Raw genomic sequence first — 561522 nt, forward strand, 5'->3', positions numbered from 1 at the left:
GGATTTAGGGACGGGATGTATCTGTAAATCTGTCAAAATATTTCTACAAGACAGAAAAATGCTGGAATCAGACTGTGGCTGGGGTATTAAGCTGTTGAAACAACATGAAAAATTTTCACTGGAATGTTAAGGAGGCTTACTGTGCAAATTTAAGCCAAGGGGCTTGGTATTCTTTAGGCTGAAATCTTTGTCAGCCTTCAAAGACAGTGGCTCAAAAATTTAAGGTTCATAGTTAAGATTAAGCAAGGGTTATCTTGAGGGAGAAAAAGGTCTATTTATGGAGCGCAAATGATCAAAGAAACATTAATTCCTGCCTCTTCCTTGAAAGAAAAAAAAAATCTATCACATCTTCAGGATTCATGGGTAAATATTTTCTTTTTTCAACAATGCTGCCTGTTCTTTATCTTTGGATGGCCAAAGTGTAAACATTTAAAAGAATATCAATTAAGTATACTAGGATTTCTCAGTGGCCGAGGTTTTACTGCTATGGTACAGTACAGGATCTACATCAGACACAACGCTCCACTCTGCATTTGCAACAAGGGCCCACTTGCTTCCCACTTAGCTCTAGAGGACATACGTTAAAAAATAATGACAGACTTCAAAGCCAAGATGTGGCCTCTGAATATATTCTTAAAGAAATTTATTTTACACCTCAAAACAAAAAAGAAAAAAAAAAGAAAGAATAGGGATTAGGGATGTGGTACATTGGGAATGTATTGACAACTGTAGTTTACATTTTTTTGGTGTAAGCTCAGAGAAAAAATGTTAATACAGTCATAATAATTGCACTTCATAAATCTAGACTGATGCCAGTATTTCCCCACAACAAAGCTGTGAATCTCTCTCTCCAGTTAATAAATTCAATTTAGCATTGAAATTTGACTGACAAAAGAAATGCTAATTTAAGACCAGAGGACTGCTGCACTGATCCAATTTTTCTCTTTCACTTGAGTCCCACAAGGCAATGAAACATCGCAGTAATTTAAGTGCAGTACATTCAAGGGAATCTCACAGTCATTATAAATATTTCACTGCTCTGAATCATCAAGTTAAGACTGGCCCAGGCTAAATGCATCCCAACCAGGGGCTGAAAAGGACAAGGGAAAGCAGTGAGCGTCGTCGCGTTTCATCTGACGCCAGAGGACTGGCATGATTGTTTTAATTTTGTTTTTGTTTGCAGGATCAGGGGTGAGGAGTTCCCCCAAAATAGGATTTCCATTTGTGCCTGCCTCTCTCTGTCATGACAAGAACACCTGACAGTGGAAGGGGCTACAGTACCGTCACTACAGTTATAAAGGAGTCATGATGTGAGATCTTGATCTCTACCAGCTCCTGCGAATATCTAAAGCGTCCAATAAAAGGGAGCAAGATTTGCAAAAGATCTCCTGTACATTACTCAGATATGATGTTTATGGGACTGGTGTATCAGTTTTTCAGTCTTGGTGATAGAAATCTTTTAATGACAACAAAAAAAAGTCTGAGGATTTTGAGGAACAAAAAAAAAAGAGAGAGAAAAAAATGCACACGCGCATGCACTCAGCCACATACACACATTAACATACACGTAAGGTTATGTAGATAACCCCCCCAATCACATTCTTCATTGTAACATTTCTTTTCTTGAATTTTTTTGCAACATTTTCTTTTTAAATAAGTATTTCAAGATTTATTGTAGATTCCAGTGTTGGTTAGGAAACAAACAAAAAAAGAAATTCTCAGACTAGGTTCTTACAGAACCAAAAGCAGCAACTATGCCTCACACCAGGACATAAGAAACTGCACATCAGCTTGAGGAGGAATTATTAAATCATAAAAACCAAACTGGAAAAAAATAAAATAAAATAAAATAAAAAGCATTTGAGACACTTTTCCCCATAGCAGCCAATGCATATAATATACCTACAAATATATAAAACAACAAAAAATAGGTTCAAGTTTTCAAGTTTCTTAAATATATCATATCCAAACTACCCAATTCCAAACTTCAAAGTTAACAAGATTCAAGCAGTGCAATTTATGTATCAATTATAACAGCAATAATAACTAATATTGTACTACCCTTTTAATTCAACCTTATGATACTTGTACATTACACCCGAGAACTGCCTATAGTCTTATTCTTCTCCTGTAAAAGTATCTGTATATGTGTGTTTATGTGTGCACTGTTACAGAGTTTTGGATTTGAGAGCAGCCCTAAACTTTGGCCCTTTTAAGACCATTTCAGTGACAACCTACACAGTAGCTTCATCCTTAGTATTTGCGAAGGGGAAACAAGTGCCGTATGCACTTCATGTCACGCTATGATACTCGTCAAAAAAAGTTCAGGCAAGTAAAACAATTACAACAAAAAACAAACAAAAAAATCACAAAAAGAAACAAACAAACAAAAAAATAAAAACAGAAGAAAATCAATCCAAAATTCCTATTGGCAAACCACACAATGGAACATCTGGAGAATCTTGAAATCCCTTTTCTCTCCCACTGGCAAGCACTACCACCTTTCATATTTGTGATTCCCACAGCCTGCCTTGAAAACCACCAAACCTAGGGTCACACAGCACAACAACTGCCCCTGTCTAAGCTCCCACACTAGTTAAAGCAGTGCCACTCGTAGCCCAAAAAAAAAACATCTTGGTTCTTTCACTTTGATTTTCTTCACAAATTCACAAACTCTTGATTCTTTTCCTCCTCTTCTTCCCCCTCTCTATCTGTAAACAGGGAGGCGGATGTGTGCATGCTGGTGGTCTAACAGACGTGGCACAGACACAGTCTCGTAGCCTTTGCCAAGCATCTGCTCCTTGATGCAGGGTGGGTGGATGTCGTTGATCAGGTACTCCAGAGATTGCAAGCTGCTGCTCAGCACAGATGTGTTGCACATGCTCTTGCTGGGCAGGCTGCAGCACAAACCCCCACCGCTGTCTATAGCAGGGTGGTGATGGTGGTGGTAGTGGTGGTGGTGGTGGGGGTAGCCCATCTCTCTGTGCCCCGTGGCCGGCCCTCCTGTGGAGGTGCCCAAAAGCTCCTGGGTGTTGTAGCAGTCACTGTCAGGTGTCACTAGCACACTGTTCCATGGCGGCGCAAAGTATTGACCCACTGAGAAATTTCCATGCATGCCCACGCAGTTCAAAGGGGAAGAGCTGACTTTGTCCAGCCCGCCTCCTCCGCTGGCGCTGGCTGTCAGGTGGTACGGTCTGGAGGAGGAGGAGGACATTTGGGACGCCATGATCCCTCCCCCTGGAACGCAGGTTTCGGGGGACTTACTGATGGCGCCCCCTCCTCCGCTGCCTCCACTGTACATGCGGAGCACAGCCTGTTGTTGCTGCTGCTGCTGCTGTTGTTGATGTTGTTGCTGCTGCTTCTGCCAAAGAATGTAGTCCATACCGTCTGCGTACACGCCAGTCTTCATCGCCTCTGCGTTCTGAGACGGCAGCCCCGGCCCTGTGTACACCATGTTAGCCTGGGGTCCCATTCCCACCACGTAGCCTCCACCTGAGGAGCTAGAAGAGACCCCCATGACAGTCGTTCCCTGCTTGGAGGGGCTAGAATTTAACGAAGCAGTGGCAGCCCCTTGACACACCTGCTGCAAAGCCTGGGCCTGGCAATGCTGGTTGATCTGGTAGATGATGCTCTGGATGGAGGGGAGGTTGGACTGTGCGGGCAGGGCCAGGCCTCGGCCCCCTGTTACAGGAATCACTGAGCCAGCTACAGTGACATTCGGGGGAACTGACAGTCCGGGGCCTTCTGGAGGCTTTGAGGGCCCAGTGTGGTATACCATTTGGCCGTGGCCACTGGCTAAAGTGCTACTATTGGGGGGTGGGTATGGGGCAACAGCTATGTGGGCGGGAGAGAGCTTAGTCCGTCTGCCTTCAGAGTTCTTGAGGACACCCTTTGAAGGGACGAAGGTAGATGTTGACGACGACGACGATGAGGCAGAGGCCTTGACGATGGCGAGCAGACCCTGGTAGCCTCCCGTGTGGAGATGTGGGTAGGGACTATAGCGCTGCCCCGTGGTGTCATATCCATTCACAGTCCGGTTAAGGTGCTTGTGCTGGGGAACCCTGATGTTGGTGGGGAAGATCTTGATGGACAGAGGGTTGTTGGCCGTCTTCTGAGCGAAGGCGTCAAGTTCTGCCGCAGTGGGGTAGCGTGGAGAATGCGTGGGCACCAAAAGCTCACCTACAAGACAAACAGAGAAAAAGTATGAGGGAAAGGATTGAGATAAAAAAAACAAAAAAACATGCACACAGTCACACTTGAATTGCTGTTTATGTAGAGGCAGAGAATAGCAGACTGGTGGGGGGGGGGGGGTTAATTACCAGAAATATCCAAGGAGCCGACAGCAATGGCAACCACAAAATCAGATCAATCAATCAATTGCAATAAGCACTACTTTGCTGCAACAGCAAAAACCTGGCAGCATTACAGAGACTACATCTAAAGTGCACACTACAAAATGTCAGTGTTTCTACAAGAGCAGGTGAATAAAACCAGATGTAAACAGCAGACATACTGCAGAACAATCCAAACAGAGTTTGCAAATTGTAAATCAGGGTTGACATTCATTTATGTCCCATCACTCCGCTCCTCCATTTGAGCTTTCTTTCCATCTCATTTTCACACCCTCCTGTGGAAGTTCATCCCTAGACAAATGGATCTTTTTAAAAACTCATTCTGTCAAAGCCTGGTACCTTAGGCGCTGTTAAATCAGTGCATTGTGAAATTAATTCGGACTCTCTTTAGCATTGAATTGGGTTAGCCTTGGATACCAGGCAAGGAGGGACAGAGGGGAGGGGATAAAAGCTTGTTTAATTGCAGTGGCACATTTGAGATTCATAAGTGGTATCACTTACTGGGTCTTACCCTTGGCCACAGAATTTCCACATTTATTCAATTCAGGAGTACGTGGAGAGACCCTCAGAAAAAAACCAATTAAACATCTACCGGGAATTACTAGCCTGGTTAAAGTGAACTATATCAGAGCAAGCCAAGTCAAGAATGCTTGACGGTTTGTGCGTCCATGAAATATTTCAATGATCAAGAGAAGCAGAATCATGCATTCTGTGCCCATGTGCTATTGATGGCCACAACATTTACTATGTATTTTAAATGAACAGAATAACACACTGTGGAAGAGACAAAAGGCAGGTGTACGCTCCTATCACAAAGGCTTTGCTATTAATGTCCACGTACAGTACATGCTCAGTTCCACTGTTTGCCATATGAAACCACTCCAGTTCCAAAATTCAATTCAACAGTGAACGTGGCAAGTGAGACTAGCAATAGCCCTTGCTCAATGAGCCAATGCTTGGGCATTGTGAATTGAGGTGGCAAACAGGAAAATGGCAATTTCTAAAAACCCCACCATGTGTCATTGTTTGGGGGCTGCACATAGAGGTGAGGGGCCGCGGTGAGATTGGATTTAAACGACATTATTCAGGCAATTTCATGGCTACTTAGCTCAGTGCAACAAAAAGGGTGGGGGGTTGGGAAAAGAACTCAATTTACAAGCAATATATCAGCTGCCACAAATGACTTGCAACCCCTTCAAAAATGACATTTTTATGCAAAAGCTAACAAAACGCAGAAAAATTAACTGCCATAACTGTGCCGTCAGCAAATGTCCTGGCGACCCAAGGAGTCTGCAGGGTGCAGCCTGCGACTAGGACTCACTCCATTTCCTTTCCTATTGCAAAATCATTTTAAAGAGACTCCACAGCCAAGTAGTCACAATTCTCATTCCTTTGCTTCCATTACAGATAGCATGGGGAGTTCATTTTAACAACCCCATGGGTCTCCCACTGTGAAAATGATTAAATCTACAAGATCCATATCATACAAGAAATAAATTGGGAATTTAACAGCAGAGACAAGAGAATGTAAATTTCTCAAGCCAAATTTCGTGCAAGACCTTTTTCAGTCAGTTTGGCTCATCCTGCAGACAACATGCTTTCTAAATCAGAAACACTTGACTTCAAATTATGATTTAATTTGTAAAAAAAAAACAAAAAGCCTGACATTAATGACTTAGTTCTAGTCGGAGCGAGGGAACCTGGTGCCATCCTAATGGGCTAGGCTGAGTGTGCCAGACCAGCCTATCTGAGATCTAACCAACCTTACTGAGGCAAAGCTCTGCTTCCCTGGTGACAGCAGTGCCATTTGCTTTGATGTTCTGACTTGCAGTGGAAAACTGACAGAAGACTTATTTCATTTGCTCAGAAGAGAAAAACATGCTCATTTCAAAGCACATTGCTGGTCCACATGCAAATGGAATGGCAGCATTTTTTCTGATCTTCTTTACATGAGGGCAAAAAAACATCTTTGATCATCACATGGTCTAAATGAGGAAAGATATGTGGCTTTCAGGCATATCAAGGGCCTGTGCCCTGCCGCCCCTACAAGCCCCCAGCTGCAATATGCCCATCATTCCACCTAATTACTGCCACATGAGAAAAAAAAACTATAAAAACAGCCAGGAAATTCATTAAAGGGTGGCTAATTCTATTCCTTCTCACTGACTGAGTCCATATTTTCCATGCCTGAGCCTGCATTTCTTCTGAGAGAGACGAGGGAGCCCTCTCCCTCCGTCTTTTCCCAGCTTGGCCCTTGTTTGTCAATAGGCAGAGCCTTTGGCACACCAACCTGGCATCAAAGGGTTTCACACTTCACAGGCCACAGGGATTAGAGGCCTTTCAGGCCTACAAAACCCATCTCAGCTCCACAAAGGCTTCCGGTTATTAGAACCCACAGGCATAAAGGAAGAAGAGGAGGAGGAGGAGGCAAATGAGCATCTGGATGCTTCTGATTCCAGCTTCTTCTTTAAAAAGTTCCATGGTATAAATTTTATAGCAAAGTTGATTACAGTAAGTATGGCCACAAACCGGGGCGTAATTTCACTCTCATACACACACTGTGTGTTTGATGTGCAGGGTCTCCACATCTCTCTCCTCCAGAGCAGTAAGTCTATAAGGGAGGACATGGAGGTTAAAGGAGAGAGTCTCTTTTTAGGCTGACGCTCTGTGACTTATTGGTTTAGGCTGCAGTAGATCATAGCTATGAGCAGCAGCATACAGATGGTGCTGGCTGATAAACACCCTCTGAGGCAGCCAGCACTGCCCCTTTTGTGTGAGCCCTCACCTCCTCATAAGGCAGGGGGTTTCCTGCACCTGTGCACATTCTCCAGCGTGGATCATGCATGCAAACGCAACACATGAAAACAGAGGCATAAACACACACACATACACAAGCGCACACACACAAACCTGCATCTGCAGTTGTGTGTCTCATTTGCCATCAGTGGAGCATGTTGTTATCCTCTGCTCAGCGCTCTCTCATGAAATGTAGGGCAGGGACAACAACAGGTGCCTGTGCGGGCGACAGCCTGCAATGCCTCCTGGGCTAAATGCTTCACACTCGCTTCATTTCGACATGCGACAGCCTTGTAAGGATTAATTATTTCCCCTGGGGATGGAAGAATATGCTTTTTCCCTTCCTGAGAGCAGGAGGCTATGTGCACTCCCAAGCACATGAAACAGCTTATAGTAAATGAACAGGGGAACCTGGGCTAGCACTGCTTTTGCAATAAGCAAGAAAAAAAACTTTCACATGAAAGGAATGTAAACAAACAAAGAATATGATTGAACTTCATTGGAGATGAGATAAAAGCTCAGGCAAACACATGCATTAGTTCTGAGAGATCACGCGCCAGGGAGCGGAGATGGCAGGGAGGCAATTAATGGGCTGACCTTCGTCCTTAATCACCCAGTGCCTGGCACACAATGCCCATGTGTCAGAGCAGCACATCTCTAAATGCCATCCCTCATTAGCACGATGCACGCAGTGAGAGAGGCTATCTGTGCAGCGTTACACTCTCCAGCGGTCAGACAGAGATAGCAAGGCTGGGATAGGATAACATGGCAGCACCGAGCCGGACTGAGCTGCAGTAGGCCATGATATGATCTAGAAATCCCATTTCACTTGGAGGATGGGCACTCTCCTTTCTCTCCATTTTTGATTGGCATGAAACTCCCCAAGCGCAACGTCCTTGGTGTACTCAGTTCTGTCACTGTGATTGCGTGTGTGCTTTTGTGTATGCATGTGTGTGTGTGCGTGTGTGTGCACATCTGTGTGCATTTGGTGAAGGGGGTACCCAATTCTGAACACTCAATTAACACTCCTTTAATTAGCCAGCAGTACATTTTGAATTCTGATGAACTAATTTTCTTGGTGTGAGGGTGGAGGAGGCGGTGGAAGCGGCTGGGGGGTGGGGGCGGGGGGGTCTCTGGTAAAGATGAGGTCCACTGGGTACAAAACAGCAATAAAGAGGGAACTGGTTAGATTAGACTGTAAAAAATCCATTAAATTCTGTGCACTTCTTCCAAGTGAGAGGTCAAATTGTGTTGATCACAAGAAGCAAAGGCAGACACGGAGAGTATGAGAGCAGGGAGTTAGGTGAGGAGGGGGCAAGGAGGGGGAGGTGGGTGGGGTGGGCAAGCAACGGAGGAAAAAAAAAAAAGAGAGAGGAGATAGGGAGTCAGAGACTGTGTGAGAGTGCAGCACCAAATCCAGAAGACCATGAGAATGCTTTGCATTTTAATTAAGGTTTAAATGAATAAGCAGAGGAAAAAGTCTGAGAGAACTGCCAGAAATGCCCATTTATTAGTGTTCCAAGTGTTCTGAAATTATGAGCAGGTTGGAGAAGTTACTTCTTATTAGTGGAGAAAATGCTCCAGCACATCAAAAAGCCCTCAGCGTTTCCTCACTCACTCCTGCAAGTCTGTATCCCTCCTTACCGCACGCTTTGATCCCCTCTGACCATGTTCAATGGTGAGCGGGAGGTGGGGTGGGGGAGTGGGGGGCTTGTTTAGATGAAGGGAAAGGAGCGTTCGGTTGAACTGCAATTAAGTTTTCACAGAACAACGAGTGCATAATACATACAAACTCCAGCCAAACACAGAGCGCAGTCTGTGATGAGGTTAGGGCAAACACCAGGCATTGAGATTACCAGAAAGATGAAAGACAACAAGGGGTCAGGTTCAGTCCAGGCTCTCTCTGAGCCCCTTCCCCTGAGAGCGACCGTCCCTGTTAAATGTGTGTGAGCCACGAGACTTTAGCTGCTGAGCTCATCATGCAGCTAGTATATATGCTGGGTCTTTTTTTTTTGTCTCTCTCTTTTTGAGAATTGCATGCAACAAAGGTTCCTAACAGGATTCAGAAACTGGCCATTCTTCAATTATGTGACCTCTGGGCCAGCGGGACGCCCCTTTTTGTCCACAGTCTAGTACCACATTCCACCACTAATGGCCATTTTGCCCTTAACCTCACTGTAATGAAGTTAATCAAATTAATAATTCATGGCCAAAGCAGTTTTCAAATCCTTTACGTCAAAACCCCTTAGCTTGGAAAAAGTCTGACCCGTCAAATGTGCTGCAGCTGATATCCAGCAGCATTGTCCCATGGAAGAACCCTCGACCTGTGACTATTGTTTAGCTCTTACCAGATAGGATCAGGGTCTATGACATAGTCTCTCCATCTCCGTTAGCTGCTGTAAAAGGACAGGCAGGCGAGGAGGGGCTACCCAGAGGCTGCTTCACGTCCTGAACAATACCTGCCTTGTGCTAATGGAGGTGTCATCTGGCACAGGGCTGATTAGTCAGCGATTACAGCCAGGCCTCAATTGCCGTGACAACTGCTGCAAACACAATGGGCCCTGATAGAGCCAGCTGTTTGGTCCTCTGCAATTAACCCTGCATCCCACTCGTCTCCGGCAGTGTGCTGCCTCTAATTGACTATTGGGCTCACAAAGCAGGGGCTGTCGGCCAGACCCCCTGGACATAGCCCCCCGCCCCTCTGCCGAGGTAGAGATGATAATAATAGAGGCGTCCTGTTGGCCTCGGCCGCCAGTCAATCAAAGCCTCAGTGCCCCACAGGAGCTTCCTGAGGAGAGAGAGAGCGGAGGAAGCACATGTATGAGCCAGTGATCAACAGGGAAGAGCAGCCTTGCAGGGGGCAGACATGTTGAATATGCCCTCAGCCAGAGTGCTAATCAATTCAAGTGCACGTGAAGGCAAAGGAACCCTGCTGCTTGCTTGATATCAGAAAAGCCATTTTTAGGAACACTCATCTCCCTCTGTTCATCTCAAGGCTGATTTTCTGTGCAACAACACAGGGAGGCAAAAAAAAATCAAGGAAATTATTTGTCAGGCCTTTGCTATCTATAATTACAAAGATAAAAATCAAACTGTAGTGATTTCTCAGAGGATAGAGCTGTCTGAATTCACAGCTGCTTGTGTCATCACAATCATCAAACAACGCCATGTTGTAAGACAGCCGGGAAAAAAAGTGCTCTTCACCTCAATCCTCTCTCTCTAGATTTGTCTTTAAACAGGTCATAGTCACATACAGTTACTTTTCAATCAAACACCAGACACTAAATAACAAGAAAATCTGGCATTTAAACTGATGAATCACCATGTAAATAGAAGCAGTAGTTGGACAACATTTTTCAATGCTGGGTGCCATACTGCAACCACATATTGGACTTTTAACCTGCCAACATGTTTCACAAATAGCAAAGAGGATAATGAGAATGTTAAAGCAATCTGCACACTGATCCTTCACAGGCACGCAGACATGGCACAATGTCAAAAATGGATTTAATCATTAAAAGAGAGTTAAAAAAAACTTGGATGAAACTCCTAAATCTAATCTTTCATTTCATTAAAGCCAATCTCATCTAAGATTTAATCTCTCTATTTCCTACACAAGCAGATAGAAGAAATACCAAACTGAGAGCCTAATTTTGGCTTCCTCCTCACACAGGCTGCGGCATGAGGTCATTTAGTGAGCCTGCAGTGAGGCAGTACACGTGTGTGGTTAATACGGTACACTGAGACAGATAAGGTCCACAGGTGCAGATGACACCACGGAGGAGCAGAAGAAAAACAAGATCTGTCCTCACTTTCCATGCAAAATGTTTGTCTGTTAATATAATAATTCTTTTACAGTCTCACGTGTGTGTATAATGTGATGGTGGACAATGTGTCCAATCAAAACTGCTAATTGGGTTCAAATTATAAAAGCTTTCCTCCCAAGAAAAGTGAAATATTATACCACCAGAGCACTGTCATGTTTACATTTTCTCGTTAGAATTTATCTCTAAAGCCAGATGTTACTGAATCAGCCATGAAAATTAATTAGCTGGTTTGATGTGGCAACCCCATGCTCCTTCCAGACAGACCTGGCTTTTATGGGCTGTAGGGGAAATTACTGAGAATTGATTGATCCTGAAGGACTCCTCTGTACACATGGCCTGGCGCACACACACACACACACACACACACACACACACACACACACACACACACACACACACACACACACACACACACACACACACACACACAGTTAACGATGGCTGATTCAAATATTTTAAACCTCCAGATGAACCTGACATCCTTTCTCTTTAGCAGCTACAACACTGATAACCATTAATTGTCAAAAACCATAAAGCCAATTAAGCTGCAAACCTGCTCCTTTATTTATCATTTTAAAAAGCAGGTGAATAATCATGAAACACTTCAAATTAGGTGGAGACACAAGGACAAATCTCAACCTTCTGTGCTCTGTGACCTCCAAAATCCACCACTCGCTGAAACAACAGTTGCATCCTCTGATGTATAACGCATTGACATTACAAACACTTGAATTTCCCTCTGCACATCTCTTGTTCGTTTACTGCTCCTTCTCTTTTTCACCCTCTTTTCCCTCCTCTCTTTATCTCTTTGTGCTCCTCCTTTGCTCTTTGCTCCCCCTCTCTGTCTCTTCATCCCCCTCTCTGTCTCTTCCGTCTCCCTCTCTGAGTAAGTGAGTTTCATCTGGGGTGCTTGCCGGGCGAAATTACCTCAGGGCGAACACTTTATTATCTGTAGTCAAAGCGTCACCACAAATACCATTCTACACACACAAGTGTCACTTTCCATTTGTCTGCACTCTGGCTGCATTAGCAGAGCCTAGCCGGCCCAGAGCCTCGTCTCAAACACGCCCGGCAGAAGAAAACTAACAGCGTGGGAAAGCACTCGTCCTGCATTCCTGCCCCATTAACACCACTGGCACCACCGGAGCAGACCTACTGCCACTCCGGGGAATCAAAAACATTATCATCAGCACTACCCTTTGTGAAGATGGCTTATGAAAAAACAAAAAGAGAAAGATATTTAGGCACACATTTTAAAGCCTTTAGTTCTCTGTCATGCATGCTATGATAGAGAAGGATCCAACCTCTCTGTTCAAATCCCCGCACGTGTTCATTACTGACAATCTAGCTGAGCGTCCAGCAGAAACAACACCAGCGGGCAGTTTACGCCCTCTTTGAGCCATGTAGGAATGCGGGCCAGCCCTGGCCATGTCAGGCCCTCTGTAGGACACCCATGCACCAAACAAACACAGAAACTGGGGCAACATGTTTACCTCACACTACACGCCGCACTACGTAAACAAAAACGGCCAAACAAAAAGAACCAGCTCAATGTTTGTTCCTATGGCAGCCACCCCCCACCCCTCTCCATTAAAAAAGGGCATTTCAATGGAATAATATCAACACTGAGAGTTTCACACTGTGAACAGAGCCCCCCTCACAGCCGCGACCTCATTTTAGAGTTTCACCAGGCCCTTTCCGTTTGCAATAATTTATGGGCCTGGATGGGCAACATAATGGATTATAAATGGAAAAAATAACTATATTCATCACAAAACTGCTCACTGTTTAATAATCAAGTCTGGCTAAAGGGCTTAGTGGAGTGTATGGTTCTATATAGATGAGGGGGCTGAGGCCCTGGTTTGTGGGCAGCCTGTGATGAGCCAGCCCTCGGGCCTGCCTGGGCCACCCTCATTGTGCATACAGCATGGTCTAGAAAGCAGAGCTTTATCAGCAAATACCCCGAGTCAGCACAAGCAGTGGGGTGGTTATGCATTGCGACTGGCACACCAGCCGATATTGTCATGTGCGATTAGGCCTGTGCTCATGGGCCTGTGAACTCATTCCTATGGCATCAGAGTCAGTCCCTCCCCCTACTCACCTCCATTTATATCCTGCTTCTATGCTGCCCTTTCCTCTTTATCTATGTTTTTCTATTTTACATTCAACCCTGCCACTTCACAATACACCTTCAATAGATGTCGTGACTAGCTGTGCTCCAGTGTAAATAAATAGATACAAAGTGAAAATAATGACAGCAGGTTAGGCTGGTTTGATTTTCCAAATAAATCTCTGCAGCTTAGTTAGGTCCATCAGGCACAGTCATCTACAAGTTAGATCTAGCCGGTGCACAAAGAAGCGGCCGGTGCCAGAGTTGTTTTGTCTCGGGGCACCTCTGCAGATGACAAGGATGATAGGAAAAAGACAGATAAACTGTGAGGATAGTTATGGGGAAACATCACAAAAAGGAAACAGAGATTAAACCGTTCAGTGATGAGGCAAAGAGCAAAGCAGGACGCAGAGACAAGAATGAAACACAACAAGCTAAAATCTTGACCTGAAAGATTTATGTCAAACCCCCCATTCCCGTCTGTAAGAGAATATGCCGCGCTGTGACAATATTTTCTTACATGTACAGCTAAGAGCCAGCAGCATTCACAGTCATGCACAAACTCAAATGGACACAGTAACAACACAAACACACACACAGGTTTAGAGTAAAAGACCCCAGAGGTAGAGATTGTGAGTGCATACAGAGATAAGAAAAGGAACCAGAGCAGAGAGCAGTGAGGATGGAAAAAAAAGGGGAGCGAGTGGGAGAGATGAGGGGAGGCTGGAGGCGCCTGGGCAGGCCTGTCAGACTGGAGGAAGTGCTGGTGCACAGGCCTGCAGGTAAATGGAAGAAGAAAGGCGCCTGCAGGCTGCCTGAGGCAAGCCCGGGCCCTTCTGTTCTATCATTTAGGAGACAAGTCCTCCACTGATTCCCAATTAATATTTAACACTGCACAGACAACAAGGCACTCCGCTGCAGTACACATGCCAACGAGAGCAGAGGAGAGGAGAGGAGAGGAGAGGAGAGGAGAGGAGAGGAGAGGAGAGGAGAGGAGAGGAGGAGAAGAGAGACAGAGAGGAGAGAAGGAGAGGGGAAGAGAGATGGAGAGGAGAGGAGAGGAGAGGAGAGGAGAGGAGAGGAGAGGAGAGGAGAGGAGAGGAGGAGAAGAGAGACGGAGAGGGGAAGAGAGACGGAGAGGGGAAGAGAGACGGAGAGGAGAGGAGAGGAGAGGAAACTTAAATTTTCAAGATGGAAAGCTATTTTGAAAGATTTAATGTCAGTGGTTCAGTGTTGAGCAGAGGCAACATGTTTTAATTTAAGTATTCCTTAAAGGTGAAGCCTGCATTGTTTCTTATTTAATATACCATCATTTATCCAGCTATTGGCCCGTGGTGAAACATCAGAACAGTACATTTATTGCATAGATCTGCTCTCCAGATTCTATCACTGAGAGGTATTTTGAGGTTTGCTGGGTCACACCTCACTGGCTGACAGCGCCAACACACTCCTCTATCACTTCATTAACAAAAAACAAGTTACCTGATGGGTCAAAAACATTTTCACTGCCTAGCAACAACAGAAAGGCATAAACAACTTGGTGCTCCATGGTAGACATTGGGTTTGTTATGTCTCCTCTATGGGTGAGGGGTGTTGAGAACTGGCTGTTAGAAATCTGTGCAAAGGCGAATACTGTAGAAGTCAAGGTTCAGAGTTGGAGCTGGCATCAAGAGGTCAGCGAAAAAAAAGCACGCCCTAACCCTAAACCTACAACCCAGCAAATTAAACTCACCATTTCTGTAACCTAAAATGACGGAACACCCAATGCATGTGAAGATGAGAATGAGCCTGAGGAGCAAACCGCAGGAACTGTAGTTAAATGTCCCACTGGAGCAATGATTTCAACATTGCACTGTGGTCTGCTTCCTCTGCCAAACCCTCTGCACTATTAGAGTAGACTGAAAAACCACAGCCAAGGATGGTTTTAAAATTTGGTGCAAGTTCATGGCTGATTCGGACCAAAACATCAAACTCTACAGCTTTAATTTGTTCACACATAAACTTCTTAAGCATTTTCCCAGCATAACAGCTCTCCTTACAGAGGATCCATATAGAAACCAACACACTGATCAATATTCACCTTCTGTGAATTTCAATCATGGCCGAGAGGTTGAAATGTATGAGCCAGCTCACTGAAGTTGAAAATAACTGGCACAAATATGGAAGAAGTCATTTCTGGGGGTAAGGTTGTAGCTCTCTAGGAAATGAGGGTGAATTTCCTCTTTTTAATTCAAAACAATAATATTTGTTTAACAGAGGCTGTGGCTCATTAGGTCGTCGACTATTTAGAGGGTTGATAGTTCGATCCCTGGCTTAATGCTGTATGGTTTGTACGTATAAATGTGTACATAAATGTGGTAGGTATTATAAAGCATGCTGACTGGTTAGAAAAGAGCTTTTTAAGTTCAGGTCCATTATCCATATACATACCGGTAGATAAAATAAATATTTGGACCTCTTTACATGTGCTGTTTTGTCCTAGTGATTTGGATGGACTGACAAAACAGGAAAACAGTCATAAAAGACTGGAAATCTACTGTCCGGCAACCTGGCCTCCTACTTATGCACTTTGTGAGTTTGAATTTTGGACCATAGCTACATTTATATTTAGAGTTTTATAATGAAGAGCCCACTCAAAAACTCCTGCTACGAGTGTGCAACACCTCCTCACTGCCTCTCCTGGTCAGTCTGTGGTGGGCTCGGCTCTGAGATGGCACAGGCCGTGTGTCATTTCCTGTGGGACAGCAAGGGACTGTGGACACTTACATCCCCCATCCCACCCCCAGTCCCTGGCAGGCGAAGACAGAGGGTTTCGATGCCTTGCACCTGGGATGCCCAAATGCCAGCTCAGAAGCTTTGGAACCAGGAACCTGTTTTTCAACCCAAATCCTGCTGTGACCAAAACTAAAGCAGAGCCCCTCTTCCTCAAGCTCACCTCCCAAGGCAATAAGATTGCTTCACCCCCCGTGCTCACAGCAGAAGGCAGAGGGCAGAGGGAAGGCATGGCACTGTGGGATGCCACCAGCCGGAAATGATCCTCTGTTTGCCAGCGCTGAGACACCAACACGACAGAGGAGGCTGTAGTATGCATGAGGTAAGACTAGTACAACCAATATCACATGGCTGTCTCCCTGAAATACACTGCAACTCTTTTAATACTCTGGATTTTGCAATATAGCAATGTGATGAAAGTATGAATGATATATTTCATGTGGCTATGCAAACCCAGCAAGCTCCAAAATGAGATTGCATAAGTAGACATCCAGGGCGAGGTATGGAGGCCATAGATAGCTGTCAATCACCTTTTCACCGTGAAAAATACCTTGTGACCTCTGCTTCCCTGCTGCAGACTGTGGAATAATGACAGTCTCTGTGGGCACTCCGTGGAATTCGAAATGGGAGTTAGAAACAAGGTAGTTCAATCAGCGGGAAAAGGTCAAGTGCATGCAGATCCTCTCTCTCTCCCCCGCTCCGTCTCCGTTCCTTTTCCCCCAGTTCCACTTTATGCCCCCCACCTCCAGGGTACTGAGGCAATCAGGGTAAAGGTTGTTATTTCTGCTGCTGCTGCTCGCGACCACTTTTAAATATTCAACTGGAAACGCTCGCGCCTCTTTTCTTTTTCTTTTTTTCCCCCCTCCTTATACACAATGACATCCATTGGAGTTTCATGCTGCAATTTGGGTTAATTCAGCTGTTATGTCTCTCACCACCTCAGACAACAGTGGCGGAGAGGTGGCTGGAGGTCATTACCTGAGCATATTCCCCTCTCGCTGCTGCTGGGGCTTAGGAAGAGAGGCTGCTAAAAGGAAAGCAAACTAATGGCTCTGGCAGCTCCGCCTGCAGAGGCACGGGGCTATTAGGAAAACTACAATCCCCAGGTGAACCTCCATGTCATGTCCTGAGGCTATGTGTGACAAGGCCAGGTTGTCTCTGTCGATCAAGCTCTAAGAGGGCTGAACCAGGCCTGACATAGCATGAACCTGGGATATCAAGCCTTCTGGGAACTTCTCATCTACACCTGGCTGATTGGCACCTCGGGCCTCCTGGGTGGTGTCACAGAGGGTTATGGCTGCAGGTGTTCTCATATGTGTGTGTGCGCGGGTGTGTGCATGTTTCTGCTATGAGGCAGATTTGGGGACAAATTCTAGACGACACGCCGGCTGACTGGGGACATTCAAGTAGGAACAAAACTTGTTTCTCAAGTTTGATTTCACCACAATTGCATTAATCATGCTGTGAAATACTTTGTGGCTCAATTTGGGTCATTGAAATGCCTCCAAAAGTATGTGAAATCACTGTGTGTGTATAAGAGTTACAGTCAAGGCACTGCTGGGGTAACAGACATAAGGGAACGCCAAGGTTTAGCCCAAAGTGTGATTCAATCACAGGACAAATATGGGAGTGGCAGTGTGCTGTGTGGTTTACCAAGGCAGAACCTGCAGTTGGTCTGGATAAAGAACTCACACATGAACACCCAGTGTGAGGAAAGCGATGGTAGAAAATGTCATGCTGGCAAAAATGTATCTGCCGCATAATAAACAGACATATCAAAACCTGCTGAAACCTGAAATCTGATATTATTTTGGAAAATAACCAGGTAGAAATATCCCCATCAACCAGTCAATTGAGGGAATCGGGACCAGTTATTCTTTAGCTGACATGTGGCAAAGTAATTGCTGTCTGGGCCGGGGAGGAGGAGGCAGGGCAGTGGTGGGGGCTGCTGGGCCTCCTGTCCAGCCGTCTCAGTGTTACTCATCACTGGACTGGTGCACCTCCCTCTCCCCTCCAGGAGCTGAGGGCTGTTGTGCTCACCCCTGCTCCCCGGACCTTCAGACACACAGTCGAGAAGAACGACCAAGGAAAGAGATGGGTAGCGAGGGAGGTCGCCGCTGGCTGAGGGTGGCCAGGGTCAGCGGCATCCATTCACCCCGATCCCCCTGCAGGGCTTTTCTCTCTCATCTGTCTGGATGGGTGCCCTCTCTCTGGGGCACGACACGATGAGAGGCCCTGGCTCCGCTGCCGTTCCTGCCTTTCATGTCTCCATCTAGGGCAGTGGTAGAGAGACATGGAGGGGAGGACGAAGGAGGGGGCAAGCTACAAATGTCACCCATAAGGGGGGATTTAATTAAAAATGACAGGGGCTGGCGCTGGAGAGTGCAGCCACATATGCGCGGAATTTGGGCGCACTGAAAGCAAGTGCCTATGATTTATAATTCAAGTAATGCTCTGCACTCCTTTTAATTCTACGGCCAAAGAAAAAAATATCAAAAGGCCGCCCCTGTGAGGCTAATCCAATATGATATTTTTAAGGGCAGGCGGTCAATGGCTTTTTGAAAAGCCAGCTTCTCTGTCTCCCTTTCTGCTTCTCTCTCTCTTCTCCACTTGTCTGTCTTTCCCCATCTCCCTCCGCCCGCTCCCTCCTTTCCCTCCCCTGCACTCTCTGCTCTACAGTACCTCACCCCACCCCCCCGAGCCCAGACACAGAGTGGGCTGTGATAATGGAAACATCCCGCTCTCCGCCTCCCGTTTCTCCCGCTAAGCTCTGTGCGCTTGGGGGAAATTGATTGTCTGGCGAGCCGATCTGAACGCTTCCAGCTGATGGTAGAGCCAGTTAAGTCCTTTTTTATTGAGGGTATGAGGGATTTTTAATGGGAGTCGCATCAATGAACTGTGCAGCCACTCGGAATCTGCATGCAGGGGGCTTTTTCTAAAACCCTCCTCACCCTCTCATCCCAACTGCTCTGCCACCCCCAGTCCCCCATATACACACACAAACACAGACACACACAACTTTTGTGTAAAGGACAACACATGCAAATTGCACAGCTCACCTCTACCTCACTCACAGGTAATCCCCCCCGCCGCCTGTGCTTTCACTCACTCTCTATTTGAGGGGTAAAATCTGGTATTCAGCCTCCTGTTGAGAACCCAGGTCACCTTACCCACAGCCCCCTTCCACGTTGGCACAAACTGGGCCATGAACAATCAATCATGGGGACCTGCTCAGCATGGTGACCTGAGTGCGCCCACTTCTGGAGCCAGACCCACTGTCTGCCTTTCTGCACCCCTTCTGGGCCTGAACGAACAATTGCCTTATTGAGGCCAAGAGCTGCACACTGGTGGAAATCCAACACTTGCCCCCCCTCCCCCTCCCCCTCCAAGGACAGAAAGGAGGCTATTATGTTCAAACATCCTCATTATGAACCTTAAGTCAGTCGCTGTGGTAGTCTTTCAATCAAAGGGTTTAACAGGTGGAGAGGGAGAGAGAGGGAGAGGGAGAGTCAGACGGAGAGAGGGTCAGTAAGAGGGAGGGCAAAGGGAAGACTGGAGACTGTTCTTTTTATCTATTGATTTGAGTCCTGACTCCCACTGGCTGCTCCTCAATAAAGGACCCTGAGAGGAAGTGGGCTAATCCTGCGAAATTGGAAGGAGAGAATCGATTAAGACAACTGTTGAGGACTCCCTCCATTTTTCTCTCTTCATCTCCATCTTTACCTTTTCTAATTCTATTTTGCACCGTTTCTCTTTGTCTTCCCATTCACCTCACCTCCCTCTGAATCCTCATTAGTGAGCCCAGTTGAACCCCACTCAGTTGAAGAGCTGCCCCTTTCCAGATGCCTCCGGGGGTCTGTTTATCCCTGTAGTTCCCTTACTGCTTTGCACACACACACACACACACACACACACACACACACACACAATATGTAACATCCAACCAGAGCAGCAGAAACAACTGCAGATCTAAGGACGGAGGTAGCACCCACTCACCTTGCTGTTTCTGACTCTCCTCTCCTCTGTGGGAGGCGATTGGAGTGTGATGTTGAGCTGAGAAGTAGCTAATTGGCCAGTGAGGAGCTGAGAAAAAACACAGGCACTGTTTCATTTCTTCACCCAGAGCCAATCAGTCTCTTTAAAGCCTTTCTCTGGGCTGGTTATAGGTCTGATACAATGCCCCACTGATGAAGAAGCACAGTGCTATTCCCAGTAAGCCCCTTTAAGCTGAGGTAAAAACTGCTAGGTTAGTGCTCTCCTGCTCTCCATCCGCCAGTCCTTTTAATCGGCTTGAGGTAGAGCTCATAGGCCTGCCATGTAAACAAAAGCCACTAAAGACCTGAGGAGCATTCAATACGGAGGAAAGACCTTTCTTGCTCTCGTCAGAAAACAGACTCTCACTGTAAAAGGCTTATCCGAAAGCTTCAGCAAAATTAAAGAGAAATTCACCTTCCAGACTCCTGACTGCAGCAGCGCTCTAATCCCAAACTGGTTTGAACTAGTTTCGCCAGCTCTGTAACACTTTTCAACCCTGGCCCATCTCTGTCCCTTTACACCATTTTGTGAGTGGACAGAGGGTGGTGCTCGGGGAGCAAACAGAGCAGCTGTCATGCTTTACAGGCGGCCGGCACAGCCAGGGCCAGACACTGTAAATGTTTACAGACCCTCAGGGTCACCCAGGGCCAGCGAGGCACGTTAAACACTGTCTGCTCAGCCCTGTTGCCACGACTGCACAATCAGCACAGCTAAACAGCCCCCCTCTCAATGAGTAGCCAAACAACATGGCTATCCAAGGTCTAAGTGCAGAGCGAATAAAACTGTTTAGAATTCCTCAGAGTAGCGAGGGAACAGTGACAAACACAACCGTAAAGTCTATTCTCCTCCACTTATTCACAGTCTGGGTTAAATACCCGTTTCCATCACTCACCACAACCAATAGTTTAAAAACAAATGACAAACACAAGCCTCTCTCATTCCTTAGCTTTGAGTGCGCTGAACTCCTGACCTCCATTGCTCCCTGTCACGTTGTTAACTTACATTTCCGTCCAAGGGCTTGCGGTGGCTCCAGGGTCTTGCTGGCACACACCGGGTGCTGGGGTGGAGGGTTTTGCCTCCTCTGCAGACAGGCCAGCATGGCGAGGTGGGCACAGTACTACAGCCGGGGGAGTTCTGCGGCCAACCTGCAGCAGAAAAAGAGCAAGAAACAGAGAAAGAGAGGAGCGTTGAGTGAGCTAAGCGGGATGATTCGAGGTCAAAGCTCCATGGCCGTGTCCGGTAAGCCGGCAGGAGCTGGCTCTGGGCTAGATGGGCTAGGTTTCTCACCCAGGATTTAATTGGGAAAGCATGCCTACAGCTGCCTGCCTCTCAGCTCTGTGTGCTGAATGATAAACACACACCTGCACTGGGGCAGCACGGTTGACACGGGTTCAGAGCACAGTCCAGGCCAGTCACTCTGCAGCTTCAAACAGCACATCCACACAGCCATTCAACCACATCTCCTGTCTATGAAACCGTCCTCAAAACAAACACACAGGCACACACAGAAAGTAGCAACACTCAGGCACATTCAGGCACATTCCTTCCAGGGCAGTGTGTATGTGGTGATTGATGGCATTATCTATGGACAGCAAAAAAAATGGTAATGCTGAGAAAACAGCAGTCTGTCTGCTACAACTTAACATGCAACAGCTCTGGGGGACTGTCAGGAGGAGCCTGGGGGACCGAGCGGCGTCTGCATGTATGTGTAGCTGAGTGTTCAACTGTACGAATGCATGCGAGTGTGTGTGTGTGTGTGTGTGTGTGTGTGAGAGAGCAAATGCGATGGATTGGGAGGGGGAGACTGCCAACCGTACATCAGGGCTAGTGACGGCACTAATCAATCTCCCTCTAGGCCATAAATCTCCAGCTCTACACTCCCCCTTTTCCCCACAGCCACCTTCACTCAGGAACAGGGAGGCAGTTGCTGCCAGTTTCCTCTCAAAAAGCCCATCACAGCCCCAGTGGAAACACAGGACACAGTTATAAATATATATATAAGAAAACCCACAGCTCCCTCACTAAGAACCCTCAACAATCGAGTAGCATGGAGGGTATCATTCATCAGCAACATACCAATGTCACATAGCACAATGATGACTGATTACAAAGTCTTCTACTCGGATTATGTGCCAGATGAAAGCAGCTGAAGCAAACCGTTTAGGTCCAGAAAGTGTTTTTATGTGATAAGGATCGAGATTCACTCTACTATGGTTCACTTAGCGGATATTGTTTGGTTTCCAGGAAACATGTGGTGTTACTGTACTATGTATAACACTGCAGTAGCTCACTCTCACCTCAAATGCACGCCTGTCTCTGCATAAAGCATTGTGTTCGAGTCTCTCGTCCAAAATGCATCGATATGAAACATTATCGTATCCATCTGGGCCTCCGCCCATATTAAAACAAAGAACAGAGGCAAATATTTCATCTATGCTGTCAACGCCACCGTCTCCTGCCATGATGCGTGGCAGATTATTGAAAAATGATTTCTCATGCGCCCGTCACAGGCTTGTCCCCTGTTATTTATTTTCTCTGTGAATCACTAAATGAACATTTAGCCACCTGCCATCAGTCCATTACTTAGTTTTATAGATTATCATTTTAATATGAAAGAAAGCAATTACAATGATTACGAGATGAATTAATGGCAGTTCATAAAGTGCCGGCTCCTGTTGTGTTGCTCATTTAAGGAATAAAGAAAAAATATAGATCACCTTTGAAAAACATCAAAATGCTAAAGCACTAATGTAAACATTCAATCACAGCAGCCCTTGGCAGAGACAAAATGCTCCTGCAATATTGAGCGAGGGGCATGATTTAAAAGTATGATGTTGAAAACTACAATAAAAATGATATTTATGTGCAGTTTAATTGCTGAAAATGAATTGGAGTTTTTCAAATAATCAAAACGATACTTATTTTAATCTCATACATTTAATCTACAGCCTTCTTTGAAGACCTCTTACATCATCTGATTTTGAGCAACACATCTTATGAAAATTAAAAACAACACAGTTCAGTTTGGGAAGAGTAGATTGCTTCCCAAGCAATTAAAATCCTACCTCAACTAAATATGTCGACTTATGCCACCACTTAGAATAAATATAATTTAAATTTTCATTAATAATTTTTAGCTGTATGACAGTCACAGATTTCACAAAACCAATTTTTGAAAACAGAGCGGAGAGCAGTCGATGCATGTTGTTTACTGCCACTGTTTAAGCTGCCCTGTTTTCTTCTTCTCACACATGAGGAAAAACACATCCTGTTGCCTATAATTAAGGTTGAATGATTTTTCCGGTGTGAATAGTTAAAGATCAGACGCAGGTGTTACACACAAAAATGCACTATTCCTGCAAAGAATTCCATCTTTTACCCATAAAAAAACAACTTTAATAAAATATTTTTCACAAGACATTAAATGTGACCTCAGACCCCCGGGCTTGAATAAAACACTTAAACACTCAAAGTCGAAATATATTTTTAAACCCTGTCAGAAGAAGCAGAAAAGGAAACACTTTTAACACAATGTTCAAAATGCTCCGCCCTAATAAATGTTAGTAAATTAATTTAATTCTTAGACTTTGAATTTCCTGTTAATTCCACAGTTCACCCTCTCCCTCTCTCTCTCACACACACACACACACGCAAGCACACAAACAGACACACATGGTTACACACAAACGCACACATTGCAGATGGAAGAGAGGGGCCACTCTATTTCTCGCCAGGTGCTTGAGCAAAAAAGGTCGCTTGCAGTGCCATTTCCTCTCACACACAGGCAGGCCTGGCCCAAACACACTGGCACTTTGAGCTCATTACTGGCTATTCACATAATCCTTTCTCTGTGTCCTCTCTGTGAGGATACTAATTTCACAACGAGTCCATCCTCACAGCCCATTTGTTAAAAGATAGTGGTTGAGAGAGAGGAAAGGGACAGATGTTGTAGATTGAGACTAAAAGCTAGTCTTAACGGGGGATACCTCTGCAGTTTTCCCCTCTATGAAATGAAAGACAATCGCGTAACTACCCTCCATTTTTCTCCATTTGCTGCTCGCCAAATGTATTCTGAGGCATTATACTTTGCAGAGAGAGACCTGCTTTTTTTCAATTCAATTTCAAGAACCAATTTTCTCCTATTATTGCCTTTAAGAGCGAGGCAGAAGGAGCAAGTCTTTGGCTTGTTTGTCATGTCCCCCTTTCCCCTCATCTCCTCCTATTAGGTTATTGTACTACTTAGCAGATGTCTATCAATGGCAGGAAATTATCTCCAAACCAAAACCCTGTGACCCATCATCCAGCTGCCCTGAAACAGCCTGTCATGCCTGGGTCAATCTCTGTGAAGGTGCTGCAGAATGTGAGCGAGCACACACTCGCACAGGCTGCTTTACACGCCGCTTGAAAAACCACCTGCACTTCAGTCACTCATCAAATCCACTCACAGGTCTCCTATTACACCAGTGCAGGGATATCTCAAAAGTCAGGATGTCTATCGGCTCTTTCCCGTTCTGCTAACGCTGCTGCAGGGTTTGCAATGGGGGCGGAAGATCAGTCCCATGAGATGAGGGAATAAGCTGGAATCAAGAGACGGTGGGCTTTGGCAGAAGGCTATTTCTTAGTTAAAAGGTTCTTAAACTCTAGAGGAGATCAGAGGAGATGGCTCCCTGCTCCCAAAGCTGTCTGCCCAGATAAGCATCCTGTGTAACAGGGTGGTCATGGGTGAATAAACGGAGTATATATGTGTGTGTTTTGAGCTATATGTGTATCAGGTGAAAGAAAGAGTGAGCAAAATGATACTGAGGCTCAATACTGAACCACTGTACTTTTTGATATACACAGTATCAAAGCATGTTTGTTTATTCTTAGATTGCACAGACCCTGCTTTCAAACTAGATTATGCCAATTTTCTAGTAATGTTGTGAAGTAGAAGAAATTATTTCTACGTCTTTACTACATTTATGTTGGTTGTAAGGTTGTAAATGATCATGTTACAAATCTGACTTATATTTCTAAGTACTTGAAGGCACCAGACTTAATCCGCTGTTACAACCCAGAGTCAATATTCACTATTTTAATTAACTTACATTTCTTTAATGTGTTTTAGTTGTCTATAACCATAACCGTAATCCATAATGTGTCAGATCTACTTTGTATGATCTTAACCATACAACCACTGCCATGCACAGCTGCATGAATTTTAAAACATTAGTCTGGGGGGAAAAAATTCATAAATGTTGTAGTCTGAGGTTTTGTCTGATGTCAATGTTCTTGTCTTGCGACAGGGATGTTAATCACGCTGGTATTTCTCAGAGTAAGGAATGAAAAATAGATCCTTTTGGAATCAATTTTGAAACGTATTGTATAAGCATTAGTGCAGCAGAACATTTCAAACAAATCCCAGCCCTGGGTAATATTATCTCTTGGTAGATTTTACAGAAAATCAACCATCAAGCTTTTGTAGAGGTTTTAACTGTTAAAGTGTCTCTGGTGAAACTCCACCTCTTAGTGCAGGACCAGCCGTGGTCCGAGAGTCTGGCAGACAGCCTCCACAGTGAGCAGGGGTGGAGCTTCAGCCTAATTGAATGGTGACCCTGCCGTCTCACTGTGGGACGCCCCATGCCGTGCTTTTAACAAGCTGCTGTGTCTCCCCTCTTAATAAGCCCAAACAAGTTAATCCAATCGACACACTCAAACCCTTTCTTTTTCTTTAACAAGGCACTGCCTCTACCCTCTTAATCCCCAGCTCCCCCTTCTCCGTCACCATACCATCACATGAATGGAGGGAGAGTGAAAGGCTCCATTAGGAAGGACTGGCAGTAAACCCCCTCGGCTCAGCACTTTCTACACATCCTCACTAAATAATTTGCTCTCATACTGTATATTCAAAACACACACACACACACACACACACACACACACACACTAATGCTCACATGCGCCTGATATAAAACTGGTCTATTTGGACATGGCACACAATGAGAGGGTTATGTTCGCCGACCCTGATCCACATGTACACACACATACATACAAACACACCCACAACAAAACAACACACAAACAAAAATTCTGAGGGGACGTTTGCCGACAGGCACGCACTCTGGGACATAAAAAAGGCATTGTTAACAAACCCTCCCAGCTCCACAAACAAGAGCCACTGATTCCCTAACAATACAAGCCCCTGGATGCACTCACCCACCCGCTCTGCACAACCTCACACCAGCACAATAAATAACCTGAACAACAAAAGGCCATTGTGTGTAAAAGCCTACAGTTTAGGCATTATTGCCATGATATACAGTGTTGGAATAACATATTGGCAGCTGAGTCTTATATATACGATGCAGCATGACGCTGTTATTGAGGCTTATACAGCCTCGTATGCCATGCAGTCGTATTTATAAGAGGTTTCTGTGCAGATGAAGGGCATCTTGGCAAAAACACTCAGCTGTTAGCTTTCCATATTCCAGTCAGCTTCAATAGCTTCACCCATGGGATGAGGGGTGAGGAATGTCTGGCAGTCCAATAGCAGCGAGTCGTCTGTCATCTCTAATCAAAACACGCCTGCCTAGACTAATGTCAACCCTGTAATAGCGATGAGGACTAATTGACTTCACAGCCAACTGCTGCATCTTTGTGCAGGGCTAGGTTTTATTAATGGTAAATAATGGGGCTCACAAAGCAGTGAACCATTATGGCTGCATGGCAACCACACTTATAATGTAAAAAATGCAAAGCGTTGAGGTGCAGCAAATATGAAATTTAGATTTCAACTCATACAGAGGCAGTTCTGAGTTTGAACCTGCAAACCAAACTCAGGTTGGGTGGATGTTTTACAAATACCGGGATCAGGGATGTTGAAGGTCCAATGAATATTTGAGAATATTATACTGAATTAAAGCGTGTATTTTCAGCCACTACATCAGCTGCATTTTGAGGGTGAAATCTAGAGGGGTTGGAGTTGGCCTGTCAGGTAGTATTTACTTAATAAAGGAAAATGATTGAGTGTAGAACCTCCACTAATCAGAGTTTTATTCAATACTAACATACAGGTGGTAAGGTTGATTGGACCCTTAGGTGGCGGATCTGTCAATTCATCTGTGCTGTCTCACTTCCCCTGGGTCTGCTCTTCGACACAGCACCATAACACACTCAGCTTTGCTTGCATCATTTTGGAAAGAAAAACGAAATGCCTTCAACTATTTGAGAACAGGCTAGCATCCTTCTTCCTCTTCTACTACTATGGCAACCAAAACTAGTGAAGAACACAATGCATCATCCACTGCAAACCTCGGAAACAACACAGTCACCAGTTCTCTGAAGAATTACATGTGCAGCTCTTACCGGAGTTTACCAAAGCATCAGTTATACAACTCTCCAAATGCTGCTGTTTTTACACCCACACTATAGGAGAGCAGTGTGCAGCAGTGTGTATCAGCTTGACCTTGATACCTGTTGATAATGTGATCATGCAAGTTCGTCATGTAAGCCACACAAAAGGAATATTTGATTTATGTTTGTTGTAACAGTAATATTATATTTGCGTCACATGTAGTGGAGGTTATGAGTTCTGAAACCGAAACATCTTTAACAACAGTGTACAATAACAAATTTGTGTGGCAACCGAGAATATAAATGACGAGCACATGGGAAAACTTTTTTTTCTTTTGAAGTGGCAAACGCTTTCATTGCTTTATCAACAAGAACAAAGGAAGGAGACAGCAAAAAGCAATAGGATGTAAAAAAGTAGTGTTGGGGTTAACACCACCCCTAACCTAACGAACTAAACAGTCATGACAGAAAAGCCGAACACGTCTGTGCTCCTTCTTTAAAATCTGTTCATCTCCAGTACCAAGCTGCTCAAGATGACTGCGTCTCTGTGCTCCTGCTGCCATGTACCAGGGTGAGAACATTTTAATACTCCCTAGTTATTATGCAAGAAGATCACAATGCGACTGGTTCCACACACAGTAGATTTATAATCACGTGTCATTAGTCTACATAGTTCACGACTTATGTGTGATCATTCTGCCAAGACAATGACTGACACCAATCACATGCACTGGGTTTAAACTTAGATCTTAACGTCTGTTAAGACAAGTCTGATGTCCAGTAAGCTGGGACTCTGTAACAATGTTCACCATCTCTAAAGATCCCATACAGAACATAAGCACTGCGATACACGGGTGCAAATGCTGCACCAATGAACAAGCTCTGTTCTTTCCATCTTCTAAGGTATCCTGTTCTCAGCAAGTGACAAATCTCCACAAACCACAGAGGGAACTATTGCTGCAGCTTTATTGTTTTGTCTAGTTTTGCACAACAGCGGCATCAGTTGCAATCTAATACCACTTTCGCCCTGAAACCCTGTGAATGCTTTGACATGTGGAACAGATGTGAGGGGTAGCTGTGGAGTTCATCCCAGATGTTGATCACAGACACAGAGCCGCATTAAAAATAAATTTCACTCAAAAACAAAAAAAAACAGAGAGATTCTTTTAAAGATTTTAGTAGCAGATGCCGCCTCACCAGGCAGGACTTCTAAACATAAATCACAAACCCTCCTCACTAACTTCAGCCAAATGTGAAAAATGAGCTGTGCTTTCTTGGTTTTCATGCTAGGATTTATATTTTCTCAGTAAACCTTATTACACACCATTTGTAAAGCATTGTTGATATTGCAAAATTTCTTATCCGAATGTGACACAATCCTTTATTGTCCCAGACAGGTCCATTCACGGCTTAACACAACAACAATAAAACAAGGGCTCTTTTTTTTCCTCTACCCATCCTATGGTGGCTCACTTGAATATTCAAACAGTGTTCATTGTCTTTTTTGTGTTTTGTTCATTGTTTGTTGTGCTGTCATTCCTCAGCTTTGGCTCCTGAACTTCAAAGAAAGGCTTATGTCAATTTATGATGAAATGGAGTGAGCAGGCGAGAGAAAAGAGGGAGAGAGAGCGGGAGAAAACCTTCACGCTAAATGGCCCTGCCTCGAAATGTATGCTTATTAATGGGTGTTCAATAAATCAATGGAATTTAATTAAATTCAAACAATGTGATTTCTTCTCTCACTTGCCGAAGCCTACGCTCCAAACATCGCTCTCTGCAGGGCCTAAGGTGACCCCAATCCCCATGGTCCGAAGGACAACCCAGCCGTCTTTCACTGGAGGGTGTCACAGATCCAATAGTCAGTCATGCATAACATTAGTGTGTTGTGAAGCCCACAAGGCAATCAAATAGTGCACCATCGAAATGTTGACACTGATCTCATTTGATATATTTGAAGTGTGACAAAGCCATTTTTGCTCTGCTGGATATTAAGGACTATAAAAGAGAAGATGACACAAGTGCTCACAGCTAAGCTAGCTAGGTAAGGAAGCAGGCATGTTTCTCGACATATTTTCTCCTCGCTGCAGTTTCCGTCGCTGAGACTCAGCAGCCTTTCCCTTCACTCCATAATGTGTGCCATCCAGCTGTTGTCATCCTGCTACCTCTTGAAGCTGGCCCTGACCATGCCTGCACAGGGAATCCAATTGGACAGAGTGGGAGGTGAGGCTGCAGTTGGTAATCACCTGCTGGCTAAAGGCACAGATGGCACAAACACCAGCAAGATGTTCGTCACTGCAGCAATCCAAGAAGTCTGTCTTGACAGGCCAACTACACAAACACGGAAACCTGAGAAACTCACGGCGAGCTCGGCGAGTTATGCAGATTTGATGCAGAAACCTGGCAAAGGCAGCGGTGACCCTGGCTACCTGATGCACGAGGGTTAAAGCATTGATCTCTTGTGTTCACAGGCAAGGTCTTGGTGTCACTCGATGATTGGGGAAAGTGAAAAAGCGGGCAGGTTGTAATGATTTAAAATGGCCGACACTTTCCATGACAAAAGCGACCTGATAAGGGCTCCCGTTATCAGCCAGTTTGTCCATCCACAGAGAGAATTGAGAGGCGAGGTCATCTCAGAGATAACGCCATATAGGTGCAGACTGATTATCTCCTCCCTCTCAAGGATTTTTGATACTTTCCGTTGCTCCTGTGATTTATTTGGTAGAACACAGTCTTGTTTTCTGTTTCAGGTTTCAGAGCTGCATGTCAAGGCTAAACACGGCTGGGGTACACCTGCTTGGATTTATTCTTCAGTTGCCATGACTGACACACCAGAGACAGTCGATTTAAGTTTCCACCGAGATTAACAGGAGATATATGCTGATATATTTAACAGTAACAGTTTGAGTGAACGTGCAACTGTCAGTGAAATCAGGTGCAAAGCCTGTTAGCTTTTCTCTCTGAGCTCCAGATGAAGGAAGTTGGACGAAGTCATTTAGTTTATTGATGTTGCTATAGCAGAGAGGGGTTTTTTTTTTTCATGGTAGTCAAGGCTCCCGACACTTCAAACATATCAGAGTAAAAATGCCCCGGAGACATCCCTCTTGCTGAAGACTCCCCAGCAGATGAGCTCCTTCTGCTCTGCATGTTACTGCTCGGTGCCTTGGTTTGTCCTTCACAAGAGACAGGTAACACTGCCAAGACCCAGTAATTAGTGCAGATGGAGACTGTAATACTCTCTTCCCCTCCCTGCAGAAATGCCAAGGGAGGCAATCTATAAATTCCTGCATATTAATGCAATTTAAAACCACTCCAGACACCTTGCTGGAGGCAGGTGATAAAAAGGTGAAAGGCACACAGCTGCTGATATGTCAGTGACATCAGTCCTGTCTCAGCAACTTTCTGACCTGACACCCACAACACGCACACGCACACACACACACACACACACACACACACACACCAAAATAACTTGATAATCTATCTCCTTTCGCAGAAAACGCTCTCCAAATCCTGACCTTAGGCCTTACAACTGGATCTCCATCAATAATTGAATGGTAATCTAAAAACCCATTTTAGTTGGGTCATCTTTCTGCGCCATTGTCCCTGCTTCTCTTCTTCCTCCGCCTATTTTTTTTCTCTTTCTGTAAGATCTAGTTAGAGATTCCATTAGCATGAGAAAGCAGGCTGGTAATTGTCTTCACCCTACTGAGTGATCCCTGGATAGAGGATTAGGCAGAGAGAAAGCCCTATTTCAACTCGGAGCACAGATGCTGCCCACAGCCACCCACTCCAGATTAGATTAGACTGCAGGGGGATGAAACCGACTGGTAACTTCCAGCCACATTAAACATAAAGTGTGGACATGGGGTTAAAATCATAAACTTTTGTCCACCTTTTGCTGCCAACTGTGACCCCCTTGATTTTAAAAAAAAATTTCCTTCTTTTTTTCCCCTCTCTTATTGGAAATTTTCTTTTTAAAAGGCACTAATATGCTTTTCTGTTGAAATAAGGGGCTGGGGGAAGGCAGCTTACAAATTTTCCTCCCTCTCTCTGATATACGCAGAGTATTTAAAGCTGAATCTCCCTAAATCATACCCCTGGGCCACCCTGTCCGTCACTAATCTGCCCGCCGCCGCCCACTCATAAGGGTGAATGTGTCACATTTCTGGCACTCCTCCATGGGATAAGCACTTCAAACACCAGAGCTTCTCCTCTTGACCTTTCCACGGAGATGATCGATTAAGCTCATTGGATTTATTCCATAAACAGGCAACCATTACATCAAAAAGGCAAAGAATATACCTCTGAGGCAGAACTTAAAATCCCTATAAGCTTCACGAAGGCTTCAATTTTTTATTTATCTTTTTTTTTTTCAATCCACTTCTCGCAGCACATTAATAACCACAGACGCTTTTCAAAAGCTGTTTTTGTATCTGAATCACTGCAGTGCTCTACCTGTAATTATTGAAGCAAATCACAATGACAACAGAGTGAAATTCAACTGTTATCTGGACTCTATAAAACCTGTGATGCAGAAAAACTGTTTAGCTCGCTCCCCTGCCTGAGTGGGATAAAGCAGAGTACAAAATGACTGAAAAACTTTTTTAAGTTACACAGTGCAAATGTGGTTGTTGTATTTAAAAAAAACACACATAATATGCTGAGAACGTAAGACAGGGACTTCTTGACTTGTGCTTTCCACCTGTTCAGGAAGCTGTGTGGGGTAAACCAAGGAGTGGCGAGGCCAGTGAAAGGTCTGCCTCTCGCTTGCTGCGTGAGCCATTAAGTTACAACACTGCAGGCTTCCTGTTTTCATGCTTGAACACCTTCTACATGCTTTCAGCAAGGACAAGACTAAACAATCTCAAGAGAAACACCAGGGAGTAGAAACCCAAGAAGACAAAGAGGATTTCAACAAAAGAATTCTTTAGACCACAACAAATCACATGTCACTTTGAATCCATTTGTGGAAGTTAGAACAGGAAATCTTAAACCAGTTTCATTTCACCAAAAAGGAGAGGTCTCTCTCTGAGGAGCCCAGCTAGACTCCTCCTCTTTGTGATCACAGTGGCCAGAGAGCTCTGCTCCAGCTCTGAGGGACTTCTGCTCTATGGTAATCATATCCTATTTGAATAATGAGGCAATACTACCACTCCTGCTGCCCATTCCCCCTGCATCCTTGACTGGAGTCTTTGATAGACACTAATTCTAGCTCCATCTATAAAGCTCCTCTCATGCATTTTTAATAGAATCTATTACTTTAGGATTAAATTATAAAAGACTGTCCTCCTTAAATTTTTAATAGTTTGCATAATTGGTATCAGGGCCTGAATGCGAACCATAAAAACCCAGTTTGTACAGGACTGAGCTGCGGAACGACTCAGACACAACTACACAAGACTGCTGCACAAAAATGACACACGTGCAATAAGAACGCTATCGCGGACAGGCACACACAGGCACATGCAATCGAGGCCATTATAGCTTTGGGTCCATTGCTGTGGAGAATAATGTAGTGTGTGAGCTCAGCGCTGTGAATGAAGGGGACAATAAGGTCAGGGACCATGAGAGCTGCTTTGGGCTGCTGAGCTCATGAAGGAGCCCGAGGCAGGAGGAGTCACCTGATGGAAACAGGAGACATAAACCAGGTGTCCACAGACACCTGCTGCCACTGATGTCAACTGTGACCACAACACTCACCGGGCCAAACAGCAAAAACTACTTTGTAGGTTTACAGCCTCCCTTTGTCCCCACAGTCACTGATAACTGTGTTCAGTCAGCTTAAATGGAAATGTATTTCCCCTCTGTGTTCCCAGTTCCAGGCAGATCAGCCATGAGTTAAATGTCATCTGCACTCTCTCACTCTCACTCTTTGCATCTCCAGCTCGGCTCTCTCCAATAACAGGCGGAGCATGCAGGAGAGCAAATGTGTCTGAGGCATCTCCTATAAACTATAGCCCCCTTAGAAATCTATGCACGTCACCATCCCCCAAATTAGCACCGCAGGGACACCCCCCTCGCTGCCCCCGCCTGCTGGCGGCAGCTCTTTGGCATATCTGTACCGGGGAAAATATTTCACACTGTATGAATTATTAAGTGCGGGGCCAGTGCTAAGCAGTGTGGAGATAGACCAGTTATTCACAGCTCTATTGGGACGGATGCGTCGGGAACCCGGGCCGCTCGTCTATCAGATCGTTTGTCATGAGCGATAGACAATTTACAATGAGAGAATTTTTCAATTTATTCATTCTGCTGTCACTGCAGTTTTCTACCTCCACTCATTCCACTCAACAAAACCCCCTCCTCCTCAACTCCGTCTTGTCTGGTGAGGGGCCTCCACGACTGCACCACCCGCCTGCATCTCCTCTCTGATTCTGTCGCTCTCTCCGTCTTTTATTTATTTGCCAGAGGAGAGAGGTGGAGGTGAAACATGTGCAGAACACATGAGGAGAGCGATCCTGCTACTTTAATCATCTTAACTGAGGTAAAGGTGTGTTGGGGACATCCTCTGACAGCTGAGGGGTTTGGGCCCCGCTGGTGAAGCTGTGACTGACTGTGGCTCTGTGATAAAAGAGAGGAACAGGAAACAGGGGGGATGAGGGTGCTTGGTTGTGCCTCTTCAGGACTAAGCTCCTGGCAAGTGAAAGACCCCTCCATTAGAGACAAACAAAGGAAAGAGAACTGAATTAAACTGCAGCTGACTTATTTATACTGTCAAAAGCAAGATAAAGCATGGGAGAGAGAAAAGGAGCTTATAACAGCATCGTCATGATAAATATTGTATGTGCAACTATTTGGACCCGTATTGCAATAATATAAAGTATTTCCCAAAACAAAATTGTGCATGTTTTTCTTTTGGTTGATGGGATTTTTATTCAAGGGAAAGAAAAGGGATCCCAGAGGGCAGGATCCTGCTTATTTTCACCTAAGAGGAAATGCAAAATCACAACACCCGTGCAGATAGACAGAGGACCTCAGCACAAATGTCTGGCAGACGGCAATTTCAACATTAATTACTGAAGGTGAAGCAGCTGTCAAAACAGCCACAGATTTCTTTTTGTTCACAAACACCCTCTGTTTAAGAGGACGAAGCACAGAACAGACCAGGCTCCAAAGCCCAAAGCAGCGCTCCACCACCATTTCAAGAGACGGGAGCTCAAATTCATGAGAGACAAAACGAGGATAATGTTTTCAAAGGGGTTTTTATTTTTCTTTCCGAGCTGAATGTACAAGAGAGATAGAAAATGACATCAGCAGCTTTGTCGGTGTAAATGCTCAGTGAGAGCAGTTTGACCTGTAAAGCAGGCCAGAGTGTTTCTCTATCTGTGATGTGCTCTGAAAGCCTGATGCAGAAGGCTTGCACTGAATAGGCCTTGATGTGAAAGGGAGAGATGTTAGATAAATGTCCTCACAACCAAGGCCTCTGCCCTCTTTCCTGATGATGCATTCTTATACTCATACCCACTCCCCCTTTACGCACGCACACACACACACACATACACAGAAACACAGACACACAGAGCCAACAATCCCACTGAGGGCAGCATTTGTTAGGGGACAAGGTGACCCTGTTGCCTAGGGGCCTGTGAACAGGCACAATGAAGGCCTCTCATCCTGCACACACCCAGCCGGCTGTGCTGGGCTGATGACGGGCGGAGGGGAGAGAGGAGAAGGGTGGGTTGTGAGGGGCATCACAACACCACGCTACTGCAGTTTTAAAACCCTATTCAGGAAGCCCCCTGAGATAGCTCCTTTCACACCCTGCACAGGCGGAGCAAAATCCCCGCTTGTAACCCAGAGTCACGCAGTCAACAGATGGAGCCGCTATTGACTGAAGGATTGCGCCGGCAGAGGCGGCTCCCCATCCATCCCCGCTGGAAACAATGGGGCAGCAGGTCAAGAGTGCTGTCTGTGCGAGGAGGAGGGGGTCAGGGAGGAGGGGCGTGCTTCGACACAGTCAAGCTATGCGAGCGCTTTGAAACTCGAGGAACTGAGAGAATTTCTTTTTCTTTTTTTTCTTTTTTTTTGGATGATGGGTGGTGGGGAGGAGGCTTTCAGCTGCATGCGAGGCGCTCAGGCTGGTTGTCGGAGATCAGGTTCGGGTGGGAAGGAGCTTGTGTGTGAATCTGGCTGAGAGGTTGATATGTGTTTAAACTGCAAAGAAGAACTAATAGACGACACTGCCCATACACATGCATGTTCAGAGGAAACACACACACACAGTTTAACCACACATTTCAAGGACCAACTGCTACAGACAAAAAAACTAGAAAAAAGTAGAGAGAGCTTGTTGTTAAAAAGCAGTGCAGTGTGGCTTTATACAGGAGAGAAAACTTTTACTACTGTGTGTGCCCTGAGGACATTTTTCTTTATAAAAACATTGAAGTGGATACGCTTAAAACTGGTGTCAAATATTACAAAAGTAGGCCGTTATTCTCTCTAGTTATTAGAGCACGTAATTAAAAAACAAATGTTTTGCCTGAACATTTGTTCACGTCAATGTTTGCTTGATATTATTGTTCAAACTCTCAATATTCACCCGGCAGCATCGTGCGAGATTACAGAGAAGTGCCAGACTAAAGCCTATATAAATAGTGGTGTTATATTGTTGTTGAAGTTGTTATTAATGGACTGACTCCCTGTGTCTTTCAAAGTGGAGGAGCGACTGTGAGCCACAGAGGATGATCAGCTACATATAGTTGCATGCACACAAGCTCATGCATGTCTGCGTGCATGGGTGTGTGCTCCGATGATCACAAAGCAGTCATAGCTGCCTTTAGAGGAAAGTATATCCATTTCCATTGACCAGCAGTCTTGCTATCATGTGGCTCTGACCTGGGAGTCAATTAGTCATCTATGTTTCCCTGCCTCGCTGAGTTTCCATGGCCAGACGGGACACAAAGGCTTGAGGAAAGTACGCAATGATCCCATAACTTCTAACTTTATATGGCATAAACATCCTTCCTACTGAGAAGCCAAATAATGCCGCCACATGTTCACCAACCTTGAGAGGTTTGGTTTATGGGGCTATTCTGCACATGAAGGCACTCATTACAAAGCAGAAGGTGTCAAGAGCATTGCAGCCATTCTCCATTAACAACCACTTGACAAGAAGGTAGACAGAGACTCAAAAAAGACTTCCTGCCACTTGGGAAATGTTCACAAATCACACCTAATTAAACGCAAAAGCGTAGTCCATCAAATCAGAGTGCAGAAAGCCTTTTCAAGACCAGGGTTTTCTGGGTTGTAAAAAAAACCCCATTTGTGCAAGGATACTGTGAATTCATTCATGTTTGTGCCTCATTCAAACAAATTGTCAGCTAAGTACAGAGGGACAAAGGGTTGAGCTGTTATTCTTTCCTTTCCTAGGTCACATCACAAGACATCAATGGTTTGCCATTTCAGAATATGCCGCTGTTACGTTGTTTGAGCCCAGAAATTGAAAAAAATAAAGCCAATTCCAACCATGCTGAAAGAGATCAATAAGTGCACAGAAAAAGAAAATGGCCATAAACACAGAGGCTTTTATTCAGAGTGCCGCGATGCAGATGAAAGCACAGAATGCACCTGGAGAGCAAAACTGAGAGTGACGGAAGACAAGAAAGCCCCCAGAGTTATCAGGTGGGGCCAGAAAGCGCTGGTTATATTCAGACCTCAGCTCCATCTACTGCCACAGCAGCTAGAGCACAGGAGATTTCTAATATTGTTGGTTTCTACGGAGGCTTGCCCTTCTCGCCATAATGAGACAGATTCGGACCTGGCTGCCTCCTTTTCCTTTTCAGTGTGGTCTCACAAGGTCCTCTCGGTTTTCTGCAAACAATACTGCTGGGCTGCGGCCCTTATTTAAAAGATTAATAGGATGCTGTCTTGGCAGAGAAGCAATCAGTGAGGTTTCTGTGACAGCAGAAAAAGTGTGAAAACAAGGCAAAGAGGAGAGACCATTGTCACGGTTACCAACTGGCTGCCGCAGCTCAATTGAGATAGCTGTGGCTTTCAAGCCCAACTGTCAATCACAGCAGCAAGCATCAATGGGGCAAATTTGAATGATAAAACGATAAGTCATGAGCAGGCGATTTCCCTGTCATCAGGACAGGGGCTGTTTGAGTGTAACTCACTATGGGTGGAGAGATTTCACTGCAGCCATATGGAATTTGGTTTTGCCTCGAGTTGCTGGCTTCACCCCTCAATCATGACAGAATGTGTAATCACCAAATGTCTTCCTCTCAAACCCTGTTACAATTGGCAGCACAGTGCTGTCACTAGAGATGGGAGAACAAAATGGAAAGCTGACTAAAAGACAAGCTTTAAGTGACACTTAATTTGAGACACCCAGGCATTCTCTCAGCTCCAGTAAACAGGATCCATCAAACTTCGCCCAGAGCCTGTATGAGTCTGCAGCTGTCTGTGGGGAGACGCACAGTATGCCTGAGAGGCCCCTCAGTTATCAAGAGGACTGATGAAGGAATCAAGTCCTTTAATGGTTCCTGAAAACATTCAAGGAGAGGCACAGGAATGATTAGAACACTTTCAAAGTGCAAATTTTCATCTCATCCATGTCTACAGCAACGTTGAACAAAGCGTTTCTTCCTTTAAAGGCAAACCTAGTAAAAAAATAAAAGCATGACAGAAGCTAATGACAGCCTGAGAGAAGATGACAGAGGGGGTAAAAAAAAAAACACAAGTGAGCCACTGAAAAAGTACGAGAAAAACTCTGAACAGCTGCTTTCTCCCCTCGTTCCTTTGCTCATCCCAGGAGAGAGTCCCATGCGAGCTCCCTGATCCTAGTTTGTGGCTGACAGAGGGGACCGCAGCTCCGCTCATCTCCCCACTCACATGGCTCTCTGCACCCACCCACCCACCCCCACCCCCACCACCACCACCACCCCACACACACACACACCTCCCGCATCCCACCCACCTTGCTGTCGCTCCGCTGCCAGGAGGAAAAGATGGTGGGGAGGGGGAGTAGGGATGGGGGGGCGCTACATCAAGGAGAGACTCTCCCAGTGGGTTCTCGTCAGTTCCAGGCCATTGCACCTTGCTCGCTGGGATTTTGTTTACACACACACAGACACACACACACACACACACATATCCATGCAGAGGCAGATGGCTATTAATGGATACGATAATGTGGTGTGTGCGTGTTTTTTTTTTTCTTCTTCTTCTTTTGGGCTGTACAGTCGCACGTTTTGTTTTGAGAACTGTGATAATACAAATCGCTTCAGTAACAGATCTCTGTAAGTTAGTGACAAAAAAATAACAGTCTGATGCCTGGCAGAGCTTATTTAAGCGGCACAAGAGCAGATAACGTTCAATCAAAACCCAGCGATACGGTTGATGTGGTCAGTGATAATGTGCAGCCAAAAGGCCTGACACACTTCCACGGTCTTTGGGGACGAGCAGAGAATGGCAGGCTGCCCTTGTGCATTCAGTCTCTACAGATGTTGCCTTGGAGAGCGGCTGACTGGCTGGCTGCGGTGACAGCTGGACAGCTGTTCCTATAGACGCAGCCACAGAAGCATGCCATGGAGATGGGGGTGGGAGATAGTGCTGTATATTTAGTTTATCTGTATGAAGTTCCCAGGATGTGCAAAGCTGTCACTTTTAGCAATGGTGCATGAGCCTGGATAAGGAAAGATGGCACTGAGCAGGATATGGAGAGACAGCACAGATGGGTAAATATCAGACACGGCTGACATTATTTAAAGAAACTCCAATAACTAAACTGATTTTTTTTTTGTAAATTGTAATTTGTCTATCTGAAGATGAACAATCTAATGCAACACCAACTGGCTACGCTGGCATAAGTCAAAACATTTTATTTGATCCATGAAGTCTGTTTGAGCAGCCGTGACTTTTTTATCATCAAAACAAGTAAAAGTTTAATACAAACTTCACAGGGAATTTCAACTTAATTTTTTACTTCATCATAAGAGAGTGGAGAGGAGAAAAAAAATCTATTTTCAAACGCAGAGAGTATAATTGGCTGAGCATTAAAACCACTCTGGACTTTGTGCCAACATCAGTGACTGCTGGTGATGAAAGGCAGTTTAAATTGGGGTCATGTTCTGATATCATACCTTTATCCTGCCACTTAAAAACACAGCGCCTAAAATTATGGAGACCTGCAGGAGAGCAGCTCCAATTAAAGACAGCATATAGATTAACGTCCTGACTGCGGGAACTGAAATTTTAAAAGAAAAGGACTGAAATGCTGAAAACACTCAACAATATTAAATGTTTTCACCTACTGAATAAACACACTACAAATCATGAGTTAAACAGCTTGGATTGATGCCAGTCACTTCTGCCAAAAGTCTCATTTTTGCTAAGCAGGCCGGGCTATTCATTACGCCACAAAAAGGTCAGCAATTTGTTCAACTCAATAAAAATGTTAATAAAACTAAGAGCTCACAAAAACAAGCACTCATATCCTCTAGTCGCTCGACATAACATGAATATGAGGATGTGCGTGCTCCTGTGGCGGCATCTATTCCAGTACAGTGTCGCCACTGCGGCATTACGCAGGTCAAAGGTTGTACAGCAGCAGCTATCTAGAAGGAAATATAGCTTTGGCCTGGTCGTAATCCTGGTCAAACTCCACCAACTGCTCAACACAAAGCTGACATTAACACATGCTGACACACACAGACACACACACACACACACACACACACACACACACACAGTCCTGTAGCCAGAAGCCAGAAGCCTGGAAGCACCCACACAACAAAATCTCAAATTCCAGCTCGCACCCTCAACCCACTCCGCTAAATAAATGAAAAGACCCATTAGGCAGATTTCAAAGGCCGGCAGTGGGCTTATAATTACATATGAAATCTTTTAGAGGAAAAAAGTGATTACTCTGGATGCAAGTCTGGAAGTGGGTGGGGGCGGGTTATTGCTAAGCAACCAGTCATTATCCTCCAGAGTGGAGCGAGGTGACCGGCCATCCGTCTAACTCCGGTGGCTTGCCTGGCTCCTGTGCAAACCACCCTCCCCTCCTCCCCTCCTCCCCTTCCTCCGCCACTCTCTCTCCCCTCTTCCTCTCTCTCTCTCTCTCTCTCTCTCTCTCTCTGCCATCTCCCCGTCCGAATACAAACAGAGATAAAGAACGCTGCAATCGCTCTTGACACACAAATAGGTTAACACAATAAAGCCGGCTTTGCCTGGCTCACTCGAGGGAGGAAAGCAATTCCAGCAGCAGGCAGGAGGTAATAAAACAGGGCTAGGAGTGTGTGTGTGTGTGTGTGTGTGTGTGTGTGTGTGTGTGTGTGTGTGTGTGTGTGTGTGTGTGTGTCCATACATGTCCTCATGTCAGTATTCCTATGTTTTGTATGTGAGTGGAGCACAGAGGCTATTTGGCCTCAGGGTCTAATATCCCACAGATTTTCAACCTTTTTTTTTTGACACAAATAATAACATGGGAGAAAATGACGGAAATTCCAGGCTACCCCTCCATTTAGATTAAGGAAATGGTGGCTTTATATTAACAATATAGCTGACCTGCACCAGCCCTATACACAAACACATAAACGTTTCCCTATGGGTCATATGCCGGCTCTCTTGTAAATGGTCTCCAGCGTGGTTAAAATTCAACAAGTAAATTGAATGAGTTTTATCTGTGCAAGCCTCAGCTTACTCCCCCAGATGCGGCTGCCATTCCTGGCAATAAATGATAAAAATCTCCAGAGTTTTATTAAATCGCGTTGCATTCACGCTGAACTCAGGAAAATGGTGAGGTGGCTCCTGCAATTACAATCCAGACCAGACAACATTGTTTTCTCCAGTCAGTGGAAATTTCATTACCTTAGAGCAACTGCCTTAGAATTGGGTAATAGCCTCTTTTTGTCAGAGACACAAACCGTCTGTGGGAGGTGTGACACCCCATAAGTGTTATCCATTTGCAACAATATGCATTGAGACAGTCACAGTCCGGATGCTGGTCAGCATAATGTGCACCGTTATTCAGCGATACGGAGGAACTGAATGGAGAAAATAGCGGTCAATAGCTAATTCCTGGATCGACTGTAGTGTAATCAAACGCATTGAACCTTGATACATCCATGCAGCTAACGTATCTCTCCTCGGGCTATTATAGACGGATGACGTAGGTCACCCATGGCTCCATCTCTCGCTCGTCAATAAAAAGAGAGAGGTCTAAAGAACGTTTTCCTGTGGAAGGACTGAACTGTGAAGAAATCCCAATTAAAGCCGCTAGAAAACTTTCACACGTTTAGGTCATACAGGATAGCCATTTGTAGAGTGTCAATCAATTCCCTTGCTTTTACCTGCTGTTCCTTTAACCAGGTAATCAAACAGCAGACATGTAAAGTGGTGGCCATTGTCAACAGGGAATAAATTACCAAAGCATGAAGAGAAAACATCTTATCTGTCTGATGTATTTCCTGCTTCTGCAGAAAGCTACAAAGCCCAAGGGAGAGCAGTCAACCAAAATGCAGGGAGATGGAGATTAGGATGATGTGCAGTTCCTTGTTCCATTAAAGTTTGATCTTCCTCAATAGCCGAGGAGAATCAGATATCTCCCATTCAAGATTAAAGTACACCAGCATAGAGGGAGAGATTAATCAGAGGCCTGCATGAGATAAAAACAGCCTTGCTTCTGGCATGGAAAACAGTGGCAATAAAGAGTTCAGCTGATAATGTGAAACATGGTGAGGCACAATAGCAAATCAAACAGCATGTACGGGCCTCCAAAACAAATCAAAGCGCCGACTAGACTGCGATCCGGTGGCTGAAGAAGTACAGCAGGGGCTGATCTGATAGTAACCAAGGCCTTCATTTTATTACTGGTTAAGGTTGAAGAGGGCACGCTGAGGATTTTCCCATGTTGCTCACTGTCGCCAGGCTCTCATTCCCTCTCCTCCTCCTCTCCTTGAGATCAATGGCGCTGGGGTGATTTCACAGCAGCCTGCACTGTCACCCAGAACAAATCAATGTGACCATGAGGAAGGCAAGAGCGGCATTGTTTTTAAGGAGAGCAAATTCGCTGTTGGAGAGCTTGTCAGATTTGCTTTATTCTCTTTCTTCCCCCAAGAACACTTTGGAGAGAGCATGCCTCCCCTCACTTTTCTGGCTGGGCTATGGAGCTAACTATAAACTGCACAGCACTCCACAGCACACTATACTCATTAACCACATATAAACTCCACGATTCCTGTTGACTATATTTCACATGCACAAGAGCATGTAGAGACAAACCCTAACCTTTCCAAATTAAAGGCTATACATTAACCTCAAGGCCGAGTGAGACGTGACTTCCATTCAACCTCACAGGGGGGTGAGAGAGGAAGTGAGGGAGGAGGTCAGAGGATCATGGCTGTCCGTCAAGCACTTAAGCAGCGGCAGATAACACTGATGAAGAGCTGCTGTTGTCTGCCACTGCAGTGGGTCAGATCACATGAGCAGAGCAGTGGTCAGGTAAACCTTTTAAAGCAGCCAAAATGACAGGAACTCATCTGTAGACCAGAGAACCACGCACTCTTAAAATCATACCCCACTTATCAGAAACACTGCAGCAGTGCATGTATGTAATCACACGCCTGTGGTCCATTTTTGTGGAGCCACTTCACATCAAAAAAGAAAATGATTTATCTCCTGTTTATAGAACAGAAAAAGCCTGTTCTGTATTTCAATTTGCAATTACCACCAATTATAGATGATGTTTGAATAACACAAAGTAAATGTACTGCACAAGTGGTATCTCACACAGTTGAACCAGTATTCATGAAAATGCTATAATTTAGTTCATTTGCACAAGGTCAATATCATGGGAAACACATTTTTTTCTAATAAAAATAAGATAGTGAAACCTGAGAACCAGTGTTTTACCAGGGGTGACCCTCAACCATTTAAAAGAGCGCGTGTTTGAGTTTTTGACCCTAACACACTGGAAAGATCAACAGACCGGGGAGAAAATGAGAGCTATGACTCTGACTTTGTCAAACTGAGGGTCAATGATTTGCTGCTAAAATAGAAATAGTATGCAGTCTGTCGTAGCCCAGTGCAGAAGCCAAGTATACAACAAGGCAAAAATATGAAGCATGAAGTAGGCTATTAGTTGTGCTATACCTGCAAGCACTGATGCCAAATACACTAACAGAAGCATCCTTGCACATTTAATGTCAAATCTCATCAGCACCATCATCTACGCTGGAAACTGAACATCGCTCTCACCTCTCTTCATTCACACCGACTGGCTGAAGGGTGTGTTTGTTTCTCCACAATCATTTGTTTGTAATGCTTTTTGTTTTATGTTTCTTTCTGTCTTCACTTCCTGGGCACTGATGTGAAAGACAAATCTCGCTGCAGGGACAAAGGAGTTTATATTAAATCATGTAATATTGCAAAGTACAAGAAAGGGCACGTCATTTCTGTTTGCCTGCACATGAAAAGTGGTAAAACAAGGGCTGTATGAGACTTTTCCTGATATGAAACACTTTGATCAGGTACCTAATGAGCTACCGCTGACATGGCTTTGAGAGAAAACATTCATGTTCCTTTAAGTGTCCAATGATATTTCCAAGTAAGAAGCTTCGTGCTGTTTTAGGATATCGGCTAATCTAGAAAGGGTTGTCCTTTCTATTCTCTGACAGGAGAAGAAAATGTTTTCAGGATTATTCACGCTATAAATGAAGCTTGTGAACAGTAGATCTGTTTAGAAAAAAAAAAAATCTTATTTCATTTGTGTGAATAAAAAGCAATAAAGACCACACAAGAATGGACATGCACAGCTTAGACACATCAGGGGTGGGTAGATCTTCAGTCAGTGTGTGTGTGCGTCTACTATTTTAGTCATCTTAAGTGCCAAAATGAGTTTTGCTGCCTCTGGGTAGGTGTTGAGACAATCAAGCCATGCAGGGATTAAAAAAGATTAATACACAGCACAGGAAATTAAACTTCAGTGACTTTAACGATATTCATGAGTGGAGCTCACTTATTCATTTCAGGCAGGCACTTTAATAAGCAAAGAATACAGTAAGGAACCCAAACTCTATCAATCAATCAAAATGATATGCAATTTGAGTTGCAAATTGATAAAATGCCAGGTTTCTCTTAGCATATTACTTTTTTTAATACAATGCCACATTCCTTACATGATCAAATCAGGTTTTTCTCCAGTAATTTAGGTTTTCTTAATTTCATCAGTCAGTGAGGAGGAGCAGAGTAAACTGTTGTGTGGTTAACATTTATGCAACACTTGTTTTCAACCTACAAAGTACTAATAATGTATAATATAATATTTATATGACTTCTTGCCTTTGTTAGACAGCTAGGAAACATGGTGTAAGTGAGAGGAATGAAAGTGAGTGTGTTTTTGAGCCTGCAGCAGGACACTTAAACTTCCAATGTCACAGGAAAACAAAAGATCCAACACCAAGCCAGGAAATAAAGAGGCAAAACAAGAGCTACAAACTCCAAAAGGTAATTCAGTGACCTAGATATTAAAGCTTTTCTGCCATTTCGTTCTCCCATGCCTTGTCCAACCATCATGTTGAGTTAAGGCAAGCATTATGCTGGGGAGACTATTTGTTTAGGTGAGGAGCAGCCGCAGAGCTAATATGAGCACAATTTGCTCAGCAGGTCATAGGCGCAGAGTGGAGGAAGTAAATGAGGCAGTTCTGCCCCCTTGGGTGCAGCCCCTGCCTCATACATCACTGGATGTTTTATTCAATACAGCCAGGAAGGCAGGTGCCCTGACTGTGGGGGCGCCTGCCCTGCTGTAGGGGCCCATATTACATTCAGGGAGCTGCCTGTCTGTGGGGCTGCTGGGGAGAGAGAGAAGGGGAGAGAGAGAGGGACTGGAGCTGGTGAGGAAGATCAATTTTGAGAATGCTTGTAGTCTAATGATAAAACATACAGTGTGCAGCTTTTTCACTGCAGTCAGCATAGGATGCGGGCTCGTTTAGGTGCAGCGTGAGCTAAGATGTTAAATGCTGCAAAGCAACCTCAGCATCCCAGAGGGTTCAGAGTTCACAGGTTACTTATTTGAACTTTATCGGCCATCATTCAAATTCAAACTGAGTATAACTTCAGTCACTCTCAGGATAATGTATTCGCATCTGAGGCTCGGGCTGCAGAGGACACATTTGCTGAAGAATTCACAGGACAATGACAAATTGCCTCCAGACCTCAATGCAGCACAGACCATCATCCATGTCGCCGAGCACAAAGTGAAAAGTTTTACAGCGTTACGCACACATCTCCATGAATTTTATGAGTTCCTTGATAAAAGCCGCTAACAATATGCAGGCACGACATAAAAAGAAATTGTATATCATTAACATACTGGGGTGAAAAATCACTAATTGCAGCAGACACTATAGTCACCCTCCCCACACGCAGTGACGCACGGGGGCGTGCAGATGAGAAATTCGCACCTTTTGCTCAGAGTCGCAACTCCTCTAGTGCCACATACTCCTGCCTGTGGTGCCTGCGGTGCAATACCCTCGACAATACACTTAATTGCTACCCATACTTGAAAAGACCAATATTACACATCAAAGCGGCTCCTAAAGCCATTCGGGAGCGGCTCTCTAACAAGTCGATTTTTACAACACTTCCTTTACTATTGTGGGTCACGCATGGAAACAAAGGGTTTAAATCTGAGGCATCGTTATGTGAGCTGCATCCTGGGAAAATGGAGCATTTAGAAACATTCATTATTTTCTGCTGTTCCTCGATCTGTTTACCATCCCGACAGGCTCCAGCGAGGCTCTGGCACAAACTACGTTAATGGTTGGAAATGATGACCCGAGACATTCAAAAATCTGCAAGACTTAGAAAGGCAGAAATGTGAAATATATTTACCATAAATTGCTCCGTAGTGCAGACTAGAACTCCATGCAGATTGTAGCATTCACTGAGCAATCTGTCAATACTTCTGTGGTCCAAATTAAAAAGGATTCATTCTGTTCTCCAAAATCCAGCAGCCGCTTTGTCGATGTCAAATGCTGATTAAGTTTATCCTCTTCCGATGGTATGCAAATATACCGGCAACCCTGCGAATTAGATTCCACACTCTGGCTTCTAGCATGCAAAGTTAATAAGCTTTGCCTTTTTTCTCGACTCGGCTGCCAATTTTTGTCGAGGGTAAAAGCGCAGGTCGGCAATTTCAGGAGCGTCCTCGGCAGGATTGCGCACAAAGTGCGCTTCGGGTTTTCACCGTTTAGCCTCCGGAATAAAGTAAAAGGTCCAGGTTGCTCCTCTTTTCGCTTGTAGATATTTCCAAATGACTGAGCTGTCGGTCGAGAGACTGGATGATTGAACTGCTACGCAGTATTCCCAAATCCTCCGCTGTTACGCATGGGTTTAAAGTGGTCCGCCTGCTCACTATCAACGACCTTATGTGAAATGTAACATGCAAACGTTAGTAATATTACCTAGACAATATTGTGTGAAGGTACCCTGAAAGAAATCAAGGCAGGGCCAGAGCAGCTGCCAGAAATATCCTAAACTGATGCGATGCGATGTAAAAGAAAAAAAAATCCCGGTGATCAGGCTTTGCTCCGTCCGTCACTTTCTCCGTGGTGTCGGCAGCCTCTCTGAGATGTCTTGCCTCCCGATTCAGACTCAGATTTCCAGCTGAGGCTGTGGAGTAACCTCGGAAGCAAAGCACCGAGATGCTCTCTTTGGTGTATTAACCAAATAAGAAACGCTTAAGTCTGAATAAAGAGCTAGCAGCTTCAGGCAGCTCCGGGATGCGGTCCTGCCCTTGTGCCGAGCTGCCGAGACTGACAATAACCCGGAACGCTGCAGACTGTCAGGCTGCACAGACCGCCCACCGACCAATCACTGTACTGAGGGAACAGAAACATTCCCACGGGTTGGCCAATCATCGGTAATTGAAGACTGTTACCATAGAGATGCTCGGCGTCCAAGCGTCTGAAACCACGTTGTTTATTCGCAGAAAAAGGAAGGAAAAAAAACTCTGATATAAATTGCCGTGGCAGGATGCGGATTGAGATCTTTAATCACTATTTTATCCTTAACAGCGTCTCTCTTTTTTTCTTTCCCAGCAGCCCTGTTAAAGGTTAAAGACACCATCCTCTAATGGGACGACCTGGGCTCAAACCTGCAGGCAGGGGAGTGCCCTTGAGCAACACAGTGAATCATTTCAAGCTGCAGCTCTGCAGGGAGAAATAAAGTATTATTATGCAACCTGAATAAAATGAAATGTGATTAGTATGCTAAATGAAGCTACAGTTTATGAATTGATAACTTGAAAATGTTATTTAACTTAATTGTTTTTGAAACCCCTATAGGACCAATCCTCCATACAGATAATAATCATCTAACAATATGAAGAGTCTGTGTGATCATCAAGGAGCATCCTCAGAGACTCTGGGTTTATTGTTTATTTTTTATGGAGGCAATGTTCAGCAGCACTTGGAACATGCTTAGGACATTCACTGTCTAGGTCTACTGACTACCTCCTATGTAATATCGCCTAAATGTATTTAAGCAAGACAGTCTTTCCAGAAGTAGGCCTAATGACATATCTGTGGCTACTTAACTTTGCAGAATTCCTTCACTGACACCTCCAGCTTATATGAGTCATAGGAAACATTGCAAAACACCTGTTTTTGCAAAATGTCATTACAGCGGTGAGGCAGCGGAGGGTTTACTTTGACAGAGGCCCTTTAGTACTGTCTTTTCCGTCTTGCCATCTGTGTCCGGTGCACAGAGACCCTGGGACACACAAAGGCAGTACAAGCAATCACACATCATGGACTCTCATAATAAGCTGACGCTGGGAAGTGGGTGATGCAGCACTCAGCTTATGCCAGTGCTGATAAGAGCCTGAAAGTATTACCTCGGTCTGGCAGCCTGCTCCAAGAAATCCATCCTGAGCCAGGTCATCAATTCTGCCCTATCTGATTGCTCACCAATCCCTGGCAGCTCCATGTCGCTGTCCTGGCTTCTGCCTTTGAAATACTCTCTATGACTTGCACTTTCATGCTAGTTCTTTCACCGAAAAATAGTTACATACTGTATGTGCATGTAGGTGCTTTTATGTGGTCTTACACCTACATGACAGACAGTAAAACAGTGAACAGTGGCTCTCAGAGAGATAAAAATTACCAGAGCATTGGAGCACTCGGTTCAGTCAATCCTTTAAATGTATTAGCTCCAATCACATCTCTGCCTCACTGCTGCAGTGGACCTATGTATATAGAGCATACATTAAAGCCTGTGGTGTTCAATCATATCACCTACACCGTGTGGCTGCATAGTCAATCAAACAGATGAACAATTAATTGAAAAATACTCAACCAGAGCTGTGTTGTGCTCCTGTGAGGCAGGCAGGCAGGCAAATAAGCCATTTGATTAGCTGATAAGCAGATGACTCAACAAACATTCAAGGCATGTTTACTGTGGTTTGATTAGAGTACGCCCAATACGCAGAAGATTGGACACAAATACGTTGTGAAAACACTCAGCTGTTCCAATCCCCAAGGCAGCATGAGGGCACATAAAAACAATGAATTATTTATAGGGGAGACTAACGAATATCACAGTGGATAATTTTCTGTGGGCTATATTAAATGTAGTTTTCAAAATAATATGTCTGAGTCTGTGCATTTCCCAGGATTCATTTCCAATGACAGCATATATAGCCTGGAGATTGGATATGAAATCATATTAGATATTTCCCTGCCAAGAAACCTATGAGCGTTTAACTGAAACACCAAAGCAAGGGTTATTCACATGCTAATTGGGCCTCCTTCTTTCTTAGTAAATATGATCAAAGGATATTTGCTTTGTCTCTGTTTAAGGTATTAGCTCTGGTTCAAAATGAAAGACCTCACTATCAAGGCAAGCTTTTGGCATGCATCATCTGAGACAGGGTTCACAATACCAACAATTTAAGGTTTGGCTTCTGTAAAAAACCACTGCAGCTTCTGTTTGAATGGGGTATCACATAAATAAAGCGCTTGTATGCCCCATCCGGATCTAACATTAGTGACTGTCTCCGAGCTGAAAGCCTTACGCTATTACAATTTGTTTCTGAAAGTGGACTCAGTTTAATTGAGCAAAGTTTAAGTCTCCACAAACAGCAAAGTAACAGAAAAAAAAATCGATGGCAGCAGAGGCATGGAAAAAAGAGATAGCATTGATTTATCTGCCATTGATTCGTGAGGATCGCTGCATTGTGCCCTCCGGGTGAAATGTGCGCTGTCTGCCAACTGATGGGGATGAATCTGAAAAGGTGTCAAGTGGTTAGAGGACACAGAGGTGGAGGATGAGATCAGGGGCAGCCAGAGGTGGCAGGGGAGGAAGAGTAGACTGAGAGTGGGAGCGAGGGCATGAAGTATCAAACAGAGTGAAGGCGGTAGACGAAAGGCTTGATAAGAGAGGATAATGTTGCAAGGATGACACCAGCACTACGCGGGGTTGAGTCTCCATAGTGTTGCGTTAAATGTCTTTGACAGAAGCGAGAAGAGATCAGCATGAAAGCAAAGAGCTTAGTGAAAGAGCAAAAGGCCTGAAGCAAAAACCATCATAGAAACCAAGACACCAGTTAAAACCAAGACTTCTCCGTCCTGTTGACAATATCAACATTTTAAATGAAAAGACCTCGGCTGATCCCTATTTTGACTGTTGTCAGCACAACAGTAGACCATCATGGGTTTACTCAGTGTGAAGTCAAAGACTGCTGGCCACAATAACACTGTAGGAGTACGCCACATATATCAAATCCCACTATTGCAAGTGCTCGACAAAGCCAGGCATCTTTTGCAATATTTTAAGTCTCAGCCATTGCCAAATCAATGTCTCCCCAGAGGCTTTACACTGACAGCCAAATGTTGTTGAGAAGAGGGGAAGCCAGGACAGAGATCAGAGGCCAGTGCGGCCACACAGACCCCAGACGAAGAGGTGTTACTCCTGAACTTTGGTATCTTTACAACATCCCCCCCGTCTCCTCTGTGGCTACTGGCAATCACAAGTGCACTATGAAACTGAAGGAGAACAACATGTTTGCCACCGTGGCCTCAGCTGCTGAAGAGACCAAGTGCTCAGTTGATAAAACAGTAAAAAAAAAGAAAAAAAAAGAAGCATTTTCCCTATGGCCTTGCTATTGTGATGAAAGTGAGTTCACCCATTTAGTCTAGCTTACAGGACCGATCTTTTGTTTGTGTGTGTTTTTCTTCTTTAATTTAACTTTGTCAACTTCTGTGTATCAGTGTTTTGCTCTCAAGGTGTAATAAAAAATGTAGTGGCTGTCACTTGTTTATGTTTAAAAAAGGACAAGGTGTTCCTGAACAGTTGGTTGAGAGCGACTGTGCTATGTAACCTTGTTTTGTATTCAAGGTGGAGTTTAAGTGAAGTCGACTTGACTTGACACAAAGATTGTCACTTGTTTATGTCTTGGAAGGCTGTTTTCTTGAGCAGTGTTTTGGTTCAACCCTCGAAAGCATCTGGTTTCCTGTGTGCGACCAGTCAGAGACGTCTTCATGAGACACACATGAGTACACACAGGAAGCTGTTTGCAGGCGGGCTGAGTTGAGGTTATGTGTGGCGCCCTGACTGTGTGGGATGACTGTGCTTTTGGGTAGCGACTGTTATTTGCTTTTCACAGGCCCAAAGTTCATTGAAAAACAACAACAACAACAACAACAACAACAACAACAACAAAAGCTAAATCAAATTACAGCAGTAGCGCGGAGGTGCGAAAAGTAGAAATTGAACGAGAAATGAGAAATGACCATGTTCATTTGCACATTTCAATTTTAATGTCTTTTGACAAACATGCAGATGATAAAACATTGTTTACTTCACATTGTCAGGTCTTAACACGTCTCTATTAAGTAGTTTGAGTGAGCGAGGGTCAGGCACAGCACGGCCACCGTCACACCTGTTAAACCTGATGGCAACCCTTCCTCCTCATAAAAAACTGAAAACACATGAGAGGAGGCACCCAAACTATTTGAATTTGTTATATCTACGGTAAGATGTTATGTTTCAGTAATTGTAAAGCTTTGAAGCAGAAGTTCTTACATCTAGCTGTCACTACCCTGCAAGAAAATAAAACCCTTTTTCACACCTTTCATGGCGTTTGTCAGCACCTTTGTGAGAGTTGCAGCACCCTGTAGCATATTTTAAAAAGCCACACTTACGCACATTCTTTTATTTATTAATACGAATGTGCTAAAGATGAATCAGTGTTAAATATTTTGCACCTTAATATCAAAATATATATAAAAAGAAATCCTGCAAAAGCTACAGTGCTGAAAAAGAACAAGCAGCTGATGCTGCTGTCTATCAAAACGCCTTCATGTGACCACACACATACACACAGTGTATTTATGCTGTTGTTTTTCTCCTAACAGCAGCTGGCTAAGGCAGGTCTGCCAAGAACACAGCTATCCTTCCTGTTGTTTGAGAGCTTCACATGTTCTATCTGCCCTCTCTCCATACAATGCAGGGTCAGCTTCGCACTGGTGTCGGTGACAGGTGAGGGGCCGCTTTGTTTTGAAGAGATGCCACAGAGAGAACCGCTAAAACACAGTCTATATAATCAATGTGTGTTAAACAACACAAAGGAAGTCCATTTTAAATCTGATTTCTACCCCTGCTCTGTACTTATTCTTCTCTGCTCAGTGATGAAGGATTGTGACGATCTCTGCTCTAATTAGATACCTTAATCTTCTGAATATGTGACTGTAATTTCAATAGAAGTTGATTAAAGTCCTTCACTATGTCCCACTTCCATACTATACGAGCCACATTTCAAGTATGTAGTGTGTTCACAATAAGTGTACTGATTAAATGCAAACTGATTTACTTGATTTTTGAGTGTGGTGTTGAAGGACACTTTGTCCCACAGTGTGGTGATGAGAGAGCCACAGGAGCATTAAAAAAAAAACAAATACTTTGAAACTGCCAGAAAATAATTTGACAAAACCACCTCAACTCAAGGTCCACTTCTGAGCCTTTATTGAGAGTTTTCAACCATATCAAGCGGTCTTCAGTTTCAGAAAGCAATCCTATCTCAAGATGCAGTTACAAACCTTTCCTGGAGCTCTCAACTATATGGTCTGGTTTTCATCATCATTGTGGGAAATTGTTGAAATAGTTTCTTTTCTGTTGAATTCCACACATGTAATTGCAATTTTGCACAGTTTGATTTTCATCTTAAACCTTTTCCATATAGTGCTTTATGTTATTTTATACTATCTGCAAACATAACACTACAAAAGGATATTTTTTGAAATGTTGCTAAAACATAGTTTGGCCTATTTTAAAGTAGCTTTTTTTATCTGTTTAAAGTCACAGCCTTAAATCCGCAGAGTCAGTCATTTGCATTTGCATTAATAGACGACCAAAAAAAAAAAAAATCAGAGGATTTCGTCGTCCCCACAGATACTGTATTCTGAATTTCTCGTCTTTCATTCTGAATTGCTTAGCCTTGTTCATTTCAAGTTGTCAGGGCAGCTGGTTGAACACTTTCCATGTCTCTCCATCTCAGTCAGTCTGGCTCCAGTGGACAGAGGGACCATCATCCTCTGCTCTGCACAGTGCTCAGCTCTGCCCAATTTTGCACCTCCGCTCACAAGTGATAGAGCACTATCAGTTCTGACAGCTCCCCAGAGCCACTGGGATTTGAGTGCTCCCTCCTTTCACCCACCCTTGCACCCCCAAAACACACACACACAGAGCACACAATCACACACATTCACCTCATCTCTACTGGCTGTCTCTTAAAAGGACGAGGGCTGGAAATGAAAGGCGGAACAAAAGCTGTCAAATTGAAGAAAGAAAAAGAGAAGTGAAGATATCTGTAGGGATGCTCAGGACAATGGGATACTTTGTCCCTAGTTACATTATTGGCTTGTGTTTAATTTGAAACAGACAGCTAATCACATTAGAGACAGCCTCTCCACAACACTTGGGTACCGCTGTCTCCTGGAAGCAATCACCACGTTGAAACTCTCATTGGATTCTCGGTCCAATTACTTAACTCGGCACAAATCGTCCTCCATGCAACTGAATTGAGAAGCTGAAATGATTACAACATTTGTAGTTTAGAAAGAGGAGTTTTAACCACAGGAAGCGCAGACATAATGATAATGACAATGATGACAATAATTATGATAATGATGGCCAAGATGATGTTGAGCTTTCCTAGCTTGATATTTTTAGCCTTTATAAATGCATTTGGTGTTTTAACAGGATTTTTTTGTCCTCTCACTTGAAAAACTATCAACGACCTAGGAGACAGTTCATGTTTAGAGCAAGGAGAAATAAGAACAGTCTTCCACTGGCAAATTAAAAAAAGTACATAAATGTCACACCCTCTGCTGGGGTTTAAGCTTGGTTTGCTATGGCCAACAGGTTTTGTTAACAAACTTAATAAAAGTTACTGGGTGACTTACTAATTCAGTTGAGTGGCTTATAACTCTTCACCCTACCATCAGTTGGTCTAACTTTAAACTGATTCTTCTTACGGTCATTTCAGGGCAGTGGAAACAAGCTGTACACACATATGATGAATAACGTTTGGGTTTACTGGCCTTCCTATTCACCAGGAGTTGCATGTTCACACACAGTTACACCAGCCTTAATGTGAAGTTGTTCTGTGCTGCCTAAAATATAACCCTAAATGAGAATGATCTGTAACCATACAGACACATCGCATGACCATTCATGTACACTGAAAACAACAAGCATGACATTCTGCAACTGCCAGCAGAGACACATCTGCAATGCTTGCACTCTGTTATCCACATTGCATTCACCACTGACCTAACTGATAAGACCCAGGGGGGACATCAGGGAGAAAACATGGTGTCTATGTCATTGTTTAAAAAGAAAAAAAGAAGTACCAAAACAGAGCCAACACTAGTGCTGTTGATTCTAAAGTCATATATCAAAATGACTTTAAATCAAAATGAAAATGATGGTTGCTTTGATCATTTTTTAAATCTGGGGCCTATAAACTAAAAGTGAAATTGGCGAATCCCAAAATCATTTAAGCCAACAAGTTTTAATCACTTAGTCACAGTTAGTCACAGTTAGTCACAATCACAGTTATTTGACTGCAAAATTTCAAACAAAAACTATTTCCATCCAGGCCATGTGTTAGAAACAATATGTTCAAATGCAGAATTTAACCAAATAACAGCTGTAAGCAAAAACATTAGGATCAGTAATTCAATACTTTCACCAATAATATGTCAGTGTTTTCCTCAAAAACACTGTGTGGACGGGAGGGGAAAACGTCACAAAATAGATGCATTTTAAAACAACAGCCTAACAGTGACACTTTTCATATACAAGTTGTGTTGAGGTGCTGCTTCAGAGACGCAAAGGATTACACTGTTGTCTCTCAAAAATAAGGTGAAAGAAAGGACATTGTTGAAAATAAAGGGTTTGTATGTACGTAACACGGAATGATAGAGCAGGTTAGAAGTCTGTGTTGGAAGCTATTTAACAATCCCAACAGGACATCTTAGCTCAAAGCACGAAGTATGAATGAGATCAGAGGAAAATCTGGGAGCACAAAGCTGGTGCAGGGAAGAAACATGCAGTCAACTCTCAAGGGAGGAGAAACCAGCCGAAATAAGAAGTATGCAATTAGCCGGAGTTAGAGGTTGCTTTGTAAAAATTAAATAGTCCATTTCCCATTTCACCGTGACATAATTGACTTTCAGAGTGATTTGTATTTGTTAAGCTAAAATTACAGCGTAAGAAACTGGATTCAAGGAAGCTCTCAGGAATCCAGGTGTTCATTTACATGTCCGTTTGCAGATTCATGTCTGCACGTCAGCCGTGGCTTAGATGGCACTTAGACAGAGGTGAATCCTTGAGGTAGATGGTCGGTGCTGGATGTGGATTATAATAACACCTTGACCTCTGTCCAGCACTCCTCTTTCTCCAGCTGTTCTGTCTCCACTATGCTTTAGTTCCTTCACAGAGTTTTCTTCTACACCCACCTGACTCATTTCTATCTTTCTCCACAACTACTTCTGACCTTTGACTCTCTCTACCACTCTTAATCCCTTTTTTGTTTCATGGCAGGAGCTTGACTGCATTATTCAGTATTCATATTTCCATCTTCATCATTCCTTCTCACTCAACTCTGACCTCAAAAAAGCTGCCTTTCTTTTGCTTGGTGAATTATTATCCCATCTTCTGTGAGACCTTGCCAATCTATTAATCTAACTTGCCATTTACTGTTTTTCCTCTCCAGCTCTGCTAAAGGTTGGCTGCCTCTCCTCTCACTATATCTGTCAGTCAGTCTTTGTGTGCAAATCCCACATCATTCTCCCCCAGACTGAATTATTCAATTTAGATGCCATTTGTTTCACAGTTGGCAATAGGGACTGTGTGCACTCTCCTCTACATAAACTGTGGCTCTAATCGCCGACTGCACGCACCCACCTCACCCCTTTGACTGTTAATATTCTCTCGCAATGCATCCCCATTTCTATTTCACATTCATTTTCTGTCCTTTCCTCTGAATTAGCAGCATATATGTGTGAAGAGGGTTTTAGGAGCTGTTGTCTCCGGGGACAACTCTCTGTTTCACACATTGAAATCAATTTGTCGAGACGAGCGTTTCACTGAAAGGTGCCATTAGGATTTGCTAATATCAGCAGGGAAGGGGTTGAGGTGTCTACACCCATGACCTTACTCCTTTTAAATGCGTTCCTCTAAAGAGACCACACCTAATTACATGACTATTGTATGGAAAAAAAGAGAAGAGTTTACTAGTATGGTCTTTTTTTTTTTATTAAGACACAATACCAATGTGGGCTTGGTGTAGGTAAAGGCGCACTTTCCAATTTTTCACAGAGAAAATGGACATACATGTCACTATTAGACATAAAGGCAAACTCAGAAACTGAGACTTTGCCCTTATTTTCTTTACAAGCACACAGTACGAGCTCAATAAATACAGTTCCACTTCTTTCTGCATGCTGTAGTTGCTCTGGAAATGGACTCAAACTACATAGAAAAAATATGTATAATTTTAGAGGGGCACAATAATGGCAGCTCGAGTCCATTACAGCTCTTTTATGGCTCACAACAGGAATTCAAAAGAAAGATCTGACCTTGTAGTGACACCAGGTCTTAAGCTGTCCATTATACATACAATTCCTACAACAATCAGTACTGTATTTATATTTATTTTGCAAGACAAATAGTTATCCATCATACTTGGAACTTAATGATATAACTTTAAACTTCCCTAGCACAGATTTGTCATGGATAATCCACTAAATTCACCGGTTTGAACCATTTAAATTAAAAGGTGTCACCATACTGTATCTATTCACATGTAAATCTCTGTGCTGATCCCTGCAGGGTAAAATGGTCAACAGTTGACCTAATGCACCAGCGACACTTCAAAGACTCTCCCCTCCAAAGCTATATTTCAAATCTGAATCGATGATAGTGGCTCTTTCTGGTGCCAGTAATGCACTCTACTACCTTAGCTCTGACAAACACGTATCCTTTGGGCCCATCTAATCTCTGATGCCATGGTTTCCAACTCCTCTAGTAACACCTCTGCTCCAACTGCAAATGGAGGCAATCCGTTGCCCGGGCAACAAACTTCTCTCCTGGCTTCTGTCATGCAAATCCCTCTGAAGAAAGGGCAAAAAGTTAAGGAAGTCGATCCATCCACTTTGCAGAGTGGTATGACAGTCGACAGGATTCAGTGAAGGTGGAGAGACTCCTCTCTCAATAGAGCTGCAGGGTTGTCTCACTCTTATTTTCATTCTCTCCTCTCCAATGTTCCCATTTTGTCTGGAAAGATGGTCAATATGGCGTGGAAATATTACAGTTGAAATTGCTTATTGGTTCACATAGTAATATGAATCCAAGAACTAGTTTGTCGGGTACATTTTAATTTTTTCAAAGCTAAAATACATTGTTCTTTCATTTATATATAAAAAAAAAAGAAAAAGGAAGAAAAGATTACAAAGAGAACTGAAGTAATAACATTCAAAGCTCTAATAATACACAGAGGAAAAGTGAATGACGAGTCTAGCAAATTAAATCTAGGAGAGCCTCTGTGTACCCAGAGACCCTCACAGGGGCATTTTCTCCTCGGTGGCCTTAGAGCACCCTTCCTCCTAATGGAAGGGAAGCAGAACAGATGGGACACAAATTGCACTTTCATACACCTCAAGGTTCAAGGCAATTTCCCCTCTGTGCCTGTGAAGTTCTCGGATTGCCTCTCCATCCTTTGAGCCTTTCACTCTTCAAAGGGGTTTGGGTTTGTTCAGTGCCCTGACTCATACACACACACACACACACACACACACACACTAAAACATACTCTAACACCGACTTGTGAACACACACAGACTCAGACTCAGACACAGACACGCACACACACACAAGCGCATCTGTGTGTGTGTGCGAGCACTTTTCCCATTGGTCTTCCCGTATGTTTCATCATCACAGTCATTTGTGTGCCTCAGTTTAATGACTACATTTCCTAACCTAACCTAGACGTCACCTAAATAAATACTAATATTACCGGCCAGAGTGCACCCTGATAATGTAAAGTCATTACATGTGGCAGGGATTTTTGCAGTCTGTAATGGCTTTAATATAGTCAGATATATCACAACATCTATCGCCATGTTGGGTCGCTGTCAGTCTGTGTTTGCCATTTTCACTAACAGAGCCAAAAGAAATGCTATTTGTCGGAGCGAGTAGATATCCTCTGTTTCATTTGATGTTGGGTGTACGGTGTGTAGTTGAATGGCCCAGGTGCTAGCAGAGCTGCTGAGGAGGTAATAAAAGACTTCAAGCAGTATTGTTTACTGCTCCATTAACAAACAAACGTTAGGGCCCATTTGACTAAATACTGCTGACAGAGAATATGGTGATCAATCACCATGGCAACCATCCCCATTAATTAATATTGCACTGGGAGATTTAGCAGTGGTTGGATGATGAGGACAGTGTGCACAGATTTTTTTTTGTCTTTAGGTGTTTGCGTGTGTGTGTGTGAGTGTGAGAGGGAGAGAGAGAGAGAGGGAGAGGGAGAAAGAGAGAGGGATGGGGCAGAGGGGGTGAATCTGGTGGACAAGGTTTCCACTGCACCATCTTTCATTTCTGGCCTTTGTCCGACGCCGGCAGAAGTAGCCTTGCTCTGCATACCAACCAAGGGGTTAACTGTTTCCCCAAAGCAATTACAGCCAATTGTGGAGCCAGTTACCAATTAGTGGATTAAATGTAATGAGTCTGTGGTTGCCATGGTGACTGAATTTTTCAATGATACTTGTCAAAATGAAGAGCCCTTTAAAAAAAAAGACAGTGGTTTTAACAGATGGAGGCAGATAGTAGGTCCAGTCCATTTAGTGCGATCATCACTTTAGTTTGTTTTTCAGTGTAATTAGTTGTTTTCATGTGAACCACAAAATGAAAAAATAAAAAAGCAAAAAAAAAACATTGCAATTAACCTGCAGAATCAATGCAACCAGTATAGAAGGCTAAGCATGAGATGAACCCTCTCTGTGGATAAGAGCACCTGCTGTGGGCGGTTTTGAAAGCAACAGCAAACTCATTTTCAAGGTCCCTAACCATTTTATTGTGTTTTTGAGCTTATTTGTATGATATAGCTGCAATAAGGCAAATCTTGATGTATATACAGTATAAGACGAATGCCGAGGCAGACTTGTATTTTGAGAAAGTTGTGTGCGCTCGGCTCGTATGTTGTTCACTCAGCTGTCAACCATAGTTATTAGATTGTTCAGTCATATGCATATTGCACATATACAGTACCATCTGTGCTTTTGTCCCTTCAGGGCCAGAGCTGACATATTACAGTGGGAAGACTCTTATTGAGTAGTATAATGGATTCCAAACTACAGCATTTCATATCCCGTGTAATTTGATCGCTATTTAGTCTGGATATCTGATGCCCATTCCTCTCCCTTTATGAAACCGTCTGTGCAAACGGGGCCAGAATCCAAAAATGATTTATGACAGATTCATGAAGAGAGGCCAAGGGGAGAGAAACAGATTAGGTAGAAATCTGGAGAGATAAAGATGAGACGTCTGTCTGCTGCTGAGGGCAGCGAGACAAGCCCTGTCTGTATCAAGCTCAGGGAAATGTGCTCAGGGCCCTGACAGACAGCATCGAACCATCTCAGAGCTGACAAAGACATCATCTTCCTTTTCTTTTCGTATGTTGCAAGAGGAGAACTGTGACATTGCCAATTACAGAGTCCTTAGGTAGCCATCTTGTTCTTTATTTTGCCATTTCTGACTGTATATAACCGTGGCAAAGGTAGTTGTGGACTGTTCTCTATGAACATGTCATCATGTCTCGAGCCAGGTAGTGACACAGGAAAATGGAATATCATGCCCACAAGTGTGTGCAGTTGAGGCATCTGATAGCAGCTGGAAAGGAGAGGTCTGATCCTGTCAGCAGAGCACATAAGGAGCGGACAGCATGATTTATCCAGTGAGCTCCAGTGCTCTACTCAGCTGCTAAAGCTGTGGCAGCAAGTGGAATCAACAGCAGCAGCTCAGAGGGTTCAGATAGCATCCATACACCCCTGTTAAAACTGTAAATAGCCACTGCCTTATCATTCAGTGTGACTGTCTGTTCAAGTCATATCACCATTACATCACCCAGAGCAAAGGGGTCGGGGGGGGACTTTGACATCTGATCACACTGGAACTGTTGATGTTTTCTCACTGTGTAAACTGGCATTTGTGCTGACAAATCAGCAGTAAAACTGAGCTGATTCAGCCCATTTCTCATAGTTTTCAGCTTCCATCTCCTTTTCATTTCTCCCCTCCTCTCAGGTATGATGACTGTCAGCCATAATGCCGGTCAGCGTGAGCCCGGCTGCAGTTGAGCAGAGTGCTAGAAGGCCTGTGTGATTACCCCTGCCCCCCTGCTGCGAGCACTGCAGCGGTGGAGGGACTGAGAGGGAGAGTGGTGAGCTTTTAATACCAAGCACAATAGGGCACCTCAACCCCAGACAGGCACCATATTTACACTGTGCTAAGGCTCTCCCTGAGCCTTATGACAGAGCAGGCGGAATGATCACCCCTCGCCTTGCAGCCAGGGATCCATAATTCATGAGAAGAGGTGGATGGGGTGCAAACAGGGCATGCTTACAGAGGGGGGGCTGCGCTGCCTGAGGAGTGTGTCCTGAGCCCTGTGTGTCTAAGTAATTAAATGGGATTAGGTATGCGCTGAACCCATTTTCAGAGAGATTGGCTGGCAATGCCATTATTATTGGAAAGGATCAGAGGGGCTTATAGGCATTGGGGAGAAAGGTAACTGAAGAGAGGTTTGAGGAGATTTATTAAAAGAAAAAACTACTCTCTCAAATGTGGGTGGCAGGTTGAAGACAATCATCTTTTACGTTGCTTTTCCCTCCTTAAGTGAGAAAAGGGTGTGGGAGACTTCCTGCGGAGGTGTGGAGAAAGACTTGTACATGTCAAAGAAACCAGGGCTAACTATGTCCACAGACACCTGCACCTCTGCTCTGCCCAAAACATCCGTTTCTAATTTGTGTGACAATGCCAGTGCGGATGGCACCTGATTTGCAAGAGGGTGCCCGGAGCAGAACTCATTTGAATAAGCACACATCCGAGTTATCAGGGATCAGGAGGAAGAGCTCACAGACAGACAGGGTGCTACCTCTTTCCTCAGTAGCTCAACACCTCGACGCACTCAGCTAACAATGTGCCTCTGTGTGCACCTGGACTGTAATCCTACCAATACAGCTAACAAAAAGGTCCGTACACAATTGTGTATTGTAACCCAAACATCTTATTCCTATCTGAATGGATGGTAAATCCCAGCTAGTGTATCCTACTGAGGGATGATTTCCTCTTGCCAGAAGAGCTGAAGCAACTTCTTGTTTGTGCCTCCTTTTTCCCTTACAGAGAACCTTTTGGCGACAGCAACCCTGGGAGAGATGCAGAAAGCACGTCCCCTGGGGAGAAAAGCTGCCTCAGGCTTCAGAGAGCCTATTTACAACAAGCTGTGCTTGTTACTTTCATCAAAATAGAGCACTGAGCTTTTCTCCTGCCTTGTTTTTTTGTGCTTTTGGCAGGAGGTTGTTATTGTAAAGCACTGACTCCATTGTGCTCAGTGGTGCGGTGAAAGTCTAGCTATCCATGGCCACGGAGAAGACAAGAGAGGAGAGACGGTTAGATGGAAGGAAGACACCTTTTTCCTCCAGACATCGGTCTCCTTTATAGACTTTGAGGTAGTGTCTTTGGGAGGAGTAGAGAAACCTGCTATGTCACTGAATTTTCCCAACCTTTGATCCTCAGCTGTACTCCATCAAGTTCAATTAGAGGATCGGTGGTCTCTAGCGGGCACGTTTGTCATAATCTATTGGGTATGGCGCATTCCAGATATTGAAGGAGAGGACAGAAAATCAATAAACCGGATTGGGCTGCCAGGCCCAGAGGGAGGTCTCCTTACCCTGGTTTGTGTGGCTCGGGCTCAACTCTCCTCCATCAAATCTCTCTTTTTACTGCTGTTTGGACCATCAAATTGAATTTCATCAAAAGGTCTCAACAAAAAAGGGAAGATATATAGCATAAGGCTTTTGTATTCCACAGACTCTCCATTTGTCCTCCAGACAAATATGCAATCACATATAGTCAATGTTCAGGAAGGGCTGCTGTTTGCTTTTGATTTTATAAAAAGCAAACACCGTCTGAGTTATCACTCCAGTAGACTTTACTCACTACTGGAGTATATATCCTCACTTTTGTTTTTCATCAAACGCAGATACATATTGCACGATATGGGGAAAAATGTAGAAATATTGCAAATTTGGGGTATGCGTCAAATGCATGTAATGAGTCGCATGTGTTTATGTTTTGATCTTGTGCATTTCTTGTTTGCTCTTATCAACGATGTGCCAAGGGAACAGAAAGGAACTCTGGGAGGAATCAAGGTCAATGACTCCTTGACAACCGTTCCATCTGTGAGGTATTATCATTTCATTACCTGCCCACGTCAATAGCCACTGCTGTTTTCTTTTTGACTCCATTTCCATAGTAACTACTGATTCATTGTTTGTAAGGGGCCAATCATTCTTGGACAATTGCCTCTTAATGGTGCAATATCAGTGGCAGTGTTCAGCTGTCTGAAAACTGCCTGTGTGTGTGTGTGTGTGTGTGTGTGTGTGTGTGTGTGTGTGTGTGTGTGTGTGTGTGTGTGTGTGTTAGGTAGGGCAAGGCTAAAGGTGATGCATACTGTCTATTGTTCCTGAGAGGTAATAATTGAATCATTGAAACTCTATGGCATTTTCCCACAAGGTGGAGATTTTCATATACATGACTGACTGTGTAGCTGATCTGGTTATTGTCACTGTCACCATCAACCCCTGCGCTCGCACTGACTATTATATCTCTCCACTCTCTCCCTCTTACCTCAAAGTATGTAGAACAAAAGAGAAAAGAAATATCACCCAAAGGAGGTGGTCCACCTACAAAATCTATAAAGTCCTCCATCAAAATCAGCTCCCTCGCTTTATGAGGACATTAATCTGCTGCTGCAGTGCTCTGCTCTTCAAAGCACCTTGACAGTGTGATTGTCCTTTTTTTTCCTGCTCGTGGCTGCTGTTTCTTGTGTGCTTTGTTATACAAAATCTGAAAAGTTTATCAAATGAAGGGGAGGCTGTAACAAAGAGACAGCGCCTCGGAGAGAAATAAAGGATGGAGATGAAGAGAGGACAGAGATAGATAGAGAGGAAGAGAGCAGGGAGGAAAGAGCAGCACTTCTGAGTAACAGCCCTGCCAAAATAAATCCTCCACGGGAAAAACAAAACATCCTGTGAAATAAAACTCTAGCATCCCCTTCCAAAAAATGCTGCAACCTTCATCTATTACTCTCAAGTGTCAGATAAATGTCTGGAAGAGATGGAGAAGTTGTCCTTGCATTTGTGCTTTCTCTGCCTAAACTCTGCATGTGCCCTCTTCCCCACCAATATGCTACACACACATACACATACACACACATACACACCTGCATAATACTGTAGCAGGGTCAGTGGAGTGAGAGCAAGCAGGCTAGACTGTATACCAATTTAATTGGCTGCCTGTAGGTGGGGAATGAATGATATCTGTCAAACCAGTGAGCACAAAGAGGAGACAAAGTTAAAGATCCATCATTCCTGTCGGATTCTATTGTCTTCACATTGGTCATGATAAATGCAGCTCACGAAAGCTCCCTATCCGCTATTACAATCTGATTCATCTCTGGCTGAGCTCAGTGGCCCCAGAAAAGTCTGCCATGGAGATTATTTACGACACACAAGGAAAGCACTGCTCTGTTCTTTAACAGGCCTGACAGCGTGGAGAGTGTTACCGAGAGCATGAGCGGCACTGCTCTGTTTAGTAAATAAATTAAGTGAGTAAATGAGGGCAGCGAGCGGCAAGAGTGGGACCCCAGTCATGTTAATTACGGCCTTGGCTGCAGCTCTGGGACTCCGGAGGTACCAGGTAGGGTGTAGAATAGAAAAGTTTCCAGGTGGGAATGTCAAACTAGGCCCCTCTGTTTTCAAAAAGCATCTCAGGCACAAGTTATGTGCTGTCGATGGAGAGCAGGCAAATAAAACGGGTACAGAATAATCTTCACTAAGGAGGCTCCACTCCAGTCGTTTCATTTAACAGCCTGTCCTTTTTTTTAAGATTCACTTCGTAATCACAGATGAGAGATGTGCACATCAAACAAGACGAGCGACTTTGGTCTACACAGCTGCCTTATAAAAAGCAAACAAGCTATAAATAAAAGAGAATTTTATAGAGGGGCGTCTGTCGGGCATGTGGGGTTCATATAGGGAGAGGAAAGAAGGGAGGAGAGGAGAGGAGAGGAAAGGAAATGAAAGGAAAGGAAAGAGAAAGAGAAAGGTGGATCTGCGAGACATCTGAGACCACAGTGCATGACATTACCTATTATGAACACAATGTGATGCTATTTAAATGTGATGATAGGAACAGGTTGGCTCAGGGTGGGGCTGGTGTCAGAGCTCGTAACGAGATCCTTTGATGTGGCAGATAAGGGGGAAGCGAATAAGGAAGAGGACCCTCCGGGGAGGAGAGGTGAGAGGACACCCAACCACTGCCACCACAGCCACAGCAGAGGAGAGGAAAAAGGGGGAAAAAGAGGAGAAGAGTGTGGGTAGAAGCAGGAAGCATCCAGACAGGACATGAAAGGTTCCTCTTACAGACAACTGATCACTAAGCCCACCAACCCCCCTTGATTACTATAGTTACAACTGTCAATCTTTCAGTCAGAAATGCTGGCTACGACAGCAACAAACTGGCTATCCACAATTTATAATTTACGACTTAGTCATTTTTTTTAAATAGAAGAACATATTTACACAAAGGTTTGGATGTTAAGTACAACTAATACAATGATGCAATTTTGTTGACTGGCTGAAATATAAACTCGATGGTTGGTGGCTTGTGTCATCCGTGGTTGGCTAGCCTATTAAGCTAAAGCCAAAGCTTTGTGAGTTGTCCACTGTTGTTGGATAAATGGGAAGAGTTTCCGGCTGAGTGTCCTTGATGGCTAAACAGAGGATTTAATGCCAAAAAGGCAAAAGGAGTTCACCAGTTTATGCAGAACAGATGGAAATGAAGAGGCAGGCTGACCCTGTGTTGTGGAGTCTGCTAATATAATCAGTATGATAATGAAAAGATCAACATTTTACATTTCATCTAACATTTTATTCAGTTTAGCTGCTTAGCTTACTTAGGCTACAAGGTTAGATTTATATGCTTTATTGACTGTATTTTTGAAATTATGTTTTTACTCTTATGCTGCAAGACCAAAGGCTTTTAGGGTGTGAATTAACCACCAGCCTATGTTTTTTTTTTTAAAGAGAGACTTTTTATTATTATCATCATCATCATCATCATCATCATCATCATCATTATTATTATTATTATTATTATTATTATTTTATTAAATAGGCTGTAAACCTGGACATGCATACATTAGTTGCTTTGGTTATATAGCACACAAACACACTCCATTCTTCACTTACTGTCAACACTCTTGTAATTTTATTCTGGAAAGGTTGGGAAAAGACCCTCCAGACTATTTGTGTGATCTCTTTCAACAGCCCCTTCCTAAGCCAAGACTGCTCAGGGGAGGGTTTTAGCAAATAGTGAATTAGCTATCTTCTGTTTGATGGGTGTGGATAAAGAAGCACATCTGTGTCAAACAACTCAGTGAGCTTTAGAAACTCTGTGTGTGCTTAACATGCACACACTTAGATGCTGACCTTAAGAGCGCCTCCCTCACTCTGGGTGTCTCAGAGGAGTCTCGCGCTGAGCCGCTCTGCCATTAACAGAAATCTCCACCTGCTGTCTCAGTGCAGCCTTGGCTTGCTTTATTTGTGACAGAAATCAATCAGGCCGTCACAAGCCATCAGCGGCTTTACTTTGTGTTTAAGTGCACTGCCACTGTGCACATGAAATGCACGCACTCGCCGCTCACACAGCAACATACAAACACAAACAGAAGGCTGAAAACAACACACAGGCCCCTGCTTGATGTTTTTTGATGGCAAACAAAGTGCAAAGACAGAAAGAAATAATTTGACAGAAAGAGGGAATGTGACAGTGTGTATTCGGGGGCCTTGTACTTTTGACACCTGAGAGTGTGGCAGGGTTATTGAAGCTTACTTTGAAGGCAAGGGCAGAACAATAATCAAGGCCTGTTTCTGAAAACACAGAGGAATCTCAGCACAAGATGTTCTCTCTGATTGAAAACAAATTGGTTTTATTACCAATGTCACCTCACACTATCTTACATACCAAGAGACATATGTGGTCTTTGATTTTTGGGAATGCATACACACCGGCATGCTTTCATCTCCAAGAAGTTTGTTTTTGCCAACTGTTTGACTGTTGTGCTCTAGATGACTTTATGCTGGGGTATCTTGAGCTGATCAGCGCTCCGTTTGTTTCTATCTCACCATCAGGCCAGGTGTAGGGTTATCATGAAGCTGGTTGCCCAACAGAGCTTGTAATCTACTGGGCTGTTGCAGACGAAGCTCAAACACCATAATCAATTATCAGCGCCTCCAAAATAATCAGAGACGATCTCCACCCATTGTTCCACACAGACAGTCCAGAACGCACAAAACAAAAGGATAATAATCTACTGGGCTGTTGCTTTGTAATGCAACAAATAATAAGGAAAGTTCTCGGGGAAGACTGTGAATAACACTTGAGGTGAAATAACATGAAAGGGCGTGAAGGGAAAGTCAAACCCCTACCTGTGTGGTGTAGACAACAGTGCCATATTTACAGTCAACGTCTGGGACAAGGAGTTGCGTTTCACCTGGAGATCCATAAGCTCGCTGGATCATCAAAGCAACAACTGCCACAACATGGCGTGTGTGGGCCTGTGTGTCACACCTCATTTCCCCCGAGTCTTCGTATCTGTTGGCAGGCAAATGACTTGGGGCAAACATTCACATTTACACACCAGAGGTTACGTGCCTTTGCTTTATTTCACATCAGGAGCACTCCGCATGGAAATCAGACTCTCACATATGGTAGTTAGCAGGTGCTGCAGCTCGGTTTTATACACTGTGTTGATGATGTTATTATTACATTTTTTATCATTATTTTGTGGTTATCATATTAAACCAGCTCAGTTTTCAAGTCAGTGTTTATATTTGTGAAGTATATTATTCTCAAATATCCTTTATCAATACTTATGCAGTAAATGTAACATTGATATTTACAAATAAGGCTTATCTAAGTAGCTGGCAATGATGATACAGATGGTTCAATAATTAATATTTCATTATTTTATTTAAGAAATTGATAGTAGCAGCAGATGGTTGATTTTAAACATGATAGTAAAGCTTCTCTGCTTTTTTTTTTAAATGTTACACAATTAAAATGGGAACTAATTCCCATGCCTGTGCTTTAAGTGCACACCTGATTATTTATTATATAACAATATATTATTAAAGTTAAAGCAGATATCAGTGGAATGTTTTTGTTAATATAAGTCCTAAATAGTCCTATTTTCCGTCAGCAATCACTTACATGAAGTATTTCAGCCTAAACACGAGTCTCTCCGTCACTCTGCTCTGCTGTAACCCGAGGAGAAAATTTTCCTTGTGGGATACAAGTGTTATCCAATGAGGGGAGAGAACGGCATGAAGGGCTGTGTGTGCAGCCAAGGGATGCGCGTGAATGTGGTGACGTAGCACGAGGACCAATTGATGCCTGACAAGGGCGGGGGCTGCTAACTCATGGTGCGTTCAAGGAAACTCGTACTTTGTGTTTTTCCTTCCTGTGAAGTCATACCAGTTCGATCTGGTACGAGTTCACGGGTCGGAAGTTACGAGTGGCCGTTATAGGGAACTTTCACAGACAACAGGACGGTAAAAACACGAGCTACGGGTTACCTGGAACGCTACCAAGTCGTAGTTGTGACTTGAAGCTGTAACTTACGGTTTCAAAAGCCTGCCTTGAACACAGCATTAGCCGAAACGGCCGTGCCGCTGTTATCTGCTTTAAAGTATTAAAGTTCCTAAAATACCAAATATATAAATATATATATGATATGCCACAAAATGTCTTTAAATTTCTCTTACAATATGCAAACACAAGACCTCAAGAAGCGAATAAAGATATTTTCCAGTGTTGTAAAGTATGTTTTTACCACAAAATGTTCCTGCATCGTCAGACTCTATGGGTTACAATAATTTGGCCTCAGAGTTTTCATGTCAATTCTTTGTTGCTCGTGCAAGTTGTTTTCATGTTTTATCACTGGGTTGTAAACACCACAGAAACCTGCAGCAGGAGTCACTGGGTCACAGTGGGGGAGAGTGGGGTTCTCCAGCTGTGATGCTCAATTTACCCACAGGCCTCTGCCTATGAGGCTCCTATATGGTACAAGTTTCACTTCCTGCCCTCCATCCTGACAGCAGGAGAGATTCTCTCTAAATCTTCCCTTCAACAAAACCTCTCCTCTCAGGCCCAGGTTTGCACCCGGCCTGCCCTGACATCCCCCGCACACTGCAGCTGTGACCTCAGAGCTCTCTGCACTGCATGGTGGGAGGAGGTTACAACGAGTGGAGAGCATGGCATGCAGGGCTGGTATCTAACTAATGTAGGCTATTTTTGTATTTTCACTCTTGATAGTCACAGCTCCTGCATTTTTCAGAAATGACATTGCAGACATTATGTGCACATACTTTTGTGAATGCTTTTTAAAATGAATAGAGAAATACTTCTGACATACGTAAAGGAAAAATGGTTAGTTTAGTTTCAACTGAGAGAAATATAGACTACATACAATACACCAGATTTTTTTTCTTTGCAAAAAGTGGTTACCTACATACACACATAAATGCAATACATAAGATGATGGGTATGCAGGTGTGTTTCCAGTACAATCAGTATAGAGGTTCCTAAGCCTGAAAATGCTTGAAATGTGCACACCTAAAGTTTAATGAGACCATTTCTCTACATCTAGACCTTTGTTTAATCTAATAAAATACCTATAAGGTCTTTTTGCTTGACATCACCTTTCACTTCAATGCAGCACAACTGCAGAGTCAATCATTCACAACCTATTAATATTAATATTTTTTGCAAAATGTGTCAAGGAATGTTTTATATTCAATAATTGCAGAAAAATATAATCTGTTTCCACAAATTCATGTGCAATTTGTCAATAGTTTAGAGAGAAAACAGCAGAAACCTGTCTGCTCCTCTTTGTGAAAGTGTCTCTTGAGCTGATGACCTCTGCCACTAGATTTATCGTGGCGAGGTGAAAACAAGCTCCTCCAATTCTCACTGATGACCAGAGGGCAGGACATGCTCCTCTCAGGTCCATGGGGTCATAACCTATATATTTTTAAGGTTCATATATGGGGGCAAAAACAGGCAAAAAAAACAGATATGTCATCAGAATTATTGTTTCAAGGTTTAGAATGGAGAACAAAGGGCTCTGTAAATCATTACTAATCAGGCACCAGAAAGAAAATTAAATCGAGGGGAGGAATCAATGGCCTTGGATCGATTGGTGTAAAGGACAGCTGATTTGGCCCCAGAGAGCTGTGGAATTCCAGAGGCCATACACAGGGCCACGGATCGGTTTCCACTTTATAGCCACAGCTGTCAGAGCTCATTCCCGTCAAGACAGACCACCGTTTCTGAAGGTAGCTCAGCTGGGCTTAACTAAAACAAAACCTTAGAGGGCAGAGTACTCTGGGGCAGAAACCAGTCTGATGGAATCTGACTGGATAGACAGAAGATTAAGGTGAGATTCCCCTCAGTCTGTCTCATCCTCACTGTCTCCCTCTCTATCCTGCTCCTCCTCTGGAAGTCAATGGATCTTCAGTTTGCAGATGTGCAACAGATGGCTTCAAGTTCACTGATGGCTCATCTCCACATCTTTAAGGTCACAGACAACTGCATTAATCACCATGAATGACCCCTTAATGGTAATAAAACACAATTTAGAGGGATTTCTATGCTATTTTGGCCACACTAAGCGTAGCATCAAATCAATGATTCATTCTGGCACCCAGCTATTCCTGCTTCTATCCATCCATCAATTCATCCCGCCATCTTTCCTCTCATCTGGTTTGGATTTTAGATCTTTAGCCATGCTATTGCAGTGTGTCCATGTTGTTTTTACTGTTGATTGGTCCATAACACTTTGGTCCAAGTTATGTCTACATTCATGGTTCCCGAAGGATTAAAACCTACTGACTTTGGCGATCATCATTTAGTGCCACAAAGAGGCAAAGCAGCATATTGCCTATTGCATTTGTACAATAATCCAGTAAAAGCACTTTGTCACTGTCCACACCTGCATAAAACATACTAACAATACTCACCCTCCTTTATCCTTTACTAACCATACATGCCTGTTTACCTCACATCTCACACACATCTCACACAGAGTTTCATGAAAAATATAGTTGTGAATTCCACAAATGTTTCACCTTGTTAGAAGCTTACAATTATTGCACAGACCCCTGAGGCAAACCTAATCTCAAAGTGAAGGGAAATCTTCTATCATATCAAGTGAAATTACTGTGAGCTTTTCTCAGCCTATTCCGATAAGATACCGATCAGCCAAATAGATTGGCTTTTCCATTATCTGCAGAGAGATCTTGGAAGGCACTGGGTAGATAATTTGCTAATGTTTCCTGTGACCTCCCCAGATTTAAATTATGTCTTTGGCTACATGTCAACTCAATCCTTCTGTTTACCAGGGAGCAAGCACTCAAAGAGCCATTAATATTCGCTGCAACATAACTGTCTTTTCACATATTTCTCTGCAGTATTTACAGACTCAAAGGAGAGTGGTCTCCATGCTACTTGAAGGGTATGGATTGAGCTGGCTGAGTGCTTTACAGACCCTGTGGGTGTTCAGAAAAGAAATGACAGAGCCAGAGAAAAGAGGAAAAATAGGAAGAGTATATAAGATGGAGACGGGGGAATAATAATATAATTTAGAAAGAGGAAAATCACCTTTAGCTGCCTCAGATGTTGCAGAAAACTAGGCTACTGAAGTTCAATCCACATTTCAATGAGCCACAGAAATCTACTCTCATTTTCCTGCATTTTGAAGTGAGGTTCAATTATTCTAGGTCTAATTAACAAAATGTAATGAGCTGCTTTGATGTGGGAATTTACAGAAATGAACATGGTAAAATTATCTTAATAATAGAGTTACAATGTCTTTTCTCATTAAAACAGTTGCTTAATTCCATTCCTGTTTTTATCATAAATAGACGGCAGCGCTCCATAAACAAGAAGAGAGGTTAGTAGCTTAAATGTTGCTCATAAACAATTCAGTTTCATTAAAATATGCAAACATGTACACATAAAAAGCCAGGGTTGATTTGTTTTGTCATGTTCAATTGCTGCACTCCACCTCAATATCAGAATGATGTAAAAAGACAGCAAAGGATTAAATTAAAGTACCATTCAGCATGCAGTCGGAAGAATTTACACCACATGGAAATTTTATATCAGATCAGTCTGTGTTATAAGAGCAGTATGATCTGCTATTGTTACGATTTACAAGTAACAGCAGCAGCAGCTGGCACTATTGGGAGTGAACGTCCTAGCGCTGCAGAGCATGTTCTCTGCTCCTGTAATGGCACATTCTCTACCTCTGAACAAATCAACCTTGATTATAATAATGCCCTCCCTGTGGAAACTTGTCAAAAACATCAACAAGTAAGTCTGATCATTAAAAAAAGGACTTGGACTCCCATTGGCCCCGGCAGTGAAAAAATAAAGCAAATATCATACACTTAGCACACGCAGTGCTGCGCTGTTTCAGACCATATTGAAACTGGCCTGACAATGACTGAATGACAGCTCAGACTCAGCTGGTCTGTAACACACAGAAAAGAAAAGGAGTGTTAACCTAAGAGAAATGAGGGCAACTGCCATTTCATTCTGCAATCATATATTTTAAAACCTTGCTCAAATTTTCATTTAGCCCAGCACCACCCCCTCCTTCTGGAGTTATTAAATCAGCTGGAAGCAGTGCGGCTCTGTCACACACAGTATTAGAACGCCATCCCCCCCTCCTATTACCAGGTGCAGCCCTGTGATTTAAAGCTTTGATTCTGTTCAAATGACAACAAAGGTGAGCCCAGAGCTGACGCTCCTAATTCATCATTCCCTGCTTGATAAGAGCGGGATTAATGCTTTTAATGCGACGGTTGCAGGCAATCATCCATTTTAAAGCTGGCTCCCTAGAGGATGCAGCTAAAAAGGGAAAACACCTGAAACACAGGGTTGGGAGAGGGCACATCGCAGGGATATGCTGAACTCTGTAAGGCCTCTTTATAAAGCCTAAGATGGTGCTGGCCTTCTCCTTGCTACCAGAACCCATGCCCCATGGCCTTGGCCTGCATCCCAGGAGCAGATGGTTGCAAGACCCGTGGTAAAGTTTGACCTAAATGCTCAAATCCAAAATTCAAAGAGCACCAGAATTGCCCTCCTCAAAAATCTATCCTCCTCATGTCCTCTTCCCTGCCAGGAGCGCTGCAGGGGGTGAGGCTTTGAGATACAGTTCTCTGACCATTTGGGATCTGTGTGCAAAATACCACTGTATTTAGGACATGTTTTCCTGCCTTAATAGCTCATTATGTATTCTTTCCATGCTTAATTTAACATCTGCTGACTTTCCCCACCCTTGCTCTATACCCCCTAACTTGTGCAAACACATGGGAGTTAGAATGAAAATGATCCATTATCCACATGTGTTTGGACAGAGTGAGCTCTATCCCAGCTGTTTCTTTCTAACTGTGATCTCTGCCTTAATACGCTCTGAACTGTTTCCAAACCAAACCACTCATGATGAGAAGGCGACTGTTGCTCTTGACAGAAATAGACTAGGTGAAACATGCCATTGTCTCTCACCTGCAATCCCACTTTCCAATATTTAACCACATGCAAACCACACTAAACTGCAATGTTTGAGAACAGTCTGGCTTTTAAAAACAGCACAAAATGAACATCTGGGTAGCACATGATGACACCCAGATGGACATAATGCCTTAACATTGATAAAAAAAAGAAAGAAAAAAAAAGAAAAGACAAATTACTGTGCCAGCAATATATTCTGACAGGGTCACCTCATAAGTCAGGTGTCTGATGGCTCCAATATTTCTATGGCCTTCAGTTAAAATTCAAAGCAGCACCCATAGCTGATGCGATCCACTGATGAAAGGAGTCAGGAGAATGCAGGTGTTTGGTCGACACCGCAGCTCAAAGCCTGGACATAACATGTCAGTCACTCATCCATTTTATTCCATGATGTATCGAATAGACTTTGTTGAGCCCACTGACATGCTTCAAGATGCAAGCGGTGGCATTTAGGGATTGCTAGATTATCTTAAAGGGAGATAAGAGGAGTCAGACGATGAGGATGACTCACAGACATTACACGGGTTTGTGTGCAACTGGTCTTTGAGGAAATTGTGACCTAAGATAACTGTGATAGTTCATTTTTACTGATGTCCTCTCAGCTCAGCTGTAATTGAAGGGGCCAGCCAGTCTGCATATTTCTCTGATGTATTACCTGATCCAAAAATTGAAAAATCTAAAGAAAATAACACAGAACAAGACCCACTTTATCTACTTTTACACATGAGCAAAGATTTTACATCTAGCTCACCTAACAAAACCGAACATTTGATAGGAGTTCCTCCTTTGGTGTGCATGTGTTTGAGTATTGAGTCAAGGAACAACCTACATAGTGACTGCACTCTTAAGCCAAAGGTGCTGCAGGCCCAAACTCTGTGAGTTGTGATGTTTCATTATTATCCCCCTTTAGCTACATCGACAACACAGTAGGCTGCTTTAATTACTCTCCATCAGTAGGGGAGTCAAAGCCACTTCAGAGACACACTCTAATCCCCCCTCCCTTCTTTTTCTCTGCAGGGCACTCATTGTCTCCTAAATATCATTTCCCTGAGCTCTATGCACACTATTGGATTAAAATGTGGAAGTTGTGCTGAAGGGGTGAGGGGGTGGGGATGGGGGGGTTGGCATTTGGGTACTTGAGCTTAGCCCGAGGACCAGGCTTGTCTCTGGTAACAGCGTTTTAGTTGCATCTGCTCCGCAGCCCACAGAGGAGATGCTGACTCGCGTCACTGTTCCTCAGTTGGCCCCACAGACACAGATTATGGCCTTTTGTGCACAAACAATCATTATTATTAAGCTCTTCACATTTTAACCTCAGTGTATTTCAGTCTTTTGCAACAACATTTAATGTATCTAACCCTGTATGACCAGTACAACTACAGCATCCACACTCATGCATGCCTGTGTTTTATATGGGTGAACAGACTTTTAAAGAAAATATGTAACATGTGGCAGCTCTGTGGCATAAAGAGTTATAGCATAGAGAAACATTTTGGGGGACATAGGTCAGTAGAGTAAACGGTAAATGTAAATGCATGACGGGAAGTTAAAGGTCAATATACTCAACCTCCATCATCTGAGATTTACAGCCAATTTAGCGCTGGTGTCACTAGTACTCATTATCAACATGTAAAGAGCTAAAACACAACATTATCTAACACTTGAGCTTTACAAGTGAACCTGTGTTAGAACTCACAAAGCGATACTTTGTGCGAGCACTGATCCTCCTCTAGGTTTGAAACGTGGCTTTAAAAAATTTGTTTGCTCCTCCACAGATTACTGCCACTTCTCAAGCCTACAGGGGCTGAGTGTTTGACACTAAAAACATACATTGTGGGCAGATTATCACTTAAGTTTTCCATCAAATTCTTCACTGTTAATGCTTGAATTTTACAGGATTGTACCTAAGTAACTTGTCGCCTTATTAAAAGGCAAACCATGTGCTCTACATTTCCCCCTCTAGATACCATCTCATTGTCTGCTGAGGCACCACCAACCCTACGATTAGTGGACAACCCACTCTACCTCCTGAGCCATGGCCGCCCACTGAGTACATACATATATACACAGAGCCACGGGCAATGCACGGGGTGGCACATATCAGTTAAAGAGCTCCTTTCATTTCATGATATACAGTTTTCAGGCACCGTGAAGAGAAATGGAAAAACATGACCAAAAAGGGCTGGAAAAGTGGAGGATATGTTAAAAAAGAAAAGAAAATGCTGAAGTTAACATGCGAGGAAGGGGACACTGAATGAACATGAATTGCTCTTCTCCTTGTAGTCACCAGATCTCAACCCAAATGACCACCTATGGAAGATTTTAGAGTAACATGCACTCTCCACCATCATATTGCCAAAAGAGGGAATATTTCTTGTGAGAATGGTATAAGTGGCTATGACTGGTAGGTATCAGCTGATGTGGAGCACACATACAACTGGATAGTCACTTGATTGTCAATGGACGTTGGCATCTCCAAAGATTTCTGAAGGATTAAAACTGTAGACAGCGCAACTAACACATAATAGGTTTCTTTCTCACTGACGACACTTTGACGTTACACAGTGGGAAAGAAATTAAATGAATAAAAGCTGAATTCTACCCAGCTGCTACAGTTCCAAGGTCCTTATATTGTTCATGCAGGTTCACTGTCACGGTTTAATAAGTGTAAAGGATAATCTTCTTGTTAAGAGTCGTGTGGCTGTTGTGGTTAGTAACTCCAGAGATAATATGGGACATGACGCTGCCCAAATATGGTGACTTATTCCTACTGGGGCTATCAGTGCTGAAACGCATACAGTGTACACTCGTGCCATTGTAAGCCACTTTTTTTTGGGGGGGGGGCATCGTTTTTGTGAAATGGTTTGCAGGGAGTGTCTCTCTACAGAAGATAGGGATGTGAGCGTTGACTAAACTAGTTCAGAGGGGACAGCTTGCATTGTCTTCTTTTACTGCCCATGATAAAGCAGTATTAGAATTCCCACTTCCTGCTCCTGTGTGCATGCCAAGGCTCTTTGTTAGACTGAATGCAGAGCCTATTCATCTCAGAGCGCACAACAGAACACAGTAATAACACAGTCATGAGTTTTGACTGATGTCAGTGAGGCGCAGGGCTGCTTCTGTAAGCAGGAAGCAGAGCTGCTATTCAGGCCCCCTTACCTTCTTCTCATTGCTCAGTTGACCACTGAGGCCCGCTGACCTCCGTGTGGCCTCACTCAAACTCCAACGCCACGAAAGCTGCGTCTCCTACAGACACCGAAGACCCAACAATAACAGCCGCGCTGTTTAATGCCAAACTCAGGTTAACCTCCTGGCCCCACTTGGCGCCTGCCTTCTGTGGTCAAAAGGAGACTTGGGTTGATGTTTCTTGGAGTTGTTTTTCACAGCCAATCATGTGGAATAACATTGGTATTAGCAGTCGCGGTAAGCTTCAGCAAATTCATTTTTACATAGCAGGGTTGGTTGCTACACGCAAATAAAGAAATTACAGATGCCCCAGTTCCTCCTCATGTCCTCGGTGCTGCTGTGCATTGTCTTCTACTGTGTTTTGTTGCATAAATATGGTTGTATGGTAGCAGATGTTGCAAGCATCAAACAATACAGAATGGGTTAGGAGCTGTCATTACATGGGAACTAGGTCACCATTCAAACCCACTCGCTTGCATTGACTGTTTCGAGTGACTATTGATTTTCTGACTAAAGCAATGACTTCATTAATATCACCATTAGTCTGCCATCTGACACAAATGGGCAGCTTGGCTGCTGGGCCAGACAATAATTCAAGTGGATATGAATCAGGATGAATTAAACATACAGTGGATCTCACAGCAGATCTGAATTACACATTGTGAAATTGGAAAATGCTGTGGAGCACCTTCCACTCAACCGTGTTCAAACAAAATAACCAGAAAAAACAAAGTCAACGTTACCTCTGCCTTAGCACGCACAAGCATAAACAGACATTACCAGCAAATTCTCCTTTCATCGTTCAATTTAAACTTAATCTGTGAAAGATGAGAGAAAAATCAACAGATCGCTTTTCAGCAGGTTTTCAAAACAAAAACAACAATGAAAGAAGGATTATTTTCCCTTTAATCCGGGGGCACCAGCTTAGCTAAAACAAAAGCAAGACCATGGGAACGCATGGAGGCATGAGAAGGCTCGCTCTACCCACCAAACCCAGCTCTCCAGCAAACCACAAAAGAAGAACAATGAGTGTGTGTGTGTGTGTATGAGAGGAAGAGAGAAAGGGAAACGGGATTTGAGATCTATATTAAAACTGCAAATAGCTTTTAAAGATTAGTGACGGGCAGAAGGAGGTGACAGCAATGGGATATGTGAAAAGTGGATTGCCCCTCCCTACTGTGACTATTTTGATAGCAGTAGCGTTGACAAGCATCGACTTGATTGTGAGAAGGCAATGTGCACTGAAAAGCCTTGACAAGTTTCTTTGAGGCATGTACAGATCTTTTGGTGACTGAAAGGAACACAAATCAGGATTATGTATTACATAGCCATATTCAAACAGCTGGCATTAGGAGCTCTGAAGTGCCTGGCAAGACACTGTTGTTCAAGGATGTGCCTCCCTCTGTGTGTGTGTGCACTGTAATTACCCAGATCTGGGCTTTTAGAAAAACATTTCTTATGGATTCATGCAACCATGGCCTGAATAATCACATTCTGCACAACCTAAATGTTTCCCTGACCATTTCCTCAGCCAATTATACTCTAGATTCTCTCAAAAATTTAAGTCTGTGATTCAGGTTTTTTTTTTTTTTTTTAATAATAAGATAGTCAAATTGTCATCACAGCACATGCAGCTTTTATGTCATGAATACATGAAAGTACGCCCTGTACTCTGCACTTATTTAAACCGATCACCATGGTCATCGCAGGCTGTGTAGTTGCTCTGTTGTCAGAGATGTGTCTCACTCTGCAGCATTTGTCAGGATTAGACAGGAGTAATCCCTAACCAAACTCCAGAGGATGTAATTTGGAGATATGTGCTGGAACTGAAACTGTGTCGGCTTACTCCCGCAAACCCCATCTTCCACCCCATCTGAGCCATCTAACTCCTTCTTGCCAGCCCTCAGACACATCCAATATTTTGAAATGGTAGAAAATGTGAAATATGGATATATAAAAAAAAAAAGCTGGAGGAAGTGGAGCTGCCAAGTGCCCTTCAACTCACTTACTCATCCCACTCCTGAACAAACCCTCCTCCAGGCAGGTGGGGTGCTCGTGATGTCAGGCCCCATCGCTGATATCTGTTCTAATATCCCTCAACACTTGGCTGTCGCATCACCACCCACCATTAAGTCAATGCTTGTGTCCGACACAGGGGCTGATCTGTGTGCTCTGGCCCACTCCCAGCCCCTGTGCCTTTATCACACCCCAACCTCTCTGTGACAGACAGGACTGATCTCCCCTGCAGCAACCCTCCACCCTGCCAGTAAAAGGACAGCAGTGGAAAAAGCCCCCTAGGGCCCACTAAGGATGGACTCATGAATCAAACATGCGCCCGAAGCCTCCTTCTTATCACTGAGGTCAGCCCAGGCATTAATACGCCATGGCTCGGGGGAGCTACCTACTGTGACCTCCCCCAGTTCCCCTGAACAGAAGGGCACAGTCCTCAGGAGCTGGTCCAGTGAGAGAGGGCCTCCCTCCAACACAGTCACTTCACATTACGTCCACACACTGAGAGAGGGGGCGACAGAGAAAGATAGAGATGAGAGAGAACAAAAAGAGGTGCAGAAATGAAGCATGAAAGATCAAACAGACAAAGAAGGAGAGGAAAAGAAAAACAATATTCCTTGGTGCAATGTTGGGCAGGGAGTAACACGTGGGTAAAATCGACTGTGTATACAGACCCTTTCAAACACCACCAATCTTCATTGGCCAGACGGGGTGTGATATATGTGACTGTCTGCCAGCGTAAATTAGGCAGTCCAGCCCGCTGTGTGGTAAAGCATGACGGGGCCGGACAGTGCACTAACTCAGGCGGCCTGGTGCCATGCACACCAGCTTCTCCCTGCTTTGCCGTGCCATAAATCACCAGCTGGGGGAAATGAATCGCTGTCCGTCCGAGCTGGATGCACCAGCTGGCACCGCCATCACCTGACCAGCAGGAGCCCATGCCGACACTGAAGCGGCTGAAATCAAGAAAAATGAGGCATGGAGGCAGACGGAGCCATACCCCTGCGCTCTCTCATTAGTCTCCTCTGGGCTTCCTCCACACTGAGCTCGTCTGAAGTGAAAGGGCACACAAAATATATTTCAGAGTGTCACCTGAGGGGAGAAAAAAAGGGGGAAGAAATGATCACCCCTGGTCCCCTCACAAATCTATGTAGAACTGAACTGGCAGACAGTATTAGCGTTGCTGAACCCGGAGCTCCGAGAGACAGCAGGAGGGACTGCGGCTCGGGGGGGAAAAGCAGGGGCTGCGTGTGGGGGGACAGCTTTGTGTTCGCTTTTATTTAATGGAGTTATTTTACTGAAAGTAATGACTCAACCCAATTGGGGATTCCACTCTGCATTCAGATGTAGTTAACGGAAAAACATGTTGATGAATAGATTTTCACTTTTCAATATTGCTGAGTTGCTGGTGGAGAGCCCACTTATATGCTGACCGGTGCGATTATGAGAAGCTGTGTGGGCGTCAGAACTGAGGCACTCATCAGGAAAATGGGTTGAAACTACATCAATACAGCCGCACAGAGAGTTGGATATCTAAAATAATATGTAGGCCTACTTGATCCTCTGCTGTGGACATAGGGCTGCTGTTTACCTCGGCTGTCCCCCGAATTATGGATTCAAAACATTTGCTGCAGTAATCTCTACATCACATTAGAGAAAGCAACAATTTTGCAGTGAGAAGGCAATCAAAACCAGAGACAGATACATTTGTATTATGAAAATAGGGCAGAGTAAATGAACAGATGCGGGCTGGATTGACATTAATTTTGAGGCTGGTGGTACAACACTGGGTTGCTGTGTATGATTGGCAAGGCCAATTTCCTGTGAACCCCCACAGCAGTTTTAGCCTAATTTCATCAGTCCTGCAGCAGTCCTGTGGAGCAGCAAGTCTATCACTGTCTCAGATATAGAGGATCAGCTCCTCTTTCCTGCACAGATGAATTTGCCTGTCATGGCGTGGTGATGAATGGCAGGAAGGCTGAGGAAATGTACTGTGGGCTCATTGGAGGTGGCGAGGTGAAGTCTGGCCTGGCAGCCTGCCCCAGGCTTCCACTCCACCGCGGCTGTGACCCCCCGAAGATGTCCAGGTGTACGTTCACATATCTGCAGCCAGCTCATCAGTCGGCTGGCCGCTCAGTAATAGACCACAGCATCAGTTTGACATCTGTTTTGACAAGGAATCCGATTCCATCAGCGTGTATCAAGGTCCCTGGATAGAGCAGCCAGTGTCCACTGCTTCTCCTCCATCCATATGAAAAGGGTATGTTTAAAGGTCAGGCATAGTTTAAGCACCTGCACCTACCTCCGGCTCAGAGGAGGCACATTGGATCTTACGGTAGATAACAATCTACTGAAATTAAGCTCAGTTGAATCTGTTCTTTCATAAAAAGTAATGAGGAGAAAAAAGGCTGCAAGTTATTGAAATGAAGTTACATCAAGGTCAGTTTTATTATACTTCTGCCTGGCATCAAGGTATCAGTTCTTTCTCATCAAAAAGATTCTCATCATGCCTCTGTGGATGTGGCTCGATGGCAAGAAAAACAACCGCTCTCCATTTCCTGTCTTCTTCTCTGCAGCTGTTACTGTCACCACCTTCCACCCCCGGCCCGACCCTCACCACACCTCCTCCATTTCAGCTGTAATCATGTGACCATGCAAATGCTCTGCACTGAGAGGTTCATGTTGCTCTCTCTGGGACATCATTCCCAGCTGCCTGAGCCCTTGAGTTGACCACTCAGGGGAGGGAGAAGAGGAAGTCATTACTGCTATCACAGTCAGGCACAGTCCCTACACTGCCAGACAGCCCCTCCAACTCATAAAGTCCTTGACGACTTCACTAAAACATCCAATTTCAGTCGGACTCTATTTATAATGACGAATAGAAATCAATCACTCCAACTGCTTCACACTCCTCCTGAATCTGTCTGCTTATTTGGCTGCCCAAAATGGCACAGAAAAAAAAGGAATCTTTTTTCCCCCTAACGCTGGTATCCCATCCACATCTCCGGGATATTCATAATTCATCATCTTCGATTCCTGACATCTGCCACTGATTGTGCCGACGGGCTGGCTGGAATTAGCCACTCCTGGGAGCGGCGTTAATGCGCTGGTGGGCCAGCACATGCACCCTCGGCTCGGGAGGGGTTGAGAGTTGGGTGGAGGATTGAGGCCGGAGCGGCAGGAGCCTTTCACACTCCTAATCTGTAATTAGGAGCCATTTTGGAGCGCTGCCTTCCTCCACCGAAATTAGCTGCCTTTTATTAATCAGGCAGGCCAGTTCAATGGCATGATGGGTCTCCCTGTAATCTAACACAAAATGTTGTTTTTTAATTACAGAAGGGGAAGAGACAGCAGAGAAAAGAGCTGCAGCTCCCGCATGCACGGTCCCCTCGGGTTCAATTTCTGGACTGCAGAGTGAAAAGCAAATTGAACATGTACTGCAGAATGCCGGTCCACATGCTATGGCCAAATCAGTCAATATTTTGTCAATCATTCTTCAAACCTATAAGCATTTCAGGCTGCATGCCTTCTATAACGGATATATAGGCTACTGTACATCCCGCCAAGCACGCAGAGGGCAAAACTCTCACAGCTACAGTCATGAAATCCATTTGCATTTGCCAAACACCAGCTCCACTTGAATGAGAGATCATACATATTATGTGATTACAAGCACTGGTCCTCCTTTAGAGAGTTAAGTGCTATGACCCTGACCACGCTCATCAGTGCTGATGCCCTCATGACTACAGATGAGGACTAAATAGTTTGGTGTTCATCCTCTGTGTCGTTTCACTTCATAACTAATGGAAAAGATCACAAGTACATGAAAAGCAATCCAGGCAGGGTGAGGTAATCATTGGATTTCTGTTATGTATGTAATATGTGATTGGTTAAGACATGAGACTTTAAAATGAATTCAGCAAGTGTTGAATCATTTTCTGCTTAAAGAAATCACTAATCTCTCGAATGATTAAAGTGATTTGAATTGATTATCACTTCCTCAAAATAGAACATGAATGTTTAACTGCAAAAACGCAAAGCAGTGAAACAAAACATGACATCTCAGTGCAGTCCATTAAAACATTTCTCTAGTATTGGAGGTGCAAATAAAAAAGCTTTATCAGCAGCTTATGAATGTCATGATGTACATGGATGAATACGAGCAGCATGCATGTACATCATGTTAAAATAATCCATGTCTGATATCGTATATACAGGAGCTGACTTTCCTATTTTGCTCTTTTATTTCTGATCCAGCCGCCAGTACTAGAGAAATAATAATATATTATTTTTTTAATTACAAAAAGATGGTAATTCATTTAATATTTCATGTTTACATTGTACTGTGTGTTACAGGATATTTGATTTAATCATAAATGATTCCATGCTTTCCGGACAACATCAGTATGAAATCATCTGAAATCAGATTTTGTGTTAACTGCATCCATTTAATTAACATTTTTTAATCACATTTAATCCATACACTATAATCCAAGTACACAATCTTATAGGCATCCTCCACACTGATAAACAGTTGCATTCCTGTTTTTTTCTGCACCAAAAGGTGTTTTTCTTCCACAACAGTCAAATTGCTTCCACCAGAATATTATCGTCCTGTATGTCTCTGTAATCATGCAGAATGGTCACTTCTCTGTTTCTAGTGTTAAACAAAACCCAATGCATATTTATGAATATTGTTGGAGTACCAGCTATCCCTATAATCTTCATGGGAAATGCATGGAATAAAAATGACAAAATCCTTAAAATGGCTACTTGACAAAAGTTTTGTTGCCAACAAAAGGACCCTAACAGCTGATTAACAAACAATCAGCACACTAGGAGAAGGCCCACCACTAATTTGGCGTGGATGATAAAGACCTCTCCTCGCCTCCTCATGGCACTGCAGCTGGACGATCACAAAACAGAGGTCATCTCTCACTGCAAGGCCGAGGCCGCTTTAGCATTCGACAGAGCGTTTGAATGAGAGGGTAGCCTGCCACTCAAGCTTTATTGATGGAATCCAGAGGAAAAAAAATCTTATGCGGGGTCAGTGAGTGAAGGTCCTGGCCTATCTGTGCTCAGCTTGAGACGGTGTCCAGTGGAACAGCAGCTGTCACAAAATGCTCACACAAGCATGGACAGTTCAGAGAAATGGGAAAATGTCAACACAATTTATGGATATGCAAGACCTGAAGGCCAGGCTGTCACTGAATCATCATGCTCTAAACTTATGTAAACACAAACAGGAAGCCAGACTTAAAGGAAAATGCCAACTGAATTTAATAAGATCAAACAAAAATAACAAATCATTAAAATATCAAAACGTCATAAACCCAAATTAAGCTGTTATAATCCTCTATTCTTTCCTATTGGGCATCATTAAGGCTGGGTTATATGGTCAGAAATTATTATAGAAATATGAATAATAAACTGTAAGATGTTAAATAATCAAACTGATTTAGAGCAAAGAAGCATCATTAGTCTCATGATTCTTTTTCAAAGTTAAAAAATAAAAGAAAGGATCCCGAAAACAATACTTTAAATGTTGCCTGATTCACAGTAGTGTATCATTGACTGTGTTGGAGGCAGTGTACAATCACAACATAATTATGTTACTACTGTAAGAAGCATTTTAATTGAGGGGGAAACAATTTTACTAATTTATGGGCAGCTGGTTTTTAACAGAAATTATGTTGTTGTGATTTATCCAGAATGTTTATTTGCAAAGAAAATAGTGACTTTACCTGTAAAAGGAGACTGTAACAATAAAAAAAAAAAAGTAAAAAAGAAATGCATTTCTCTTTGAAATGTGGAGTTGAAGAATAAAGTAGAGGAAAATGCTGAAACGTAGGTAAACCAGCACTTAAACTCTGTATTTAACAGGGATTTTTTTTTTTTTTACTTTATCACTTTAAACTTGTTTCCACTGTGGTGCATTACCTATATGAGACTAGAAGAAAATGTCTATGACTTATTTTGTTATTTTTTAGTGCAAACCTACATTCAACTAATCATTTGGACAAATAGATTTTGGGGGTTTTAAAACTTGCTTTTCTTTTAAAATTACACTCCAACTGGTGTTTTGGAATCAGCTTTAACATGCAGTCAAAGGCTGAACATGCACTAACTGAGGTTTTTGACAGCTTTGTCTCATCTAAGCTCTGCCTTTGGTCTTCTCAACCTCCTCTAGGAAGAATCTGTCTCTTTAGCTGCTAAATACTTCACCAACTAAATGTGTCTGTCTGTCTGCTGCTGGTCAGGTAGTCGTAAGTCCTTTTTTTCTCTTTTCAGGAAAAACTGCTACGTCATGAGGATGAGAGAAAAGCTAAAAGAGTGATAACAAACAAAACGGTAAGATCGCAGGCTGTAAAGCCACAACATTGAGCTTAGAGACATAACTTAAGCCACTGTTACCAGAAAAGCGTTGATCAGCTTTAACCTGTTAATCATCGGCTTTACCTACGGGGGTCTAAACAGCAGTGTCAGTGCTCATCCAACCTAATGAACTTTCATTCTCTTATGCTGAAACCTTTTGACCTCCCTCAGCAGGATCAGCCATCACTCAATTTAGGAACATGTCCTCCTTCTTTATTTCTCAGACAGAAGCCACAGAAACAGTCACAATAGTGGGAGACGTGTCACTGTAGCAGTTGGGGTGTTATTATAAGCATTCAGAGAGAAAGTGGCATCATGTGACTGTTGGCAGAGTTTCTAAGTTCTGGCCCAATGGACAGAGAGTAAACTCTACAGGGGATTCCCCGGGGAGCGAGATATGCTGGGTTATTGGACTGTGCCGTCTCTCTGACTGTAAGCCACTAGGGACCAGAGCAGAGGTGCCTGATGGTGCACTGAAGCCTGAGTGTGACACCTGGGCTGTCTGTCACGGCCACAAACACAGACAATGTGACACTTGACAGGATAGGAGCTGAGGCTGCAACACTAGAAGTCAAGACCCAGCTGACAGTGAGGATGAGGGGCGTGCAGTTCAACTCAATAATTTCCCTGACGCACTTAAATCGGAGCCTGTTTGTCTCCTTCTTCCTTTCTCCTTTCTTATCATTTCTTCCGCGCTCATGGCCCTTTAAATAAATCAGCGTCCTGAGGAGGCTGAACCCATCAATTAGTCGTCTGATGAGACTGTGTGTGTATTAATCAACAGTGTGAGGCGTGTGACAGGCAGAGAAGAGACAGGATGAAGGGCTGCGGTGCCAGAGAGCTTTAAGAGGGGCTCTGACAAACAGGCTTTTAAGATGAATTTCCCAGTATGTATCGCTAAACTAAACTGATATCCAATTATGTTCTCCACATCGACAAGCTCGCGGAGCAGCTGTGAGCAGCATAGGCTCGCAGTGTCAGAATTGGCCAGGCGCGAGGCAAAGAAACCCAGGACCTTGAAGGAGATGTCACAAGGAGGCCGGAGTCAGCCGCTTGAGTGAGCGATGGTCCACACGCTTGCCTGAAAGCATGACATTGCCGAAGGGGGAAAAACACCATTTTATCATTCAGTGCGGTTCGCACCCTCTCTCCCTGTCAAACATGCCATATGTCCTCGTCACAGGTCGTCTTGCTGGCTTATCGAGTGTGACAGGGCTATTCACACACTGCTCCCAATCAGACACCATCTCCTGCAGAAAAAAAATCACCACCATAGCACAGTGACAGGCTGTCAGGCAGAGGGCAGCAACCTCCACAGGGCCCTGGTTGAGAGTCTGTCCATCTGGGGGAGGGGGCAAAGGCCAAGGGTTACAATGGGAGACAGAGCGCAGGCATCCAGACATGCACACACCTCACCCACACTCACACTTCTCTTTCGTTGTTCAATAACTACGACGGTTGAGCCAACATCCGAGTCCACGCACATCAAAGCATCCGACAAAAGCTTTAATTAAAACTTCTAACACAGCTTTTATGTATGAGAACTTTTAAGTTTTCAAACCAGTCCCCTTTCATGTTGAGTCTACATGCTGCTCTCAGCAACATTAAAACAATGACAGTTGCACTACTCACACTGTTTATAAAACTCTCTGTGAAATGCATTTGACTTGACATTTCACTGGATGATGTGGATCATTGTGAAACAGGTTATTTGCCTGACAGGAAACTAAAGTGGTATGTAAACCTCACCTGGGACTTTGCACTGCGACCGGCCACCAGCCTATTTTCCTAACCACTAGACCATATGAGCCCCTCATGTGTTATGCCAATCTGAGGCTACAAGTCAGGACAAGCAGAGGTCACTGAAATCCATATGTAGGACGCACAATCTCAGAGGTTTGAAGATTTGCTTTTCTCGGTGCACTTCTGGAGTCTGCAAATGTTTACTTTGCTGCCAAAGCATCTCAGTGGTACTTAGCCACTTGGCTCCAAACACAATAACACTGCAAATGCTGAATATATTCACTAAGTGAGCAATCAGTTGCAAAAATTACACTTATCCCCCTCCCATGATGATATACATAGGGAAATAAAATCAGGGAGCAGCAGAGGGGGCAGAGGGGCAAGGGAGAGAAGTGATATCACCTGATCTGTCTTATCTTAAATAGCGGCAGGATGTGTCACCTCAACTCTTCAGAAAAAGAGATAGAACCCTCCTGGCACATTTTTATATGAAAGATTTCTGTGAAATGATTGCTAATCTATGCAAAAAAGCAATCAGTGACTCATTCATAATGCATGAGCAACGAGATACCAATTTTGCAACGCTTTCAGATTATTAGATGTTATCGTGAATGCAGCAGATGAAATATGAACACTCCTACCTGTCCCGCTGTAATTACATGACTGCAGTGGTCGAGAGACATACTGGAAGAGGGTGTGTGTGTGTGTGTGCGTGTGAAGGAATAAACATACAGAGAGACAGACAGACAAGCAGATAGAACATCCTGACTGCAAATAGCTCTAGATGGGAATATTTGTTTCTAACAGCTTTATGTATCCATTTGTGCCATGATTTATCAACCTAAAAGCTGTGGTTTTAAGTACATCTGGCTGACATTTTAATGGTCCATCAATCACACAGTGTCATTTGATAACATTTGGAGATCATCCTCCTCCCCGAGCCTCTGATGAAAAAAAACAAAAAAAAAACGGAATCCAATAAATTGGCTGCAATCCCAGGGAAATGATGAGAACCTATTTCTAATTCAAAGCAAGTTCAAAGTATGAATGTTAGATAAGCTGCTTCTCATATTAATGCAAATCAAATTTCATTTAGGATATTTTTGTTCTATATAGACCTAATGTACTGAATATATTTTTATGCCAGTTTCTAAACTGCAGTTTAAAGCCTGACAAAAAGAATTACCATTCCTGTTTGGATTATTGGATTCAGATTATTTCATGCAATATATTACCGAGGGATAATGTGATTCTTTTACCGTGAATGTCATGAATGCATACACATCATAAACAAAAAGACTGATTTAACACATCTTCTCGCAGCTATAGAAACATAGAACAATATACTGACAAACCTCTGAATTGTCCTAAAATACTGGACACACCTTTTATCTCTCAAGGTCAGTGCATTTTAACAAAAACAATCAAGACAGGCAGAGCAAGATAATAAACTGGCCTCCCAGGGTGTAATAACACCACCTCACATTTAACTGGTACCATATGAGACAGAGACTTGCAGAACATAGCGCAGGGCCTCTTCCCCCCTTTTCTGAATGAAGCCTGACTTTTTAAACGTCACTGTTAACATGCCTTGGTTGCACCTGGAAGCCTTGTGAAAAGCGCTGACAGATTTCATACTTTTACATTCTGGGCAACTTCGACACAAGGGATTTGTTCTTAAAACGGAGCACAGCAAGGATGAAGGGTGGTATAAAAATCAATGAGGCTCTTCAAAGGCAACAAGAAAAACCAGCACCTTAGCCTGCAATTAAACAAGATCGCTCGTGGCACTGAGGGATGACAGAAATCTTGCAGGTGCCCTCAACTTCACAAGATCAATTACAGGATCAATACAATGACATGATACAATTCCATGGAAAATGGGACGGGGATGGGAGTCGCTCTGTGTCATGTGTTTCAGATGTTTACACTAACACAGCTCAAGCAGGGCTACATGCTGTGGGCCCATTTTATAAACATGAAAGAATCCCAGTTCTAGACCAAACAGATCCTCCAGGTGGAAACCTCATTTGAAATATTTTGTCTAAGGGTAGGAGTTAAGAGGGGGTCGTAAGCACCACAAGAGGATACAAAATAAATCTGGAGGGTCAGAGATGATAAGCAGGATGGGAAAGGAGGAGAAAAAATCTCCCACACAAAATAATTTGTTTTTTGAGCCGTCCCTCTAGTATTTGTCTGGCTTTTTCTTTTCTTTTTTTGGCTGTAATATGAGCCAGTCCGATAGTCACCCTTTAATCCAAACTGAGACAATTCTCAGCATAGACATTCATGGTTTCCAGAGGCTGTAACCTGCAAGTTCTCCTGTAAAAATAAATCTGTAGTTTTGAGTCAACGAACGGATTGACATGAAATCTGGTCCAAACATTCATGGCTCCCTCAAGATGAAAACTTAAGAGTGCTTTGACTTTTAGGGTATTAAATTTGGAAAAGAAAAAAAAAAGTAGGCTGTGGTGCATAATTAACAGGCTACTTGTGTTAGCATTGTCACTATGAGCAAGTTAGCATATGCTAAAAAGCAGATATTTCCCTGGATAAAGTTATTATTCCAGCAAAACAAAGAACATATTTCTTTAAAACTGGTAGACATAGTAGACACTACAAGCTCATTTCACTATAGCTTTGGCTGTAAAGCAGATACTGTGGCCACAAACCACAACTGCCAGATCTGTAGCAGCATAGCACAAGTTGTGAAAAGTCAGCACACTGACTCAATGATGTCAGGAATATTTCTTGAAGGTTTGCAAACATAAGCTAATAATAATCACTATCAGCCACTAAGTGAGTCCGGTTGTGGCAGGTTACACTTACTGGATGACGCAATGGTGCATTTTATCGCTCATGAATTTAATGTTTGCTTGACGAGTAAATGGGCCATTAGGTGCAGGGACTGACAGAACAATACAATCTCTCCCTAAAACTAAATCCACTGAGTTCTTTGACAGCACCCTTGTACCCTGCCGGCTCAGTCGGACCCCTGCTACTAACACCAGCCACCACCCCCCACTTATCGAAAGGGCAAACACCCCCAGGAGGATCATACAGCCCATCATGACGGAGAGAAGCTCATGATGTTGATGGTGCCTCTGTCAGTGTGTCTGTATGAATGCTGGGGAGAGGACGGTAGCACTGATCTTCCCTGCTGTGGCCAATTCCACGTCCTCCTTTGACACAGATATCATGACATAAAATACAATCAACACACAAGTCATTTTCCATAATAACAACCAACGACATACTGTGATCCAGAGATCCTATTTATGTAAATCAAAATGCTCACTGTAGGAAGTCGCACACGCACTGAATCCCTGTTAGCAAAACCAGTGGCCACGAGCAACATGATATCTTGTCAGTCAAGTCTAATTCTGTATTCAAACATAATGGCTCCTGACAAGCATTTCAAGAGTCGACTGACGGAGCAGAGGGACTGTGCCACAGTGAGCGTGACCACTCAGCAAATTCACATTTAACATTTCCTTCCTCCTGCTTGGACAAAATGAATTATACATCCTGATTCGCCCACATTGATCCACGCAGACAAAACTCCCTAAATGTTACATGTTAAATGATTCGTTCATCTCCCTCCTCACTCCTGGGACAGCACACAGTTTTCACTGTATCTCTCCCAGTCTGACATTCTCCTTCTATCCTTGACCCCCTTTCCTCACTCCCTCTGTTATCTGAAATAATCTCAGGGCCTCCTTACATTCTATTCATCAGAGCAGAAAGAAGCAGGCGCTGACACTGATAAAAAAAATACCATCTGTGCCTTGCAGGGGTAAAAGGAGTGAGAGAGAATAAGACAGAAAAAGAAAGAGAGGGGCTTCAAATGAAACAGGCTCTGTTGTCTCCCTCTTGTCCCCCCTCGTCAATGCCATTTCAATTGAAAAGCGCAGTGGTAATTAAATTCCAGCAGGGGTTAGGGGCAACTGTGCAGCGCGCTGACGGGGGGCTGCCCTGACATAAAGATGACACAATTCAAGAGGACAGAGGGGGCGCCAGGCGGAAAAGGAGGGAGGGTGACGAATGTCATTTATTCACGTACACTGCCAGATTTGTACTACTCAATCTTCATGACATTTAAAAAATAGAAAATGAAATGGATATTCAAACTCCACTGAATCCCACAATGACCTTTTCCCCAAATCAGGGATATTCTAAACGGATCCGTCTTCTGTATCTGCGGCATTTGCAGAATATTTTGTAATGCTTAGGAGGATGAGCGATTAGGTGGAGAAGAATTTGGGAAAGCTAGTGTGTGTGTGTGTGTATGTGTGTGTGTGCATATGTGTCAGCACAAATGTGTGACTCACTGAAGGACGCTGGTTGTTGTTGATTCACATTATAGTGGCGCTAATCCAGAGGCTCCAGAGAGGCCACACACTCCTGCTGTCCCCCTCTCCCCATCCTCTACTAGCACAACAAATCAGCCAGTTAATCTTAAACAACACACACACAGCTGAAATAAGAAGAAAGTTTTACCAAATGATTACAGGTATTAAAAATAGTCAAATAGGTTTTCGCATTCATTTACATTTCAACATATCTACATGTAAAGTGTAGAGCAAAATTGAGGAGCAATGCAGAATTATACAATTGTGTGCTTAAGTTAGGTTTGAAGTGGTCTTGATAATTCTGGATAATTCATTACAGTGAAGTCTGATATTACATGTGAATGATTCTCTGAATATATTCATGACATTATCATTTCCTGGTCTTGAGAGACATTCTCACCAACACTGTTCTTGAGAATAGAAATATCAAAGCACGCTTACTTTCTTAAATCTCTTTGAAGTACTGTGGAGACTAAATAACTGAATAATTGTCATTGTGTTTTGTTGATGCCCTTGACCCCTTCAAAAATTGTGTCAAACTTTTCCTCAATTATAGTTATTAATACCATTTTTATTGCCAAAATAAATCCTACATTATTGCTCTCACTCCTACCCCACAACACTGCATGTCAGCAGTGATAATTAATGGCTGACAATAATCTTATACATTAAAATATCTTGACCCTATTACTTCAAATATTCCCATGAAAATAGAAATTAATCCTACCTGTGCTAAACTCCCATATTAATAAATTTTAGCAGACAGTCTTAATACAACTTCGGTTTAGTAAAAAAGCACTTGTGTAACTTTGCTGCCATCTAGTGAACAAACACATGTTTGAAGCCCACAGTACATGTTAAAGTAAGCACCTGACATAATTGACTTGTAATGTTCGTAGATTTTGTTTGGTGTTTTGTTTGTTTGTCGTTTTGATATAGTTTTTCAGTCAGGAAAATCTATAATAAATCAGTCTGGGCAGCTCTGTCCATCCCTGCTCAGTGTCAACCGTCCCGTGGACCCCTCCATGAGTTCAGCACAACTCTGGTACGAAAAACCAGAAGAACACTCCCGTCTGTCCTCTTGTTTGGCCACAGCCACAGCAGAAGAGTCAGTATCGGTTTAAAATCTCCAGAACTTCGGTCTTGACAGACAAAGCAGAGTGCTGCTGGACACCTGGTCCGCCAATACTCGTTTCCCAGCAGTCATAGCCACGGTCTTTCAAGTCCTGTATTGTACTCTGGACTACGGCGGAGTCCGTTTCTACAAAATAAACAAGTCATGTCAAGTTGGTATTTAGTTACACAAAAAGAAAAACTGTATTACTGTAGGAAAGATGTTGTGAAACATTTAAGAGGAAAAACAAGTCATTTTGACTAAATGTGTTAGAGTGCTGCTTTCAAGGACATAGAATAAGATCGTCAGGACTTGTAATGTCTGTTTTCTGACTGCATTAGGGAAACGCTGGAGCCACAAAACAAACTCAGAAACTCAATCAAAGCCATCAAGTCCATTAGAACAGAATATTAACTCTTCTGCAGAACCTCTGCTCAGCAGGGAGGACACAGTTGCACAGCAAAACTCGTGCTAACCACATGTCCAGTTGAAATTTGAATGCAGCTTTTGATGCAATGATAAAATAACTTAACTTAGCACTTGCCTAAAAAAGAGCCTTATTATAAAGACTCTGAGAAGATTACAGAAGACAGATAGTAGAAGATCTATTTGAAAGCAGATGCAATTCACACAGAGGGGAAACACTTGCTGAGAAAACAAATAAAAAACATTTGGAAATCTATTTGAAGGATTTTAGACTTATTAAAATTCAGTATGCTACAGGCTGCAGGCATAAACAAAGACTCAGCTCACAGGTTCTTTGCTTGTTTGCTTTGTCAAAGGGAGGATGATACAAAGTTTCCTTGTAACCAATTGCACTGTGGTACCCACACACCAAAAGACCCTTCTCCTTCAGCCTTCTCATCATTTCCTGTCACTCAAACCGTTGCTTAAGAAAGGAGGAGTGAGGGAGCGTTTGTGGTAAAATTGAACATTTGTTGTCAGCAGGATTCTGACAGTTTGGCTCGTCAAACTTCTCTCGTCACACTGAGTTCGTCATAAGACAAATTCCTCAGAGGATTAAGTATAGCTTTGACTAAATGAGGGATTCACTTTAGTTATATGCATCATTTAAACTGGAGAAGTAATTACAACAGCAGACACAGTATGTTCCTCTGGGAAAAACTAGACAAACCTTTAATTTTAACCCTTCATAAGAACATTTAAAATGAACACTGTTATGACATTTAACAGCAGGATGATTGGCCCACAGTACCTGGTCTCAGAAGTGTTATGCCACAGCCTCCTCCACCTGCACCTGTTAGCTTGCTGTGGAGCCCTCTGCTCAGTGTGATCTGGCACAGTGTGTCCAGGGCCGGGTGTCCAACCCCCATCACATTCAGATGGTGCTGGTTAATGTCAATGAGCTCCTGTAAGTGATATGATATATTTATACCTGTTGTTAATACATGGGACTTGCAGCGTGGATATAATAAGTATGTGCCCTCTGGACTACAAGCAAGTAGTTACATTTTTATCCTCTCAACAATCTACAGCACAATGCGCTTTACACAGTCTATTAATATTGGTACCTCTAGAATATTGTAGTGCTCTCCTGTAATAGGCTCAGAGGTCATCTCTGAAAGGACTTTCTCACAAGTGCAGGAAATGGCATCAACTGAGTCGAGCACAGGGGTCATGATAGAGGGAAACTGCGGGGGAGTTGGGGAAAGAAAGGAAATCATCATCATCTCCAGCACCACAGCAGGTGTCCACATGCAGGTTATATGCAAAGAAAAAGTGCTTGTGTGTGTGTGTGTGTGTGTGTGTGTGTGTGTGTGTGTGTGTGTGTGTGTGTGTGTGTGTGTGTGTGTGTGTGTGTGTGTGTGTGTGTGTGTGTGTGTGTGTTCCAAACATTGGAAAGGGTTTATGATGGATAAGCTCTATACAAATACAGACTGTAAAATGTCAGCTTTGACTTTCAGTCTGCTCCAGCCTGATCACAACACTGCCACAACACCATGGCAGGCCTATCTACGTCGGAGGCAGGAATCTGCACACCTGCTGGTGTCACCAAGGCAACAGCACACAGGGGTGCTGGCTAAGAGTTTAATTTCAATATTTTATGAAGGCACTCAACGCCAGACTCTGGAGTATCTGCCATGCAAAAGCACCGACTATTATATTAATTACAGTGTCGACAAGTAACACACGGGGGAGGAAGAAACCATTTAGTACCTTGTTAATTTTGTCCTTCACCCTGGCAACAAGTACCTTGGTGCTACGTGGTACTTTGGTGTTAGTGAGGAGGATTCTTAATAATGGCACCCTGCAAGTAAAGCAGAGATCAACAGGGTTCATCAACCGTTTTATTCAGAGGCACTCATTTTACTAAGACTATATTTGTTTTCTGTGAGCAAAAAAAAAACCTATTAATGTATGAACTCACTTGTTTTAAACTCAATAAAATTAAAAACTGTTAATCAGTGTCAGTACCTGCTCAGTGGTATTATCTTCCCAGCCAAGAATCTCAGCATGCCCCCTACATAGAGGGAAATCAAAATCATTAAACAGATAATCATCAGATGATGGTGGTACAATACTCTGATGAATTCTCTAAAAAGTGCAGAGTATCCACAGAGACAAGGGGAAGTATAACACCATATGTACAGCCAGATAATTTCAGGCCTCACCCCATGTTCCTACAGCGTTGTCTACTCCTGAAGGATTCCCGTGGATAATCATTTCCCCTTGAAAAGCCCAGCTGTTGATCAGCTCCAGGTCCTCCTGACACCACCTGCAATCATTTTAAAATGAGAGGAAGAGCATTAAAGCCAAACAGACTCTCTGACCTGACCTCTAGTTTAAACCTCATCCTCTAACCAAACACTATTATATGGGCAGTACTAGGTTTGTTGTGATATGCTGGTATTTGCAATAATCATGAAACTGATTTAAGCGATATAGCCTACACAAAATATGCAGTTTTGATATTGTGATGGCGTTTTAGTCCCTGTGGATCTTTTGTTTATCAGTTCATCTCACTGTATTTTAACCCTCCATTAAATGCCACTGTACCTTCGGTTTTCTTTTGTACAGTTATGGCTGCAGACTGACTGATAGCATGATCTATTTATTCTGTGAATTATTTTCAAATTCTCTATAGGTATTAATAGAAAGATATATGATTGTACTGTTATCATGAATTCTTTAGGCCACAATACTTGTGTAGTGGAAATATGATATCGTGACAGCCCTCAGCGACACACACAGCTGAATGTTCAATAAAGGATTACACAGATGTTCGAGATGAAGCAGTCTGATTCTACATAAGATCACAGGATTTGCAGCGCAACGCACTGGGACAATATCTCACTGGCAAAACATCTGAACATTAATGTGCATTTTTGATTTTTCTTTCTAAAAAGATTTTTGCCTTTATGTTATTAGATATAAGATTGCCATCTGCAGTTATTTCCCCTGTTTCTACCAAGAACCAAAAACAGGGACAATGAAAGGATTTTATCTAAAATGTGACATTTTGGATATACAAATTGCCATCCACACCTTACATGATAATGGACACTGACATCACTCAGTAAGCAACAGTTTACAATGTTGAGCTGTGAAGTGTAACATCTTCATCCAAATCCATTGTTTGATGCAAAGCTCTGGTTCAAATAAAGGATTAATCAAATAAAATACATGACACATTCATTTGAAGATGCAGCATTGTACACCTCTGATAGTATTTATAACCATGTATTAATATCTGCACATCAGAATTGTACAATTAAGATTAGGATCCAAAGCCTGTAGTTCTCCATTGTTTCTATTCAAGGGAAACTGTTTATATACGAGAAGTAAAATCACCTCTGTGACTAAATATATACGTTAGTTTGTTGTTCAGTGTATTTTTTATAGTATATTTATCTAATATACAGCAGTCTGTGTACACACAGCTGGAGACCTATGTGTTTTTGTTTGTTTATTTGTGTCTTTTTACCTGCTGGTTTGATCCCACTCCTTGAGAGGACTGGCAATGGCTCCATTTACAGTGAGCAGAGCTGCAGCTAAACACACCGAGTAGGCAGCACTTGAACCCAGTCCCGCTCCGGTTGGCAGCTCTGACCACACGGACACAGTCAGGCTGGGCAGCTCACTGAGAATAACACAAAAAAATATCATTCCCTTGTGCAAAAACACTTAGATACTGACTTAGGAACTTGTTGCTACAGCCACAACCTCTGGGCATTTGTTATTTGATATACAAAATAAATAATAGTGAGTAAAATAATAGTCATTACTCACTCACAAACACCAATTGTGAATAAATAAATAATGCATCACATGCTCTCCTTTATGATCACATTAACTGGAGCAGTTACTACGGTAGTTTCATAACTAGGTTAAGTATAACAATCTTTACACTACTACATGCAACAGAAACTTGCTTGTCACTCCCGTGCATGTCTGTCAGGCTTTTGGGCAGACAGGAGAATACTCTAAACTAATTGTCCAGCTCTTCTCTCAAGGGAAAAACACATCCAGACTTGTTAAAGGCTGCAGTGTGGCCCGGTGCCAGACTCTCATTAGTGGCCATACTGTCAGAACCCATCACCTCTCTCAGACACGCCAGCACCGTGTCAGCGCCGATTAAACCTCTTGACAACCTGCAGCTCTAATGTTCCTGAGCATCTTCCCTGTTCACAGCTGCTTGTGCTAAAAAACCAACATCCTGCCTTCCTGTCTGTTTCTCTTTAATATCTTTATTTCCAAGTGTATGGACTTTTTTCTCTCTTTTTAAAACACATCTTTATCCAAAATGAGCACATTATTGCAAATAAAGCACTGCAGAGAGTAAGAAGATAGAAAGAACACCAAAAGGTGACGGTATAATTAAATGTACTAAACCTGCTGATGATGACAAATACTTGTGACCTTCTTTGTGTCATGTTATTGTTTACATTTACAACACAAGAGCTGAAGACTACAGTCTCATTTCATTTCAAACACACAGCACAAGTATAAAATGTAATAAGATTATAACTCCACTGTGTTACACTACAGTTCACATCACTGCACAATGCACACGATGCTACACATGAGCAACAGAGTGGCATAATTTAATTTGAACAAAGTGTAGTTCATATGCAAATGTACAGTCTTGCAAATTCAGGTCTAACAGGCAGCTGACTTTCATGGTGAACATGTTTTTTTTTTATGTTTAGGGATATCTGATTTTATATCTAACACTTGTTTTAGTTAAATTAATAATAGAAATGCACACATACTTGTTATATTATCCTCCAAAATTAATTTTATTCCAAGATCGTAGAGAAGCATTAAACTTCTTCAGGACTTAACTATCAGACAAGTGAGTTTCAAATGTCACAACATTAGACTGAGACGCATGAAATAAATGAATGTCAATCTGACATTGAAGACTTTTCCTCCACTTCCCAAAGTAGGGCAGTCCTGAGGAGCAGAGGCCTGATGACAACACTTCAACACCTGACGATATTCAGGAAAAATATTTTATACTTTTTTACATGCCAAATTCATTCACACATACACACAATCATTGACTGTGAAAAAGACATTCAGCTGCAACACCTTTTTTTCCTGAAAGTGGAGGATGAAATGTCAATTTTATATGTTATTGCTTCCCACTGTCTGTAGATGGAGCATAGTGAAACTGCTTGCACTACATCACTTCAACTGGATTTGGTGGGCTTCATCTCTGGTTCTCCTTTTGTACCGAATCATTTGTAATGTGTTATTCGAGCTGACACGCTGTAATACAATGACCCAAAATGAACAAATACTTAGAAGAGTAGTCCGGTCTCACCTTGATCCAAACAGTGAGAGGTAGAGGTAGAGGAAGGATAAGGTGGCCATGTTGCAAGTGTCCAGGTTTCCATTTGTCACACCGGTAAACTCACGCAGTCTCCTCACTATCTCAGGGTCCAGACGTTTCACCTCCTCGCCCTTAGCTGCTATTAGGCAATTAAAAGGCATAGCAATCAACAACACACACTTACACATTCAGATGTATGAACGGCATGGGCATTTTTCAGTGTGTGCTGGAGGACTATGGGATGTATTATATAACCTTAAAAAAAATACAGCCGCCAGTGCTGCATCACCCCTTACCAGACGAATATGGAATAAGCTTCTTCAGCTCAGACAGGTCCCAGTGGAGAAATGTGTCAATATTTGGGAGGTTGATGCACACTTTGCCAGTAGTAGTGGCCTCCAACCGCAAATATGTCCTCAGGTTCAAACTGACAGCAAGGGCCACCTGTGAAGGAGCAACAACAGAGGTCAAAGAATAAGCACACACAGTTTGACCCTTGCCTGGTATACGTTCAAACTATATTTGTCTCTACTACCAAGACCCCCACCTATTAAAATCATGTTTTTCTGATGCTAGAGGACATATCAGCAGAAAAAGAAGCGCAAAAATGCATTTCTGAGTATTTCTGCCCTCAAATTTCTGTGAACCAGTGGCAGGAAAGCCCTGGAAAATGGCACAGGTTTTGTGATTTCGGCTAAAAACTTCATAATCACAATTTAAAGACCACCGAGAACGCTTTAAAATAGCTTAAATAGCTAAAAAGGAGGATTGGAGTGGGTCTCTAAAACCAGGCATGCAATAGCTGACTCAACACTGCACCACTGGAACGAGTAGTAAAAAGCCCTGGGAACAAGACAAACTGTGGTACAACTAACACATACACAAACTTTTATGTATAGTGTCTGGAAAACTGTCTCGCAAAACTTCTACAAATGATAAAATATGTTCTGTTGACATGCTGAATGACGTAGTAACGAGTCGCCATAAAACCTCATGAACTCGGTCGTTAGCTTTACAACTTTCTCCTTGCAGCGGGTTACCTTTCCATGCACGACTGCATGCTCCCCGTGTAGGATGGCCTTCCCGGGAGCAGACACGAACAAGTCATTGGCCTGCATTTTCTGTAGCCAAGTGCAGAAGGTGTGTGGAGCTGGTTTAACTTCTCACTGACAGTGTTGTTGTTTCAGGCCAGCTCAGCCACCTCCAGCCAATGCTAATCCTCTAAAGCAGCAACGGGCAGTCGGCAGCTCGACCCCACAGCTCAGCGCTTTTCATGAACGCCCGGCGAGTGTGAGGGGCTTAGCGGAGCACTTCTACGGTCTGAAACAGGGGGCTGCTCTGACAACAAGCTCCTTTCAGCCGGCGTGATGAAACCACGTTAAAAACACACCGCTGACAGCGACAGAGGTTCCGTTCCCAACATCCAATCAGCGCCGCAGCTACGTGATCATAAGTTCTCTCGTCCAATCAGCGCCCGGCGCTCTGCCACCAGCCGGTGAGTTGACCAATCGCGCGATTAAAAAGGAAACGCCCACGAACTACGGACACCACGGAGGGACAACAACACATGAGGCGTTATGTCATTAGCTGTTAGCCATTAGCTCGAAGATGGCATCGTTTATAATCAAACCTGGCCACCTCCGCTGTGTCGTGAGGACAGGCCGGCTGCTGAGCGAGCACCGGACCAGGACGACGTTGTGTTCAGACAGAAGGTAGCCGTGCATCCCTGCTCTTTGTCACAGTACATGTGCAAAGTGTTGAACCCTGTTCATGTCAGTCATGTAACTGTTGTGATGAGAGTGGCAGCGTCTGTACAGGGACACAAATGTAGACTAATGCATTAACCAAAGGAAATGTTAGTTATTATTTAAATGTTGTGTAACTGAAGAACTGTCTATTTCCTTTACAGCTATGCCACCGAGGGAGACAGCAGGGTTCCTAAAATATACACCAAAACTGGAGACAAAGGTTTTTTTGTTAAATCTACTGGGGAAACAACATATTTTACCAGACTGTTGCAGTAGACAGATGAGTTGATTCTCATTGTACCCCTCGCAGGTTTCTCAAGCACATTTACAGGAGAAAGGAGGCCAAAGGAAGATCATATATTTGAAGCCCTGGGAAGCACAGATGAGCTGTCGTCAGCTATAGGGTAAAAATTCAATTGGTGAAATATCTTAGCTATTTAAAATATATATACCGGTGTGTATAAATGATCTGCTTCACCTAAGTTGGTCGTGTTAAATTGTACATTACAGCTTGGCCAGAGAATTTTGCCTTGACAAAGGCCACACGTTCACAGATCAACTGGACAAGGTTAGATTTTCATGTTGCATTTATTAACTTCCTCAGTACTGTTATGTTTACATTCACCAGAAATAAGATTTCTGACTACATTTTTGTAGATACAGTGCATTTTACAAGACGTCGGCTCCAATATCGCCACCCCTCGATCATCTGCAAGAGAGAGTCACATAAGTATGCACATGTTTGCAAATCTAAAGGAGTAAAATTGTCATTTTATTGAATCTTGTGTTTTAAGACGTTGCATTTTTTCTGTTTGTTGTTTCTTTAATGCTAGAAAAAACATCATTTTCTGCCCAGCCAATTACAAATCTGGAAACCTGGATTGATAACCTCACAAAGGAACTCCCCCCACTGACCAACTTCATTTTACCTGTAAGCCCATTTTTGCATCTGTAAACATAAAATTCTTGTATCTCAAAACTTTCCTGTTGCACTAACATTTGGACCTTCTATTTTCCAGTCTGGAGGGAAGAGCAGTGCGTCTTTGCACTTAGCTCGGACAGTCTGTCGGCGAGCTGAGCGCAGGTCAGTTATTGCATGCTCTTAGGCTCTAATATTATCTTGAACACATTTTATGCATCATATTTGTCTTGTTTTACTGGTATAGTTGGGTCTGACAGCTCTTTGCTTGTGTTATAGTGTTGCTCCAATTGTGCGGTCAGGGGAGGCTGATCCAGATGTTGCCAAATTTCTGAACAGGTTAGTCTAGTGCTTTACAATTAAATATGACATCATGGTTTGCCCACCACACATATGATTAATGTCCCTACATTTTCACTCAGATTGAGCGACTACCTATTCACTCTGGCCAGATATGCAGCCATGAAGGAAGGAAATGAAGAGAAAATCTACAAAAGACCTGAATGACCAGCTTGTCACATTGGGATCACTGATTCAAATACTTCAGTTATATTGTAAATATATGAATAAATATGATGTCAGAAATTATATTCATGCTTTGATGCAACTTTTGTCTTATCAAAACTTGAGAACAGACCATAACAAATGCAATAGCTGCTCAGTCTTTGACCATTCAGCCAGAATATGTGTATACAAAATACTGGTATCCTGTCATTTAATTGTGCACAGGTTATAGTTATAGTTATATACACAAGGTAGCTCACCAGAGAAACACTGAATAACTTAGATTGAACCCCTTTCTTGCTGGTCCCACAATTGTTATCCCACACTGATATTAAGCTACTATGGAAATCCTCTGTCAGATATGCCCACAGATTTATTCTAATGCACTAACAACATATTTGCATGTCAAGATTTGTTCGTGACCCAGGGTGCACTTGCTTGTTTTCCAACATGGCTCTGCTACCACCCTCCCACACAGTCACAGGATCTGGCACCAGCCCTGGCTCTTCTGGGACAGGGTACTGGCCCATGTCATCAGAGACAGATTGCGGTCCTCATAGGGCGGATATCGCAGATAGGTGACACATTCAAATCGTGTGCCTCTTAGCAGGCAGGATTTCTTGTGAGAGAATGTATCAAAGCTGTAGCGCCCGTGGTAGGAACCCATTCCACTGCCACCTGTCAAAAAAAATAACATGTTGTGAGAGTGGACAGATTGCTAGAAATATTATACCACCACTACATTTGACACATTTAATACTGGGGCATAACAGACTTGCCTACTCCACCGAAAGGCAGAGCCACCATCAGACTCTGCAGGACGCTGTCATTGGAGCAAAAGCTTCCACTTGAGGTCTCACTCATTAGTCGTGAAATTACCTGCAATGCCAAGAAGGCCAACACATGGTCAGATTGCAAGTTGGCTACACAAGCAGAACAATTAATACGGCATGTTTTGACTGTAATTGTTGTGGTGTACCTTACTGTTGCTGGAATATGCATACACACAGAGGGGTTTGTCTTGCTTATTAATGAAGGCTATTGCCTCGTCAACGTTATTGACAGTCAGAACAGGGAGAATTGGGCCAGAGATGTCCTGTTGCATGATGGGGTCTGATTCTGCAACGTCTGTCAATATTGTTGGAGCTTCAGATGAACAAAAAAAAGTGAGTATACGACAGTATAAGATAGATTGTTGCTGGCTTTATTTCAAGGAATCCAACATAGAGGATTCTTACCAATGTATTTCTCTGCTTCTATCACTTGCCCACCTACAGCCACTTTGCCTGACCTCCACAGAATGTCTCTTGTGCGGTTAAAGATCTCCAGGTTGACCATGCGGCCGAGGCTGCGGGATTCTCGGGGATCAGAACCATAGAACTGATTCAGGCAACACTTCAGGGCCTGCACCAGCTTTTCTTTGACATCCTCGTGGCACAGGATGTAGTCTGGAGCCACCAAGCTCTGTCCGGCATTATGGAAACGAGCCCAGGCAATGCGCTGTGCGGTGGTGGTGAGGTCGCATTGCTGGTCAACATAACAAGGGTTCTTGCCTCCCAGAATCAGAGTGACAGGTGTGAGAGTGCGAGCTGCAGCCTGAGCAATTCTGCTTCCATCCCCTCTGTTTCCTGCAGGGATTGACAGCCATCCTTTAACACATTCAAAATAATTCACTAAAATGTGCATTACATTTATTTTTGGGGGAGATTTCATCCTTACCTGTAAAAAGGACATGATCAAATTTGAGCTCCACAACTTCAGGCAAATCATTTGTGCCTGCAATAATTACATGGAAGCACTCCTTGAGGAAAATAAGAATTTTGTATCAGATCATTACATGTTAACAATAGAGGATTGCAGTACAACTTCAAAATCATCGTAAATGAGTTAGCTTTTCAGTCATTCTGCTTGGATAACAAAAGGTGGACGTTTCCAGATTTCACCACATCTAAAAATCCTCATTTCAAATCAGTAAGCTTCCTACCTGGAATCCACAATGAGACAGAGGTTTTGTTCTGATACCAAAACTGACAGGTCTCCATTTATCTGACCTCATTATGTGTGATGAGTGTAATCAAACTCCAGAACCAACTAATCTAATAGTATTTCCACTTAAGATTTATTAGATTAAAGAAACACAAACGTTATTCTGTGATGCCTCAAGGGTCAAGCATAATTTGTAAAATAACACTTATTGGATCAATCCATCCTCCCTACCCATTTGAAGCTACCAATACTCACATTGTCCAAGTAAAAAGGAAAGAGACGATGGAGCAGCTCTGATGTGTGAACGGTGCACTCAGAGGGGCCGATGATGGCACAGTTTCCTGCATAAATGAAACAAACATCTTCACTATCAGATCCCATCTTCTGCTTTTGCGTAGAAAAACTGAATGATCATGATTTAACTACATACAAACAAAATATGCATGTAAAAATTGCACCTGCTGCAATGGCCCCAACCAGTGGTACCAGACACATTTGGACAGGGCTATACCAGGCCCCGATGATGAACACCACCCCGAGCGGCTCACTGACAACCAGACACTCATCCAATGTGGTGGACTAAACCAAACAGACAAAATTAGGTTAAGATTAAGAATCAACAAAAGCACTGAACAGGAGTTCAGTTTACAGTTTTTCCAAGTAAGAAGGAGTAAAAGGCATCAGCCAACTTATATAACTGATTGTTCATATAAAAAGGGCAAGGCGACTTAAGTTTTAATCTGCTTTGGCAAGCTCAGCACAATACATTTCTTTGTAGCACCAAGAGGGAATGTTCTCTCAAAAAGGTTAGTCATGAATAATCCCAATGACATTGGAGATGTTTTTAGAGAAATGGGCTTTAACAAACAGAACAAGCTCACCAGGTTTCTCTCTACATGCTGCGGCTGCATCCACTTCTTCAGGTTGTTGATGGCATACTGTGCTTCATTCTTCACAAGCATCAGTTCAGACACAACTGTTTCAAATCGAGGCTTGTTAAAGAACAAGAAAAGTAACAAAAATTACTATTTGGACCATTATGTTAGCACTCTCGGCTTTAAAAAATTAGATTATTACACAGCACACAGGCATTTCCTCTCCTCCTCACCTTATGGAGGTCCCTTCCAAGGGCGTCCACAAAGTCACACTCATGTTCCTCCAGCATCCGCACCACAGCCTCCAGCTGAGCCTGTCTGAAGTTCTCCTTGAGGGTACGTCCAGCTTGAAAGGCAACTCTGGCCCTTTCCAGCAGATGCACGCACTCCACAGGGTACGTCTTCATGCACGGCTCCCCCAGCCTGGTCCTGAAACAGCAGCCAAATCACTGCTTTTAACGCTCTACAAGTCAACAACACGTTCTCAGTCTGTCTCATTACTGTACCTTCTGCATGTTAACCGGCCATTCCTCTGACAAGCAATGCACGCTCTCACTTTTAGACTCATGTTTACTCCAGTCAAGATTTCTCCACTGCTGATCTCTCTGAATGGAGTTACTGTGCAGTTAAGCCCATGTACCAGTGGCAGAGAGGATAGTGAGAACCCTAATAACTCCAGCCAATCAGCTGATGCACACAGACAAACAAGTCTAATCTTAAACGCTGCTACTGCAATGCATCATGCAGAGGAAAACCAAGGACAACAAAACTGAAAAATTGCTAAACATTAAAAAAAAAAAAAAAAAAACTTGACTGCTTGTTTTTCAACTTTTGGTTGACTCATCACTTCAATTAAAATGTTTTTTTTAAATTACCTTCGCAGGGCTTTGAACCATCGGCCTGGAGACGGGCTTGGTGGACTGCTGTTCATGGATGTTCTGCAGGTTCAGGTTGTTAATATAATGTTGTGACAAACCTCACAACAGTGACTGTTGTCACCTCACAGTGAAGGAACCGAGCACAATGAAGAGTATGACTCAGACGCACTACTTTCACACCATAATCCAGGAAAAGCAGAAAATGTGGGGTTGGGAAAGATTCTCAATCCTTTAACCTCTTGTTTATGTTTTAAACTGATTTCCAGAGCAATAAAACACTGAAGTCCTGTACAGCTCCACAGTGGAGGTGTGAGCCTCCTTCCTCCCTCAGCAGGTGTTTGCAATAAACTGATTTGATTCCCAAATGAAGAGGTGAGGCAATTGTGACTTGTTCTGAGAAAAGACAAAAACAGTCCATATGTGTGAATGATTTAAAGAAAATGATTTATATAATACTGGTAGACATGATTTAACATTACAGGAAAAAAGTATCTTACACATGGACAAATCTTACATGAGGAATCTCCTTTTTTTTTTCTTTACAACAACACACTCCATTTTGTAGTGCATCCCGTTTTGAAGATTCAAAGGTAAAAAGAGATGAAAACGTTCACAGGAAGGGTGGGAACATTTCCAGGATCATCTTTTTATTATTTTTATTTTGTACTAAAAGAGAGAATATCCAAAGTCAGCATCAGCAGTCCACACTGGTACATTTAAAGTTTAGCCTACTCTTGACATCATTTTAAAACAGATGAGTGACCTCATCAGACGACACGGACAAGCTTGTGAGGTATCTTTCATCTCTCTCACTCATGAACACACGCTTAGTGTTGTATGTGTCCTGTAAAAACCCATTTGCAGTGTTTCCATTTCTTGCTTTAATAGATGGAGGAGGAGGAGAGCTGAAGCAGAATCCTCCTGGCTGATTTGTCAGATTTGAAAATAGCTTAATCTCATTAGTAGACTGCAGGTAAATTCTATACAACCAGTGATAATTAATTTATATTTATATATATATATATAAGGGTTGCATTTTAATTATAATAATTTTTCTGTTAGTGGCCATGATAATATTAGTTAGAAACATGGCAACAATGACCAGTATGTTCTATAGTTTATGTTACTTAACAAAAGTATTCATACTCATTCATGACAGAAAACATTGTTTTGTTTTGCATAATAAAGTACTTGGTAAAGATATTTTCTTTCAACCCTTTCTTCTAAAGTTGCAGTCAACTTTCTGGTAGATGACTAAGAAGTCTCTTTCTTAACTTCATGATGTATTTGAACCCTGTGTAAAGTGATATTTAGGCTTATAAGGTTAACATTCACCCTCGTGTCCCCTTTCCAAAAAGCCACAAACAGCAGAAACGTGTGCAACATTTCCATCTAAAGGGAACATCAGCTCGCGCAGTCACATTTTGGTTGATGAACCAGTCCATGACATCATATTGAAAGGTTTTTTACGCCTCAGATTCTTTTTTAGCATGGCTTAAGAAGTCCACAGAGATCGGAGAGCGACACAGTAAGAGCCTCCTCGGTTGACGTCGTTGTTGTAGTGGTAGTACAGTGTTTGGGTTTCTGTGTCTTGTTAATAGTAGCAGAGAAAAAATCCAGGTACATAGCCCCCATTTGTATGGCTTGTTTCCAATATACGTGGTTACTGGTTACAGCTGAAATACAGTCAGACGTGACAGCGAGGGAGATGGAAAAATACATGAGGCACTCAGCATTATTGAAAGGTGTAGTGACAAATCCTTATTTTTACATTAAGTACAAAAACTAACATCGTTGATTGTTGATTTTACACTGTAGGTCAAGAATATGTGTGACATGGACACTTCGCCTGTGGCTGCTCCACAAGGTAGACACAAATAGGGACAAAACATTTCCAATTCGAGAGCATATTCTCTAACTCAAACAACAGAATGGTCAGGTTTTTTGTTTTGTTTTTTAAATCACAAAATCCTCTTCTCCTTCGACACAACTGAGGCAGATGTTTGGTTTTCAAACACACAAACCAGCGGGTGAACATTTCTCAGGTGCCTGCGGTGTCTTTTAGAGGGCAGAGATGAAACAGAAATGGGACATAATGTAATCAGCGCAGGATTACTGTTGTGAGCCACTCCTTCTTCGGGGAGGTTGAACACAAGACATTGATTTGTCTACCATTTATAAAAGATGCATTATGTTCAACAAAACATTTTAAGACTCATCCAATATCAGATAAAAGTTGCTTGGATAATGGAGTCCAAGCACGTAAGTATATTAACAATGCATCGCTTGGTTTCACTCGAGTGAGTCAACCACGTGTCTAATGGCTTGCATTGCATCTGTATTGCTTTCCAGTTCGCTTAAAATGTGTCAGGTCCAAGAATAATTTTGTTAAGCCTGAGAAACAGAGATCTAGCCACCGTACATCCACATCTCATCAAGTTGAATATGCAACATATTGAATTTTTGGAGTGGCAGAGGGAGATGCTTAAAATTGGATTGTGCTGCAGAAACGGCATCTCCTTTAATGTGAGGGAGTGAGCTGTAGTAGAGCTGAGCTCTTCCAGTTTTAAAAAGAGGTCCGGCACAATGCCCCTTTTGTTTAGATGATGCCCCTTCGACGTTGCAGGCTGTTGTCCAGGTAAACCAAGCCTCATGCTTGGTTCAAGCTGTTCAACACAAGCCTCCTGTGCAGATTGTCCTGATGCACCGGAGTTAGGAGAGCTCAAAGCCTGTGTTCATACTGATAGCATAGCGCAGCTTGTCACGCAGGATGCTCTTCTTGCTGTAGTTTGGCAGCTTGAGCAGGTTGAAGCAGGTTGATGAAGTGGGAAGTCGACCGCCGGGTTCTTTTTTGCGGATAGTGAAAAAGCCCCTAAGAACACTGCCGAGGGTGTCTCCAGTGTCCTACGCACAGGAAAGATTGTGTTAGTGAAAATGTAACACATGCCAGCTACAACACAACATTACAACAGCTTGTAAGCACCATCAGTTCGCTCCGTTTTCATCCATACCTGGTCATCCGAAACTTCCACACAACGGATGGAGAAAGGTGGTTTGAGGTAGGCAAAACCTAGAAGAGGTGGCCTTGAACAGCTGGTAACAAACTGAGAACACACATGTACGCGTATAAGAGACAATGGTTAAATCATCTTGTGTTGAAAATTAAATAGCTTTTCGCTGTGACAAACAAAGGACAGCTTACTTTAAGGAACATAGCCCTCTCTTCAGCATTGAAGTCACTGGACAGGATGTCCCACAGCCAGATGATGACACGATGGCTGCTGTGAAATCCTCCATAGTAGACTGTGTGTTTCCTGAGAAACAGAGGAAAACATCAGTGACGACGAGCATATTAAACTCTTGACAGCTGAACGAATGGGGGAAAGATGCCTATCTGTCCTAAGTAGATAACTGTAGTGATGGAAACATTTGCTGTACTTGAGGCGCATTTCCATAAGACATAATTTGTATCATTGTTGTGATAAGTGGGTGCAATATGGAACTCTATCAATCTAAATATATTAACCATATTAGAGGCATGATGATAGAAGATAAAGATGAGATGTTACATACTTGAGGTCATCTAGATCAATCTCAGCGTTGTCTCCTGAGACAAGACGCTGAACCTCGGGTGTGGAAAACATGTGCAGCCACTCTGGGTTGATGATGCTGCGGAAGCCTCGGATAAAAGCAGCAGTTTGCTCTTTAATCTGCGTGTGCATCCGGAAGTGAGCCATGAGGTGGATGTAGCTGATCCTGCGAAGACGGGGGAGATGAGGTCAGTTAGATGGAGATTTCCACTGGTCAGACAACAATCAGCAGAAGGTCCAACAAATGGGTCAGTACCCTACTATTAACTTTCACTTTTATCAGTATTTGCATACTTGTTTTCATTGGTGACTGGCATGGTTTTCCCCCCAGGTATCAGTTCATGACAGACAAGCTGTTAGGGAGCACAAGAAGTAAGTTTTTATATAACATAATATATTATGTATAGAGGCACTGCTTCACATCCTCCACATTTTCCATCCGTACCTGCCCCATGACATCCTCGTCATAGGATAACGTCAATCCTAGATCGCCTACATCTCCATCATAGCGCTGAAAATCAAATGTGAAATGTCCATTTGTTATAAGACACCAAATACGACAATGTGAAAACGATTAGTGGCAGTCCAGGTGTAATTTCCTCTGACCTTGATGGACGTGAGGTTCTTGTAAAATTCAGAGTCCAGTGAAGGGAGTTCGTCGATGGAGCTGTAGAAAGTGCTGTGGTGGTGACCCAAGACTTGACTGAGGAAGAAGGAGGCGAACGGGACGTCCACAACGATGCCCTTAATACAAAGACATAATGAAGATACAGTCACGTATCATCTAAAACAACGCCTTCAGAGTGAGAACAGGAAATTAGGCATTAGATGAAACGCACCTCATAAACAGCTTTCCCGAGCATCTTCCCCACAAACTCAAACAGCTGCAAATGGTTCTCGTGGATGTAAGAGGTGGGTGAAGGATACAGCCTCTCATTTCCACTTGTAGTCTATGAATAAATAAACATAATATCATACAGACATATACTGTATAAACAAAGTCAGCAGCAGAGGTGTGGTGATTTAAAAAAAACAAACAAACTAGCACACTATTTGCCCTAAATACCTTAAACAGGTTGAGAGCAGGATTGAAGACTTTCTTAATGATCTCCTCTAGAAACTCTTTGAAGACACCGTCCTGGTCGATACCGGCCTCGTCCACTCCCAGGTCATTAACAAACTTCACACGAATGACGCCCTTTATAGAGTTCACTGGCAGTCGACGGAGCTGGTCATATCCATCCTAAGATGAGCCAAGTTATTATTATTTTGGGATGACTGATACAGAAGAATACATTCATACGCTGCTCTTAAACTTTATCCGATTTGTTTGTTACCTCCAACATCCGTGAGCGACGAATGGTAATATGGGTGACGTGTGGTGAGGCAGAGCTCGTTTCTACCAATCCAAGACTTTCCTTTTCCTTTGTGACGATGTTCCTGAACAGCAACACCCTCTAAGGTTGAGAGAGAAACCGGTTATACGACTGAAAATGCGAATGACATAGTCATCAAATAAAGAATCCTGATAACTCACGTTTTTATGTGGAATGACATGTGGGATGTACTGCAGTAGAAGTTGGGCTCTTTTCTTTCCTTTCTCCAGCTCTTGGAACAACAGACTTGGCTTCAGGTCCCTGAAGGCAACACCACAAATACATAAAGGTGAAATGCAATAAAAAAGCAGTCTTTCCTGAAACAGAGGGCTGGTGTCTGGGATGTCAACAGATATTCTGCGTTCCAGTGTTTATTTACTTGCGTAGCCAGTGGTCATCAGGGGTGAACCTTCGCCTGCAGTCTCGTTCATAAAGCACCATGAGCCAGCCATGAACGCTGTGGAACAACTCTAGTTTCTCTCCCTTGGCATTTTCTATATAACACACAGCTTTTCAGTATTAAAACATACACGTTTCAATTAGTCACAAATCATCACAACTTTGGAAATTCAGCGAGGTCACATGCTCACCTAAGATGCCATCCCATACCATCTTGAACACAAATGTGTTCAGAAATGAAGAGATGGTGAGGAGTTCTTCTATCTTGAAAGATGTTTGTTCTTCATAAACTTCAATGTCATCCAGAATTCTGTAAAATGTTTACAATATATCACAAAATGTTGCAACAAAAAAAGGGGCCTCTTATCTAACAAATACATTTTTTTTTTTAAATCTGTGAAATTACGTGATGAGGTGGCGTGAGCAGTCACAGAAAAGCATGAGCATAGACAGGAGCTGCTTGGACTCCTCAGTGTCATTGTTCAGACACTCCATGAAGAGCTTGAGGCCTCCCTGAGGACCCAGCTCGCAGATGAAGGCCCAGAGTTTGGGCAGAAGATCATCGAGATGTGTCAGGCCTGTAGGAAAACAGAGAAAGCACAGTGAAAATGAGATTTCCAGGTTGTTTCAAAACTACTGAATAACAATAAAAAAAAAAACACATCTAAGATTCTTTGTGCTGACCTGTGAGGATCTGGAGGCGTATTTGTGTGAGCGTAGACAGAGCCGTCTGGTAGAGCACACAGATGCTGCAAACCTTCTGAACTTCAGCAGAGTCGACTCGTTTCCCTCCTACTGGTTTCAGGATGTTTCTCACAGAAGCCGACTTCTGAAATGCTCGCTTGAAGAGGTCTGTCAACACACAGGGGATGGAAAAACTTTCAACAAACTTCCAATGTTTTTTTTTTTTTTTATCTTAACCCCAAACATTGTATTCATTTAAAACATTGGAATCGGTTTGGATTTATACTGTAACTCACTTTTAACTGGTAGATTGTTTTGTGATGTGCTCGGTTGTGGAGGCGGGGGAGTGGGCTCCTGACTCTCCAGCTTTTTAGAGAGGACATCACTGAAGAGCGTACGGATGACAGAAACGCCCCACAGGTACTGAAGCTGCTTCGTGACCAGCGGCATCGACTCATTTAAGCTACGGAGAAGAGCAAAGGCAGTGTTGATTATATCTACCTATCTGTCATCTGGAACCATCATGAAGTCTGATCAAGCCGTCTTCGTCTTGTAACGTTCTGTGCAATATCTTACTATAAGTTAAATGGGAATCTGGCTTATGATTCAAGTAAACAGTGTCTCTTTTACTGACCCGTAGTCCACTGTTTGTGAGAACCAGCCCAGGACAGGATGCCAGTGGGTCAGGTTGGACTTCTTTTGGGATACATATCTCTGGCAGTAGGACAGCATGTCGGTCAGGTCCTTCACAAAATGCCCGGCCTCCTCCTCCAGGACTTTCTCAGTAAGGTAACCCAGGTGAATCAGGTTGCCTATCAAACAGACCAAGTCACAAGGGTTAAAGGACGTGCAACGATTCTCTCATTCATACACAACAAGATCAGGTCAGTGAAAGTGCCAAATCCTAAATGTTATACCAAGTAAGCAGAGTGTGTGGCTCCCCTCGAGACAGACACAGATGTCTGAACACTGTTCTTCCCGACTCAGAAACAAGATAAACTTCCGCAGGAGGTCGTGCGTCTGGATGGAGCCCATACACTGTTAGGACGAACAAAATGTTAAAACCTCCCCTCTAACAGTTCAGATCATTAATGTTGATATGACTAGGGTTTTACCTCTGGAGTGAGCACATTGAGGTGACATATAACGGCTGGGACTGACATGATGTGGATGAGGAATGATCTTAGCAGGTTGTCGGAGAAGTGAGCAGCGATGACAGGCCTAGAAAATATTATGAACAAAAGATTGAAAACACAGATATTACATGTCTCCTGCTCTCTATCCATTAAAATCTGAATATACCGTTTGGTTTTATTTTGAAAAGCGGTTCCATCTGTAAAATCACTAACTCCCGACTCACCTTAGTGACAATGTGAAGACAGCCGTTAGAGTGCCTTTGGACAGAGATGGTTTTGAACGAGCCAAGCCATTGGTCAGCAAGATCTAAATAAGGAAAGTTAAAGGGACATACATTACGGAAATTTCAGTTGGCTTCAGAGAGGAAAAGAGGTAAAGACACAGTTTCACTGATTCTCTTGGTAAAACTGAAAAAGTATGAGCTCTAATACTGAACCTGCAGTACTGAGTAGAATCCCTTTTGATTGAGGTGGCCCATGATATTTTCACAGATCTTCATCAAAGGAGGTCTGAGAGCTTCTCCTAAAATAACAAGGGGAAAAATATTGTTTTTCTTTGCCATGCCCCCCAATAACAAAAGATACATTTACAACAACAACTTGAGACATACCCTTCCCTCTGACTATTCGCCAGGTTGAAGTGTCTGTGAAGGTCACCAACATGGTGAGGTACAGAGTTACCAATTTATTGTCCTGAAGTATGTCAGGCTGCAAATCACAGAAGACAGAGTTATCTTGTGTACAGTGGACATTATGAGAGGAATATCGAAACACATTTTCCACCTCAAAACCCAAACCTTTAAATTTTTCAGTAGCTGACAGCAGGTCCACAGCACATCCTTTATCTGCTTGAGCCAGGGGATAGTGAGGTCTTTGGAGAGAGCCAAGGACACATACCAGACCTGAGAGCCCAGTGTGAAAACAGTCATGAGACAAAAATCACACATAAGTATGACTGAAATGTGAAGGGTAAAATGTGAGCGCACTCACCTTAGGCTCATTTTCAACTTCCATGCTGGCAAGAATAGCACGACAAAGCTTCTCGAACCTCTGTATGATGTATAAAATTAGAGTCATTACAGGACAAGAATATAATCTGTGTTTGTTATGTTTATTAAACAGTCTGTCAAAGACAAGTAATGGGGTCAGTGACAAATACGGGTTGGCAAGATGAGCAGTTAGGAAATATATTAAAAAATTGTTTTAAAAGCATGCATCAGATTTGTTTAAATGTACATTTTGTATTCATGTTGGGTTTTTTTGCACCATTTTTTAACAAACGTAAGACTGAATGCCCCTGAAAATGTCAAATGGCGTAACCACAAAAGAATGATAAATATTAAATATTTTATCCACCTACAGTGGATTTATAAAAAGAAAATATATACTTTACATTGAATGGAAATATACTTTTTTGCTGTGTTTCTATATTTAAATCTTTATGCATTTTGGCAATACTGAGCAGGACATATCCTAAAAACACAGCTTTTTTCTAAGTAATGTGACAAATTATGTCAAATTTGTCAAGAAACATAGTGCTGCATTGCAAAAATGAATTAAAAACACCACAAACACCATTGTTTTTGTAGACTCATACCATTTGACATGTGAACTTACCAAATTTAAATTTATGAGTAATATTTTAACCTTGTCTTGCAGCAGTTATGATCATCGGGTCTTTCTCTGTAATACCATGTCCTGTTACATGGTCTTCTTTACAATATTAACAAAATGGCCTATAAATAGTGGTTACATTGCCTGACACTTCATGTAGTTTAGCCTGATTCCCCAATTAAAAATTTCATATTTAGAACAATTGTATTCCATTACCTTTATCTAATCCAAAAAGTACTAACAAAAGATCATGCCAAACTAGTTGATAGGTGTTTGATTGAGAACTGTAGTGATTTTAAGCGAGTTTAATTATTTAGACACTTAGACTTTGTCATAATTTTCCAATATATTCTCTTAAAATAGATTAAAAGCAGAAATTGTATATTGGGTCCAATACCTATATAAAAGTGAACTAACTTGTACACAAACCATCATTATTCACGTTTAAACTTAATCAGCACAGCTAGTAACTCACCATCTTATCCTCTTGGCGGAATACGAACAGTAATTTCCGAGCAATTTTGAAAATTGAAAGTGCATTTCTTTTTGACGTCCCAGTTTCAGAGGGCTGAAAATAGTCATCAACCTCTTTCCTAGTAAGACACACAAAAAAATCATAGAGCCTACAGTTATGAAAATATAAAAACCAATATCTCTTAATTCACCCATGAGGTCCACAGCAAACATGATCAAAATCAAAACTTTTCTAATCACAGATGACTGACAGATGAAATCTGAAAATGAAAAAACTGACTCCACCTTATCTGCTTCTGGAGTCGGCAGCGACAGAGAAATCTCCTGACCAGAGACTGGATGTTGATCGCCGCCCTCTCCTTCTCCTTCTGCCCCTTCCTCTCCTCCCTGGCCTGCCTGGCTTTGTCCAGGAACTCGGACTTGGAGCTCTGAGTTACACTAAACATCGTGCACCCTAGAAAACAGGGATATATAAAACGCTTGACTGCTGTACAACAAACTTAGAAACTGATAAGACAGCCTATCTGTGTTGATGACATTTTGACAGCGGCTTCAGAGCAAATGTCTGTACTTTACTGTTATTGTGACACCCTAATAACAACTGCACATCTTTACATTGTCTGGGTTGGAGCTAATAGTAAATAACCTACCTGCGATGATCCTCAAATGAAGTTGTCTGGCCTTCAGGCTCACCTGCCGCTATACCCCCGCAGTCATTTGGTTATCCTTGAGATCCGAGCTGGAGGAAAGCCAACTGAAACGCCAGGACTAACTTGTCATCTCTAGAGAAACGGGGACGACACAGTAAAGATGGAGCTGGGTTAGTTAGCACACAGGGCTAGTTCGCCGCTTGTCGGCTTGATACTGCCTCGGGGATAATCTTGTCACGTTAATTTAGCGATATTTATTATCGTTGCGCTGTTAGGTTTGGTCCTGTATCAATGACATTCTCAAAAACACGGGGAACATACCGTTTCGAAATGTAAACAATGAGAGCAGATCCGTACATTGACTGCAGCCATTAATCCCATGTGTCGCATTAAATGACTCCGGGTAGCGTTTGTCCTCACGTATAAATCGTTAAATGAAACAATTTCTTGTTAAAAGGTCTTGGGTATGCCAAGCTATATTTGTTCGAGCTGTAATTATAGAAACTTTGTATTTTTGGTGATGAATAAACCTTTAAATTAGAGTGTTTGGCGAGAGGGACTGTTATTACTGTTACTCCTTTTACACCGGAAATGAGTAGGCTAACATTAAAACAAATGAAGCTATTTTCTTTTAAAAAGTCAATTAAAAGTGGCAGAATGGAAAGTGGACTGGAGTGAAGCAATGTGTTCTTTTGTCTCATTTACTTTGTGCTGGACACTCTGTTTAACCTGAACAAAAGTATGTGAACTGTCCCTTTAAACACAGCAGCAGCGCAGGATGGTTGACGTCATTTTCAGAAGTGCGCAGCCTTGACCGGAAGGAAGTGGGTGTTAGCTGACTGACGTTAGCGAGCTACATTTACAAAGTCTGCTGCGGCTTCTATGGTAAATATACTTTGGTTTTAACAAGAGATAGGTTCAAACACGATGATGAGATCACATAGAGAGTACTTTATAATTATAGACCTGACATGTGTATTATTTTGTTGCCAGATTTGTATTAATTCAGGTTCGATTAGTTGATGCTAACTAGCCTGCTCGCTCTGTAACTTAGCCGTCCTGTCTACAATGAATTTACCACTGACTGGGTTGAGAGAAATGGTTCAGTGTTTTACTTTATACTGAGAAAGGAGGAAACTCGCGAACGTAAATTACGCTGAAGAAAGAAAAGTAACCTGGTAACAAAAGTGTGTAGTGCTGTTTTTGGATTGCCTCTAGTCCGTCCAAAGCTTTATCACGACAACATGAGCATAAAATAAATGCTATTTTTCGTAGAATTGTTCTGAGAGAATTAAAGTTTACATTTGATACGTTTTTAACGTAGTTGTTTTTGATATTATATGAACAACAACTGCATCCACCTTTTTACAAGTGTCCGAGTTGTAAATAATTACTGACTATTTGTGTTATTTTGTTCCTTTATCATAATGAAGTCATACTGATACTGAGTCGGTATACTTGTCCCTGTTTTGATTTAATTGATTTTAATGGTAAGTAATAACAACTGGGTATGGGGCGTGTAGCCACAGACTGTTAAGGGAAGTCACAGATGATGGGGGATGGGCTAGACTTAATTGATTGGGAAATTTTTCTTTAAAAGAGGAATGTGTATCTATATTAACCGTAATACAAACTAATCAACTGAGATTGTTGTCATAATACAGGTGCCATTCATGCATTATCTTGTTCTACCACAGGAAGAGATGTCAGGAGAGAGCGTGGTGAGCTCGGCAGTGCCGGCAGCTACAACCCGGACTACATCCTTCAAGGGCTCCAGCCCCAGCTCCAAGTATGTGAAGTTAAATGTGGGTGGGGCGCTGTACTACACTACAATGCAGACTCTAACCAAACAGGACACAATGCTCAAAGCCATGTTCAGTGGAAGGATGGAGGTCCTCACAGACAGTGAAGGTGAGCTATTAGTAGAAAAATATTTTAATTACATGTAGGTTAATCTCTTCACAGGTTGTAGTCGGTTACTAAGCAGTAATTTACTATTTCATATTCATAGGTTGGATTTTGATTGACCGCTGTGGGAAACACTTTGGAACAATCCTCAACTACCTTCGAGACGGGGCGGTGCCGCTCCCAGACAGCCGACGGGAGACCGAGGAACTGCTTGCTGAGGCCAAGTATTACCTTGTCCAAGGCCTAGCTGATGAATGTACAGCTGCCTTGCAGGTACAGTCATCACAATGGGCTGTCAAATATATAAATGTTTTATATACCACCATGTTATCATGATTGACAGGTGAAACCTTTTTAATACAAAAAAAATTAATGTTTTCCTCCAGAACAAAGAAACTTATGAGCCCCTTTGTAAAGTGCCCCTGATGACATCGTCTAAGGAGGAACAGAAGCTTATTGCAACATCTAATAAGGTATGTTATGATATTGTCTGGATAATGTGTGGGATTATTCATAGTCAGTATCGGAACAAATGTCATTCAGATATTTAAAAATAATAATAATAATAATTCAGATATTTCTTTGTCTTTACAGCCTACCGTCAAACTGCTGTATAACAGAAGCAACAACAAATATTCATATACCAGGTGAGTTCCCGTCAACTAACATCTGGGAATAGCATAATCTGCTTCAAGAAGAAGAAATATAACACGGTGAAATCCTGCAAGATGTGTTAATGAATGAGTGTCCTGTAACTTCTCACCTTTCAGCAATTCTGACGACAATATGCTGAAAAATATTGAGCTGTTTGACAAGCTTTCTTTGCGATTCAACGGCCGGGTCCTCTTCATCAAAGATGTTATCGGGGATGAGATCTGTTGTTGGTCATTCTATGGCCAGGGGCGAAAGATTGCTGAAGTGTGCTGCACCTCCATCGTCTATGCCACAGAAAAGAAGCAGACAAAGGTGAAGACTTTTTTTTTTTCTGAAGAGTTGGTCACTTTCTTGTAAGTGTACTTTATGTATAGTTGTCTCCAGTTTCTCATACAAGTCCCCACTTTTTCTCCTAGGTTGAGTTCCCTGAGGCACGCATCTATGAGGAGACCCTCAACATCCTGCTGTATGAATCCCACGATGGGAGGGGTCCCGACAATGCCCTGCTGGAGGCCACAGGGGGCGCTGCAGGACGATCTAATCATCTGGATGAAGACGAGGAGCGTGAACGAATTGAACGAGTTCGTAGGATTCATATCAAACGACCGGATGACCGCACACACCACCACCAGTGACCTTCCTCCCCCGACCCGTCAGCCTGTGTCTCTGACCCAGGACAGTCTTTGCATCACGCTTGTGCCTTACAACACCCAGCGCCTCTCTGTCTCACTTCCACTCTTACTTTAACAGCTTTCTCTAGGAGACTACTCTGAGACGAGTGTTACACAACAGTGTGTAGTGGTGAAATGATTTTGTGTGTGTTTGTGTCCACTTGTCATCTTTCATGTGTGGTCTGACAGGTTGTGATGTTTGTTAGTCCTGACAACTCCTATCACTGTTTTTCTGCAGAGGCCCATAGGCATGGATGTTTGCATTCAGCACTGCTGGTGACCCCACAGTTTCACCTGTGTGTGTGAAGAGAACAAAAATTTTATCAGTATACATTTCCTAATTGAGGTCGTACCTAGATTACATCCAAGAGCGCAAGAATTATCGAATATAAGCAGCTACAAATTGATGCAGATCATTTTTGCCTCTCGTTATGAGATTCTGACGGGTCCACTGTAAGTTCATCAGTGGATGAACTAGATGTTCTTCACAATGGGGCCACATGGTGGCACTGTTTTATTCTTAGAAGATGTTACCATGGCTATTATATGTAGCCTGCAGATAAGAGCAATTACACCTTTTAAAATTTTTTATAATTTTTGATACAGTTATCACTGGTGGATGCAGCATTTCACTGTAGTGCTTCTGCTATATTTAGTTTTAACATTATGCATTTTCCCTTCACTTCACTAAATTATTATTATTTTCAGTGGAGGCAACTTGAGCTGTGACCTGAGGTGTTAAATGTACTGGGGTGATTGAATGGTGGATGCTGAGGTTGAAGTGAATGACTGTAACCAGAGCTCTCCCAGGCGGGAAGGGAATCCTTTCTACAAGCTTTTAACAGCGAGAGAAATTAGACCCGTCCTTCACCACAGCATTCATCAGAGAATGTACTGTTTGCACACAATAGGTTTGAGTTGAATTATGTCTAACAATCGCAGTATTTGTAGGTCTGTTGTACAGAAGTGAACATATGTATGTTTTATATTTATACCTACTTTATCACAAATAAATTTCTACAAACACGTTTGACCTGTTTAATTCTCACATTCACATTATTAGTGAACATATAAAATTGACATATGGATTTATACATAAGAAATCACAATTACACATTCTTTGAAGTAATTAATGAGTATTGTTCAGTCTTGTACCTTAAAATAGTTTTCTAGACCTCAATGTGACAGATTTGATTTGCAGTTTCAGTTCTTGCTTTGACTTACAGTGATTAAAACCACAAAGATAAACTTACTTATACATGAACTGATGTGGAACTATATCTTAAATTGCTATTTAATATTATTTGGTGGAAAAGTACATTTCATTGGTAACTGCAAGGTGTATAAAAGGTGTTGCTGTCCTCAATCAGGATTAACCAGGCTTCCTAACATACAGCTGTTGCTGCTCAGTTGTAGACATGTTGATCGTCTCAATAGGGGTCTCCTGATGAAATATGCAGGGGCCTCTTGTGTTTCTCCTCCTCAGCCACACACATTACCGTGTCCGTACCCGAGTGGCAACCTGTGTGGACAAACAATATGATTTAAAGTGGTGTCTCTTTCTCTTCCTTAATTCAACCCCCTTTTAAAGTCTACACACAAAATAGTTCAAATATCTGTGACTCTGGATTACGCAAAGCCTAACTATAAAGACCTCACTAACCAACTTCCTTCCCCTGATAGCCAGTCTGTAAATAAGGGACTTGATGTGTTTTTCTCTTCATGGAATGATCAGTATCATCATGATGAATCACCTAAATTTGTTAATCCGTTTTAAAATCCTCCATATTCTTCTTTAGCAGGATAGATATGTTATAGTAACGTTTATCTTGAATTACAAAAATATGTAGCCTACATAGAATGCACATTGCAAAAGCCTCGTTTCCAATATAAGAGTGTTGATATCCTTGATTAGTAGGCTAGCACACATAACAGTTGCCTACTTTATTGATAAGTCTTGTAATACATTCTGGATTAATTTTCTTTTTTAACCACTGACACCGTTATGGAGCAGTAGGAATTTGGCTCAAGTTTAAGAGGTCATTAGGTTAATTGCTGAGCTTTATGGCCTTACACCCTGATTGCTTCCTCTGTCCTCTGATTGTTGGAGTCTGTATTCAAGTTAACAAAAGGTATTAAGAAGATTATAAGCAGCACATACAACCTTCTAACTCTGTATAATTTGACAACTTTAAATCATCTGAAAACAAAGGGGAGTAGGACTTAAATGAATAAACCCCAGATGCAGTTTGGCGAAAGAAAATTATCCAAAGGATTTGCTCATCATCCTTTTTTCAACAGCATGCAGTATGACAATACACAACAGTACACTGTCTCCGCTGGTCAGAGGTTAGGTCATCTAGAATTAGAAAGTAGTTAGACCTTTCATGTGACAGGTGGAAGCTCTTGTAAGCCTATTACATACTGTATGTTCAGGATAAGTCTGAGACTACATAATTTCTTGCTTAGGTTTTAATACTCTCAAAAACACAATAATCCAACCAATCCATGCTTCTATGGCTTTATTTGGCAATCATTAGTGCAGCATATTGGTCTTTTGCACTTTGCTGGGCAGGCAGCTCATGTTCAAATGGAAAGACCCTTCCCCCACCTCCATATTCTCCTTGGATTAAAGACATTATGCAACATCTCAGCCAAAGTAGATAAGATATTCTCTCTGCTTTATGTAATTTAGCAGTTTTTCTTGATAATTGTAAAAAAAGAAAAAAGAAAAATGGAAGCAGAATAAATGGAGATCGGACTTGTTTTTATTGTTATTATCTGTTTGATTGTTTTTTAATTTGTGTTTCTCCTAATCAGAAAGTGTGTAAAATGTGGTGCAGCTCTGGTGGATGAGTGGCTGGGGATGTGGGTGGTTAAATGGGTGGGTGGGTGGATACTTGGGATTAGAGTGGTTAGCTACAGTTTACTGCTTTCATTTTGTTCGAAATAAACAGACCTTGGTCAAAGTGCTATCTCTTCACCTGCAGATCAATTTCATATCAGAGCCTCAAACAGAACGTCAGTACATACATTCTTCATTGTTACAGGGTTTGTTCAACTCACCACCATGAGGTGTCCATTCTTGGCTTTGTATACCATGGGCTCCTGTCCGATGCTGAAGTCCACTGCGCTCTCTTTTCCTGCCTGGATTTCAATCTTGATACTGAGAGTCAATGCAATCACATACAAGTGTTTTAGATTAAAGCACGCTTCAAATTTGACCTCCACATTTGTGACATAGATACACACTCACCTGCCCTGGACCACTTTGACTGCACTTTGCTTGTTAGCAATGATACTGAGTTTGGTCAAAAACTCAAACAGGTGGTCACACTGCATTACCAGATCCCCCTGAGACACCCACAGAGTGAAACACAATCAGACAAATCGCCTTTATTAAAAAAAAAAAAAACATTGTGTGCTTGGCTTCCACTTATATAGCTTAAAAGATTACTCTGTAATTCAACTGGTCTCTGTACCTCCATTAAATAGTAACAAAATATCAAATATGTTTACAAAATAGACCATTCTGACAAACCCAAACATTTACTGTACATTGGATATCTACATACCTTTTCTTTAGGGTCCTCACATGTTATATGGAATACAATTACGCCATCGCTCAGATTACTGACCGAAATACCTGCATTAAGTCAGACAAAATTAATCAAATATAAGAAGAAAAAAAAACATCCCCACTGGCAAGTAAAGTGTGTAATATCATCCTGATATGACCTTTCAGAAAGGTGTACAGCACTCTTTGTTTGATCTTGGCTTCCTCCACCACATAGGCGGCTGTCTGGGTTAGGATGACCTGTCGTGGCCTCGGCTTGAAACCATTCCTGTCGTACTTGATCACTGGGACGCTGTACTACAGAGACACAGAGCACAACACGGTCAGCTGTGTGTGATGCGGTGCTGTAGTTCCTCTGGGTGTGTGATGACATTTCATTACCTTGATGTGCTCGTTGCGGATCATCTGGAGAACCCTCACATTTATGTCTTGTTCACCTATAGATATTCAACAGTGTCAAAAATGATGTTCAAAAAATGGTAAATGGTAAACGGTGTGTGAATGTGTGTGCGAATGGGTGAATGTGATGTACTGTAAAGCGCTTTGGGTATCGTTCAGGTATAGTAAAAGCGCTATATAAATACAGACCATTTACCATTTACCAAAAAAGAAGCAGCACTGTGGGAATGTATCGTACACTTAACTGATTCTGGTGTCGACAAAAGGCTGAGCGACACTCTGTGGATAACTCTCCTTTTTGCCCTTGAAGATGGAGCTGGTGACAAATTTCTGTTGAAACTGAGGGAACAAGAAATCAAAAGCTCATCTCCAAAGAAAACAAAAAAAAAACATGATGCTCCAGTTTGATAGAAAGTGTTTGACACAGGAGTTACCTGGGCTTTTTTCTGGGGTGTTATTCCTCTCACATACTTCCTCACCAAAAGACGGTAGTGAAGCTTACGCAGGATCTCTGATGTCTGACAAGAATGAAAACGTGCACAGGGTCTAAATAACACATGAGTTGTTGTTGGTAATCTCTTTTACAGTGAATCTGATAAATCTTTGAACCTCTTGGAGCACAGCTGGAGGAGATTGCCAGGTGGTTTTATCCAAAACGGTCTTTGGCAGATTTCCTTTGAGCCGGTTCAGGTAATTTTGCCTCACAAAGGCCAGGTACTCTGAGTTATCAGTGGTTTTTGCTTGCCCTCTGGTCATGTAACCTTTGATGAATCTGAAACAGGTTGTTAGATATTGAAGTAGTAAAAATGTGACACTATGAGATGTGTAATGAAGTTGTACAACTTTGCTCCTCGTTCTCACTTCTTGATGACTTTTACAGCCCATGCTCTCTTCTCTCTCTCCTTCCTCGCCTGCACTCCTCTCCAACAAGTTTCAATCTTAGTGGCTGGGGGGAAAAATATATATAATGTGTGTGTAGTGGATGTTTGACTTTATCTTACTTACATAGCACAGGAACACATCCTAATCTAGATTGTGCATCGTGACACTCACCAGCTTCTTTCTGTTTTCTGAATTCTCCCTTTGCTCTGTATCCTTTATATTTGGCCTGGAGTCTCGTAGCTGCAGATTCAGAGTATGAAATTACAGTTTTTCTCGATTGCTAAGACACATTTCTCGAAAGCTTCTCTCATTTTCTCTAAACTGTGAACACAAACCCCAATTTTCAAGCTACATTCACAAAACCTCAGACTCTTCTTGCAAAACCAAACTTTCACCTCAAAACAGTTCAATCTGTGCCCAAAACTGAACTTTGTTGCCAAATCGTGCCCCGAGTCAATCAAAATTAAAAACACTACTGAGCAGTCACTAAACACTACATAGAAAAATAGAAAACACAATGCTCAGCACATGAAGCTGTAGAAATAAATGTTTATCGTTCACTGTAGGCTAAATGCATGTTGCAAAACAAAAAACCTGTGCATTTACACTGTAGCACTTCTCTCCTTCCCTTTCTTTCACCCTCCTCCTTACCTCTCCACATCCATTTCATCCCCTTTTCCTTCCTTCTTTTTTTCTGCCCAGTTCATCCCTCCCTCCCTCATCCTTTCTTTCTTCACCCTGTCGCCTCTCATCTTCTCCTCTTGCAAAACAAAAAACCTGTGCATTTACAGTAGCACTTGTACATAGTAAAAAAAAAAAGGAGTACAAAAAACAGAAATCTTGTGCATTTACAAGTAGCACTTGTACAGTACAAAGACAAACAGAAATCTTGTGCATTTAGCACTTGTATACAGTAAGCCTACGTAAAAATAAAGTACAAAAATACAGAAATGAGAAGTGCACAACTCAGCCACAGCGTAATTTCTCTGTACTGGGTCAGGCCACAGGACTTCATCCTGAACTGGCTTACAGTATACAGTATGTGCCCTCACATCATTGGACACAAGTGTTATCAATTTTGAGTTGTTGTGTTCAACCGGTGAAACTTGTGCTTTACTTGTGTTTGACTTTTGCCACCTGTGCTCAGCATTTTGCAACACAGGTGCATCACAATGAAAATGTGTTGGTAAGATGTGTCTAAACAGGTGAAAAGTGCTGATGGTTTTGCCAAAAGAGTGACTGATTCAATCAGTGGGTTCAGGCAACTGAGAATTTGGTTCAGACAACAGGGTTTAGTGTTTTAGCAATTGAGAAAAACTGTAAATCACCGCAGGTAGAGATGGCTAAAAGATTCTCATTGCTGATTTGCACTCACCCAGTTCATGTTTACATTTTTCATAGGCATCTTCTGTGGCATAAAGAGTCCTCGGATGACGGATGAATATTTTGGTACTAAAACAAAATAAATGCTTTTTGGTTACTCTTGGCTCAAAGTAAATTTACATTGTTATATTCAGGAAGTGTTGTGCTCACCGCCCCATTTTGTATTCATATGGCAGGTAGCCCAGATGTTGAACCAGCACTTCTACTCCATCTGCAGGCGCTCCTCTCCAGTGGGGCCAGGTGGCCGGGCACAGCGGTTTATATCTGTGTGAGACGCAGCAAACAAACCCACTCAGTAAATGTAGCAGAATGGAGTCACTCCATTCTGCAAGATTTTTCGTTTGAAAATCAAGCATAAACTCCGAGCATCTCGCTCCTTTGTACCTCTTTAAGAAAACATCAAATTTGCGTCTGTAAGCAAAACCAGCACGTCGGACTCTGAGGTGCTCCATCAGACCCAGGTACTTCACCTGGTGCCTGATCAGTGCTTCGTCAAACTGACCTGTGAATAGTGTGAGCCAGAAAAAGGGTAAAGGTCAAACGACACCACCCTCTTACCACAACAACTGCACGTGCACTACACTTATTAATTAAAGTACCTGGCTGCTTGGACTCATTAGATTTCAGACAGCGTATGTACCAGGCCTCTTTAGCCATGAGGATCTCTGTCAGCTTCAGCAGACTGCTCTTAAACTGGGTCGCCACCTACAGACACAACATGAGGGTCATAATCCTCAACAGTTCATCTGTCAAATCCATATGGCTTAATTGATGACAGAGTCAAACCGCCACTGACGTGATAAAAATGACTTGTTTTTGTCTCAGTGGTCACCAGTTACTCATTTGTAATCTCTACTGTGCACATTTTCTCTCTCTAAGTGCATTGCAACAGATATTAAATTGTGTATCATGCTGTATGTCCTTGTACAGTCTTTATAATATTTAGATCATTTCCTTTTTCCCCCACTTCAGATAACGTCTATGAAAAAAGATATTTCAGGTTTTTATATGACATTTAATTCTTAACTATAGCATGTAATGCTGATGCTGATGTGGTGTGATACAGTTGACCATACTCACTGTTTCTGGTCTTCGCCTGCTGTCTGGATCCATGTTGATGAAACACTCTCTGACTATGTCATTTTTAGACTTACACATCAGCTATGAGAAGGTGGGACAACACACATACATACAAATTTAACATTTAACGTAATGTCAAACTTTCATCAAATACCTTCTAGTCCAATATTCTCCATCTCATATGACATTAAGTGCAAAACTGCAAACTTACATCTTTTATGTTTCTGTATAATAGGTCATTATTTTTGTCCAGGAAACCTAGAGAGTCACAGCAACAACGACAACAACAAAAAGATGTCATAGGACTGTTTCTCAGCTGAAAATGAAAACATTTAGATGTCTGAAGGTCTTAGAGAGTGATTCCTTTTACCGACAACACAGTAGGTGACCTCCCCAGCATAATGTAAAAGACGGAAATCTCCCCTCTCCAGAGTCTTACGTGTCATTTTGTCAGCCAATTTGTGCCTGCGCTCAAAGAGGTGGAGATAGAGACAGACGGATGAAGAGTGAGAGCCTTTGTAGACGAATCCTAATCCTCCATCTCTATCGGCTCACTGTCGACACCAGTGAGCACAATGTTGACAGTGGCACAGTATCACTTAAATGGAGTTTGTATTTAATTAAAAATGATTCACTACCAAATGTGAATGTGGAGTGATACAAAAGTATTCCATGAACAAGTTTTGTGCTGACAGATTCATATGTTAACTTGACTCACGTGACAAAGTGAGGGTGGTTTCCCATCTTTTCTTCCAGTCTCTCCAGGAAGGTGAGATCTGTGGCATCTCCCGGCCTAAGGCACTCCTCATCCTGCAAATCAAAACACCGTAGTATCACATGACAAGATTATTTCACAGTAGCTGCATGTTTTGTAAGCCGCTGGGCAGACTTTCAAGTCTATTTCAGCAAGTACACACCAGTATCGATATGATTCCTCTGTGTTTCTCCTCAACCAGATCACAGATGATCTTGTTATTGAAGAACTGCACTGGCTCCCACTGGAGAAAGGTTATTATTATTTTATGCGAACTGATGTAATCACATTATCACTCCTCTTTTGTCTCAGGTTAACAGGGGTACCTCGATATCCTCCGCCTCGTATTCTTCCTGCTCGGCCTTGAGTGTCAGCTGGATAAAAAGCTGCTGCAACTTTTCATTGCAATAGTTTATGCAGAACTGCTCAAAACTGAAAAGAAAGGTAAATACAAAGAGTTCAGGTATAGAATATTCCCAACATTTTCCCCAGTGGAATCAGTTATAATTGGTTAAAACATCGACTGCTCATACCTGTTTACATAGAACACCTCAAACCCATATATGTCCAGAAGCCCCACTACAGTTTTTCTTGATGAGTCCTGCCAGGGAAAAGAGCAAACAGATGAGAGTTCAGATGAGAGTTCAGATGAGAGTTCTGCCAGTATAAAGTTATCTTCACCACCTTCCCTTTGTGACTTGTTGCACACTCTTCACACCTTGTTCTCCATGGATGCATTTATCCTGTTGACCAGCCAAGTGAACGTGTGTCCATAGATGGCTTTAGCCAGGGCATCTCTGGCGTAGATGGCGTGATCGATTGTGAACGGGCTGAGGACCTTTAAGGGGGACAAAGTCACGGCTGTTTCTCAAACGCAACATTGGAGAGTTTAAATCTTTAATATATTGAAGGACATTTTCACATGCATGCACCTGATCTTTTTTGGCTTCGATCTTCCTGTAGACCAGTCCCTCCTGGAGACCGTGAGCATCAACCCCTAGTAGCTGCAGGGACAAATAACATTAGGCGAGTTTCTGCTTTGACTTTTTTGTAATAATGCTACATATCTGAAGAACAGCCCACCATTGTCTTACATTTGAGACCCATCGCAGCTCTGCGTTGTTGTTCAGGAGGGCATGGCCTTTACTGTCAGAGTCAAACTGAATGTTCCCCAAGTGAAGAACGCTCGCAACAATCTCAAACAAGTGCTGCAGAGAATAAATATTCATAAGATGCTAAACTAAAAGCAGAGAGAGTGAGTCCGTCAGAGCATTATTGACACCATCCAACTTACATCAGTGTTAATTTCATCAACATCGATGACTTGCAGTGCATTTTTGACAGTTTTCCAGTCATAATTGTCATTAATGGAAGACACAATGGCACACTCTCCCTGTCAGAAGAAACACAGTCAACACGGTACCATGGCACATTTTAACAAGTGTACAATTACCTCATCATCAGAATGTGGTCACATACTTGCGTTAGATAGTTGTAATGCTGGCAGTCTCTCTCCAAGCCCAGCCGGCGAAGCAGCTCATCCTCTCCTCCCTGCACAAGCTGGTAGAAGATGTGGAAGTTTCTCTCCCCGTGATTCTGATGCACGACCCTCGACTTCTCCAGCAGGTAGTTCAAGATATGGCCTCCGACAGCATCCCCCTATGGGCATCATGATCCTAAAGACAGCAGCTCTACAACTTGCAGAAAAAACATAGCCTATGGTCCAGTGGCCAGATTTAAAATGATTTTTCTAGGATAAAGTGTGTTTTTCCTTGAAAGTTTTTTTTTCAGTTAAAAGAAAAGTTAACACTTTGCTGAACTTTCTTCAGTACGAACAAATTCATCCTTCAAGTTATAGAATTCGTGATATGAGTCATTTTATGCATCTAATTCATTTTTGCCCATTAGTACAATTAAATGAGCTTTTATATTAAATATATTGTTTAGTTTTTGGATGATAGTAAAGTGAGTTGCAGCTCTGGAAGCTAGATAAAGTGATATTGCCGAGAAGATTTAATCATAAACATAAATTTCCTGTTTTTTTCTTTCTCTTTTATAACTTATTGATATATTTGTCATAAGCATTTCTGTGAATGTGCCACATTGTTCTTACCTGGCTGTCAAACTGAATGTCCATATACTTCCCAAAACGACTTGAGTTGTCATTTTTCAATGTTTTGGCATTCCCAAAAGCCTGCAGGAAAACACAACCATATCACACAGTAATTAACGACCTTTGACCTTTTCAGCGTATCATTACATTGATGGGACATTAAGTAATGACCGGACCTCAAGGACGGGGTTGGACTTGAGCATTTTGTCCCTGACAGTGTTAAGCAGAGTGGTGCTTGGACAGCTGACAGCGTAATACTGCAGAATCTTCTTGGAGGCCTCCGTCTTCCCTGCTCCACTCTCACCAGAGATAAGGATGAAGTGATTGTTGAACTCTGTCAGCATGGTGTGGTAGGCATTGTCAGCCAAGGCGTAGCTGCAGGGGTTGTAGAGCATCCATCATATTTCACAAATGAACTTTGATGAGGTGAACTGCATTAGGAGTTAGTTTATTGTTTAGGTCATATTCACATAATAGATCCAGATCATACACTCACACGTGTGGAGGAAGCTCAAAAAAGTTGACACCCATGTAAACGTCCATTTGTTTCTTATTGTAGATGTCCAGCTCTTTATAAGGATTGACAGACACTAACAAAGTGCCAATGTAGGTCTAAAAGACAGAATTCAAAAGTAAAAGTAAAAGTTGACATACTTATTTTGAAAATGCACATTTGTTCAATATAGTGCTTCCTCAGACTCACATAAATGAGATCCTTGCTGAAGCGTTTCTTGAGGTTGCTGAGGAAGGCTGTCTCTGTGGTTTCATCCAGGAGGACAAAATCCTGGATTCCCACTCGGTCCCTGGCAGTCAGGGCACCCTCCATGTCCAGCTGGACCTGTGCAACAAGTTGCATCAGCATTAAGGAAAATCATTTTTCATTTTTTAATTTTCAAGTCCAAATTCCTGTTTACATCCTGATACTGCAGAGTTTTCTACTTCTAAAACACCTATACACATTTAGTGCTTCACAGTCATACATTTGAGTTTTGTTGGAGTTGATAACTTTATAAGTGTTTATAAGTGTGTGTATTAATCGGTTAGATTAATCCTGAACATTAGAGGAAGCAAACTTTGCCAAGGTAACAATAACAAGTCGAACACATTTTTTGCACACATAACAATGATATCCAAATTCACAGCCACATATTTTGACAAATGTGGCTGGATGAATGGATGTTTGAATAAATAGCTCCATGGGGGAGGACGGCACTGAAAAAAGGCACCAAAAAAAGCACAAACATGGTCCCTGTTAGTTCAATTGAAATAAGAGGTCTAGAGGTCCTATGTGTCTTTGAAGCAAAGCTCTGTGATTGTGCAGACGAACAGACAGAAGCTAATGATCACTACACAGCACACAGGGACCTTGGCTGGCAGCCCATAGTTCACTAGAGCTGATGCACAGAGCAAACATAACACACTGTGCAAATGGACTCGGGGTGCCCAAAACAGCGGCACATTTAAGAAGCATAGTGGGAAAAATTCCACCAATCTGTTTTGCATTCGCAGCACCAACACTTAGACCAAAGGTTTTCACAGCTTTTGTTGGTTTTGTATTTTCTCTCTCTCTCTCTCGCTCTCCTTTGGAAGCAGAAGTCCTTTGATTCTCAACTCTCTCTGTAAAAACATTAAAAAAGATAATCCATTGGATCTAATTGACACAAAGCCCTCCGTCCCCCCTCCTCCCCTGCTTCTATCCTCCGCCTATGGCCCTCATTTCTTCTGAGAAAGGCCAAGTGTTTTTGTCCTGTAAATACCACGGAGCAGAGACAAAAAAGACGTCTTTAAAATGCAGTCTACAATCCATTACACATATTCCCCCTGCATATCCATTCAGTAATTATTCATTAGAAAACATTTAACGTCACAGTGAATTTCACACTAGGCAGTCGAAACACAATAGAGGAGATTTGGCCTATTTTGGGGTGAGGAGTTGGGGAGGGGTTGGCTGTACAGAGGAAGGGTGAAGGCGAAGGAGGGAGGAGGAGGGGAGCAGTATTTGTCTGATCTGAGAACCTCTGAAACGGGGCCATCTTGAGACAACGGGACAGACTAAATAGTGCAGTAACGGTCTGTGCCCCGCTGCTTGCTGTGACACTCATTTAGTGTGCCCCGAGGGGGAACAATAGAGGCTTGTTCTTAGCAATCCTGTGCTGTAATTTGGACTTCATTACTTTGCTCACACAGGGGCCCATGGAAGGATAGAGGAGGCTAGTCAGATGAGAGTGTTTTTTTCCACCTGTCAGCCCCACACCCCCAATGCTCTCACCCCTCTCCCCAACAATACCCCTCACCCCGTGTCCCCACCAATAACCCTCACCCGACCCCCTTCCCATACCCACCCCCTCCCACCCACCCACTTTAAGCCAATGAGACAGGTGAACAATATCATTGAAGGAACCCTTTTTTGGACGTCAGAATCAATCTGGCGATGTAATGGTAGTGGTGCTGGTGTGGGGTATCTGTGACACCCCCTTTCTTCATGGGAACAAACTTCTCTCGGGGCAGCACAAGCAGACAATATGCTGGGACAGCGTGACTTAGGGATCTGCCATACAGTATTACAAGTAATAACATGAACTGATAAGCTCCTGTCAGGAGGAGGATTCATGGATTCAGTTGTGATAATAATACCAATGTCTTAGGTTTTCATTCAGTGTACTGACAAAATCTAAAGGTCTGTTGCTGTTCATTCAGGCTTCCTCTGGTGTCCTGCAGGTATTTCTTTTGAAGAAATGTGTCTGCAGCATGCAGAAGTGTTTCTAATGACTCTGTGCTAAAAAAGCTGAACACTGAATGGGCGTTCAGACTTTCTTGTCCATGACAACAAGAATAGTCTGAGTCTGAGTGGAAGAAGGCGCCTGACTATAGAAAGAAGTTTTCCTCATGCATGCGTTATTTGTGGCTTTGTATAATACAAAGTGGCCTGGATTGTAATTCCGGGTATAATTAAACAATCGACGGCCCAATCTGATGCACAGCGGAAAGAATGATTATGTAATGAATCCACTAAGCCATTGTCAGATCAGGTGAATTGCCTTGCTACCTCAGAGCACAACCAATTGTATTTTAATTAAGAGATGGTCCCTCATCTTGGTCTAGAGTGTCAGTGTTGCCTGAGACAGAGTGACCTCATCTGTGAGAAGTAGAAGTATAGCTGTAGACCAAGGAAGGAGGGGGGTACAGCATTATACTGACTAAGTGACAGGAAAGTTCTCCGTCCCTCTTAAAGAGGATTCTGCCTGATTATCTGGTGCATTAGTAAAATCTCCACTTGACCCCCAAAGGATTCATTTGTCCATAAAACTAGAAGTTACTCCCTTTACTTTTGGCTCTGTATAGTTTCCCTGTTTCGCAAACGCATCTTGAAGCAGTAGTTCCAACATTTGTGGAAATGTGCTGATTCACTTTCTGGTAGAGAGTTAAAAGAGAAGAGTGGCATCACTCTTATATCTGAGCAAACATAATGAACAGATATGAGAATGTTATTGATCTTCTCACCTAATTCTCTATCAGAGAGTTAGTAAAAATCAGAGTAAGACTAATGATCAGTTTTAGTCCAGATTAAGATTATTTTAGCCTGAAATGCCCTTAGGAAATGAGGCTCAGGTCACAAACCCAAACTTTCAAGTTTTATCAACTGTGAAATTCTTTGACAGCACCTATATGAAGTGAAGTGAAGTGCAGTAAGTAGATTTAAATGCAACAAGAACATATGACACATTTTTACAGCTTAAAAGAAAACTCTAACCTGCATTTCCAAAGATGTGTTTTGCTGCTTCCAGATGAGGATCCACACTGCAACAAATGTCCTTCTCCCCAGAGAAGTTAGACAACAATCGTGTGTCCTCCTGTGTCTGCTTGCATGAAGATGATCAGTGAACCTGTGAACGCTGGATTATCAACTGTAGTCCATTAAATTAAAGTGATTAAAAATTTAAGAAAAGACACATTTACTGTCCTCTCTGTTCTGTCTGGTGGTTCATTCATTCATCCTGCTGTACAATGATGGTGATGTTGCATTGAGGCCTGTGCGCACATAGCTTCTCCACACCGTCCTGACCCAAGCTCAGGCCACCTAGGTCCTCAATCATTCATGTCGTGGGAGGTGAAGGGACAGAGATCTTATTCAGTGCTAACCTGGGTATCTACTGCTCTCCTGAGTGTAACATAAGTTAACGATAGAGAAACAAGATCCAAACCAAACCATCCCCCTTTCCTTCTCTTCTTTTTCTCTGTCTCTCCCTCTCTACCTTTTAGCTCCATTACATCAGTACCAGCAGCAAAGAAAAAGCCAACACAGTTTCTTTCACCTTGCCATCACAGCTCTAGATCTGGTTACTGATCTTTGATTAGGTGGATCAATTACCAACTAATCACCAACTGCTTTATTACTGAGTATAACAAAGCTTGTCAATGGAGTGCTATTGTTTGGAGCTGCAGTGTGAGCTGCCAAAGCGTAGTGTCTCTGTAAAATGCTGTCGGCTTGAAGGCCAAATGCAATTAAGTCATTTTTTGCTTGGGTGAAAACAATTACCAGATAGCAGCTTCTCTAACTGAAGCGCATATGATAGCATTCAAATGTCAGGTGAGGTGAGTCAGTGTTACTGGGGAAAATGTTATGTACTGTGTGGATGTGATAGGAAATAAAGGAAAAGAAAATAAGCTACAAGCAACAAAGATCATTGGCAAGGAGAATTAGTCTTGAAGCCAAGTGAAATTCAGAAGCTAGCCGTAAGTTCACCTAACACGCTAGGTCACTGATAGTGAGAGTCATGCTAGTGGCTCAACTGCTTTGAGCTGGATGTTTAATATATCAGCATGCTAATGTGCTGATGTTTAGCAGGAGCAATATCTTTCATGTTCTTGTCTTATATCTCATCTTATTATTTGGTTGCACCAAAACCAAAATGTAGTTTTCATGGTGCACTGGTACATAACAGAATGACCAACACTCCTTTTTCACCACAGAGGTGACCACATCTTGCTTGGTGAATAATGATTGATCCGAGAGTATTCATCTGACCTAACAGCAAGCATGTAAGTGGCAGACTCAATACCACAGGCCTGGAATATCACATTAGAGTTTTGACCTGGTGCAAAAATTCAATTTTTTTGTGAATGTTTTCTGTGTATTAAAATGTCAATGCCTTAAAGTAGCTGCTCCTTGTGGTGAGATACTGGGTGGGAGCAATAATGCTGTGTAACTTGGTAACCATCATTAGCAGATACACACTCCCCCGAGGTAACACAGGTGTCCATTTTCTCAGATCTAGTGACCTAAATTTGTAAAACGCTCAAGTTTCACCCATTTTATGAGTTGATTAATGTTTGGAAAGCTTTCAGTCATTTGTCTATTAAGGGTGACCAGTTGAGTGTTCAGCATATTTGAATTATTCACTCTCCACTTGAGAAAAGTTGTCAAGGTTACCTCTGCCGTCGGCCCACCTCTCCCCCGGCCCAGCAGCCCAGCAATGCTTGTCCAATCTTAACAAGCTTTGTGCTACCCACTGGGCTCTGATTCAGCACGAGACCCGGCAAATCCAATTACACAGGAGTCAGAGAGGTTGATTTTCCCATTATAGATTCCATGCTGAGAATGAGAGCTGATGATAACACTCACATCACACCACTACTGCCCCCTCTCCCTCTCTCCTCTGCTTCTTATTTTGTCTCCATTTCACTGTGTCCCTCCTTTTATTTCTCCCTCTCTTCCTATCTAATTCCTCTTTTCCCAAAGACTGTCTTTCTTCCCCTTGTCCATTTCTTTGGATCTCTCCTTCTTTCATTGTCCATGATTCTAATTTTTCAGAGCAGCGTAACGAAAGCTGGGCCCTGTCATCATTTCAGTCCTGAAGTGCTGGGTCAGTGAGGTTGCTGCATACTCCACATTGGATTTATTTTTTTTTTATTACTGAGAAATGAGAATAATGTAGACATAACATTATTATGCCTCATCCCTTATGGTTCTCATATTTACTTTGTCCCATTTTGTTCACTGTTGCTTTAAAAATCTTATTGCAATTGATTTATTTCTTAACACAGTCCCCATCCAGAGCACATATTTGTCAGTATGGATAACGTTTAAAAGGTCACTGCAAAAACTAAATACAAATCAAGTTAGACAACTTGACTTAGGGGTGTCCGAGTGCCATCCTTAGGGGACACCATGTGCCTGCTGTGCCACATAAAAACTAAATGAGAGCTCTTTTGGAAATGAGGCTCTTTTACACTCAATGGTCTGTGAAGAAGAAGAGGACTTTTGCTCCATCTTAACCCTTTCGGACACTAAAAAGGACTGACCTCGCCTCAGACCAGAGGCTTTGGTGTTGACACAGGCCACTCAGAGGTCAATACCATTGACCCCTCTAAACCCTGAAGATAGGGTGTTCTGTGATCCATCAGGACAATGGGATTGGGAAGTCCAGTGGTCTGTCCGTAGAGGTCGTCTGCTGCTGAGGAAAAGATGGTGCAGCTCAACCTCTCTACTCTCAGTTTGACAGAGTCTGAAAGGCTGATAGAAGTTGAAGAGCTTACTTATCTATAACCTCTGCACTAAAAGTTAAAATGATATTTAGAATATGTATTATCAATAAAGCCTAATCAAAGATCATTAGACCAACAGAAAAATGCACCCCTTCACTGTAATGCTATTAACCTTAACATGTGTATATGTAAGCATTTTATCGATTAATATATTGGATAATAGGATCTACAACAATATATCATATTTAATTTGTATCTGTTATTTAAATTAAGCAAAAAGAATGAAAGGGAAATACTTACAGCAAAAACAAATGTACTTAGTTACATTTCAGAACTAACAATCGATGAATAAGCAGCATGTTGATGGTCAACTCACCAAACAACAAATATGTTTCTTCATTCTACAGTAATTACTATTTTTCTGTTGAAATCTACAGTTTTTGAAAAATGTTGCTCTTTTTGCACATTAAGTGTAAATAATAGGATTTATGATGACTGAATACCATTTAGCTGCTACAGATTCAGGCTCCTGATACTGTGCATGTTGGCCATGGCTTAGTGGGACATGTAAATAAAGCAGACCCACAGTTAATGTAATTTTTGACATGTAGATTTCTTCCTCTATGACAAGACATGTCTATTTACATTTTGAATTCTTATTTTTGAGTATTTCTGTAGTTCACTGTGGAGGTTGTTACAGTGATGTTACACAAAATTAGCAGTGGAAATAAATGTGGCTGCTGAATTTGTCAAAAACAATCGAGCACAACACCTTCACCACTGCTGAGTAGCAATGTAACAGTATGAATTTGATCTAAGTCTGGGATTTGAGAGACTTAGATTTGAGTAAACTGACTCCAGACCCTGCCTGGAGATATATACCAAACACAAAGTTTAATATTCACAGCTGTGTTGAGCTGCAATTAAGGTTTAAATGTCCAGTCTCAATTTTCAGCTTGAAAAAAAAAGATGTAAAGTGACCACACACAGGTAATATCAGATGCACAACCTGATAATGTTGTTGCCATTATAAATTTAATCAGTATACTAATCGTTGTGCCAAGATGTCCCTCTGTGAAGGTGTTACTACACGAAAACCTTTGTAACAGGTCTCTGCCTGTCTGACCTTTGACAGGGCAACCTGAAGCCTGACGGTCTGGACACTCTGCTCCCTCTGGGTTGCAGCCTCGGTGAGAAAATAAAGTCTCTGGCAGGACACTGGTGCTGCTCCTTGGCTGAGCATGGCAGCTTCCTCTGTGTGGCCAGAGGGTCACTCTGGGTGACATGCTGTTCTGGGGGGACACTGTGTCTCTGCCTGCAGAGGAGATTAGAGGGGTGAGCTGACCTCGTTCTCAGAGGAACCCATGTGTTTTGAGTAAACACTCGGTGCAAGACAAAAACACAGTCTACAAACACAGGCCAGTCCTCAGGCGGTGATCCCATTGTTTCCCCATTACTCCTGAACAGGCATGAGGAGGAGAGCTGTCTCTCTGTGTTCCTGAGTTGCAACACCCACAGCCAGGTCAAGCTCTCAGATCGGCCCACAGGTCAGTGCCTTTCCCTCAATGGTCCCACACATGCCAATACCTGATCATATAAAGCCAGTTGGCAAATAATAAAGGTGTTTCTTTTACATGCTGGTGATGTCAATATGATGCATGAAGGTGACCCCTAACTTAAAACTTTAGGAGCACAAACAGAGAATTTAGGGGCACAAAAAGCAAATATTCACATTTCCTTTTCAATCAGGATCCTCATACACCTTGGCTTGTCATCTGTAATGACAGATACCAGATTATTTGAGTGTTACCCCAAAAATAAACAGCAAATTTACTGGTTGCACAAGTGCAATAGGCGAAAAACTTACTTGGACCATCTCAAATTTTAGGGACAAAATGCCCCCATTAGGGACAGTCTGGAGCCCTGAAGCTACACAGATGCTTTAACTTACATTGAAAGCAAAAGAGTTAGTTTTAAAAGAAGCATGTGATGACTGTTCTCATAAGGGGGTAATGTCCAGCAGCATTCAGTGACATACAGAGGTCAGACAGAGTCCATAAGGTCACAGTTTGAACGGAACTGGTCCATCAGTTGCAAAACACTGCAGAGCTGTGGTGCAGAAAAAAGACTAATGCAACAAAACATAATTTACTGAAATTAATATTGGTCATATACTTATATGCTGATGTTATATAATATTTTTATCACAACACAACAAACATACTATATAAGTGACTATTAAACTGACTTGAAATTCTTGCTGAAACATGACTTAATTGAATTCTGTGAGATGATGAGCACGCTTGGCACGCTGCCGCGTAAATCACTGAAATGGTGAAATATATTCTACAAAATTATTATATAAAGTTATTTTTGTTTCAATATATGCTGTTTAATTGTTGGATTCTGGGATGTTTTTTCCATTAATGTATTGTACTTCTAAGAGGTGAAAGAAAGCCAGAGAGAAAAGCATTTTTACTGGTGTGACTGAACATTGCACTTAAAATGTAAATGACGAATTAATTCATAGACTAAATATTCTGATTATGTTTGCAGTCTGTTGTTAATAAGTCCGGTTTCTGAGTTGAGCTTTAGAAAAATGTTTCTGTTATTTTGTCCAGCCCATGAGAACAACCTATATGCACAGTGGGTCAGTGTCCTGCTTAGTCCTGCCTATTTGGATATAAACCTGTGGCACTTTTCATCTTCATCATCAGCCACTCTGTCCCTCCAGTGTGTCACAGTAGCCTTAAGTGAGCTCCATCCTCGCTGCCCCACAGTGGTCCCTCTCCCTCCTGTTTCCAGATCACAACCCTGCGGGCTTTAGGACCTCCAGGATCTGCTCTGAGGATGGTCTTGTTTTTGTCCGTTACGTTCATGCATGTAATCATTGATTGAGCCCATTGTGACAGGCCGATTTACCATCTGTAGGGTCCCATGGGCCTGATACTGCTGTCACTGGTCTCCCCACAGACTTTAAGGAATTCCCCTTTAATTTCCGGCCGCAGATTTAATCTCGAACAGGTTTCACATTTAAGCCTGGTGTTTCAGAGACCGTAGCCTACCTGCTGCAGCCTGTTCACTCACATCGTCTCGGGAGCTCCGTATTGGAGGGTTTTAGTCATTCTTGGTGTCCTATCAAACGGTAAAACAGGTTAAAGGGAGAGATCTAATTGAGAGGACCATCTTTTTTTTCTTCTTCTTTTTTTAAAATTACATAATATAATATCGAGATATAACTTTTACCATGGTGGGAGCCCCGGGGGCCTTTAAATATGAGAGTTAGACCTGTTCATTTTCTTTTTCTCAGAAGCTTTTACAATGCTAAAGTTGTTTATTTAATTATAGGTAGCTAAATTATAGGTAAACTGAAAGGACACAGACTTTCTTCCTTCCCTAAAAATAACCACTGTATGTACCTACAACTCAGTGGAATGGTTTATTATAATGAAAAGCAGCAGTTGGAAGTGGGATTTCACTTTATTAGAGTTTGAGTGAGGAAATGATGACAGTAACTTTCTCACCGCTTTAACAACCAAACAAGACACAGCTCCTTCGTGCCTCTCTCTCTCTCTCTCTCTCTCTCTCTCAAGTGGACTTGCTCTTCAGGCTGGTGTGAGTCTTTGCCGCCTCCTGCTGTAGCCCACCCGGCGCCCTGCCCTCCCTACGCGCCTCCCCGACTCTTTTTCCCACTGCAAAGAGGAGCAAGACGCGGCCACAGCGGCGGGAAGCAAATTATCTACAAGCACTTCCCTAAAAAAAAAAAAAAAAAGAAGTTCACACTCACATACACAGATGCCACCACAAGCAGCGACTCACATCGTCTTAGACCTGAACGAGGGAGCTCACTAGGAATAACCTGACAGGAGGATATAGAGGAGCAAAATGGATATCTTATGATTAATCTACTTTTTTTTATTTTTTTGTTTTAATTCATTTTTCAGTTTCTTTTATTGCGCAGACTCTGATTCAACTATTTTAAAATACTGAACTTTTTAAAATCACTCTAGATCAAATATTAAGAAGAGGAATTAGGCCTGAACTCGTGAATTTTGTGTTTTATGACAACGTATAGTGCGCAACCTGTGGAACAAGCGCACAAGACGGTGTGAGGCAGACAGAGAACTTCTGGTCAATACCTCAACTTATCCCTTCAATAATCATCCGCCAAGAAGACTACAGTGTGTGGAGGGAGTATGGCCTGACTTTTAACGTAACAAACGTGTGACTGCTGTTGGACGCAGCGGAGGAGCGCTCCGCGGACGCACTTCGGCACCTCAAAGTCCCCCAGAAACCAAGAAAGAAAAGCAAAATAATAGCCTAATAATAACAGAATAATAATCTCAGCATCACTGCTTCTGCCGTGGTGGGGAAGAAGTGTGGAAGCTGTCGGGACTGTTAACAGGAACTGCGTTAACAGCAGCTGTCAAACTCATGAGATCCTCCTGCCCCCCGGGCCACTGGGCGCTGCGCTGAGCTCTGCACTGCGCATGTCACAGGCTGGACAGCTCCAGAGAGGGAAATTTAAAAACGGTTTTTTGGAGAATCAAGTGCAACACAGTGAAATACAGTACTACAGGGGCTCGCGACCGGCTCTCACACTCTTCAGTATCACCCAAAACAGGTGAGTTTTTATCACTTTTTTCGTTCAGTATCACACGTTTGTCGGACTCATTTCATATTATGTCAATGGACATTTGAATGATTTTAAGCTTTTAAGCGCAGTTTCAGTGGAAGGCTGAATGATAGGCTAAGCCATTTAACTATAGGCTGAGTGAATGGGACCAAACTGTTGTGTAAACATTTGAAGTGAATGATTATTGATTGCATGCTTTATTTGCCGAGTAATTCTGTGTATTTTAAAAAAAAATGTAATCTCACTCATTGAGAATCAAAGGCAACAAAAACCTCTCAAAGAGTGAATGATCTCTAACTACAACAAAGGCACTTATGCCAAACTGAATTGTTTTGTGCAGCTATTAATTAATTTTGTTTGGAAATTGCTTGTTCTTATGTTAAATTCTTACAGAATTTTACATTTCAGTTTAAAATGTTTCCCTACTATTTCATATTTTTGTGAATATGCTGCTCCACCATTTACTAGTTTGGGTATTACTGTAACAAACAGGCTGCTTCTTCATAGCTTCACTCTGTTTCTCAAATAGGATATGACCTAAGATGTGTTCATTTTATTTATCTCAGTGCAGAGGCACCACATATCCCAGGAAATGATAGAAGGTGGAATAACATCCAGGATGTCAGGAATAATTGAGAATGCTGGGCATCATCCGTCCCCACAGGACTACAGGTAAGACATCTGACTGAAAACCTGTTCCACTATATACGGACATTAGGTACTGAATCTGTTAGGGACAATTAACACACATAGTAATTGTTGCATAGGCTATAATTAAAAAGAGAAAAGTCTGGTAAGAAACTCTGAGACGCCTCAAGAGATAAAAGGCATATTTATATTAATCAAATCTCTTGAGGTGTTTTCACATAGTCATGGAACAAATTGTCTAACCCTACTATGTTTAATCTAAAGGTAGATGGACAGCTCTTTTTGTACGTGGGGGGGTGGGGGGGGGTGTATGAAAAAGGCGAGAGGAAAAAAAATCCTGAAGAATAAATGATTTTCAGTCTGAATGGATCTGTCAGAAACCATCAGCTCTGTTTACACTCCCGCTGTCGGCACACGGAGAGCCTGAGCCTCTTGGCCTGCCAGCTCAGGGGGAGACAGGGCGCTCTGGGTCACCAGTGTGCACAAGTGGCTCCCAATTAGAAAAAGGAGGGAGGCTGGGGAGGAAGGGAGGGAAGGAGGAGGTGCAATATTTAGAGTTGTTGAACCTCTGGGAAGGCTCGGATGATACATGGAGACACCAGTTCAACATGTTTTGCATCAGTGAGCAATTTCTATGCTGCTGGTCCAGAGGAGGGGAGGTTGGGAATACCCCCAGCATGTCATCTATTCTATAGTTGTACTATCAGCATGTATTAGGCATTTATCATGAATAAATGCAACCTTTGTGAAACAAAAGTGCAAAAGACCAGCTACAGCAAATATTGAAGACGATTTGACTCCCCTTGAGTGACACGCAGCTGGTTTTTACACACAAGAAGCTGAAAGCTGCTTTGTGGTGGTTTCATTCAGCAATCAGTCAGTATGTAACTGATTGTTATGCTTGTATGGCAGTATTTTGTTCATTTTGTCAGAATTAAAAGAAAACTCAGAGCAGCATGTCGGAGGAGAAGAAGAAAGATGGCCAGTCTTCACAAAGACACGCTAACTTCAAAGCTCCAGCTGTGATATTGTGATACTTCACCGGGTGTTAAATTCACGTCGCCTCATGCTTCTAAAGGATGATCGCTCAAAACCACTTACTGGCGCATGCAAGGTGTTTGAGGATGTGCTGCTGCTGATTCCTGGCTGCAATGATGTCACCCATTCAGATGGCAGACACACAGCCCTGACCTCAAACTACGTCTGCACCCCCCACCCCACCCCCTCTGGCCTGAGGCAACGTTGGTTTTCCCGTTTAGGGAGGATGGGGGGTGGGCAGAGGGCGATGGAGGGGGAGTTTTTTTGGGGGGGGCAGTGAGGATAGAGGCTGGAAAGGGATAGGGAAGCAGATGGCATCCTATTTGTCCCTCTTATGTGAGGGCTGTCATTCCAACAGATTAATGCAGGGGCTGGGTAAAGAAAAGAAACGACAGAGACAATCAAGGAAGGGTCTGGGGAAGACAATAGAGCCACGTGCCACTGGGCAGATTTGTCGTTTGGGACACAATAGGTGATCATTTTTCAATGGATAGGGCCAACTGTTGCAGGCAACATGTGCTGCTGTCCCATGTTTCAAACGATCTCATGCGTTGTTTACTTATGATTCAGCCAATGGTTACGGCCAGACCGTGGTCACCTGACACAGGGTTGATTTTTTATTAGGAGATTTGTAGTGTGTGTGTGTGTGTATGAAGGAGGGGTGGGGTGTGTGCGTGTGTGTGTGTGTGGGGTGGGGGGGTGTTCTCCTACAATGTCAACAGACCCACAAAGTAACTGAATAGTATGTGTTGTCATAGCGACCCCAATTACTAAACCCTTGCCCAGTAAGTGTGTGTGTGCCGAGGAGACTGGAGAGGATTCAAGAGGATTCCTCGCTTTTCTTTCTTTCTCTTCGTGGCTCTCCACATAAAGACCAAATGACTGAAGGCTGATTGGCACTGGCAGTGCACTGGTTAAACCAAAAGCCTGCATCTAATCCAGTTTATAGTACAACATTGATAAACTTATGGGTTGGAAAAAAATATTTGATGAAAAATAAATTATGTAAAACTATTTTTTATATTTTTTGTTTACTTTATTTTTCATATTTCTAGTCACAATCTGCAAAGAAGCAAAAACAAAGATCAGTGTGACATGACTAGAAGAGGGGAAAAACAATAATCTCAACAGATGATTTACTCTGAATGGAGAGCTTGTTTAACTCCCTCATTGTTGATTAAAACTGTCACTGCTAAATAGCACTTGTAGTTAATCTTCTTATGGGAAATGCTGGATGGCTCAGCCAATACACAGCTCCACGGAGCAGCTTTCATCTCAGCTTCCCCAAATACACCCACGTCACATCACACTGGTTTTGACTTTGAGGGACACAATTTTCTATCAAGTGTTTACATTTAAATTCCACTTGTGGTCTGTGTGTGTGTCTGTGCTGACAGCCGTGTTAACCCTCTACCCCCCTCTCTCTCCTCCTCCCTCCAAAAAAAAAAAAATCTCCCCCTACCCCTCCCTTCCCCTCCTCTCTTGAAGGCTTCTGACCACGGACCCCTCCCAGCTGAGGGAGGAGGACCTCCCTGGGGACCTGCAGTCTCTGTCATGGCTCACCTCTGTGGATGTGCCCCGACTGCAGCAGATGGTTGATAGCCGGGGCCACAGTAACGGGCCCTCCCAGGGCAGCTTGTTGGAGCAACAGGCAGGTGAGGTGACAGGGAGGGGGACAGTGCAACATTCAAAAACCGTATCATCCCTCTGATTGGATAAAGCACGCCTGCTGGATTCTGCTGGATTTCCCTTGCCCTTTCAGACATGAAGACAGTTTTATAAGATTATCATCAGAGACAACAGTGCAATGGAGGATGTGCTTTGTGAATTTTTCCGTAACAGCTCAGGTTTTCAAACATAATGAAAAACTTATTTACCGCATTCAACTCGGTCAATGTGCTGAAGAAAGACAGGTTCTGCTACTGTGCATCACTCTGAGAAGCCATAGCAAACATGAAAAATAACATCACAGATATCAAGATACGTTTGTTCGTCTGTTTGTTTTTATACTTTTAACTAAAATTAATTTGATATTTATCTTTACAGCTCAGCTGAGCAGCATGACAATGACAGCAGGACAAGGCTCCATGCTCCAACTCCAGACCAACATGCAGCACAGCCCTCTGGGAATCAGCATCATCAACACCCACGGCGGAAGTGTAAGTTTTAGTAGCAATGCAATAACAAGTAATTTATGTCATATGGTGCCGACAGATTAATTCTAAATTCCCCATGTATTTGTTTCACAGATGTCTCCATTCTCCATGAATGGGCTGCCCTCTCCAGGATACCAGTGCCCTACCTCAGTCTACCAGCCCACACCCCAGCAGGTGTACTCTCTAACCCAAACAGGACAACAGGTAACAGACTTAGCAAGCGACGAGCCTGAATTGATCAACAGAAAATGTGACAAGACATAATATTCAATATTCTCTTCTCTCTCTCTTAGTGTTCCACTGGTGGGCTTTACAGCAACGTCTCCTTCAATGACCAAAGTCTATTCACACAACCTCGGCTGGCTCCACAAGACCAGGAGCTGCAGCCCAAGTCCTTTCCCAAGCCAATCTACTCCTACAGGTCAGGATGCAAGTATTTGGATAAATTATATTGGATGAAAATGTATTTCAATGATGTATTTAAAACCATCTGCTCTGAATTGCATTTAAATAATGATTTAATCTTTTTTTTCTCAGCTGTTTGATTGCCATGGCTCTGAAAAACAGCAAAACTGGCAGCCTCCCAGTCAGTGAGATCTATAGCTTTATGAAGGAACACTTTCCTTATTTTAAGGTATGATACTCTATATTAATATTTAAATATTACCACAAGGACTAAAAGAGAAGGAGCTTGTAGATAAATAACTGGACTGATAATACACTGATTCTGTCTCTGCAGACTGCACCTGATGGGTGGAAAAACTCAGTCCGACACAACCTGTCCTTAAACAAGTGCTTTGAGAAAGTGGAGAACAAGACGAGCAGCTCGTCCCGTAAGGGCTGTCTGTGGGCACTGAACCCTGCCAAAATTGACAAGATGGAGGAAGAGATGCAGAAGTGGAAACGCAAAGACCTGCCAGCCATCCGCCGCAGCATGGCTAACCCCGGTCAGAAAACAATTTTCCTATACACAAAAGTTAAAGGTCTAATGCTCATAGTAGGCAAGAGTCAAGAATGAATGACGATGTTCAGTGAGTCTGATTTTCTGTCTTGCTCCCCCCACAGATGAGTTGGACAAACTGATCACGGACCGTCCAGAGAACTGCAGGCGTAAGGCTCTAGAGCCCGGTATGACCCGGCTGCCCAGCTGTCAGACCGGCCTCCCCCTGCCCGTCCCTGCCCAGTTGCAGCCGCAGCCGATAGTCACACTGTCCCTGCCATGTTTACCCATGCACCAGCACCACCAGTTCCAGGCTCAGCTACAGGCTCAAGCTCGACTGGCCCCCATGTCCCCCGCCCCGGCCCAGACACCCCCCCTCCACACGGTCCCCGACCTCTGCCACAGTCCACTCACCCAGCAGCCCAGCAAACCCCCTGAAGATTTCTACAGCGTGCATGGTGATACACACACAGAGGTGGATACGCTGGACCCAAGCATCATGGACTTTGCCCTTCAAGGTAATTTTTTTTTATATAAAGTGCTTGTTTTTTTGTTTGCTAAATCGATAAAGTGTTGTTGATCAGCACATGAACCTCTCTTTTTGTCTGCTCAGGTAACCTGTGGGAGGAAATGAAAGACGACAGCTTTAACTTGGATGCTTTGGGCACCTTCAGTAACTCACCCCTCCGACTATCAGACTGTGACTTGGGAACTCTCCCTCCTGCCTCCACTGGAGCAAACCTGCCGCTGTCAGATGTGCAGGTGACGGGCCTCTACACCTCCTACACCTCCCAGGATCCCCTGACCTCCCAGTACATGGGCGCACCGGCCAACAGCAAGCCCATTGCCCTGCTTTAAACCGTCCCTAACAGAGACATGGTGATTTATTCAACTGTCTGTGTGGATAACTGTGGACGCCAGCTGGAGAGGGCTCAAGTCTGGTTTCTTTTGTGCAAATCACACAGTTTTTCCTACAGTCACCTGGGAACTACCTGGAGGAGGATGTTTGAAAATCATTTCACATACAGCCCACAAGAAAACTGCTTGTTAAGAACTAAAACTGCTGGTGAATTACGATGTGGCTGTAAGAAAGAAAAAAAAATTAATATGTAAGACTGAAAATATCTAGCTTTGCCAAGCAAAGACTCAAAGCCTGTATGAGTACAAGGACTCTGTGGAGAAGTATGTGTAAGTTAGCATCCACCAGTTTTTCTACTGTTCACTCTGCGTTTTAAGGCCCTTCCATACTGTAGCTCCCCGTCTCTTGTCTGTTGTATTGTGCTAGACTTTATTGCTGTGATGTTTTATTTATATTTATAAAAGAAAAGCAGCTGGAGGAGGTGATGACTCTCAGTCTTTTGCTGTATATATTTGAATGTTTTCAAATTGCTATTGCCACAGAAAAGCTTTCTTTTGACTGTATTTACCCACTTCATTCCAAAATGCAAACGTGTGCCATCATTTCCAGATTTTACAAATTATTCTTCTACACACTGCGATAAACATGTCCGAAAGTCAGATGTATATTATGTTCGTTAACTTGGCCATAATAAAAATCAATGGGTAAAAAAATAAAGGAGGCTTCTTTTGCCAAAAATATAATAATGACATTTATTAACAACAGTCCTTAGTAGAAAGCCACACACTGGAAAGAGATTATATACATTCAAATGTAAATGTCATGGTTGATATTTCTGGTAAGACAAATCCACACATCAGCTGGGGACCACTTTGGCAAATAATGTCCACTTCTGGCAAAACCTGAGTGTTAAGAATAGCTTCTTTATGTCTGAGATATTCTGACAAAAATGAAAGAAAACTCAGAAGAATCACATACAGTGTCTAAACAATCTCATGTCGTTCACACCATTGTCATCAGCAGACAAAAACAAGACAGCGCAGATAAACAAACAGACAATGACAAAGAAAATGACTGACGCCTTATTCCAGCGTCAACAGTGAAATGACACAACTGCACTCATGATATTGCTGTATTAGAAAAAAAATGTGCTTCTGCATTATAACACTTGTAAATGTGATATATTTTTCAGTCCATGCAGAAATTAAACTGAAACTTTAATTCACCATTTTACTGGTCAGACCTTTGAAATAATATTATTTTCTTTGTGTTTTACGGATCAAAGAATTGATCACTTGTCTGGACTCATTGCATTTTATCCACTACATTCAAACTTTTCAAACATTTAATACACTCAAATAAAAGTTACAAACCATCGCCTACGTATGGAGTCTCCCATTCCACATAGCTTGTATAACCCTGACCTCAGTAGACTACACAGAGCCTATCAAGGCCAATTTAACACCGACACACCACTATGTACAAATGCAGTGGAGTGAAATGTGCGTTACAGCGATACAGTTTTTATGAACCAGAAAGTTCCTGGACTCGTCTGCTGAAATGACTGACAGCTTATCTCAAAGACGTAAAAAAAACACGCAGTAGAACGGATTAATACCCCGCCAAAAAAACAGACAGAGCACTGTTGTGGTTTTGGGATCACTGAGGAATAAGTCACTTTGTGGTTGTGTGCGTTATCGCAAAGAACTGCCCCAGCTTTAATCCTATAAAACCATTTTCAGCCTATTCAATATAATCTACCAGAACAGATCTTTTATTATTTGTTCTCTGTAGTGTTAAAACCTGATAAGGCCCCTCAGCTTAACTGGCGCTGGTGTTGTCCACAGTTGTGAGCAGGTGCAGAAGCTTGGCCCTCTGGGACGGGGAGATGCTCTGGCTCATGTGGATGATGCAGTCCATGGCTACGTCAGGGTTGGCCTGCACCAGGCTACAACACAGGAGGAAAACAGTGACACAGACAAAGCTGTTAAACATAATAGGTGAGAGTGAGGAGACAGTACGAATGTCTATCCAGTGAAATTGCATTGAAAGTAACCGATTCTACAATCATCCCTCTGCACTTTGTTCTGCAATTTTATTTTGTTGTTGAAGAAAATTTGACTTTCTGTGTCCCCTGATATACAGAGGACACTCAATTTCGGTTTCCGACCACCATGATGACTCTATCTATATTAAATGAGTGTGCCAAACCCAAAAAGCATCCTAGAGAGGTTTCAGTGAAAAGCAGTGAGGACTATATGGGAAACTCCTTGATTTATTTGAACAGTCAGTGAAATTAAAATTCTACAGGCAATTTTAGCTCAACGTGGCTGAAGAGATAAAGTGACTCACTGAGCGATTGACTGTGTCACTACTGGGTGACTTAGGATAGCATTTCCCCTTCACTGATTCCCGAGTTCATTAAGACGTAACACATCAATCATGCTGTTAATGGTCCTCAAAATGTTTGTGTGTGTGTGTGTGTGTGTCTGCATACCTGCGGATGTGCTTCAAAGTGTTTTCACGTTTCAAGTACTTGATGTTCTCTCGGATAGCTGATCGAGCGCCGTCCTCTGTGGACAAATGTTTCTCAAGCCACTCGACTACTGCTTGGTTATTATCCCAAAGGTAAGCCTGGGAATCCAAACAGACACACCTTCAAATCTCTTACCGGTTCAGTTTTTAAAAATGAATTGTTAAAAGTTATAAAGTGTCACTGGGCACTGAGAAGACGAGCATGAAACAAGCTTTAGGATTTTGGGTCTCTCTAAGAATGACAGGTAGATAAACACGGAGCAGCAGAGAGAAAAACTATTGTGAAAGCTACACTCCGTGCTTCTATTGCATGCTGGGTATTGGCAAAGAAAATAAAAATACACTCTTGGTGTCATTTCATTACCTTGACAGTTCCCTCTGTTTCAACAAACCAGCGTCGCAGCATGGACTGCATGTGCCCGTCACTGAGGTCCTTGTTGGCCTGCAGAATCTCACATTTCACCACCTGCTCCAACAGGAGGCGACGCAGACGCCAGTAGAAGAAAGTCCGCACGTTCTTCCAATCCAAAATATCCTGTCAAGAAGCCCATTGTAAAACAAGTTACAGCAGCTTGATTCTCCTCCGAGTGCAGTTTAGTTTTCTGCAGCATACTTTACACACGTATTCCCTCACTTAACATCAGTGTGTTCATGAAGTGTTCACTCACAGTGATAACTCCCTTCTCCTGCATCCTCCCTGGAGTGTCATGCAGGTCTACAAACTGCACCGCCACCTGGTGGTAGATGGGCGACAGGAATTCCTCCCTTGCTTTGAGCTTCAACTCCAACTCTTTGCATCGTTTGTCAGGCAGCTCCGGTGAAGCTGATGAAAAAGAAGAAGAGCTCTGAGTCAGCAATAATACAACTACCGTATCAAGAAAACAAGAAGAAGTGACCATATGAGTTAGGATGAATAGCATTTACCAAGCTGCTCAACCAGACCGGCATAGACTGAATCTAGTCTTCTCATGGTCTTCAGAAGGTCTTTCCTCCTGAATTTGATCTCCACTGTCCCCTCAGCCTCCAGCACGCCCCCTCTGGACAAAAAAACACACATCAGGGAGATAAAAAGCACAAACTTATCATCATAAATCTGTTTTTACGTTTAGAAACCTATTTTTGTAACTATTAAAACTCACGTACCTGCTCTCCCTGTCAGCATAGAGCTCCATACACAGCGGGTTGATGGTGGGGTCAATCACCACCCAAGACCCTCCCCTCAACTCAGCATGAGGTGGGATGTACACCAGCACTGGCTGGTGGAAACCACGCAGGGCATCAACTATATAGGCCCCAAACTTCAATATCTGGTCATACATATCTGAGAGAGAAATTGGCAAAAGAAGAAGTTGTTTTGTGACTGTGTCATGATCTGTATGTTGTACAGTCTCTCTGTAGTGTTTAGCTTTAATCCTATACCCTTCATTCCCCCAGAGAAGCCCCTCCAGTTGGCAAACACCATGAGAGGCAGACGTTCACGGTTGAAGTCGCAAATGGCCTGAGCCGTTTTAAAGGCTGAATCTGGAAACCACACCTGGCCCGCCTGCTGCAGAACCTAACACCAACATCAGAAGAAGTGAGAATCTCTTCTACTCAGAAAAGTCTTTTGTATGATGTAAACATGTGGAGAGATTCACTCACTTTAGATTCTGAGTCCAGGTTGGCTGGATCAGCAGGGACGGTGAACTCGACTGTGCGTGTTTCAACAGCAATGACACCAAGAGGGATTCCCCCTAACCTGTATTGGTTCAGCAGTGTTAAAACTCAGCTATAGACTTGAGGGTTAATATACTCATCTAAATAGTTTTGTGAATATAAACACATTTACCGAGCTCTTCCCGCTACGACTGTCTGAGCCCAAGACTCCATGATCTCCATGAAAGAGCCGTGGTCGAAGAATCCGCTCTGCCAGGCGCCTTTCACCGCTAATGACACCAATGATGAATATTTATAATACAACAAACAACAGGAAAATTACCTGAAAATGTGGGAGTTTAGATCATGCAACTCACTGGGGTGAGGTCTCCCCGCCAGCATCCAGCGAGGGTCGTACGGTGCTTTTGTAGGAGTGAATTCTATTTCTCTGTCTATTGGATCTGTCGTCGCTATGACAGGCACAGGGGAGTGTTTGTTCTGTGAGGAGAGAAGAGGAAGTGAGTGATGTGGTTCAGTGACTGTACAGTATATAGATCTGGATGCAACAATATATGAACCTTTGGCATGTAGGAGAGCCACTGGAGGATCGTAAAGACGCCGTCAAAGTCATCTGGCACGGTGGTGTGAGTGACTCCATTATTGTGCATAATCTGGACTCCTCCCAGCTGGTTGTTTGAAGTGTAGACCTCTCTGCCCAGAACCTGTGCAGATACAGGGAAATACATTTCTTTAGTTGAGTTCAAGTTAAATTTTGAAGCCATCATTTGTGTGACCACTTCTTTCTGTGGTGCACCAAAGTCATTTTTTTCACCAGCTGTCATCTGTCTGGAGCTATAATTTTCAAACACACTGCAAGAACTTGGCTCTCAAAAATGAAGGGAAAACAATAAATAGGGAGAAATATTACTTTACTTTATCCATTAAATTGTGTGTTAACTGAACAAGTTTGACCTGCTGAGATTTCTAAAATGTGTAAAAGCTTGAAACAAGTGAAATGCTTCAACATAAATATTATTGCTAATGTTTATCTGTATCTTTTGACAGCATATTTTGCCTCACAATACCAATAAGTCTCCCCTGTTTTAGCCTCAATAGTTTGCTTTCACTGCTGCATTAAACGGCTACAAATTCCCCCAGTATAAGCTAAACACAGTGGCTGTGATGTCCACATTCTTATTTATTGTATATTCATGAAAAACAACAAGGTGGGATAAACCAGCAAACCTTGTTCAGCGCTCCTGCTCCTGTCAGGATAATGTGAGAGTTTTCCACCTGGATCACCCGCTGTCCCAAACGGACCAGATAAGCTCCGATTCCAATAGCGCGACACGTCACCTGCAAGAGTATAAAGCTGCTTAAAAAAAGAAGTCAGAGAAGTTGACTGACTCTGTTTGTCGAGGGAAGTCAGATCCAGACTCTCACCATACTGATTGTAATAATCTCTTCATAGGCCTGAGAAGATTCTCCAGCGATCATACCAGACCCTCGCAGGTTCTCAACCCCAAGACCTTCATCTTTCCCGATGATGTCAGTGATGATGTACCTGTAACAGATGGGCATGTTGGTAATATTAACAAACTTCTGTTGCCCCACCGGGAAAAGCATCAGGTGGGCATTAACGTCATAAGAATAAAAACTCTACCTGGACTCTCCACCTTCCTCTACATGTTGACAGTGAACTGAGTTGGTGGAGCTGATGCGTGTGTAGTCCTGTGGCGTCAGGTAGAGGTACTTGAAGCCCTGCAGAAAGATGTGGAAATGACTTATAATAAGAAATGTCAAACCGCACATACACATTGCCATTTCCTCTTCAACTGCAAAGTTGAGAAACATATCTCAGCAGTTACCTTGTAGGGGTCAGCGGGGTCAATCCATGCCACCTGGAACATGTGTTTGACTTCTTCAGCCAGGCCGATGCGTGCGCCACTGTTTGCCGAAATGTAAATGCGGGGGATGCCCTCAGCCCGAGCCAGCTCCGATGCCCTGAGGAACAGCTCATCCTCCTGAGGACCAAATGAGCCGATCATGTGAGTGATGTCATTACAGATGACAATGATGTCCCTGCTGTCTGGGCACTCTGGAGTCTTCATCTTCATCTTGAAGGCCACCATTCCCATCTGTGGATGAGGTTATAGTGGTTATCAGTATCATCACACTGAGCAGGAATGAAGTACAAGTGTAGTAGTTCATGTAAATGTCCTAAAAAAGCTCACATCATTGTCTCCAGGCTGACGGTTCATCTGCACCAATCGACCCTGTGGGTCCAGGACAAGCTCGGTGCACATCAGTACGTCTTTAGGGCATTTGTCCCCTGGACCCCACAGCTTGAACAGAGCCTAAAAGCAGATTTTCAGTTGAGTAAGACCCCTTTGAAAATCAAAGACAAAAATATTTCAAATTGAATGAGTTATCAGTACTTGTCTGAACATCTCAGGGAAGTCATAGACATATGTCGTGCCAAGAGTTTGAGCCTGGAAGCGTTTGGCCTGCAGCAGGTCTTTTGTCACATAGGGAGTGTTGATCAGCATGCCGTGCAGAGGACCCTGCTTGTCTCCATACGACTGGAACGTGATCTGCAAAGCCAAAGACAATGAGGTGAGTAAAGTAAATTTTTATATGGCACTAAATAAGCATCCATAAAAACACACACACACACACACACACACACACACACACACACACACACACAACACGACACACACAGTCCTCACCTGTCCAGAACTCGGATCAGTGACTTCCTTGTACAAACTTATGTCCAGATAATAGCCAGACTCATTAGTGAGAAACAAGCGGATAGGAACGGCATTTCCTGTTGGCGTCAGGCGGATGTTTATCTTCAGCTCCGCCTGCAGGACCCGCAGCTTCCAAAGACGGCTGCCGTAGCGCATCACCATAGAGCGGACAGACTCCTCTATCTGATGGAGCCCAAGAAGAGAACGAAGATGTTAACAAGACAACTGAGTGGGGAATCTGATCAATTTCAAGGATTCAATTAGTTTGATGTATGTGGATTTTTGAAGGTAAAATCCCAACAAAACATTAGCACCACATAAAAAATATCAACTGTTAACAACAGTAAAATATTTACAGGAATCACAAGCAAAGAAGTATCAAGCAAAAATAAGTGAAATAAAGAAGTGAAATACAGATAAACACTTCGTAGATGGTAGCGTATAAAGTATGTACTGGACACTGACTTTAGATGGGTCCATGATGACAGTTGGGACAAAGTTGAGGAAGATGTGGTTACAGTCTGTGCGGACACTGGTGTTACTGAAGGCCACTTCCAACTCATCCATGGCCTCCAGTAGGAGACGTTCTCCCTCGTTCTGCAGGTACTCAAAGGAGGCTTCCTGGTTGTTTATGGAGGGAGATTTGATCGCATGTTAATACTGACGGACAGAAATTAGCATCTTGATATAATCTGGCACATTTACATGTTATGTCCATTAATGTGCACTGCCCCACTCAAATAAACAAATAAAACACCAGCTAGAAACAGCACCATCTAATATTCTTTAATCAAGCTATCAAAAGGCTATTTTTGAGACAGTTATTAAGCTGTGCCCTCTGACCTTTGTAATGAGATCTGAGTGGCGGATAATGGCTCGGATGAAGAAGCGGTAGTCAGTGACTTCAGCACCCTCCTGAACCCGAGCAGCACCTAGGTAGAGGTGCATCTTGTGGTTGGCACAGGGAACAGCTGTCAGGTCAAAGTTCCTCATGCGGTTGAGCTCCAGCTGAAAGGCTAAAGCGGGCTCCAGGTTGCGGTAAATACGATCCTCCTGGAACTGAGGAGAAGCACAGACGGGGCGGGGGTCAACAATCTCCTCAGAGAGCAGCATGGCTCATCAAGTGAATCCAGGTTTCTTAACACTCACCCCGTCTCTAGCTCTAAAAGTGAAGAACTTGGGAAATTCTCTCTGGCAAAAGAAATCATAAAAGCTTAACATAAGTACAAGTAGTAGAGTATAAACAAAAAACTTAAAATGAGGCACTGGTTCATTCTCTTCAGTTTTCATCACAGTAACAAATATTTTCTACGTGTTTTCACATGATGACCATCTATGGTCTACTGTGAATGAAAAGGTTAGATGAAAATTTGGTCATAAACGCTGTAGAGAAAAGATTATATACACATGTATGAATGATAATAGCAGGTCAACGAAAATGATTCACTTGGTGAATTACCTTCTGCGCAATCAAAAATGTGATCCTCCTGATTCCATACTCAAACAGGATTGTTCTCTGTAAAAAAACAAAAACAAAAAAACACCATTTTCATTTCAGTTATTAACTTTCATAAGAATCAGCTGTGTCTTATACTATATCTGAAGACTGACCTTTGACTGGGCGAAAGCAGTAAAGGCTGTGACCAAGGCATCGTCATCCTCTGTGTCTGCTGTTTTTATGGACACATTAATGATGTGGATTGGGTTTTCCTTCGTATTCTGTACGGGGCAGAGGAGAAACAAATAATCTGCAGAGACACAGATGAAAACAGCCTTTTTATTCACAGGTTAGTGACGCTTGCACAGCGCTTACCTTGACGTTTTCCTCCTCATAGAGACTGGAGCAGGACTCTGAGAATGGAGCACTCTCCAACAGTGGTTCAGCAAAGCTGGAGAGAACTTCATCAAAATTCCTGCAAAAAATGAAATAACACATCAGCATGAAAAAAACAAGTTTTTACTTTGATCTACTTATCTTTGACATTTATAAATAGCCAAATTCACCTTTTAAAGTCGTCAAAACACTGGAAAGCCACCATAGCACCCATGCGTTGGCAGGGTGGAGACAAAGCTCCCTCCAGGAAAAGCTCACTGCCCTGCCGCCTCATTTTAAACTGGCCTGATGCATTCACTGGCAGGGGAAGCCTGAAAAAGAGACACACACAGGCAGTGATAAGAAGATAGGACCACTGAATTATCATATAGAAAGCTTTGCTTTAGGGAAAAACACTGAACAGCCAAGAATACAAATATTGGAACAGAGAGCAATTAAAGCAAGTTTGGATAAAGTCTTATGTGTTTATATCACAGTCACATTGAGGTGATTCATTCATATATTGAATTGGGAGGGAATAGTGAATTATTGTTACCATGAATAATTGTTACTGTTTCCAATTGAGGTGCAAATCAAGAATCAAAATCTGGTGCTGGTGAATACAGGCTCCCCATTTGGTGGCAATCGATAAAATCTCAGGCTTGAAGTTTTTAAGAGGAACATGAATAACATTAAAGATGTTCCTGTCAAAAAGCTCAGCGTAGCTTTGAAAGTAGAAAGAAGCACAAAAAAAATGGAGAAGCTCAGATAAACAGTGAATTAGGGAGGACTTGTTAGAGGAGTCCTTAGGCGAATATTTCTGGTTTCACAGGACGGAAGGAAAAATCAACACAGTGCATCCAGCATGCATTGCTGTGAGACATACTGTACACGCAATCAGGAGGTTTGGCTGGCTGGGAGGAGCTTTACTCTACCTGTTCAGAGTAGGGCTGCTCCCTCTGAAATAAGATGATTGACAGGTGAATATTAGCAGTGGATCAAACTGCACCCCTTGCTCGAGGCATTATGATTAGATATAAGCAGTTTCTGATGCTTTGCACATTCATATTAATGTCCAGTGGGGAAAAAAACACTGCATTCACAGTTAGCCATAAGCTGTTATATTATAGCAGTAATTTATAGAGGGCTCTGTGCCACTGTACTGAGGATGACTTTGATTTATACTGATATACTGTTGAATTATAAATCAGGACAATTTAAGATGAAATGATGACCAAGAGCCGAGGGACACTTTAAAAATAGGAATACTTTGGTTTAATAAAAAGCTTCTCAATCAGTTGAAGCCTGCTTGGTCATCAGCACAACTTAAAGGTCTCAATCAACAGAAGAACTGAGTCAATATTATGTGCCCAATCATTTGTCTGTGGCTACAGAGTCTTTGCAGTTCAGCGCAGCGAAGGCAACATGTTACCTGTTTGGATGTGATGATGGCAACATGAACTGGAAGTCTACGGCGCATGTTCCATCCGGCAGCTGGTGATGCTGGATGCTGTTTAGCTCATAGGCGATATAAGCTCTGCGCACATACACCTGAAAGTTACGACAGCAGAGTGAGTCATTATCACTGACTGAGCAATAAAAATGCACAAGGGAGAAATCCATCCGTGTGAATCTGCCGACCATACCTCCAAGGCAGCCATGCACACAACTTGATTGGAGTGATAGAAGAAATTGGGCAATACATCAAAAATGGAGGTTTCAGAGAGAATGAGTTTCTGTGGGAAATGAGAAGAAGTTAAATTCATTTGACCACCGCTGCTTGGCTGCCATCAATAGATGATCACAGTTGAACCAGTCCTCACACACAGCTGACCTTCAAGTTCTCTGGGCAAAACTGGTGGCCATACATGTCAATGGCTGACAGGAAGATGGACTCCACCTGGTTGTGTCTCAGTTCATACGACGGCAAATGGGAGGCAATCAAGACCTATGAAACAATATCAATCGATATAAGTGGGATAATCTCACAGGAAAAAACAATCAGTTTTTCATAAAATATCCCTTCAATGCAACTTAAGGTTGGATTGACCTGGCAGATCATTGTGCTTCACCTATATACTCAAAGGTGATTGAGTGAGATGAGGTTTGTCTTTACCTGTCTGGCTCTCAAAGCCACCTTTGAGTTCTCCATCTTGCTGAGCTGTGTGAGTTCATTCAGAATAGCCATCAGCTCATCTGCCAGGGTGGGATCTCTTCCACACAGTTGGTCCTACACAAAGTTAAAGACACACATCACATCAAAAAAAATTCATGCAGGAAGAATGATCGATGTGCCCACATGAGTGAAGTCTTACTATGAGCATTGTGACCAGGATGTTTTTCTTGGAGACTTGGGCATGAGAAAAGATGTACTCCAGAACAGGACTCATGTCAGGTTTGTGCTGCTCTCTCAGGTTGATGACACACTTGTCATAGTGAGCTGTTTGAGAAAGAAAACAGTAAAAGTAATTCGACTAAAGCTCAACTGCACTTAGGAGGAAGAAAATGCCTCATTTGGAGTTGTCAGTTAAGGCTGAGTATTTATGTCACCTTGCTGAAACTGCATCTCTACTTGCAGGTAGCGCTTCAGCACATCGAGAACCACAGACTTCATATAACCACGGACTCCACTGCGGTACCTGAGGAAACCATGTGTCAATCGATGCAACACCGATATCATTCATGTGTTGAAACCACAGCACAAGCTGCATGTGATGAAAATGAAAACACAAACCTCTGCACCAGCTGTACAATACTCTGGGTGTTCATGAAGAACACCTCTCGGTCAGCCTTCCTCTGTAGTGTCGCTGCATGGCTGTCCAGAATATTTGCAATCTGGAATGAAACAAGGGAAAAATCATTGTGATACATTGACAAAAGTGACCGTTTGCATTTAAACAACTTGCTACGTGGCACAATTTCAAGCAGCACTGTGTTGTTGCATGGTTTTTACCCTCTGACTGGGGAACTGGCAGAGGACAGAGGTGATGTTGCTGGCATACTGAGCCATGACTTTACGGATATCTTTCTCAACACTGGGTGGAATCCGACTCGCCACACTCGTCATGATCTCCTGGAGCTCCAACAGCGGCAGGGAGGGGTCTCTTAGAGTCTTCATCAAAGTAGCCACCCACTGTTTTAGCTGCAAAGATGAACATAGAAACCCCCAAATGCTCATTACATCAATAAAACCTAATGATGCCTGTAGTCCAGCATCCTATGGTGGCGGATGGACTTCACCTTGCTGGTGAAGTACGGTTCTTCCAGGCAGTAGCCATCCATGACTTTAACCAGGTTTTCAAGCACGCTGTGGAACACCTGGTGAAGCTTTTCCCCAATCATGGGCAGTGGCTGCTGGGGCGGCAGCGTAGCAGTGTTGAGCTCCACCTGTGACAGAGGAAGAAATTGGAATGAACACTGTCCATTATTATTTGGAATTAACAACAATATATATAGTATTTACAACATGGGAAAGAAGAATATCCATCTTCAGGATGTGTAAGAGATTGGAACAATTAGGAGACTAATTTCTATACTGTTAACAGTAGGGATGTCACGATTATAGATTTTCTTGGTACGATTATTGTCAGAGAAATAATCACGGTATTATGATTATCACGATTATGCATTAATTAATTTAACAACACTAATAATGTGTCAAATCAAATATAGTCAAAATATAATTACATTACTAATTATTTACACAAAATATTTTAAGTATCTATTAAAATATGACCAATTATTAATCCGCCAGGGGAAGTGTTTGAAATATTCAAGTCATTCATTGTCATCTATACCAAATGTTTAAGTTAATTTTAATCTTTTGTTTGTTTGTTTTTTCCAAAATTACAAATGACACTCTAACATTTAAATTCCTACCAATTTAATGTTACGTTAGTTAAATGGACCAGCATCTGCGCATTTACCTTTACTTTGGCGCACATCTGCCGATACGGTTCTGACATCATCTTTTTTTGGAAAGTGACGGTATTTGGGAATCTTTAGAATCTATTAATTGTGACGTTTAATACTGCAATTAATTGTGAAAACAAGTAATTGTGACATCCCTAGTTAACAGTGATTTTGGGATCATATACCCGATGTATACTGCTGGGGTCGTCCAGCTCCATGCGTGCCACCACGCAGCCAGGCTCCAGCACTGCGCCAGGTCTCTTGACAAAGTGGATACAACCAGACTGCTGCACAGTCAGAGTCATCACCATCTTCATCACCTGAATCCACAGTACAAATATCCAGTCAATGAAAATACCAAAATACAAGACACATGTGAAATCACAGGCACGGTAAATCTTTACCTCAATCTCAGCGTAGGTCTCTCCTTCAACAATGTGACCCCCATCCTCAATTATGTACTGCAGCAGTTTGCCAGCAGAGGGCGACCTTAGCACCGTGGGATCTTTCTCCTTCTCAAACACGCAGGTCTTGTTGCCCACAGTGATGCGGTAGCTGCAGGGTTCAAATGGTTTTAGAAATGAGTAAATAACCAGAAGGAAAATAAGAAAAAAGTGTGATTGTACAGAGTAAAAGTCTTGCCTGTCCACTTCCTCTTTCATGTAGGTGGTGTGGCTGCTGCCATCGTAGGACAACAGAAGACCTCCATCACTAAGCCTGTGAACATCTATCTCGATGTAGGAGCCGTTCATCATGATGACATAAGTTGTTGGGGACTGGCGAGCCACCTGGGGGTAGCATTTATTCATGACCATTTATTGATTAAGAAGGGTAAGAGGTTGAGTCGAACGAGGAACATGTTGAGGAAATAAAGCAGATACCTTGAGGCAGAACTTCACTCCCTCATATATTAGGTCCAGACTGACAGAGTTGAGGAGACTGGCTGCAGGCAGTACCTGGCCTCTAGGGATGCAGCAGAGAATGATTTTAGAAGTCACTTAAATGAGTAAGAACTGCAGGGCATTGGTAAGAAGAGGTTGTGTCGACTGACCTTTCCAGGGAATGTAGGTAGTCAGACATGCTCTTTCTGAAGCTAGCATCAGCAACATGTAAAGCCCCACAGACAATGCCCAGCATGGTATCTGGTCTCTCAGCCTGCAGAAAGAGCATGTGACTCAAATGATCCAATAAAACAGAGAAGCCACACAAACTCTGGCATCAGATCTTCAGTCTTTTACCTGCACTTTCTCTGCAATCAGATGATCAAGCCATCCAGTGTCAATGTCATTGTTTCTGAAGCTTTCTGTCTCCAGTAACTTAATGAGGTATTCAACCGTCGTCCTGAAGTCGCCTCTGATGGACAGCTCTTTCATAGCCACCACCATGTTCCTGAAGCATAAGGAAAATATAACATAAACAAACATGTTCTCTGAGATTACGAATTAATCAACAATAAAATTATTAGATTTCTTGTATTTCCTTCAGGAAACTTTAGTAGCGTATTTAAAACAACACTGAAAATGTAGGACAACTGAATTATTTGAAAAGGTGTATGGCATTTTGTCTTCTAAGATTTTATTGTCCTGTTGGCAGGTCATTGCTTTTTCAACATACCGGTAGTTTTATTACATCAAGAGGAATTGCAACATAAAAGCAGATTGGCATTACTGCCTGTTGCCTCAGAGCTGACGAGCGTAGACACACGACAGCTATAATTGCTAAATATCAGATATCAGATATCAGATCAATCAGCCACAAAAAGAAAAAGAAAAGGCTTACGAAATGGCTTCTTCACGGTTCTCGCCCCAGGAGAAACAGTGTCCGAACTGTGAGTCTGCAAATTCATGCAGACCACCAGTGGCGCCCACACTGAAATAACCCCACACGTTTTTACTGCTGCGGAAGTTCAACTCCTGCACGGTGCCAGAACTGGGCTTGAACCCCTGTGATTGATGACAAATGGACGAAGCAACTTTATAGCATGTCAATGAAACTGTGTGTTTTAAAGTGTTGATGAAACTGAGCTTTACCTCATCAGGGTTCTCACTGGTGATGCGAGCAGCTATGACGTGCCCTCTTGGACTTGGTGTGCAGTCTGGAGTCTCAAAGTTAATGATGGTGTCGCCCCACGGAGTTTCTCCATAAAGCAAACGGAGGTCCTTAATTCTATGAAGGGGAACTCCCATCGCAATCTATTATGGATGAAACAATGAGTTATAACCGGAGGGATTTAATATTTATTGTGTGAGTGTCCAGTGACAGAGGTTTACCTGAAGCTGAGCAGCAGGCAGGTTCACATCCCCGATCATCTCCGTACAGGGATGTTCAACCTGCAGTCGAGGGTTCAGCTCCAGGAAATGGAAACTTCCATCTTCAGAGAAGAGATACTCCACAGTACCCGCACTCACATAGCCCACCATCTTGGCAAGACGCACTGCATACTGACCCAAAAAGAACGAGGTGACTAAATGTAAAGCTCAGATAACCAGATTGGTAATAGGCGTATATTCATTAACACAAACTAACCCGTTCCATTTGCTCAAACGTTGAGGGAGCAGCTATGGTGGCCGGAGCCTCCTCTATGATCTTCTGGTGCCTTCTCTGGATGGAGCAGTCTCGTCCAAACAGGGAGATGGCGTTTCCATACTCATCAGCCAGTATCTGAACCTCGAGGTGTCTGGCATGCTGAGCCAGCTGCATTATGAAGATGGGTGACCCAGGTACCTCTGTCTGAACCTGCATTCACGAGAATCAAAGAATTAAGAAGACGTATGCTAAATTACAAAAAAAAAAACTGGTATTAAGATGGAAAATGTAAAGAAGGAACCTGTCTGAAGGAACTTGCAAAATCCTCAGAACTTTCTACTTTTCGGATACCCTTTCCACCACCGCCCTCCGAGGCCTTGATAACAACTGGATAACCAATTTTCTCAGCTCCCTGCAAAGACACAAAACATAAAATAATATAAGACACTTGCAGGAAAACTAGAATTTTAGGGAAAAAAAGAAACTAATGTAACGATATTGATGTAACTACTTAATGATTAATATGCTTACCGCCAGCCCATCATCCACATCATGAACACAGCCCTTTGCATAGATGTCTGGAGGAACACTGATCACATTGTCCAATCCTTGGTCCTCCTCTGCCCAGTCCACTCTCAGACCTGGAGCACAAAGACACGCCAGGTAAGACCATTAAAACGCTGTTACATATACAACACACGCCACATCTGGGAATCCAAACCCTGTGTGGACAGCACAATATGTCCAAACCCACATTATGTGAAGTGAGACGGTGTGTGTGGAGGTAACACATCACCTGATCCGCTCCATGGTAGCGTGGGAATGTCAGCACTCTGGGCAACAATGGATGAAGCCACCTTATCCCCTAGAGCCCACATGGCCTTGCTGGATGGCCCTGACAGATACGTTAAGTATTAGCATAATTAAGTAAAGAGTTTTGACACAGGTATAAAGCAGCCAAATTAAAATAATACAAATATTCTGAGTTTTGATATAACATATTATGTCTATATACCTAAGAATGATATCTCTGCTTTGTTCAGGAGCTCGGGCAGTTTGGGATTTTCTGACGCATGGCCCCAGCCGGCCCAAACCGCCTGTAAAGAGTAACAAACCAACAGAATAATCATTTACACAGCTTTTTATTAACAAGTAGTAAAGTCAAAAAGGAGAAGTTCAACTCAGAGGACACAGGGAACAGCTGTGTAGATGATTGTTGAACCGTACCTGCACTGGGATTCTTTTTGCGATGTCCACTATCAACTCTACATTGGCATAGTTGTTATTGTTGGGCCCACCAGGTACAGGCACATAGTGATCCGCCATTTTAATATATTCTACAAGAGAAAAAAACAGACACTTTGAATTCATTCGGTTAATGTTCACAAAGAATCACTTTGATCAAACAGCTGACTGTTTCCAGTCATCATCCAGATAACCGATTACTGGCCAATAAAAAATTGCATCAAGCTCACAATGACCTGCATTGGCTTTCAAGTCTTCGGGGGTAACCATGACCACAAAGCGAATTGTCCTCTCATTGCGAAACATTTCGTAGGCCCAGCGACGGATTGAACGCATACATTTGACCGCAGCGATGCCATTGTTCGCTATCAGCACCTGTGACGGAGTCAGAAACCTCTTTAGCGGCTTAAAACAGATAGAAATGGGACAATAGTGCAATGTGATCAATCAATGAGATTCAAAAATACAGGAAGGACTTTTTCTCTTACCTTTTCAATGACACGGTTGCCACCAAATCTGGTGACAAACTCAGCAGGAGAGGCCACAGTAAAGTCCCTCTGCAGATCCATTTTTCTGTGTTCACGTCCTTTTCTCACCAAGTGAAGGCCAGACATGCTAGGCCTGCAGAGGAGAGCTTGTGGTTAGTTGTCCCGCTCAATAACACAGCAAAACACAGCCACCTGGATCTATTCAGTTTTACACATTAGCTGCAACATACAGTATATTAAACAATCCAGAAAACTGAAGCATGTATATCAATCTCCATAAAGTTAGAACCAGACAAGGAAGAGAGACACAGACTACAGAGCTCTTCAGCAACCACAAACTGAATGAGAGCAACAAGTAGCCTAAACAACAGCACTGAAAATCAAAATATCAGTCAAAGTTCAGCCTGTCCCTGCAACAGGCTACAGACAAGCCCATTTATTTCTGCCTTTATCTTCAAAATGGCACTTTACCGCCGCTCTTCTCAGAAATGCGTCATTCCAACCAACTGTTATTATTTATTATCAGAAATTAGACCAAGACAATCAGTCTCACTGTCCCTTTTTATCAGTTGTTCACGACAGCCAAGCCAATAAAAGTAAATGTGTCATACACACTGTACCTTCGCCCAACTTTGTGTGCTAACAGGTGTACACTGTAGTTTGAAACAGTGCCTGGAGAAACCATTGATTGAACACTTATATCCATTAAGTATATAATTAGTTTTAGATCAACAAAGAAGTCAAGTGATAATATAAGTGATGAATGTACCTCTTTACTGTGCTGGGTGTTTCAGTGAATGTAATAATGTAATCACATAAGATAACAGGTCAAGCTGTTGTAACTGAAAACATAAACTCAGTTTTTATGCTACTGAAATGAATTATCTAATTTAGCTCTCTGTTGGACGATAGATTCTTTCAAGAACATAAAAACAGCTACATGATTAAATACAAAAGTAGTAAAACTGAAAACACTGAGTTGGCTATTTTATTGTTTATCATTACAAATACCATAACACAAAGGCAACAAAGGCACTGCATTTTCCATGTTGTGCAAAACTTGAATAAACAGAATAAGACCATCAGGTAATTTACATACCATCATTATCTGTCCTGTTCATTCCAGTATCTCACTGCAGTTGCACCACAAGCCACTTGTACCTTCATAGAAATTCTGTGCTCTGTAAAGCTATCGTTGAGAAATAACCGTGTTTCATCAGTGAGCTACAGTACATTGTGGAGCCGGAGAGCAATTCCACCCCGGGAGCTGATATGAACTTTAAACTTAACTCTGTATTGTACAGTCCACTGTGGAAATCCAGATTGCACTTGGTTATTGAGGTAGTTTTTGATAACCTTTTCCAGCTCCGTGTCATGCACCTTCGATCCGCTTTTTCCAGCACGTGTTGCACAATATGACAGGGTGAAATTAAACAATAAGATACCGAGTAATCAGTAAGTATCTATTTAAAAACATGACTTCAGGACAAAAAGGGTATAACTTGCTTTCACACAGCACATCACTGTCCTGGTCCTCTGGTGTGTTTCACTGTTCTCCACATTAGAGACTGCACGTTGCTGGAGTGTTTGTTTTATTTCCTCAAACTTACATGTGCCAAGACGAGCGCCGGACTGTTACATAACAACCAGCAGAGCGATTCTTCCTGTTCAAGAATTTGTCTGCATAAGCTGCTTCAACATCTGCCGAAGTTTAGAACGAGATAACTGTGCATACTTTAGTGTTATTCCTGCCGCTCTGAAATGAAGCATGTGATAACTGTCTAAAGAACAAACATTGAAGCGAAAGTATCAAATTACAAACAACAACAGCTTCAAACCTCTTCCTGTGACTTGCCTTTGGAGATATGGGAACAAGCTGAGACTTTGGCAGCCACTCTCCTCCATGATACAGCCAACTTTATTGTTCCTCACTACTTAGTGGTAGAGATAAATTTCAACTTTTAAGACCAAAACAAAGAGACCGTTACAAAGTGCTTCCTCCCAGGCACTCCCTCCCCTCTCTCCTCCCACATGTGCAGCAAAATATCAACAGATTCCCTGTGACAGATCACAGGCTGCTCTTTACAAATACACAACGAGCTGAGGTTAATACCGGCACAAAAGGATTTATTCTACTTCATTAACAAAAGAAGGCAACAAGTATCCAAACAAAATATGCAGTCAAAGATAAGGGCATGGAGAAACTGAAACCTTTATGAACCCACAACACTTTTTTAAAGGTTTTTTAACATGCATTTTCCTTTTAACTATTAAGATGTTTCTAATGCTGCAGAGAAAATTCTCTTACCGTCCTGCCTTTCATGATGATCCCCACAAGTCCCGCTAAGACACATACCCCCATGCACGAGTCAATCCAACTAAGCCTATGAAGTGTAGCACGTCGCTGTGTGCAGTTGATCCTCCATGATATCACATACTATCACTGGGTAGAAAAAAAGGAACTGAACTATGCCGAGAGGGATAGAAAAAAATAAAACAATTCGTGAAGGATTTCTAAGTGTTTTTGTTTGCCGTAGTGTGACCTGGCGTCACACTACAGGTTTCAAAGTCACCTCTTGTTCCAATAATAGAGCCGAGGTGTTTGGCATGCGACAATAACAGCTCGATGCAGTCAGGTGATAATGCACAGCTTGTGGAGACAGGGCAAGTAGAAGCATTTCACCTATGTGTGGCCACATGAGGGAAGTCCTGAAAACCTGCCAGGCCCTACCAAGCTGACATTAAATTGGCACAAATAAAAACCAGTCTTACTTGATGCCTGTGGAGCTGGACTGTGGGACGGCAGAGGACGCCTGCTGAGGGGCAGATTTCAGGGTGGCGCTCGGGGGCTGAGATGTACCACTTGGAGGTTTGGTGACCAGAGGCTCCTCATCTGACGAGTTATCCTCCGATGCTCCGAGAATGAACTTCAGGCGTTCCCTCGCCTCGGGCCCCGAGCTGAACATTGGCCCTTTGGATTTGTAGGGTTTCTGGGTGGTCAGCGGCGCAGATGACGCGTTTGAATTTACTTCAGTCTGCAGAGGCTCAGGATCCACTGTTTTGACATCGGGCCCTGCAGACGCACCGTCGGCCAGAGGACTGTTACTCTCATTGTGTGTTGAGGTAGTGGGCGCTGTCGACAGGGAATGTTCGTCTGGAGGAGGGGAGCACGCAGCAGACGTGTCCTCCTCGGCTGCAGGGGGACCACCTCCAGACAGAGATCCCACTCCTTTTACGAGCATCTCCACTGTCTTGGTATTAATCCTCCACAGCAGCAAAAATATCCATAGGATTAATCCTAAAACTGCAAACAGGAGCATTCAGACATCTTCCTGTGACTGCAACAAGAACAAGAACAACAATTATAATCTATACCACACAAAAAAAGAAATCTACACATCTTAAAGGGGAGCAAAGTCTGACCTCAGGAGAGCACTGCTGCATATGTGATAAAAGTTGGGTAAAGATTTTTGTGGCTCCAGACAGAGCTGTCCAAAATCTGAGGAACTGCCTCAAGCGACGTCACATGAGTCAGTGTTGTTTGGGGCTGAGGTCTACAAGTCTGCTTCTCATCTCTGCTAGAGAAGTAGTGGCTCAAAATAACACATCCAAATCTGTAGTGACTTGGGTAGAGCTGCATTGTGGGTAATATACGCGTACAGTTCTGATGAGCAAGAAGAATATGTTGAATAAAACTAGATGATACCTCTGGGGGGGAAACTGCACATCATGAGTCTGATAATGTCATGGCAGAGCAATACTAAATCAGGGGAGCAGTCTTTTAAAAGATGTACAAAAGCACTTTATCAATCAAGTATTAAATCAGATTAATTTGTGACAGACAACCCAGTTATTGTGTATAATTAAGTAATATTTTGATAAAGTGAACTTAAACGGTGTCACCTTTACATAGGCTACTTTATACACTAATCACCCAATGTGTGTGTGTGTGTCATTTCTTTTTTTTTTTTTTAGAGAGAGGTACGCTTTTAATATTGCAGGAGAACTGGTTTAAACCACATCAGTCTGACAGTAATTTTATTTATTTTTTTATTTTTTTACCCCCTAAACAATAAAACATTTAGTTAAGATATGGCACAATACCAGCAATGGAAAAATACAGATATAATTTTTTTTTAATTAACTTCAATAGAGAAGAAGAAACATAAGAACTGGGATGTATATTAGAAAAACACAAGTTGATTAGAGAATATCAACACATATGGGAGGTTGAACTAGCAGTAGTAGGCCTATATTCTTTTTGTGTGTTCAGATAAGGGAAAACCCCAATGTTTTGTTGCTTAATAAGGATCATTCTGTTGTGTCCCTTCAGTTAGGTCGTCTTTTTTCAACAAAGGAGATCCACTTTGACCATATTTTATTAAATCTGTCCATCTGTAGATTAAGTGAGTGTGTGATTTTTTCCATTCGATATATGTCGTCAATCGTGTCCATCCATTCACTCACTGTAGGAGGTTCGGGGTGAAGCCAGTGTAGTGATATTTTTCTTAGCTATAGTTACCATAATTATAAAAAGATATCTATTAGTGTTTCCAGTAATAAAATCTGATTTGCCTAAGATAAAGGTTTCAAATTGGTTGGGTATCTTTACATGAAATATCTCCTCCATTGTTTTATGAACCTCTGACCAAAAATTCTGCAACCCTGGGCATTTCCAAAATATATGCCAATAATTTGCATCTCGACCTCCACATCCTCTCCAGCATATGGGGTCTTCCCCTGTGTGTGTGTCATTTCTAATTATTTGTTCTATATATCTCTATAGCATGTCTCTCCATTTAGCTACTATTTTAGTCCAAGGACATTTGTCCTGAGGTGAGGGTCAGTTGCCCTCTCAGGACTCAGGGGCATTCTGGGTAATATGAGATAAGGTCTGTGGGTTAGGCTCAACTCAACCACAGACTGAGGAAGGAAGTTCAAAATTCTTACTTTTGTATCAGTTCAGTTTAAAAACACCTATGCTACTGAAGTGCAAAGAGTCATTTAAATAAAGTTAACCAATTAATTACACTTACATTGTAGGCAATGATTAAAATTTGTCATATTCACACTTTTCTTGACTGTGATTCTTAGAAATCAATGAAGGACTACAGCTACACAGTTCAGTGTGCCAGTAGGACCTGGCAGGCTACATGCTCCAGCCAGTGTCTCATAAACAGCCTGTCTGTAACAGCTGACATGAGAGCCAAGTGTGGCTGCTGCTTCATATGGGGTAAAGGTCAACACCCAGGGAATGAAGGCTGAAGAGGAGGAGGCAAAAACATCCACACAAACAGCATTAATGAGCACCTGGAGGTACCAGAAATCTAGAAGTAAAAATAAAAAGGACATATCAATGTGCAATCCATGTGAAAAATGTACAGATTCTTCACGTTACTCAAAGTTCCCATGTCAAATAAAACCCAAATATATTAACATGCAGCCCATGTGAAAGCAGCAGACAGGGAGGCATTTGTCCTCAAACGCCCCTTTGATCTTTTAAAGAAACAAATGAAAGACTGAGTCCATCACTTTTACATGAATCACATTGCTTTTACTATGTAGCTATTTTTTCTATTCATTTCATCAAAAAAAATGTCATGTCATTAAAAATCAATGCTTCCAGTTAACACTGAAATTAGAGGTTAGTTACTCCAAACCCCCAGTTCATAATAAGGATAAATTAGGTTAAAGTGCACCACATGATGACCTCAACGAACTGTCAAATGGACACATATGTTATCAGACTGCATGTGCCTCTTAAACCTGCGAGATTGAACCAAATAACTAAATACATGCGCTGACCTCTTCTCTCAACACTTGTCACCCTGAATGACATTAAAGGGCTGCAGGGTCTCAGTCAGATCTGAGAGAACAACTACAGTTCAATACATTTTTAGTCAGCAGCAATAAGCTGCTTGTAGAGACTTAACGTTGGGCCAGTTTGTTTCAGCCAGACGCATTTGAGGATTAAACTGTTGAAGTGAATTGTGCAATTTGTAATAAACTATATATATTTTAAAAACACGCTACTTAAACTTACCACTACAGGTAAAGGACAACATTGCTCTGGCGTTGTTATTGTTGCTCGGCTAACGCGCTAGCTGACAGGAAGACCACTGTGTTTTCCTCATAACTTCACAGGTCCGTTGTTTTTGAATTAAAATACTTTCCTCGCGGCCGGTTGGCCTCGACCGTTGGTTCAAACTCCGCTGTAAGTTAACGGACCACTGGGTGAGGATTTAATGTCTCATGCCAGCTGCAGCAAATGTCAAAACTACCTACCACCGGTCCAGTCTCTTTCGGTACCACCACCAGCGACAGCAGCCCCTCCACCTCCACACCACCGCTGGTCACCTCCTCCGACCCAGAGACCCCTCCTCCCTCACATAGTAAACATAGTGGGGGGAGGGCCTTGGGAAGACGGAAAGATCGTATATGCGTACGATGCATCAGTGCAGGCAACAGTGTCTTAGAAGACATTCATCAAAAAAGAAAACAAAATCTTATCAACAGGAATAAAATAGTCAAATCGATTAAAAATGAAATAAATGAATGCTTTGTTTTCCACTTCTCTCCATATGAATGCAGCGTAGCATCTTCACGGATCGTGAGGAGCTCCCGAGTGATTCATCTGATCAATAAACGATCTTTGTTCTTCCGCCTCTCGACGCAAGACTCGCGGGAACTGCAGCAACGCGCCAAAATAAGAAAACACAGCCCGTGTCAGTGACAGTGACAGAGAAACGTAGGAGACAAATAACTTTAAAACGCGTTTGTAATGCAGCTGTGTTCACAGTTTTATAAAAACAGAGCGGGTGTTTGATTTATCTCGCCGTGTTGTGACTTCGTGTCGGGCGATAAAAGATGGTTTTGCAAAACAGTGGACGGTACTACAGAGCGGACCGAGGACAAGGTGGAGGAGATCAGGAAAACCAGTGAGTTACCGTATTTCATTCACTTTCTATAGACATGAGTCTCTGGAGTCTTGACATGGATATTATATTGCACATAATACTTGCTAAGCAGGCCAAAGATAAACGATGTGTGTTTGAACCAGGGACGATGGATCCTCGATGTCCGCTCTCAAGCGGCTGGAGCGCAGCCAGTTCACCGACGAGATGGACGCTCGCTTCGGCTTCGACAGGATGAAAGAGCCGGGGGAGAAGACGGGCTGGCTGATCAACATGCACCCTGTAGGTCCACACGGTGTGACAATAGGTCTGCTGGGAGTTCTTGTAAAGGAGCAGTGACACTAACTATGAACCATTTTTTGCTTTCTTATTATCATTTCTAGACGGAGATCCTGGATGAAGACAAGAGGATGATCAGTGCTGTGGACTTTTATTTCATTCAGGAGGATGGAAATAGGTTTAAGGTGTGTTAGAAGGGGGGAAAAAAACAAATCTGTGCCGGGGGCAATGGGAAACCAGCACACCTCTTATGCACTTTCCACTATGCGAACATACTCTCCCTAATATTTATTTTATCTGCAGGTGGCCCTTCCCTTCAAGCCATATCTTTACATAGCCACTAAAAAGGTGAGGCAGCACCTATCATTTGCTTCTCATGCCATGTAAACATGTTCAAATCATGACCAAAGTACTGAAGGCAGCTGTGTTTGCAGAACTGTGAGAGAGAAGTCATCTCGTACCTGTCGAAGAAGTTCCAAGGAAAGGTGGCGAAGCTTGAAAATCTCCCAAAAGAGGACTTGGACCTGGTGAGAGTTTAGTTTTTGTTGTCCTTTTGACAGTGTTTAGATTTCAGTATTGGATGGTAATGACTGTCGGTGATGCTGATACTTCTGCTCTCTTCAGCCAAACCATTTAGTTGGACTGAAAAGAAGCTACATCAAGCTGTCATTCAACACCGTGGACGACCTCATCAAAGTAAAGCGTGAGATCGCCCCAGCGGTACACAAGAACAGAGAGAGAGAGCAGTCCAATGACGCCTACACTTCAATGTTATCAAGGTAACAGCAAACCACCAGTCACATTACCTTTTTTAAAAAATATATATAAGTTATTTCTGCTCCCGTTTTGCTCACCTATGCTGGCTTTTTAGTGCCTTATCTGGTGGCAACGTGACCTCTACGGATGAAGAAGTGATGTCAAAGAGTATTTCAGACCAGTTGGACAACATAGTGGACATGAGAGAGTATGACGTGCCCTATCATGTGCGAGTGTCCATCGACCTGAAAATCCATGTGGTAAAGACTTGTTTCAATCGCTTCTGTGTTTCAGTTTCAATCGCTTCGGTGTTTCAGTAATCCTCTCTGTTACATGTGTTCACCTTTCTAATGTTTACTGTCTTTATATCTCAGGCTCACTGGTACAATGTTCGATACCGAGGCAGCGCTTACCCTCCAGAGATCATACGGAGAGATGATCTTGTGGAGCGACCGGTATGAGGATTTTGTTCTTTAGCCATCATGTTGTCAGTGTTTTATGGGAATGGGCCGAGGTGAAACTTTCAAGATGACTCTGGTTCGTGTTGTTTCAGGACCCTGTTGTTTTGGCTTTTGACATCGAGACCACCAAACTTCCACTGAAGTTCCCAGACGCAGAGACAGACCAGATAATGATGATCTCCTACATGATAGACGGACAGGTAAGTTTTATTTACTTTACAACCTTGTGTTCTTTACTTTCTATTACACAGTACATGTGAGTTTTATTCATGTCTCCAACCTTACTTTTTAAAGGGGTTTCTAATCACAAACAGAGAGATTGTCTCTGAGAACATCGAGGACTTTGAGTTCACTCCCAAACCTGAGTATGAAGGGCCTTTTACAGTGTTCAATGAGGATGATGAGGTGTGTAGCTGCATGGTTTTACCTGTACTACATTGTAGATAGTTCATTCTTATGATGCTGTGTTTTTGCATCAGTGCAATAACATGTGTTAATGTGACTGTGGCTGCAGGCGGCACTCATTCAGAGATTCTTTGACCACGTTCAAGAAACCAAACCCAACATCTTCGTAACGTACAACGGAGACTTCTTTGATTGGTGAGCTGTTGTTTTGCTGTCTCTATAAAACAATTTCATGTATTACACATGCAGTATACTGTAGTGTTTACCTTCCACCCCTTCTCCTTCGTTCTCTCAAGGCCTTTTGTTGAGACTCGAGCCGCACTCCATGGACTGAACATGCACAGGGAGATTGGTTTCCAGAAGGATAACCAGGGCGAGTACAAGGCCAGTCAGGCCATCCACATGGACTGTTTAAGGTCTGCACATCTCTGATACTGTTACGATTACATCATTGTGGTTAACATAAGCTTGCATTTATGGTGATAATTTAAGGTTATTTCATTTCAATCAACCTGTTTCTCTTGTGGCAGGTGGGTAAAGAGAGACAGCTACCTGCCGGTGGGAAGTCATAACCTGAAGGCAGCAGCGAAGGCTAAATTGAGCTACGACCCAGTGGAGCTGGACCCGGAGGAGATGTGTCGCATGGCAACAGAGGAGCCACAGGTACAGAAATAGACTTCAGTTTTTACAGCTTGGTAAATAATGATGTTTTAAATGGCAGCAACTACGATTTAATTGATGTTTTGTTTTCTCTCCCTTTCTGTCAGACTTTAGCAACCTACTCTGTGTCAGACGCTGTGGCCACATATTACCTGTATATGAAGTATGTCCATCCCTTCATCTTCGCCCTGTGTACCATCATCCCAATGGAGCCCGATGAGGTTTGTTTATTGATGGTGTTGTAATAAACAACTCAAAAATAACATGGATTTTTAGTTATTCATTCATTTTTTTCTCTCCATTTGTTTTCCATCTGTTACCAGGTGTTGCGTAAAGGTTCGGGGACTCTGTGTGAGGCCTTGCTCATGGTGCAGGCCTTCCACGCCAACATCATCTTCCCCAACAAGCAGGAGCAGGTCTTCAACAAACTGACGGGCGACGGCCACGTCATGGACTCCGAGACCTACGTGGGAGGTCACGTGGAAGCGCTGGAGTCTGGAGTGTTTCGCAGTGACATCCCCTGCCGTTTCAAAATGGTACAGGCAGTCACAGTTGGACTTTACGCTCACTCCATGCTTTCTGACTTTTGTTGATGCTTTTAACGCGACCGTTCTGTCTGATCTGTTGACAGAACCCGGCTGCATTCGACTTTCTGCTGCAAAGAGTGGAGAGGACGATGCGTCACGCCATTGAGGAGGAAGAGAATATCCCCTTGGAGCAAGTCACAAACTTTAATGAGGTTTGATTTTTGTCGTTCAGTTTTGTGTATTTGAAAACTGTTCTCAGACGGTATTCTTGAATACTGAAATGTGCCTGGTTTTACCTCAGGTCTGCGATGAGATAAAGGATAAGTTGACTTCTCTAAAGGAGGTTCCAAACAGGATCGAATGCCCCCTCATCTACCATCTGGACGTTGGGGCCATGTACCCCAACATCATTCTCACCAACCGCCTGCAGGTAAAAAGGGCAAAAAACAAAACAACAACACATGAATATGAACAAAAGCATAAAACTCAAAACTTTTTTGTTTTGTTTTTACAGCCGTCTGCCATGGTCGATGAAGCAACTTGTGCTGCCTGTGACTTTAACAAGCCCGGAGCCACCTGCCAGAGGAGGATGGCCTGGCAGTGGAGAGGGGAAATCAGTAAGTCACTGTGTTTATAATGTGTTGTTGCTGTGGATATGATAATACAGGAAGCTGAGGAACGTAGATGGACGCATCCAAAAAGACTCAAAGCTGTAACTGTGAAAAAAGTAGCTGTAATGCCATGTATTAACAATTATCGAGCTTTATAATATGTTGTCAAGTAAGCTGTTGCCTCTGTCTGCAGTGCCGGCCAGTCGTAGTGAGTTTCATCGCATCCAGCAGCAACTTGAGTCCGAGAAGTTCCCACCATTTTTCCCCAACGGTCCACCCCGGGCCTTCCACACCCTGAACAGAGAGGAGCAGGCCAAACATGAGAAGAAACGTTTGGCAGGTATATTATCATTTCCAGCCTCCTTTTTTTGTTTTCTGTTGTTTCGTTAAGCCAGCCTGGCTTCTTCTGGGTTTCGGCTTTGATTACAAGCGTTTAAATGTGTTCCACATCCCAGACTACTGTAAGAAAGCCTACAAGAAGACACACGTCACCAGGCTGGAGGAGCGGGTCACCACCATCTGTCAGAGAGAAAACTCCTTCTACGTCGACACTGTGAGGGCTTTCAGAGATCGCCGTTACGAATTCAAAGGACTTCACAAGGTACATATTGGCATCAATAGCAATTAAACAAAATCAAAATCATCCCTACACAAGTTGCATAATTTTGAACCTATAACCTTAAAATGTGATTTGAATATTCAGCCATTAAATACACAAATTCATCCATTTTTAAATGCACAATTCACTTATTATATATTCACTCTTGTTTTGCCTGTTAAATGAAATAATTTTACTGCTTCTTTGATTCAGGTGTGGAAGAAGAAACTGTCCTCAGCTCAGGACAATGGAGACGCAGCTGAAGTGAAACGCTGCAAGAACATGGAGATTCTGTACGAGTCTCTTCAGCTGGCTCACAAGTGTATTCTCAACTCTTTCTACGGCTACGTCATGAGAAAAGGGTAAGAGTCGACTGCTAGATAAAGATAATTGTATAAAATGGTTCAGTCCTGTTTTGATGCTGTGGTCCTGATGTTGCCTGTCCTGTCGTTGTGTTTCCATCAGGGCGCGCTGGTACTCCATGGAGATGGCTGGCATTGTGTGCTACACTGGAGCCAACATCATCACTCAGGCCAGAGAGCTGATCGAACAAATAGGGTGAGTGTTATGCTGATTGTTATTTTCTCGGTCAGGGAGAAGGCAGCTAAGAGTGTATGGTCAGAACAAGAGGAATCGGAGCGGATCCATTGATTTGTTCAGCAGATGCCAACATTTAGGCATGAATGCAACATGGTTTTTATTTCTCATTTTCATATTTTGCCCATTGAAATGCACTTGTACTTGTACACCCCTTACTCATTCACTTTATCCAAGTTGCTGCAGAGAAGAAAGGCATCTGTAAAATTCCTAATATAAACTTAAAAATGCTTCAGTATTTTCATCGCTGCTTCTCTGTGATGCAGGAGGCCCCTTGAGTTGGACACTGATGGTATCTGGTGCGTCCTCCCCAACACCTTTCCTGAGAACTTTGTGGTGAAGACGAGCAACGAGAAGAAGCCTAAGGTGACCATCTCCTACCCGGGGGCCATGCTGAACATCATGGTGAAGGAGGGATTCACCAACGATCAGTACCACGAGCTGGTAGATCCCGCGTCCCTCACTTACACCACCAGGGCCGAGAACAGCATCTTCTTCGAGGTGGACGGCCCGTACCTGGCGATGATCCTCCCTGCGTCTAAAGAGGAAGGAAAGAAACTGAAGAAAAGGTGTGTCACATGTGGAACTCTTAGTGTATACGAACCATATAGTGGATGATGTGTACCAGAGATTTTGGGGGATCAGCTCCTGGTTATAATCATGTTAAGCTGTAGAGTGATCTGTCTTGTTTTAGGTACGCTGTGTTTAATGAAGATGGCTCTCTTGCTGAGCTGAAGGGTTTTGAAGTGAAGAGAAGAGGAGAGCTCCAGCTGATTAAGATTTTTCAGTCTTCAGTGTTTGAGGCTTTCCTCAAAGGTACCACACTGGAGGAGGTCTACGCTTCTGTGGCCAAAGTGGCCGACTACTGGCTGGATGTTCTCTACAGCAAGGTAAAAAATTAAATAAAATACTAACATGATCCTTTCAAATGTGTTTTGAGTAAAGTGGATTAACCAGCCATTTATCAAATACAATGATTTTTAAAAAAAGGTCAGGTGCTCTCAAAGCTCCTCTCACTTGTTTTCCAGGCTGCCAACATGCCGGACGCTGAGCTGTTCGAGCTGATCTCAGAAAACCGCTCCATGTCCAGGAAGCTGGAGGACTACGGAGAGCAGAAGTCCACCTCTATCAGCACTGCCAAAAGACTTGCTGAGTTCCTTGGCGACCAGATGGTAAAAGATGCTGGTCTGAGCTGTCGCTACGTCATCTCCAGAAAACCAGAGGGATCACCTGTCACAGAGAGGTGAAAGAAACAAAAACTTCCATATGCTCTAATGTTTAAGGCACCTGCTGTGTCATAGACAGCAGAGTGGGGATCTCTCTTCCTCAGCAGAAGTATTATAGCTAGAATTATATAGTTAATTCAATATTCAATTAGTTAAGAACAAAAACAGATGCATGGATAAGTAGCTGTAAAAAAGTAGACAAACATCTACTATGTTTAAATGAAACATAGAACAAACTAAATCAAAGGTTCTAAATATAAACCAATATAAATCGTATCTAATAGAGTGATTTAATTATAAAAGGTGACAAAAATTGACAAAAAGAGTTTTCTTTTACAGAGTTGCTCCATGAACAGAACAACAAACATGTTGAACATAGATTTTCTGGTGTTGGCAGCACTGAATGAAATTATGTTAACATTGCTGCTTTCCCAGTGTTTATGGTTTTCTTGAGAACAAGCACTTTGTTATATGTCCAGAAGTAAAAGCCTTTAGTTTGACACTGACCATTTGAAGTTTCTCTCTCTCAGAGCCATTCCTCTGGCCATTTTCCAGGCCGAGCCCAGTGTCAAGAAACATTTCCTTCGTAAGTGGTTGAAGATGCCCAGCCTGCATGACTTGGACATCCGCTCTGTGAGTTTTTAAATAAGAATTATGCACTCGGATACAAGGCTTTGGTTTCCTAAGTGCATTCGCTCATGTGATCCATCTGACTACAATTTCCACTGTGGGCGTTTCTAGATACTTGACTGGAGTTATTACATAGAGCGGCTGGGTAGTGCCATCCAGAAAATCATCACCATCCCTGCAGCTCTGCAACAGGTAACAAAAACCACAAAATTTTTTTAAAAAGTGCGTTTCGTGTGTATCAGTATATCTAGAACACGTGAAAGTACGTAAATGTTTTTTTGGTCTGTTTCATTATTAGGTGAAGAACCCAGTACCCAGAGTGAGGCATCCTGACTGGCTTCACAAGAAACTCCTGGAGAAAAATGACATTTACAAGCAGAAGAAGATCAGTGAGCTGTTCACCAGTGAGGGCAAGAGACAGGTGTGTTCACTTGTTTCCTCTGCTCCCATCTGTTGGTTTATTGTGTGGTTAAGAGATTTCTTGAACATATTCTGTGGTACATGCTGACCAGCTCTTTATCTCACTCTGATGTCCAGTTGCACACTTTGCTAAAATGTCTCCTTCTTCTCTCTCAGGTGGCCCATCAGCCTCTGGAAGCGGGCCAAGCTGCGGACATGGAGGACTTTGGGGTGGCACCCAGACCTCTGCAGCCGGCCATCCTCATCAGCACCAAGCGGAAGCGGGCTTCTCAGGGTGAGGACAGCCAGGTGGAGTCTCAGGATGTGGAGCTCACTCAGTCCTGGAGGGAGATCCTGGGACCCCCTCCCCCCAAGGGAACGACACGGGTAGGGAAGCAGGAGAACCAACAGAGTCCTGCCTGTTGTGGCAGTGAAGTGTCTCCAAGTAAATCCTTGTTTTAACCACCGTGTGTGTGTGTACAGGAGGAGCGTCTGGTGTGGTTGCGCTACCATAAGAAAAAGTGGGAGCTGCAGCTGAGGCAGAGGAAGGAGAGGAAGAAGAGGAGGCGGATGCTGGACGGCGAAGCTCAGCCCGTAGGAGGAGGAGTGATCAGAGGCGGCCCCACCACCGGCCTGGGAAGCTTCCTCCGCAGAACGGCACGCAGCATCCTGGACATGCCGTGGCAGATCGTGCAGATTGCGGAGACCAGTCACCCTGGTCTGTACAAGCTGTGGGCTGTGATCGGAAACGACCTGCACTGCATGAAGCTCAACATCCCCCGTGTCTTCTACGTCAATCAGAAAGTCCCAAAACAAGAGGAGGGAGCCACATACAAAAAGGCACGCAATATTAAAAAAGTCACTGTAAATAGTTTGAAAGCATGTGACGTCATAATAACTTAACAATGTAAATTTAAATATTAAATCACTGGTTTCAGGTGAACCGTATGCTGCCTCGCTCCAACATCGTGTACTATCTCTACGAGTACTGTGTACCAGAGGACATGTACCAGGAGCACATCAACGAGATCAACGCAGACCTCTCTGCACCAGACATCGAAGGAGTCTATGAAACACAGGTATCGTGTATACACACACCTCCAAATGCATTTATAGGTTTATCTAATAGTGCATAGATGTTTGATGACATACTAAACCAGCTCCACGTTATCAGCTTTTCGGTATCGGTCCACCGCAGCGTGCCATTTGTAAACGGATAACGCAGCGTTAATGTGATCTCCTCCTTACTCTCACTCCTTCAGGTCCCCCTGCTGTTTCGTGCCCTGGTGCAGCTCGGGTGTATGTGTATGGTCAATAAACATGTTGTGAGGGATCTGGCCGGCAGGGAGGCCGACACGTTCGACCTGGAGCATCTAGAGATGAGGTCTCTGGCCCAGTTCAGCTACCTGGAGCCTGGTAAGACCTGTCTCACGCAACGGTTATTTGAAATGAATGTCAAAATAGATTGTGTAGAGTTTTTTTGTTTTGTTATTTTCAATTTTCTTTCCTTCTTATCTAATGTTAAGGATGGTCACATTTTATATCTCCAGTGTTATTCTGTGTACTTCAATGTTTTTGGGATGCTACAGTTTAAAGCTAGCCCATCTAGAAATGATCATGTGAAAACCTTCATGTTTATGGAAACTTAAATCAAAGTGGAACAGTGGATTCTTACATAATTGGTTTTTGGGATTCACTGGGCAGGAGGACCCATGGATTTTGTTTTATAAAGTTTAGTCTGACTGTGTCACATTTGCCTTCCTCTCAGGGAGTGTTCGCCACATGTATTTGTATCACCACAGCCAAGGTCACAAGGCTCTGTTTGGCCTCTTCATCCCCTCTCAGCGTAAAGCCAGCATCTTTGTCCTGGACACAGTAAGAATAATACAACTCTTTATTTCCTCCACTGCAGTTTTGTTGTTTGCTGAGAATAACTTTCATGGTCTCTCATTAAATTATCTTTTTTCTTCTAGGTTCGAAGCAACCAGATGCCCAACCTGGGTAACCTTTACACGGCTGAACGCACTGCGCTCCTGGAGAAGACGACAGAGGAGCTTCTTCCTCCAGAGAAACACAACTTTGAAGTCCGAGCTGAAAACGACGCAAAGGCCATCTACCGCGCTCTGCAGCGCATACTGCTGAACTACAAGGTTAGATATACTGTTCCACTTTAATCCTTAGTTGTCCTGTAGTGCATTACATTACACACAGACTGCTTATGTTCATGTGAGTAAACGGCGTCTGTTGCTGTTACCAGGAGGAGCGTCGTGGACCCACCCTCATCGCCGTGCAGTCGAACTGGGAGCTGCGGCGCTTGGCAGCAGGGATGCCCGTGCTTGAGGAGTTCCCGGTTGTGCCAGTGCACGTGGTTGATGAGATCAGCTACAATGTGTTGGACTGGCAACGTCACGGTGCCCGACGTATGATCCGCCACTACCTCAATCTGGACAGCTGCCTGTCACAGGCCTTTGACATGGCCAGGTACAAACTACACAAGAAGCCTGTGATTCATCTTTTTATTTACTATTATAATGAGCTGCCAAGTCTCAGGTCGGTCTAACATGCTGTCTTTGTAGCTGTCGTTTTTACCAAGGTTGATTAATTAACAGCTTTTTAAACCTCACATGATGTCTCCCACCTCCAGGTATTACCACTTACCTGTGGGGAACCTGCCTCAGGATGTGTCCATCTTTGGGTCAGACTTGTTCCTGGCGAGACATCTACGCAAACACAACCACCTGCTGTGGCTTTCACCCACGGCCAGACCTGACCTCGGAGGCAAAGAGGCTGACGACAGTCGTCTGGTCATGGAAAGCGACGACAGGAGCTCTGTGGAGATCAACGCTCAGGGATGCTACTCCACAGGTACATAAACACCAGGAATGCACATGTTGAAAAAGCCAAAGATTACACAGGGTATCCGCGGGGTCTTGAAAAGTATTAAAATTTTATAAAGTCTTAAATATTGAAGGTATTTTTTCTGAATTAGCCGTCCAAGAGTTTGAGTTGTAAAAAACATTGCGGAAGTGTGTGAATTTATTTGTTTTATTAAAAAACAAAGATGAACCGGTTCATGAAAAAGAAAAGAAGATTGCGCCACTCTCAATAAAACAAAAACAACAATGTTTTTTTTTTTTGATAAACTTTGCCTTTTGATTTATTATCCTAGCCTTTTTTGAATTCTGTTGTATCATAGTGGTCTAAAGTCTTTATTACAAAAACTAAAACTGTTAAGTTAAAAGTGTCACTGATATAAATGGTTACAGCTTGAAGCGGCGGTGAGGTGTCAAAAAATGTTGAGAAGGTCTTGAAAAAAGTCTTAAAAAGGTTTTAGAATTAACTTCAAGATTCTTGTATATACCCTGTTACAGGACGAGACATTTTGAGGTGTCTTTCTCTATGTTAATGGGCTATCCTCTTTCCTCCAGTGTGTTTGGAGCTGGACCTGCAGAGCCTGGCGGTGAACACCATCCTCCAATCACAGCATGTTAATGACATGGAGGGCGGAGCCAGTCTGGGCGTCAGTTTTGATGTGATCCAGCAGGCCTCGCTGGAGGACATGATGTCAGGAAATCAGGGAGCAAGCGCTCTGGCTAGCTACGATGAGACTGCTCTCTGCTCCAACACCTTCAGGTGTGTGAACATCTGTTGTGCATGGTTATTTAAACCCACGTTTACACAGTGGAGAAAAAAAAAGACAGAGCCAATTTCTTGCATGCTATGTTCCTCATCACATGGTTTCCTCTGTGGTGTACGAGCAGGATCTTGAAGAGCATGGTGGTCGGATGGGTGAGGGAGATTACGCAGTACCACAACGTGTACGCAGACAACCAGGTGATGCACTTCTACCGCTGGCTGCGCTCCCCGAGCTCTCTGCTCTACGACCCTGCACTGCACCGCACCCTGCACAACATGATGAAGAAGGTGTTTCTACAGTGAGTGCCACACTACTGCAACTATCCATCAGTTATTTGGTCACATAGTTAGTCTTTGAATGGTGAAATCTCGCTCTTGTCTTATGAGATGGCATCAGTTCCTGTGCCGATATATCAGTGGGTTATCAGACTCTCAAAGGACATTTTTCACCAGTAGAGGCAACACTGGTATTTGCTAGTTTGTTTTTTAATAATAATTTTAAGTTAGTTCCGGTCCCATCATTTGGTAACATAGTACAGATCAGTTGGAAGCCAAAGCACTCATCACAGTGCTTTAATAAAATTAGTTGTTGTTGTCTTACTGTCTAGTTTGCTTTCATCTTTTTTTCTTGTTCTCCCCTGCTCTATGTTAAATGCAGAACTCATGTGGTGTCCTCTACCTCCATTCACCACCCTCACACTTTGCTTTCAGGTTGGTTGCAGAGTTCAAACGCCTTGGCTCAACCGTTGTGTATGGAAACTTCAACAGGATCATCCTGTGCACTAAAAAACGGAGGACAGATGATGCAATTGGCTACGTGGAATACATCACCAACAGGTCCGACATTTAACCTCCCCAGTCCGTATTGTATACGTAGAGATTTTATCCTTTACATTTAATCTCTGTATTTATTAATTAAATACCCTCTAGTACTTGACATAATTGCATATTTATGTAGATACATTATGTTATATTACAACTACTAGGCTATACATTAGCAGACCGCTCGCTCAATAAAAATCATCCACTACACCACTTCAATGTTTTCTGGAGATTGTGTTGTGGTTTCTATTAAGCAAGCATAAAAAGCTGAGCTGCCTATTGAAATAACAAGAGAAAAACTAATTAGTGAATTAGGCCAATGCACTATATGCAGTACAATCAATACTAAGTGAAATCAGATGTGTCTCTGTATTGCTTTATTGTTATTGCCAGCTCCCAGTGTTTTTCGACTTTACAGCAGCATTTCTTAACCAGGTCGAACAAACAACAAATACAGTCAGTCAATATTACAGATAATCACATCTGAGCATTTCCTCTTGAAAGCCTTCTCCTAAATAGCATATTATTAAGATCAAGGCACTTTATCTGTATGAGATTTTTTGTTGTTTTGTTGCAGTCTGTCTATCATATTCTGAGTCAATCCAACATCTGACAAATCCCCTCCCTAACTCTTCCTCTTCAAGCATCCACTCCAGAGAAATCTTCCACTCTTTGTCCTTGTCCTTCTCCCGATGCTGGGAGTTCCTGCTGTGGATGGATCCCGCCAACTACGGTGGTGTGAAGGGCAAACTGCCCTCCAGCCTCTTGTATGGAGAGGTACATCACACACACTGAAACTTAGTTTACTTGTTTTAATTTAAGTATATCAGAATATCTCTGAATACAGAGCTCACCCCCCTTTATCCGCTGCCATTTTTAGGACGGAGCCAAACAGGAGAAAAACCAACAAGGTGATGGTGATGAGGGTGGCAGCGACGATGAAGATGAGGAGGAAGCTGGTGTGGAGGAAGAGGATGCTGATGTGCCGGCGGATGAGGTGGAGGAGCTGATTGAGAGCAGCTGGAACATCATGCAGTATCTGCCCCAAACAGCCTCCTGTCAGAAATACTTCCTCATGATCGTCTCAGGTAAAAAAAATAATACTAATCTACACAAAACAGCCTCTCTTTTTTTTCTTCACCTGTCTCTGTGTCGACACTTAACACACGCACGTCTCTTCCACCCCAGCGTACATCGCAGCAGTGTACCACAGCATGAAAGAGGAGCTGAGGCGTAACGCTCCCGGAGCCACACCGGTCAAGAGACGTGGAGGCAGCCAGGCTTCCCAGCAGGCAGTGGGAGACTTGAGTGCTCTTCCTGGTACGGTGCCGTTTGGGGAGCTGCTTCAGTTACTAAAGACTTAACCTCTGTCTCTAAGGAACGTCACATTACACACATTAGAGTCACGACAGACTACGGACTAGTGTCTGTTACACTTAAGTCACTGAGGGGAAGTTTTTAATCATATTTAGATAGATCTCCTCTCACATGTGTTTTTTTCTTTTCAACTCTCTGCCGCAGGAATGATCTCCTTCTCCCAGGAGTACGTGTCAAGTGAGCTGACGCAGAACTTTTTCACCATCACTCAAAAGATCCAGAAGAAGGTGACGGGTACGAGGAGTGTGACCCAGCCCTCGGAGATGTTTCCTGTCCTGCCTGGATCCCACCTGCCACTCAACAACCCAGCACTGGAGTTTATTAAATATGTTTGCCAGGTATATACACTCAAATACCACATCACTGATGGGACAAGCCGAGGTCCGGAGAGATGGACAAACAGATTTTGGATGTAGACATGATTTCTCCTGTTGTAAATTTAGCAGGATTTCAAACTGATGAGAGTTTCTTACTGTCTCTTCCCCCCCCTCAGGTCCTCTCACTGGATGCCAACATCGTGAACCAGGTGAACAAGCTGAAGAGAGACCTCCTGCGTCTCGTGGACGTTGGTGAGTTTGCAGAGGACGCCCAGTTCCGTGACCCCTGTAACTCCTACATCCTGCCAGAAGTCATCTGCCACCAGTGTAATTTCTGTCGTGACCTCGACCTCTGCAAGGACCCGTCTGTCGCACAGGTACGAGCAGAAAAGAGAAGGAGCAACTGATAATGACACTGATCTCCCTCCTGTTTGAAGCTGCTTTATTTAACTGTCAGATTGTTAAACTGAGGTTTCCTCTTCTCAGGACGGGTCTGTCCTGCCTCAGTGGTTCTGCTCCAACTGTCAGGCCCAGTACGAGACTGAGTCTATCGAGATGGCCCTGGTAGAAGCTCTGAAGAAGAAACTGATGAGCTTCACGCTGCAGGACCTGGTGAGTCAAAAAAAACCATTGTCATACTTATCCTGGCGGTTCATACATACAGCGTTAACTGTAATGTTCCTGGTTCTCTTCCCATTATCTTAAAAAAAAAAAAGAAAAATAACTCAAACAGTGTTATATACGAAGCAGTATTAGGGCCAGCCAAAAAAAAAAAGTCAAGCAAAAAGAAAAAAATATGTAGGAGTATTAGGGCCAGGCAAAAAAAGAAATCAGGCACAAGAAAGAAAAAAAACAGGCAAAAATAATAATAAATCCGCTACAAGAAAGATTTTTATTTTCCCCGATGGATTTTATTTTTTTTTTTTGCCAGATTTTTTTGGGGGGTTTTAAAGTATATATTTTTTTGGTGTTTTGCCTTTTATTTTATTTATTTTTTTTAGTATATTTTTTGGCTTTTCATGCCTTTATTAGATAGGACAGTTCAGAGTGTGACAGGATAGGGAGGCAGAGGGGGGGGCGGGGATGACACACAGGATAGGGCCGTCCGACGCTGGACTCGAACCGGGGCCACCTGCAGTGAGGACTATAACCTCTACACATGGGGCGGGTGCTCTACCAGCTGAGCTAAACACCGCCCCGTTTTGCCTTTTATTTGATAGTATACAGTAGAGATAGACAGGAAAGGAGGAGACAGAGAGAGGGGGAATGACATGCAGGAAAGGTCTGCCCGACGCGGGACTCGAACCGGGGCCGCCTGCGGTGAGGACTGCAGCCTCTACATGGGGCGGCCGCTCTACTCACTGCGCCACGCGCCGCCCCTTTTTGGGGTGTTTTTGCAAGATTTTTTTTTTTATGTTTTCTTTTTTTATATATTTATCTCCTCTGCTGAAAAGGGTAAGACAGAAAAGTAAACTAAAAGTTCCAGGAGAAAAAGCACCTCAAGATTTCACTGGTACCATCAGTGTCAAAGAAACATACTCTAACTATATAATGCAAAGCCATTTGTCTAAGCGATACCGGTAAATGTAGCAGAACATTGTGAGGAAACTGCATAATTTTCACACATTTTCCCCCTTAAACTCGTGTGTTTTTTAGGTGTGTACCAAATGTAAAGGAGTCAAGGAAGCAAACATGCCCGTCTACTGTGTATGTGCTGGAGATTTTGACCTCACCTTCTCAGCCAAGGTTTCTACTTTTAAATTATTTACATCATTCAGAGTAGTGATGAAATCATGATGGTTCCTGTTTGACTGTGTTCTCACAGCTGTTGTTTTGCTTTTCCTTGTATTTACAGAGCTTCTCCGAGCAGGTCACGGTGTTTCGAAACATAGCGTCCCACTACAGCATGAGCTTCCTGGAGGAGACTATTGACTGGCTGCTTGCAATGAGCCCACAGATCAGCCAGAGCCCTCACTAATGTGACTTCCACAAAGGTCTGACGCTCCCTCGGCTGCATCTGTTTTCAACTATTAATTCTGTTCGGCCTGAAAAACACTCAGCACTCAAACGTCCCCGACAGATGCACTCAATGATGTATGATCCAGTGCTGTTTGATGTGCTGGAGCAGGTTGGATAAGAAATGTGTGAACTGTAAATATATTTCAATCTCTCATATTAATATTTTGTATTGATTACAACTTTTGACTGTCAATAAAAGCTTTTCAAGTGTTTTAACTGTGCGCCTGTTTGTTATGACTGTCAGTCATTTGAGTCGGACTCTACCACAAAGGAAACAGCAGAAACATCCTGATTTCCACTCACTCTTGGGACCCTCATTAATCAGAAGTCACTAATTGTCTGAGCTTCCTCTTCATGGATGCTAATGTGTCTGTGGCTTGTGCACAGCTTGTGACCTGAAATGTCTTCATTTCCTAATCTGATCTGAAATGTGCAATAAACGGGTGAGACGTATCGGAAGCTGCGTATTTCCATGATGTTACTGTCTAGTTTTTCTCTGGTGTGGCAAAGAAGAAGATTTTATTTCTTTTAGTGATTTCAATTTTTCTTTGAGGATTTATTTCATTTTCTTATTTTTTTTATTTATTTGTTTAAGGAGGACAGTGCACATTAATGAACATTTAATAAATGTAAAGGTGCCAGTGTTACCCAAAGGTTAATTTCAGACTGTGTTAAAAGCCATTAAAATGAACAAATAAAGACATAGGGAACATGATTCATAAAAGCAGGAAAAAACACAAGAAACACAAAGATCAGCACAAAAATTGGAACGTATCCAAACAGAAACCAACAGACAATAAAACTACAAAATGGGACAGACAATTAACATGACACTACTATAAAAAACAAAAAACGAAGTATAGTGCAATTAAATAAATTTAGGTGAGATGGACTGTTTACGATGGATAAAATGGATGGAGATGCAGCAATGCAAAGACTAGAACAGGGTTTCTTGATGGAGTTGTGCTAGGATGGGTTGAGAACACAACAAAGCCAAACAACGAAACCAAATATAATACAGTGTAAAGCGGGTCTAGGTCTTCATCAGTTGAGAGTTTCTTTCATGGAGATAATATGAACAAATCTGGCATGTCGGATACATTTTTTGCCTGGATCACAATGATCTTAACTCATCCACCTCCATCTCTTTAACCTTATTGCCCCATAAATGACTCACTTTGTCTGCTGATGGGCTTCTCCCAGACAAGTAATCACATTTCAGACTCTGAACTGAGGCACAATTAGATTGGCTCCTCCGACCTTTCCCATTGACACATACTGTACATGTCAGTTGACAAATGAATGCCTATTTGTGGGACAATGACGAAATCCTTTACATTTTCTCTTGTTAGCCTCTCAATGTATCATACAAGAAAGATTTTATGAGCTAAATGGTGGAGTAAATGAAATAATACATAAAAACAACCCTTTTAAGATATAACAACCTATAACATTTTAGCTATACATGTCATAAGCACAATTCCCAAAATGACATGTGGCTGTCCTTTGTGCTCCTTCATCCATCATAACAAATATTGATCCTTTAGAACTTAGTCTTAAGTTGTTGTTTTTCACCGCTGACATTTCTGTTGCTCTCAGGCGTTTGGATGGATTCACACTTCCCCACAATCTTGTTAGAGAAAACCATCTTATGGGAAATGCCAGTGTTATTTGATTACTGCTCATTGCTCCTCTCCTCGCGGTTTCCTCCTGTGTCTTCTCATTATTCTGAACGCGTCAGGTTGAAAAGAGGAGGAACTGAATCAGTCGGTGTGAGTCAGTGTTGCACAATCTGCTGTATTTTTTAGTGTCATGCTGCTGTAATAACACTTACTTCTGAGTTTGCAGATGACTTTTATTATTGAACTGAATGTCTTTAATACATTGTCAAAATGTGTACTGTTTGTGAATCTCATGGCTGTGTACTCAAATATTTATCTGGTATGAAATACTATACTGTTTCCATATTGTTGCGATAAACACATCGTCTAAGTGTCGTCTGAGAAACAGGCAGAGTTTCATCAAGGTTTGAGATGATAAATGTCCACTGCACAGGCAGAAAACAGGCCGATCATGTCACTGTGGTGCTCTATCAGTATGTTCCCATTGACACCCACAAAGTCAGTGGTGGTCCATCCCTGAGGTTTTTGCAGACAACCGAGAAACCAATCAGAGTTGTTGTCAATGCCATAGTCAGCTGACTCTGGGTGAATCCACACACACACACACACACACACACACTTGGCCAGCGAGGACTGAGGCAGCTGTGATGACATCACAGTGGTACACCGTCTGACAGGTCTGAGTGGTTTGAGCCGTAGCTGCTGATGTAGCTGAGCTCTGTGGGGATGGGCACTGTGGGCTCCTTTGCAATCTGTGTAGGACACAAAATCCTGCATTTAGAAATGATGTTGTTCACCAAAGAAGTCATTCAAGTAGATATAAATAACTCTTCTCATTTGCTTTTTCCTTTAATACATTTAAACCACAGTTTAAGAAAAGTTTCTATGGTGGGGATTAAGACATATAAAGAGATACAGAGCAATGCTTTGATAAATGGGTTATGGGCAAATAAAGAGCTAATAGTAATAAGACAAATCTTAAAATAATAGAGTAAAACAAAAATCTAATAGTTGAGAAGACTTTTGTTATTAGTGCATAATAATTCAATAACCACTTGTGCTGATAATGGTATTATTTATCTTTTCAGAGAGAAAATAAATACTGATATGGCAATAATGAAATAATGAATACAGTAATAACAAGAGTAACTTATACTGGAAAATGTCATGTAATTGTTAGTTTTGTTTGATTTTCTGCTGGCAGTCTGTGATTGGGTTATTCAGGTACTACATATTAATAAATAATTCATAATAAGTTAGATTTAATTTTAACTTTCATGGTTATTGTTAAACATTTTTGTCATAATGCAGCCAGATTGTGGAGATCTGTACGAATACTTAAAGGCAGATTGTTGAGAAGGTTTTAAAGTTGTCTCATTATCTATTCTTTGATAGATATAAAACCTTTAATGATCAGTATCTCAATATCTCTTGCATGAATACTGACGAAACCATGTTTTAAGATCTAATATATGATGTGTTTTGCTCACTTCATCAAACTTTCGGTCACTGTAGACTTCATTCTTGTCAATAAACGTCAGCATGATCCAGTCACAGATGATGGTACACTAGAGTGGGTGGCATGAGAAGAAGACATGAGATGTGGTTGTGGTGCAAAGAGCATTTAGCTGTCACTTGAAAATGTCAATTGCTCACAATCCCAACTGAAGTCATGGCAGTCACTGTGCTGATGATGGTTGGGATGGGGCTGAATCTGCCAGCCTGCAAAGAAATGACAGGCAAATTATATAATGTCACCATGATTAGCAGAAAGTAACCTGGAGTGATGCTCTGATGCACTTACATGTCCATGAACAATGACATCCAGACGGATGCCATAGGCCTTGATAAGTGTGCGGGACTCTACCCCGTCCTTACTGTAATATTTGGCGAATCTGGACAGATACACAGAAATCACAGGAGTTTAAGACTGACCACAAGCAAACCAAAGACCGCAGTTTGAAATACTGAGTGGAAAAGGTCAGTGTTTGGAGATGGAGCTCACCTGTAATAATATCCAGAGTCGGCCAGATCCTTTCGAAGGTCAAGACGACGGAAGGAATATGTGGGTTTACAATGTGAAGCATCTAGGTCCAAGTTACAGTTCCAGTTAATGAAAACCCCTATCACTCCTCCCTGAGAAAAAACAGCACACATCATTCAATGCTGGCTTGCAGGCCACTTTTAACACATCTGTGTCCCAACTTTAAAATGTCATGGACAGATTTAAAAAATGACATTGTTTAAAGACATCTTCATGCATTAAACCATTTTGTGAATCGTACTCACAGTCCTGCAGAGCTCAGTGAAATTCTCCTTGGCTTTGTCTGCGATGTAGCCCAGGCGAAAGTTTGGACAGTAGGGCTGTTTCTCCTCGTCATAATGACACCGACTGAGGTATTTCTGCATGTCACGCTTATTCGAGACATCTTTGATATTTCCCCTGCCAAAGATACAAAGAAAAATGTAATAATATTTACCTCCGAATCTCTCCTAAAAATGAAATAAGGGTTGACCGTGTGTGTGTGTGTGTGTGTGTGTGTGTGTGTGTGTGTGTGTGTGTGTGTGTGTGTGTGTGTGTGTGTGTGGAGGAACTTTACCTCAGCACTCTAAATTTGGGGAAGTGAATGGAGTTCCTAATGAACACCGTGAAGTTGATGGCCTCCACTAATGCTGGTTCACTGTTGAAAACGCCAGATAATACATACAGTGGTCAATTTAACCAACATTTCCTTCTCAAATTATAGATTTTCAGATATTTTGTAGTAGTACAAACGTGAAAAAAAAAAATCAGGAATTTACAAGCATGAAGCTAAGACTACAGAAAAACAAGAAAATAACTGAACATAATTTTGTGAAGCGAGAAAGTGTTTTTTTTTTCTGATTTCTGCTAGTCATCTGTGATCACTCCCTGTTCACTGTTATTGACACTTGAATTATTCTTCATATTGTTTGTGCATTAAGGTATTTATGGACTTCTCTTTATCCTTTAGGTCAATTAAGACCATAGACTGTTGGATGATCAGTTTATACCTGACTTAACCTTGACTTATCAAATTTGTAGTGGTGCCAGCCAAGTCTGCCTTACCGCACCACAGCGTACTCCTCAATTGGACACCAAGTTTGGATCTCACAGGTTTTGAAGGTGTAGTTATAGTATTGGACACATCTGCCCGTCCTTCTGCCTGTAAGGAGGTGTTCAAACAGACAAAAACTGAGGTATTTTCAAACCAGCCAGGCTTGAAGAAAGATTTGGTGAGAAATATAAACATTACCATGGCCATTAAAGTCGACCTCCCCCTGGACACAGTCAGAATCTGTTGTGCAGTTGGCGTTGGCAACTTTGAAATACTAATGTGAAATAAGACAGATGCTCAGTCATAGGAAAAGAAAGGTGTCACACTTATTCTTTTGTATTTTCCCATATTCTAGTTAATAGTTGACCTCTCACCTCAGCGCAGGTCCCGTGCCTCTGATCATACGTGACTTCTCGTCTCAATATCGTACTAATCACATCACCACCCTATGAGGAAAATGTCAACAAATATCCTCAGTGGTGTTTACTCCATCATTAAGATATAGGCCTACTGTAATGATGCTCACAGAGTTTATCTGGTGGGACTCACCTCTGAGGGTCGAGCGTACTCCGCAGTGTCCAGGATGTCATCTCCATGAACTGCTGTTCCTTTCATGAGAGTGTAAACAGAGCTCTCAGGACGGGTTTCACTCTGTTGGTATGCTTTCTGACTTATGAAGACATACCTTCAGGATGATAGAACAGACAGAAGCAATATCACATTTTGTGTTTGACGTCAATTTTTATTGGAGGTATCACATTACCCCTGGATCTGTTCAGCCCTCTTTGTTGAAACCAAGGAAAGAAAGGAAAGATGGCGCACTTCAAAATCATTTAGAAGACATCTAATCTAAGAAAAAATAAAAGCACTATGACAAAAAGATTATATATAAGGTCTTTACAATTATTTTATTGTTAAAACTGTTTGCCCAGATAAAAAAAAGCATGTTTTCTTCCTTGTTTTCTCCTTCTTGTCATCAGCTAATAATGCCTCCATCAATTATGCTGTTTATTTGTTTTGAGCTAATTGCAAATGGGAGGTATTTCCTCTCTACAAAGCCACAATTAATGGGTTTCAGAATTTAAAGTGACACTGCATTTCTCAGTCATAATACAGTCTTTTTCCACACAAAAACATTTTGTTTATATTTTCCTGTTATTCCACAACACAACAAACACACAACTGATGTGGAAATATAAGCAGATTGACATTAAGACTTTGAACTAGAGAACATATTGATAAGACATAGATCATACACTTTAGTGGATAAATACACAAACATGAAGCTTACCAGATGAAATAGGTGATCACAAGAAACTGAACACCTCTGTAAATGACTCCAAGAGTTCTGTTTTTAACCACCATCACCTTCGGTGTCTCATAGTCCCAGAAACCGATAAAATAATCCTTTATAAACTCACGCAGTCCCATGCTGAACTTGTAAAGTATTTCACACATTTTTCTAAGATGCTTCTGTGAAGTCCAATGTCTATCGGCTATACTTCTTCCTCTCTGTATCTATCTTTTTTCTCTCACTGTTTCTTTTTCTCACTCTCTGGTCCTGCTCAGCTCCAGTCCGCATCTCTCTCAAGCATCCCAGGCACTGGTGAGGGTGGGGGGAGATTTAGGGGGTGGGGTTTATATGTGGTTGGTTCATGCTCTTAATTTTCATGTCGGTTTACTCTGACGACTGAAAAGGTTTTCAGTTTTTTGTTTGTTGTTGATCAATTAAATTATGGATATTTTGCTTGCAGTTCTGCAAGCAAATCTAGACTAAGGCTTAGACTGCTGGGGGACTCATCAGGTTACATGGAGCCCTCTCCTTCTCCATCCCTCTGCATCAACAGCCACCTGCATCACCTCCTTTCCCCTGCTGTTAAATCGGCCTGCCCCTACATCCATGGCCTGCCCTCCCTGCTCATGAACCAGTCTGTCAACCAGTAGCTAAGCTGGTCTGCTCTCCCTGCTGTTCCTGTACGGCCTACCAACCTTCATCAGCTCTTTTTCCATTTCCATGTTTTCCCATATTCTGTGTTATAAACTGTTTTCTTGTCTGTACAGCATGCACGTCTGCCTGAGTGAGGGATCCCTCCTCTGCTGCTCACCCTGGGGTTTCTCCAAATAGGGTTTTCCCTGTTAAAAGGGTTTTCTTGGGAGTTTTTCCTCAGTCGATGTGAAGGTCTAAAAAGGGCAGAGGATGTTGTAGGCTAGCTAATGATGAGACAAACTGTAAACAAAACAAAAAAATGTTTAAATAAATAAATAAATAAAAGGGGGGCTGATATATAAATAATTGGATAGAAATTATTTTTATATCAGCCTTTCTTTATTAAATTACAATTAAATCAAAGACTTTTTAGAGGCCATGTAGTGCACAATGTCCAGACTTATGCCATGTCAAATTTCAGGAGAATTAATTAATCGGGTTCGGTGTGTATTAGTAGTACATCTATGGTTGAAACTGAAACAACAGTGAAACTATGTATGGCTTTACTTTCTGTGTACTGGCTCTGGTGTTGCTCTGTTTCTGATCAGGCGGCCAGGCGGGCGGCCTCTGGGTCCTACGCCGCGTGGCTCCGCCTCCACAGCGCATGTCAGACGACACGTGTGTCGGTGCTGGTCGAGGTAGCGAGCCTTGTATACGTCCGTGAACTGCCTAATTTGTTGACAGTTTAATCCACCTAAAGTTGTGCGGACGGTCGCGTACAGTTCGTAAATGGGGGGTCTTCAGAAGAAAAAGGTGAGAGCCGCCGTGGAGCCGATGTCAGGCTCAGCTACACTAACACGACACCAACCGGGCTAGCTGTGAGCTAACGGAGCTAGCCCCAGTTTGTTTTTCTGACCACGTTGATGCGGTTGAGCATTTTAGGATAAAGTATTTCATTGTCCCGTCTCTGAAATAAGGTTTTTTATTACACTACGAGCGTATATAACGTGAACATCTGTTTCTGTCTTTCAGTATGAGAGGGGCTCTGCCACCAACTACATCACCAGAAATAAAGCTCGTAAGAAGTTACAGCTCAGCCTCCCGGACTTCAGGTAATGTTGTACTGACACAATCTGTTTACTGTAATAAACACTGTTTATTTGGTACTAACTTAACAACACTACAGGCTATTGTAATAAATCCCACTGTCACGAAGAATATACTACTCACTCTCTCAACTGAGGTGTTGATTAAATATTTAATTTTTAACTTATCCAATTAGTTAATTAGCTTGAAAAGCCAAGTAAAGGTCATTCCCTCTGTTGCTGCAAAGTTGGAGACCATCACAATTTGTTAAAACCTCAGACCTGAGCTGACAGTAGCTAATAGATTATTAATATTTGTCATGGTTAGTGCATGTTCGTCATCACAATATCTGAAATTACTCTTCATCACCTGGTTGGTAACATGCACTCAGCAAGCAGCTGTGAGAAAGATAAGTTATTCCTTTTTTTTCCTCTGATTGTCAGACGACTATGCATCCTCAAAGGCATTTACCCTCATGAGCCCAAGCACAAGAAGAAGGTGAACAAGGGCTCCACAGCAGCCAGGACTTTCTACCTGCTCAAAGACATCCGCTTTCTGCTGCATGAGCCGATCGTTCGCAAGTTCAGGGACTACAAGGTACAGGCATACTTTTATGTATTACTTCACAGGGCCCCCCCCCCCCCTTTACAGACAATGTATGTGAATCATTTGCTTTTTAGCTTGAGGGAAGTTATTTATTGAAGATGGATTTTTTTTTGTAATTGGTTTTGTTCCCTGTTATTGTTGAAGATGCTCTTGAATTTTACTCAGTAATACAGTGCAGTATGAATTATTACTCGAAACGTTTCATCTCAACAGGTATTCGTTCGCAAACTCAAGAGGGCTTATGGAAAAACAGAATGGTCTGCAGTGGAGAGACTGAAGGAGAACAAGCCTACCTATAAACTGGACCACATCATCAAAGAAAGGTGAGACAGTCGACAGTAGGAGAGTTGAGCCCCCAAGATCATATTAGTAGAAATGACTAGGTAACATGTTCTGTTTAAGGTAAGAAATAAAACAGTTTGTAGCGTTGTATAAATTCACTGATGTTCTTTTCTGTGACAGGTACCCCTCCTTCATTGATGCCCTGCGTGATATTGATGACGCTCTTTGCATGTGCTTCCTCTTCTCTACCTTCGCACGTACGGGAAAATGCCACGTCCAGACAATCCAGCTGTGCAGACGCCTCTCTGTGGAGTGGATGAACTATGTCGTCGCAGCTCGTGCTCTCAGAAAGGTATCAATCCCAACCATCAGACCACAAAGCTCTGACCTCACACTTAACTGTCCTGCAGTGAATTAAACGTCTGTCTCTCTGTTCCTGATAGGTTTTCATCTCCATCAAGGGAATATATTATCAAGCCGAGGTGATGGGACAGCTCATTACATGGCTGGTGCCATATCAGTTCGCCCATGATGTAAGTGCAGAATGATGAAATGCAGTCCGTGGTGATTATGGTGTTGTGTTATTATCAAGGGATTACACTGAAGGTTAGCACAGCCCTGTCAGCATTCAAACCCATCATGACGTCAACAAGACAGTGTTACTGATCTGTAGTGGTATTACTCTACCTTTTATATAAAATATTCTTCAGATTAGTTAACTGACTGCTCCAGCTGTGTGTGAACCCTGAAGATTAGAAAATTACAGATTTTTTACATTTTGACTGCTCTTGTATAGATTATACCATTGACACTTAGTTCAACTCTGATTGATTTTTGTCTTTGCAGCACCCAACAGATGTCGACTACAGAGTAATGGCAACTTTCACAGAGATGTACACCACTCTTTTGGGGTTCGTCAACTTCAGAATCTACCATTCCCTCAACCTGCTCTACCCACCAAAGGTATCTTGGACTGCTTTTTTCTCTCTATATGTGCTTTCTCTTAAGGCCTTATTAAGGCATTTAGTTGTGGGTGATCGGTAGACAAAATGAATTTTCAAAGTCGTATTATTAAGAAATACTGTACATTCATAGCTCACATTCAGTTAATTGATTCAAATGGATATTTTGAATTATAAATGATAATATTTCCAAAACGTGTATATTTATAAGCATTTCTAATCTCTTATTGTAACAGATTTTAGTAGTATTGGCCTTGTTGTTGATGTCATTCTTCCTGTTGCAGCTGGACAGTAAAGCAGAGTCAGAGCTGAAGGAAGAGAATGAGGATGACTACGCCATGAATTCAGAGTGCTACTTGGAGGTGAGTCTCATTACAGATGATTATACATATTTATGTATGCCCTGTCACTATTTATCACTGTCTCTGATTGCATATTTTGGTTTGATGCACCATCACACCTGATAGAAAACAGTATTTTTAAACATAAAGTTAGCAACAAGTGTAAAAACACATTTCATTTCATTTCATTTATTGTTTATTTGTGACGGGACTTTGCATATTAATGAACATTATAAAAAAATGTAAATACACCAGATTTAGCTCTGGGCTAATTTCCATCTGTAGTCCCGCGGCACACATAACGACAATTGTACAAAACATTAATAACAACATTAATAACATTTAGTATGGTACAAGTACCATATCACAATACCACAATACAATATTACAAATCACATTACAGATTTATACCGTAGCTGTAGTGGAAAGAGCAGTGTGTAATAATAGGTTCGGGATCAAGGATGTAGCTGTTAAGATCCATTAAAGTGCATCTGTTATAAAGTGCTATTATTGCTTACAAAAAGTGCATCTATAATAAAGTGCTGGATTTTAAAGTGCCAGAGGTAAAGTGCCTACAGTTTTGGTAAAAAAAAGAAAAGAAATATACATATAAAAACAGAAGAAACAAATACACAAGGCACACACGCACGCACACACGCCCACACATACTCACACAAAAAAAGAGCATGCCCTTAATGTTGGCAGGCTTGGTTGTTGGTAAGCCATGTTTTCAGCTGTTTTTTGAATGTTACATATGTTGATATTTCCCTTATGGCCAGAGGTAGCGTATTCCACATTGAGCAACCATGGACTGATAAAACCTTCTGTGCGAATGCTGTTCTCCTAAACTGAACCTCACAGTCACCTCTGGTGGTAGCTCTCGTTGTTGTCGCGCTATTTTTCTTTTTAATAAAATGACCTAGTGGCGGACGTGCCAGCCCATTTAATGACCTGTAAATGAGACAGGAACTTTTGAGTAGTTGGAAGTTCTCGAATGTCAAGAGCTGATATTTTTTCAAAATTGGGCAGAGATGGAAAGACTGGGGCTTTTGATCAAAAACCTTAATTGCTTTTTTATATAGCTGTTTAATAGGTTTGAGAGTGGTGACTCCAGCAAACATCCAGGTTGTGAAGCAATATTCAATATGTGACAGGATCAAGCAGTGTAGGTAGGCTTTTGCCGCCTCCGTTGTAATAAAAGGTCTGATTTGACATCCTTCAAAATGAAAAAAAAAACAGTAAACAGTGTGTTCTCTTATTTAGGAAATATAAGATATTAGTGTAGAGGGTTAATGATGTGAATAATACAATAAAGGATCACTGCTTGAACCCTGTTTCTGACTTTGTAGAAACTGTCAGCTCTGAGTGCCAGTCTGTCGCGGGTGGTTTCTTCTGCAGAGGAGGAGGAGGCTGAACTCGACCAGTTCCCTGACGAAGGGGTAAGAAATCCTTTTTTCTTTTCTTTTTTTAAATAGACTAAGGACAAAACATTGATGCCACAGTCATACTGCTGAGATTTGTCAAACAAGCAGAAAAACAACATTAGATCAAGTAATTGGTCTCTGAGGTAAGAGGCCACATTGTCGGAGGATTCACAGATTTTGAAGGTGTGAAACTGGGGATTAATACCTGTGTCTGGTTGCTAAAGATGAGACGTCTCCACCCTGGGAAGCTTGTTTTACCCAACAGGCTTCAGACGCTCAACTATTGGCCTCGTTTGATCACAGAGACTCTCCAGATGCCAAGAAACCTTTTGATAGAGGATCATTGTTATGAAAGAACTGCCCTCATTGAAAGAGTTTGACTGATATACAGTATATTCATGGAAGCAAAACAGCCTTCTCACTATCTCACAATTTTTCTGCATTGTGTTTTTTTTTCTTTCAGGAAGACATGGAGAAGATGGAGGCCAGAGAAAGGGAACAGAAAGAGCAGGAAACCCAGAAAAAACTATTCGAGGGCATCAAGGTCTACCTCAACAGGGAAGTGCCCAGAGAGTCACTGGCTTTCATCATCAGGTGAGTGATGTTTGCTGCAGTGAAACTCTTGTCAGGACAGCAAAATAAACTTAGCATATAATGATTGTTATAAACTCAACATTGATGTAAGTCATTTTATAAAATACTGTGTTTATTCCTGCTTTGTTCCAGATGTTTCGGTGGTGAGGTGTCCTGGGACAAGTCTGTTTGCATTGGTAGCACATATGAGGAGACGGATGAAACCATCACACATCAAATAGTTGACAGACCCAACGTCGACAAACAGTATATGAACAGGTAACTTTGTACTTTCACTCCCGTTAACTGCATGTACATGGAAAGCTACTACATGAAGCATAAAGCATGCATGTGAACTAAAGGAATAGGGACTATTTAACTGGCTTCTGATGGTAAATATAGATGGATGCAATTCAACTGTCCTTTTTTTTTACACTGTAAATGATAATCAGACTGTAGTTCTGAATCCTGAATACAGGAAGTGTCTGCAGACTGTGACCCTCTCCCTTTGTACATTTCCATATCTTGTACAATGCATCCTTTCAGTCATCTATCTGCTCTCTTGCCTCCAAGCAACCCCATTCATCGTGTTTGACAGACCCTGTCCTCTTTCTTTGACAGCTCCCTCATATTACTCAAATTACTTTAGCAAGATGAAATGAAATGAATCTCCCAGACAGTGACACATTTGCTCCTTATTTAATATTGGACCTCAAAAAGATGCATTATAACCTTTATTTGATGTTTCAGATACTACATTCAGCCCCAGTGGGTGTACGACTGTGTGAACGCCAAACTCCGCCTGCCTGTAGAGGACTACTTCATCGGAGTGACCCTGCCCCCTCATCTTTCTCCATTTGTGGAGGAGAAGGATGGCGACTACGTGCCCCCCGAAAAAGTGAAGATCATGGCCTTACAACGGGGAGAAAAGCCTGGTACGAACAGAGACATTCCTCTGACATCCCAGCTTTCAAACTCTATTAAAACCTTTCACTCACTTTTTAATGTTGTAATTATAATTTGTTTTTACGCATAGGTGAGGGCTCTTTAGTTATGCAACCTCTAATAGAAATCGGTTGTACAAGTAATAAATTAATGGATATTTGCTACTCAGGAATAATTTTTATATGGGCAGAGGATTCAGAGATGATAAGCACAAAATTTATACATTTCTCTTCCATCATAGCCCAGGAACAGGAGGATGATGAAGAAGAAGAAGAAGAAGAAGAGGAGGACGATGACGAGGATGAAGACGAGGAAGATGATGAAGAAGACAATGATGAGGAGGAAGAGGCAGAGGAGGAAAACCTAAAGAAAATGGAACAACAGCGATCCCAGGGCAAGGTAACGGCTTTCTGATCCCTTTCCCTCGCCATCCTATGTTTTTGTAAACTAGTGGAGCTTTAACAACTCCTCTCTTCCTTTCAGTCTCTGCAAGTCAAGGTGACGCCAGGAAAAGTGAAGGTAGAAAACTCAGCACGCCTGGAGCAGGAGGAGAAAGCAGAGGAGAAACGTCTTGCCATCATGATGATGAAGAAAAAGGAAAAATACCTCTACGACAAGATCATGTTCGGAAAGAAAAGAAAAATCAGAGAGGTTTGTTTTTCATTTTCCTATTGATGGAGTATGGATTCACATGCAGATAAAAATGTCAGACTGTTATCTTTTCACAAAGCTGCACAAACAATCTTAACACTGAATGCTTTATTTTCAATATCTGCCGCCTTATCTCCACCCAAGAATGTCTAACAGTATTGTGTGGTTAATGTGTAGGAAACACGAATACCCAGAGATGACCTGAGTTCACTAACCTCTAAGATGCCTGTGTGACTGGTGCCGAGCATCTGTTCATTAACTGCATTCATTGGCTTCTTCTTACAGGCTAACAAGCTCGCTGCCAAGAGGAAGGCCCATGATGATGCTGAAAAAGCAAAGAAGAAAAAGACCCGCAAGTAACTCACACGAAGACGTCTTCTTAAGACTGACTTTTTGTGTATGTAACTTCATGAGGTGGAGTGCATTTACAGGTCGACACGTCATGAAACCTGTATGTGCATTAGACCGCCCTGTGTGTGAGCCACATGCTCCATGATGTGGGTGTGATAACCTCAAGATGAAATGCAGGATGTGGCACATGCCAGCTGTGTAATTATCGATGTAAAAGTTGTCTTCATTTTGTTTGTATGAATTCTGATTTACTGTTCTACATTACACAACTTATTCCCCCTTTTCAAATCCCTACTTCAAAGCCTCTGTATTTTAAAGTAAAGACGGTGTGTATTAAGCCTGTTGATTGTGGTCTTGCGTCAGATGAAAGTTGTATGGCTGTTGCTAAGTTGTTGTATGGTTTCTTCACATTACGCCATTGGGTGGTGCATTCAAGGATTATCATTGAAGCAAGCGGGTAGTCGTTCCATGGGTAGGCGAACAACCCTCATGTGTCACATCCCACAGCTGTGCATGGATCAGAAGAAATGCAAAAGATAAAATATGTCACACAAAGACCCAAGAGTCCATATTTGTGCGGTGGATAGCGGCTCGGGTCACTGCGCCACTCTCAGTGGGTTGTCTTGACTGATTGGTCCACACACAAGCAGTGGGAGTCGATGACGATGGAGCATAAGTCCGTCTGCCCCCTGAGATGCTGCTGTGATCCTGGTGGGGCAAAGGCCAGGCCAGTCATGCTCGGCACTCCTCAATCTCCCCATTCAGCCCGAGACACTCCCTGCCCCCTCTCACACCTCCCCTCGGACCCTGATCTGCATTCCACGCATGCCCACCCAGTCCAGGTCTCAGCCTGGCACTCCGGGTGCCTGCAGGCCAAGGCACGCTCTGCTTAACAAAAGCAACCAGTGTCGTGCTTGAGCATGACGACTGTGGGATGAGCTGCACAAATCCACTGTGCCTTTCAGGAATTGGGGCCACAGTGTGTATAGAGGAGAGAGAGAGAGACAAGCTCACGGGTACTGTAATTGTTGAAGCATTATGACCACATATTGCTACATCCTGGCACACGGCGCCAAATAGACTTGTGAGTTGTGGGTGATTGTTCATTTCATTCTCTATTAAAATCTGCTGTCTTGCAGAAGAGAGTCTACTGAGAATGGCAGTGTCCCAAGTATAAGATACCGTCTGCTGCATCAGACATTACATGTCTGACATGTTGACACACTGAACATGGTACCTTAAACACACAAACTGCAGAAAAAGATTTGTGAGGAAAGATGGAAAAAAATTTAAATAAAAAACTTTCCATTGTGTATGTATACTATGATCACGTGACAGTTTAGGGTGTGTAGTGTTTGCCAGTTTGTCGAGCAAGTCTCTCAAAGCCGAAATGCCAGATTTAATAGCTGTGCTGTGTACATTTAGGCTCAGCACATATAGACACCGCTTGCTAAATAATCATTTCAAAACAATACACAAAACAGTCTTGATCAAGTGGTACAATTAGAGCCTTTGTGCTTTGGCTCTCTGCATTTGTTTTTTTTTATGCTGTGTACCCCTCCTATCAGTTTGCAGCTCAGACTCCAGTGTCTACTCAATAGCCCTCTGTATGTAGACACAGAAAAGCGACTATACAGCCTCTCTCCCACCCCCCTAACCCCCCTCCTTTGCACTCTGACAAGTGCACATCCCCTGACAGAGAGCTTGACGTCACTGGTGGCTAGATGAGCCTCCCTGCAGTGCTTTATTCAGCGAGAGCAGTTTTGGAATTGAAAGTTGAGGGGGAGGCGGCAGGAAGCCCGAGGCATCAGGTGTGCAGGCAGAGAGGTAGAGCGAAAGAGGAGAAGAGGAGCAGCAACCAGATGAATGAGCTCCGTAGAACTGGACATGTGATAAGGGGAGCAAGGCCGATGCTGGGTCTATAACAGTATGTGTATGTCGAGATCAGACATAAGAACAGCCGTAGGAGGGAGAACGACTTGCATTGGTCATCTGAAGGTTGACTGGAAAGGAGGAAGACGATGCAGTTTTACAGGAAACTCTACCATTAATTTTTCTTTGGATTTATATATGAAGGTAAGAAATACTTTAAGTCTATTGAAAGTTTTCCTTACAAAATAATATTGTGCGCTTTGTAATGTCAATCATTGCCTTGATAATAATAATGATTAATACATAATAGTCAATGCCTTGAGTTTGTCATAAAACAAGGAAATCAGTTTGAAATAATTCTTATCCCAGTTGTTTACTTTTGCTTAAAACTAAACTTACTCTTTGTTCCTGTTATAATATCAAAGTGAAGAACAATTTCCCTTGGTTTGGTGTGCAGCCAAGCAAAGCTTAGGACAAACACACTCCAGGCTAAATGTGGCCTGTAATATTGCATGTAGCTATGCTGTGTCAGTGGAAGAACAATTTGTGATAACAGGTGTGGTATATCTAATAGTTTATATCCAGCAAGGACATTCATTAATGTTCAAAGGCAATCAGAGGGGAAAACTTGAGCAAACGGTGTGAGATAGTCTTAAAAAAAAAATGGCAATGACTTTTATTTGACCTAAGAACTCAGGCTTTTAGGTTAATACTGGAAAATAATATTGCATAACTCACTTTACATTTGTAGACCAAACTGTTCCACCTGAGCGAGCATGTTCCTCCAGTGTCTCTCATTAGACTTGGTTCTCATTGCAGAGGAAGTGCTCTCACATCCATAATAGCCTCTTTATGGAGTCCAGACGGAGAGCAGGAAAAGTCTTTGTAGCCGCGTTTGAAGAGTAATGTTTGTATAATGCTCCGATAAGGCTGGACCTAACCTGAATGTAACCCCACAGTTTACAGAAGTAACTCAAGCCAGCATGAGGGTTTCAGACATCTATCTCAAGTCATGAGGCCAAAGCTGGACTAAATCCAAAAATAAATAATGAATGACACTTGATTGGTCTAAAAGGCTATCACATTTACAATTCTCTGTGTGATTTACAAACATGACACAGTCAAGAGTATTGTAACTTCACTTTCATTTCATCTGTATGTCACTGTCAACCAAATCTCTACACTTTGTGTTGCCCCCAGCACAAACAAATCAAACAAAAGTTTCCAAAAAAAGTTTGAAACTAAACTGGTTGTTGTTCTGAACCTCTTTTGTTGTCACTTCTACACGGAAAAAAAAATCTGTGGGACACTTGTCACATTTTATGTCTTTGAATTGTTGGCAAAACTACAGAGGAAACATTTTCCCCTCTAAACTTCTCAGATTGTTTCACTGTTTCAACTGTTTCTATGCCCAGAAGAGCAAATAGATCTGTTATTTTTTGAGAAGAAGAACAATTAGAGTAAAGTCTGAAAAATGAATAGGATTTGTTTGTCTGAACTTCAACCTACTTCCATTAGCCAAAACCCACTGGTTAATCAGTCGCAGGGCCATTTTATTGCAGAATTAGTACCCTTACTTTTTATACTACATGAGTATGTTTTACCAAAAATAGCTATCACTACACTACTAAACACTACTACAGAGAACTTTGAACCTGTAGTACTGGTCCTATTATTGAAACCCAGAGACAAATACTTCCACCATCAGAGATTGTCCTTCAACAAGGACTTTAACTCATTTCAATCCATAATTTTGTTCTGTTCCCTGCAGCAGCAGGACGTTGTTCATGACAGTTTCAGAGTGAACGGGGGCCTCTGGTGGTGAAGTTAGCTCAAAATAACATTCTTCAAATACAAAATTATAATTCAAATACTTTTTGTTGTTGTTGTACTTTTTGGTTCTGCTCTGTACTGCGGTCACCTCGGGTCACATGATGTCACAAATTCCAGGTGGTGTCACTTTGTAACGCGTATAGCTTAGTCAGCAGGTGGCTCGTCTTACTGCAGGATGCAAGGGGGAATGCAATATCACTTTCCACTGTGGTGCATAATTTATCTTATGGGACAGTGGAGAAACACAGGGTTTGTCAGTTCAAGTCCCAAGTATGTAAATTTGTAGTTCATATAATAACAGAATTTTTCTTACACCTAGTGTGTGTTTCCTACACCCAATGTTTCTGATGACGAAAACCATATGAAGTGAGATTAAGTCTTTATTAAGTAACCCTGAGGGTAAATATTCTTGATGACATTAGTTACTCTAAACAAAAAAATAGAGCAAATAACTTGCTCACATCAACTCTCTGCCCAGAAACGTCCCGACTACATCAAAATATGGGCGGGGTGGGGGTAGAGTGGTGGGGGTTGGGGGGAGGCACAGTCACCACCACACATGAGTTGAAGCCCAGGTGATGATTAAGAGGGATTCATTCAAGTCTATATTTTGTTTTTTAGGGAAATTGACTCAACCTTTAAATATTTCCTTCTGTGAATAACATAATAACATAACAGAGAGATATAATATTGAACAAACACACATCTTTCACAGACTGTTGTACTGAATTGGTTTAAATTTTAGAGATGTTCTTGTTTTTTCTACTCAGACACCGGAGAAGATTGTGAAGTCACTTTACACTTTAATTCAATTAATCGAGTAACTGTCTCTAAATTAATGATTTGCAGTGTTGTCAGTGTGTCCACAAAGCAGAGAACAATCTCTAAAGTGTGTTGCTTTTTGTCTTCTGATGTAGCCAGATGATGATGACTTTCTGTGTTTTTAAGGTATTCCTTGACTCTGCTGCACCATGACTGGAAAGCAAGGGAGGCAGTGGAGGTCCATGTGCAAAGGCCTGGTCCTGGGAACCTTCCTGACCAGCTGCATGATCCTGCTCTACTGCCTCTCAACACCACAGATCCACTTCAGCCTGCCTGAGTAAGATCCACCATACTTGCATACATGCACGTAGTATACGTAAAACATTCACTCTATCAGATTTCTTCAGTAATAACTGAAGAAAGTTAAGAGGTGAATCAATTAATTGACTGATGGGGAAAAAAAGAAAACACATCTTTAAAAGTTCCAGACTTAAATGTAATTAAATGTTATCTTCTTGTGTGGAAGTTAACCTTATTAGCATTATCAGAGCATTAATTATGTGATTGTTTTCACTATTTTCCCCTCTGTAGGGTTCCAGTGCCTTACTCCTGTGCCCATCGTCCATCCCAGCTCCACTCCAAACCAACCACAAACAGCTCACACCAAACCTATGGCCAGACTTGTGCACCGAAAGTCGACATAATGTTCATGAAAACCCACAAAACAGCCAGCAGCACCTTCATCAACATCCTTTTCCGCTTTGGAGAGAAGCACCGCCTCAAGTTTGCCTTTCCTGACAGCAGAAATGACTTTTTCTATCCGTCTCTTTTCGAACGCTCCCAGGTAAAAGACTACAGACCTGGAATGTGTTTCAATATTATCTGTAATCATATGCGCTTCAATGCACCTGAGGTGGCCAAGTTGCTCCCTTTGGATACTTCCTACATCACTATTCTCCGAGACCCTGCAGAGCTTTTCGAGTCGTCCTTCCACTACTTTGGCCGGCTGGTGCCTTTTACCTGGAAGATACCGGGTGATGACAAGCTGACCGAGTTCCTACGTGACCCCAGTTGCTACTTTGATCCACAGGGCTTCAACTCATTCTACCTCAAGAATTTGCTGTTCTTTGACTTTGGACAGGACAACACCCTAGAGCTGGACGATCCACGGGTAGAGGAAGGAATCAAATCCATCACTGACCGTTTTCAGCTGGTCATGTTGGTGGAATACTTTGAGGAATCACTCATCCTGCTCAAGGATGCCCTCTGCTGGGAGACGGATGACTTGCTCTTCTTCAAGCTCAACGCCCGCAAGGGATCCACTGTGTCCAAACTTACCCCTGAGTTGAGAGCCAGGGCTCTTGAGTGGAACGCTATTGACTGGAAGCTATACCAGCATTTCAACAACACCTTTTGGAAGAAAGTAAATGCGTATGGGCGGCAGAGGATGGCTGAGGATGTGGCAGAGCTCCGGAGGAGGAACGCAGAGATGGCGTCCATCTGCATCGAGGGGGGTCGTGCTGTAGAGGCAGGCAGCATCCAGGAGACAGCCATGCAGCCCTGGCAACCCATCGGAGAGAAGTCCATCATGGGCTACAACCTGAAGAAGAACGTGGACAAAGCACATCGGAAGTTGTGCCGCAAGATGTTGATGCCAGAGCTTCAGTACTTAACTGAGCTTGGGGTGAATCTGTGGATCACCAAGTTGTGGGGCCATGTCCGAGATATCATTAACTGGTGACTAGATGTGAGCACGAGTGGCCAATTCAACTCTGAAAGATTGTTTTCAAAGAAGAGCAGTCTGAGTGTGTGGCTGACAGAGAGAGCATAATGGCTTCTCTCACTATTCCTGTCTCATTTTGTGTTTCATATGATTGTGCACTGAAATGTATCTGATGGGTGCTTCAGAAAAAACAAACTGTTGACCACACAATCCACAAATACCAAACCAATTAGTATATGCAAATGAGGCCTAGTATGTTCTCTGTCTTTATGAGTCAATTTTCAGACATTAAAATGTTCTTCCTTGTGTATGTGTGACCTTGGCCTAATGGAGTGGTTGAGTGAACGACGACGTTCAGGACTAATTCTATAAACCCTTTGATGGAATCAAGACTCATTGTTGCCATCCCTGCCAAATTGTGAAGGTCTTTTGAAGACATTGAACAAATCATACTTCACTGTGACCTAAATGTTGTCCAATTCTTTGGTGTCCATCCCCCAAAGTTGAAACATTTCAGTTACAAGAGACTGAATCCCCACTAACAGCTTAAATACTGATGTGAAAACAGTGAATGTATGTTTAAATATTCCATCGCTCATAATTGTCTATGGAGGACAAAATCAGCCATCACTTAGAAAAATGTAGTTCAGCAAACAGACATTTTCAATAGGACATGTTTCTTATTTTAACAGCTAAAGCAGAGGCGCAATTAATAGCATTAATGATCACTCTGTTCCAGGGCATTGGAACTCCATCTTCTAAATCAAATGTGAGCATAATAATTATTGGTATTAATTACGCCTGTGCTTTCCCTGCAGTGACATAAAAAATGGAAAGGGTCTGCTGAATAATATTCAACAAAGTGAATAAATTGGTAACCCTTTAATGTTGAGAAATTTTGCCAAGAAATAACGATTGATTACATAGAAATAGCCCAGAAATAACGGTCAATTGCGAGGACTTAAAAATTCAAAGCGTGAAAAGCGTTTGTAATCTTTTGCCTTTATGAAAAACATGACATTACTATGAATTGACCGTTATTTCTAGGCTATTTCTTGACATTATCATGTTACCAATAAATTAAATACAAAATGCAGCAATATGCAATCGAGAACAAACATAATTTCATTATTCATTTAATTTCCTTATCAGTTTTTATATAATATGAAATATTCGTTAAGTCATTACGTTTTCCTCTATTCTCTATGACTTTTAGTTGTAGCCAATTCTGTTCTTTCTCCTGATATCACAATGTTAATCCTAACAGCATTTGCTCTTGCCAGGTGTCTTGGTAGGAACAATGATGATGTAGTGGGACTTTGTTGTGTGTAAATTCATTGTCAGCCAAGTAGGGTAAATCATAGCTAGAGAGGCAATATGGCAATGAGTGTGTTTGCACTGCATCGTAATCAAAGCCTGAAGAAATAAAGGAAATAAATGGATGGTTTCCTGATAATGCACTGTATCACTGGTTTATTTCTTAATTTGTGTACATTTACCTATATATTTTTTGAGTTTTCTATGCATTTAATATTTTATTTGTTGTCTTTTGTATTTATGCAGAGATTCAGCTCATGAACGATTTATCTCCCATTTACTGATTTTGTTCTCCATACATTTCCCATCACCCTCAGCAATATGTGATAATCTTTTTATCCTCAAAATAAAGTGAAAATGACATGTAATACTGTATGTATTAAATGTATGATTCATAAAGATTGACAGCTCCCTTTATATCTGTCTGTGATTTAATCATTTACACATGACAAGATTGTGCTTGATTTATCACGTATTAAGGTATAGGACATCCCAACATTTTAGAATAAGAAAAAATCTAATTTTGAAAGTATGCTCGATGATAAACAACCAGTTCTTGAAGTGTTGGCAGTGCCCTCTGGGAATGAACAACATAAAATAATAACTTTTATTTCTATAGCACTTATCAAAATTAAAATTACAAAGTGCTTGGATTGAAAAGGACTGTCTTGTTAAAATTTGTTTGGTATTCAAGTACCAAAGTGTAAAGGAAACACATAAGTATTTTTTTTCTTTCCACATTTGAGAATCATAAACACACTTGCTGCAATGTAGTGCTGTAAAAATAAAACATGAATAATCCAAGGAAAGGTTTCACTCGGATTAAGCCTCTGAATGAGCTGGATGCACCATGAGTCATGCATTAACAGCTCATTAAAATTTACAGTACATCTGCTGACTGAACGATTATTATTTCAAATAAGTCAGATTTGTCTAATGGACTAGCCTATTAGAAAATTAGAAAAAGGGCACATTTCAAAACATAGCTTTACCTTATATTTGCCGTGATTTTAGCAGAAAATCAGTATTTTGGGGACATCTTGATGATTAGCGTGTTGCATTGAGGAGTCACGTTTCTGTCTCCATTTCAGAAACTAAAAAATATCTAAATAAAATGTAGCTTAAGTAGGAATTCAGCACACAATTCGGCACACAACTGATGATGTGTCGAGCTGGTGGCACCGCACGATCAGTGCCTAAGTCCACCCCACCCAAGAGGACCTCAACTGCTGTGCTGATTAATTTACTTTGGGATCTATAACAACTAGTCCTATTAAGAAGTCTGATGTCTGGTGTCAAAACCAGTGACCGCTGCGAAAGGGCAGATGACAACCTGGGAAAGACCTGGTGACAGCCTGGAGAGACTGCTGACAGGAGGGAAATAGACCCCAACGGGGCTGGCATGGGCTAGCTACCCATGCTGGCAGGAGCCTTTCACCTTACAGTGATTTGGATCCACCCAACTATTTGCTACGAAAAGTTCTAAAGGAAAAATACCCCTTGAGTCTGCGAGAGCAGGGGTGGAAGAAGACTCATCGGCGGACCACACGGCTACGGACCTTGCAATGGAAACGACAACGAATGAAATGATCAGCATGGAAGTTGAAGGAGCAACAGCACTGGCAGGACATAAGTTACAAAGCTGCATCTGTGGCTGGAAAAAGATAACATCAGAAAAGGGGCTAAAGATCCATCAGGGTAGGAAAAAGTGCTTGAGAGAGCGAAGCGAGGGGCCTCGCATTGACCACTACTTCCTTAGAGGTAGGGCAAATAAGTCGAGTGAAGCCCAGTGGCAGGATACTCACCACAGTTCACAGGGTATCAGAACCCCAGACGAAGCCCAACCAAGCACCGATCCACCAACGGACCTCGGTCCAGAGCCCACTCAGCCACAGACTGCAGTAGAGAGGAAGATGGATGGACGTAAGCCTCAGATATTGTGGCCTAAATCCTGCCAGAAACAGGAGTGGGAATCCACAGACACAGACCTTGTCCATCTCTTAAGCCTGCCACACACATAAAGATTTTATAAATCTCAACCGATTTATTATCTGTGAGAGACCCCACACATGAAGATAAAAAATCTGTGATTGAACAGTTTTGATCGTATTGTGTGTGGTGTCCTGCGATATTCCAAACACAACACACCACACACATTAAGATTTTTCAGAATCTTGACCCTCTGGTCAGAAAACAATCCGGCATCAGCAGCGATACCAGGGGTGTCGTTGTAGCTACTCTTTCGGGTCTATTTCCGGAATGGACAATGAGAGCGACGTAATTTTTTTTTTAATGAAAGCGGGACACTTCAGCCTTTACAACGATCCCATCTGTGTGTGTCTGTGTGTCTGTGGCTCCGGACACCGAGCAGTCAAGCGGCTGTCCAATAGGGAGCCGTGCTGTCACATGACGGGCTGTGAGCGGCGGTCACATGATCGTTTAAACATGGCTGCTGTATTGCTGGCTGTTGCCGGCTACGAGCGCTACTGTCTTTGCTATCGACTATCAGGAAACCTCCCGTGTGCGTGAATGTCTGTGTGAACCTCATGTAATGCCAGGGCTGCACCGTGGCTCTCTGTGGGGTTGCCGGTGTTGTGCGGAGAAGTGGCTTGTTGCCGCGAGCAGCAGCATGCAGAGCTCGGTGAGCAGGCACTTCTCCGCACAACACCGGCTCTCCACACACAAGATGACTTTTGATTGAAACGGCCACCGAAGTCGGCCCCGATAATCATAAATATTGAACATGTTTAATACTTACGATTATCGGCGCCGAACGTTTTCCGAGCCGATTGTCGGGGGAATTTTGACTCTTAACACACCACACACTACAAGAGAATCTTATAAGATAATCTTAAGACCTTAAGATAATCGGGCGGTGTCTGTCCGTGGTCAGAAGGGGGAAAATCGGGGCAAAATCAGCCCGATTATCTTTATGTGTGTGGCAGGCATTAGAAGGTCTGAAGGGGTGCGTGGGAAGAAAGCTGGACAGGATCGGAGATGTGATCTACAGCTATGGAGCAGAGAGGTTTGGGGTGAAAAGGCAGAACCAGAGGACACAGAAGGAGTCATCAGCCCATCTGAAGTCCAGGAGGCAGCAGGAGATCGAGAGACTGGTGAAGGAAAGAAGGTGCCTGAGGAAACAGTGGAAGAAGGCAACAGAAGGGGAAAGAAAAGGACTTGAAGCACTGCAGGGTGACATCAAGCAGCGCCTGGCAACACTGCGCCGTGCAGAATGCTTGAGAAAGCAATATAAGAAGAAGGAACGAACGAGGACTGCCTTCTACAGAGATCCCTACAAGTTCGCTAAAGACCTCTTTGTCAAGGAGAAAACTGGGACCCTCAAAGCACCCATAAGGGAACTAGAGGAGCACCTGAGGAAGACCTACTCGGACAAAGAGAGGCATGTGCCAGTCAGCATTCCGGATGACATGCCACCAATCCAGCCACCTGAGCACCAGATGGAAACAAGGCCCCCTACATGGAGTGAAGTTGAGAGCACAGTGAAGCGGGCAAGAACAGCCTCAGCCCCTGGGCCCAACGGCATTCCATATAGGCTCTATAAGAACACGCCGGGTGTCTTGAAGTACCTCTGGAAGCTGATGAAAGTGGCATGGGAGAAAGGAAGCATACCAAAGGCATGGCGAAGGGCAGGAGGGATCCTGATTCCTAAAGAGAAGAGCTCCTCAACCATCGACCAATTCCGCCAGATCAGTCTTCTGAATGTGGAAGGAAAGATTTTCTTCAGTGTTGTGGCCCAGAGGCTCTCAGCATTCCTGCAGAAGAACAACTTTGTTGACACCTCAGTGCAGAAGGCAGGGATAAGTGGTTTCTCAGGATGTCTGGAACACGCAAATGTCATCTGGCACCAAGTACAGACGGCCAAGAAGGAGAAGAAAGACCTGCATGTGGTTTTTTTAGATCTTGCCAATGCCTTCGGGTCGGTGCCTCATGAGTTTTTGTGGACCGCGTTCAACTTCTTCCAAGTCCCAGAGGACATCACCAGGCTGGTCAAAGCCTACTTCCAGGACCTCCAGTTCTGTGTCACAGCACAGGCTAGTACAACAGCCTGGCAGCACCTGGAGACAGGCATAATGGCGGGCTGCACCATCTCCCCACTGGCGTTTACCATGGCAATGGAGCTCATCATTCGCGCATCGCGATGGGTGGTTGGAGGGGAGCGTTTGAAGAGCGGGCTGCGCCTTCCTCCAATCAGGGCGTACATGGACGACATGACGACAATTACAACAACAAGCGCATGCACCAAGCGACTGCTGGATAAACTCCAAGGAAACATCAAATGGGCACGAATGGAGATAAAACCCAGCAAATCGCGCAGTATCTCCATGGTCAAAGGCCAGCTTGCAAATGAGAGGTTCCACGTCAACGGCGAGCCAATACCAACAGTTCTGGAGAAGCCAATCAAAAGCCTTGGCCGCTGGTATAGTGCAGAACTTAAAGACTCGAAGCAGGTGGAACAACTCAGGCAGGATACCATCACGGGCCTCAAGCAGATTAACAACACTGCTCTCCCGGGGAAATTAAAGCTGTGGTGCTTTCAGTTTGGACTGCTGCCCCGTCTTATGTGGCCAATCTCTGTCTATGAGGTCACCTTATCCCACGCCAATCGACTAGAGAGACTGGTGAATGCACAGGTGAGGAAGTGGCTTGGACTGCCAAAATGCCTTAGTAGCATTGGCCTGTATGGCAACGGAGCCCTCTCCCTACCAATCTCAAGCATGGTGGAGGAGTACAAATGTGCCAAAACAAGGCTGGAGATGACCCTCACAGAATCCCGAGATCCATTCGTCAGAGGTGCTGCTCCAACCCTAGCAACGGGGAGGAAATGGAAGCCATCTGCAGCAGTCGCAGTTGCAAAGACCGCCCTCAGACACCGGGATATAGTGGGGCACGTCCAACATGGCAGAGGGGGCCTTGGTTTGGAAGCAACAACACCCACATGGCAAAAGGCTACTCCAACCGAACGGCGGCACATGGTAGTGGAGGAGGTGCGCCACCAGGAGGAAGCAGCTAGGTGTGCCAAAGCAGTCTCCCAAGCTCAGCAAGGCCGCTGGATGAAGTGGGAGGGTGTGGAGAGGAGGAAAATCACCTGGAACGAGTTGTGGAGCATGGAGTCTAACAGGTTGAGTTTCATCATAAGAGCCACATATGATGTCCTGCCTTCTCCAACCAACCTTCATCTTTGGTATGGAGAGGACCCAGCCTGTCACCAATGTGCAGCCTCAGCAACCCTCAAACACATCTTGGTTGGTTGCAAAGCCAGCCTGACCCAAGGAAGATACACCTGGCGCCACAACCAGGTCTTAAAGTGTTTGGCTGCCGAACTTGAGAACAAGAGGGTATCCACCAATGCCATGCCTCTAAACGCCCAGTCTACCGTCCCACAGAAAATGTTTGTCCGGGAAGGGGAGAAACGGCGGACCAAGTCATCTCCCCCGGAATCTGGCCCATTGAGCGCAGCCCGGGATTGGGAAATGCGGGTGGACCTCAACCAGAGGCTCACCTTTCCACCCGAAATTGCAGCAACCAATCTGCGACCAGACCTGGTCCTCTGGTCCAAATCCTGCCGGCATGTTTTCATCGTTGAGCTGACTGTCCCGTGGGAGGATGCCAATCGATGAGGCATTTGAACGGAAGAGGCTGCGGTATGCCAATTTAGCAGCTGAAGCAGAGGGGCGGGGCTGGAACGTGAAGGTGTGGCCAGTGGAGGTCGGCTGCAGAGGCTTTGTAGCAAGGTCCACCACAAGGCTCCTGAAGGAGGTGGGGATCAGAGGGCAGGCCCAACGGAAGGCAATCAAAGAACTTGCCACTGCAGCAGAGCGGAGCAGTCACTGGCTGTGGCTGAAATGCAGGGACGCAACATGGGCTGCCAAGTGACCGTGCGGTGCCACCGCTTGACACTCACCCAGGTCTGATCAGCCTGTGGTGGGCCAACCCCAGCAGAGGGTGTATTGTGTTAAGTGGCCGAAACACCTGATGAAGCTGGGGCACACAACTGATGATGTGTCGAGCTGGTGGCACCGCACGATCAGTGCCTAAGTCCACCCCACCCAAGAGGACCTCAACTGCTGTGCTGATTAATTTACTTTGGGATCTATAACAACTAGTCCTATTAAGAAGTCTAGCTTAAGTAGGAATTCAGCTGTATTAAAATACAATATGTTTAGAAAATATGAGCGAGGCAAATAGATAAAGAAGTTAAACCAGCTGCCGGATAGGGTGTGACACATTTAACTGCGGTCCAGCCCTGATGCTGAGTTTTCAGCAAGGGGGCAGTTGTTGGTCTGAGAAGTGAAGCTCACTTCCGTGTTCAAAAAACTGCAATCCCCTCGGCTGTCGCTGGGGGCTGGCTCCAGAAGGGAGCAACTCCAATCGAGCCCCATGTTAAAATAGCCGATTTTACAGCTTAAAAAAACATATTTACAGCCTGGTACATTTTAATTTTTTGGTCTCAACCGATAGTTTCTACCCCCGCACACACTCTGAGGGGGGTGAATTTTTTTTAAACTCTACCGTTTTACTATTATTAGGTTTAAAGTTCTGGCCAATTAGGGCGCAGAACCGTTGAGTGACAGGTCCGGAGACCGCTGCTACGAGGCCAGTGGGCGGGCCCTCGGCCGGCCAACGGCTGCACCGCTCCAAATATGGCAAGTAGAATCCAACATGGCGCAGCTCAAACCCCCGTAGTAGCGGCACAAAACAGACTCCCCCAAACCAATGGGTGACGTCACGGGTGCTACGTCCATTCTTTTTACAGTCTATGGTTTTCCAACCGTCATATTAGTTCCAACATAAGGCTTGTTCTTGATTTATTAGATTACTCTGACAACATTGATAATGACTCCCTTATAGTTTTTCTTGATTTTTATAAAGCTTTTGATACGGTGGAACATCATTTTTTATTTAAAGCGCTCCAAACTTTTGGTTTTGGTCCAAATTTTATTTCAACTATCGAAATGTTTTATAAAAATATTGACAGTTGTGTCATACTATACCCAAACACTACCAAAAGATTTCCAGTCCTGAGATCCGTCCGTCAAGGCTGTCCGATATCGCCTTTTTTATTTTTGATTGTGGTCGAATTGCTCTCATTACATATTTTAAATAACCCAATAATTGAAGGTTTGACTATTTTTGGTAAGGAAATTAAACTGACCCAACTAGCTGATGATACAGCATTATTCTTAAAGGACAAACACCAGATTGAAAATGCTGTATCATTAATAGACGAATTCTCAGCTGCTTCTGGACTAAAATTAAATAAATCAAAATGCGAAATTTTATGTCTGTTTGAAACAAATGTTAAAACCATATATAATATACCTGTTAAAAATTGTATTAGATATCTCGGTGTTTTTGTTTGTAAGAATGTTACAGAACGCCAACAACTTAACTTCTCCCCCAAAATGAAAAAATCTAAAACTATATTGAACTTATGGCTTCAAAGAGATTTATCAATCTTAGGTAGAGTCCTTTTGACAAAAGCTGAAGGTGTTTCTAGATTAGTGTATCCAGCACTCTCCCTTAATGTCTGTGATTCTACATGTAAAGAAATGAATGATATGTTTGTTAAATTTGTATGGAAGAATAAGCACCATCATTTGAAAAAAACTTTGCTTTCTGGTCCTAAAGCCAAAGGTGGTTTTGACCTACTAGATTTTATGGATTTAAATTATACATTTAAAGTTAAATGGTTAAAGGAATGTTTAAAAGCTCCAGATTCATTATGGAATTTTATTCCACACAATATATTCAAGAAGGTTGGAGGTCTCAAGTTCTTACTGTCTTGTAACTACAGTATTTCTAAATTACCAATTAAGATGTCGAAATTTTATCAACAAGCTCTGTTAGCCTGGAAGCTATGTTATTCACATAACTTTTCACCACATAAATCTATCATTTGGAACAACGAGTGTATTATTAAAAGGAACAAATCATTATATTTACAAAATTGGATAGATAAAAATATTATTTATTTAAAAGACTTATTTAGCCCTAATGGCCAACTTCTTAGCTATGAAGACTTTCTTGCACAGAAAACTTTCCCTGTAAAATTTAAAGAATTTAGCTCAGTAATTAACTCTATTCCCAGCGGAATGATAGAATTAATGAAAAGCTATGAAGAACAAAATGTACAACACACAACTTCTAACATTCTTTACATAAACGGTATTGACATCCTGAGTAAAAAATGTACTAATAAACATATCAGAGAATGTTTCTATAATGCTAAGAAAATAACACCTAGAGGGAAATTCTTTTGGAATGCTATTTTTATGGATATTAATTGGCACAAGGCATGGCTTGTTCCTTTTAAATTTTGTGTCACAAATAAAATTAGAGAATTACATTTAAAAATACTGCATAACATATACCCATCTAAAATGTATATTTCAAGATTCCTTGACATCGATAACAAATGTACCTTTTGTAAGATTGAACTTGAAAATGTAACCCATTTGTTTTATGGTTGTTCATATAGTAGTACATTTTGGAAAGAACTTGAGAATTATATATTGTGTAAAACAAAACATAAAATTAACATTGAGGGGAAGAACGTTATCACTTATTTTGATTTCAAAGAAAAAAAACTATGTACTATAGTAAACCTTTATATTTTATTGGGGAAGTTCCATATTCATAAATGTAAATTTCAAAATTCTTCACCTTCATTTAAGTTGTTTTTAATTGAAGTTGATTATTATTTTAAGTCTCTTAATTTAGTTACAAACCGGAAATGTATAGCAATAACGACCATACATTCAGAGATGTTTGGTGAATGATCTTGTCACAGTGGCCATAATTGTGGTTTGCATGGGATACGAGGTCTGTCATTGTTTTCCTTTATTGTTAATTTAACTGTCTTTTATTTTTTGATTTTATTTTAATCTATTTCACTTAACCTAAATTGTTATGCTGTCATAATTGTAAATTTATTGTTGATGTTGTAGCGAATGTGAGCTGGAAAAGCTGAAATGTTGTTGTTGTTACAACTTGAAATAAAGATTTAAAAAAAAAAAAAAAAAAAAAAGAGTTTATGGAGTTTGAGAACAACAAAAAAAAAAAAAAAAAAAAAAATACAGTCTATGGTTTTCAGAGAGGAAGTGAAGTACTCACCAGGCTCACGGGGGCGTGGTTGGACAACCGTGTCTAATGTCAATCAGCACTGTTGTTTTGCTGGTGTAGTTTCGGAGGTTCATGCCTCACTGTGCTCTTATTCTATTAGTGTACGTGGTGGTGCCTGGGTATTGAGTTGTTTTCGGAGATATTTCAGTTCACCGTTGGAGACTTTAGCTGTAGTAGTAGTTGTCTTTGCAGCTCAGCGGTAGCACGAAGCTAGTTAGCCCGCTAGCTAGCCATGTTCATGTTTAGCATCACAGGAAGCTAGTCGTTAGCTTAAGAGACCTCGGTCCTTTTAACGTGAAACTCGGACTGTAAGTCGAGCACAAACAGACAACACAGATGCCCCACCTCGATTGATTAAAGGGGGCAGAAACACAAGCGCTCACGCCGGAGGACTGACACTGACGATGGCGTTAGCAGTGGACGTCGCCCCCCGCAGATGAGTGGCCCTGCCTGAGCAGTGATTCAGCTCCATGAGTTAGCAACAATGTCCTGTAAGTCAACCAAAGTGGCACCGAGTGTTGATTTCGACCACAGTTGCTCCGACAGCGTGGAATATCTGACGCTCAACTTCGGCCCATTTGAGACCGTCCATCGCTGGAGGAGACTCCCCCCGTGTGACGAGTTTGTGGGCGCAAGGTACCGCAATGTTGACAGATGAGTAGTGACACAGCTTCACTCAACTTGGCTGTTTGTTTACTGTCTTATCTATACACCATGTATCATCATCATCATATTCTTATTGCACTCAATGTGGTCCTCTACAGGCGCAGCAAGCACACTGTTGTGGCCTACAGGGACGCCATCTACGTGTTTGGGGGAGACAATGGGTGAGTACTAGTAGCGCACAATATTTATTTCAGACACATACTGGTAGTCCATAATAACAATTAAGAAATCAAAAGACAGACAAATAATGGGAGGAAGTACATTGTACAGTACTTAACCATAAGTTACCATTGTCATTAATAATACATTTCATATAGATATACACACAAATCATACATGTACATAAAGCATGTATGAGACAGCATTTACGTATTAAGAAAGGGTCAAGCTAACATGCCAGTGCATTTTGAAGCCTGGATGTGAACCGGTAGCCCATTATGGGGCCTATTTACAATGGTATTTTCAGACACTTCCAGTCCACACATAAAATTAAACATTAGCTTTCATAAAAGTGCCTGACATGTTGGTACATTAGGACACACAAACAGCTAGCTGGCACCATGCCACCTAGGAAGGCTAGGACAGCAGCTTCATGGCTCCATCATTATATGCCACTCAAAGCCTCTGCATGCTTTTCACGCTATAGGAGGACCAGAGGTGAGCTGTATACAGAGGGGTGACACAGGCTTTGAACAGAGCACATTTACATCTGCAGAGCACACAGAGAATTTTCTCAGCAGCACTTTGGCCTGAGTGTATATTGAGATGCCCAAGATATTTGAATTCCCTCAACATGTATAAGGGGCCAGGAAAAATTGATTTTCTGTCCTCCCTAGATCTTACAACCATTATCTTCTATCTGTTATTATAGTTAATGTCATATTATTTGCCATATTGTGTGCAGATCCTCAACAATTGTTGTAACCCAGCAGTATACACACAGAGAGAGTACAACCAAGTCGTCTGCATACATAAGATGGTTGACCACTTGAGTTCCTACAGTACAACCTGTTTTACATTCATTTAACTGTCTTGAGAGGTCATACATACATACATTAAAAAGCAGAGGAGATACAATTCCTCCTTGTCAATAACATGCATTTTCCACTTGTCTGCTATAAACGGTTAAATTCTGTCACCCAATAGGAAGAACATGTTGAACGACTTGCTCCGCTTTGATGTGAAGGACTGCTCATGGTGTCGGTAGGACCTCAGCCACTGTAATCCAGTATTCATAATATACATATAAATTGTAGGACATGACCTAATTCCTTTTTGTGATGCGTTTTGCAGAGCTTTCACCACAGGGACTCCACCTGCCCCCAGATATCACCACTCGGCTGTAGTTTATGGCAGCAGCATGTTTGTTTTTGGTAAAACATTTTTATACATATCATCTTCCAAATCAATTTCACACTTTTCGAACTCACGTGATATTAATGCTGTATTGTGGTGCACGGTTATATTCCAGGGGGCTACACTGGAGACATTTACTCAAACTCAAATCTGAAAAACAAGAATGACCTGTTTGAGTACAAGTTTGCCACAGGGCAGTGGACCGAGTGGAAAGTGGAGGGGAGGTAATATATATGTTTCAAGATTTTTATCTTGTATTCCAATCATCAGTGTTTCACATCCAGAGAGGAACTGAAATAAATTTTGGTAGAAATAAATGGTTCTCTGTCTCTGTTTTAGCTTACCAGTGGCTCGGTCTGCACATGGAGCCACCGTGTACAGTGACAAACTGTGGATATTTGCTGGTTATGATGGAAACGCCAGGTATTTATATTTAGTTTGTTGATGCCACAAAATATTAAAACAATCACTTTGTTTTATTGCGCATAATATTAAAAAAGATTTTCTCCACGTGCAGGCTGAACGACATGTGGACCATCAGCCTGCAGGATCGAGAACACGCATGTTGGGAAGAGGCTAGTGTGACCATAGTTAATGAGAATCTTATTAAGAGAAAGACACTCAGACGTGCCGTGTGTGTTAACATCTATGTCTCTGCCTTTTTTGTCCACCAGATCGATCAGAGTGGTGAGATTCCTCCGTCTTGCTGTAACTTCCCCGTAGCCGTGTGCAGAGATAAGATGTTTGTGTTTTCTGGTCAGAGTGGAGCCAAGATCACCAACAACCTCTTCCAGTTCGAGTTCAAGGGCCACATGTGAGCAGAGCCTTTTCCTTGCAAACAAGCGACACTCGCCCCTGTAGTTGCTCTAGTGTTTCATGGCACTAATCATTCCTGTTACTCTCAGGTGGACACGTATCCCGACTGAACATTTACTGCGGGGCTCCCCTCCGCCCCCGCAGAGACGCTACGGCCACACTATGGTCGCTTTTGACCGCCACCTGTATGTATTTGGCGGTGCTGCTGACAACACTCTGCCAAACGAGCTGCACTGCTACGATGTTGACTCTCAGAGCTGGGAAGTGATCCATCCCAGCCTGGACAGTGAGGTCAGAACTTACTAAATAAAATATGCATGTAAAACTTTTTATTAATTTGTATTAAATATCTATCTCCTCATTTTAAGCTCCGCTGCCATTAATTCAACATAATTCACTATTTTATTGTTAAAGGTGTCTCTAGAAAGCCTGGTGGTTGTGTGCATCTGGCTGAGATATAGTTCACAACACTGTTGGGTTATTCTTTAGTGCCAGCCTCAATATGCATTAATTAATATCAAATTATAGATTTTAAAAGAAGTGCTGATAAAGACTCTCATAACACTGTATAGTAAATGCTGAATTAGCTCACTTTGCCTCTGTTGGTCTCTTCAGATGCCCACTGGGAGACTTTTCCATGCTGCTGCTGTGATTCAGGATGCTATGTACATCTTTGGAGGGACGGTTGACAACAATGTCCGTAGCGGGGAGATGTACAGATTCCAGGTTAATGTCTAAACTTTTGGTTTTACACATTTGGCATAATTTCATCATCATGATCAACGATTTCCCTGCTCAAAGAAAACATTGTTGGCTTAATCTACTCTAGCTTGCTTGGAGAATACATATAGTAGTTACTTGATTACTTAAAACAATTACTTTCTCCTGCTTTCAGTTTTCATGCTATCCAAAGTGTACTCTCCATGAAGACTATGGAAAACTGTGGGAGAACCGCCAGTTCTGTGATGTGGAGTTTATTCTGGGAGAGGTGAGGTGGTCTATGCAGCTGAGGAAACTAGAAACATTTATTTTATGTTATCCTAACATGATTGGAGCCACTTGTTGTCCATTCATATGTATATTGGTGTCATTCTTGTGAATACAGTATCTCCTTAAGTGAATCCCTTTGAATTCAGTACAAATGTTTCCTTGGACTTGAACTGATTTCAGAGGTCAAAGGTCAAAGTCACTGTGACCTCACAAAACATTTCTTGGCATCTTGAAGGTGACGTCTTAAGGCTGCCTTGAGAGAATTTCTTCAGATTTGGCACAGATATTCACTCGGGAGTTATAAAACACTATTTTGTCCTAACTCACAAAGTCCTACACTCATTTTGATACATTTTGACACATATGTTAAATAGAAAAACAACTATGAAGTGATGACAGTTTGTATCCAGATGGTCCAAGGTCATTTTCATAATGTCCTGCAAAAGTACTTCTGGTCATTATTCAACACTGGAAAAGGAGGTTTTGACGACATTTCCTGAAACTTGGCTGGTTGGCATAGACATACAACCGCAACACAGTGTGTCTGATTCCTTCTTTGTTTTATTTACAGAGGGAGGAGAGAGTGTTGGGACACATCGCCATAGTGACTGCAAGATGTCAGTGGCTGCGGAAGAAAATCCTGCAGGCTCGGGATAGGCAGCGACAGGTGAGAGCCACACAGCAGCTACACCCCGTTTCCTCTGAGACAAAGGGAGACTGGATGTTGTCAGAATGTATTATGTGTTATGTATATGTGAGACAGGAGGCATCTGTAGTTTATTCAAATTCCAGGATGATTTTGTTCAAAATGGCTTGAATAAAACAGTGTATGAGAGTCACCATGCTTAGGGCAGGTGGGATACGGAGTTAACATGCCTACTACTTCAACAGCATACACAGATAAACTTTAATATGAACAGTGGTAACAGTAAGAGGACACTGGAGCAGAGAGCTGGGATGTCAAACAGAGAGAGTTTCATAGTTTGCTGTCTCTGTGTGCAGAAGACTAAACAGGAATGCAGCGAGGAGAGTGATGAAGGGGCAGCTGGAGGCCCGAGGGATATCCCAGCAGGCAACAGGCCATCGGGCTCACAGCCGATGCTAGAGGTGGCCATCAGGGAAGCGGAGGCCCAGCCTTTTGAAGTCTTAATGCAGTTCCTCTACACAGACAAGATCCAGTATCCACGCAGAGGTACACAGCTCTCCTCATATTTGGATGGAGCAGTTAAAAAGAGGAAACCAATGTCTTGACTGTTTGCTCTTGTCTCTACCTGTCCACATAGGTCATGTCCAGGATGTTCTCCTGATCATGGATGTTTACAAACTTGCTCTTAGTTTTAAGCTTTCCCGCCTGGAGCAGCTGTGCGTGCAGTACATCGAGGCGTCGGTCGACCTGCAGAACGTTCTCAGTGTTTGTGAAAACGCCAACAAGCTGCAGCTGGACCAGCTCAAGGTACAAACGGATCACTGAGTTTACACGAGCTGCACATCTTAAATCTTACTGCCCACCAGTGTTTGAAGGTCAGGGTGTCTTTTTGTGTGTGTGTCTCCAGGAACATTGCCTTAATTTCGTGGTGAAGGAATCACACTTCAACCAGGTGATCATGACGAAGGAGTTTGAGCATCTGTCCACTCCTCTGATAGTGGAGATTGTGCGGCGGAAGCAGCAGCCTCCACTCAGGTTGTACTCAGACCAGCCTGTGGACATTGGGACTTCCCTGGTGCAGGACATGAAGGCGTACCTTGAGGGAGGCGGCCTGGAGTTCTGCGACATTATCCTACTGTTAGACGGACATCCCCGACCTGCACATAAAGCCATACTGGCAGCCCGATCCAGGTAGCAACAGCTCAGGTTTTACGATCTGCTTTGTGCACATAGAGCAGTCAGAAATGGCAACATCTAAACTGTACAACTAACTGTGTTTAGAGGCTGGACATAATGTAATTTTTGCACTTTTGTTCCCCAGTTACTTTGAGGCGATGTTCCGCTCCTTCATGCCCGAGGATGGTCAGGTTAATATCTCCATCGGCGAGATGGTTCCAAGTAAGCAGGCCTTTGAGTCCATGCTGCGTTATATCTACTACGGCGATGTCAACATGCCTCCAGAGGATTCACTGTATCCTTCTCAAATTCAAATGGTTTCATTCTTGAGATTAAAAGTCTTAACTCAAAATTCATAAATATCTCAGAAAGAGTTTTGCAAATGCAATGAAATGAAACTAAGAATGAGTCAGACACTGCTTCTATTATTTGAGTCAGAAAACACACATTTCGGTAATGGGTTGGCTCTGTCAAGTTTAGGGTTACTATAGGTTGTCAACACACACCATCTAGTGGCCATTACAGAACTGCATCTTAATACACTGCTGCTTTAACTGTTAGTCACTGTGGTTTCTGCTCCCGCAAGATACAAGTCAGAGAGCAATGTATCACTCTCGTTTATTTCATACCATCATTATCACCTCAGGAAATTTGTATTGACTTGTTCATAATGAGCATATTCATATAGAAGATCTGTGCAAAGGTAAAAGTTACTGCTCAGTGGTCAAAACACAATATCATGCATTCCAAGCAAAAGGAAATGAAAAATATTTGAATGCAGTTTTGTGTAGAGAGAAAACTCTTAATTTCCTTGACTCTGGTAAAAACAGCTATCTCTTTGCGGCACCATATTACTACGGGTTCTCCAACAACAGGCTGCAGGCTTATTGCAAGCAGAATCTGGAGATGAACGTTACTGTGGAGAATGTCTTGCAGGTATTTATGTTTTCACTGTGGGGGGAGGCAGTGACCCACTGTGACAATGATGTCCCTGACTGTTTTTTGTACAGTGTGAATCATTTCTTCACTCACTTCTCCCCTAATTATTTTTCTCCCCTTTTCAGATTCTGGAGGCAGCGGATAAGACTCAGGCTCTGGACATGAAAAAGCACTGCCTGCACATTATTGTCCACCAATTCATTAAGGTGGGTGGGCTTGTATCCGGAGCCCTTGGGGTTTGCTGCCCACTCACTGCAGCTGAGCTAACCCTGTAGCCTCGTCATCTTAGCGGGAGGCTGGCACCTTTGGCCTCTTAGTGGATCGCCCTCCATCCTCTACGTAGAGAGGAGACTGTTTACAGCCCAGCCGGCTGAACAAGCACCTCATCACATACCGATGAGGGTCAGAGTGTCACTCTGATTATTGTTTGTTATTCAAAGAGACAGCCAGGCACTCAATTCTCACCCCACTTTGCTGGAGTGTTAATGTTTCTGTTAAGCTTTTTTTTTTTTTTCTTTCTTTTTTCAGTTTATCCTCATTTTTGGTGCACGAGCGATCAAATGCTGCTTATTCCTCTGTTTGACTCATCGTTGTCTTTTCTTAATTTATTGCTCATTTTTTTCCCTTTTGTTTGCTCTCCTCCCCTCCCAAAGGTATCCAAGCTCCCCAACCTGCGGTCTCTCAGCCAGCTGCTGCTGTTGGACATCATTGAGTCTCTAGCGACACACATATCAGACAAACAGTGTGCTGAGATGGGCTCCGACATTTAGGATGACGCCGAGAGCCGGGCTCTTTTGTCCTCTCACAGAGGCCATACACCTCTGCTCCACCTACTTCTAGTCATTCCCTCCTCCCCCAGCACACAGTACTTGTCTTTATGTTGGACCTTGCATGTCTCGACCCACACACACGCAGTGGAAGGTTTTTACATGCAGTATCAAAATGTCCTCAGTTCTGCATCTCAGCGAGGAGTGAAATCAGTGAAGAAACCAAATTCTATACAACTTTAGCAGTTTTTTTTCTGCTCAGTATTTCTGCTGCATTTAGGTAAAGATATGCAGTGCACTGAAATAGTTTGCCCTCAGCTGTCTTCTTCTACGATATCTGCTCAGATACATTCTCAGTCATTCAAATACAACTTAATCAAAGTATACACCACCATTACATGCATTATTTATATAAATACATATTCATCCCCTGTATTATTCTCAGCTCTGTCACAGTTAACACACCTGCTGTAAGGAATCAAGACTATTATATGAACATAATGATAATGTATGTCTGTCTTACAGCTGTTTGTTTTGTTTAATGTCCTTGGCACACATCTTTGTAATACTTATCACCTCATACCATTACTAACAGGCAAGCTCTCTTTAATAATACAATATAGCAGTAAGTATTTAGTGACATCAGTATGACGGTGTAAAATATTTACCCACATGAGTTTCATATATTTAAAGCCTTAATAAATCCTCTCGTACAAAATATGTCATATGTCTTTGTCTTTGTGCTTCTGTAGGTGTCTGCTTTGAGTCAGCTACCTCGATGTGTAATTCCAGTTCAGTTCCATCATGTGGCAGTTCTCAGTACAGAGCAAAACAAACCTTTCAGATGCCTTTAAATCCTGCAGGTAACTCAACCCAGTGTTCATATTGTATCTGCTTTTACTAAACTGCAGTATGTTAGTTAGCCAGCCAGCCACCTGCTTGATAGGCATTTAGATCTGCTCATCTTAGTGTTGGTCATCCCTGCTATGTGGCATTTATGATGTTTTAGATGCAAATTAGAGGTATAATGTAAACAATGTAAGATATTAGGTTTTAAAATCAAAATTTAAGCAGGTTATTCTGGAAATTCTTTATAGTTTCAATTTAGTTTTTATAAATATTATATATCAGATTTATGAATTAAAGCTATTGTAACCTATACACTGTGAGAAATGTTAAGGTTAATCCTTGACCTTTCATCAAATTAGCCATGTCCTCCAGGGGTTTCAGTTTCCACAGATCTTTGGTTGATAAGGTCAAACAATGTTTCTTGGTTTAAGAGGGTGAATTCCTTCAGCCTCAGCAAGATTATTGCATTTACTCACTCAGTTAAGAGTCAAATCGAGCAACACACACACAACATTCATTTTGTTATGTCAATTCTCTTGTATTGTATTTGATTTTATTTATTGCAACAACTTCTAAAAAATACTTGTTCTATTAAGGACTGTAGAATAGAATGTGTTCATGGGATTAAGAAAGAAAAGTGGACCTAAAGGCTGACGCACTAGATGTTAGTTGCTAGTGCAAGATCTGTGCAGACCCACAGTGGAGTTCACAAAGTGTTGGACTACTTTGACTCTGTTGTAAGAACCGTTGTAGAGAGCACAAAGTGCTTTTCATGGACCAGATACCTGAGACACTTGGCAAATCAAAAGCTGTGCCTTTGATTTCTCTGAAGTCCAAACGTCTTGATTAAAGTGAAGTTCTCATCAATGACACTGAAATAATTGCTACTTTAAAAGATGGACTGAATTTCGCAGCCACAAAGAAACATGTCATTATAGTCATACCTGGGCTAGTGTTTAATTCTTCTTCATGTGCCCCCCCCCACACACACACACACACACACACATGCTCAGCTTGTTGTTTGCTCATGTTTCATTCATTTAAGTCCAGCTATGTGTCCACACGCAGCCCAGAATCCCACTGGACCTATCCAGTTTCACTCAAAAACTGAGTTCATTGTTCACTGTGCAGATACTGAACACTGAAACTAAACAGTATGTCTGTTGTCTGGATTATCTCACACTTATCTGGTGCATTTTATTAAGGAGGCTGAATAAGTGGGCTGTCCAGGTTTGTCCTGCTACCTCAGCAGGTGGGACGGGCTTTGCTGAGACACTCTGGTCCCCGAACCTCTAACATAGACCTGATCAGCACAGAGTGTGCGTATGCACAGAGACAAAAAATGGTTTTTCTAACAACTAAAATAATGCAAAGGACTGCGCTGTTTGTGACGTTCGGGGGTTTGGTCACTTCTCTGATCACCACCTTCCTTCCCCTGTGGAAGACGATGAACTCTGACCTGAACGAGGTGGAGAACTGGTTCTCCGGGTTGTGGCACACCTGCCTCTACACAGAGGAGGTGGGAATCCAGTGTAAGGCCTTCGATTCGATCCTTGGACTCCCAATGGACCTGCAGATCTCCAGGGTGCTCATGTCAGTGTCTATAGGTACTGGAGGTTTAGCTGTGTTGGCAGCTTTCCCAGGTCTGGAGGGTGTTGAAGTGTGTGTGGAGCAGCCTGGAGTGAAGAGAGGACTGCTGATCTTCAGCGGGGTGCTGTCCTGGCTGTCGGGGCTCACCACCCTGGTGCCCGTCTCCGTTGTGGCCTACACGACCACGGTGCAATTCTGGGACGAGGGTTTTCCTGATGTGATGCCGCGCTGGGAGTATGGAGAGGCGATGTTCTCCGGATGGTTCGGAGGTCTGGCTCTGGTCATCGGAGGGACCCTGTTCTTTGTAGCTGTCTGCATGGGGGACTATGACCAGCGAGTATCAACGGTCCCAGACAGTCTGCAGCTGAAGCACAGGACACAGCAGTACCTGAAGACAGAGGTTTTATAGATTTCCTTTGTCAAACACCTGTCACCTGTACTTCACATGTCAGCTTGTGAACTTGCATAATGAGATAATGATTTTTGTGAAGCACAAGAACAGCATATTTCTGACAGAAGTCACATGGAGAGCAAAAAGATTGTCCCATGAAGTGATGCTGTGATGAGAATGGAAAACTATTAAAGTAACATGAGTCAATAAGCAGCTGTAGTCATTCTTAATTCTCTAAAGGGTTTTGATAAATAGTATAAGAAGATGGAAGAAGTAGGAATAACAAGTTTAGTTTTCACATCTGTTGCAGTGCAAAATCAAACATTAACATTATGTATCTACATCCAGGGAAGCATTCCCTTATCTGTAGGTTGACTTAAGAGAAATAAACCATCAACCAAATTAAGAGGGGTGTGTATTCCAGTGCTGCAGCTGCTCTTTGTTGAGTTTCTTTTCAGGGAAGGGACTTGGCACCATCAGCTCCTCTTAGACCTTAATGCACAATTTGGCTTTGGTATAACTGGTGTAGTGGTGATTAGAACTAGTTGGAAACATTTGTGTCAGCTTTGTATTTTTTAAATTACTGAGATCACTGTCATATGGAGCTGGTTGTGTTTAACATGCCCTTTGCTTAAATGGCATGTTTTTAGATCTATTTAAGAGTCAGCCTGAATCTCCCCTGACATTAATATTTTGGCAGAGTGCTGGTTGTGTTATTTTAGTCTGTGATGACATTCACTTCTCTCGCCTCGCCTCTTAATCTGTGTTTTTGGATGTTGCGACCCTCTCTGGCTGAGTCTGATCAGTCATCTTTGTTGTACATGTGCTTGCCTCCCACCCTGGCATGCACTCAAACATGCTTTTACATGTGCTTGAACACACGCAGAGAGCAACACAAACACGCTGACACTGGAGCACATGTGCACGTGTCAGCTGTCAGTACACTGTAGAAACACAATTACTCAGTGTTGTTATTATCAGAAATGTCTTTTAGTTGAAGTTTGAACATCTGCTTTGACATTACCATCCTGAAAACAGTAGGAAGGTTTTTAACGTCGCATCCCAATCATCACCCTGTGTGGATGCTGTCATCATTTCAATAGAAACAAATTTGAGATTATAAAGTGAATGGCCTTATCCTCGCAGTTATTTAAAGTGGAAGCACAGTTGCTCCCACAGTGGGAGCATAAGGAATGGAAATATCTTGGGAGCTCATTTCTATAATACTCCGTATACCTTTTTAATCCCACTCCACCCTACCCCCTGACTGAAACTTGGATTTACTGCACCAACTGCACTTTCACTCTTTCTCCCTCTGCTGCACACACTGAAAGAAGTGTAGCACACACATACACACAGTGTCACACTCACACACATACACACACATTTACAGCTTTCTTTTTTTTTCTTCAGTGGCTCCTGGGGGTCCCTGTGAACACAATACATGTCACACTGCTGAGTTTTAACTATAGCTGATGGTCCTGCAGCAGCAGCAGCAGCAGCAGCAGCAGCAGCAGCACTGGCATGCAGCACAAATGTGAGCAAGGCAGTAGGATGATGATAAGAGGGGCAGTCGGACCAGCCGGTGCAGTGGGGAGACAAGCAAAGCTTTGATCAGGCTTAACTGGCAAGTCAGGTCTTTGACATCTGAAGGGGGGGGCTGGAAGGACCTGAACAGGGAGCAAGCTGCGTCTAGCAGAGAGGGGGAGGGAGGGAGGAGGACAAGAGCAGAGAACGGTGAGAATTCATGCTGTGTTAGCATCCCCTCAGCAACTCCATCAATACTGCATACAGCTGAGAAACTGGCAAAGGGCCCCCTCCCTCCCCCTCCTCCTCCTCCTCCTCCCCCTCCTCCTCCTCCTCCCCGTGCTGCATTTGCGGGCTCGACCGGCGACCAGAGAGCAACTCCCACGACCGCTCGGCTCAAGTCTGCTGCTGGCCGGAGGGTAGAGGAGGTGGAGGTGGCGGTGGTGGTGGTGGGGGGGCTCTGCAAGGGGCAACGCGCGTGCACACACAGGCGCGCGCGCAACACACACACACACACACGCTCTCTCACACACAGCAGAGCCTCTGTTGCATCAAGAGGCAGAAGAGGAGAGAGCGAGGAGAGGAGGGTACAGGCTGAGGGACACGCTGAACTGGGAATACTCCAGAAGACAGAGCCAATCCCGGAGAGGGACTGGACTTATGCTAATATGCTACCGTGGCCCGCAGGGGGAAGCTGAGCACCGGGGAGTTTGACAGGATCTCAATGCACCTGCTCCATGCTCACTGCTGGTAAGATGATGTTTTCTTCCTCTTTTACAGACAAGGAAACCAAGCAACTTGTGTTTGATGACTTTGTTAACACGGTGTATTTAGGTGATGCTGACTTTGTTTCTGCATTGGTGCACTGTGAGAGCACACACAGTAGCTACTTGAATGGAAGTTGTGTCAGGTACCAGCTCTCCTCCTTGTGGTGCAATAGCCTACTCTGACTTGAATCAAAAAAATAAGACAGAGCCTGTAATTTGTGTGTCAGTTCTGATTAGTTCTGCTACACACTTATGGAGCAGGATCAGAACAAATACTCTTCTACTGAGCTATCCAAGTTGATAATAGTCAGTCTACAGCAGTAAAATGCTGAAAAAAATGTAAATGTCTTGGGAAAACACCTCAAATTTGAGTTTTTGCCATTGATTGTGGCAGCAGCTGTGTGTATTTGTTGTTGTTGTTGTTGTTGTTGTTGTTGTTGTTGTTGTTGTTGTTGTTGTTGTTGTTGATGATGATGTGTGTGCATGCTGGGAAACTGGTCGACTGTTGGAAGGAAGCACAGCTCCTCTGTAGGGGGGTACACCCCTCTGTAAACCACAATCCCAGTTTTCCATGACATCACGGAGAGGTTATCGCTCAAAGCAGCAGCAAAATGACCTGACACACGTCAGCAGTGCCTTTGTTATCCAGCTTTAAGCTTCGCAGACAAACACAACGTACAGAGGTTTGGGTCAACTCGATGTAGGAGTATCTAAGCGACTCAGATTTAACCTGCTCGATGACTTGCATTGTGTTAAACCAGCAAACAGTGTGTGTGTGGTGGTGTAATCTTTGTTGTCTACAGCCACGTGGCATTTTAAAGCTGAACTACAACCTGTGATAATCAGATCTACACATAGTTTACATGTGATATGTTACATCCTTTTCAATGATGTTTGGAGCCAGATGGAGCCAAGTTGTCAAGTCTCACAGTTTAACCTCTTTACAAAGAAGTCACCACAGACAAATATGTAGCCTATGGCTTCTCACAGTCCCGGTCAAGAATGATGTAAATGAACTTGCTCATGATGTGTGCTCTGTCACACGCACCAGAGCTTCGTCATGGGGGCTATGCAAACTGTAATCTGCTCTTTTTTTGCTCTTGTAGCGAAAGACGTATAGGCGGTGGAGTAAATAGAAGTCAGTCAAGAGCTTATTGGCATTTCAGGCTGGCAGCCAGATTGGTAAATATCTTAACTACAAAAAGTCTTGAGATCTTTCTGTGCCTGTCCATGGTAAAAAAAAAACAACAACTATAAAACATGTAAAAACAGATTAAACCAGTGTTAAAAACTTGGCCCATTCTATTATAATAAGACAATCGTAAACAAGCTTGGTAAGGGTTTGCTCAGCAACTGGTTTACACAATCTGGGGATGACTCCATGGGCTTATCTTGTATTTCACAAACCAGAAGAACTGAGTGAAGGGAAGAGGTGTGGTCAAATATTAAAGACTTGTGAGTGAGCACTTGTCCTTTATCAGCCGAGGATCAGAGAGTCCTAATCATTAACTACAGGTTAACATACCCACCAAGCAGGTGTCTGAATTAAAACAGAGATCACCAATTTTGATTGTAATGGAGCGAATGAGCCGCTAAACCAGCAGCGCTTCTTTAGCTCAGGTGCTGCAGCCTCGGTGGTGTTGAGAAGTGACATGTAGTCAGCAAGAAGTCATTTAAATGTCCAGTCCATTTACTTCATGAGGATGTTGCAGCATTTGCTCCTCTGCCGCTTCTTTCTAGGTGTAAGGAATAAGGGGTATTTACTGTACATGTCTATTTTAGAGTAGAGTGCAGCTACATTGCTGTTTTTTGTTTTGTTTTGTTTTTTAACTCTTAAGCCTGTTTTTAGATCGGCCACCTCAGTCCTCACCACAAACCAGGAGCTGCATTTTTGCTAATTCTCCCGGTGCATTCCTGTAACAGGTATTACATTTGTAGGGGAGTGAGTGAAACTGACAGCTTGTTTGCAGGCAGGATTATTAGCAGCACTGCTTGGGGACAGGCCCAACAGTGAGAGAGTGGGATCTGCGTCATATGTTGTGAGGACCAAATCTGCTTAACCTACTTTAGTTTTGCATAAAATATCTTGGACTTGCTGGAGCACTGTGCGATCCAATTTGTCATTCATCAAATTTTCAGTGCTGAGTCTGCTGACTAATAATTAAAGGGACAACATGTGAGAGTGAGGCAAAACTTCTCATGATCCTTCACCACCCCTCTGAGGGATTTCATGTGTTGCTCTGTGTATTTGGTCAAACACACAACACACACATTAAAACGCTCTGCTGTGTGATGATCATGTTTGTTTGTTTTTTTAATAAAACCTTTAATTAGATTTTTAGTTCACACACACTTGACTAGTGCAATGTATCCAGGTGGTTTTGTTGGCAGGTACTAAGATGTTTGCACTACACAGGGTTAACATAAGCCAGAACGGCTTCGTAGAACATCTGTAGAACCATAACTACCCATCAGCCCTTCCCACCCACTTAAAGAAAGAAAAAAAGAAAAACTATGACCAATTATTGAAGTTAGAAGAAAATAAGCCGAGGAGCATTTGTGATCATGGCTGTTTACTCAGTGTTTGGCACAGACAGTTGAATGAATAATCCAGGAATATTGTCCAAAAAGTGGCTTTTCCACTTGCATGTGACGCTCAATGTGATAATTCTGATACAGCAGTCATGAAATTATGACTTCAATTTATTTTTGATTTCATTACATTATCAACAACTACCCTTTTCTGTCTTTTATGTGTAAAAGATCCTAGCGACACATTGCTCTTTGTAAGAAGTCACAAAAAGTGTTGGGAATTACTGATTTCACTTTTGACAGTGTGTTGATATTTTGTGAACTCTTGTATCATCATCATTTAAAAAATAAATAGTCAACAGCAAAAATAGCTTTCAAATAAATGTGGTTAAAAAAGTGTAAAGAAGTGTGCAAGGAGTATGTTTGAGTGCCTGTAAAGGTAAATACAACAGCTTCATTTCATCTGCAGCGCTGTGGCCAGTCGGAGGAGATCTTTCCATTTCTCATTTGTTCTCAGGAACTTTTTCTAAGCAGCGCTTCATTCAGCACTGCGCACTTTTTTTTCTGAAGTTCAAGGACACTAAGATGTGCTCGGAATATCAAGCAGTTTCTTTTGGTTGTACCTCAAAAGGATAATTTGGTGATGGATTGCACCACGTCGAGTGCTACACTTTCCATCCTGCGTCCTGCTCGGCCTCATAGCAGCCAGTGTCCTGTGAGTAACTGACTACTGTATGAGAGGGCGAAATACCAGAGCTGGCAGTAATGTGAGGGCAACATGGCAACAAACACAAGGGGGATTTTGAAACTCAAGGGGCCCCTGCTTCCTTTTAAAGTGCAGTGTGACGAGAAAGTTAATAGGTGTCGGAGTGCTGTTAATATTTAACGCTTTCCCATGCAATATGCATGAACAAAGGTAACAATGTGTGTGGAAATGTTCCTAATTAACACAACTGCTTCCTTTTTACAAGCACTAACATGTTACATATGCATGCACGCACGCACACACACAGTTCTCTTTAGTACCTGATGACTGTGTCCTTTTTCGCAGTTTTTTGTGATGAATAACACAAAAACAATCAGTGTTCATTAATCAGGACCTTAAACAGACATCTGGGGGCAATTTGAATACATCAAACATAAAGTACATTTCTCTAAAATCAATATAAATGTCACTTTTTTACTTCTTATATCCGGATCACACCTGACTCGCAGTAACAGCAGCGTTTTTCTCTGTTTGTGTGTGTGTATGTGTTGTTGTTGTTGTTGTTTAAGATGACGACGACAATGACAATGTCGTTCCCTCCGTCCATGCAGATTATGTGGAGGAGCTGATGCGTGCGATGGCCAGCTTGGACCTGCAGGTTCTCATACACACAGTCCTGTGTTGTCGTTACCTCCCAACCAAGCAGCCCTGCCCCGGGATCTGACCGCACCTCCCCTCCCTCTCCCCCCTCCCTCCCTCTCCCTGGGTGTCCCTCACTCCTGGGCCCACCATGGGAGGATGCTTCTCCAAACCCAAACCAGGTAACAGCACAGCAGATGTTTTTTATTCCCTGTGCTTGCTCCGTCTCTCGTTCCGTCACCCTGGTTAGTTTAGTCTTAATGAAAACAGCAAATCATCTTCAAACAGAAACGCTCTCACTCTGCACTGCAACACAACAGGCTGTGATGGTAAATACTTGTCTTGTTTCTTATGTTAACTATGTTTGCTCATCTTGCCCTGAAACATTAATGTGGAAAACAGACACTGGCGGAACGATAATGTGAAAAAATGACATTATGACATTATGATTCCCCTGACAGTCAATAAATGACAACATTTTATTATTACCAAGCCCATCATTTGCAGCATTGTGAGCAGGTAGCATTTTTAACAAGAACTTTAAAAGTGTGTTTACTGTTTGTGGATGACAGCTGGAGTCTGATGAGTCTATCATGTTAGATATGGAGAGTGCTGATTGTTCAGTGTAGTTTGAAAGAAAGCGTTTTCCCACACATGCTCTCTGCTGTTGGCGTATTTGAAAGAAAGGTTTCACATGACATGGAAGCATGAGGTAAAGGAAAATATAAGTCTAATGCAGAGATGATAGTCTATTGATTTTTAATCTGTGATGCCGCTTGACATACTTCATTGTCCTTCCATTGTCCTTCCATCTAGCTGAAGACACTTGTTGTCTGTGTGGAGGCCAGTTGTGCTTATTTGTGGTGTTTTTAAAAATATATTTCAGGACAGTTTGTTCAGTTTGACTCATTTTCAAAGCAGCCTACTGCCTCCAAATCCTGTTATACATGTCCTCCTCCCAGCCTCCTCTGTTTGCAGTTATGTGTAGTGTTACGTGTGGGAGGAATTTTAATGCTCTCTGTGGTATCTTTGGTCAAGAGGATTACATATGTATCCACTTCTGTGTCAGCATGGCTGGGGGATTAGCATTATCATGCAGTATTGCAGGTGTTAATCACACTCTGTGCTGCTCTGTGTTCATCTTTAGCTTTGAGACCAAATCGGCCGTTGAGTTGCATCACGTTGAGGTGAAGTGAGAAAGACGAGGGCTGAGATGTGTGATGCAAATGACAGAACGGAGGCTGCTGCCTGTCAGGCCCATGAGGACTAAAGTGTCTGTCACAGTGGGACCTCAAGCTACTAACAATCTGTGACAAATCAAACTTGACAGGAGTATCTATTAAAAAGGTCTTCCACACAATGGTAAAAGCCTGTTCTTTATATTTCATAGATTCACAGAAGAAATCTGTGCATAGGCATGAATTCTGAAATGAGCCACTAGCACTGAGTAAGTTCATTTTCTCTGTCTCCATCTATTGCTGCTGGAGGAGATGCTTTGAGGAGACAGTGGGAGTTTGTTTAATGAACCAAGCATGTGTTTTACCACAATGTCTGGAGGAGCTGCAGTTTATGCAGAAAATAAAGCAACCCATATTTAAAATGTTATTAAAGGAAGCATCTCAAAATGTATGGTTCATTATGGTGTGAGGAGAGACATTATGAATAGTCAAAATCAATTTCTGACCAAATTGCTGCACACATAATTATTTAAAAAAAACAAAAAACAAATCTGTAACACTTTATTTGACGCCTATCTCTATAACGCAATATAACCATACTTATAATGAGTTATAATGCAGTTATAGCACTGTATAACTATAGTTATAAACACTCGTAAATGATCATAATGCTTTATAACAATAATCATAACACACTATAAAACATTTTATCATGACTTACTGTATAAGGTCAGGTATTATTATAATACGTTATAATTGTTATAAAGCATTATGATAATTTATGAGTGTTTATAACTTTAGTTATACAGTGCTATAACTGCATTATAACTAATTAAGTATGGTTATAATGCGTTATAGAGATAGGCATCAAATAAAGTGTTAGCAAAAAATCATATTCTATAGCTAAACAACGATGTTAACGTATGTGAATAGAGCAGACCAAGCTCCTCTGTAGGAGACAATAGACTCAGTGAGTCATTTTAATCTTTCTAGGTTTTTTACATGGGACGTCGGGGTCACTGCTCCAGGGCTGAAGTCGCTTATAGGTTTGAACTGTAGTCTTCAAGGATTAGATTTAAAAACATTACATTCATATCTTTCCATTAAAATATAAATACAGCCTCTTCTGACAGTATTGTGTACTGTGGTCTTACTGTATACATTTAAGTGTAAGTGGGAGTAAAGTGGCACCGTGACCAGCTCTGCGAGGGAGGTAGAGCTTGTAGACACGGCACTTTGCCTGCTTCATTTGCATAAAGATGGGAACGTGTGTGGAAAATTTAGGAAAACTGCAAAATTATACAAAAGGGTCAAATGATCAAGTAAACAAAAAGTATGTGTTGTAGATAGTCAACCTGGAAAAATCTAAATAAAAGCATAACAGAAAATGTTTTGGTTTAGTTTGGACTGTTCAGCAGGGACAAAACGCAGCGTCTGCAACGTGATGATGTCCCGTTTGCTGCAGCAGCGTCTAGAGATTCTCTTCAGCTGTTGAAAGCTTTCTCTTTCTTTTCTCCTGCAATTGCACTCACTATTATGATTTTCCATTGATTTTAATTAAGACTTGCTCAGCAGGAGAAAATTCCAGCCAGATTACTGTGTAAGAACCGGATGATCAGCACATTTTTCCAGCCCAACAGATAAAGCCTGCTGCAGTGAAAAAGGAGTTACACAACCATTTTCTTAAAGTTTAGAAATATAAACCCTACGGCAGAGCATCACATCTCATCAAGGAAAACTAAACGTCTCACAAAAGACAGATTCATATGTTTTGTCTAGATTTGTCTAGTCCTAACTGTCTCTGTAAGAAAGCAGTACTTCAGATAGATTTTTTGTGTTAATGTCAGTTTCTTAAATAGAAATCTCATTATTTCTGGATATTATGACTAGATTTAAAAACATTATTGTCCTGTCAAAACCACATTCTCTTCTCAGTCAAGTTCATATGAGTAAAGACAGACAGATTAATGTGTGACCTGTGTAAAATTTAGATGAGCTGTCTTTCCCCACATCAAACTAATATGAACAGGCTCCAACAGTATTTATGTATATCTGTCTGGCTTTTCTCTGCACAGTAATGTGTTTGATTTCCTACTGTTTAGAGGACAGCTGTGGTGTGTTTTTAATAGCATTTAGAAAATCTATATTTACATTGAATGTTGAAGAATCCAATAGTAGCTGTGATCATTACAGGGTAGAAAAACATAAAACAAAACAAGGAAAGAGAAGAAAAGGAGATGTTGCACTGTCAGTTTTCCTTTCACATGCTGCTGCTTTTATTTGCTTCAGTTGTGGAGTTGTCAGACTCAATCAGTCCAACAGTTGTAGGCGTTTCTCTCTGGGCTGAAGGGCAAATGACTTTGCATTAGTATACAGTGATACAATGCTCTGGTGATTGGTAGCAAATGTTACTTCAACAGATTTCTATATGAAAACTTCATGACAGCATCATTGTGACTTTTTTGTGATCACGTGTGCATCTTGAGACATTTTCTGAGTGAGACGTGTCTGTGTTGTGCAGTTGAAGTTAAAGTGGAACTGTCTCTCCTGGAAAAAGAAAAAGAGGTGGACGGCCTGTCACCCAACGGTAAAGCGAGTCCCTTTGCTGACTGCAGACCTAACGGGGCCCTGGGACATGGCTCCGATGACGACTCCACCCCGCTCCCCCCCTACCACAAACCACGGGACTACGTGGAGGCCTCGGTCTGTCATGTTAAAGATCTGGAAAATGGACAGTAAGGACATGAAACATACAACTTTGATATTTCTCCACCCACACCGAGCACACAGGCTCATGCTTGCTGAGCTAAACAAACAGTTGTGTATTGTTACGATGGACATCACCACAACTTTGTTCCCTGGACGATCGACTGAAAAACATATTCACATGAAATCAATCTCAAGAATTCAGATTGATTTACAGTTCACTCATACAGTATGTTAAAGGACCAGTTCACAGAAAAACACAGGGAAGCACTGTATGTGAAGGGTGCGTATTGCAGCAGAGATGAAAAAAAAATGTTTTCATCAATTTATTATATACAGTGTCAGGATTACATTGTGTGTCCAGCAGAAAACACAGAGAAGTTCAGTACAGGCTATAACAGCAGGGCCAGTCATTTTCTTCAACAGCAACTTCATGGGACAAAACTATATAGAGGCACAATACTGCAATCACGCGGCCATTTTCTTCTTTTTTCTTAAAGTATATTTTTGGGGCGTTTTTAGCCTTTAATTGAAAGGAGAGTTGAGAGACAGGAAATGGGAGGGGGGGGGGGGATGACACGCAGGATAGGACCGCTCGGCGCGGGATTCAAACCGGGGCCGCCTGCAGTGAGGACTATAGCTTCAACACATGGGGCGAGCTCTACTAACTGAGCTAAACACCGCCCCCAACACTGTATAATTTTCTAACGTTATCTAACAGATGGTGTTAACTAGCATTAGTTGCACTAAACTACCGCTTTGACAGCTTTTGGGTGTAATGTCCCTTTTAGTCATGCAGCTCGTTGTCGCTACCAGAGTGTAGCTTAGATATATGGATCTAGCTGGTGAGTTGCAGAATGTAAGTTTTTCCCTGATGCATCAAAATGACCTGTGTGTGCGAAGGTTAAAATCAAAACACAGCTCGGAGCAGGCACACACACACACACACACACACACACACATATACACATACACACACACCTCTTTGCTGTTCTGTGTTTGACAGGATGCGAGAGGTTGACTTGGGAAGTGGCCGAGCTTTGTTGATCAAAGAGCACGGGGAGTTCTCAGCCATGGGCCACAAGTGTCCACACTACGGAGCCCCCCTGGTCAAAGGTCAGTGTTATGTCGTTATCACTGTCATTATCCATGTTAATACACCAGCAGCATTAGACTGGCTCGTGCATTTCATTGCAGGTGTGCTGTCAAAAGGACACGTGCGCTGTCCATGGCACGGTGCATGTTTCAACATTGCAACAGGAGACATAGAGGACTTCCCCGGTCTGGACAGCCTGCCTACCTTCCAGGTGACCTTCCCCGCCGGTGCTGTCTCTTAAAGAGGAACTATGCAAGTCTGGTCGCTTTTCCGTTGTTTTGCTAACCCTCATTCTGGCCATGTGCATTTGTTTACAATGAAGCCGGTGACAAATCAATCAATAGAGCAGTATAACAATATATATTATATAAGATGTTACAACGTGTATATCTGTGTAGTTTAATCTGTCATAAACAAGAGATTCGCATTGACATGCACATGGAAGGCAGAGAGCCTCCATTCTGCCTCGTAACAAGTTAAGCCATTTATTAAACCATCACAATTACTCCAAAGCTGTTTAATTAAGGTAAAAATGTAGCATAGTTAAGCTACAAATACTGCATAGTTCCTCTTTAACACATCCCCTGCCTAATCATTGTCTCTAAGAACCATCAAAACGTGTACACATGGCTCATGTCTGTTTGCTCCAGGTCAGAGTTGAAAAGGACAAGGTGATCATTCGTGCAAACAAGCAGGTAACAAGAAAAAAAGAATGTGGAGAATTTGTGAAAGGGATATAAAGGGACCACCAGGGCTGATCTGAGATCTTCTTCAAACATTTCCAGGCTCTTCAGTCACAGAAAAGGTCAAAGCCCATGGCTCGATGTTCAGCAGTCATTAACTCCAGCACTGGCTTCAGCCATGTTCTCATCATTGGCTCAGGTCAGTGTGTTTTTGTCCGTTTGTTTTCCGTGTCCTAATCTCAGCCGTGTACCTCTTTGTGGTGGTAAACTGGTGAATGTTGTTTGCAGGTCCGGCAGGTCTGGTGTGTGCAGAGACTCTGAGGCAGGAGGGCTTCACCGATCGCATCGTCATGTGCACCATGGACAGACATCCGCCGTATGACAGGCCTAAACTGAGTAAGGTTTGTACACAGACCCCGATCACTTAAAAACTGAGACAGAGTTGTTGCCAAGAGAGTTACGTAACAGACTGCAGAGGTGCTGAAGCAGGAGCTCTTAGGGAAACAGCTGCAGCAGCAAAGCTTTGAAGAAGACTGTGCTCAAGTAAATTGACAGTAGATGAGACAGAATATTATTGCTGCCTAAAAAAGCTTTAAAAAATACAGCAGTGGATTTATTTGACATCATAATCAAAGATTAGATAGATTACTGTTAGCTGACTGCCTCCCTTATCTACATGTCAGGACAGTTCAGTATCACTTGGTTTGATCGTGGACTCATTTTGGATCTAAAGCCTTTAATCATAAAATCTGATTCCTACAGATAAAGCAGGAAACAACAGACAAAAACAATCTCACCCTCAAGGTCCACTCAGTGACTCCCCTGGAGCTTTTGATCCTATCAAATGATCTTCCTCAGCAAATGGAGTTCATGGAAATATTGATGTTTAAATCATTTTCTTTGTTTGTTCGTTTTTTGAGCACTTCAAGGACTCCCCGCCCACATTAGCTTAAAAATTGAGTGGGAAAATTCATGCTCGGCCTTGGCAACAGCAGTAGATTAAAAAGGAAAGCACAGATTGTTTTTGGATTCAGGGTTTTTGTATTATTTTTTAACTGATATACTCAGCACTAACATGCCAACCCTTAGTCACTAGAGAGCACAGCAGAGCAGCTGAGACTGCGCTCCATCGACTTCCTGCAAGACCACGACATTGAACTGCTCACAGAGAAAGAGGTGAGAGGTGGTAATGACTGATTCATCATGGTTAATGATGTAACGATTGGTAATGGTAAATGGTCAGCTCTTTCATCAGATCAATAAATGATTAATTTATACGGCTTCTTATACTGAATACTGAAATTTGAGCAAAACTCCGACTTGCATGACCGACCGTCTCTCTGTCGTGTTTATTCTCAGGCTGTGGCAATAGATGTGAAAACACGATCAGTGACCTTTGAAGACGGCCTGAGGATGGAGTACAGGAAGCTCTTCATTGCTACAGGAAGCAAGTAAGGACAAACTTTGCACTTTGCACAATAATCAAGCAGCAGAGATTATAACTACACCTGTTATAACCTGACTGTTTCCTTTTCCCGCCTGAAAGACCCAAACCAATGACCTACAAAGGCAAAGACGTCAGGAACGTATTTCACCTCAGGACGCCCGAGGATGCTAACAGCATAGCGAGGCTGGCCAACAACAAGAATGCTGTGATTGTGGGAACATCGTTTGTTGGTGAGACAGAGAAACATTTATAAACACATTTGTCCAGATTAAGACGGTGTCAAAGGAAAAAAAACAGAGAGAGTGAGTGAAGTTTCATCATGGCTCGGCAGTGATTCTACATGTTTCTCAAACTCTCCTGGAGTTTCAAAAACTTGAAAGACGATATTCTGTTTTCCCATCACGTTGGTGTAAAATCTTTAATAATAATAACTCTTCATTAGGTTTGAAATCTGGGTCTTTCAAACCCTAAAGAATTACACTTAATAATGATCTGAGGAGCCTATTTTGGAGTTAAAAGTAATTTCTCTGAATGTGAAGATCTGTAATACACTTTTTAATCTCTGCTGAATCCTTACTATAGCCAGTGGCAATGATCTAATATCTAGTATTCATAACAGAAAGAAACTGAGTGAAATTAAAATTGAGACAAGGTACATTTACAGTGTTTTTAAGAAACAGGACATGTTTCTTGTGTAATTATATATGTGTATAATGTTTGGTTTTTGCTTATCATTTTACTGTGGGATAATTTGCATTTGCGTTACTTCTCCATATGTTTTTATTTTTTTATTTTTTCCATTTAGCCTTTTATGTGTTCCTGTGTTTGCAGGTATGGAGGTGGCTGCAGCTCTAACGGATAAGGCCCACTCGGTCTCCATCATCGGGATTGAGACAGTCCCCTTCAAAAAAGCTCTCGGGGAGAAAGTAGGGAAAGCCATAATGAAGGTAGGTTCACACCCCAGGGAAATCTTCACTATACTGTCATCAGCACCCTCACTGAGAGGAGGAAATAACAAACTAGTTAAAATGCAAATAGTGTACTTCTGGTCAATACTGCAGCTGCCACAGAGGAGGGTGACAATCTTCTCATTAGCAGTGATTGATCATCTATTCTACATGTATGGAAATTCAGCCTCGAATCCCTGCTCTTTACCTTCTCATGTGTTTGCTGTGACCGTGTTGTGTTTTGTCTTTGCAGCTGTTTGAGGTGAACAGGGTGAAGTTCTACATGTTGAACGAGGTGTCGGAGATGATTGGCCATCATGGACAGGTATTCAGAAAGTGAGAGAAACAGCATGACATGATGCTCAGAGGCTCTATTCTCTCCTGTTTGATACAGTATACGATGAAGACGATTGAAACAGGAAATGACAGTGTTCCTTATCTTAATGACTTAACGTGCAACTGAGGTTGGATATTGAGAAGAAACATCCCAAATTTTAGTATTAATAAGAGTCACAAAGTCTGCTTCATCAGGACTGTGTGATCTAGTTTGATCAGGTTTTGATTCAAATGCCTCAAAGATGACACCATTTTATTGGGCCTTTGAATAAAGACAACACCGAATAGTAACATGATTGAAATTTTGGGCACTGTGATTCATTTTCCATACTAAAAAAGCAAGGACTCAAATACAAAGACTGATCTCTCTTATGTAAATATATAAGCTTTATTTCAGACACAGGTCCATATCACACATTATACAATATAAATAGTAAAAAAGAAAGGAAAATACAAAAATACAAGAAAAGTGTGCATTTTATAAAATATACAGGCTATTGCACCAATGCCACCTTAGCCTAGAAGTGAATCGGTAGCAGCTTTTCAATGGGCTGACTAGGGCCTCAATTATGTGGTTCTCTGATCTGTCTAGGCGACACATAAAACTAAACATCAGCTGTCTTAAGAATGCCTCACAAGTTGGCACTCTATTAGACACAAACAAATGACTGGCACTATGCCACCTAGGGACACAAAGCAGTAGCCTCATTGCATCGTTGTATGCTACCTTGAGCCTCTGCATGCTCTTTTGCTTATAATTGGACCACAATTGGGCAGTGTATAAAGGTGTTATGTAGGTTCTGAACAGAGAACACTTCACAGAATCGAAAATGACGAACAGTCCCACCTCTGTCAAAAACTTTAAACAGTAAACGTCTGCATTTTGTGTTCATGAGCTCACAGAGTTTTGTTTTTCCTGTCGCGCAGCTGAAAGAGGTGGTACTGAAGAGCGGAAAAGTCCTGAGGGCAGACGTGTGCGTCATCGGAGCAGGTGACGTCAGACATGTGCAGCGACAATCATATGATCACAGCAGATGATGAAACACCTATTTCTATGTGTGGCTCCATGTTTCACCTCCTTCACGTGTCTCCTGTTGTGCAGGAAGCGTTCCTGCAACCGGCTTCCTGAAACAGAGCGGCCTGCACATGGACTCCAAGGGCTTCATCACTGTCAACAAGGTACTTTAAGTGTTCTGTTTAACAAAAAGCTGCTAAATGATCCCAAATCCACAAACTTGTTCCAAATCAAATCAAATCAAATTAACTTTATTTGTCCCACAAGGGAAATTTGTCTTGGGCAAGTGGCGTTGTACTGTAACAGCTGCTTTGTGCATGCAATACATACATACACAATACATACACTATACAGTAACAGTAACGGAGGCAGACATATCCAAGAAAAGATAAAGAAAGATAGTGTGGAGAGTGCAATAAATAGTTTAAAATACTTATAATACTTATACAAGTTCAAATAAAAACTAAAAGAAAAAGCAAGGGATGTTGATTTAAGCCAGCAGGTGGACAGGCAAACCGGATGTAATTGATATGATTGACTGATTGATGGGTTGATGGGTTGATCCTTCCTTGATCTAAACTCCGCTAAACTTCGTCCCAGATGATGCAGACAAATGTTGACGGGGTCTTTGCTGGAGGAGACGTGGTGGTGTTTCCTTTCCCACCTCGCAACAACAAGAAGGTGAACATCCCTCACTGGCAAATGGCTCATGTACACGGTGAGTGTGTTACAACACCTGCACACTGAAGGCTGTTATATACGTCACTGCAGTGATGATGACGTGCTGCACATGCTTAAAGACAAACATGTCCACAACCTCACTGACAGGAAGAGTGGCAGCTCTCAGCATGATGGGCCGGGCCGCCGACATCAAAACTGTGCCTTACTTCTGGTCGGCCATGTTTGGGAAGACCATACGCTATGCAGGTGAGTGTTTGCTTTCACCTGAGCTTTTCACCAGTGTCTTGAAGCGGACACGCTGCAAGAGTGTGGGAGACAGATGTGTTGCTACTACACTGCCATCTAGTTGCACAACTGGAAATATAAACCCAATTTTATTATTCTTTCTTTCCATTTGTGAAGGTTATGGTGATGGATTTGATGATGTCATTATACAAGGGGATCTGGATGAGCTGAGATTTGTAGCGTTTTATACCAGGTAAAGTTTATTTACTGTTGACTCTTGGTTCATTTTTCCACAATATGTTAGTATACTTAATATAAAGCTGCATTTTTTTTCTTAAAATGTTGTTCTAACTGTTTATGTGAACTACTTGTAATCTTTTACTGTTGGTGTTCATGTAGTTCAGTGATAAGTTTTCATTGTTTCTTCCTCCGCTGGGACTATAGGAGTGAGGAGGTGGTAGCTGTCGCCAGCATGAACTATGATCCCATTGTATCCCGAGTGGCAGAGGTCTTAGGATCCGGAAAGACGATTAAGAAACGAGATGTGGAGTAAGTCTGCTTCCAAGACCTAAATCTGGTCACAGTTACAATAGCCGTTATGTTCTTTAGGTTTCTCAGGTTTTTACTGTGAAGAAAAACATGACAAATGTTATCACTCTGACAGAAAATACGACCAGCTGCGGAGCTTGTGACTTTAATCACATGGAAAGTATTACACAGTCCAGACACTTAAGATTCCTGTAAAGCAATAACAGCAGTTGTTATTTACAGGCTTAACTAATATGGTTACAGTCTAACTCAGAGGTGATGACAATTTCACTAAACATTTCCTAGAAAAAAGGAAGTTATAATTACAGTAAAACCCCCAATAATAATTTGTGTAAAACTAAACAACATTCATAAATAACACTGTATAGTTCAAATTCCATGCCCTTATAGAATATTAACATATTTGTGTTACATATTAAATTGTCATTCAATATCTGTTTATACAAAAGCCAGTTATGAATTGCAGCTGTTGACAGATGCATTAAAAATGTCCTTATATCTGTTCACACCCTCATTACAGTCAGTGATGGTGTGTTAGAAACTATTTATAATATAATAATAATAAGTGTTAAAGCTTTTAAAAATTAAAAATAAGAACTAATTATATAAAAAGTCCTAAGAAACCTTTAAAGAGTTTACGTATCAGTTTCTTGACTTTTATTATATTATTATATAAGTATAGAATCACTGGACCTGTAATGTTAAGTGTTAAGTGTTGGACATTGTAATGTTGTTGTTGGATACATGTCTGTCTGTTGTTCATGTCTTCCGTGTCTTTCATTTCTAACAATGCAAACCAAAAAAAATTGAAGGATGTTAGCACGACTTGGCAAGTACGGACAAACCTGAGCTTCTCCTCTTTTTTCTTTTCACTCATACTTGACCACCTACTACGTGTGTGGAGTTGTCACTAATCCACTTGATAACGTGTTTGTGTACGTGTCTCAGGTTTGTTCTTTTGTGTTGCAGGACTGGAGACATTTCTTGGTTGATTGACAAAGGCTCTCAATAAGTCCACTGGACACCTAAACATGGACACTTATGGTGCTGAGACACTGAGCAGCTATCCTGGTCTGGACACACACTCTTTCTCACTCACACACACAGACAGACACGCTGGGAACAGGACTGTGTCTGTCTGAGACACACTTCCCTGAGGACGACACTGATACTTGCTTTTGTTCCTGAGAGACACTTTAACGTGACAAACTGAGCCATACACGGTCTGAAAACCCTGAATCACTGTGTTGGCAGGTCTTTTATGATCATGTTGTGTCATATTTCACAACAAAGCAATACTGGTTTCAGCCTCTGTGCTGCAGCAAGATGTATCTACCTGTACACTTTGTTTATATGAAGCCAGGGACGGGCATTGACATTTTTTGTACAAATAACATTGTATATAACTATAATCCTGAATGCACTGTAACAAAATAAGAACATACAATTTGAACTGAATTTTTTTCTAAGTTTTAAATAACAGATTTGGTGTATGCTTGCATCCAGACCTTAGATCTGCATGGTATAACTTAAATATAACAGGTGTTTAAAAAACAAAAAAAACAGACATATTTCAATGCATCAGCAAACAAATCTTAAATCTGCAACAAGACAAACTGCATAATCACCTCAGCAAAACGATGAATGCAGCTTTAACAGACTCACTAACACACAAACGTACACAGACACACACACATTTGCAGCTTTAATTTATGACGAATTACGTTTAGGATTACATACCTCCTCTTATAGGCGGCCTTGCTAATAGATTGCACAAATTAAATTCTAACTTTACTTTGATTATACTCTAGTGCTTGCACAATAGATTCATGTATTTTCTAAGAAACAGATGATGTAACACCAGATATAAATCCAATAGTAGCTTTTTGATTCGATTTCGCTGTCACATTCACAGCAGCATAACTTGTTACTAACTCAGGGAACTGAGGTTTGAGGCCTGGGCTTACTGGGATTACTGGTCCTTTTGCAAGCAGAAGTGATTTTGTGAATTTGTTGCTTTAATATATATTTTCCCATTTATTGTAGTTTCACTGGTTCTTTCATTTTCATTCAGAAGTGCTTGTAATGTGTTTTGGGATATGAAGCAGCTGCTTGATTACATCCTGGTGTGCTGATGATCACCAAGTACTTGAGCCCTGACACAGTGTTTTAAAAAAGCATCGTTCTTCCTACAGACGCCCGGAATGGCATTTTTATAACTAAAGCTTTGAAATAAAAGTCTTCCAACAACAACCACTCGCTGCTTTTTAACATCATTTGATGTCCATGCTACTCCATCTGGTGTTTGTGTGTGCATATTTGACTTAATTGAGCAGGAAAATGGAAAGCAGTCACACGTGTAGAATGAAGTAGAAAATATTTAATAATTTTCACAGAAGTGACAGAGCATAGTTTGCATTTCCTTGGAGTAAACTTTAAGTCTGGTTAAGTAAAACCGAATTCTGAGTTCTGGTTTTCAAACATTCAAAATCATTTTTGGAAAACATATACACAATAGATAATTCACACACACATTTCACCCATTTATAAATGAAATATATCATTAAACAGATTTTCTCTAACGAGGAAGAAACATAGGAGGCATCTAACCCAAACAATCGGACAGTGTTTACGAGAATATTGTAAGCACCCTGTGGAGGTTTTCCTAAATTTTGAGGGGTAAAAAGTAAAAAGTAGGGACGCACCTTTTCCTCTACTGATACTAAAACCTACATTCATGGTCTCTGTTGACACAGTTTACTGATCCAAGTGCTCTTTGTTTTCCCAAAAGCTGAGAGCCAGTGATCCACCATGACTGAGTGAGAATGAAAACACTGAGTATTGAAATGACACCGACGTAGTTGGTGCAGATGAGGCACGGCAGTGCTGGTACCCGACCCACTGACAGAGGTAAGAATCAGTCTGCCCTGACACAGAGATCTGGTGTTTTGGAAAAAAAGCACCTTAAAAACACCCAATAAATATATCTACAAACACTGGAGTGAAGGCATTAAATGGTGTTTGTTGTCATTAGACAAGTTCAGAGACAACACGAGGGTCCAGGGTTCATTAACACAACTAGGAGACACACATCAGTGTAGTGACAGACTCCATGGCTCACCAGCTTCACTGTAGCGCTGTAGTACTTATATCATCTGTCTGACACTCACATTACACACACGCACACACACACAACACTGACTCTTTGTAGGCAGTAGAAAGCTTGTAGTCATTAGTCTGATTGTGGAAAAATATTTCTTCAAATGACTGACTGTAGTAATGCCCCAGTATTACTGTAGTTATCGAGACAGAGGACAGGGGACAGACTTGTGGACGGTGCTGTGAGATTTGAGGACAACATGAAAACAATAAGGACAGACTTGGAGGTGGACATCACAGAGACATGCCTGGTGGTGAAAGCAGCTGTAAGTTACTCATGAAGACATTGAGAAAAAGTCCATTTGTAAACACTTCACTTCCTTCTAGCATCACTGAAGCTCCACAAAAAAAATTAAAAATCTGATCACATTATGAAATCTGTTTTGATCAAACAACTACAATCACAGTTTATCCTAAAAAGGGCAGAAAAGGCACTTTGTAATTATTATCAGCTCTTGAGATGATGATGTCAGCGGCATCAGAGGTTACATGTGTCAAACCGATTATTTGGAGGACGATCATCTGCTCTCTGGAAAGTCCCACTGATTCCACTGAAAACACCAAACGACGCTTCGATGAACCGCGTACAAACACGTCGACGAACGTGTGCAACCTGTCTCCGGCTCACCCTGGGGTCAGAGGTCATATTCTGCTGCACACTGCTGGAGGTACCATTCATACAGTTTACCCTGTGGAGCAAAATGAACTGTGTGAGATTCACACTGCAAAACATAACACTGATGTATTAAAAAGCTGTGGTGTTAACTACTAAGAAGAGTTGAATAGAAAATAAATTGAAAGATACTAAATAGCTCAGTAGAGCCGAGTGTTTCACCACAATGGGCACTTTCTGGATTATGTTTAGATATGTTTGTAATATCCACATGAAATCAAAATAATAACATCTAACCTTCTTGGTTTTGACAACATCCTGGATATAATCGCTGCACTCGGCCATCATCCTCTTCTCCTTCTTCGTCAGAGTCTTTTTCCCTTGGCTGAGAATGAAGAGCAGAATTTCAATAATCACTTTCTCTGTGTGTGCACATGTGTGTATGTGTGTGTATATGCATGTGACTGCACATTTTAGCTGCATTTGCATAGGCATGAAAAATGTGTCCATTGGGATGACTTTAACCCCCAATATGGCACAATTAAATGTGTTCTTCAACAGTCAAAAACCTAAAGACATTCTGTTTAATTCTATAATATACTTCTATATTAATAATTGTGGCACTTTTTCCTCCTTTTGGGAAAAGATTGATAGGAATGGAATTGATTAGTTGATGAATTTTTGAGCTCTACATGTGCGTGTCATATACTTGAACACTTACCCCGCAAAATACTTTGCTAGGAAAAGCAGGAGGTAGCAAAAAGCCCCAAAAACCATCACAAACACTACTTGTCCGTCCTCTGGTATCCACTCCCATAAATACATTACTACTCCCTGTGAGACGCACATTGAAGAAGACAAGCAAGAACACAAGTCAGTGAAAAATACTGGACACATTAATATCATCATGTTCTAATGTTATTTGTCCTGTCAGCTGACGATCTCTTCAAAACCTTCAGTGAGACTTACTGAGAAGGTCGTGAGGGTCAGAGTGGCGCCTTCACCCAACAGCTCAACCAGCTGCTCTTTGGAGAAAGTGTTCACAACGAAGCTCAAGATGAAGAGGGTGGGAAGCAAAACGCCCAGAGCTCCACACAAGAAGGAGTGAAGACGTGCCGTTTTTTTGTAAGACACATCAGCCCTGCAATTGTGCACACAGAGGAAATCTGGTTTTAATATGAACTGCACCATATATAATATCTATGGCATGGTTTATTCACTCATGATATGTGAGGGTAAATTAGCTGCAGTCAAACCTGTCCTGCTCTAGTTTGCTGCTGATGGTTGAACAAATGAGGTCACAGTCTTTCTCCAGCTGATTCAAAGTCTTCTGAACGGCCTGGTTGATGGTCTTCTCTATGGTCTGGCAAACCCCATCGATCTGGTTCACGCACCGGCTCGGCTAAACAGGACAAAGTCTCATGAGTGCATCAGTTTTGGATTGAATCAACGTCCAAACACATCATGCATCTCAAAACAGTTCCTTTAAACTTCCACAACAATTCCTGAGGGTGTTTTGACCAACAGCCGGTTAGTGCTTAGAAGATCCATTTGCTCAGCAAAAATAAATTGGAGGTCGGGGGGGGGGGGGTTTGCACAAATCTACTGCGCCGAGTAGAGCTTCGCAGCTGTAGATCACAAGATGCTGCAGCAATAACTCAGGACTGAGGGTGCCTTTGTCAAAAGGTGTCTGAGCTGAGGCCATGGTTTACAACCCCTGCCCCCTCTGAGAGTGGATAACTCTCTCAGTCATCATATTGCCAAATGAATCATCCTGTTCCCAGCCATCGAGTGCCACCGGGAAACATGGGGAGGAAAATTAACATTCAAGGATAATCAATGGCTGCTCAGCCCCAAGGATGGCAGAGAGCTTTAAATTCAGCCCTGAGATCTGAGGAGAACAGATCTACGACGGTTCTGCAAGGTGGGAAAATATTGCAAAATTGACCATGTTTGAGTATTAAGCTGGTCCTTGTTTGATTATGCTGTGACACCGGCCATAAAAACTAAAAACATGGTATTTTTGAGTGGAATTACTTCAATATACTACGTAGATGCTGTGAAATAACCAGCACAGGGACATACAGGTACTTTACCTTCTGTGGGTTGGGGATGTAAATTGTTGGCATCTCAAAACCACATTTGTTGAGACCTGGACGGCGACACAGTTCCTGAACTATCTGCATCATCACCCTCTGCCAGAAAAAAAGTTAGATCCACAGGTTTGAATCGACTCTCTTGTGATCAGATTCATCTGAAAATGTAAAAAAAAAAAAATTATGAATCAAGTGAACTTACTTGTCTGTCTGTTTCCTTCCCAGCTTCATCTGCTTTGCTGAGGTAGAACATCAGCTTGTCTCCGCATTTCTCACTCAGCTTCTCCACGATGTTGAGCGTGCGTTTGCACAACGCTTGGCCCATCGGGTCGAAGAACACAAATATCAAGTCGGCCTGTTCTCCTGCACAGGGGGGAAAAGAAAATATAACAACAACATCCATCAGTCAAACACACAAAGAGCTGCTGTCCAATCAGATCTAGAGGGAGAGAAAGACATACCCAACCAGGTGATGGCGCTGTTGACGTTGAAGGGGTAGATCATGTCCCCGTCCACCAAACCCGGAGTGTCCACAAACGTCACCAGGCTGAACTTCTTCTGCTTGGAGGTGGAGATCTCGGCAGACAGGTAGTCCATGACACCTGAAACGTACAGAAGCCGTGTGTGCACAGGAACCTCCCGGAGAAATTCACCTCAACAAAGACGCTCCGGAGAGAGAGTTTAGTCGCTGTTAGGAGCCGTCACCTCTGATGACTTTATTACGTGCTACTGGAAGCTGCAGTACAGTCAATACTTGGAGACCTGAGGGAGCCGGTGCAGGGTTCCCACTCTTTTCTTGAAATCGTTTTCCAGGACATTTTCAGCTGCTACAGTCTGACGGACATTAGTTTTTACACTGATTCATCCCCTGTCCCATTCATGCTTTGTTCAAGTGTTCTTTTCGACAATGGTACCTTATTTTGTAAATTTAATCAGTTTGTTTCTATGTTTATTCCTCTCTCTCATTCTCTCTCCCAGAAATCTGGTTTAAGAATGTGCAGTCTATGGCTATAACTTATTAAATAATCTCTTCAATGCTTAGAAATGATGACAAATTTATCATAAAACATTTTTTTTGGAAACAAAATCCTTAGAAGTGTCAAATAGAGCTCTGGTAGCTGTGATAAATCATTTTCCAGGACATTTGACTTTTTTTCTCATTTTTCATGCGTTTTCCATGACTGGAAAATTGGTGAATCATTTTCCAGGTTTTCCAGATGTTCCAGGACGCGTGGGAACCCTGCGGTGGCTTTAAATATCAAGGACATTTTAGTTTTTTCAGCTTTGTAGGAATCATCTACCGTGTATCACACTGCAAACTTGTTCCTAATTTTAAAAAAAAAACATGTATGTTATATGTGACCGAAGCCTCACAGGTTCAACTTCCAATTATAAATCACGTGAAAAATATTTGTTACATCTCAGTTTTGTCTCCGTCCCCTCTGTGAAGAAGAGATCTGTTGTCATGGTTACACACAACAGCTCTTCAACTGGCAGCTTTAGCACGGGGCGTGGGACATAAAGCTAGCCAGTGAAGAACGACTGTGAGGCAACGCACTGAGAGGTTATGATACTCCAGCATATAGATCACTTTTGAGACGCAACCCCCCACTCTAGACCAAATAAGCCCCACCCACAACCCCATCCTCCCTTTACACACACACACACACACACACACACACAGGCCTAGGATGACACTGAGGCTGTTTCATAGGAAGAGGCAGGTGTTAACAGCCAGCACAAATCACATCCTTGTGCTGCTCGCTGCAGCACAAGGATTCCCTTATTAGCATTCCCATTTGTTTCTCTTACATCAGCACGGACACAGTATCAATACATCTGCCACCGATCACGCATCTTAAAAGTCTATCGCCTATTGTCAATTCCGAGACATCGATGTTACGCAAAAGGAAGCCAAGACTTTCACAGAAAAAAAACATCATACATATATGCAGATACGATCAAGCAGATTCACGTTACACCTCTAGAAAGCTGCTGCTCTATATTTTACTAAGTCACAATTCTTCAAAACATACACATGCATGCATTTTTACATAATAAACCACTTAAAGTAGGTGCTCTGCAAGTTATTTTGAGAATAAATGAATGAAACAGCTTTGATATGGATCTATCTAAGTCCTCCAAGTCTACTGAAAGGTGAAAAGGAAACAGGAGTGATACTCGCTGATGGGTGCTAAGTTCCTCAAGTGACTGTAAGTGAGAAGGCTACACTGGAGATCCTGTGCACAAGGGAAAGGGCAAAGGCTGTAATAATGCCGCATCGACCAAGACTTAAAAAGAACTTGTTGGACTTAACAGGTCAAACCAGACGAAAATGGCTAAAGAACACAATTGACAATCTCTGCACGCAGTAACAACGGAGACTCTTCACAACAGGTTGACAAGATAAAGACAGAAAGACAGTTAAATATCCTGTGTGCTAGTTTAAAACAATATTACAAAGTATCTCCATGCATATTTCCAAAGGAGACCAAACTGTGTGATGAGCAGCTGCTCCCACATAAGGATATATGTTGCTTTTCTGATGAGTCATCCTCAGTCGCTGTGACAGGTAAACAAATGCCTGATACAGTGTATTTCCAGAGGCGGCGATGGAGTTCAAATTGAAAAAAAAAAAGCCTGCTTGTAATTTCAGCAGCAGATCGTTGGCGTGGCGAGGCTCAGGCCTGCGGAGCGGAGCTGTTGCTGCTGGAGTCTGGGCTGTGCCGTCTCTAATGGCTGTGACATTTCTCAGCAGCTCCTCCTGACTCCACTGCACTGCTGTCGATGGGGCGTGTGACTCACACGCCATACCGTGAGCGCTCCGGTCCGCACCCAGTGAACCCTCGCTCTCTTACACACTGACTGTCAAACCACACCACACACATACATTAACACCACACACATACACATACACACACACACGCCCTCCCTCCTTCCCTCCCTCCCTCCACACTGATGCTGCCACTCAGACAGCAGGCACACCCTGACTTTCTGCACGACCACCTCAACATCCACAGGCTCCGGACCAATGCCGACGCACAGAGAGCCGATTTCTCCAATTCTCTCTAAACAATGTGCCACTAAATACACCTCTTTCTTCCCCCTCCTGAGACAAAATGGCACAAACATGAGAGGCAAGACAGGAGCCTGGTCCGATTTAAGACAAAAAAAAAAAACAGCTTAATACGTCGAGGCTGTGACTCAGTGTTGAGTCATCAAGGTGAAGCATCTAAACTCGACCTCAAATCACAAAAGACAAGCCTGACCTGTGATGACGACAAACACATAAATAACTCATGGTTACAGCTCATGAGCAACTTACAGCTCATGAGCAACACACAGTATTCAACAGCCAAAGATTTTTCTTCATATTATAGAAGAAATAGAGATTTAGATTGAGTTTATATCTATAAACTAGGAAAACTTAACGTTGTATGTAGCTTATGTGTGCGTCCTCCGGAGGGGAATTTTCATGGGCCACACAGGAGAGCACTATCTCAAACCTCAAAGGAACCGATCTCCGTCTGCAGCCCGTGATCGCATTCATCTCCTGCTCACTATTCCTGTAGTGCTGCTGGACGGATGCTGCACCTCCCCGCTGCTCCGTAACACTTCTACCTCTCTTTGCGCCCTTTGATGTTTCTCATCATGATGCCAACAGAAGGAAAATATCTGTGAAATATATCTTGTGCGTTTCGTTGGCGCAAAAAACACCACGGAGGTGCTCGCATTCGCCCGAGCCTGTAGACGCGTTAATGAGACCGTGTTGTGCACTCAGACTCCAGAGCTGATTTTTATCATTGTAATAAAAGGAGTTTCAATATCAAAGGGAGGAAGATGCGGTGCCACTAGATTTGGTGATTATCCTCACGAGGAATACATAAAACATGCACTACACAGTCCTATTGTGCGAGAGCTTTGGAGAATGTCTCTTGTTGTGTGATGTGTGTGTGTGTGATCACATTAGGAGCTGTGCAAAATCTGCATGCACACGCCAGATCAGATACAGGATAAGCGGAGAGTAGGGAGGCCAGGCTTTTGTCTTAGCAGCAGAAACACTGCATACTAAGTACACCCACAGCAAATAGTGTTAAGCGGTGCACTTTTTAGTGAGCCATTATGAGTTTAAACAGCACCATAAAGTCTTACCTTTGAACTCCAGGAGCGGTCGAAAGTGCGGGTAGAGATGTAGCGTTGCATTCCCCTGAGAGGAAGGAAAAGAGTCAACGTGAGAACGAACCTGATGAGACAAATATTAATCAGCAGCTTTTCCCCTGAGCTGAGCTCCCAGTCCTCTAACACAGAGTCCTCTCTCTTCTCAGTACTTCACACTCACAGTTTGGTGCTGCAGCTCAGTCTGCCCGCTTTAAGCTCTTCCTGTACATGTGAGATAATCCTGCCACTCTGCAGTCCTGCACTGCAAATATATTATTCTCCTTCATCATCACCTGTACCACACACACCGCAGGCAAAAGGGAACGGAGGAGAGACAACAGAGAGGCAGGTGTCTCCCGAGCCTGTTTAGATGCTGCAAAGATGCCTCTGTGTGTGTGTCTATACAACAAAGCCCTTCACTGGAGCAGCATACAGAATAAGAAGTCGCCTCTGACCGAGGGAGTGCCTTCCATACACACCGACTTTGAACGCATCGCTTCATCGACCTTTATGACTGGCTGCAGCTTCACTTCCCATTACTGAAGTGAAAAATTCAAAACATCGCTCATGCACAAACCTGAGAGGTGCAATCTGAATATGAAATACTATCAGTTTACACACACCGATAGGATTTGTTTGAAAGCAGAGGAGTGGAGCATGTGACTCAGGGCTGGCTGGAGGAGGCAGCCATCCAGGCTTCTGCTGCTTCTTTACATCAGATCTCAAACACAGCAGATTCTCATGTGGCAGAGCTGGGGATGTTTTCATGCTGTTCTTACCGTCAGTGATTCTCTCTTGCGACCACTCGTGATGAAGGTGAACCCCTGCGTTTCAATGGCGACGCCTGTTGTCTGTATGTGCTCTTCAACGTACCTACAATGACAGCAGCAGGCATCAAATGCATCAGTGCTTCAGTAGCTACTATCTAAGCTGATCTGTAGCTATAATCTCCATTTCAGGTTTAACTGTTACATTTTACAGCAAATTAATAGTTTAGTTTTAAAATGTAAGAAAATATTGAAAAATACACTTCATTACAGGTGGGGTGGGGACTTGAGTCACAAATTTAAGGATTTGAGATTTGCTTGATTAAGACTGAATTTTTATTAAATATTTTTCAAGAAATTTCTTTAGATAAGTTACATTTTATTTTTAGGAAGGAGAGATCCTTGTGCAATGCCCACATTAAAGCCAGCTGTCATGTGGAGGGATTGAGTCCAAAATTATTCAAATTTGGATGACAACAGGAAACAGAGCAGCACAAAAATGTTCCTGATAGAGACGTATTGTCATTGTGATGAAAAAGAAGAACAGTCCTCAGTAGAGATCATACCTCCACCAAGGCCCAACAGTCCTACATCCCTGTTTTGCCCCATTAACTGCACCAGAATAAAGGTTGTTCTCTATGCTCCATCCCTGCAACAAGGTTGCTGCAAATCAGTTTAGTGCTGTTTGCCAACAAATAAACAGCCACCACAGTAATTTGAGATGTGTGACCCACCTCTGCTAATCAGTTCATTCATTTTCTGTCAATCAAATAATCAATTAATTATTTAGCCATTTAATCACACTCCAGTTTGTGAGTCTGTGATCACTGGTGTCTTCCTGAATTAAAACCTCAGGAGGCAAAGCAACAAATGACCTCACTGTCAAAAACCATTTAAAATTCACAGACAGCTGTACAAAACAAAACCATATACAGTCATCTTCTCAAATCCAACAATTCTCTGTATTGATGATACATATGAGAACTGTTAGGGTTAACATCTGTAACATTTGCATAAGATGAGAGTTTTCTCATTCAGTATAGCCAACACATTTTACAGATGTTAGTCCTGACAATGAAAACGTCTCCAACCCACTGCAAGCACTGTAATATAAAAAATGTATAATGAAAATGGTCACAACAGCTCTGCTCACATTAACTGATTTGCATTTCTGTTTACACTCACAGTATCTGCACAACTTCATGATAAAAACATCTACAGACCCCAGGGCAGCTCTCCCACAAATCTAAAACATGTGAAGACAGTGTCTTCGATTGACCTCTGTGCTCCTTATGAATAAAGTTCAAAAACACATTAATGAACTAGCCGAGGGCAACATTCAACTGTAACAGATGCAGTTTCAACCTTTAAAGCAAAACAGGTTGTGCAATAAAATTAAATTCCAGTATTTCAATGTTGAACTGTATGAGGCCCCTGTGATGTGACACGCTACCAATTAGTGTGCAATGAATAAACAAGGAAAAAAGATTTAAATTAGGGAGGGTGTTCATAGCTTGATGTTGAAAGAAGTTTTTGTTAAAACATACGACATGAGTAATTTAAAGTCATATGTGATGATCATACTATGTTCAGATATCACCCAACAATTGTACCATTTTTAAATTATTTGTTTCATTAAAATGAAATTATTCAGTAAAAGTGATCCAGATCAGATGACCACTCCTCCTGTCACTAAACTCTCCTTCACACACGGAGCAGAGCATGTGACGGCCAGGCAGCTGAGTGATGCTGCACAGCCCATTAAAAACAAGGCGTATTACCAGTTGATGAAGGAGCTCTTCCCAGCAGAGTGGTTACCCATTATCATCACAATGATTTTCTTCCTGGGAGGCAGGAGCCGGACTCCGAGGCTGCTGGCAATCTTCACCAGGCCTGAAAACACACATGCACAGTCAGTAAACAGGGGTATGTAGCAGGTAAATGGCACCATCACAATGTAACACAAAATGGTTCCTAAAAGGTTCGTTCATGTTCAAAAATAATTTATAATTTCTCTGGAGAGAACTTGTAATTTGGTAAAATGTTCAAGGAAATGAAGGCAGTTAAATGTACAGTGAATTAACACCCTGGGTTCATGTTATAGGAATTCAGTTCAATCTACTGTTTGGTAAAATTATACACTGCAATTATATATTTACTCAATATATTGTAATAACCAAGGCAAGACTCAGCATCAATATCATGGGTGTACACTGCTGAGGCAGAGATCCAGGGGCCAAAGGGGTCATGATGGAGCCTCAGTCTGATCTCGATCAAACAACAACAGAAAGCTGCAGACTGACTACAAATAGGCTAAAAGTGAACACAAAAGCATGCTAATTGCAACACAGAGATGAAAACAACCACAAACGCAACACAAACTTCTAAGGAGATACAAAATGGGGGTCTGGGGTCTTTCTCCTGTACTTTTGGAGGGAGGGGTGTGGATGCCTGTGTGCTCAGGGGCTCATTTGTCTGTGAACCGTCCATGCACACAGTACAACAGGATGACTGTTGTAGATAGTGAGTAGATAAACAGTCAGCACCATGAAAACCAACAAGACACAACATGTGTCTGCTTCACTGCTTCAACATTAGGTACGGGTGTAAACGGGTCCGCCCGGTTAGACCCAGTCTGTGTGTGTGCTCGGGGGGCTGCAGAGTCACAGTGTCCGGTGTCATGAGTGTCACACTGACTGACACTGACCGACAGCTACAGCTGCTGCTGCTACAGCTACAGCTGCTGCTGCTACAGCTACAGCTGCTGCTGCTGCTGCTGCTGCTGCTGCTCCACCTCCTGTTTTCACATCAAACCAGCAGCATTTCACTGCCTGGGCCGCTACAAACTCCTGCAGCAGCCGCACCGAGCACCACCAAGTTACATAACGACAACATGTGTTTGTTCCTGCTCCGTGGTCCCAGCTCGACTGCAGCAGCATTGACTCTGTGTGTAAATTATGGTTAGCCGCCTATTGATTATTGATTTACCGTTCTCGTTGTCCACATACAGACTGTGGCATTCTTTCAGTATCTTCTCGCTGGGTGTGGTGATCGCTGACTCCAGGGGGTTTGCCACAGACCGGGGCTTTCTGGACGACATTGTGCACCCAGCCACCAATCGCCTCTCGGCTCCTTCGCAAACTACCGGGGGGAAGAGTTTCAAGGTTGCACCGATAATCGGATGAAGTCTGCGGATGAAGCGCCCCCCTGCGGTGACAGGTTGAAATGGCCACCATAGACTGTGTAGGGGCTATCATAGACTGTATAAAAAGGTACAACATTTTGTGAAATCGCCATTCGCCGGTTAAAGTGTATAATGTTGAAACGATGTATTACAAAGGTAACAGCTCCCCCAGACAAAAATAAATATAAATAAAATAATAAATTTGTTTATAACATAATTGGAGAATTGTTTCGATGTTGGATGCAGAGTCCTAATTAGTCACAAAACATAATAGGCTACAGCCTATTACGCAAAAACACATTACATTACACATTCAGCTTTGACCACCTTGTAAACTTGTTTATTTTGGGACAACATCTTAAGGTGCTGACAGCTTTTATTAACATCCAAAGTTTGTAGTAGTCACTTTCTCTTAATGGGGATATGTTGGGTTTCCATATAGTACTGTAATATATAAATACTTCCTTTGTTCCTTTGTGTTTTTCTGTGTTTGTCTGAATTCACGAGCCATATAAACTTTCGTCATCATCTTCCTCTACCTCTTCATCTGTATCCTCAACAACTCTATTGCACAATAATCTTGAGGATATTATTGTGTTACTGTGTGTCTAGTCCTGACTGAGAAGAAACTGTTCCTGAGTCTATTTGTCCTGGTCTCTGACATATGGATCCCATTTGATTCTAGTATTGAGTTCATAGTTCATGCACCTCAGTGAACACCACCATATCAACATATTCTGTAACAGCTACTGTAATTAATCATACTAGTGAATTAATGCATCAACTCAATACTCAATGCAAGAATGATGTAGATTGAAAAGGAGGAGCCTCTTTTTTTTCCTGATGGGTAGTTTAATGCCCTGTGATACAAGTGTATCTGATAACACTTTTATCACACAATGCAAATAATCAATAGTTGCATATCTGTCAAGTGTAATAAACAAATAATTTAAAAATCAACACCCACTACAAACATTTTTATTTGATATTACATCCAACGGGCTTTATTTGAATTCAGAGCGTACAGCAGTGAATCAGATAGTGTTCCCAAAGAAACCAGAACAACTGTTGTCATGTGAGTGCTTGGTTTATCTGCTGTAGAAGCAGCTCCAGGACATGTGTAGCCTAATGAAAGATCACTTATTCACCACACACCCATGTCTGCTGCTCACAGAACAAAATCTGTTGCTACAATACCAAGATAATAACACAATACTGGGGTGGATTGTCAAAGTAATGCTCAAATGATCAAATCCTGGTGAACAAACTCACAGAGGCTCCAATAGCATTAAAATGTTTTGTCCACTGGCCAGTTCAACGCCTTGGGCCATGTGTGCATGACAGTGTACTGATGTTGGCAACAGTGCAATGTAATGTTATATGGCAAATAGAAAAATACATTCATTTTTATAACATTTTCTAGAGATTTTTGACTTATATTTTCTACTTGGATTTTTTTTTTTTTTTGCAGCTATATGTTGCTTTAAATTCATCTTTGAAGTACAAACATTTATGGATAAATCCAAAGGCATATCTGATCATTAAGGTGTCACATAGCCTAATTGGGTTTTAGGCAACAAATTGTCAATAATAATTCATCATTTGGGTCGACAGTCTTTCTTCTACTGCCCACGGACAAACCCTCAGCACCATGCAGGAATGTGCTATAATGACCCCCCACCCTCCACCCTCCACCCCGCTCCCCATTGGAGCAGAGATCATATGCTGCACCTTACAACAGGCTGCCATTATCAAAGTTGTTCAACTGGAGTGGAACATCCATTATAAATGGTCCATCCGAGCATTATTTCACAGCACCTGACAAGATGAATGTCGACGAGGGATCTGCGAAATCCAGGGAAAAGGTTTGTTTACAACCCAGCATCTAATTTGATTTACATGCTGAATCATGATTAGTAAATGAACGTCTATCGTGTTTTATTGGGCGGTCATGCTGCAGCAAAATATCCGTACATGATTGTTTTCGTTTCGTGGAGTGAATGGGAGCATCATGACTACGAGGGGATTTTTTTTTTTTTTTAATCTAACCATATCAAATCCTACTCAAAACACAAATCATCAAACAGTGCGTGGTTTTTCAACTTCACATCGCAGCTTTTAGAGTTGAGTCGTGTTTTTTTTTTTTTTTCCACAAAACCATCTGAGAAGTTTTAAACTTTAACCAGTTTGCTCATATTCTGTTTGTTCTCTGTAGCCTATAGTGTAATTTTTTCATGTAGATCTATCTATCTATCTATCTATCTATCTATCTATCTATCTATCTATCTATCTATCTATCTATCTATCTATCTATCTATCTAGGCTAATTTAAGTGATGAAGTGTGTTTTCATAGAAACCATTGATAAGAAAGTTTGGGGTTGCGAAAAATAGGCTCTGATTGGTGCTTATTTTTAGCCCACTAATTGATAAAATGCAGTTACAAAAGTTGCCATGCCCTAAATACCTGTTTGACTCTCACTTTACTTTACTCTTGTTACTTATTGATTGTTACATATTAACAAACAAGTCCAAAGAAACAGGCTTCATTGTGAAATAGATAAAGTAAACTTGGATGGTTCCCTGAAGAAATAAACAAACAGACTTAGGCTAGGTCATGAAGCAGTATGTGAACTTTGACAGTTTGACCAGTCATACTTAATCCATCACCTTTTATCTCTCTCTGTTGATGTTCACTTTACTCCACTGGTATAAACTCACAGGAAAGATAGGAGGAGCCAAGACCACAATGAGTCTGTGTGGTTGCTACTGTGTGTACTTTAATGCAACATTTTATTATTGGTCCAAACAAGAAAACAGTGTCTCATTCAGTTTCCTCTCACAACTGTTGTGAAGTGAACATGTGACATGTTTTTTTATCTTTCAAGGAAACCAAGCCAAACAGCTTGACGATGCTGTAAATGGTGTAAAATCTTAATTATGATGGATTAATGTGGCCAATTTACCACACCTCCTACTGTCATTTTATGACAATAGATCAATTGTATTATTGCCAGGATAAACTCACCCTCCTGTCAGACATAGGTTCAGTCCTGTTGGGGAGGAAACTCTATTTATTACATGTAGGATACTCAGCACGCAGCAACGACATCAGTGACAAAATGACAAAAGATAATATGGATGTATATCAACCTCTTCTTGTTAAAGATAGAAAGCAGCCAAAGGTATGTAGACTTTGAAGCTAAATGAATGACTGAGTCTTCTCTTCTGTCAGTGACTGTGTGGAAAATATTTGTTATGTGTTTTATTCGTAGCGTCCAAACAGGAATCTTCTGCTGGCTGTCTTTGCTGCCTGCATAGGGGGAACCTTTCAGTATGGATATAACATATCAGTCATCAATGCACCCACAGAGGTAATAACCCTGCTGTAGCCTCCCATCGGACTTATGTTTGAACAATATCGTCGTTGTGACCAGTTATGATAATTTTATGACTGGGAAGGGGCCACAGCAAAGTCGTAACTTCACAGAAGCTCTACAACCTGGAATATAGAGCTGTACAGGATGAATGCATGAGTGTGGACACTTCATCCTGCTAACCAAACAAATTATAGTCAGTGGTTATTAGAGATGAATGACATGTTTCCTATGAACCCATGCATGCACATGTATAGCTTTCTGATATTTTATTTGGCCTGATGAACATCCATTTTTCTTGGTTTATTTCCAGTATGTGCAAAATTTCATCAACCAAACCTGGATGGAGCGTTACCAAACTAACATCTCAGTTGATACTCTCACCCTGCTCTGGTCCACTATTGTGTCCATATTCACGTTAGGAGGATTCATGGGAGCAATGATTGGTGGGACTTTGTCGGTGAAACTGGGAAGGTATAAATAAAATGATGTATTGGCAAAATTATTGCTTCATCATTTGTTTTCTGTATCAAAGATACAGTTTTTCTGTGTTTGTTTGTTGTTTTGTCTAGGAAAGGGACACTGTTGACCAATAATATATTTGTATTAGTGGCTACTCTCCTGATGGGTCTGAGTTATCCTACAGGAATATATGAATTACTCATAGTTGGACGTTTTTTCAGTGGAATAAATGCAGGTAATTAATCGAAGGATGCATTTAAACACATCACTTTACATATTTGGTTTCAACATGGTATGTCAAACATCTGAAATGTAATCACATTTGATTTTCATAGGCATTGGCCTTTGTGTCCAACCTCTATATTTGGGGGAAATCGCTCCAACTGCAATCCGTGGAGCCATGGGGGTGGGAACCTCAATTTTCATCACTGGTGGGATCTTAACAGGACAAGTGATCAGCCTCAAGTAAATACTGGTCGTAAGATATTGCCCTTTCACCAACATGAATTAAGACTATGATGAATTGGTAAGACATTTCTTGTGTGATTTAACAGAGAGCTCCTGGGAGGAGAAGAGTACTGGCCCATCTTGCTCTCCACCACATGTATCCCAGCCGTCATGCAGCTGCTGATCCTGCCCTGGTTCCCAGAGAGTCCTCGCTACCTGCTCATAGACAAAGGAGATGAGGAGGGGTGCAAGAAAGGTAAACTGCTACTACAACCTCTGTATTGTTTCTTCACTTCCCAAATCGGTGTGATGACTGATTAAGCGCACATGCAAATCGGTGAGGACTTCCTTTGTCTGGAATCACCAGAGGCAGAAACATTTTGTCTTCATGGCATGTGATCACATTCTTCTAACGTCAGAGTGAACCTGGGTTGAAACCCTCTGGTATGACTCGTGGAAAGAGCTGGATCAGATGAGAAGAACGTAAGACTACAATCACCACGCGTGTCATGTGTTTTCCTGTCTGCAGCCCTCAAGCAGCTGCATGGTGTAGCTCACTGTGATGGTGAACTGGAGGGTATTCAAAGCGAGAAGAATAATTTAGCAGGTTTCCAAGCCAAGAAACCCTGGGAGCTCTTTACTGACCGCGGTGTGCGTTGGCAGCTTCTCACTGTCATCCTGCTCAACGCTGCACAACAGCTCAACGGCATCAATGCTGTACGTACATTTGTTGTCTCTCTAAATACATTCCTCAATGCCCATTGTGACAGAAAGATGAAATGGCTTTGTTTCAAAAGTAAAAGCTATGTGTTTTTCTTGTACTGTAGATTTATTTCTATGCAGATTACGTCTTCAAGCAATCTGGTATTTCTAGAGATAAAATACCATACGTGACTGTCGGTACTGGTGCCTGTGAATGCATCACTGCTCTTACATGTGTAAGTATAAGCTTCACATCCTATTTTTAAGTATATAATATTTTAATGTAATCTATATTAAAATTATATAATATTTTATATATATATAAGTATAAGTATATAAGTGTATATTTTAAACCATACCCACAGAGTATCCCTCATGCTACAGAAAACTGATAAATGAGGAGACAGGCGCAGAAAGTTAGAGGAGCATGGCTTTAGTGTTTTCTTATATAGAAATGTAAAGGTTTCTTAAGAACAGTAGAAACAACAACAGAATCAATGTAGTAAAAGGGAAAATATTAAAACGTAAATCATAGGAACATGTATAAAATAATAAAATAACCTGGATATGCATGTGAAAGCAGAACAAAACAGACAACATCTCATGAATGGCAGAGTAAAAGGATGTGGTCTTATGACATGCTGTGTGTCTCACAGGGTTTGCTGATTGAAAGCCTGGGAAGGAAAGTGCTCATCGCAGGAGGATACGCACTGATGAGCATATGCTGCATTTTATTCACACTGACGCTCAGTTTTCAGGTAGTTAAATCTGAAGACCAGAGGTGAAAAAAAAACACTCACACTGTTTTATGCATTTTGTATCATTCCTAGTTTGTGTTGACACTTTTTCCTTTCTCTCAGAATGTCAGCCCAGTTTTTCCATACTTGAGCATGGCATGTATTTTTGCTTTTATTCTGAGTTTTGGCCTCGGACCAGGTAACTGACTCAATTAGTAACATCCTCTCACTTTGAAAGCTTTTTCCTCAGTAGCTGCTGTTACATGACACTCATTTCTTTTGTTGTCTGACCCGTCTGTGAAGGTGGCGTGACCAACACCTTGACCACTGAACTATTCACACAAACTGCGCGCCCTGCTGCATACACGATCACAGGCTTCATGAGTTGGTTAAGCTTCTTCTTCATCGGCCTGATCTTTCCTTTCATTGTGGTAGGTGCCCAAAATTGCTGAGAGTGAATACATCTTTATCTACCTGATGCATTTAAAATAAAGATGCAAGCCTTGTTTGTCTCTAAGAGTTGGACTCACTTGTGTTGTGTTTGCACAGATCGGACTTCAGCAATACTGTTTCCTGGTGTTCTTGGCCGTCTGCTCCACAGTGGTGATATACATCCTCCTTGTTGTTCCTGAAACCAAGAACAAAACTTTTGATCAAATCCAGAGTGAGTTTCAGTCCATCCGCAACAAAAGAGGAGCCATTCTATCATCAACTTCTCTATGAAATGTAAATGTAACCTATGAACCACTCTTGAGCTTCAGAGAAGCACTGCTTTGTCATCTGTGTCTGCAGTTCACCTACAAATAGAGTGAATCGGGATGATTTATATTTTGGTATAATAAATTTCGGTTTGTACAACTTTTATAAATGGTGTTTTATTGAGATTTTTAAATAAAGATCAATTTATTAATAATCACTGAAGTTGTATGTTATTTCAGTTTTAAACACAGCCTGACCTTTCAGCATGCAGAACAAAGACATCATTAAAGTATGTGAGCACAGGTGCAAAATGCAAAAAAGGACTATCTTTTCCTAAATTGGTTTAAAGAACTGCAATTATATAGCATCTGTGTAGTCTTACTTACTATGCAAAGTGTTTTCAATTCACACGTTCATTCACATTAATGTGTCACATTTATGAAAAATCTAGTCAAAATAAAATTGTGTTTTCATTGTGCATGCGGCTGAGTAATGTAGATACTCAGAACCATGACTGTTATTCTGGTAGTAAAGTATTTGGCTCAAATCCCCAAAGTTTATAATAGGCTTACGTTTAAGCCATGAGGGTGGTGTAATCAGATTAGATTTTCATGTTTCATTGGTATTTCTCCCTTGATGGAACATGATCATCATCTGAAGGACATGTGGTCTTTGGTGACAGTCACAGTTAACTGAAAAGAGATGGAGAAATCACATTAAAACACTGAATCACCTGGGTGAGACATGTCTTTCGCAGCTTTACTCATACATTAGTGCAAATAATTCCTGATTTGAATGCAATATCATACATAGTGGGAAGAAGGAGGGCCTTTACCAACAGAGCTGCTGCTGTCCTTGTCAGGAGCATTGACCATGATACAGAGCTGGATTAACAGATGAGGTGGAAACAAACCCCCTATATCTGTGCACCATGTTGTGTAACCCCTTGTCTTCGAGTGCACTACATGTAACTGACCCGCTTAATAATATTTTTCCTAGCTCCAGAAACAGTGCTGTTATACTACATTATGGCCCCAGGTTTAACACTATGCAACATGAGCAACAATAGCTACTAGGAATACATAAGATGAATAAGGATTTGATGCAAGAAACAACACAGGGCCTCATGATTAAGGAATAATTCAGGACCTGACAATTCATTCAATAATAGTTCTTTATGGTGCACACACACCAACATTTGCATTAGACGACTTTCTGATTCTGTTTTTTAGCTGACCTCAGCAATTCAGCCCTGGTAGCACTGTTCCAATATGATTGAATTTCAGAATAATATTCCATATTTCACTGTATTCCATGTAGCCTACAATAGGATTCATATTTCTTGAAAACTACCCGTTATTACTCAACCATTCCACTTCACACTGATAGTCAGGATGACACTCAGAAAAAACCAGGCACCACTGCCATAAGGGACTCTAGGTCCTGCTGCATCATGGCCTCTCTGGTTTATTATCATTATTCATGCCGAGGGGATGAAGGTAGGCTGTGTCCCTCGATCCAGTTGCAGATGAGGCTCAGGTTGTAGGCCACAGCAGTGGAATCAGGCTCATAACTTCACAGTCACACTTACACTGTTTTTGTGTTGCAAAAACACTACAACTAGCCTACTGGTGAAACTTTGGTAGAGTAGGCTAGATAATGAGGATTGCGCAGATTTCTGTCAGGTTCAGTAGCACACTGTTGTGGAGAAAAAGTACATGAATGAATATAGCCTATTATTCATTCAACTGAAGTTTGTAGCATTTGCAGTAAAGAATTGACTCTAACCCTAACTAACCTGCATAAACCACTGGACAGTAACTGCTCCAGTGCAGCAGGTGGCGATAACGAGCCCATTAAGTAGACCTGTCAAGTAGAGGAAGAAGAGAAAGCTCCTCCTACTCAACATGGCGACCTAGTGGAGAGTCCACGCTCGTTTGTTGACATCTGATTAAAAACCAAGTGAACGCTTCATTAGTGGGTTTATAACAACACTCATCATGTCGAGACTCATCGTCAAGAACCTCCCTAACGGGGTAAGTACCCAGCGGCGGTGTCAGCCTGCACATGACGGCCTCATTTTGTCCCAGTGCACCTGAACATGTCATGTTGACTGCGTGTCTTATGTCTAGATGAAGGAGGAGAGGTTCAGGTCCATGTTCGCCGCCTTTGGCACCGTGACAGACTGCTCCCTCAAGTTTACCAAGGACGGCAAGTTCCGCAAGTTTGGCTTCGTGGGTTTTAAGTCGGAGGAGGACGCGAACAAAGCCCTGAAACATCTCAACAAGAGCTTCGTGGACACGTCCAGGGTCACGGTGAGGTCTCGCTCTTATACTGCTGCTGCTGCTGCTATTCACGTTGTTGTTATTGTTGTTATTCTCCCACATACTTTTCCCTTTCTCCTGCACGTTTTAAATATCTTGGAATAACTCTGGACAGTAAACTAGATCACCACATCACAAAGAAAGAAAACTGCCCCACCTACTGGTACTCCTCTAGAAGCAGCATCACTCAACCAGCCCTCCTCTACTGCTCCATATGCACAACCGGGCCAAATTAACATCTTGCCTCCAAAATCCCACAGTCTTCCCACATCCAACCCCACAGAACTGAACCACAGGTCCATAAGACGCTTTGCAATCTCAATAGAAACAGGACAATACACACCCACTCAACCAGTACCTCATCCCACTACCTTCAGGTCGTAGGTGTCGGGTCCAGAAAGGCTTGCATGGGAAAGAGTTTAATCCCTGCAGCCATCGCCACCCTAACAATAGACCCTGTTGACATTGACTGTGGCGGACATGGTGACAGACAAGAAAGAGGAAAACGATGTTTGTGCCATACATTGTTCGTGATTTATTTGTATGATGTCCTTTGTGAATTGTACAGTCTCTAGTGGAAACAAATGTCCTTTCTGGGACAAATAAAGTCTTAGTCTCTGTTAACCAGTGGGTGCCGTCTACTCCAGGTGGAGCTGTGTAAAGCGTTTGGAGACCCCACCAAAGCAAAAGCCTGGAGTAAACACACTCAGAGTTCGGGCCAGGACAAACCCTCTACTGCTGCTGCTACTGCTGCTGCTGACACTGACAGCAAAAAGGTACCTGAACATTCATCAAGAAGTCTACAAAATCATATCTATAGTTTCTGTATATTATTAATGTAGTCATAATCTTCTGTCACTAATATAACGTGTTTCGGCCTCAGAAAAATAAGAAACAGAAAAAGGAGCTCACCAGTGGACTTGGAGATGTGAGTGAATAATGTCGCATTGCAACCATGTCTGTTGTCTGCTGTTAAATGTTAATTGTATAAACTTTTAATGTGGACAGGATGCAATTAAACTAGGCCTGGATACTGCGCCTTAGTGGTAGGTAAAAAGATGACAGCACATATAATATCGGAGATCCTTGTTATTCTTTAATCAGATAGATCCAATGTATACGTCTACCGTAAGTTTTCAGAGCTAAAACAAAAAGATTATCTTCACAATCAAAGAGATACTTGTCTGTGATATAAGATCATTTGTCGAGTTTTTTGTAGCACACAGTGCCATTTTCTACATGTGGTGTTTGATCCTTGTATGTTTGCATCGTTTTAGCTGGAAGAAGACCAGGGATTCAAGGAGTTTCTGTCAGTGCATCAGAATCGAAGCCAAGTACCGACCTGGGCAAATGACACTGTGCAGCAATCATCTGATCCTGATGGTGGACAGACAAAGACTCAGAGCAAGAAGAAAGCTGCTTCAGATGATTACCTCAACTTTGATTCAGACCAGTCAGAGGATGAAGAAGAGGAAAAAGAAGAAGATATTGATGATGAAGATGAGGATGAAGGTTAGTAATGGCAATTTTATTTGTAAAGCCCATTTTTACGAACAGTTTGTCTCAAAGGGCTTTACATGGCATCGTTACAACATCCTCTGCCCTTAGACCCTCACATCGACTGATAAAGCTCCCAAGAAAACAGGGAAAAAATTGAGAAACCTCAGGGTGAGCAACAGAGGAGGGATCCCTCACCCAAGACGGGCAGACGTGCAGTAGATGTTGTGTACAGACAAGAAAACAGTTCATAAAATGGAATATGGAAATGCATGGAAATGGAATCAGTAATGGTGGTCCCAGTCTAGGTACCTCTACTGTAGAAAAAAACACTCATATAGAATAGAATTAAATGGAATTAAATTAGGAGAGAACATCAGTGGATCAGTAGATTTGCATCTGTGTTGCCATATTACAAATGCTCCATGTTACGGTCACATAAATGTACAGTGAAGGCAAACTGAGATTTCACAGAACTTAATCCTAGTGGCCTGTTGTCGCTTTCAGGTGCCACTAAGGAAGCACTGAAGTCTGGCTTGTCAGATATGGACTACCTGCGCTCAAAAGTGGCACGGACAGATGACACCATGGCAGAGAGTGAAGAGGATGAGGGTGATGATGATGATGATGATGATGAAGGGGGTGATGATGATGACGACGACGATGATAATGAAGAAGATGCAGATAATGTTCCTATGCAGCACACAGACAGCGCCTATGAGAGCGGTGACAGAGAAAACAGTTCAAAGATGAAAAAAACAGTTTCCTCTGAAGACACCAAGCAGAGCAAAGCCAAGAAAACTGCCACACAGGAGGTGATTCACTGTCGTACATCACAGCTCAGCACAGAACATTATTTGTTTTCAGTTTGCACTTGCCAACAACCCCATCTGTTTGTTGCAGATGGAGCCGACAACAGAGTTCACAGTGAAGCTGAGAGGAGCCCCGTTCAATGTTAAAGAGGTGAGTGGTCACAAGCTGCCAGATTTTTAGAGGCGCAGTGAAGATGCTCTGCTTGAAAAACATCCTGTAGAGTTCAGTGTCTGTATCTTTGACAGCAACATATGTTTTTGTGTTTGACCTAAATAGCAACAAATTAAAGAGTTCATGACCCCACTTAAGCCTGCGGCTATCAGGATCGGAAAGAATGAAAGCGGAAATAGAACAGGTATGTTAATTTATTTGGTTTGGCATGCTATAGATTTACAATATTTTATATTTATTGTATTTAGTATTTATATATTGTATATGTGATTGTACACCAAATGTCATCCACATGCCTGTGTCCACTGTCTACAGGCCAATGAACAAGTGCTGTCTTATGTGTGTGTCTCAGGTTATGTGTATGTGGACTTGCGCTCCGAAGAGGAGATAGTAAAGGCCTTGAAGAAGAATAAGGACTATATAGGTAATCAATATTATACCCATTCTTGCTTCTTGTTGTAGTGGTAAGAACATCTCTCGTTTGTACTTTTTGGTTGCGTTGTTCCCTTTTATGTGTTTTTAACATTTGTTGAAGGTGACTTCTAGCCTGGCTAACACCAGACCTCATCTCAATGTAGATTGAGATGACTTACAGAGCGAATAAAATCACGTGCAAGGCAGCATGGGTATACCCAGGCTAGGTGACTTCCACTGATTGTGGTGTATATTTCCCATGTCATCTTGCTTTGAAGCCAAATTACATCATAATTATTTGACAAATTCAAAGTATAAGTTTTTTTTTATTTTTTTTTTTAAAGAAAAGTTAATCCAAAACCTGTTGTGCTTTGTGCACTTTTTTCTTTTGTGTAATTGAGCAGCCCAAAGTCATGCATTTAACCAGTAAATACTGAAATGGTCTGGTATTTTTAACCAACGTTGAATAAATACAAATTTAAATACATATTTTGTGTAAACATGAACATTAGAACAACAACTATCAAGAAACAAAATGCCAATCAGTCACCAGCCTTGGTTCAAAAAGCCTCACCCTGTGCCTGTGTTTTCAGGGGGACGTTACATTGAGGTCTTCCGTGTGGATCCCTCTGGGGGGAAGGGCAGGAGGGACAGAAAGGACAAAGAAATTGACAGAAATTTCACCAGGAAGCTCAAGGAGGATGAGGAGGAGGAAGACGTCGCAGAATCTGGTCGACTCTTCGTCAGAAACCTTCCTTACACCTGTACAGAGGAAGAGATCAGTGAGCTGTTTGCTAAACATGGTCAGTTCAGGAAAACATGTGCATACACACACACACACACACTTTTATCTGCAAAAATGTAATCACTGTTAATATAATTGTGCAAACTTTACAGGTCCTTTGTCCGAGGTGCTCTTCCCTATTGACAATATAACAAAGAGACCTAAAGGATTCGCCTTTGTAACCTACATGATACCAGAGAATGCTGTGGCAGCTCTCGCTCAGTTAGACGGACATATATTTCAGGTATTTGATCTCTGGCTCCTGTTAAAGATGAATCTTCACCCCATAGGACCTATAATTGTGTAATATTTGATAAATAACTGCTGCAAAGTTAAATTGAATCTGATTGGAAATGCTATGTTTTTTTCCCTCATGCTTTTAGGGCAGAATGCTTCACCTGCTTCCCTCCACCTTGAAGAAAGAAAAGACTGACTCCTCAGATGGTGGTGGTCCTGGCTCTTCAACCTACAAACGACAAAAAGATGCTAAGAATAAAGCCTCGAGTTCCAGGTATCCATGATCTCACTGATTTTCTGCATCTCTGGATTTGATTTTCTTAAGTTTACATGTGGATTTTTTTTCTTCCTATCAGTTCACACAACTGGAACACACTGTTTCTTGGCACAAGTGCAGTGGCAGATGCCATTGCTGAAAAATACAATACGACTAAAAGCCAAGTTTTGGATCATGTAAGTGACGCTACATCTTGTTCTTATATATTTCTGCTCCCTTCAGCATCCTTCTACAGCAGCATGTGGTTAATAAAGCATGAAACAAATTGAGCATGCTTTGGTCTTTGTCGTCCTCTGCAGGAGTCCAAAGGAAGTGTTGCAGTGAGGATGGCTCTGGGAGAAACACAAATTGTGCAAGAGACTCGACAGTTCCTATTGGACAACGGTGTCTGTCTGGATTCCTTCAGTCAGGTGAGTTTCATATAAACTCCTCCTTATCGTCTGCTTTACAGTGCGTTGGTTAATATTGTTTCCTCCTTGTGCCTTCTGGTGTACAGGCAGCAGCAGAGAGGAGTAAAACTGTGATGCTGGTGAAAAACCTTCCAGCTGGAGTCACAGTGTCGGAGCTGGAGGAGCTCTTCTCGCCTCATGGCTCTTTGGGTCGAGTGCTGCTGCCACCCTCAGGACTGACCGCCGTCATTGAGTTTCTGGAGCCAACCGAGGCAAAACGAGCCTTCATGAGGCTGGCCTACAGCAAGGTGCGTGACGCTCTGCTCCTTCATAACCTGTCTACGGTATGTAGTATGTGTTGAGTGGGGACTAAAGACATGTATGTATCTGTTCAAACCCCAGTTCCATCATGTCCCGCTGTATTTGGAGTGGGCACCTGTCGGCGTGTTCGTGGCAGCCAGACCAGAACCAGGTAGAATCGCACAAATTTTATCAACTTGGAAAATTACAAATGTCAGGTTTAGTATTTTTATACATGAAAGTCATAAAATGAATAACTAGAATACACATTGGATGTGTCTTACCAAGCACTAGACAAAAAGGAGGCAGTGAAAGAAGAGAGCAAGAAGGTGGAGGAAGAAGAGGAGGAGGAGGAGGAGGAAGAGGAGGAAGCTGCTCCAGGATCCACGCTTTTTGTTAAGAACCTTAACTTCAGCACAACAGAGGAGAAACTACAAGAGGTATACATAAACTCAACTCTCATTTATACTCAGTAAGTAGTTTCACCATACACTCATGTGCTATGTTGTTTTTTCATTTGTTGCAGACATTCTCCAAATGTGGCAAGATCAAATCCTGCACCATCTCCAAGAAGAAAGATAAAACAGGTACTTAACCGATGATAAGCAATATTGAACTGATAGTATGTGAAGTCTCAAACCAATTCATATGTTAGAAGAAAGTATTTCCGGAGATGTACTTTTGACAGGGGGCTGTTAGGTTTACTCTTTATTGAATTGTAAGAGAGATTAAAAAGGAAAATACAGTAGAAAAGACTTGAAACCCAACATGCTGTTGGATTTTCTGCATTATCATCCAAGACACAGGACAGTTGGTTTAGTGCCACATGTCATTTCTCTAAACAAACGTGATGCTGTTAAAAGAGACTATCCACCTCTGTGTCGTCAGTGAGCAGTAGGTCAGTTCACTGCTCTACTTTTCTGTTTTGACTCTCAGGAAAGCTGCTGTCGATGGGCTACGGTTTTGTCCAATATCAGACAGCAGAGGCAGCACAGAAGGCCCTGAGACAGCTGCAGGTACCAACTTCTTTTCACCACATAAACTCTCACACTCTTTCTCCGGGAGCCTGGTTCTTGTATAATGAGTTGTCTCTCTCTCTCCACCAGCACTGTAGCGTGGATGATCATGCGTTGGAGCTGAAGATTTCTGAGAGAGCCACAAAGTAAGATTTGGTTCAGAGGGATTTTAGTGAAGATTTTTGAATAGAAACTGGAATTTCTGCATTAGCATCAACCAACATGGTTACATTATAAAATGTTATCTCCACCAGAAAAAACAGGCACCAAAACTGAAAATACAGATTTAAGTGTGAAATATGCAGAGTAAATAACAAAATTAAAAAAACAAAAGAAAAGTATCTCTTTTGGTAGGTTTTCAGTATTTTGAGATATTTTCTTATTTACTTGAGTTTTGTGGTGCATGTTAATCTCCTCTGTTGTCACTATTCACACAGTCTCTTTCCTCTGTGTACAGGACTACTGAGGTGACGCGCAAGAAGAAGCAAGCTGAGAAGAAGCAGACAGGATCTAAGATCCTTGTGCGCAATGTTCCCTTCCAAGCCACTGTCAGGGAAATTCGTGAACTCTTCTGGTAGTGATCATATGCACACAACTGCACTTTTATTCACAGTACGAATGGAGAATATTTATAAAGTGATAATTTACTAATGCATCGATTTTTTCCTATTTTTTTTAGTACGTTCGGAGAACTCAAAACAGTTCGTCTTCCGAAAAAAGCAGCTGGTTCAGGAAACCATAGAGGCTTTGGTTTTGTTGATTTCCTCACCAAACAGGATGCTAAGGTTTGTGTGGTTGATTTATCAGTTTTACATTACAGTGTAGGATGCTGGGTGTTGCGCTATAATCATAAATTCTCTGCCCTTGTTTTCTCTACAGAAAGCATTTGCTGCATTGTGCCACAGCACCCATTTGTACGGGAGACGTCTTGTGTTGGAGTGGGCTGATGCTGAGGACACAGTGGAGACCCTGAGGCGGAAAACAGCCGAACATTTTCACGGTAAATCCTCAAATTTTATAGCTTACAAAATATGATCCCTGGTAGGAAAATACATTTTCTATGTATACAATAATTTATTACCTTTCTTTTTTCCCCCTGACTTTAGTTGCCTCCAAAAAGCAGCGAAAGGCAGAGGTTTTGGAGGGAATTATGGAAACAATGGAAGCTGATGGGGGCGTGGAAGACTGAGGTCCCTGAACGCCACTGATGCTGTGAAGGCCTTGACACAATCCTGACCGGTGCTGCCCATCATTTTCTGTGCAGACTGGACTAAGAATGAAAATGGACTTGACCAAGATGTTCAGACTGAGCAGATGATGATGACACATGGATGAACTGAATGAAATAGTGTGGAAAATCTTTTGTATTTCCTTTCATTACAGTTTTGTATAGAATGATCAAGTTCAACATGCTGGGACCGATATCAGATTTTATACAAAATTTTTATGTCATTATATAAAAACTGTTGGTGTCACTTAATGTCAAAAAATGTGTCTGTTTGAGTGGCTGGAATAATGAACAACCATGTGCGGATTGGATGCGGAGTCTTTTATTTTGAAAGTACGCCCTTTAATACGGTCAGGTGACCAGGCGCAGGCGGGGGCGTGATCATGTGACTCGCTGTTGTGAACATGGCGCCGAGGTGCAGGACGTTTACTGTGGGGAGTTTTACACCAGTTTTAAAGGTTTCAGTGATTTTATACGTTTTGTGTTTTATCTGTGCGGCTGCTCAGGCTGAAATACGAAGCGCAGTGATTAACAAACAGAGCGGACAGCTGTCTGTCCTGGAGGGATACCGAGAAGATTTTGTTGCCTGGTCAAACTTCACTGATGACATTAACACATCAGGGTGAGTGGTTCCCTAATGTCGTTCAACTTCACAGACTGACTGTTTGCTAATGTGTCTGTGTTGGTTAAAGTCGGGGCTGCAACTTGAGTTCCTTTTCACCTCTTTTAGTCTATTAGTTATTGTTGTTCCAGTATTCGTTTAGCCTGTAACACATAACATAATAATAACACATTCCTGTCAGACTGACGTTATCAGCGGGTTTATTGGATTTACAGTGATGTGATGAAAAATACTCGGTCCAGCTACAAAAGAGCAAATCAAATCAAAACAGCAGAAGTGAAACTGGTGACAGGAGAGGTTAGGAAAGCCTTGGACTTACAGAGGCCTGTTGTGCAAATAAAAACCTCACATTTAAATCCACGAATGGGTTAAATGAAAGCAGGTAAAATGAAGTCAGATAAGCAACACTACAAATGACAACAGAATAAATAAGAAAAAGAATTTGATCGTTAAGCAACACTGAATAAAACAACCAAACAGTAGATAAGAGTGATTAAAGTATTCCAGATCTGGGTACCATGTCTGTTTTTATAAAGAGGGGGATGATAAAAACATTCATACAGCAGTGATTCCCAAGCTTGGTCCAAAGACTAAGACATAGTCTTCATATTTTCTCTCTTTTTAGCTGGTCTTTCTTGGAGGTCACTACCAGTGGTCAGTACAATGACAGTCTCCAGGCCTACGCTGCAGGAGCGGTGGAGGCAGCAGTCACATCCCAGGTCGGCTTCAACCTTCATTCTGCAGGCTTCAGTTTGCTCCTGGTTGAAATGTTGTTGTTGTTTTTTATTTCAGATGATATGAACCTTATATGTATGTGTTTTAGCTCATCTATAAGCACTGGATGAACACTCTAATGGGTTACTGTGGGCCATTCACGACTCAGACCGGTTACTGCGGGCGCCTTAAGGCTTACATCGCAACCAATCTTCAGTGGGTTCAGGAACAGATACAGAAGAACCCAAGTTCACCCTACTGGTATCAGGTACTAATGGGCATTTGTAAGATGGATAATATTCCTTAAATGGAGACAAAACAGATATATAACAGATTTCACTATCTGTTTCCTCTTGTCAGGTGCGTCTGGCCCTGCTTCAGCTGAAAGGTCTGGAGGACAGCTACAACGAGGAGCTGTCCTTTCCAACAGGGCCGCTCTCATTCAACCCCTTTGGCTTTGTGTAAGTGTTTATTTGCATTTTGTATTTATGGATCATGTCTCCTCACTGTTATTTTTATTTTATTTTTTACCATTGTGTCACATTCACCACTGCTACCCTCTCCAACCAGACTCTTCCAGCTGGGCGGGGATCTTGAGGACTTGGAATCGGCTCTGAACAAATCCAGCCAAACTCGACCTCTTGGGTCTGGTTCCTGCTCTGCTCTCATTAAGCTGCTGCCAAACAACAAGGAACTGCTGGTGTCACATGACACATGGAACACTTACCAGGCCATGCTGCGAATTATGAAGAAATACACCTTTTCCTTTAAAGTCTCTCCCTCAGGTAGTTTACTCATACGCATGAATACATTAAAGTTGAACATTTTGTGCAAAATGCTTTATGCTGTCTTGATTTAGATGCAAAGATCAATACCACTCAATGTTTGTACAGTTAATGAAGCTACAGTCAGCATTCAATTAGCTTAGCTCAGCATTCAGACAGAAGACTGCAAGAAACTGCTACTCTGGCTCTGTCCAAAGATAACAAAATCTTGACACCCTCGCGTTGTAAATTCATGAGAACAACAAGATTCCAGGAAATAGTCTAAAAACATAAAACCACAACTTCTTCTTTCCAGACTTAAAAAACAACAACAAGATATATTGTGTTTATTTGCTGAGTCATTTAAATTTTTCAATGTAACCCTCGGCATAGACGCTAATATTCATATCTCCCCAAATGTCAGTAGGCTGACACCAGCGATGTTTTCTATGACATGTGAATACAGGTACAATTAACTGTAATAATGTGCTAAATATTTTTCAGGCAATGAGCTTCTCCCTGGGGGAACTCAGGCGTTCTCCTCTTACCCTGGATCTATATTCTCCGGAGATGACTTTTATATCCTAAGCAGTGGCTTGGTGAGAACTCTTTATACTTGGCCAGACACAATATGGTATTGTGTGTTGTGATGGAGTTTATTGTTCTTAATACATTTTGTGTCTGCAGGTTACATTGGAAACCACCATCGGCAACAGCAACCCTGCTCTCTGGAAGTTTGTTAAGCCCATAGGAAGTGTCATGGAGTGGCTGAGGAACATTGTCGCTAATCGACTGGCGACGACCGGCAAGGAATGGGCCCAGATCTTCAGCGAGTACAATAGTGGAACGTAAGTGTCACACGTCGGTGAGAAACAAAGTGTCATTATATAAAACCAGCATTATCGCTTCATACAGAAGTAATCTTCTGAGCAGCCTCCTGGCTCTGTTGTCTTCTGCTGTTGGTATTGTGTTTTCCAAATTCCTGCTCATCATGAGATTAGATGTGATGTTGTGAGATCTCAATCATTGACTGAGACGAGTAAAGGTTGCAGAAGAAGACAATTTACACTTGTATCAGGAGTCACATGAGAAGTCAGCTGGGCCGTGCAGCTATAATGGGGTTATTGTGCTGAGTGTTTGTTGTGAATTGCTGAGTCAGTCATTTCAATTACACAGATCAGGAAATAAATAAAAAGTTCAGGCGCTGTGTGTCTGTGTCTCTGTGTGTTCCAGGTATAACAACCAGTGGATGATCGTAGACTATAATCACTTCACTCCAGGAAAGACTGATATAACAGAGGGCCTCTTTGTTGTCCTGGAGCAGATTCCGTAAGTATTTGTAGTTGACCTTTTAGATGATCAATGAATGTCGTAGTAAGTAGCAGGTATACACAATGATAGACAGCTCATTGACTTAGAATACATTTTCTTATCATGTGATGCTGCAGGGGTCATGTTGTTTACACCGATAAAACTCAGGAACTGCTGGAGAAAGGGTACTGGGCCAGTTTCAACATACCGTGAGTATTCAGTTTAAAAACAGTGAATTCTATGTTAACATTATAGTGTGTTTTCTGATTGCGTTGTGTGTACGTTTTTTCTTTTATTTATTCATGCTCATGTGTAGGTATTACGAGGACATATTCAATGCCAGTGGCTGCAATGAACTTGTTGAGAAGTTTGGCCCGTGGTTCTCTCTGGACCAGAATCCTCGGGCTCAGATATTCAGAAGAAACCAGACAGATGTCACTGATGTGGATTCGATGATCCGCCTCATGAGGTACAAGCTGTTTGTTGCACAGGCTTAAGGTGCCCTTGTGATTTTGCTTTGATTAGCATAATACAAACACATTTTATTTTTTAGTTTTATATTTTTGTAGGCAAACAACTGAGATGTGGTTTTATTTATGAGATGCACTGTCTCTCCTCAGGTATAACAACTTTAAAGAAGATCCGCTGTCGAGGTGTGAAGGCTGTAATCCTCCTGAAAATGGGGAGAATGCGATCTCAGCTCGGTCAGACCTGAACCCAGCTAATGGAACATATCCATTTGGTGCCTTGAGGCAGAGACCACATGGGGGAACAGACATGAAGGTTTCACTTCTTTTTTTGTCATCTCACCTTTAATCATCCTACCCTCACCACCCACCTCTCAGCTCAGGCTTTGACATATCTGGCTTACCAAATCTTTTGTGTATTTGTCTCAACTTGAAGTGATTATGTTATTCTAATGAGCTGCCAAATCTGAAGGATGTTGTGTGTTCCTCTGCAGATGACCTCCTACGAGATGTTTCGAGAGTATGGCATGGTGGCAGTGAGCGGGCCAACCTGGGATCAGGTGCCTCCCTTCCAGTGGAGCACCTCCCCTTACAAAGACTTGATCCACATGGGCCACCCTGATGTTTGGGCATTCAAGCCTATAAAAGTCACGTGGACTCCCTAATTGTTATCACACTGTATATACAAGTGGCATGATTAATACTGCCTTCTATGCTGTTTGATGTTTTGACAAAGGGAAAGTGTGTGACATGACTTTTATTAACAAGAATGGTCATGTTATTGATTCTCAGGCAAGTGGCATTATTATTTTTGCAATATCAGAGTATTACACTATTTGCATAATTAAAGCCTTACGGCTACAGAGAGCTTTTAATGTGAAGGAGAACTTCACAACCTTGTTGTAAAGCAGGAGCTTCCACATTAGATTATATCTGATTTTCATGTTTTGTTTTTAAAATGTTGAGTTCTGATGTAAATGTTTGAAAATATGAATGAAAATAATCTCCATGCTGATGGCTTATGTAACATTTACCATGTCGTTTCCACTTTCTTTGGGGGAATCACCAAAACTAATAATAATTCAGATTTTCTGTAACACTAATGGAAAATGTCTCCATCATGAGTTTAAAATTATTTTTATGTAATTCTGTCAAGAAGCATTTTAAAATGTTTTCTGAATAAAACATTGCACTGATCCTTGCCTTTTTTTTGTATTACTGCCCAGTCCATGTAATGCTCATCAGTTTTATTTTCCATGTAAAATAAATAAATAAAATAAAATCAACATGTAGTTAATATTTAATGCACTTTTTATGAAAAGTTGCCTGTAAACAGTGTTGGATAGAAAATTATTAGATAATCAGTTGTGTCAACATAGGCTATGACTTCTCTGAATATGCTGGGAATTTCACATTTAACAGGAGCACTACTGTGAAGATTGGGACGTTGCAATTAAAAATAATAGCAAAATAGACGTATTTTCTAGTCATTCTTACAGAGATGCGTATGATTTTTTTTCATTCTTAATAGAATAAAACTCATGGAATAAGATAGAAAAAGTGTTTATTTTCTGCTTTGGCTCTGGGCTCTCGCATACAGTCATATGCGCATACGTCACGGCTGTTGTCGTAGCAACGTACTCTCGTAAATTGACAGCGCTGTCGTACCGTTATTTTTTGCGGCGCCGTAAGTGAACTTTAAACTGTTTATGTAGAAATCCGGTTTTCATGCCTTCAGGAAACTTTTGTGCCACGACGTTTTAACAAAACCAGCAATGTGATCAGACAAGACTCAAGGTATGATGCTATTTTACAGCTATTGATTGGCAACACTACATTGACTGTAAGTAAACGTAAACTCAACTCTGAACCGCTGAGCTGGTTAATGTGTCACACGTCTCCTGTGGCTCCGTAGTTTTGCCCACACTGTTATCTATCGTCTGTAGTGCGATGTTACACTATAAAAGCGGTGTATTCACGCGTATTCAAGTCAGTTAGGTTAGGGGATGTTTAGTTCCGCTGATTTAGAAATCATCACTCGTTGAAATTGTCTTGACCATGTAGGTTTTAATCTTGAACATGTCAAGACAATGTTTGCTGACAGAACTTGCTAAAATTCAACAGACGTCTTTATCCAAGTAATAGATAAACCACAAACTGGCTCCAACAATATGAAAAACGCACAAGAAACACAAAAGCAAAGTAACTAAAGCAACTTTTTCCTATTTACAGGTTGACTCATGATGGCTGTCTGGCAGCCAGTCACTAACCTTAGAGATTATATATCCCATAATCCTCCTGTGGTGACATTTTTCCTGTGTCTGTTGACACTGGCCATCTCCTTCATCTGCCTCAGCTCTTACAGCTACACTCACACTCTGCCTAACCCTGACACAGTAAAGGTAAGGGCTCATGGAGCATAAGGCGTTGAAAAAATTGGAAGTTGCCTGAGAAAACTTTTTGTAGTTTTAATCCAGTTGATCTCCTGCTATGAAAGTTTACACATTTGGTAGCTATGTCTCAGGGTGTGCATATATTCCACTGTGTTCTTCTGAAGAGATGATGCATACCGGTGAATAAAAATATTGCACATGCTGTGACTGCATGAATACATGTGTTTATGTGTGTACTGAGCTGATATACAAACGCAAATTGTGTGCTTTATTCTTCTCTTAGGACTGGAACCATCTACTAGCTTCGTTATCACAGTTCCAGCTGTGCGTAAAAGCCAACGCAAATTCATCTGAGCTTGTCTCACCAGTTCCTTCTCCTCCGATGAAGCACAGAGACACTTCAGTTAATTCTACAAAGACTTCTTCGGTCACCCATTTGCGACTCAGCGTCCCTCTTACTGTGACTTCTAGCTCAGCCAGTGACTCCGCAAAAGACTTTAGTCTACGTACTACCTTGGAAGCCAGTCAACTACATCTTGGAGGTTGGTGTTGCAACTAGTGGCTGTGTTATATAACCATGCATTCTCACCCATTGACATTTGTTTTACTCTCCAGGGAAGGAGATTGTTAATGTGGCTCTAGACTTTCTACCTGGAAATAGTACCCACACCTGCCTCACCATTAGTGCCCCAACACACTGTTTGCCTACGAGCTTGTAAGTTTGTTAATTCTCTGAAGGGTGTGTTGCTATGCTTCCTTCATTTAAATCACAGGATGCGAAGGTGCCTAAATTAATGCCTGTAATGCCTTGTACTATTTGTGTGTGTGAAGACTTCCCCCAGAGTGTCCTGCATTTGAGAGAAAAATCCCCCCCATCAATGTGGAGGCGAGCAACCGGCTGCCTACAGCATCTCAAACTTGCTACAGTTTACAGGCCACAGATGACCCTACACTCACAGTCATGTTAACACAGGTATAGTGTAACAAGTGAACAACATAACAGCCATAATGCAAATGTCCTCTTGTCCCCATGTCAGTCATTTTCTACTTTTATTCTTTAGGAGGAGCAGGGTGTGGCAGTGCATCATGTGTTGGAAGTCAGTGTGTGTCTGCTTGGAGTTTGTGTGGTCCTCTGTTTGGCTGCTAGTCTGACACGTTCCCTCACACGCCGCCACCACTGGAATGGACTGGATCTCCAAAATGTAATAACATTTTCTTACAATGCTGTCCTACCAATATTTGATATCTGTTTACATTTACCAGGATTGTTGTACCACATATAGATATCTTAGATTTTTGAGAAATGTTGTGAGAAATGGCTGTTAAATAACCTCACTCTTTTACTTCATCTGCAGGACCCATTGATTGACTCCTGAACATTTCTCATCCTCTGCATCTTGAAAAGATCAGTTGATGGCTGCAAGAATAGCCATGTATTACTGCCTTGAAAGGGGCCAACTTAATGAATGTGCAATACTAATCAGTAGCATCCCTCTGATATATGAGAAATATGGTTGGGATAAAGGGGGAGTACATTTTGTAATTGGACCAGTGTGTAATGGGAACAACTCTTCACTTGGCTTACACTGTTTACTGGTCATACACTCAATCTATACACAGTACATTCCTGGAGTGACTTTCTCTTTGAACTTGCGTGTCTATTCAAGTTCCAACATTTCCCACAATACATTTCCCAGTTCCCATTATTTTCAGTAACTTGTCAGAAATGCACACTACCTGGTTGAATTCCACAGAGTGAGGGCTTATTACATGGATAAGTGTTTGCCTAGTATAAAATACAAATCTAATATTGTTTTAAACTGAAAGTTTTGGTGTAATACTGTGTAACACTATGCTACAGTATAGTCCAATAACCAGGTCTTGTTTACAACTTTGCATATCTTATCAATTGAATTTACATTGTGTGACGTTGAAACCTGATTGAACCTAGATGCCACATATACACATCCACAGGTTAAGTAGTGTTGCAGCGCACTACAAGGCAGTATGATACATCTTAACTTGCATAACAGTGCCAATGTTATGAATTGAGTGTTGGAGAAACACTGAAATGTTTCTAGCTCTTGCTTGTTTGTTGATTCAGTAAATAAGCAGTTTGTCGTTTAAGGGACAGAAACCATTGTTAAAAATCTCATGAAAGGCCACATTAAGCACAGCAAATGATGTGCATTGTTATGAACTGTTATGATTTGTCTGGCAGACACAGTTACCTTGTACGAATTACTTTTTTGGAGTGTGCAATTAACCTAACATTTAGTTTGTGTTTCTGCCAAGTGAAGAAAAGCTCATTATGTAATACTTAAGCCCAGACTTGATACACACAGACATACGCAACTGATATTAATTAACATTTTTCATTTTCTGGTTTAAATGTTAATTAACTTTTAATTACTGATTTGGCCTCATCTGTTTTAGTTGAGAAATCAAAGGGGTTGGTATTTTCATGTGTGGTTATAATTTTCTGTTATATGAGACCAGAAAGAAATACCATAACCTAAATGCTTGTTCTACTTTTTCAAATGACTGCTAATTTAAGTATTTGAGTGTAGTTTTTCTGTCTTCCTCACAAGACTTGTTCTGTTCTTTTCTGTGTGCTGTATGTATGGAAATGAACTGAACGAAACCTGGGTATTTGCTTTGGATGTTTTCATGAATGTAATTTCTTTTCTTTCTTTCTTTTTTTTTGGGGGGGGGGTGATGCTTATCATGAGGAAGTAAGACATGAAGACATGTGTAAATAATCATTGACGTTAAATAATAAATAATTTTGATCTTTTGTAAGGTGTTTTTTTCATTAAGCCTACACAAATAAATGTACCTGACATTTATTTTATTTTTTTAAGGTCGTTAAGTCGTTACATTAAACTCAGTTCATGTTACCCCAAAGACCACCACTGTCCATTGACTGCACCACCACCGGTATGTTATCCGGTGACGTAGCAAGACTTATCCTCCAATCACCATCCAGAAGCTCGACATGGTGCTCTCCCATTGGCCGAGTTAGAAAACTAGAGGCGGGATTTCTGCAGATGAGAGGACTGGGTAGCTGGATTCTTCGCGGCCTGGCGGACTGCTTCATGTCAAGGAAAAGGAAACGTAACGTCACAAAATTATATCTCTGTTTGGACGAATTAACAGACAACCGCGGAGCCGCCCGCTGAGTCGCCGTCTTTGCTGGAGAGCGTTTGCGAAGTTGGTGAAAATTACGGCCCACTTCATGTTTGAAACAGTGTGAAGCTAGCTCGTTGCTGTTATCTTACAAACATCCCGTAGAGAAGACGCTAATGTCCGCTAGCAACAGTTAGCCTCATATTAAACGTTAGTTAACAGTCGCTGCATAACGTCTTTAACGGTGGTGTCGTGTTTCCACTCTGAGGTGTCCGGACATGTCCACGGTCCGACCTCGCTAGTTAGATTAACCACTGTTAAGTTACTGTGCCTAACATGCAGCAGCGTCTTCCTAGCTAACACCATGTCTACAGGCGCTCTTTGCTCTTAGCTTCAATTTTTTGTTGTTTCCAAGCAGGCCTCCCACGTGGTACCCCCTTGTCCGGGGGCGGGGGGTTTAATAAGTTGTGGGTGTTTATCTTGCCAACCATGTTTAGTTGCATAGGCTCCATACCCGCCGATGTCGCGTGTAAACTAATGGGGGCTCTCTGTGGATACATGCACATGATGTGTGATAGTTGACTTGTCTTTTTAGGATGACACCTCTGGACTAGGGCTCGGCTCACCAGGAAAAAGATAAGCAGGATACCAGGAAGTAAACAGGACAGATTTCCAGGTGGCCATGGCCTACTCCAGCTACAGCAACCTGAGCAGGGCTCAGCTCACCTTTGAATACCTGCACACGAATTCGTAAGTACCAGTTTGTTGGGAGTTACTATTTGCACAGATGTGTAATACGCTAACGTTACAGACCGCCAACTTGATGCAACATACCAGCTTATTTACCATGTTAGTATTGTGTGACTTTAATGTTTGTACAGATAGACCTGAACATGATCGATTTCCCTTAAACCAGACTGAAAAGTTCATTTAACTTGACTCTGCTGTGATTTCTGTCCATGTCAGTTTACATGTAATAATTTTCACTCAATAATCCTTTATAAAGTCTGTAATGGTCTCATTTCCAAATTTATTTCTTGGGTATGACCGAAGAAGTATGGCTGTGGACCGAAACGTTGTTTGTTTTATAAAAGTCTTTTGCAAGTGACTTGACAGTGTGCGGGAGACCCTTTTTGCTTTTGTTCACTTTCTTGGGTATGAAACAGAGGTCCTAGGGCCCCAACAGCAGGACTGAAACTATTTAGAGCTTAGTTCATTAAATCGAGGAGCTCATGATGTTGGTTTCTTGTGGTGGACATTTGAGTAAACTATTAGTAGTGGGGGGAAATATACATGTAGGCTAATTGTTAAATGCACACAGAGAAGCAAATTGAATACTTCTTCAATACAGAATAAGTGTGATTTTAGACTCGCGAGGGTTCCTACTGTCATTTCCTCCTTCACATCAAGATGTCCTTGGGTGTTAAAGAAGTGGCTTAGGTGTCATATTAATAGGAGATTCAGACAGTTGGTAAGATCCTTTTTTAAAGGGTGTGAAAATAAGTAGTTGTAAGCAAAGCAGTGAATGTAGACGCATGTCTGTCAAAAGACTCAAGGAAATACGTTAATAATATCACACAGAATATCAGTGTACTGTTCAGATCAGTAGTACATTAAGTATCTCTCATACAGCTATGTTCTCTGTCCACCTTATAGCTGTTTACTCACATGGAATAAACTTTAAATAATAATGAATAAGTTAAATGAATTATCTTTTTTCAGGACAACCCACGAGTTCTTATTCGGGGCCTTGGCAGAGCTTGTTGACAATTCAAGGTACCTACCCATGATGATTTGCAACACAGCCTATTACTATTTGTATGTCAGATATCTGTTTTGTAGTATATAAAAAGTCTCACAGTTGGTTTATTTCTTTTCCAGAGATGCTAATGCAACACGAATAGACATCTCCACAGGTACACCTCAGAATAACTCGCCTGGTTCACATCAATTGAAACATGCACATCCTTTCCTCGCTTCTAATGGCGCTCTCTGGCCTTCTTACTTTTCTAACAGAAAAAAGACCTGAGTTGCGGGGCGGCTACATGCTCTGTTTTCTGGATGATGGTATCGGAATGGACCCCAGTGAGTGTGACTTATTAGCAGAGAAATAACTTCAAGCTAGAGTTTGGTTCATGTTTAAATGTGCTCCTTGTGGGATTTTCTGATGGTTTATTTGTTTTGTGTGTGTACTATGTACTAAATTTTTTTTATTTTTTATAGATGAAGCAACCCATGTGATTCAATTTGGAAAGTCTAACAAACGTTCACCTGAGTCCACTCAGATTGGCCAGTATGGAAATGGACTGAAATCGTAAGACCATAACACAATTCCCATGTAATTATGACATTTTGCGGTTTTTACACAAGTGTTGATACAATTAAACTTTCATTTTTGTTTGTTTGTTTGTTTCACAGTGGCTCTATGCGTATTGGCAAGGACTTCATCCTGTTCACAAAAAAGGGCAATTCCCTGACTTGCCTTTTCCTGTCAAGAACTTTCCATGAAGAAGAAGGGCTGGATGAGGTTAGAGTCAGCTGTTAGACAAAGCTATTTAATACTGGATGTCTTGTGTAGAGGATGAGTTCAAATAACAAAATTATTGGTTGCTGGTTATATCACATTAGTACATTGCTATTTATTGTGAGTGCACATGAGTGTAATAGGAGCTTGTTGTAATTGGAGTTTCTGAAACATTTCTGGATTTTGCACTTATGACTTTTAAAAATCTCATTTCAGGTGATAGTGCCCCTTCCCTCCTGGGATCTGAAGACCAAGGAGCCACTGACCTCTGATCCGGAGAGGTATGCCATAGAAACCGAGCTGATCTTCAAGTACTCGCCTTTTAAAAATGAACAGCAGCTCATGGAGCAGTTCAACAAAATAGAGAGCAGCAGTGGTAAGCATATTAATGTGTGCCTTCATGTAATGAAATGTTGTTATGTCAATTAGACATATTTATTGTGACTGCTTAGAAAAAATAAGTAAAAAAGTCCTTGTCAATGATGTTATTTCTAATGTGACAATGATTGCGATGCTGACTATTGTGTTGCATTTTTTTTAAAAAGGTACTCTTGTAATCGTCTATAACCTGAAGCTGATGGACAACAGAGAACCAGAGCTTGATGTAGAGACAGATCACCAAGACATACTAATGGCAGGGACGCCTTTCGAAGGAGTGTAAGTATGCCCATTACCATATGTGGGTTTGCCAAAAGTCCTCTGTAAAGCAAAACTAAGCCCCGTGGTCAAAGGAATTACATTTTGTACATTTATTTGATGTTGATTGCTCCTCCTGCTCTCACAGGAAACCAGAGCGGAGGTCATTCAGGGCGTATGCGGCTGTTTTGTACATTGACCCACGCATGAGGATTTTTATCCAGGGACATAAAGTCAGGACTAAAAGACTCTCCTGCTGTCTTTATAAACCAAGGTAATGTAAATAACACAGTAAAACCTAATAACTTAAACCTTTGTATTTCAACAACTAACCTTTCACCGGCATTTTGTTCACAGGGTTTATAAATACTCATCAACTCGTTTTAAAACTCGTGCTGAGCAAGAGGTCAAGAAAGCAGATCATCAAGCTAAGCTTGGTAAGTCTGCGGTGTATCCAATTATGTTTTACCTTAGTTGACTTGATTGTGTGTGATGGTTTGTGTTGTGCATCACAGCGGAAGAGAAAGCCAGAGAGGCGGAGAGTAAGCGCCTGGCGTTGGAGGCCAGATTAGGAGAGGATGTCTCAAAAGATTCCCGGGTAAGCCAAAGAGGGTAAAATGGTAAATTTCTGAAATGCAAATATGGATGAGTTGAAATAAACAAGGCTCCAACTGGCACATACATTTAAAAAGTTTTCTAAAGGTTTAATTGCAATTCTAAACCCATACCTTAAACAAAACCTGATTGACAGGTATTGCTCTGGGATGTGAAATCTGTGATGTCTCTCCCCCTCTTATCTTTCTCTAGGCAATTCTGAGAAAGGTTCAGGATTCAGCCATGATGCTTCAGCGCGATGCTGACTTGAAGAAAAGGATTCTTGAGGCCAAACAAAGGTCTGATTAACACAATTGTAAAATATGAGTCATTTGTGACTGGCTTTATAATCAACTGACATCAGGATCTTATTCTCCCTCCCATATGTTGGTAAAATAAGAAATTAGAATAGTGATTGATGAACACGAATGTAATATAATGCTTATGTGAATGTTTTCAGATATGAAGCGTATGTTCTTGCATGCTCTTGCATGTAAAGAAGGCAGTAGTCTTTTTCTGTCTCGCTCTGACAGACTCATGTACTTTCTTCTCCCTCAGAGCACTAAAAGAGCCCAAGGAGTTGAATTTTATATTTGGAGTGAACATTGAACAAAGGGATCTGGATGGGATGTTTGTTTACAACTGCTCTCGTCTGATCAAGATGTATGAGAAAACAGGGCCACAGCTGGAGGGAGGAATGTGAGTAAAATGTACACAAATTGAAAAATGTTAACTCTTTCGCGACCATTGACGAGTAAACTCGTCACAGCCTGCCGAACGTTCACGACCATTGACGAGTAAACTCGTCAAAACCGTTTTTTTTACAGATTACGATAATAGACACTCTGAGGTACCCTGTGTGTGAATATGGTAGTCCTCTGATATGTAAAACTGTTTTAAACTAAAATCAAAACATAATGTTTTTTATAAACTGTGTGATCTTGGTTTTGTTTGAGTAATCGTTCTCCTTGAATGCTGCTGTGGGGACAGCGTGCAGCGCTGTGCGGCTGTCGGCTACAGTGTTGCGACTTTCTCGCTGAATCTGGCGACTTTCCAAACCCTCTTTTGACAAAAGCGACCGACGACAAATGTGGCGACTTTTACCGGTGCTGTTACAAACGTTTCTGGTGTGGAGACTCGGATCTGAAATCCCGTTATCACGGCTGTTTTCACGGCGCTGTGCAGCAGAGCGGGCGCTCTGCAGTGGGGTCTGTGCCCGGCCGCCCCCGCCCCAGAGCACTCATCGCCGGCCAGTCACACAGCAGTGTCCTGGAGCTGCTGCGCTGCGGCCAGAGACCCACACCGCTGCACCGCTGCTCTCCAGGCTGCCACACCCCCCAGATATGCCTACAAATATATTTATTTAGCCGTAGAAATGATTTGGGAGACATGCCACACTGCAGAGTACCGGTAAAATGAGCAGATTGCCACTTGACACAAAAGTGCGTTTTTCTCTGAAACTAGAGCGGGAGCTCCGTTTTTGGAGAAACCCAGCTCTCTTCTTCTACTTCGTACTCACGAACGAAACAGTGGAAAAACTCGCCGTTTTTTCGAGGAGCACGTTGGAAAGTCTCTCTTCAATCACGTGAAGACCGTTTGTTTCTAGGTGATGTACAGTGTTCGGTTCAACGTGAGAAAAAGGTAAACAAATAGCCAAAAACATGTGGTCCTGAGCGGATGTGCTGAGGAATTAGTGTGGTCGCGAAAGAGTTAAAATGACAGAAAAAATGTTGTTGTTTTTTGAAGTTTATTGAAGTTAACATGGTGTGTGTGTGTGTTTTAGGGCCTGTGGAGGTGTGGTTGGAGTAGTGGATGTCCCATATGTAGTTCTAGAGCCTACTCACAACAAACAGGACTTTGCAGATGCTAAGGAGTATCGACATTTACTGAAATCCATGGGGGAACATCTGGCTCAGTACTGGAAGGACAGTAACATTGGTGAGTGTCACCGTTGTTGTTTTTCCTTTTTCAGCAACAACTGATCTATACAGTTACAATAGAAAAATCAAGTCATCACACCGATTGTCGAGTTGTGGGGAGTCAGTATTGAAGCATTCAAATCGCTGTGCTTTTGATGCACCAAAATATTATTATTAAAAAAACTATTATATAAATCAAAATGCAGCTGTCTTAATATATCAGGCAGAAGAGGTTATAGTGTCTCATTAGTAATGCAGCATTAGCTTTAGCTAAGATTTGTAGTTATGTGGTTGATTCTTTTCCAATCAGTGTCCAGCGTCTTGCAACAAAGAGGAGTTGCATATGATAGACTTTTCTGTCATATGGCGATAGAAAAAACAGGGTCCTTACTCTGGGCAATTGAATCGGGTCCTTACTTGTTCTGTATAGCCATATTTGGAAGACGGGGCAAAAAGCCTGAAGCATCGTGAGACGTTTAGGGGATTTGGTCCCACCCCGAACTGTAACCAATGACTGTCCCGCCTGATTCAGGTGGCATGAGCGAGTCAGACATCAAGAGAGGGAAAGACAGAGGTAGTGTAATGTTTGAGCAAGAGCAGAAGTGTAAGTAAAAGTATTGTCGCAGGTGCAGTAAGGATCAAGTAGGAAAGTGTTTACTTTGTAGATGCTTACGTCATAAACATTTACTAAGTGTATTTACACTACACTACATTATATTATCTTTGTCCGCCCTGCAGCCCAGAAAGGTATAGTGAAATTCTGGGATGAGTTTGGATATCTGTCTGCCAGCTGGTCTGCACCTCCATCATCGGAGCAAAGATACAAGAGACGTCGAGCCATGGAGATACCACTTACTATTCAGTGTGGTTAGTACTAGATCCATACACACAATTGTACTGTAATCCAACAAACCAGCTTATTACCACATACTCATTGGTTGTGCTCTTTTTTTTCAGACAAATGTTTAAAGTGGAGAACACTACCATTCCAGATGGATGCTGTGGACAAACGCTACCCAGACAGTTGGGTGTGTCTCATGAACCCTGACAGCACTCAGGACAGGTACATACAGTGTTGTCTTATTGGATATAGCTTGAATTTTGCAACCCCAGTTTTAATTTTAGTTAAAGTATTCACGTAGTTATGTCAGGTTTGTCCCTTCATTGTTGTTATGAGTGCAATGGTTTGTATATTTTGTTTTTTCAGGTGTGATGCTCTTGAACAGAAACAGAATTTGCCATGTGGTGTCCTGAAAAAAGACAAGCAGTCAGCTGAGGATAAGCAGAAAGAGCTGGCGGATAAAATCAAACTGCAACAGGAGAAACTAGAGGCCTTGCAGGTACCCTATCTGTCTTTCACTATCTCTCCCTGTTGCTCTCTGTTTTGTGTTTATCAAGACATCATTGTTACATTTTCCCCTTTCAGAAAACCAGCACTGTCAAATCTGCAGCAGATATAAAGAAGCTACCGATGGAGGTCAGCATGAAACCAACACAGAGCTCCTCTCAGGTACTAACTCTACTTACCATGTGGCAGACTAAAACTGCCAAAATAAAAGCGTATAAATAAAAATTATACAACATAATAGATTTATACGCATTCAAACGCTGCAGATAAAATTACATGCATTGGTTGATTAATAAAACGTGATAAACTCATATTTCTGTGCATTTGCTTCTGTGTTTATTTACCGTTCTATTAATTCTTCTATTTTCTATTAAAATTTTTCTTCATATATTTACTTATATCCACTTTGGTTGATTTGGCAAGAACAAGCAGTAAAGGCCACTTAGTCCATTATTAATAAATAAACCAACTTTTCATATTCCTTTCCTTTCATATTCGCCGGTATCTGTGCTGACAACGATGAGCTTCTAAATTTCTCTCAAAGACGATATTGTTCACCATAGTTACACTGACATTAAATTAAATGAATAAATTAGAAAATAAATAGTTTTCTTGGTATAAAAAAAAGTAGGAACAAACTCGGACTGAGATTTGTCTGGCGCGTTCATAATGGATTCTCATCCTCAGCATTTCCCAACAGTGCTGCTGGAGCCGAATTTGTTTCTAATTCATTCTCTCCCTGAAATGTTCTTGTTGTCTCTTGTGTCTGTGTTGTTGGTGCAGGCAACTAGATCTTCTGAGAGGACCATTACAAGGCCCCGCTCTCCACCGCTACCAGCTCACCTCAAAAATGCCCCAAGTGTCCCCCCCTCTCGTGCCGCTTCTCAAAGGGCCACCCGCTCACCTGCCACTCCCACTCCACCACCCAGAGTTGAACCATCCAGGTCCAGAGCTTCAGTGAAGCCTCCACCTCCAGCAAAGCCCTCACCCAAAACTACTGCCAAAACACCCCCACCCAGCCGCACCTCACGGGTAAGTTACGGGCTTTTTGGAAGCCAGTCGCTTGTTCCACAAAACCAAAACCAAAGGTAACCTTCTTCAAAACAACTATGTGATAAGTTATTTTTTTAACCTTTCATAGGCATCTGCCAAAGCATCACCCGCCAAAGCAACAACTGCTGGTCAACGCAAGAGAATTATAGAGCAAGAGGAAAGTGAGGAGGAAGAGGAGGAGGAGGAGGAGGAGGATGAGGAGGAAGAGGAGAGTGAAGAGGAAGAACCACAGACAAAGAAATCTAAGATGGCTGCAGCAGCTGGTATCTCTGGGAAAGCGGTAGAGAAGGTCCAACCCCCTAAGCGTGGCAAGTTGGACGAGGTAAATGCACAGTAGAGTTCATGTGAGAGTGGATTGTTCTTGACATCAGGCTAAAAATGCTCTTCAACAAATTTGTAATGTAACTGAAAATACATCAGAAGCAGAAGTAACGTTTTCACACAACACTCGAAAGAAACATGGCAGAGTTCTCAACAGGCCTGAACATTACAACCCAACCCGGCCCGCAGGTTTTTCAGCCCGGACCCGACCGAGCCCGTCACTCGGGTCGGGCTCGGGTGGGTTGTGGGAACTCTAAAACACGGCTACTGTCTGTCGGCTTCAGACTGTGAATCGGCCTGAATGTTACGGTGTTGATATGTGCAACTTATCTGTGCTTAACTGTGCTGCAGTCTTTCTGCTTCCTCTACTGTGTCGCCTTGCCACGCACAGCGCTGCTTGTGTAAGTCAGAGAACAAAACTGAGGCTGCTGGCAGCATCGTTATGTGTTTGTGTGTATAAAAAACTAAAACTGCCTGATAAACATTAGTCAGATTCCAACCTTTTGATGATGGAAACTTCAGTACAGTTATATGTGTTTAAATGGGTTTTATCAACCATTACGATTTTATTAATTTAGAAAACATTTGGAAAAACCTGGATAATGCAAAGTTTTATTTATCTGCCATGTTGTTTGTCAGAGCAGAGATTGACCTGTATTCATTTGTTACAGGTCATTTGTACAGCTTCAAAATATCAGGTTATCTGGGCATTTGTGTTTGGATGCTCCCACGTTTCTGTCAGCAAATATTAACAGGAGACTTTGAACTAAACCACAGTGAGCACTGCTTCACAAGTCTCCGACACTATTTGGACGGCTAGTGAGATAATGGCGTCGAAATAAATTTCAGGTTCATAATGTCAAAGAAAGTGCAGGCATTCCTGGGTGCCGACATCAATTACCAAACCTCCAATCAGAGCTCGTCTGCTGTCGACCTTACAGGTTAAAAAACCCTCCCACGTTGAGAAGAAAGCGGTGTCTACTCCCACACGGCAGACACCAACCACACCAGCCTCTGTCCCTAAATCCATTTCCACACAACAGCATGGGGCTAAAGCCAAGGTAGCATCGCTGAGTCGCTCTTCTACTTAACCCAAATAACTCTGGGCTGCATCCGCTCTCGCAACATCTAACAGTCACGGGAACTTAATCTCTCTGCTGATCTGGGTGTTCTGTCAAATAATTTTTCTCCCTTCTAACAATCTCTTTAAACAGATGTTCCTCTTTAGCGGCTCTCTGCACCCAAGCATGCCATTCTCAACCAATGACTGAGGTCACACTCGGGTTTTCACTTCCTCAACTAACAGACCTCTTAACCTCATTCTCTTTTCATCAAGTGGCATTTCTGTACCTGCTGTGGTAATAACGGTTGTTGTGCTTGCAGGTGACTGAGAAGGCTCCACAGCAGGACCCAGAGAGTGACAATAAAAATTCTGTCAAAGGTGAGATGCTGGGCTGCTCTCAGTAAGATGGATCGCACATAACATGAAAGAAAGGCTGACATTTTATCCATGATTTTTTTCCATATACAGATAAGGGTCTTCTGGTGGAAGTTCGTGTCAATAAGGAGTGGTACACAGGCAAGGTCATCGCTGTGGAGACAAATAAACAGAGTGTTCGCTGGAAAGTGAAGTTTGACTATGTGCCTCGATCCACCCCTAAAGACAGATGGTGAGATACTGTGCACTGCTGAGTTCACAGCGCGTGTGGTTGACATGCAAGATGATAAACATCTTATACATGTTTGTGTTTCTGAGCAGGGTGTTCAAGGGCAGCGACGAAGTCCGGTTAATGCGGCCGCCGTCCCCGAACTCTCAGACCCCTGACACCCAACAGGAGACGGAGAGGGGGCCGGCACCCATGGAGCCAGACACCACGCAGCCTGGAACCAGTCGAGAAGTGACGGACAGCTTGGTCACCATGTTGAGGTTAGCAGGCCACAACGGCCTGGTGGCCACCTTGTAAATCAAGATAGGCAGGACCCATTACTGATTCTTCCTGTGTGGTGTGTTCACTGTGCTGTTTGTTTTCAGGACAATGCTTCGTTACTTCTTCCCTCCCGCTTTCCGGATTCCGAAGGACGATGTTACCAGCATGACGGCCGAGGAGTTAGTGGCATTTCCCTTGGTGAGATAGATTGTGGATGAGTTGATACATTGATTTTTTTTTTTGTTTGAAATAGTTCTCAGAATTAAAGCAGAAGTAAGTGGTCCGGTCGTTTTCGCTAATGCTGCGTTCCAGGCAGGCTTTTGAAATCGTAAATTACAGCTTCAAGTCACAACTTACGACTTTGTAGCGTTCCAGTCAACCCACTCGTGTTTTTCCGACCTGTTTTACCGGTGAAAGTCACTATAACGGCCACTCGTAACTTCCGACCGGTGAACTCGTACCAGATCGAACTGGTACCACTTCACAGTCGGAAAAATACGAGTTTCCTTGAACGCACCATAACAGTCCTCGTCCCTACGTCGCCACATTCACGGCGTTCCTTGGCTGCACACACAGCCCTGCATGCCGTTCTCTCTCCTCATTGGATAAAAACTGTAGGATACGATAAATGTTTTCTCTTCGGCTCAGAGCAGAGCAGAGGGACTGACAGACCCGTGTTTCAGACCAAACACTCTATGTAAGTGATTGCTGTTGGAAGATATAACTATTTAAGACTTATATTAACACAAATATATCACTTACTTCTGCTTTAAGCCTGTAAATATTCTCATTTGTCCAGGTCATAGTTATCTCAAGGAAATTTAAATCGAATGCAACTGGACTTGGTTATTTGTCTAGGAAGACATTTCACCTCTCATCCAAGAGGCTTCATCAGTTCATGTACGCATCTGACCAGGCTGAGACTGGTCCAACTATCTGGTGTGGATAGTTTAACCTCTGTGAGGGCTTTCACAAGACCGATGATGTCAATGGGGAACCCTTTGTGCTCCATATGGCAACGACAGTCAGATGCATACATGAACTGATGAGAGGTGAAATGTCTTCTTAGACAAATAACCAAGTCCAGTTGCATTCGATTTTAAATTTTAAATTTTTAAAAATGTCCTGATGTGCTCTGTTATTTTTTTTCATTTATGAAGACTCTATTGTTCAAATAAGTTCAAAATAAAATCTAAGACTGTTCATTTAGAACTTCTTTTTTTTTCGGCTGATTAATCAGCTATCAGCCTTTTCCTGCTCCAATCTATCATTATGATATTGCAGTTTAGAAATCCATGGTCAGTTGACCTCTTAATTCTTACTCTTGTGTCATTTAGTGTTGCTGGTGTATTCATGGTGTATTTTTTATTTACCTCCATGTAGAAAGAGTATTTCCAGCAATATGAGTCTGGTCTCCAGTCACTGTGTAACTCGTACCAGAGCAGAGCTGATGCCAGGGCCAAAGCTGTGGAAGAGAAGAACAGCAGCACCGAGTTAAAACTGAAGGAGGCAGACGAGAAACTACAGAAACTACGAACAAACATTGTAGCACTTCTTCAGAAAGTACAAGAGGTAAGATTGCTGACTGCACATTATAAGTGGCTCAAGAAGGAGCACAACATTTTGATAGGTAAATAATGTTTTGTTTTTTTCCTTTGTTTTCTTTTAACACACTCCTAGGACATTGACATTAACACAGATGACGAGCTTGACGCCTACATAGAGGACCTCCTCACCAAGGGCGATTAAAGAAGAGGAAAGACAAATATAAAAGAAGAGGACATACACATGCACATAAACAAACTGGCAGTTGTAATTCCAGCCACGTACTTGCTGACGGTTCCAGAAAGACTCAACGCCATTTGCAGTGTCGGCTGTGAATATTTAGGGAAATTTTCATTGTTGATTCTACCACATGTTAAATCAGATCGTCAGGAGTTTGGTCTTTGTTTTACCAGATTGTCATGAGTTTCGTCTTTGTTTTGATTGTTTTAGCGTTGAGGCAGCACCAGCATGCCTTTGGGTTGGGCAGGTTCTTTAGTGTTTCTACATTGTTGGCCTGTGGTTTTCTTTTTAGTCCTTTTTATATTCTCACTTATATACTGTATGTTAAGCTATGTTTAAGCCATCCTGTCCTGATTGACCTTTGAAATGATTTGTGTAGATTTAATAGAATTTATGCTCCGTTTATTTAGTCAACTAATGCTGTGGCAAACTGCAGACTACATTTGTTTCAGACTGTATTTGTTTTAGTCGATTATCAGGTGAGACTTGGAGGTAAGCAGAGCTTGGGCTTGACTGGGCCGTGCTCTGAGCTGCAACCTTTACTTTAACTGTTAATTTTGTACACTAAAACACATCAGTGTTGCCCACCACCTCCCTCCATCCTGGTCTGACTATTAGGTAAACAAAGTAAATCTTTTATGGTTGGGTGATGTACCACACCCACAAACAAGAACTACTTACTGGGTTTTATCAGTATTCCCCCAAATCACTCCTGCATTTAATCTATGACTGTTCTGTGTTTATTTTTTGAAGGGGGAAAAAAAATCTCACTTTAATACAAAAGTTGTGTGTTCATAATTATTCAGTGCCTGTGTTCTTCCTTTTGAGCAGATTTTTAACATGTCATGGAAATGTTTTATGAAACGGTGCATGCTTTCAGTCTTCTTGTTCTGGTTGGAACAAAGGATTCTGTATTTTTGACAAATCTTTACTTAAGACAATAAAACAGGATCAGTAACATATTTGACGCATGTATGTCTATATTTGCTAAATTGGTCTAGGTTTTAGGAAATTAACATTTTAGTTTTGGATTGTCTATAATAAATATTAATAATCAGGAAGTCTCAAAAGCTTTCTTTGAGATTTCTGACACCATCCCACTAAAATAAAAGTGAATGGAAATCTAGATGAAGTTGTAAATCCAACAGTGCCTCTTGTATATAACATCAATCTATCATGGTGAGTTTTCGGTGTCGTAAGTAACTCGACTGCTTTTATATTCACCTAAACTGATGGGAGTAAATCACAGTAACATGTGGCAAATAAAAGCCAAAGTATCTGATGCAGAGATACAGATATTGTTTTGTATTTACTGGGAATATTTCAAGTATTTCAGTTACATAAGTCACATAGTAACTGAGCCTTTAACCAACTCTGGACAATATAAATAAACTGAGACGTAGAATATGATAAGAAAACCTCCACCAGTGTCATGTTTCTGATGGCAGAGGAGAAATGACTGAGGCATGTCCAGAGAGGGGAGACACCAGTACCGTGGTACCGACCGACCCTATGGTACCGACCATAGACTGTAAAAAAAGGTACCGACTCTCTGCTGTCTGCAGCGCCAGCGCCCCCTGGTGGTCTCAGGCAGCGACCACGTCCATCCACTGACAACTGATCCACCGACAACCTCTGCTCATGTAAACACTGCCAAGCAAACCACAGGTACGACTGTTAGTTTCTCCTTTACAGCTACAAACACCCAGGTTTAATGTGTGGATTAATCAATGTTGTAAAGTGAATTATCAGTGCGAATGAGCAAAAAGTAAAATGTGCAGCCACGAAACACGGTGTGGTCTGATAGCTTGTTAGCTTGTGTGTAGCTGTTGTGGTTGTCTGCAGACTGATCGATACAGGCTGTCTGACTGAGAAGTGCAAGAATAACAGTGAGATTGGCATCTTTCCCCACAGTAACCTGAATAGACTATGATAAAATGCCTTAACATTTAATAGCTGATTCAAATGTAAGACTAATATCCGCTTTAAAAAGCACAGCGGAATCAAATGAACTTTAACCCAGTTTTGTAAACACCAGTCTGGATGATCCCTAACGGAGGTAAGTTATTACTGAGTATTAGTTAGATTTGCGACATACATTTTTAGATTACTTGATCCTATTCTTATTCTCGCTCTGGGTCAATAGGGAAACAATCTTCAACTTAAATTAGCTAAATATTTTCATGTTTGAATCTGATATTGTGTAGGTAAGTTACTTAGCCTAATTGTGTTATGAAAGTAAATGTAGGCTACCGGTACTATAACTTTAAACACAGTACATGCCTCACATGAATAAATTCTCTAAAAATACTTAAAAACTAAGGCTTCATACCAGTTGAATGTGAAACGCTAGCACTGAGAAGTGTCTTCATAACTCCAACCAGGTTGTTATGATGTCAGGTTACAAAAAGAGGAAAAGTCATTTAGCGCAGCGCCCATGAGTTTCACCCAGTGACAATGTGTTGCTCTCCAGTGTTGTTCATGAACACTGGTTGGATTCTGTAATTGTTATTACCTTAAAAATGTAAGCACATGTAACAGTCAGCACAATTGTGATCTACCCTAAAGTCAATAAATAATAAATAAATATGCCCATTCTTTCAGTCTTCACATTGATGGAGTGAAGATAATTTGTGTTGAGGGAAGAGTCAGATAAGTAATGTTTACAAATAAGGGAAAACACTGCTACAAACGTAAGCTCAAGCTGAATAATTTATCTTGGGAAAAAAACATCATGAAATGTCGCATTAGAAAAAAGGTATTTCTAAGGTCTAAGGTCCCAGACACAAAGCACTATATTTTAGATTCCTGTAACTGACTGATTGAGTGAAATCAATCATTTTCCTCAAGCAATATCAGCTAAATTCTGTATCTGTGCTGATCTTCTCATCTCAAACTGCAGGTCTTGAGCCATGTCCGTGCCCACAGCCCTCCTGAACTCCCGCATAGCTGGAGGCTGCCGCAGGGCATGGCGTCACGTTCCCCAACCGCTCGTCCTCATCAGATCAGCCAGTGTAGGTGAGCCAGGCACCAGAAGATCTGAGGAAGAGCATCTGTGGGAAGCAGTGAGCCATGATGTGCCGTTTTCCAGAGCCAGGATAGGGTCTTTCTTTCAGGACAGGGCTGTGCTGAGGAACCCTTTTCTGGAGGATGCCTTGCTCAGAGGGTACCTGAGGAGACACCTGCCCCAGGAGATGAAAACAGCCGTGATTATCTTTCTGTTGTTTCCAGTAGTAAACAGCCAGGAAGAATCTCTCTTGTTTGTCTAAATGTCTTTGTGTACACTTTTACAGGCAGCTCTTTCAGACTTGTGTGCATTCGGAGAGCGTGTGGCCAATGAGGTGGACGAGTGGGGCAGAGAGTGTGAGGTTACCCCACCACGGCTGGTGCACTTTGACCCGTGGGGTCGCAGAGTGGACCACATAGTGACCTCGCCAGCCTGGAAACGCATGAAAGACCTGTCAGCGCAGGAGGGACTGGTTGCTATTGGATACGAGAGGCCCATGGGGGAGTGGAGGTGAGAGGATTGCTGCACTTTTCCTCCAAGCTCATATTTCAGTTCGGAAAACAGTTTTTGTTTTCAGTTCATATGAGAATACATTGTTGCAGATGGGAAACTCAAAGAGTGCACGTGTGTGTGTTCTTGTTCCAGTCGTGTGTACCAAATGAGCAAACTGTACATCTTCTCTCCCTCCTCTGGTCTCTACACCTGTCCTCTGGCCATGACCGATGGAGCTGCTAAAGTCATCCAGGTGTGACAGAAAAATGAAGTTTCTGAGTACATTTTGTCTTATATACCAGTATGTACTGTACATTCATTATTTTGGCCATTGTGTTTTAAATAAAATGAGATCCTTCTTAGTTTGTGTATCCAAAATTCAAATCCAGGATTTGAAGAAATGAGACTTAAAGGGATTGTTCAACATTTTGGCAAACTGGCCCATTGCCATAATCCCTATAGTCATAGCAGTAGGTTTGTTACCTTTAATTGTCGGTGCAAGCTGTTTTTAGAACGGCGGAGCAGAGCCGCGATCTGCTCAGAGCTAATCTATGGAGGCTAATGGGATTTCTTGGTTTCCCTCATCAAACTCATGAAATACACAATCCAACAACTCCAAAACGCTCTCATGGACAAGTTGTGACCTGCAGATTCACCACGCTATGAGATAATAACGGAACATTACGAGACAGAGTTGTTTTCAAGACAAATGCAGAGACCGCTTGCCGAAAAACTGCCGCCGGGAATGCACATCAGCGGTTTTGCATGAATTTGTCTCGAAAACAACTCTGTCTTGTAACGTTTGTTATTATGATTATGGCAATAGGCCAATTTGCCAATATGTTGAACTATCCCTTTAATTCTCCCAATAACCTGCTGTTTTTGAGCTCTAACTGAAGTGAGTGATTGTCTGGCTCTGTCCACAGTCCATCGGTGCATCGTGGCCAGTGGATGAAGCCTACTGTCGTTTGACCACTCGTCAGCCTGAACGTTTCTGGACATCTGGACAGTGGATGACTGAAAGACAGGGAGGATCGGATGTGGGTCAGTAGTCACACTCATAACCTCGTGCTGTAGGTTAGAAGCTACTTCTGAAGTGGCTACTTCCCATATATGGAAGAGCTCATAGCTCATGGGTTGGATTGGACCATCTTTTGTTCCAGTCCACAAAATGATCTGTTGAAGAATTAAGTTCACTCTTTGGCTTTGTCATGCAGAATAAGTATTTAATGCATCATGAGTATGTTCTACTTGTTGTCTCGCATGTCACCAGGCAGCGGCACAGAAACAGTGGCTGTTCCCCAGTCAGATGGTTCATACAAACTCCACGGCTTCAAGTGGTTCACCTCTGCTACAGATGCGGACATGACCCTCACACTGGCCAGAGTGCAGGACAGAGCGGGTGCGACCACACCGGTACGACTCACTTCTTCTCACACCTGGACTCCTTATACATCAGTGTGTTTCCATTGCAAAGTGTATGTGTGTGTCTGTCTCTGTGCCACAGGGCAGCAGGGGTCTATCTCTGTTCTACGCAGAGGTGGGTCGAGATGGGGATGGCCGTCTGAGGGGCATAGAGGTTCAAAGACTCAAGGACAAGCTGGGCACACGACAGATGCCGACGGCTGAGCTACTGCTGGATGGTCTACCAGCACACAGGGTCAGTTAACATTATCATTCATCACCGGATTCAGATTCCCTCTGCTTTTTAATGCAGAGTTTAATTAGCAGATTCATCTTACAGCAAAGCTACAGGGTCACATACAACTCACTTTATTAAAACACTAAAGGCAAATGCAGTGGAAATAAACTGAAAATTTCTGGTGTTATCCTACTAAGTGCAACATTCACAGTAATCCTGTTTACTAATCTTCTCTGACAAACGCTACAAATAGACCAAACTAACACAAGAGTTCACATAAAGGGAGTCAAATAGACCAGAACAAACAAACCAGAACAATGAGCTGACAGCAGTGTAGAGATGCATCGAGTTGTATTAGTCATTGATTAGTGTTGATATCAAAAATATTGAGCTTATAATAGAGCTTATTTTGAAATTGATAATAACTCATTAATACATTATTGAAATATGAATGACTCGATATTTAGCATTAAAGGGCATTTCCAGTCGTAATCAATGGACGTTAATATTCATTTTTGTTCAAGAATCTATTGTTTTTTTAATGTTCATTAATGGGCTCCGGACTAATTTTAAAATTGTTCTGTGGTCGCAAGTAACGTCCTTTTGACCATCACTTAAATTTTAAAATTCGCTTTACAATTAAATTAAATCAAAATTCGGACTTACCGCGACTTCTGCGTTGTTCCTTTCCGGGTCAGAGAACACAACAGTAGAAAGACTCCATGAGGGACTGAGGCCTTTGTTCTCTGACCCGGAAAGGAACAATGCAGAAGCTGCATTGAAAAAACAATAGATTCTTGAACAAAAACGAATATAAACGTCCACAGGCTGCAGTTGGGAGTATGGATGGTATGAAATGAACTGATCATAGGTGACCTGATATCTGAGGTAAACATTGATTACGACTGGAAATGCCCTTTAATGCATAGTATAACAAGAAATCCATAAAAACTCCCTTCTAACTTTATAGAGTATATATATTGCATACTTGTCACATTATACTGTGGTAGCAGTTAGTTTAAAAAAAAATCAGCATACTTGACCTTTTTTTTTTACAATCAGGAAATTATGCAATATGTGTGTCATCAGATGTCAATCAAGCTGCTAACTGAAATTATATCATAGATTTGCAAACATGAATTTGTTGAATTTGTTGAATTATCTTTCCACAATCGACAACACAATCAGAAATCAGCCATCTCTAGTGGACTCGTGTCTGGAGTCTAATTCATGTGACATGTCACATTTTCATCTGGAAACACAATAGAAAGATTCATGAAATTGAAATCCTTGACAACTTTATTCCCTCCCTACATCGACAGCTCTCAGAGGAAGGAAGAGGTGTGGCGTCCATCGCTAACATGCTGACCGTAACCAGGATCCACAACAGCGTCTCTGCGGCAGCCGCGATGAGAAGGCAGGATACGACTCGTACCTCTGCGCAGCATCCTGCATTTCTAAAAAATCATGACACAAATAAGCTGATTTGTTAATAACATGCTGCGTTCACAGGGTGGTCCAGTTAGCTCGTGACTATGCCACCCGCCGCACTGCCTTCGGAAAGCTGCTTAAAGACCACCCACTGCACATGCAGACTCTGGCTAGGATGGAGGTAAGCCAACAAACTACCCAAACTCTCTATTCTCTGTTTCCCCCTCGTGCCCCACCCACGCTCACTTCTGTCATGCACAGGTGGAGACTCGTGCGGCGTTTCTTCTCGTGATGGATGTGTGTCGTCTGTTGGGCCGAGAGGAAAGCGGCATGGCGACTCAGCTGGACAGCCACCTCCTGCGTCTGCTCACTCCTGTGGTCAAACTGTACACTGGGAAGCAGGTGCACGGCTCGTTCAAGTACATTTTCACATAATAAACTGTCACTTGGTCTTCCTCATAACGATTCTGACTGTATGTGGTTTGTTTGGTCTCAGGCGGTGGCTGTAGTGTCGGAGGGTTTGGAAAGCTTCGGTGGACAGGGCTACATCGAGGACACCGGGCTGCCCGGGCTGCTTCGTGATGCACAGGTGAGGTCAATACCAAAAACAATCAAATGTATTGTTAATTTTCATTCAAGTTTCAAACATCTCTTCTATCTCTTAGGTGTTGAGTATTTGGGAGGGTACAACAAATGTTCTGTCTCTGGACGTGCTGCGCTGCGTGTCTCGCAGCTCAGGAATGGTTCTTCATGCGTATTTCAACCATGTCAAGGTCAGGAAACGACCCTGTCTGACCGGTTTAGTAGCCAATCTATGGCAGAGCTGAACAGAAATATGAGGTGCACTTGTTTTCCTCTCCTTATAGGCCCTGCTCGCAGGCGCATCTAGTGTTTCCTCTTTGGGCCCAGCAGTAAAGACAGTTGACTGTGCCCTCTCTGAACTGCAGAAGTTTGTTCAAGTAGCAGCTACCAGAGAACCCAGCTACCTGGAGCTGGCAGCCAGAGACCTGGCCTACAGCCTGGCTCGCATCTACACAGGTATAGACACATATGTATGTATTTCACAGCTGCAATGATTATTTAGGTTAAGGATGCTATTTAAAAACATAGATTATCAAATTTTTACTATCTTTTTCGACTTTTCATAAACCAAAAAGGCGATACATTGAGAAATAAAACCTGTTATTAGTAATAGTCCTAAACAAAATCATGTTTTACTTAATACACCAACATGTCAACAGGTGCCCTTCTCATTGACCATGCTCGTTGGGAAGGAGCTTCCCCATCTGACAACTATGCAGCAATCAGGTAAAAAATAAATAAATAAATACATTAATAAACGTTCACTTAAAAAACAATGCATTCATTCATATTATGTTTTTATTTTTCCAGATGGTGTGAACAGGATCTGTGTCCTGTGGTGACTAAACAGGCGAGAGGCTGCTATGAACCTCACACTCCACCTCTTGATGCTGCGCTGGTGTATGACCGTCCGACCTGAGACTGAACGCTCACTGAGAACAGATACATGTGACACTTCTGCCATTTCTGTGCCTGATTTTACTTCTATGGCCGAACTCACAACCGTGCCCCACTGTTTTTGTAGTTGAGCAGTGAATCTAAAAATGAAGCTTCTACTACAATGAATGTATTTTTGTAAAACATTTAGTTTGTTTCATGTTTTTGATAATTACACATGTATATAATGTATTTATATTTTTGGCTGCAATAAATATGGAACTATTGACTCACAATTTTCAATATGATAATAATTTGTGGAGGCCTGTGATGTGGATTAGTAAAACATGAACTGTGATACTCACTCTGATAGTTTACAGACTTCAGAGGTGACAAACACCAGACCACGAATAAACTAGAGCACAGGTCAGAGGCAAGAGGAGCCCAAACTGACGCAGGTACATGATGCCTTCAAGAACTGTAGGAAAAAAATATTTCTTTATTGTATAATTGATACATTTTCTTACAGTTGATATCAAATCTCATGTTTCAAAATTGTATAATTTGCCTACTATGTAATATTATGGCAAGGAGCTGTACATTTGAAATTAAATGACGGCTAACTGACAGTGCTATAGAATTACACAAATTAATAAATAAAACCCCGTTAAATTACACACTTTTTCTATTTCTGCACTTAACTGTAGTTTTTTGTTTTTGTTTTTAGAGACATTTGAGGATCTGTCCACTCCCGACTTTACGACGAGTCCCTGAACGCAGCACACGCCCGGTTGGATAAACAGTGGGAGGGGCTTCAGCCGAAGGTGTACAGAATGTACACGGACACTGAATCTGAGCGCACAGACATGTAGAGAGCCCCAAACAAACACAGCGCTCATGTTAGAGTGAAGCTGCCACAACAACAACAACAGAGAGAAGACGTCCTCTAGTCTCCAGAGAGTAGGGGGGGTGCAGCTCGTCGTGGCTGTAAATTCAACCCGAGAGTCCGGATCGACACAGCCCAGTCTCCAGAATGGACGCGGCTCCAGGATAAAGTGAATCATGTCTCCTGACGCTTTCCTGTCACTTCTGCTGCTGGTGTTGTCGTGTCACCACCGGGCCACCTCTGGCTCCGATGTCCTCAGGAACCGGTCGGGACAGATATCTGCTCCCAACACACTGGCCATGATGTCTGCGAACAGCATCGGCGACCAGGTGGGTGAGATCTGGGTCGCTGCATGAACATGAAATACTGTCAGAGTCAGTGGTCAGGTGTGTGTGTGTTTAAGAGAGAGAGAGTGTGTGTGTTTGCAGTTTATGTGAATGTTGTCAGCAGATTTCCCAGCTGTCACATGATAAGTGGCCACAGGAATTAAGTTTGACAGATGTGTTTAATTTGATGTGTGCATTTGCACATCAGAACAGTGTCAACACCCTGCAGAGGTGTTTTATTGATCATCTATAGTCAATAGTGAGGGCGGGGGATGCACAGTATGATGACAGTGTGTCATTTCTTGTGCTGACTGAAGATATGTAAATGTAGGTAATGTTACATGTGATAATACACAAATTCAGATGAAGCCCAAGATAATGTTTGTTTTTTGTTAATGAGTCTAGTATTCATTAAAAGTTGGCAATTCCCATATGCTTCATCAACCCCATCAACAGGGAAAAGCCCTAGGCTACTGTAGGTTCACCTGTAGGTCATTTGATTAACAATGTTGCTAGACAATATTTAACCACTGAAGTTTACTATTCATGGCAAATAGTGAAGTCAGAACCTTCCCTGATGTCAAGCTGGTGCTGTCACATTCAGTGTCTTGTGTCTAATTTAAAGATCTATTCATCTAGATCTATATCTGGCACGGTGTAGGCCTACACTTCCTGGTTTCTCACTGAGTACATCATATATAATCAGAACAGATTATCTCAAATCTTTACGAGAAGTGTTAATTCAACTTGTTCAGTGCGTGAGGTCATAGTCAGCAGGGACGTAATGATACACTTCTCAATTTACTACAGATCAGTTCAACACCACTGCAATTACTACAATTTTAATAATAAACATACATATTAATACCTGTCACTAATTGCTTATTGTATATACAATGAGACAGTATTAATCATCATCATCATGTCAATGTCAATCGTGTCATTGTGGCAGCAATTCCTTTACTACATCTGAGCAGACTGAGCTATGCTGCAAATCAGTGAGCAGGACTGCTTTATGGCCATTTTGGGTTGTTTTTTTTTTGTGCAACAATGCGATGAAGTTCCTCTTTCCTGACAGGTATTTATTTTTCTGGGAACAACAAAACAGACAATCTAACATGATCATTTCATCCATAGACATTTTTCACTAGAATAAAATAGGCTTAAATTATAATTGAATCCTTGTTGGCAACTCCTAATATTGTTGATGTTATGTTTATATGCTGTATGTCCCAAACACTTTCACATATTTTGAAGAAAACATGTCAAAGTTGCTGCATGTTGTCTGCAGTGTGTTGTGCATGCACTTTGAAAATATAAGGTCGGCTGATTGGTTTTGCCCAGCGGCGCAGTAGGAAGTTACTCTGGTGCTGATGACTTTCACTCTACTTGAATTTATGAAGCTTTAACAACTAAGTCATTGTTCTTTTGGCCTTAATAAATCAGTATGATGATGCGAGAAAGAGATGTGAGAAAGACACTTTTAATATGAATCTGCTTGTGTGTTAAAAGGAAGAAGAAGGCAAACTAAAATGATCTGTGTTTGTGTGTATGTGTGTCTGTGGTCAGTGTGATGATGTGATGAACCTCAGTGCCGTGGACCGCTGTGCCTTTGTGGAGAAAACCCCAGACTGTGAGATGGAAGACGGCTTCATCAACTACCTTCATGTGGCCTTCTGTCTGCTTTCTCCAAACCTCATGCCCCTGACCATCACTTTCTGTGTAAGACCTCTGTGTGTGTGCGTGTGTGTGTGTGTGTGTGTGTGTGTGCGTGTGCGTGTGTGTGTAACTGCAGCAGAGCAGCACCACTGATCTTTTGAGGAAGCAGTGACGATCACATATCTGACTTACCAGGCTCTGTTCTTTCACTCTTTGCTAAATAATGGATTTTTATAAGGATGTATGAACTTTTTGATTTCCCCATGAAACATGTTGTTGTGCAAAAAAAAAAAAATTAATCATCTGCAGTTAGAGATTAGAAACAATAGGATCACTGTGTTCAAACTAAGCCAGGTTTATCAGGCTGAACTTGTTCAACCCTAATATTTTGTGTAGGGGACGTGTGTGTGTCTGAATGCAGCTGACTCTGACCTTCTTCCTCCTCTCCACAGATTATATGGCTGCTCTTTCTGTTTGTCATTCTTGGACTCACAGCATCTAAGTTGTAAGTATTTCTTTTTTTATGTTGTCAATACACGCTCCACAAGTTCCCCTTTTATGTGTCAGAGGAGCCCCCAGCAGCTTGCATAAATAATTCATTTTCACAGTTAACTCTCAAGTGAAAAAACCTCATTTATAGGCCTCACACGTGCTGACCACACACACACACACACACACACATACACATTCATACCCTAACTCAGTGCAGTCACATGAAGAAGTCACATGACTGTGGAGAGTTTTTTTTTCTCATGATTTTTCACTTGAGTTGTGAGATTGTGAGATTTCCTCAAAGGAAGCATGGTTGTTCTGCATTTCCACCACACACTCACACACTCACACACTCACACATACACCAAACACGGACTAAAACAGTAAACTGTTGTATATTCTACATGGAATAACCTTAATAACTAAATAAAAATATGTTATGAAAATACTCTACCCTTTGTATTTCTCAGGAACGTACTCACTGGTTGTTTTTAATAATTTCCCCACAGTTTCTGTCCCAACCTGTCAGCCATCTCCACCAGTCTGCACCTCACACATAACGTGGCTGTATCCTTTATCTCTATTGTCTAATGTCTAGACATTGCAGGATATATTTTATCATAGATTTTCCTCTTTGTATCCTATTTATTTTCTTTAACTAAGTTATTTCCCTCTGGAGCGGCCTGGCCGAATAATTTCCTTCGGGATGAATAAAGTTCTATCTATCTATCTATCTATCTATCTATCTATCTATCTATCTATCTATCTATCTATCTATCTATCTATCTATCTATCTATCTATCTATCTATCTATCTATCTATCTATCTATCTATCTATCTATCTATCTATCTATCTATCTATCTATCTATCTATCTATTCTTCCTGTCTGGATTTTCTGACATTTTACATCAATCAAAGTTCTTGCTTTGAGAGGAATGTTTTCTTTGACTCGTGCCGAGGGCGTTACATTTCTAGCTCTTGGTAACGGAGCTCCAGACATCTTCAGTGCCATGGCAGCTTTCTCCCACCCACACACTGCTGGACTCGCTGTTGGAGCATTGTTTGGTAGACACACTCTTTCTCTCTCTATTTCACTCACACACACACACACATACACACCAAGATAAATAAATATATCAAGCTTTTTAGTGTGAAAACCTGGTTGGACTTGCTCTGATCTCTCCGTCTCCCTCCACAGGAGCTGGTATATTTGTCACCACAGTCGTTGCAGGCAGCGTGGCGCTGGTCAAACCTTTTGCGGTGGCCTCCCGCCCGTTCCTGCGTGATGTCGTCTTCTACATGGTTGCAGTCTTCTGGACTTTCCTCATGCTGTTCAGAGGAACCACCACACTGGGAGAAATACTGGGTATATCCTCGAACACACACACACACACACACACACACCATACCACCATACCTTAGTCCATTTCTGTGACCACAGCTGAAACACACACAAGGAATCTGTTAAAACGTTATACCTACACTGACCGAGACTCAGGGATGAACTGATTACAGGTTAAAGGTTACTGTCACCTGACCTCACATTAATCCTATTCTTTTGAGCACTTGTGAGGAGGGAACTTCATTTAAATTAACTTTATTTAAAGTGAGTCATTTAAGTTATTTTAGTAAAGAAATTGTAAACAAAATGTGACTTAATTTGAAATATTTAGTTAAAGATGCAACTCAGTTTGACTGAATTTCAATTACTATATTTACTTTAATTTAAAAATAAAAATAAAATTTAAAAAAACTTGGTGTGGTTCACTGCAATTTGTTGATTTTATATGCTGATTAAATCACATTTTTAAATGACTGAATTTAATTTAAAAATGTAAAGATTTATCAAAACAGTAATACTCAATATTCAAAATAGTGATATTATTCTAACTAAGCTTTAATTATTGTAAATATAATATTATACATTTAAGTCACTATCATTTAAATCCAAACATATAATTCACAAAAAAATATCTGGCGCAGGAGGGTCTGTCCTGTGGTTTTCTATCACTGTGTGTGTTTTGGTACAAACCAGTCAAGATAGAAAAATACAAACAATGTCTCTCTTTTTTGGTGCCAATGTCAACAGTTCAGCTGCAATCTTGTAGTCAGCTGTTTTTCTGACTGAAAATAATCCTGGGATGTGGTTCTCAGGTTGCAAAGTCACTCTTGTGTGTGTCTATCTAAGAATGAAACATTTTTTTGTTTGCAGTAACTTCACTGTTCTCATAAATTATGTAGAGAACTGGAATAAACAGACTATATACATTTTACAGCAACTGTACCAAGTTTCAGTGCCGTTTCATTTCAAACTTACAGTATTTATTTCCCTTTTCTAGGCTACCTGAGCCTCTACGTGGTGTATGTACTGACTGTTATCATCAGTGCGTACATCTACAACCGGCAAAAACATTCGATGAACGCAAGTGTCCAAAATGTTCCTCAAATACCAGGTTAGATACACACGAACAAAAATGCATGTTTCCATACTTGCCAGGGATTTTATTTATTTATTTCTTTGCCTCAGAGTTTCATTCATCTGACTCATCTGATGATGACGTTCCCTGCCTGGCGGACGGGACAATTCAGCAGGAATATGGTAGGCATTCAGCAGCGTTGTTTGAACTAGAATAAAAGTTAATGAACACCAGGATTCTTCGTCTGCGTGATCGCGGCTGTAACATGCACGTGGGTTCATGTATTTGTTGGTGTTTCAGAGTCAGAGTACAGGCCACTTCTACCGTATGCTGAGTCTACAAATCAGATCCTGCTGAGCTCTCTGAACCCAGTGGACCACAGGAAGTGGAGGAGGAAATCATGGAGGTGGAGAGCGCTCAAAGTACTAAGGGTGTGTGCGTGTGTGTAAAAAAAAAAACAATAATGTCTGGAATTGGGAGTCAAAGCTGCTTACTAACTATTCGCCCCATGTTAATTATCCTGTAATTGTGCACCCTGCTCATCAGACACCTCTGGAGGTCCTGCTGCTGCTCTGCATCCCTGTAGTCGACCCCGATAAAGAAGATAAAAACTGGAGACGCCCACTCAACTGTCTCCAGCTGATCACTGCTCCACTGGCATGTGTGCTCACCTTCCAGTCTGGGAAATGTAAGTGCGTTACCTTTTAAGATAAAGGCAGCCTGACACTCTGTGGCATTGTGAATCAGATCAAATAGATGGTTAAATCATCACCTGACAATATCCTTCTTGCTTTTCTTCATGTCCAGATGGAGGTCACATGATCCAAGGGGAGTTTCCCGTCTGGGTGCTGACTCTCCTGCTGGGATTTTTTGTGGCCGGCATTGTCTTCTTCACCACCACCAATGACTGCCCGCCCAAATATCATCCAGTATGTGTTTGTGGAAGTTCAAAAAAAAGAAAAAATGCTTTCCAAAATATGCTGGACATGCCTCTGTTTTGAAGGGTGGAGTGGTTGAGATTAATGTGGTGTCACCCTTTCCACATAATATTCACCTCCTAGGACAATGTAATGATAACTAAGGTAACAACATTACATCATATTAAGCTCCTACGGCCATGCCAGCAGCTGTGAGGCTCCACTGAACCACAACAGTGTTAACATGCTGTGAATGCCATTAATTTTACAGACATTGGGTCATGAATTATAAATTAATTTACAATACAATATAACAATGATGCTATGAATCCTACTTACTTTAGTGAGTAGGATTTCTCCTCAGAGGACCATGAATGTCTGAGATACTGAAGTCCAGATTATACCTGCCATCCTCAGCTAGCATGGGCCAAAATATAAATTATATTAGAGATATATAGTACTCATTTAAAACCGCTGTTCCTAAAACATTGTTTCCACCAGATTGGATTAATGTAGTGTTGTTTCATGCTGTGATGGTGAAAGATGTTCTGTTCTGTTTCTGCATGTGGTTTTAATTTTTGTCTTGTTTTTTGTCTCTGCAGCTGTTTGCTCTTTTGGGTTTTGTGGCGAGCGCAGTGTTGATCAGTGCAGCCGCCTCTGAAGTGGTCAGTCTCCTGCACATGCTCGGTGTGGTGCTAAGTCTCAGCAACACCGTGCTGGGGCTCACTCTGTTGGCCTGGGGCAACAGCATAGGAGGTGATATTTGCAAACACATTTTTTTTTCTTATCCAAAAACATCTGCAGATATATGATGTAGTTATAACCTGTGACAATTAATCTGTATACATCTGGTTTTCAGATTGTTTCTCTGACATCACCATCGCCCGGCAGGGTTACCCACGTATGGCCATATCTGCCTGCTTTGGAGGCATCATTTTCAGTATCCTTGTTGTCTATGGATATTCTCATTCATCCAGGTCATCGTTCTTTTCTGGGCAAATTGAATCGTAGGCAACTGGACTTGTATTTGTCTGGGAAGACGTTTCGCCTCTTATCCAAGGGGCTTCATCAGTTCGTACGCAACAAGTCTCACTAGTCCGCACTAGCTAGACTAACTATGTTGCTGAGAACTTTGGGTCGTCTCGCTAGTGCGGACTAGTGAGACTTGTTGCATACAAACTGATGAAGCCCTTTGGATAAGAGGCGAAACGTCTTCCCAGATGAATACAAGTCCAGTTGCCTACTTTTCAATTTGCCCAGAAAAGAACAGTATCCTTGTTTTCTTCCAGTATAAAATCATGTTGAGGCTGTTGACTGAATCCTTGACTATATTTCTTTGAGACATGCTCTTTGGAGTGGGTTTGGGATGTCTGATGCAGATGGTTCAAACACACTCTGATGTGAAGGTAATCATCTCCTTAAACACACAAAAGAAGACGTTACAGTTCTGGTCAAATTTAAATAGACACAAAATACATGTTGCTGTTCAGACTTTTTTGTAACCAGTAAACATGCGTCTCTGTCTCCTCAGTTTGAATCGGAGGGTTTACTGACGTGGATTCTGGCAGGATCTCTGGGTTTGTCTCTGGTCCTGTCATTTATCATTGTTCCACTGTGCCGGTTCCACTTGGGTCGAACCTACGGGGTCTTTCTTCTCGTCTTCTACGGCATCTTCCTTCTCATCGCACTACTCACAGAGTTTGGCGAGATCAGCATTGAATAGACCCAACACTGAGGCCAGTCTGAAAATGAGGGACGTCCTCCTGAAATGCAAAACTACACACTGGAACAGAAGCTGCACTGAACGCAGAGGACTGACCAAGTCATCTACACACAATACTGACACACTATTTATAAAAGAATCAACAGTACACCTGCCTGCAACCCAGAGCCGAGCTGTAAGTGGTTTGTGGAGCCAAGCAGGGAAATTAATGAAAAACTACCGTTTTCTGCTCAGGGAGAGCTGAAACTAATCACACTGTGCCTTAAGTCAACTTCTTGTTTGTGCTCATTGGAGTTGAGAAGCTACTTTTTTGACTCTAGAGGGAAAACATAGATTGTTGAAATTTATACTTTAAAATATTGGGAAGAAACCAAATGTACTGTAAATCAAAATGTAAAAAATAACTTTGTAAAAAGCTGCTTTTGGAGAATTAAATCATTTTGGTTTGGTATTTGTAATACAGGTCAAATACTTTGTTTTCTGTTAAACAGTGTTCATCAATGTTACCAGCAGTATTATAGCACAGCAGAAATACATTAATGCACTTGACAATTTGAACAGTTTATTAAAATCCCTTATTAACTAACTCAAATACATTACAGAATAAGAAGTTATATAAAAGTAAAACACTTTGAGTCAGCTGAGACATTGGTTAGAGGAGATATACTGTAATTGTTTTGAGCTTAAAGGAGTGTGAGTCTTTAGTCTTTTGGTCTTAAGACAACTTTGTAGTGTCTGTGTTAATACTGATCAGATGAGCCATTATCTAAGGCATCAGGTTTAAGTACTACATGATTTACTAGAATTCACAAAAGGCCTACAGCAGTACACATACACAACATACTGTAGTAGTACAGGCTCCCTCATGACATTTACTGCAGTCTTTGAAAAGGCCAGGAAAAAGGGCAACGCTCAACGCTCCCATCAGAGCAACAGACCTGCACTGCTGCCTTCGTGTCTGTGCTGTGACATTAACTCGTGTCCCTCTCATATCAGTCCAAAAGGCCCCAGGAAAGTTCTCCACTGTTACAAACAGTGAGTGGGGGGAAACTGGACGAGACCAGGAGTGATGGGGTTTCTGAGAATGAATAAAATGCTGACATGGTGGTGTGCATGTCCAGCTTGAGAACTGTGTGTTAGTTGATGCTGTGAGGTCCAGTCTGTGAGTTGAGCTGCGGCTCGGGGACGGGAGACGGGTCAGAGACGGGACTGTCCAGATTCCGCTCCAAGCTTTGGTCTGGTTGAGGCAGGTTTTCCCTTGAATACTCGGCATACCACTCCTGGGGAAACACAACGGAGAGAAGGGTTGAAATGGAAAAAGGTCAAGAAGAACCGACAAACTACTGACACGTTATTCAGGATTATTTCTACAGCTTCTTACCTGCATCTCCTCCTCGTACATCTTCATGCTGAGGTCACTCTTTGTCCTCGACCTGCGACCTAGGTACACCAGAGACGAGTGCTGCACACATCCAAGCAGGAGGGAAAGTTAATTAGTGGGACGTCAAGTGAAGATCACACAGGAAAAGGGGTTTATAATGTGTTATTTATTATGTGTGTGTGTGTGTGTGTGTGTTCTTACCCCACTCCTGTCCATAGCTTGTAGGACCCCCTGCAGAGAGCTGAGGGAGGACTGTCCCGGGCATGTCTGTTTGTACAGCTCTAAAGTGGCGAGAGCTTCGTCTCGGCTCACCTCAACTTCAAACACGATCCCGTTCTCATCTACACACACAGAATTAAAAATGACTTACTGATTCCTAATTTGTAGGCAAATCTACCTTCCTACACAAGACTGGCAGCTAAACACAGTACGGATTAAAGATCAAATCCAAGCTGTGTATCCAATTACCTGTGCGAGAAGTAACACAAATGTTCAAACATAATTGACGATGTTTTTCAGCGCTATAAGATTTGTAAACACCAACCCTCTGGGTTCTCCAGTGGTGGTTCCCTGTTCTTGCGGCTGTAGTTCATGCGGAACACAAAAGCATCCAGAATGAACGCCACAATGATGGTCATCACCACCTGGACAAAATATCACACATGTCAACGGACCCGTTCCCGCATAGAGAACAAAAAAAAGGCAGAAAATGCAGTGTAATGTGACCAATGTGGCCACACGGGTCTCACCATGGTAACTATGTAAAAGGTCATGAAGTACAGGCGGCTCCAGTGGGTCGTCATGGAGGTGACTCCTTCCTGTGGCAGAGTGAACACAGCAGCAGTCAAACACTGACACCTAACGACCAATGACAAGACTGCAGAGTGGAGACTGACAACACACAGCACAGACAAATGACTCAATCCTACCATGGTGATGTACCAGTTGTTGACCACAGTCAGCTCAAACAGAGTCACTGAAGGAAAAACAAAACAAGACATTTGTTAATCCTGGACTGGAGAGCTTAAATAGTGCCCCTCAAATGCAATATTAAAGCAGAAGTAAGCGGAATGTTTGTGTTAATATAAGTCTTAAATAGATATATCTTCCGACGGCAATCACTTATATAGAGTGTTTTGTCCGAAACACGGGTCTGTCAGTCACTCTGCTCTGCTGTAAGCTGAGGAGAAAACTTTCCTTGTATCCTACAACCTTTATCCAATGAGGAGAGAGAACGGCATAAAGGGGCGGTCCTCTCTGTGTGTGCAGCCAAGGGATGCGCGTGAATGTGGTGACGTAGGGACGAGGGCGGGGACTGCTAACTCCATCGGCTGACAAGAAGTTAGCCAAAACAACCGGATTGCTTACTTCTGCTTTAACTCATGTTTAACCTGAGATTTGCCAAAAAAGGATTATTATTATTTAGATTTTTAAATAAATATTTGATATATTAATGGACCTAAAGTAGCAGTGGGAACAAATGGGCTTGTGATCTACAAGGAGACGGACTTATAGATTGTATTTTGGTCTTTTTGTGGTAGACAATACCATCGATAAGAGATGATTTACCAAAGCTGCTGAGGATGTTGTTGAAGTTATTGAGATAATAGTAGCCTTCCTCCAGCACTGTTTTATTGCCATGTGTGATGTTGATCAGTCTGTAGGAGTCTGCCACCGTGCTGGTGCTGTGGAAGAAACAAATGGATGGTGTGATAAGAATAGAAGTCAATCTAAATCATCCTCCTATGTCAAGCTACAGGAAAAGTAAGACTCACTTGCAGCAGTTGGGGTAAACCACATCTGCAAAAAACTCCATTCCCACAATTGCAAAGGAGTAGTAGAAGATGATTAAAGTCAGCCCCAGACTTGCCATCCTGGGGAAGAGCTCAAACATGGTGTCCAAGACGTTGCGATACCTCTGCTTTATCTTAAACAACCTGTCAAAGATATAGTGGGAATATATGCAACATACTGTACCTCATGTAAATTGTTTGCTACAAATTTGAACAGTAGAAATGAAAACTCACCGGAGTAGCTGAAGTGGTCTGAGCACTACAATAAAGTAAAATGGCTCCATATCGAAGGCAAGAGCAATCAGTCCCAGGAAGGCAAATACTGTCACTGAGAAGTCAAATCTGGAAAGATCGGCAAAGTAAGAACCAGTGTGTGGTCCCTGTTCAAATCACCTTCAACAATAATTTGGTTTTAAAAGAAAAAGAAAAAGAAAACAAAAAAACCCTGTTATTACTCACAGATTCCACCCAGAGCTGAAATAAGCCATCGGCCCCAAACCTGTTATTTTCAATAACACCTCTACACCATAAACTAAAAGTGGAAAGACAGAGGCAGAGTTCATGTTAGTGTAAGTGCATGTAAACATCTTGAATTAATAACTGAGGGTCTTTATGAACCGTTTCACAGCATATGTACTGTTACGAGTTTCTACTCACTGGTCAGGAAAACAATGTAACTCCATGGAACAAATCTGGACCAGGAAAATCCACCTGGAGGAGGAGAGGAGGGTGAGACATCTGGATTTCAACACCTTTTTTCCCCCACAGTGTGTTCATGTGGACAAAAGAGGTCTTACTATTCAGTGTGTACGTCTCCACGAGGATCCACACTCCATTGATGGCCACCACCACATCTGCAGTCACAGGAAAAGGTTGAAAAGTTAATGATGAGAGACTTTGCTTTCAATATCTTCGCAGACAGCTGGAGAATGTAAATGATTGCACTTACACATGGCATACTGGAACGCCTTAGACTTCACCAGCAGGTTGATCCCTGTTAGAACAGAGAGGAACACACTTACAATGAGGAACTGAGAGACAGATCTGTTTAGTCAAATAACCAAAAGAGGAAAAAGCGGTTGCCTTTGAAAATGAGGAAGGTTGTGTGTGGGAGGTCATCGAACCAATGTTCTCCACTGCGTCGTGCCTAAACAACACACACACACATAGACAGTGCACGTTTTGAAAAAACAGCAAAAGGGATACAAGGGAGAGTAAAGTTTGACCAGACAGTCAAAGTGTAAGGCTGCTTACCTTCCATTTAAGGCCAGTGACCTGATAGAACTTATAGAAGTCTTGTAGACTGTAGCAGAGCAGAAATAAAAATGTAACAGGGTTATTAGATGTAGGAGAACTCAGAGAGAAAAAGAACATTTTAAAAAATCTGGTCGCATCTGGTGTGGTCGTTACCTGAGCATGGGAGCCCCTGAAGTGTTAAGAGCTTTATACGTGAGGAAGCGGTCTCTTGCAGACATGCGCGGTCGGTAAAAACGCATCAGACCGTCAAACTGTTTGAGCGACACACCCATCGGTCTCTGGAGAGAAAAAAGCAGTGATGCAATGCAAAAAAGAAAAGAAAAAAAGAGGCCATGAGTGCTTTGTAAAGTAAAGCAAATCAATCTTTTGCGCTAAACATACAGGGTGTTGCACTTAATGGAGCAGTGAAGTCATACCTGTCGGCTGACTAACAGCTGGAAGGCATGGTCAACGGCAGAGCGTTTGTGAAGCATCAGGGATTTGAACTTCATCTTCTCGACATCATTAAATGTATCAAACACGACCGCCAGGAGCTGGAGGAGGAACAGAGATGACGACAGTGTAGTGAGGCTGATGAGCAGTTGTCAGCTTATTAAATGCCATGCAGTAGTCGAATACAACATTTCTCCTATGCAAGTTGGCACTGACAGTTGCCATTATTGCATGAATGCATCAGGTGGGACATTTTAGAAGATGTCAATACCAGGTTCATGATGAAGTAGAGCTCTATGGAGAGATAAACTATGAAGAAGACACAGGACCAGCGGTTCTTGGAGTAGGCTGGCATCATCACATCAGGGAAACTGTGAGAAAGGGAAACCAGAGGATACCAAATAAAACTGTGTGATCAGCTTTAACACACACGTAATGGGTGAAAAAAACCTACTGAGATGTAAAAGAAGAAGTGCTGCTCGCATGCAACGTGTGTTATAAAAAACACTGAAGTGTCGTATGTGCACTGCTTTACTTACTTTGCTGTGGTCAACAGCACAAAAAGACTGACAAGGCTGTTCTCCAGAGTGCTGAAGTACTGCAGAGAGGAGAGAGGGTTTAAGTCAGGAAAGCTCAGAGAGAGAAGAACCACACAGAGTCCCCAGACTTACATAATTCAAACAAACGAATGTCAGACAGACTAAAAACTCAACGTACCGGGTCAGTGGTGTTTGGAGAGAAGAGGCAGAAACCTGGAGGATGAAAAAGGCAAATCAAACACTGAGCAAAACGAAAAACTGATTCCTAACTTCTCTTTGAAAGAGGTCAGAACAGAACCAACAGCATTTATGTAATATACATTTAATAACTATATATTCTTACCCAAGATAGCAAATATAACCATGAAGAAAAGCAACAGCAGGAGGATGTCAATAAAAGGTGGGAGGGACTGGAAGATCTGACGCAAGTTTCTGATTGAATGAGAGAAACTGTGTCAGTGAAGAGTGAGTTCAACAGTTACATCAGTAGCGTCTGTGTGTTCAAGGAGCAAAAAGACATGTAAACAAAAAAAAGCATATAAACTATGACGTAACTGACGCAAAGTAGTGACAAACTAAACTAAATGTGGATGATCAGTACAGAGACCTGCCGACTGTGTCCGTGTGTGTGAGGGTTTGTGTAGGTCGTGATGTACCTGCGCACGGCACCGCAGTATCTACAGTCAACCAGGAATATGGGCCGGAGAGCTCTGGTCACTCGCACGTGAGACGTCTGTCTGATCAGAACCACTATGGCCTCCACAAACTGCAGCAGCAACACACACGTCTGCGCGAGGACAAGAGGCAACATGAGCAACAAACAACATCAGCAGCTGAACTACCACCAGGGCCGTTGTATAGGGGAGAAAGGTGATGATACCTCTAGGGGCCCAGCGCCCAGTAGTAGGGCCCCAAAAAACCCCAGTAGTCTAATCTTTGTAAAGTATGACTGAATTATTCTGCTTTCAGCATTCAGCAGCTTTCAGCATTCACCCGTATTTCCTTCAGGAAATGCATTCTCTAGTTCTGCATAAAACCCTGACTAATACTCATAGTAATGCTGCATAGCATCAAAACAAAGCAGGCTAATTCTTTTTCTTTTTTTTGCGTTGCGTACGAACTGATGAAGCCCCTTGGATAAGAGGCAAAACGTCTTCCCATACAAATACAAGTCCAGTTGCCTACGATTCAATTTGCCCAGAAAAGAACGATGACCTGGATGAATGAGAATATCCATAGACAAAGTATAGGCTAAATAAAAAATGATACTACATACGTAGGCTAAGAAGAAAAAAAGTGGAAAAGTCAGGGGGTTAGGGGGCCCACTTAAGTATTCTTTCAGGGGGCCCAGAATTCCTAGCAACGGCCCTGACTACTGCCATCAGAAAAGCTACCCATCATGCATTAGTTACCTTCACCATGGTCCTCTTGTGTCTTAAGAAGGTGTGGAAGCCTAACCAGCGGAGCTTCATGCACAGCTCAAATGCCACCATGACCAAAGCCAACAGCTCCAGAGTGGCATGGACCTGCAAGAGTTGTCACACACACAGGACACTGAATATACAATCTTGCGGGTGTGCGCCAAGTGTGTGTTTTTGTGTATGCGCTCACTCACGTAAACATCCAGGCGCAGCGAGGGCACGGCGGGAGCTTCGCACAGCGACAGCATCATCAGCAGCAGGCCTGTTAGCAGCTCCATCATGTAGAACAGGTGGTTGTGGGCGAACAGGTAGGCTGCCAGGGCCTTTGGGTTTCGAGGATGAGTGAAGAACTTGTCGTTGTTCTCTCCTTCCTGTATTTGAAATCCATAAAACACACATGATGAACCATATGTCGAGCATGAGCGTATGAAAAACCAAGCAGTACATGCGGCTGGAGAAACACGCTGCAGAACTGCTGAACTTAAATCTGACACACTGGTAGGATGAAGCAGTGAAACTTGAGTTGAACTCACGTAAGTAACTGCTTCTTCGCATTAACTGCTGGAACAGAGCCATTATTAATGTTTCCTGTGCTGACTCCTCAGACTTTGCCAAATTACTTACACATGATATGAAGAATGTTTTGCTTGGTGGAGACGTTGCTATAGCGCAGACTTAAGACCTGCTACCAACTACACACCATCCCCCACACTGTCCACATGTTGTTATCACTGTGTCAGGTGAATGTATCTGTCTACAAAGTTGTAGTTCATCTCATCATAACTGAGCTAATTATAACTTCAGCCTTTTTGAATACAAATAAACACCTACAAGATCATGTCTGGTCTTGGTTATTATTAGCAAAGAAATTCCATATTTGTGCCTCCCCCCTTTTCATAAAGTACAATTCTCTCTTAACATTTTATTACATTCTGCAGCTGTCCATGATCTAAATGTGAAAGCAAAATGTTTAATCATCTACAAGTGACAGAGTGTAGAGGGTGTAATAAAAACCATCATATACACATGATTACTCTGTTCAAGCTGCTCTGTACCTGCAGGTAGATGGCCGCCTCCTGGTAGTTCATCTCCCAGCTTTGTCGTAATGACACATTTTGGGCTCTGTGGTTTTGTGGCCCAGGTGTTGAGATCACAGCACTGTTCACTATGTCATAGTTGCCCCCACCTCCGTCTGGAAGAAGAAAACAGTCATGTGTCAGTGTATTGATATTGTGTGAAAAAAGCACAACACACTGGAGCTAAAATCTGTACTTTTTTTCACTTCCATGCTTATTCTTTGCATAGCTCCACATATAAGTCACTCATACAAACACAGTACATAGAGGAGTATGTGTGCGTACCAATGCAGTCTAGTTCTGTCTTTAAGGCATAGGAGGAGATCACGACTGGACTCTCGTTAAAGGTCTGATCTTCATGGAAACCAGCTGCTGCTCGTCGTCCACATAAGCACTCCATTGATCAGACCGGATTTGTGGATGTATTATTGTCCCTGAAGTCCACCGCACAAGTATGTGTGTGCCTGTGTATGTGTGTGTGTGTGTGTGTGTGTGTGTGTGAGTGTCAATCACACTACGCTGGTCTTGTTCCAGCATCCACACACATCTGGAGATACAGATGGCCAAACATTCCACTCAGGCCTGATGCAAACTCCAGAAACACAGTCGCAAGTTGAGTCCTGATGCGAGTCCTCACAGATCCACAAATATCCAGGCTTAAGTAAGTTAGGACCTAAAAGTGACACTGGAGACAGAACGCCATTCAAAACAACTGACAGTGCTTCGCTAAAGGCAGGACATCTTTGACAGCTGGTTGCTTCTTTTGAAAAAAAAAAAAAAAAAAAGCCTCTCTTACAGTCACCTTGATGACAGAAACTGTGGTTTAAAAACCAGTAACAGTGAAATGTGACTTTAATATCTTCTTGCCTTTGCAGCAGAGTTTGAACTTTGAACTGAGCTCACAATAAGTCAGTGAGAAAGTGCCATGTTTGCACTGATGTCACATTGCCTATTACGTCTGCTTCCTGCCACAGACAGGATACAGACAGAAGACAGACAACCCAAAGGAGGAATTAATCCTGTGTTACAAGACAGACTGTGCCTGACTTCACACCACAGGGAAGACATCTAGATCTGTAATAACAGTGCAACAACAGTTTTCCATATGACACAATAAAGTACTGACTACCTTCAAAATGACACTTTCTTTTAAACCTCCACTGTCAACAAAATGAACCCAAAAGTAAAATAGATGAAATCTGGATTAACTCAACATTCTCTGATAATTTATATTTACAGATTTACGCAGGATCTCACATAAATATAAATACAGTTTCTTTCTCTAAGTAATAAGTCCCTCCACGTGTCCTGCTGCAGCTGCATATTTCACTCCTGTGCAAGTCTATCTGGGTGATCTTCCCACACACTGCACATCACATGTTTCTGCTTCAGGCACAACCCCTTGGAATAAAAAAATAAAAAAACTCAGAGGAGACCCTATGAGTCTCAAAAATTGCAGTCACAGACGTTTCCTGTCCACCGTGACCGCAGCAAATTCAGCTCAAGTGTGAAGATCAAATTCCAGTCCAGCGGCGGCGGCCTGCCTGTTATCCTGACAGGAGTACACCCCGTGTCTGCCGTGTGCCATTCCAGCCCGTCATTTGTGTGAGAACAATAAAACGTTTGGAGCTCCTACTCAATAACACGGTGGGGTCAGGCTCACAGAAACACAAACAAACTCAGCAGTCATGACCGTTCCTCCCAGGATAAACAAAATCTAGTTTTGCGGTGATCTGACGGGTCCTTATCACCACCAGCAGTAAAAGCTCAACTCCAAACTCCTGTCCAAGCATGTGATCTGTCACTAAGGTGACACAATGTAGCCCTCTTCCTCAGTGTCCAGGTTCAAACTCCCTCTCTTTCCAGAAAGCTCCAACAATAACCAGCAAGCACAGTGTGATACTTCCTCCTCATCCAACACTCCTAGAGATCCTGAGTCCCGAAGAAAGAAAGAAAAACACTCCTCTGCTCTTCCTGTTCACCTCCAGAGCCAGAGAAAATGATCCAGTAAGCTCACACACACAGAGACACACTTACACACAGGCTACAGACATTTACACACACAACACACACATGCTGCCCATGAGCAACAGGGAGGGGCTGAGGGGGTCCACTGTCTGCTGAGGCAGCAGTTTCTCAGATGGGTCATTTTGTAGCTTATATGTGAGGAATACAAAGGGAGCAGGATTACTATGTTGAGTGGATGCATGGATACCCATACATACTGCACACACACACACGTGATCGCAGCAGAGCCTGGTGGACAATCTCTTTTCTCAGTTAAAGCAGTGTGGCCTGGACCTGCAGCATGCAGCAGCTGACTGTCAACAGCCTTTGACTGCTTAGGACCGCACCAGTGCAAACCTGGTAAGTAGCTGAGCATCTGCTTCATATGACAAAATATACTGCTGAAACAACTAACTAATTTTCCAGCTTGGGATCAATAAAGTATATCTATCTATCTATCTATCTATCTATCTATCTATCTATCTATCTATCTATCTATCTATCTATCTATCAACACTTTATGGTACTTGAGTTGAAATACAAAGACAATTCATGAACACAATAGCATGTGAAGCATACCATAGTGAAAGTTTACATTTCTGTCTTTAACTTCATTCATTGTTAACTATTGCAGGAAGGTGTTGGTTTGGTTTCATATCATTTTGCAGAATGCAGTTTACTTTGTACTTATGTTAAGTCTAATGTTTGGCCCTAACCCTAATATAATAGCATACAAATGACCATAAACTTGAACTCGAATCGCCTTCTATGATACATAATAATTTTATCCTCTATTTTCTTTTCGTCTTTTTCTTTTGCCATCATTAACATGATTGTACTTGGATTGTTTTTGCTTTGTTCTGTTTTTACCTGCTTGCTACAATCTTTGTTGTTTTTTATCTTACCTTGTTATTTATTTTATTGCAGTTCACCTGTCACCCTAGTGCAGGATGAGCAGTATAGAAAATGAATGAATGAATGTCTTGTAAAGCACTTTGTAACATTGTTTTGGTAAGTGCTTTATAAATAAAATTACTATCATTATATATTTCTGTCACTGGCAACAGTGTATTGTATTGTGTTGTAATTATATATGTGTGCTATACAACCGTCAAGCACACATAGATTCACAGTATACACACATATAGGGTATCACAGCTGACTTACTCTCGTCTCCCCTCTCTGTCTCCTCGTTGAGCAGACCGCTGTTTGCTTCGTCCCAGGTCAGGATGAGAGGCACGTCGTCGTCGGACTCCATACCAGCAGATAAACAGGCTGCAGCCCGCCTGGATTTGCCCTCGTTCAGTTATAGATAATCTAAGTAAAGCACACTTGTTAAATAACCATACGCTCTGTCTTACAAACCGCAAGACAACTGCACATCTTGAGTGGCCACAGCTACGACGTTAACCTTTAGTTGTTGGCTAACCAGCAGAGTACTTTTTCTATGCTTTGCTAGCCCAGATGATAGCTGAGGACAAGTTTAAATGTCTCTGGGACCGACATGCGAGGCGGAAACTAGCGGCTTTCAAGTAGTGCGAGGCGGGCAGGGCCTGCTGGCTGCAGAGTCGGTCTTTGTCCTGACACGGATGACATCTGTCACCGATTCAACTGCTCCTCTGTCAGCCTGGATAACAAGCCCCGACAGTCCGTCCGTGTCCATTACGGCACCTTCAAGGCACACCGGGCTTCCTGCTGCATATCAGACGCTGCTGGCGCTCTGGTAACATTTAATCGATACTTAACTCCAACCGTTTTATATATAGCTTAATACGTCCGTAAACAACAACACCCTGCCCTCACTAACTACACTACCAAAGCTCTACAGATGCTCTAGCTGCCGCTACATCAACAAACTTTCGCGACACTGGAGCAACTCACGGCAGCTGCTGAGCAGGCTCTGTCGCCAGATTTTCAAAATAAAACTCAGTGCCTGTAGGAACTTCCGTGTAACTTCCTTTAATCGAAATATATTATACAAAGATTTATGAATTCCTTTATCAACTATATAAAATAAACTATATACTCATGCATTTCATCTCTGTGCCAAGTGCTATCCGCAGTATGCGTCAGTGGTTTGACACAACACGCACATTAGTGGTTTCCTAGCAACGGCAAAATATCGGTCAACAATATTTTCTACTGGTCGCCAACGCACGAGTCCACAGGTATGTAGCTTATTGCATTTTGAACACGGCTTCACCTAAGTGAAGATGAGCTAAAGTGACAGCCACTTATTGTGAAGCCTACAGATAACATGTAGAATGTCCAGGGTAATTCTCCCTTGATTAATTTATTCCTGAGTCCTGGTCACTTCTCTCAAGGATAGCTATTTAACGTTAGCTCACTAATGTCACATGTCATCTACCAATGTGGTGTCTTGAAGCCATAGTGCATTAAATACTCACATAACTTATTAAAAATAAAACACACACACACACACACACACACACACACACACACACATAAGTTACACGTACACATACTGCTTGAATATGCTTTCCCTGAGTGCATTTCTCATGTCAGTAGTTGAACTAATTGATTCAGGATATCTCCCATATCTCTAAACAGGCTTTGAGTTTGTGGCTTACAAAATATCTGTGACTAAAGAATTAAACAGAACACAGAGCAACTTTCCACTTTTAACCAAGGACCATCATAGAAAATAACTATACAAACAAAGTAACTAGCCTTTAGGTGTACAGCATTAATTTGGGTTTTGTTTTGTTGTGCTTTATTCTCTTCCTTTCATCCAGTATGTCTGCCATGGATGCAACATTGCTGGCAGAGACCCAGCCAGAAGATGCTGAAAAAAACCACAACCTCTCACTGAAAAAGCAGCTCTCCTTTGAGGCTCTGCACATCTCAAACATATTAGAAAACTGCATCAGGCAAATTGAGATTGCTGCAGCTCTGCCTGCTATCCTTCACCTAAATAGTGCCTCTAGTGCATGTTGTGTTGCGGAGTTGGAGGATTTGAGAGTAGCACTTGAAAAGCACCAAGTATTAGGTGAAAGACTGGAGATGCTAGAGGGTCAAAAGGCACAGGGAGAAGATGGAGAAATAAGGAAGAGGTCGATGGCTCAGCTTGAGAAGGATATTAAGGACTCTGTCAGAGACCTACTCAGGCTTTTCCGAGCGCATCCAGATGCCATTGATAGTTTTAGAGAGAGAGGCATGGAAGTAGGGGAGAGTGAATACAAACTCATAAGTGGGCTTAAGATGTTTCACAGCCATATGGTAGAAGAGTTGCTGACGGGTTTTGAAGAAGAGCTACAGCAGGTCCTGCGCAGACAAGCAACTCCATCCCTTGCACGCTATACAGAGCACATGGTTCGACAGGAGGAGGGCATAGCCGCAACCGCTAAGGAAGTGGATGCAAGGGTGAGGCACCACAATGGGTGTTGAAAAAGAAGACTTTACCAAATCCAGTCTGTTACATGTATAATTTGCTTAGATGCAGCAACAGTCACAGAAACATGTCATTTTAACAATATGCTCTACTGTTAACCCTTTCACTGTCTCACCTGTTGTTTCCTTCTCTTTTAATCACAGATTTCTCAGAAGAAAATTAAAATAGAAAAATTGCAGCACTCTCTGCACTCTCAAATGCAAAAGGCAGATATGTCACTAGCAGCCACCCAAAGCAAAGTAGATACCGACATATCAGAAAAACAGGCCAGTATGGCAAAGGAAACTGAACGACTGAACACTGAACTCAACGATTTGGTCCTTAAGAACAAAGCAGCAGAGAAAGAGATCCAAGAGGTAAATTTAGTTTCTGCAGTATTTTACAGTAAATATGTAATATCCAGTTGTTAGTAACATGTTTACTTTTGTTTTGTTTGTTTATTTTAATCAGTGTCATTTAATACTGTTTTTCTTCCTTGGCAGAAATGTGAAAAAGTGAAGACTGACACTGATTTCTTGCTCCAAAAGTTTGACATCGAAATACAAGAACTCCAGGTACACACTCAAACCCCACAAGGTGTCCAAAGACACTAGAAAAATAGGAAGTGTATTATACAATTAAGAAAAAAAGAAGTAAAATCTCAGATGCAGTAGTTCAAATTTTCTTAACACAAAGTCCATTTATCAGCACTTTGCAGAGCATTCAAGCGTAACTCTTAAATAAGCTGGTCTGATTTGCAATCCAGGTGTGATGCATACACACTTTTTGTAACATGTAAAATATTATTTACATAATTGAATGGATAAAGATTCTGATGGAATAAAAATGGGGTCTATCAGTGTTTCGTATCTAACTTCCTCTGTCCTCATCTCTCTTTTCTGTCCTTAACACTCTTTGTCACCATAACTAACACTATCACCACTCTCAGGACAACCTGGACCTAAATGAAAGTGAATATGAAAAAGAGGAAGAGGAATTTAAGAGGCTGGAGAAACCCTTTACCACCCTGGAGGAGGAGTGCCGCCAGATCCAGGAGAAGCGTCGACTGGCAGAGGAAAAGAGACAGAAGGAGATGAAGGAGCTGGAGTTGAAGACCAAAGCTGCTATTCTCGCTCAAGCCTGGTGGAGGGGCTATACTACTCGTAAGGCCTTGAAGAACAAAAGCAAAAACACAAAACCCAAAAAGGGCAAAGGCAAGAAGAAATAAACCACAGACATCACATTCATTTGTCACATTGTTGCTACACCAATACACACCTGTTCAAAATGACTATTTCTAATGTCAAAAATAAAGTCGTTCATGTTTTAAACTCATATATTCTGTTTGTGTGAACTACTACTATACAGTATATTTGGATATTGTGGTGCTGTTGAAGGCTGACTAACTGAGCAGCAGCAGCTACTGAAGCAACTTGATACTTGAAACCTGTTATGGGGGAACAATTAATAGCCTACATTTTTTATTCTCTTTTTTAGTAGGCTACACCTCAAAACTGTGTGACACACAATCTATGATATCAGATAAATAAGTTTTACTAACTACGAACCTGTGAAATACAGTCAAACAGCAGGGGTTTTCCATTCCACCTGACTCAGATTTACCCTCTCTCTCTACACAAGTCACTGTCACCTTTATTATTACAGGTAATATCAGGCCCCGGAAATCTGTTGATGATAATTTGACCAAATAAGTAAAATAAACACTGGGCTAAACTGATCGCACAGTTTTGGGGTGTACCACATCAAATTTCCTATTGAACTTTAAACTGAAACAAACAGGGGTGAAGTCATTTGGTAGTTGCTGTTTTCTTTAATGCCCACAGGGTGACAGTGTTGGCTTTAGATTACAGTACATTACATTCATTAGGGCAACATAACGTTACTTAATAATGACGACAGAAAAACAGTGTTCTTCCAGTTTCAAACCAGTCATCTCAAAATGTATAGATACCACTACTTCACTATTACCATGAGTGTGATGTCAGTCACTCAGACTGAACCATCCCAATATATAAATACTTCCCAAGTTACTAGTTTAAACTAAATTTTATGGATCTGTGAAATAAACCTGAAAGTCTGTGCATGTGAAAACAATTTTAGTGGTCAAGAGATTTGTATTTATTGAAAAGGAACTTTTCTCACACAGTGAGAGAGAAGAAATGCTCAGATGTCTGTGTAGCCTATACTGTAGATACAGAGAAAACTGTAGAATTTTCCTGTGGGTGACATTGACAAGTACAAGACACAACTTTTACTGTTTTCTGTTTTCCAGTACACAGATGTTGAAAAAAACATTTCTTCTTTTACATGAACATTGGACTACTGCTGTGTGAAAACTATAGGGGATTTCAAACTTGAATACAACCAAGCAAAGTTTCTAAATTCTGAATTTTAAAAAAAGGATGTCTCAGACACATAGATCTTTATTACAACAAATCTTAATTTGAGGCATATATCCACTTTTAGAACAAAAAAACACCTTGCCATCTTTCTTTGACACTGACAGAATAAATATACAGTAATTGTACATAAAGAAGATCCACAGAGGAATCCTTGTCAACAGATTCTTTGTCTTCAAATTTAAAGTTCAGTTATCTCACAGAGCGACAACGTTTTATCAACTATTCAATCCTAGTTGAGTAAATCCTGTTTTACTAAAGCAGCATATGAAATTGAAATGTCATCGTTTTTTGGAGCGAGTTCCGACACGCTTGGTGTTCCTGTCAAAATTAAATTCAATGCCTAGTGTCTCTGTGGAAACCTGATGTTTTTTCACTGCATCTGAATAGTCGTCGATGAAAGTTATGATCTGAGAGGGAGAAAATGGGAAACAGAGTGTTGTGATGACCATTTTCTGTTTCAATGGATGTTTGTCACCAAATCACCATTGCTGCTCTGTCGGGGAACATACCTTGTCCAGGTGTTGTTCTGTGTCATTCATCCAAACATCCTCTTCTTCGTCTAATCCGTGACATATCATTTGATAGAGGTTGAAGGTTGCGATCTTAATCTGTCCCAGCTCAAGAGTTTTCTGCGCAGCTGTTTCCTGAATGTGGTTCCATTGCCTTTCCTGTATGAAGACAGGGACATAGTAGTTCAACATTTGATTCTTTATGTTCTAACATTGAACTATGAGTTGGGATTTGTGTGGTACCAAGAGTAGAGCTTCAGCACGGGTGTCGTCCAGCTCGGTCTTGAGCCGGGCCAGTTCATTGTTTCTTTGCATCTGCAGCAATTGATGCTGGTTTTTCACTGCCCCGATTTCTTTTCTCATCAGGTCAACCTGCTCTTGTGCCCGTCGCTCTCTCTCAACCAGCTGTTCTTTACAGTGGATAAGACTCTTCATATACTCCATGGTTGCATCCACATCTTTGAACTGCAACAACAACACCAAGAGTTTCCATAATGTGAGTTAGGCAGCGTCATCTGAAACTGGACCGCTCCTAATGAAATCACACAAATGATACTATTCTAAAATAAAACGCTAATTTGTAGGTTACTGTGTCAGTCATCACCAAAAGACAAGGTTAATCAAAATCACAACCATGACTAAATCACCAGAGGTCGAAATGAGCTTTAGGCCCTTCGTGGAATTTTTCACTTCGGCCTTCATTATATTGAAGCGACTGTGTGAGGAAAGCCATTGTGCATTTCATTCCTTCAGAGCAACAAGAGAGTTATTTGTGATAGTTTAGGAACTAGGCTTACAGCTTTCCTTCCTTTGGTAGGAGATGACATGTTAGGTGGTCCTAGGGGTTTTTTTTGGTTTTTTTTAAAAGGCTTATGATTTAGTTACATGTTCCCCTGCCAAAATATCCCCACAGCAGCCTATATACGGTACCTGAGTAAATTTCTGCATTTGCCCTATCATGTCCTTGTACAGGATGTGACTCTGAACTTCAAGCTTTAGCTGCCAGTTCCTTTCTGTCAGCTCAATCTTCTCCTTCTTCAGCCTCTCCAGCTCCGCTTTTTTTTCAGCTGCCTCTTTACGCTCCCTCTCTGCTCTCAGAACCACTTGCTCAGCGTCTTCATCCTATACACAGAAGTAGACAGAGAGAGGGGTTATAGTTAGTTAGCAGGCTGCTGTCCTCCAGCTCTAGTCATGAAACTGCAGCCCAATATCTACAGACTAATACATCAGGAGTCTTGTGTGAAATAAGGTATCCTACCGTACCTTCAGAAACATATCGAAGCTCATATGTAGCTCCTTCATTTTCACATGGTCCTTGTGCAACTCATCTAGCTTCTGGTGCAAACTCTGCAACTTCTGCACAAAAAACACACACACTCATAGGTCAAATACAAGCTAATTCTCAACTGGATTTTTTTGTTTTCTATTAAAGATGTTTTCTTTCCACATCTGATCACCAAAGGGAAGATGATGGCATTTTAACTTGATCTAATTTTATTAATTGCCTTTTTATTTTATTTTTTAATAATAGCCTAATAAAAAAAAAACCTCTCTGTTAAAATCGGTAGGACAGAGTAGGTAGGGCCTCAGACAGAGTAGGGCCAGCCTTTCAACCAATCAGGAACCCCCAGACCAGAATATATTTGACAGACACACAGAGAAACACTGTCGCTCCCAACACCCAGACCGTTCCTTACTAGCTAAATGGGAAAACACAATTTTATTTTATTTTATGTTTTTAATAAATAAATTGTTGTAAATTTGTAATAAATTGTTATTGATAGCCTATTGCTATTCCATACAATGTTTTGAAAGAATTTGACATATTTTAGCTTAAGCTAAAATCATGCCGGTCGGTTTGCTTGCCTGGTGTGAGTTTAAAAACCAGGTCCTGTCGCACCTGTTTGCGCTCCTCTATGGCGGCTGTGAGTTCCTCCTCCTCCCGGCGTTTCTTCTGTATATCAAAGAAGACGGAGAGCTTGTTGTGTTTTCCAGCCACCGAGCCACCGGCTCCCTCCAGCTGCTGCTGCCTGCTCACACAACAACAACCACGGGACAAAGTTGCTGACAGTGGTCGCTCCGAGAGCCACTGTGGCTCCACACACACACACATAACGTTACATTCACACAGTCCAACAACTCACCCGGAGAAGTCACGCAGAGGTTTGGACAGACTCATGGCTCCTTGGCTCAAAGACTCTCGATACATAGGACACACTGGTTGAGGTTTGAGCTCTCCCTCCGGTCAATCTGCTCTTTGGTTGAAGTTTGTTGTGAAAGTTTTTTCTGTGAGCGTGCGCCCCCAGCAGCGTTCCACCACCATTTGTTTCCATGGCAACACAAATCGGGGAACATTTAAAGGCACAATGTAACGTTTTAGTAATAACAAAAAAATGTGAGTCAGTCCCCACACAACAAGTGCAAAGAGTTCAGAAAATGAATGTAACTTGAAATTTCAAAACACATTCTTTATATCACTTTGATTTGTAGGTCACAACACATTTCATTTATTTATTAGCCCATGTTCAAATGTGTTTTTCAGATATTTTTATGATAGGCCTATGCAAAAGGCCTAGGCCTACTCAGCTCTTGGTTTATATTTTCCCCACAAAAACGTTAAGATAACTAAATTCCCCCTTTGGTCAATTCAGAGTCTATGAATATGCAAATATGCGAATGTTGTTTCAATAACAGCTTGTTCCTGGTTGCTGAGACTGTTGCTCCGCACTCCCACACCTCTGAACTTACACCTGACCTAACACTTGATGAGAAATCAAATATATTTTTACTCAATTTTACTTATATAGACTTTTTCTCTTTAATTTATTTTATTACAAGCTATAGCGCTGAGACTTGAGTAGCCTACTGCATTTGTTCCTCATGTTTCATGGTGTGAATAACAATTAAAAATCTATCAATTTATCTAGCCTATAAAAGATACAAGGTGTGTCTCCAACTTAATGTGAGCACAAATAATTTCTCTTTTCAGCAGAAAGCATTTCATCATTGAAAAAAACCTGTCTAATATTGTTTAATATTATTGTAAAGTGATCATCCTTGGGGTTTTGGATTCTCCATTTTCTTGTGATGTAGCCTATTCTTGTTTTTATCAAGAAAAATAATCAGCAAATCAATTGCTGAGCATCATTGAATAGTATCAATAGGCTATACCACCAGTAATTAACTACAGTGAATGAAGACCAAACAGGCACTAGCATAGGCCTGTGGGTTTTTTCTTTTTTTTTGGGGGGGGGTGCTTAATCTAATTTTCATTACTACTTGTGATTTGATCTGAGTCCTTTTATACTGAGTATCTTACCATCTACATCAATACATCTACACTGTCTATAGGCTAATGATGCTACCACTACTTCAGGCGATGTCAAAATCAGTAGCAATTTATGAGCTTGACTGCTGGGTATCTCTGCTCCTTTATTACAAGCTTCATTTGAGTGTTTTCTACATTGTCCCACAGTATTTTATTTGTCTGTGGGGATGAGTGTCATTGTAGATTATCTGTGGCCTCTCCTTAGCCTCTCCTCATCTCATGTGTGAAGAAAATACACATGCAGTTTTCAACTATGATCAACCCCCAAAATCTCAAAACACAAAAACTACTCAGAGAAACATGGCTCTGCCTGCAGGGGGCTTTTATCTTTCAGACATTTGATTGACAAGTGTTACCACAGGGAGATGTGTGATTTTTCCACTTTAAGCACAAAATTCACACTTTGAATCACACCTCTGGCCTGCTGGCTCTTTGACAACACTGGACAGTGCATGGTTACACACCGTGCTCCTCACCATACATAAGACTGACAGACACAGGCACACATGATGACACTTTGCAGTAAACATGTCATAAACCGGATCAGTTGTGTGAGATTGTTCAGGCCAGGTTGGATCAAAATATGTAGGCCTAATTTATGAGAAGATTCACTTGAGTCTGACAAGTTGTTTACATTCTGAAACATGTTTGGAAATAAAACCCCACTGAGCGGTCACTGGGTCATACTGTCTAACAAAAACATCAGCATATTTTACTGTTATTATGAGATGGGCCACTGGAAATGTGGGAGGAGGGATGATTTCATAGGCTAGGCCAAAAAAAAGTCCCTGAAGACAACGGATCTTCTAAACTGAGGATTAAAGCTCATTCTTGACACTGGAAACAGAAGCTGACCTCAGTGAGATAGCCTACAAAGCATAGAGCAGCTACTGATTCCTCATTTTGGGTCAACAGCTAAAGTTGAACCTCAGCTCTTGAGCCAGTTTGGATGAGAGGTTTTGTTTGGTGCAGTATGAAGACCCTGAGATCTGAGTGACAGTTACTGAACAGCTACTAGAACAAACTTTGTGGTGGTGGGACTGTTTACTCCATCGATCTTAAAAGGGTTCATGAAAACAGTCTCAGTCTCATCCACCTACAAATATCATCATGTAAGCACTCCAGCAGGACATTCATGACTTTGTTCACACCTCGAATATCCCCATTGACTTCTTTGACACTTCATGTTGACACCAGGAGCACAGGGCCACATGGAGACAAAGGCAGGGGGCATTAGTGCACTTAATGGAAATACTGTGTCCTGTTATTTTTGAATAACAATTACCAGGTGTGGCAAAGATGGTGATGCTGACAGAGACAGTAGCAGAACCGGATAAATGCATCTGATGTAAATGTGTGTCATGCACGAATGCCTGCGTGCATGCGCGTGCACACACAAACACACACACGTACACACGCAGAAACGCACGCACACAAAATGAGCAGGGAGAGATGACCAAAAGGCAATGAAGGGGAAAAACAACAACACAGATAGCTGCAGGCAGAGATGCTGCTGTATCTATTTTTGATGAATGAGTGAATGAATGGCTTGCTGCACACACACACGCACACACTCACAGTACTTTATTAATACTAATGGAATGATGCTATTATAATAAAAGCGTGTTGTGTCAGGTGATGGGTACAGTGTGAGGTTGTGGATATGGATGCATCACACCCATGTAAACACCAGCAGAGCTTTTAACAGCTAAAGAGGGCAGGGAGAAGAAGATAGGTCAGGCTCTGTATCGGCAGATTCAAAGCCCATTAAGACAATAAGACTTACCGGTTGCACTGTTTATCTTTATTAACCTTAATGTTACTAATTTTCCCCTGAAATGTCCCATAAGTTCCACATACTATATTAGCGCATAACAAAAATCTAATGAATGGCATCAAATGTAAAGATAATATTGTCTCTCTGCATCATTTACTGCACACAATATTTTGAGTGTTTATAATTGGATCTTGGATTGTACTTAAATCAAAGGTTTGCTGGTTTGAACAGAGCTTGTCTGTACAGCACACAAGGATGCAGTTATAGACTAACCCTCAAACATGGTGGTGCTGAAGCTAAATATTGACATTCATCAACTGAAAGGATAAAAGGATAATATACAGCAGGAAGTAGGAACACAGGGAGGACCTGGGCTCATAAAGCACATCTGAAAACACTGGGCAATCCCTCTGTTATTTTTAAAAGTTATACACTGCAGGCATAACATTATGACCATTGACAGGTACGTGAATAACACATCATCATGGCACCTGTTAGTGGGTGGGTTATATTAGGCAGCAAGTGACAGTTTTGTCCTCAAAGTTGATTTGGTAGAAGCAGGAAAAATGGACAAGATAAGGATTTGAGCCAGTTTGACAAGGGCCAAACTGTGATTGGCTAGACAACTGGGTCAGAGCATCTGAAAAACTGCAACTCTTGTGCGCTGAACCGGCGACGGTGTCATGGGTCAGGGCCAAGGCTCATTGATACATGTGGGGAGTGAAGGCTGTGTGGTCTAATCCAACAGAACCAGCTCAAAACAGTGCAAAGTTCATGCTGGTTCTGATAGAAATGTGACAGAATGAGACAGTGCATGGCAGTTTCTTGGGTATTTGGCAGCAAAAACACAATATTAGTCAGGTGGTCATAGTGTTATGCCTGATTGGTGTATAACATTACATGGTCGCATAACAAGACATAAAATATGTTTATTGTGTAAATAAACGCAAGCAAGTTGTTGTAAGTGCAACACCCATGTCCTCCTTGACATTTTTACTGCACAAAAACCCCCAACAACAGGGTGGCGTTTCGCTCAGTTGGTAGAGCACCCGCCCCGACCTAATAACTTTATGATATCTTTTGATCTCATGCATGGAAAATGTGAAAAACTTTTTACTGAACACGTAAAGTTGATGTGTTGTTTAGCCATGGTTTTAAGATGTCTTGATCAAGTCCTGTGGTCTTATGTGTCTTTTTTGGACGGACAGGATGATGTGATGTTTAATTTCTATATCTCTGTGCAGGTTTTTGACTGATGCGTCTCCATCTGCTGATGAATTGATCAGTGAGCTGCCTCATGATGCTTTGCTTGACTCTCAAGTCCCTTTTTGTACCGACGTTGGCCCCCTCTCTGCATATTCTGCTTATATGTGCTGCCGCTCCTAACTTATCCTGTTTCTTTTTTGGCACTTTTCTCAGATGACTGTCTTTATACAGCTTTAATTTGCTTGGAAAAATCGTACACAATGTTGCACACTATTATTGCTCTAATTGTCATGTTTCTTTTAACATAAAATAGGAATAAAAATGCATAACTGAATACTTATAACCAGTAAAAGACCTTCACTGTAGCTTTCACACACACACACACACACACACACACACACACACACACACGCACGGTGACACAGTTGAGTGGACAGGTAACAAACATTTAGACCATCCATAATTAAAGGTCAACAGTGTGGTGCAAACAGATATTGAGAGGAAGTCTGTGTTTATGCTAATGCCTTGTCAGACAGAGAGGCCAGTGACTCTCTGACACCATCTATTAATAATGAGACAAGATTACAGAAGTGCACTGGGTATGAACCAAACAATGCTGCTTCTGGCAAACAGTGGGACCTGACAGCGGGCTGACTGAGTGCTATGAAATCGGTTTGCGTGTGTGTGCAGTGTTTGGAGGGAGTGGAGAGTATGAATGGATTTGTTTGTTTATTGATGTTTGTGTTTGTCTCACAGCAGTGGTCTTGTCTGGCCTGTTTGCAAACACGCTTGTACACAAGTGGTGACAAGCCACAAACAGGAGGACACGAGCGACCGAGATGCAGGGAGAGAGGAAAGCCTGTGTGGCGGTGCCGAGGCACATGAGACTTCCGCTGGCTCTCAAAACATAGTCTACTGTTTAGGGTCCCTGAAAAAACATGTGTTCCATTTGATTGTATTTATAAGATTTACCTGGGTCATGACTAAAAAGATCACAAAAACAATTTAGACATGATGTGGTATTACTTCTGAATCAGCACTTGCCATTTTCCTTGTACTAGTAGGCTACTACTTTTTCTGTACTACTTTTTTCCCTTTCTTTTTACCTCTTTAGGCCACTAAAAACCTTCAAATGAAAGAGTCAGGGATGTTCTGTTTGCTTCCTAGCGTCACTACCCTTGTCAGTTTCAAAGGTTGGTGGTTTTTTATGACTCATGTAGTTTTTTTTTAGTTTTTTTAAAAACATTTTTTATTTCTTTTTTTGATTGTGAATGAATTTTTCATTTGTGTGTGTGTGTGTTTTGTATGCTGTATTTGGCTGGTTGTCTCAGATCTGAAGAAGACAACCATGTGTAACTGCATAAAATGTACATCTCTGAAAAGCTGTAACAGCTCTATGATTTTAGATGATCACCAACCAAAGGGCCGGAGACCACAGAAATAAGTCAAATCTATATTCCAGAGTCATGACGATGTTGGCCTGCTGGTCAGTCCGCCATGGTCCAGATCAACTGAAACATTCATGTTCTCCTAAGGATAAATTATAGCAGCTTAGTTTAAAATATCAAGCTGTCAATACAGTAGTGATTTACATTTCCATCAGTCCCAGCAATTGATTGTTTTTATTGCTAAACAGCCAAACTTAGCATGCAACATGTTAGCTTTCTGTCATTGGCATGTGGCTAAGCACAGCACAGGGTAAACAGGGCAGTAGCCGGGACTCTTAGCCTTGTTCCTGAGTAATTGAATCTGATGATCCTAACTGCTTCCAGTATTGAATCTATAGGCTATTCCACAACTTAAAGTAGCTGATATCTGTGGCCACTTGGGGGCAGCAGAAACAAGTGAAAACAATATTGATATTTCATCACTTTGGTTTGGTGAACTTTTAGACAACATGTGCATGTTTACACATCCAGTAGTTGCAAAGCACCAGCAGTCAGTCTGTTGTTTGTGATCATTGATTTCTTTTTTTCTCTCTTTTTTTTATTGAACTGAAAACATGCTGCATGGTGGAGCATGGTGGATGATCAAAAGTGTAATGGTGTGAACCAAACAGCTGAGCTATGGGTAGAGTAACTAAATAGTCTATAACCCTGAAGGAAGCAGTTGATAATTATCTGTATGTTCATTTCTACCTCATTGTCATTTGATGCATTATTAATGAAAAATATACTAAAGCAAACTAGTATTAAGTGTTTTCCCACCAGAGTCTAATTCCTGACACTGAGGTAGTTTTTATTTTATTTTATTTATGATCTATTAAAATCTTAATAACTGGATAATGTTGATAATGTTTTTTTTCTTTTCTTTTTTTTCTCTTATCTTGGCTGTGGTCCCAGCCCGGGCACATGCACAACACTGACCTAACAGCGTGTCCTTTATTCAAAACTAGAAACCAGTGAGGGGCTGCAGTCGGTCTGTACAGTGAGCAAACTAGCAGAGCTGCAAAGTGAAGTCCTGCTGGTAGTGATATCATTATGCTGTGTGCCCTGTCTGGACAGGGGGACCAGAGTGAGGTCAGGGGGGTACGGGGTGTAATCTCTTCATTGAATAGGTTTGTGCGTGTGTGTGTGTGTGTGTGTCCTTCTGCCCTGCTGGTTGTGTGTCTTTGTTTCCAAGAGAGCATATGTGTGCATCCATATTTGTGTGTGTGTGTGTGTGTGTGTGTGTGTGTGTGTGTGTGTGTGTGTGTGTGTGTGTGTGTGTGTGTGTGTGTGTGTGTGTGTGTGTGTGGAGGATTAGCGTGCCTCTCCAGTCCTCTGGCCGTAATCAGACGGGACACTGGCTCCATGACGGTCCACAACCCCCACCACCACCCACTGTGGGAGGGCCTCTATCCCCTCCACCCTGTCATGTGTATTTGGCTGCCGGTCTTGGGACCTTTGCAGTATGTTAGGAGTTAAAACAATTATTCTTGCTCACATCACTGTGTGCTTTCTTTAAATAAAAAGTGGCTTCCAAAGGAGAGAGTGATGGGAAATCAGGGAGACAACAATCTTCATGTGATATTCTTCTAACATGATCTTTGCATGTTTCTTTCGTTCACTGGGATGGTTGTTCATCAAAGCTAATATTGTTATTCAATTGTTCTAAAAGTGAGAGTCCAAGCAAGAGAGGGAACGATGAGGCCGTTCTTTCAGGGTGACGGTTTGAGGGTCGTCAGATAAACAACCATCACTGATCAAGTTAGTCTGAGCCCTCTGACCCTGGACTGGCCTGTCTGCTGTTAGTTTGACCCTTAACCTCTCCTTTTGTCTTTCAGACGCAACATGCAGGACAACCAACCACCCACCCACCCACACACACACGCACACTTGGCCTCTTATCCTTGACAGCTCTTATGCTCATATTAAGATCTACTTCAGTGATTTCAGGGCTGTTTCAGCAATAAACTCTCATTTAGGAGGAAATTAGCTCGGGCCTGAGTCCTGTTACTAAACTGTGCTTAACAGCATCAGACCATTCTTCTGGCTTTTAAATAACAACAAGGATGGATAGTACCATTCAAATAAACCTCCACCATCCTACTTTGTTGCTCCATATGTAATGGCCAAGCATCCATTGTTTTCCATAATTGCGCTGCCATTGTGCTGTCCTTTTAGTGCCATACTGTGCTTACTGATTCTAATTACAGATACTTATGGTTTAGTGTGTAAAGATATGCTGAAAAATGGTTTTTAAACATGCATCAACTTATTTTTCAGTGGTGTCCTCTCAGCTTTTCTACTGCATTTGGTCTGATGAGGCTCTAAAAACAGCAAACACTTGTAATCCGCTGAAGACAGAACAAAATATCCCATAGACTCAAACAGATGCAATTTTAATATTCATTTCCATAAAAGAAAATTATATAGATTCGAGCTTGCTCTATTCAAAGCGGCATGTCAGTGTAATTGCTGTTCTACTAGTAGCAAACTAGTCAGTAAGGAGCTGTCTCTCTTTACTGCCATAGAGACGAAGCACCATCAGACCTATAGAGAGGAACCATAATCAACTTTACCAATTACACTCCATCTCAGACCACTTATTCCACACAAAATGGTCTCACTAATGCCAGACATCACACAAGTGCCTCTCAGAGTTCTGCAAGGGACTCCAAATACACATTTATATGTTCAAACCAATACTTCAGTCTGTAATGAAATAAGCTTTAAATAAGTCTTTTTTTCTTCTTCTTTAAAAAAAAAAAAAAAGCTTGTTTGGCAAGAGAAATTGCTCTGCATAGCAGCGCAGTAGCTTCAGCAGACAAAACAGCAGAAGCATAAGCCGTCTTCAGCAGCACTCCTGGTTTAGCTAAACAAAAATGTAGGTCTGCAGGCCAAATTGAGTGACATTTAAAAATGTCAGTCTTTCTTTTTTTAACATGTGGTGCCTCGGCTGCACACGCACACACACACACACGTCATGTCGTCTGTGCTCTGTGCCTGCTAGAAACGATCACGGATTAGTAATTTTGGATGAGAAAAGGAGAAAATGCAGAGGGCAGCCAGAGGGGTTAGGACTGTGTGTGTATGTTGGGGTGACGGGCGAGAGGAGAGGGGGGGTGTCAGGGAGATAACGATAAGCACCACTTAGGCTCTTTGATCACAGAGGTTCATCAATCTACTGTCCCACCAGTATGTCTGAGAAAGTCCTCTATAGATGGATTAGACACACACCCACACACGCACAAATGCAGGCTGTGTTTAATATTACTTACCACTTTACCCAAAGCTTTATTCTCCCAGCTAACTCCCAGCCATACAGAGGTCATCAAAGAGCCCTGTTACTGTACAAGCAAGCATGAAGCAATGCGATCCATCTTTTGAGCTGAAGGCCCCTGAGATCTCGTTCTTTCTCCCACCTCCTCTCCCCCCTTCTCCTCGTCCTGCCCGGGGTTTGACTGGAGACGAAGGGTTAAGGAGGAACAGACCCTCTGAAGAGCTGCCTGCTTAACCTCCGACCTCATGGTGTATGAGAGAGAGAGAAAGGAAGAAAGAGAAAAAGAAGAGAGAGGAGACCTGACAACTTCTGACACACACAGAGCTGTGTAATTAAATGTAAATACACCGGGTTTGAAGTTTAATGATTTAACAACCTTTGCAAATAAATCTTCCAGCGCTAGCGTCCATCTGTTCTTTAGAAATATGTGTGCTGTAAACTCTGAGCAGGTGTACGGCATGACAAGTTAGCTTTGCTGTGAGACACACAACATGAAATGCCAGGAGAGAGAGAGGAGCGGCCTATAGGGGAATATAAGAGAAAGGGGGGGACCACCAACACACCCCAAACCTTTCTTTGTCCTCCATCCCAGCAGACCCCTCCTCTCTCTGGGCAGCAGGTCGTCAGTGAGGGGGTCCAGCTGCTGAAGACTGGAGATACCAAACAACCTGTCAGAGATAAGAGGAGGCGGACGGGGTATACACAGCACCCCAGCACCCACACCGACCACTCTGGAGGGGTTTCGCTGCTAAATGGAAGAGCTGGAGACGGTGAGGACCCTTATACTTGATAAGACAGCACGGTGCACTCTGTTATAGGACTTTAAAGGATACTTTTCATTGTAGAATGAGATGGCTGGACACTTTAGGAACATATATTTGGGGAAAGGTGCAGGCTAGTGTCGTTATCAGGTCCTTCATATTTAGTCCAGTCATTTTATGAGAAAAGGTTAAACAAATTGCAACAGAAGCAAACTCAACTGATTTTGTATCCTCAACATGTCCTGAGTGAGGGAAAAAAAGCCCCGAAGGATCCCATTAGGGGAAAGTTTCGAAAAACGCCCAAACACATCCCATTTATACGCATATAAATTTTTTTTTTCACGTGTATAGGGTAAAATTTTTAACCTTTAGATATCTCCATGAAAATTACTGAGTTGATTACTGACATTAAGACAAACAAAAAATGTATTACAAGTTTTTTGAAATTCTTTGTTAACATGAGCAAATTTGCATAAATGTGTATACATTTGCATAAATTCCACCGTTTTGACGGCACATGTATATATGAAGTTGCTGTGGTGGTACCGGCATGAAAATTGGAATGAGTTGACTCCATCGGTCAACCGACAAGTTGACCACTTTAAATTTCAAGATGACTGCAATTTCTCAAGACAGCCACTGCAAATTAGCCATACGTAATTGGATTATGCACTGTTGGCTCATGTCATACCTGCTCTACTAAGGATGTGGCTGTCTTGAAAAATTGCAGTCATCTTGAAATTTAAAGTGGTCAACTTGTCGGTTGACCGATGGAGTCAACTCATTCCAATTTTCATGCCGGTACCACCACAGCAACTTCATATATACATGTGCCGTCAAAACGGTGGAATTTATGCAAATTTATACACATTTATGCAAATTTTCTCATGTTAACAAAGAATTTCAAAAAACTTGTAATACATTTTTTGTTTGTCTTAATGTCAGTAATCAACTCAGTAATGTTCATGGAGATATCTAAAGGTTAAAAATTTTACCCTATACACGTAAAAACAATTTTTTATATGCGTATAAATGGGATATGTTTGGGTGCTTTTCGAAACTTTCCCCTAATGGGATTCTTCGGGGCTTTTTTTCCCTCACTCAGGACATGTTGAGGATACAAAATCAGTTGAGTTTGCTTCTGTTGCAATTTGTTTAACGTTGACCCCTTTTTTGGCCTAAAATTACTGGACTAATTCACACATGCATTGAAAATGATAAGCGGCACTGCACTTAAAAGAGTTTCCACTCCCAAGGTGCTGAACGTACTTTAAATAACCCACTGGGAATGTTAATAGTTTGTCTCTGCTGTGTTTGTCGTCTAAACACAAAGAAGAGCACTACAACCAATTGACTTACGCAAAATTCTCTAAAATTTATTCAAGTTCTGTATATAAATCTGTCTTTATTTCCATAGAACAGAAAATTTTTGCTTATCACGACTACTTATCACCATTTGGAGATGGAGGGTGAAACCAAAAACAAACCTTCAAAGAGAAACAAATATCTCTATTACCGTCTTGTTTCACAAGTTAACAACAAGGTCATCTTTACAAATCTAGAGTAATAAATACTATTGGCAGGAGAAAAAAAGTCTATAAAACACAAACATTTTCATCTTTACAGCTCACTGTCACACACACACACACACACACATACTCACACACACGCACATCAAATACATAAGAAGGAATGATGAGGATTTGCTCTCTACACAGTGATAGAGCACCTTCTCACATGTTACTGCATGTATAACACCTGGGCAGAAATATCAAAACTGCTTCATGACACAAAAATAAAAAATAAAATCTCAGCTCGGGTGCATGAGAGGAGCTTTACAGTTCGCTACAAGGATGAAAGTAAAACCCAAATGTGCAGAGGAAATGTACTCAACCCAGTCTGGTCAAAGCAATGAATAGAGTAATGGTGTGTGGATATGACAGAGACCAATTATGATTTAAATTAGGAGACGAATAAAGAGCACATTTACTGCACTGTATTTCTTCACATTTGCTGAGACATCCTTGCATGTCAAAGATCAACACTGGACTCATGAATAATTCAGAGACAAACAAAAAATGGGCCATCATGCACGCACACACACAGCACGCCACACTCCGGCTCTGACTGGTCAGCTAAGGATAAAAGAGTGGTGCATGCTCATTGGTTGGCTGTCATTGAGCGGAGAAAGCTGATTGGTCAAGCTGGGGGTGACTGAGAGGACAGTGGTGACAGCTGCGTGACGCTGAGTTGTGCATTTACCCAGAATGCAGTGGAAACAGTGTTTACAGGTCCTTCAGCCTGTAGCATGGTCTAAACAAACTGTTTATCTCCACGGTGCAGCGCCTGCAGCTACTACTGCCTGTCTCATCGGAAATTAACTCATAGCATCCTTGAGCTGAGCTGACATAGGCTTTACATACAAACAAACACACACACACGCACGCACACAGACACACACATGTACGCACGCACGCACGGACAACTCATGCCTTTTCTCCTTCACTGAGACTGAGCGTGGAGCTGTATTTTGCTCCACTAAAGAGAAAAATGTCTCCCCCGGGCTCTGCTGTGAGAGCTGAGATTATTTTGGTCAGTAAATGTTACTGCCTGTCTGACATTGGGTCACAATTTACATCCTTGACAATGCAAAGAGTGGGAGTCATTGAGAGGATAACAACCTAATGTTGTTCACAGTCAGGCCTTAACGGGGCTCACAGTGCAAACATTTGGATGACACCAGTCTTTGAGTTATGAAAAAGATGACAAACTACAACTTTTTGTATTTGTGCTGCCCTTTTTTTTTTTTTTTTCAAACTTCCGAAGCAATATGGCTGTCCAAGTCCAGTCTTTATAACAATCCACTGCTCCATCCAGCACAGGGGAGAAACATGGCTAATAGATGAGACCTCTTCACATGGCACAAAATCACACTTTTCACAATTATGTTACAAAGGTAATATCATATTCAGTCTGTGTTCGCTGCAGCATCTTCCAGAGGAGCAGAAAGAAGGCCCACTGAGTTTGAGACTCTCTGTCCACTGATCAGTCTCTCGGCCATGTCCTCCGGGTCAGTTAAGAGGCTGCGCTCCACTCTGGTACCCCACACCTGATGTGTGTGTGTGTCTCTAGTGTGTGGTATAGAGGAGGAGACAGGTTGGGCGTGTAGCGAGGATACTCTCTGAGAGGAGGGCTGAGCTGCCTGCTGTGGATGTGTTGGGAGCTCTGAGATGGAGGTCCAGAGCTCTGGCTCTGATAGGGGTCGTGGGCGATGTGTTCTCCCAACGGCGGAGAGCTCTGGTGGGCTATGGCGCTGAGTCGAGAGCCCTGTGGGCTGGAGCTGTAGGGAGGGTGAGGGGTGTACGGTGGGTAGGGCTCCATCGGGGTCATGGAAGGAGGGAGCGGACAGGTGTAGGACCAGGATGTACAGTTGAGCTCATCCAGTCTGGGCTCTGAGCTGGCAAACATGCACGCCTGACGCTGTCCCATGTCTGAGCTGTAGGGGGAGTCGGTGAGACCCAGGGCAGTGTTGTTGGACAGACCAGGTGGAGGAGGAGGGTAGGAGGAGGGGTGGTAGTAAGACTCGCCCTCACTTGGCGAGCTACCAGTGAAGGGTTTCTTGTAGGAGTGGTGGCGGTTTCCTGAGGGGCAGTGCTCCTCCACTACAGACAGACAGAGAGAAAATACTGTGTTGGTTTCACATGTGACGTTCAGGGAGACGTGGAAAACTTCCCGCTCTGATGTTCTGACATTTAAAGTAGCTGAGACAAGAACAAAATGTGCACACGAAGAAAGCTGAATGAGCTTGGCTAAATTGAGACTATTTATGTAATTGATTTAGAAAAGTAGAAAAGTCTCTTGTTGCTTGTCAATAACCTTCAACTTGATGACTTACTGATTCCATGGTCATAGTTTCATCTGTAAATCATTATTTTACTGTATTTTATGAGGGCTCTGTCTGTACAGCTCATTGTTATCAAAAATATTTAGATATTTAATATCTAAAATATTTGCTTTGTTTTCTTAAATGGAAAAAGGGTGTGTGTGTGTGTGTGTGTCTTATGTAATTTGTGTAAAATTTTCCATCTGAAAATGAGGTAATAAAAATAGATTTCTTTGATCTTGATCATAAAATGTAGCTATTCCCAACTGAATAAATTGTTTTGCAATAATACATTTCCAACAACACCCAGCTCTATTAAATACAAAGTTGTGTGGGCTGTACTTATGCTGAGTGTAGCCAAGTCTGGCGAGGAGCAGAGCTCATGTTCTTTTAATTAAACGATCTCACAGGCCTGAGATCAGTGGTTACCGGACATCTGGGTGTCAGACCCAAAGTTGACTTTAGTTGCATACTTAGAAAACGTGTTTGTTAGTTTATTGATTAGCTTGAACTTTGACCTTTAATGTCTCTGATGTCAGTCATTATTCTGTATTATTCGTGTGGCGACTCATTGTTGACTGTCTTTTTGTTGTTGAATAATGTAAAACCATGTGAGTGTGTGTGTGTAAATACATGGACAAACACGAAAATGAATTCATTCCATCACCAGCCACAACACTAATCGATATAAATCTGTTTTTTGACTTGATCGCCTGATCTGTGTTTCAATCAAACCACCTTCATAAACGCCAAATGAGGGCTTCCTGTGTATGATTATCATTCATTTTGGAGGCCTATTAAAGAGCATGAACCCCAACCCTAAAAAAAAGTTACTTCTGATATGAAGACCATCATTACTTTTGTGGTTGACTGAGGAAAATCCAAACTTTTAATCCTAACTCATGGAGATGATGCTTTAAAAGCTGACACACAGTAATAGTCAGCAGTCACCGTATGTGTTAGCAAAGGGGCAAAAACAAGTAAAACCACTGTAATGGTCCTTATAGAAACCTGAACACAGTAACTTAATTACCCACAGCAGCTTTTTTTCACTGTATATTTTGGCACTTAACCACAGGTGAGAAATAGCAGTAATGTTGTAATCAGTTTGTAAAGACCAGTAAGTTTTATGGCTCGAACACGGAAACATTAGGGGGTGTAATAACATCCACAAATCATTTCCAAAGTGAGATAACACCGTTTGTTTCCACAAGAACAGAAAAAGTATTAAAAGGTAATATGAAAATAAATGGGCCGTATCTTGTTTTTATATCTTGAGACTTGGGCGGTAAATTCTCTCCCTCCTACCTTTCCTCTTGGCGCAGTGGTAGACCGGCGGCTGCTGGCCGTGCTGCGGGGGAGGCTGAGGCAGGGTGTAGTGCGTGGGGGGAGCGCTCAACAGCTCCTGGGGGCTGCTGCTGCTGTTCATGCCGTTCTCACAGCTGTAGGGGGATCCGACGGCCTCGGGGGAGCCTCTCAGACCCCGCCCCTCCCCGCTGAACGGGCTGCCGGCGGAGCAGGCTCTCTGGCGGACGGTGCTGCGGGGGACCACTGGGTAGTCCTTGCTGAAGCAGAATGGGGAGAGGTGGGTTGAGAATGTGGCGGGAGTAAAACTGTGGAATAGCTTGACAGAGGATCTCAAACGATGCAAAAACATAACACAATTTAAAAATAGATTCAAACATAGTATAGATGTAGATGTAGTAGATAGACAGCTATAAACAGGATTGATAATTGGGTGTTGATTGCAACTGTAATGCTGTTAAATTATTTATTTCTTTTATTTTTTGGCTACACTTGTTAATTATTGGATACTTATTTCCTTCTATGACTCTGAAACCATGAAGAGCTCTAATGGATTAAATGGAATATTGAATTAAAGGGTAGGCATTTATAAGCTATATAACTTCAGCCTACATCTTTTCGATCTATTTATGAACTAGTTGAACAAATGATGGTATTATGGAAGGTTGACTGACTGCGATTGATGCTCAACTGTAAACAATTTTGTGTAAAAGATCGAATAAACTACTACTACTTCAAATAAAAGAATAACAGCGGGAGCAACAATTTGCATCTGTTGTTACAGCCTCAGGTACGCTGCTCAAAACTCTTCCTCAGAACTCTTCCTCGACTCTGTGCAGGTTTTTTTTTTGGGTGGATTCAGTTTTGCAGAATTGTACTGTTTGTTTTTTTCTTTGAAGTCTCCATCCTTTCAGCTCTGATTTCTCTCTATCTCTGTGCACACTGCCCTCTTGGTGAACTCTGTGGTATGTAGGGGACAGCAGGCCACATCTCCCTGACTCTCGCTGAGACAGTGACACACACACACACACACACACACACACACACACACACACGCAGTCAGTGCTGTTTGTGAGATAATTCGCTGCTCTAAAAATAAACATCCATCCGTGTGTCACTTCAGATAGACTTCCTCTCCTCTCCGCCACAGCAGCACAACAACACAAGGCTGCAGCGTTTAATACCAACCCTCTCTCCCTCCGCTCAGTAAAAGCCTCTCCCATTGGCTCGCTAAAAATCTCTAAACTGCCTGCCACAATGGCGCTCGAATGGAGATTAGCTCGGCTCGCGAGCAGACACCATGTAAGGCCATCAGCTGATCAGCAGTGACAGTCTGATAGACCAACAGCAACGTGAGCGTTCAGAGCAGCGCAGGAGTCCACGCTCACGACTTTGGATGAGTTTTGGGGCTGAGATCAACCTTCAGGTGACAGTGGTTCACATCTCTTTGTATCACTTAGCTCTGTTCAAACACACACACACACACACACACACACACACACACACACACACACACACACACATACGCATCTCAGACCATATGTACCCCATCATAACGACCCTCCCCCCGGATGAAGGAGGGAGGGAACAGCCGAACAGATTTTGTTTCCTTTAAATGTTCACACGCACACGGACGCTGCAGACACCAACACACACGCTAACAAAGCTGCACTCACCTCTGCAGCTTGGCCATGCGGTGCAGCTCATTGTCGTCGCTGCCTCTGAAGCCCTTGGCGAAAGGATTATTCTCGATCTTCAGCTGCGTAATCTGAGGACGAAGCACATAAAACCTTTCACTACAACACTGGTATTACACCACAGGACGCTCACAGGCTTAGACAATGCTCCATTTCACACACAAACAAACACATAAGCGCAAAAGCATATTCAGCCTTCCACTGTTCTCTCCATTGACTGAAAGTCAATAGTTTACTATTAGTCCGAGGCCCTGCAGATGTTAAAAGCAGCTCCGCTGAAGCCGTGCTCGGCCAACATTCCTCAGCCGCTGACGTTTCTAACGGAGTGGACAGTGTTCTCGCCAGCTGACACTGAATAAACTGTTTACCCAAACACTCGCCAGGTTTAAGGATTTCAGGCCAAAGCTTTTAGAGGTCCAAAGCTGAGAGCTTTGATGTTAAGTCCTCAAACTTTTCTCATTGATGTCATGGAGGGAGACCTTCGCGTTTTGAAGGATTTCATTTGGCCAAAGACCGCGTCCACCACAGAGCAGGCGAGTGGACTGGAGACCTGACACCAGCTCAGGTCCAAACAAATTCTGAGGTGTCAATAATACTGATGTCACACCACTGGCTCAACGGCTACCATTTCTATACTGTGCAAGATTACAGTATTATTATTAGTGAATAAAAGTGGTATCACATCCATGTGTTTCTGTATGTAAGATACAACCGTAGAGTTTTTTGTTTTTTACACACAATAACTGAATACAATAACTGTTTGAAATTATTAATCATTTTAAAACCTAAAACTAATTCACTTAGTGCCACAGATACTGACGGAAATATAAATATAAAGAAGTAGTAGGATTAAAATACAATATTTAGTAGGTTTAACGTAGCTATAAAAATCATGGAAAAAGTTGTAGAAAAATTGTAGTTGAAATGTACATATGTATATCAAAAGAAACTGGGTCAAGGGAAGCCAAGATCAAGGGAAAGAAACAGGTCATTACAGACCGACACTTAAACCTGCTCTCTCTCTCTCTCTCTCTCTCTCTCTCTCTCTCTCTCTCTCTCTCTCTCTCTCTCTCTCTCTCTCTCTCTCTCTCTCTCTCTCTCTCTCTCTCTCTCTCTCTCACACACACACACACACACACACACATCCTTTATTTTTAGACATATTTACAAATACTGAATAGGACACATAAACAAAGAAGTTGCAAATTGACTTTCTGGACACAAAATACAGACAGTGATACACACAGAGAAAGAGTCTGTGTCTGTGTGTGTCCGTGTGTGTCTGTGTATGTCTGTCTCTGTGTCTGTGTGTCTGAAGTTTGAATGTGTCCAGTGAACGAACCAAAAACGTCATGCTCTCAAAGAAACGGTCACAAATCTGACATCAGAAAAGATCTAATCTGCACACAGGCCTGGAAGATAACTACGCTTCATATTCAAACATAGACTGATGTACAAACATCAATTATTATGGGGCCTGTAGTGTGTGTGTGTTATTTAAAACTCAAAGCGATCTTTTTAGTATTTATGCGTTATGAAACCTCCAATATTTTCCCGTGGTTTCCTCCATAAAGGAGTTTTAAGTGGCTCCTCTCAAAGATATGACCTTTGACACCGTCTCAGCAGTGAGCAGCGCCTGTACCTTGTGGTTCTGGTAGGACGTGACAGCGATGAAGGCGGTCTCGGAGAAGACGTGGGTGCAGAAAGCCGTGTTTTTGGAGCCGAAGCCGTTGTTCTCGTCGGCCTTGACGATGTGGAGACGAGGCTGGTATTTGTGCATGGAGTTGAGTATTATCTACGGAGAGGGAGAGAAGGAGATTGAGAGGGTGAGGCTGACAGAGCTGTCTCTGAGTCTCATTAAACAGCAGAAGCAGATGCTGGGACCTGGACTGGGCTGAACTGGAGACCGTGTGGAGGGTATACGGGCCCACCTAGGTCAAGATACCCAGACTCATGCTTCACAAGTGAGCAGGATAGAAACTGATGGAAGTCGACATGAAAAACAAACAAGTGATCTCTGTTTACATGGCCTCCCTCCAGGACTGGAGCTGCCGTGATCAAATCCTCTGCTGCATGAATAATGGATCACACAGATTTCTTTTTTACCTGCTCTAGTTAGAGGAATGACCCAAAAAAAAAGACTTAATCTTATGAAACTGATTAGTGAATCATATCACAAGTTGTTTGTTGTGACTCTACTGATCAAATATGACATCTGTGACCATTTTGAGACACGTAACCAAACAACAAGTGGTTATGTAAGACCAGAATCCACAGGAGGGTTTTTTCTCAGGCCTTTACACTACACTACATCACATTACCTATATTACACTTTGTTTACTTGGCAGTCACGTTGTGAGTAACTTCTTGAAGGGTCGGTGTAAGTGGTGACCTCTTCTTACTTTAACCCAACAGGCCATAACATTGTTAAACTCAGTCTGGATGTACCAGTGATGTAAAACTACAACAACTCACGGTCTGAACTATTTCCCACGACACCGACAACTCCACAAGTGCTTTTTAATTGGAGCGCGTTTGTTTATCCAGTGTGCCGGAGGAGGAGGTAGGCTATAGGGCTGGGCTGGGGGGTGGGGGCTCAGTTTAATCTCAGTGACGCTGTACGCCTGTGACACGCATTAGCTAATGGACTTTAAAGCCACTGAAATCATTACCTCTAATTTCCTCCACTCTTTGAGGATGCTGTTTCTGTTGCTTTCTGCGCATACATACGCACGGTTGCGTAAAAAAGCGCCGGCGCGTCGTGCTGATCTTTGCAGCTCGGTGCACAGCAGCAGCAGCAGCAGCAGCAGCAGGCCTGTCACTGTAGCTGCCTGCTGCTGGAGTGTAGCTACACGCTGGACATTGGAGGGAAGGACTCAGTCTGAAGTGTGTCCGCTCTGCCCTGCTGGTGATTTATATTGTGTTGTGATGTCTGTTGAGTTACACGCTCTGTGCTGCCAGCTGAGGAGTGACTGGATCCCACGGGTTATAGCTACATGTCTGGACCTGTGACGTGATCTTTCTTCTTAAATTAAAACAAAAGCTTTCTCAGGTATTAGCCTAGCGATTAATACAAAAAAAATGCACAAGTTGAATCTTGTGGATATTTGAGCTTGATGCAGATTTTAAATGTTTTTTATTTGAGAGGATGTTACATTTTCAACCCACACACATTTTTTCTTGTTTTGTCTGCGCAAAGTTAGAAACTGAGCACAGTTCAGAAAGTGTAATAAAGAGGACTCACGTGTCCAAATGGGTCCAGGTGGTTATTTGTGAGCTTGAGCTTCTGGAAAGACACGAGCTGGCGGCTCCAGTGCGCCCCGGTGGCCGGAGAGTCCGGGTGGACGTAGAGCCTCCCCGGCATCGCGGGCTCTGCCTTCCCTGTTATCGACCTAAACAGCCCAAAATAAATAAAAACAACGGGAGCGGATCAGGAAACGACCAGACAATGACGCTCAGTGGGTCGCAGTGGTTTGTCTGCAGCGGCCGCCGCGCAGGAGGAGGCCTGCATGCGTGCGCTGCCGCCGGCTGCAGAAGGTCTGGGTTGTGTGCTGCTTTAATTAGACAGACTCAAAATGCACCATGTTTTTGTCGAAGTTTACACAGATAGCCACATCTGGACGTTAGGGCTCGCTGTCCTCCAGACCTGCTGTTACAGCTTCTTGTTATATTCTCTGCAGGAGCGACGTTGTTTGCAGAGAAACATCCGCGCAGAACTAAAACAAGGAGCACAAACATCTGATCCGGGGTCAGTTTTCTCACTGATCACAGTAGCTGAGCGACAGACGGTGAAGTCAGTGCCAAGTTGAAGAAATACCGACCGTGAGTGTCTTTTATAAGGCCTGCAGCGCTTTGACTGCACTGATGAGGCCTTAAGGTCAAACAAAAAAATGACATGATATTTTGTAAACAGTAATTTACAGTCTGATATATTTGAGTGGAATAATCTCCCACACTCACACAAACACAACTTTATCCCTCTTGTAAAAAATTAAAAAAAAAAGAAAAAAAAAAAAGAAGAAGAAGAAGAAAAGAAAAAGACGCCTCCAGGCTCCTGCACCAACGTCTCCTCTATAAACAGTCCGTGTCTCCATTAGTCCGAGCCGAGGCTCTGGACCGGGACTTTATGTCACACTCAGTTCATCCAGCAAACCGGTGTCCGGCCGCTGCAGCGCAGCGAGGAGGCAGAGCAGCGACGGCTCTCACTGTGACTGACTCAGTCGGCGCTGCTCTGCACGGATTTCCCCCTCAGCACCAACACACAGCCGACCGGGAGACTCTAATCCGGTCTGTGTCGTCTGTCCGCCCGGTGAACCTTCACACTCTGATTCAACCGGCGGCCAAACACCGAGGGGGAAACACGGGCAACTAGGCCACCCCCGGTCTGCACGAGGGAGCCGACCTTTAGGGCGCGTGCAGGGGAAGGGTAGCTATAGACCCACAATAACATCATCATCAACAACAACAAGCTATATAGATTTCCTTTGACTTGTTTAACGCAGCTATAATTCTGACATAACCTACATCCACGGCCACATGTCACAGTAAAGTAGTAGAGGCTCAATGCGGCGGATTCACACGTGGAAATGTGGAGAAAATAAATAACTGATCAATACCAATAACTATTAGGCTATTGATTTTTTTCGTTTTCTGTGCGCCCACCAACAAGGTTAAATATTATAATAAACATAATGATGACTGAGTGATGGAGAACTGACCTGTGCAACACACAGGCTGCATCTCCAAGGCGTCTCAAGCACTGGACGCAGCAGGCCAATACAAGCCGTAGCATATGATCAGGTTATAACCTTTGTCTTTTGTAGTAAGTGTTGTATGACACGGTGTAAAAAGTGTTGTAAGACACGCACCATTTGTTGTCTGCAAATTTGTAGCGGTGGTCATCCGCGGGAACTATATCCATGAGGAGGATGTACTTGGTTTTCGGGTTAAGGCCTGTGACCTTCACCTTGTAGCTGGGAAACATCCTCCTGGGGCACACGGGAGAAAGAGTTAAAAAGATTTGTATTTAAAAAAAAAATTACAAAAAAATATCACCTAATATTAAAAAAATATATAGCCTACAAAAATACAAAGAAGCCTCGCGCTTGTCTGAGAAAAAAGGTCCCTCGAGGACTTGATTGTGACGTGCATGTATCACACTTTGTCCCAGAAGAACTGCTGGGCCAGATTTGCGATTCATAAAAAAAAAAAATTGTCCATTAAACCCTACCACGGAGTTTTAGTGAAGTACAAGGCTTCGTTTAAAGACAATAATAATATAGGCCCAGTGGAAATCAAATACAGTACAAATATACCCAAAGTCCAAATCTATTTTAGTCAACAGTTTTCCTCTTCCTACCTTCCAGCCTTAGTGATGATCATTTCAGTTCCCACTTCATCAAACTTGGTCCAGAGTTCCCTGTCATGAAGGAAAACTTTGATTCCCTCCATCCCCTGCAGGGAAACATAAACAAGTCCTCTTAAAATAAAACTAAAGCAGGACGCATATGAAATAAACACTCTATTTTTTCCCAAATTAAATGTTGTTTATAGAAATTATATTGGTATATTTGAAATGATGATTTAGTGGTTTGGGGGAATTTTAACAAAAAATAATGCATGTAAATAAAGCATCCATAAACTCGTGCTTCAATAAGTTTGGACAAAGAGCGCAGACACGAGGCTGTCGGAACTCAATAATCAATAAATCAATATTAACATTAGGACATTACCTGCTGGCTGGACGCTGTCTGCGGTGAGGCCGGTGAGTTTAAGGTGAAGCTGGGATTTTCCTGTTTGGATTCTTCTGGGGAATCCATGCAGTCCGAGTCTGGACGCTCTGCAAGGCCGAACTGGTCCCCTCCGTTTGCCATGTCCCACTGACACACACACACACACACACACACACACACACACACACACACACACACACACACACACACACACACACATTTAGTTCAGTCTGAAGCTACATTTTTGCAATGCATGGGACAAAACAGTGATTTTCAAGATATAGCCTAATCTATGAAATACAATAATAATCAGGCCAAACTGCCAGACAGTTTACATCTGGTGGAGACACTGTCTTTGTTAGGTTTTGATGTTTGCTTTTTATTACTATGGCTGCCGGTGCTCATTGATATTGGTGAAAACTACTAATAACATAGGGTCTTCTCTTTAACATAAGGATAATGGCTCACATTAGCCCACATTACAATGGATTACACAGACTGATCCAATAACCTAATTACAGGCTTCCACTTAAAAGAAGATTAAACATGCATGGACTTGAACTTTAAGACTGTTTTCGAAGAGATAGAAAATAGAGTTTGATATTATCAATCCCAGACAACAGGCTGGATTACCTTTTTTATTTATTTTATTTTATCTTGAGTGGGTTTATATTAAATACAATATTATAATTATGGACCATCTCTAACGCCAGATTTGTTTACCTGTAGCTTTAAATTGCAGTGTGTTTACAGTTAATTTAATGTCGTCAGTCTGCACGGTGCATCTCATAAAATGCATTTCATTATCAAATGAGCAAACTACAGCCTCTACAGTCCATCCTGGATCTGTGTGTGTGTGTGTGTGTGTATTTTGGATGGTCGCTCTGAGGCCCTTTACCTCAAACGCACTGCTCTGCTGTCCCTGCAGAAACCACGCTCATCCTGCTCCTGCGCGCTCTGCAGGCTGGGTTTGATTTCCTGATGTATAATATTAGGTTTAAATCCAGCTGTCCAAATGTTGCCGTGCGCTTGGACTCTCAAAGAAAATCCACCCGGTTCCCCCGTGCAGCTCTGAAATATCACCGGGTTGTTGTTCGTGTCTCGCTGCGGTGTCCTGAGCGCAGACGGCGGCTCGTCCGCTCCGCTGCCACCGGCACCGCCGGCCACAGGCTGAGAGCCGGTCAAAGCGGCCGCAGCTTCTTCCTCATTGATCTCGCACCTCTCCTTGTTGCCCTCGCGGACGCAGGCAGCCCTGATCTGAACCCCCCCTCAGATCAGACCCTTCCTTACAAATGGAGTCAAGTCCGCCTCAGATATTCTGCCCTCCCCCTTCTGCCTCCTCTGCTCTCCAATAGGTCTGCACAGTGCATCGGTATCTGCAGGCCACATCGTGGCTCTTACACTGGCGCGCGCACGCGCACACACAAACAAACACACACGCAGACTATGCAAGCACGCGCACTCGGACGATCATTGTTAATTTCTCAAAAATATTAGGTTCAATTCTCACATTGTGTCTTTTCATATCTCTGTGTCTCGCACACCCCAAAGTGACCGTCGACCCCCTTAAAAAATCCACTCTCACTGGTTGGTCAGAGTCTGGAAGTGGGAATATATTTCTCATGCATTAATTCAACCTTTTGACCACTGATGTGAGAGGAAGACAACCACAAGACAAATCACAATTTAGAAAAAACAACACAAAAATCTTATGATAATAAATCACTAGACCTAAAGAAAATGGCAATAAACGACAAAAGCAAAAAAGAGGAGTGGACGCTAATCGTCATCATTAGGTTATATACTATGGCTTCATATAAACAAATGTTTGGCTACCTGTTATCAATACCCCCAGATGTAGGGTGGACTTTGTTGGTGCATCTAAAATAGTGAAAACCCACAGGCCTAATCTCATGAGGGAAACACACAAACACACACATTATCTCATAGTAGATTACAGCCTCGCCGCAGCTCAGAGGCCTATACAGCAGCCGCGGACTGACTCGAGTGCGCATCACTTTGACTGGATTATTACTGTAGATCCCGGAGGCAAACAGAGTTCAGGGTTGAAGGGGTCACCGCCGGGTCAACATGCCGGATCCCTCCGTTACTTCTCCAGCCTCGTGTCCTCTCTTGTCCGCCTTACTCCACTCCCCCCCATCTCACCCATGATGAGGGCGAGATGCCCATTCAGTGCTCGCAGATTAATTATTAGACTCGCGATGTGGGTGACGTTCACTACGCCTCTGTAATGTCGAGATACACAGCAGGTGCACATGGTGTGAGATAGCCCGCTGTGAAAACTGCTGCTATTTTGTGTCCTTGTTTAATTCAAACACAGACATAACGAAATAGAGTGGTAGATATTTTAATTAAGGCTTAATCAATCTGAAATCAAATACAGCCTGTGGGACATTTTGTGCGTAAAATGTGCCGTTTTGCGCGTGAGAATTTCCCGGTTTTGGCGCACCTGCATGTACGTGTCTATCTCTTGCTTGAGAAGCCGTTGGTACCTGCAGCTCTTTCTTACCGTGTTGAGACCTCAGAGTCCCCGGTGAGAGACCTCCGGTTCACAGCCGCGCGGCGCACAACCTCTCCTGCAAAGCGCGGCACGCGGGTGCTGCAGTGAGAGCGCGCGGCCACTGGCACAGATTGGACCTGTGTGCGTGCTCGTGTGTCCGTGCATGTTTTTTTTTTTTGCTCGCGCGCAAGCTTATCGTTTTCTTCGTCAATTTCTGTTTTTGCTGTTTTTAAGATTATGATTTTGAGAGTTGGCACGCCGCGCGGGATCATTTAAGTTAAATGCAACTCAGTAAATTGTTTATTGTTCTTCTGCTTATTATCATCAGGTCAATGTAAAGTTCAAAGTTTAAGATAATTAAGTGCCTACAGGTTACAGAAATGCTGACTTGATAAAAAACAACAAAAAACAACTTCATTTTATAAAAAACACATATGAGGTATCCAATTTAGAAAAAAAAGAGTGACGCCTGTCTTAATTACACTAGTTTTTAAATGTTTTTGTAAACATACAGTAGCTCGTTTTAACAATGTCAACCAACCATAGCCTGGATATATTATGGCGTTTAGCTGCCAGTTTATAAGAAAATCCTAAAAATATCGTGTGTTTAGCCCATCACATTCATTACATGTGTTTACAGTGGACTTTTGTTAGAGGTCTACTTGAGAATAGGCGATTTGAATTATTTCCAACTGAGCAGAAATAAACAGACAACAGGGAAAACAAAACACAGACCTAAATATTTGGTGTATGTTATGTGACTGCATCAAAAATAAAATAATTCAAAAAAGATTATTTGCCTATCTGAAAAAGCTGTAAAGAAAACTTTCGAAGTTCAGAGTAAACTTTTCTCTGGACTCTGGAGTCACATCCAAAATGTTGAATATATATGAATTAGTAGGCTAACCTGTACATTTGTAAATAGGTGTTTTTCTTCTTTACAGAAATAAATACAATATGGATGAATTATTCTGAGCATTTCTTTTGCAAAAACAAAATAATCAGTAAAGGTTAATGTGGACACACTGCTCTTGAACAAATAATTCAAAATTAATAGTGTGGCAAAACTCACGTCACTGTTTATGAGCTCATCACGAAAGATCGATACCATCCATTATTTCATTTAAAATGTGTATGTTTTTAATATTCCAGGCCATTTAATATTTGTGTAAAACCCGCTCTGCTGCTCGTTACAATTAAACAACCGAACCGACAAAACAGACTACAGCCTATAACTCGTCTAATTACGTCATGAGTTGACGCTGCACGTTTTAACTTCTGTGGTTGTTTTTTAATTTTTTAATCCGCGAGTCAAAAACACAGGTTTTTGTGGCCACACTAAAACTTTTCGATTTTACTTTTTTCTTTGAACAAATGTAAAATTGACAATCGTCTCCTGCTCAATAATAACATAGCTGAACATTAATCATTCTTCTTTTTATTTTTTGGGAGGGGGGGTGGTGTTAATATTTAAAACAAGCCAATGGAAAATATTCAATATTCAACTTTTGTATGATTTATCATACCAACATAACAGAAAATCATGTTTAAAAAATTCTCCATAAAACCGACAAACAAAAAAATCTAAAGTATAAAACCCTGATCTGGATAATTAATTGTTTATGGGCCATTGATTTCACCTTGTCCATTAATTATGTAAAAATCACTTTTCCAAAATGAAATATTTACTCTGACAGATCAGAGGCTGACACTCAATATTAAGATTTTCACATCAGAGTTGGTATTCATAAAGGTTAAAGTTCATCTGACTTCATTTACTTGCAAAGTTGCTAAAATCGTATCAGTTTGATTGAATAAAAATTCTTAAACTGAGTTTTGTTTTTTGGAATCAAACTCTTCAGTCTCTTATCCGCGAGTTGTTTGGTGTATGCAGGAGCAAGAGAGCGAGAGAAGGCAAAGGTTTCAATAATACCTGAAATGAGGTGGTGGTGGCGGCTGGGCGGCTCATTATTGTCCCATCCTGGCTTCAGCTGACTGGACCCTCTGTTCTCTGTCTGGAGGAAGTGGCGAAGCGGTCCCAGACCTCCTGCACTCAGCAGGTCTGTCACACACACCTCCAGCTCGACCAGAGCGAGTGTGTGTGGCATCAGGGGGCAAGGTCAACCCATTTCTCTGCAAACAATCACATCACACAGGGCAAAATACATTCCAACCCCCCCACAGCCCCCCACCTACCTCCAGGTTGTAAGGCGGTCTGATGTGGGAACAGAGGAGGGTGGGGGGTTGGCAGCGGTCCAGACGGGGCCTCCGAGTCCAGATGAAGGAAAACCTGCTCCACGTTAATATGACTTCATATTACACATGTTAGTGAGAGTCTGCTTTCTGCACAGGCTTAGTTAAATGTTGGGCTGCTCTTTAACGTCAGTGTGTGTGTGTGTGTGTGTGTGTGTGTGTGTGTGTGTGTATAATCTGACCTGAGCTGTTGTAAATTTGACTCCAGATCAGATCACTTGGTTTAGTGGCAAATAATATCACACATCAATCTTTGTGTCACTTTGAACCTAAAATCAGAGGATACTTTTCTATCTCAACAATACAAGTTATGAACTTTACATTAATATGCCCCCAAAAACACTGATCAATCATGTAATAGTATCAGTTTATTGGCAGGTGTGTCTAATGCAACCCCTTATATGTCAGTGAGAATTTATCCGTTTAATCACTGTGGCCTGTGTAACTTCCACTAGGGGTCTCTTAATTAAAACAATAACAAAAGTCATGCATGAGGGTGAGTGGGATCATGGGAGTTGTTGTCTTCACCAGCCAGTTTGGATTTCTTCAGTGTCAGTGGTTCAAAGTGATTTTAACCATTAAACACATAGAATAAAGCAGGTTTGGATGCCAACCGCCGTGAAACGAGAAGAAGAAGATAAAGCAGGTTTACAATCAGTGAACCACCGACTCTGTAGGCCACAGAAGTGAGGGAGGGGCTGGGCTGGGGGCTGATAGCTTGGGTAGCTACACACCCATTCGCTCTGCAAGTCAAATCTCAGTCGAAAGTCGAGTCTCAATCTAAATTGAGATGAGGTGGTGTTAGCCAGGCTAGGGAGCTGAGGTTGTAGCCAAACTTCATCAAGATTATTTCTTTAATAAATTATCAACCAGATTCAGCAGATTTTCAGCGACAGCTAAATTATCTGCAGGGATGTCCTCCTCTAATCAGATTGTGGGGAATTGGCCTACTACCGACAGAAACATCCATAAAACAGTGTGGCAAAGAAAAAAAAATCAACATTTCAGCCACTTACCTTAGTTTCCTTAATAACTTGTAAACCAGACATTCGGCAGGTTTTTTCCGGGTAGCTATAGGTGTCCTCCATAGACTGTAGGTGTCCTCCTCTCCATTACAAATAAGCTAACGCGGCTAACACAGGTAACAGTTTCAGCAGTTAGAGTATCTCTGACAGCAGTCAGCTCTTGAACAGAGAAACATTCACCTGCCTGGGCTGTTTTCTCTGATAACATAAAGTCCAGACGTCCGACTTAAAAAACTAATTCTAGGCTAGTCGAGACCGACACAGGTACAAACCATAGACTATAAAGAAACTTGTAAACATCAACAACCCCAGCGCGTATGAGCCGTGACGTCATGAATTGGCGCCAAAATGAAGCGGGGCAGCTATGTAACAAATGGGGAAAAAAAACAAACAAACAAGTAAAAGTAAATAATAATTACACAACGTAATTACATAAAGTTCAGTCATTTAAGACATTTTATCGTTGACATTTTATCGTGGTTAGCATTAGGCTACATATACAAGACTTAAAGTAAGTAGGTAGCCTAATGTTTTGGCTTTTGATCGATTTTTTAAAAATTAATCTAATAGAGGAAAAACTGTTTATTCTTATGTATTGTTTGTCACGTCTGTGCTGATTTTACTTTTATTTTGAAGGTGACAAAGCGGATTGAAAGGCAACATTTAGTGTTGCCACAACAATCCATGGAAATATGGTGTGTGTTTTTTTTCATTGTTGAGCATCTGGCACATCATCCTCAAGCTTTCACTGTAGCCTTGTTGGGATTGACTTTGAGTGGCTAGGCTTTGATGGTTTAGTTTAGAAGTGAGTCTTTGTGATGGAGGAAGACTGCTTTATGAATTCTTTTTTTTCAATGGGAATCTTTATTTAACATTTGGAAAATACAGACATTAGGCCTATGTAGGCTACACTGCTCCAGCTCATTGCACCTGGATCAGCCTGCATGTAGTGGACTCAGTAGACAGTGTGGTGTCATGCAGCTCCCTCTAGTGGTTTTCATCTGCCAACAGGGAAATTACAGTCGGAAACAAAAGATGTTGGTGTGATAAGGCCCAAAAGAAACAAATCCTACACAGCATTGCTGCTGTAATTCCCAATGTCAGTCTACCAGCAATGAAACACACAGCTCCTTAGTGGTCGGAGCATGGTTGTTTAAAATAACCAGAGAGAGGTGACATCAGAAACAGGCAGAGAGGGAGCAGTCTGATGCAGAGTCATCCATGTGGGAACATTAACATTTCAGGGAGCAGTGTGTTTGTCTGCCCTCAGAGCGGCTGTCACTCACAGGCGTCAAACTGAAGTGCTACGTGACCTTTACATTATTAACAGCAAGTTCAACCTTGAGGGCTTCTCAGTGTGTCGCCATATTTCCAGACATTTATCTCTTTGTTTCTCAAAGAGACAGACGTTGAACTTAAGCACCTTTAGGAGCTCAGCAGACGACTAGATTATGTTTGTAGGTTTTAGACCAGTGGGCCAATATGTAAAGGTAAAAGGACTGTCTACGTAAAAAAAAGAAAAAAATAGGACAGACCTGAGTTATGCATGTTGGTCCCCACAAGCTCATCCTCCATCAGCAGCGTCATAGCAGTTTTTCTTTCCTTTACCTCACCAAACTTTCATCACCATCCTCATCCCCACATGTTTCTGCTTGGCTTTCTCTCGGGACCTTGGGGAACTTTGTCTTTAACAGACTGAAAACTAATTTCAACACAGCTGACATTTCACGGGCACTCAGGGCCTTTTTTTTTAACCTAACGACACAATTTAAACTGTTCAGTGGAGACATTTTACTCTCGCCGGTCCTGCAGCCACACAGCTGCACTGGAGAGGCGGAGAGGGAAGTGGATGGAGGTCAGGACAGCGTTGTAGGCATTTTACCTAATGGACCTTTGCACTGGACGTGTGAAACACTTCACTTAACACAGCCTCCGGGCACAAGATTGGCATGTGTGCGCTTTCTTGTTTTTGCATCTACATGGTCTGCATGTCTTTAAGGTGACAGTGTTAAAGGACAAAGTGCTGACCCTGACCCACTGCAGGCCTGAGGGTGGGACATTTTTGCCCTTTAGAGAGAAAGATAAAAGTTAAAAGTAAAATCTCCTCGTGAGGTAAATCAAAAAACTCTCCCAAGTTTCTTTGTGTTGTTTAAAATTTGGATTCACATACTTGCCACTAGATGGCAGAGTGTGAAATCAACCCATAAACTTCTAAAGGCGATCTAAAGGAGGCTGGACAAGATAAACAAAAAGCATCATTTAATGTACAAGAAGGAAAATTAACAATATACGCAGGCAGACGAGTGCACACAGCTTCAGAAAATGGAAACAGGAATGAACATGGTACCACTTCAATTAAGTCTTGAGATTAACCTGATAAATGGCTGCAACTGCCGTGGGAACTACACAAATTATCTGAAGCATTGTTTCAGAGGAAGCTGAATTATCTGCTGTGAAAGCTGTGACGAAAAAATCTTAAGAACAAAGTAAAATTAGAAAAGTGCAGAATTTCAATTAAATTACCAAAAGTAGTGGCACATCTTACCACATGATGATGCAATTAGAAAAGTCACATTTACAAAGCTGTCAACCAGTTGAGCAGCTGTACTTTGATAGTAAGTACATTCTACAACAAGTACCACGCAAACACTGCCGTGCTCTGACATTACAAGTACATTATTACAAGCTAAAGGAGGAGTCACAGTTTCCTGATAATTGATCTTTAAGCCAAGTATTAAAAGATTTGAAAGTTCAAAACATAGTGCGAACACATACAAGCTGCTTACAAGTCCATCTTCTCTGTCCACACACATACACAGTCAGTTGGCATGAGAGTGCAGGTACCTTTTTTATGAGACCTACAGGATACTTTCCCCAAGACACCCGATTACAATGTAGTAATAAATGCTTGTTAATTATTAATGAAGGTAAGTAGATGTGAGGCGTTTCATATAATGTGTCTCAAGAAAAGAGAAGGAAAAACACTGTTCGGCTCAACAAGAGCATATTGTCCGAATGAATTTTAAGTGTTTTGTGAACATAAGCTTGAGTATAAAACATACAGATAGTGATGTGTTAAAAAATAAAAGCCTTTCAACACTTCTTCGTGAATACTTACAGCAGGGGTGAGAACACGATCCCGGTGACAGTGATACATGTCCAATGGGAGCCAAGTGCAACGGATTGAAAGCATGTGCCATAATTTGTAAGTTTGCAAGAACAAGTAACAACAAGATTATTCAAGTTTTCAGAGGAAGTTGCACTAAAAAACCCCCCATCACACCTTTTCACAGTCCTGTGAACGGCAAACACTGCACCTCTTGGTCTCCTTCCAGCTGGGTGATCCTTCATCTGCAATATAGCTACAAAACCAGCAGGGGGCCCCAACCTCAACCTTATCTCTTCTTCTCATCTCATGGCGTTGAGGCAGATGGTCACAGTGTCACTTCGTTAGCAGGGAATACTATTATTACAAGTCACATTCATTTTAAAGCAGGTACCAACACTTAAGTCCACACAGGGGTCAGACTACACTGAACTAGACGTCTGTGGTACGGATGCCGTCGTCATCCAGGCTGAAAGGGAAACTGCAGTTGGTGTGAGGCTGAGGCTGAGAGCGGTGCCTCCGGCGCCCGCTGGCCACATCCCCCGACGCTGTGAGGAGCCCCAATCCGCTGGCCGAAGGTGGGGGATTGGTGGTGGGGCAAGGGACCGGGGTAGAGAGGGAGTTGGAGGAGGAGGAGGTGGATGAAGAGGTGGAAGAGGAGGAAAGAGAAGGCAAGTTGGGCACGGAGCTGAAGGCGCTGTCTTCATCTTCTGCGTCCATGATGGTGGGCTCACTCATTGGGACGGGCGTCCAGGGCTGCCAGCCCGGCGCCACAGAGCAGGACTTGATCAGCTGAGGCCTGCGCTCATCGCTCTGTTGACCACGAGATGCAGACGAGGCATTGTGACTTCGGTAGAGTGAAGACGCACGTTTAAATGAAAATCCCTGCAATTAGAGAGACAAAAAAAATCATCAGTATCCATCAGAATCAAAAGTTTCACTGTTTTTTGAAGTCTGGCCGCAGAGAAGAGGGAGGGAGACAAAGCAGTTACCTTAGGGGGACATCTGAACTCCTGAATCTTCGTCTCAATGTCCCTGATCCAACTGTGCATCTCTTCTGGGGAGTCAGTCTGCAGAGGAAAGTTAGAAGATTAAGCACGACTATGTCATTTTCATACCAGCCACTGGACTAGTTTGTCCTGTTATCGCATTTTCAAATCGAAGCCAATCTGGTTTGAAAGTCTGAGCCTGGAGATACAAGCCTATATTCATCTGTCAACAACCAACATACAGATCATTCCTCTGTGCCTCCATTGTTGTATCTACAAACAAGTAAAAACACATGAATGAGCAAAACTAAATCTGAAACATGAATCCTTCATGATGAGGATGAACATGGGCGGTGTAGTTTATTTTGATTCCCACATACACTGTTCTGCAGCCACAAATATGAGACTGTTGATGGTCTGTATTAATCCACAAAGAATCTGCCACATATGCACTATTTTTGTAGTAAGTAAGTAAGATTTGCCCAAACCTACAGTGCCCATTGTCTCAGGAAATTAGGCTACATTGAAATTACATTAAAAAATGTAATTGAGACCCTTTTGAAATGAACATCTTGTGCTTGCATAGGATTTGTGTTGGTCAAGCTGGTCGCTGGCTGACATAAGCAGACGGCCGCTAGTGCTAAGCTAATGTAAGCTTGTGTTGCACAGTTGGATGGCTTTAGTTGTAACTCATGAGCATTTCATTTCAATCTTTAGTGTGTTTAGCAGAGACATGAAGGAAAACATACTGGACAGATTATGATAGTATTAAAACAATTAGCAGTTTGCAAGCCTAGTTTTGATCATCTACAAGCAGATATACTGTATCGCTATCAGGCTTTTAAAACTCACAAATGTTAATAACAGGCTCAAATTTCAATGTGTAATATTTATAGTTAGGCTACTTTTAGTTTAAGATGATTTGATAGTAATTTTTCATTTTGATGTCTGCACTTCCACTGCGATAATAATCTGTAAAACCTATTTTTGTTTACGCATGACTTTTTTTTTGTTTAAATGTTTGTCATGGTTCCTTTTTTTTCTTACACAGACAAAAATAAAAGTGCTCGTGTTTGCAGCCTCTCTGTCTCTCTCTCTCTCTCTCTCTCTTGCACTTCCCATCTGATCAGACCCTTGCCGTCTCCATCAGCTGTTCTCCCAGGGGGAGGAACAGGATGTTATTGTTGTTATGGTAACAGATGGCTGTGCCCATTTCACAAAAACAAACTTTCCGTGCCACACATCAGCAGTAGAGCATTTAGGGAAAACAACTCAACAACATCAGATCACATACACCTGGGACTGCAGACTTTCCCTGCTCATTAGGTCTGTGTTACATTGATACAGACTTGAAAAATAAGTGAGTGAGATTTTACCTGAATGTAGAAAGTTCGGGAGCTGGTGATGATCTCAAACAAGTTGTCTCTTAGCAGGAGATCCCTGAAAGTGAAAAATGATCCTGCTAAAACATACAGTGGCTAGAAGGGTGGGTGACACAGTAGTCTGAGTGTACTGCAGAGCTACTAGCTCTTTCTGTTTATTTCACAATTATATTGTATTAAGATTTATACAAGTGGCTGTTGCACATCAAATTAAGCATACTTTCTATTTAGATTGCACATTGCAAAGGAAAAACTCCAAATTGTGTCTGAGACTATGATGCTTCTAGTGGTTCAGGAGGAAATGAAAAGCAGAAACAGGCCGAGAGATTTATTATAGTGGTAAATACCAGTCAGAATTGCACTGCACTTATATTGCATGGTTTTCACAAAATTTGGGGTTTGTGTCGGCTATATAATAGGAGGAGGCTCAGATTAAGTTGGTCTGATGTGTTCAAGCTGAAATAACTCATAGGATGGGTTTTAATCCAAAGGCGAGGGATGTTTAGTGTCTATTAAAACACGTGAAAGCTATTGATGAAATTAAAAACCTTCTTGTCCCGGTTGTCTGCATTTTTAAGAAGGTGACCAACATTAGTTTGTCAGTATCTTTGTTTAAATAATCTTGTAGGCCTACTGATGTGTTTTCGCCATGGTTATGTATATGTATATGCGTGTACATAGCATGTGTATATTTCTGTATGTGTATTGATATGTGTGTGTGTATTGTTATGTAATTTTTCTTTTTTATTTCTGCGCTGTAAAGCACTTTGGCTGACCGTGAGAGGTCTTTTAAACGTGCTATATAGATAAAAGTGAACTGCTCCATGTTTGAGCCTATTCATAGACAGCTAAAACATGGAGAGGCAGATAAAAAATAGTTTTACAACTGCCACAATGCAGATGCTGTTTATACCAGTGTGTTATCTGTTCATATGGAAATCATATATTTGCATTATCTTTACATCCATATCAGATAAAAAAAGCAGATGCAGAGAAGGTAAAAGTGTGGGAGAATTTGACTTAGGGATTCGCAGTTGACTCACCCTGACTTGACGAGACATTCATGGACCTTCTGAATGTCTCTCAGTGGAATAGCTCGGAGAGGCTCCTTCTCCTGAGACAAACATGAGCCCAATTCAGACATGGTCAGACAAAGACCACAGTCACACAGAAAGAGACAGGAAATAGAAAGAGAAAAAAAAGTCTCCTCACTGTCTCAGATTTGTAGTAACTGACTGTGTTGTCATCCAGGGTGAAAAACCGCCTCTTCCAGCTTTTTCTCTTAAAAAAAAAACAAAAAAAACCAGCACATTACAGATTCCACATAGATTTGTTTTATTCAAACACAGAGTTAATCAGTTATAAGTAGCTGGGTACTCACCACATTTCCCTGTTTCACACAGTAACCACATCTCAGCACGCCTGGCCTGTTGCCCTTCCTCTCTCTCCCATCTGTCTCTTCACTGTCATTCTGAAACATTTCAACATAACCATCTCTATTAGCATTATAACAGTAACTGCTCTCAGATGTATGAGACTAGTTTTTTTTTTAGTTTTTTTGGTAACATTTGGGGATTTGGGCCTCCTCTCCTTTACCTGGATGGGAGTGTGCACCACCACACCACCTATGATCTCAGCCTTGTAGGCCTGCTGTCTCTTCCCTCCCTGAGTCTCACTGATCACCGCGGTCACATCTGACCTCGGAGGTGCATGGCCAGATTTAGGAACCTGTCGAAAAAAAAAGGTAGGATAACATTAATTACACTGCCATTAGCATGTGTAAAAACTGATTGGGTAACGTTTTCTCTAACAGCCAGGAGGTCGTGGTTTAATTCCCACTGGGAGCCCCTGTGCTGGAGCACAACAACTGTGAAATGTTCTGGATGAAAGCATCCAACTTCAGTTCACTGAGCGCTTACTTTGACCACACACGTGCCAAATTACAATTAAAAGTTAACTGTAGATTTAAGAGAAAAACAGCTGGAAAGTGCTCTGCTATCAAGTCTCTAAGCTGGTTTGGCTCGACATATTAGCAGTGCTGTACTCCATTAATTATACAGAGAGATGTCTCAGAGCTGTTACTTAGCCTACACTTATTGATATAAATGGGGTGGACAATCCAAATTATCATAAAGTTGAACCAACATTTCTCTAAAACAACATAAACATGAACATAATAACCTTAATGAAGCAGAGATTAGTGCGCGCACATCATAAACTGGCAGCTGAGTGTGGCTCAAACACATACGCCCATCACTAAAATCTAAACTCCCCCACCCTGATGTGGCTGAGGAAGAAAAATATATCAAATCATTTAAAGGGCTGCATTTTACATACTTTATCTTTGGGAATTTAAGGCCCAGAATCCATTAGTCTGTGTTTTATTTCTATTCCTTCCTTGACAGTCTGCCCATTGTGTTTTAGAAAGTGTTTTCACACAGTTTCATTGAGGCTAAGAAGCTCAGAGAAGAAGGCGGCAAAGCAGCCCTCCAATCGAAGGGGAAGTGAAAGAGAGTGAGCAGAGCTGCTTCCTGTGTAAGTGTGCAGGTGAGAGAGAGAGAGACACACTCTTCTGTGTCATCTGCTGTCAGGACACATTTGGATGACACCGGTTATAGAAGGCAGTGTCGCCAAACAAACACAAATATGATGCAAATGCAAATGTGCGCATTATGCTCTTTCGCACACATACGTGGCCTTTTGACACCTCCACCACAGTGATGTGAGTGTGTTATCGCTCACAATTGTGCACATTCACAATTTCCTCATTCATTAAGTGTGTCAGAGAGTAGATGTAGGCAACCCGCTGGTATATGCACCCACCCAGGTCAGACCGGCGTTAGCAACACCACCGCAAGCTGCAGCTTCCTGCGCTCAGGTGGAAAAAAATCTCTCATCAATAACTGTAACATTAGTCTCTTTCTAACTCTGCATTAGACAAAAGCATCTGGTTCTAATTGTGTGTATGTCTGTGTGTGTGTGTGTGTGTGTGTGTGTGTTGAACTCACGGTGATCTTGCTGGCCCTGTTGAGAGCAGCCACCCAGTCCCTCATGTCAGTCACATCGTTGGCTTGAAGGAAGTACCGCCGCGAAACTGCATTGATGACTGCAGAAATAGACATCCTTTCCATGAATTTCCACAATAAACGCATTATATAATCATATCACATGTGTAAACAAAATTAATGCCATTGTGCGCTAGCTACTGCATGAGACTGACTCACTGTTTCCCTGAAAAACACTCACCAAAACAGAACTCTGTCTTGGGCTTTTGCTTCGCTGTGGCCTCACTCACCTGAGAGGAGAGGAGAGGAGAGGAGAGGAGAGGAGAGGAGAGGAGAGGAGAGGAGAGGAGAGGAGAGGAGAGGAGGCAAAGTGAAAGAAAAAGGAGGAGGAGACACAGGGAGGGGAGAAGAGAAGAAACTGTTCATATCTTTGATGTCTGTTTGACTCAGAGTGTCCAGGGAGGAGCTGTCAGCACAACTGTGCACTGAAGCCAGATGTCATTATCTCTGGTTAGCTCAGCGAGCACCCTGACATCTGGAAAACTTCACAAAGTCTGCTCCGGCTCCGCGCCGCATGTGACCGTTAACTATTAGAGCAGATAAACCAGACATCTCCTGTATCTGTGGAGCCTATTTGCATGTTTCTATTTGTGTGCACTCTGAATTCCTGCATCCACGTACACACACACATGCCCACATGTTGAAGCATCTCCACAGGACTTTATGTAACTACAACCCACAGAAGAGGGACACGACAGGCAGTCGACAGACCGGTTTACCTTGGAGATGTAGGTTAGTTTCAGACTGCCAACAAAGCTGGCTCCACTGGGCAGGTTCTGCATGCAAACACAAACACACAGACTCGTCATTGGCTCAGGGTCCAAGGTTACATGGCTTCTATTGGTCAATTTCACTTCCTCTTGCTGTTTGTGCAAGCGTGTGTCATGCATGTGTGAGTGGAGCACCTGAGGGTTGTCCATATACCACAGCAGAGCATTTCCCTGTGTGTCGAGGATAAAGTATCGTCTCTGAAAGCGGCAGCTGTTCTCCTTCTCCTCGATGTCCAGGAAGCCGCAAACACGGTTCAGCCGGTCCACGTACGGCATGCTGCTGCTGCTGCTGCTGCTGCTGCTGCTGCTATCACATATCACTGGGACAGACGGACACGGAGAAAGACAGAGAGTCAAGTCAGATGGACAATGGGAGCCAAAATGTAAAGGCAACGACAGTAGGACACAGACAGAAAGGCAGAGACGAGCAGATGTGGAGGATAAACCATCTTTCATTTCGTGTTCGAATACACACACACACACACACACACACACACACACAGGAAGAAAGAGACCCGCTCACACTCAGCAGTTTTTCATGTGACGTGATTGAGGCTGAGCAGCAAACCCTGCAGCCCAAGGCTGAGCTGAGGCCCTCCACCACAGCCAAAAATTACAGACTGCACTCAAGATCTGCACACACGCACATTTCCACTGGCCAGAGAAGAGAAGGAGGGAGGAAGGAGAGGGAGAGGGGAAAAAGAGGAGAGGAGGAGTAGGGTGGTGGAAGTTCATTAAGACGATACCATGTGAATCACAGTGCTGCTGATTGACAGCAAAAATCAAGACCCATTCAGCCCAGACACTCAGGTATGCCGACGGTATTTCGATCGGGTTTGCTTTCCAGGAGAATTTCATCTATGGCAGACGTCTGACAGTAAATTTAAGATGTTTTTTTTATACTCTGGGGGAGCTGGGAGGTTTCTGGCATGGCGAGAGCTCCATTTTATAATCTTGTCCTCCTTAAGTTACTAGCGGAACTTTTCAGTCCCTCCAATGTCATCGTCTCTCTTTGCAGACTAAACGTGAAGGCCTCACAATGACAGATTGTAAACAGTCAGACGCACTGAAGAAAAAAATGCAAAGCAGTCTTTCTGCACTTTTTCCATTCCACACATCTTTACTTCTCCAGATATTTGAATTTATGGAAAAGACAGAGCACAAAGGTAGAATGATGGCAAACGAGAATAAAAATTATAACTCAAGAGACAGTCATATAAAATGTATAATCAGGCCTGAACAGCTGTTCTGCCTGACAATACTTTCAGAGCACTGTCTTGGCTGGAAAACTTTCAGGAGATGGAAATTATTTCCATGAGAAATGTCACACACAGATCACCCAACAAAACGCAGACAAACCTACTGTAAGTAATAACAGCCGACACATGAGGCTGCATCTTCACTCTGCTGGTGGATCTGCTGTGAAACTGTGTTCAAGTCAATGGTTTGGAAAAATACTTCATTTTGAAACTGCTTTGAAAAATTTTGTGGGCTGTGCTTGTGATGTGTCAGACATCCACCATGTTTTCTTTTGCTATCGTAATAGGTCAAACACACAAACCATTCAGAGGAACTTTTCACAAACTCTGGGTATAATGGAAAATCGAAAAACATGCAGAGGGCAGATACCAATGCTGAGTCTGGTACACTCACACACGCACACACAGACCCATGTTCGTGCACACTTACACACATACAAACCAATTTGAGAACCATAAACCATCTGGCTAAACCATTACCAGGAGAAGCTGTGGTAAGGCTTTGGCCTCTATGGCAAAACTTTACCAATAAATAGAATTCAGTCTTTAGCAGATTCATTTGAAACAGGATGAGACAAATCTACAAGTTAATGTAAACACAAAGTGTGTGTACGAAGACAGAACGGAGCATATACATCACAGCAGTGATATCAAAGGTATTTCTTTTACCACATCCAGGGTAGTGAAGTGAAACCCACCTACACCCAGTCTGCACATCTGCTTTATTTGTGTCCAGCCTCTTTTCAGATTAGCAGAAACCAATAGTGAAAATGTTGAGGTGAATTCTTTAATTGGTATCAGTTATAAAAGGATTAAAGGAGATATTAAGTAATAGAGTGTCAGAATGACAAAGGTCAAACTCGGTGCAGCTGAGGCTGAATTATCCCACACAAGACCCTCAACCCTGCACTTCCCTCTCTGTGGCCTCGCTCTTGGTTTGCCTGGTAAAGCCTCCCTTTAAACGCCATCCCACTAATTTGTCATTAATCGGTGCCATTAATCATTTTCTGAGCTCAAGTGTCTTACATTCCCCGTTTTTCTCTGCTACTGAGGGATATCATCTATAAAGATACATTAACATGTTAGGCCTTCATATTTTTAGGGACTGTGTTAAAATGATCAGGGATTATCTTTTTATGAAAAAAAGGAGGGAGACCTTAAATCCCCAGTCCAAATATTTAATATTATCAGTTCATCTTTTGCTACCAGTCACTGGCTGTGTGGTAATAACCGTTCAATTGACAGCACTTGGTTCAGTAGTAGGGTGGCTGTCATTTCTAAAGTAAAAAATATTTCATGATTAATCAAGTCGATACTGTTTTATAATTTGGAGACATTCAGGTCAGAGGATGTTACAAAGCCTGGAACCACAAGGTTCAGCCCCCATCCCCACCCCAGAAAGTTTCCTACAGCTCCTAAACTCATCACATAAATAACCTGTCATTGCAGCTCTAAAATAGATAAAATGGTAAAATAATATAGAATATTTTCCTCTAAGATGTGGTGGACTATATTGTAGCATTGCAGTAGTCAAATAAAATACTTTAAAACAGTGAGTATTTCTGGGTAATTAGCTGTTAGTTTGCAAGTTGTAGGCTACCCTGCGTTTTGGACAGATCGATTAACTGATCACAAAACTATTTCTTCTTGATGAGATTGGTCACTTTCTGCTTTCACACCACTGAATGGCACTGTTAACCCCTGACGTGCACGTATAACGTGATGGTGAGGCTGCAGTGAGAAAAAAAACAAAAAAAAAACGTTGAAATGCGCTCAGGCAGAAGTTAGTAAGCGACACCTGACACTTACATATGGTCAGCTCAGATGACCTGCCCTGACTCACCGACCACTCACCGCCACTCCTACTGGAGATACACACACACACACACACACACACACACACACACACACACACACACACACACACACACACACACACACACACACACACACACACAGAGTCCCAGTCGACGGACTACTTACCCTGTGCTGTGGAGAGTCAGTGAACGCCGCAGCCAGCGCCCCGCACGGCTACGAAGCGCAGAGGAGAGACGCGAGTTTGACGAATAGGAGCATGGTAGATCAGCTTTTTAACAACTTTAACAAACTACAGACGTCTACAAAGCCGGCGTGCATCGGCCTGTCACACTCTCGTCTATTTGTTTGTGTGGTCGGATTAGAGAAGACTTGTCTTTTTTTTTTCCGGGTAGGACGTTTCGTTATTAGAATAAACCAGCCCCGGATGTGATCTATGCGTCCTCTCAGCTCCGGCCGGGTCCTCCTCCTCCTCCTCCTCCTCCTCCTGCTGCTGCTCCGCTTCTCGTGCTGTTGCGTTCACATAATGAGGAACTAAACTGAGCTCAACAGGCTCAACTGCCCTTTTCTAACCTCGTGTATTGTTATTTCAACAGACAGTGGTGCAACTCCGGCCTCTAGTTCTGTGACTGACTGCCTTCACCCATTCACCCAGGCTTGAACGGAGACGAAATAAAATGTAGCCTATACAGTATCGTGCACCATCTCCTCTTCCTGCAGCTGCCTGCGATGTGTTATCTCGCTTCTTCTCAGGTGGTAATTTGAGAAGTGGGTCACACACACACACACACACACACACACACACACACACGGACTCACGTAGGCCTACAGAGGCTATTTGTCTGAAGACACTGTGACATAATGCACCATAATCTTCACCATCACAAATAAATAACCTACCACCGACCTGAAACTAACTGTGTCTGCAGCCTTAACCCTCACACAGGCATTTAGTACAGTAGTGAGGACACGGTGAACAATGGAGCAATTCATACACCTGCCATAGGGAGGTGTGTGTGTATGTGTGTGTATGTGGGTGTGTGTGAGTGACAGGTGCAAGAGTTGGTGGTAAAAAAAAAAAAAAAGCTTCCTGTTCTTTAGAGTCCTGTAAAACTAGCAATGGGACAACCTTGATCACTGCTGTAGCCAGAACAATGTCAGAAATACCAAGGTCATAAGCCTGAAATCCCCCAATTCAAATTAATTTTTTAAATATTTTTGAATTTCTACTCAATCAGATTGATGTGCATTTAAAGCTTTCTCTACATTGTTTGTTATGTCTGATGGAGAAATATTAATTAAGCTCCATTCTTTTGATTTTAATGTAGGTATAGTTTTGTGCCTGCCTGTTGTAAAAGGTCTCTCTTAGGTCATTCAGTTCTGACAGAGGACATGACCTCAGTGTCCTCAGTGTACGGTGATAATGTGGGAAGTATAGCACGAGGAGTTTGTAATATAGTTTTTAAAAACATTTTCTGAGATAGCCTGGAAATTACAGCTTCTTCATGAAAAATCATGCAATAAAGGAAGATTTCATAAACGAGCTGCAAAGATTTTTACATGCACTGTTGCAAAATGCATATCTAGCATTCATTCATGTGTCATGTTTTGTTCGAAGCCAGCGTTCGCGACCTGAGCGGTGTTGTGCTCTGCAGCTTAAGGTCAAAGGGTTGTTTGGGATTGTTGGGTTCAGGTTCAACATGCGAAACAGATGACCTGCCAGTGTGAACCATGATGAATACAGTGAGGCGACACCTCCGACCACAGCTACTCACGACAGGACAGACTCATTTCAGTTTCAGTTCACCACCAGAAAGGAAAATGATACGAGAGAAACAGTCAGTATGGAGGAACACATCAAAATAACATCAAAACAAGATTTCTTAGCGAGCAAACGGGTCGAGGGTTGCGAATCAAACCTGTTGAAGGAATTCATGAATACATTGTAGTTCAAGCTCCAGTGAATCATATCTATCTCTTATCTTTTATTGTGTTTTACAGTAATGTAAAATCTTAATCTGCCAAGTATGAACTTCAACATCAGACAAATTTGATGTAAATGTAAATGATAATTCATCGTGCTTAAATACAGTACCAAAGTATTGCCTCACAGTTTTTTCCCTGTTACACAAAGGTGATCAGAGTTTGAGTCCTGTGATGAAATTCTTGTGCAGAGTGAGAGAGAAAGTGAGAGGATGAACTGACCTGACCCCCTGGTTTCAACTCTGTACGTCTAGTCAGGAGTCAGGGACGAAGAGTTTTTTATGCATAGTCTTACACGTCACTTTTTTTAATGCTGATCTAAGATATGTCAGCAATTACAGGAGGATTTGTGTCCTCCATGAAGAGGAAGTGGTTGCCCATGATATGACCTGCCTGAGTGAGGACGTAGACCTACCTCACTGATTTCATATCCTGTGGCGACTGCACAGGATTTACACAGTTTCACAGTTGCAGGAGGAAGTCTTAAAGTTTCCACAGATACCCCGGCCCGCCCCCTGTTACTCCTCTCTGCGCTGATTATAACTGTCAGACTGCACATGTGTCTTGCACTGCAGGTACTTTCACATTAGACACATCATCATCTTGAACCTACTTTTCTTCTCTGTGGCTTTTAAAAGTCAAGTGTAGGGGATCAAATGCCAAACCACTGTCACCTTGCCCACACACGATCACAAACCAGAAACAACAGAAAGTAGAGGTGTGATTGTATCTTTATTATAAGACAAGCTTGCATGCACAAAATGTACAATGAACAATTCAAGCACTAAGTATTTTATAACAATTACGTGTTGTTAAAATATTGTTTGCCTCATGGGTTACCAAGGCAACAACACAAGTGAATGATGTGGTTCTATGGTGTCGAGCGAGCTGTGCACTAGCAGCTACTCACAGAGGCATCCAAGCACTAAAACCACACCCAAGTCCCACCAGCTAGGCCAGAGCTGTGAGTGGGTGTCACTTTGTACATTAATTCACCACAAACACTTTCAGGTTCATGGCTTTACATCACCTGAAAGTAGATACAGCAGTGTAGCCTATAGATCATGAGGTTAAAGTTCAGATTTTAATGATAAATAATAAAGAATAAAAAAGGACAAAGAAAGCTGCTGAAATGCAGCTCGTATTTACAGGACAGACCACGTTCCTTGAATGAACCACCACCAAAAAACGCAGCAGAGACACTTTTTTTTGTTTACACCACAATCTCAAAACTCACCAAACTCTGCAGCTTGAATCTCTCTCTTTTATTTAAAAAAACCTGCATTTAAGAAACATGGACAGACAGACAGACAGACAGACGGGTTATTAACAGAACAATTAAACAAGAAGAGTTTAGAGCTGAGTGAAGGTCAGACGCAGCAACAGGGCCGTGACCAGCAGGAGGGGGCTGGAGGTCAGGACCCGCACACTGTTGTGGTGGTTCCCGTGGCTGCGGCTCCTGTGGGGGCCGTTGCAGTCGTCACCGAAGCAGCACGACATCTGCGCTCCAGAGCTGACGCCGTTGGCCTTCTCACAGAAAGCCTTGTAGGAGCACGACTTCATCACGGTGTCTGATGAGGGGGAGCAGGACACACAGGGACGAGTGAGTGAGACGGGCAGATGGGAGTGAAAGAGAACTGAATGTGTGTGTGTGTGTGTGTGTGATCTTGTCAACCCGTTGAACTCTCTCCCAAATCTAAACACACACACACTGATAGGCTGTGGTTATCATAAACTGCTGGGATAACATCCAGCAACCTCAAATCATGAGAGGATGTAGAGAGGGAAGCTGTGATCACACACTCTCTCTCTCTCTCTCTCACACACACACACACACACACACACACACACACACACACAAGCAAACAGAGTAAAGACGGTATTGACAGAATAATGAATAGGCCTTTCCATCTGCTAAGCCTGCAGCCATTACACAGAAATTCTTCTACTGCTGCATTATGGGTTTTAATACTGACCTTCACTTTGTCAATGGAAACAACATGTGAGCTATTTTAAGCTGCACTGACTTCCTCAAACTCCTGCTTCACACATGCAGCGAGTCGCCAGTGATGTGCTGACCTCTAGTGAGGCATTTACACTATTGTAATCAACCAAAGCAACCCATATTTGTGCCATATGTTTCCCTCGGCTGTGTGTTTGTTTGTGTTTTGTACTCACTGGGTCCTGTGATGGTGGAGCAGGCGTCAGCGTACTGAGGACAGGGGGTGGAGCCCTGTCGGTTGCAGTCTTCCTCATTGGACGCCACGCATGTGTGACATTTGAGGGCGTGGCCTTTACAGACAGAACAAGAGAGAACACCTGACTTGAGACTAAGCATGTATATTCACAGGCAAGGTGTCAGCACACAAACAAACAACCATGAGCTCATATTTCATCCCACTGTGCATCCACACACACTAGAGATCCGAGTATCACAGTCAGTCTCATGAAGGCTACACTCAGTTCTGACTCATGAAGGTTTAAACCTGAGACAGATTTGAGTACGAAACGTTTTTCATTGAACAAGCCTCTCTCTGGTTCCTGGATCATCTGTGCTTTTATAACCCGTCTACAATTAGTCTGCCTGCTGATAATCAACCAAATCCTTCCCCTCTGTTTACAAACACACCCCCCCCCCCTCCCCTGAATCCAGTGTGTGGGTATCGGTGTTGTAGAAACTTACTGTGGCAGGCCAGAGAGATGAACAGCAGCAGGGCGAGTGCAGTCTTCATGGCAGCTGGCTGATGGGTCAGTGTGTCTCCAAGAGTCCAGAGAGAGAGTGGACGGACTGAGGTGAGTGTCTGATGGAGGGGACAGCAGAGGTTGAGGTGGAGGAGGGGGTTTAGACATGGGAAGGTGTCTGAGGGCATTAAGGTCTTATCTCTGTAATCTCCATCTATGCTGCACAGGCAGCACCCTGTAGTAATAGACTTAACCCAGCAAGCTTTAACAGAGAGACGTCGTTATCAAGCCATCAGCCCAGCGAGCAGCAGAAAGTTGAGGTCATTTGCTGGAGGATTGGTTCTAAAACACTGTTTTTGTATCTACTGACACTTGTCTGACAGTGTGGACGTAACGGGATGAGCGAGTGATAGATAGATAGATAGATAGATAGATAGATAGATAGATAGATAGATAGATAGATAGATAGATAGATAGATAGATAGATAGATAGATAGATAGATAGATAGATAGATAGATAGATAGATAGATAGATTCAGTTTCTCAGCTGCACAATCAGTCATCATTCATCAACAACAACAGATCAGTTCATAAAATAGTGCATAGAGAATAAAAGATTAAATAAATTAAATAAAACGATTAAAATAAGGAGTTTGAGGTAATAAATAGTAAAATAAAAAGAGTGACAATAAATAGCCAATGGTAAAAGTAAAATGTTAGTGTAATGGTGTTGGGTCTGATGTAAACACTAGTGCATCATTACTGGGACTGAGGCTACAGCTGAGACCATGTCACACATGCAGACAAACACAACACACACACACACACACACACACACACACTGAACAAACAAAAGAAACACACACAACTTGTAGTAAAACAAATTATATTTATGTTTATTTAGGCAAATGTACACACACTCACACACTCACTGTTAGTCTGCAATGTCAACACGTGTGAGATCACCATTTCTAATTTACAAATGCAAACAAAAACTCAAGAAAGGGGCTAAAGTGACAAAACAATATTAAAAATATTAAAAACAAGGAGATGATGTGACATTAGAATGGCACAGATATAAACTGTGGCACATCAGTGGGTTTGTGTCATAAGTGGATTTTCATGGTGGTTTGGAAGCTGGATATCAGGTTTTAAAACTTTTTTTTCAATAGTGACCAACTCAAAGTATCAATAAAATAGAAATACTCACCCATTTGTAGTTTTATTTTCTTTAACCAAATATTGCCTGATTAAAATCACAAGAGTTGAAACTTCTACATTGTATTTTGTCAAGGTAAATAGTTTCTGTTAAACCTTAAGTAAGCTTTCTGTAGAAAAAGGCAAGAATTGAAAAAGGTGTTTTCTTGTTGTCGTTTTCATCATTGGCATTGGTTCAGAAATATTTCAATACCCAGTTATGTGACAACCTCCATTACTAAAGCACTGTGCCCAACACAACTGGTTTTACTGGCGTGTTAAGAAAACAATCTGAATCCTGAGAAACGCAAATAAACATGCAAAAAAGCAGACTGATGTGTTGAATAACCCTCATACAGTAATTATCTTCTGAAGCTGTTCAGTCTCTTTTCTTAAATTTGTGGTAAGAGGTAAATATGATTAGCGTACGCTCTTGACAGTGATGGTTTAAAAACAATGGTGTCATACTGCATATTAATATCTTCAACAAAATATAGTGCCATTATGTCTTCCCCTGTGACAGATTGTGACCAGTTGTGGAGTTGATTTTTACTTATTGTCTCTGGATCAGAAAAGACAATGCCACAAAGTTTATAGAGTCACAGGGAAGTTCATGAATGTCAGGTGATTACACTTCTCTGTGCATGATAAATATTCTGCAGAACCTTTAACATCTGTGTTGTAGTGAAACTCAGGTAAAGAAGCTGGAGCTTTAGTTTCACTGAAATGTGGTTCAGATTCCTTCTTGTTTCCGTGTCACTCCTGAACAAACCGAGGCCCTTGAAGCCTGACTGATGTACTTCCTCAACCACTCCTAAATCCTTTTCTTCAGCTCTTGTGCAGCTTGACTTTAACCCTGACCTCATTCTGCCCCCACAAAATATCCTCTCTCTCTCTCTCTCTCTCTCTCTCAGGGTAAACTCTTTGCTTACATTATAAAAAATACATTTTATTCTATTGTTGCTTTTTAAACAATCCTCGTCAAACGCCCATGCGAAACTCCAAAACAACCCCAGCTCGCATTAAATCTGATGTCATCCTGCAGGGGCATTATGCTAGGAATTTAGCCGTTAAGCTGCTGGGAATTTAAGTTGAGTCACAAGCGGGTTGTTGTTCGCTGGTGGATGAAAGCACAAGGGGTCCGGATGACCTCATAATGTGCAACTAATGCAAAACACAGTGACCACATATAACAAAGTCCCCACAATAACTATAATTTACAGAACCTTCTTGATTCTGATCACAAGTAGTGCAACAGTAGTGGACAGGAAGTTACTTTATAAATTTGTACAGAGCAGTCTCTGAGACTCAGGGCTTAGCACAGGGAACAGGAGCTGCTTTTTGGCTGGGGGCATGCACAGGGCGTCACTGTAGGCAGGACCAGAGGGACGGCAGCAGCTGATCCACAGGAATCGTCTCTCAGTCTATTCTTCCCATTTTGGCAATCAGCTCATCACAGATCTTTGTGAGCTCCTCGATCTCTTGATTCTGTCACAAAACAACAAAGGATGAAGAAGTTATTTATTACATCCATATATACTAAATCCCAGCACAGAATTTCCTTGTGAAGAGGACATTAAAATGGTCTTATGATGGACTGAAAGGCGAGGATGCCTCTGACCTTCTGCTGCAGAGCTTGTTCCAGAGACTCATTCTTCATCTGCTCCTTCCTCAGGGTGGCGGTGAGCGCCATGTGCTCTGAGCCGGACTTAGCACGCACCTGAGCGATCTCCTCATTGGCCCTGAGTGAGGCGAGGAATGAGAAAAATTAGTAAACGTTCGATATATAACCGCATCTCAAACCCCCAAAATACAAGAATTTGGTCTGTTGAAACAGATTTCCTTTCAGTCTCCACATACTTGTCGAGTTTCTCCTCAGCATGGACTTTAAGTGTCTGGTATCTCTGCTCCTCCTGTTTGACTCTGGCCAGATACTCCTGAGCACACTTCTTCAGCACCTCTTCATTCTGTTTGTGGAAACAGGGATCAGCCACAGTGTTATTCAACATAGAGAGAGCACATATATCATCGCTCATCCCGACAGTATCCTCATGTTTGTCTTGACCTGAGTTAAAGAGCGGGAATTCTTCCCTCTCTAAACACTGTGGGATCTCCTCCTTCTAATCTTTCTGAATTCCTGCAGTTACACACATTTGCAGCTGGATGCTGCCCAGTATATTCACCGCAGCTGTCCGCTTCCCCAGAAGTCAAACAAGGGTCAAGATTTGGGCACACATTGCTTTAATCCAGGGGGTTTTTGTGTGGTATTTGTTGAGGGAGCGAACACTGACTGACGGCCAGGAACGCTCAATTTAAGCACTCACTTCTAGACAAACACTGATCCCAGCTCTAGCTTTATTCAGACCTTAACTTTCTTTCCAGTGTCAGCTGATCATCTCAGCACGTGAAAGCGACACTTCCTACCAAAAGTCATCCAGACACCAACTTGTCCTGGGAGTCCTTACTTTCTTAAAGCCCTCCAGGGTGCTCTTCATGTTCTCGTAACGCCGGAACACGTCAGATAGCGAACGCTCCACAGAGTTCAGATCTGCCAGGGCGGCTTCCTTCTCCATCGTCAGAGCATGCAAAGCCTTCTGGGAGCTCACACTGTTGCGCTGCTCATCCTCTGAGGGCAGGGGAGAAGAAGGCATTACTGTGAAGTGCTTAATAAATGATTTCTTGTATCTTGACACATCACACTGTAACAGTGAAATGCGTGGTTTTAACAAAACGTTTAACATAAATGTACTTTTCAGTGTAGATTTCATCATCCGAAATTTCTACTCACCGATCATCTGAGCAATTGTCTTTTCATACTCTGCAACGATCTTCCTGCAATAAGACAAAACATGAAAGGTCTTAAACTCTTGTACTACAGCCCAAAACTAAAAGACACAAGTTATTAATTAGTAATATCGAAATTGACAAAATTATCCAGTTGTGTTTGAGCGTGTCAAAACCTCATTTTACCCAACCTAATGTGAGATGTTGACACACTCAAAGTAAATCATGGTCACTTCTTTATGATTATTGAGTTGAGAAACATTATGCAGAAACATGTTTGTTGACCTCATCTCAGTGACTTCTTGTCTGCAGTCCTCGTACTTCTTCTTCCAGTCACTGGCTTCCACCTCTTTAGTGATGATCTGAAAGCAAGATGGTGACTGTGAGTGTACAAATAAAACTAGATAGATAGATAGATAGATAGATAGATAGATAGATAGATAGATAGATAGATAGATAGATAGATAGATAGATAGATAGATAGATAGATAGATAGATAGATAGATAGATAGATAGATAGATAGATGCCTTTATTGTCTGTCACACATATAGCACACAATTGTACACCACCAGACATTGAAAACATACACCCACATTTGAAAAAAACCCAAACAAAAACATTATCACACACATGTACTTGACAAACACGTACGACATGTTTCATGTTGGATGTGTGAGCAGTTAAAAGTGTGTACCTCCTCTCTAATGAGGGTGAGAACGGCCTGCTTTTCAGCCTCACTGATGCAGATGGAGTCCAGGACCTGACTTCCTGTTTTCTGCATCTCACTTCCCCTTGACTTGTTCTTCAGTTTGCACGTGTCCTCGTACTGCTGAGGGCAGAGGGCAGAGTGGAATCAGTCAACTGCTTTACATATCAAGCATTATTATTGGAGGGTTAGCCCACCTACACTTTAAAAAAAAAAAAGATATTACTACAATTGTCTTACAAAGGTATTTAAAACAATATTCCCTCTTATATTCTAAATATTACCAATGCAAACTATACTATGTAGTATGAGGTGCAGAATTTCCTGTCTGTTATTTCTCTCTTAGACATCTCTCCCCCTCATGTTTCGCTTCATGCCCGCCTTGCCTTTTAATGGGTGTTCTCAAACATCTCAGTCCTCCTTCTTCTCTTCCCCCACGTCTCTCTCCTCTCTCATTTTGTCCTTACCTGGATTATAACACTCATCTTCTAATCTCCTGTATGATAATCTAAATCCATCTGTCACCTGAGGACATGAACGCGGTGCCAGACACTAAGCACCCCCTGCTGTCCTACAGCACACCGCAGTCATCCTATCAGATGGACGATCATGCTGCAGCTTTGTAGTTTGTATACAGTCAATCATTTTATCTACTCTGGAGTCACAACACACAACTGCTTGGACAGTCTTTCATTCACAGTGTAAAGGTCACCCATTCAAATCACACATACTGAGAGAAGTGGAGCGGCCACTGTTAACACTACAGCGTCAAGCAACACTAGGACACGTCTGGACTTGTCATAGCTGTTTTTTCCTTGATGCTGATGGTGACGGTTCAGTTTGACCTACGTATAAATGAGTGCACCGGCCCCACCTAGTGGTTTTAGGGAGGAATCATAATCAGAGGTGCTGAAGTAGAGTAAATCAGATACAGTATGAATGATAGTGTAGGACTGTGATGATAATTAAATGAACCGTACGTAGGCCTGGCACAGACGATGTAGGGGAAATTACTAAAATGGCTAATGTAATATTTCCTCACCACAGAGCAGCAGTCTGACTCCTCAGGGCTGGATGTCACATGGCAGTCTTGGACTGGAAGAAAGCAACAAACTCATGTTATGAAGAAATTTGTGATGTTGATGCTGTGGTCTGTAATTTAATATAGTTCAACAACAGGACAGGCACACAGCAGTACATGAGGGTCAACGTTAAAATATGTCACAAAAACAAACGTTTTCCTGAGTTGTAGAGTCTGATTTCACTGCAACCTGAATGAGATGCCGTCATTTGTTCTCATGACTGACTCTTGGTAACTGCAGTGGTGAGCTGCATTTCATTACTTCAAGGAAAAAGCTTGAGTCTGAATACTAAAGTCTTTGGTGTTGATATAATCATTTTTGTTTTTATTTTATGTTATGATGACTAAAGACAAGTTCAAATGGCTACGCCAGACACCAGACATTTGTGCAGAACTATTTCTAAAAACAAAGGAAGCAGCTTTTCTTGCATGTAAATAACTTTCTGTGTTTTTACTGTGTAAAAAGCCAAATAAAAAAGAGCTCCGACAGTCTTTAAAAACATATGCTCTGAGAAATCATTTCAGTAGTAAAAAAACAAACAAACAGTAGCCGTTACACAGCAGAGGAAACAGTTTGTGTTGTTGTACAGTCTCTGTGCTCACGACGTGCAAAGTCACAAGTTTAAATGCGGCACAAAATGATACGCGAAGTTAATGATTAATGTTGTGTGAGTGTGTCTGTAACAGTAAGCCAAAGATGACCTTCTCGCTGTGCGGTATCGATCGAGCATGGCTGATTATTTGCCCTGAGGGAAGCTAAAGCAAGCTGTCTAAAATTTAACATCCAGTTATCTGATCTCTGTCCACGAGTGCCTCACCGAGCTGACTAACAACGGAGCCATTCATTAGTGTATTCATGTGTGCTGTAACTGGGTGGCTCTCAGAAATGCAGACATTATGGACAAAGCACTAAAATCAATACTCATTGATCCTTTTACTCACTGCTTTGGTCCTTGTCTGGTTTGCTCGCCAGCTTCTCCTCATCTGTGGCATGGCCTCCATGATGGTCTTCCTTCAACGACAGCGAGCAAAGTCAACCACACTGACTGAAAGTAGTTCGTCGGGAGCACATGAGCCAGCTGTTGCTTAGAAAGTGAGCAGTAGACACGTTTCCCATTCTTACCTGTCCAGCAAAGTCCTGTTGCATCAGCTGGTTCTGCTTCATCTTACAGGAGTTCCTGAGGATGAAGGTCAAACACAATACCAACGTTAAGACAAAACAGACCGTATCTCTCCATGTGGGTGCATGTGAGCAGGTGTAACGTTGCAAAGAAAAAGCAGGACAGATAGAAAGCCTCATGGTCAGACCTCATTGCTTTGCTCTGTGTATGCGTGTGGCCTGATCTTCCATGCTCTGCTAAAAGTGCTGAATTATGCAGGAGAAAAAGCTGATTAATGCTGACGGTGTTTGCCAATTTGAAATAGGAGCAACAACAGTTGCACAGGGCATTAGAGGGAAATTACAAGGTTCCTATTAACACTCTCTCTCCTCCACTTTCTAAATCTATTCCTCAGTTTTTCCCCCCACCTTCACTTTGAGGCCGAAGGGAAATCTAGGTCAAGTGAGTGACACAGCAGACTGTGGAATGACACTGGACTTGTATTCAGTCATAGCAAATTACAGAAACACACACGTCTGCACACACAGCTACACAGTACTTACAACAGAACACAGAGGAAATGGACTTGCTCTGCAGTCCTGATGCCACACAGAAAGGAGGGGGTCAGAATGACAGGTTGGGAGGGAAAAGGAAAGAAAGACACAAGGGAGGATGGGACAGGGGTTAGGTTAAACAGAAAATGAGTGCAGGGTTATTATAGTTTAGTAAACAGAAAGTCAAGACAAAAACTAGCACTGGTGAGAGTTTTGTTTGTTGAACTATAAAATAAAGCATCAATGAAAGTCAAAAACGTCCTCAAAAAACTTTTAAATCTGCAATAGAAAATAAAAAAAAGAATCAAAATTAAGCATTTTGGGCCATTTAATTGTCTTCTGATAATTTCGTATTGGCAAGAGAGTCATAGAGAGATACTTCAAATATTTAAAATTAGAGATGTTGGAGTCATTCAAAGAGCTGTTCCAACATAAATCTTCTGATGCACATAAATAAACTCAGTGCACACTGTACAGTAACATGGGTGGCACTCCTTAAGCAGAACAATAACAGAAACAAACCACAAGAGGTCACTGTTTGACACGTTAATGTCTCTTTGCCACTTACAGTAAAGAGTAGTTTCTGTCAGCAAACACAAGAGTACTCCACCCAGCTCTGAATATTTAAAATCTGCCCTAAATCAGCAACCAAATGCAAAACAAACCCCACAAACAACTAAGCTAAAATGAAAGTGAACTCAAATTCTAAATAAAAAAAATAACAGGAATAAAAACATTAAAAACTATAATAACGCTGGAGAGGAATGAATGGACTTAGAAGAGAAACAATAGTTGACAGACCAGAACAGGTCACGACGGTTTGTTAAAATGAGAACAGTCTGATCCCTTCAGGTTCACTGTGCACAATAGGAAGCATTCACTTCTGTTTTCTACAGCCATAAAAGAGAGCAGGGCCGTTTTTTCCAGCCAGTAAATCTGTGAGTCACAGTGATTCAGTGAATGTAGCCACTGACTGTAAAGAGGATGATTATGATCGGTAACTGGAGAGGAATGGCCTCTGTGTATGTTTGTTTGATAATGTTCTATACTCACGTTATTATGGTGTCGCTGGTGTCACAGGTGAGTTTTGTATTTGACAGCACGGTGTCAGAGTTTATGTTGCCATTGAGCAAATCTGGGTCCACACAGATGTCATGACTGGGGATCAAGTTTGAGTCTGGGCTGGAGTCTGACGTCACCGGAGCCTCATCATCCACCTCCGAGGGATCGGGTTTGTTCAGTGGAGAGAGGACGGACAGCGACGGGGGCCGGAGAGGAGCAGACGGGGAGAGGCCCTCCCCTGGTTTTGTGCTTAGGGTGAAATTAAGGTTCTGATCCACACTCAAGCCGCTGTTGTTTGGCGAGGAGCTGGTAAGGTTGTTCAGTGAATCAACCTCTTGGAATGAGACCGTGCCAACATCCTGGTTACAGTTTTTGTCCAGGAAGTGGTTTGTAATATCAGGAGGAGCTGTAAAAAAAAAAAAAAAAAAAAAGAGAGAGATCGTTTATAAACCACATTTTTCTGTTCTTAAACCCATAAACCTGTCTTTTCCCCCTATAAACTCACATCAACTGATTTTATGGGGCACTTGGAGGAATCGGAAACAAGTTGTGACCACAACACTGACATCTACTTGCTTTTGAAGTTCATATGGTGCACATATTTTCAAACAGTGACTGACTTACACACCCAGTAGGCCTATACACCCAGAGCTTTTGCTGCTCAATACTTCTCCTATACTCTCCTGTTGGTTGTTAACTGTATCTCTCTCCTGTACGGTGCCTGATAGGTCATATACAGATGGTTTTTAGAGCATTTTCACTGAAACCAACACTGTGAGAGCAGTATGACAGATAGAGGAACCACTCAGTGGCTGTCCTAGAGAAAATAGACCTTATGCCCTCCTCTGTGCCCTTAAACAATTTAACCAAACATCTCAATCCTGTGGCTACACAATGATTTTATGTGTCATTCAGGGATTTACCCCTGAGGAGACGGCCTCTACTTCTCCTGTGAGAACACTTAAAATGGCTACTGGCTTCCTCTCACGCCACTTCACATCCTGTGTCCTCAAAGTTAACAGCTAGCTGACGACCACAGCAGCAGACCCAGTCTCTGTTGAGTCACATTTCTGCTGAAACACAGGATGCTCTGTTACTGAAAAAAAAATGCACTCAGACCAACTCTCACAGCTCCACGCAATAACAAACCCACAAGACCCTCTCCTGTGCTTTTCTTCGCAACGTGCACAATATGAATGAGGACATTGTGGTTTCACCTTGGGTGGGTGACAGGTTCACACGCTGTTAGCAGTGACCTAAGGCTTACGTGTGACTTACTACATCACACGGTCAACTGATGTAACTTCAGCAAAGCCTCTCTCTGCTCAAAATGCAGGGACTCTCAAAAACACTGCACACACACCCTTCAGAGACAAGGAGCAGATGTAGAGGAGCCACACCCAGTCATGGGGAGTACACACACCACCATGCGGCCTAGCAACAACAACAACATCAGGCTTTACTACAGTTTCACAACTCAACAAAAAAGAGGAAAAAGAGACAGAGGGGGATGTGAGAGAGAAACAGACAGAGTATTGGTAGGCACACTGCTGTCTAATGTTTCATCCTGGTTCAACGGTACATGCAATTAGGTTGTGGTATGTGGTTGTTCCCATGAACAGGCAGCAATTGCGCCCTGAACATTGTGAGTCTAATTATAGTGAACTAAACTATCAATTTCTTCACAGTCGATCTTTTATTTACAAAACTGAACCACAATCTGGACTGACCATGTGACGGTTTTATCACAAAAGGACACTCTTATTGTTTGAAAACTGGATTCAATACAAAATGGATTCATCTCTTGTTATTTATTGGCACAGCAGCATCCCATGTGTGGTGGTCAAAACATGTCTGATTTAAGTAGCGGAGACATCCATACTGTGCAGACGAATGATATCCTAACACGCATATACAGCACATGTCAATCAATTACTGAAATGTAGATGGATAAAGAAAACCGAGCTTGCAAACGTAACTCATATAACAGCATTAGTTTCAGCACAGAAGATGCACTCCAGATTATCTGTCACCATGGTAACGTGTGGTGCTCGTGTCTGTGTGGGTAAAGCAGGACAGCTGAAGGCAAAATGGGTTAGGGGAGCGGGGGGCTTGGACACCAGTGAGTGGACCTCTTTGGCAGCTTCACACAGACAGGTCTGTCTAATGGGAAAGAGCTAATTTACACTTCTAATAACCTTTCATGCACACAGTATCACAAATCTATAGCAGGCATTGTCACACTACTCAGAAAATGGAGTTATACAAAGTAACATTGCAATCTGAAAATATAATTTACCTTACATTTAAGTTTTGAGACAGTTTGAGCAGAAAGAAAGACAAACAGCCTGACCCTAACTTTAAAAGAGCTATTTGTAAGATCAGCCATTGCTACAATATTAACTCGAAAAACTGTTTACCAGTCTTGCCAAGAGCTACAACCATTGTTGCATTTACTAGACGAGAGGTTATAATGCTTCCTCCGAGAGATGCTTGTTGTTCAGTCAACTCCTCTGTGAGACGGTCCAGCCAAAACCAGAGTGAGCTGAAATTTGATGCTGAAATCAACATTTCTTCTGGACTGGTAATTAAACCACAGTTGTTAAGACACTGGTAATGTAGCAATAGCAAAAGCTTGCAAATAAATAGCATTAAAATAACAAATGGCCATAAATGCCAAAATCAGACACAGGAAACAATTATTTCTGACCTATTGATACTCGTTACTTGGAGGAAGACTTGAAAACATTCATGCACAGCTTTTCAATATAAAAGTATGGACTGCGTTTATAAAGCAACCAGATTTTCTAGACTTAACAACCACTCAAAGAGCTTTACAGTGCTAGGAAAGCTAGTTCAACAGTCTCTTTGCTGGACTGAGGCACAGCCTGTCCAACAGCAACCCTCTGTCACATGTTTATTTTATTGTTTTCGCTTTAGCTTTTTGGGACTCCACAGATGTACCAAAGAAGAACTTAGTACTTCTACTTAGTTGAACACTTGGTATCCAGCCCTACCTGATGTCCCTGTACAGACTGGTAGAGATGGAGGGGTATAAGAGCCCTGGGTCTCACCTGTGTGGTTGGAGTTGTCCAGTTGGCTCAGTAGCTTCACAACACCCGGAGACTCTGCCTCTGGAGTCTCATAGGTTCCCTCCGAGTCTGAACTGAGGGGAGAAAGAGAGAGGAAGGAAAATTATTTATTTTACGCCTTTATTCTAAATAACCTTTTTTTTTTTTTTTTTTTTTTTTAATATTACGAACAAAACTCATAGATGGACTGAAATAGACAAAGTGACTGCAAAAGAAAATCAGGGCCACAACTTAAGAAGATATCTTGAAATTGAAAATGTGCTGAAATTGAGAAAAATTACGCACAAAACAGTAACGACTATTCTCATAAAGTGATTTGGAGCATGTGATTATGACAAATCACATTGCCTGGTTTAAAGTTGGAAGAGCGCTTCTGAAACAACAGCCCACTGTCTTTGAGAACAGAGAGGCATTGAAAGTGCTGATGAGTATAAATAACAACCTATAAATGCTAGAAACAGCCACCTAATGATGTACATATAACAATGAAAGTCCATGTTGCAGTGTCAAATTTACTCTAACAAATAATAGCACCGGCTTTCCAGTATCAATCTTCTGTTTTCTTTAAGTGACATGAAAACAATAGATCTAGAGTTCAAAGTGGCTTAAAATAAACAAGCTGCTTTTATTTTAAAGGAAGTCAGAGGAAGGGAGAGGAGAGGAAGTGAAGGCCTACAAGACCACCTGCATCCTTTAGACCTCAATAAGGACACACTGTGTCCCGCACAACACACACACACACACACACACACACACACACACACACACACACACACACACACACAACACACACACACACACACAGTCTTTTGGTCTGCTGTGTCAGCTGCCTAGACACCCAGCCTAAATTTATTTCCAAACTGTGGAGAGACAAAAAGGAAGGGAGACACAGAGTGAGGTGTGTGTGTGTTTGTGTGTGTCTGTGTGTGCACCCATTCCCAGCCACTTGAAAGCACATCAAAACGTCCACACTAATGAAAAACAGCACAAGACGGAACAAAGCTCAGTGCCAATATCCAACCACTCTCTGTCTCTGATACCAGTTCACACAAACACATTCACTCATTCTGCAGCTCCACACAACACCACCATCCAGAGCTAATCCCAGTGTACATACCCCCCACCCATCCACCCATCCACCCTGCACCCACACACACACACACACACACACACACACACACACACTGAATCATGTCCCAGAGATGGCCCCAATGGTTGCGATCTTGCATGGTTACTTAGAAACTGGAAATGGACAGGAAAAAAAAATCAAAAGCTTTGGAAACTGTGGCTTTTTTTTCCCCCTTCCCCCAACTTTCAGCAACTGTTTCCCAACTGCTTAACAGCCCTCACACACACACACACACACACACACACACACACATTAAAACAGGTCCAGACAGTCAGATCCTGAGTATCTGGTCTCTCATAAAGACACGATGGTACTACTGTATAAACAAAACAGAGACGGACAAGGCAGTAGCTAAAAATATGTTTTTAGCCGATGACAGGAGTCGGACCCCGTCACTCGGATCCACAGCGTAGGAAAGAATCTAAGCCTATACCACAGTATCAATCAGTTTGTGTGTGTGTGTGTCTGTGTGTGTGTGTATATATCCGCCACCTGTCAGTATGACTCAGGGAATCTGTCGTCATCACACAAACACCCACACACATACACAATCAGTCTCTTAGAGTCCAAACACTATAAAAAAAATCTGTCCTTTCTGATTTCATATCTTTAGACTGATCCTGCTGTAAACACGGAGGATCTCTCTGACTACACTCTCTCACACACATCAACATCTGTGGCCAAACCCTCTTACTTGTCCTTTCCATCCTCCTCCGCTCTGGGCTGCTCATCATCTCCTGCACTCCCAGTCACTGCTGACCATGTCCATTTCGCCCACTGGACCGGAGACAACCAGGACATCCCTGCACCACGTCAAGTCCTAAGCCTGATGTAATGCCACCTCCAATCTTTAATAGTCAACTTTGTCTTCCACTGGATCAGTTCAGACTGATCTGTCAATCAAAATGGCAGGTCAGCGAGCTTCCAAAGTCTTCCAACAAAAAAAAGGGGGCTGTCATCAACAAAAAAAAAAGGAGAAGCTGTCGATCTGTCTCTTCCCCTCGCTGCTTTCTTGCTATATGGCTGTCTCACTTCCTCCTCCTGCCTAGCTGCTCAGATTTCCCATGCTGCTCTTCTGTGTTGTTGACGTTTGTGAGAGTGAAACGTGTCTCACGCTGCTGCTGCTCTGCTGCTGCTGCTGCTGCTGCTCTGCTCACCACAGCACTGACTCACACAGTGCAGATTACTGGAGCATCAGTAGTCACTCCTCTCTGCTCTCCTCCCTCTCCCTCTCTCTCCCTCTCCCCTCGCTGCGCTCTGTCTGGACGGACAATCAGCTGGTTAGCAGACGTCGGCTCGCCCCTGCTCTCCTGTGTTTGCTAACTTCCTAGCTTGCTAGGGGGGTTCGCCTTTCCCCTTCCTGACTCTTTGAAGGTCTTACAGCGAGAGGAGAGGCGACGGTTGCTTTCAGATGCAAAGGAGAGTGAGACTACCAGATGTCTGTGACCCTAAAGAAGAGAGAGCAAAGAAACGATGGAGCATTCAGAACATTTTAGAATAATCTTAGATGATGGTCATGAACTAAAACCACTGCAATACCCTACACAGGGCCGTTGCTAGGAATTCTGGGGCCCCTGAAAGAATACTACAGTGGGCCCCTGACTTTTCCACTTTTTTTGTTCGACTACAAATGTATTATCATTTTTTTATTTAGCCTACTTTGTTTTGATGCTAATGCAGCATTACTATGAGTATTAGTCAGGGTTTTTTTGGGGGGCCCTACTGGGTGCTGGGCCCCTCGAATTATCATCACCTTTCTCCCCTATACAACGGCCCTGACCCTAATAAAACTGCATCTTCCCATATTTAATAAAACTGTAAACTAGCATCAGCACTTGCAGACATTTGACAGACTTTTTTTTTATTGAACCAAACTGAAGGAATTTTCTCTTAAATTCAGCGACTGCCCTGGTGCCATACAGTCTAAAGGCTGGTGCAGACATGACTGGACAGCCCACTGAGTTTGAAGGGTAATCTGAAAGTAATTTGATTGTTAATGGTTTGTTTACTTGGCACGGCTGCTCCACGGCAGAGACAGTGGAGAACTGTGATTGTGACATGACACTTCCCTGAAACAGAGCACGTGTTCTCTTTTATCCCTTAATAAACATGAGGAGACAAGAGTGATTAAACTGCTGATATTTTCAGCAAGGCGTAACAATGCAGCCTTTATACGCCTATAATATGTGTATGGGAATTCACTGTTTTATCCATGATGTGTGTGACCAAACATACAGAGGGTCTCTTGTCATTTAGTGAAAACATCCAGGACACAAAGCTAACTAATCAATAAAGCAAACCTAGATTGGACAATAATGATGGAAATACCAACTGGACCGACACTAAAAGTCATTTGGATGAAAGCTCTCATCACTGCTCACACACCCACTCACATGTGCGCCTCTGAGGCTGTTCGTTGATGGCTTATGTAACTTTAAGTCCAGGCTTTCACATTTATACATCTCCCTCTCTGTCACACACACACACACACACACATGCACAGAGTATCTAGGCCAGATGAGATATGTTCTTTGAAAAACATGGACCATCACTAATCTAATAACGGGAGGATGGTTCAGCCGCAGCGATAAAGGTGAGCAGGGATAGAAAAAGCAAGGAGCAGAGATGCTTTTCTTTTTATATGCACTTTGAAGCACCTTTCCTGCTGTTTACTGCTCACACGAGACACTTGCAAGGAAAGGCAGAGGGCTCTAAAACAGCTCCCACTGAGCTGGTACACAGAGACAAGTTCAGATAATTAAGAAGAAAAAAAAGCACATACACATGCGCAAATAATGTCACACACTGGTGAACACAGAGAAAGGGGCCCTGTGATGGCTGGATGGAAAAATGGAGCAAATTAAAAGGCAAGAAGGACAGATGGAAAACTGCATCAATTAAAATGAGGGGGAGAAACAGACAGCAAGACAATGAGGATGGTGGTAATTTGGAAATCAAAGGGACAGAAAGTGAGTTTTGGGGCAGGACCAGAGTCTTGAGACTTTCACATTTGTTTGAGTGTCTTTAACATTCCTGACATGGCCTCCTTTCCCTCCTTATCTGTCAGTTGGAACAGCTGAGAGGACAAACCTGTCTGTCTTGCAGAGGACGAGACCTGCCCGAAACTAACAGAGCCCCCTCGAGCAGCACATTCAGACTTAATGAACATCCTTCCTTGCACAAACAGTTTTACCATGCGACACCTTGAAGCTATAAACTTGTAAAAAAAAACAAAACAAAAAAAAAACACATGTATTTACACAGAGGGAGACAACACACTAGAAGACAGACAGAGTGGGAATGTCCCTGGTTACAGCAGAGTCATGAACCACAGGCAGAGAAGAGGAGGAAAAACAGAAAGAGGGAAAAGAATCAGATCTTATGTAATACCTCGAAACCACAAATAGCGCACAGCGTTAACAGTGGCAAAGCCCACACATACATACATATACACCCTATGTGATCTACAGCTGGCACCTTAGCACATAGACTAGAAAGGCAGATAAAGAGACACACTCCACCACACACAGGCCTATTAAACTACAGCAATTATGTTTGCTGTCAGTTAATCCACCAAGAATGCACAACCGTAATCACCAATTACTTTTTGACTGATGGCGGCATGTGTGGTTATGAGCTAAGAATAAATCGGCGATGATAAACATGTCTGTGAGCCACAACAGAAGTGATGCGATACAGCATGAGATAACTATGTGAGTGTGTGTGTGTGTGAGGGTGAGTGTCGTGCACAGATACAGAGAGGGAATCGGAGAAGCTTCTCGACAACTACCACAGACCGTTTATCTCCGCTCTCAATCCCCCTGCATTACAGCAGAAGGTCAACCAGCCTTGATCCTTCATTTAGCCCCACCAATGAGACGCCATCTCTCCCTAACCGACACTATGGTCCATAACAAGGTATCTTTAAGAAATGATTCTAATTCCCTGTCCCCTGATGATGAACATGAATGTTTTTGGTGGTCATTTGCATCTTTGTGATAAAATGATTTCACTTTCCAGACAAGGTATCTTGAAAACAGCTTCTTCTACTAACACACAGACAAAAACTTGGATATATTTTTGCATGCACATTCAAATCACCGAGGGAAAGCAGCTGCTTTGATTTTCAATGTAATCTCATCATGACCTTTCATCCAGTGCCATCCACATTTTTTTTTTATATCCACATCTCAAAATAACGGAGTTGTGAGTGTGTCGTTTGTCCAACATTTTCAAATTTGGAGAGTAATCACAGCTTTTTATTCTTTTAATTTTAGATTTGACTCTCGAGTCTCGTTTCAAGTAGTGGCTGCACATGAATGCATGTACCAAGTGATGCCTTTTCATCATCAAACTATATCTTTTAGTCAGCGTCAGTGGAGCTCTGATGTGTTGTGTTGTACTGTTTCACAAATTGTTATAGATTTTTGTCAAAAAAGTCTCTCTAAAAGATGAGTGCAATACTCATATCATGTGAGCTTTGACTCATTCTGACTGAGATTAAACCCATGGGTATTCATTTTCTCCTGTGTAGAATAACTTTTTAAATTTCAGCTTTTGAAAGTTTCAGTCTATAACTGAATCACTGCCTCTTCCTGTCGCTCTGATAGACTCTCGTGAATCTGATATGAAGACAATAACATTGCTGGGTTGTTTGTTGCCTTGTTTTATGGCTCCATCTAGTGGTCAATATTGGACTATTGCCCAGATTGCTCATGAATAAAACAAAATAACAAAAAAACAGCAGCATCAGATTCAGCCATCCGTTCAGATACAATGACCCCTCTCAAAGAAATACCTAATTTTTTCTTCATCAAGATAAAAGCTCAAAGAAAGAACAGATGTGAAAGAGAAAGCAAGATAACACACGGGAGACCTGACATTCGCTTTGAGAGTTTAAACAGGGTTGACAGGATCTCTGGCTTCACCATGGCAACCATTTGGGAAGGGGTCACGACGAGTGTGCTAAACAACGGAGACATGCATATAGACAACACACACACACAGACAGGCAGGCAGGAAGGTAGCACAGCAGATGATATTTACCACCTTTGGCTGATTCTGATATTAAAATGCAGCTTTGCATAGACAGAGAGAGAGAGAGAGAGAGAGACAGCTGCTACAACGTCTTTGATGGGCTTTTGGGAACCACAGCCACATTCACATCCCTGAAATCTCTGAGATCAGCCTATCAGAGCGAGCTGAGTTGGACTGAATGGAGCCGAGGCATTCGCCATCCCTCAGTACACGAGAATAACTTGACTGACAGTTAAAACAAAAGAGACGGAGTGAGACAGTAAAGGAGAAAGAGAGGAGGAGTTTTCCAGAGAGAAGTCATGTAGAGACACCGACCGAGCTATTGTTAGCTACTACAACAGGGACACAAGAGCACACAATTCCCAGACAATAGTGCATGTGCATTGTGCACACATGCACCGTAGCAGGGAGACGACACACCCCCTACTGCTCTACTTTATGATGTTTCCATTCACAGATACTTAATTGTTTGGACATTATCACTATTAATTTTCTTTAAGTGCAATAAGGGAGTGTTTCTTTCATTCATTATTCTATTCATCAACAGTGCAATATGTGTGTGCCCCTATTCTTGATTATTTATTTTTCATTTTTATTCATTATTTATCACTAGTCGTAGTAGGCTAGTTGTAGTTTTTTTTGTACCATGACAAAATAAGACTATTCTTTGCCTTTTTAAATTCAGTTGGAGAAAATGACATTTCTGTTCAAAATGCTTTTCATTCAATTACTATTTTGTTTTGGACTGTGATTTAAACAGCGATGTGTAGGCTACACAGTCCACAACAACAACATTGTGAAGATTTTCAGCCATTAACTTCAACATTATTCAGCAGTGAGTTTCACTTTCATGCTGCCGAGGCTCATCAGTGAAGGCTTATGCATAATGTAGATGAACAAGCTCAAATTTTGTGCCTGTTTTCATATTCGTGACATTTGTCTCTTTAAAGATAACATACATTTTTCAGCCGACATTGGCCTGATTTCATATCTGCAGCAAGAAATGAGCTCCAAATACAGCTCGGCTATTTTCCCAAGTGGGGAACAGTTTTGATGTTCAGGGTTTTTTTTTGGAGAACAGGAAGTCCAAACTGCATCCAAGACTGCTCCAGTTAAGACATAAAAAGGATGATGAAGCAGACTAAAATTAGAACAAAAGCTGAAAGCTGCGATCCCACGGCATTGGTTGGCTTCCCAGTTTTCCCACAGGGACGACCCCAACCCCCACCTGCCCTAACACAAACACAGACGTATGCAGAAGACTACAGTACGCTTGTGTGGTGATGAGAGATTTTTGTTAAAATGACCTTAACAAATGAGTATGAATCTCTCTTCCATTTCCAAAACAACATCGTCTTCTATACAGTGGGGCATCTCACCACTGCTCTCCTTGACTTACATCGCATCACTGAGTGAACACTGTAATATGACGCTTGTGATCCACGACAAGGGGCTTAGAGAGGCTTGTAAATGGAGATAAAAAGCATCACTGGGAGGACAAAGTGAAAGGACTTACTCTGTTAGAAAGGATTAGAGGGAGAAAAAAAAGAAAAGAAGAGGGAGTGTTGTGGTTAAATGCTTTCGAGCTCTGACCAATGCCAGAGTGCAACCACATCTCCATGTCCTTTCCCTTCATTTTTAAAACAGGAAGCCTTCAGATAGCTGCAGTTCATACATTACACATACACACTAAGGACATCAAGCATACTGCATGAAAAGAACAGAAATCCATGGTGACATTTTAACAGATATAAACCGTGCAGCTTGTATGATGATTAAAATACCACTTTAGAATTAGGGTCACAGTTGCATAATTAATTGCTGGCAGAAGCATTATCTCTTCTTTTATTATATTCTAAAAGCTACTACTATAATAACGTCAAAACTGAAAGGAAGGTTGGGACGCTGTCTTAATTTCAGGGGCATGATCTGTTCAACTCATGCTCATTGCATTAGCCTCTCTGCTAATGGTATCAGCCGTACCACTCCTGCCTTGCCCTGTGACTCCTCCAGCTCTCTGTAGATTTGAATAGGTGAGAAAAAACAAAACAGACAGACTAGTACAGCAGCAGTGGCTGTGTGCTCATTTGAATACGTAAAAGAGTATTCAAACTAGCATAGCAACAGTGGCTGTGTGATGATGAGCTGCGTGATGGACTGATATGCTCTCAAGTCCAGCTGGGAAGCTCCCGTGGCTTTTTAGGGAAACATCAAGGTCCCAGCGTTGCCCTTCAACTTCCCTTCTCACACACTCCGATACAGAAGCACCCAGTTCAGACACACACACACACACACACACACACACACAAAAACAATCTCAAGGGCGAAATTGATCAAGATTGATCAACTTGGTCAACTATTTGAGTGTCCAGTCACACCGGCACACGCAGACAAACAATGAAGGGTATCATCTTACATGCTGCTCTTCTTCCTTGGAGAGCTGATGGAGCTCTTCCTGCTCTGGCTGAGCGAGCCCCCCATGGCAACAACAGCCAAGCGTGTGTGTGTTGTGTCTTGTCTCAGATGCCCCGTGTGTCCTTTCCCCCTCCCAAGGTTCACCTCTGCTTCTCCTCCGAACAGCTTGACTCAACGTCCAAGCCAAACAACGCACCGCTTCTCATGACTGACTAGTTATTATTTAATCAACCAGCCTCTCCTCTCCCTCTTCCTCTTCCTCTTCCTCGTCTTCGTCTTTCCGCTTTCACCGCCTCTGTTGATGCTGTACAGGCTAAAACACTCAGGAGTACCAATAGACACACATGAATGGTTCTGCTGTCGGTCCCGCCTCCTAGCTCCACTTCACCTCACCCGCCATCATCTCTCTCTCTCTCTCTCTCTTTCAAACACACACACACACACACTCAAATATACATGCATAGCAGAGGCAGATTATTTTCACTTGTTAGGCAATGCACAGCCTTTAGGAGGTGGAGTGTGTGTGGGGAGGGGGCAGTTTAAAGACCACTTAGAGTCCAAGGAGTGGGAGGAGGGGAGATGGAGAGTGTGTGTCATGGGGTGGGCCGGGGTGGGGTGGGGGGGTATCTGGCAGGGGTGAGAGTATTGTTCAAGAGAGAAAGAGTCTCTTCTATTGTCAGTCAGCTGAATTGAATACCACATCTGAGATCCAGGGGGAGGGAGGGTGGTGATGGAGGGAGAGTTGGCGGCATAAAACACAGCTCCACTTGTTGTTGTACCACAATCCCACTACCTGCTGTGACCCAGAGCCCACCCCTGCAGCCCCTTACAGTTACACACACACACACAGTTAAAGCTGAATACATTAATTTGCTAAGCTCATCAGTTAGATTTTGCCCTGTAACCTAACAGGATATCCCTTCAAATGCAGATCAAACAATGCAATCAGTGTGACAGAAGGGGCTTCATCTAGGCTGACAGAGGCTGAGTAAGATAACCCCAAACACGTGAAAAGTTAGTTAGATAGGCTACTCTTTAACCAACAGCTAGAGGAAGAAAAGAGAAGAAAAAGGTAGTGTATGGTCGATGCATGATCCTACTGAGATAATGATTGAAAGAAATCTTACCTCTTGAATCAGAGCCTGTGCTGTGTCATTCAGTCAGTCTCTTCAGATATTTTGAACAATGGCTAAAAGTCTGCAGGGTCAGTGTGCAGCAGTGTTGGTTCCCGAGGAGGACAGGCCCGCCTTAGAAAATAACTGAGAGGCTTTAGTGCATAGCTTAGTACTCCCACTGAGGTGAATCACATGAGGCTCACTATGGAGGTCCTAATTTCTCAATGACTTCACCACATTTCGTTCAAAGTGGGCACAACCACACAGCCGACGAGAGAGAACAGAAAAAAAAGATAGGAGGAGGGAAGAGGGAAAGTAAAAAGCTACAATTAATGACTCATGATTGTAACTGTCACCGGTCAGTGCTGACATCCCGACCGCTACTCTAACTCCAGTTAGCACCGTAAATTAACTCAATTAGAAATAAACACACGGATTTGACGACTAGTTTAAATCACAGGAGCTGGACACCAAGTATAAGAGTTGAACTTGCCTCATGGTTGATGTTGTTGTCAGAGAAAGTCAGCGGTCACTTCACCGCTGTAGTGATGAAGTATTTACCTCGGTACCGCGCATGCTCCAGGAATTCACCATAGCAACGAGGATATAAGGACCGGACTATACAATAAAAACTATGTATATAACCAGAAAAATACAGAGAAAATGTACTCTTGTTAACTTCTCTGATAACTGGATTGTTTGTGCTGTCTAAACTAGATTTTGTGATTGCCTGTTGCGGTGGAGCTGAAGGAACCATTTCGGATTAATCTGATTATTGGTTGTTTTTCTTTTCAAATAAAATTACAGAAAATAGTGTTACATTCTCATACATTGTTTGTCCAACCAATGATTCATTATATCACATAGGGAAATTGCAATTAACACAGTAACCTAACAAAAAACCAAACAAAAATCAATTTGAAATTTGAAACTACAGCTAATACTTTTTTTTTTTTTTTTAACAAAGATTATTAGGCTAACTATTATAATGGTTGCCATAATTTGTTTGTAAATGGGCTACTCATTTTATGAACTAACCACTGTTGCTATCTTTAATGTTACAGAGTACAAGTATAAAGAGGAATGAAAAGAAGATCCTCAGAAGGCCTACATTTAAATTAACCTTAAATTTGTACTTGGATAAATGTATCTGGTTGCTAATCACTTTTGTAAATTGTTCTTTTTGATTTAGAAGCTCAGTGAGGTGTAGATCTGTAGGTTTGCCTCACTAAGATTAAACAGGTTAAGTCACAGTGGTTACTTCACATCCAGAACAAGAAGGCTTCCGTCAACCCCAACAAACCTACAACAAGGTATTGGTAATGTTTTATTATGGCACACAACCATATTCATAGTGTATTCTTCATAAAGCGGAACATTTGTTTTTGGTATGTATCAACATATTAGTATCAAATGCCACAACAGTTGTCATGGTGAAGAGAAAGTGTCTTTCTTTTTTACTGTTCAATAGGCTACTAACATGTTCAAAAAAACAAACACAATGGTGAGGTTCAAGGAAAATTACTCCAACATGGTAATATAGTGTTCAGTGCATTTCTAAATAAGGAAAAATGAACAACCCCATGTGGTTAATTTGTTAATTGTGCGGATGTTACACCCAAAGGGTTGGGATCAAGGTCATTCAGAGCTTTGGTGCTGGGGCTGTGGTTCCCCTTATGGTGCATAACATGTGAGTCACAGAGTTAAATCACTCTGACAGAGAGAGTTTCTCAACTTTCCTGTTTGGACCTTGTGTTGCTCGATATGCAGATCTGAGACATTTCTAAGAATGATTTCATGATTTCAAAGTGTCAACTCTTATTGCGGCGTGTGTAAGAATTATGTGAACATTGGAGCACAAATCAGTCCAAAGCAAGAAAGGCTGAGAAACTCTGCTCTGACATTAAAAAGTGCATGCAATACAGATGAAATGTTGATTACACATTGTCCATATAAGGAAAAAATAAGGAGATGAAGTATGATTTGGCCCTTAGATTTTGCAAAAGTTAGCCAGATCCCAGTCTGTCTTGGAATTAACAATATTTGAGGATAAATACAAAGCTGGTATGGGCTTGCAGCGAGATATAATTTGCGTCAACTATGACATAGCAGAACGAAGAGGATGATAAAGGAGTGGCACAGACCTGGAGGACAAAAGGTAGAACTGGCCTTTTTGTACAGCTTGCACACGGCTATAACATACTGTACTCACACACACAAACACACACAACATGATAAAACAAGTCCTTTGGAGCACCTGCAGTTCTGTACTTCATTTCTGACATGTTTCTTCATCAGGATTACTTCTTTTCAACTTCACTTTCTATTTACGGTAAATAAAAGACCGCAAAGGGAGCTGCCTAGAAACTGGTAACAGACAAAATGTTACCCTTAACTTTCCTGGTCAGGCTATTTGTAAAGAGGAGGAGGATAACTTCTGTTGCCAAGAGGGATGCCCACAGTTGAACACACCTACAATAGGGATTATAGTTAATTGTAATTATAGTTCTACATTTCTCAGTTTTGGAGGCCGTACACAGGTTTGGGAAACTTATCAAAATTTAAAGATCATAATCTACAATTTATTTATATTCTGGTATTTTAAAATATATTTTTTGTACTACAGTACATAGAAACACCAGCTGAACATCTATTCCAGTTTGAAATTCAAACCAATGTGATGAACACTATAACCATTACAAGACTTGATGTGTTCTTTCATACTTGAACGATTATTGTGTGTGTTCACTGGTTAAAACAATAATTGTTTTCAGTATTAATCAGCTGCAACTGTAAGCATGATATGTCAATAATTGTTGGTAATTGAAAGTGCAAAGTGAAGTAAAATAAACAATAACTCAAAGAAAAAGAAAAAAAAGTGCAACCAGGACCATGACAGTAATGTCGGGGTGGATGTGAAACAACACCAAACCCTTTCCATTCTTTGAACCACACAAAGAAGCCATGACTACCACAAATCGTCTGAAACTAGTTCACCTGTCGGAAGCCAAACAGTTTCCACTGTTGGGGAGGAGAGGGCAGGCGGGGCGGGGCAGGCAGGCAGGCAGGCAGGCGACACCCAGACAGACAGTAAGGCATTCTGGGACTGTGGAGCCTGTAGCTCCGTCCGGTCAGCTGGCCTTCAGTTTCTAACTTTCAGGTTACTGTCATGTTTGCGAGTTCACATTCATGAAACTTTTATTACTGTTGTGGCTGTTCAAAGGCCACACCCTGCTTGTCATAAATCTCCTTCAGCAGCAAGAGAGCAGTATCCTCAGATTCCCTGATAGACAAGGAGAGAGAGAGAGATAGAGAGATAGTGAAGGGGGGAGAGCGAGACATTTCATTGAACCAGAAACACAAAACATAAGCAGGGCACACTCATTCTGGTCCACCCTCGCTCTGAACAGGTTATGTGTTACTCACCAGTAACACAGATGAGACTGGATAGCGAACAGATATTCGTTGAAGCTCTCAATGGGTTTCTCCTGAAGTACATAGTCGATCCTTCGGCCTCCGTTCAACATCCCCATTTTGATCTCTGGCTGCTCCCCCTCTTCCACTGACACTGAGGACTCTGCCTCCTCAGTCACTCCTGCAGGGACACAAGTCAAAACAGATAAGACGGTATAGGGAGACAAACAACAAATGACAGCAGCTAGCAGGAGCCCCTAATGGTTTTCACTCATATTTTTCAGTAAAGGAGGAACAGATCAGATTACAGACAGAAAAGAAGAGAGTAGCTGCTCTGAAGCAAATAGCACTTAAACCAAAAAAGATTTATAGAAGAATGCAGATTAAACACAACACAATGCAGTTTTATTATTTCATAATAAAACAACCTGACCACAAGTACAGGTCCTACACATACTGCAGGTATAAATGAGGTTTTAACTGCAATTCAGAAATATCAAGCAACAGATATGATTTCATATAATGATAATGATAATCTGTTAAATATTTGATTTAGCCATTTCTGAACTATTTTGAGATAGATAAATGTGTTTGTTGGTATATTATGAACATCCTGTGGTTGTAAGAGGGATTTCAGTACTACGTTGCTGGCTGCTTCTTTTTCATGCATTTTGAATGGTTATTTCAGACATCCCAATTCTGCATTTATTATAGCAGAACTAACAGTACCCTGCACATGGTGTGCACCTCGTGGTCCTCTCTGACAACAGCTACATTCCTTCTGTGTCCTTTAATAAACCAACAGATTAAGTTCTCCAGGTGGTTTAGAGAAGAACAGGACATGTACCTGCCTGTATGTGACTTGCCGCTGATTAATGACATAACCTGCTGGTTCAGTTCCAGCATTTGACTCTTGTTATAAAAACTGTAATCACAACTTCACAGATGTTATTGTTCAGTTGTTAAGAGAGTGTGTCATGGGCCGGTTACTCAAGTGGTGCCTGGCGTTGACAGTCAGTCAAGCATCCAGTTCAACCAATCAAAGCTGAGAGCCAGAGGAGGAGGGAAAGGCCTGAAGGATATGTCGGTAAATTAAGGTTGATGATTAGACGTACAGAAGGATAGGTAAGACATTCTGAGAGGGAGGAGCAGAGGAGTAGTGAGAGCCTGCAGCAATGATGACTTACATTGCATAACATTTGCTCTTTGTAAAAGAGTCAATGTGCCAGAGTAAACTGTAGTAAGTGAACACACAGTTTTTCTTTCAATCAGTGGTGCTGGTGCAGCAAAGTAGTCTCAACAATGAAGAAAATAGTGATTGTTAAAAATGTGAAATTTTCCAGATTCAAGCCAGGAAAATTAAATATCAGAGAGAGTCTATAATAAACTCACAGGCTTTTACTGAATCATGCATCTACAGTATAGAGGTCTATGAGAGACCGGTAAATCTCCAACCATTCTGCTAAAGCCTACCACACACATAAAGATAATCGGGCTGATTTTGCCCCGATTTCCCCCCTTCCGACCAAAGACAAAAATCGGCCGATTATCTTAAGCAGATAATAATAACCTAATTTATTCACTTTTTGCATTTACTCAAGCCATTGGCATTTTGGAGTTGTTGCACCTAAAATTCCGTTGTACTGTGCACAATGACAATAAAATAATTAAATTCAACTCAGTGTGGCCATCCTGGCTTACCTTGGAAGTAATATTTATGAAGGGCCCTGGGCCACTCCAGTATTTTAGTCCAAAAATCAGCATTTTTCTCGTCTCTCTTAGCAGACACAGTGACTGCCGCTGAGGCTGAGGTTCGAGGTAAAATGGAAAGGGGTGAAAGGTCGCAGAAGCAACCACCAGACAGAGCAAAAGAGGGGAAGGGAGGGTGGCAACATGCAGAGAAGGATGAGAGGAGTATGAAGAAAAAGGGTTAGACACACCCTTCTGCACACTCCCACACACACACACACACACACAAAACATACACATATAAAACAAAAGTTATTTTTTACCCTGTGTCTCTTGAAGGTTTCTCTCTATTGTAGTTTCTCCTTCCTCCACCGGGGGCAGTGCAGCAACAGGTAGTCTGGAAAAAGACTGCCATGCAGTCCGTAATGATCCCAGTACATTGTTCTTCAAATCCATGCTCATACGGGTCAAGCTGTCCTTCAGTTCTGCGAGACAAAGAGAAATAAGTATTATCATTGAACAAATGTTTATGCAACAACATCGTTCAGCAAAGAAAAGGAAAGAGACAGAGAGACATACCCAGGTGCATCCTCTTGCGGCCTTTGTGATGTGGGATTAGCATAGGCTCGAAATCTATATCTGAAATAATCATGGGCTCTACTCGATATGCCACAGGATCATACTACAAAGGAGAAAGAAATTAAAGTACTTTTAATAGGGGACCTCTTTCAGTAAGTGAGAGGAATGCTGTAGTGAGAGCTTGTGAAATGCTGCAAATATGTGATTACCCACCGGGTGGTAGATGTTGTAAAAACTCTTGCAGGTTGGGAAGGTGTAGTTTGGATCGATGTGTTTCAGCCCACGGACGGTCAGAAACATTCCGATGGGAGAGCCAAACGCAAAAAACGTCTGAGGGTGGAATGCCAGTTGTGGATAATCAATGGATACCTGGGGAGAGAGAGGGCATGCTCAGAGACATGTGTGCTACTGCACATCCAGTAAGTCAGAGAGAACTGAGATGAAACTCCTCTGGTGAACCGTGATGTGTGAAAACAGACAGGCATTCACAGGGAGGGAGCATGACAGCAGGTAAAGAGGAGACAGAGGAAGTGACCATTCATGCAGGAACAGATGAGCACAGACACAGAGGGTGGTCTTGGATTGTACGACTCAATGAGACAAACACAAATCACAGTATAATGTGACTTAGGCATGGGAACTCCATGGCTCATAAAGTAGCCACTGTAAATCAGTTGCCTTGAATTTTCCCTGCCCACAGTGGGCTGTATATCAGGAGAGACTCCAGGTACAGTGAGATCAAAGAGATTGAAGGACAAAGCCCGGTAGCATGGGGACACTATGTGAGACACACCTGTCCCTTGGCTATGCCTCCATTGGTCTGTCCAGGGAAGCGGGAGGGGGGTGGAAGAGAAGCAGGAATTTGATGCATCAAAGCTTTCAGCTACTGGTTCTCCCAAGCACAAATAATCATACTGAACCTGTAAGCATGTGTGCTACCTGTCCAATGCCCACGTCGAAGTATTCATAGTCTACAGCACTGGTGACAGACTGCGCTCTATGGAAATGTGGCTGGGGTGTCGGTCCCGAAGAATGGTTACCATCACGACCACTGGTCGCTTGGAGTGGGGCTTGCATCCCTGGTGCCAGAGGCACGGTCCCTGATTTACAATCCTGTTTAGAGTGAGAAATACAAACACGCTCAGTTGATGCAAATGCAAATGTACAAACTCTACTACTACTACAAGTAAAAGACACCAGCAATGAAAAACTCATGTTTAAGCATATGAACCCAACTAGATACATTTTGTCCAGAGACAGTTCAGATCTAAGACACGGTTTATAGTCTGATAAACCAATCAGACTAAATTAACTAAATTACCCAGATTAAATACACACATTTCTGTGTCTTACCTCTGGAATCCATTTTCTCTTGACGTAGTTCAGGATCTTCTTCCGAGGTCCAAGAGGGATTCCTAAAACTTTAAGATCACTATCATGGCAAAGAGCCTAAAAGAAGAGAAACATACATTGTTAACCATCTAATACACTTTCTATGCCCACTATGTGTGTGTGTTTGTATTACCAGTGACTCCAGGTCAAGGTTTTCTGCCTGCAGTGTGTCCAAGTATTGCTGTAGGCCCAGCCTGGCCAGAGTCTGCTCCAGTGTGTCGCAGTTGAGACGACACGGCTCACCAGAAGGCACCTGAAGTACAGGGAGGGGGAGAATGGGAGATCAGTTTTCTACATACCGGTACATAGAAATATGTGCTATTTTTAGCACTATATTGATTTTGTCTTTTGTGACTGTAAACGTACCCCCTTTCTGGTTTCAGTCCCAGTCCGCTGATTGGTTAACAGGTCAAATAGGATCAGCGAACCTAAGGACACGAAAAGAGGACTCAGTATGTCTAAAGTCAGTATTTTTATATTGCACTTGTTTGTAACTGTATGTATGTTTCTGTATCTCTAACCTAGGCTGTGGCCAACTACTGTAACTGCCCCGTTGAATTCTGGGTGCCTCTGTTTGAAGAGGGAGTGCAGCCTATTGATCTCTGACGCTACTGTGTCCACGATGGTCTGGCAGTAGGTGGGACTGTTGTAGAAAAACAGGTCGAGCAGAGTGTCGTTGGTGAAATGTCTCAGCCTGCTGATACTGGGAAGGGTGATCCTCTGAATGTCCCTGGGAGGCAAAGAAGGCGGGAGAACATAAAATGCAGTTAGCCAGAGTTTGAAGCACAGAAAATCCAAGTATCATGAGTATCAGTAGCATTAAGTATTGCACAACCTGTTAACTCTCTCTCCACCCCTCCTCTTACTTACTCATCCACCCCAGTGGCATCCCCGTGTAGAGCGCTGTGCCAGTTGACTGGGAGGAACTCCACTCTGCCTACCTGACCATCCTGCTGAGCACGCTTATAATGAGAGGCCAGGAGGGACAGGGAGGCACTCCTGAAGTCATTTACTGGGGAAAGATAGAGATAGAGAAGTCATGAATACACATTAACGTACACATATACGTACTGTACGTACGTAATGAGTAAACATACACCTACCACACTGTATGATGGATCTGAAGCGTAGGTCACACGCAGGACCAATGCCGTGCACCATAAAGACAAGGTGGTCCACTTTTTCTGGTTCACCTGGGAACACAGAATAATGATGAGCACATTACCTAGTTGACCGTAGGTAATACTTCCTAAAAAATAGGATTATTATATTATATTGCACATTCCTACACACACACCATCGGGTATTTCTACAGAGATGTTCTCCACTCCCCTCTTGACTGTTCGAGGGCGTGTTTGCTCCGAGGGGGAAGACATCCACTCGTCCTGCAATCCTATTGGCTGATATTGCATTATCAGCTGAGTGAGGAGCAGGGAGATGAAAGAGTGGAGATTTTATGAGAGGAAGACAATATACCTAACAAAATATACAGTATATTCACTTGTTGTGTAGGTTTGTCGTATGGGTATGCAATCATACTGTTTGTGATGATATTTTAAAATCAGGCCTTACTTTGGGATTGTGTAAAATAACAGTCTCTCCAGTGGGGAACTCCAGTTTCCTCTTCCATTCGTCCACGGTCACTGCTATCATATAAGCCTCCTGAAAGATTGGAGGATGCGTAGGGGGAGGAATCAAAGACAGACGAATATAACTGAGGCACAGGCAGAGTAAGGAAGAGAATGCAGTGAAAAGCTGCAGGAGTGTATGATTTGGTGGTTTAAGTACAATGTCAGTGTCCGACTACCTCCAGATTTTTGCTGAAGTCTTCGGGGTACGGCATGAAGCGGGTGTCTTTATCTCCTTTGTAGAACCAGGTACAGCGACGGACTTCAGTGGGACCCTGCTCCCAGTACACGGCATAGCGCTTCCTTTCCTTGACATGCACATCGTACCGTTCTCCATCGACCGCTACCACCACCTCCTCGCCCTTGTCTCCTCCTGCAAAAGTAAACATACACAAGTAGATGTGAGAACCAAAGGAAAATGTTCTGTGAGGACAACTATGTACAACAGCGTCGTGCTCAATAGCTTTTGAATTGTAAGAACATGTTCCCAGATGTGATGTTTGTTTGAGATGCATGGAGGAAAATAGTAAATGAAATAGTTGTTTATGGGAACGCCAAAGGCTACTGTGATTCAGAGGGATGACTAATGAATGAATAAGTTACTCTTCAATCAAAACTCTGATGACTGAGAACTTAACCACAAGGCTTTGGTGTTACTTTGCAGCAATTATGGCTCACTGACCTTGGACTTCTGTAGCAGCATCATTAGGAGACTGAGTTCAGTTCTCTGGAATATTTTGTGGGCAGAGACACTGCCATTTTGTCTTGTATTACAGAGAATAACTGTACACTCTCATAGGGAGAGACATGTTTTATATATACTGTATATAATTCCAACTCATATCTCAGGGCACTTAATCTCATAGAGCAGCTCTAGATGGTACTCTTTAATAATACCAAGAGGAACTTGTTTACTAAGCCTTTTATTAATATCACTGCTGCTTTTGATTGCTTTCCTTGGCAGTAGTTACGTGCAGTCTAGTAGCCTCCATGACGCTTTATAAAACCATTACATGAATGAACCTTTTGGACACATGAGGTGCAACATGTTAATTACTGAGCTTCAGGGGTGCTGTTATGCAGGATTTTCCCCACATTTTCAGTCTTTATGCAGAGCTAACTAGCTAACTAGCGGCTCACTATTTACCAACAGACATTACAGCAATATCATTTTTTATCATAATGTCTGGCACTCATTTAAAAATCAAATCTATTCAATTAACAGTTTCTCTTGAGGAAGTTGTGTAAGTTTTTAAGTAGTCATTTAACTTCAGGTTTAAATATGGATACCACACATGCCAACTCTGCATTTAATTACTTCCTTTAACTTTTCACAAATGACTGCCTATTGACAAAACACATAAAACCACCCTGAAACCTTAATTTGCCGTCAACACCTAGTAACAGTGAGCATGTCCTGTCATGAGACTTGAGCGTCCTGGTGGGCATCAGGCCAGTGCTGGCAAGAGTATTATTTTAACATTTTATCCTTTTCACAGCTGTTTGTAGTAAACTCGTCACTCTTCTTTTGTTCTTTTCACAAATATACCCTATTAAAGCATTTAAACAAAACACATATTATTCAGTTTATTCTATATGTGTGTAAAACATAACGCCCTTACCATTGTTGGAGGCCCTTTCTAGTTTCTCAGAGTCCTCCATGCTGAAAGGAAGCCAGGAGGTGCTGTCATCAGCCCGTCGACAAAAGAACCAGTGAGGCTGTACTTCTTTGTAAGGAGCTGGGGGTGACTCCATGTCAAGCATCTCGAAGGAAGATGTGGAAGACGGCGATGCCTCATCCACCACAGGCAACACCTGGAAAAAATAACACAAGCATAGTCAAGACATTAAATCAAAATTTGTTCTTCTTTTCAGCAATATTTCCTCAATACCAGGTTAAAACGTGATGCCTGAGACACACATTAAATGTATACCTGTGTTTGCCCTTGGTAGAACAGCTCACTGTTCAACTCTGCAGCTTCAAGAATAAGTAAATACTAAAGTCTGAGCTAAGTCTGCACTCTTCTGTTAGGCTCCTATCGAGGAACCTGAGACCATCAGACAAAGCAAAGGACAGTCACACAGGAAAGGATCAGACCTCCTCTAGGCCGGAAGCACAAAGCCCTGTTTTATTCTTTCCCCTCTACAAGCTATCTCTTGTCTCCTCTTCTTTCCACGACTGACACAGCCACAGCTAGCTGTATAAGAACTGGATCTATTTCCACTGAATGTCTTACATTCACAAACAGCACTGCCAGTAATGCTTGTGGTACTACTACTCTACTGCTCCGGTGTCATTGTGTTAAAATAAATGAAAGACAAAGGCTGACACAACACCCACATGACATACATGCATACAGGCAAATCAACAAACCAATTAGGAATGTAATGTGCAACACTGAGAATAAACAGGAATGTGAACGGAGCACATGTCCTGAGAATGAAATCAGATTACCTCCTTGTAAGTTATTCCTTCCTGTGTGTACATTTTTTCTATCTTTAGTATCGTGCAACAAAATAAATTCTTTAGCCATAAACCCCCAACACACTCACTCATATGGTTTATGTGATTCTTATTGCTCCATCCAGGTACATGTGTGTTCTTCGCTTATCACTGACAAGACGTCACACACTGGTGCTAACTTGCGACACCGTGCTGGTTATATTGTCTCCTCTATGTGCTGTGTCTAAAAACGTACAGTGTGGTCACCTTAAAGGGGAACAGTATGTGGCTCACACATCTATAGCCTCTGCAAGCTCATCATTGCTGCCTTGCCCTACTAATATTCAAAAAGGGGAAAAGAGGGCAGCAGCTGTTTCCGTCCAAGAGGACAAGAGCACAGACAGACGTCACTCTGTTCTCTCTCGTCACATTCAGTACGTTTGAAGTTTTGAAGAAGACCTTTGTTTTAAATTGCATTGCAATGAATCCCAATTATGTGAATTTAATTTGAGTATTTAAAGTTCAAGTTCAAGTACCTTGAACTCGTACAAGTTGTCATTGCTTGCTGGATATAGAGGTGAGATGTTACTTTTATCTAAATTTCAGTGGCTGCTTAAAACTCTCTGGGTTTGCCTTATGAGGAGACCAACCCAGTACAGAAATAATAATAATAATGATAATAATAATAAAAAAACTTAAAAGAGATGAGAGTCTTAATTTTTTACAGGACCATACAGGTCGGCTGTATTCAATAAGAGCAAGGACACTTATTATATAATTAAAACCTGCACGTCATATCTGTGATGCCTAACTATTACAACATACATCCTAAAAATGAAAAAGGCATATTCAATGTACAACACAGCACTTCACTTCACAATATCACACATGCAGGCTCACCTGATCCTCAGGTGTGTCCCCTGTCCGGCGGGCCTGAGTGGGGCTGTCGGACAAGTCTTGTGTGTTAATGTTAGGGGCAGCCTGAGACAGACGCCCCTCCTCACCAGGACTGAATGACATTAGCCCAAGACCCGGACCTCTGCCCTCGGCTCTGACCCAAGGGGAAGGGCACTCAAACACTGGACCTGCAACAACAACAACCACCACCACAACTATTAGTACATAACATAACAGGTCAGACAGTGGTGCTGCTATACATAGACAAACATGGACACCGTGGCAGCTGACCCACCAGTCAATAATGTTTACGTCCTCAGGGCAAAATGAACATGAGATGTAAACAGCGAGGTTAAATAGTGTGTGAGCTAACGCTAAGAGGGATGTGTGACTACTACTGACAACATATTACTGACACCTGAACTAAACTAGCCAACGTTACCGGTTATTTCCTGTTTTGTTTGCGTGTGTGAGTGTGTGTCAATGTTATGAATTAACAGATGCTTCCGAGAGGCCAGAGAGGTTCATCATGCTAGCTGAGTTGTGATGGTTAAACGGGGACACTCGTGTTAACTTCACCGTCCCCTCGGCCTGTTGGATGTCTTGTGGGTGTTTTAGCGGCTGTAACTTACATTTGTTATCTTGGACTCACCGACAACGTCGCAGACATGCAGATGGTTTGTTTGCGTTAGACGGTTTGTTTTCGTTGATTAGCTCTGGGTAGCTCGGCTAGCAGCAAGGACAGCCTCCTGTCAAACGGTGCTCGGTTTGAGTGCTCCAGGAAATTAGACTATCGGGAGATTAAAGGCTGACTAAAACCACACTAAGCACCAAATTAATCGTTTTGAATAAATACAGTTCTACAGAGGGGCATTTCTGTGAGGCTCGAGTTTTCAATGTGTGAATATCAGAGGGCGAAATACGTCAACACGTCGTCCATTTGCACTAGAATAAAAACTATTCCTAATAAATTAATAAAATCGCACCTTGTTATAAGATAAGCGTTAAAATGTAACAGTAATTATGATTCAATTTTACTTGGGCTCAAACAGCCATGGGAAATGTCACCAATGGCGGAAACGAACGGAGCTTTATGTAAAACATGACATTTACGAGTGGCACTGCAAGGCAACACTAAACACCACAGCGTCATGAAGCCACCTCCCTCAAATACCGTTATGAATTTGCATGTAGTCATAGAAATCAGTAATTAGGGGGTAAAAACATAACTTGTGGTGTTGGGGCACATGCCGTACTACTAACTAGATGTCAGATGTGCGTTAAAGAGGAAATACATGTTTTCCAGCCAACAGACAGATTAAACGAGCGACATACTGCAGATGCTATTCTAAATGCCATGTTATTCACTTGCCCTTTAGTAAGAGCCTCGGGTATTTTATGGCATGCACCTGTACAGTCTAACCTTAAATACAGTCTATGAGCCTAACTAAGAAAGCTGCCCAAGTGTAAAATGTGAACGCATTGGTTTCTTAAGAATGAGGGATCATCATGCATCATGAGACACAGACACACCCATTTGTTTCATGATTGTATTTACAGCTAAATCTGACTTCACCTTCAGTCAGTGGTGTAACATCCATTAGGGCCCCCATGACCTTGTATTTGAGGAAGTGTGTAATTTAAGTGTTAAGTTTAGTGTTCCTGTTACCATTAAATGTGTAGCTATAGCCAGATAAACACACCCTGTCATTTGTAGCATGAAATGCTTAATGTCAGAAGTAGGTTAAGATTAAAGTAATTAGTCAAACCACTATCAAAACTAAAATGTAATTCCCACCTTTCCTCCAGGGTGGAGAGAAAGAGGGAGTGAAGAGTGAAATATGCCAGCAGGGGAAGGAAGAGTGAGTAGGGCTACAACACATAGACACACCCAGTCCAACAAAGTGAGACACATGCAGGGAGTAATGAGTCTGTGTGGAGCAATAAGAGGGTGTGGCCTTTTCACACAGGGAGAGCAGATAAACTGAGTTTGCCTTGTAGAAAGGGGCAGGAGTCACAATCCTGAACAGTCATTTACTTTCACTCGGCTGGGCTCACAAGCAATCCAGCTGCGCACTTCCACTCACTCTCTTCCTCACTCTGCGCACTCTTCCAGCAGTCAACACTGAGGGGAGAACAACTTCCAGAGCAGGGAAGTGAAAACACAAGAGGACAGCTCAAGAAAAGAAAAACTTCAACACGCAGACATGAAGGACAAAGTTAGGAGAGGAGGGGGAGGAGGAAGAAATCAGGCCAAAAGTGGTGAGAAACTCCTGCGATGTTTTCCTTCTCTGCTCCCCTCTCTCTCTCTCCCCCTCTGTCTCCTGTTTTGCTCTTTCCTCTTCCTTCTTTTTTCGCCTGGTGCCTCCCTCGCTGCAGAATGTGAGGAGGGTGGGAGATTTAGCACTGTACTGCTGCTCTGAGCTCGGCCTGTGCTATTTGCTGCTTCAAACAACTTTTTGACCACTTTGAGAAGTGCTTTTAACTCTTAACTTTTACGCAGAGTTAGTGTCATACCTGAAATAGCTCTAAACTGTTCCTACTCTATTACACTCCTACTTTTATTTGTTCCTGCACACCTTCTCATGTGCAAGGATCAAACTCATACACATATCTTTTAAGTGCTTTAATTGCTTCACCTTTTACCAGCTCTCAAGTGGGCCTCTCAACATTTTTTAACCTCTGCCACTCCTCCTCTTTAAGACTGAGTGATTGAATTAACACACTCAGACACTCACACACACACACACACACACACACACACACACACACACACACACACACACACACACACACACACACAAAAGATAGATACATAGACTGTGTGGTAGTAGCTAAGGCAGTAGCTCCCACAGAAAAGAGGCTACTGGCTCTGAACTCACAGCGAGGAGGGACCTTCCTCCAGCCAATCACAAACACAGAAGCTATGTTTTGGGTGCTCTCCAGTGGTAAAGTGGTCCCAGATTGACAGCAGAAACTGGAGATTTACTGTGGAATGAACTACAGCCTTGAGAGATGAGAGCTGAGTAACTTCTCTGCGCTGTTGTTATCTACATGTAATGTGCAAGCATCCATGCAGGTGCCAAGTTATTGGTTTGTTAGTTTACACGCTGTAAAATTCTGCTCTCTAAACATACCACCGTTGGGTGTGGTTGACCTTTTTCACTCGAAATGACATGAGGGCGAGTAGGCAAATTCAACAGGTTTAGTCACACGGCAGGTTGAGGAACACGCTGGGTCCTGCTCTCCCTCTGGTTCTGCCAGTGTGTGTAAAAAAAAAGAAAAAAGGAAGACACACCCCACTTTCTTTTTCTTTGACATGTCTTTTTGCATAATTTCACTCCTGGCCTCAGGCACTCTCACACACAGACTCCTCAGTGCAACGAGTCATCATGCGAAATGATTCGGCAATAAGAACAGATCTGAACATAATACATCGGAATTATAATTCCTCCCTCAGTTCCTTCCTTCATTCATTCATCCATTCATTTATTCTTGCATTCAGTTTCTCATCCATTTTTCTATAACAGCTGTCTGTAGTCCTTTCAGAGTGGAGCTGGAAATGTTCCCAGCATGTAATGAGTGGAGGACAGTATTATTTACTTGTCCTTTGGAGGGCTCTGTGATTATCCTCAGCTAGTTTTGTTTTTCTTACTTCCCCTTCAAACAGATGTAATCAGCATGACTGGTGGAAAGAATGCTGTCGGTAATAAGCAAGATGAAGACACATCGTTCCCTGTGAAGATCCAGGGAGCAGGAGTAGAGTCATTTGAACTGCAGGTACAAAACTGAACCCATATTTGTTCCCTGTCTGAATGTAAGAAGAGTTCATAAGTGATCAGGAGATGGTGGAAACAAACAGAGATAGCTGAGCGTACAGTTTTTATAACAAATCAATTCTTTACCTGGTGTTGTATCTTTGCGTGCACAGTTTACTTATGTTTTTATCATTGTAGGCTATCATGTACAAAACTGGAGTCTCAATGTGATGCTTGAAATACACTGTGTTCTTTTACTATACTCACACAGTAGTAAATGTTAATCCAACAGGCAGGTATATAAGTTGTTATTCCTTGGTGTGTTAAACCATGCCTCTCTGTAGGTCCATGGATTTTGGCTCGTCCAAGATGCAGTCATGACTCTGCTTTCGAGGGAGGAGGTGTGTCCCCGCTCGAACTTGTCGCTGGCATTAGCTGGAGCGACTCTGGATCCCCTGGCAGAACTGCAAAGCCTCAAAGGCCTTAAACCAGGAGCCATTGTTCGCCTGGTGGAAGGTAACAAACTTGTTTTCTGTTCACTCTTCTGGTCTACCTTTAGCCCATAAAGTAAAATCAAGACAAATGAGATTTGTCCCAATCAATTCCATAACTTTTCCAGTAGCTTGAACAACAAACCTTCTTCTTTTTATGATTAACACTTGAATTGAAGTGAGAATTGCACTGTACCATGTTTGTACTTCACCGTTAAGAGCTTTCTGTAAGAATAATCCTATCTGTTTTTTCATCACAACCTTTCACTTTCACACACACTTAAGTTTCTCTGAAGTCATTGTGAACAGCTGACTCACCCTTTCTCAGACACCATAACAAGGTTTATGGCTGCAGAGATTTATAGTTGCAGAGATTACATCTGTGTGTGCCAACCAATTAGTTTCTCACCTCCTGGCTGTTGAAACACTGAAGCTGCTTCGTCTGTGGCTACGTTGTTCACACCTATAGTAGGCTACGCACCCTGATAGATTTGTGTTTTGAAAAAAAAGCACCATTGTAAAGAGGGTCTGTCTAAATGAACCAGTATATTACTTTCCAGAGCCCTACACTGCCAACTCAGCCAGGCTCCATCTGGCCCGTGTCCTGGAGCTGCTGAGAGCATCTGGACCTCAGGATGCGCTGAGAGAAGGGCGCTCACCAAGCGTACTGGAGACACTCACACATTCACAGACGTCAGGTACACACACACACACACTTTGCATCTACGCAAGAGGAAAATACAAAGCTCCAAAGTTGCATGTAACTTGAAGTACAATCTTTTTTTGTGCAGACTCCAGCTTACCAAATGGAAAGGGCCTGAAACGCTCCCTAAGCAACACAAAAACAGAATCGGCCAACCAGGACGGAGCTCCTCCTGAGTACCTCCTCCCTGGTTCCTCAGAAAGACCGCTCATGGCTCTGTTACCACATAGCTCCCAGCCAGAGGTACGCACTGTAAATACCTGCAATCTTTTAAACACTTAGGCTAGTTCACCCAGACACAGACTCAAACACACAAGGACTGTCTGTGACCGTATATATTTGTTTCGTCAGGCCCCGACTTACCTGAGGGACCTGTCTCTCAGCTGCTGGAACCCACCTCCAGGACACAGGAAGCTGCAGGGGGACTTCCTGTACATCTCTGTGGTGACGATGGAGGGACGACGATGTGACATCACATCTTGTCCAAAAGGTTTCTTCCTCAACAGGTAAAGAAAATCACAACTCTTTAAAGTCAATAACTTGACTTGACAATCCCGTATAAACAACACAACTTCATATCTGTTTCTGTTTGATGATTAATTCAATTCTTCCTCTCAGGTCTACAGAAGATGTGTTTGATCCTCGTCCTGCTCAGTCCTCTCCAGTTTGTCACTGTTTCACCGACCTGCTCTGTCACATCAGCCCTGCCTTCAAACAAACTTTCACTACACTCAAAAACAGGTAAAGCTATTGTATGTGCTTAAAGGAGGCTCAGACACTAACAGTGGGGTTTGAATAAATGTACTGTATGTGCCAAATGTAATACTTGTAGACCAAAACAACACAAAAAAATGACTGTCAGTGAAAGGGATTTTGAGTAATGCAGCTTGATATCTTTCTCCCCTCAGGACTCAGTTACCACCAGTTGAGGTGATGCCCACTCCTTACCACACACTGAGCTGGCTCGGGCCAACCTGCGCCTCCCGCACTCACAAAAACACCTTCAGCAGACTGGGAATGGATGAACAGGCAGCAAGACAGGTCAGCAACTTCCTCAGTGTTCAGAGAGAGATGATCATATTTCTGTCTGATCAGCTCTGTCTGTACAATATGTAACTCTTGATCAGCAGAGTGGCACTGTGAGGAAATTTTTCTGGTTATAAACATGCTATATTTATTTGTGTTGTATATTAAGTGGTGCAATAGCATTCTTATTACTGTATGAGTTGCAGTATTTTATTATTTCATATACATAATTTGTGTAACATTTAAGTTGGCAGCCTTTAGTGTGAAGCATTTTCCCATCTGCCATTGTTTGCACAGGGACGGGTGTGAATGTGACGGTCTCTGAGTTCCACACATCCTGCGAAAAGAGCTGAATTAAATTGTGTTCACTGACTTGACCCGTCACGGAGTGATTATAAAAGATAGCTAAAATAAAATGTGTGTGGGTCTTCGTTGTAGTTTGCTGCTGGAAGCGATACTGAGTGTAGTAACTACGTGTGTAATTGTTTGTGGTTCCCGTGCAGGCCCCAGATTGGAATGAGGAGTTGCAAGCAGCCAGAGGTCTTCCACAAGGCAGTCTGGAGGAGAGGCTGCAGAGAGACAGGGCGATGCTCCAGGTAACCGTGAAAGCTGGGATCCAGCTCAAAACAGCAGCAGGATGGCTCAGGGCAACGAGAGCAACAGTTTTCTTTCATGTGTTTTATTTGTTCGCTTTCTCCTCTTCTCACCTTTGCTCTTACCTTCTTCTTCCTTTCAGGTAAACAGTGCGTTTGTGAGGGCCGTCATGCAGGGGGCAGAGACTGTTGTAGATGGCTTTGTGGAGCCAGTAAATGGAAACCCAGAGGACCCAGCTTTCCTGTGGGGCGGCCTGTACATGAACCAGGGGGCAGCAAGTGCCGTGTTTGGTGGGGAAAGGGGTCGCAGGTAAGAACAGACCACAATAAACAAATTATATATAAAATGAAACACCTGAAGTCATTTGCTCTCAGTTATATTTAAGTGCGGGTTAAGTGAAGCGTCCAATAAGAGGACTAGCTATACAAAATTTTTGTGATAATGGCATGCATTATTTAATTGTTTCCTCATCTTCTTTTTGCAGGGCAGCTCAGAGGTTGGAGCTGAAAGGAGTACAAGCCTACAGTGACCTGGAGGGGATGGAGGGGCTGCACACACTACCCACAGCCGTTGTAGACTACAGAGGTGTACGTCTGTCTGCGCAGGGCTTGGCCCCTGGGCTGGAGGGCACGGAGCAGGACCAGGAAACTGCTCCTGCTGCGAGGTACACCCTGTGGACCAAACAACAAACTGTGTTTTACTTTTTTTCCCAGCTTTTTCCGCTAACATCTTTCTCATTCTGGTTTTCAGAGGCTTGATGTACGGGGTAAATGCAGGACCCCAAGAGTCTCCTGAACGCAGAAAGCTACTAGCACTCCTGGCTAGTTCTGCCAAATCTCTCTCACTCCAGAGACACGTTGTTGTGATGCGCGAAAATCAAAAGGTCCCGCTGTTCACCTCAGTGGATGCTCAGGGACTGCTGGGAGCGGATGGGAGGTTCTACATACTGGATGTGTTCAGGACCTTCCCGGCTGATGCCAACTTCTGCCCAGAAGCAGAGACAGAAAGTCAGACAATCACTGGAGAAGAGCAAAAGACAGAAAACTGTGAAGAGGGAGAGGAGAAGAAGGGTTGTGTAAAAGACGGCTGGCCAGAGAGTTATAACACAGACTCTGGGCTTCCAAAGAGATTTCCTCACAGCCTCTGTAGACTGAGACCAGAGCTGGTTCAGGCTTTCATCCAGCACAAGTGAGTCTTACATAAAATTAAGCTTTTAATCTCCACTTTCAAAGGTTTTTCTGAAAAAGTTAACGTTTTATTTTTTGCTTCTATTAGACACTGTCAGTTCACTCAGTGTGTCAAGGAGACCTTGGACGAGAACGGAGGCTTTGAGGAATGCGCAACAGCTTGTAAGAAATGCTTACTAAGAAGAAGATCTAACCCAATGGCAACCAAACTTATAGTTAATACTTAATAATATATTATACACTACTACAGAACTTTGGCCCTTCTGTCCTTAAAATGTTTCTATCCCTCCAGGTGACTCTCGAGCCACTAATGCAGTGCGAGCTGCTTGTAAAGAGATCGGCTCTGTTAGTGACATCATCTTCGAGATGCGCTTTAACCCCAACGTCTTTTGTCCAGGTATACAGAGAAACCACAAACACTCAAACACACACACACACACACACACACACACACACACACACACACACACACACACACACACATACAGTCACATAATTTGCCATGACATAACATCACATGCTTCTTGTGCCCTGTGTTTAGGGGTATCCTTCCCTCCTGCCGAGAGTGCGGCCACAAACCTGCAGGAGAGGTTACTGAGGGAAGCTGCAGCTTTCATCGTCACACACCAGATACCGGCCTTCGTAAGTTGACCACAGATAAAATGCTTGCTGACACATCGTGTGTGAAAATTCAACATGTTTACCACATGTATGTACATGTATGCAGGTGGATTATTGCCAACATTGCTATGAGCCACCAATGGATGGAGCTTCTCTAAAGCTGGCACTTCACCAGCAAGGCATCAACCTCCGGTATCTGGGCCATGTGCTCAAGGCTATTAGCCAATCAGAACACAAGGAGCGTCTGAGGCATATAATGGTGTGTTTTATGTACAAAATAGCCAACATTAAACTAGTCTTAGTTATATAACCACTCTGCTAACTGCGCTTCCTATTTTTCCTTCTTTATGTGTTCAACAGAGAACGGTCCTAGGTGACATTTTTATCCGCTCCACGAGAAGAGTGTTCAACAGTTTCCTTCAGGTACTTTCAAATATTCTGGCAGGAGCATTACTACGTTCGCACAACTCAAAGTGGGGAGGTGAAATAGCAGCAGGTGCGAGTCCACGTGCTCTAGAAAGAAAGAACTGCAGCTTCTGGTCGTGTCTTTACAGGGTGTGGATGTGCCTAGTCTCTCCGCGGCTGTCAGTCACTTCCTCTGCTGCCTATTGGTTCCCCACTTCACGCCCGCTCCTGTCGGGGAGGAGATGAAGAAGAAGTCAAGGCGGCGTGGCCGAGGAGCTGGGGCCTCTGAAAGCACGCCCTGGAGCACTCTCACCGGGTCTGAGCTGTGGAACCTGGTCTGCCAGGACGCTGCTGAGACGTACAACATCTCTGACAGCCTCGGGTAAGGACCAAGCCTTTGTTTGTTCTCCCCTCGTGTTTGTTTATACAAAGGATTAGTGTTAGTTTTACAACAACTGTCATTCTTCTCTGTGACAGCTCCGGTCCAAACCACCTCGTAGAGCACTACGGCCTCCAGAAGGTGTCTCTGCTCAGAGAGTTCTGTTTGAAGACTGGAGTGCAGGTAACAGACGAATGAAATGTGGATTCAGTTTGTTATAAACCTTTCAAATACATATTAGTAATGTTTTAATATAGCTGCTGGGTAAAAACCGGAGAAAAGATACTGTATAGGCTAATAGGAGAGAAAAATATGTTTAATATTTCTATGTCCACACCAGTTGAGGCTGAGGGACTACCTGCTCGACAACCAAAACAAAGCTCCCATTGGTCCAGACGACATCCTCAACATCCTCCCTGTTGTCAAGCACGTTAACATGCCGACCGTGGACGCTTCAAAACAGTTCCGTGCTGCACAAATCTCCATCCAGAAAGGTGAGTCAATTAAACTGGACTATAATCTTGATGTCAATGTTTATTTTTGTTCAATTAAGTCCAATTAAATATTATTGTGTATTATCCTACTGCAGGTCTGCTGGATCAGGCCCATGAGCAGCTGAAAGATGCAGCCTACTTGTTTGGTAGGGTGTGTGACGACCTGCACCCTGAGGCCTGTTTTTGCCACAGCCTGCTGGCCAGGGTGGCTTACCTGCAGGGAAAGACAGCGGAGGTAGGCTTGCTGCTCCACATTACCTCACAGCTATGCTATTGGTAAAAAACATTATTATGTCACAGTGGTGAAAAGTAACTAAGTATATTTACTTCTTTACTCTACAGTTACTGTTGAAGGTATTTTACTTGTGTAAAAAAAAATATGATGCAGTGATGACCAGTATTGCATAAAGATACACTCGTTAGCTACATATAAGTAACATCAAAGTGCTATTTACTTGTCAATACATCAATAAATCAATTGAATAAAATAACAGATGATATAAAAAGAGGACATTCTTCCTCATGAGTACTTTTACTTTTGACAGTTGAAGTCAATATTTTACACTTTTCTTGTCTTTTGTTTGAAATGTTGATCCATATGAGGATTTATTTGTGGTTTTAAGAGGGGAAAACAATCTCAATGTAGATTTGCAACTCCTCTCATGACTCTCTGGAGCTCTAGCGACAAAAGGTCTGTGAGCCAATCAGAAGAGAGGATAAGAATTTAGCAGGTTTCAGATAAACTCTGACTGAAACCAAATCCTACAAGGTTGGATGGGTCCACATGAGCCAGCCATGGGGCATAGCTGAGGGCCGTGACTGTACAGTTGTGACATCACAAATCTACACAGCCCTGGCAGCTTGTTTTAAGAGTATTAATGTAGAGCTTAGACCGAGAAGAGACAGAGAAATCACACTCTATACATTATGAGACCTTTAACTCTCTCAGCACTGCTATTTTGTATGTGTGCTCTAACACAGATAGTTGATATAGTTGAATAGATGCATCAAATGGTTTTTCATGTTATTTGTATATGCAAAGTCAACCATTTCATTTCCACTCATTACTGTGACTCCCTCTGTTTCTCAGGCTCGCAGTATCCAGCTGAGAGCAGTGGTCATCAGTGAGCGGGTGCTTGGCTTTGACCATCCAAACACTATCCAGCAATATGTGAGTAGAGTTAACCTTTGTATCACAGAGTATGTACTGTATCCTGTGATTGCATTGTAATCATTGTCCTATCATTGTTATGTGTTATGTAGACCTTCTTGGCTGTGTATGTGTTGGCTGGAGGGGAGACTGCCCTGGCTCAGAAGTGTTTCCTCAGAGCTCGACTAATGCTGCTGACAGTCCATGGAGAGGACCATCCCTATATCGCAACACTGGATGTAGGTCGCAACACTTTAAAAATAGACACTTTCTGCTATCCACTTGAACCTAAAGCAAACACATTTCCTTTTGAGATATAACAAGAAACAAGTAGACAACACCCACTTAAAAAAGATGACACTCCTCTCACTGTTTCCCCACAGAGCTGCCTTGGGTTGGTGCTGACAGGAGAGCAGACTGGGAAGTTCCTAAAGAATGCCCTGAGACTTAACACTTCCTTCTTCGGGCCCTCAGACTTGCATACTGCTCTCAGGTAAGTTATCACTTATAGCTTGCGCTGATATTTCCTAAAGAGGTTTTTGTTTTGTTTTCCAACATTATGTCTTTTTTTGTCTATGCAGTCAGCACCTGTTGGCCCAGTGGATGTGCACTAAGGGTGACTACCGAGGTGCTATGACCCATGAGAAAGAAGCTCTTGCTGCCTTTACTGCCCTGGTCAGTGTTTCTTTATTTGAGAGAACATGTAAAGTGGATTGGTTGGTGTATGTGTGTGTGTGTATGGGGGTGTGCTATCTTATAGTTATTTTCTTTCTCAGTTTGGAGAGGATCACCCACAGACACGCTGCAGCAAAGAGTTTCTGTGCACCATAACCAAGCAGGCGGTGCAGGTGGAGCGCTCGCTCAGACAGGCGGGACCTGACTGCACAGAGCAAACAGTGGAGGTACGTGGAGGAGCTCAGGTTGTCTCTGAGATAATCTTTAGAAAATTGGAAACATGTCTCTTAAGCTTATTGTCCTCTATTTGTTTAGTGTCTGACTCCCTCAACTGACACCATTTTGGAGCAAATGGTGCTAGTGACAGGAATCAGGAGGATCACAAAAAGGTAAATCTCACAGATATGTATCATATAATGCCTAAATTGTGTTGAAATGCTGAAATGTTGACTTCATAAATATTAGATTTTATTTTTCAAAATACTGACACGATGAGTGATTAAAACATATTATATAAACTAATTTTCTTGTTATGTGTCTCTGAAAGACAAGATTAAAAAAATGAACGTGTTGTTTTTTAAACTTATTTTGGCAAGTCTATATTAATGTATTGTTACTTATCAGCTAACAAAAACACAATATCTAATACAGTATATTTGTGATAAGCAAAAGCAGTCAGTGTTAATCCGTTTAGCTTTTTAAAAATAGACTTTCTTTGTTCCTGCTTGACATCTATTTTCTATTCTCCTCTGTAAAAATGAACCAAACAAGTAAATGCTGAATAGCTACATAACTGCCCCACCTGCTCTAGTGCTTTTTTTTTTCATTATTTTTGCTAATCAGGAAAACTCTCATGAATTTATTGTGTTTTCACAGTGACAGGCTCCAGGAGTATAAGCAGAAACACCTGGAACGAAAGATAGCAGCAGCAAGAGAACTGGGACTCAAACTACCTTATGATACTGCGAACGAGGGGGAGAAAGGCTCTGGTCAAGAAACAGGATGCGGGAAGGAAGCTGAAGACGGAGGAAGCCCTGCAGTGGAGAATAACAGTGAGAGCGAACAGGAGCAACTGGCGGACGAGGCGTCAGTGGAGAGCGCTGCCGCAGTTTCGGCTAACGGTCCAGATGTGGAGGCAGGTGAACAAAACCAGCATGAGGAGAAAACAGATGCAGACGCAGACAGTGAGGATAGTGAGGTCAAGATAGTGAATGGGGAGTCAGAAGTCAGGGCTGCAGGAGATGAAACTGAGATCAGTGCACAAAATGGAGTAAAGAGCAGCGCAGCTAACGGGGAGATGAAATCTGATGCAACAAGCGAGGAGATGAAGTCAGATGAGAAAGATGGTGAAATAAATGGAGCAGGGGACATCGCTGTGAGCCCATCGGTCCTGAAGAGCAAAGGGACCTGGGCAGATGTTGTTGTTTCAAAAGCAGTTAATGGAGGAGTAAATGGAGTGACAGATAATGTCACAGCCAATGGAGTAGCTGAAGAGTAGACACATATCAATCAAGGAAACAGTGTTGTAGTCAAGTTTTTTCTGAAGTCACTGCTGCAAGATAAAACTCTCCCTGGGATCCTAGTTGTTATTTGAACCAATGAACATGAAGCTCAGTATAAGGCAACAGAGAGTAAAAGGATGAGTATTACTTTGTGGTGGTGAGGTTATTACTGATGCAGGGAGAGGGATGAACTGTTGAGTGTTATTTTTTTCCAACAATAAACTTTTTACTCTGGTGTATTAAACACGTGCTATCTTTTCTTTAACATAAATCTGGTGACAAACAGACGCACACAAAAGATACAAATCTATTATGATTCAGGTGTAAACAAACAAATCAGTCTACACAAAACAAAACATGAGGACATTTTTTCTGTCAAAGAAATAAAGAAAAGGTAGAAGATGATGCAATAGAAATAGGAAAGTTTTGTGTTTTGGAATGTAAAACACTTTCTTTTGTATTATATAATACACTATACTGTAGCAGTAGCAGGACACATTTTGAATGCTCTCTGTATCATCTAACGGACAGGAGTTTCAAGCCTCTGCAAGTTGATTTTCTTATTTTATGTATTAAAACTGGCTGTCTGTAGTGGATATAGCATGGATTTTAAATAGGATTGAACCTAATAAAACATCAGTATGACCATTTTAAGCAAAAGACACATTGATACTAAAACAAGTCCTCCTAATTTTATGAATATAGCTTGAATCAAATAATTAAAAATGGTTGACATTATTTTTTTCTTTCTCATTGTTCATTTATTTAAAAACTGGTTACATCAATGGAAACAATAAAAAAAGTCCAGATTTATCTTATTTATCCAAACTCAGCTCTGTGTTTTGCTCTGTATAATCTCCAAATCAGGGCAGTGTTGGTACTGTGGTTCAAGTGGCTCTGCCCAGGTGGATTGTGGGAGTCTGTTAAGGTTAGTGGTAGGAAAGGTGATGACTGCCGTGTCACTGAAGACGTCAATCAGACGGGATGGACAGGGCAGCCGTCTCTCCGCACACACATCCACAGCTTGACTAATGTAGCTGTAGTCTCGCTTGAACTCTCTTTCGATTGTCCTGTTGATGCAGATAACAAATGATAATCAATCAATCAATCAATCAATCAATCAATCAATCAATCAATCAATCAATCAATCAATCAATCAATCAATCATCTCTCCTTCCACTTCCTAGAAGGCATTTCTCACATTCATGTCTTGTACAGACCTGTCCCTCATGCCATTGAAGCCATTTCCAACAATTATCATCCAACGAAGACATCGTGAGTTCCAGTTCTTCCACAGAAGGTTGTTGTAAAGGGCTTTCCCACAGTGCATCATGTAAAACAGGGTGGGCTTTGTTGCCAAACGTTTCCCTTCCTGCACAGTTCAGAACAGTTAGTGACCTTTGAAAAAGCAGACCTGAAACTGTTGAGATAAGTCATCTGTGGTTTTGTCAGTGTTCCATAATTGTTTATGGTTAATCAATTATTTGCATTTATTTGAACATCTGACAAATATGCTACAAAGCAGCACCCTTTGGATGAAAAAATATACTATGTGCTTGCTTATTGTTATTGTTCCAGCTCTGGATATGATTTCATAACAAAAAGGCTTGGGGGATACATGGTCCTTGGCAACAAATTCTGAAATCTTGGTTGCCCTTAAAGTCTTGAACCCACCACAATAAAGACTTTACCAAACAGAACGTGCTTTCAGTGACTATTTCTATATTTCTCCAGAGAAACAGAACACATTCTCATGAGGAACACAAGAAACACAGAGGGAAGTTTCAGGAACAAATGTAGATTTAAATTTCTTATCAGTCTGACCTCATTTTTTGTGAGAACAGTCAGACCCAGCTCTCTCAAAACATCCCTCTCTCCAGTGGAGAACGCAGGGTCATAAACAGAGCAGTCCTTCAGTGGGATCTAAGGGCAGAGAGACAAGCCGTTAGATATAGATTGGGATGAACAGCGCCTCATGTCAGTGTTTCTTATTCCACTGATGAAACCTTTCTCTGACCTGTGCTGCTTCCAGCAACAGCAGCAACATGGCGAGCTGGTAGCGAGCCGAGACACAGGAGGAAAAGGAGCCAAGGCCGTAGCACACACACTCCACCTGTGGACACAGTCTGCCCTCTTTGTCCTTCTCCAGTTGGCCAGCAGGATCCTCTGTGTCCTCATTCTCTGGATGTTTAGAGAGCGATACTGATCCTGCCACCAGGAGCTGCTCTGCAGAATAATCCTGACAGTTCATCAAGCTGCAAACTAAACCACTCCCCATCAAAACTAAATGTTTGGTGATAATGCTGCTAGTCCAGAATACCTACCTCTCCACTCTTGCCAAAATTCCTCACATCTTAGCTCAGATCTGCAGAAAGAGCAGATAAACACAATCAGTGGACTGTCTGGGATTTGAGTACAAGCATGTTTGTTCATCTGAGATATCAATTAATACTTCAGAAAATATATCCACAATATGGAAATATTAATTATATTTTAGAAGCTGCTGCTGGACTGGAGTACGTTTTCTTACACAGTGTCTGTGACCCGTCTGACGGTCTTCCCGACATCCAGCTGCTCCTGGCAGCATGCTGCAGCTGCAGCTGCAGGCTGCTGGAGGGACTTTGGTTTCCGCGCTGCGCCTTTTCGCCGCCGGGCCACTTGCCACTGCTCCCCGGGGTCCGACATCTACGATAACTCACCCTTACCCCGTGTACACTGACATCTGATGGATGTACATACATATATTTATAATTTGCTGTTGACTAAGTTACCATTTCAGCGTTGCTTTGGTTTGACAAGCTTGTGGCACATGGGGCTGTTTTCGGTGTGACACAAATTTCCTCTTCCGGTGTCAAGAAAAAAATGTAACAAATAAAATTGTATCCATTCCTAATTTTCAGACAAATTAATTTATAATCAATAAATCAACTTTATTGTATGACACGATTTGAAAAAAAAAAAAGATTGTTATTTGTTTTAATAGTTATTTTGTTCCCTCGTTCAGGACACCGGCCGTCACCGGAAGTACTTGTGTTGTCGTGTGTAATACGAAGGAGCTAGCTGCTGCTGCTAGCTGTGTTACCTTTCACTGCTGCCACTGAAGAAATAATGTGTTTCTGATCTCCTTGTGAGGGAATAACTTAGGTTTCAGGTGAGTTAGAGAAAGGTTGTTTTCTTAATTATCTACCAGTTCGCCTGTTTTCCTCCAGAGCGAGCAGTTTATATTAGCTAGCGTGAGCTATTGCTAATCAAAACTTGAATTCACGTTGTGTTTTCTCTTTAGTAGCTGTGTCTAGTAACGTTATGAGTACTGGGAGCTATTTGTGAAAATCTGACTCAGACTCGGACTTTATTGTCCGTTTAACTTAAATAAAATGGTAAAAACTATCTTCGGCAGACTGGCATTTAGTGTATTTACATTAGTAATTATGTGGTTCAACGACAAAATGTTATTGGTGACCTCACTCATGAAAAAGCAGCAATGACCACACCGCACAGCTGCTGAAATGTCTTGTCAAACTCAATAAATGTGGCTGGATGTGACGATGGTTTGAAGGATTTGTTCAGTTGTCATAGTGATAGCCCTGGATGCATCTTTTCCATTTTTACGCCCCGTGAACCGTCTTGGTATTTTGTTTACTGTGATATCCAGAGATGTCGATGTCCCACCTGTACGGACGGAGAGGGGAGGAGGAGGAGGAGGGAGTGGAGATCGAGAGCTTCGAGGTGACAGAGTGGGACCTGGCCAATGAGTTCAACCCGGACCGCCGCAGACACAGGCAGTCCAAGGAGCAGGCCACCTACGGCATCTGGGCTGAGAGGGACTCAGATGAGGATGAGAGACCGAGCTTCGGAGGCAAGAGGTAAAGCACGGGATGGTTTTTATTTCATCTTAGCCACTCAAGGAGAAGAAGTACACAGAAACACCACCTTTTTTTCTTTTTTAACAGGTATACACAAAAATAAGTGGTCTGTTTTTATTTTATTTTAATAACAACACAAAACAACATGTATTCAACATAAAACTACAACAAAACATAACATATTTAACAACATACATCTACAACAAAACATACATTTAATGACATAGAAATTTGATCAAAACATACTGTATAAACAGTGTGTGCATACTACATATCTCTCACTCGCACCATAAATTCATATCATATATATTATATTCATCTTTAATGGATTAGCCATGTATCAATAAAGGCTTTTTAAGTATCACCCTCATGAATAGAATAGAATAGAATATACTTTATTAATCCCTTGCGGGAAATTCTTTCGTCACAGCGCTCCAGTGTACAAAGGTAAAGAATATTTAAGCAATATATCACGACAGGCCGTGTCGGGCCGAACAACGCCCCTTAGAGTGGTATAATGAGCATATACCACGGACTGGAGTGATATATTGCTTTTATAAAACGGTTACCAATAAAGGCAATATGAAAGAGGGATACGCAATCAATTTCATGTAGTTTTATTCAACCAGAAATACATATTATCCAATAAAATAGCCTCACTGTGAAAAAAATAGTCCCACCTCTCCAGACGTTAGCTCCTAGTTAGCTCTGCATCTCGTCTTTTCCTCCGCTTTTTTTCAGATGAAAGTCACTGCTCAATCCCCTCTACCATTGTTAACCCCCCCCCGGAGGTGAAAGTTCACCTTAAACATGTGGATTCAACTACTTTAGTCCGTTTTTTAACATCGTAAAAACATCAGCTGTCTTGGGTTACGGACTGCAACAGTCCGTTGTCATGGATACATGACAACAACTTCCATTCATACCAGTCATACGTGCCTGACGCGGAGTGATAGCTTACGCTGTGATAAGGCTTTAGAATAGTAGCCGTGGTATATGCTCAATATACCCATAGACTGTAAAAAGAAGAATATACCACGGTTAACAACCAATCAGATCGCCGGATTTCACCTTTCCGTTTTATAATGCAGAATAATACAAATCCACAACTTAAAGGTTGACTATGTAGAATTACAAGAAAAACAACAGAAAAAGAATTCCAGCAGTCGATTGCCAGACCGTTGCTAGGTAAAACGGGCCGTTGCTAGGGACTCCGCTCTGATCAGAGGACACAGAGGAGGAGAACTGAGCAGGATATTTACCTTATGTTTCATTTTTACCGTCATTAACAGCATAATAAATGACTTGTAGCTTGTTGCAGGGACAGTGGAGGCTCTCTGCCTTCACACCGCTGCTGCTCAGAGCCTCAGAGCCTCCGCTGTCACTGCTCTCGTCAAGTTGAAAAAAAAAAAAAAAAAAGGAGCTCCGTGGCACCGAAAGTCCGCGGAGATAAACGTGTTTATGACAGATAAGAGACTACACAAATACACCCATCCTAACATGTATATGATAATCCATTGATCCACCGATTGATTATTAAAAAGGCTTGGTTGAAAACAAACGCATACGACCGGGAGGAGGCAGGAAAACAGCGGAGAACTGAGCCACATGTCGGCTACAGGCAGGTACGAATGTAAACAGAACGTTGACAGAAAGTCATTGTCGAGCCCGTCAAAAATATTAAAAATAATAATTCAGACTAAAAAATTTTTTTTTATGGAAAAGCAATACTTTCATTCTGTACCCCTCTAAAGGCCCCATGGATGTATTATTTTTGAAAAAATATAGCTTTTAATAAATATTCTACATATTCAACCTTTAAAATAGGAGAAAAAGAAAAATTACAAAAATTAAAAAGTTAAATATTACCAGAATTACAAAAGCTATAAATATAAGCATACAATAAATAAATCTCTGTTGTGGTGATATGATGATGAGTGCCTCAGTTCTCTGTAAAATAAATGATTAAGTAATGAGTAATGAGTATGCTGTTTGTGTCTTCTCTAGATCTAAAGATTACACTGCTCCAGTGAGCTTTGTGAGTGCTGGTCTGCGCAAGACTGCAGCTGAGGAGAAACAGCAGCAGAAAGGAGACGGAGGCTCTAATGATTCAGAGGATGATGCTCCGCCAGCACCGTCCCCTCCTCGCAGCACCGCGCCCAAAAAACTCCAGATGGTAAATTCAGTTTTGTGTGTGTTTAAGCTCTTTTCTGTTTTAAACTGCAACAGAAGATCAAATGAAAAAATGATATGATTAACTACATGTGTTGTTATTGGCAGGGTAATTTCCGCGGGCACCAGTCACAGAGGTTTGCAGGTGGCATACAGTCTGGACAAGGCATTGGTAACTGGGAAAAGCATACAAAAGGAATCGGACAGAAGCTTCTGCAGAAAATGGGTTACCAACCAGGCAAAGGCTTGGGAAAGAATGCACAAGGTGGGTATTTTATTGAGATGTTAGAGAACAGTTTGTATTGTACAAGAATAGAGACGATAAACTAACATGTCGCTCTGTTCTTGGTGCAGGTATTATAAACCCTATTGAGGCAAAGGTTCGTAAAGGCAAGGGAGCAGTGGGGGCTTACGGCAATGAGCGCACCAAGCAGAGTCTTCAGGATTTTCCTGTGGTTGACTCGGAGGAAGAAGAGGAAAAGGTAGTGTTGACAAAAATCGTCTTGACTTTTGTTTCTGTCTAGCAGTACTGTTATTTAATATTGCAGAAATTATCTAGTGAGTCAATCAACATTTTTTGTCACTGTTTTCAATTCCTGTCTGTGTAGGAATTTCAGAAGGAGTTAGGCCAGTGGCGCAAGGATCCTGCAGCATCTGCCGGGAAGAAGAAACCCAAGTACTCCTACAAAACTGTAGATGAGCTGAAGGCGAAAGGCAAACTGGCAGGGCGGAGCACAGCAGCATCTGCTGGAGAGCTGGCACAGGTCAAGGTAAGTTATAGACTCCTGCAGTAACGCTCCTTTGCTCCAGTCTCATGGGAGTGTTATCGGGGTGTTGTGACTTGGATTACATGCCTTGCATTAGAATGTAATGTTGTGATAATCATCAGGATTTATTCGTTATGAGCCGCTGTGGCTCAGAATCTCATTTACCCCACATCTCTACCTGTCTCTAGGTAATAGATATGACTGGAAGAGAGCAAAAGGTATACTACAGTTACAGTCAGATGACCAGCAAGCACAGTGTCCCAGATGAAGGTCCACCAAGCATGTCCACCCGGGATCAGAAAGGATCTGGCTTTGCTCTGCCTGAGCTTGAACATAACCTGCAGCTACTGATAGACCTCACAGAACAGGACATATTACAGGTATGAGGTGTACTCTCACTTTTGTACCGTCAATCTTTTCCATGCTGCTTCTACCACGTACTGAAATCTTTTCTCCTTTTCTCATCATATTAATCCTCCTCCTGTAGTCTGCCAGACGTCTGCAGCATGAAAAAGACGTAGTTGTGTCCCTGAGCCATGAATCACGAGCGCTGCAGAGCAGACTGGACACAGAGCAAGATGCCATCCAGAAAATGGAGGCTGTGCTGGCACTGGTGGAGCGTTTTCCCTCTGGGGAGATGGCCCCTGGGGAAGGACCCACCCTGCAGGTATATATATTACTGTCACACACTGACTGTTTCAGTTCATTAGTCCCTGCTCCATTTTCAAATCCACAAACATAATCCTTATATATACTTTCCTCCCTCACCGTGCAGGAGTGCGCCCAGATCTTTGAAACGTTGCAAACAGACTATTACGAAGAATACAAGACAATGGGGTTGGCAGACCTGGCCGTGGCTGTTGTTCATCCGTTACTGAAAGAGAAACTTCGTTCCTGGGACCCACTGAAGGTATGATCTGCAGTTGTATTGTTTTGATGCAACTACATACTCTCATAATTATCAGTGATGTGATTCCAATTTTGAGACTTTTCCCTTGAACTTTTCCAGGACAACTCTTATTGCCTGGAAGACATCGGTCAGTGGAGAGCAATTCTTGAGTCTAGAGACCTCCACTCCAGTGCCCCAGACTCAAATATGGACCCTTACCACAGGTCATTTTAAGCACACACACACTCGGCTCATATGTTTGTGTGAATAAATTCAACTTAGTAGGTGTTTCAACATATTTTGTGCCATATGTGTTTGTGACATGTGTGTTGTTGTTTGTCGTACCAGAGTCTTGTGGGAAGTGTGGATTCCAGTGATGCGGTCCTGTGTGTCAAGCTGGCAGCCTCGTATCGTCGGACCGATGGTGGATTGTGTGGACGTGTGGGCTCCTCTCATCCCCATGTGGATCATGGATCACCTGCTGGAGCAGCTGGTCTTACCACGGCTGCAGCGAGAGGTGAAACATGCACACTTCATCCACGTGTAGACACATAAACTCTGGTTTTTAAAACTTTACATCATTTTACTTGGTTTTTATTTTTAACCTTTTGTTTCCTGTTTGATAGGTGGATAACTGGAACCCTTTAACCGACACGGTGCCCATCCATTCTTGGATTCACCCATGGCTTCCTCTGCTCCAATCACGTCTAGAGCCCCTCTACCCACCTATCAGGAGCAAACTGTCCAACGCATTGCAGCGGTGGCATCCCAGTGACACCTCAGCCCGGCTGATCCTCCAACCTTGGAAAGATGTTTTCACACCAGGCGCATGGGAGGCCTTCATGGTGAAAAACATCATCCCTAAACTAGGTACGTCCTCATCAATAACAACACTGAGGATGCCAGAACAGCGAGAGACGTCGATGTATTTTCATTTAATGGTTCCTGTTTCCCTCCACAGCTCTTTGTCTGGAAGAGCTGGTGATCAACCCTCACCAGCAGCAGATGGAGCCATTTCACTGGGTGATGGACTGGGAGGGCATGCTGTCCCCCTCCAGCTTCGTGTCCCTGCTGGACAAAAACTTCTTCACTAAGTGGTTGCAGGTCAGGATACTATACTTACATATTGATTTGTTTACATGTTAGCTACATCTGAGTATTTTATATATACAGCTCTGGAAAAAATTAAGAGACCACTTCAAAATGATCACTTCCTCTGGTTTTACTATTCATAGGTATGTGTTTGAGTAAAATGAACACTTTTGTTTCATTCTAGAACCTACTGAAAAAATCTCTCCCAAATTGGAAATAAAAATATTGTCATTTAGAGCATTTATTTGCAGAAAATAGCAACAGGTCAGAATAACAAAAAAAATTCTGGTGTTTTCAGACCTTGTATAATGCAAAGAAAACAAGTTCATATATAAAACAACTAGGGCCGGGACTTTAACGCATTAATTACGATTAATTAACTACACAAAAATTAACGCGTTAAAAAAATTAACGCATTTTAATCGCACTTATTAATTTTTTTTTTTTTTTCCTTTCTCACGTGTGTCTACGTGCGGTGCGCCCGCACGCGAGAGAGGCGGCAGTTTGAGAGGCTGACTGGCAGAGATGAGAGATGGTGAAACGCTAGCATGGTTATTTAAAACACCATCTCTGATCTCTGCCTGCACATAGATACACAGACACGGGTGCACGCTAAATGCGCTATATCGCGCTAATTGCTCAGCTGCAGCGCTATATCTATGACCTGTCACTGTCACAGGTGCATCTCATCTCATTATGATAGGACTTCACCCTCAGAGCTGTCTGTCTTCAGACTGTCCTGACCTGTCCCTGAACATCACACAGGGACAACATGGAGCTGCCTGTGTGATTGGTTACTGAGTTTTATTAATGTTTACATCAGGCTGAGTTCAACAAATCAGTTTATGCTACTGTGATTTGAGTAGCCTAGTTAAATACTACAGTAATCATCATAGTGTATTGGAAGGAAAGACCATTTAATCTGTATGTATCAAATATCGATTAATTCATTAATCGATAATTTGCATCCCTAGTCTGTTGGTCTTGGTTAAGTACCACCTTGAATGCTTAAGCTTATGTAGTCAGTCATTCAATGGTATACTAAAATTCATGTGGAAAAAAAAATGCTTCTCACTGTTCTCAGGTCAAATATTTATATGCGATTAAAATGCGATTAATTGCAAAGCCTCTGATTAATTCGATTAATTTTTTTAATCGAGTCCCAGCCCTAAAAACAACACAACACTACTTTTTAACTTAAGAAGAGTTTAGAAATCAAAATTGGCAAAACAATCCCAATTTTTAATCGCAACAGTGCTTTTTAAATTTATTTATAATCTTTCTTCCTCATTAAAGCAGAAGTAAGCGATCCGGTCGTTTTGGCTAATGCTGCGTTCCAGGCAGGCTTTTGAAACCGTAAATTACAGCTTCAAGTCACAACTTACGACTTTGTAGCGCTCCAGGCAACCCACCCAAGTTGTACCAGATCGAACTGGTACAACTTCACAGGTCGGAAAAACACGAGTTACGGGCTGCCTTGAACGCACCATAACAGTCCTCGTCCCTACGTCACCACATTCAGGCGCATCCCTTGGCTGCACACACAGCCCTGCATGCCGTTCTCTCTCCTCATTGGATAAAAACTGTAGGATACGAGAAATGTTTTCTCCTCGGCTCAGAGCAGAGCAGAGTGACTGACAGACCCGTGTTTCGGTCCAAACACTCTATACAAGTGATTGCTGTCGGAAGATATAACTATTTAAGACTTATATTAACACAAATATATCACTTACTTCTGCTTTAAATATGATTTGGTTCAGGTGATCAGCTAAGTAGAGTGAGGTGTGCTTGTGTTGGAGTTCAATAGACACTGGAATCGATGGCTGCCATAGAAGCTGATTTATTAAGAACATTTTGGAGTGGTCTCTTTATTTTTTCAAGAACTGTATATATATACGTATATATATATACATACATTTATTAAATCTTTGTTGTGTCTGTCTGTTGTTGATTTTTAGGTGCTGTGTTCGTGGTTGAGCAACAGCCCCAACTATGAGGAAATCACAAAATGGTACCTCGGTTGGAAAAGCATGTTCAGTGACGTTTTGTTGACACAGCCACTCATAAAAGAGAAATTCAATGAAGCTTTGGACATCATGAACCGTGCAGTCTCTTCAGGCATGGGTGAGTATTGTATGCAGTTTATAATATAATCGTACTTAAGTAATGATGTAGTGTTTTTTCTACTGCAATCAAAACATATAACAAATCCTTTCTCATCCACAGGTGGATATATGCAACCTGGAGCAAGGGAGAACATTGCATATCTCACACAGACGGAGAGACGAAAGGACTTCCAGTATGAGGCCATGCAGGAGCGCAGGGATGCTGAGAGTGTAGCTCACAGGGGCATCAGCGCTGGTGTGCCAACCAATTTCAAAGATCTCATCCAGACCAAGGCAGAGGAGAATAACATTGTCTTCATGCCCTTAGTCGCCAAACGGCACGAGGGAAAACAGCTGTACACGTTTGGGCGTATTGTCATCTACATAGACAGAGGAGTTGTGTTTGTCCAAGGAGAGAAGACTTGGGTGCCCACGTCTTTGCAGAGTCTGATCGATATGGCCAAATGAGGGTGAACTGGCCAATTCCCTGGTGTAAATGAGTGAGCGGGGCAAATGTTTGCTTTATGTATTTTAAGTACACAGAACTTTGTCATATGTACTTTGTAAATTTTCAGTGTCATTAGTATTGTGAATAAATCCCTTTCATATTCCATGGTCTACTTTGTTGTTGTTATAATCAGAGGTTAAATCAACATATATTCAAGCAATATAATATTAAAGCACCTCATTTATATAGCTATATTACTGATTTTTTTTCTAGGTGTTGCATTGTCTTGTAACATATTTCAACTCTACCTTTTGAGCACATGTGTGTTTTCTTAATGTTTCCGCTTGTATGGAATAATCTTACAATAGGTTCCGATATACTATATAGATTTTTTTTTTTTTTTTAAGTTTTCAGAACAGACAATTGAGGAGGAAAATAAGGGAAAAATAAAAAAAAATAGTACAAAACAAACAACAAAAATACAGCAAATTGAATCAAATCAGTCCATAGTCACAGTTCATTTGTAAATCATTGTAAAGCATGCCAAACCCTATTATGATGTGTAGGTCCATAAGCGGTTCCCATATCCTCCAGAAGGCACCCCCCTTATTCTTTAGAGCGTATGTGCGTTGTTCCAGTCTTAAAGTTTCATTTAAGATTTGTTTAAACAAATCAAATTATGGGGGTCTAGGGTTAATTCCATTTGAGCAAGATGCATTTCTTTGCTATATAGGATATTATGATAATCTTCTTCCTGTGTGTGGTGTCCAGTGTCTTGTCCAATTCAGTACCAAAGAAGTACTGTGTTGGTGTAATGTCCAATGGTCTTTCCACAACCTTAAGATCATGTATTGCCTTCCAGAAATATTTTAATTTCCTACATTCCCAAAAAAACATGCACGATTGACCCCTTATGTTTTACAACGATGACATCTGGAAGATGAGTTAGGAAACATTTTACTTAGGCAGAGTGGAGTAAGGTACATCCTATGCATGAATTTATAATTTTGTTCAATTATTTTATTACAGGACAGTGAGGAAAAAACATTTTGACCTAGATGATTTTTAATACAGTACTGTATTTCCCTCCCCTTCTGACATGGTATTTACGTTTATTACTGCAGGGGGCAGTAGTGTAACTCCTGTAGGTGTTTTGACACGACAGGGCTTCCGTCCGTCCGCAGTCGGCGCTCTGCGGTAAAACAAAGTACCTGTGCATGTGCTTTTACACACGATTTAATAACTTCAGGCATTGTTTTCATCACTGAGGTAAGTGAATATTTAAAGATATCCCCACCAAACACACGATGTACCCACGGGTTGGTGTCTTTTGATTGTTGAAGGCGTTTTTATGAGCCGACGAGCTAACAGCAGTTAGCCGATGAGCTAACCAGCCCAGGCTACCGCAGAGCTAACAGCGAGCAGCTAATGGGCAAATGTTGTGGTATCACTGTAACTATCGGTTGCTTGGTTTATCTTTATGGAAATATAATTTATTATGTACATCCCCCGGTCTGTATCCAGCCAAACATGTCGTCGGAGGCTCTGAAGAAGCGAAAGTCGAAGGTGCTCCGCAGCGAAGGAGGAACCCCGGAGATGAAGCGCGGCCGGGCGGAGGGAGACCAGCAGGTAACAACAGGACAGAGGAGGGGCTCACTGGGGTATCTGTGTGCTGCTGTAATCTGTTTAAGTACAGAGAGACTTGGCACGTCCTGCATCAACAGCAGACAACCCTCACTGACGAGGTGACAGTGGACAATATAGTATATTTATACAAAGACAACTATGTTCATTCATCTTTGTGTTCACATAGTCAGAAAACAATCACATAGACACTAAAGTACTGAGAATCTAACAGAGGTTTCCTGGAGTGGGAGTGTTAAGTTTTCACATCTTACTTATTGAGATGTGTTAAGTCAAACTATTGGGAAGAGCGAATCAGACAGTAACATGTTTTTTGGATAAATAAAAATAACATCTCATTCATAAAAGCAGTCCACAAAGTATGAGCAGTCATTGTTAATACTCATGTTTGAATCTGTTTCAAAATCTTACAATTTTGGATCTGAGACAGCAAGTCACAGCATCATCAGCAACTCTGGTCTCAGGTTTACTCAGGCCTGACAGGGGTGTGATACTGTTTATATTGATCTGGTGTTCTCTTATTCAGGATGTACGTGTGTACAGCGAGGAGGTGGAGCTGGACGCCCGGGACCCCGAGCAGGACTATCAGCTGTACAAAGAGTCGTGTGAGAGTTTGGCCACTCTCATGAGCGAGATCCAGGAACTTAAAGCCAATGGAGCCAAGGAGGGGGTAAGAAATGAATCCTACCACCAAGATACACAAATCTGTTCTGTCATTATAGACCGATTACAGATTAGTCGTCATCAAGGTGAGGTGCTGGTTTGCCACTGTAGAAACAAGTGTATATTAATGTGCAGTTTGTAGTATTGGAAAATCAAATGCACCATAACATTGTATATATGACCCCTAATAGATAAGCCTCTGCATTTGCCATTACTGAAGTCTAATAAGTTTTATCTGTGTTCAGTGTGCCGAGGTGGAGCAGAAACGTATGCAGAGCTGCATCCACTTCATGAATCTGAAAAAACTTAATCGTCTGGCTCACATGCGTCTGAAGAGAGGCAGAGACCAGACACATGAGGTGAGTTCAACACAACTCTTAATGCTGTTCTGTTTGTGAGATATTTAAAGAAACCCCACCTTAGGTTTAGTTCACTCTACTCCATTCATTTGCTGGAAAAGTGCTGCGTCAACTCCGTTTTGTGCTGATCTACAAAAGGACGGTCGAACAATTTGCTTCCTTATAAAACCTAACAATAGTAGCTGCTACTGTCAGCAGAGAGAGCTGAGACGCCCTCCGGTTTGTTATCGTTAAAGGTGTTTCAATTCAGATGCAGCTTTTCCACAGGCAGGAGCTTTACTCAGGAACCTTTCAAGGAACTACAAGTGTTTTGACCACATAGACCAGGAACTACATTTAGTTTTGGGGTAATAGATTTCCCCTTAAAAACGGAGGAATTGTTTTCCACCATAGATACAAATAAACAATGTAATCCTATCGGATACCATATTCACAGCATAACAAAGTTATTATCTCTATTACGTCATAGTGTATTACTGATAAGACATAGGCCCAAAGACTTTTAACACCGAAACAGGATGTTGTGATTCCCATCAGCCGTCCCGCTTTCGTGCGTGGCATGTTTCCAGCTTGGGGCCAGTCGCCACCTGATGGCGGTTGAAGGACCAAGGCTTGGGGCAGTCGGCCCGGTCGTCAGGTCTCAAGGCCGAGGCAGACAGGGCGTCTCAGTCTTGCTGTCGGTTGGTCTGCTGGTGGAAAGAGGGATATGTTGCAGTTATTAGCTGCCAAGCCTTATCATTTCGCCCCGTTAAGACTTATTGATCCTTGTTTTTCACCATGAATAATCAAAATAATACGTGTTTGAGAAGAAATCTTTGTTCTTGTACATACAGGTATTTACTTCAGTAATGATTTGCATGATCTCCACAGGACTTTAGGCCTCGGTGGAAATGCAGACGACAGTGGGCCACAGGAATCTTTTAGTTCCTCAAAAGCCCCATTCGTGACCCTTGTTCTTTTTAAAAATTGGTTCAGATCCTTGGCGTATTGTTTCTTGTGTCAAACTGACCTGGGTCGTATATTCAAACAGAATATATTATATTAATATTTTTTTTCTCCTTCCAGGCGAAGCAGAAAGTGGATGTACTGCACCTTCAGTTGCAGAACCTGCTGTATGAAGTGATGCATCTTCAGAAGGAGATCAGCAAGTGTCTGGAGTTCAAGTAAGTAAAACTCAAAACATTTAATCAGGACTGCTTTTATCTGTTGGTCTAGTTCAACAAAAAAAAACTTTATTTAGATTTGCCGTTAAAAACGTTGAGGAATCCACCACCAGCCCGACTCTGAATGAAATCGTCCGTGGTATTGTTACTCAATGAATAAGGGCTTAAATGAAAAATAATGAACCAGCTCAAACAACACAGAAAAAGTTCATTAAAAGTTGCTCCTAGAGTTATGTTGGAAGAATGGCTTCTCAGTCACAATGTCAATTCATATTCACATTTTCAGGTAGTTAACTTCTGTTTCCCCATCCCAGGTCTAAGCATGAGGAAATAGACTTGGTGCCTGAGGAAGAGTTTTACCAGGAGGCCCCACAGGAGATTTCCAGGCCCCAGCATACAAAAAACGACCCCCACCAACTCACACTGGCTCGACTGGACTGGGAGCTGGAACAAAGAAAGAGGTACCAGCACACAGCACTGTGCATTAGTAGCACGCTGTGGTTGAACTATCAATCTAGACTTTTTTGGATGCACAGATCAGTTGTTAAAGTTTGTGCTTGGATTACAGGTTGGCAGAGAAATACAAAGAATCACAGGCCACGAAGGAGAAGATCCAGAAGAGCATTGAAGTGAAGAAGGAACATCTGACAAGCTTACAGCCTGGACTCAACGCCATCATGCAGGTATAACTGTCTGTGTGCCGTATTATCAAGGTTTTGTCCTCTGAACTTTGAACAAACCACAACGGGTTCTGAATAAGTATTCAATAATCATTTATGACACTGACTGTTTTGTTATTTCCTTATTTACTGAATTCTTCATTTAAGCAGGGATGCAAACAGCGCGCCGAAAAGCGGAACTCGCTTTTTTCATGACCAATTAGGTGACTTGTGTGAATCGTTCAGATCCGAAGAGTTTTTGTTTTTGGGAGGGGGGGTGGGGGGGGGTCTCAGCGTCTCAGCGTCTCAGCTGGGGTCAGTAAAATGTTTTTCTAACAGGCTGACAGTGACAATCACGTGAAACTGAGGCGAACTCATTCATGGTTGCCTCTGATTATACTGATAACAGCCGACCTCCAATGTAGACGCGCGACATGCGCGCTCATTAAAGCGGCGCGTGTCTGTGTGCAGTCGGTGCGACGGTGACAGCGTTTTTTTCCCCCGTGCACGGTTCCCTACGTTGCTGTGTCAGGCAGGTGTTTCCCACAGAGCTCTGCCCCGTTTCAGAGGTGAAGGAAGCCCTAAGTGGAAAGACGTCGCCTCCGCGATGTAGAATGTGTTCAATTCAAAAAGTGAAACTAACACATTATATATATATATATATATATATATACATATGTCCATTACACACTGAATGAAACATCCCATGTCTTTATTTATTCAGTTTATTTTAATAGTAATAATTATGACTAACATTAAGTGAAGACCTAAAAATCAGTAATGTTGGCCTTCTGAAAACTATGTCCATCTATATGCACTCAATACTTAGTTGGGGTTGAACTACTGGAAATGGACTTTTCCGTGACATTGTAATGTACTTATTTGTTAATGGTGAGCAACCCCCCCCGGGAAATTCCTCTCTTTTTTGGTCCTGACCCGTTTGCATCCCTGATTTAAGTCAAGGTTAAACTGCCATGACACCGTGGGCATCGTGATTGGATCCTTGAAATGATAATGATTTATGCTGTGTCTTCTTTGTCAGGCGTCTATCCCTGTGCAGGACTACCTGTCTATGCCTTTTGAACAGACTCAGAAACAGACTGAGGTTGCTCGCCATCTCCCTCCACCTCTCTATGTCCTGTTTGTTCAAGCCAATGCCTACGGCCAGGCCTGTGGTGAGTCATTGTGAGAGAACATCCCACATTTCAAGACGACATGTTCTTTTTATTGGCATTAGAGCTCTGACTGTCGGTGGTTTACATTTGTTTCCATTTCAGACAAAAACCTGACTATGTCCATCAGTGGCGATGTGGATGAGGCCAAGGCCTTGTCCAAACCTCCAGAGGATTCACAGGGTACAAACACTTTTACTTTTTGTCTGCCATCAAACATGCAGCATGTGCACATGAACTCTCAGCCCTGTTGACCAGTTGTTGCCAGTATGTCAAGATGTTATGTTTAGCGATGCGTTCTCAGCTTTTACAAGCATAAAGTCATTTGTTCTGTGTCGTCCAGATGATGAGAGTGATTCAGATGCGGAGGAGGAACAAGAGAAAACGGTGAGTCTCAGGCTTGGCTTCACTTCAAAACACACACACACACATACACACACACACACACACACACACACCCTCAGGTCAGTGAGTGCAGCGATTTCTTAATATACCCATCTCTGCACTGGACACACAGACTGTCCCAAAAGCCCCTAGCTGTCATGCACTCTGGCAGGTTGGGGAGCAGCGACCATCGATCGCTTCCTGCATCCAGATGAGTATTAGCCGGGGATTCTGAGAAATATTTGCCAAGAACGGCGAGGTGACTGTAACCTGAGCTCACAGGAGCATGCACACTCGGCACCAAAGCAGCACTTGTTTTTGCTGGTGAGACGTCTGCCCGGATGTTTATCTAGAGCTGAAGAGAATACATATTTTCATACTTTCTATGGATTTGGGAATACAGTTTCCATGTTTGATTGCAATCTCTTGCCTCCATACTTAAATACTCAAACCTGCTGGTTTGAGTACATAAGGATTTTCACATTGACAAGTACAGCAACATGTAGTGCACTGAATTTGTGACCATCGACATGTATTCAAACTTGAAGTGAGCCAAGCAGCTGACATTTTCACAGGGTCACATACTGTGATGGTCATTTGTGTTGAGTTCACAACAGCACTGATGGATTTAACACTGTCACGTGTCCGAATTCACTCACTACACCAGTTAATATACTTACACACAGTGTACTACATGTCAGTGTATGAACTGAAGTATCTCCTTTAAGACACAACATCTGTCTAGTGTCTAGCCATTTTCATGAAAGCTCATCTGTCATGCTCTCTTCTTTCTCACTCCTTCAATCCACTACTTTCAACCCATCCCTTGAAGTTCCACTTCCTCTATTCTCTGTAATAGTAGAGGGCCAAAGTGCCTGAGAGGTTCAGTGAATATCATGTTTCCCCAGTAATCAGCTGAAATCCGATGCAAATTGTTTTTTAAAATTTGATTGATATGCCACAATAGTCAAACATGTCAAACATTTTATTTTTGCTTTCTTTCTTTTCCTCCTTGTGTTTCCGTTTCTTTTTATGGTCTGTCGTCTCACAGAAGAGGAGAAGGCCGACTACAGGTGGCCAGCTGGATGACAAGAGGCGGGAGATGCTGAAGAGACATCCTCTATCCCTCTGCCTAGACCTCAAGTGTAAAGGTAACGCATTCTGTAAAAAATGTTCAAACAAAGGAGCGCTTCGTGGACTCGTTGTTTAAAAAGAGGTGCTCTTTGGAAAGGGATCAATGATGTGAGGAAACAAAAGAAAAATTCCAAGGCACTCTCTTAACTACAAGTACAAGTGTACAAGTGTTTATCCAATGACACACATTCTGTATTTGATACTTTTGGGTGTAAGAGCCTGTGCAAAGTACATTCCCCATCTTTACACAGCACGTTAAAGCCCAAATATTTACAAATCATCTGCATTACATTCCTTGTAATGTCCCCATGTGTACACTGTGTCATTTGGGAACTCTAGCCTCACAGATAGCATGTGGAATAAAAAGACAGTGACCCACTCTGCTGTGATAACATACCACCACTTGACCCTTGTGGTCCCTCTGCTGGCCATTAAAGAAACAGTGACAGATTACAGACCTGCATTGCAGGCTTAACTCTACTTACGGGAGGAGGAGGGAAGGGGAGGGGGAGAGGTGAGAGACGCTTGCAGCATCACGGTTCTGCAGCACCTACAGAAAGCTGTTAGCATATTTCCTCATCCGTGGTCCTCCTCTTATTCCTGCTTTTATTTCTAGTACCTTCCCTCTCCCCAGTTCTCCTCCTCACTGCTGCCAGCTCCAGCCGTCGTCTCACTGCAGCAAAACCAACAACTGAGCAGTGTGTGTGTCTCTGAGTGACAGAGTGTCACTGGGTTCACTTGGGCTGCAGAGTGGAGTGTGAAAGATGACCCTCGGCATACAGTAGTATGCATCCCCCGGGTGCTGCTATCATTCATTGTGGCCACACCTTGTTATTGCCCTCTAATGCACTGCAGTGTAAAGTGTAAACGCTGTGGGAGGATCACAGGAAGGATTAGTGAAAAGAGGGTGGCTGGGGGAATAATGAATGAAGCTTCTAATGGATTAATTCATCACCATGTGTTATCCATCTTGTCTCCACAGATGGCAGCATCCTCCATCTCTACTTCTACTACCTGATGAATCTGAACATCATGACAGTCAAGACTAAGGTCTCCACCTGCACAGATCTCACCACAGCCATCAGCGCAGGGTGAGTGTGTGTGTGTGTGTGTGTATATGAACCCACACATTTACTCCCTCTTTGAGTCACTGAAGGGAAAGTCTGATGGTGTCTTCTTTTGCAGAGATCTGCTGAAGTCAGACACTTTACTCAGCTGCCTCTATACCGGCGACCAGGGACGGGAGACACCCAATCCAGCTAATCGCTACCAGTTTGATAAAGTCGGGTGAGGATGTCAGATGATGAGGGCGCGTAAGGACCACACCACCTAACTTAACGAAATCCCAGCAGAACTAAACCGTCATTTCTTTTTTAGGATCGTTACCTTTGCTGATTACTTGGAGGAGCTGGGACATCCCTACATGTGGGTCCAGAGTCTCGGAGGACTCCACTTTCCCAGTGATGCTTCTGAGGTGAGCGTTGATATTGAGCCTCATTACCAGCAGAGCGCATGTCCTGTGTCTTAACAGCCGTATCATCATCATATGTGTTGATGTTTTGCAGGGTGTGCGTGTGGGTAGTTCCCTGAGCGCCAGCCACATGGAGAGCACCATGAAGCTGCTCAGGGGACGGGTCCAGTCCCGTTTGGCTTTGCACAAGCAGTTTGCCTCTTTAGGTACTTTACATGTCAACTTTTCACATTAAATACTCACTAATGTATGCATGTTTTGGCCCTTGGGCCGTTGTTTGCCTCTCTTTCTCTCTCTGTAGAGAGGGCAAGTACAAACATGCTAGATTAAGACTTAAATGTTTGGGAGTTAACAGGGCCACCAGTCTCTCAAGGTCAGACTGAGTTGGTAGTATAATACTCCTACATGCTTGAAAAAAAACAAAAAACTCACTAATGAAAAGATTGTGAACTTTTAACTGAGATAATTCGTCCTCCTTTCCTCAGAGCACAGTATCATCCCGGTCTCCAGTGAGTGTCAGAACCTCTTCCCCGCCAAGATCATATCCCGCCTTGCTCGCTGGACCACCATCTGTCACCAGGAGTACCTGGTATACTACACACACAAACATACATGTTTGGAATCAGATTTACTGAAAGTATTCCTCCAATTGTGCCCCTGATGCAGCACAGCTAACTGTGATATTTCTCTTCCTGTCAAGGATCTGCCATATACACGTCATGTGACTGAGGCTGGGCTGGCGAAGGACTCTGATCTCTACTTCATGGGAGTGGTTGAAAGAGGCACAGGTAGGTAATAATGACCAATGCTAGAGGAAGCTGTAATTGATAACTTGACTAGACTGCAACAGCGGCGCCAGGCCTATGACTTTGTGATCCTAGTTAACCTAGTTCAGCAGTCAGACAGTGTGTGAACATGAAAGAGAACAGCTTCATAGGGAATTGAGCCGTATTAAAATACTATATATGTGAGCACAGAGAGGAGAGACACAAACTCTGTCCTCCATTTTGCACATTGACCACACACGGTCCAGCCATGATGTCAAGTTTTGACCTAGTGTTGTGTATAAAACAAACTGTATCCGTTTCGTCCTCTCAGCTCGTCTCCAGGCTGCAGTGGTGCTGAGCCCTCGCTACCCAGAGATTTCTCCTCTTTTCTCCCTCTGTCTCAGCTGGAAAGGAGAGCGGAGCGGGCGCAGCGATGACAACCTGCGGGTATGAACTCATCAATAACGTTTTTTTTTTTTTTTCTATGTCCAGGAAGCTTTTGCTCTGTATGAGCTCATTTTATGTCTAGTCCTGTTATGGATGGTACTCGTAATTTTTCTCATGCAGACTTGTCTTATGCATTTTTCAGGCCATGGAGAGTGAGGTCAACGTGTTTAAAAACGAGCTACAGGGGCCACGTCCAGGACACCAGCTCCTGACCAATCAGTTTGCGCGCCTGTGTGTCTGCCTGGACGTGTATTTGGAGACGGAGGGACAAGATGACAGTGTGGAGGGACCCCGCGAGTTCCCCCGTGAAAAGATGTGTTTACGCACTGTCAGGTAAGGACAGTCACAGAGAGGACTTACACACATTTGATCAATGACGCAATATACAAAACGTCTGACATCTTTCTCTACCTTTGAATTTCAGGGGTCCAAATCGTCTGAAGCCATTCAAGTACAACCATCCTCAGGGCTTCTTCAGTCATCGTTAAACCTGTACATATGATTCTTCTTCTGACTCCAACTCCCCCGAGCTCACCTTTGTGACTCCTTGACACACAAGTATCGCCTTTTAGAAATGTTTTTACCAGTCTGAAAATAAAAGAACACTTTGTTATTTTCTTGAATGGGTGTGTATCTGGTCTTTTTATGGGTCCCTTGTATCTAGGCTTTGTTGTGCACTGCAAATTTTCCTATTTTGTCCCTCTGCCTTCCTGCCTTCCCTCACCTCTCTCTGCTGCTCTATTTATAGGTGTCTGCACTGGCTGATTATTATGCCACCGCGGTTCGGTGCTGGCGCGAGCTGAGTCATTTCCACTGAGAATCATGTCTGTGGAGTATGACATTTGGTTTATTGCCTACAGCCTTTCGTCTGTCATTGATCATCCTGTTAGCAGTCACATTGATAAAACTGGTTGGTGTCAATTTCACTGTGTTTTTGGCAAAAGTATCATTACTTACTAGTCGATTAGAGCACAAATCGAGAGGGATGTGAACTAGTTCTTAGTTTTGAATGGCTTAAATGTAATGGGTAGCTGCTTTTTAATAGACATGGAGTGGTATGAGTTAGTTTAGTCACCACCAGCAGCAGTGCAAATGCAGTTAAAAGCTACACCTTTTATCTGACAGTTATATTACATATTTGTATTAAGATGTTATTAAGATTTGTGTGTGCATATATATATACATACATATCAATAATAACTGGTCAAAATAACTGCAATGCACAGTGTCTTAATGCAAATGAACCAATTTTATATAACAGTCAGGAAAATAACCGTGCATAATTATGAAATGATCTCAGAATGTACCCAGACACATTTATTGACAACCGTTACCCTATTTTGGTCGAAAAACCTTTGGCAGCAATGAGCATGACTAAACATTTTTTGTAGCCATCCACAACTTCTTTGCACTTCTCTTGTAGTTTCTGCCATTACTATGCATTGAAGCTCTTAAGTTTGCAGGGGGCCTGTTTTTATTGGCAGATTTCAGCTCACCAATAGTGTTTAATAGGCTTTGGGTCACGACTATTTGTTGTTCAGTTCAAAACAGTGTTTTCTTTCCTTTTCCTTTTTGCTGCTGGATGTGAGCTTCACCTCAGACAGACTTTCTAACTCTAAAACCTTGGATACATTCAGTGTTTCCAGTACCAGAGGCAACAGAGCAGCTCCACAGCATGACAGCCTAGCTCATGTTTTACTGCAGTCAAGGTGTTTTTTTTTTACCCTGTGGGCTTCATTTCATCACCTTTAACTGAACTGATGCTCTGGTTTCATCTGTCCATAGAGCTACAAAGACTGTGACAGCTATCACAGTCTGCTCATGGAGCAGCACTTGATGTGTTTGGCCTTTAGCAGGCTGAAGCCACCACTCAGTGTCGCCCCAGGTTGGCCTGAAGATGAAGATCATTAGGTTTCTCACACGAGCCCTCCCAGACTTCTCTCACTGACTCATCCTGTTGGAAGCATCCAGCTGTTTTATGCCTGTGACATTACACACTGTTCAAACAGGGATTTCATGATCTTCGGTGTTCGCCTTGTTGTCTTGGAATCGTTTTTTAATTCAACCATTTCTGGCAAGTCTCATACAGCTTTCTCATCTTCAACATTGTGAAAAAATGAAATTACAATCAGGCAAAGTTTTATTGCAGTAAAACCACAATTCTTTGGTTTATTCAGGTCGTGTGAACTCATGAGAACTTATTTCTTAATTCTAAGGTCAATATATAAACATTTTTGACTAATAATTATTTCCTGGGTAAATTTTGTGTTTGCATTATTTCACTATGATGCAACTTAAAATATTCTAAATTATTATATAAAAACCCAGGTTGCCGATGATTTTGTGCAGTGAGGCAAAGCTGGGGAATAAGACAAAAATCGGTTAGTTCTGTGCAAGGAGGCAACTGTGCTTCTGATTTATACATGAACATAGTCTGTGGGACGTGGGGAGGGGCGGGCACAGCCCCCTCCCTCTCTCTCTCCTTAGCCGCAATGCAGTGCAGTTACTCAGAGCATTTACCTTACGGCCTCACGCACTGAGAGACTATTGGCTCTTCTTTTTCATAAATTCTCACTTTGGGTCATAATGTTTTTCGCTGTGTAAACAGATTACGAAACCCACCACAAAAGGCATTTTGTTGTTTGATTTTCATTCTTTATTTACTGTTTCATATTGCATAATCTCAGCAGTTTATACATAGCACATCATCATTGTCCTAGCATTGCAGACCAGAAGTGAGACGCTGCAGTTCACCTGTCAGGAGAAGCTGCGTTAAGGTGCACAACAAGCAAAATTCAAGTCTTTCATACTGATGTATCTGTAAATATAATATAGACATTTGTATCTCCTTAAATATACATTTTATATTCAATAGCTGTCACAATCTTTAGCTTGACATTGTTTTGACATCTCTACCCTTGAAAGGCTTGTGTAGGTACAGCAGGCCCCTGCGGTCCCCGTCAGCGGGATTCGGTTTAAATGCACTTGATATTTATTAAGGGCAGTTGTCACATTCAGATAAAGAGTTTAGAGCATTCTGCATTCACTACAGTCGTACATCAGAAGCATCAGGGGTGTGTAATGGCCATACTTAGGGAGCAGGGGGATAATTGCTACAGAAATCACTATTGCTTACATACCGTTACCTGCTTGGTTTTGGACACTACAGTGCCGGTCTGGGCTGCTGGGTGCTTCCAGCCTCTCTGCCCTGCTCTCCCCTCCCTCCCTCACAGTTCTTTGGCATCTCCGCCTCTGTCGCCCTGGAACGGAGCTCCTCAGGCTTTTACTTCTTGGCCTTCTCCTCCTTGCTCTCCTTGGCCTCGGTGCCAGAGGATTTCTCTACTTTCTCTGCCTTCGCTCCCTCCTTCACCTCCTTGCTCTCATCTTTACTGGTGTCCTTCTTCTCCTCCGGCTTCTTCACCTCTGCCTTGCTCTCTGTTTTCTCGGGCTCTGCTTTAGGTGCAGGCTTCTCCTCTGGCTTCTTCTCCTCCTTCTTGCTCTCTGTTTTCTCAGGCTCTGCTTTGGCGGCAGGCTTCGGCTCAGGCTCGGTCTTCTCTGCTGGTTTGGGAGCAGCGGGCTTCTCCTCCTTTGCGGGGGGAGCGCTCTCTTTAGCCTCGGGCTTGGCGGCAGGTTTGTCCTCTGCAGGCTTGCTGGGAGGAGCAGGTTTTGAAGCTTCCTCCTTCTTTGGTGCTTCATCCGTTTTGCTGTCTTTCTTCGTATCGGGTTTGTCTGCCTTCTCTGCTTTGCTCTCAGGCTCTTTCTCCTTGGGCTCCTCCTTCTTCTCCTCCTTCACAGGCTGTTCTTTCTCCTTCTTTTCCTCCTTCACAGGCTCAGGCTTTTCCTCCTTCTTCTCCTCTTTAGGGGTTTCTTTGACGGCAACGGGCTTGGCCTTCTCTTTCTCAGGAGACTTTGGCTCGGGGGATTTTGACACAGGTGACTTTGGTGCAGGTGACTTTGACTCGTCTCCAGCCGGGGATTTCACTGCAGGAGACTTGGGAGGAGATTTGGCTGTTGGTGATTTAGGTTCGGGCGTTTTTGGTGGAGATTTGGACACTGGAGATTTCACAGCAGGAGATTTAGATTCGGGTGATTTCACAGCAGGGGATTTAGGCTGTGGAGATTTAGAAGGAGGGGATGCGGCCTTTTCTGGAGATTTGGACTTGTCCTCTTCCTCACCTGCTTCCTCTTCCTCTCCTTTCTCCTCGGCTTTCTCCTCAGCTTCCTCCTCGGCTTCCTCCTCTCCCTTCTCCTCCTCTTTCTCCTCCTCTGCCTCTGCTTCTGCCTCTCCTTCCTCCTTATCTTCTCCCTCCTCACCTTCTCCTTCCTCCTCTTCTTTGGTTTCCTCACCTTCCTCTTCCTGCTCGCCTTCTTCCTCTTCCGCTGCTGCTGCCTCCTCCTCCTCTTCTTCTTCTTTCTTTTCCTCCTCATCTGCCTCCTCTGTCACTTCTGTCACCTGAGTCTCATCTGTCTGTTCCTCCACGATGACTGTGTCCGAGATCTCCTCTCCTTTCACTTTCAGGTGAGCAGAGATTCTGCTTTCCAGGTAGGAGTACGGAGCTCCTCCTGTCACAAAGCGTTTCTCCTCTCCCTCCAGTAACTTCCTGTTTTAAAGACAAAAAAACATAACACAGTCAGTGAGGAAGAACCCAAAGGACTATATTTTAATTATGCGTGGGTTTTAAACCGACCTATAAGCAGCTATCTCAATATCTAGAGCCATCTTCACATTCAGCAGGTCTTGGTAATCTTTCAGCTGGCTGGCCATTTCCCATTTGGTGGTTTTCAGTTCATTATCCAGCTGGTTGATGGTCTCCTGCAGAGTGAAAACACACAGCCTTACAGGTCAGATACCACGCAAAAACATGTACGCAATGAATGTACGCAACGTGTTTTCTCCCTAAGAGATCAAGTGAGATGTTTGTGCCTGTAGTGAGTTGAGGTCATCGTGGTGTCTGTCTTCGCTCTCCATGCGCTGCCTCTCCAGTGACTCCTTGGTTCCTCGGAGAGTCTCCAGCTCGATGGTGCGGCTCTGGAGCTGACGGCGGTAATCTGCGATCTCTTCCTGGGTCCCACGAATGGCGTCCTGGTTAGACCTAGCAGCATCGGACAGGCGCTCCATACGGACTGCAAGAAGAACCGCAGACAAAATGATGTATATAGCATTTAGAAGTCGCTTATGTAACGTACGATATTCATTTTGCTGTGTCACACCATCAGCTGGCACAAGTCCCGAAACAGTTTGAAGTGACCTGCATATACTGAAGCAGAGAGAAAACCAGCCCTCTCATCCAGTCCATAGAAACACACTAGACTGTTTTGTTGTTGTTGCTGTCCTGATATATTTGACCTGTGATCTGTACTGACAGCACAAGAGAGCAGTCACCGCTGGGAGCCTGAGTGACCTTGACAGAGTCCATCTGTCAGTCTGTAGTCTGAGTCAGCTCGCTCCCTCGTCCGTGAATGAGCCTCACTGCTGCAGTCAGCTGGACAGCACACAGGGAAGGTCATTACTGTCTGTCAGCATGTAAATGAACATCAAGGATCAATGCATAGAGCAATGAGTGGGGGGAAGCTGCTACTGAACTGCTGGTCATGATACCCCTTTTGGCCTTTAAAGCCTCTTAATTTGTGTTTTATCACACTGATCAGCAGCACAGTGGTGCATCTGATCCTGTTACAGCAGATCATTTAAGTCACTAAGTTAACTATTACCTTTCTTAATCATCAGCTAAAAATGCACCTTATTCCTATGTTCTTGGTAAACTCCAGTCATACAGCAGTGAGGATGACTGTTAACAGCCCAGTGACCTTGAGGCTTTTCCTATTTGTAGAGGTCCTGAGTTTGAGATTCATCAACACAGTGGGCAGAGGCGGACACAATGCACATGAGGTGCGAGCAAGAACACACCCACTGTTTTTGCCCAAGTGAGAGTGCAAATGAGCCACAGTCTCCTTCCTCCCTGACTGTGTGTCATCTCACTCCTGCAGTGCTTGGCTTAAGTAAAAAAACGATCATTCTGCGGCAGCGACGCAGCCACAAGGAAGGAAGAAAAAACGCAGCGTTTAAACACAGTGTCTCAACCCCGATGGTTTCTCATTTTCTACTAAGATCTTGGTTTTCTTCATACGTCTAAAATTAAACTTCCTCGATCTGGCAGGATACAAGAGTGACATTACTTATACAACCATCAGGATGTGTTTATCTGCACACATAATAAAAGTAGCCTGTGTTAAACTGCAACCATGATATGTCCTAAAGCAAGATACCTGTACTGCTCATTTATCTTCAACACCCTCAATATAACTCTTGTGGATGTGACCTCGGTCTTCAGCACCATGGACAGAGAATCAGCACTAACCCTACTATTTCTCTGTGACTTTGAATCTTTTAAATCTTTGTTTAAAACTTTACCTTTTTTTTTTTTTTTGGACACAACTCACCTTTGAACCATTCCTCTGCGTGCGTTGCGGTCTTGGATGCGTGACTGTCCAGCTGTGAGCGGATCTCTCGCAGTGCGCCGGTGACGTCCGTCTTGAGCGCGTCTCGCATGTCGAAGCTCACCTCCGCGCCCTGAATCTGGGCGAGCAGCTCGGCCACCTCTTCCTCGTGGTTCTTCTTCAGGAAAGCGGCCTCTTCCTCCAGAGCGCCGAGCTTCTTGTCCAGCTCCTGCCGCGCCAACCGGCACTCCTCCACGTACTTTTTCATTGCGCGAGCGGCAGCGTCCAACTCCTCCCGGTTGCGCGCCTCATCCTCGAGCCTGACGCGCAGCTGCTGGATGTCCTCCTCCAGGTGCTCGTGCTCCAGAGCGGCGCGGGCCTTCTCCCCGGTCAGCTGCTGCAGGATGCCCCTCAGGTCGCCCAGCTCTCGCTCGTAGTGCTCTCCGACGGATGCGCGTCCGGCCTGGCTGTGTCGCAGCGCCGCCGCCTCCGCCTCCAGGTTGCGGTTGTGCATCTCGAGGTTCCGCACCTTGTCGATGTAGCCGGCGAACCGGTCGTTCAGAGCCTGCAGGATCTCTTTCTCGCTCCTCCGCGTCATGTCGCCGTTGAAGGTGTCCAGGCTGTCGGAGGAGGACGGCTGGCTGTAGGTGAGGCGGCGGCGCTGGGAGTGGAAGCCGCTGGAGGACACGGACGCAGGCCGGGCCTTGCGGTAGGAGGTCGGGCCGTAGAGGTGGTGCTCTACTGTGAAACTCATGTTGGCGGGTCCACAGGAGGAGAAGTGACTGCAGAGGAGGGAGAGCGCAGGGTTTATATAGGAGGGAGGGAAAACTCACTAGTCAGCACCAGGACACACTCCACTTAAAGAGATATCTGTTCTTCAGCATGCGCACGAACGTCGGTGTATCGCCCCTTAGTTAATGACTTGAATTTCTAAAGGTGTTGATGAGGTTTAATAAGCACAGCAATCCTAAAGAGCACTGATTTATAAAGCATATAACATGCTTTTCATGCATCAGTCGCAACTTTTATATTCTATGTGCCTTAAAACATCTGGAGAAAATCTTGAGCAGTGTGTGTGTGTTAAATGATTGGAGTCATTTTAGGCCTGCACCATTGTTAATTTGCTGCTATGGCTCTTAATAAACAGCTCTCACAAACCATAGTTCTTTCGAGGTTTTAGACCTTTATGAAGACATATTAATAAAACACATATTAGTGAGTCTGGTGAACTGATTGTGTGGGTGTGCAGTGTGTTCTGTTCTGGTTCTGCTGATGCTCTCTGTAGCTTCACTGCTGCAGTGTGAGTTTGCAGATCCACGCCAACCCCCCCGGGACTCAACTCAACTGCTGGGCCATTGACAGTCTCTCTCTCTCTCTCTCTCTCTCTCTCTCTCTCTCTCTCTCAACACACACAAAAGATTTGTTTCTGCCCTTTTTCTTCAAATACTTTTCATCTCTCCCTCTATCTGATCTTCCTGCTTCTTATTTTATTTTATTTTATCTTAGAGCAATTAATCTCCAGATGTGCAGATGTGGTGCAGGCCAAGCATGACATGTGACAGCACTGACATAGAACCCAAAAACAATAGCAGCAGCAGCAGCAGCAGCAGCAAAAAAGCAAAGAAAAAGAAGCTGTCAAAAAATAGCAACTTCATGGTGCATGCACATCAGGGTGTCTGTCTGTCCACTGAGCTGCGATGATACAGCATTCACAGAAAAATACACTGAGCTGTCTCTGCTGATCTAAAGGGATGCTCTGAGAGGAGGACCAGCCCTGAAGAGCACATACAGCACCTATTGATTACTCAAATTCAGGGTGAACGAGTTTGCTCTGCATGAAGCAGGGGGAACTGTGTAGAAAGATGCCTCGCTACATCCCTCGGAGGTGTGTGTTGAAGAATAGATGGATCAGAACTCACTCATTTCTTGGTCTCAGCCATTTTCTCCCCCTGTGAACATGTGTTGTCAAGAGTGACGCCCCGGGGACTGTGTGACACACGAGCCCTTCACCTGCCCTCAGCAACTTTGCATTTTTCACAACTCATCTTCAAAGGTGAATCCCATAGAGGCCTTATGTGTGTTCATGTTTGTGAGATGCAAAGTGTGTTTTGCACCACATCTCATCATTTTGAACCGGGGGGGGGAGGGGAGCAGGGGGCATGCAGGACAGAAATAACATGTGTCAGCCCCCCTCCTCTACTTGCTTCATGTTTTATAGATGAGAATAATGGAGCAGAGTCGGCAGAATTCAGCCCTGATATAGTGAGGGTCTCATGTTGCAGTATATGTTGGACAGTTCTTTGTTATTTGAACCAGCCGTTCAGGGCTGAAATCTAACAGGAGGGGCACAAGCTTTAAGTAGAAAGCAGATGAAACCTCATAAGCCACATCAAGTATTGCAGTGATAATAGTGTAGTAGGTCTGGTCTAATCCCAGTCAAGTCTCATACCTAAAAGGATTTCTATTTCGCTGATCAAATAAGCTGTAGGACGGAATAAGACCTCCAGATGGTGGAAGGTCGTCTGCGAAATGTCCAGCAAGTGTATTGAACGGCCAAATTTAGGCTGGAAATGCAGCTCGCCCTTCTGTGGCACCCTGGCTGGATTTGTCACAGAAAAAATGTTTTAATGTGGCCTTTTTAATGGGGGTTTGAAATCTTGCCATGTAAAAAGGCATTGAGAGGGAAAGGAGGTGGGAGGCTCTTGCCATGAAGCGACCTTGTCCTTGGAGATGGAGAGACGAAGGCTGACTGAGTCAGACACAGAGATGGAAAATAGCAAGATCGATGCAGAGGAAAATGTCAGAAAACAGTGAAACCTGTCTCAGGGGACATGAAAGACGTAGAGACCTGGAATGGAAGACAGCTCTTGTGTGTGTGTGTAATGTGCTGTGCTGCAACTGTGTGAGTGTGCTGAGGAGGAGCAGTGGATATCAGGATCTTCCCTCAATACCCCCCCCCATAGTGATATATTTAGAGCTTTTGGAGACTTGAGACGATCAAAGAAAAGAGGAGCAGGGAGGCTTTGATACAGACGGACAATGGAGGCTGCAGACAACAGGGAACATGATGATGCATGGATGGGGGGATGACTGAGGAACATGGGGATGAGAGGAGAGGAGAGGAGAGGAAAGGAGTGGAACTGGATGAGAAAAGAGGGGGTCACCTTGTGGGGGACAACTGGAAAAATGGCTGTCCTGGCAGTCTCAACGATGAGTCAGCTGTAATGTAATTAAGACCTTGGCTTGTAGCTATTTACTTGCTTCAGACCTGTACATGTGCACGTGTGTGTATGTGTAGGCCTATGTGTGTGTGCACATGATGGTGGGGACATGCCGGTTTGGCCACTGATTTTTTTTTTTTAAGTGGACAAACATCATTCAAAGTGAAACTAAATACATGAAGGCTGTGTAGTTGTGTGTGTGTCTGTAGGCTTACTGTGAGTGTCGTTATGTTCACGACAAAGGGCAAACAGCATCAGCCCCTCGCAGGCAGCTCGGTCTGGTGGTTGGAAGAACTGTAGCTTAATGATTGAAGTTTCCAGAACAAAACTAAAGTCTGGCTCTCCTCCGCTCTGTCGTGGCGCCACCTGGTGGACAGTCAGCAGTCAGCGGCCCGTCGCAGTCGCTTCCCCCGCCGGCCACAGGGGGCAGCACCGCCGCTCTGCACCGACTGGCACCGAGACAGACACACAGCGGTTCCTTCCGGTGTCGGTAGCTCCGCTCGGTCAGCGAGGGAAACTTCAAACTAAACAACAAAAACATCGACTTTTTCATAAAATAGCAAAAATGTATCGACCAACCTCTTTACTAAATAAGTGGATCCAGGAAAACAACGAGCTGATAAACAAATGGAGGGTACGTTCAGACAACATTTTGATATGAACTCCTACTCTAACATTGGACAACACTGGTTACTTTATAAATAACATAGGCTGCATGGTAAATAGGTTGAAGAAGAATATATTAAAAGGCAAAAACATGTCTACACAGCCGTTAAGACTATACGCTACTGCTATCTGGCTGCTAGAGTTATAAACACTGTGTTTGTTTTGTTTTGTCAGTAGATATGTTGTTTTATGACCATAGGTGATGAAGTCATATCATTTCACGTTACTTACAGTAGCAATAACACACAGTAAAACATTATTAGAAGAACAATTCTGCGTTTAAGGTGTTAAGTGTTAATTAACTGAGAACAATAAAGTTTTAATAGAAAACATAATAGCAAGTAGTCATTGAGCAGCATGGCTTCTCTCAATTATGTTATTTTATATTAAGAAGCATTTTATTATTGGAGCAGGTCAATGTGGAGCCTTCTCACCACTAAACTGGATATAACATATAACATATGCAGCAGGTATTAATTAGTGATCATATGTTTTGTGGGCTAAATCTTTTCTCAGAAGTAGCTTATGACAATATACAGTCAGTGTGTCGTGAAAGGTAACGTCTTTAACTCAAAATGATATTGTGACAGAGCAGTAGCATTCAGGAGGTACATCTTAATTGGATTTAATTGGACTTAAGTACACTATTTGAGTAATTGGACTTTGACTTTCCACCTCAGATCACTGTCTAAATATAGCAAACACTGTTACATCCTGTTCATGTTATCAGTTTGCTTTCACTTTGTCATTTCAGCAGCAGGAAGGAGGAGGAGAAACCTTGAGCCGAGATCAGAACCAGTCCCACCTGAGGTGGTATTCCTCCGAGTTTCACAAACTTTTGAGGAAAATCCAAGGTACTCCATCTAATTCATAACACAAAGACTGATTTTGTCAAAGTGGAAAGGTCAGCTTGTGCTTCAAAGCATCTTCTGTCTTCTCCTCCTTTCCCTGCAGGTGCTCCTCCTGTTGCAGATCACACTCATTTGGAGCTATCAGTGGTGTACAACGCCTGCGTGTGCACTACCGCTCTGTCTCAGTTCACAGAAGCCGAGCTGCTCCTCACACAAGCCCTGAAGAGAGGTAGAGGCCTGTTTTGGGAAATCATGACAAAATTATACACATAAAAGAAGGAAGTAGGGGCGGTGCGTGGCGCAGTGGCTAAGGCGGCCGCCCCATGTAGAGGCTACAGTCCTCAATGCAGGCGTCCCCGGTTCGAATCCCGCGTCAGGCAGACCTTTCCTGCATGTCATTCCCCGTCTCTCTGCCTCCCCCTTTCCTGTCTATCTCACTATGTGCTATCAAATAAAGGCAAAAACACCAAAAAATATACTTTAAAAAAAAAAGGAAGCAATTCCACTGACATGCTGCTCTTATTCCCTGCAGCTCTTCAGACGACGGGAGAGGACTCTCTTGCTTCAGACCCTTCTGTGTTTTGGAGAACCGTTCTCAAATTAAATGGAAACGCAGCTTTGAATTCCTGTGTACTGTACCTTCTCTGTCTGCAGTGGGCAATATGGTTGGCCACCTGCCAACTGAAACCTATACAGGAATTTAAGGTAAGTTCCTGTTTCTTGCATATGTTCATGTCTCACATGTGTTTGGTGTGGTTTAAAGGAGCTCTGTTGCATCTTCCCATTCAGTCCAGTTTGATTGAGCTCATAAAATGTTTGTCATTCAGCCTTTGGTGTAAACCAAACCACTTTACTGAAGTGATAAAGTGTCCGTTTATTAGTGTTTATGCCTTGTTGTCTTTATTGTTTTGTACTTCCTTGTTGCTGTGGATATGTCAGTATTAACACATACAACTGTTCTGTAAAACTCAGCCACATGATTTCCCTGTGATGCAGGAGGAGTTGTGCTCTCTGTGTGAGACACTGTGTGGTGGAGATGGGGATGACAGGAGGAGTGAGGCAAGTGGGAAATCCTCTGACACCCCTCTGCTAATGACAGACCCAAGGAGGCTTGTTGAACTATTGCAGATTTGCACTTCCATTGCTCAAGGTCAGCAACATTCATGTTTTTTGTTAACACATATTGAAAGACCAGATGCAGTTCGTTGCAGAACAGCGATTTGATTGATTTCAGTTGTGGGCTGTGTAAATACATGTTAATCTTTGTACAATTTGCTTATTTTGCATGAATTCTACCAAACAAGAAAAACAGAAAGAAAAGAAAAAATACTACTTGAATCTACTGTGTCATTTTTTGTTATAATGCTGATTGTAAGCCAACACTCCACAGGCTCCTAATCCCAGGAAGTGAGAGGAAATTCTTTAAATAAAATTGTTTAAACTGAACCCAGACAGTGATACGTAAATTGACTTTTGTTTCCGCTACTCAGTAATCAATCTTGTGTTTTGTTGTCCTCTGTGTGTGTCATTAAGGTGCTGAAAGGTTGAGTGAAGGTCAGAGTTCAGACGCTCTGTCTGATCTGCAGTCAGCTCTCTCCCTGCCCGCACCCAGAGCTCTAATAGCATATGTTCACCTCCTCTCAGGCTCCTGCCTCGCCCATATGGTACACATTCAGAATACTCAAACAAATAAATTACCATACATCCTGCCTGGACCTGACAGGTTTGAACATTTGCAGGTATTAAGCGTATGTGTTTTCATTTGTCACCAGAGCCGGCCTCAAATGGCACTGCAGTGTTACAGGAAGGCGCTGGAGACAGACTCCTGTTGTGGATGTGCTTTGTACCAGAGTATGCTCATCTACAGACAGCTGGGGAACACACAGGCTGAGATACAAGCTCTTCGCCTGCTGCACACGGTGAGTCGCTCACACATACAGTATGTAGTTCATAAACATGGCAAGGACAGGCATGCTATTTCCTTGTAAAATTATTCAAAAACATTCGTCTTGTAGCTGTGGTTGAATAGCTCAATAAAGCGAACGAAAGAGTTAATTTTGGACACTGACGCATATTAACTTAAGTGTAGACTTGCATACTGAAACATGAAACCTCTCTTGTTCCACAGAGTTTGATGTTGCCCTCTGCTACAGTTCCTATTCTGGCCAGTTCCCATCTCCTCTCTCCACCCTTATTGCTCTGCAGCCAATCACTGCGCAACCTGCTCTCAGTCCCCTCTGCCCTCTCTGTCCTCCACAATCTGGCCCTGAAGTGTGTGCTCCATGGGAGGTGAGGCAGCAGCCAGTTCTCTTCTTCTTCTTCTTCTCACTGGCACCTGACCACTGCTCCAAACCAGAAAATGCAGATGGAGATAAGAACAGTGGATTCATCGACGTGCACACTGTAGTTGTTACATGGGTGTGGTTGCTGTTTCTGCAGGGTGACAGAGGGTGTGGAACATTATCTGGACCTGCTGTCTGCGCTTCACTCAAAAGATCAATACGGAGTGAGTCACATGCAAGATGATTTAAAAATGAGTTGAGATGTAATCCTGTGTATACTGCAAGAAGTCAGACTGTATTTTCTTTTTTTCTTAAGTATATTTTTTGGGCATTTTTGCCTTTAGTTGATAGTACAGTTGAGAGAGACAGGAAATGGGGAGGTAGAGAGAGTGGGAATTTAGTTTAGTTCAGTTTATTGGTTTAAATATACAGAGACAATGCACATTAATAAACATTTCTGTAAACATGCCGGTTTAGCCAAGTTGGCTAATTTTCAACCGTAGTCTCTGGGGCAGGTGACTTGAGCACTACAATAATTAAAATGCATTAAAAAAGAAACAAAAAAACAAACACAAAACAGTACTATGCCTACTTATAAAATACATAGTATACAATACAATATATTACAGTGCATACAATAAAATACCTACATTACAGTTTCAGAGCAGATGGTCACATACTTGACCGTCTCTCAACCATAGTTTTAAATTTCCTTTAAAAGAAAGATAAGTGTCATGCAGTGAAGGGCCACCCAAAGCAGCCACCCGAAGCAGAATTCGAACGAAGAAAGATGTTTATGTTACATCTTCTTTCCTGTGTGTCTCTGTTGCAGGTCCACACCGAGGCCACTCCCCTCCCCAGGTTGCCTGAGCTCTACCTTGAGGCCGGCGCTGCCTTGCTCATGGCTGGGCGGCCTGCAGACTGCATGGCACTGTGCAACGAAGTCATCAACACCACTCTCGAGCTGCTGCCAGAGAAGCCCGTGTTGGAGGATCCAGAGGACAGGAGTGAGGGAGGAGAAGGTGAAGATAAGGTGGCGATGTTACTCTGGACAGCGGCTGCCTACCTCCTGCAGGGTCACTACCACACTCACCTGAAGGACTGGAAACAAGCTGTGACTCACTACACTAGGTCTGTTAGATGGAAGTGTTGTTATATCTATGTTACTATACCAATACTACCATATTATGAGATTGAATTCTGCGTTACAGGTGTATCAACCTGCTGGTGAAGGTCCGCTATAACAAGAAAGGTCGGTACTTTCATGACCTACTTTGGACTTTGGAGAGAATTTTCTGCTCTTCTCACCTGAAGCTACTGTTGTTTTAAGCATCATATCCTGTTGATGTTTAATTACAGGTTTCCAACCACAAATCCCCAGTGCAGACATGGTTGTCAAGCAGGAAACAAATTTGTGTATCCTCCAAAGGCTGAAAAGTCTTTCGCTTGCTGGTAGGGGTATCAGCTTCACCCAGACAGACCAACTGAAAGAGGCACTGCGAGACCTCCTGCTCAGTCTGCAGGCGTTCCCAGGTATATTAATAACACAGCTGTATATTCATCGTGAATGCAGCTGAGCAAGCTTGAAGTAATTTTTGCCACAGGATTATGGCAGTCACTGCAGTATCTTGGTTTCAGAGAGGCAGCTAAAGGTCAGTCATAGGCAGTCACTTCAGGCCCATACATGGGTATTAATACAGACATCAAATTAGAAATATTTTGGATGGATTAATAATTTTGGATTTGAGCACTGGTGGTGGAGTTACAGGTTCTGATTGAAAGAGATTTTTTTTTTAAACTTTATTTTTAAGGAGTTTTACAATATATATGGAAAAAAGAACATTAAAAAAAAGGGCACAGATGGAGAAAATAAAATACACAGGGGAGAATGAATCAATATGACGTGTACATTTTAAGAGATAGGGCTAGGTCCAGGTTTTAAAGACATTTCAGTTCTTTTAGTTCTATTTACCCACAGTCTTTCCTTCATATCATAAAGCATAAAGTACCACATGTACTCAAACAAAACAAAACACAATCAATCACATTAGTAAATGCTAACTGTGTCCTGTTGTGATGAGGGACCATTTATTCCAGATGAGTTGTCCATTTCCTCCAGTATGTAGTGAATTTATCCATGCACAAGTTCAAGGAGAAAGTCATTTTTTCCATGTCATATATTTCTTTCACAATTGCAATCCACTCCTCTTTTGATGGGGACTCTTTTGATAACCACCTTCTTGTAATAGCTTTTTTACTGGCCACCGATTGAAAGAGAATTTATTTCAAATGTAAAACATTCACTGTCACATCACATTTTCTCTGGGCACTCTTGGCATTGACATGAATGCACCAAAGGACTGTAGTGAATCTGTACTGGGATTATGTGATCCTTTGTTTGAACACACCATCATGTTGTATGTGCTGTCTCAGAGTGTGTGGGTGCAGGACTGTGGTGTGGTGAAGTGCTGTGGAGGCTTGGCAGGAGACAGGAGGCAGCAGCTTGTTGGGAAAAGACCTGGAGCTTCACCTCACAGTCCTCAGCGGAGTAAGACACTGTCATTCTTATATTCACCAAATCTTCACAGAGTTTGTGGTTTATGCTGTGTGGTATGTTAATGCAGAAAGTGTACACTTAATATATAATGCATCTTAGATGACCTGACTACATGTGTGCAGGTCTTAATACATGGATGAATTTCGGTAAAACCCAATGTGGAGTTGTTGGTTTTATAAGCCACACGAGACAAACCCAACCCTAACCACATTAAAGCATTGTACACTCAAGCTAATGTGCATGCAACGGGACAAATCACACAAAAACAGTTGGTCAACCTAGTCTGAAGATTTCACACAAGGCTGCTGTCAATTATTTCCTTTGTTTAATTTAAAACAGAAATATAATAGAGCATAAAGTTGTATCCCTTCATTGGTGGTGTGGAGAATATCATCATCAGTTAACATGAACTCCAGTCGTAATGTTTACTGGAAGTAATGAAGTTACACAACTTTAACATTGCCAACCGAGTTGGTGAGGTCCAACTGTAACATACCTGCACCACAAGTACATAGATTAAAGGCGTACAATACATATTATCAGGGAGATTTTAGTTATTTCAATTGCAAGTATGCAAGCAAAAAAACAGAGAGACTAAAATCATTTTGGTTTAAAATTTGATGGTTACTCAAAAACAAAATTGCAGTCTGTCTCTGATGGATCTAGATACAAAGCAAATTTCTGAAAACAAAACTTATTAAATACAATAGGTCTGAACAGAAAATGTTTCCAAGACAATAACATTTTGAGCCTCTAAGTCTTATGATTCTTCAAGCAGATCACATTTACTGTACTCTGATGTTACTCTCCTAACTGTGTGTCTGCCTCCTGCTTTGCAGGGGTCTTCCTGTATACCTGCAGGAACCTCAGTCTGGCCCTTTGCTGGACTCCACAGAGCTGCAGCACAGAGTACGGGAACTTCGTCCTACCTAGTCAGTCTGGTGAAGAACAAAAGAAGAATGGCCTATCACTTACTGAACAGGATCAGCTTTCGCTGGTCTTTGAACTGAAACCCATACCCACAACAAACATGTGTCTACTCTACAGGGACACTAAAATAAACCATATTGTAAGGACTTACTGCTTGAGCCTGAGAATGAACACAGGTGGTGGTTTATACATAAAGTAATACAAGATAACTGGACACTGTGAAGCTGAAGGTTTCGGTGGGTGATATATATCACTGTATATCAAGCAAGAGTGATGAAAACTGTTATTGTTATCTATTAATTAAACGTGTTTTATGACATAAAATAAACATACTATTTATGAAGATACACCTTTAACTGTGTTGCTGCTCTTAATTTGTCAATTCTTCCTATTAATAAGACTATGGCAAGATCCGTTGTTATGAAAAGTAAGTCCAATTCAATGTTTTTGCGATTCTTCAGGATCAACGCGGTAAGCATCAATTGGATGGCCGATGGTGGCGATAGACCAATCAGAGAGAAGTTGATGACAACAGGAACAACCCACTCTTTTCCAATTGGCTAAAATTCCACAACGTTTCGGTGACGCCCGATTCCAGACCCCTTCATTGGTTGTTGAGTTTGTCAGTTACCCTCTAGCCAATCAGAATGCAGGGTGCATCCAGCTCACGGTATAAGTCTAAAGAGGAGCACGGAACCTGCTGGTCTTTCGTGTGAAATCACAGAACGTAGAGAATCAAGAACCGGTTAAGCCTCTGAAACATTTAGCTAGGATTTCTTTATTTATTGATAGTAATCCAGGTGGACGACCATGGCCTCGGGAGGGGAGTAAGTAGAAACGTTTTCAGTCATTTTTAAAATGCGTTTTTCGGGAACAATGGTTATCGATATATGCCCTTTAAATGGCTAACGTCAGCTCTGAATACGTTAGTTTATTAAAGTTAGCTCGATTGCTAATACATAAACGAGTCTGTTAGCAGCAGGGCTAATGGGGTCAGTTACTTCAGCCTCCGCACTTTTTGTCCGTTGGTTAAATAACCCCACACTGCAAATCCTCTGACAAACACGATGGTATCCCCCGGTGAATTGTTGACAGTTGTTTGAGTGCTGTCGTTGGCCGGTTAACGGGACCGAGCGTAGCCGGTTGTGACAGCGACCTGACAAAGCGCAGTCATTGCTGTCGTGTTTGAATGCTAGCGCTAGCTTAGCAATAGTGTCAAGGCCAAAGCCATCCACCGTCATACCGACAAGTTGGCCTATACACCGGCTAACAGCCTACCTCGAGACTGGGCGTTAAATTGGACCGAACAAATACTAATGCAATTGATAAACGCCATCGACCCGGTTATTAATCAAACATTTTTAGCGAAAGAAATCGCTGGTCATCCGGATGGCTAACTCTGTGACGGAGCTGTCTGTAGCCACTAGAGCTAGCAGGCTAACGGAGCTGGCTATTCATTTTAAATGATCGAGAATTTGCTCGGGCTCTATCTCCCTGTTAGCAAAACAGTGAAAAAAAACACATTTGATTAATACATAACCGATGGTTACCTTGACAGCCAAATCATGTAAAGCTCAAGGATAAGTCAGAGCGTCTATCTTTTTTAAGGGAAATCCTAGCTGGCTAACAAAGTTTTTTTTTCTATTCCTTTTGCTGTGTCATCTGCGCTCGCTTGCTCGCCAGTCTGTTAGCTTAGAGGCTACTGTTAGCATGCTAACAACATGAAAGAGAAACTACAAAACCGGTCCCAAGAGTTTTCCAGAAACGCATGACATATTGAACCTTAACGTATTAGTTTGTTTTTGGCAGTGTGACTAATATAGGTTTGATTTGTGAGGGTTTTTACTCGTGTAACGTGCAGTCAGTGCTGTTGGCAAATTATGTAAACGACCTGTTTGCACTAACAGTCACAGAAATCCATCGTTTATTTTTAGTTGTATTACACACAATAGATTGTTTAGATAGAGGATTGACTAATGCCTCATCGACATATATTTAAACTTACGATGCTTTTATTCAAATGGACTCCATCAAAGTGTTTACAAAATAGTAGAAATTCATTTACATTCAAAAATTCTAACACAAACAATACTGTTAACTTACATTCAGCAATGCACATTATACACAACCTGTACTATCAGTTCATTTCTGGGTATTAGGTGTGTTGATCTGTTATGAAACCTCTTATGAATCTCTTATGTTTATGGGCAATTTTTGAAATGTCAGTAATTATTTATCTTAAATTAGGCAGCACCCTCTGACCTCCTCAACATGGAAAATCATCCTGAGGTTTCGCTTGACAGTGTTTTATAAGTTCCCCAGAGACTCACCCTAGAAACTAAACCTGAAACCCGGATTAGAAACTTAACCTGAAACTCTGTTTAGAAGCACTGTCAGAGACATGTTTATTGTGCGTATAATTAATAAAATAAAATTACCAACCCTAATATTAGATTGCAGTAGAAGTTTTCTTTACATTTTTCTATTACATCTGAGCATCACATGTGTTGGTGAGAGGGCTGTATGAAACCTCAGAGATGCATTATTAAAAAGTCTTTTGTTTAACCTACAACTTGCATCTCCCCTTGTTTCTCATCATAGATCCAAAAATGATGACCTAGCCACTGCAATTCTGAAACAGAAGAACAGACCAAACAGACTGATCGTTGATGAATCCATCAATGAAGACAACAGCGTGGTCTCCCTCTCTCAGGTAAATGGTTCAATACATGGCTTACCTACAGATCACAACCATGTTGTGATCCGAGTTGTTATGATTGATCAGCAGTATCTGAGCATTGTGGTTCGTGAAATAACCCTGCATAATGTCTCTGCAGACCAAGATGGATGAGCTGCAGCTCTTCCGTGGAGATACAGTGCTGATGAAGGGAAAAAAGAGGCGGGAGACTGTGTGCATTGTGCTGTCAGATGACACCTGCTCTGATGAAAAAGTACGCATGAACAGGGTGGTCCGTAACAACCTGAGAGTCCGTCTGGGTGATGTCATCAGGTGGGTAGAAGGACATACTTGTCTTCAGTTTATTTTACACCCCTAGAAAACAGAAGTGGTATTAAGTCTAATGTCTCCCTCAGCATCCAGCCATGCCCTGATGTGAAGTATGGAAAGAGGATCCACGTCCTCCCAATAGATGACACAGTAGAAGGAATCACTGGCAACCTGTTTGAGGTCTATCTGAAGCCATACTTTTTGGAGGCATATAGGCCCATCCGCAAAGGTGAATACCAATTTTCTCCGTCAGAATAAAGATAATTGTCCAGCCTGATAAATAATCACTTGTATATGTCAACATGTAACTTTGTTATAGTGGTGAAATGAACAATCTCGTCTTTTTCCTTGTGAAGGTGACATTTTCCTGGTCAGAGGTGGCATGCGTGCTGTGGAGTTCAAGGTGGTGGAGACCGATCCCTCTCCTTACTGCATTGTCGCTCCTGATACAGTCATCCACTGCGAGGGAGAACCAATCAGGAGAGAGGTGGGTAGCAGATATGTCACATTGGTTAACAGTTGCCAAACGTGGATTGCATTGACACTTGAACATCTCGTGTTGGAATGTGCAGGATGAGGAGGAGTCTCTGAACGAGGTGGGCTATGATGACATTGGAGGAGTGAGAAAGCAGTTGGCTCAGATCAAAGAGATGGTGGAGCTTCCTCTCAGACACCCTGCACTGTTCAAGGCCATTGGAGTCAAGGTATGACAATCCAGCCAGCTGTTTGGCCTTTGCTGTGGAATTTTATCTCGAACATTTTCTTTTGAAATATTTCCACCCTGAATTTGAAAACACCCAGAGGTTGTAATAGAATCATACGCATGCAGTAATGTATGCGTCTTATTATAGTAGCAAATATTGATTAGCTTAGGCATAATGTTGATGTGGAGTGGACATTATTGAATTACTCAGGACTACAACCTGAACCAGTCTGCTGAGTTTGTCATATCTGATATGCTGTACACTTTTAAGAATAAGAAGTGCATGACCTCATGTATATTTGCTGCTTTTGATTTTGTTTCACTTGCTTTTTAGTTTGCATCATGATGTTATTATAAAGACTTGACTCGAGACAAAATAATTGTTCATACGATACAATCTGAGCTCAAAAAATGCTTTTCCCCCTTTTCAGCCCCCACGTGGAATCCTGCTGTATGGACCCCCAGGAACTGGAAAGACCTTGATCGCCAGAGCTGTGGCCAATGAGACTGGAGCTTTCTTCTTCCTGATTAATGGTGCGAACAGATATCTATTGTGAAATTTGTGACTGCACTTGCTGTTTAGGCATGTTTTGTGTCCCATCAAAACTAAGAATCCTGTCAATGGTTGCTTTTACATTCTATGAAGAAGAAAATTAAATTATGACAAAAGATCCTATCAAAAGTTTTATACAGTACTGTTTAAAAATAGAGAGGAGTTTTTATTCCCTTGAGTAAAGGTGGAAAAGTGGTTTGGATGATTTATACTGCATTACATTAGCAGTTTTTCAGTATACACCGATCAGGCATAACATTATGACCACTGACAGGTGAAGTAAATAACACTTCATCATGGCACCTGTTAGTGGGTGGGATACATTAGGCAGCAAGTGAACGTTTCTCCCTTAAAGTTGATGTTAGAAGCAAGGGAAAAATGGGCAAGATAAGGATTTGAGCCAGTTTGACAAGGGCCAAACTGTGATGGCTAGATGACCAGGTCAGAACATCTGGAAAAACTGCAGCTCTTGTGGGGTGTTCCCGGTCTGCAGTGGTCAGTATCTGTTAAAAGTGGTTAAAGATGGGAACAGTGGTGAACTGCTGACAGTGTCATGGGCGGCCAAGGCTCATTGATACATGTGGGGAGCGAAGGCTGTGTGGTCTGATCCAACAGACCAGCTACTGTCGCTCAAATTGCTCAAAGTTAATGTTGGTTCTGATAGAAAGTTGGCAGAACCACAGTGCATCACAGTTTGTTGTTGTGTATTTGGCAAAGGGGGACCAACACACTATTAGGCAGGCGGTCATGATGTTATTATGCCTGATATATATATTTATTATTGGGGTAAATCTCAAACACGTCTTAAAGAAGTTTAGATGGGCTCTCTTGGCTTTTAAAGACAGTAGTTGGGGATAGTTCAGCTTTCTCAAAATGTTTCGGCTCTGTTTTTAGGTCCTGAGATTATGAGCAAACTGGCAGGAGAGAGCGAGAGTAACCTGAGGAAGGCCTTCGAGGAAGCGGAGAAGAATGCCCCTGCCATCATCTTTATTGATGAGCTTGACGCAATCGCTCCAAAGAGAGAGAAGGTGAGTGGAAGAGAGGAAAACTAAATGGATGGCTGATTGTCACATGACAGTGTCTGTGTTTTATAATTTATGGAGGTTATTAGTGGATTAAATGAAAATGACCATCAGTGGCCAGATATCAGGAAGCTTTGAAATTGGAAAGTGTTTTTTTTAATTATTATTATTATTATTATTATTATTATTATTATTATTATTATTATTATTTAGACATGATTTGCATTTATGTGTTTATGTTCATTTCAAACAGTAATTTTTCACAGATTAAAAAAATCTCACTAAAATTGACTACTTTTTTTTTTCTATTGCCACCTTAAACGCTAATCATGCTGGTTTGTAACATGAATTGTGTCTTTTTGTAGACTCATGGAGAGGTGGAGAGGCGCATTGTTTCTCAGCTGCTGACTCTTATGGACGGCCTGAAACAAAGAGCTCATGTCATCGTCATGGCTGCCACCAACAGACCCAACAGCATTGACCCAGCTCTCAGGAGATTTGGTAAGTTATCTGTATTCAGTTACAGAGAAGTAGCATCCAGTGCGTGTCTATGAATGGATCGATTACACAATCAGCTATTAATATACACATTTATAACAGAAGTTTCATTTTTGCTCATGTTCAACTGAAGTCATTTTCCTATCAAATGTTAAAGTGGTGTCCCACAGTCTGAATAGCCAACCTGAGCGGTTCTCAGAATATTCTTTTCTGTATCAGGGAGGTTTGATCTCTTGCAAATTCAGATGTACTGTTGAAATTCTGATTTGTTGTGTACTGGAGTCAAATCATTGATGAAAATTGCTGCCTGCAGTTATGTTTCCTTTTTTTTTTCTTTTGGACTATGCAGTTCACCAAGGGGTCAGTGTCTCACAACACTGCTTATGATGGGATGTTTGTTACAGAGGGTTGGGAATGGATTTTGTGTATTCACCAGAGACTCACGCTTTTTGAAATGTGATGGAGCAAAGTTTAAGTTGTTTCTTCTGTTGTCAGTGCTGAGAACAGATGTCATGAGATGTTTTTGAGATGTGTATTAATATTTCTCTTAATCTGTTTAATTGGAACCACTAAGTGTGTGCTTGAACCCCGACTGTCTCCAGGGCGTTTTGATAGGGAAGTCGACATCGGCATCCCCGACGCCACCGGCAGGTTGGAGATTCTTCAGATTCACACTAAGAACATGAAGCTGGCTGACGATGTTGACCTAGAACAGGTTTGTACACAAACTTCTCTTCACCACACACTGCTATAGTCATGTGATTGAAGTCCTGTCCATTACCTGTAGCTGCAAAGTAAATAATACTACTGAGGTCTTTTTATCTTCATGTAGGTGGCCAATGAGACCCACGGACATGTGGGTGCAGATCTGGCTGCTCTCTGCTCTGAGGCTGCCCTGCAGGCCATCAGAAAGAAGATGGACCTGATCGACCTTGAGGACGAGACCATTGATGCTGAAGTCATGAACTCCCTTGCTGTCACCATGGATGACTTCAAGGTAAGACTCTAATGTGCTTTTTTTTGGCTGTGGGGTGAGAGTGACATGGTTCCACAAGGTCTACAAAGGTTGATACTAATTCACTCAATGTTGTTGTGCAGTGGGCCCTGAGCCAGAGCAACCCATCAGCCCTGAGGGAGACGGTTGTGGAGGTCCCCAACATCACCTGGGAGGATATCGGAGGTCTGGAAGATGTCAAGAGGGAGCTGCAGGAGCTGGTGCAGGTATGAAGGGCTTTCAGAAGTGAGATCATGTCTGAAAATGATGCATAACAAACTATAAAACTACAGTTGTGTCGTCTCTATTTAAATCCAGTACCCGGTGGAGCATCCAGACAAGTTCCTCAAGTTTGGCATGACCCCATCCAAGGGTGTGCTCTTCTACGGTCCCCCTGGTTGTGGTAAGACTCTGTTGGCCAAAGCCATCGCCAACGAGTGCCAGGCAAACTTCATCTCCATCAAAGGACCCGAGCTGCTCACCATGTGGTTTGGAGAGTCTGAGGCGAACGTCAGAGAGATCTTTGACAAGGTGAGACTGTCTGTAGGCTGTGGGTGCAGTTAATCTGCAGAACAACCACATGCTTCCGTGTTTTTAACTAATTTCACTCTACAGAATTAAGTTTAAAAACCATTTTGTTCATGTTATGTTTCCAGGCTCGTCAGGCAGCCCCCTGCGTTCTCTTCTTTGATGAGCTGGACTCCATAGCCAAGGCCCGTGGTGGCAACGTGGGAGATGGTGGCGGAGCAGCCGACCGTGTCATCAACCAGATCCTGACCGAGATGGACGGCATGTCCAGCAAGAAGAACGTCTTCATCATCGGAGCCACAAACAGACCAGACATCATTGACCCTGCCATTCTGAGACCCGGCCGTCTGGACCAGCTCATCTACATCCCCCTGCCCGACGAGAAGAGCAGGATGAGCATCCTGAAGGCCAACCTCCGCAAGAGTCCCATCAGCAAGGTGAGAGTGCCACTAATCATAGCAGCACTTAACAGTTGTTTGCAGTGAATTATTTTATCCATTTAATGGTCAGTAATATACATTTAATATAGACTGATATACATTTTCTAACCAACAGTCAATTGTTCTATTTATCTGATGAATAATTTTAGAATCAGGATCAAACTTAAAACCTCACATTTCTCCTATTTGATAGGATGTGGACTTGGACTTCCTGGCCAAGATGACCAATGGCTTCTCCGGAGCTGATCTCACAGAGATCTGCCAGCGGGCGTGTAAGCTGGCCATCAGGGAGAGCATCGAGAACGAGATCCGCAGAGAGAGGGAGAGACAGACCAACCCATCAGCAATGGTCAGTACTTTTTCTCGCCCCTTGTTTAGTCTTGTCACAGCTAGTTGAGCTGCTCATCTTCGGATTTATTTCATGTTTATGACGCCGTCTTTTTTTTCTCACAGGAGGTGGAAGAGGACGATCCTGTGCCAGAGATCAGGAAGGACCACTTTGAGGAGGCTATGCGATTTGCTCGTCGTTCCGTCAGTGATAATGACATTCGCAAATACGAGATGTTTGCTCAGACTCTGCAGCAGAGCCGTGGCTTTGGCAGCTTCAGGTACTTCTTTTTTTCTTTTTCTTTTATGTTTTGCATTAACATGTGTGTCAGTAGTTAGATGCCTCTATTAAAGCAGGGTGGTACCTTCTCTGCAGTATTGAACCAGAAGCAGCTTTTTTTCTCATGACGCTGATTTGACTGGCTAGCAGAGTTAAACTGGAACTGAATGGTATCTTTCACACAGAGATGACTGTCTATCCAAAAACATAAAGCTTTACAATGCCAGTCACAACATTTTCTCATTGACAGTAAAAAATGGTTAATACACATCCAAGGATGTGAATTGCCAGGAAGAAACCATGTGGTAGGACAGGGCTATTCAAATAGTGGCCCGCTGGCCACATCCGGCCCAGAAGCTATATTGCTCCAGTCCACTCAGCCACGCTCTCTTTTTGATCCTAGTTTTTCACCATGCGTAATCAATATGTTTGAGAAGAAATCTTTGTTCTTTTATCTGTAATATTCTTTAGACTAGTAGGCTACATTTAGTGATTTGCATAATCTCCCTGGGACTGTAGACCTCAGTGGAAACGCAGCAGTGGGCCTCAGGAACCTTTTAGTTCGTAAACTTTTTTTTTTTTAATCCAGGAATGTTTGGTGGAACAGCACCAAATATCCACAACTCAACTCCAACACAAAAAGAAAAAAACAATGTCTTTACTAATACTACTATCATACGTCTTTTACTGACTTATTCTCTTTTTTCCAGTTGTGTAGATTTGATTTTAGTAGCTAATACTGGGTTTTAAAAATGCTGCTCATTTGTCATTACCTCCTCCCTATTGACCGCTGAAAATGTCTGGCCCTGCTTAAGGTCTTGGTTTTAAAATCTGGCCCAACTGAATTTGTAATTGAATACCCCTGTCGTAGGATAATCAGTGTGAAGAAATGGAGAAAATAACTTGTGTTCTTGTTGTTTCAGGTTTCCCTCCAGTGCTACAGGCGGCAGCGGACCAAGCCATGGCTCAGGAGGAACGGGCAGTGGTCCAGTGTTCAATGAAGAAGCCGACGATGACCTTTATGGATAAATGTACACTGCCCCACAGTGGTCAGTACTGGGATCACACCTGTACAAATTCTCACCAGATTCCACATTTTTAGGACTTTGTGCTTCTTTCATGTGTTCCTGTTTTTTTGTTTTTTGTTTTTTTTTTCTTTTGTATGATTTTGTTTTTTTTTCCCCTTGGAGAAAGCATGTAGCCGCTTGGTTTGCCCTGGCTTTGATGTGGGTGGGGGTAAGGGGATGTTGGAAATGGACGGTGAGTGAGTGACTGCAGAGTTTTTCAGTGGGGTGGGTGGGTTTTATTGAGTGGCCTCATTCTCAGTATATCACAACCAACATGAATGGCTTTAGTGACGGGATTCTATGCTAGACTATAAGAAAGAAAAGAAAAAAACATATTGCTAATGACTTCCTCTTTTTTTTTAAATAAACAGTAGCATATAATGTATTACAAAATTTGTCAAGGTTATGTTGTTGAAAATAAAATCTCACCAAATGGAGGTGTTATAGTGTCTGTTTTGATATTCTTAACTGATTCAGATTTAATGCACATTTTTGACCTTTTTATTTGATTATTTAAAAGTAGGAGCAGGCAGGAAACATGGAGAGGTACAGCAATGAGCAACAAGTTCTTTGAGCACCACGCCATTGTCACTGTGTGGCAGTTCTACGAGATGGGGAAAGCCCAGGTTTTAATTGGATCTTTTTATCCTACCTGACAGCAAAAAGGTTTGTTTTTTTTTCTGTTAAGAGAGAATTCAGTCATTGATAAATTGCAAATTTTGAAGTGCAATGTGGTATTACTGCTGTGATTCAATAATTATCCTCCCCAGAAGGAGCACCTTCTCAATCTATAGCCACCATGTTGAAGTTGCTGTAATCGGTCAGAGAGGCTGTTCTCTTACTGACCACACAGTGTCACTCTGGCAAAGAAAGAAAACATAATGCAATGGACTTTTTTTCCCCAGGTGGTGCTCACCACAATCTTAGATGACTGGAAAAACATACTGTTCTCAACAGATGTATTCACTAAATATCATAATTCACCTCAAGAGAAACAGATTTTGATCAGATTTTAATTAAAAGAAAGAAAAAAGGTTTCCTTCAGTGTACGTGACAATGATTTTGAGAAGCAGGACAGCGTCTCTTGTGGAGAAGTAGACTCAGTAAGCATCATGGAATGGGAAATGAGGATGTTCTGCGTCTCTCCACACCTTTTTACCGTCCCGCTGTGGAGGAAAAACAACAGATTAGTTATGTCAGCAGGACGACAGGCGTCAGGATGTGTGACACAAAACACATCAACAGCTCTGCCTCTGAGACGCAGGGTGACTCCGCTCTGCAGCAGCTCAGACAGGGCAAAGTTTAAAGCCATCATAGAGTCTCGGCAATAAACATTTTTGCACTGAGACTGCTGTTATAAACGAATATAAACAAGTCAGTGACTCACCTCGACGGACGGGACAATGAAGCGCTGGTTGCGGTTGAAGGATTCAATCAGCTTCATGTCGTCCTCTGACAGGGAAAAGTCAAACACCTGCAAGTTCTGCTGGATCCTGGAGGGAGTCACGCTTTTAGGGATACACACCACACCCCTCTGAACGTGCCACCTGTAGATGTCACGCAGGTTTGCTTATTACAGATGCACATCATACATTCATTCACAAAATAACCATCACCAACAACACACCTCCACGTGAAATCTGCGTATTCTCTACACATTCCTGAATTGCAACAAAAATAAAATGGTTTGTGACTCTTGATATGACAATGAGAGCTCTGATTACACATATACAGTCACCATACAGCTGATGGCCATATCATTGAGTGTATATACAGCTGTACCTGTAAAGGAACAAAAGGACCTCCACCCCCCCCAAACCCAGCCACCAGTCAATCAAGTGTACTAAGAAGTAATTTTACTGAATTAACAAGTTTTAATTTAATCCTGGACTATCCATCCCAGATTTGTGTGTAAATGTCCATTTTACCATTTATTTTATATATTAATTGTTCATATGAAGCTGTTTCTGCTCATGTAATCCAAGGTTAGAAGAAAACTGAAGGATTGATTAGTACCTGAGTATGACGTGGGCAGGTGTTTTCTTGTATCTCTTGGCGATGGCTCCCAGTCGTGGATCCTCCAGCAGACTTGGCTCGTCAGGAGAGGCCCAGGGTCTGTCCCCGCTGCCCAGGGGACTGTAGGCTGTGACATAAACTGACACCGACCTGAGGCACAGGTACAAGCACTGTGACCGAAACAGTTGGGACATTGTTTATGTTCATGGTGTTCAGCTCAGAGAGAAAGAAAAACGTTAAAGTCACTGACCGACAGTGTGACAGCAGATCTGCTTGAGACAGATAAGGATGGCACTCCACCTGTGGAGCAATAATAGACGATATACATTCACTGTAATCAATAATAACTTATAGATTTATTTATTCTGGTGCACGAGAAAGTCACATTGCACCTGGTTGATGACAGGTTTGTGTTTGGCCATGCCGATGATGTCGTCAGTCTGCCTGGCGTTGAAGTTGGACAGGCCTATAGCCTTCACCAAACCTTTATCCACCAGACTCTCCATGGCCGTCCAAGTGTGTCTGTAGTGTGTATCAGAGTAACAAATGCTTCCGTCCTCCCGTCGGGGCATCAGCTCCTTCCCCGGCCTAAAGCACAGACATGTATGTAGTTTGTCATTTCACTCCCACATTGATCATGGGCCACTGGGTGACAACCAGGGGGAGATGCAAAATCAATTTATTGTGAGTGAAGTGAAGTGAAGCCGGCCTCACTGGAAGGCCATGGGCCAGTGTATGAGGTAAAGGTCCAGGTAGGTGAGGCCCAGGTGGGCTAAACTGGTCCTGCACGCCTCTTCTACATCCTCCGGGTCATGCTTGGTGTTCCACAGTTTGGACGTCACGAACACCTCCTCACGACGCAGAGCCTGAAGTCGACAGTATGAAGGATATACAGGGTATACAAAACAACAGCAACAGAGAAACACGCTGATTCACTGATAATCAAGGACTTTGGGCCCAATAAAAACATATCACATAATCTTCATATTTTTCAGGGCCCCTGTCAGTCACAGGTTCTTAGACTCATCCTAACTTTTCACTCCCACACAAAGCACCGGACCATGACCCTCATGTTGAACTTAAATCTCAGTCGTGACCTGTTGTTAAACTGAGTGTCAACATTGAACACAGAGACTCTTAAACACTATGTCAAAACTCAGGAAGCAAAGTTATTTGACCTCATGGTTATTTTATAAGCTCAGTTCCAAAGAGCTCCAAAGCTCAGTTTCAAAGACAACATGGATTGAAAGTTTTTAAAATGCTGAGGTCTAAACCTCTATCAGTGAGGTGCTGATGGACACTAATAGAGTATTATAGATGAAAGCTTGAGAAAACAACTTAGGAAATAGGCCTTGAGTTGAGGCTGCTGATTCCAAAGCCAAAAATGAAGCGTCGGGATCAAAACAAGCAGAGTCTCTCACCTTCCCAGCACCGACCCTCAGAGCCAGCGCCTCTCCGACCTCCTGCTCGTTGCCGTAAGCAGCAGCACAGTCGATGTGTCTGTAGCCACAGTCCAAAGCTGCCAGCACTGCCTGCTTCACCTGAGGAACACATGGACAATGATGACACAGTCCATATATACACTTTCTTTGTAATGTTTCAAGCAAAGCGTGGGTGTAGTGTGTAGTTACAGTTGTACCTGTCCTGGAGCGCTCTTCCATGTGCCAAGTCCGACCATGGGCATCTTCTGCCCCGTCGAGAGAGTCACAAAGGTGTTCATGTTCCAGCTCTGGAGACCTGACAGGACAGAGACAGTGACAGAGGAGGTGAGGTGAGGTGAGGTGTTCACTCTCCTACAGAAATGGACCCAGAGGCCGTCCAGTCATCATGACTAAGTCCTAAAATACTCTGTTACTGATTATCACTCACATCTAAACTCATTAACTCTCCTGTACTGTACTGCAGCAGGAGTTGATGAGCCACATCCATCACACATGCAGCCAACAAAAAAAAGTTCACATTTTGTGACCTGCTTTCTACTATTATTTGTTGTTTTTTTCACTCTCTGAACTGAAAATGATGCCTTAGTGGAAAGATATAAACTCTCTGCGAACCCAGCCTCACAGCCAGAAATAGCTGATGCAGCTATACGGCATTAGTCACAGTGTGGTGTTACTGCAGCACATCTCAGAAAGCCTTCCCATGCTGCTCTAGTTGTCTGTTTTATCCTAACCATACACACACACACACACACACACACACACACACACACACACACACACACACACACACACACACACACACACACACACACACTTTTAATCAACCAGTGCAGTCTTTTCACATGATCAGTCTCTTAACACACGTCACCTGCCCTGACTGTCACCTGACCATACTCCTGACCGATCTTCTGAACCGACCGTGTAATTGACTAATGCACTAACACAGTCAGTAAATAGTACACAGATAAAACTCAAGAGGATAAGAGTTTTATTATTTTTTGGAGAAGACATTCCTACCTCAGACCAGAGATCAGCTGCTATGCATCTGGATTTGAAAGGGCTGAGGTCAAAGTCTGTCCTCACGTGTTTATCTGTAACTCAAACTGGTGGAAAACGTCCAAACTCCACAGTGTTCCTGCCAAAATAACAAACAGTTACATGTACAACCAATTTGTAATCATCACACCGATCCCAAATTACAACTGATAATGAATACACGTTTGACTTTCAACATGGTGGTGAAGTTATCTTGAGACATGAATCACGAGAAGGTTACTTACATCCTTGTTTACAAGATTATAACATTATCCATCCTGCGTGCTTGTGTTACATGTAAACACTGAACCACAAGTCAGAATACATAGATAGATAGATAGATAGATAGATAGATAGATAGATAGATAGATAGATAGATAGATAGATAGATAGATAGATAGATAGATAGATAGATAGATAGATAGATACGTTTATTGGTCACATGCAAAGCTAAAACCAAGGTTAAAAAAACAGTGCAGTGAAATGCAAAAAACCAAGCTCTCGACTGTAATAATACAAAGACAAATGACACACTGTTAACTTCACACATTTGGTTTTTATTTATCTCCAATTTTGAAAAGATCATAAATATTGTCAAACGCACATAAGCAGTGACAGTGAGTCTTTCAGCAGCAGCACATGTGCATTCTGGTTGGAGCCACAGTCCAGCGTCCTCCGAGGCTCTGAGAGGCAGGACGCTCACACACTCACTTCATTCAAGTCTCTTTCAACATCTCCTACATTTGTCAGTATCTTTAATGACATAAAAAGTGCATTTTTCAACATGTTGCATTCAAACATTTCCCCATACACATGATATATATGACCTACTAGGACTGTCTGCATAAACCACACTCACACATACATCTTATCTGTAAACTACAGTAGGAAGAGCTGAAGTGAGCTTTCAGCTCCCCCTGCAGCTGAGACAGAGAACAGCTGCTGCAATATAACAAAACCTGTTTCCTAAACAGGCTTTTTCTACTTGAAAAAAACAAAACAGACGCAATGTTTGATGTACAGATGTTACAGAGGACGGAAGCAGTTGTCGAATCACAAACTGAGGACTCCATGAAATCAAAAAGTAGACTCCACGGTGGTCTATTTTTGCTCACAGTAGCACCGAGACATGGCCTTCAGATGGCACAAGAGAAAGCAGAATATATATACAACAAAGCTGGGTTTCCCAGAGGAATGTCAACTACTTCAGTTTTATCTCATGCTTCAATCCCTCTGGGAAATCAAACCTGTACTTGTATGGCACTTTACAGGGATGTATTGGCAAAATTTAAAAGTCTTGTTATCAGATCTCTCCTAAAAAACACTTCCTTGTTTGCATACAGTACCATATTATGTTGATTTATTTTACATTGCTTTACTTACTTGTGTTGTTTTTCTATGATCACCAGCTCCCAGTAGTCACATCTAACACAGCACAGGGCATCGTCTGTTGTGCACTCAACATGGCTGGTTGTTTATATTAGTGTGTATGTGTGTGTTTACATATGTGGTATGACACTGGGCTAAGGCACATAAATGTTCCTCAGATATCGAGCCAGGCTTTTCAGTTCAGAGCAGCCGCACAGCTCAGATGGGGAAGCACCCATATCATGTGCAGATTGTATTATCCAACACTGCTGTTACAGTATGTGATTGTCACTCTCAGATATTCCAATGCAATTGAGACATGCTATTACTATTTGGAGTAATTTCAGGACTTTAAGTGCATTTTGGCACAGAATACAACTGGTTATGGGGGAGACAGATCATACTAAAAAGCAAACAGCCTACACACTGCAAGCACAATGCTTTATTAGACTGAAAGCATGAGAAAAAGCAGGTGGCAGTGGAAGTGTAGTGTTAAAACTGGGGATTACGCTGAACACACTGAAGCTGCTGGTACACTCAAGGTAAAAATAAACCATTGAAACCTCCTTTGGAAAAGAAAATGCTGGAAAAAATGTTTCTTTTAAAAAATATCTCACGCTTCATCCTATCACAAAAAGACGAGGATCAGAGAGTTGGACAGCATATAAAACCACTGATAAATCCGTAAAAAACAGAGTTAAGAAAAGAAGTTCCGGTACAAGCCACGGTTGTGCTTAGACCATCCTCAGCACCTCTCCGCTGCACGGGCGCTTGTGTGCTTGGGCCAAAAGAAAAAACAAATAATTACATCCTGATCACGCCGTTTGTGTTGGCATTTTTTCTTCCTTCACCCTCCCACTGTGACGTCCCTACAAACCACAGCCACAGTTTAAAGCTGTGTGCAGTAACACAGGATATGGGAAGGTTAATTACAATAGGGGTCAAAATATATGAGAAGAGTGGATGATGGACTGTAAAGGTTTGTGTTTCTGGGTTTTAGTCTGGAGTGTGTGGGGGTTGGAGGTGAGTCTACCTATGACTGGGGGAGGTGTTGTCTGATAATCTCTCTGGACTGCGGGGGGATCCTGTCCGGAAAACGGACCGAAAACTCCACAATGAGATCACCGCGCTGTGAGGGGTTCTTGGGGAAAGGCAGGCCTTCCCCTCTGAGTCGCTTCACCGTCCCCGGCTTGATGATGTCATGACAGGGAAGGGAGATGACACGGTTTTCCAGCGTGGGAATACTAACTGTGCAGCCACACAACGCCTGGAGAGGAGAGGGAAGAGGAGATGGAGAGGGTTAATATCCTTAGTAGGAATGAAATGCCAAAGCCATGAATATCCCAATGACTTCATGTTTCCATGAACTAAAAACTTTAGTTTATCTTCCCTAAGTACGTCATCCTTGTATTTTCTGTGTGTGTGTTCATCATGTGTGTGTGGTATGTGTGTGTGAGAGGAGGCAACTGGCTTTCTGGACAAAACATTTATTATATGGACTACAGCACAGTGGGGTCTACAGAACCACATTTAATGGGAACATTTGAAAAACATGACTTGGCAGTGGAAAGGTTTTCCGGTCTTTATGTGTCCACGTCTATGAGTGTGTATAAGTGTGTTAGTGTTGGAGGGGGCTACACATTGCACAGGGGACTAATTTTAGCAACTGTCTCATAGCCGAGGCTAATGAAGTGAGGCAGGAATCGGCTGAGCTTGTAAATAGTTGGAGGGCTTGTCAGATGGGCTGGCAGGATGAGGAGAGAGAACACCCCCCCAAACACACACACACACACACACCCTAAGCCTCACCTCCTTATCACAACGTCTGATGCATCCAGTCGGAGCGTAGAGAGCGCTAAACTAAACACAGACCTGTGGTCACGACTTCACAGGTTTTCCGGTGAGCATCACTCATGAATAGAGAACTATTTAAATCCAACTCTGTGAATGAACATCCTGATAAATAACAAACTTCCCCTGTATAATGCATATAAAACAACTTCTGCAAAGTTATTTGTGACACAAAAAAATTCAGCAAATATATACAATAACGTTTTGGAGAAAGGATTGTGTATGACCTATAATTCAGTTGGAGTGTAAGGGTTAAGTTAAAACTTTTACTTTTCTTGGTGGTGCTGGATGAAAAAAACTTTGTTATTAATCATCCTTTTTGCAACATGGTATTCTGAGCAAATTTCACACCTGCATTTCTTCATATTAGGCTAAATGTATGAAAGGCTTTTTTACTTTTAATCATCTAGCTACTTTTATTACGTTTATGGCATTTACAAGAACTGAGAATACAACTTCTTAATCCTCTCCAGTAACTCACAATTTCAAAGTGGTAGTTATAGGACAAACCTGGGCATGGCTAGCTGGTTAGCACGCTAACTTCAGTAGAGGAAGTGATAGAGATAGGAACAGTTTTTTTGGTGCGTAAGTTACTAAGAGCTGAACTTGTAACATCTTCTGATAAGTAAGCAGCGGTTCATGCTAGGTAGCCATAGTAAAAAGTTACACATAGCACCTTTAAATTCATTTGACTGGTTGTTCAGGTATTTCAGTCTGGGCCAAAGTGGTGATCGTTTAAAAGTAGAAATGAAGCTGATGTGAGCAAACCAGTTTGAGTTATTTTTGGTGGGTGGAGAAATTGTGAAATCATGTGTAAGAGTAGGCTAAGTGTAAAGAGCGGGGCAGAGTTGAGTAGACTTCAAATGAGGCTGGTAAAAATGGGTCTGCTCTATTTAGGAAGAACTTCTTGCTGATAACTAAACTTAGCATACTTTTGGATCAAAGCCATTAAACTACATGCTACTTCAGACCGAATAGAAAAAGGAGCCAGAAACACACAAACTCCAGACACCATTCACCTCAATGCAACCAGCCACTCATGATGTAATAGTGACTTTGCCTGTCTTGCCACTTGCTTAACCTCTAAGACCCCACTCCATGTCATTATGTGGGCAATGTCGTGTTAAGACAGGTGGGGGATTTTCATGTCTCGTCTGGTGTCTTTTTTTTTCTTTCTTTTTAACAACAGCAGTTGAAGTTGCAGCTGCTTCAGAGTTTTCCAGCCATGACATCATCGTTCCCCCTTTACCCTCCTCGATGTACATTGTGGGGGGTGATGGTGGTTTTATAGCCCCGCGCTGTGATGGAGGCCAGTGACTCATCCTCTCGTTACGAACACTTCCATTCACTAACACACAGTCTTACACACGGAGACAGGTTGCCATGACGCTCGACACACACCGCCAGCTGATCTGAGAGCCCACTGATTGCATAAGCCTCAGCTCAGACTACATAGCGCTACAAACTTACACAAACAAACACACACATACACTGATTTTGCTATATTTGTAAGAACACACTAAATCTTCTTCTTGGGTGATCAATTAAACAATAAATATCTACCTGCCTATTGGACCATCGCCTAAGATGAACTCGTTGTTATATGCTTAACTCTATGTTTCCTGTATACTGGTGGCTGTATTTGATAAATCAGAGGATTAAAACATAAGCTGCTAAAAAAAATGCACATAAACAGTCTCCTATGCATTTCTATATCATAACACAAGAAAGCGTCCACTTAGCCTTTAAAGCCCAGCAGCTATAGTTAGCACCTACGTGTGTTTGGACGTGGGTTTTTCTACTGAGCCGAGAGCAGCTGTGACAGGAGCTGGAAATGCAGCGCCACAGACGATACCAGCAGCAGACTGCAGAGGTATCATTAATGCCAGAAAAGAGCTACCCTATAGATCCAGGTAGAGGTTAGTTTCGGGGAAATCAATGTGTCAAAGTCACAAAATCAGGGCTCTGCAGGGCTGGAAGTTGCCTCTCCTCCCTGTGCCTTCTGGGAGTTTACAGCAGCACCAAAGAAGCTAAACAAGGCAGCTAATCAGGGCACACTTTGGGCAGAACACAAAACTGAGCAATCAAACAGCAGGGAAATCTTACACCAGTCGAAATATGACAAAATAACTACATATGCATAATATGTGTATTTCCAATTGTCAATAAATCTTAGCCACCCCTGCATCCCCTTCTTCTTTCTGCAAGTGGAAACAATTGCACTTGCATAAGATTTGCCATATTGTAGTCTATGTGTCGGGTCGGCTGGTGTGCAGCGTGTAGCTGGTGCTGAGTTTTCACTGCAGCATTTAGCATCACATCTTCAGGGAAACAGAGCAGAGCAGAGCAGTGGAATATGAGCTCCTATTTGCTTTGGATACAGAATCATCTGACCCACTTCCCTAATATTCCCCCGACACACCTCCCCTCCCCGCCACCAGCCCCAATCCACATCTTCATTTCTCTCCCCCATCCCGTTTTTGGCTGCATCACTTATTAAGTCTCTTATCTGGCTGCTGTAGGCGCGCAGGGTTTTAGCTGTGGGAGCGCTGTGCAGGTCTGATCAAGTACCAACCCCTACTTAATGTGACTCAACAAACTCTCATGTGCTCTTATTAACCAGGCCGTCTTCCGGTCTGCGCTGTGTACTTATGTTTCACAGTCAGTGCAGCTTTTAGAGCAAAACTGTTCAGGCTTGAGCTGAGAACAAACAAACTTTCCCCCGACATCTCCAACTCTTTGGCAACACCTGCCATTAAAGCAGCCATGTGGAGAGCGGGCCGAAGGGTGGCATCGCTTTTAGTTCTATTAAAGCCCGTGCAATTCATGGACGGAGCGGAGCTGTGCTGGACCCGTTGCCCTCGTACTGTAGGAGCGGCTAATTAAATGTCCTGCCAGTCACAGTAATAGCATTCTGGATTGTCACCACTGTCACACCGCAATCCATCTTTAATCAAGTGTGTTTGCAAATTTCGCTTGAAGATGCAGAAGTGTGTACGCTTGCATGTATGTTTAGGCCTGTGTGTAGCTTTACGTGCCCCTGCCACATGTGTGTTTATGTATAATGTATTTGTTACGGTGGCAGAGAACAAGAAAGGACGATGACTCTACGCCGGTCGCACAAGGACACCACATTCCTGCTGCTTCTCTCGCACTGCAGTGACAGAAACTCTGCTTCCACTGATCTTGCCCTCCAACAACAATCACACACACACACACACACACACTCACACACACACACACACACACGCTCCCCAGTATATTTAGTATGACCACCCACCCAGGACATAATCCTCCTACCCTTAAATTAAACTCACACTTTCTCATCTCCTTCACTGTTTGCCCATGGTGAGTGACAAGACTGATATGAAGCAGAGTAATAAAACAATTCACCCAAAACTTTGCAGCCTTGTAAATGCATTAAATTTCTGCCTGGTCTGCTCCACGGGGAATCAAACTCCAAACCTCAGCAACATTAGCTCTGTCCAAACGCAGGAGGCTAAAAACAGACAGATAGAGAAGCAGAGAGCAGGAGAGAGACGGGTCAGGTGAAAATGGGCAGACGCACCTCTTTTAGACTGATCTTCAAGTTGTAAATGATGTTGGAACCGTCTCTCTTGAAGTGGGCGTGACCTTTGTCTTTAAGCACAAAGGCTATGTCGGCAGGAATGTTCTCGGGGGTCTCGTCCCCCTCCTTGGGGAAGGTGATCTTGGTCCCTTCCTTCCAGCCCTTCTTGATGACAATGTTGAGGATCTTGTCCTCGGTCCTCATGCTCCGCCCGTCCGGGTTCAGCCTGCGGCGGGTGATCTTCATGCGCTTGGTGCAGCCGTGGAAGATCTCTTCCAGCGAGACCTTCAGCTCGTGGACCACCGGGGGGTCTTGCTGCTTCCGGCCGGCCCCCAGGCGCTCCGACGGCACCCCCCTCCTCCTGCGGCCCTCTCCCGGGAAGCCGTTGTTCATCCCGCCAGGAAAGCCGAACTGTCTCCCAAAGTGGGCGAAGGGGTCGTCCTCATCCATGTCCATGTCCTGCTCGCCGTCGTTGTTGTGATCGTTGTGGAAGGAGAAACCGTTGGAGCGGCTGTGGCTGCGGCTGGAGCCAAAAAACATGTCGAAGGGGTTGGAGCCGCCGAAGAAGGAGGCGAAGGTGGCATGGGGGTCTCCGTGGAAGGTGTAGTGGTACGTTGAGCTGCCGGGAGCACCTGAAGAGCTGCTGCCTCCTGTCTTCAAACCTGAGAGTGAAACAAGAGAGAGAGAGAGAGAGAAATGTGAGGCCTCACGCACACACTCCAACACCCACAACAAACATTAATCTCAAATTAGACACCAAACGCAGGGAACTGCTCTCGGAGAGGACTCAGAGTGTGGGTAACAGCAGAGAGGAGAGTGAAGCCCACGTGGGCAGGAAGAATCCCACAGCATCACTTCCAACAGAGCTGCTGCCGGAGCAGCTCATGAAATATCAGGTCACTTGGCCCAACGCACTCACACAAACACACACACACACACACACACACCACACACACACACACACACACACACACACACACACACACACACACACACACACACACACACACACACACACACACACACACACACTTTTCCAACAAGACATGTACAAAACACCCACGAATGCAAACAACAGCAGTCGCTGCTATTCATATCTCATCCACATCATGATCTTAAGCCATCTGCCTGTCACCTAACACACACACACACACACACACACACACACACACACACACACACACACACCAGTTATCAGTTATACACACACTACAGTGGCAGCTGAGGTAGACTGTCAGGTATTAGAGCTGGTAAGTGTTAATGACATGTACCAGATTTAATAACAACAGCCAGTCATACACACACGTTCCTGTGCTAATGCAGCACCAGTACTTTGCTGACTGAAGCCCACCTGAGTCCTCCACTGTGATACTGGACACTGAGTGTGTTCCCATTTCAATAACAACTTAATCCATCATAACGCCTGTCCAACAAGGCTTCACTAACAGGGCACTCAGTGATCCTACACAGACACAGACACACACACACACACACACACAGAGAGACAGGACCAAACTCAGAGACACCACCACCGACCCCCCACTCCTCACCTTCCTCTCCCAGCTGGTCGTAGACGACCCTCTTCTTGGGGTCGCTCAGGACCTCGTAGGCCTCTGCTATTTCCTTGAACTTCTCCTCTGCGTTGGCGTCCTTGTTCTTGTCAGGGTGGAAGCGCAGCGCCATGCGCCGGTAGGCCTTCTTGATCTCCTCCTCATTAGACCCCTTAGGGATGCCCAGGGTCTTGTAGTAGTCCTTCCCCATAGCTGTGCTGCACGCATACACTCAGGAGTCACTGGCACCCCCCGCCTCCGATTCACCTCTGGCCGTGGTCAGTCACTGGTGAGATGGAGGGCTCACTGTTAGGGTCTCACAATGCAGAATGTGCTCTAATAGTCTCCTTCAGGGCTTTTACTGTGAAGTCTGCTAGTGATGGATGGAGATGGGAACACAGAGTACTGGTTTTATCATCTGTTGCTATGGGGATGTGGTTGCTGTGCTGATGTGGAGTCAGGTGGAGAGTAGAGGAATCCCCTTCATCTGCCTCCGGAAAGGACCTCTATCACATAGTCTTTATCTCACATGCACTCATTTTCAGAAGGAAGGGGGAAAAAACTAACTGATTTGCCGCGGTAAAAAAAAAAAAAAAGAAAGAAAAAAAAATCGATCTCTTATCTGATTGATCTTCCTCCTGGAAACTCAACCTGTCGGCCAGAAAAAACACTTTCACTCTGTTTGACCGATCTGTAGGCTAATTAAGCTGTTATAGACAAAGACATGCCAGTATGGCTACACTGTCAGGCAGAAATAAATCCCGATCATTTAAAAAGGTGTAGGCTAATAATATTTCAATCAACATAGGCTACCGCTGGGTTATGAATTTGAGATGTGTTCAAATAACCGATAGTAGCCTAGGCTATGAAAATGAGAAAGCACAGTTTAAAATGAGAACACGGGATCAGCAGGGGCGATGCAGAAGATAGGAAGAAAATGAGAATAAAGTCAAGAAAATCCTACCAGATTGCTCAGCAATTAGTAATGGTGAATATCAGATCAACATGGCCCGGCTTCTCTCTCTCTTTCTCTCTCTGTATCTATCTGTCTGTCTGTCTTTCCCTCCTTCAGCTCTGTGCCCGCCGCTCTGCACCGCTAGGTCCTTATAAATTGACGTCAGGACGCACGGCACCGGCCGGGAGGATCACAGGCTCTGAAATAACCGGTGACCAAACACTTGAGGTGCATCTGACGTTTCAGTGGAAAACCTCGGACAACTGCCCGCACAGGCTCACACACACACACACACACACACACACACACACACACACACACACACACACACACACACACACACACACACACACACACACACACACACACACACACACACACTGCGCCCGTCACGCCGCCGCGGCTCTAACCGGTTTAGATATGCGTGGAAAAAAGAAGACCAGGATCCCACCGGGATTAGCCGAGAAAACAAAGATGGAAAAAAAAAAGTTCACCCTATTCTCATTATGTCTCATACAGTCATTATAGCTATAAAAACGACAACGGCTAATTCATTTATTTAATTCAAGGCTGCGAGGTTATAAACAACTCTCCATAATGATGGATGGGGGTTTACTCCACACCCATGATCATATCTTCCCTGCAACGTCTGCATCTGCACCGATAAGAAGCTCGGGCTCAAAAAAGAAAAAAGAAAAAAGGAAAATGCACATATCCATACACATTATACAGCTGTATGTTTCCTTACCGAGCCGGCTGCTGCTGCTGCTGCTGCTGCTGCTGCTGGCGCCTTGTTTGCGTCCGATCCCGGTCCTGTCGGATCGTTTACAGTCTGGGCAGCAAACCCAGCCCTCTCTCCCTCAGCCAGCAGCAGGAACTCTTTGTTCACGGTCTGATCACAAACACCCCCAGCTCCCACTCTCTGGAGTTACACGGAGGGTTAAACTTTTTCACTCAACACTTTGATTTGGAAACGTGACCACCAGGGGCTTTGCTCTCACTCTCCCGTCCTGCGGGTTTTGGTCGTCTGCAGCAGGCATGTCCGAGGTGTGGGGCTCCACTGTGCAGGGAAACACAGTCATATTTGGAGAGAGAGAGGGGGAGAGAGAGATAGAAAGAGAGAGAGAGTCCTGATAGCTGACAGAGAAACAATCACCTGATTCTGAACGTGCGTGATGGTGCTGTAGTCGTGCCTGGGTTGAGTCGTATTAACACCTCTGAGTCATGTGTTGACTCCATACACACATCTTCTATCTTTATAAAGGTTTTATTCAAACTCCTACTTTCCCAACGCCAGCTCTAAAAATGAACATTAACCCTTTCCTCAAGTTGGCTGTTGTATAGGGCAGAAAGATGGTGATAACTCTAGGGGCCCAGCGCCCAGTAGGGCCCCCCAAAAACCCCAGTAGTCTAATCTTGACTGACTGAATTATTCTGCATAAAACCTTGACTAATACTCATAGTAATCTGCATTAGCATCAAAACAAAGTAGGCTAAATAAAAAATGATAATACATACGTAGTCTAAGAAAAAAAGTGGAAAAGTCAGGGGCCCGCTTCTATTCTTTCAGGGGGCCCAGAATTCCTAGCAACGGCCCTGTCCTCAACTAATAATCCTAAATTCCAGACCAGATGACATGGTTTTTCCCACTTTGACTTTGGACCCCAAAATCATCAGCCCCACAGCCACCATGAAGTTGTTAATAAAAGAAGAAAAAAAAAAACATCCATCACTGTGGGGGAGATTTGGCTCATGCAACAGACTTGAGAAGACACACATTACATCCTGAAGGCCGGACATTCCTCCCTGACTTCACTGCTGTTCTCTGTCCAGAGCAAATCAACAAGCAGCCTACCCATGTTACAGCATGACAGCGGTGGAGGTCTGAGTCATTACTGATGACTTTTAGCGTTAAGTGGAAAGGAAAGTACACTCACTGCCGGGTCAACGCAAGAGAGAAAGAGAGAGAAATGAAGTCTCATTTAAGCTTGAGTCATCATCGCTCCCCACTGGATTGGCAAGGAGGTGTTAAAAGAAAAAAAAAAGTGGAGGAGTCTGTCTGACACATGCAAATACACACCTGCTCCCACAGACATGAATGTCCTAAAACATTCAAAACAATGCAAGCATGCAGAGGAGGAGCTGGGTGAGAAACATTCCTATGTCCAACTCAGTGTGAGTATGTATGTGTGTGTGTGTGTGTGTGTGTGTGTGTGTGTGTGTGTGTGTGTGTGTGTGTGTGTTTTGGCAGCAGGGAGGGTCTCGGGGTCGGTGCAGCTGTCCCAGAAGAGCAGCTGGTCACCACCAGTGGGGTGTTATTCATTCAGACCCCTCCACTCCTGGCCTGTGTGATGGACACTGGAACGAGTTGAGATCGACTACAATGCACTGGCGCTAACATCCAGATAAAATTAAATCTGAAATCTGCATCTGCACGTGAGCCAAGTGAGCACACAGGTCACACAGCGAACCGCTCTCCCTCCTCACCGTCACAAGTTCTTGCATAACGGTTCAGGTTTCAGAGAGAAGCTACAATCTCTTTGCTGGAACAGTGTTTGTTTCATCTGTGCATCCTAAATTGTCAGCGATGACTGATGCTGATGCTGAGTGTGCACTGAAAACCGTCTAGGAGCAACTATTCCTGACCTGATGCTGGGTTTCCATGGTGACGCGGGAATCTGCCAGACAGCGATGTGTCTGCCAGGAATGCTCCGTCTCAGCACTGGGTATACTCTGAAGCACGTGTTTGCATGTGTGAGGATGGGATGAACTAAGGAGGAGATAGGATGCTCATGCCCGAGGGCGGCCTGTCACACAAACATCAGTGACTTCAGCACCGAGTCCGACGCCACCTGAGCCGAGAGACGGGAGGACGGAGGGTCGACCGAGGCGAGAGACGACAGTCGGAGGCTGTTTTTAAGTGTGAAGAGGAGGAGGAGGCAGCGACGAATGTATAAGCAACCCCCCCCTCCACACACACACACACCTCCTTTTCTCTCCATCTCACAGCCTCAGAACACCCAGTCCTCTCCTCCCCCTCTCTCACTTATACCCTTCCTGTAACCATAGAGACCAGACCACCGTTGCCTGAGAAGAGGTTTTCTCTCAGACAGGACGTGGTGGTGTCAAATGAGGATGCTTGGATGCCTGTGCACAAAGACACAGACACACACAGACACAGAGAGAGAAGAGAGAGAGCGAGAGAGACACAAACACCTCAATTTAAAGCCCTCCTCTTAGACAGTTTTAGAAAACAGCTCCTTACTGTTGCGAACATGGGTTGTCTACTTTCACACAGAACAAGAGGATGTTTATGTCAATCATATTACTCACAGCGGAAGCTTGTCATACTCTGTAAATGTCACTTTGCCCACTCCATCTAAGAGTTCAGATGAGAAATGGCCTGCAATCAAAACTCTAAGTTTAGTACAGTACGTACACCTGTGACCAAACAACATGACCGCTGTCTGACTCCATGTTCATGTCAGTTCGACTGGTTGATTGACAACATTAACTTTTAAATCATATGATGTTATTTTACAGGTTAAAAATCATCAAAATCATGAGCCTATGAGGAATGGGCCTTCACAATGCAACACTGAGAAACATTTTCACTTAACATTCATTTCACTTACCATTATTATCACGCTGCCATCTTGACAAAAGCATACACATGTTGCAGTTTTGCATTTATGTATGTTAAGAAAATACTTTTTAAAAAAAATCGTATTTAGCAAGAGATACTTGTCATACAATCACTGACATATTTCTAAAGCCTTAGAATATTAGTTCATTCAGCTATGAAGAATATATGGCCAAGTACATGACGTGTTATAATTTGCCTTGAACTAATTTGGCTAAACTGACTTAATGAATTGGAGCAAAATTTACTTAATATGAAAAATGTTGACCAGGCGTCTTACAAGCAAGCTTTAATTTCAATATGACCATCTGCAACCTTATTCACAAAAATGCAGATTTCAGGCTTATTGTAGACTAGGCTGCGTTCCCCGACTTGCTGTCCAGACCCTGACCGACTCCCCCACTTGTTGCTTACGCCCTGGTGTCCCACTCAGGTGTCTCTCCATGTGATCTACCCAGAGCCTCCATGTATTACATACGGTCCCAGATCACAGAGCTGAACGGATAAATCTCAGCTGTGAGACAGTGCGATGCTTTATTAGACAGAACCACACCTCCTCCGTGAAGCCTCTCTCTGTAGCTCCCCCCACAGACCCATTCCTCATCACTGACTCATAAAAAAGAAACGCATTTGACATTAACAGTCACCACATAACACAGGCAATAAGGTGAGCTTCAGGCTGCAGAAGTGCAGCACAATTATTATTCTGATGGCACAGAGCAACACAGGAGGTAAACTGATGTAGATAATTAAAATGTGAAACCTCTTCTGTATACACAAAACAGTCTGAAGGTCTGATAAATCTGATCTACAGTCTGGCTTTATCCTCAAATGCCCCAACATCTGTATGCGAGTCCAGTTAAGCTTCAACAACATTACATCCCTGCTCTTTCAGTCATACCAGTGGCATTAGCAATTTGTATTAGAGAGGACATACTACTTTATAAGGAAGCCAAGTGGTGTGGCACATTGTAAGTGGTATTTGGTGTATCCTCTAGTGCGTGTGCTTTTTCAAACTGCTGTTTTTGTACCTAGGAGACACAGATGAAACAACCAGAGAACACGGTCAAGAGGTTTAAGTGACTGAGCAGATAAAAATAACATCTCTTTGGCAAAAACAAGCAAAGCACTTTTGCGTGGACATGAACATAATACTGGACAATGTTCTGTTACTAAAGATGACCACTTCGCTCAGGCAGCCTCTGTATTCATCCATCTGTATGTGTATAGTACCGAAGGCTGAAACATTTCAGACGGCAGCTCTTAGCTCGATGCTAGCATCAACAGCAAATCTCAAGAGTTGTTATCAGGCATTGAACCTGTGATCAGCTTTCCTGCTATGTCCCCTTCCCCATTTTAAGAAGGTACTACTAAGTCGTAAGCCTATTAGATCTGTCCTTCAGCTTCCTGCTGATAATTTGTGGACCCTTCAACTTTACCCTGCAAGATACCACATGCAGGTGAGAGAGTGAGACCTAAAGCCTGGAGATGAATTCTGATTCATAGATTGTGCTTCAATAAATATGTAACATTCTCCCAAATCAAGAGGAGAACAAATGGTGTTGAAATCCAACAGGCCAGTTATATAAAAAGCAACAAGGCATAAACATGAGCGTTCAAAGAAAAGTGCAAGACAGTGTTTAGCACATAACATTTTGGATATTCCTGACTGCTTGAATGATCCTTCCTTGTACATTATCAGTCGAAAAGTGATATATAGCAAAAAACGATTCGGCACCCACCAGTGCCTTTACTTGGAAACTTTGTACTCCAGCAAGAGTTTGTCTGCACAAAACAGACAGAACAAGTCACTATCACTGTCATGGCCACAGAAGGGCGACATAGTTTTGAATCAGTCTCGAGCACGAGTCAATATTAACGGATAATGTGCAGGTATCTGAGGTCGGGGTACAGGAGGTTGGATAGCAGAGCCAGAAGTCGGGGAGCGTCTTTGAGACAGTGTCCTGGGTATCGGATGAACTGGATGGCCTTGTTCACAGAGTCCTCTAACTCGGCGTACTGCTTATTGCTGGGCATGGCCTCCAGCATCCCCACTGTCTGCATTCACAGAAAAAAACAGAAACAGAGGTTATTTTAAGAAGAAAATTGTAGAGTATAAAATGAAAACACTGTATTTACACTTGTTGTTACATACTTGCTGTGCTTTCGCAGAGAGCTGCAAGTCACTGGTGGGTTGGAGTCGGACCTCAGTCTCTGATTGTACCTGGATTGACAGGAAAGCTGCCAGACTGCGCACCACCACCCTGAACCTACATGGACAGTAGATAGACATTAGCAGCTGGTTCATTAACAGTGGCAAATCAATATTACACTATAGGTGTTTTCATTTGAATGTAAATGCATGTAAGCAGCGTACCTATTAGAAACAGGAGACCTCCTCCCCAGGCCGATAGCTCCCAGCAGCCCAGAGTTCAGTCTTTCTTCCCCCAGCTGAAGCAGCCTGGTTTGCAACCTCAACAGACCCAAGATGACTCCTGACACTTCAGTCTGGCCCGCCTGTGGCTGCAGCTGCTCCGCTGACAGGTTCAATGCTTTGTGCCACCAAAGAAATAGCTTGGCTTCATCACCTGGACCACTGGACAGAAAAAACACACATCACAGCACATAAACTGGTTGACACAGCTTTAAAGGTTGATGTGTGAATTACATTTCTTTGGAGTTATTTGACTTGACACTGTCTAGTTAAACTGAGGGAGAGCAGGGGTTATTTTTTGAGACCAAGGTGACAAAGGCCTGTGCAACAGGGGAAGCACATCTTGATAACTGCACTGTCAGTATTTCCCCCCTTCCTGCACTCTTATGTTTTTGCATCTCTGTCACATTTAAATGTTTAAGATCATCAAACACATTTTAATATACGTGTGTCTACATTGAAACTAATGGATTTGTTCGTGCAAAAGACGCTGCATCTGAACGGCCCCCCATGCACACACACACCTTAGTGGCCAAAAACAACCAGGGGGCCAAAGAGCCAGACGATTTAAGGTTCCCTGAACAGGCTCTAGATTTAAGTTAACTGTGTATTGTGGAAAACATGTCTGACACCCAGGTTGTAGGGAACTAGACAGAGTGGTGCTTTGGTTAGCAACTATTTCAGTAGAAATGTACAAATCCATGTGAGATGATATAATGAAGGGGGCCAAACCTGGGGAAAACCTGATTGGTCCATGTGTTAATGAGAGCCAGGGTCCTTCTCTCATTGGCTGCTGTGTATTCGGTGTTGAGGCGCTGCAGGATGAAGGCGTAGAGCGTCAGGAAGCTGCCTCCTGATTGGCTCTCAGAGAGGAAGTCATCCACTGTCAGCTCAGGCACCTGCAGCGACGCCAACACCGGACCCCAACCCACAGACTCCTCCTCAGCTGAAGAGGGAGAATGAAAAACAAAGAGTTTGGGAGGAGAAACCTTGATATCACATTTAACTAACCCTAAGCTACACTTAATAGAGACATTAAACATACTACCGGTATATCAACTGAAAACATGTATGTGGAGAATACTGGCAGTACAGAAATAAACCCAAAGCCTTAAATATCTATATTATGTTAAACACCAGTAGTTTATATACAGTTTGCTAGCATGTGTCTGGGTACAGAGATCTCTGCCACAGGAAATTCTTTAAGCACTTTCCAATTACTGGAACACTGTATAAGCTGACATCTCTACAATCAAAACTAATCCTTAATTAAATAATGTGTGGGAGCTAAAAAAAAAAAAAAACCTAACAAAAAAACTGTGACTTTGCTTACAGTGATTGAAGTACGCTGTGATGCACGCCTCCATGATGCGTGTCATGTGCCGCACTGATGCGAGACATCTGGTACAAGCCGTGAGAAGAGGCAGAATAGGAAAGCCCCTCCCCTTCCTGTCCAGCCAGGTAATGACATGAGCAGCGAGGGCTTCGCCTGTTGAGACACCGACTCCGTTCAGCAAAGCCAGAGCGTCGCTGAAGAGGCCGCAGAACGCCATGTGCCTCTGCTCCAATCCCGTCTCTGCAGAGGAAAAGTGGAAAAGTGGATGAATGGTACGTATTGATGACGTGTGATGGGTGATAATGTTACTGAGGGTGAGGGTCTCTCACCTGGTGGGCTGAATGTGACGATGCTCTCCAGTAGCGTCTCCAGCTGAGCCTCCAGGCTGTTCAGGCTGATGCTGCCTCCTTGCTCCAGAGTCACCAGCGACTGCACGCACCAGCACACGTACGCTGCAGCCTTCAGCGTCTCCTCCTGACGGATGGACAGTACCCGAGATTAGAGGTTGTTTTTTCATGTGTGGGTTAATGCCGTGGAAAAACAGATGCATTAGTACATGTACAATAATCTTCCATTTACAGCATCTTATTATCACTTTGAGGGATATTCCATATTACTGTACTGTTTGGTGAAATCTGACACTTGTCACTTCTGCAAATAAATACCATACATTGATTCCATCTTATATTTACTAGTTTTGTGTTTTATGCTGAGTCTCATCTAATTTCCACATTTTTTGAGCATATTTTCATTAATAGTACATAAGACTGAAGTTGGCAAAGTTGAAGAAAACATATGGATGGATTTCAGAGTGATCCTGTAACTTGGAAGTGTATTGAATAGCTTTTGCCAAAGTCTGTCGACTTGGAACATTTAGAAATGCTTAAGCGTTACATTTATGTGATTTGGCTGACTCTGATACAGAGCTGGCAAAGGAAACTGAATTGTTTAAGTCTAAATTTAATGGTGATTACCGCAGATATATGAATATATTATACATTAGGGTTCCTGTGGATTTTCAGTGACAATTATATTGAATACCTACTTTTTTCCTATAGTTGGACTCCCATGAAATCTCAGGTGTATCTAGTGAATAAGCTTTTAATTTATTCACCTAACACTACATTCATCCTCTCAGTATTACATCACTAATGGTGAAGTTCTGTGGTGAAACTCAGGACTTGAAGACCTAGATAGGTGGACTTAAATGTGGAGGGCAGAATGGAGACTGAGACTAGGTGAACCTTCAGAGGTTTATGATGCATGTATAAGTCTGTGATTTGCAAAACAAACAGCACAGCGGTGTCTCACCCTGTGTGGCGCTTCATTAGGGCGGGGGTGGAGCCCAGCAGCGCTACGAAGTGACTTCAGCAGCAGCTGAGGAGCAGAATCAGTGCTGAGCAGCAAAGAGGGAGGGTAGTGGGTACCGACATATCCCAGAATGCCTTGGTATGAGGACAGGTCCAGTTGATGCCAGGGCAGAGAGGTGGACTGGACCAACAGACTGAGCAGAGGGGAGTCCTGCAGGTAGAGGAGGGGTGGAAATGAATGAGAGAGGGGAAGGAAGGAGGTCGGTTCCTCATGCGAAACTTAACAGTTTCAGACTCACCTGTTGACTCAGGAGCTGTTCCTCCTTCGCCAGAAAAACCAGCATGTACAGCAGATAGACCAACATGGTGTGTGACTCCTTCTGAGTACCCGCATCAGGTAAAGCTGGATATGCTGAAGATGCTGGAGGGGTCTGTAAGTGGTCACTCAGGACGCTGACCCAGTTAACTTCACATAACACTTCTCCCATAAACAGGAAGCAGCTCTTGGGACTTCCCCGCTCCACCTGTCAACACAGCAAGACAAGGAAACAAACAAAACCTAAATAACTACAGATACAAACTAATCAAACCTCTTGAGTCTCAACTGACTGTACTCTGAACTAATTAACCATTATATGATTGACTGCTACTTAATGCAAACTTTATCCCTTATTTGATAATGCAGTTCTTGAAAGTAATCAGAATAACTCTATATAAATCAGACGAGAAATATCTCAAATAAGAAACACAGGATATGAGATGTATTTTACTGTTGCTGAAAGAGAAACTTGCAAATGCATAAATGGTTCCAGATACAGTGGATAAGTGGCAAAAAGTGTTTAAGGGGTCAAAAAAGAAACCTTATACAAAATACAAAACTGATGATATTTCATTTGCATAATAAAAATCGCATCTACATGTTTTACCATTCACAGAAAATAATTTACAACTACTATAAAAGTCTTTATGATTTGACTTTTATTTTATAACACAATTTTTTTTAAATGTGTGTCACAGTTTCTGTAGAACCATGTCGGCTGGACAGTCAGGAGCTTGTTTCCAGGAACAGGGTGTTGAGACTGTAATTATGTGAAGTGAGGCTAATAATAGGACCTGAGGCCGAGGACCAGGGTCTCAAGTTAACAAGCTCCGCTGTGTCATGTACGGCTGGACCGGAGGGAGGGGGGGCAGGGGGCAGGGGGCAGGGGTCAGGAGTCGGGGGGGTAGAGTGACTTACATTGAAAAGCTGCTGCATGAGCTGCGTGTCGGGGTGCAGGTGTCTCCAGGGCAGGCTGCGCAGGTGTGTGTGGTACAGGTAGAGGAGGTACTCGGGCGTACGAGGTGAGGTGCAGCTCTCACAGTACTGCATCATACACAACCACAGAGCCCCTCTCTGGCCTGGGAGCAGTCGATCTGCAACGCACATGTTAGAAATAACTTCCACAGTGCAGGCAATGAACAACTCAAACACTCACTCATAGTAAACACAGCACAGCTGAGGACGCACCTCTGAATTTGTGATGCAGCATGTCGGTGAGTTGAGCGTAGAGTCCGACAAGAGATGCTGCCGCGTTTGCATCCGTCTCCAGCCACGGGTAACACTTGAGGTTACTGAGAAAAAGAGACATTGATTCTGACCTACTGTTTTTTTCACTTTGTGTCAAGCAGGAGATTCACGCTTTAACCCTCTGGCTAACTGAGATTTTGGCATAGCTGATGTATAAGTCACTCTCAAAAGTAAACATCTTATCCACTCCTTCCTCTCTGAGCAGTGTCATGTTTGAGTAAGGTATTATTTGTGAGAGATAAATGAATCTCTCACTGCCAGGTCAGTTATGTAATACAACTTCTACAACACCATAAGGAAAACATCTGGAAAAGAAAATCTATTTTGCGGACTATGACTATTTTGTATCTGCTACATTCTCTAGAGTCTCTTTTAACTCACATCTGTTTCACACCTGCTGCACTGACAACACAACAGCGCTCCAGTGTCTAAAGTGTTTGAGAGCAGTGGATGTGCAGTGCTTACCCTCCATCATCAGTGTCCACAGGAAAGATCCAAGGCTTAAATAACTTTGCTGTCTTACTGTGCAGGTCCTGCAGAGCTGTGAGAGCACAAGAGACATTTCTCCTTCAAAACCACAGGCAACATAAAAAGGTAATATGCGTATGTCTTGATGCCATCAGACACCTGGTGGTTACCTTTCATTATTTTGCTGCTGCCCACTGACTCCCTGGCACAGCTGCTGAGCTGCACACTGATCAGACAACTGATCAAATGGTCCCAGAAGGAAACAACCTCGCTGATGTAGGGAGTCCAGGCAGAGTAGAGGCCGAAGCTGCGGAGGTCTGGCTTACTGACCCGACTCCGCAGGAAGTAATCGCTCAACCAATCGACCGTCTCATCCACCTGTTAGCAACCAAGGAAACAACACAGGATCAGTGGATTAATGGTTCATTAAAATTTAAATATTAGCTTTTAGCCACGAAGAGGGTCTGAATCTAATACCGACAACATTAACATGAGTGACCTGCTGAGGTGAAAGGCTGACAGGGGATCTGTAGGAGGAGGACTGGGGCCCAGCGGCTCGACCCGGGGTGTCAGTGGTAGTCAGGGCTTGTTCAGCTTTGCCCTTGATGCTGCGTGAAGGAGGTAAACAGCCCAGCACTCGCAAAGTCACCTTCCAGCACTCTGGACTCAGTAACTGGTTTGATGAACCTGGTGAGGATAAAAAAAAAGCCTTAGTTTGGTGAACAAATACACTGCTGCATATTCCTAATATAAAACACAGTATTTGCTTTTAAACTGGCTTGGCATCTGTGGCTCTATTTGGTACCAACTCCTCTCACAGCGCTACATCAAAGACACCCAAACAGTGTCCTGATAAAACACCCTGTAGACTCAGATGTGATTCTGTAGGTTGAAGAAATGACTCAGCTTTAATGGCATTCATTAATTCATTTAATCTTTTGTTGGTGGGAAGATGAGTGGGAGGTAGTCTTTCAGGGCAATGAATGTGCTTTCATTGAGTCACTTGAATGAGGATGAAGTAGACTTTTCAAAGCAGGCTCGGCTCTTAAGTGCACTTACAGGTAAAGTGTAACGCAACAGACAATGAAAAGATGCTGTTCAATGTGACAAGGCCATTCTCAATTGATTCAGTACTTGTGTGAATGTCTGATGTGGTCTACCCTTTCATTATGTGATGTCCTCTCAACTGTTGTGCAAGTGAGATTCAAAAAATTAATATTTGATGATTTTATTGAGTAAATAATGATTCACTTTGTGGCTCTCTGAGTTAATAATTATTTAGATCATTAAATTCAGTTGAATAGTCTGTACACACACACACACACACACACACACACAAACTTACTGGTCATAAGCAGACGCAGGCAGTCACTGTAGTGGTCAGGGAAATGGTGCCGTAAAATCCACGTCCAGTGTTTGGTGAACAAGTGAAAAGGCGTGAGAAGTTCAGGCTCTGGGTCTCGGCCACAGACACACAGAGCTCCGTGGACCAACTCCAGCAAACGCGTTCTCTCCGAAAACACAGGATGGGTTTCATTCAGCCACTGGGACAAGTCAAACTGCAGGGAGGAAGACGCAGAGCTGTGACTGGACTGTGGCGGATTCGCTCTGTTGTCTACTACTTCTTCAATGTGTCGCGTTTCTGGACTAACCTTAGTGAGCAGCATGAAGACGACGTCAGCACTGTCGAGGTGGAGGGAAGTCACTACGTCCTGGTAGAGGAAGACGAGCTCGCTGGGCGCCGCGTTAGGGGTGAAGAACGGAGAGATGAGAGGGCAAAGACGCCGCTGCTCCAGGATGGTCTTCAGGACACGGCCGCACTCCTCTGGGTTGTTGAGGATAAACACCTGAAGACAAATACAACTTCATCTGTAAAAAATGTACTGTGCTTTTTTTTTTAGTTTATTTAAAGAACAGTGTGCAATGACATTAAGAAATGAGGCGATGGTTGCGCCAGATTTAGCTTGCTGCTAATTTCCATCTGCAGTCCCAACATGTAACATACAACAGACACAGACCACGATCTAAAATCCAGAAGAAAACCTGATACATAAAACGACATGAATAAACAGTGGACAGCACAGAGGCAATTACAGACTCACCACTTCCACATTTAAAATGACCAAGTCAAGTACAATGCATTTGAAAAAGGTGTACAAAGTCATTTACAAATACAAAATACAGTGAAACATTTTAAAGTGCCCAGGTTTCCTATACAAAGATCCTAAAATATTTCCTTACATTTAATTTAATGCATTTAAAGATACTGAGATACATTAAAAAACAACAACTAACTTACGTAAATAAATAACCAGTTCAGTCTAGAGTCAGGAGTCAGGAGTTTCCACAAAACTGAAGTAATTCAAATACTCAACACTCTTGTTATGAAACCTCAATGACAGAGGCTCCATCAACAGTATGGTACAGAAACCATCTTGCCCATGGATACTTAAAGGGATAGTTCAACATTTTGGCAAATTGGGCCATTGCCCATAATCCCTATAGTCATAGCAGTAGGTTTGTTACCTTTAATTGTCAGTGCAAGCTATTTTTAGAACGGCAGAGAAGAGCCGCGAGCTGCTCAGAGCCGCGAGCTGCTCAGAGCTACGCTACGGAGGCTAATAGGATTTCTTGGTTTCCCTATGCAGGTCACAACTTGTCCACGACAGCGTTTTGGAGTTGTTGGATTGTTTATTTGATGAGTTTGATGAGGGAAACCAAGAAATCCCATTAGCCTCCGTAGCGTAGCTCTGAGCAGCTCGCGGCTCCGCTCCGCCGTTCTAAAAATAGCTTGCCCCGACAATTAAAGGTAACAACCTCCTGCTATGACTATAGGGATTATGGGCAATGGGCCAATTTGCCAAAATGTTGAACTATCCCTTTAAATGTTTTATGGTTCAAGCTGAGACAGTTTAACTTTGGGTTTTCTAAAGGAAAAATCATACAAAGGGTAAAATATATCTGGACACACACCTGTCCCAGTATCTCCACACATGAGGACAGGTACTGGCGTGTCGGGGGATGTCGCAGTGTGTCCTCACACACAAAGGAGACGATCTGGTAAAAGGCCGACACACCAACGTGCTGCACTGCAGAAGACTTCTGTGCCTTGTACATATTCACCAGAGCCCTGGACACATAAACAAACTCCACTCATGAGTAAAAACAAACCAGTTTGTTATGTTATTATGATGGATGAAGAACAGAACTTGTTTATACTGACGTGATGAAGTTCTCAGTGTGGACGGCCGCCTGCGCCAGGTCTTGGGGTGGAGGAGCCATGGCGTCCGTTTGGAGTTTCTTGATGTCTCTGCGCAGTGAGGTTATCTGAGTCTGCACTGCCTCCTGTCTCTGGACACGCTCACACTACAAGATCACACACACACATAAATTAATAAATCACAGAAAAAGACTTCACCTGTTTTACAATGTGATGTATACAGATTTAGTGGTCATACTGTGACACTGATGTTTGCTGGTCCTTGACACGGCTGTCCTCCCTTTCCTTTACACTCCAGGGCCATGGTGACTTGCTCCGGTCGGTTCTTATACAACAGGGGAAGGCTCTCCAGCAGCTCCTGCTCCATCGCCACCTGCTGGGCTTCACGTGCCACTGCAATTCTGACACCGAGACAAAGTGCTATCAGAATCAGTCTGCAGCTCTGCACATCTTTTAACGTGTGTAATTGTCCACGTACAAACAAGTGAATGTGTTTCTGTGTATCTGTACGTACCTGGCCTGGTCTTGCAGAATGCTAAGGTCCTGTTGCAGCAGTTCAACAGCAGCTTTAGAGTCGGTGAGGCAGGCGGCAGGAACCTCGGCCACCGGGACCTTCAGCTGCTGCCGCTCAGGAGCTGGACGTGGAACTGGATGTTTCTGCAGGTTGGACATGATACGCTCCCTGGCTGCACACAGAGGACAACATCAAACTATAGAAAAACTAACCAAAAGGTCCAAGTCTTAATGCAAAGGGAATTAAATGATAGGGAGGAAAATCACTTGACTATTTTGGTCGGTGAAGCATCATTAATGCTCCTAGCAACAGCATATACTGTATGTACAGTTTAAATTTATGATTCACCATTGTATACATGCTGAAGTTAACCTTTATGTAATAGCTTTGATTCAATTCATAACTCTGTACCATTGTTGAGGCTGGTGTAGTCGGTGAAACCAGGGTTTTGGGTCTGCAGGAAGGTTGGCTCACTCTGCACCTTCTCCCACAGAGACAAAACCTCACTCTCATCATACTGGAGACGCTCCTGGTCCAAGAACTCCAGCCACAGTTCCTGCAGCATAACACAACAACATAAATTAATATGTAAGAGGGACTTGACGAATATTTGTAAATATAAAACTCACAGAAAAAGCAAATGCCAAGGCACACCCACCTGATGCCGCTGCATGACCTGTGCAAGTCTGTGTGGTTCATATTCTGGGGGAAGAGAGGGAAGGTACACTTCCTGCTTCTGTAATGTCTCGTCATCCAACCACAAGGCAAACACACCAAACAACCTGTGAACAACCAATCAGCTTTGAGAGTCAGCAAGCATGCTACGGCTATGACACGGTGCCATCTGCGGAACAAGAGTTTCGGTGACCTACCTGACCATCTCTGTGTGCAGCTGAGGAGACGTGAGGTAAGATGGACGTGGATTGTCGGCAGGTTCGTTGCCCTGGCTGTCTGATGACGGCGTGTTCGGTGGCGGCACCCTGAGGGCCTGGCTGGCGGCGTGATGGAAGTCCGACACTTCTTGTATTCTCTGTCTCAGATCTTTGAGCAAAGTGGCCTGAGACGAACCCTGGAAGAACCTCCGCCCGATACATCCACCTGCAGCCAGCCTGGTGGACGACACAACACAAACACACACGGTATTTGCACATGGAGTCCGTCTATTTCCTGGTTTCTCTGCCTAGGGACAGTAATGTCAAAACTTTTTCAAGACCATTTCAATATTTTTTAATACCTCACCACCGCTTCAAACTGTAACCATTTACATCAGTGACACTTTTAACGTAACAGTTTTAGTTTTTGTGATAAAGACTATAGACCACTATGATACAACAGAATTCCAAATAGGCAAAAAGGCAAAGTTTATCAAAAAAAACATTGCTCCACTCTCAAAAAAACAAAAACAAAAATCTTCTTTTCTTTTTCATGAACCGGTTCATCTTTGTTTTTTAATAAAACTAATAAATTCACACACTTCCACAATGTTTTTTAGGACTCAAACTCTTGGACAGCTAATTCAGAAAAAATACCTTTAAAATTTAAGACTTTATAAAGTTGTGAAAAGACTTTTTAATACTTTTTAAGGTTCTTAATTTTCCCAAAATTGATTTATCACCTTTTAATACTTTTCAAGACCCTGCGGATTCCCTGAATGTGTTTGTGTGTGTGTGTGTAACGTACCCATACTCAGGCCCAGGCTGTCTGAGGTAGAGCTGTAGGAACTTTTGCCAGACCAGAGGAAGGAGTGGATGGTCAGGGGGCGTGGCCAAGGCCTGACATGCCCAGCGATACACCTGCAGCCGCTGTAGCGATGGAGCTACTGGCAACTTCAGCCTCTGGTGCACCTTCTGGCTCAGATACAGGCACACTGTTAACATGAGCTCACATACAACAACACTAGACTAAACTACCACACTCACTCACTACAGTGTTACTGCTCTTCGGCTTTGTAAGCACTCTGTAACTGCAGTGTATGGTCGGATGATGTGAGGTGCAGTTCATGAAGGCGTGTAACGGTTTGCCCTGCACTTACTGTGAAAAGTCATACTGATGCTTTTTTTTTTTGATAACAATAATCAACAATTTGTCAGTATACCTTTAAGGCCTGTTCAGGGGAGATGGTTGGCTCTGCCAGGAGCTCATGTTCAACACAGCGTCTCAGCTGAGAGTCTTCCTCGAACACACCCTCCATATTCAGCACCAGCCAGGCGAACCAAACCTACAGACACAGACAACACCAGGTCTGAGAACCGCTTCTTCTGATATGAGCCTTAGTACTTAGCGCACACTGTCGGTGCTCTGGGGAGCTTTACCTCAGCACTCAGGGATTGGCCCTCAATGAAGGAGGGTGTGCAATTTCCAGCAATCCATCCAACCAGAGAGGAGAGCAGACCCCGATCTCCATGGTAACCCAAGGCATTCTGCATGAGGTATGGAAAAAATTGAAAACATTATTTAGCAACACTGTGGCTGTTCCTTTTTTATGTGATGCACTGGTTTCCTCAGGGTGTCGTGAAGGAAAACTGTGGCTGGTGAATCAAGGATCCCATCTTAATTCAAGCTTAAAGGATAATTGATGAAAGCAGACCTGTTTCATAAATGTACATGAATAAAATGCTGCTTCCACAGCACTAAGACTTGTACTAAATCCAAAGTTTCCTCTTTCTATAAAGTGCCGCCCATTAAATGTTAATGTAATATTTACCTTTATAATGATACTGAAGGCAATTTACATTTCTAAAATCAGACATCTGGATCTCTGAAACCCACAAGAGCCACTAAATTATGCAAACCCCTTAAAAGCACTGAGTTAACACCTTATGCTGTTGGTAGAGGAGTTTCTGCACACATTCCTCCTGGTTGTGTGTGAATGCAGCACAGCAGATCTGATCCATGAGGAATAAGACGGTTTTGTCTCTGTACCACAGGTTCTGCTGAGTCAGAATTCCCACCCAAAACTCGAGCACTGCTGCGGCCCCGACACGACCGGCCTGTGAACTCTCCACCACGTGACTCTGGAAGAAAAAAACAAACACATTCACACACAGCATCTTTTATTTGGAGAAGGAAATCATTTTAAAGGATAGTATTGATTTATATTAGCCCTAACTTCATCGATATTTTGTGTTTTATTTTACTTGGAAAAGTATTTATTTGAGAAAATGTATATATCATGTTAGTAGTTTATTTCATGCATAAACCATTGGTATTTTTCAGTTTTCTTTTGACCACTTTCTAATATTACTGGCTTTCATTACCTTCTTTTTTAAAGTAAATTAAGATTTAGCAGTTTGTTCTAATATTTCTTCCAAACCCTATAAAATCTTATAGTTATGCTCAATCATTCCTCTAAACTATGGAGCTAGAACAGTCTCATAATGAATAAATGCACACTGAAATGAATAAATGCACAAAAGAAAATTCACAAATGTATTTGGGGATTTAAATACATTTTCAATGCACACACAAATATGTTTCATTCCAATTATAAAATTCATAAACATATTTCCCATGCACACACTCGCTCCGCTTGAGAGGCAGGCACTTTATTCATTATGAGACTGTTCTAGCTCCATACTAAACATTATAGATATTAAACATTTTCTGCGATGGCTGAAGACCTGAAATATATCAATATAATAAAAGCTCTTTGTGACAAACCTGAATGACACTGTTGAGCAGTCTAACATTGTCTCCATAGGTGGTTCCTGTGAGGAGCGGTGCTACGCGGTGAGTGACCTGCTGTGTCACACCTTGAGGACACACGCTGTCGTACTGCAAGAACAGCTGGATGCAACTTACAAACCTGCCATTAATAGAAGGATGACAACAGAGAAAACAATAAATGCAAGTGCTTCTCCTCCACTCTCTGATAAGCAGCGTGTCATGGATGTGCATGTCTTACTGAGCGTTGTTGAGCAGGTAGAAGCTCAGAGGGTAGGTTGGGGGCAGGATGTTGTCCAGCAGATGCACGGCAGCTTTCAGGTGGCGAGACTGAATCAGACACTTCAACATCCCAACGCCATCGGTGCAGAAGTGTTCCAGGCTAGAAAAACACACAGGGGATTAACTTAATTCAACATCAGCAGGCACATCATCCAGGAATATTTATTTAGATGTGTCGGCACAAACCTGTGTCCCACTGTTGTCATGGAAATGGACAGATAGCATCCGATTGGGATGCCGGCTTTTACAGCCCTGAGCACTGAGTGCATGCTCGGGGTGTGTGTGAGTTCTGGGGGTGGGTTGGAGGCCAGAGCAGGGACAGACCAGGCTCCTTTAGGGCTCTGAGCGTTGCCATGGAGCTTCAGCCTTAGCAACAGTTGCCATGCCCATTGACTAAAGGATGCTTCAGGAGAAACGCCCAAGCGAAGGACACTGGCGAGGTAAGACACCTGAGGAGAAGAAACAAGAAACAGAAAGAAAGTTGTTTTGTTGAATGCAGCTGAAGCGGGTCAGACTTGATGTGTGCAGATAACGGGCGGAAACGCCACCTGTTTGATTCCCTCCGATATGAGGCCGCTGTACGGTTTGTCAGTAAGGTACTTCTGATAGGCTTCAACTACCAGCAGAGCCACTTCACTGTGGAGGGATGAAGACAGGGCCAAGGAGCCATCCTGCCAGGAGAGGAAATAAACATTTCAGTCATTTAAAGGGATAATTCACCAATTTTCTACTCACCCTCTTGCCAAGGAAGGGTTCGGAGAACTTTCGGAGTTATCAAAACGCTTTTGGAGTTCCTGGGGAGGTCCGGCTGGCAACAGAGTTTCACATAATGGTGGCGGAATGAATTGTCCAAAACACACACTATGAAACATCAAAATACCTGGGGCGGTGCGTGGCGCAGTGGGTAGAGCGGCCGCCCCATGTAGAGGCTACAGTCCTCGCCGCAGGCGTCCCCGGTTCGAATCCCGCGTCGGGCAGACCTTTCCTGCGTGTCATTCCCCCTCTCTCTGCCTCCCCATTTCCTGTCTATCTCTACTGTCATCACTATCAAATAAAGGCAAAAAGCCGAAAAAATATACTTACCTAATATAATACCTCCATACTGCTCGTCCGTACTGACCCAAGTGTCCTGAAGTCGTGACACGAAAAAGTTGTTTGGGAAAAAATAATTTGATCTCTGTTTTTAGCCTTGTTGTAGTAGTAGCTCCCAGTGGCTCTGTTGATGTTTGTGCGCAAGCGCGAGATTTTCTGCGAGATGTTCCTTCGTTGTTGTAAACCATGGGAAGTATGATGTAAACATGGAAGAACCCTAACCCATGTTTACATCATACATCCAATGGTTTACAACGACGATTCAAAACTGAGCTCTATCCGCCGCCATTATACGAAAATCCATTGCCAGCCGGACCCCCCCTGGAACTCCAAAAGTGTTTTGATGATAACTCTGAAAGTTCTCCAAACCGTTCCTTGGCATGACGGTGAGAAGACAATTGGTGAATTATCGATTTTGGGTGAAGTATCCCTTTAACAACAACAAATTCACAAATGTGCAGTTGACATTCATTTTAATGCAACTACTACTACCTGTGTGTAACCCCAGTTCAAACCCTCCAGGATGACGCAGGCCAGCCGGTTCTCCACAGCAGACAGAGGATGCTGGAGCAGCCAGGCCCCGATCACACAGATTTCCTCGGGCCGCGGCTGCCACAGACTCAGAGGAAGCTCTTTACACAAGTATAGAGCCACCTAACACACACAGAAAACACACAAACACAAAATCTTGTGAGTTTGACTTCTGCCAAATTACATATTTTATTCAGAAGGCAGGACTTCTTGCATTGAAACCACAATAGTGTTATAGAAAAGCAAAACCAACCATTCCAACGGTCTGTATGGTTTCCCTCAGTCTCTCCAGGAGCACAGATACAACATGGGGATGGGCTGTTGCTATGGCAGCCAGCAACTCCCTCCCAACCTTAGAGTATATTTCTCTGGTGGACATACTCACATACGACACCTGAAGCAAAGCAAGAAGAGAAATGTCAAAGAACATGGTATGGACCAAATGATGCTGCACAATGAACCCTGGGTAAAAACAATACAAGTTTCTATGTTATCTATTGTGCTCATACCTGGTAAATCAGCAGAGTTATAGTTGTGATGAAGCTGGGATCAGAGTGATGAGTCGGCGTGGCCATGTGTGCGAGTGCAGTGAGGAGGGAGATGCCATCAGAGCTGTTCACCTCGCACAGCCATTGCTCAAATCTCACTTGGTGCTCTGGGTCTGTGGGAGAGATCGTCGTAAAATATTAAACAACTTTGTCTCGTAACGTTCCGTTATTATCTCATAGCGTGGTGAATGTGCAGGTCACAACTTGTCCACCAGAGCATTTTGGAGTTGTTGGATTGTGTATTTGATGAGTTTGATGAGGGAAACCAAGGAATCCCATTAGCCTCCGTAGCGTAGCTCTGAGCAGCTCGCGGCTCTGCTCCACCGTTCTAAAGAATAGCTTGCACCGACAATTAAAGGTAACGAACCTACTGCTATGACTATAGGGATTATGGCAATGGGCCAATCTGCCAAAATGTTGAACTATCCCTTTAAGGTTAAGTGTATACTTGCACAGGTGTAATTCATACTGGTACCTCTGAGTGCTTGAATGCAGGAATGTGTGTCACTACCAGCGTTGAGCGTCTCCAGTCCTGCTGTCTCTGCGCTCTGCATAACATAAAGGACCCTCCACAGCATGGAGCTCGACAGAGTCCCATATGGCATCTCAGACATGAACAACCAAATACCCAGCCTGTGAGAGGGGGCCACAGGGAATGAACAGGTAAACCTATGAAGTTAATTATTTCCAGTTGAGATAGAAACGTGTGGCCAGTCACTCACCTTTTGTTTCTGAGTACATGTAAAACAGCTCTGAGGAAGAGGTGATCGTATTCCAGCTGTAGCTTGTCCAAAGACAGAGAGTGTAAGAGAGAGCTGGATCCATCAGCACCAGTCACACTCACATACTGGGCCCAGTGATCACTGACATAACACACTGTCATCCTGAGGGAAAGAAGAGACAGACAGACAGACAGACAGACAGACAGACAGACAGACAGACAGACAGACAGACAGACAGACAGACAGACATCGTCGATATTTAACATTGTGCACATTCTGATCTTAATTGTGCTGTAATTGGGCAAAAAGAAAGTATAAACTTATATTTTTTTTGCTTTTATAATTCTCACACTGACCGTATGATGTGTCCTATTCGTTTGACTAGCTGTCTGTATCGTGCTCTGTTGTAGGTTTGTAGGCCAAGAGCAAGAATTTCGATGAGGGACGAAGCAAAGGCAAACACACGCATCATCTTCTGACTGGAGCAGGCCTGTGGCTCATACACACCTGGGAAACAAAGAGTGACCCGTCAGCTCATTCACTGAGTGATAGGAACCAACAGACAGAAGGAGGACAGACTCCCTCACCCTGCTTGCTCATCCCCAGCATGTGTGAGTAGAGCTGCTGAAAGGGGAACTGGGTCAGCAAGGAGATCAGGTCCTCCTCACAGAGCAGCAGCCAGCTGCTCTCTGGGTCTTCATCCTGAACACAGAGGTCAGCAGAGCAACGCAGCCACAGGGTAATGGATTAGAAAGAATCAGTCAAAGTTACTACTTAAACCTATTTCCTTAGAGCTATAAATATTATATAGTAAGAACCAACACTGAGATTTCTTTTGATTGTGAACATTTTCTGTGTTACAGTGACAGCAGACTATGAGCTCACTCGCATGCATTGCCTATTTAATATCTAATAAGCTGATCTATAAGCTGATTTTGGCGTCTTTTTCAGTAGCTTTAAAGAGGATCTAAGCAGGATTTTTTCCGTGGCTATGCTACATTTTTACCTCAATTAAAAAGCTCCAGAGTAATTGTGATAGTTAACTACATGACTTGTAACTTGTTACGAGTGAGAATGGAGACTCTCTGCCTTCCACCTGGCATCTCACGGCTGAAAACCAACTTTGCAACATCAGTGTAGTTGGCCGCCGCCCCGGTGTTCCAGCTCTCATCTCTGCACACCGTGACACAAACGCGCTCCAAAACCCGCAATCTTTTGTTTATGACAGTTAAGACTACACAAATATACACGCCGTAACACCGTATATATATGTTATATCATTATCCACCGCTCCATGAATTGATTTTTCGCCGGTTTTGTTAAAAAACAAATGCACATGGCCAGGCGGAGGGTTTCCAAAACAGAGAAAAAGCAACCAGACTTGCATAGTTCCTCTTTAAATGTCAGCAGATCAGAACGGAGGCCATAAGAAAGATTTAACAGGAAATAACATTGGGCCTCTTTCACCAATATCTTCTTAAGAACCTTCTTAGATTCTTTCTTAAGTTGTTCTTAAGAGGTTCCTTAAGAAAACCCTACGTCAGATTCATCAACGCGTTCGTAAGCCTCAGAATTGTTCGCAGCTGTGTTCCTACATTGATGAATGTCATCTCCTCGTAAGTTGAGGGCGTGTGCCAGGTGAGTCTAATTAACATAGGATTAGCATAGGTAACCGCCCCATCAATGCCCGTAAAAGGGCATGAGACTGCAGGGCCGTGTGCACACAGCACCCACAGGCACTGAGCAGAGAAGGTGAAGTGAGAAAGAAAGTTGAAATGCTCAAATGAAAATCTGGGAGGGAGCACCAGACTCCAAACATAAAAAGAACTAAAGTAGTGAAGTGGCGCTACTGTGGCAGGAATGAAACTAAGAAACAAACAAAAGGCTTATATTTAGTTTATATTTTTATATTTATATTTATATTTATATTTATATTTATATTTATATTTATATGTAGGCTATATTTAGTAGCCAGCAGTGGATGCAGCTCTTCGGGTTGTTATCAGAGAGACCACACTCTCACGTGTGCCATCATAAATATCATCATATTATCATATATTTAAAAAAATAAAATACAGTTGTGTGTAGTGTGAACACTTAAAAAAAAAAAACTGATATGAATTAAGTGTCTATAATGTTTTTTTTTAAGAAACTGCAATGATTTGTCAATTATTATTATTAATATATAATTATTAAAAACATCATAAAAGATAAGAAAATAATTCTTATTCAAATCATATAATATCATACAACTGCAGAACAAAAGAAAACACTATAATCGGTTATTTTTGCAGAAGTCTACTCCTGACTGTTCGTAGATTTTGTTCTTAGTTAAGAACAAATTCTGGATAAGAAAACATTCATGAATGCCACAATCTTTGTAAAAACTTCTTAAGTAGGACTTAAGAACAAATTTGTTCTTAAGAACGGTTCGTGAATGAGGCCCAATGTTCACACTATCACTATGGTTGGTTCCTTGCCTTGTCTTTTTTTACTAGCAGCTTTTATTTCCCTCTGTCTCTTGTATACATACGCCTGAAGTCTCCCTGCATTTTACCTTAACTCTTTGCACTCACCTCCTCTCCACCTTCATCGACTAGGGTCCAGTTTCCAGACTCAGGTCCAGAGGATGCAGAGCTCTGACTCTCACATGGCTTCATGTGTCCCAGGAACTCTGCACGGTGCCTGAGGCAAAAAAAAGAAGAAGCCACAAGTTTTAGAGATGTGAGGATGCTGCCCACTGAGTGGACCTGGACCCAAATCAGTGGGTAAGACAGAGTCATTGTTAAAGGGGGCACTTTACCTGGCAGGTGACATTAGGATGGCCAGAGCTTGCATAAAGTGCTGTATTCCATAGGTGTTTCCCCAAACTTGTATCTGAGGCAGACAAACCTCCAGTCAGCATCACAGCCAACATGGACAGTATGAAACAACCATAAAAAAGCAAAACAATAAAAGACTGTGTTTCTTAACGAACCTGGAGAAAGGGTGCAGACCACTTGCCAACCCCAGCAGGACAGCAGAGAAGATGGCAGAGCAGGTACAGGTGCTCTCCCGACCCTCCAACATGCAGCAGGACTGCCACCTGGAGAGTGGACCAGAGCCTTGTAAGGACACCCAGCAACAAAATACCACAACTACAGGAACATGCAAGTAATTAAAGTGGTTGGTGCATGTACCAGTCTCTCCAGCCAGTGATGGATGTCCGTCTGGAACTGAGTGTCATCGAGGACTCTGCGTGTGAAGCTGAACAGGACACTTATGGCCTCTTTGAGGGGCTGCAGAGAACAAGGCTGAGTTTGGCTGCCGGAACATTCTGGAAACAGAAACAGCACAAACCCAATGAGGTGAGTATAGGGATGTCACCATTACTTGTTTTCACAATTAATCGCAGTATTAAACGCTACACATTTAATTCATTGTGAAGATTCCTAAATACTGTTGCTCTCTGTCACACCAAAGTAAAGGTAAATGTACAGTAACTGGGTTAAATTACGTTAATGTCAATGTACCAAACGTAACATTGAACTGGTAGGAATTTAAATGTTAGCGTGTCATTTATAAGTAAAAAAAAAAGATTAAAATAAACTTAAACATTTGGTATAGATGACAATTAATGACATACTTCAACTTCCCCTTGGGGATTTGATCCTATATTAACATACTTAACATATTTTGTGTATATAATAAGTAATGTAATTATATTTTGGCTATATTTGATTTTACACATTCATAGTGTTTTGAAATTAATTAATGCATAATAATCGTTATACTGTGATTATTTCTCTGACAATAATCGTACCAAGAAAATCTCTAATTGTGACATCCCTGGTGGTGAATGCCCTTCACATCAGCAGGACAGTGTCTGGAGCAGCTTACCTTTAAGTAGATGATACAAGTATGATTCCACCTGTAGGCGTGACAGCAGTGCAGTGTACGCATGCAGCGCCACCTTCTGATGGAGCAGCTCACTGCGAGCTTCAAATAGTCTCTTCAGCTCAGCCAGCACACTCTCACTGAAATCTGCCTGCTGGAAGCGGTGGTACCCACACACCTTAGACTGGTCTGCACACACACCCTGGGGAAGAAAAACTTATATTAAAAGTGCTATAACAGCAGAGGATGATTAAAAGCCTATTTATTGAATATCTCCATCTTTATTGAGCCAAAAAAACACACCTGAAGAGTAAGCTGTTCATCTCTGAAGCTCCAGAGACGATTCTGTGTGCTCTTGCAGTCTGACGACTGTGTGTGTAGCTGCGTGTGCGACTGGGTCAGCTGTCTGCGGCAGCGCCAGTAATTTTGCAGTAATTCAGTCAGTTCGTGGTTCTCCTGCCGTGCCAGAGCACAAAACTGCGCTGCACACACTTCAACGCCTTCTAACCAGGCTCGCAAACCTCCGCCTGGCTCCCAGACACTCAGCTGCTCCAGGGAGAACGGCTGCAGAAGCAAAGACATGAGGTGAGCAGGATTATCTCCCACGCTGATGTGTGTGCATATGTAAGGATACGATGCATGGATCAATCAATATTGATACTGACTGATACTGATATAATGTTGGAGGTGAAATTATAATTTTAGAAAGAATATCAGTGATAATGTGGATACCAGGACCAAATCAGTGAAGACAACAGTTGTCGTCCACACCTGTGTAATAAATGCATATTAAAAACAGAAAACATGATTCAAACAACCATAACCAACATTTACAGGCTCACATGATAATAATATGTTTTATGTATAAAATGTCTGTTTCTGACCGAGTGAAAAGATTTTTTGCAATTATGCATCTATCTGCAGCAAACACATTATTTACCTTTAGCTGACTTTATAAACTAACTAGGGACGGGAGTTGGAAACTAGCATTAGCTATAATCTCTGTATGCAGAACATCAGTCACATTGACTTGTTTGTAACGAGTGAAAGTGTCACTATGTTAACCTGCATTGTCCCTATCAAATAAACTGAATTAAATTAAACGTAACTATGTCTTAAGTTGATGGTTGATGGTAAAGACACTGATGTGATGACTTTACAATAATATGTTGTTCGACTCTAAACAGCTATATATGTATTATAAACACTGTTATTAAAACAGTTCAGGTCACAAAACACAACAGTATGCAATATTCAACTTGTTGTTTTATCTTTGTGTATGAATGTACCTGACTCTCTGGATCGGTTTTGGGTAACTCTGGGTAGAGTTTGCTCCTGGACAGTTCAGCTCCAGACTCCAGAGGCTGCAGACTCGGAGGAGAAGATTCCTGCTCAGGAAGCGCCAACACTGCAGGTCCTTTAGCACTGTTTTTCACAGCCTGCTCATGGAGCTGTATCACAGGACCCTCCTCCAGTGTGGGGAGGGATGGGTAAAGTGCTGGGGCACTTGGGACATTTGGGATCTCAAACTGAGTGGAAACACAGGGCTGAGTCCATGATTGTATGTCTCTGTCCAACTCGGGGGTGAGCGGTGCGGCTATAAGCTCGGCCCCGCAAGCTGCCACTCTGTCATTCTCCTCCTCCTCCTCCTTTTGTGACTCTGTCAGATGCTCTGTGCCCTGTGATGTCTCTGCTGACTGAGCTGACTGTGAAGTCCTAGTTACTGCAGATGTGGACAAAGTCTGTGGCGAGGATATTCTCCGTTTCTCAGAGAGCAGATCTGACGCCTGTGCTGTGGTGTCAGGGGGCTGAACGACGACGTCCTGCTGCTCCTCCTCCGGCGCCTGACACGGCAGACTGAGGGGGATGTCAGTAAAGTCGGAGGTGGAGGCCTCATCACAAAGTGCTGAGGAAGCTGAGGCTCTTTTTTCTTCCACTGCCTGTTTCTGCTTCCTGGCCAGCTGAAAACATAAGGCAATGAATAGAAAATTATTAATACCGGTAATTCACTTTTTGATTAAACCTGCACTGTAGTGGTGTGAAAAACGGTGTTGTGTGTAACCGAAGAGCAAAGATCACAGTTAATGTGGCAAAAAATAGTTACTTGGGGCTGTTACAGTATGTGTACTTCCCATGTTTTTGCAAATCTTCCAGTTTGCTCTCAATTTTTTAAAGGTGTAAAGATGTGTAGGATTGGATAGTCAAATTAATCCATACCTGAGTGTGTGTGTGTGTGTGTGTGTGTGTGTGTGTGTGTGTGTGTGTGTGTGTGTGTGTGTGTGTGTGTGTGTGTGTGTGTGTAAATCTGATGTAAATAGGATCACTGTCCACTACCAAAACAATGCTTGTTGGAGTAGACCTCAAAAGAAAAGAGCACAGTAATTTGAAGAAAGGCTGTAAAGGACTTTTTGTTTAGGTCACCTGAGACTTTCCGCTGGTTTTTGCCTTGGTCTTCTTTGGTCTCACAGCCTCCATCTTTAGCGACAGCTCACCTCAGCTCTCCTCCCCACTCAGATCATGCTGGCACACAGCAGACTGAGGCTGGACACACAAACAAACAACCACCATTAGCTGGAAACGCGAGCGAGCGACTTGTTGTGATAAGCAGCTCGAGGCTGGCTGTGCTGTCAAGATAAACACTGTCATTAACCGTAAACAAAACACACTTGTATTGACCGTCGGAAGAAGTCGGAGGACAACAAGGCAGAAACTACCTCGTATCTTAGCTCAAACACATTATCCAAAGTATTTATTTCTGGAAAACGAAACCAGTCGCAGCTCCACAACAGAAGCAGCTTTGCCACGGCTAAGCTAAGCTAACGCCTGGCTATTAACGTGTTATTATGCTCTCTTCCTCCTTCCCAATCTATCCACCAGCTGTTCTGAGCTTCCCGTATTGTTGCTCACATTGTCAAAATAAGATTTCAACACATCGAGGCGGCGGGTGACAGGCGGCGGCGGCCCCGTCAGCTGGTCAGCTGTCATTTGTTTTGTTTCTTCCAGGAACTCCGCTAGCACAATCCGTGACCACGTGACTACTCCACCTCTCTACGGAAAGCCGGCGGAGCCAAAACGCACACCGCAATGTTTATAAACAAATGGTGAATAACGTATATACGTCATCAGCGATATTACTGGGTTGTTTTTTTAAATTAATTAATGTTTATTAGATCAGTTGTTAGCCATTATGGCCACTATTTTTGGTCTCTATGTTGTTTTGTGACCATTTTCTTATGGAAAAGGTCTGCAGGATATCTGACTGTTCATTTGAACTTGTTAGTAATTTGCTTCTTTTAATGGTTTGTCCTCATGGAAGAGTTCTACTAGTGAGTGAAATCTGGGCACTCAAAATTTAAAATAGCTAGTACAAATGACAGTAGCTACATTAGTCCTGAATATGTGAAAGGCAATGACCATCATGTAAACTAACACTTTCCTATTCTGTTGTTGTTCTCACACCATTGTGCCTGAATAAAATATGGCTGTGACTTTCAGGTCAATAAGAATGCAGTCATGAATTTAAAAAAACACTTAGGGTTACATAGTATAAATCATTAGCTAGCCTATGCAATTATTAATCTTAGTTGTGTTTGAGTTATCAGCAAAAGTTAGTCAGTTTTACATTTTCACAAATCACAGGTTCTATGATCAAGTAAGTCTGCAGTTGTATAATACTGACTTCATAAATAGATGGTGGTCCAGATGGATCCAGAAGAATACAATCACTCTTCCAGATGATAAGTGGTCAAACAGTTCATCAGGTCTCCCTGATGAATTAAAGAGCTAAACAGACACAACAACTTGTTCTGAAGGATGATTTTCTACTACCTAGAAACCATACTCTACAACTACTCTACAATTTCTAATAGCATTCATAAAGTATGAATGCAAAGGCAGGAAAAAACATAATGAAAAAAAAACATTTTTATTCACAAGTTTATATTACAACAATATGCTGAATGTTTCCCTTTAAATGCCCTTCACCAGAATTGCGCTAATGTTATCAAATGACTGTCACACAGGACAGACTCTGTCTCATAACATCTAGCCAACACTTCACCCAACACATCACACAGTCACTATCTATTGAGGAAAATGACATGCCAGATGACACGGTAGACAGAGTGAAAAACAGGGAGACAGGGAGGGAGGGAGGAAGGGACGGCAGGAAGAAGCTTTGAGTTTCTGGTATGTTGAACAACACACAGTAAAAAATAATATAAATCATTTTAAAATTCTAAGTATCAGGTATCACTAGCCTACTTAAAATATGGGTGGACAGAATATTATTAGAAGATAAGGCATTAAGTAGTGTGCTCTTAACAAATACATTACACACAACATGTACTGTTAATAAAGTAGCATTATAAATTATATGAATTAATAATAAAGCATCAACACAACATTTGCGTTGATTTACACAACTCTTGCGTTTACAAAAAACCTGTCGTGTGTCATGTTGAGTGGCAGACCTTTAGATCATTTAGTCAAATGAGAGCGTTTATCATCCACCCTCAACCTCCTGCTTCAGTCTATTCAAAGTTATGTAAAGGCATATACATGTGCTGTGAGCATGGTGAAGGACAGTTGGAGGCCATGTGTTGGTCAAGGGTTTGACAGACTGTTTGCTTTGTGTTTTTAAGAAGGGTTGGTGAGGGACTACAGGGCGGGGTCATCTGGACCTCTGTGTCCTTACTGTATAATGTGTGTAAAGGAAGTTGTTCATGGTTGTATGTGTGACTTGGCGTCTGCCTCGAGGTTTCCGGTGTGTGGTGTATATATGCTTGACTCAGAGCCAAGCCGAGGATGTCTGTCTTTTCCTTGTAGAAGCGTAACTCTACGCCTCGACGTCGGGCCAACACCAGCTCCCTCCGCGCCACCTGCAGCTCCTCCCCGAGCCGCCCCGGTGACTTCTGCTCCCGTCCGAGCCAATCCAGAGCCATGCTGCTGCGCATGTACTCATCGAGACCTCGCTGAGAGTAATAGGTAATCACACTCTGAGAGGAAGGAAAGCAAATATACAGTCATCAAGGTGAAACCATGGATTCAGATATATATCCTTGGCAAGGTCGGTACCTGTCTAGAGCACTGCCTTTCCCTCAGAGCTTTCAGCGTCCCGTTCCAGTGCAACAACTGGAACACAGTCATCATCTCCTGCAGAGGGAAAGACAGGGTCAGAGGGAACACCTCTGTTGAGAAATGACTTGAATAACAAACCAAACACCCAGCTCTGTGTACATATGTCTAACAAAGATAACACGTTAAGTGGATATTTCTTGAACTCACACCTAAACTGTGGATGATTGGTTTGAAAAGATATTGTAAATCTTTATGTGCCAGGTAGGTTTCACCCTGATTTATAAAACACTGTCTGGCTGAACAGCTGCCATGTGTTAAGAGCTAGTGACATTAGTGTTAAACAGACAGGGTCTATACTTTAACTTAAACTGACCCAATGAGTCACAGATGGAAAATGGGACACGTAACTTGTCTTGGGGTTGAAGTCCACGCTGTACTTGTCGGCCTGTTTACTCTGTTTCCAACTGTGCTTCGGTCTCATGCTACTTGTTTATGATTCTGCTTGCTACCAAACTATTTGCCACCTCCTGCTCTGACTGCATGTACGAATACCTCATAAAGCATTCACTGCATGTATCCCCCATGGTTGATGCTGTGTGGGCACTGGGCAGGCTTTTGTATGAGTGTGACTAAGTTTCAGTATCTGTGCATGTACAGTACAGTACATATTGTGCGCACATATGGAGGTGTGAGTATTACTTGGAAGCTCTCCATCCTCTATGAGTGGTGCTTTAGCAGGAATGATAATGAACCTATTTCCCCCGTCTAATAACCCTCTGTCTGCAGACATGCTTATTTACACAAAGGTAGAAATATTAGGTGTTTCATACCAGGACTCCCTGCCAGGGTCTCACTGAGAGTGAGATAGGGGTGGGAATAAATCAGCAAAAGCCAAGCAGGGGTGCAATGATAACAATCTGAAGTGGAACTACCACACAGTGGTTATGATTTTTGTTATGTTTGGCTTAATGGTTCCTAATAATGTAAAATTATAGTAATTTAATTTAATATCCAATTATTAATACGCTGACGATCCCTTAGTGAGTTCTTTTAATTACATAGATCTTTCACACAATTACATGATTTATGAGCCTAGCAGTTTGCAGAATACGTTCGGGTGGTATGTCTCACCTGAAACTCCAACATTGTCCTTCCCATGTAGGAGTGGAGGAGCGAACTGTAGGTTCCTACACTGGTGCCTGAATCACATGCATCTTCTATTGAGACCTTCATGGAGACAGACGACAGTGCAGGTCAACATTCATGCTGAGAGCACCTATTTCAACATGATGTAATATTTAAGCAATATTACCCGAGAGGGTGTGCTTTAACGTCATTTGAGCACGACGGTGATGCGGTCAGGACCGAGGCGCTTGCGCCGAGGTCCGCAAGCATCACCGAAGTGCTCAAATTACGTTTAAGCACACCCTCGAGGGTAATATTGCGATTATACAACAATTACCAACAAAATAGAGCGTATAATTAAATAAATATTCATGTTGATGGACGTTTTGCTCTCAAAATTTAAAGTTTTTTGCGAGTGTGCTTCCCGTTTCCATGGGAATAAATGGGGTCTGACTAATAACTGAAACACAATCAGTCACGTCAGTAGACTCCTATGTGTAATGGAACCTAGTTCACCTCTACAGCAAATAGTCCGAACCTTAGTAACGACCTAGCAACAGAAATGATTTTCTAGTCCCAGATGAGTGAACTCTGAGCTGACGTTCATGTTTTAACGCGGTCTCGGACTTTCCCGAACTAAATCAACACTGCACAAACTCACCCAAGTTATAACAAAGATGCCGTTTTTTTCCTTTCACAGATGTAGCTTCTACAACCGCAAACTCTGCATGTAAATGAAGTTATAGCGCCGTGTCGCCGACACAGCTGATAGAGAAAGACATACGATTACTCCAGATTATTTAAAAGCCCAAAAGGCGCAAGCAAGAGAGAGAGAGGGAGAGAGAGAAACATACAGGTAATCACCTCCGTTTTATCCAATGAAAATATTCAGCTCCAGGCCATATTTTAAAAAACATATTCACCGCGATCACAACTCGTGTCTCTCCGACTTTGTAACTTTACACACAAGGGAGGGAGACAATCCTCTCGGCTGTAACGGGGAAGTTTACAATATATTAACAAAAAATAAAATAACATAATTGTTCTATAAATGTGACTTTGGCAGCTGTCAGGTACAACCTACAGGAGATCAATGTAGTTTGTGATTTATTTTCACGAGTAATGAATTACGTTTTTCAAAATAAAAGGGGGAAAAGTCCATGTTGCCATGGAGATGTGTAAACAACATGACATGGCGAAGTAATATTTTCAGTGATAAGTCAGCCGTGCTGTAATGCTGATTTGAGCACGTTCTAAATGTCTTATTGACCAATCAGATTGCTCGGTCGGAACTACTTGTTGTATAATGTGGGTTTGCAGTGTCTCACACTCACAGCACTGTCTGCGGCCGCCTGCCTCAAACTCTGAGTGATGAACTGAGGGTTGATGCGTCGACATGGCAACTCATTCACAAGAGAATTCATCAGAGCCACACGAGCTGCGTCCCTGCGAGCTTCTGCCTGAGTGTCGCACGCCTGAGGATGAGGAGGGTTAAAACGGTGAAAATGAATTGCTTCAAACTGAAAAATGTGTGGGCCTAAGTGGGCACCCACTCTTACATTACGATGATTTTACACTCGACTACAGCTAATCATGGGATCAGAACTTAAATCACCAATGAGATTAAGACGTTAGAGGCATTCACAGATAACCAATCACATGCCTGCTCTGAGCTGGGGGGCTTCTGTCTGGGGCACAATGAGACCATTGAGAGACATCATGGGATTTAAACTGAACAGCATCAATTTAAACAACCTTAAAATTGTGCGTGACTGTGTGTTTATTCCCACTGAATATCCTTCAAGTGTTGCTTATAAGCACCTACGTCTGAATGTGGACATTGATGTGATACAGCTGCACACATTCAAATGCTTTTGGTCAAAACAACAATGATTTGTAAGAAAACTAGCTTCTGCTGTGTTAATAATTTGTACTGCCACTAAATTAAGAGAACCACATGTAGATATGGAATGTAACTCTAAATAACATTTGAAATTATTATTTACATACATTGACAACATGATTTTGCTTTTGTTACATTACAACTGGAACAGGGACATATTTCTGTGTAGTAGTATAGTGTATGTTCTGATTCATTAAGTCAGTGCAGTCTTGTTACGTTCACTACAAACTGACAGAGCAGTGATGACAGTACCTTATAGTTACCAAAGCAGCTTCCTCCTGGAAGGGTGACATAGCAGATGAACGGGGGACCAGGGGAGGGTGCAGACTCATACAGGAGCAGGCTCTCTGTCCGAATGACTGAGTCCCCACCAGAGCCATCAGATTCACCGTTTAACTGACTGGCCCGCTTCTGTTCCCAGAAGTTATGAAGCATGGCCACCACATTCACTGCACACACATGGATGTCAAAACAAAGACAGGCAGCGCAGAAACACAGTCGTAACAGACAGCAAACTAAATTCATTTGTCTTACGGACACTCACTCACTCATGGACAAGTTATCAATCTTGATTTTCTTCTGATACAATCTGACAACTCTTCTGTTCACTTTGGAAGTCATGTTTTTATCAGGGAAACCTTTATAAGATAGCCTAATGTATTCATGTGTAAATGTTAACCTAAATATTTCAGAAAGAAATCTGTAAATCTGCATCCCCAGACAGTGTTTCTTTTTCTAAAGTAGAATTAGGAATGGCAGGGAAACACCCCGTAACTTAAACAAATCAGCAGGTTTTCACCTTTTAAGCTTTTCCTGGCTCAGAGAAAAGTTTTAATGTTTCCTCCACTGTGCTAAACAGTTCACTGCAGCACAGTTTATAAAGCCTGGAATAACTTAAATGACACTTGTTTGAGCCATTATGCCTCACAAGACATGTAACGGTCATTAAAAAACAATGAACTGCTTATTTTAAATCACTTTCATGCATTCTTGTTGTGTTAGTGGTAAAAACCATATGAATTTCATATTTATCTATTGAGCTGATCTCACTAACTAATAAACATCTACTTTGTGTTTATTTTCAGTTACTCACAGTCTTTGGAGCTGGTGCCAGTCTCACTCTGCGACAGGTATGACATGATGCTCTCTTCATCTTTCATTTTACTCATCCTCGCTCAGCGTTTCCTTCCACAGATGCAGATCCTACATGCTTCTCCAAAATGATCCGCCAGAACAGCACAAACAAACCTTCAGCAACGAGTAACCACCATCCTCGTTGCAGTTCAGGATGGGAACACCATAAGAAATGAGCTCAAAATTTGAAAGCCCTTCCACTCTCCCTTCTTTCCCCTCCTCCTCCTCCTCGTCTCCTGTGTGAACATCTCACCAGGATTTCTCTTTTGAAGCAGACCACCTTTGTCACCCTCACTGCCAATTAACTCAGAGGGCCCCCTCACTCTTTCTACACATGCACACACACACAGAGGTGCAGAGGAGGAATGCTCGGCCCCTCCCCTCCGGCCTCGCAGCTGGCTAATCCCTGAGCAGAGTTGGATTTGCTGTAGACCCGCAAAAAGTTGCCAAGTTGAGTCACAGACGGCACAATGTACAAACTTCAGCGACGCAAAAAATTCGGAACTGTTTTCTGAGAAGTCCAGGATAGCTGCATATTTTACCTTTTTGTATCGAGGATCATAAACAACAACTCTGCCCAACATGCAGTGTCTTAAGATGTGTGGGGGTGGGACACTTTTGACTTCACATACTAATTTGAGCGCACTGAGCCCAGGGTCTGAGCTCCATTCAACCCCTTCAATATGAATGGCCATTGTTCAGGTCTGAATTCACCCGCTCCCTGAAAGCCTCGTACACATAAATGAACCAAATTGTGAAAAAAGACATAGTTTCTGAGCTCTCAGGCTCTCTCATCACAAGTCTCACACTGTGTTGAAACATGTCAGTGAGGCAGAATGTACATTTTCTTTTACCTGCATCTTTTTAATGATGAATATACTGGTGGAGCATATGTGTTCCCACATGCTTGTGTCAGTCTCTATGTTTTTGATTGGCTGCTGGGGGAGGTGGAAGCAGTCAACTATTCAATCTCCCATGATAGTCAGAAGACCTTTGAACAAGTTGCAAAACAAGGGAGTTTGGCATAAATTAAAGCTGAATGCATTCAGTTTGAATCTTAAATCCACACCCACATTAATCACTGTCAGCAGGAGCCAGACTGAGAATGAACTTGAGATCTGAATAACGGCAAGTTACAAATGTTTCAAGACACTCTCCTTTTAAACTATTAAAAAGCCTTTATGTGGCAAGATGGTCATGTGAGAGTTTAAAACCAACAAATTGCACTGTGTTTTGGCATCAAGCCTTCACCAGGCATTTTTAAAAAATTGCTATAAAGGAGAGTGTTTGAGGGTTTTTATTTTTTGTGTACATGTCCCCACTCAACGAGCACCCCAAACAAACACAGCCTGAACGCCTTCTCCAACACTGTTTTATGTTTCTGTTTGTTGTAGCCATGTTGAGGGTCTCATTTTATATCAGTTGAAATAAATGTATTTGACTTGATTAAGAAATACACTTACGGTAACTGTTAATGCCATTATTTTGAAGAGAAAATACTTGACAGCAGTAATATATAAATGCTTTAATTGCCAACCAAACTGTTTCAATATATTTACATTAGGCTGTGTGTAAAGCATGACAGACCACAGAAGGTCAAATAGAAAAATGGCTCATTATCATTCTTGACAATGAGGAAAATGGAAGTGGGAGCTCAAACAGGAGAAACACAAACAAGGTCACACTGTTTTCACTTAAGTATGACCTCCCACCTCCTATTTTTTCATAACAGTACAGAACAACTGAATTGTTCAACGAGTCCTGTTGGATTTTTTTTTCTCCATCATGTGATCACAACTCTTCAAATGACGTAACAAAGGAACCATGTGGCATGCATGTTAACCATTAACAACAAGCATGTTGACATGAATCCTGTCCGTCTGCCACTGCAGTCCCATTTACCCCCAGAAGGAGGCGCTCTCCAAACTAGACTTGATGTTACTTTGGTTTTCCCTCCTGGATTTGGTCACCAGGTTGGCTTCTCCCCTCTGCAGACGTCTCCTCTGTGCCGCCTTCTGCTCTTTGGTGAGCTGCCTCCGCACCTTTTGACGGACCACGTCCTGCAGCGCACGCAACAATAAACAAGTTACAATACATGCAACACTACGCAGACTAGTTGCTGCGAGTTGTTATTTCTGTAAACTAGGATTACTGCTAAGGTGGTGAAATAGTCCAATATGTGATGTGTTTGTACTGAAGTGTAGACAGTTGTTTGTGTGTGTTTAACTTACCGGTGGTATGGTAGAGCAGCTCCCCACGCTGCCGGTCGTAGCCTCACTGTCCGTCCTCCTCCTCCTGTGTTCTGCCAGGTGCAGCAGACTGTCCGAGTCTCTGAAGGAGAAAAGAGAGAAATAATCTAGTGCTGTTCTGGCACATTTCTACAACAAAGCAATAGAAGTTCATCATGACTTTTAACAACAATATTAAAAAGTCTTGGAGCACGCTACTGAATGTGGTTTAGAAGCCACATATACACTTCAAATGTCTCTGAAATTCATTGACAGCTCCTCAAGCTGTCATGAGCACAATAACGAAGCCTAATATTTTTTGGACTTGTATCACAGGTGCAAATGGAGTATTTAAACTTCTTTTTTGTATTTATATTGTGGTCATTTTCAAGTACCTGAAGGGTTTGAACTCTTTGTTAGAGGCAGAAATATCTTCCAGCTCTGGGCACTCATCCTCTGCTTCCCTCAACTCTTTTTCTGTTTCTTCATCACTTTTAGCAGCAGGGACTGTCTCAGTCTCTTTCTCCTCTTCCCGTTTTTCACTCTTCTCCTCCTCCTCCTCCTCCTCCTCCTCCTCCGGTCTGTCTACATGTGTGTCGCTGACTTTCAGGCCCTCCAATTCCAGCATTGCATGTTTATATTCCTCCATGTCCACATTCTCCTCTTCGCTCTCCACTTCTTTTTCTTCCTCACTATCCTCCTCTTCGTCCCCCTCCTCTGCCTCGGGTCCAGCTGGGTGAAGCAACTCATCGTCTTCCTGCAGATCTTTGGTGAAGCCGCTAGCTGACACTTCAACATCTAGAGAACATGACCGCCTGCAGGAGTGACCAGCGACAACAAAAGTAAAAGAGTTCATTTAAAGAGTTTTAATAGTTGTGAATGCACTGCAAAGAAACAAAACTATTCCAGTTCAACATGTGACTTATAATATAAACTGTATTGATATGCACTAATTACTCAAGAATAAAGCTCTGTAGCAAGAAAAACACTTCACATTGTAGAAACTAGTACAATTGAGTTGCTTAATTTCATGATTTAAAGCAGATAACCAGACAGTAACTTTAATGTTAACACTAAGAAACAGATTGAGTAATTTGAATGTGTGTGTTTTTGCAGGGGAAAGGTAATATGAGTTACCTGATGTCTCTGAAGGTTGGGAATAGCTCACTCTCATAATTGTATCTTTTCGCAAAGAAATCTCTGATACATTTGACGTCTCTGTCAAAATACCTAGAAACAAATGGGCGACAAGTGAACAACATGAACACCAACTGTGGGTTTGATAAACTTCAAACATTTGATTTCCAGCTTCATGGCAGAGCCACCAACCATTCAGCGTTAGGATGTGAAGTGGACACCATCTGAGGGAAGTCTATCAGAGTTATGTGGTCCTGGTCATCCAGCATAAGGTTGAACTCATTAAAGTCTCCGTGAATCAGGCCGTGGTTGGCCAGTTTGACTATGAGCTCCATGAACTCATTGTACAGGGCCGGCGGATCTTGTAGCTCGTGGACCTGACACCTGGAAGAGAAAGAGGGAGACGAAATAAACAAATTACACACAGAACCCATATTTTAAAGAGAGTACTGTGTAATATTGGATAAAGCAGAGAAAAGGACAAGCTTGTTCACATACAGTGGATATCCATTGATGAGCTCCATCACTACAGCATGTCTGTTGTAGTCCACAGGTTTGGGAACAGGAAAACCTCGATCGTATAATGCCTGTAAAAGAAAATGACGATATCCACCGTACAAAACTCAATTCCATTTTCTTTCTGTTCCTCGTCACAACCTACATACATACTTTCTGTGATTTGTTACATTACCTTCATGTAGGCAAATTCCTTCATGGCAGAGAGGCGAGAGAGGTAGAGCCAGGACACGTTCTTTCTGTGTTTGTGGTAATCCCTCTTGTTCTTGAGGTTCCTGAAGGAGGTACGACCCAATCTGTGAAGTTTCAGCGCGTACTGCTCCCCATTTGGACTTGCCACGATATAGATGTCTACAGGTGGTCAAGAAAAAAAGATACATTTTGTATAAATATAAGAACCTGAGAGATTGATCTTGGCAATGAAGCCTAGAAACTGGACATAAACATATCCTCATTTAGATGAACTGATATTGGGAGTCAATAAAACTAATTTCTTGTTCCATTTTATTTCTTGATGTTCATTTACATTAATTGGCCTTTTCACTTTATGACCTCATGATTGATGGAAATTTTGTAAATGGGTAATTTATCTATTTATTTGAGCGACTAGACCTACTATTTATAAATTAAAAGGACTTGTGCCACATCATTAATGTCAACCACATCCCTTCAGTCAAACAAAATGTGCTTTGGTGGATCAATGTACAAATATTTACATGCTTTTTGAGATTTTTATTTCTTACCTGACTCTTTACCCACTCCCATCTGGTTGCCAACTGAAATTAATACTTCTCTGGAGCAGAAGGTCTTCAGGGCAAGGTAGTCATATCCTCCGTAGTTCAACCTGTATCCCTGCACAGCTGAAAGCAACACATGCATACCATGTTGAAAAAATAACCTGCATGTACCACCTCTATCTATACTTTAGAGACAACGCTGGTGTAACAGTGTTTTCTTACTCTTGGTGCGTTCATAGGCCACAAGTTTGTGCTTGACGAGCTCTCTGAGAATCTTATTGCAGCCGCCATGTTTGAGGCTTGCGATGGATGAAAGGAGACTCACAGGGACAATCTCGTGGTTTTTCATTCCCATCTCAACCTGAGGGGAAATTCCCAGGACAAAACAGAGTCAATCATTAGTGTTGAAAAGCCACACTCACCTTTTTTTTTAAGTTGGATAAATCATTTGTGATTCTTCATATGTCTGGTGGGGGTCTCATATTAGCTTCACATGAACTGAGGGAAAACATTTTTGCACAAAAAGCACTTTGAGGATTAGAGCTGATGCTGATAATCGTGCATTACAGATAGTCAAATTAACGGACTAGTTAATTTGTTTGGTCTCACTAAGTCCAATGATATACAATGTACGAATAAAGGAGACTAATGGGAACATAAAACAAATGAGAGACTATTAAAAATAACTACTCACAATACATTGAATATCAGTGAAGGTACAGGCAGATTTTCTGTCAGTTAACTGATTAATTACTCAAACAACTACAGCTCTTCTGTGGATTTTATCTCCCACCATTAACCCTGACGTTGCTTTAGGAAGGGATAATATCAGGGTCACCGTTAACAGGAAGAACAGGTGACAGAAGAAAGTAAACATACTAATTCTATAATGGACTGAGAGTAAATCCTAAAACTATTGGTCATCGTGTCCCCATGATAACAATAACGACTGCAGTTACTAGAACCAAAACATGCCCAACGTGTCAGCACGTAGCCTGTCACAGTTCGCCTACATGATAACACACTGCCGCTGGAAATTTCACTGACAGCTTTAAACGCAGTGCAATGTCGTGGACAAGTAAGTGACAAGACAACTAGTAAGTTCTACGTCTTCTTGATGTACAGTAAGTGCACTGTTCATGTGGGGTTATGTGACAAGGCTAGCTTAGCACATGCTATATCCTAGCTAACTGTATGGGCAGAGCTGCCTTCAGCCAGCTACTTACCGCCGTGAGGACCCGGAAGTCATCTCGGGATAGATATCTCAACACCACGACATTCAGCTTCCCCATTTTCCCACCAAGTCACACCACTTGCCGTCTAGCAGACTTTTAATACGAATATCACTTCAACTGGGAGTCAGTCCACCACAGTAAACACATGTGCAGGGCGGAAGTTCGACGAGCGCAGGTCACGTCACTTCAGGTTTACGTTCGACGTCAAGCTGACGTACTCCTACAGATGGCAGCATGTGTGATACAAAAATGCAAATCGCATGTAATTGGAAAACTTATAGAAGAGTATCAATCAGCTTTTATAAAGGGAAGATATATTCACAACCATATTCGACTGATTCTAGATATGATTGACTATCAATCATTCATTCAATCAGATAGTCTTGTGTTATTCATAGATTTTTTCAAAGCATTCGACACTGTGGAACATGATTTTATGTTTACGGTGCTCAAAAAACTTGGATTTGGAGAAGGGTTCTGCAAGATCATAAAAATGTTTTATAATGATATTTACAGTTACATCTCCCTCAACCCTGGAATGACACCAAAAATTAAGATCTCACGTAGACAAGGTTGTCCTATTTCGCCAAAATTATTTATTTTATGTACACAAATGCTAGCATATCTAATTATAAATCACCCTCAAATTAAAGGAATCACCATTTTCGATTATGAATATCGAATAAGTCAATTTGCAGATGACACAGTAGTCTTTCTAAAAGATAAATCTTTAATTAAAAAAGCATTCAGTCTTTTCCAAAGCTTCAGGATTATGTCTAAACCTGAAAAAATGTGAAATACTATCTCTTCATCCATGTGCTGAGACAAATATAGGCTCCATCCCTGTCAAAACTGAATTAAAATACTTAGGTTTAATAATGACTACAGATAGAAAAAAGAGAGAACAATTAAACATTGAAGGGAAAATAGATAGTATGAAAAAATCTCTCAACCATTGGCTCATGAGAGATCTCTCTATTCTTGGCAGAATCTTATTAACAAAAGCAGAAGGTTTATCAAAATGAGTATATCCTTGTCAATCTCTTTATGTTCCCCCCCAAATGATCAAAAAGGTAAATTCAATCATTTTTAATTTCATATGGAAAAACAAGACACATTACCTTAAAAAATCTGTGATGGTTAAAGACTACAAACATGGTGGGTTGAAAGCTGCTGATTTTGAATCCATGATAGGTGTATTAAAGTTGAACTGGATAAAAGCTTATTTGACACAACCGAATTCCATATGGTTCCACATACCAAAATATCTTTTCCAAAATGTTGGAGGATTAGAATTTTTGTTAAGGTGTGACTTTGAAATAACTAAACTACCAATCAAACTGTCTGACTTCCATAAACAAATATTGCTCTACTGGAAAATGATGTTCACACACAATTTCACACCACATAGCTCCACCTTGTGGAATAATAGAACGATATTAAGTAACAGGAAGACTTTATTTAAACAAGAATGGTATGACAAAAAAGTTCTATATGTTACTGACTTGATGGATGAAAATGGCAATTTGTTACAATTTAATTCATTTGTAGAAAAGTTTAATTTAAAATGCTCTAATAGAGAATTTAATCAAATCAGTAGAGCTATTCCACTTCCCTTAAAATACATGATTAAAAATATCCTCACAAATTCAATTGTGTCTGTTAAAGCAGAAGTAAGTGGTCCGGTCGTTTTCGCTAATGCTGCGTTCCAGGCAGGCTTTTGAAATCGTAAATTACAGCTTCAAGTCACAACTTACGACTTTGTAGCGTTCCAGGCAACCCACTTGTGTTTTTCCGACCTGTTTTACCGGTGAAAGTCACTATAACGGCCACTCGTAACTTCCGACCGGTGAAGTCGTACCAGATCGAACTGGTACGACTTCACGTACCAGATCGAACTGGTACGACTTCACGGTCGGAAAAATACGAGTTTCCTTGAACGCACCATAACAGTCCTCGTCCCTACGTCGCCACATTCACGGCGTCCCTTGGCTGCACACACAGCCCTGCATGCCGTTCTCTCTCCTCATTGGATAAAAACTGTAGGATACGATAAATGTTTTCTCCTCGGCTCAGAGCAGAGCAGAGTGACTGACAGACCCGTGTTTCAGACCAAACACTCTATGTAAGTGATTGCTGTCGGAAGATATAACTATTTAAGAATTATATTAACACAAATATATCACTTACTTCTGCTTTAACTGTTTGCTATGTTGTAAGCTTGTACTGTTTTAAATGCAAGCAAATATTTTTTCCTCAAATGAGTTCAAATTGGAATGTATGACATTGTGAATTTGAAATAAAGCTTTGAAATGAAAAAAAAAAAAAAAAATGTGTGATACAAAAAAAAATTTGGTGAAAGGTTTGTCTCCTATATCAGAATGCTCTAAAGATGTCAATAGTTGTGTCATGCCATTTCCAAATACTACAAAAAGATTTTCAGTTTGTCGGTCAGTCCGTCCCGTCCCTGCTCTCCATTTCTCTTTCTTATGGTTGTTGAATTGCTTTCAATACAAATTCAACAGAGCAATGTCTTTCGAGGTTTAAATATTTTTGAGAGAGAGAGAGATTAGGATCACTCAATTATCAGATATACAGTCTTATTTTAGGAAAATAAACAACAAATATAGACATCACTTTAATAGCCCCTTCTGAGCCTAAGTCACGATTAGGTCACGTGTTCAACTGGAGGCAAAACAAACCGATTTTAGAGGCAACTACTAAGCTCTGGGACTTTGCCAAGGGCTGCCACCATGTGCTGCCGGGTGCCAGAACCGAAAGAGTAATGGCTTAAATCTAAAATATTACCGGATACCACCTGCCAGTCAAAAAAAACTTAACAAAGACAACTATGGCTAAATGCAATCAGAAGAAAGGACTGGACGGAGACAATCATCAAAAATGCTTGTGTTTGCAGCGCGCACTTCATATCAGGTAGTTACTACTAACGTTACTAGCTAGGTGTGTTAACTAGCTATACATCATTTTCTTGTGTATCTTGCCATGCCTAACATTTGGTAGCTAACTAACTTAGTAGCTAAATTTATAAGCCCAACCAACCAGTAGGCTATTTAACGTTAGCTGACTGCCAGACACTGATCAGGTCTGAAACTTAATTTAACAAAATGTGAAATATTATGTCACAACACAAATGAAACACTAATGTGTAAGATACCAGTTAAAGAAAGTGTTAAGTATCTCGGAATTCATATTTCTGAAAATCTTATTGAACGTCAAACAAAAAACTTTAAACCCAAAATACAAAAAACTAAAAGTATATTCAATATGTGGCTTCAAAGAGATTTGTCTCGATTAGGAAGAGAAACTCCAAGTCCAGAGCAAAATTGAGTTATTATTAGGGATGCACATTTTGAATTTTTTTTTCTGACCGATAACCGACGCTCGTTAACCGATTATTAACCGTTAACCGATAAGATTAAGAATCTTGCGGAGCACGGCCCCCCCCCCCAAAAAAAAAATAAAAAAAATTTTTGTTTCAATTTTTTTTTTTTTTGCCTTTACACGTGCGCCGCGACAGCTGATCAGCGCGCTCTGTCTCAGCTGATCGTGCTCTGGAGGTTAGATCGTCCAATGTAGAGCTGTTTTTATACAAAGTGCAGCCAAACACCAGGCTGAAGGAGCAGCAGAGCTCCTCTGACAGCTCCTCTGTGGAGCTGCAGGAGAGCTGCAGGTGAACAGGCTGGAGAGCAGCCACGTCCTCTTTTTTTTTTTTCCAGCGCCGTTGTTACAGGTGATGCACATCTATGTCCGTGTAGGTTGCATTTATTGTCTGATCTTCCTTCATGGGGGCTGCTGCACATACTGTCAGTCCTCCTGTGTAACTTTTTGCTGCGAAATATGACTGAAGGCACGTGAACTCTGCACGTGTCGACACGCCCCCATGAGTTGACGACATAAGGAGCTAATAATAATAAATAAATAACCAATAGTATTAATCGGTCAAAGTTCTTGTTATCGGTTAACGGTTAAACGGTTAATCATGTGCATCCCTAGTTATTATGAAGGATTAGAGACTTAGAATATCCGGACCCTTCTGGGTATGGTAAATCACAGAGACTGAACCTCAGAAGGTACAGTGAAAACTTCACAATGAAGGGTGAGTATCTGAAATGCATTCAAATGTAGCTATTGCGATACATGGATTTGTCTGTAATGATTTTAGCTTTTTAATGAATTTTCATTTCAGATGGTGAGCTCTTCATTGGAAAGAGGAGGGAAATCAAATCAAGAACAGATGCCAAGAAACTTTCACAGTTTCACAGCTCACCATTGGGGGGTGGGGGGGTTTGATACCTGGGTATGTTCTCTGAAGTTTCTATTCTATTTTTGTTATTTGTTGTGTCTTTTGACTTTTATGAAAGCTATACAAATGTTTTTTAAGGTGCTGGAATGTAACAAGTGCCAGAGGGTAAGAAAACCTTTAGCAGCCTTACTGTGCGTTCACACCAAAAGCTTCCAAAGCGTCAAAAACGCTCGAGGGTGGGCGTCAGACAAGACAGCTCCCAAAACGGCAAATATTTTCAGCCGCTTTGGCCGCTCGTCACGTGACTGACGTCAAAGTTCCATCGCGCTGGTCATTGGGGAACCGAAATACAAAAAAAAGAAAAAAAAAGGCAGCCGACGGACATCTCTATTCTGACAGGCTGCCGCCGGTTGCCGCTTAACCGCGTCATAGCTAATTACCCTAAAGTAAACCACGGCTCAACTTCTCATCTGGTGACGCTTTGGAAGCTTTGGACGCTCTGGAAGCGCGGCGACGCCTGTTGACGCTTTGGACGCTCAGTGTCGCCAGGCTCTCATTGAAAATGAATTGACTTCCGGCGTTTTTGACGCTTTGGAAGCTTTTGGTGTGAACGCAGTTATACCCCTTTCCCACTGGCCAAAAAACCCGTTTAAACCCGCTACCAATCGGCTTTTGGTGGCAGTGGGAAAGGCGCACTGAGCCGCGTCGACCGGGGTCAAACGACTCGGCAAGCGACCTGGGTCAAATGACTCGGCAAGCGACGCGGGTTAAAATCGCCTTTAATCGGCTCGGCTCTGCTCGGCTTGCAGTGGGAACGCCAGACCCGCGTCAACCCGCTAATTTACGTGACGACGTTGAGTGTTACGTGACGCCACGTCATCGCGCCGGTCGCGTCTCATATCACGTACCAAAACAAAGCTCTGCTCCGCTCTGCTCTCATCCGAGACTGGGATCAAAAGATCAAAGAACACTGACCGAAAACGATTGAAAAAAAGAAAAGAAACAACAGTCTGTTTAACTGACGTGTTGTGCCGCGGACGAACCGTCATATGGCCGCGGCAGACTCGCTGTCCTGCGCAGTCCTGGTGCTCCACAGGTCGGCCAGACGCCTTGTCTGCCTCGGCAGACGGACACTCCGCAGCGGGCGGCTGTGGCATGACTCGCACCGCGGATGAGAGCGGGGCAACATGATTGCTCTGTCTGATCCCCCCGCGGGGGGTCAGACTCGGCTTATTTTGGTCAATGGGAAAGGGGCCAAATGCCGATTGTTAGCGGGTCGACCCGCGTTTAAAAAACCTGCGTTGACTCGCTAATTTTAGTGGGAAAACGGCTTTAGAGACACTGCAGTGTATCAAGGTAAATCGGTAGACCTGCAGGACTAGGAGGGGTCTTTCTGAAGCTAATTAACATATCTTTAGTCTTTGTCACATTCAGCTGTAGAAAAGACTCATCACACCAGCAACAAAATCGTCAACCACAGGACCATGTTGAAACTCATCCCCTTCTAAGAGACTGACGACCACCGAGTCATCCGCAAATTTGATGATATGTCTGTTGGGATGATTGCTACGGCAGTCATTAGTGTACAAGATATAGAGTAAAGGAGAGAGACAGCAGCCCTGAGGAGACCCAGTAGAGGACTGCAGCTGGTTGGAGAAGGAACCGTTTACCCTCACACACTGAGACCTGACAGTCAAAAAGTCCAGTATCCAGCCCACAAGATTAAGATCCAAATTAAAAAAGTGAATTAGCTTGTCAACTAAAAGATGTGGCTGGATAGTATTAAAAGCTGAGGAGAAGTCTAAAAACAACAATCTAGCATGAGCTTTTGTCCCTTCAAGGTGGCGGTACAGAAGGTGTAGCAGTGTGGTGGTAGCATCCTCTACACCTCTGCCACACCTGTAAGCGAACTGCATGGGATCAAGGAGTGACTCCACCTGTGTTTGAACCTCTTGTTTAATAATTTTTTTCTAGTGTTTTCATAATTAAAGAGGTCAATGCTACAGGCCTAAAGTCATTTAATGTTGCTGGGTTTTTCGTCTTTGCTACAGGAACAATGGTGGCATGTTTCCATAAATTAGGCACCTTCTGTTGCTGAAGAGATAAACTAAAAATAAAATGAAAAATGCTACTCAGCTGTTCAGCAGTGGCTCAGGTTGCCAGAACCTTGCCACCTATATTGTCTGGCCCAGGACTCTTGCTTGGCTTGGTTTGTCTAAAGTATTTTTCCACACTTTTGATATCAATAACAAAAGCAGGAGGGGCTCTAGTGTTGCTCTTTAATACATTATGTGATTCACTGAAATCCATATGATCAAACCTTAAATAAAATTTATTAAGCTCATCAGCTAACTGTTTGTCTGAATTGTAACCAGGCAGGGCAATATTACTGTTGCCTTTGTGGCTTAACCCCGTCATAGTTTTCATGCCATGCCACGCTTGCCTCAAATTATTGCTGCCCAACTCGGCTTCATCATGTCTCACATCCTCATTTCTCTGCATCTGATGTCATGTTAGATATCTGTGATGGTAGTATTTACAGAAGCCACCCTCTCTTTTCAAGAAATGCAAATGCACTTCAAATAATCCTTAACTGTGATGACATTGAAATAGTAAATCCAATTGGCACACACACTAAAAAACACAAACTCAGCATGTTTTATTGGACTTTGGGAAACATCCCACCCATTTCAAGGTCATGTCTCTACAAACAACAACAAATGGGAAAACTTCTTGTGACTGGTGTTGATCACAATCCTCTGTCTCAGTCCATCAGCAGATAAAACGACTGTGGTTCAACTAGATCAGATGACCCACACACACCATGTAGTAATATATTTCCAAACAGGTTTGGAAATATTGTTATCCAGAGGTCCTTATTTATGAGTAAAGTTGAGGTGCTTACATATTGTCCACGGATTGATAGAGAATTCTTTTTTTCTATTTAAGGGTAAATGCTTGCTGTTCTGGAGGCCATTGAAGAGGAAACTAGATTCAACAGGGGCAATGGGGTTAAATCAAGCTCATTTTTAAAGGGACAACGAGGAGTTTTGGAAAAGCGAGGTGTTTTCACACTACATTTATGAGCCTCCGCGCGCACCGTAAAATTCTTTGACCGGCGCAAGACGGACTCATGTTTTCATTCATCAATAATTAAAGTCAGAGGTTCAAAGAGGTTCAGTTACCATCGTAGTTCCGACCATAAACGGCGATTAAGCTGCGTTACGCCACGAAACCGAAAGTAAGGAAACGCTGGTCGGCTCGACCAGCATTTCCGCCACCACTAATAATAACAAAATAACGATAGAGACAGAACGATATATTTATCGAAAATGGGCCCATTAACAAGTGTGGGTAGCGGGGATTCATCCACATTAACGTGAGACTTTTTTATAACCGAATAGAAACTCCTCGTTGTCCCTTTAACTGTCTAGTAGGTGTGATTTTATTTAAAATACAGTAACACACACCAAAATCAAACATTTTGGTCTTTGGAAAACGATAAGTTACTTGTTAGATTTAACAAGCACCGTAACAACAATGGGATGATACATTATAGTATTTCCCCTACCACTATGGCGGCGCGTGGGGGTTGTTTTATCAAACTATGCTATTATTGCCACCATAACTAATTTTGAGCATACCATAACTCATTTTGTCCCAATAGGCTCATGCTCACTGCACATATTTTTGTAGGATTTCTCATCCGTCTCAGTTCCATCAACAAACCCAATGGAGGCTCCCCAGCTCGTTCTCCGCATAGGCTGATTGATTGATTGCCTGGAGGAGGTGTTTGTGGTTGCGGATGTTTTCACACAGTCAAAAACCATCTGAAAAACCATAAATGGTTGCTGTCATTCCGACATCCCACCACTCCGACATCCTTAGACATACCACTATTCCGTAAGGCTTTCAATATAAGGAAATGTGTGTTGCTCAACAGGTGACTCCCTAATTAATGGTGCGTTCCAGGCAACCCGTAACTCGTGTTTTTCCGACCTGTTCCTATGGTTACCCGTTAGAACGTACAGTCAAACTCGTAACTTCCCACCTGTGAACTCGTGCTAGATCGATCTACTCCCAGTTCCCAGTTCGTAACTCGTAACTTGCCTGGAACGCTACAAACTCGTAACTGGTGACTTGAAGTCGTGACTTACGGGTTAAAAAGCCTGCCTGGAACGCACCATAAGACACGCTGATAGAGGCATACCCACATGGTTGTGCGTCATTACGCAGCAGAGCGCAGACAGGGACTAGTTTGCCTGTCTAGCCTCTACCTGGTCTTTTTACTAAACTTGACCAAGTCCTTTCTTCATTGCCTAAGCCCAACCAGTGCAAAATCTTTTGAGGAAAAAAATACGCTATTAAAGCTGTATGGCTATGGGGTGTTCTTCAGCCCGACGCGAAGCGGAGGGACGAAAACCCCTTGAGTGTGTTTGTGATTGATGCCCATCGGCTCTCGTTTAAACCTGAATGTTACCACACAGATCTTAGTTGTCATATAAATTTAACTTTCATCTTAATATGCACTACGCATAGTAGACTTACCAAACTTTGTCAACATGGCAGTCTTTTTGGAGGGAGATTATAAAAAGCTGGTGCATCGGGAGGCAGGAGGGAGAGGTATTTTGCCAACGAAGAAACAGGGCAGAGAGGATCACCAGGCTGTGCTCTCTCTGTTCTCCCTTGTGGGTCATTGTGGTTTTTTGTATGTTTGTTGAAGGTCAGCGTTGCGTATTTCATACCATTTTCAACCGTCTTGATTAAAAATGACGATGGTTTGAGCTGACAGTTTCCTTCATTTCCTCCATGTCCAAAGTGCAGCTGTATGTCGAACCAAACTTTGTGCACTGGATTTCATCTGTTTTAAGAAGTTCACTGGGGGAGATCCCTGCTTTCTTCTCAGGGATGTATATGTCTTCAGCTTTTTAGGGCGACTCATCTTACTTTTCTTGGTCTTCAGTTTTTTTATTTTAGATGGAGAAACATTTTCTTTTGTGTTTAATAAAAGTGATGTGTATGACAGATCATATGACAGATAGGACTTATTGCTTTCTTCAAAGAGATTTTTGTCTGCTGTCCAAAACTTATTTGATATTCTTTGTGCTTTTGACTTGAGCTTTGCCTGATATCTGTGGCAGGGGCTAGAACCTACTGTATACAGTAATAGCACATGAAGAAATGTACTGTGAGTTACTGCTTTGTTTTTGCACACTCCTACTTAACCCCATCAATACAAAGTCTATTTTTTCTGCTGTCGGGAATGACTTACCCAAAATAGTGAAGCCTATTTTCACAGCTACAAGGGCTGTATAATCTTGGTCTCAGAGAAAGCAAAGACCTGTGAGATAACTACAGAAGTGTCTGAATCAATTAAATTCATCACATTAATCTGGAACACTTAAGAAAAGTATTATTATTATTATTAATCTCTGCCTAAAAAGTCCCCATATTATTTAAAGTGAAAACTAACTTTGAATCATGGGATAGTCGCCCAATTCATCTAAGAATTGGTAAAGTAATAGCCTATCTAATGAGTAAGTGTGCAAAGATAGACGCTAAAAAAAAGTGAACCTGATCAATTTATCTAACCTTAACCCAATTTGACCTTTCTCACATGGGCTACCAGAGTGGAAAAATAAATATATTTCACTAACATATGGTTATTCAGTCCATATTGGTTATACACTATGTAAACCAAGCATAGTCTGTTTTGGTAATTTATAAGTTTTATGTTGGTGAACACTTTTATTTTGGTGAATTTGGTGACTTCCTTCTCCGCTAGAGACGGGAACCAGAATGCAGACAAAATTCGGAGTTAAAGGACAATTCCAGGCGAATTCAACTCTGGGGTGTATTTTCATATCATTTTAGGTCTAAAAGAATGAATCTGAAGATTTTCAGTTTAATCGCTCCTGTTTTGCGGTAGTTGCGTCTGTCCGCGCATCGCCACGGCAGCAATGAATGGGAGTGAATGTAAGTTCCGCTGTTTAGGCTGTTTCCAGCCCTCAAAGCCGCAATTTTTTTCCACAGACAGCGTCAGATGGCGACTCAAACATGCACCGAGAAGTTTATTTACTTCAAGCAAGCCGACATGTTTGTAAAAGTCGATCTAATTCAAAGTCTCCCGGAGTCTCGCGCGAGACCCAGTTGCCGTGCGCGGTGTGTTCACATGCAGTGGGAAAAGCTACCGTTTGTGTCATAAACACAGGAATATCAACTCTTTACTTGCTTGAAGTAAAAAAAACTTCTCGGCGCATGTTTGAGTAGCCATCTGACGCTGTCTGTGGAAAAAAATGTACATTTCAAGCAAGTAAAGAGTTGATATTCCTGTGTTTATGACACAAGCGGTAGCTCCTACTGCACCTGAACACACCAGCACTGCAACTTCGGGCTCACGCGAGACTCCGGGAGACTTTGAATTAGATCGACTTTTACAAACATGTCGGCTTGCTTGAAGTAAATAAACTTCTCGGTGCATGTTTGAGTAGCCATCTGATGCTGTCTGTGGAAAAAAATTGCGGCTTTGAGGGCTGGAAACAGCCTAAACAGCGGAACTTACATCCACTCCCATTCATTGCTGCCGTGGCGATGCGGGGACAGACGCAACTACCGCAAAACAGGAGCGATTAAACTGAAAATCTTCAGATTCATTCTTTTAGACCTAAAATGATATGAAAATACACCCCCGAGTTGAATTCGCCTGGAATTGTCCTTTAACATGGTGACGCGAGGCGAAACCATAGAGTAGGGTGAAGCTGCAGTACCGGAGTAACCGCAGTTCTAGGGCCGCAGTTGTAGGACCGTTCGATTTACGTCACAGCGCCCCCTACCGAGTGGAGACTGCTGTTACCTGCAGTTTATTTGTATTCTTTGCTGTAAAATAGTACTTTCTTATTTCAGTGTTGGTCAGTAATGCCCTATTAATTACTGTAATTTTATTACCTTTTTAGTTAGGCTACATAATAATGCAACGTGTTATTATTTCAGTAATTAAAAAATATTAATACCAGCCGAGGTAACCTCTCCGTTCCTCTCACCCACACCCGTTCTCGGATTGGCCCGCCCCGCCTGACCTCTGCGGTCCTGTCCACACACACTTAAAGCAGAAGTAAGTGATATATTTGTGTTAATATAAGTCTTAAATAGTTATATCTTCCGACAGCAATCACTTACATAGAGTGTTTGGACTGAAACACGAGTCTGTCAGTCACTCTGCTCTGCTCTGAGCCGAAGAGAAAACATTTATCGTATCCTACAGTTTTTATCCAATGAGGAGAGAGAACGGCATGCAGGGCTGTGTGTGCAGCCAAGGAACGCCGTGAATGTGGCGACGTAGGGACGAGGACTGTTATGGTGCGTTCAAGGAAACTCGTATTTTTCCAACCGTGAAGTGGTACCAGTTCGATCTGGTAGGAGTTCACCGGTCGGAAGTTACGAGTGGCCGTTATAGTGACTTTCACCGGTCAAACAGGTCGGAAAAACACGAGTGGGTTGCCTGGAACGCTACAAAGTCGTAAGTTGTGACTTGAAGCTGTAATTTACGATTTCAAAAGCCTGCCTGGAACGCAGCATTAGCGAAAACGACCGGACCACTTACTTCTGCTTTAAGCACCTGTCCTGGGCTACACTGTGTCGGCCTGCTCTGCTGTCCTTCTGGAGTTTTTTCTGTGTTGTTTATTAGGCCTATTATTATTATCTATTTTGAGGAAATTGAATAACTAGTAATGTCACTATTTAATTAAGGAACCAGAGCAGTAACTTGATTACTTTTAGGTGTGCCCAACTTGGCAAACACTGAAACTAAATTTTATTATGTATATTATACTGTAATTCAGATCTCCATTAAAAGAGCTCCAAAAGGTTAACAGGCCTCCGTTACTGCTGAGTTGGCAATGTGCAATACGCAAGGATAACCGTGGGAGCAAATTAAGAATACTAAACTTAACATTTATAAATATATAAAAATGTACAAAAAAAGTCCACAAGTCTTTTTTCATTTTGGGTACGGTCTGCTTGGATGTCAGCAGGAACATCTTCAGTTGGGGCACTTCTTTTTGGCACTCTGTATAGGCTACTGGTTTAAGAGTTCCCTGGAGCAAGCTTCTGGCCTCATCACTCCAGAAAGCGAATCTCTGGCCATGTCTTAATAAGAAAATTGAAATAAATTATTACTTGGGGAAAATGATTAGTTATATGTGCACAATTGACCTTCCTAAACACTGTCAGAGACAAGCATCAAGACTACTCGATCTGTTATAACTGATGGTCTCTTCTGTAGATAGGTTATGGATGTTATCACCATGTAACACCAAATACATTTATACTTTGTATAATGTATGCAGTATGCGACAGTTGAGGGTCCTGTTACTATACCTCCAGTTGATCATGCGCCCCGGCTACCTAATACCTGGCCACGGGGATGTCCCTTTGGCCAAGTGGTTAGTGTGCATGACTGTTACCCAGTCTGGGGTTCGAAGCCCGCCCGGGCCCTCTTCACCTTGCCACATACACATTTGCTCTAGAACTGTCATATCCTTCTATTTGAAATTGCTCCAATCAAAGGCATGTCCACCTACAAGAAAGATGAAAATAATTAAATTATTCAGCCTCTAGACCTAGCTATGCTAGTTAGCATCCGCCTAACTTAGCATGCTAACATGCTAACGCAGTTGCGGCAAACTTAGTAAAAGTATCTATCACATTTAGCGGATTTACGAAGGGTAAACTTATCTATCAATACATAACGTGGCACACTAATGTTAACTCGCAGATCGATCCATTTACAGTAGTGGCCAACTTTTAACCTTAAACAATTAAAAGTGTACTCACTTTCTGTCATGTCATCTCTCGTCCTCCTAAACCATAGACTGTAGGGGGCGCTGTGACTTAAATCGAAAGGTCCTAGAACTGCGGTCCTAGAACTGCGGTTACTCCGGTCTCCAGTCTCTGGCGATATTTTATTTTAAACCATGGCCCGCCCAAACGGGACGGAGGCGGCCGCCATAGGCTCATTAATTAATGGGAAACTACTCTGCGTTTTTGCAAGCTGCAATAACTTCTTATCACAAAACATCAACGGTAAGACACGCTTTATGATTTTGTAAAGTTTTTTTTTTCATCTCTGCTTTCATGACACTACATGTGTTTGTGTGGTTAGCTTGAAGTGGTGAAATTAGCAGAAGCAAAATAGTGGACATGCTGTTTTTATGTTTTTGTTACATGTGTTTTGTTTGGGTGGCAATGCTTGACATGAGCTTTTAGCTGAGTTTCTCCCCATCATTTTGGTATGCTAACGTGTGGTGCAGGTCAAACTTCTTGTCCTCAGTCGGAGGTCCACTCTTTCTCTTGGAGGGTGGTCTTCCTAAGGTCCTTGTCCTGTCAATAACGCTCAGTAACTCATAATAAGCTGCTTCTCCCTTCTTTATGACTTTGTCCAGTATTTCTCTGTTTTTATCGAAGTAATCCCTTTCTGCCTACATTTTGCCGACCAATTGAAATGTTTAGGCCAACAAAACTACTTAAAAGTGAAGTAAGTTTTAAGTTGGATATTCGACAGTGCACCTATTTTGCAGACTTTACAGTAAAGACGGCTACAACGTGTAGCTTCCAGGTCATGTGATCAATTGACTGAAAATCTGTGTGTGATCATAGTAGCCTACTACACTGGCTGCATGAGATTAGACAACAACATGGTCCACTAACACATCTAGCTGTTTATAACACTCACACATTTTACATTCATAACAAACAAAGCTAAACAGACAACACACACAGCTAGCTCAGTAGCTGACATTTTCTTGCTCAATTAATAAACAGTTGTTTCTGTTGTTATCCAAATGCTAGCAGCCTAGCCCTTGAAAAGATATGTCTCAGCTGCATCTATGTTGAAATTTGACTGTAGAAATGGACAGGTGAGAGCAATAAAACTTTACAATGGCTGAATCTAGTTGTTGTCACATTGCAATACTGCCACACTGGCTACTGGGACATTATTATGAGTAAGCAATCTTTAATGTCATTACAGTAACTGTGTTCTCCCCCTAGGTAATTCAGTGTCTGTTGTGAAAAAGGCTTATGAATGGAAATGAGTTGTCTAAGAGTAAATAGATATTTTGGTGTGTAAATATTCCAGTGTATTTTATTGAGAAAGTGTAGGCCTACCAGATAGTATTTATTTGATGCTTGGTTGCTCCATTGACGTTTGTGTTGCGTGACAGTGTCTTGTAACCATGATAGATCACTGCTGTAGTAAGTCCAAGACAAGTTTCACCCACTGGGACAATAACACATCGTGTATTCTGTATCGTAAAATGAGAGAAATAAATATATCTGAAGTGATGTTACAGGAGTAGAAACCCACCCAGGACAGGTCCAGTGAAGTCTGAAGGTTGGAGAGAGGGAGAGAGAGGTGTTAAACAGATTTACAGGCAGGTTTCTGTTGCCATAGCAGCTAGATTCTGTGCATTCCATGGGCAGGTAGGTTATAAACAGAGAAGTGTGTGTGTTTACTCTCTACACACTCTCTCACACACACACACACACGTACGTATGTACTGAGGGAGAGACAGCTCTCCACTTCCACACGCTGTGTTGACTCAGTGGAATTCCTCCACTGGTTTATTTAACATTGTGCGGTTCAGCAAGCGCCTGCGTCCAAAGAGAGGCCGAGCACAAGCTATGTGTTTACATGTAGGCCTACATACTACATATACATGTGCACAAATTATGCCGAGGTGTTTTACCGGCCTTGGTGTGACTTTTACTCTGGACCGCAAACTGAACTGGCTCCTTTATTAGTAATTGATTTATTCCAGAACAACATACGTTTATTCCCCAAGAAGAAAATTAGGCGAGAGTGAGGTCTGTGTGAGCGGCTTGGTCTGCAGAGTGTTTCAGCCATTCACACCCTCTGCACTGCGTCATGGACGTTTGGCTGCCCATGGCCACTCAGTGCTCCTGTTTGTTAACTTGTGTCACTATAATGTGCAGTGTGCATTAACAGCTCCAACAGCTGTGTCCTGGGTGCCAGCCATATATAGCCTAGATGAAGTTTGTACACAAATCCTATAGTGTAGGCCTACACAGTTTATGTGATACTTCCCCATGATACAACAACATTACGGACCTCACACTGAATTACATTTAGTTAAAACTGTTATATCTGAATTTTGCTAATTTTAGATCATGAAGAGCCAGTGAGTTTGAGACTTGGTGAATTGTTGATTCAGAGTGCTGTTTGTGCAATTCTTAATTTAAAAGCTAGATGGCACTGTGACATAGGTAGATGACTAAAGCTGCTGTCTTTTGTCTCAGCACATTGTTGTTTCTGGTTTAAGTCAAGTACTGAAATGGAATAATTTTCCTCTTGTATGTGCACCTGGGCTTTTGTGTGATCTGAAGTGTGTTTTAGAGCAGAAGGCTTTGTTAGTCTTTGTTGCCGTACAGCTTTAACCGAACCACTGGGTTTGTTATTTTTACGATGTTGCTCAGTTCAACAATATAAAAAATATTTTATAGATTTTATTCAGCTGAAAATCTTAGACCTGATAGAAAAACACTATAAGGAATAATCTCTATTACTCCAGTACATGATGATGAAACATTTTCTTCACCTGTGTGATGAATATAAGCAATTTGACAAACTATCACACTTTTGAAAGTACAAAAATGTGTGAGATAAATTCTTAACAAATTACTTATTGAAGTTTTTGTTCTTCTTTCCATGATGACTCAATTTCTTGCAATGTGACTGGATGCTTTAACCATACACATCTTTTCCTAGTCACCTCATCTTCATTTCTACTATGTCCTCTCTCAGTCCCTGCTGACGGCAAATGGGAGCACATGATCACACTCTAACTTGATTGGACACCAGTAATAATAGACCAACTCTGATTTTGATTAGATTATCATATCATCCTATAACTCAATTTCTCATAGGAATTCTCTTAATATTCTGCTGCTTCAATAGCATGACAACTCTTGTATGATATTTTAACGGTTTAGGGTCTTGGTCGAAGTCTGTAGAGATATGATTGATTGCACTGATAGACCAAATGTGTTTTTTACTGATAAAACTTGTACTTTGCTCCTCTGGCTCTCAGCAGCTGCAGATTGAGAGTCTCAAGGCAGATTTTTTTTCTTCTTCCGTTAGATACCCTATGACAGACAGGCGCAGTCGTCCGTTTCACTGTCTGGACAGTTACACACAAGCACAGAGTGACCGATGGTGTGTTAGTTGAGCTATGTTGGGTGTACAGAGGGAGAGTGTGGACCCGCCTGTGTGTGGAATTATCTGGAACGTGGCGGAACGGCCATTCCTGCATGCGCGTGCACACAAGCACACACATACACACGCTCCCTAACACACAGTGAGATAGTGTCTTCTCTCCAGATGTGTGTAAGGGAACTTTTTGCCACGCTTCAACACAAAGCAGCTCTCTTTTCAGGCCTCCTAGCATTTCATCTTTTTCTCCCTCTTCTCTTTTCTCTTCACCCCAGTCTTTTCTGCATAGATTTTATTTTTCAAAGTGTGATTACTTAGTGACCAAAATGTTCTGAGATTGCTTCACCTGCACCTTGTGTGTTTATTGAGCACTCGTGTGACCGCTGGTCTTTAGATGTGTTGTTTAAAAAAAAAATAAAAAAAAATTGATGACCCCATGCACTTTCTGTGCATGGAGGACTGAATATCCTCAATGGACCTGCAGTGAATCAGGATCCTTTGATTAGAAATTAATGAGCCTCTCATTAGAGTAAGATGAAAGTGAGAGCTGGATAGGTTAAAGTGATGACAGGACCTTTGTGGTACGGACTGAATTGAAGTGATCTCCACATTTGATGTACATATAGCGTATCAAAGCTATCGGCCCTTCCCCCTATTATTTCACTCACATGAAAAACGAAATAACCTATGATGTTTTAATAATGCACGGGAGTTGAAAAGTGATAGTATGTGTCCATGTATTTTACAGATGTTAGGAGAATTAGGAGAAATAATATTTTCACAGGGCTAAAATACAGTATATTTAAAGGTTGTTTGTGTTTGTGCTGTTTGTAGGTGTTTAAATTTCCCTTGCAGTGATTCTGCAGAGCAAATATGGGTTCATGGACAACTTACCCCCCGTCAGCCCACAGAGGATGTCTGCTCCACAGAGAGACATGAACAATTTTGAAGGTAATACACACACACACATACACACCCACTCCTAAGCACACACTCAGGCCGTTAAATTGCTTTCTTGTCGGTGTTAAGCTTCAGGGAGAGAATGCCAAATTGAGGCAGGTATTGGAGAAGCTTAGGTAAGTCTCCAGCAACAAGCGTGGGCTTTGTTCCTGGGGTATCATTGCTGTGCCTTTAGCCAGCTGCCGTGTGTTTGGAAACATCAAATTTGATTAGATTAGAGCAGAGGAGAAGAGATCTACTTACTCTGCCTGCTCTGTTGTACGTCTCCAAAACAATAATCTGTTCTCAGGTGCTGGTACAAGCATCTACTCAATGAGGGGCCTGAGGAGAAATATGAGGAGGGGAAGTTCAACCTGCTCCAAACCCAGCTGACACAGCGTGGGACACAGGTACACACACACACACGCACGCACACGCACACGCACACACACACACACACACACACACACACACACACACACACACACACACACACACACACACACACACTTGTGGTAGGACTGATTGCTTCTTTCGTACATTTATCTGTAACTGAACATTTTACAAGAATTAGCATAAATATGCACTATTTACTATTTAAATATAGAAGATAGATTAAGTGTAAAGGAGTGTCACAGAACAACATGTTGTGATTGTAAGATTTACACTTTGGTTTTAACTGCATAGTTTGAAGATTATTATATTATTTTATTATTATCTGTGTGTATGTGTGCAGTTTATATGGATGTGTGTCTGTATATAAGTGATTTATCATTTAGCTGTCTCTCAGTCGGAGCTGACTACACTGCCTTAAATGCTGCTGCACTGTCAGGCAGTGCACAGGAATAACAAGGTACTGGTAGGGCAGGTTTGCATAGAGATAAAGACTAGTTGGCAGCACAGTGTGTACACTCAGTGCAACACCCAAGTGTTGTTTTAGGCCTCTGTTTTGCTGCACTTATAAGGTGTTTTATAATAGTCTGCATTTATTACCCATAAATCCTATTGTGTAGGCTATAGTTTGATTACACCATTACACCACCCTACAATATAATACCTGCAGGCATCAGTGTTTGCTGGACTTCCCCTTTAGCTTCAGTGACACATTTCCAACCTCTTAAAATGCAAATAATCATATGTTTGTCCAGTGCTTACGGCGGATTGTCTAATAACACTGCTCCACTGTGGGTTTTTGAATTATGTTTCACATTACACAGTTTGTGGTTTTACAGGGAGTTAAACGATAGCACTGTTTGTTGACATCACTGAGTCGCGTCGTCACTCTGAGGTTCCCCTTTGTTTCCAGTCATGATGCTAAGCTAAGCTAACCACCTTCATTCCTCTTCCAACTCCTGACAAGGAAGCGAATGAGCGTGTTGCCCAAAATGTCAAACTGTGTCTTCAGGGTTGTACGTGTGTTGTGATGAGGAGGACTATGGAGTACTTGCAGTTAATGGTATGTCCGCACAAACATATCAAGACAAATCTTGCGTGTTTGTGTGTCTGTGCGTGTGGATGTGTGTATGTGTAAGTATGAGTGATGTAACAAAGGTCCTGGCCAGATAATAACATGCCACAGTGATAGAGAATGCGGCTAACTAACAGCAGTCCTCAGATGATCCTCTCCATCACGTGCACACGTAGACACCGACACACAGACACACAAACCTTTCCTTGTCAGACTCCTGTAATGGGATCACTGAAGGATTGGTCCTGCATCAGTCACAGCGCAGGTGCAAATGTGTGCTCACTGACACACACACACACGCACACACACACAAAGGTACAACCACCCACACAGACTCTCTCACACATATCATCTAGACTAGAGGATGAACATGGCCGTGTATCACTGAAACAGGAAAGCTGTTCTTTATCTCAGAGGTTGCCGTTGTTCAGGCCATCAGATAGCAGCTACATCTTGTCTCTGTCTGTGTGTGCTCATGGGTCCGTGTGTGTGTGTGTGCACATTTGAGTGTATCTGTGTGTCTACTTTAATAGCATTAACTCCTGCAAGCGTGAAATGAGACAGTCTCCCACTATCTGTCTTTAAGAGCAGGGCTGAGAGAGCGCTGTGGCTGAAATGAACTGATGGATCATGCAAGCTTCCAGTCAGATGAGCCTGTTTGCTCTAATAGAAACTGTGCTGGTCTCAGAGTGAACCACAAAAAACACCATATATTGAACCCTCTATATTCTTTCTTCAATAACAATTTGTCACACGATGTCTTGATGTGATTTGGGAACACTAGGACCAACACATTTCTTCACAAAGCTTCCTTCAGCTCATTTCAAAATCTTTAGGCCACTGGTTTAGTTTGGGAAAATCACACTAGTGGCCACCAGGGAGCCAGTTAATCAAATGCATGTCAACACAGACAGTTGTATTGTATTTTCCTATTAGAGCTAGTGTAGATCAATATGTATTCGAGTTCAGATTGCTAAAAGGAAGTGATATGGTTTTGGTACAAGATATAAATCCAAGCTTGTTAGATTCTTATGAAACCAAACAAATGCTTGGAAAATCTCCCGGATGTCCTGACAGTAGTCTTGGCCTCCAATCAATGAGATTACTTCACAAAACCCCGAACATGTTGCCTAAGCCTCGCCTACAGGTCAGTGGGCACGACAACTGTGATAACTGCCAGAGATAGCACAAATCAGACAACACAGAAAAAAAAATCTCACAAACAGATGCTTATTTTCCTGTCTGGTAGTTTTGTGTCTTACTTGTTGTGTCTAAGCCTGTCTTCCAGTTTTGCACAAGCTGTTGCCTTGGGAGAAATGAAATAACGCGCACACACACACACACTTTACACACAAGCATCACAGTAATCACACCGCAAGGGATGCCGGGTAATTTGGTTAAAGATGTCAGGGACGTAAATCACCTCCAATCAGTCCTGCTCCCTCATTGGTCAGTCCTCCAACCTTCAGAGGAACTTTATTGGTCACTCATCCACCCGGCTGTCTCTGTAGGTCTCGCACAGTTCAGCTGTTGCTCACTAGGACACATCAGGTAGGAGACATCATTGAAACTCCAGTATGTTAATCAGAATAAAGATAAAAACTCATGATTGAGCCATTTCACAAGTGAAGAGATTGGTCAGTATGGCACACACACACACACATACACACACAGGGATAAAACTGAATTTGAAATCTTACTACACGCGTTTGTTTCCTGGCCAAAAATGAGAGAGAAGACAAAAAACACTCTGAAGTGGTCTGCAGCTGGTAAGCTCACCCTATAGCCTGGACACGACAAGCCTGGCTCTATAGGTGCTAACTACGCTCACCATTGTGATTGTGATGACAGGGACATAGATGATCTCACTTTTCTTGGTGGAGATGTCAGTGTCAATATCTATTATAAATTGATTGTTTCATTGAATAATAATCAAGAACTTTCATCTATGTGACCATGTATAATTTAAATTCACACACAAAAACAGTTGCATATTCCAGAGCCCAGATTACGTGATCATCTGGAGCCCACAGCAAATTACACACTAGGCCTTGCAAGATATGAGCAAAGTGTGCAATGATGATAGGACCTGCAATTAATGAGAAAATATTGAAGTGTGCATTATAACCATACTGTTCCTGAGTCTTTCTGCTTTAATAGGTACCCTGTTAAAAGGTACCCTGAAACACTGGATAGAATAATAGATACAAATATTTTGATCATACTTTTATTGAACAAATTGCACATGAATAATCAATCAATTAAACAGAACGTTAATTGAACCCTCTCCGTACTCATAGCAATTTAGGCAAGCTATTACAATGTGTTTATCGCACATGTTCATATCGCAATGACAATGACATTACGATTAACCGGTCAGCCCTAGTACACACTTTAAATGTTTATTTATGTGTGGAGGGGAACTTGCAGTAAAAAGCTGCTGCTGTTTTATCAGTGTGATTATTATCCTTCCATATAAGTGAACAAGAATATTTTCAGAATGTGGAACAGTGTTATCAATCTAGTCCTCAAAGTGGACCACACACTTTTTTATTTCTATGTTTTGAAAAACAGTGTTAACTTTGCAGAGCGGGTTGTCGACTTACAATGCCCCAATTCAATGAAACATATTGAAGTTAACTACTTACATGTTTCATATTGTAAAACACAGGTGGTGGGAAAGTGTCACCATTCACTGCCACTGCTGGGCTGTATTTGTCTCTGTTCTGTGTTAAAATGGCGGGTGCGGGCTTGGCACACACGCACGCACGCACACAGTTATACACACACATACCTCAGATACTCAGGGCTTTGATTTTCTCCCGCTTGCACTATGGGGTAGACACCTAGAGATCTTCAAACAATACCTGAATACCACTCTGACACCCTCACTGCATATCTAGTGCTAATGATTACTTGTTAAGCACAACACACACACATGCACACACAGAGGCCTGAGCTCAGACTTAATGATTCTGTGAACGCTCCACATCTCAGAGCCTTTTCCATTTGCTCTCTCTCCCCTCAGGCAAAGACCTTCATCACACAGCCGACCATTGATTGGGACGATACATAGCATTAATAAATGAAAATGAGTGCAAGTAGCCAATAGTGCAGAGACACACACACATGTACATAAGTAGAAACATTCTCAAGTCTAAGAATGAGGGAATTGCCACGTCAAACTGTGGCAGTGTGAGTGTTTGCTCTTCGTGGATGGGGGCAGCAGAGGTGATGGACAGTGAAAGAGCATACGAATGAACAGCCACCCACTGGGAAAATCATCCCACCTTGGCTGTTTACTGCACACGGACGGCTCTGTGAGAGACTGCGGTTCTCAGTAAATATTCCTGGTATGTGTGTATGTGGTAGGGTGCACTCCCGGGAGGGGGCGGGGTGGGGGGTGCTATGTGGATGTGTGCTGGAAGTGCAGCGAGAGAAGAGGTGCTGTGTGTGTGTGGCTGTGTGTGTGTGTGTGTGCCCTGTCCAGGTGGATGTATTCTAGGTCAGGCTGTTTGTCAGAGCTGAGACCAGATCGATGTGGCTCTAATCTAAGGCAGTATGATGTGATTGATTACCTCATATTCTGAGGCCCTGCACATAGACCTCCGCCGAGCGTGATGGACACACACACACAACACACACTCGGCGTACAGACACACACACACACACTATGGTCAGTTCACCCAAGCAAAAGAATTGATTGGGATGAAATGAAATAAGAGCAGATTGGTTTTGCTGGGCACACAAGGCTGGACAGTCTGTCCAAGAGGGTCAGAAAAGATGATGAGAGCAGAAAACCTTCATTGAAATCATCTTTCATGTGTGAGATGTCGACGTGAGTGTGTGTGTTTTTACTGAAATTGGTTTTCCTTAGGACTATAAGCCGGGCTTTTTTTGTCTGCCTCTGCCTCGCGCCCTCCAGTCTGTGTGTCTGTGTGTGTTAATGTAAATGCGAGAGTGCACGATGTTGACAAGATGTTTGTTTTCGTAAAGCTGCGAAACACTGACAGACGAGAAGACGGTTCCGTCTGAGTGGCTGGAGGAGTGTGTTAAATGAGCAGAGCTGCTTGCTCATGCCCCCACAGCGTGGCGGGGTGTTTGCATAATTTTCCATGTTTGAAACATTAATGACACCTGTAGGCTATGTTATAGTGAATCTGCTCCTAAGTGAATAAAATGAGATAGTGATGTGTGCATGTAATTGTGGGTATTTTTGTGAGTTACCCAGATTTTCTGTGTCAACGTGTGTGGGTTCTTGTTTATGAATGTCTGGGCGTGTGTGTGCAGTGTGGGTGTGTGTTTATATACTTGGGCTACAGCTTCTGCTCATTGACATGCATGGTGTCAGGAACCTCATTTGAACTACTGGTAATGGGCTTTGCTGTGTGTTTGCCTGCTGGGCTGCATTGCACAGCCTCCTCTGAGAACTAATGTATTGTTTGAAGATTCACAACACTTCCTCCTCTGATTCTGCCCCATTTTTACTGTGGATTCAAGCATGTGTGTTTTTCTTTGATGATGTATATGGTTTCAGGGTAAGATCCTCAAGCCAAAGCTCAACATTTGCTGTATCGGATTTTTTGCTGAAAGTTTGATTATTAGATTGATACCTCAAACGTCTGCTAGCCTGACTTTCTGTTCAACAGCATTAATAATACAGTAGCAAGAATTTTCCAACCAGCACCCACGTAAGCTCAAGTAGGTTAATATTATGTGTCAGGCTACTTCCAGGTTGGCTTCTTGCTATCAGTGTGACCACGATCATCATATCATAATTAGTCCAAACCCAAGGATGCCACTGTGAAAAAATTTAGCACATTACCTCCCCATAAAACTGCAGTTTTTGTACCGCATAAAACAAATGAGATACACATGCTGATTTGTGAGGTTTGAGGGCACATTTTGTTACCTTGTCTTATGCAGATTCAGCCTTAATGCCGAGTTAAGTTGAGGAAGTGAAAAGGCGTGTTTCCAAAAACATTGTACTATGACTTTAATATTCATGGTGAGCAGCACAAGGACTCGCTGTGCCCTGGGTGTTATCTCTACAATACAGCCAATCACACACTTGGATGTGTGCTAAGGTCACAGGGAGAGCATTAGCCTCCAGCATGTGGCGAGTCCAGTTGCAAGTGCTGGGACAACTGGGATTTTTTTTTTTCTGCTCCTCATTAGCCAAGCATTAAATGAACTGCTCTTGACTGCACCACTTTCAAGGTTATACACCTTTGATGTGTTTCATCTTCCCTCAGAGAACAATGTGGGCTGTTTTCTGGGACTGCGATTTAGATTTGTGTTGGACCTAAAAACACAGCATCAGAAGAGTCCAGACCCGGCTCAGGCTCTGGTCCAGCCACAGCCCCTGAGGTGGACCAGGACGGAGCACCTCTTGGCCCCCAACACGTATCTCCCCGTCTGCCCTGTAGCTGTGCTGACCTGCTCCCTCTCAGCCTCGCAGGACCACACTCACCACCAGCAAACACACAACTGAACACAGATAAGGCCACTCTGCTGGACTTATCACAGATGGCAAATGTGTGAACCACTCCCTGTCTGTCCCCCTCTGTCTCTTTCCATCTCTGACTCTCCACTACCCCCCCCCCCCCCTTTGGGCCTACCTCCATGGCTCCATATTGTCGTTTTATCTGACTCCCAATTCTCCCCAACCCATCAGTCACTCTGCCTCCACTGCACCATGGGAGGAGGAGGAGAAGGATGTCCCTTCATGTTGTGCCCAAGTTTGCCTCTCTGAAGTTACAGAGTGTGTGTGTGTGTTTGTGTGTCGGGTGCCGCGTGCATGTGTTTGTGAATGTGTGTCTGTTTGCATGAGGCCATGAAAGGGAGACAAGCAGAATTTTTTAACACAGTTTCAGAGCAGGTGTCCTTCCATCTGTGCTGATCACAGTTAACTTTTGCCTCTCTTTCCGACTGTGTCTCTTCCTGTCACGCATCCTGTCCTCACATGACACACATTGACGCAAGGCTTTCACTGCAGGGCAGCACGACACCATCGACTTCAAATGTGGAAATGAGTAGAAGCAAAGCACAATGGATGAGGAAGGGTAATAGAAAGAACAAGACAGGAAAATGACAAAATTAAATGTGAAATGTGAAATGTGAAAATGTGTTTGAGAAAGGAAGTGGTGTATTAATATGAAGAGAAGACGGGGGACTAGAAGTGCAGGTAGAGGCCGTGCTAAGTTGACCACTACTGATATAGATGCCTTTTTAGTAAGCAGTGTTTGATGTGAGTGTCAGGAGAGCCAGAGCCGCCTATAGTTCATTCTCATGTCTGAGGGCTGCAGGGGCCAGCCAGCTGAGCCTGGGTGAATGGACTGACTCTATCAGTGTTTACATGGATGTATGGATGGATGGGTGGTAGAAGGATGTTAAGATGAATGGTCAGGCAGACAGACAGGTGTACTGTCTATTTGCCTGTAAATGGATTGAAAAAAAAAACAGGCTGTTTGCTTCAGCTTGTATACCTGAAAAAGCTGTTTGTGTGATTCATTTTCATCAGTCAGAATGAAGTTATTTTGCAGACAGCAATAGCTGTCATCCACAATGCTGCAATTTGAAAAACATGCAACAATGATCATAGCACAGTTACATAATCCACAGTCCGTGTTTTGTAGTGTTGAGTGGTTCCTCCTCAGTTTTTTTTGCAAGGTACTTCTGAAAGATCAATACACACCGTGCTAAAGCAATGCTTTACAATGCATTTTCATTTTCTTTAAGTCTGAGTCTGTCTTTGTATGGTCACATTGTCTGCCAGTAATTTTGCTGAATACCCAGTTCTACCTTTTATTTATACTAAAAGCTGCTGTTACCGCAACCACAATTTCTCTTTTCATCTGTTTTTCTAACCACCTGTATTTAGAACAGCAGGTGCAAACAGACACACAGGTTGACTGTAGTATGTTAAATTAGTTGGGAAACTGACCAAAAAAATATTATTATTTATTTATTTTATCCCAAGAATGGGTTTCAATCCCTTAGGTCACAGCATAAAATATTGCATCACAGCCACTTCTCCCACTTCTGTCCTTTATAACTTCTGTATTTTGTACCAGTGTCATTAACACATTTAGTCTAGTTTGCGTGGAGGACTTAAAGCAGAAGTGAGTGATCCGGTCGTTTTCGCTAATGCTGCGTTCCAGGCAGGCTTTTGAAATCATAAATTACAGCTTCAAGTCACAACTTACGACTTTGTAGCGTTCCAGGCAACCCACTCGTGTTTTTCCGACCTGTTTTACCGGTGAAAGTCACTATAACGGCCACTCGTAACTTCCGACCCGTGAAATCGTACCAGTACGTCTTTTTGTACAGTCTATGTACCAGATCGAACTGGTACGACTTCACAGGTCGGAAAAAAAACGAGTTTCCTTGAACGCACCATAACAGTCCTCGTCCCTACGTCGCCACATTCACGGCGTCCCTTGGCTGCACACACAGCCCTGCATGCCGTTCTCTCTCCTCATTGGATAAAAACTGTAGGATACGATAAATGTTTTCTCCTCAGCTCAGAGCAGAGCAGAGTGACTGAGAGACCCGTGTTTCAGACCAAACACTCTATGTAAGTGATTGCTGTCGGAAGATATAACTATTTAAGACTTATATTAACACAAATATATCACTTACTTCTGCTTTAACTATGTGCATGGGTATGAAGATCCCTCTACCCTGCTCTGTCGAGCCACATGTGCCGCTGAGGCCATCATTCATGAACATGCACACGCATCACATCAATCCTTTTCAGCCGTTATAAAATATGACTGAGCCTGTATTGGCACAGTGATGCTGTTCGTAACAACATATTGACGTTATTCACTGCTGCCTCCTCCAGTTTTGACATTTGTGTCTGTGGTGTCAGATACCCTACGACTCACTTAAAGGCTAGCTGTCAATGTTTGACACAAACCAGTCAGCAAGACTGTCAGGACTCTGGTTGCCTCTAGGAATATGTTAGAAATAAAACGTCCAGCTTCATTTTGTTAGATTTTGTAAAATATATCTGGCAAATGGTTTGATCAGTGGGTATGTTTACAACTTTTAAATCAGAGAAGATCTTCAGTCAGTGTCAGTGTTGATCCACCTGGAAGCTCTGAGGAGAGAGAGAGAGAACCTCTTCATTTTTGTCAAACAAGCAAAATTGGCAGTCAAGCACTTGACCCACTTTTTCCTCCATCTGTAAAAGGGTGCAAAAGCCTCTCCTACAACCTCAGAGCATCATGGTCCTCCACGTGCAGCTCTCGTCAGAATCGTGTCTGACATCTCAAGACTACCAGCAGCTCCGGGTCACCCAGAGGCCATCCAATCAGAGGGCTCATAGTAAAGTCCTCGCTCGAACCCCCCTGGCAGAACCAAGCGGCATAACAGTATATCATTTTAATCAGACAGACATCTGGAGAGAGTGAGTCTGCAGCTCCTACATTCATCTCCCCGACTTCTAGGGTTTTTATGAATGGTGTAAATATCTGTTATGGTTGCCCCTTATGTCTAACACATCATGTTATTTGATCTGAGTTATTACACACTCAAGGGAGAAAGGGGGGTGGGATAAAGGTGAAGTTTCTGTCTTTCTCCCACAGAGGTGATTTGAGGAAACGAGCAGCACTTAGAAGCTATGAGCTCTGGAGTCAGACGTCTGGATGTATCAGCCCAACCATGCGTGTGTGTTTTGTGTATTTACGCGAATGTGTGTGTGTGTGTCTCTGTGTGCATGATTGAATGTGTAATTCTGTGTGATGTACTGTAGCAGGCACCTGCTGGTGCACTTTTATGGGATTGACCTCACAAACACACTCTCGCTGTGCTCCAGATGCAGGTTTAGTGCACTCTGTTTGTTGGTGGTAGTGAGATGGAAAAATGGTCCTCGCAGCCTCGAGCAGAACAGTTTGTTTTATTCGCCACTGCTGCGCAAACAGGTTTTCTCATTCCCTGTCACAGACCCTAGTTGTTCTACTTTGGTGATTAAATTGACAGTGGGGTGCTGCTGCGATGATATTTGTTTGAATTATATTGTTATTTACAGGCTTTTGTGGTAGAATACTGCATCGCTGTACAACATTGTCATGCTCTTGGTTGGCAGTTTAAAGTCTTAAAATCGATGCGGCAGAACCAGAAACGTCACCTTTTTCTCATCGCACATTCTTCTTCCTCACCAGAACTAAAAGTGTGGGTGGATGCTGCATTCACATGTTCCTAAAATCGTTCAAGTTGGTTCAAGTTTGGAAGTCTTTGTTCTGTTTTGGTGTGTTTATATTCTTGTAAGTCAAAATGTGGAAACATGAAAGATGCTACAAAGAACATCGGCTGTATTTAATTGCTCAGAGCGTTTTAACGACATGTTGATAGCTGTATGCTATTTATAACAAGGTTACTGCTAATAAATTATGTTTTACTAATGACGCAAGTCAGTTAAAAAAAATACCATGATATCAGTAATTAGATGTTGGCAAAAATTACTTGCAACAAGGTTCTTACCCAAGTTTATTAAGTCTGACTTAATGAACTGAGAAATAATGCACCAAAATATTTGCCAAATTTCTGAGTAGTTTTTCTGACTAGTCTGAAACTAATTTTTCCAATGACATAGGTGTAGATTTTGGTTTTTCTACCAGCAACTGGAGCCCGAAAAAAGTTAAATCAATGTCTTGTCTGCCCAAGACCTGTAACCAGACTTTGATATGTAAAATCAATAGAGTTCCTCTTTAATAAAAGTTGAGCATTATTTGGCCTTAAGGGTGTTGGACAGTGATTGTGCATTTGATTCCATCTTCCTCTGTTTTCATATGTGGAAAACCTTTAATAAGGACATTTATCAGAAACACATGCCCTGCGGTAAACACTTGGGAACAATCACTGCAATTAAAAATTCCATTATGGCGGGGGAAAAAATTCATTGCTGGAATCTAATGGGAATGTAATTAATTACACATTTTTATTACAGCAGCTCAAAAAAGGACAAGATAAGCTTGTTTTCTTAAAAAAAAAAAAAAAATGCTGCATCATTCCTCATTTTTAATGAAAATAGAACAAGAAGTTTTGTAATTAATGCTCAGGTAGACACAGATCCATCAGTTGCTCGGTCAGTGCTGGGGGGCGATTAACATTCAGTGGCTATGCTCTTATTTGCAAATATTTTTCATTGCATTTGCATATTAAGATGCTTTGTGTTTGAACAACATCGTGTAATTGTTTATTTATCTCCATTTATAAGCCTTCCCAAAGGCTAATAAAGCCAATTTAGTTTCAGTTTACTTTTCCAGTCTCAGTCTGTCAGACCGTCTTTCAGTGAATCCGAGAGACAACAGTGACATGTTTCTCCTGCTTTGCTTTCATCCTGAGATGTGGCACCTGGAGCATTACACTACTGTCGTTTTAGCCCATCTGGCTCCCTAAGCCCCCTCCTTACGCCTTCATTTCTCTGCTATCACCACAATCTTGTATCCAACCCTCTTTCTATCCCTCTCCTCTCCTTTCCTTTCCTTTCTTCAGATTCTCCCCATCTGCTTCCCTTTCTTCCCCTGCCCCTCTCCTCTTCCACTGGTTGTCTGGGACTCTTTCAGTCCCCTACATCGCTGTCTTCCGTCTGACAGCCTCAGAATGGAAACAAAAGAGAGAGAAGGAGATTGAGGGAGAGAGATAAAACGGCCAAAAGCCAAGTGAAGTCATACTTTCAGCCTTGCTGCTTCCCCCCCCTACTTCCTCACTTTGCTGTCTTCTCTTTTGCTTAATGTTTGAAAGAGCTTTTATTCCACAAATTCTCTGCATGCTCATGAATAACACATGAGCATCAGTGGCGAAACTCTCTCTCTTTTTGCTTTATCCCCACCCTATTCTGCTCTCTAAAAACACACACAAACACACGCGCGCGCTCTTGCACACACTTCAATCACAGATGGCCTCGTCCAGGTCATTTCCTCTGTGGATGGAGGATAACTGGATTTACCAGTCTGTTGTGTTCTGTTGTTCTGACAGATCTGTTTATGGACAGAAAAAGGCAAAAACACAAGCAGTTAATAAACTCTGTGTGTGTGTGTGTGTGTGTGTGGGGGGGGTGGTGGTGTATAAATCCTCAAGGACTTCATGCATCTGCAGTAGCAGAACCCCTACTGATGATCACACTGCCCCTACAGTTCAGTAATAGTGGTAGTAGTTAATAGCATATCAACCACCTTGTGACAGTATAATGTTTAGTTAATGTGTTTAGCAGATTATTCCATTATGGCCCTCTGTGTTTTGCCGAGAAAGCATAATGGTGTTATTTCTCATTTTTGTCACTGTGTGTGGTTGCCATATTTCCTGTCTTTATGTGCACACAGTCATCCATGCATATTACATTACTCTGCTGAAAAGGCTTTTTCCCCATCAAGTCTGATAGAGTTTCCAGAGAAACTGCTCGTACTGTTTAAAAGTCAGATGTGTCACTTTGCAGAAAATATCTCTGCCTATGATGAATAAATGTGCTGCAGGCCTTTGGAGCCGAATGAATCAAGCATGCCAGGAGGATGCTCGCAACCAAAAACAACTGTTTATGAAGAAGGGAACTATTTGTCTTTGGTGGATGTGTACTCTGTAAGTTGATTTTCTTTGGTCAGAAATGTGTCCCAGGCTAAAAAAAAAAAAAAAAAGTGTGGTTACTTGTCATTTTCTCATGGAGGCTACCTATCGGGCATCAAACCTTTGATGGAGAAATAACACGTGGCACAGGCAGACTTTGTTTAGCCCTTAGAAGGTGTGTCTTTCTGTGTGTGGTAGATTCAGTTCTGCCTGTGGAAGTAAGTGTTGCGCGGAAATAACCAAGTTGGCCAGTTTACCGTGCCTGAAGTCATCAGCCCTCACAGTCCCGATGCAATTTTAATGCCCCCATGCTTCAAAATAAACACACGCATACATGCCTCCAAACTAAACAAACCATTAAAGTTAACTATCCTTCCCCAGGGAGTCGTCTGTCGGGAGGTGCTGAAACATAACATATTTCATGTTTTTGACTTAAGCTGTCAGTCACCTGCCAGCTTTACTGCAAAGCTGCTGCTGCACCATTACAGTCTGAGATCATGGATCAACCGACAGGCGGGGAGACACAAAGACAGACAGGCCCTGCCCTGCTGGAGATTTTCTCCTTCATAACTCAAACAGGGAAGGTGGCATGCTGTGAAAAGCTAATTTAGACATCATAACGTCACTGCTTAACATCAGTTTTGCTGCAATTAGAGGGGTGGACACCTTGTTATCGCAGCTCCTTTTCCTTTGTCATTTGCATGACACGGCTCGATGGATGCTCAAAAAAATGACCCGTCCTATTCAGGGATGACGTCCGTGTCGGTGGATGTGTGGTGCGCCAGGTGGAGACAGGACTAGTTGAATTCAGATTGATTGCTATTTGTCCTCGGAGCACCTGCTTAAACACACACACGCATGTAGCGGTGGATGAATTCCCAGCCCTATGTTTGGGCTGCATTATAAATGCATACGTAGTGTTTGGAGTGGCACAGAGCTCCTTTCATATGGAGATGTGATGTGATGAGTCCAGGCTTCGACCTGCCACGGCCTATCTGGTACAGCATTACACCCACAGCTGCCCCCTCTGTCCTTAATATCTCCCTTCCTCCTCCTCTGTCAGGCTCTTCCTCTCTGTGTCTGCTCCACATCTTATAATAACCCTCAACAATACATGCAGCAGGGAAACTTCTATTAATAGTGGAGACAGTGACGCTGTCCCAGTTGTTTGCCTTTGTTGGAAGCCTAGATACTAAATGAATGATTCTGAATTCAAGGACTGTGAAAAGGGGGCTGGTTGCTAACGGACTGAAATGTAAATGCATGGCACAGGGAAAATGAGAAGAAGCTGCTCCGTGATAACAGGGGCCACCATGGTTTTTTTCATAGTCTGCTAGGAGATAAATACGACAGAGATGAATGTCAGTGAGGCTCATTGTTTGGCTGCCATGTGAGATGTCAGCGACTCATCATGTATGTCAGTGTGCGCTGTTTTTGCGCGCGTGTGAGCTAATTATATGCATGCTCCGAGCTCCAGTCTGATTGTCAGTCTGACGTGTGCTCACCTTTGTCTGAGGGAGGAAAAAGGGAGGAAGGATGGGGGAGAGGAGGAGCACAGAAGGAGAGCAGCGGGAGCGTGAGAGAGACAAAGCTTTGGAAGAAGTTTAAGAGGAGGCAAGAGGCTCTGATCAAGCTTTTGTCAGAGATGTGTATGTGTGTGTGTGTGTGTGTGGCAGAGACAGAAAGCGACAGAGAGAGGGGAATGAGAAACCTCGCCATGACAATGTATCCGTTGCTTAGCAGGTGCAGTCTAACCTGCCATGCTCTCCCCCCTCCTGCATCTCTCTGTTTTCTATTCCATCTCTCCTCTCTGCCAAACAAAGGCAAGGAAGTCTGTTTCTACTGATGTCGGGCTGAACAAAGACACGGGATGAAACACTCTTCCGTTGTAACATTAGCTTTTATGTGCACACTATACTTCAAAGCACATTTGATTTTTACTTTCATGACAACAACATCACCGGCTATCATTCACGCTGCCCTATATAGATCTATACTGCTGTCTATACGTCCTTATGTAGGAGTAGGACACTTATCTGAAGTTCTGAGTGTGTGTACAATATGCATCCTTTTTATATTACAACTGAACCGCATGTATTGTTTTAACAGTGCAACTCAGTGTTAGCCCTTTGGCCTCAATTTTTTACATTTGAGATGGCGATATCCAAAATGAACATCTATGTTGATACATGTATCTGCCCTTCCACTTCCACCTCCACCCCCCCGCACACACACACACACACACACACACACACACACACACACACACACACCTATGAGAACACACACAAACTCACTCAAAGATCAACCATTGATCTTCTCTTTCTCCCCTGCCTGGGCAATTATCTCCCTAATTATTCAGAATCCATCTTCTGCTCAGTGTAGGCCGTCAACCAGAAAACCAGCAGAGGCTCTCTCCCTCTCTCCCTCTTTTTCTCAGTGTGTATGTTTCTTTCTGTGTTTGTGTCTAGGTGTGTGAGAATGTGTCACAGGGTGGGACAGAAACTGTTTCCCCTAATTGCTTCAAAAAAAAAAGATAGTGAGCCTGGCCTGGTTGACATTTGCTTCTTCTCCTGCAAACAGGCAAACAGCAGCCTGCAGTGTAAATCGGGCACCGGCGTATGCACAGGCCTCTGTGCTAGACATGAATACACACCCCCACACACACTGACACAGGACCACCACATGGACAATATGTCAAGCCTGTCATATTTAGGAGGCCATTAAGGAAGAGTCAGCACCCTGGCTCTTATTAATGATGTCACTGTGGACAGTATGTCGTATTAATGATGTCACAGCGAGGAGTGAGTTACAGCAGCGGGGGCTCATCAGTCTATGTGTGTGTGCGTGTGTGTTTATTAGAGTGCGTTTTGTGTTTGTGGAGTGCATAGGAGAGGGGTGGAGCAGGGCTTCATTTCTATCATGGTCCGACCTTGATGCCTGGGAATTGAACGATGGGGGAGGGGAGGAGAGTGGAGGAGGAGGAGGAGGAGGAGGAGGAGGAGGAGGGACAGAGAGGTGTAACATCTCTTTGTCATCACTCCTCTCTTGTGGTTTTCCACTCGGCCCTGACGCTCCGCTCCGTGGTGCTTATAGCAGCGCTGCACACAGCCTTGTTTTGTGTGCATGTGTCTGAGCCGCTGTCCTTTGCTTTCTCAGTGCAGAGTGTGTGTTTATACAGGCTCAGACACCAGAACAACACCAGGACATTCCTCTTGCCTTAACACCTCAGCCCTACAGAGGGAGGGGAATCTAGGATGAAGGAAAAGTGTGTCGCATGAGAGTTTAAACGGAGGGTCGGGAGTATAAGAGTGTCTAATTAGAGTATAGGCACTATTTTACGTAATGCTGCAAGTGCATCACACCAATACCAGTGTTGTAATGTTTAAAGCCAGACAAATGTGTTTTTTATTAGATATGCTGGACTTTAGAAGCTGATGTCAGAGCTTTACGTGAGGCTGATGTCAGTTCAGAGGAGAGAGGTCAGGTTACTGTGTGTGTGTGTGTGTGTGAGCATTTGAGGGTATGTGCACATAGGTGCTGACTGCACTGTTCCACGACACACCAAGGTTGGATTAGTGTGAACAAACACAATTTACAGTGATTTATGCCTTGACTCATGAGGACAAGGTTACAGACAAGGCTGGACAATGAGCTGAACAACAGATGTGTCAACAGTTTTTCTTTGTTTCTTCTCTCTCCATGCCCGATCACCTTGCCTCTCCTTTTTATTTTGTCACTTTTACAAAAAAAATCAATAATCTTTAGGACTAGAAATGCGGCTGCTGTGTTTGAGAGAAGTGATGCTCTTCCTACTGTGAGTTCAGCGATTGCTTCATCGTCTCACTGTGGCCCAGAAACCCTGCTGGCAATAGTATTAGCATCTGGAGAACTGTGTGTGTGTGTGTGTGTGTGTGTGTGTGTTTGTGCACGTGCAGAGTGTGTGTGTCCTGCAGCCTCCCACTAATGATGTTTTTGACCTGCTCTTTGTCTTGAAACAAAGGAGTGCTTGTGGCCGTGCTCCTCTTGGTCACACACATTATACACACTTACCGAGAGGACAGATCTGAGAGTGAGAGTGTGTAATATATGTGTATCTGTCTTTGACAGCTGCGTCCATGTTGAGGACTCTTCATTGAGATGCATTGAAATATTGAAGTTATTTGGGATGCGTGTGTCTGAAGCAGCTCTTCAAACAGCCCCGGCCCCTCTCAAATCACCTCTGCCTCACTTGAGGTGTGTGTGTGTGTGTGTGTGTGTGTGTGTGTGTGTGTGTGTGTGTGTGTGTGTGTGTGTGTGTGTGTGTGTGTGTGTGCGTCTGTGCGTCTGTGCGTCTGTGTGTGTCTGTGTGTGTATTAATGCATGAAAATAGTCAGGGATGTAATCTCCATAAGTGATGACTTGAGTGTGCGGACACATTTTGAGGTAATTATCTCTATTGGTCAATGTTGCTTTTGTACACTTGCACACAAAGCAAAGTGGATTTCTCACGTAAAAGCAAGTCAACCAAAAACTGACCACCATTTCCAGTCACCAACGTTTTTTGGACAAAAGAATAACACATTTATCATAACATAAAGCTGCTTTTCTAACTGCCTTTAAAGAAGTTGTCCTGAGGGAACCTTGCCAGGCAACGGTGGCTGATGTCAAACAGGGGACCTACGCAGCTCGCAGTGGGACTGTCTGTGGGGACATACAAATGATTCTTAATATCTTTCAAAATCATTCAGCTTGATTGGTTTTAATATTTGGATATCTAGCTTTTATAAGTATTATAAGAAGTTATTTTGTGTTGCACTGTTATTATATCCAGGAAGAGATCAATATGCAGTGTATCAATACAACCGTTGTATGTTTAGTACAAATGTCTTGTGGTTGCAAAATTTTTCCAGTTGTTTTAAAAAAGGCACAGGAGGATTTGGTTTAACGCTTCAGGTGCCCAAAAAGGAAATTAAACTTGTTGCTGCACCACAGGCAATTTACAGTTGTGAACCAACACACCAGACTGCAATCAGAGCTTCTCTGTGAGTATTAATACTCTATATGGGTATGAGTCTTCACTTTGGGTGGTGGACCTCAATACTCACTGATACTTGGAGTACGTTTCTTACAGTGGTCAAGTCTTTCATCTGTGTTTTGGACCAGAGAATTGAACCAACAGACTCAAAACTAAGGAGCATTCTCGTAACGTCCTGAGGCGTTTGTTCAGCTTTTACAGCATTTGGATCTTTGAGTGTTTGGCTTCAAAATTCAAGAGAACCCAATAAAAAAAACCCTCATATCTCGAAACACCCTGAACTATAACTGATATGTTACTGTAGGTGATTGAACCCAAGTTATCCAAGCTAAAGAATCGTCCTCCAACACTCTCAGCTATTGGACCGACATCATTTTTCAGAGCTTCAAAAGATTAAGTGAGCTTCACAACGTTCATGTACTTGACCTAAAAACGTCTCAGTTGTCCTCTGATTCCCTTTGAACGATTGCCATTCATTCAGGCCTATTGAAGCAGTGTTTCTCAGACCCTCTGTATCCGTCCTTTCGAAGTCAGACCGTAACCAACAACCTCAGTCCTGTAACATCTTGAGAGATTTTATCAGATACTTATGAGCTGTATTACTTTGAGCCTTTTAGTTCTCAATTTTGGTGTGGGGTTCAAAAATCACAGAGCCTTATAAAAAAAAACCCTCCAGGCAGCCTGTGAACATATTTGCTATTTATTTAAGGACTGTTTCAATCTTTCTTAGAGCTTTTGACTTTTTCCTGTGGGTGCTGCCCAAAGGGAAACGTTAGGACCAGCTTTGACAGTTCATGGCAACCAAGTGGAAACACATTTGAGTAAGAGGACCTTTTCAGTCTCTGTTCAAATAGCACAGAGAGTAAGAAACTGTAATCTGGAGTTGTCAGGTCTTGGGTTCGATCCTCAGGCCATCAGTGACATTTGAAGTTGAACACCCAAAGTAAATATTTAAAGGCTCTAGGAAATAAGGGCCAGTTGTCTGACTAAATATCATGGCATTGGAGAGTGGTACTAGAGGACGTGAATTGGATCCAGTGTCTGCTAGCATCACAACTAATCAACACTGCACTGTGTCTTCCTACCACCACTGCACCTGTGCAGGCCTGCTGGTGAGTGTGTAACGATGATGAGGTCCATCATTACACACATAAACTCACTGCACACACTAAAACAGACGTCTGTGTGCTTCAGTTATCACCAAAGTCACGGGGTGCAGTGCTCAACACGAGCTGGAGCTGGAAATATCACAGCAAACAGAAATGTGGACACACGTCCAGTCCCATTCACACATGCACACAGACACACATGCTTCATTACACACATGCATTTGCAGACGTATGCACACATGCACACAACAGCTGACAGCACAGTAAATAAAGCTATATGTATAATGTCAGATATCACTTGCTTATCAGGCGTCAGGCAGTCCAGAGGCTCTCCGCTGTGTCAAGGTGACACTGTATGAATGATATCAAACTCAGGATCTCTGTTTTTGATGAATGTACTTTGCATCATTGTAGTTTTTCAGGCAGCTCTTTACCTGTGGGTATAAACCAAGCTCATTCACACCTGTTATGTAAACCATCTATAATCTAACCATATAGTTGATGGAGATCGTGGAGGCATGACTAATCGTCTTATCTTACAAATTCAGCTATTACGCTATATGACCTGCAAAATTGTAAATAATTAATGTGTTGTTAATCTAACTGACAGGGTAGAGCACCATGTTTTTATTTGGTGAACTATCAGTAGCTCGGATCTACTCCTCAGTTTGTACAACTTTAAGTTACTTGATAATTTAGTAGTAGTACGCTATTCTTGTGTCCTATAGTGTGTCAATTTTACCATTTGAGGCTGCCAGACTCAAAGAGATTACTGAGGTAATTTTGGCTTAACCAGTTGAGGCTTCCTGTCAGCCAATCCTCTAAAACTGTTATACGCTGCTAAAATGAGCCGAAGTCGACTTTTTGATGGACTCGCACTTGTATTGTGTGTCCAAAAGCAGGTTTTCATCTACCTTATGTTTCAGTACTATAATTTGTGCCAAATTAATTTTGAGATGAAGTCATGAGATCTCTCCAGGTCGCTTTGACCCTCATTATGAGATGAATTAGTGCTTCAAAAATAGAGGGCACACGCAGAGTTTTGGCCGGTTGGATCTGTGTTGGGTGCTGCTGGTTTGATGGTACTGGATGCAGGGAGCTCTAAAGCATGGGTAATATAATCCCCCTCGCACACACAAAAACACACATACACACAAATCTGTGCACTACTGTGCAGACTAGTGGGTAGCGAGGGTTATCTTCAGTCCCAGATGGGTGACTAGCCGCCAGACCCTAAAGAAACTATGTACTATATCTATGTAAGTGCTTGTGTGTGTGTGTGTGTGTGTGTGTGTGTGTGTGTATCGCCAAGTTTCCCTCTCTCTCTGGGGTTGACAGAGGACAAAATGTGTTGCCGAGCGCTGGACTTCAGCAACCGCGCAGAAATCTGTGTGTGTCTATATGCATAGCCAGGGATAGCTATGGGAAAGGATTAGGACAGCTTTAGATGGGCTTTGTTTAATAAGCAGCACAACGGCTGCTCCGGATGGGAAACCACCCAACTCCAAAAACACACACATACAGACACACACTCACTTATACACACACTTAACAAAACACCGCAGACACATAGGAAAGATACTAATGGGCTAAAAAAGCTAGGACCCTTTTGTTATGGTGGAAGCTGGGCTGTGGCAAAGTGTGCGTGTGTGTGTGTGTGTGTGTGTGTGTGTTGACATTCTGTTTCAGGGATTGGGGTCCCTGGCTGTGGTAATTGGGACCGATGGAGCTGAAAGCGAGGGATGAACCATGGGATAAAGGATGGATAAAGAAAAGGATGGAACTGTGCACATTGCCCAAGGAGCTCTGCACTGATTGGTGTAGGGTGACCGCATATGTGTGTGTGTGTGTGTGTGTGTGTGTGTGTGTGTGTGTGCGTACATGTGTGTATGTATCTCTGCAGATGTGAACAGCTTAGCAATTTCCTCAGTGGACCAATTAGATGAGGGAAGCTCGGTCCCCAGGTGTGAAAGCCTCCTTCTGGTAAAAGGAGCTTGATTATTGGGTGTATTAACTGTGTTTTAGCCAATGTTAATATGTGTGTGTGTGTGTGTGTGTGAGAGAGAGAGAGAAAGATTAAACTTGGCTCCCAGTGATTTGTGCACATTTGTGTGGATCTAGCTGTATGCCCAAGTCTAGACTAGGCAGCCCCAAAGAGAAGGCGATGAGTGCCATCCCTCTGCTTAAAGCTTAAACCCTACTGTGATCACCATAACAGAGATTTCACCACCAAACCAAACCATTGTTTCTCATCTAGGTCAGCGGGACCAGACCAGCAGAGATTTGGGGCTAAAGACTACTTAAACTAATGTACTTCTGCAGCTGCTCCGTTATCCCGCAAAGACGTCATACAAGAACCAACAGCTCCAGTAATGGAGAGAGAGGTGATAAAAGTGTGATGGAGGGAAGGACGCGGAGAGAAGGATAGAGATGGAGAGGACAAGAGGAGAGAGGTGAGGCCTGTTTCTGAGCACCACTCCTGGGAGTCTAAATGCTTCCTCATCAGTAAACAGTGAATAATTCATCTAGTTACCATAGAGAGCACACTCACTCACACTCACATCTGCATGTGCACAAACACACACACGTGCAAGCACACACACACACACAGCAAAAATCATATTCATGTCACAGACAGGCCATTTTTACCTCAGACAGACAGCCCGGTCCGGTGTGGAGCTTTTATTATTCACTAGCTTATGAACTCTGCGGGACCCTTCACTCTTTGACTGTCTGCACATGTGTATGTGTGTATTTTGTGTCTGTGTGTGCAGAAGCTGTGTGTATTTGCAGCATGTAGGAGTTTCATTTTTCTGCATCTCTTAAGGGTGAAAAGGAGGACAGAGAAGAGAGGCACGCAACATTCCCCTATCCATGACCCTGAGGCAAGAGCGCGTGCACACACACACACACACACACACACACACACACACGGAAATGACTCAAACAGATGATGGACAGTTGACAGCAGGGGTTTTATCCCAGAAACAAATACACAGCTCCATTTCCCAGGACCTCCTGTGTATATTACAGCAACTAAACAATCCGATCCAGGGTTACATAAGTTACACAAACACACATACAGTATACACACACAGACAGACACACCTCTGACACACACACTCAAATAGCGGGGAGGCGGCGGGAGAGGTCTTCATGCCGTCTCAAACGCGTGTCTTTAATTCCTATTTGTCATGTATAATAACTGGATGTCTTAGTGGAATACCGCTGCGTGCTGCAGAATAAAAGAGCAATATTTTATGTCATTTACATAACCCCGGCCTGTGAATTGTTATTATGCTAATGTTGTCACAGAGCCACCGCCACAGTGCACTAAGGTGCCAGCCTTGCTTTTTTATAAACTGAAAGAAAAACGCAGTGAAACACAATAACCCCCGAAATAATCAATGGTAAACTGTTTACAAAAGCGGCTCGTGTTGCCTTTTGCTCTCATTATTTGATCACAGCAGTATTTCACATTTAAAACGAACCCAAGGATGAAGCAGAGGGCTGTGACATGGTAATGAAGTACAAGAGGAGGAAATGAGTTTTGTCTCTGGTTAATTTCAGCCCTGCCCCTGTGTGTGTGTGTGTGTCTGTGTATGTGTGTGTGTGTGTGTGTGTGTGTTGTATGAGATGACTGATATGTCTGACTGTAACCTCTGCCCCAGAATACTACGGACACCTGTCTTCCCACGCAAGATCCTCCAGGACCCTCCTGCTCAATGCAGGCCTGATTTATTAGACCCCAAGGGCTCCCACTCTCCCTCTTTTGCTTCTTGTTCGCCCTCTTTTCCTCGCTCGCTCTCTCAAACATGCACTCACACACATAGACAATCATCTTCCTGAAGGGCCACAGAGAGAAAGAGAGAGAAATGGCTCCTGTCATTTTTCCTCTTTTAACTCAGGCTCTTCAACGGTCTCTGTCACTGAGCCCCCGAGGGGAGGACATCAAACAAAGGAAAAACCTTTCACACTTTATTGTCTTTTACCACAGAGGGCTCATATCTCTTTTTTCACTCTCTCACCCTGTCTTCTCTCTTTTTTTTTTACACTTCTCTCATATTCCTCCCATTCATCTTCTCTCCCCTTTTCCTCGGCCGGCGCACACTTTTTTCTGTATCTATATTTCATAAAGTTTGACGGTTTGACAGTGCCCTTTGAGTGTGCCAGCTTGCCAGAAATACAGAGAGGGCAAACAGGAGAAAAAAGGGGAGAGAGTAGGGGAGACCGCAGAGCAGGGGAGAGACGTTCTGAGGTAGAGAGGAAAGAGATGGACGCCTGTCTGGAATCCAAACAGCAGTCTGTCACATCAGAGGGATGTTTGAAGAGCTGCAGTACCAGGCAGGAAGTTCTGTGCACCTGTGCAGAAAGAAAGGGTCTAAATTTCACCTGAATGTTGAAATCGTTACCTCAGGCATCGCACAACAAGTTTAACATCAGGCAGTTCAAAGACATCATGTCCATGCCGGTCATGTAAGTTTGTCACATTTACTTCTTTTCTTATGATTTCTCATGGTCTCGTTCTCTCTCTCTGGTGCTTAAACATCAAGGAATCACATGGTGGGTGGGTTTCTGGATTGCCATGTTTGCCAGT

At 42.6% G+C, this 561522-nt stretch overlaps 44 protein-coding genes, 1 long non-coding RNA gene and 1 other non-coding gene across 89 annotated transcripts; 24 read left to right on the forward strand and 22 right to left on the reverse strand.

Annotated features, from left to right (window-relative positions):
* Positions 1-628: 628 nt before the first annotated feature.
* fam222aa (family with sequence similarity 222 member Aa) lies at positions 629-92779 on the reverse strand. Of its 3 annotated transcripts, none has more exons than XM_085786882.1 (3): positions 92644-92779; positions 20895-21037; positions 629-4179 (listed from the first exon to the last, which is right to left on the reverse strand). In XM_085786882.1, exons 2-3 carry the CDS (start codon positions 20989-20991, stop codon positions 2708-2710), a joined length of 1569 nt encoding a protein of 522 aa, XP_085643008.1. In that variant the 5' UTR covers positions 20992-21037; positions 92644-92779; the 3' UTR covers positions 629-2707. The 3 variants fall into 3 exon arrangements, with proteins under 3 accessions (XP_085643008.1, XP_085643007.1, XP_085643006.1); XM_085786881.1 differs by lacking the exon at positions 92644-92779 and adding an exon at positions 46059-47132; XM_085786880.1 differs by lacking the exons at positions 20895-21037; positions 92644-92779 and adding an exon at positions 19854-20093.
* Positions 89988-98639, reverse strand: mvk (mevalonate kinase). Of its 2 annotated transcripts, none has more exons than XM_085786884.1 (10): positions 98268-98639; positions 97524-97671; positions 97219-97366; positions 95374-95529; positions 94061-94164; positions 93864-93909; positions 93606-93696; positions 92960-93079; positions 92644-92797; positions 89988-91574 (listed from the first exon to the last, which is right to left on the reverse strand). In XM_085786884.1, the coding sequence occupies exons 1-10, from the start codon at positions 98343-98345 to the stop codon at positions 91423-91425; spliced, it is 1197 nt and encodes a 398-aa protein (XP_085643010.1). In that variant the 5' UTR covers positions 98346-98639; the 3' UTR covers positions 89988-91422. The 2 variants fall into 2 exon arrangements, with proteins under 2 accessions (XP_085643010.1, XP_085643012.1); XM_085786886.1 differs by having other exon boundaries at positions 97219-97363; positions 98268-98615.
* A 118-nt stretch (positions 98640-98757) lies between these two features.
* Positions 98758-100484, forward strand: mmab (metabolism of cobalamin associated B). Its single transcript, XM_085786887.1, has 9 exons — positions 98758-98939; positions 99137-99195; positions 99286-99379; positions 99486-99543; positions 99633-99705; positions 99809-99906; positions 99995-100059; positions 100174-100233; positions 100317-100484. Exons 1-9 carry the CDS (start codon positions 98836-98838, stop codon positions 100399-100401), a joined length of 696 nt encoding a protein of 231 aa, XP_085643013.1. The 5' UTR covers positions 98758-98835; the 3' UTR covers positions 100402-100484.
* Positions 99548-104457, reverse strand: aldh3b4 (aldehyde dehydrogenase 3 family, member B4). The gene is made up of 11 exons (XM_085786883.1): positions 104135-104457; positions 103493-103688; positions 103266-103376; positions 102843-102963; positions 102640-102725; positions 102118-102199; positions 101637-102026; positions 101378-101544; positions 101178-101277; positions 100790-101076; positions 99548-99684 (listed from the first exon to the last, which is right to left on the reverse strand). Exons 1-10 carry the CDS (start codon positions 104188-104190, stop codon positions 100877-100879), a joined length of 1509 nt encoding a protein of 502 aa, XP_085643009.1. The 5' UTR covers positions 104191-104457; the 3' UTR covers positions 99548-99684; positions 100790-100876.
* A 333-nt stretch (positions 104458-104790) lies between these two features.
* Positions 104791-114455, reverse strand: ube3b (ubiquitin protein ligase E3B). Of its 5 annotated transcripts, none has more exons than XM_085786878.1 (28): positions 114382-114455; positions 114057-114192; positions 113696-113864; positions 113412-113529; positions 112313-112372; positions 112120-112224; positions 111934-112030; positions 111760-111842; positions 111547-111629; positions 111302-111407; positions 111104-111224; positions 110821-110998; positions 110483-110649; positions 110187-110354; positions 109909-110080; positions 109694-109812; positions 109483-109597; positions 109265-109364; positions 109065-109184; positions 108794-108970; positions 108567-108677; positions 108334-108471; positions 108173-108238; positions 108022-108080; positions 107711-107893; positions 107340-107451; positions 107149-107241; positions 104791-107041 (listed from the first exon to the last, which is right to left on the reverse strand). In XM_085786878.1, the coding sequence occupies exons 3-28, from the start codon at positions 113854-113856 to the stop codon at positions 106850-106852; spliced, it is 3204 nt and encodes a 1067-aa protein (XP_085643004.1). In that variant the 5' UTR covers positions 113857-113864; positions 114057-114192; positions 114382-114455; the 3' UTR covers positions 104791-106849. The 5 variants fall into 5 exon arrangements, with proteins under 5 accessions (XP_085643004.1, XP_085643005.1, XP_085643003.1 ...); XM_085786879.1 differs by having other exon boundaries at positions 114061-114192; positions 114382-114454; XM_085786877.1 differs by having other exon boundaries at positions 111760-111845; positions 114061-114192; positions 114382-114454.
* Positions 114456-114886: 431 nt separating this feature from the next.
* kctd10 (potassium channel tetramerization domain containing 10) lies at positions 114887-118319 on the forward strand. The gene is made up of 7 exons (XM_085786889.1): positions 114887-114945; positions 115758-115971; positions 116072-116241; positions 116355-116441; positions 116563-116615; positions 116739-116934; positions 117039-118319. Exons 1-7 carry the CDS (start codon positions 114943-114945, stop codon positions 117255-117257), a joined length of 942 nt encoding a protein of 313 aa, XP_085643015.1. The 5' UTR covers positions 114887-114942; the 3' UTR covers positions 117258-118319.
* A 102-nt stretch (positions 118320-118421) lies between these two features.
* myo1ha (myosin IHa) lies at positions 118422-128347 on the reverse strand. Of its 2 annotated transcripts, XM_085786888.1 has the most exons (31): positions 128185-128347; positions 127978-128093; positions 127658-127856; positions 127482-127562; positions 126848-127027; positions 126663-126761; positions 126463-126576; positions 126301-126372; positions 126087-126206; positions 125902-125969; positions 125695-125800; positions 125532-125612; positions 125333-125424; positions 124985-125079; positions 124826-124872; positions 124615-124695; positions 124134-124239; positions 123919-124036; positions 123685-123798; positions 123527-123603; positions 122323-122391; positions 122131-122215; positions 121879-122041; positions 121704-121787; positions 121515-121608; positions 121252-121307; positions 121032-121167; positions 120869-120939; positions 120550-120647; positions 120360-120459; positions 118422-118815 (listed from the first exon to the last, which is right to left on the reverse strand). In XM_085786888.1, the coding sequence occupies exons 1-31, from the start codon at positions 128341-128343 to the stop codon at positions 118789-118791; spliced, it is 3108 nt and encodes a 1035-aa protein (XP_085643014.1). In that variant the 5' UTR covers positions 128344-128347; the 3' UTR covers positions 118422-118788. The 2 variants fall into 2 exon arrangements, 1 of the variants encoding a protein (XP_085643014.1); XR_015036590.1 differs by lacking the exon at positions 118422-118815 and having other exon boundaries at positions 120437-120459; positions 121032-121162.
* Positions 128348-138286: 9939 nt separating this feature from the next.
* Positions 138287-144982, forward strand: foxn4 (forkhead box N4). 2 transcript variants are annotated; one of them, XM_085786902.1, is made up of 10 exons: positions 138287-138591; positions 139175-139275; positions 141778-141944; positions 142336-142448; positions 142539-142649; positions 142739-142866; positions 142983-143079; positions 143185-143392; positions 143511-143903; positions 143999-144982. In XM_085786902.1, the coding sequence occupies exons 2-10, from the start codon at positions 139196-139198 to the stop codon at positions 144241-144243; spliced, it is 1542 nt and encodes a 513-aa protein (XP_085643028.1). In that variant the 5' UTR covers positions 138287-138591; positions 139175-139195; the 3' UTR covers positions 144244-144982. The 2 variants fall into 2 exon arrangements, with proteins under 2 accessions (XP_085643028.1, XP_085643027.1); XM_085786901.1 differs by having other exon boundaries at positions 138358-138591; positions 139170-139275; positions 143999-144463.
* Positions 144983-145995: 1013 nt separating this feature from the next.
* acacb (acetyl-CoA carboxylase beta) lies at positions 145996-167502 on the reverse strand. 10 transcript variants are annotated; one of them, XM_085786891.1, is made up of 54 exons: positions 167437-167480; positions 163924-164489; positions 161152-161284; positions 160900-161038; positions 160646-160755; positions 160434-160515; positions 160215-160313; positions 159950-160059; positions 159720-159830; positions 159419-159628; positions 159163-159333; positions 158923-159084; positions 158672-158835; positions 158131-158281; positions 157944-158047; positions 157774-157855; positions 157535-157680; positions 157297-157447; positions 157078-157212; positions 156221-156367; positions 155934-156122; positions 155715-155815; positions 155531-155619; positions 155296-155420; positions 155097-155210; positions 154815-154928; positions 154627-154716; positions 154413-154531; positions 153916-153939; positions 153172-153312; positions 152981-153080; positions 152779-152886; positions 152627-152683; positions 152317-152358; positions 152011-152226; positions 151633-151788; positions 151147-151350; positions 150853-151008; positions 150649-150771; positions 150283-150552; positions 150078-150175; positions 149858-149978; positions 149660-149770; positions 148993-149136; positions 148792-148912; positions 148608-148704; positions 148421-148517; positions 148199-148334; positions 147923-148100; positions 147704-147816; positions 147448-147602; positions 147144-147314; positions 146742-146878; positions 145996-146192 (listed from the first exon to the last, which is right to left on the reverse strand). In XM_085786891.1, exons 2-54 carry the CDS (start codon positions 164469-164471, stop codon positions 146066-146068), a joined length of 7299 nt encoding a protein of 2432 aa, XP_085643017.1. In that variant the 5' UTR covers positions 164472-164489; positions 167437-167480; the 3' UTR covers positions 145996-146065. The 10 variants fall into 10 exon arrangements, with proteins under 10 accessions (XP_085643017.1, XP_085643016.1, XP_085643020.1 ...); XM_085786890.1 differs by having other exon boundaries at positions 167195-167452; XM_085786894.1 differs by lacking the exon at positions 153916-153939 and having other exon boundaries at positions 167437-167502.
* Positions 167503-167823: 321 nt separating this feature from the next.
* pole (polymerase (DNA directed), epsilon) lies at positions 167824-183606 on the forward strand. Its single transcript, XM_085786903.1, has 47 exons — positions 167824-168089; positions 168212-168347; positions 168449-168529; positions 168648-168692; positions 168779-168871; positions 168969-169123; positions 169216-169360; positions 169475-169555; positions 169654-169761; positions 169856-169966; positions 170076-170161; positions 170263-170382; positions 170497-170629; positions 170734-170847; positions 170950-171162; positions 171258-171365; positions 171455-171583; positions 171668-171770; positions 171958-172104; positions 172220-172365; positions 172576-172724; positions 172828-172920; positions 173226-173528; positions 173654-173849; positions 173988-174202; positions 174716-174818; positions 174927-175007; positions 175114-175236; positions 175392-175601; positions 175698-176054; positions 176153-176293; positions 176477-176630; positions 176983-177089; positions 177188-177364; positions 177472-177695; positions 177859-178079; positions 178643-178847; positions 178976-179149; positions 179562-179687; positions 180317-180449; positions 180553-180760; positions 180861-180992; positions 181194-181387; positions 181543-181743; positions 181853-181978; positions 183023-183112; positions 183222-183606. Exons 1-47 carry the CDS (start codon positions 168019-168021, stop codon positions 183342-183344), a joined length of 6891 nt encoding a protein of 2296 aa, XP_085643029.1. The 5' UTR covers positions 167824-168018; the 3' UTR covers positions 183345-183606.
* Positions 183607-185223: 1617 nt separating this feature from the next.
* On the reverse strand, positions 185224-189629 carry p2rx2 (purinergic receptor P2X, ligand-gated ion channel, 2). The gene is made up of 12 exons (XM_085786905.1): positions 189376-189629; positions 188634-188769; positions 188459-188530; positions 188283-188358; positions 188096-188192; positions 187608-187688; positions 187297-187450; positions 187013-187143; positions 186812-186902; positions 186664-186729; positions 186498-186575; positions 185224-185759 (listed from the first exon to the last, which is right to left on the reverse strand). Exons 1-12 carry the CDS (start codon positions 189540-189542, stop codon positions 185661-185663), a joined length of 1248 nt encoding a protein of 415 aa, XP_085643031.1. The 5' UTR covers positions 189543-189629; the 3' UTR covers positions 185224-185660.
* Positions 189630-190680: 1051 nt separating this feature from the next.
* pes1 (pescadillo ribosomal biogenesis factor 1) lies at positions 190681-197583 on the forward strand. The gene is made up of 15 exons (XM_085786904.1): positions 190681-190824; positions 191044-191123; positions 191541-191694; positions 191917-192026; positions 192166-192337; positions 192429-192518; positions 192832-192948; positions 193232-193309; positions 194638-194727; positions 195176-195306; positions 195439-195564; positions 196036-196220; positions 196472-196629; positions 196714-196881; positions 197167-197583. The coding sequence occupies exons 1-15, from the start codon at positions 190801-190803 to the stop codon at positions 197239-197241; spliced, it is 1758 nt and encodes a 585-aa protein (XP_085643030.1). The 5' UTR covers positions 190681-190800; the 3' UTR covers positions 197242-197583.
* Positions 197584-198798: 1215 nt separating this feature from the next.
* gal3st1a (galactose-3-O-sulfotransferase 1a) lies at positions 198799-203768 on the forward strand. The gene is made up of 3 exons (XM_085786906.1): positions 198799-199308; positions 201886-202036; positions 202291-203768. The coding sequence occupies exons 2-3, from the start codon at positions 201909-201911 to the stop codon at positions 203438-203440; spliced, it is 1278 nt and encodes a 425-aa protein (XP_085643032.1). The 5' UTR covers positions 198799-199308; positions 201886-201908; the 3' UTR covers positions 203441-203768.
* A 10107-nt stretch (positions 203769-213875) lies between these two features.
* On the forward strand, positions 213876-221959 carry lztr1 (leucine zipper like post translational regulator 1). 2 transcript variants are annotated; one of them, XM_085786907.1, is made up of 18 exons: positions 213876-214519; positions 214648-214710; positions 215696-215752; positions 215843-215922; positions 216021-216129; positions 216245-216328; positions 216423-216719; positions 216811-217012; positions 217337-217447; positions 217617-217709; positions 218283-218378; positions 218714-218903; positions 218995-219164; positions 219265-219548; positions 219679-219828; positions 220364-220469; positions 220598-220678; positions 221126-221959. In XM_085786907.1, the coding sequence occupies exons 1-18, from the start codon at positions 214368-214370 to the stop codon at positions 221240-221242; spliced, it is 2442 nt and encodes an 813-aa protein (XP_085643033.1). In that variant the 5' UTR covers positions 213876-214367; the 3' UTR covers positions 221243-221959. The 2 variants fall into 2 exon arrangements, with proteins under 2 accessions (XP_085643033.1, XP_085643034.1); XM_085786908.1 differs by having other exon boundaries at positions 218717-218903.
* A 712-nt stretch (positions 221960-222671) lies between these two features.
* cldn26 (claudin 26) lies at positions 222672-224129 on the forward strand. The gene has a single exon (XM_085788178.1). It carries the CDS (start codon positions 223431-223433, stop codon positions 224085-224087), a length of 657 nt encoding a protein of 218 aa, XP_085644304.1. The 5' UTR covers positions 222672-223430; the 3' UTR covers positions 224088-224129.
* A 1946-nt stretch (positions 224130-226075) lies between these two features.
* aifm3 (AIF family member 3) lies at positions 226076-243353 on the forward strand. The gene is made up of 20 exons (XM_085786909.1): positions 226076-226346; positions 230213-230422; positions 233940-234153; positions 235131-235240; positions 235322-235431; positions 235871-235915; positions 236006-236102; positions 236192-236304; positions 236993-237079; positions 237263-237354; positions 237450-237580; positions 238182-238297; positions 238551-238622; positions 239561-239624; positions 239736-239812; positions 240249-240366; positions 240477-240575; positions 240732-240807; positions 240999-241103; positions 242073-243353. The coding sequence occupies exons 2-20, from the start codon at positions 230392-230394 to the stop codon at positions 242113-242115; spliced, it is 1800 nt and encodes a 599-aa protein (XP_085643035.1). The 5' UTR covers positions 226076-226346; positions 230213-230391; the 3' UTR covers positions 242116-243353.
* A 110-nt stretch (positions 243354-243463) lies between these two features.
* On the reverse strand, positions 243464-255039 carry LOC146981554 (uncharacterized). Its single transcript, XM_085786912.1, has 12 exons — positions 254885-255039; positions 253678-253789; positions 251909-252002; positions 251124-251178; positions 247433-247573; positions 247174-247334; positions 246972-247070; positions 246132-246277; positions 245845-246016; positions 245597-245709; positions 245173-245260; positions 243464-244951 (listed from the first exon to the last, which is right to left on the reverse strand). Exons 1-12 carry the CDS (start codon positions 254994-254996, stop codon positions 244898-244900), a joined length of 1347 nt encoding a protein of 448 aa, XP_085643038.1. The 5' UTR covers positions 254997-255039; the 3' UTR covers positions 243464-244897.
* A 1778-nt stretch (positions 255040-256817) lies between these two features.
* slc2a11b (solute carrier family 2 member 11b) lies at positions 256818-261630 on the forward strand. The gene is made up of 12 exons (XM_085786910.1): positions 256818-256945; positions 258354-258452; positions 258769-258929; positions 259028-259152; positions 259253-259382; positions 259472-259620; positions 259894-260081; positions 260192-260302; positions 260723-260824; positions 260927-261002; positions 261107-261234; positions 261353-261630. The coding sequence occupies exons 1-12, from the start codon at positions 256907-256909 to the stop codon at positions 261524-261526; spliced, it is 1482 nt and encodes a 493-aa protein (XP_085643036.1). The 5' UTR covers positions 256818-256906; the 3' UTR covers positions 261527-261630.
* Positions 261631-263400: 1770 nt separating this feature from the next.
* On the forward strand, positions 263401-271168 carry rbm19 (RNA binding motif protein 19). 2 transcript variants are annotated; one of them, XM_085786913.1, is made up of 24 exons: positions 263401-263538; positions 263635-263817; positions 264474-264602; positions 264710-264754; positions 265104-265338; positions 265831-266138; positions 266227-266286; positions 266413-266491; positions 266660-266731; positions 267315-267524; positions 267619-267749; positions 267889-268016; positions 268099-268195; positions 268319-268429; positions 268516-268716; positions 268811-268880; positions 268997-269148; positions 269235-269295; positions 269645-269724; positions 269815-269870; positions 270182-270298; positions 270404-270509; positions 270604-270724; positions 270831-271168. In XM_085786913.1, the coding sequence occupies exons 1-24, from the start codon at positions 263503-263505 to the stop codon at positions 270911-270913; spliced, it is 2871 nt and encodes a 956-aa protein (XP_085643039.1). In that variant the 5' UTR covers positions 263401-263502; the 3' UTR covers positions 270914-271168. The 2 variants fall into 2 exon arrangements, with proteins under 2 accessions (XP_085643039.1, XP_085643040.1); XM_085786914.1 differs by having other exon boundaries at positions 269003-269148.
* A 171-nt stretch (positions 271169-271339) lies between these two features.
* Positions 271340-276349, forward strand: plbd2 (phospholipase B domain containing 2). The gene is made up of 12 exons (XM_085786915.1): positions 271340-271574; positions 272200-272293; positions 272398-272556; positions 272649-272749; positions 272859-273073; positions 273557-273651; positions 273740-273900; positions 274286-274381; positions 274501-274572; positions 274680-274832; positions 274984-275146; positions 275325-276349. Exons 1-12 carry the CDS (start codon positions 271357-271359, stop codon positions 275493-275495), a joined length of 1698 nt encoding a protein of 565 aa, XP_085643041.1. The 5' UTR covers positions 271340-271356; the 3' UTR covers positions 275496-276349.
* Positions 276350-276469: 120 nt separating this feature from the next.
* LOC146981558 (transmembrane protein 248) lies at positions 276470-280020 on the forward strand. Its single transcript, XM_085786916.1, has 7 exons — positions 276470-276627; positions 277063-277232; positions 277507-277765; positions 277839-277938; positions 278055-278196; positions 278285-278425; positions 278579-280020. Exons 2-7 carry the CDS (start codon positions 277071-277073, stop codon positions 278597-278599), a joined length of 825 nt encoding a protein of 274 aa, XP_085643042.1. The 5' UTR covers positions 276470-276627; positions 277063-277070; the 3' UTR covers positions 278600-280020.
* A 251-nt stretch (positions 280021-280271) lies between these two features.
* On the forward strand, positions 280272-293420 carry morc2 (MORC family CW-type zinc finger 2). Of its 7 annotated transcripts, none has more exons than XM_085786918.1 (29): positions 280272-280340; positions 280948-281102; positions 282075-282128; positions 282234-282268; positions 282369-282437; positions 282576-282666; positions 282771-282879; positions 283093-283252; positions 283422-283533; positions 283661-283786; positions 283870-283949; positions 284028-284110; positions 284320-284405; positions 284665-284805; positions 285890-286044; positions 286558-286599; positions 286764-286892; positions 286983-287088; positions 287233-287365; positions 287452-287535; positions 288157-288405; positions 288515-288748; positions 289689-289808; positions 290131-290188; positions 290279-290417; positions 290507-290674; positions 290780-290873; positions 292059-292247; positions 292356-293420. In XM_085786918.1, exons 2-29 carry the CDS (start codon positions 281035-281037, stop codon positions 292422-292424), a joined length of 3183 nt encoding a protein of 1060 aa, XP_085643044.1. In that variant the 5' UTR covers positions 280272-280340; positions 280948-281034; the 3' UTR covers positions 292425-293420. The 7 variants fall into 7 exon arrangements, with proteins under 7 accessions (XP_085643044.1, XP_085643049.1, XP_085643045.1 ...); XM_085786919.1 differs by having other exon boundaries at positions 280281-280473; XM_085786917.1 differs by having other exon boundaries at positions 280281-280436.
* A 608-nt stretch (positions 293421-294028) lies between these two features.
* LOC146981560 (acyl-CoA dehydrogenase family member 11) lies at positions 294029-300786 on the forward strand. 2 transcript variants are annotated; one of them, XM_085786926.1, is made up of 15 exons: positions 294029-294128; positions 295363-295666; positions 295754-295977; positions 296113-296212; positions 296886-297003; positions 297233-297375; positions 297467-297619; positions 298924-299018; positions 299114-299213; positions 299294-299434; positions 299529-299621; positions 299698-299805; positions 299899-300070; positions 300274-300340; positions 300425-300786. In XM_085786926.1, the coding sequence occupies exons 2-15, from the start codon at positions 295373-295375 to the stop codon at positions 300531-300533; spliced, it is 1917 nt and encodes a 638-aa protein (XP_085643052.1). In that variant the 5' UTR covers positions 294029-294128; positions 295363-295372; the 3' UTR covers positions 300534-300786. The 2 variants fall into 2 exon arrangements, with proteins under 2 accessions (XP_085643052.1, XP_085643051.1); XM_085786925.1 differs by lacking the exon at positions 294029-294128 and having other exon boundaries at positions 295296-295666.
* Positions 300787-301348: 562 nt separating this feature from the next.
* slc8b1 (solute carrier family 8 member B1) lies at positions 301349-309369 on the forward strand. Its single transcript, XM_085786932.1, has 15 exons — positions 301349-301705; positions 303272-303424; positions 303814-303866; positions 304363-304420; positions 304814-304919; positions 305053-305220; positions 306194-306307; positions 306382-306453; positions 306572-306702; positions 306818-306959; positions 307079-307200; positions 307791-307944; positions 308048-308128; positions 308530-308594; positions 308720-309369. The coding sequence occupies exons 1-15, from the start codon at positions 301553-301555 to the stop codon at positions 308909-308911; spliced, it is 1764 nt and encodes a 587-aa protein (XP_085643058.1). The 5' UTR covers positions 301349-301552; the 3' UTR covers positions 308912-309369.
* An 87-nt stretch (positions 309370-309456) lies between these two features.
* On the reverse strand, positions 309457-320686 carry tpcn1 (two pore segment channel 1). Of its 4 annotated transcripts, none has more exons than XM_085786931.1 (26): positions 319985-320686; positions 316790-316926; positions 315929-316105; positions 315726-315839; positions 314970-315100; positions 314657-314745; positions 314492-314526; positions 314314-314372; positions 314046-314145; positions 313759-313875; positions 313496-313620; positions 313340-313388; positions 313169-313232; positions 313035-313079; positions 312883-312939; positions 312743-312796; positions 312545-312617; positions 312320-312427; positions 312068-312229; positions 311862-311977; positions 311222-311268; positions 311042-311110; positions 310837-310936; positions 310494-310633; positions 310293-310373; positions 309457-310191 (listed from the first exon to the last, which is right to left on the reverse strand). In XM_085786931.1, the coding sequence occupies exons 1-26, from the start codon at positions 320073-320075 to the stop codon at positions 310048-310050; spliced, it is 2484 nt and encodes an 827-aa protein (XP_085643057.1). In that variant the 5' UTR covers positions 320076-320686; the 3' UTR covers positions 309457-310047. The 4 variants fall into 4 exon arrangements, with proteins under 4 accessions (XP_085643057.1, XP_085643056.1, XP_085643054.1 ...); XM_085786930.1 differs by lacking the exon at positions 319985-320686 and adding an exon at positions 317096-318903; XM_085786928.1 differs by having other exon boundaries at positions 311042-311268.
* Positions 320687-320903: 217 nt separating this feature from the next.
* drc10 (dynein regulatory complex subunit 10) lies at positions 320904-323453 on the forward strand. The gene is made up of 5 exons (XM_085786933.1): positions 320904-320985; positions 321574-322201; positions 322373-322585; positions 322712-322783; positions 323158-323453. Exons 2-5 carry the CDS (start codon positions 321575-321577, stop codon positions 323434-323436), a joined length of 1191 nt encoding a protein of 396 aa, XP_085643059.1. The 5' UTR covers positions 320904-320985; position 321574; the 3' UTR covers positions 323437-323453.
* Positions 323454-324623: 1170 nt separating this feature from the next.
* cfap73 (cilia and flagella associated protein 73) lies at positions 324624-327463 on the reverse strand. The gene is made up of 7 exons (XM_085788179.1): positions 327285-327463; positions 327041-327173; positions 326404-326496; positions 326071-326262; positions 325384-325605; positions 325141-325299; positions 324624-325038 (listed from the first exon to the last, which is right to left on the reverse strand). The coding sequence occupies exons 1-7, from the start codon at positions 327347-327349 to the stop codon at positions 324910-324912; spliced, it is 993 nt and encodes a 330-aa protein (XP_085644305.1). The 5' UTR covers positions 327350-327463; the 3' UTR covers positions 324624-324909.
* Positions 327464-338266: 10803 nt separating this feature from the next.
* On the reverse strand, positions 338267-354260 carry tbx5b (T-box transcription factor 5b). Of its 2 annotated transcripts, none has more exons than XM_085786934.1 (9): positions 353988-354260; positions 349534-349680; positions 349161-349255; positions 348670-348789; positions 347046-347193; positions 345444-345596; positions 343781-343872; positions 342108-342364; positions 338267-340578 (listed from the first exon to the last, which is right to left on the reverse strand). In XM_085786934.1, the coding sequence occupies exons 1-9, from the start codon at positions 354021-354023 to the stop codon at positions 339992-339994; spliced, it is 1635 nt and encodes a 544-aa protein (XP_085643060.1). In that variant the 5' UTR covers positions 354024-354260; the 3' UTR covers positions 338267-339991. The 2 variants fall into 2 exon arrangements, with proteins under 2 accessions (XP_085643060.1, XP_085643061.1); XM_085786935.1 differs by lacking the exon at positions 353988-354260 and adding an exon at positions 350432-350792.
* Positions 354261-357579: 3319 nt separating this feature from the next.
* Positions 357580-368072, reverse strand: plekha2 (pleckstrin homology domain containing A2). 4 transcript variants are annotated; one of them, XM_085786939.1, is made up of 12 exons: positions 367887-368072; positions 364780-364964; positions 364594-364650; positions 364056-364104; positions 363818-363915; positions 362406-362537; positions 362191-362280; positions 362022-362090; positions 361853-361923; positions 360804-360867; positions 359431-359508; positions 357580-359323 (listed from the first exon to the last, which is right to left on the reverse strand). In XM_085786939.1, exons 2-12 carry the CDS (start codon positions 364918-364920, stop codon positions 358871-358873), a joined length of 1302 nt encoding a protein of 433 aa, XP_085643065.1. In that variant the 5' UTR covers positions 364921-364964; positions 367887-368072; the 3' UTR covers positions 357580-358870. The 4 variants fall into 4 exon arrangements, with proteins under 4 accessions (XP_085643065.1, XP_085643062.1, XP_085643063.1 ...); XM_085786936.1 differs by having other exon boundaries at positions 364780-364930; positions 367880-368072; XM_085786937.1 differs by having other exon boundaries at positions 364780-364933; positions 367880-368072.
* Positions 368073-370420: 2348 nt separating this feature from the next.
* Positions 370421-372558, reverse strand: LOC146981567 (uncharacterized). 2 transcript variants are annotated; one of them, XM_085788181.1, is made up of 4 exons: positions 372385-372558; positions 371880-371993; positions 370935-371272; positions 370421-370903 (listed from the first exon to the last, which is right to left on the reverse strand). In XM_085788181.1, exons 1-3 carry the CDS (start codon positions 372431-372433, stop codon positions 371055-371057), a joined length of 381 nt encoding a protein of 126 aa, XP_085644307.1. In that variant the 5' UTR covers positions 372434-372558; the 3' UTR covers positions 370421-370903; positions 370935-371054. The 2 variants fall into 2 exon arrangements, with proteins under 2 accessions (XP_085644307.1, XP_085644306.1); XM_085788180.1 differs by having other exon boundaries at positions 371880-372020; positions 372385-372540.
* A 694-nt stretch (positions 372559-373252) lies between these two features.
* Positions 373253-392897, reverse strand: LOC146981568 (transforming acidic coiled-coil-containing protein 1-like). 4 transcript variants are annotated; one of them, XM_085786943.1, is made up of 13 exons: positions 392543-392897; positions 383943-384034; positions 380860-381274; positions 379276-379330; positions 379095-379164; positions 378114-378166; positions 377060-377194; positions 376650-376726; positions 376369-376412; positions 376046-376206; positions 375441-375547; positions 375202-375322; positions 373253-375068 (listed from the first exon to the last, which is right to left on the reverse strand). In XM_085786943.1, exons 1-13 carry the CDS (start codon positions 392605-392607, stop codon positions 375000-375002), a joined length of 1464 nt encoding a protein of 487 aa, XP_085643069.1. In that variant the 5' UTR covers positions 392608-392897; the 3' UTR covers positions 373253-374999. The 4 variants fall into 4 exon arrangements, with proteins under 4 accessions (XP_085643069.1, XP_085643070.1, XP_085643067.1 ...); XM_085786944.1 differs by having other exon boundaries at positions 377060-377191; positions 392543-392849; XM_085786941.1 differs by lacking the exon at positions 392543-392897 and adding an exon at positions 385784-386274.
* A 2078-nt stretch (positions 392898-394975) lies between these two features.
* On the reverse strand, positions 394976-406485 carry ddhd2 (DDHD domain containing 2). Of its 3 annotated transcripts, none has more exons than XM_085786946.1 (19): positions 406351-406485; positions 405702-405886; positions 403981-404173; positions 402538-402728; positions 402303-402392; positions 402028-402148; positions 401834-401923; positions 401601-401742; positions 401252-401460; positions 401097-401158; positions 400864-400983; positions 400692-400787; positions 400278-400451; positions 399552-399707; positions 399339-399441; positions 399083-399244; positions 398772-398876; positions 397083-397251; positions 396654-396939 (listed from the first exon to the last, which is right to left on the reverse strand). In XM_085786946.1, the coding sequence occupies exons 2-19, from the start codon at positions 405819-405821 to the stop codon at positions 396858-396860; spliced, it is 2385 nt and encodes a 794-aa protein (XP_085643072.1). In that variant the 5' UTR covers positions 405822-405886; positions 406351-406485; the 3' UTR covers positions 396654-396857. The 3 variants fall into 3 exon arrangements, with proteins under 3 accessions (XP_085643073.1, XP_085643072.1, XP_085643071.1); XM_085786945.1 differs by having other exon boundaries at positions 402538-402731; XM_085786947.1 differs by lacking the exon at positions 398772-398876 and having other exon boundaries at positions 394976-396939; positions 402538-402731.
* Positions 406486-407697: 1212 nt separating this feature from the next.
* LOC146981570 (clustered mitochondria protein homolog) lies at positions 407698-418927 on the forward strand. Its single transcript, XM_085786959.1, has 28 exons — positions 407698-407960; positions 409369-409478; positions 409801-409972; positions 410508-410645; positions 410739-410893; positions 411002-411156; positions 411269-411391; positions 411559-411691; positions 412180-412272; positions 412413-412579; positions 412755-412934; positions 413021-413458; positions 413546-413619; positions 413750-413854; positions 413999-414099; positions 414185-414337; positions 414439-414501; positions 414633-414865; positions 414961-415045; positions 415203-415356; positions 415452-415591; positions 416447-416527; positions 416620-416745; positions 416890-416999; positions 417088-417181; positions 417283-417408; positions 417497-417570; positions 418058-418927. Exons 1-28 carry the CDS (start codon positions 407906-407908, stop codon positions 418677-418679), a joined length of 4260 nt encoding a protein of 1419 aa, XP_085643085.1. The 5' UTR covers positions 407698-407905; the 3' UTR covers positions 418680-418927.
* Positions 418928-419417: 490 nt separating this feature from the next.
* Positions 419418-421511, reverse strand: srrd (SRR1 domain containing). Its single transcript, XM_085786961.1, has 6 exons — positions 421214-421511; positions 421008-421048; positions 420701-420909; positions 420508-420606; positions 419904-420055; positions 419418-419753 (listed from the first exon to the last, which is right to left on the reverse strand). Exons 1-6 carry the CDS (start codon positions 421366-421368, stop codon positions 419513-419515), a joined length of 897 nt encoding a protein of 298 aa, XP_085643087.1. The 5' UTR covers positions 421369-421511; the 3' UTR covers positions 419418-419512.
* A 208-nt stretch (positions 421512-421719) lies between these two features.
* tfip11 (tuftelin interacting protein 11) lies at positions 421720-430178 on the forward strand. Its single transcript, XM_085786960.1, has 15 exons — positions 421720-421834; positions 422336-422546; positions 424554-424722; positions 424827-424983; positions 425073-425200; positions 425327-425488; positions 425674-425865; positions 425973-426152; positions 426261-426395; positions 426495-426598; positions 426723-426891; positions 427001-427244; positions 427336-427478; positions 429425-429590; positions 429693-430178. The coding sequence occupies exons 2-15, from the start codon at positions 422338-422340 to the stop codon at positions 430037-430039; spliced, it is 2505 nt and encodes an 834-aa protein (XP_085643086.1). The 5' UTR covers positions 421720-421834; positions 422336-422337; the 3' UTR covers positions 430040-430178.
* A 991-nt stretch (positions 430179-431169) lies between these two features.
* On the forward strand, positions 431170-440505 carry thoc5 (THO complex 5). The gene is made up of 20 exons (XM_085786948.1): positions 431170-431288; positions 431544-431648; positions 432190-432333; positions 432572-432685; positions 433751-433848; positions 434163-434309; positions 434417-434531; positions 435550-435682; positions 435785-435862; positions 436023-436066; positions 437115-437214; positions 438180-438288; positions 438383-438484; positions 438575-438671; positions 438763-438874; positions 439154-439257; positions 439369-439456; positions 439767-439882; positions 440025-440215; positions 440307-440505. Exons 2-20 carry the CDS (start codon positions 431550-431552, stop codon positions 440368-440370), a joined length of 2055 nt encoding a protein of 684 aa, XP_085643074.1. The 5' UTR covers positions 431170-431288; positions 431544-431549; the 3' UTR covers positions 440371-440505.
* Positions 438918-439077, forward strand: LOC146981574 (small nucleolar RNA U109). The gene has a single exon (XR_015036716.1). It is a non-coding gene; the product is annotated as a small nucleolar RNA U109 (small nucleolar RNA).
* Positions 440506-442515: 2010 nt separating the features above from the next.
* On the reverse strand, positions 442516-447111 carry LOC146981575 (neurofilament medium polypeptide-like). Of its 2 annotated transcripts, XM_085786950.1 has the most exons (5): positions 446324-447111; positions 444807-445006; positions 444571-444695; positions 443865-444483; positions 442516-443795 (listed from the first exon to the last, which is right to left on the reverse strand). In XM_085786950.1, the coding sequence occupies exons 1-5, from the start codon at positions 447072-447074 to the stop codon at positions 443166-443168; spliced, it is 2325 nt and encodes a 774-aa protein (XP_085643076.1). In that variant the 5' UTR covers positions 447075-447111; the 3' UTR covers positions 442516-443165. The 2 variants fall into 2 exon arrangements, with proteins under 2 accessions (XP_085643076.1, XP_085643075.1); XM_085786949.1 differs by having other exon boundaries at positions 442516-444483.
* Positions 447112-450009: 2898 nt separating this feature from the next.
* fancg (FA complementation group G) lies at positions 450010-456973 on the forward strand. 2 transcript variants are annotated; one of them, XM_085786951.1, is made up of 14 exons: positions 450010-450175; positions 450962-451061; positions 451162-451287; positions 451591-451763; positions 452055-452208; positions 452592-452722; positions 452831-452977; positions 453187-453347; positions 453498-453564; positions 454173-454471; positions 454552-454592; positions 454700-454873; positions 455774-455888; positions 456737-456973. In XM_085786951.1, exons 1-14 carry the CDS (start codon positions 450107-450109, stop codon positions 456828-456830), a joined length of 1851 nt encoding a protein of 616 aa, XP_085643077.1. In that variant the 5' UTR covers positions 450010-450106; the 3' UTR covers positions 456831-456973. The 2 variants fall into 2 exon arrangements, with proteins under 2 accessions (XP_085643077.1, XP_085643079.1); XM_085786953.1 differs by having other exon boundaries at positions 450061-450175; positions 450965-451061.
* A 555-nt stretch (positions 456974-457528) lies between these two features.
* On the forward strand, positions 457529-466683 carry vcp (valosin containing protein). Its single transcript, XM_085786954.1, has 17 exons — positions 457529-457654; positions 459429-459540; positions 459665-459837; positions 459921-460063; positions 460191-460321; positions 460407-460538; positions 460969-461071; positions 461985-462118; positions 462478-462613; positions 463213-463325; positions 463443-463607; positions 463709-463831; positions 463923-464135; positions 464261-464569; positions 464766-464921; positions 465026-465180; positions 466103-466683. The coding sequence occupies exons 1-17, from the start codon at positions 457638-457640 to the stop codon at positions 466206-466208; spliced, it is 2421 nt and encodes an 806-aa protein (XP_085643080.1). The 5' UTR covers positions 457529-457637; the 3' UTR covers positions 466209-466683.
* A 231-nt stretch (positions 466684-466914) lies between these two features.
* akr1a1a (aldo-keto reductase family 1, member A1a (aldehyde reductase)) lies at positions 466915-469994 on the reverse strand. Its single transcript, XM_085786955.1, has 8 exons — positions 469902-469994; positions 469684-469803; positions 468977-469128; positions 468655-468850; positions 468513-468562; positions 468263-468412; positions 467634-467793; positions 466915-467412 (listed from the first exon to the last, which is right to left on the reverse strand). The coding sequence occupies exons 1-8, from the start codon at positions 469980-469982 to the stop codon at positions 467347-467349; spliced, it is 975 nt and encodes a 324-aa protein (XP_085643081.1). The 5' UTR covers positions 469983-469994; the 3' UTR covers positions 466915-467346.
* Positions 469995-471275: 1281 nt separating this feature from the next.
* On the reverse strand, positions 471276-480165 carry dnajb5 (DnaJ heat shock protein family (Hsp40) member B5). Its single transcript, XM_085786956.1, has 4 exons — positions 480041-480165; positions 479077-479362; positions 477527-478188; positions 471276-473374 (listed from the first exon to the last, which is right to left on the reverse strand). The coding sequence occupies exons 2-4, from the start codon at positions 479285-479287 to the stop codon at positions 473141-473143; spliced, it is 1107 nt and encodes a 368-aa protein (XP_085643082.1). The 5' UTR covers positions 479288-479362; positions 480041-480165; the 3' UTR covers positions 471276-473140.
* Positions 480166-484170: 4005 nt separating this feature from the next.
* Positions 484171-508281, reverse strand: epg5 (ectopic P-granules autophagy protein 5 homolog (C. elegans)). 2 transcript variants are annotated; one of them, XM_085786962.1, is made up of 46 exons: positions 508145-508281; positions 507659-507778; positions 506527-507198; positions 505541-505801; positions 505241-505439; positions 504541-504677; positions 504339-504446; positions 504165-504238; positions 503938-504046; positions 501949-502063; positions 501718-501868; positions 501362-501523; positions 501115-501272; positions 500601-500752; positions 500345-500485; positions 500053-500214; positions 499017-499139; positions 498655-498917; positions 498428-498568; positions 498184-498328; positions 497340-497537; positions 496836-496943; positions 496619-496741; positions 496204-496370; positions 495396-495632; positions 495182-495305; positions 494935-495079; positions 494524-494695; positions 494248-494410; positions 494013-494155; positions 493763-493919; positions 492442-492636; positions 492135-492348; positions 491289-491476; positions 490960-491167; positions 490787-490862; positions 490262-490365; positions 489992-490167; positions 489054-489278; positions 488756-488965; positions 487774-487918; positions 487442-487684; positions 486841-487054; positions 486052-486270; positions 485830-485944; positions 484171-485732 (listed from the first exon to the last, which is right to left on the reverse strand). In XM_085786962.1, exons 2-46 carry the CDS (start codon positions 507710-507712, stop codon positions 485550-485552), a joined length of 7779 nt encoding a protein of 2592 aa, XP_085643088.1. In that variant the 5' UTR covers positions 507713-507778; positions 508145-508281; the 3' UTR covers positions 484171-485549. The 2 variants fall into 2 exon arrangements, with proteins under 2 accessions (XP_085643088.1, XP_085643090.1); XM_085786964.1 differs by lacking the exon at positions 508145-508281 and adding an exon at positions 507904-507922.
* Positions 508282-509505: 1224 nt separating this feature from the next.
* On the reverse strand, positions 509506-515349 carry LOC146981581 (protein limb expression 1-like). Its single transcript, XM_085786958.1, has 6 exons — positions 514438-515349; positions 513597-513793; positions 512776-512916; positions 511448-511543; positions 510314-510391; positions 509506-510234 (listed from the first exon to the last, which is right to left on the reverse strand). Exons 1-6 carry the CDS (start codon positions 514511-514513, stop codon positions 509770-509772), a joined length of 1053 nt encoding a protein of 350 aa, XP_085643084.1. The 5' UTR covers positions 514514-515349; the 3' UTR covers positions 509506-509769.
* A 639-nt stretch (positions 515350-515988) lies between these two features.
* Positions 515989-520520, reverse strand: riok2 (RIO kinase 2 (yeast)). The gene is made up of 10 exons (XM_085786957.1): positions 520323-520520; positions 519319-519457; positions 519103-519219; positions 518535-518710; positions 518342-518430; positions 518036-518227; positions 517844-517936; positions 517102-517521; positions 516710-516809; positions 515989-516538 (listed from the first exon to the last, which is right to left on the reverse strand). The coding sequence occupies exons 1-10, from the start codon at positions 520386-520388 to the stop codon at positions 516377-516379; spliced, it is 1554 nt and encodes a 517-aa protein (XP_085643083.1). The 5' UTR covers positions 520389-520520; the 3' UTR covers positions 515989-516376.
* A 17136-nt stretch (positions 520521-537656) lies between these two features.
* On the forward strand, positions 537657-545307 carry LOC146981583 (uncharacterized). The gene is made up of 3 exons (XR_015036591.1): positions 537657-537775; positions 538074-538173; positions 544487-545307. It is a non-coding gene; the product is annotated as an uncharacterized LOC146981583 (long non-coding RNA).
* Positions 545308-561522: the final 16215 nt, after the last annotated feature.

Source organism: Trachurus japonicus, chromosome 9 (assembly GCF_045865225.1).
Source record: "Trachurus japonicus isolate A0001 chromosome 9, Traja_1.0".
NCBI lineage: Eukaryota > Metazoa > Chordata > Actinopteri > Carangiformes > Carangidae > Trachurus > Trachurus japonicus.

What these genes read in the sequence shown, in the direction of transcription:
- fam222aa (XM_085786880.1), bottom strand. Translation starts at nt 19,968, where the DNA reads ATGAAACAGTGCCTGTGTTTTTTCTCAGCTCCTCACTGGCCAATTAGC. An exon ending in GGAGAGTCAGAAACAGCAAG is followed by an intron (nt 4,180 to 19,853) that starts GTGAGTGGGTGC and finishes TTTGTCTTGTAG; the next exon opens with GTGAGCTTTTGGTGCCCACG.
- mvk (XM_085786884.1), bottom strand. Translation starts at nt 98,345, where the DNA reads ATGCAGGCCAATGACTTGTTCGTGTCTGCTCCCGGGAAGGCCATCCTA. An exon ending in GCTTATTCCATATTCGTCTG is followed by an intron (nt 97,367 to 97,523) that starts GTAAGGGGTGAT and finishes ATTGCCTAATAG; the next exon opens with CAGCTAAGGGCGAGGAGGTG. An exon ending in CTCTCACTGTTTGGATCAAG is followed by an intron (nt 95,530 to 97,218) that starts GTGAGACCGGAC and finishes TGTTATTCTCAG; the next exon opens with TGAGCTGCCCAGCCTGACTG.
- mmab (XM_085786887.1), top strand. Translation starts at nt 98,836, where the DNA reads ATGGCATCGTTTATAATCAAACCTGGCCACCTCCGCTGTGTCGTGAGG. An exon ending in GAGCTGTCGTCAGCTATAGG is followed by an intron (nt 99,380 to 99,485) that starts GTAAAAATTCAA and finishes TGTACATTACAG; the next exon opens with CTTGGCCAGAGAATTTTGCC. An exon ending in TCACAGATCAACTGGACAAG is followed by an intron (nt 99,544 to 99,632) that starts GTTAGATTTTCA and finishes ACATTTTTGTAG; the next exon opens with ATACAGTGCATTTTACAAGA.
- aldh3b4 (XM_085786883.1), bottom strand. Translation starts at nt 104,190, where the DNA reads ATGAACAGCAGTCCACCAAGCCCGTCTCCAGGCCGATGGTTCAAAGCC. An exon ending in TGATCATGTCCTTTTTACAG is followed by an intron (nt 102,027 to 102,117) that starts GTAAGGATGAAA and finishes CAATCCCTGCAG; the next exon opens with GAAACAGAGGGGATGGAAGC. An exon ending in TCTGCCTTTCGGTGGAGTAG is followed by an intron (nt 101,077 to 101,177) that starts GCAAGTCTGTTA and finishes TTTTTTTGACAG; the next exon opens with GTGGCAGTGGAATGGGTTCC.
- ube3b (XM_085786876.1), bottom strand. Translation starts at nt 113,856, where the DNA reads ATGTTTAGTGTAACTCAGAGCTCCAAGTCCGAGTTCCTGGACAAAGCC. An exon ending in CGACTCCAGAAGCAGATAAG is followed by an intron (nt 113,530 to 113,695) that starts GTGGAGTCAGTT and finishes GTGTCTTACTAG; the next exon opens with GAAAGAGGTTGATGACTATT. An exon ending in CCAGTCACCAATGAAAACAA is followed by an intron (nt 107,894 to 108,021) that starts GTATGCAAATAC and finishes CCGTCTTCGCAG; the next exon opens with GATCAGCTACATCCACCTCA.
- kctd10 (XM_085786889.1), top strand. An exon ending in GGTCCTCACAGACAGTGAAG is followed by an intron (nt 115,972 to 116,071) that starts GTGAGCTATTAG and finishes TCATATTCATAG; the next exon opens with GTTGGATTTTGATTGACCGC. An exon ending in AACAAATATTCATATACCAG is followed by an intron (nt 116,616 to 116,738) that starts GTGAGTTCCCGT and finishes CTCACCTTTCAG; the next exon opens with CAATTCTGACGACAATATGC.
- myo1ha (XM_085786888.1), bottom strand. Translation starts at nt 128,343, where the DNA reads ATGCTGATGCAACTTGTTGCACAGGTCCAGCTGGACATGGAGGGTGCC. An exon ending in TCAGCAAGGATCTCATTTAT is followed by an intron (nt 128,094 to 128,184) that starts GTGAGTCTGAGG and finishes TCTGTCTTTTAG; the next exon opens with ACCTACATTGGCACTTTGTT. An exon ending in TCCGCAACGAGCACATCAAG is followed by an intron (nt 121,168 to 121,251) that starts GTAATGAAATGT and finishes GTGTCTCTGTAG; the next exon opens with TACAGCGTCCCAGTGATCAA.
- foxn4 (XM_085786902.1), top strand. Translation starts at nt 139,196, where the DNA reads ATGATAGAAGGTGGAATAACATCCAGGATGTCAGGAATAATTGAGAAT. An exon ending in AAGCCAATCTACTCCTACAG is followed by an intron (nt 142,867 to 142,982) that starts GTCAGGATGCAA and finishes TTTTTTTCTCAG; the next exon opens with CTGTTTGATTGCCATGGCTC. An exon ending in CATGGACTTTGCCCTTCAAG is followed by an intron (nt 143,904 to 143,998) that starts GTAATTTTTTTT and finishes TTGTCTGCTCAG; the next exon opens with GTAACCTGTGGGAGGAAATG.
- acacb (XM_085786891.1), bottom strand. Translation starts at nt 164,471, where the DNA reads ATGCTCCTGTTTGCAGTTTTAGGATTAATCCTATGGATATTTTTGCTG. An exon ending in TGCCTGCTGCTCAGCTTCAG is followed by an intron (nt 159,085 to 159,162) that starts GTAAACCTCTGT and finishes CATCCATAATAG; the next exon opens with ATTGCGATGGGAGTTCCCCT. An exon ending in AACCGTGAAGAAGCCATTTC is followed by an intron (nt 158,282 to 158,671) that starts GTAAGCCTTTTC and finishes CTTATGCTTCAG; the next exon opens with GAACATGGTGGTGGCTATGA.
- pole (XM_085786903.1), top strand. Translation starts at nt 168,019, where the DNA reads ATGGTTTTGCAAAACAGTGGACGGTACTACAGAGCGGACCGAGGACAA. An exon ending in TTTACATAGCCACTAAAAAG is followed by an intron (nt 168,693 to 168,778) that starts GTGAGGCAGCAC and finishes CTGTGTTTGCAG; the next exon opens with AACTGTGAGAGAGAAGTCAT. An exon ending in AGGGAGCCACATACAAAAAG is followed by an intron (nt 176,055 to 176,152) that starts GCACGCAATATT and finishes CACTGGTTTCAG; the next exon opens with GTGAACCGTATGCTGCCTCG.
- p2rx2 (XM_085786905.1), bottom strand. Translation starts at nt 189,542, where the DNA reads ATGTGTGAAATACTTTACAAGTTCAGCATGGGACTGCGTGAGTTTATA. An exon ending in GGTCGACTTTAATGGCCATG is followed by an intron (nt 188,193 to 188,282) that starts GTAATGTTTATA and finishes ACCTCCTTACAG; the next exon opens with GCAGAAGGACGGGCAGATGT. An exon ending in CCCAAATTTAGAGTGCTGAG is followed by an intron (nt 187,451 to 187,607) that starts GTAAAGTTCCTC and finishes TATCTTTGGCAG; the next exon opens with GGGAAATATCAAAGATGTCT.
- pes1 (XM_085786904.1), top strand. Translation starts at nt 190,801, where the DNA reads ATGGGGGGTCTTCAGAAGAAAAAG. An exon ending in CTCAGCCTCCCGGACTTCAG is followed by an intron (nt 191,124 to 191,540) that starts GTAATGTTGTAC and finishes TCTGATTGTCAG; the next exon opens with ACGACTATGCATCCTCAAAG. An exon ending in ATTCAGAGTGCTACTTGGAG is followed by an intron (nt 193,310 to 194,637) that starts GTGAGTCTCATT and finishes CTGACTTTGTAG; the next exon opens with AAACTGTCAGCTCTGAGTGC.
- gal3st1a (XM_085786906.1), top strand. Translation starts at nt 201,909, where the DNA reads ATGACTGGAAAGCAAGGGAGGCAGTGGAGGTCCATGTGCAAAGGCCTG. An exon ending in ATCCACTTCAGCCTGCCTGA is followed by an intron (nt 202,037 to 202,290) that starts GTAAGATCCACC and finishes TCCCCTCTGTAG; the next exon opens with GGTTCCAGTGCCTTACTCCT.
- lztr1 (XM_085786907.1), top strand. Translation starts at nt 214,368, where the DNA reads ATGTCCTGTAAGTCAACCAAAGTGGCACCGAGTGTTGATTTCGACCAC. An exon ending in ATACTGGCAGCCCGATCCAG is followed by an intron (nt 219,549 to 219,678) that starts GTAGCAACAGCT and finishes TTTGTTCCCCAG; the next exon opens with TTACTTTGAGGCGATGTTCC. An exon ending in ATGCCTCCAGAGGATTCACT is followed by an intron (nt 219,829 to 220,363) that starts GTATCCTTCTCA and finishes TGGTAAAAACAG; the next exon opens with CTATCTCTTTGCGGCACCAT.
- cldn26 (XM_085788178.1), top strand. Translation starts at nt 223,431, where the DNA reads ATGGTTTTTCTAACAACTAAAATAATGCAAAGGACTGCGCTGTTTGTG.
- aifm3 (XM_085786909.1), top strand. Translation starts at nt 230,392, where the DNA reads ATGGGAGGATGCTTCTCCAAACCCAAACCAG. An exon ending in TCATTCGTGCAAACAAGCAG is followed by an intron (nt 235,916 to 236,005) that starts GTAACAAGAAAA and finishes AAACATTTCCAG; the next exon opens with GCTCTTCAGTCACAGAAAAG. An exon ending in CGTGTGCGTCATCGGAGCAG is followed by an intron (nt 239,625 to 239,735) that starts GTGACGTCAGAC and finishes CCTGTTGTGCAG; the next exon opens with GAAGCGTTCCTGCAACCGGC.
- LOC146981554 (XM_085786912.1), bottom strand. Translation starts at nt 254,996, where the DNA reads ATGTCGTCCAGAAAGCCCCGGTCTGTGGCAAACCCCCTGGAGTCAGCG. An exon ending in GTATGTGGACAACGAGAACG is followed by an intron (nt 253,790 to 254,884) that starts GTAAATCAATAA and finishes GTGTGTTTTCAG; the next exon opens with GCCTGGTGAAGATTGCCAGC. An exon ending in AGCAAACTAGAGCAGGACAG is followed by an intron (nt 246,017 to 246,131) that starts GTTTGACTGCAG and finishes GCACAATTGCAG; the next exon opens with GGCTGATGTGTCTTACAAAA.
- slc2a11b (XM_085786910.1), top strand. Translation starts at nt 256,907, where the DNA reads ATGAATGTCGACGAGGGATCTGCGAAATCCAGGGAAAAG. An exon ending in TTGTCGGTGAAACTGGGAAG is followed by an intron (nt 258,930 to 259,027) that starts GTATAAATAAAA and finishes TGTTTTGTCTAG; the next exon opens with GAAAGGGACACTGTTGACCA. An exon ending in GCATCACTGCTCTTACATGT is followed by an intron (nt 260,303 to 260,722) that starts GTAAGTATAAGC and finishes TGTGTCTCACAG; the next exon opens with GGTTTGCTGATTGAAAGCCT.
- rbm19 (XM_085786913.1), top strand. Translation starts at nt 263,503, where the DNA reads ATGTCGAGACTCATCGTCAAGAACCTCCCTAACGGG. An exon ending in AATAAAGCCTCGAGTTCCAG is followed by an intron (nt 268,017 to 268,098) that starts GTATCCATGATC and finishes TCTTCCTATCAG; the next exon opens with TTCACACAACTGGAACACAC. An exon ending in AAAGCCAAGTTTTGGATCAT is followed by an intron (nt 268,196 to 268,318) that starts GTAAGTGACGCT and finishes CGTCCTCTGCAG; the next exon opens with GAGTCCAAAGGAAGTGTTGC.
- plbd2 (XM_085786915.1), top strand. Translation starts at nt 271,357, where the DNA reads ATGGCGCCGAGGTGCAGGACGTTTACTGTGGGGAGTTTTACACCAGTT. An exon ending in AGGCAGCAGTCACATCCCAG is followed by an intron (nt 272,294 to 272,397) that starts GTCGGCTTCAAC and finishes TATGTGTTTTAG; the next exon opens with CTCATCTATAAGCACTGGAT. An exon ending in GTTGTCCTGGAGCAGATTCC is followed by an intron (nt 274,382 to 274,500) that starts GTAAGTATTTGT and finishes GTGATGCTGCAG; the next exon opens with GGGTCATGTTGTTTACACCG.
- LOC146981558 (XM_085786916.1), top strand. Translation starts at nt 277,071, where the DNA reads ATGATGGCTGTCTGGCAGCCAGTCACTAACCTTAGAGATTATATATCC. An exon ending in TCACAGTCATGTTAACACAG is followed by an intron (nt 278,197 to 278,284) that starts GTATAGTGTAAC and finishes TTTATTCTTTAG; the next exon opens with GAGGAGCAGGGTGTGGCAGT. An exon ending in ATGGACTGGATCTCCAAAAT is followed by an intron (nt 278,426 to 278,578) that starts GTAATAACATTT and finishes CTTCATCTGCAG; the next exon opens with GACCCATTGATTGACTCCTG.
- morc2 (XM_085786918.1), top strand. Translation starts at nt 281,035, where the DNA reads ATGGCCTACTCCAGCTACAGCAACCTGAGCAGGGCTCAGCTCACCTTT. An exon ending in CAAGAGAGGGAAAGACAGAG is followed by an intron (nt 286,600 to 286,763) that starts GTAGTGTAATGT and finishes TCCGCCCTGCAG; the next exon opens with CCCAGAAAGGTATAGTGAAA. An exon ending in CCTGACAGCACTCAGGACAG is followed by an intron (nt 287,089 to 287,232) that starts GTACATACAGTG and finishes TTGTTTTTTCAG; the next exon opens with GTGTGATGCTCTTGAACAGA.
- LOC146981560 (XM_085786926.1), top strand. Translation starts at nt 295,373, where the DNA reads ATGTCCGTGCCCACAGCCCTCCTGAACTCCCGCATAGCTGGAGGCTGC. An exon ending in CCCAGGAGATGAAAACAGCC is followed by an intron (nt 295,667 to 295,753) that starts GTGATTATCTTT and finishes ACACTTTTACAG; the next exon opens with GCAGCTCTTTCAGACTTGTG. An exon ending in ACAGGGAGGATCGGATGTGG is followed by an intron (nt 297,004 to 297,232) that starts GTCAGTAGTCAC and finishes GCATGTCACCAG; the next exon opens with GCAGCGGCACAGAAACAGTG.
- slc8b1 (XM_085786932.1), top strand. Translation starts at nt 301,553, where the DNA reads ATGTCTCCTGACGCTTTCCTGTCACTTCTGCTGCTGGTGTTGTCGTGT. An exon ending in GGACTCACAGCATCTAAGTT is followed by an intron (nt 303,867 to 304,362) that starts GTAAGTATTTCT and finishes ATTTCCCCACAG; the next exon opens with TTTCTGTCCCAACCTGTCAG. An exon ending in CACCTTCCAGTCTGGGAAAT is followed by an intron (nt 306,960 to 307,078) that starts GTAAGTGCGTTA and finishes CTTCATGTCCAG; the next exon opens with ATGGAGGTCACATGATCCAA.
- tpcn1 (XM_085786927.1), bottom strand. Translation starts at nt 317,210, where the DNA reads ATGGAGTGCTTATGTGGACGACGAGCAGCAGCTGGTTTCCATGAAGAT. An exon ending in GTGCTGTTGACCACAGCAAA is followed by an intron (nt 314,146 to 314,313) that starts GTAAGTAAAGCA and finishes CCTTTCTCACAG; the next exon opens with TTTCCCTGATGTGATGATGC. An exon ending in TTCAGCTCTGGGTGGAATCT is followed by an intron (nt 312,428 to 312,544) that starts GTGAGTAATAAC and finishes CGATCTTTCCAG; the next exon opens with ATTTGACTTCTCAGTGACAG.
- drc10 (XM_085786933.1), top strand. Translation starts at nt 321,575, where the DNA reads ATGTCTGCCATGGATGCAACATTGCTGGCAGAGACCCAGCCAGAAGAT. An exon ending in CTAAGGAAGTGGATGCAAGG is followed by an intron (nt 322,202 to 322,372) that starts GTGAGGCACCAC and finishes TTTTAATCACAG; the next exon opens with ATTTCTCAGAAGAAAATTAA. An exon ending in CAGAGAAAGAGATCCAAGAG is followed by an intron (nt 322,586 to 322,711) that starts GTAAATTTAGTT and finishes CTTCCTTGGCAG; the next exon opens with AAATGTGAAAAAGTGAAGAC.
- cfap73 (XM_085788179.1), bottom strand. Translation starts at nt 327,349, where the DNA reads ATGTATCGAGAGTCTTTGAGCCAAGGAGCCATGAGTCTGTCCAAACCT. An exon ending in GTGCTGAAGCTCTACTCTTG is followed by an intron (nt 325,300 to 325,383) that starts GTACCACACAAA and finishes GTCTTCATACAG; the next exon opens with GAAAGGCAATGGAACCACAT. An exon ending in CAGAACAACACCTGGACAAG is followed by an intron (nt 325,039 to 325,140) that starts GTATGTTCCCCG and finishes TCTCCCTCTCAG; the next exon opens with ATCATAACTTTCATCGACGA.
- tbx5b (XM_085786934.1), bottom strand. Translation starts at nt 354,023, where the DNA reads ATGAGCCGCCCAGCCGCCACCACCACCTCATTTCAG. An exon ending in ACCTGGACCCATTTGGACAC is followed by an intron (nt 345,597 to 347,045) that starts GTGAGTCCTCTT and finishes CCCTCTCCGTAG; the next exon opens with ATAATACTCAACTCCATGCA. An exon ending in CGTCCTACCAGAACCACAAG is followed by an intron (nt 343,873 to 345,443) that starts GTACAGGCGCTG and finishes CTTCGTCCTCAG; the next exon opens with ATTACGCAGCTGAAGATCGA.
- plekha2 (XM_085786939.1), bottom strand. Translation starts at nt 364,920, where the DNA reads ATGCCGTACGTGGACCGGCTGAACCGTGTTTGCGGCTTCCTGGACATC. An exon ending in AACTAACCTACATCTCCAAG is followed by an intron (nt 364,105 to 364,593) that starts GTAAACCGGTCT and finishes CTCTCCTCTCAG; the next exon opens with GTGAGTGAGGCCACAGCGAA. An exon ending in GTTACTACAAATCTGAGACA is followed by an intron (nt 361,924 to 362,021) that starts GTGAGGAGACTT and finishes TGTTTGTCTCAG; the next exon opens with GAGAAGGAGCCTCTCCGAGC.
- LOC146981567 (XM_085788180.1), bottom strand. Translation starts at nt 372,433, where the DNA reads ATGAAGACTGCACTCGCCCTGCTGCTGTTCATCTCTCTGGCCTGCCAC. An exon ending in CATCTCTCTGGCCTGCCACA is followed by an intron (nt 372,021 to 372,384) that starts GTAAGTTTCTAC and finishes GTCTCAAGTCAG; the next exon opens with GTGTTCTCTCTTGTTCTGTC. An exon ending in CTCCACCATCACAGGACCCA is followed by an intron (nt 371,273 to 371,879) that starts GTGAGTACAAAA and finishes CCCCCTCATCAG; the next exon opens with ACACCGTGATGAAGTCGTGC.
- LOC146981568 (XM_085786941.1), bottom strand. Translation starts at nt 385,890, where the DNA reads ATGTCCTGGTTGTCTCCGGTCCAGTGGGCGAAATGGACATGGTCAGCA. An exon ending in GGACAACTCCAACCACACAG is followed by an intron (nt 381,275 to 383,942) that starts GTGAGACCCAGG and finishes TTTTTTTTACAG; the next exon opens with CTCCTCCTGATATTACAAAC. An exon ending in AGTCAGACTGCTGCTCTGTG is followed by an intron (nt 377,195 to 378,113) that starts GTGAGGAAATAT and finishes CTCTGCCCTCAG; the next exon opens with CAGTACGAGGACACGTGCAA.
- ddhd2 (XM_085786945.1), bottom strand. Translation starts at nt 405,821, where the DNA reads ATGTCATTCAGTCCTGGTGAGGAGGGGCGTCTGTCTCAGGCTGCCCCT. An exon ending in AGAAAGGGCCTCCAACAATG is followed by an intron (nt 402,732 to 403,980) that starts GTAAGGGCGTTA and finishes TTACTTTTGCAG; the next exon opens with GAGGAGACAAGGGCGAGGAG. An exon ending in TTTACAACATCTACCACCCG is followed by an intron (nt 399,442 to 399,551) that starts GTGGGTAATCAC and finishes TCTCCTTTGTAG; the next exon opens with TATGATCCTGTGGCATATCG.
- LOC146981570 (XM_085786959.1), top strand. Translation starts at nt 407,906, where the DNA reads ATGAAGGACAAAGTTAGGAGAGGAGGGGGAGGAGGAAGAAATCAGGCC. An exon ending in CACATAGCTCCCAGCCAGAG is followed by an intron (nt 410,894 to 411,001) that starts GTACGCACTGTA and finishes TTGTTTCGTCAG; the next exon opens with GCCCCGACTTACCTGAGGGA. An exon ending in CAGGCTTTCATCCAGCACAA is followed by an intron (nt 413,459 to 413,545) that starts GTGAGTCTTACA and finishes TGCTTCTATTAG; the next exon opens with ACACTGTCAGTTCACTCAGT.
- srrd (XM_085786961.1), bottom strand. Translation starts at nt 421,368, where the DNA reads ATGTCGGACCCCGGGGAGCAGTGGCAAGTGGCCCGGCGGCGAAAAGGC. An exon ending in ATTTTGGCAAGAGTGGAGAG is followed by an intron (nt 420,910 to 421,007) that starts GTAGGTATTCTG and finishes ATTATTCTGCAG; the next exon opens with AGCAGCTCCTGGTGGCAGGA. An exon ending in TGTTGCTGGAAGCAGCACAG is followed by an intron (nt 420,607 to 420,700) that starts GTCAGAGAAAGG and finishes CTCTGCCCTTAG; the next exon opens with ATCCCACTGAAGGACTGCTC.
- tfip11 (XM_085786960.1), top strand. Translation starts at nt 422,338, where the DNA reads ATGTCGATGTCCCACCTGTACGGACGGAGAGGGGAGGAGGAGGAGGAG. An exon ending in CAGAACAGGACATATTACAG is followed by an intron (nt 425,866 to 425,972) that starts GTATGAGGTGTA and finishes CTCCTCCTGTAG; the next exon opens with TCTGCCAGACGTCTGCAGCA. An exon ending in TCTTCACTAAGTGGTTGCAG is followed by an intron (nt 427,479 to 429,424) that starts GTCAGGATACTA and finishes GTTGATTTTTAG; the next exon opens with GTGCTGTGTTCGTGGTTGAG.
- thoc5 (XM_085786948.1), top strand. Translation starts at nt 431,550, where the DNA reads ATGTCGTCGGAGGCTCTGAAGAAGCGAAAGTCGAAGGTGCTCCGCAGC. An exon ending in ACCACAGCCATCAGCGCAGG is followed by an intron (nt 438,289 to 438,382) that starts GTGAGTGTGTGT and finishes CTTCTTTTGCAG; the next exon opens with AGATCTGCTGAAGTCAGACA. An exon ending in GCAGCGATGACAACCTGCGG is followed by an intron (nt 439,883 to 440,024) that starts GTATGAACTCAT and finishes TGCATTTTTCAG; the next exon opens with GCCATGGAGAGTGAGGTCAA.
- LOC146981575 (XM_085786949.1), bottom strand. Translation starts at nt 447,074, where the DNA reads ATGAGTTTCACAGTAGAGCACCACCTCTACGGCCCGACCTCCTACCGC. An exon ending in CGCAGAGGAATGGTTCAAAG is followed by an intron (nt 445,007 to 446,323) that starts GTGAGTTGTGTC and finishes TTCTTCTTGCAG; the next exon opens with TCCGTATGGAGCGCCTGTCC. An exon ending in ATTGAGATAGCTGCTTATAG is followed by an intron (nt 444,484 to 444,570) that starts GTCGGTTTAAAA and finishes TCTTTAAAACAG; the next exon opens with GAAGTTACTGGAGGGAGAGG.
- fancg (XM_085786951.1), top strand. Translation starts at nt 450,107, where the DNA reads ATGTATCGACCAACCTCTTTACTAAATAAGTGGATCCAGGAAAACAAC. An exon ending in TTGCACTTCCATTGCTCAAG is followed by an intron (nt 452,209 to 452,591) that starts GTCAGCAACATT and finishes TGTGTCATTAAG; the next exon opens with GTGCTGAAAGGTTGAGTGAA. An exon ending in GGTCCGCTATAACAAGAAAG is followed by an intron (nt 454,593 to 454,699) that starts GTCGGTACTTTC and finishes GTTTAATTACAG; the next exon opens with GTTTCCAACCACAAATCCCC.
- vcp (XM_085786954.1), top strand. An exon ending in GCGTGGTCTCCCTCTCTCAG is followed by an intron (nt 459,541 to 459,664) that starts GTAAATGGTTCA and finishes ATGTCTCTGCAG; the next exon opens with ACCAAGATGGATGAGCTGCA. An exon ending in CCCAGCTCTCAGGAGATTTG is followed by an intron (nt 462,614 to 463,212) that starts GTAAGTTATCTG and finishes GACTGTCTCCAG; the next exon opens with GGCGTTTTGATAGGGAAGTC.
- akr1a1a (XM_085786955.1), bottom strand. Translation starts at nt 469,982, where the DNA reads ATGAACACCTTTGTGACTCTCTCGACGGGGCAGAAGATGCCCATGGTC. An exon ending in GGAAGAGCGCTCCAGGACAG is followed by an intron (nt 469,804 to 469,901) that starts GTACAACTGTAA and finishes TGTGTTCCTCAG; the next exon opens with GTGAAGCAGGCAGTGCTGGC. An exon ending in TGAGGGTCGGTGCTGGGAAG is followed by an intron (nt 469,129 to 469,683) that starts GTGAGAGACTCT and finishes TGTCGACTTCAG; the next exon opens with GCTCTGCGTCGTGAGGAGGT.
- dnajb5 (XM_085786956.1), bottom strand. Translation starts at nt 479,287, where the DNA reads ATGGGGAAGGACTACTACAAGACCCTGGGCATCCCTAAGGGGTCTAAT. An exon ending in CGACCAGCTGGGAGAGGAAG is followed by an intron (nt 478,189 to 479,076) that starts GTGAGGAGTGGG and finishes TTTCACTCTCAG; the next exon opens with GTTTGAAGACAGGAGGCAGC. An exon ending in TGAAGATCAGTCTAAAAGAG is followed by an intron (nt 473,375 to 477,526) that starts GTGCGTCTGCCC and finishes TCTCCTCTCCAG; the next exon opens with GCGTTGTGTGGCTGCACAGT.
- epg5 (XM_085786962.1), bottom strand. Translation starts at nt 507,712, where the DNA reads ATGGAGGCTGTGAGACCAAAGAAGACCAAGGCAAAAACCAGCGGAAAG. An exon ending in ATGACAACAGTGGGACACAG is followed by an intron (nt 498,569 to 498,654) that starts GTTTGTGCCGAC and finishes GTGTTTTTCTAG; the next exon opens with CCTGGAACACTTCTGCACCG. An exon ending in AGGTCTCCTGTTTCTAATAG is followed by an intron (nt 485,945 to 486,051) that starts GTACGCTGCTTA and finishes CTGTCCATGTAG; the next exon opens with GTTCAGGGTGGTGGTGCGCA.
- LOC146981581 (XM_085786958.1), bottom strand. Translation starts at nt 514,513, where the DNA reads ATGAGTAAAATGAAAGATGAAGAGAGCATCATGTCATACCTGTCGCAG. An exon ending in TGGCACCAGCTCCAAAGACT is followed by an intron (nt 513,794 to 514,437) that starts GTGAGTAACTGA and finishes ATGTGTGTGCAG; the next exon opens with TGAATGTGGTGGCCATGCTT. An exon ending in GGACAATGTTGGAGTTTCAG is followed by an intron (nt 510,392 to 511,447) that starts GTGAGACATACC and finishes TTCCCTCTGCAG; the next exon opens with GAGATGATGACTGTGTTCCA.
- riok2 (XM_085786957.1), bottom strand. Translation starts at nt 520,388, where the DNA reads ATGGGGAAGCTGAATGTCGTGGTGTTGAGATATCTATCCCGAGATGAC. An exon ending in ACTTCCGGGTCCTCACGGCG is followed by an intron (nt 519,458 to 520,322) that starts GTAAGTAGCTGG and finishes ATTTCCCCTCAG; the next exon opens with GTTGAGATGGGAATGAAAAA. An exon ending in TCACATCCTAACGCTGAATG is followed by an intron (nt 517,937 to 518,035) that starts GTTGGTGGCTCT and finishes ATTTGTTTCTAG; the next exon opens with GTATTTTGACAGAGACGTCA.